At 52.1% G+C, this 551,428-nt stretch overlaps 28 protein-coding genes and 1 long non-coding RNA gene across 54 annotated transcripts; 15 read left to right on the top strand and 14 right to left on the bottom strand.

Moving 5' to 3' along the window:
* The first annotated feature begins 15,422 nt into the window (after positions 1 to 15,422).
* GOT1 (glutamic-oxaloacetic transaminase 1) lies at positions 15,423 to 19,588 on the top strand. The gene is made up of 9 exons (XM_066323768.1): positions 15,423 to 15,619; positions 15,876 to 16,057; positions 16,610 to 16,733; positions 16,918 to 17,030; positions 17,236 to 17,340; positions 17,899 to 18,049; positions 18,185 to 18,350; positions 18,464 to 18,606; positions 18,888 to 19,588. The coding sequence occupies exons 1-9, from the start codon at positions 15,505 to 15,507 to the stop codon at positions 19,025 to 19,027; spliced, it is 1,239 nt and encodes a 412-aa protein (XP_066179865.1). The 5' UTR covers positions 15,423 to 15,504; the 3' UTR covers positions 19,028 to 19,588.
* A 1,165-nt stretch (positions 19,589 to 20,753) lies between these two features.
* CNNM1 (cyclin and CBS domain divalent metal cation transport mediator 1) lies at positions 20,754 to 40,784 on the bottom strand. The gene is made up of 13 exons (XM_066323767.1): positions 39,278 to 40,784; positions 29,512 to 29,655; positions 28,826 to 28,966; positions 28,388 to 28,557; positions 28,100 to 28,199; positions 27,875 to 27,922; positions 24,895 to 24,957; positions 23,755 to 23,912; positions 23,362 to 23,539; positions 22,941 to 23,054; positions 22,733 to 22,849; positions 22,329 to 22,456; positions 20,754 to 21,978 (listed from the first exon to the last, which is right to left on the bottom strand). Exons 1-12 carry the CDS (start codon positions 40,782 to 40,784, stop codon positions 22,377 to 22,379), a joined length of 2,820 nt encoding a protein of 939 aa, XP_066179864.1. The 3' UTR covers positions 20,754 to 21,978; positions 22,329 to 22,376.
* A 6,273-nt stretch (positions 40,785 to 47,057) lies between these two features.
* LOC136364125 (uncharacterized) lies at positions 47,058 to 51,821 on the bottom strand. The gene is made up of 2 exons (XR_010744103.1): positions 51,415 to 51,821; positions 47,058 to 48,218 (listed from the first exon to the last, which is right to left on the bottom strand). It is a non-coding gene; the product is annotated as an uncharacterized lncRNA (long non-coding RNA).
* On the top strand, positions 51,682 to 158,686 carry HPSE2 (heparanase 2 (inactive)). The gene is made up of 12 exons (XM_066323766.1): positions 51,682 to 52,144; positions 53,149 to 53,306; positions 64,487 to 64,648; positions 122,846 to 123,019; positions 123,576 to 123,747; positions 134,164 to 134,211; positions 142,124 to 142,217; positions 144,750 to 144,856; positions 145,631 to 145,745; positions 156,434 to 156,579; positions 157,549 to 157,695; positions 157,778 to 158,686. The coding sequence occupies exons 1-12, from the start codon at positions 51,885 to 51,887 to the stop codon at positions 157,941 to 157,943; spliced, it is 1,749 nt and encodes a 582-aa protein (XP_066179863.1). The 5' UTR covers positions 51,682 to 51,884; the 3' UTR covers positions 157,944 to 158,686.
* Positions 158,687 to 158,881: 195 nt separating this feature from the next.
* On the top strand, positions 158,882 to 163,662 carry HPS1 (HPS1 biogenesis of lysosomal organelles complex 3 subunit 1). 3 transcript variants are annotated; one of them, XM_066323765.1, is made up of 18 exons: positions 158,885 to 159,054; positions 159,144 to 159,281; positions 159,348 to 159,490; positions 159,747 to 159,855; positions 160,055 to 160,215; positions 160,292 to 160,394; positions 160,520 to 160,597; positions 160,689 to 160,758; positions 160,863 to 160,930; positions 161,467 to 161,634; positions 161,712 to 161,888; positions 161,958 to 162,025; positions 162,160 to 162,282; positions 162,383 to 162,448; positions 162,644 to 162,788; positions 162,884 to 162,997; positions 163,127 to 163,209; positions 163,452 to 163,662. In XM_066323765.1, the coding sequence occupies exons 1-18, from the start codon at positions 158,956 to 158,958 to the stop codon at positions 163,612 to 163,614; spliced, it is 2,076 nt and encodes a 691-aa protein (XP_066179862.1). In that variant the 5' UTR covers positions 158,885 to 158,955; the 3' UTR covers positions 163,615 to 163,662. The 3 variants fall into 3 exon arrangements, with proteins under 3 accessions (XP_066179860.1, XP_066179862.1, XP_066179861.1); XM_066323764.1 differs by having other exon boundaries at positions 160,493 to 160,597; XM_066323763.1 differs by having other exon boundaries at positions 158,882 to 159,054; positions 160,493 to 160,597; positions 162,884 to 163,209.
* A 1,207-nt stretch (positions 163,663 to 164,869) lies between these two features.
* PYROXD2 (pyridine nucleotide-disulphide oxidoreductase domain 2) lies at positions 164,870 to 169,470 on the top strand. Of its 2 annotated transcripts, XM_066323762.1 has the most exons (16): positions 164,870 to 165,038; positions 165,463 to 165,482; positions 165,709 to 165,802; positions 165,882 to 165,955; positions 166,075 to 166,221; positions 166,364 to 166,517; positions 166,733 to 166,794; positions 166,905 to 167,002; positions 167,426 to 167,567; positions 167,665 to 167,799; positions 167,899 to 167,971; positions 168,082 to 168,238; positions 168,372 to 168,526; positions 168,648 to 168,754; positions 168,860 to 168,980; positions 169,084 to 169,470. In XM_066323762.1, exons 1-16 carry the CDS (start codon positions 164,870 to 164,872, stop codon positions 169,152 to 169,154), a joined length of 1,779 nt encoding a protein of 592 aa, XP_066179859.1. In that variant the 3' UTR covers positions 169,155 to 169,470. The 2 variants fall into 2 exon arrangements, with proteins under 2 accessions (XP_066179859.1, XP_066179857.1); XM_066323760.1 differs by lacking the exons at positions 164,870 to 165,038; positions 165,463 to 165,482; positions 165,709 to 165,802; positions 165,882 to 165,955 and having other exon boundaries at positions 166,135 to 166,517; positions 168,857 to 168,980.
* A 2,510-nt stretch (positions 169,471 to 171,980) lies between these two features.
* LOXL4 (lysyl oxidase like 4) lies at positions 171,981 to 178,160 on the top strand. The gene is given in 17 exon segments (XM_066323759.1): positions 171,981 to 172,218; positions 172,221 to 172,264; positions 172,267 to 172,324; positions 172,327 to 172,629; positions 172,757 to 172,935; positions 173,085 to 173,296; positions 173,825 to 173,863; positions 173,986 to 174,202; positions 174,339 to 174,522; positions 174,783 to 174,937; positions 175,238 to 175,405; positions 175,615 to 175,777; positions 175,900 to 176,143; positions 176,413 to 176,528; positions 176,636 to 176,772; positions 176,952 to 177,063; positions 177,188 to 178,160. Coding segments are annotated over 17 exon segments (2,436 nt in total). The 5' UTR covers positions 171,981 to 172,184; the 3' UTR covers positions 177,259 to 178,160.
* A 1,052-nt stretch (positions 178,161 to 179,212) lies between these two features.
* R3HCC1L (R3H domain and coiled-coil containing 1 like) lies at positions 179,213 to 190,858 on the bottom strand. The gene is made up of 7 exons (XM_066323758.1): positions 190,781 to 190,858; positions 184,209 to 185,656; positions 180,482 to 180,657; positions 180,300 to 180,370; positions 180,091 to 180,186; positions 179,792 to 179,932; positions 179,213 to 179,624 (listed from the first exon to the last, which is right to left on the bottom strand). The coding sequence occupies exons 2-7, from the start codon at positions 185,640 to 185,642 to the stop codon at positions 179,569 to 179,571; spliced, it is 1,974 nt and encodes a 657-aa protein (XP_066179855.1). The 5' UTR covers positions 185,643 to 185,656; positions 190,781 to 190,858; the 3' UTR covers positions 179,213 to 179,568.
* Positions 190,859 to 199,830: 8,972 nt separating this feature from the next.
* CRTAC1 (cartilage acidic protein 1) lies at positions 199,831 to 213,274 on the top strand. Of its 4 annotated transcripts, XM_066323753.1 has the most exons (16): positions 199,831 to 199,931; positions 203,640 to 203,836; positions 205,016 to 205,212; positions 206,139 to 206,269; positions 206,866 to 207,022; positions 207,594 to 207,728; positions 208,023 to 208,168; positions 208,349 to 208,485; positions 209,134 to 209,216; positions 209,701 to 209,801; positions 209,887 to 210,055; positions 210,544 to 210,689; positions 210,821 to 210,863; positions 211,305 to 211,448; positions 212,621 to 212,746; positions 213,060 to 213,274. In XM_066323753.1, the coding sequence occupies exons 1-16, from the start codon at positions 199,887 to 199,889 to the stop codon at positions 213,185 to 213,187; spliced, it is 2,085 nt and encodes a 694-aa protein (XP_066179850.1). In that variant the 5' UTR covers positions 199,831 to 199,886; the 3' UTR covers positions 213,188 to 213,274. The 4 variants fall into 4 exon arrangements, with proteins under 4 accessions (XP_066179850.1, XP_066179852.1, XP_066179851.1 ...); XM_066323755.1 differs by lacking the exon at positions 210,821 to 210,863 and having other exon boundaries at positions 213,060 to 213,148; XM_066323754.1 differs by lacking the exons at positions 212,621 to 212,746; positions 213,060 to 213,274 and adding an exon at positions 211,689 to 211,974.
* Positions 213,275 to 213,502: 228 nt separating this feature from the next.
* GOLGA7B (golgin A7 family member B) lies at positions 213,503 to 222,120 on the bottom strand. Its single transcript, XM_066323757.1, has 5 exons — positions 221,967 to 222,120; positions 215,875 to 216,000; positions 215,329 to 215,481; positions 215,079 to 215,180; positions 213,503 to 214,965 (listed from the first exon to the last, which is right to left on the bottom strand). The coding sequence occupies exons 1-5, from the start codon at positions 222,021 to 222,023 to the stop codon at positions 214,861 to 214,863; spliced, it is 543 nt and encodes a 180-aa protein (XP_066179854.1). The 5' UTR covers positions 222,024 to 222,120; the 3' UTR covers positions 213,503 to 214,860.
* A 2,068-nt stretch (positions 222,121 to 224,188) lies between these two features.
* On the top strand, positions 224,189 to 226,713 carry SFRP5 (secreted frizzled related protein 5). The gene is made up of 3 exons (XM_066323751.1): positions 224,189 to 224,783; positions 225,457 to 225,534; positions 225,939 to 226,713. The coding sequence occupies exons 1-3, from the start codon at positions 224,252 to 224,254 to the stop codon at positions 226,277 to 226,279; spliced, it is 951 nt and encodes a 316-aa protein (XP_066179848.1). The 5' UTR covers positions 224,189 to 224,251; the 3' UTR covers positions 226,280 to 226,713.
* Positions 226,714 to 229,784: 3,071 nt separating this feature from the next.
* Positions 229,785 to 234,725, bottom strand: ZFYVE27 (zinc finger FYVE-type containing 27). Of its 2 annotated transcripts, XM_066323749.1 has the most exons (12): positions 234,423 to 234,725; positions 234,273 to 234,343; positions 234,016 to 234,202; positions 233,750 to 233,845; positions 233,467 to 233,579; positions 232,635 to 232,765; positions 232,249 to 232,320; positions 232,063 to 232,083; positions 231,729 to 231,873; positions 231,381 to 231,427; positions 230,822 to 230,903; positions 229,785 to 230,599 (listed from the first exon to the last, which is right to left on the bottom strand). In XM_066323749.1, exons 1-12 carry the CDS (start codon positions 234,617 to 234,619, stop codon positions 230,535 to 230,537), a joined length of 1,227 nt encoding a protein of 408 aa, XP_066179846.1. In that variant the 5' UTR covers positions 234,620 to 234,725; the 3' UTR covers positions 229,785 to 230,534. The 2 variants fall into 2 exon arrangements, with proteins under 2 accessions (XP_066179846.1, XP_066179847.1); XM_066323750.1 differs by lacking the exon at positions 232,063 to 232,083.
* A 1,331-nt stretch (positions 234,726 to 236,056) lies between these two features.
* On the bottom strand, positions 236,057 to 238,898 carry MARVELD1 (MARVEL domain containing 1). Its single transcript, XM_066323748.1, has one exon. It carries the CDS (start codon positions 238,513 to 238,515, stop codon positions 237,988 to 237,990), a length of 528 nt encoding a protein of 175 aa, XP_066179845.1. The 5' UTR covers positions 238,516 to 238,898; the 3' UTR covers positions 236,057 to 237,987.
* A 74-nt stretch (positions 238,899 to 238,972) lies between these two features.
* Positions 238,973 to 240,010, top strand: AVPI1 (arginine vasopressin induced 1). Its single transcript, XM_066323747.1, has 2 exons — positions 238,973 to 239,777; positions 239,858 to 240,010. Exons 1-2 carry the CDS (start codon positions 239,098 to 239,100, stop codon positions 239,922 to 239,924), a joined length of 747 nt encoding a protein of 248 aa, XP_066179844.1. The 5' UTR covers positions 238,973 to 239,097; the 3' UTR covers positions 239,925 to 240,010.
* An 883-nt stretch (positions 240,011 to 240,893) lies between these two features.
* On the bottom strand, positions 240,894 to 248,333 carry PI4K2A (phosphatidylinositol 4-kinase type 2 alpha). The gene is made up of 9 exons (XM_066323746.1): positions 247,800 to 248,333; positions 245,103 to 245,303; positions 244,729 to 244,860; positions 244,491 to 244,644; positions 243,842 to 243,903; positions 243,287 to 243,386; positions 242,896 to 243,029; positions 242,558 to 242,617; positions 240,894 to 242,423 (listed from the first exon to the last, which is right to left on the bottom strand). The coding sequence occupies exons 1-9, from the start codon at positions 248,193 to 248,195 to the stop codon at positions 242,262 to 242,264; spliced, it is 1,401 nt and encodes a 466-aa protein (XP_066179843.1). The 5' UTR covers positions 248,196 to 248,333; the 3' UTR covers positions 240,894 to 242,261.
* A 419-nt stretch (positions 248,334 to 248,752) lies between these two features.
* MORN4 (MORN repeat containing 4) lies at positions 248,753 to 252,345 on the top strand. 2 transcript variants are annotated; one of them, XM_066323745.1, is made up of 5 exons: positions 248,753 to 248,814; positions 250,419 to 250,516; positions 250,645 to 250,759; positions 250,845 to 250,954; positions 251,534 to 252,345. In XM_066323745.1, the coding sequence occupies exons 2-5, from the start codon at positions 250,450 to 250,452 to the stop codon at positions 251,752 to 251,754; spliced, it is 513 nt and encodes a 170-aa protein (XP_066179842.1). In that variant the 5' UTR covers positions 248,753 to 248,814; positions 250,419 to 250,449; the 3' UTR covers positions 251,755 to 252,345. The 2 variants fall into 2 exon arrangements, with proteins under 2 accessions (XP_066179842.1, XP_066179840.1); XM_066323743.1 differs by lacking the exon at positions 248,753 to 248,814 and having other exon boundaries at positions 250,401 to 250,516; positions 251,098 to 251,636.
* A 75-nt stretch (positions 252,346 to 252,420) lies between these two features.
* Positions 252,421 to 256,158, bottom strand: HOGA1 (4-hydroxy-2-oxoglutarate aldolase 1). Its single transcript, XM_066323737.1, has 7 exons — positions 255,126 to 256,158; positions 254,390 to 254,518; positions 254,174 to 254,301; positions 253,929 to 254,063; positions 253,661 to 253,757; positions 253,394 to 253,527; positions 252,421 to 252,839 (listed from the first exon to the last, which is right to left on the bottom strand). The coding sequence occupies exons 1-7, from the start codon at positions 255,352 to 255,354 to the stop codon at positions 252,690 to 252,692; spliced, it is 1,002 nt and encodes a 333-aa protein (XP_066179834.1). The 5' UTR covers positions 255,355 to 256,158; the 3' UTR covers positions 252,421 to 252,689.
* Positions 256,159 to 256,178: 20 nt separating this feature from the next.
* Positions 256,179 to 259,974, bottom strand: ANKRD2 (ankyrin repeat domain 2). 2 transcript variants are annotated; one of them, XM_066323739.1, is made up of 9 exons: positions 258,668 to 259,187; positions 258,215 to 258,328; positions 257,977 to 258,138; positions 257,682 to 257,789; positions 257,405 to 257,503; positions 257,077 to 257,175; positions 256,844 to 256,942; positions 256,468 to 256,566; positions 256,179 to 256,378 (listed from the first exon to the last, which is right to left on the bottom strand). In XM_066323739.1, exons 1-9 carry the CDS (start codon positions 258,734 to 258,736, stop codon positions 256,274 to 256,276), a joined length of 954 nt encoding a protein of 317 aa, XP_066179836.1. In that variant the 5' UTR covers positions 258,737 to 259,187; the 3' UTR covers positions 256,179 to 256,273. The 2 variants fall into 2 exon arrangements, with proteins under 2 accessions (XP_066179836.1, XP_066179835.1); XM_066323738.1 differs by lacking the exon at positions 256,179 to 256,378 and having other exon boundaries at positions 256,497 to 256,942; positions 258,668 to 259,974.
* Positions 259,975 to 260,117: 143 nt separating this feature from the next.
* Positions 260,118 to 265,284, bottom strand: UBTD1 (ubiquitin domain containing 1). Its single transcript, XM_066323740.1, has 3 exons — positions 265,150 to 265,284; positions 261,125 to 261,352; positions 260,118 to 260,907 (listed from the first exon to the last, which is right to left on the bottom strand). The coding sequence occupies exons 1-3, from the start codon at positions 265,217 to 265,219 to the stop codon at positions 260,522 to 260,524; spliced, it is 684 nt and encodes a 227-aa protein (XP_066179837.1). The 5' UTR covers positions 265,220 to 265,284; the 3' UTR covers positions 260,118 to 260,521.
* Positions 265,285 to 265,373: 89 nt separating this feature from the next.
* MMS19 (MMS19 homolog, cytosolic iron-sulfur assembly component) lies at positions 265,374 to 280,359 on the top strand. 6 transcript variants are annotated; one of them, XM_066323722.1, is made up of 31 exons: positions 265,380 to 265,503; positions 269,074 to 269,122; positions 269,856 to 269,956; positions 271,437 to 271,522; positions 271,939 to 272,013; positions 272,565 to 272,634; positions 272,824 to 272,952; positions 273,165 to 273,226; positions 273,497 to 273,583; positions 273,894 to 273,968; positions 274,243 to 274,320; positions 274,623 to 274,761; positions 275,114 to 275,268; positions 275,452 to 275,530; positions 275,786 to 275,911; positions 276,213 to 276,294; positions 276,626 to 276,723; positions 277,094 to 277,231; positions 277,464 to 277,619; positions 277,866 to 277,965; positions 278,128 to 278,230; positions 278,340 to 278,414; positions 278,545 to 278,671; positions 278,754 to 278,854; positions 278,931 to 278,987; positions 279,100 to 279,286; positions 279,399 to 279,481; positions 279,579 to 279,743; positions 279,823 to 279,882; positions 280,003 to 280,103; positions 280,185 to 280,359. In XM_066323722.1, exons 1-31 carry the CDS (start codon positions 265,407 to 265,409, stop codon positions 280,210 to 280,212), a joined length of 3,069 nt encoding a protein of 1,022 aa, XP_066179819.1. In that variant the 5' UTR covers positions 265,380 to 265,406; the 3' UTR covers positions 280,213 to 280,359. The 6 variants fall into 6 exon arrangements, with proteins under 6 accessions (XP_066179821.1, XP_066179819.1, XP_066179820.1 ...); XM_066323724.1 differs by lacking the exon at positions 271,437 to 271,522 and having other exon boundaries at positions 265,374 to 265,503; XM_066323723.1 differs by lacking the exon at positions 279,823 to 279,882.
* A 368-nt stretch (positions 280,360 to 280,727) lies between these two features.
* ZDHHC16 (zinc finger DHHC-type palmitoyltransferase 16) lies at positions 280,728 to 286,539 on the bottom strand. Of its 8 annotated transcripts, XM_066323730.1 has the most exons (10): positions 284,319 to 286,539; positions 283,927 to 284,121; positions 283,643 to 283,731; positions 283,409 to 283,437; positions 283,070 to 283,203; positions 282,801 to 282,848; positions 282,130 to 282,215; positions 281,714 to 281,837; positions 281,571 to 281,641; positions 280,728 to 281,226 (listed from the first exon to the last, which is right to left on the bottom strand). In XM_066323730.1, exons 1-10 carry the CDS (start codon positions 284,553 to 284,555, stop codon positions 281,112 to 281,114), a joined length of 1,128 nt encoding a protein of 375 aa, XP_066179827.1. In that variant the 5' UTR covers positions 284,556 to 286,539; the 3' UTR covers positions 280,728 to 281,111. The 8 variants fall into 8 exon arrangements, with proteins under 8 accessions (XP_066179827.1, XP_066179825.1, XP_066179829.1 ...); XM_066323728.1 differs by having other exon boundaries at positions 281,571 to 281,837; XM_066323732.1 differs by lacking the exon at positions 282,801 to 282,848.
* Positions 286,540 to 286,788: 249 nt separating this feature from the next.
* EXOSC1 (exosome component 1) lies at positions 286,789 to 289,199 on the top strand. Its single transcript, XM_066323742.1, has 8 exons — positions 286,789 to 286,987; positions 287,215 to 287,330; positions 287,505 to 287,579; positions 288,155 to 288,243; positions 288,458 to 288,491; positions 288,616 to 288,666; positions 288,743 to 288,827; positions 288,964 to 289,199. Exons 1-8 carry the CDS (start codon positions 286,957 to 286,959, stop codon positions 289,068 to 289,070), a joined length of 588 nt encoding a protein of 195 aa, XP_066179839.1. The 5' UTR covers positions 286,789 to 286,956; the 3' UTR covers positions 289,071 to 289,199.
* Positions 289,200 to 289,746: 547 nt separating this feature from the next.
* Positions 289,747 to 292,366, bottom strand: PGAM1 (phosphoglycerate mutase 1). The gene is made up of 4 exons (XM_066323741.1): positions 292,160 to 292,366; positions 291,517 to 291,791; positions 290,834 to 291,014; positions 289,747 to 290,739 (listed from the first exon to the last, which is right to left on the bottom strand). The coding sequence occupies exons 1-4, from the start codon at positions 292,299 to 292,301 to the stop codon at positions 290,570 to 290,572; spliced, it is 768 nt and encodes a 255-aa protein (XP_066179838.1). The 5' UTR covers positions 292,302 to 292,366; the 3' UTR covers positions 289,747 to 290,569.
* Positions 292,367 to 292,493: 127 nt separating this feature from the next.
* On the top strand, positions 292,494 to 304,457 carry RRP12 (ribosomal RNA processing 12 homolog). Its single transcript, XM_066323721.1, has 34 exons — positions 292,494 to 292,937; positions 293,815 to 294,050; positions 294,152 to 294,235; positions 294,414 to 294,490; positions 294,675 to 294,780; positions 294,953 to 295,069; positions 295,184 to 295,322; positions 295,632 to 295,759; positions 296,047 to 296,145; positions 296,231 to 296,322; positions 296,400 to 296,511; positions 296,674 to 296,771; positions 296,916 to 297,030; positions 297,304 to 297,446; positions 297,632 to 297,753; positions 297,891 to 297,955; positions 298,046 to 298,208; positions 298,298 to 298,452; positions 298,832 to 298,899; positions 299,086 to 299,179; positions 299,372 to 299,530; positions 299,660 to 299,740; positions 299,820 to 299,925; positions 300,069 to 300,176; positions 300,272 to 300,429; positions 300,779 to 300,870; positions 300,963 to 301,121; positions 301,291 to 301,463; positions 301,590 to 301,700; positions 302,007 to 302,056; positions 302,337 to 302,415; positions 303,394 to 303,461; positions 303,858 to 303,940; positions 304,120 to 304,457. The coding sequence occupies exons 1-34, from the start codon at positions 292,733 to 292,735 to the stop codon at positions 304,220 to 304,222; spliced, it is 3,948 nt and encodes a 1,315-aa protein (XP_066179818.1). The 5' UTR covers positions 292,494 to 292,732; the 3' UTR covers positions 304,223 to 304,457.
* Positions 304,458 to 307,531: 3,074 nt separating this feature from the next.
* On the top strand, positions 307,532 to 333,059 carry ARHGAP19 (Rho GTPase activating protein 19). 2 transcript variants are annotated; one of them, XM_066323719.1, is made up of 12 exons: positions 307,532 to 307,593; positions 319,745 to 320,010; positions 323,958 to 324,038; positions 324,380 to 324,589; positions 325,123 to 325,349; positions 325,867 to 325,953; positions 326,900 to 326,965; positions 327,698 to 327,886; positions 328,557 to 328,655; positions 329,240 to 329,332; positions 329,797 to 329,865; positions 330,342 to 333,059. In XM_066323719.1, exons 1-12 carry the CDS (start codon positions 307,532 to 307,534, stop codon positions 330,396 to 330,398), a joined length of 1,506 nt encoding a protein of 501 aa, XP_066179816.1. In that variant the 3' UTR covers positions 330,399 to 333,059. The 2 variants fall into 2 exon arrangements, with proteins under 2 accessions (XP_066179816.1, XP_066179817.1); XM_066323720.1 differs by lacking the exon at positions 307,532 to 307,593 and adding an exon at positions 316,847 to 316,926.
* Positions 333,060 to 341,655: 8,596 nt separating this feature from the next.
* Positions 341,656 to 399,655, top strand: SLIT1 (slit guidance ligand 1). Its single transcript, XM_066324446.1, has 37 exons — positions 341,656 to 341,858; positions 354,023 to 354,094; positions 354,381 to 354,452; positions 355,103 to 355,174; positions 384,311 to 384,382; positions 384,517 to 384,588; positions 384,993 to 385,064; positions 385,384 to 385,547; positions 385,921 to 386,068; positions 386,567 to 386,638; positions 386,891 to 386,962; positions 387,068 to 387,139; positions 387,262 to 387,405; positions 387,554 to 387,717; positions 387,819 to 387,842; positions 388,263 to 388,407; positions 388,541 to 388,615; positions 388,843 to 388,986; positions 389,245 to 389,388; positions 389,505 to 389,671; positions 390,715 to 390,847; positions 391,935 to 392,003; positions 392,395 to 392,466; positions 392,684 to 392,755; positions 393,052 to 393,123; positions 394,630 to 394,793; positions 395,115 to 395,239; positions 395,451 to 395,548; positions 396,213 to 396,352; positions 396,686 to 396,779; positions 396,951 to 397,088; positions 397,478 to 397,715; positions 397,803 to 397,933; positions 398,025 to 398,179; positions 398,250 to 398,538; positions 398,885 to 399,096; positions 399,181 to 399,655. Exons 1-37 carry the CDS (start codon positions 341,656 to 341,658, stop codon positions 399,423 to 399,425), a joined length of 4,617 nt encoding a protein of 1,538 aa, XP_066180543.1. The 3' UTR covers positions 399,426 to 399,655.
* A 3,972-nt stretch (positions 399,656 to 403,627) lies between these two features.
* LCOR (ligand dependent nuclear receptor corepressor) lies at positions 403,628 to 463,365 on the bottom strand. Of its 3 annotated transcripts, none has more exons than XM_066323706.1 (7): positions 463,289 to 463,365; positions 461,697 to 461,762; positions 461,202 to 461,281; positions 447,603 to 447,735; positions 442,540 to 442,827; positions 439,598 to 439,691; positions 403,628 to 412,959 (listed from the first exon to the last, which is right to left on the bottom strand). In XM_066323706.1, exons 5-7 carry the CDS (start codon positions 442,775 to 442,777, stop codon positions 408,480 to 408,482), a joined length of 4,812 nt encoding a protein of 1,603 aa, XP_066179803.1. In that variant the 5' UTR covers positions 442,778 to 442,827; positions 447,603 to 447,735; positions 461,202 to 461,281; positions 461,697 to 461,762; positions 463,289 to 463,365; the 3' UTR covers positions 403,628 to 408,479. The 3 variants fall into 3 exon arrangements, with proteins under 3 accessions (XP_066179803.1, XP_066179804.1, XP_066179806.1); XM_066323709.1 differs by lacking the exon at positions 403,628 to 412,959 and adding an exon at positions 434,787 to 436,797; XM_066323707.1 differs by lacking the exons at positions 447,603 to 447,735; positions 461,202 to 461,281; positions 461,697 to 461,762; positions 463,289 to 463,365 and having other exon boundaries at positions 442,540 to 442,922.
* Positions 463,366 to 507,357: 43,992 nt separating this feature from the next.
* Positions 507,358 to 520,819, bottom strand: PPRC1 (PPARG related coactivator 1). The gene is made up of 14 exons (XM_066323705.1): positions 520,645 to 520,819; positions 516,669 to 516,812; positions 516,371 to 516,526; positions 515,859 to 515,975; positions 512,749 to 515,485; positions 512,279 to 512,332; positions 511,836 to 511,896; positions 511,401 to 511,486; positions 510,451 to 511,246; positions 508,833 to 509,006; positions 508,601 to 508,664; positions 508,276 to 508,397; positions 507,989 to 508,140; positions 507,358 to 507,687 (listed from the first exon to the last, which is right to left on the bottom strand). Exons 1-14 carry the CDS (start codon positions 520,783 to 520,785, stop codon positions 507,584 to 507,586), a joined length of 4,908 nt encoding a protein of 1,635 aa, XP_066179802.1. The 5' UTR covers positions 520,786 to 520,819; the 3' UTR covers positions 507,358 to 507,583.
* A 3,564-nt stretch (positions 520,820 to 524,383) lies between these two features.
* LDB1 (LIM domain binding 1) lies at positions 524,384 to 549,419 on the top strand. Of its 2 annotated transcripts, none has more exons than XM_066323712.1 (11): positions 524,384 to 524,539; positions 544,168 to 544,270; positions 544,856 to 544,900; positions 545,121 to 545,196; positions 545,435 to 545,537; positions 545,740 to 545,912; positions 546,150 to 546,272; positions 546,445 to 546,528; positions 546,826 to 546,949; positions 547,376 to 547,518; positions 547,888 to 549,419. In XM_066323712.1, the coding sequence occupies exons 1-11, from the start codon at positions 524,515 to 524,517 to the stop codon at positions 548,116 to 548,118; spliced, it is 1,230 nt and encodes a 409-aa protein (XP_066179809.1). In that variant the 5' UTR covers positions 524,384 to 524,514; the 3' UTR covers positions 548,119 to 549,419. The 2 variants fall into 2 exon arrangements, with proteins under 2 accessions (XP_066179809.1, XP_066179808.1); XM_066323711.1 differs by having other exon boundaries at positions 547,376 to 547,524.
* The last annotated feature ends 2,009 nt before the right edge of the window (positions 549,420 to 551,428 follow it).

Genomic DNA, 551,428 nt, shown 5'->3' with positions numbered 1-551,428 from the left:
CTGGAGCCGGACCGGTCCAAGAGATATGTTGCCAGGGTGACAGCGAGGTGTGATGGATGGACAGAGAGTGGCTGTGGAGTGGCAGGGCCGCTGGTCAGTAACCCAGGGCTGTGTTTATAAGAAGGAAGAGGCTGTTTCCTGGAGCTAACATAATGCAGCTCTAAAAAAGGCAGGGGAAATACATCATGCGAGGGGAGCGCGGCCCGGGGAGGGGAGGGCCACGGGGAGCTCAGCACCACAGCGAGCCTCCAGGTCAAGGTGCCTTTGACAGGGGCCTTTTTTATAGGCCATTTGCGTGAGAGTTCGCTGCTGTTTCTCTGCAGCCCTGACAGCGGCTCAAGGCCCAGCCGGGGTTTGGGGAGGGTCTAATCTAAACTCGCCGATTTCCAGCCCTTCTCCTGCAGGACCCGCTGATTTATTTGGAAAGTAAATAATCGACACTGACTATTGTTTCGTTGCTGTGGAGTGACAGTCCCCCGCCCTCGGCACGGGGCTGTGCCCTGTCCCACAGCACACACTCGAGGTGCAGGGAGCAGTGGAAGGACCCTGACGCTCAGAGAGAGAGGGGCTTAGTTCACTGCTGTCACCATGCCCTGGGAGGGGCGATTGCTGTGGCCATGGTCCCTGCATGGCGTGGGCACCTGGGGCATCACTCCCTGTGGTCATTGTGCTGGACTCAGAGCTGGGGCAGTGGTGACCAGCTGGAAAGGCAAGGGAACATCTCACTCTCCTTCCCAAGTGCCAGCTGTGGCAGTTTTGCTCCCTTTGGCCACGCTGCAGGTGTGTGAGGCTCTTGTGTCCAGCACTGGCATCTCCCCCAGTGTGGAGCCACAGTGTCTGCAGTCCCACACACCTGCTGCTGCCACATGCCATGCCATCCCCGTGGCTCGTGTCACCTCTGAGCCCTGAAACCACGTTCCCTCTAATGTCACCCCTTCTGCTGGGGGGTCTGGTTGCAGGAGAAGCTGCCGCTGCTGGTGCAGCAGACAAAGAGTTTTCACTCCCCAGCCGGCAGTGTGGGAGCTGAATCCCCCAGGTGGGCTGGGACTCCAGTCTCTTAATCATCATGACTAATCAGAGAGCAGCACCTCAGGAAACAGACCCTGATTTTTCCCTACCACCACCAAAAATAAAAATAATAAAAAACCCAAAACCAAAACAAACAAAAAATTTTAAAAATTACAACTAAAGTATTTCAGAAAAAAATCACACAGGAAAAAAAATCAAGGATCATTTTGCTGTAGGTCCCACCATTTTTTGAGTAGGCATAATTTTTTCTACTACAGCTGAAAAATTATTTAAATGTTTACGATTTTTTTCTCCTTTCTTCTATTACTTTTATTCTTACAGCTCTTCAGTGGCTGAGGAAGCGATACTACATTGAGGGTTTTTCTTTTTTTTCTTTTACAACAATGCTAAAATTTTGTAAAGCTTACAGTAGGGAATAAAGGATCAGAAAAGAGGAGGAAATCCAGCATGAATGTCAGCCATCATCAGGCAGCTTCAGGGCAGCGGAGAAAAAGAGGACAAGGAAAACCTGTAAACACAATGCTTTCAAATTTCAAACAGCTTTCTGCTTTAGAAAACTGAAAGGAAAAAATTGTTTCAAAATATCCCATTGAAAAGTTAAGTGAAATTGGTTTCCATAGAATAGTTCTCAATCTAATTCATTTTAGGCTTTTTTTTTTCTTTTACAGAATAAGTGTTTTATAATTTATTTTCTGTATCACTAATAATAGTTCTACCTCGATATAATAAAAAAAACCATCAATTTACATTTTTCCAGTGAATACATGGCTTTGATGTCTTCACTAGTGTGGGAGTAATTTTTTTGAGTCTTATTTTTGGCTGAGGTTTTTGCTTGTCACTTTTTTCCCTGGAGGAGTGTTCTGTCTTCGATGCTTTCATACTTCCCCTGCTTTAATTCATGCAAATACTGCCACATGCCCAAATTCCTCAACGAGTTCAATATTTATCAGCAAATAATTTTTTTCCCAACGCAGCCTGTTCACTGTCTGAAGCCACTTTCTAAATAAGTATTTGATGAGTATTTGTATATTTAATGTTTGCATTGTTCTAAGTGACTTTCAACATCAGATTCTTTCACCCACTTTCCCTTCAAATTAGCACATTCACAGGCACTTGTATATGGATCTGCATTCGCCTCAGATTTTATAAGGCTGTATTTGGACGACTTGCAAAAAACTACCCAATCCATATTTTGGAGTTATTTGGTTTTGTCCGACGTATCCGTCACAGCTGCCAGTGCAGGGAAAGGCAGTCCATAGTTCTGGAATTCCTTGTGCTGACAGTCTGTCCAGGGGCAGCTGGATCACACTGGTCCCCGAGCAGCCCCATCCCCACTGCACGGATGTCTGAGAAAAGCCGTGACCACGGGCTGGCTTTTTTTTTTTTTTTTTTTTTTTTAAACCCCACTCTTTTCTATCCTTTTCATGCCCAGTTGTTGTTGGATTGTGTCGGCCCTCTGTGGCACCCGGGACACACGCTGTCCGGGTTGGAAGCAGGGCCGGGGGGAGCAGAGGGAGCTCGTCCTCCCAGCACTGCAGATTAAGGCTGCCCAGCTCGTCTGCAAGCCTCCCCAGGCGGCCGCGATGTTTCTAAAGGACTTGTCCCTGTGCCGCAGTAAGCTCATTAGCTAATTCCCTTATTACGCAGCATCAACTGAAGCATGTGTGTTCAGGCTGCCGGGGAGCCCCTCTCACCTTTCCCCGGCTCCTCTCCCCGGCTGGTGGCAGTCTGGGGACACCCGCGGGCTCGGGGTGGCCGCGGGCAGGACCGCACTCGCCCAGCGTTAAAGCGGAGCGCTCCCGCCTCTGCCAAGCGGCTTTTTGGGCCCGTTCACATTCCCGTGTCAACCCCAGGCAAAGGCGCTGAAGGTTGATTCGGGCAAAGTGAGGCATGGGGAGGCTCCTAGGAAGAAGGTCGTGGCATGAAACAGCCGTGGTGCCATGCTGCTCTTTGCACAGTCACCCTGGGATTTGAGAGGGTCCGGGGGCTCTTGCCCGTTGTCACCTGACCCCAAACCTGTCGAATTCTCACCTGGAGGTGGGGAGCCAGAGCTTGTGGGCCCAAGCCTTTTGGCCTCAAGCATGGAGAGCCTGGGGACCCTCTTCCCTGACCGCCTGCTCCGGGAGAAGCCCGGTCACAACCCCTGCCTGGGGAAGAGGGATGGAGTGGCAGCCCACCCTCTTCCTTCTGGGGGGCCACGCACCAAAAATCCACCTCGCGCCGGCGCTTTCCGGCCCTCTGTGAGAATGTACAGTTTGTGGCTCCTTCATTGACTTTGAAGAATGTCCCTTTATTCACAATGTTATTTCCTTTAATCACTGTGAGGTTGCAGGAAATCTTCTTGGAAAATTGTCTCAGATTGGCTGGAAATACCGTACTGTTTCAGGGATGGAAAACTCACTTGAACTTGTTTTCATTTTACCCTAAAAAGTCACTGTCCCCAGAAGGTTCAGATGAATTTGGATAAACATGTGAGTTCTGAGGATGTAGTTGTTATTGAGCATTTCTTTTCCCTCCCTTTTTTTTTTTTTTTTTTTTCCAAATGCATCTTTGTGGCTTTTCGAGTTCCTGAGCTTTACTCAAGACCAGGGGTGCAAACTAAAGGAAAAAGGGACCTTTGAGATAAACAGATCATAAACAGACTGAAGACAGGCAAATACATCATTGAGTGACACAACACGAGAGCAGAGACAACAAACCAGTAAGTGACAGCTTTGGCCATCAGCTAAGAACTGAACCAACCAATTCTTTACCTGAGAATTTCTGTGCTGGCTGACATAGGAAAGGCAAGATGTGCTAAATCTTGACTTTCATGGGAGTTTAGTCCTATTTCCACATAAAATTCTTGAATTCTTGTGAGTAATGGAGAAATGTGGTCTAGGTGAGTGTGTAGCTGTGTGAGAGCACAGATGGCTGGGAAAAGGTACTGAAAGGGCAATTTCCCATGCTCAGTCCTCAGACAGGACCTGGTCTTGGTCTAGGGGTGGTCAGTGTTTTCATCAGTGATCTTCACCTGCAGCACAAGTCTCTCATTTTCTTGAGAAAGTGAAGAAACCTGAAATAAACCCGTTGATAAGAACAAATATGAGGCTCTTCTGTGAGTTGGGAAAAAAATCAACATTGCAGGCATTGGCTGGGGAATGAGTAAGGTTGCTGTGTGGGAAAGTAGCTGGAGGTGACAGTGGGTCCTGCAGGGAGCGTGAGACAGCAGCAGCCCAAGTAAGAAGAGCAAAATCAGACCAGGATATATGAACAAGGTGTTTGTAAGACACCTGATGTGATCCTGCTGTATTTAAACAGTGTCAGACAGCACTGAACCCCACTTAGGGTTCAGCATTTCAAGTTGCTATTCTTGGAGAAAGCCCAGGGAAGAACAAGATCAGAAATTTAGAAAACATGACATACTGGAGAAGGCTGAAGGGTAGCTTAGTATCACAACACAAAGACTACAGGGAAATAAGATAAAAGTCTTTAAATGCATAAAGCCCTGCTACAAAGTATGAGATAATGGGCTATTCCTTGTTTTCAGGTGGGTAGAAGAAGCCGTAGACTCACCCTGCAATGATTGCGGTAAAAGGGATTAAAACTTGTTTTTCCTGGGAGCCGTCGTCACCACTAGAGGCTTCTTTTAGGAAGAGTTTAGACAAAAGCTCCACCAGGAAGGGTTTGATTTGTTTGGGGGCAGGCAGACAGGCTAGGTGACCTTTCAAGAGCCTTCCAGGCTTATTTTTTATAATTCTGTGAATACAGATACTAAAAAGAGGGAAGATCATTTTGCCTGTGGCCAGTCTATTCAGGACTGGTCCTTGCCAGGTGTGTTTCGCTTCAGCGGTGAATGTTTCCATTAGCTGCTTTTTTTTTTTTTCCCCCTTTTTTTTCTCATAACCTTTTTTTTCTCACTATCCAACCAAATTTCCCCCGGTTTCTGTACAGCACTCTAATCCTACTTTTCCTGGAATGGTCATATGCCTTGTGTGGTCCCCCAAAGCCCTGTGCAGAGAGACCATTTCTTCCCCATCTAGTGTGTCTCATACACAGTATCCAGGAGCATCCTGGGGCAGACCCCGTGTCTCTCATGAATTTGCCTGCTGACAGACTCCTGGTGTTCCAAGCTCGTGCCTCACTCCTGGTTTCAGTCCAGTTGCAAGGTCCCTGTGGGTTGTCTGTGGGCTGGGTGTTTTTCTGTTTCTAAAACAGGAGTAGCAACTGTGGTCCCCCTCCATCTGTGGGTTTGCAGATGTCAACTGTCCACTGTTTACACTGGGTTTGTGCAATGGGAATTTTTCTATGTGTATTAGTAACACCATGTATTTTTACTCGCCGTGTTTAAGATCAGAGTTAGTCATTAGATCACCTATGCTGATCTCCCCAAGTGCCTTGTCTTGTTACTCTTTCTGGATCTGAATAACCTGGGGTTTCACTAATGCACAAAAGCATTTGGTCTGGAGGCGCAAGGGAGTTCATGGTTTGGTCTTATTTAATCACTGATGGTTAATCCACCAGCTAATCAGCATTGCTCAGTAAATGTATGTCGTATTTCTTATGCAGGGTTGTCTGGCTTTTAATTTCCAACTGTTGACTCTTGTTCTGCCTTTTTTGGCTGGAATAAAAAGATGTTAGTACATGGTATTTTCTTACTATGAGAGTACTTGTGCAGAGCAGTCAAATTTCTTGAGCTTTTTTAAGAAGAAAACAGGTTGAGCTTGATTCTGTCACTGTGGGGTGCATTCTCCTGCAATTGTGTCTTTTCTGTGCCTGTTTTCTGCACTCTTTCTCATTTCACAGAATAAATTTGGCCTCAGGAACTCTGGCAGTACAGCCCACTGGTTAGGCCTTGATCCATGGAATTTTGGAAATGTCTGAAGATGCAGATTCCATCACTTCACTCAGTTTTCAAGCCACCTTGTGCCTTCCCCCTTCCAGCCCGTACCTCCCCGCTCTGTCTGCAAGGATGCTGTGGGAAATAAAGGGGGGTGGGAATCACATTTACATCTTTCACTTTATCTGGATATTTTTAAAGTGAGGCACCAGGCTAGTCACAGTATCTCAGGGCTAGCATCCAATCCTCTGCTGCACGGAGTACTGCCTCACAGCTCCCATTTGCTGCACTCTGGTGCCAGGACTGCATTTACCATGTGGTCCCAGCATTGAGCTCACATCCAGCTGCTCATCCTCAGGACCCCAAACCAGCCCATGTCAGAGCCAGAGTCTTCTGTTAGCCCCTGCCACCCAGAGGGATAGCCCACTTTCTTTGCCAACACATGCAGCTTGGCATTTGGCTCAGGCAAAACCCACAGCCTGGTACTCCATCTCTTCCAGGATTTGTAGGGCTGCAGCCAAGGTTGGCAGCAGTAAACTGGTGCCAACTCTGAGCTGGACTGTGCCTGCACTGGGTACCTGGGGACCAGTGCTGACACCATTGCAGCAATGTCTCCCTGTTGAGAACAACTTCTGGAGACCAGTCAAGGGGTAGGTAATGGGTGGGCAATCAGTATTAATTAAGACAAATACTTAACCAGAATATCATTAAGCACCTCACAGATACCCAAGGGTCTGACACCTTACTGCTCCCTGTTTTCTTAAAGCCATTGCTTTTGGTCCTGTGGGCAGTCGAAGGCCTTGCTTGAGACACAATCAAACCTTTTTGTTCCCTGTTTTGAATCAGGATTTCCTCAGAAGATCCTAGGAAGGAGCTACGGGCTGATAATACCTTCACCATATATGGTGCATTTCATCTTGCCTTTGCCGCATGCAGCCGGCGAGCGCATTATCCACCGGCACCGCTGGTGCTGCAGAGACCCAGGGCCCGACTACAGAGTCAGGTACATTTTGGCCAGGCTTCTGCTTTTCCTTCCGTGCATGTCTACACTGGACGAGTTTGGCCTGTGCAGTGCAGATGACTGGTAGTGCTTACGTGTGCTTTTACAGTAGCATTTCAAAGGGCTGGTTGCAAGGAGGTGCATGCACATTTCCTGTATGTCTGGCCAAAAAGCTGATACTTGAGAGCACCGGGGAACCTTACAGTCCTGCAGAACATGACATTTTGATGTTCACAAAAGACAGATTTTTGTCTAAACCTGGGGAACATCATGGAAGGTGCCAGCATTATTTTCCTGCTCCTGGATTTGCTTGGTTTTATTTCTCATTCTGCCACTCCATGACTGTCCAGCTGACTTGTTCCTGCACTGCACGGGTCCCAGCCCTATCAGATGTGGTGGCAAGATGTGCCTCATTTGAGATGGGGACTCAGGTTTAGCCTTGCTCTCTCCTGGCAGCTCAGAGGTGGCCAAAGTGTGAGTAATTGCTGCAGTGCTAATGTGACAAGTGACAGGCTGGGGGAGTGCAGGTGTCCAGCTGCAGAGGTCAGGTATGTTCCCAGGTGCCAGCCAAGCCATCAGGGGCACCTTTTGTACAGATCAGCCTCCTTAAACCTGCCCAAACATGCAAGAGACTCTAATGGCCAGGCAGGAGGACAGACCTGGTGCTTCCAGGTCTCCTCTCATGACATCCGCCGAGTCCCCTTCCTGCACTAATCTTGTCCTTCTATCCAAAACAATTATGGAGGGGTTGTTGTTTTTGGCACAGCCCTTTATTTACAAATCCCATCCTGCTTATAGCTCATGGTTTCATTATCCTCTAGATGTTTACAGAGCTCCTTTTCTTAATATTTGTGGCATTATTTTACTAGGGATCCGGATAAGACTTCCCAGACAGTAATTGTCTGGCTCATCCTCTCCCCCACCAGCTCTTTCTGCAGAAGTGCACATCTCCCCACTGTCTCTGCCAGCTCAGGGCACCCAGAGGGACAGGAATGGGCAGGACTGTGGGCAGTAGAAGGGAGTTGCCCTGTTCTGAGATGGTGGGGAAGGATGTGCAGAGGGAACAGCTGCCCTGCTGCACGCCTCTGCCCACAGGCCCTTCCGTGTTCCTTCACCTGATGTCCTCTTGAAACTTTGTGCTATTAATGAGCACCTCCCAGCCCCTGCTCCCCCTGCACCCTTGCACTCCTCTTCCTCAGGCTCAGGGCACAGGTGCACTATCCCCTCTTCAGGCTTTCAGCTGGCTGGGGACTGCATCCTGGGAAGGCAGACAGTGGCAAACCTGTCGCTGGGATTCTGAGGTTATTAGCATGGTGCAGACGTGGGTCGGCTGCTAACGCTGTGCATGGCTCTGATGCTGGTCCCTGCCCCTGGGCTGTCTGTCACAGGGGCTTGTTTAACCTTCTTTGCAACAATATCACAGTCTTTAATCTGTTTATCCTCATAACCCTGCTCTGAGGTGAAGGATAGTTATCCTCGTTTCAGAGGTAGGGAACTGAAGGGATTCTTTTCAAATGTAGATCAGTGTGTAATGATGCAGAGATAAAGATTTTAAAAACATGCCTGAGACAACAGGCATATGGTGTGTAACTGAGCCGTGTTTCTGCAAATCCCATTAAGTGCCTCTGCCTTTTTCAGCTGATGCTTTCTTGGGGCAGACCTGGCAGGGGGAAATGCCACACAGGCTCCAGACTCCTGGTCCATGGGTGGGACCCAGGCAGGGCACGGGGAGACAGAGCTGATCTCGTGCCTGGGTGTGCTCTGGGTGTGTGGGGCTCCAGGCACTCACACCTGAATTGCACCAGTGAGTGTGTAAGACCCTCGGCTGTGTTTAGGAATGAAACTTAAGGCCTATTTGTACTGCATATGTGCAGATAAAAGTGTGAGGTAAGACATACAAAGGGGTGCTTGTACAGCATCCTTCTGGCTGTGCAACACAGCAGGGCCCAAGGTGCTGAATGAGGAGCAAGCAATGACAGCAAGCTCTTTGCTCTCACTGCTCAGACAAATGTATGGACAGTAGATTTGGTTAAAACCCCCAAGCTGTGGTTTCTGTGCCGTGATCCTGGCAAGAGGCATTCCTGGCTGGCCTTTCCCCGTGGCTGGCCAGTGGGGTTGGGTGCAGGTCTCAGGGCTGCTCCTGGGAAATTGTTGCTGTGCTTGTGGGAATGCAGCAGCTCATGCAGTGAGGAGGTCAGTGCCTTTGTCTTGCTTCGGGGAGTTTATCTCTGCGGATCTTGCCTGCTTTCCTGGGTCAGGCTTTACCTCCGCTGTTATCAGCAAATGCAGGAACAGCCCGCTCCAGAGCCGGGCTGCATAGGAACCTCTCGACCCCCTGGCAGGGGGAGGCAGCACTTTCACATCTCTCCCACGCTAATGGACACCCAGCAGCCCGGCGGTGGGATGAGATGTGCCATCCCGTGGTTGCTGTTCCTCCTTCACCGCTTTGCCAGCCCCATTTGCCAGCACCCTGGCGGTGTGGGGTGCAGGCAGCAGTGATGGAAGAGGCAGCAGCGCTGGCAGGGCCCTCTCTAGGCTTACCTCCCGCTGGGCTCTTCACCACAAACACAGCGGACAAATCCCCAGTGGCAGCACTGATTCCCCCTTGTCTGCTGGCCTGCCCTGTCCCAGTGCACCCTCCCCTTCTCAGCAGCTCCAGCTGTCTCCACAAACCCAAACCATTAGCATTTCCTGTTCAAACATTTCCAATAAATAAATGGAGACATCATGCCACAAGCCCGCAAGTGACCCAGAGGCGGGTCCAAGGCCGGGATGGACACGACCACCCAGCACCCGACCCCCTGGCTGGGCGCCAGCCCTGCCTTTGTTTGAATTCCCGGGTGAGTAAGCGCTTGGCTGACGCCAGCTGAAACACTGTAAGAAATTATTTTTGATATTAAATAAATTGTTTTCAGTAGATCTGCTCCTACACCAAGGTCCAGAAGCTACCCACAGCGCTGGGCTCCCTGCAAGAGAGCTGGACTCCCTTTTCCTGGCCGTGTCCTGGCTGTACTGCAGGACACACCCTGTCCAGAGGGGTCCAGCTGGGACCAGCTGTGCTGCAGTTGCCTCAGTCCCATGGGCACAGCTCCCACAGCTGCCTGGCAGCCTGGGTACACCATGGCAGAGCAACTCCCTGCAACACATCCAGTGTCTCTGTCCCAGCACTTGAATCAGGATCACTGGTGAGAGGGCAGAGGTTTGGCCAGGTTTGCTGCCTTTCAGAATGGCACCTATCTCCCTGTGTCAGATGTCCCAAAACGCATTTCCTTGGCTGTGCAGAAGTCCATGCCTTGACACAGAAGTGCCTGTCCTTTCCCTCACTGGTCTCTCACACCCTTAGGAAACCACCTTCTATGTAGCAGGGTGTCAGTGCCTGAGCAGGTCACAGTCCATGGGTCAGTCCCCTGACATCTGCCAGCAGGTGCTGATGCAAAAGGAAAAATTAGGGGGGGCCCCTGAGTGCCTGTGGGAACATGTAGGCATAGAATTAGGCAAGCGTGGCCATAAGTGATCCATAAGCCAAGCTAGGATTCCTGGGACCCCAGAACTAATGTACAGAATGGTTTTAGAGAAATAGCAAACCTCTGGCTATGCCCAAGAAGCTGCAATGGCAGGAGATTAGGTAGGTGGATATGCTCCATTTTGGGGTGCACAGACTTTGTCCTTGCTGCCCTGGGTTGTTTTCTGGCTTTGAGCAGGGAGGAAAGATGGACTTGGAGCTAACCAAGTTTTGTCATGGTTGCAATTAGGAAAAATACCAAAATACAAGGAACATAGCTTTCACTACTTTTTTTTATGTATGTTTTGCTGAAGCCAAAACTTCCTGTAGGAACATGATGTTTAAAGGACAAATTTTGCTGTTGAAATTTTCTGAAGCAGTTGAAGGGATTGAAATATTCTTTGAAAGAGAAGATGTAGATATTCTGCTCCAGAAGCATTCATTCAGTGGGGTATTATGCTCTGGTGTTATAAAACTTCAGAAACTGGTATGCAGTGAAGCCACATTTTAAATAGGTTGTTTTACAGAAAAACAATAAAATATTTTCTGATTTGATTTATTTCATTATAGAGCTTCTGCTTTGCTCAAGGGAATCTCCTGTCTCTCCCACCCACAGCAGGTGAGAGAGGAGGTGGGATGACGTGTCAGGGGGCTGGGGGCTGCCACAGGCACGGTGCCCGAGCAAACAGCCTCTGAGCACCCAGGTGTTGATCTGCAGCTCAGCAGAGTGGGAACCGATTCTTTTTTTTTTTTCAGCAGTGAGAGAGAGCCCTGGCACTCGCTCTCTGTGTGTGCAGTGGGGCTGGCGGGGCAGGAGGACAGGAGGTGGATGCCGCAGGGCAGCATGGACTTCTGCAGGGCTGTGCGTGGGCTCGTCCCGGGCCACGCCGGGGGCCGGGCTGCTGTCAGCGCCCGCTGCCGTGGGCAGGCGGTGGCAGGGCCCCTGACGGTGCCCCTCGGCAGGACCTGCAGCCCCGGCTGCCGCCAGGGCCCGATGCCATCAGCACTCGCAGGCGCTGACAGATGGACCCATGGACCCGGCGAGGGGCTGGCGGGGGCCGGAAACTCCTGATCCCTCTTTATCTGTGCCTCAGCCTGCTCTCTCATCTCCCTGTCATGCTCTGTGTCTCGCCTGGTATCTCACGCTCCTATTCCTGTGCCTTGCCGGCTGCTGGGGGCTGCCCAGCTTCACAGCACCCTGCGGCCAGGCACAGACCTGAGGCTCCCGTGTGCCGGGCACAGCGTGAGGTTCTGGACCACCCTCCCCTAGGACCTGCTGGGCTTGGTGCCTGCAAGCACCACCAGCTCTGAGCGAGGGGAGGCGCTGCAGATGGCACTGCCATCTCGTGTCTGCATGCTGAGCATCAGTCACAGCAGCAGGCAGGGCTCCATGGCTGCTGTGCATTGCAGGTTGGGAGGGAAGGATCAGGCCCAGCTCAGCATCACTGTATGCTCTGAAGTCCAGGAGCCTTACCGCTGTCTTCCTCAAGTGTACTGCCTGCTCCTGGGCCAGGGTATAGTTGGGTACCAGCTCGAAACTAATCACAAGCGTTTCACTTGGCTCACATGACCACATCCCCAATACCCACTGCTCCATTGCAAGCCCACTGTCCCAGCTGGGCAGGGTGGCAGTGGAGGGGTCAAGATCCACAGTTAATGTAGCTGCCCCTAAATGCACCGCCAGAGATCAGCTAATCTGATAATTACAGCAACAAAAGCCATTTAGACAAACCATGACCTGACCTCTGGAGCTTGGAATGAAAACATTTTACCCTCCTCTGTCTGGATCCTGCACTGAGAAAACATCTGTATTTGGAGGATGCTGGGAAAACAGCCCCCGCACAGCACCCGCTGTGACAGCCTCAGCTCTCCTCCGTGCCACAACTGCTTGCACCCAGCCTCAGACTGGGATGGGCAGCCTGCTAAACCCCTGCTGTGATGCCAAGATCGACAGTGTCCCAGTACTGGGCAGGGCACTCTGGAGAGGATGAGGCAGAGGTCAGAGGGGTGTGAGGGTGAATCTTGCGAGAGGAAGTGAATGGGATGGGGTCAGTGGAGCTCACCCTCATAAAAAAGGCTTTTTTTCCAAGACCATGGGAGGCTTGATGGTGTGGAGGGCCATCACTTGGTCCCCAGCAGTCCCTATATCCCTGCAGCAGGCTGAGCTCTGCAGGAGCCAGGCTGGCTGCTGAGCCCCCCTGCCCCTGGCTCCCAGGAGGAGCTGAGTGCGGGGGGGCCCTGTCTGCATGCAGCATGGCCATGCGTGCCCGGGGGCTTCTTCGCTCTGTGTAAGGTGTGCAAGCTTTCCCACTGAGTGGCAGGTCATTGCTGGCTGTCAGTCCAAGGCAGGAGATGAAGGGAAGGATGCCTCAGGGCTGGCTCCCATGTTCCTCCTGCTTTTACATACGTGTTGGTGGCACCCTTTGTGTAGGCTGAGGAGATGAAAGCTCAGGGCCAGAGGGATCTTGCTAACGCAAAGCCACCCAGCTCGGGGGCCCGACAGCCTGCTGCTTTGTCTCTTATTGTCTCATTCTTGCATCTCTTCCCAGCGGAGTGCCACTCCATGCTGTCAAGGGCATGGGACACCGGCTGAGCCAGAGGCACCAAGCGCACTGGCAGGTAACTCCTGCTGGGTCAGCGACCCCGGCCTCGCAGGCACTGGCAGCAGCGCAGACTAGCAGCACTGAGCTCACACTGCCCAGGAGCTCCTGAGGAAGGGCATCAGTACAGTGCTGATTTGGGGAAACTGCATTTTTTCCTGCAACGAGTACTGCTCAGCCTGCTCTGGCAGTCCCAGGCAGCAGCTTGGTGCAGACAGCTTGGCAGGCAGCACCCCTGTGCCTTTGTGACTTCCCTGTTCTGCATTGGGAAAGCACTTGGCCATGTCCCCAAGTATCCCAGTGCTCTTTGGAAAGTGGTAGGATTAGAAACCAGTAAGTGCAGTGAGAGCCTGATAGTCTGGGGACTCCCTAGCACTTCTGTCTGCTCCAGAAATAGGATGCTCTAAGCAGCCTCTGTCTGTTTTTTCCCACTGCAGCATTCCACTTGTGCAGTGCTTTACTCTTTGTGACTCACCCTGCAGTGGGCTACCCCCAGATCCCTCTGATACCCTTGTTTTCATCAGCTGCTTCCTTGCCCAGTACCTCTCATTTAGCAGAATCCACTGACTTCTTCATTTAGCAGAATCCTTGAGAAACCCAAGAGGACTTCATCCATTTGGGATTAGGGTTAAAATTAGGGCCATAGTTAAGGGTAGGGTTAGGGCTAAGGCTTGGATGCCCTGAGACCAGCTTGGCCAGGTCAGGTGTTTACAGAGATTCACAGCTATTGCAGAGCAGACCCCAACCTTTTTTTGGGTTTCCATGCAGCTTTTTCTCAAGGCCTGAATGAAATTTTGTCCAAGTTGGACTAAAAACGCCACCAGGGCCAAAGCTTTGGTCTAGCACTGCTGTCTTGCTCTTCTGCCTTTCCCATTATTCTGTTTTCTCTGAAGGCAGAAGTGCTGGCATGCTACTGTGCCGACAGACAGCTCTGCCGCTTCCCCACTCTCATGCTAAGCAGAAAGTGCACTGGGCAGTTCTTCCAGGTGCTGCCCGGAGCCAGGGGAGGCGAGGGCTGTGCCCCTGGGCTCCCTCCAGGCAGCCAGGCTGTGGAGCCACCTGGGCATGGGAGGAAGGCAAGGACCCAAACTGGTTTTCAGAGGGATCTTGGCTGTGTTTAAAAAGGTATGACACCTTGGTTGCCTGCAAAAGCATTCGGGGACAGCATGGCCTTTCCCGTCCTGTACCCCCGTGTTTCACGTCACGAAGTGATGTGTGTGTGGTGTGTGTCACGCTGTCGGGGCTGCTTTTCGCGACATCCTTCCCGCTTCCCTCAAAGCCTTTCCCAGATGTAGCAGGGCTGCGGATGGATTCTCACAAACTTCAAAAGCCGCCGGAGACAGGTGGCAGGTTCCTAACGGAGCCGGCCACGCACCGGGAGGCAGCGATCCCTCTCCCCGGGAAGGCGTGGGGCCAGCCACGGCTGGGATGGTGTCGCAGCCGCAGGCGCGGCCGGAGCCGTGGGCGCCCGCCCCGCGGGGGCTGCGGGATGCGCGGGCCAGCTCTGCCCCCTGCCGGCACCGCCCGGCACCGCCGCGGCCCGACGGCGGCCGCGCCCGGGAGCCCCGGCGGTCCCCGCAAGGGCCACGGAGGGCATCGCGGGGAGCGCTGTGCCCGCGCGAAGAGCGTGGACTTTGGCGCTGCGAGGAAGACCCCGTGGATCAGTGCCATGTGCCCAGTTAACCAGTGGTAGCGGAGACCCTCACAGGTCCCCGGGGCTGGGAGGTTCTTGGGGGTCAGTCCACAGCGTCTGCCCTGCAGGTGGCTGTGAATGAGGGAAGTGCCTTAAGAAACACCCACCATCCTCACGGCGGTCCCCGTCCCGCACCCGTGTCACTGCATCCCTGGGATCCCCCCCGCCCCTCGGGCGCTGCGCCCGGACCCGTCACACGTGGGCACTGCCCCCCGACACCTGCCCGCATCCCCCGAGCCTTGAAGCTCGGCACCATCCTGCACCCCGGGCACAGCACCCCGGGGCTGCGTTCACACCGGCTTTGCGCTCCAGGGCTGATATGCAGCCCCGGGTGCTCTGTGGGGACTGTGCCTTGACCTCGAGCCCTGCACCCCCGAGCACCGCACCCCCGAGCACTGCCGCAGGGCAGCTCTGCCTTGGGCACGGCATCCCCCGCAGCACCCCGTACTGCACGGGGCATTGCACCCCGGGAGCGTCCCCCCAGCCTCCGCAGCTGTGGGAGTCCCTCGGCACCGGGCGCCGTCCGCCCGGCGGCGGCTCCGCGCTCCCGCCCGCGGCCGCGGGCCTGGCCCCACGCAGGGCGGAGCGGCGGCCGGGGGCACGGCCGGCCATGGGCGGTGCCTGCGTCCCCGCGTCCCCGCGTCACCGGGCGCGCTCCTCGCCGCCATCGGCCCCGCGCGCGGCGGCCGTGGCAGGGCGGGGCGCCCGTTGGCCGGCGGCGGGGGCGGGGCCGAGCGCGGCGCGGTGATTGGTCACGGCCGGCGGCGGCCCCGCCCCGCCGGTGAAGGTGAGCGTCTCCTCCAGCGCCGCGCGCCCCCCGTAGCGAACCGGAGCGGCGCGGACCGCAGTGGCTGCGCCGCCATGGCCGCCTCCATCTTCGCCGCCGTCCCCAGCGCCCCGCCCGTCGCCGTCTTCAAGCTCACGGCGGATTTCCGGGAGGACAGCGACTCGCGGAAAGTTAACCTCGGCGTGGGCGGTGAGTCCGGGGCTTCGTTCTCCTCGGCGGGGCCATTCTCGGCGGGGTGGGCCGGACGGTGCCCTTGCGGCCGGCCCCGAGCCCCAAAGGTCACCGGGCCTCGACAAGCGCCCGGCCGGGCGCGGGGGGGTGTGCGGGCAGCGACGTCCAGCGGCGTCAAGGTCGTGGGGCAGCGCGGCGCCGGTCAGATCTCTTGGGCAGCCGGGCGGCGCAGCGTGCCCCCGGTGCAGTAAGGACGGCTCTCCCTTTCCCGCAGCCTACCGCACGGACGAGGGGCAGCCATGGGTCCTGCCGGTGGTGAAGAAGGTGGAGCAGATGATCGCCAACGACAACAGCCTGAACCACGAGTATCTGCCCATCCTGGGCCTGCCCGAGTTCCGAGCCAACGCCTCCCGTATTGCCCTGGGCGATGACAGCCCTGCCATCAAGGACAAACGGGTATGTGGTGGATGGAGAACACTGGGGTCCCTGGGGTGTGCCTGCAGCACGCTAAGTAGAAGAGCACAGATGTGTAGAGATCTTGCATTTTGATAGGATTTGGGGGTTTCTCAGAGACGGTCTTTCTTGATTGTAGCTTACTTGATGAATCCATGCACTTGAAGCTGTTTGTACAAGTAGTTGTGGTTTGGGGAAAAACCAAGCGTGGCCTATGACTGGAATCTGTGTTTTCCTTCGTCTTTTAATAGCTTCCCCACAGGAAACCCAAGTCAGATAATATACCACCTTTCCTGAAATAAACTACTACCTGAGAATCTGTTCTGTGCCAGAATGTAACAGGAATGGTTGGAGTCTGTTTATAATGGTAGGAATTGTCAGGATGGGCCTGAGCAAGGAGGTTGAAGACCACTGGCAGTGGATGGCATTCTGACTGGGCTGACCCCAGGGGACACGTTTGGGATCCTGTGTCACTCTTGCAGGCACCTCTGCTTTCTGTGCACTGATCGCGGTGCTGACCTGTGTGGGCAGTGCTGGCAAGGGTCTCTGTTGCAGGTTGGAAGCGTTCAGTCCCTGGGCGGGACAGGCGCTCTGCGGATCGGCGCCGAGTTCCTGAGGCGCTGGTACAATGGCAACAACAACACGGCCACCCCGGTCTACGTCTCCGCTCCATCCTGGGGTGAGTGCTGCTCTCAGGGAGCCCTGGGGGTCAGTGAGGGAGGGAGGCACAGCCCTGCTCCTTGCAGGAGCCTGGGCGCTGAGGTAGGGGCCTTCTCGTGTGTGTAATGGGAGATGCTGTGGCTGGAGAAGGCAGCTTGCTGGAGATAGAGCGTGCTTTTCTGAGAAGTTACTTCTTTCCTCAGAGAACCACAATTCTGTGTTTATGGATGCTGGCTTCAAAGATATTAGAACCTATCACTACTGGGATGCTGCCAAGAGGGGTCTGGATCTCCAGGGGCTGCTGAATGACATGGAGGTGAGTTAAACAGGCATAGGATGGGCTGAGCTTGGTGCTGTACTGTCAGTATTTGTAGCTGGCTAGGCTCTGGTGTGCTATGCTGGGAAGTGGATCACTGCAAAAGAGGCTGTTGTTGCCCAGAGCAGCTCCAAGTCTCTTCCTGTGCTGCGGGTGCCTGGTCTTGTCAATGTGTGAATGTCACCAAGCCATGTTCTCTCCCCAGAAAGCCCCGGAGTTCTCCATTTTCATCCTCCATGCCTGTGCACACAACCCAACAGGCACAGACCCTACTCCCGATCAGTGGAAGCAGATTGCTGCTGTCATGAAGGTATGGGCTGCTCCTGAGGCTAAAGCAATACTGAGGGGGCAAACAGCTCTTGAGCCAGCCAGAGCCTGTGTATCCAAAACGGGCTTTGGGGGAACGGCATGAGATGTGGGAAAAGCTGAAAGAGTCCCACAAGGCAGGTGTTGAAGGGAAAGGTGGACAACAGAATGCTGGTTGTCTGTGCTCAGAGGAGACATGCATTGCAGTTCTTGCTGTGCTTCCAAGTTCTAGTTTTTACACTGTATGAATGTGCTGTAGTGAGGTTTTACCTTGCTGGAAAGATGATCCGTAGGCAGGTGCTTGATAGTAGCATATGAAGTGGTGTACTTCTTTTGTGCTCAAATGCAGTTTCCTCCTGCATTGACTTTTATTGACCACTTTAGTGTTTCTATTGTTTTACCCCAGTAGAAACAAAGTGTTTCAGTCTGGTGTTGCTGGGCCATGTTTTCTTTGAATTCACACAGAAACTCAATCGTCGTCTTTCCCTCCTACGGGTACTGTGGGGGGTAAAAGAAAGGTTGTGGGGAAGGGATTTCCCTCTAACACTGTTCCTCCTTGCAGCGCCGGAGCCTGTTTCCATTCTTCGACTCAGCGTACCAAGGGTTTGCCTCTGGCAGCCTGGAAAAGGATGCCTGGGCTGTGCGATACTTTGTCTCCGAGGGCTTTGAGCTCTTCTGTGCACAGTCGTTTTCCAAGAACTTTGGGCTCTACAGTGAGTGTCTGGCAGTAAGCTGGCCCAATAGCATCATACCCAGGCAGATGGGGCTGGCATGCTGAGGGGTGGGGAATTCTCTGCTTTGCCACGACGTGTGGAACCAATGGCTCACGTATCTTGGCTTGTCCACAGATGAACGGGTGGGGAACCTGACGGTGGTGGGGAAGGATGCAGACAATGTGCAGCGTGTGCTGTCCCAGATGGAGAAGATCGTGCGCACCACTTGGTCCAACCCTCCCTCCCAGGGAGCGCGCATTGTGGCAACTACACTTGCTTCCCCACAGCTCTTTGACGAGTGGTATGTGTTGCCAGGGCCTGTGGGAGAGAGCAAGGGAGGGAAGCTCTCTCCCTGAGTGTCAGATGGCTTCAAGTGGGTGCCCATGCTCATGCTCTGCTTCCCGCCTGCTGCAGGAAGGGCAATGTGAAGACAATGGCAGATCGGGTCTTGCTGATGCGGTCAGAGCTCCGGTCTCGACTGGAGGCCCTTGGCACCCCAGGCACCTGGAACCACATCACAGAGCAGATTGGCATGTTCAGCTTCACAGGGTTGAACCGTAAGTATCAAGTGGCCTGTAGAAGGGAGGATGGGGTGGGGACAGTTTAGCTGTGGGTGAACTGGGCTGAAGCAGTCCGAGCAGGAATCTCTCAGGCTCACCGGAGTTTTGGCATCACTGCATCTGTGGCTGGGGAGCGATGAAGCATCACACAGTATTTTAGTGGCCAGTGCTCGAACTTTTCTGCTTATTGTGAAAGATTCAGGTGTCTCTGACTAGTTCTTTGGGCTTTTCTTAGCTGTAGGTCACTGCTCTGACCTGATGTCCAATTGTTTCCCCAGCTAAGCAGGTGGAGTACATGGTCAAGGAAAAACACATCTACCTGATGGCTAGTGGGCGCATCAACATGTGTGGTCTAACTACCAAGAACCTGGACTATGTGGCCAAGTCCATCCATGAAGCTGTCACAAAAATCCAATGAAGCACATGAACAACCAAACTTACATAAAGTCACCAAAGCTGTAGTCTGTAGTCTATGTCTTTTTCTGCTCATGGCTTGCCTTTTCCCACACCTCTTGGGGTTTAATAAATATGGGAGCAGTAGCTCAATCAGGGATAATCATCTTCTGACATATTTTAAGTGGTCCTTGCAATATGGTAAGCCAGTGCCCCCAGGAGGTGGGGGCAGCATGAGCCACCTTGGTTCTTGTTTCACAACAGCAGCCTGGTCTCCAGCCTTTAGAGCTGCATCTTTAGCACATCCAAATCAACTCCATGTAACTGATCATTTTGATCATGGCAAAGTCTGGTGCCAGTGCAATGCACTGTGGGATAATAGCACAGTGGTTGGGATATCACGTGGCTTGTGAACTAATGTCACTTAGTAGTATTTTGGGGAGGGATAAAGCTGTTGCTAGCTTCCTCTCTCCACACATACCATCCGTTCCCAATTTCTGAGCCTTATACGAGCAAATACTTGTAATTGTGATAATTGCTTCTTTGTGTTGCTGACATGAAATTAAACCTTCGTCTCTGAATGCTACCCCTGCCTTGTGTGATGTCGAGTCTTCAGACCGTATGAACCTCTCCCCAGTTGAGGTTAAAGCCTCAACATCCTGGTTTGTCGACTTAGCTTGTTCCAAGGCTGTCCCTTTCTCTCTCAGGGGGTGTTGCATCTCTGATGATAACAGCCACTACCAAAGGGGGACTCTTACTGGGAGAGTGTTGAGAGCTCCCTGTGACGACATGAAGCCAACCAGTTACTGGTTGTATTCATCCTGTGCTCTTTCTGCCCTGTGCTGCGCAGCTCATCCTGCCTGTCTGTCTGTGGTTGCTTTCTGGATGGTCAAGTGTTCCCAGCTATTTGGCCATCTCTCCCTGGCCCAGGGCTCCTGCACTGTCCCTCAGGTGTCAAAAAGCAGATCTCTTCATCCTTTTCAGCAGGCGCCTGGTGAGCCACCATCTACTCCCACTAGCTTCAGCGGGGCCTGCCAGCAACAGCCTGTGTTTCTGGCACTGAAAAAGAGCTGGGACCATCTGTTTCTGCTCTCTGCAGATCTATTTCTGAGCTGACAGAGCAGCATCCTGGCAGAATCTTGTGAAGAAAGGGGACAGCTCCTTTCCTTGTGTCAGCAGTAGTCACTGCTACCCTGATGGATTTCCTTGTGCTGCAGCTTAGAAGAGGCAAAAATGGTGCCTTATTGCCTTGTTGTGTTTGCACAGAGTGCATGGGGTCTCCCTGTTCTTTTTGGGTTAGTATTCATGTTGTATAAGGGAGTGAGCTAGAGGCAGCCTTTCCTTCTCTCTGCAGATGGGGACCTTTTTCTCCTCTTGGTGTCCATTCACAACAGGGATGGTGAGGAAGTGGTTAAAAGGTGACTTCTAGGGGTGATTCAGGAGGATAAGGAACCAATTCTACTTTTGTTATTTATGATATTTGCTTACACTTCTGCCCTTACAGACCTCCTGGTGTGAAGGCTGGCCCACCCCATGTGATTGATACCGGCGTTTTGCTAGTCTTACCAGCCTTGTTTTTCCTAGCAAGTGACCTAAATTTCTCCTTTTCTGTGGTGTAAGCTCATTACCAATTATCCCATTTACCATGGCAACAAAGAACTGATTATTCCTTTCCTCTGTACAACAGCTTCTTATGTATTTGAAAACTTCCTCTCTCCCCTTCACATCCTTCACCAGTTAAGTGATTCTGCCTTTGGAGTAGGTTGTTTTCCAGCCCTTGCTTTCCTCTGTCCACTTTTCAATTGCTGTGTGTTTCCATAGAAGGGCAGTGCCCAGACAGGGCTGCAGTTATTTCAGCTGAAGTTTTATCAGCGTGGGTGGACTATGAGATTTCTGTCGTTATCTGTCAGACTGTACTCCAGCACGCGTATCCCGCTATTGTGTTTGCAATGGCCTGATATTAACTCCTGTTTTTCCCCAGTCCTTGTCTGCACTGCTGGGTCTTATCTCTCTGCTTGCCAAGTGCTCCCCTGGCAGCAGGAGTGGCGGAGAGCCCATCTTCACAGGCAGCACTTGCTGACCCGTTCTCTTGCTCCCTTCAGTGAGGCTGAGTCCTGTTACTCCAGCCACCTCTGGCCCTGGGTTTGAGGGCAGCCTGGCCTGGTGAGACAGGTTAGCATCTTTCCCTACACCTATGGACACAGAGAGGGCATCGCTCAGGGAAAAATCACTTTTAATGTTGATATCCCTGTTGCGTTGAGCCTCTACAAAAACTACTGACTGGTCTGTCCCACCCTGAAGTCTTGGTGCGAGCCTCCCTCACACGGGCAGGCGTGTGTGGAAGGGAGGATGGTCCAATGCAGCATGGAGATGCCCCTCCCCAGGGAGGGGGCTGCACTCGGGGGTGAGCAGGGCTCCTTGCCCTGTGCCTAGCAGGGCTTTGGGAGTGCTGGGCTGTGTCCATGGTCAGCGTGAGCGAGGCACTGCAAGCGGGCGTGTCACCAGGCACGGCACAAACGTGTGCTGGGGCCCTGAGCTGCGTGTGGCACCCCCAAATAGCACATTCTTCTCATGGTGGAGACCACATCTTGCAGCACCAGCACTGCGGGGCTCTGGGCCTCGCTGGGTTGGGGATGGTAAATGATGTTAAAGGGCAGTTCTGGGTTGGGCTGCCCCTCCCTGCACTGCTTGCAGGGATGCCGTGACACTTTTTGACCTTTCCTTTTTTCCACCTCTTCCTTGAGACCAGATGCTACCAGGGAGCAGCTGGGCAAGGGCCCTCAGACTCCAGCTGGCTGGTCAGGCTGCCTGAGTGGTTCAGCTCTGCCAGGGGTGTATCCTTTCTTGCCTGGGGACGAGGCTCTGCACAAGTCCTGCAGGGAGGGGCGGCACGAGCGGGCGGACAGGCAGCGAGCGAGTGCAGACCTCCTGCTGTTGGACATGAGCCTCATGGCAGGAGACCCCCATGCTGCAGACCTGCAAGACACAGGAACAGCTTGGTGCAGGTGGCCAAAGCTTGCCCTCCCTGACCTGCTGCTGCTCAAGCCTGCAGCACCTTTCCTAGCCATGCTCAGGGGTATACTGGTGAAGACACAGGTTTCTAGTGAAAACATGAGCCAAGGTCTCACTCCAGTCTCTGACATCCAGTCTGCTGCTGAGAGCAGATCCTGCTCTATATCCCTGCTCCAGCCCCCAGCAACACTCACCTCCATGGGCTCCAAACCACCCCATTTGGCTTTGCTGCCTGAAACTTGATTTAACGCTATTTAAATTAGTGACCTCCTATTGCTGGGGAAGGAATGTTGCACCAAGAGGCAGGTTCCTACCTCCAGTCTGCATGGGCCTCCAGCACCGTGCTCTGGCCACACTGCTGCTCAGGTGATTAATGGGGCGAGATTGGAGCTTTCCTCTGGCGATTTCTCACCTTCCGATGATGTGCGATGCTTGCGCCCACCTGCAGCAGCAAGGGTGCTTAGGGCTGGGGTGTTGGGAGCCAAGGGTGATCAGGGCAGGGGTGCATAGGGTTGGGCCAGGACCTAGTGGCTGGCTCTGCCTGAGCTAGCCCTAGGTGCAGTTTTGCCTGCTGCTGAGGTCCTGACAGGGAACTAGGTTGTCCCCTGTTCCACGCCAGCCCCATGCAGAGTGTCCCCATGACAGGGCTGGGGAACAGGTGACACAGGCAGTGGGGTGCCGAGGCAGAGCTCTCCCCTGGGTGTGCCCAGTCACTCACTGAGGGATCTCAGCAGTCTCTTGCCCAGCGCCTCCTCAGAGCTGCTCGGTGATGAGCTGGTCCCGGCCTCTCTGCCTGGGGACTCCGCTTCCAGGACGGTCCCGCAGCACTCACTGTCTGCAAAAGCCCAGCACGGCTGCAGCGCCTCAGGGCACCGTGGCCTCGCCACCCCCGGGGTCAGAGGTGTGTGTCCCCCAGCCAGACTCACTCTGCCGCTTGCTGTTCTCCTCGTTGTCAGCCAGCTCCTCCTGGATGAAGGGGATGCCCTCCATGCGCAGGAACACTGACTCGCTGGGGCTGCGCAGCCCCTCAGAGCGGCTGCCTGCAGGGACACAGGGCAGGGAGGTGCTGTGCCCTGGGGCAGGACGTGGCAGGATGCCAGCCATGGCAGCAGGTCCGACTGCCAGGGGCCCCGGGGGCAGGAGCACGAGGCAATGAGGAATTACATGCCTGCACACTGCAGGCATCCACAGGTGTGTGTATGCAAATGCCCACAGTGTATATGAGCCCCACTTCATGTGCAACTGCATCCCAGAGGTGCCTCATGCCAGAGGGTCCCAGCACAGACTCCCCTAGGGGACTTGCAACGTTGGCCTGAGGCAGGGAAGGAATGCTGTTGAGTGACTCACACATGATGCTGTTCCTCTCATTCAGGAGGGTGGCAGGGTCCTCCTTGGGTGTCTGTGGGGTTCCCCGCGCAGTTGAGGCCTTGGTTGAATCCCTGTCGAAGGCCTCCATGTCGGGGGACTGGGGTGAGCTGTCCATCCGGCTGGCCACCAGCGCGTTGTGGTACTGCTGCCGGGTCACCTGGGCACACAGACGTGCACCCAGCTCAGTGGGCACCGAGCCCCACCAGGACCTCTCGGAGACTTGGTGGCTCCAAACCTCCAAACAGCAGGAGTAAGTGCAGGACTCCTCAGCACCCACCGGGCACCCACCAGGCTCCTGGGGCACAGTGGGGCAAGAGGGCACCTGGACAGGGGTGGCCAGGGTGGGACAGTCCCTGCCAGCCCTGTCCATACCTTGACGAACTGCACGTCGCAGAGGATGTGCACGGAGTAGTCGGGTGTGTAGATGTTGTTGCTGCTGCTGTGGAGCTGCGTGCTGCTGCCTCCATAGTCCTCCCGGTTGGGGGACTCGGAGCGGTTGAGGCCACTGCAGCGCGACGGGGACCTGTTCACTGCAGGAGGGGACAGCAGAGAGGCAAACACTCACTCTGGCTCGTGGTGTTGCTTGGGTTCCCAGGGCCGGAGTAGGGCCAAGGTGGACCAGTCACCTCCAGTGGCTATTCCCCAGGATACGGGGCTGGCAGGGGCCCTCAGGGGGACCTGCAGCCTGTCCTCAGTGGCCACTGGTGTAGAGACTGTGCCATGTCAGCCCCACACAAACCGAAGGGACTGGGCAGGACTCTGACCCGGTGCCAGCAGCAAAGGTTAGGGCAGCTGCCGCCTGTCACTGACAGCTCTCCTGTTAATGTTGGCCTTCTGCACCGCATTTGGAACAACTTCTCCTGGTTGCAGCATGCAGCCTGTGAGTATTTGCTTAACCTGCCTCAAGGGCATGCTCCTGTTCACCCCGACTCTGACAGATCAGGACGAGAGGCTGCCATGGCAAGCTGGCCTGTCACTCACATTGACTGATGGCCTCTGACACAGCGTGGCCTCTGACACAGCATGATGGATTTTGTCTAGTCAGTGATTTATTAAGGAACAAAGGCAGCTTGTTCCTGGCATAGGTGACATCGTGCTGACTCTGCTCTGCTGCTAAAATGCCTTTTTATTACCCGGATCACCAGAAAGCAAGGGGGGCAGGGCAGCAGGCATGCAGGGCTGCAGGTCACTGTCATCAAAAGCAGCAAGCCAAAGCCCCAAGTGCTAAGTGCAGGAATTTACAGAAAGTGCGAACTAAAGAAAGCCCAAGCTGTCCGTGGCTTCCCCTTGTCCCCATCCCATTCTTCCAGGGATTTGCGTCATACTGGGGAGGCTGTGGCAGGACTGCTGTCCCCAGTCTGTCACCAATGCTCTAAGCAGTGAGGGGCTGCCCAGGGGTGCCATGGGTATTGCCCAGCATGCAGGGTGGCGGGGGCTTGGGGCACTGTGGACAGGATGCTGGAAAGAGCCTGTCACATGCAGAGGTCCCTGGCCAAAGCCATGCCCTGTTACCTGGAGAGCCAGCCAGGGAGTCCCCTCTGCTGAAGGCGAAAGTACGGGACACTGAGACAGGCACTGCAGAGAGAGGGAGGGAGAAGGAAGGAGGGGACCCAGGGGAAAGGTGAGGGATGGAGGTGAAAGTGAATACAGACCAAGAGGAAGAATAAGAAAAATAATCATCTGTGAGCAGTCCTGGACTGATCTCCCATTGCTATCTCCAGCACCCCTACCCACCACTTTTAGACCCTCCTGCTTCTGCTCTGGAGAGGTGCTCATCAGTCCTAGGGACAGGGCCGCCTGCAGGAACACAGACTTGAAAGCTGTAAATCAGCAGGCTGCTCTGTGATGAGGTAAGGGAGGTGAGGCTGGTAGGGGGGATCTGCTCCTGCCAGGCCTGTCTGCAGAGCCACACAACTTCCTAGAGCCCTGGCATGGGTAGAAACCATCCTTCCCCTATGGGTTAAGTGCTGGCTTGGCTCTAGCCATTTACCCCAGGATAGGGGACTTTTTGGTCAGCTTATGTCACCTGGGAAGTGGGTGGAAGCTAAATCACTACACTGGGCACCTAGGATGCTTCTGTGTGCGCAGGCACATGGCTGAGAAGGAATATGCTCTGCAAAAGTTGCTGCTCCAGCCCCACAGCTGCAGGCAGGGGCCGACAGAAGCTCTTCAGGGTGATGCAAAAAAACAGATTCATATCAGGCTGCCTGCAGTTCCTTGCAAGGTCCTGGATCTCAACAGCCTTCGAGTGATGCTGAGAAGAGCTACCCACTGAGGGCTGAGCCTTGCAGGAACTGCAAGAAGCCAGGACTCTGCATCTGGGGCAGCCTGACCCATTGCCACAGAGAAGGTAAATCATAGACACTCACTTTCCATGTTTTATTGCCATGGGTTACAGCAGCAGTGACAATTTCTGGGGCAGGCCATTCCCCCTCCAGTGATTGCTGCCCTCCACAGAGTTCCTGGGCCATGCCACAGGGGATGTGGGAGCGTGGAGAGACCAACACACAGGGTGAGTGATGCCCTCCTTAACACTTGCCAGTCTGCTTTCACCACTGCCATTTCTCACCTTGGAAGTAGTGGGAGATGTGAGCCTGCTAGCTGCCAGCCCCTTCCTCCAGCCAATGCCATGATTCCCCCAGCTGCCAGCTCTCCTGCCCAAGGTGTCCTGCCCCACCTCCAGCCACTGTGCCCGGAGCACAACTGCAACACTCTAGGAACTATCTGCTGCCTATGTGATTAATGTTTTAGAATTGCTTCAGATGTAAAATCCCCAGGAAATTTGCCCTGCAGTCACCTTTTCTAATCTCCCTGCTGCTCCCCCAGGAATTCCTGTTCCGTGTCCTCCCCTGAATCACAACCTTCTGCAAATAAAAAAAGGACAGCAGCATGAAGCACTTCCCGGAATGACCTTGTCCTGATGGGAGCAAAGGATGAGTTGATAACCGCTAGCATCGACTCTGCTCCCACTGCCTGACCCTCCCACAGCGTTTGTCACCACTCAGCACCAATGCCAAAGATCAGCTGGAGAAAAAACAGTTGCATAACAACAGTTAATTAATAACAAACTGTTAAATGCTCTAGGATGATGTCTGAATTCTCAGCTGTGATACTTCACTCACACTCTTTTCTTCTGGGCTTTCCTTCAAGATGGAAAGAGGATGCCAGCCTCCACCACAAGGGAGATGCCCTGTCACCTCTGTCTGCCAGCCTGCTTCCTTGCTGGCCAGGGGTGTAACAAACACAGGTCTGCCCCACAGCAGGCAGGAATGGCTGCATGGCCAAAAATACCTCCTGACAGTGTCATGTGTGAGCACTGGGAGCAAAGGAGCTCTGAGCAGCAGTGTCCCGGCAGGCGGCACTGCAGACATGCAGGCTGTTCTGACACAGCTCCCACTGCACCTTCTGCCCTGCCTGGCCCAAGGCCCATGGGCAGCACTCACTGCCTGACCCCCAGAGGGCTGCCACTTAGGATACAGGACATTGGGCCATCCAGCAACACTCTGGCCACATCGTTGATTTCCTCTGTCCAAACCAAGTGCACTGTGGGCGAAGAAGGAATGTGCACTGAGGGGTTAATCCATCAGTCCACAAGCCAGCCTTTGCACAGAGGCAGAGCAAGCAGCAGGAAATTGGGTGAGCCCTAGAGCTGCAGAAAGACCAGGACCCACCAGAGTGAGCCACCTGCCCCAAGAGACTCCCCCTGTTCTCTTGATGACATTCCTCTTTACATCCCCCTAAAGACTGAATTTAGTAGGTCCCTGTTTTGATTAGGCAGGTAGAGCATCTTGGCTTACCATCAGCACTGCAGATCTGACTGCAATATCTGGGGTTTGGATGGGAGATGTGACAGATTGGGATTGGGCAGCACCTTGACCTGCTCCTGAGCCACGTGGGACTAAATGTTTGGAGGGGTTATAGCAAAGAAGAGGGTACCTCTCAGTCTCCCCTGATCAGAGCTCCCTGTTAACCTCTGCAAGCAGGGGATCTGCTTCCTAACCCACCAGCTCTGCAGGCAGGGAATTTATTGGCACTGGGGTATCTACTCAGCTGATTTCCCACCATCACGGGCAAATAGCTCACAGGTAAATCAACCCATCTTTGCAATTCCCAAGCAGCCCAATGTAGGGCCTGTGTTCAGGTTGTGCCCTGAGCCTCAGGAAGGCAAATGGGTCTAGAGGTGTTATGCTGACCTAGAATGAGCATAACACCCACCTGTGGGCACTGCCCCTTGCAGTACCAGCTGTGCTGGGACCCACCAGCAGAGACCCAGCACATGGCAGAAACTTCAAAAGCACATCAATGGGACCTAAAAGGGACCTCTGAGTTACACTCTGGAGACTTTGCTGCATCAGCCCCTCAGCGTGTTGTTTCTCTGTCTACCTCAGCACAGAGTCTGAGCTGTTTGGCATGGGGAGAAAAGCCATCACTCCTCCAGCCAGCCAGTGCTGAAGAGAGGTTTTAGGGCCTCACCCTGTCCCAAAATACTTACATAGGAAGGAGGATCCTGCCAGGCTTCCCATTTTTCGCACATCGTTTTCTGAAACAACAGTTGGAGGTGTGGGAATAGCAGAGGAAGGGCTCCTGCTTGCCCCATGCCCCAAATCAGGACCACCCCATCCCATGGCCAGCCCCTTCTCCTGGCACCAGCTGGTTTAGCCTCCATGGATGCTGCTGAAGCAAAGGCAGGGCCAGAGGGAGCCCACAAAGGCCTCACCTGAGGAGACAACAGCCATGATGGCAGGGACACCATAGTAGGTGAACGCCCCATTCTCAAACCGCAGTCCTTCCTTGCCGACCTCCACCTGCACTTTTCCCTGAAAGGAGGAGGAAAACCCTCTCACACAAGGACCCCATGCTCCAGACCCACCCAGGGCTGCAGGGACCCCTGCCATCCCATACAAGAGGACCGGCATCTTTGCTGACAGAAGCAGCCTAGAACAAGGTGGCAAGGAGAAAACAGGGCCAAGCCCTGCCGCTCTCTGCTTGCTGCTGCCCCAGGCACCTGCAGGATGAGGACAAAGTAGTCGACAGGGCGGTTGCGCTGGTAGAGGTAGTGTTCCGCCGCCTTCTTGTTCTTCCGGTCATACTTGAGCTCCTGGATGACATTGGGGTGTTTCAAGAGCCGTAGCAGGATCTTCTCAGAGAGGTAGGGGGACTTGAAAGGCTCCACTTCTAGAGGGGAGGCAACACACATGTGCTATAGGTCTGGGACTGCTGGGAACCCCTCATCCTCTGAGCTGCATAGCCCTGCTCCTGCAGCCTAAGCACACACTGCCAAGAGGGGAGCCAAATGCAGACCCACACTGGTAGGGCAGTGGAATGTCCAAGTTGTAGGTCCAGGCAGGTGGAAATTGCTCAGCTGGGGGGAGCCCAACCCAGGAATGGCTTAGGGATGCCCTGTGGGGCTGGTGCTGCAGGGCTTGCACAAGGGCAAGTGTACCTGTTGCCATGAACCGATGGGTAGCCAGGAGGAGCTGCGGGGAGATCTTCACCTTCATCTCACTCTCTGAGAGCCTGAAGATGGAGAAATCCTGGGGCTTGCGTCCCCGGTGGGGAACCCGCTCCTTCTTCCGATTGTCAGCTGCAGGCAAAGCAGAGTGGTCACTCACCTGCAGCAGCCAAAAAGCTGCTGCAGCTGCACGGCCCCATGTCACATGCACACATACGGACAGACACATCTTGCTGCACCCTGTGGAGCAGCAGATGGAGCAGTGGAGCGCATAAAACTGCTGTACATCCAGCCTTGGGAGCAGCTCCTGGGACAGGAAGTGGGATCATGAAACACACTTATTCCTCAGGAACAAGCCCTGGGTTGTCCTGGCTGGATGCATCAGCCAGAGTGGCAAATGAGCTTGGGAACCACCCATTTCATGCCCATAGATGAAATGTCAGGCCCTGCCCAGCTACCCACTGCTGATGCTGGTACTTCTCTATCTTGAGCATTCAAGACTTCCTGCCACCTGACCAACACTTCTCCATCATTCTTGTCTTTCCCACCATGACAGCAAATTACTCTGGGGAAGGACCACAATTTGCTCTGGCCTGTTTCCTACCCACATGTCTGTTTGTCTGTGCAGACTCCCACCCTGGCTCCTGCAACCGCAGTAGCTGCTCTGGGACACTAACTGTACAGATCCGTCTCATCCAGGATCTCGGACTTGATGATCTCCTCAATGACATCTTCCAGGGTGACAATGCCCATCACCTCGTAGAATGGGTCTCCTTCCCCTTCATTGTTCACCCGCTGCACGATGGCCAGGTGGGACTTTCCTGCAGGGGAAAAGCAGAGTGGCAGTGAGACACCTGGCCCTGTGATCCTGAGAGGGATCTCTGGCGTGGTGGGCAGGGTTTGGTGGGAGGGTTTGTGGGGAGGCACAGATCACAGCAGACACTGTGACCAAAACGCACCCCACATGTCCTAGCCTAAGAAGAAGGGCTGGACACGCAGCCCAGCCTAACAGAGCAGCTGCTGTCCAGAGTGATTTGTAGATGTAGGCTCTTGTTTGGGGCCACCTTCTCTTTTTACCCAGGCTATGAGTCACTCTGTTCAGCTCTTTGAAGCCTTCTGTGCAGGAATGAACTGTATATTATACCAGCTCTTTCTTACCCTCAGCTTCATTGGCATGAAACAACTCTTAACAGAGCAATGAGACAGCACAGAAATGTGAACGTGTCCTTGGCTCTACTGATTTCCCATATCCTCCTGCTGCTTTCTTATTCTGTTGCTAATTATCTTTCCTATTAAATTTCCAGCTCCCCCTCATCTTTCTATTCATCACTGTCTAGACCAATCCTAAGGCTTTTCTTAAATACGGGCCAAGCATCTATCTCCTTGAAACAGCAGTTGGTTTTTATGCAGAAACACGTATGTTTGTTTGCAGCTTTCAGCCCAGCTTCTGCAGAACTCATGGGTGAACCATCTGGATGCAGACACTGAACACGTTTCAACCCATCAGCTTGCACCTGAAATTCTTCTCCAAGCCCTGCCCTTGACAGCATCTTCTCTATGTTACCTTAAACAAGCAGAGTGAGACCAGGACCTTCAGCTGCAATGATGCTGGCTCCTGTATGGAAGTTCCAGTGTTCCTGGATCACAGTTTCAGCTTCCTCACTTGTCCCTTGTAAGCTGGCAGCTCTGCTGACACATTCTCAAGTTTCTTGGTTTTGGCATACTTGAAACATTTCTATTTGTTTTTGTATGTCCCGCTCTCTGTAAGCTGTTTTGACTTTTTCAATGTCTCCCTTACTTTACTGGCTGCTCAGATTTATGGTCCTGCTCAGCATCTTGACCAGAACCCAAATTCCAAGCCACTAACAACTTCTGGGCTTCTAGTGTATTCTTGGAACTGCCAATGAACAGCACTGGGTTTCTTACTGCCCATGTGGCTCCCACACTGCTCAGCAGTGCACACAGATCCTGAACCTCCAGAATTATTTAAAAGCACCCTCACTGGCACCACTGCCAAAAACTTCTGCTCCCTCTGTTTGCTCTGCATCTCTGGGGTCTCCTGTTGCAATGCCTGCACAACCCCAAAAGCACTACAGTGACCTCTGGGAAGCTGCTAACACCTTATTTTCCCCATGGGCTGAGAGCTGAGCTCCTTAAGCAGCAATGGTCACCCAAAATAGAGGCATGTCCTCTCTGCTATGCAGCTGCCTTTGCATCCACTTCTCCCGTAAACCCGTCCCCACAAGCTCTCCTGCTGCTCCCGACAAGGGATGTGAACAGTATTCATGCATAAGGATGTCGTAGGGTGGGCTCTGCCTGGTGCCTTCCCTGGTGCCAGCTCCTTCCCTACCCGCAGTGCCTCCTGGCTTGCCCCTGCAGAGGTGCAGGGACAAGCACACCCCGAGCAGCCTGGCAGTCCCACAAACACATCTTGCTGGGGATCATGTGGCCTTCAAATAACCCTGCCCTGGATCTGAGACGAGCAGATGACATTTCTCAGCTGAAGATCAGCACTATACATTTCTCACAGCAAATCTTGGGCATTTTCCACAGAATAAATTCCCTCCTCCTCATACCAAGCTTTTATTGCAAGATTTCAGAGAGCAGTTCACTGCCTCCCACGCCTACAGATTTAGAAATGAGAACAGAACATTGCAGCAAGTAGCACTGAGATGCACTTTAAAAAACCAAATCAATAGCCCTGGGGCACGGAAAATTCAGCAAGTTCTTTGGACTGGGCTATTTCATTCCTTTCATACATAGGTTTGTGCATCTTTTCTGTTCAGAGGGTAATAAAGAAACACAGAACTTAAAAAGAAAAAAGCAGAGGAGTTGGCTGCAAGATAGCAGTAATAGTTACGTTTCATCTTAGCAAAGTCCAGCTTTTGAAAATGTCTCCTTTGCCAAACTCTGCTCCCAAACACTGGGGCCATCTGGTCTCCTACAAGTCCTCGTGTGAGTGAGGAGAGGGAAAAAAGTTATTTCTTTTGGCTGAGAGCTTGTTGTTAATGACATTTACATGCAACCCAAAACCACCAAGCCCTTACAAAAAGCTTAGGTGCTACTTAAAGGCAGTCAGAGAGTGATGGAGGCAATTCTTTTTTTGGCCAAACACCTACATCGACACCGAAATTTACCCTAGAAATGTGATTCAAGCTCCATGTTCATGTAGCTGCAAATGAGATTATTTAGAAATATCCCAGCATCATTAGCCTGGAAGGAAACCCATGGTTTCACTGCGCTGGGGCAGAGCCAGTAGGGCTGCTAGAGCACTCCAGAGTTCTTTATTTTCACAGAAAATAAACACTTTATTCACACTCCAAACCCACAGGTTCATGTTTCCACGTTAAAAATGGAGCAGGTACCCAACAATGGAAACTTGTTGCTGTTCAGTGTGGTTGCTGCTGCCCACACCAAGAGAGCTGATCCCAGCCCGTGCCTGGCCAGCTGTATCCATGTTACAAAAAGCCCTGAATACCAGCCAGTCCCGGCCCTTTAAAGTGAGTGCTGCTCGCAGCTGCTCCCCTCTGGGAAAGGGCTGACATGCTCCGATTTCCCACCTGAGAGACATGAAATCATTTGCAAAGCTGTGCCCCATCCCCCTGACCTGACTAGGGCCTGTATCTCCTCCCATCAGCTTTTTAACAGACCACATAAATTTTGGTGGGGGGTTTGCAGGTATTGGCTGCATGGTCATGGCTTGTTCCCTCCTGGGCAATGCTGCCAAGCTCGGCTATATCCCTCTGCCCAGCCCTGGGAGCTGCTACACTTGCACTGGAGGAAAAGCAGTGGCCTCTAGAGCGTGTACAAGGGCAGAATCTGTGCAATGAGATGGAAGCAATGTCTAAGGAGGGGGTGGCATAGGGGCAGATCTGGGATGCCACAGGGGTCACATTTGCCTCTGCAGCCATTATCCAGCTCGTCTCAGTGGGAGCACAACAGAGGGAGGTAAATCTTTTAATCAAAGCCCCCAAACTTGACCTAAAACAGCTTTAAGATCTGTAAAGCCGATTCCAAAACCCATGCTATTGTAACCAGTGCTTGATAGCTCAAATGAGATGAATTACAAGGGTGAGCTGCTTCCCCACTAGCAAGCTGTCACATGTGAACTTTACAGGGCTATCACTGATGCAGGAAAGCACAGTGAAACACTTAAGAATCAAAGCCTTGGTTTGGCAAATGCTAGAACAAATGGGCAATTAACCTTCCTTGTGTGAGCAGCTCCGCCGGACTGCTCTGGCACAGGAAGTCTATAGGTGATTAAGTGTCTGCTCAGCATGGGATACAACTGCACTAAATTCTTTATGAGCTACATGAAATCTGCTCTTTTCAAACAACAGCTTCAGTGGAAAGTTAATGCCTCAAAATGCTAAATTACAGAGCTAATATAAACAGCTGAGAGCTTCCAGATGGAGCAAGCATCTGAACAGATATCCAAAGCTTTTATGCCCATTTTTAGGAGCCTTGCTTTCCATAGGCACCTAAATGACCTTGGGCTCATAGATCAACCTCAACGCATCTTCCCCAATGAGGGAATGGGATCTGAACACATGGAAATGCCTTGACTTCTGGGAAGGAAAGTGCTGTTGGGTTCAAATATAGTCTAGACTACTTATCATTTTTTTGTATAGGTACCCTGCCAGAGAAATGTTAAAGATGCTTTAGCCTTATCTCTTGTTCCACAGAATGAACGTCCTGAGCATGAAATTAATTTTCATAAATTTTATGGTAAGATCTGAAGCTGTTATTAGGAAATCAAATGTTCAGGCAGAAACCTGTGCTTGAACCATTTACAGCTACAAAATGGACCAAAAAAAATATTCTTAAATAGGGTTGATTTGTGAAACAACCATGATGTAACTGCAATCTATCTTCTGTGTCCTTTTCTTCAGAGCTCTTCACAGGGGCTGCAAGCATCTCCGTGCCCTCTTGCCGACCTGCATCTAAAGAAAGTGGGGAACCTCATTTAAACACCTTGAACTGGAAACGTGTGTGAGTGTGATCCTGTGTTACCACGGCTCTGCACCATGGGTAAAAGCACACCTTGTGTTTAGAGGAAAAGCACATCTAAGAGGGGGGAAACAATCAAGAGGGCTGCAGGGTCACCCAGCTCTGCAGGAATAACAGCTATATAAATGAAAAACTGTAAATCCTTACCTAACCCAGACCTTTCTTGAAGACCAAACCTTCACCTGCTTACATCTGTCTGTAGCCTTTCTCATATTCTCTTTTTGTGCTTTTCCTAATCCTAAGGAAAACTGTAAAAAAGATGGAATATTTGGAATAGCTGATCTATTACCATTGCAGATCAGGAAGGTAAGGAGAAGATTAGGAACCTCATCTTCATTTGTCGGGCAACAGGATCTTGACCTCCTGGGTACCCAACAGCTCAGTATGAAGGTGCCTTTGACAGCTTTGAAGAGGGAAGTGGGTGGCAGGGTGCTCTTTTCCCCAAGGACTTGGCTCTCTTCTTGCTTTGCTGAATGTCTGCCCAGAGCAGGCCTGATCCTGGGATTATTGGGGTGGGATAGAGCAGTCCAGGGTTTACATAGTAAGATTTAACACTGTTTAGAAGGAAAAGCACAGAAATGTTTCAGGCAGAATTGCAGCACAAGGCACTGAGACCATTTTTTGTCTTTCAGCAATTCACTTGCTCTCAGCCTGGCAGTCACATTCCAGGGGACATGTAGATGATAGTTCCTGGGTAAAACTGGCTCCTTAACCCATACAACTTCCTTGGGAGGCCATTGCTTCAGCTCATCAAGATGCCTAGCAGAGTGACTATAACCCTTGCAGAAATCTCTTGAAGACTGAATTAAATTTGAAGCAATACTGTGTGCTTACAATGCCTGTGGGATCAGAAAGATGGTACAAAAAGCATCTGAAATGGTATTGACCCCAATTCCTGGCAAATGTAAGCACCTTCTCCAGCTACATTCAATTTGCAGAAGTCTAATAGAGGCCATGGAGCATTTTGAAAGGTAAAGACAGACCCTAGGGCAGAGCTGTCCTCCACAGGACAGGCTGTTTTCCCTGCTAAGCCTGAAAGTTTGGGGTTTGGAGAATTTATTTTTAGTAACTCTTAAAAGATGCCAAGCCACAAAAGGCTAATTTGAGTTCCAGCTCAGCCTCTACCCTGCTGCAGGAAAATGAACATTAAGAGCAAATTTCCACTGTTCCTCTGACAGAAGAAAGTTACTTGCTGAAAGGTGTGGTGCTGGATATGGACTCCTCCAGGAAATCTGTCAACAAAACCCATAAACAACTTAAGGAAGGGACAAGACTATGACTTCCTAGAGGCACTACAAAACAAGGAGGTGGACCTCACAGAAGAGGCTCCCATGAGGAGTTATATCACTGGACTGGAGCTGCAACATGCATCGCTTATCTTCAAGAAAGGAGGAGAAACAGATTGTATCACCCACAACATTTCACACTGAATTGCTGCATAAACCCTGCCTCATAGCTCCACATTCCCTAGGTAAAGTTTATCCTACAGAAAGCTCATCTGCCTCCTGACATAGCTTTAGCTTGCTAAATATGGTGCAATTATTTTTGTGTGTGTATTAGGTATTTTCTCCTGAGGGCCCAGAATAAAACCAGGTCCTCCAAGGTGTACCAATACAAATTGTCAAGAGATTGTCTCCCAATTTTTTCACTCCTTTAGTATTTTCATCTTCTTTCTCCAGGCTGCAGGTGGTAAAATTACTGTACTGCTATGTATTTTCTTATTTCTACTGAAGAGGGGACACATTATATGTAGGGTCCTTCCCTTAGCACTTCTCAGTTAATGCTGCACAACAATGTATGCCTTCTATAAAAAACCGTATCTAGTTTCCCTGAAAAGATGGCAAATTGGGTGTCCAGCCCTCATTATTTCTGAGAAGATGAAGTCAAAGCCATATTGCAGCACAAGTATTTCCTTGCTGAACCTGTCTCATGCTGCTGTAATGTTGTTTTTCTATATGGTTCTTGCAGCTGCCCTCCTCATTTGGGCTGTGGGTTGAAGTCTACACTATTCTCTGGCAGCCAAGACCTCCCCTCTGGGGCTGTTCAGAGCCTTCTCTGGGGTCTTCCAGTTCCCATCGGGACTCCCAATTTAACCACCTCTCTGCAGGAATCAGTACTGAAAGAGAAATCTAACAATGGCTGCAGCAGCAGGGCAGTGAAAAGGCAGAGCAGAAGAGTTTGACCAGCTCTGCTGTGACAGAGCAGGGGCCAGGTCTTGTTAACCAGGAGCTCACAGCTGCTCCTGGGCGCCGTAACCACACTGAGCCAAAGGCTCCCTTGGTGCTACTGAGTGTAGGCTACTATTTCATACAGTTCAAATGTTAAATTAAATGGAAAGCTAATGCTACAGGTCTGTGGAAGGTAATCTCTTCCACACAAGGTCCTGCTGGGGGCGAGACAGTTTGTGACACATCTGTGGATTAAAATCAAGGTAAACACCAGTGCATCTTAATGGAACTGCCCTCAAATGAGGTTAGTGTGAGCATGCCTAGAAACAAATGAAGGAAAGCTTCCTCTCAAACCCTGCTATAGAAGACCAAAGAGGAAAAAAGGCTGATTATCTTCATAGCTGGGACAGAACAACAAGAGAAAAGAAATGCCTCAGGTAAACAAGGATAATAGTGAGGTATCGTGAGTAGGAGACAGAAAATGAAAGTGCTGTTGGAGGTGTCGGAGGAACAAGAGTCCCAAAGTGCTGAATTTAATAATCCCTTGACATTTTCAGTAAGAAAGAACAAATGTTTGTGTACTGTGGCAAGGAGCTCTGACAGTGAAATTGTGATACTTATACATTATGCAAAAAAATGACATTATGGGTATAGTGTATGTGGCAGAACATTATTCATTAGTGAAACAGACCAAAAGTACACAGGAAAGAAGGATATAAACTGTATAGGTATTTTGTATAAACACTATAATAACAAGAAGAAATAAAAGACACAAAAACTGTTTGAGTTAATCATGAGAAAGAAAAGCCGATTTTTCTAAAGGCGTGTGAGGGACATAAGGACCTGGAGGTGGTTATTAATGCCCATCCTTACCAGAGACTTTAATTTCCTAGAAAGAGGCTGGGCTTTATCAGTGGGAGCATTTGCTGTCCTGCAGGCACCTTGGATGTGTGAAGTGATGAATGCCTTCATTAAACACTCACTGAGCCAACAAGCAATCAGCCTACTTTCTAATTAGTGAAGGTGTCTCAGAAGACCTGGCCATGGAAAGCAACCTTGATTGGATCAAACAAGATACCTCACCATAATTCAAATGGACACAGAAAAGGAGACAGTGATAAAGATTCTTAATTACAATTGGGAAATCTTTATTTTAGAAATTAAATAGTCAAGTGAACAGGGCTGATGCAGCAGTGGATAGGGCTGAAGGCAGCTGGGAGCTAACATCTGTCACAGTGTGGGAGCCAGCATGAGAACCTGTATTTGGGACTGGAAAAATAGAGTTTAGGAGGGTTCAGGGCTGGGCTAGGGGGTAACTATTTGTGAGTTCAGGGTGATGGGGGTGACCAAATGCCTACAAATGGAAGAAAGATTAATCAGAAGAAAACATCAATTTTTGGGAAGAAGAACATTTAGGGGAAGAGCTGGAATTGCTAAACACTGTACAGAGTTAGATACAAAGACCAAAAGCATGGCTTTTCAGCCATGTAGTTTAGAAATGACAAGAAGTGAGATAGGAACAGAAAAAGGGTTTAGGGAGAGCTCTAAATAGGGGCTGTAGCAAAACACCCCAGAAGGGCACACAGACAAATATAAAGGAGGAAGAACCTCAAGTGATATGCCAAGAGTTTAATGGAGCAAAGTTAAAGAAGGATGGATCATCTTCATCTGAGATGAAGACCAGCATATGAAAGTATAGGGCAGGTAGCAAGGTTTGTTACCATACCCATGAGCTCAGGCAGCAGCACACACCAAACAGCTCTGTTTAACGAGGGCGGAGAGCAGGGCAAGCAAAGGGCAGGGAACTAAGCAACCACAAGTCCATCTTTATGGGTCTTTTCATTCATAGGGTACCAGGCTGTAGAATAAATTTGGAAGGGGAAGTGTATCAAAATAAATCAGATAAATTGCAGGGGAGTCTGACCAAGGGAGAGGGTAGGATGTCAAAATTATCTGGCATCTCTAGACAAGAGAAAAGTAGAAGAGACCTCAGGTGAACTTCAGGGCTATTGCAGGAAAACACAGTTAGGAAGGAACTGCAAAGCGCATAAGGAATTAGGAAGACAAGAGACAACTGGCATGGGGGGAAGGGGGTGGGCATGGACTACTGCAGCTCACCAAGGCTGAACCCAGAGAACAATCTCAATGCTTTTGCTAACAGTCTTGTATAAAAACCAGGAATTGTTTTACTTTCTCCGTTGGGAGTCTCCAGTCCTGCTGAGGGGCAGAGAGGGCCGGTGGTGGCACAGAGAACTCCTCTGCCTGTGATCCTGAGTGGTAGCGGGAACACAGCCAAACATCTCTGGAGAAGATGCTGACCTGCATGTATCTGACGAGCATATTCCTGGCACACTGAGCAATGTCCTATCCTCTCCTCCTCCTACCTCTAAAAAGGAGCAGGAGATGACTCAGAGAGAGGCTTTCTCTGTATCTGGAGTGGACCAGGTTGGCCTTTCTCACATGATCAGCTGTGCCTGCGGCAGAGGCAGTGCCAGGCAGCCCAGGAGCCAAGCGCTGCCCTCACACATTACATAATGCAGCATGTCACTGCTGCAGCCATTTCTGAGACTCACTCGCCACAGGATGACGTAGTGAGGAACACGAGGCAAAACACAATTCCCAGAGGGAGGGAAAAACACATGCTGTGAGTATTCTCAAGGTATGGTTAATGAAATACAGCTCTCAGCATCTCTCGGGCTGCTGGCAGCTGCTGCATTATGAATGCTGTCACAGCTGCAAAAAAAAGTACAGCTCTTTCTATAAAGATTTCTTAATTGTTTCTTCTTCCTTTAAACCACTTGCATAGGAACACTTCACAGACCTCCTTCTCACTGCTAAGCTGAAAATGTGAAAGCTAAGTAATGATTTCCTGCTATAAAGTCCTTCACACAGAACAGAGCAGAGAATAGTGTCTGGGCAATGGTGGAAGGCAGGTACGTGCCCATGCTGCCAGGCCACTGCAGACACATCAGCCCCTGGACGACAGGCTTGTCTGCTGAGCCAGCAACCTGTGAGGCCAAAGGCTCTTAAAGTCTTCATAACATCACAGGTACATCAAATACTGATGGCCCTCAATCCACCCGGGGATGTTCCACCGGGTGACACCAGGGTCATCGACACACCAGCACATGCAGGGACCAATTCCCCCCAGCATCCCTGGTACCTGCCACATCCTGCCAGGAGGCTGCTGACCTGGAAATCATTGGGGGTGCAGAGGGGTGCAAGGGAAGCCTGGGGGGTGGGGAGGGTGGCCCGGCGACCTCACCCTTCTTGAACTCCTCAAGCAGCGTGTCGAGGCGCGTGTCATTGAAGACGCAGTGGAGCGGGCGGCGGTAGAAGCGGGTGACAGTCTGCAGGGGAGTGCAGTCATCGGGGTCGACAAAGGCCAGGTCTTTGACAAAGAGCAGGTCGACAATGTTGTCGCGCCGGTCACCCTCATAGACCGGGATGCGGGTGTAGCCGGATCGGAGGATCTCAGAGACGGTGGCGAAGTCCAGCACGGCATCGGCCCGGAGCATGAAGCAGTCGGCCAGCGGTGTCAGCACATCCTCCACCACCTTGGTGCGAAGCTCCAGCGCGCCCTGCACCATGGCCAGCTCCTCCCGCACCAGGTCGCCGTGGGGGCCAGCGGCGCGCAGCGTCTCCAGCAGCCGCTCCCGCGTAGAGAAGACGCTGAGCTCCTGCCGCAGCGCCCAGTCCAGCAACCGGCTGAGCGGGTAGCAGAGGGGGAAGGCGGCCAGCATCAGCAGCCGGGTGAGGCAGAGCGTGCGGGAGGCGATGGCCAGCCCGTGCCTCGAGCACACCGAGTAGGGCAGCACCTCGCCGCCCAGGAACACGGCGGCGGTGCACAGCAGCACCGGCAGCCAGGGCGCTCCCCGCGGCCCGCCGGCCGCCGCCGCCGGCCCTCCGCCGGGCAGCGAGGCGCAGAGCCAGCCGGCCAGGGCCGCGTTGGCCCCCGCCTGCCCCAGCAGAAGCGTGCACAGCAGGTAGGTGCCGCCGCCGCCGCGCACCGCCTGCACCCGCCGCGCCTGCTCCCGCTCGGCGGCCGAGCCGCTGTTGCGCAGGACGCGGAGCTCCAGCGGGTCCAGCGAGAGCAGCGAGAGACGCAGCCCGCTGAACAGCGCCGACAGCCCCAGCAGCAGCAGGGCGCCCAGCGCCCGCAGCCAGCCCGCCTCGGGCAGCGGCAGCAGCCAAGCGCCCAGCGGCGGGGCGGCCGGCCGCACCCGCAGCAAGAAGCCGCCCGCCGCACCGTGGTGCGCCCAGGCCCGCCCGTCCCAGGCGCACAGCGAGAAGAGCCGCCCGCCCGGCGCCGCCGCCGCCTCGCCCTTGCGCGGCTCCCGCACCCGCACCTCGGCCAGCGCCGAGCCCGCCGCGCCGCCCGAGCGCAGCGGCCCCACCACCTCCACGTCCGAGGCCCAGGCGCTGCGCTCCCGGCACCGCTCCGCCGGGCCCCGCGTCGCCGTGCTCCCCGCCGCCGCCTCTTCGATGAAGACCAGCCGCGGCTCCCGCTCCCCCGCCGGCCCGCGGCTGCCGTTGCCCTCGGGCGGCGGCTGGAAGTAGAGGCGCAGGAGGAAGCGGCTGCCCTCCGCCGCCTGCACCGCGCCGCCCTCCAGAGACACCCGGCCCGGCGTCGTGTCCTCGGGCCGCAGCCCCAGCAGCCAGGCGGCCCCGGCCGGCGGCCGCGGCGACAGCGAGAAGAAGAGCAGCAGCACGGCGCCCCGGCTCCGGCCCCAGCCGCCGCCGCCGCCGCCGCGCCCCGGGCCCGCCGCCATGCCGCTGTGCCGGCACCGCAGCGCCCGCCCGCCGCCCCGGGACTGCAGCGGGGAGCCGGCACGGCACGGCACGGCACGGCACCGCGCGGCGCGGCGGCACACGTGGGCCGGGGGGCGGGCGGTCGCCGCGCCACGTGCGACCGGGAGCCGGCCCGCGGCGCCCCGGCGGGAGGGGCCGGCGGAGCGGGGCCGCCAACCGGGACGCCGGGCAGGAGACCGGGGAGTTCGCCCAGCCGCCCCGCGCGGCCCGTGCAGGAGCATCCCCGCGGCGGGCGGCACGGCGCGCTCTCTCCGCGCCTGGTGCGATGCTGGCGGATCTACGCCGGAGCGCATCGGCGGTGAGCCGGGGCAGCCCCCACTCCTCTGGCGGCCGGAGTGAGCTGCGGCCCGACCAGAGCTCTGCCCCAGCCACCCGCGGCCGCGCTGCCTCCCGCTGCCATCCCAGCTGCGCTGCTGTGGGTGCAGCTGGGCCTGCGCCTCCGCTGCCCTGTGCGCCCGAGGTTCGCTGAGGGACTCCTGCCAGCAGTCTCTGGAGCTGGAATTTGCATTCAGCCCTTCTCTGTCATCTGTCGAGGCCCTACTCTTCAGCTTTTCAGTTCAAATTAATTTCCCTTCTTCCAGTGGGAGTGGTTTGATATTTTTTGTTTGTCTGTTTGGGCTTTTTTTTAGTGTGTGGGGGGGAGGGTGGGTAATCGTTCGATTTGCAGTCTTTCTTGGAAACAAATGTACCACACTGTAACTACATTTAGTCTCATGTCTAGACCTGATGGGGAATGTTGCTAGGGTTTATCAGCTTCAGAAGTATGTGCTCAAGAATGCACTTAGGGACTCTTTAAACTTTTGTGTCTTCCCTGGACCAGCATTCATGACAAACTTGAAACCAGGCTGGGGAACTGGAAAGCAGTCGCTTACAACTGCAACAGGCTCAGTAGTGGCAAAGCAGGAAGCTAGAAAATGTCATGAAGGCAAAGGACGTGCCCGAAAAATTCTGATTATTCACTCATTATTGCTCCCATGAAAATAGGTCACTTTCTGTGTCAGTATGTCAGCAGGCAGACAGGCATGAAAAGCTACCAAGTGGATCTGTGCTCCTTTCTGTGTTAACAGACTCTTCTCTTTCTCTCTCTCTCTGGGAGAGGCAGCTATATTTTTTTTTTCCCAAACGTGTTAAATTCACTGGGTGTACACAATGTATGTTGTGTGCTGCTTCACAACCTCTTGCTGATCTTCCACTTTCTAAGTCCCCTTTAGTACCACAGGGAAAATGCTGCCTGGTGCTCTACCTGGGCATGATTGATGAGGGAGCCAACCGATAACCTACCTGTGTGAACCTTGCCCCAGGTTATGCTGCCTTAGGGACAGATGTCACCAGCTGCCTTAAGCAGTACCCGAGTGACTCGGGACCAGCACAGCCTGCTTCTGCCTTCCTATCTGCAAGGTGGGGGGGATGAGCACATGGCTGCTCCTTCCTTACTAGGGCCTTGTGGGAACTACTGTCTGACATCATCCCATATTTTAGCAACGGCAGGCTGTCATTAGCCCTGAATTTCACTTCTTGGTGCTGAGAATATTGTAAAGACGGTCTGGTTTTGTGCATCACTGCCATAGCATTTTGTATTGCTGTTTGGCAGCTGTGTACCCATACCAGTTACTCCAATTACTTGTATTTATTAACTGGCAAGTTAGATTCCTGAAAGATTTTCTAGTAATACGTTTCTCAGTATAGGAACTGAAGGCTGCATTACAGATGTGGTGGTTTTTTGGGTGGTTTTTTGGTTTTTGTTTTGTTTTGGTTTTTTGGGGGGGGGGTTGGGTTTTTCTTGGGTTTTGTTTGTTTGTTTGTTTTAGGGTGTTGTTTGTTTGTCTTAGTTAATTATTTGGAAAGTATTCTTGTCCATAGTACCCTTGTCAATAGAAATCCCGGGACAGTGGTTTGGAAACCACTGGCCTAGCCTGGAACACGTGGGAATAAAACATGGCACTGCATGAGAAGGAACCACAAGGTGGCAATCTCTCGCCGCACTTTTACTGGCAAAATAAAGCTCTAGAAAAAAAAAATTAAAAAAACCACCAAAAACAAAACCTGCGGACAGTAACTGTGTAAAGCTGCAGAGGCATTTGTCACATCTTGTATCTTCCAGAGTCACAGCAATGTTCCTTTTGATGCTGGATTCTCTCTTCTGAACACTTTTCCCTTCAATATGAAAATCTCAGTCTTGAGGAGCTGGTACTGTAGGCTACTCTTTGCTGGCTTTTCCATCTTTTGCCCCCAAATATGCAGCAGATGTTGCTTGTTAGATTGCTAACTACTGGTGCTGCTTGTGTGCCTGCAGGCAGAGCTACTGTGTGCTTGGAGAGAAAGTTTCCTCCTGCACTGGAGGCACTGTCTGGTTCAGGGCATTGCTAACCTCATGTTAAACTGATGTACAATATAAAGGTTGCATCAGCACTTTGCTTCATGCACTGACATGCCTCAATGGGAGCAAAATCACCTGGGTGTTAGGACTAGGCAGTGACGTGCAGGTTGGGAGTGTATTTGTTCTTGAGGGGACTGCAAAGCCATAGTGACAGTGGCTCCACTCAGAAAAAGATGTGGCCAGAGGGTGTAAATACTCAGAAGAGAAATAATGCTCATTTAGGGTAGAGCCTCTCTGGTCCTGCAGTATCAAACACCATCTGTTGCTATGAGCTCCATCTCGATCAGGACATAGTTGTGTTCTTGCCAGATGTTAGCTTACATGTGCTACATGTACAAGTAAACTGGTGTGAAAGCTGTGGTCAGATGTGCTTTCAGTAGGATTTGCCCTGCATAAGTGATGACGTGCTAGCCAGCCTCTTGCTGAGAGGATGCACTCCAGAAGTTGCAGGTGTGTGGTTGGAGTGTGTTCAATGAGTCAAGATAGGAAATATCTTCCAAAGCTCCAAATAAGACAAAACAAACTCAGCTTTAGCACATGCTCAATTGATCGAGTCTTTGGCAAAGTATGACATGAATTTGCAATGTTCTCTCTGAGGCCTGTCCTGGCTGTATCCTGCCTGGTTAGTCCTTCAGAAAGCACAGCATAGCTGTTCTCTTTCTCTAATGCTGAACCCTACTTACTTTACCTGTTTTTCCTTAACTCTTCAGTTAGGAGTGACAACCTGATTCTCACTCACCAGCACTGCTCAGGTTCTGCTTTACACCATGTCTGCCTCCACTGAGGTCCCTCTGCAGCCCGTGTCACAGCCCACAATATCCACAAACCTGCCAGTGGTGACCTCTGTAGTCACTGCTGTCCTCTTCCAGCTCTGGCTGTTCAGTCCAGACAGGACCTGGAGGAAGTGGGGAGCAAGGACATGGGGAGTTTCCTAAACATGACCTTGGCTTTAAGGTCTGAAATCGGAGTCCGGGAGGCTGTGGGTTGCAATTCACTTCCTTCCTGGTGGATGGGAGCCCAGGGGCTCTGCTGTCCGCTGGTCCTCTAGAAAAGGGCCAGGAGCCACCAGGGACTCCTAGTGGGGATAGAAATGTTAGCAATCCAAATCATGATGGGAAACAGAAGGAGTAAAAAAAAAACCAAAAAACTGATTTTTTTTTTTCTCCCAGAAAGCAGGAGGAAATTTAGCAAGGACAAGGCTGGCTTCTCCTGGAACATATGTGCAATCTGATTGTCACTAATGCTCTGTAGCCAGCTTAGAGAAGATACTTTCCCTAAGTAGGTGAAATAAGCACTGTGATGTGGGATATATGATAACTTCAGAAGCAGAGGGAACAAGACCCCAGGCAAGAGAGCTACAAACTGTCTTTTTGTTTCTTCTTTTTTCCATCTCTCAGTCTGTGATGTTCAATTAACCCTCTTTCTCTATCCTGACCATGGTGGCTGCAGCTTTGCAAGGCTTTACCCAACCTTCTGGATGATAATGTGTTAAGCACTTGGTTTGTGATAACCAGTTTTCTCCTGAAATGATACCAAAAGTCTGCTGTTTTGATTTAAACAGTTTTCCAAGCATTTAGGTTAATAACAAAAGACAGTCCATTCCAAGAGAATCTAGCTTGAAGAAGCCATGAAATTTAATTCATTTTTGCAACTTAAATATATAATCAGTGACATATGGTAATAGTAAATACAGGGGGAAATGTCATTGTTTCAGTCAAATTTCTGCATTCAGTCAAAACCTAATAGTTGTAACATCAAACTGTATTTTCCACTGAACAGGAAATAAAGCATCATTTTTTCAAAGAAAATAGACATGCAATTGCATGCCTATTACATTGCTTATACAGCTTTTTTTTTTTTCTTTTTTTTTAGCTTTCCCCATTCTGCTGTTCTAAAGGAGTAACAGAAGGGAAACTGTGGAGGGAGAAGATACAAAGCAACACCCAGTTGCCCATGGTAGAAAGGACAAAGATGTCTGTGCTATGAATAAATGCATTTTCCCTACAGGTTTTTTTCCAGGCAATAAGCTTCTGTGCCTGGGTTAGGGACTCTGCACCTCACCCTTCACTTCTGCTGACATGCCAGCCCTTAAGCAATGAAGTGAGAATGAGTTCCTGTAAGGGCTCTGGAATTTATGCAGGAAGAACATTGCTTTTTCTGGATTTCTTTGAGAGCTTTTTCTGGGCAATGGAAGCAGAGTGTTTGGTGTAAAGTCTATCTGGCATCAGCTGGTCTCCTCCTCCCTCCATGAGAGTACAGGCCACTGATGTACTGCTGGCCTTTCCCCCTCATTCAGTGGTGCTCTTTTGAGCCTCCAAATTTCATGGTTCCTTATGGGCATTTAACTTTATTTCTACTTCATCTATTTGTCTGGTTTTTAGGCATGACTCGCAGTTTTCTCCTCTTGCTCTCTAGCTGTGAGTTTCATGTGTTGTTTCTGATTTCTCTAATGCACACCAACAGTTTGCAGCTTTGACACAGCTGATGTGTCCTGTCTTGGTCTGTAGCAGGGCCATGCTCAGATGTCTGGACAGAGCTGGTGACAGACAGCTGATTTGCCCAATGCAAATAAATACAGAGGACAGATACCATTTTATCATTACCTGAAATATTCCAATTCTTTTCTGTCTCTCTCACCCCAGCAGCACCTCTGATTTGAGAGCATTTTGGCTGCTGTTTCTTCCCCTGAGCTCCATCTCCTCGTTGATTTCTGCACACAGTTCCTTCCTCTTTTTCATAATTGACTCGTTTGCTTCTCCAGTCTTGCACTTCATCCATCTTCTTACTTCCCCTCTGTGATGTAATTCTCATGTCCACTTCCTCCATTTTTGCTGCTGGAATGTAAAGCATCCCTCCAGAAAAATGGAAGGTCTCTGTCAACTTATACCATCCCCCTCATATTCCCTCTTCCTTCACCTCTATCATCTCCCCCAGATGGTGGGACAAATACTCACTAGCATTCATTCTCTGGCTTGTAAAATTGGCATATTCACTTCTCTTTCTTTTTCATGTGATGATGTGAAACAGGCATAATTCTACACATTTCTCTGCTGCTCAGGGCTGGGCTCAATTTGAGGAAAAAGGTTTCCAAGACTATTGTGGCCTTCAGGGCACTGCAGAGCTCCAGTCTCACTGCTGTGTTCTCACTGTGTATCTCTTTGACTGTGACAAATTGCTGCTGTATTTGCTGCTTCTCAAGATATGAAAGACAAAAGTGAAATCAGACCTGGCCATTGATGAGTACAGAGAAGTTAATGGAGCCAAAGAGCATTCTCTGTCCAAGGGCATTGTTGTACACTGAAATGTTCTCAGTCATTATGTAGGTTTTTTTCTGCTTGCTGAAGAGGCACTGGGCAAAGAGGATTTCTGTGTGCTGGGATGGCAGCTGGTTTGAACTCCCAATGCAATTCCTACAGCTTTATGGAAATTGTGCATTTCAGTCTTTCAAGGACCTCAGAAGTCCTGTTGGGAGTTGAATACTTTGGGATTTCACAAGTTCTCTCCATGGACAAATCAGCAGGCTCAGGGTTACCCTGGGCTTATAAGAGTATTTTTGAGACCATGCGTCAGGTAACATAAAACTATAAAGCAGATTAAGGAAAACAATAAACGCTGTTTATTCCAACAGAGTACATGGTATCTAACTTCTCACAGAACTGGAAAGTAAGTTACAAAAACTGAAAAAAACCCACCAAAACCTCCTAAAAAATAATTAATTGGTACCTGCCTAAAACTCCATTTCATCCTCCCAGTTTCATTCTGTGGTGTGCCACCCAGGGAGAGCCCACACTCACAACCTTTACGGCACCAGTGCTTTTTTTTTGTGCCTGTCCCCTCCCCCCCCCCCCCCCCCCCCCCCCCCGGTTTCTTCATTATGCAGCTAGTGATACAGCTTGACTCTCAAAGAAACGTGCTCTGCTTTCCTGTGGCTGGAGTTGGAAATACCAGTTTGTGTTCCTTTCACACTGGCAAAAAATGCGAAGACAACATTTCCAACTGGTGCTTTTCCTGACCAGCCTGTTGGTTTTGATCGATGCCTTGCCCTTCGCATGTATGGAGAGAGGAAGCTCTCTCAGTAGGTTTGCTTTCCTCCTGCTGTGGCTGAGCTCCCCAGCCAGCCCGTCCTTCTAGCTCAGACAGAGGTATTTGCTTTTTACAAAACTTCCCAGGTCACCTACATTAATGAGCAATATGTGGATAGTGTATTAAATCAAGCAACTGTCCTGTGTCTGTTTGATCAGGTTAGACATGATATATAAACATGTTAGAAAATGGTTTCAGCAGTGGAGTTCAGGCTGTGTGACACCCACCTTGAGGCACTGGCAGTTTTAGGAGGTTGCATTCCAGACGTTAACGCTCTTGTGGTGAAAATGATGGACACTGCATTGCAGGAAGAGCAAAAAGCTCAGGAAAAAGAATCTGTCACGCAACTGCATGCTCTGATGATCACAGTTTTACCACATTCACTGATCTTGCTCTTCTAAGAAATTGTCATACCATGCTACAGGGCAGAAGCTTAAGAGCCTGAAAAGAAAATGTGTTTTTGTGAAGTATGGATAACACTCTTAATTTTCACTTGCTGAATTTTCTCTTTGCTGGCTTCTTTTAGAGTATCCATAACTCAGATTTACTTGACAGCACTACAGAAACAGACATGGTTGATATCTTGGGAATCAAAGACATGATTATATTTTTTTTTAAGGGCTGTCTAGCCTGTTTTATCCTTCCCAGCCTAATGGAGGTTTGTTTGGTACAGGACATCCTCTGATGATAATAACTTTCATCATTTATGAGCAAAGTTTATTTTTTAGTGAACTAAAAATGTTCTTCCTAAGGAGATTTCCCCCATTTTCTTTTGGGCCAATTTGTATAGCCTGAGATCTGAGTTTAGATTTCCGTTGTGCTTTTTCTTCTCTCTCTCTCTTTTTTAAATTTTTTTAATCTGAAGAGGTTTCTGCTGAAAACCTTCAACAACTGCTCAGACCATTTACAAGAAGCACTTTCACAGGCAGTAGCTCTACACAAGAGAGGAAAAGTCGAAGTGACTACCTATAATAATGAAGTTAAATGCAGTTTTAAGTGTTTGTGAACTGCAACTGACTGAAAGAGTGCCAAATATTTTGCAAATATATACAAAAAGACAGGCCCCTGCTCTAATCAGCTTGTAAATTAAAAGGAAAGTACATTGGCAAGAGCAGAAGAGATGATATGACATGCTTTAAATAGTTTATAGGGAGCTGGAGGATTGTTGTTTATTTGGTGATGTTGGGAAAATATTTAATGTGCTTTGGTTAAGCTCTTTATAGAAATGCTTCTCCTCCCCCAGTTTTCTTTTCCAATGACTGTTTTGAAGATTAAAAACAGCAAGTTTAGAGTAGATGGAAAACGGAGAAGCCTATTTCGAAATTGACAAAACCGCGAGTAAATCTTTATAGATACTTTTTATGTGAGTCAGGCTTTCTAAAGTAATTATCGTAATATAAGAAAGGATCATCGCTTCGCCGCCCCAGCGGACGGCGAGCCAGGCTCGCAGCTGGTGTAAATCGAGCTACCTCCTATCTGGTGTGCGTGGCTGCGGAGGAGGTGACCGCGGCCCCCGGTGCGGGATCCCGGGCCATCCCCGGGCTGCGCCGGGCGGCAGCGGCGGCTCCCGGGACTCGCCGCGCCCCCGCTGCTGCCCCAGCGCTCGCAGAGAACCGAGTCACCTTCAGCGTTCAGAGGTTTTCTATAGCAAGCCTATAATTTATTGAAAAACAGACCAACCAACAAACAAACAAGAAAAGCCCGAACCGCTTTATTTTTAGATTGAACTTGCCGCTGCTGGAGTTAGACGCGAAGTGGGGTGCAATTGGTTTTCCGAGGGCACAGGACTGGGACAAGCTCCCGGTGCTGGTTTGGAAAGCTCAGATAGGTAAATTAATATTTCCTTTAACGTCGTCTTCCCAGAATCTGGAAGGTGACTCCGGCATCTGGGAGGTTTTTTGCCTCTTTCCCTGCTGTTTAATGTTGTTGGTGAAATCTCCGCAGATAAGTGACTTCAGTGCATCCGGAGTTTGCGTTCAAAGCAGAGACTGATTGTGGGGAACTTTTCAGAATAAACACATTTCTCTTCCGAAGTAATGTGTTTGTAAGGGGAAAATATGTAAAAAGGAGGTTAAAGTGGATAATTTGTTTAGGTTCTGTTTGTGGGTTTTTCCCTATTTTACTGCAGAACACACTGGAATTTCGTTTGAAAATAGAACCATCCTTGGAGGGAGGCACGACACAAAATTTCGGCCTGCAATGACAAAAAATATCTCCCAAGCTTTTTTCACATCTTCTGAAAGCATAGAAAAAATATTTAAAAATAACGAGACAATTTTAAAACTCCTGTTCCTCCTTTGGAGATGACCCCAAAAATTGCACAGCTTCTGAAGCAGAGGCTTTAGGTCCTGGGTCAGCTTTAAGTGCTATTGCAAACCTCGGCAGAAGTGTTTGCAGCGGAACACAAATTTCCAGGCTTAAATTGCCTTCTTCCTGTCCCGGGATGCCAGGGCTTTGCACAGCTGAAATTGCACAGCTTTTTCCCGGATCCTCTTACTTGTTCAGCGCTCAGAGTCCGCTGCCCCGGGCACCCTTTTGCTGCTCTGACTCAAGCCTGCGCTGCCCGGCGCTTTCCAGCCTTTTCCCAGGCGCAGCTTGAGCTCTGCTCCCGTCTCCCCTTTGGCGGGATGGTTTCACCACAAATCCTAGTTAGTATGTTCCCTGCTCACCCCTAGCAGAGCCAGAGGTGTGTTTCATCCTTCCCCACGCGTTACCACAGCGGCTGAGTGATCCGGGACTGGCGGGGGTGGCTGCCCCTCTGGAAGCATTTCAAGGCAGAGAGAACCAGGGGGTGGGGATTTCCACCGGAGCTGTCCGCGGGCTTCACCGGGGCCCGGGTCCGGGTGTTTCCCGTCTGCGCGGGGCTCCGCCGAGCGCGCCGAGCTCCGGGAACTGCCGCCAGGTCACCGGGGCCGCTCCCGCCGCCCCTCGGGCCCAGGGCGCCCAAGTGGCTCCGCACGGGAGAAGCTGGAAGGGGTTCCCAAGGGCGGGGAGCCGTGCCGGGACAGCGGGCTGCCCGTGCGCTCGGGGGGGCCGCGAATCCGGCTGCTCGGGCCTCTCGTACTCCACCCGCCGGGCTCCCCGAGGGCGGCTGCCGGGTTCCCCGGCGCTCGGCCCGCTCTTGCGGCGAGATTTGCGCCTCGATCTGGAAGAAGCCGCGCTGCTGCCCGCGGCCCCGGCACCTCCCGACCGCGGCGCGGGGGGTGTCCGCAGGTGGGTGCCGGCTCCCCGCCGCGCCGGGCCCCTCACCAGCAGATGGTGCTGCGGCCGCCCCATCCCCGGGGCTGCGGGGCCCCGACGGACCGCACCTGGCCCGGCTCAGCCCTCCCGCCGCCAGCCCGCCGTCACCGGGCCGGCAGCGGCACCGGCCGGGGCGGGCCACGGCGGCCGAGGGCCCGGGAACGGGCGCGTTACGTGCCCCGGAGTAACTCAGACTGCCTGTGGGAGTTCGGGGCTTGGCCGGGAAGCGGCTGCTGACGGAGAGAACGTCCGACTCGGATGGACATTCCTTAAGGTTCCCGGGATCGTCGGCAGCCGCCACCGATCCCCGCCCGGCCCGACCTTGCGCTCAGAGCTTACAACCGCAACCCTGTGCACTTCTGCAGTGCGCCGAGCCCGCTTCGTCCTTCCCGGTCCCTCTGGGAGGCAGCGACGGAGCGCTGGCCCCGGCGCGGGGGTCGCCGTCGGTGCCATCAAATTGTGCTGTCCGTTCCATCTCCGATCCGGATGTTTCCACGCCAGGCGCTGCTGCTGCCGCTCCTCTTCTTTCCCTGGCGCTGGTCGGACACCGATGGGCCCGAAGGCAGGTGAGAAAGGGCGACCGGCGGCTCGACTCTGCGTGCCCCGGCTCCCCGCAGTGCCCGACCGCCTTCCTGCGAGGACCTGCCGAGCCCCATCTTCGGGCAGGGCGCAGCGACCGTGCCGCGCCGGGGCTCCGGGGGCTGGCGTGCCCCAGCCCCGCTGCGCCCGTCGGGTCCCGCGGAGCCTCCAGCGCTCAGTTCCGAGGGGCTCGCCCAGCACCGCGGGGCCCGGTATGGTTTGGAGCTAACTTTTCCTTCAGGTAGTGTTTGGGGCTTTTCCTTGGTGATTACCCCCCCTTGCCCCAACCAGAGCCGTCCGCGCTGCCTTACCTTCTCTGTCGTTCCTGCAGCCGGCGACCATCTCGGGTCGTGCTTGCCGGCCCCCGCGCTCCGGTCCCTGTCCCGAGCTCCCCGGTGTCCCGGTGTCCCGACTCCGTCCCGGGTTCGCGTGGCGCAGGAGCCGAAAACGTCCGCCGGAGCCGGCGCAAAGCGAAAGCTCGGCGCTGGCGGGGCTGCGGCAGGGCGGCGGGCCCCGAGCCGAGGGGGTTAAACCAGGAGCCTCCCCTTACCTTCAAAAAGTTAAAAATGTCTGGAGCCTGCATCTCTTAAAGGGGCGGTGCTGGCTGCAAGAAGTCTTGGCACCGGCTGCGAGAAAGGCTGGTCAGGGGCGTGAGTTCCCCTCCACCAACACCAAAACATTGCAAAAAAAGGCAGAGCTCCCCACACTTTAGATAAGGACAATTAGCCACCAGCGAGCCCCTGCAGACAGCGAGTTAATTAGGGGTTTCCTGCTCTCCGGCATGCCCTGTCCCAGCTCCTGCCCCCCAGGGCTCTTAGCCCTGATGGCACCTGGGCTGGCCCTCATGGCCACCTTCTCGCTGCCCTCCCAGGCTGGGGACAGGAGAGCACTGCCGGTGGAGAAACCTCCAGGTGTGAAGGGAAGAACTCTCATTCTCCTTGATGTCAACACCAAGAGCCCTGTCAGGATAATCAGTGAGAATTTCCTCTCCCTGCAGCTGGACCCCTCCATCATTCATGATGGCTGGCTCGATTTCTTAAGGTAAGGCAGGAGCCCCCCGGCGCCCTCCCCACGCCGCCCGCGGGGCGCCCCGGCGGCCCCGCCGCCCAGCCCTGCCGGGCTCCGCGCTGCTGGCGGCGCTTGTTGTGACGGAGGGAGCGAGGCCATGGTTTCTATTAAGATGCACATGTTTGCAATGGAGAAAGCATTTCGGAGACTTATCAGTTATGACTGAAAAAATGTCGTGCTCCCCTCGCTCCAGCAACCGCTCCTCTGCAAAAAAACACAACACGGGGCCGAGGCAGCACAGGGGGGGAAAAAAAATCAAAATCAAACAAAAAACAGCAGCAGGAACGGGGCCGCCTGCCGAGCCGAGCCTTTCCCGGGTCCCGACGGGCAGAGAGCGGGTGTCGGCCAGGTCTTCTGAGCCCTCCGCTCCCCGGACCTCCAGCCCTGCGCGGGGGGCTCAGCCGGGCCGCAGCTGCGCTGGGCTCCACCGGCGGTGCGGAGCGGCCGCGGCCTGGAGGCGCTGGGACGGCCAGAAAGCCTTCTCCCTGCTGGGTAAGTCGGGCGGGGAGAGCGGGTCTCCTCCGCACGCCCGCTCCGAGGGTCCTCTCGGCAGCCGGGGAAGGAGCAGGGCGAGGATGCGGGAAGGCGTGAGGGAAGCAGAGCTGGGACGGCTCCCGCTTTTCTCCCCTCCCCGGCCGCTCGGCTCGCGGCACGGTCCCGCGTGGCGCTGAGCGCCGCTGCCTCCTGGACGCCGCTGCACTTGTCCGGAGGGCGCCGGCAGGACGGGGGGAGCCGGGCCCGCCGGCCTCCGGGCCAGCACCGGCGGGCGGGGCGGCTCCCCGCTGCAGGGCCGCGCCGCTCGGCCCGCGCACAGCCCCGCGGCCGGTGGTACCGCGTCGCACCGCCCCGGGCGGGGCAACGGGGCCCGCCAGGGCAACGGCGGGTCCTCGAGCCCCGTGGACCCCGGTGGCTGGCGGTACCGGGGAAGCGAGGGCACGGCCCGCCGCGTCCTCAGCCCCTCTCTGTCCTCTCCTCAGCTCCCGGCGGCTGGTGACCCTGGCGCGGGGCCTGGCCCCCGCCTTCCTGCGCTTCGCGGGCAAGAGGACGGACTTTCTGCAGTTCCACAACGTGAAGAACCCGGCCAAGAGCCGCGGCGGGCCCGGCCCCGACTACTACCTCAAGAACTACGAGGACGGTGAGCCCCGGGGCCGGCGCGGGGGGCGGGCGCTGCAGCGGGGGCTGCGGGAACCGGGCGGTCCCGCTCCGCCTGCCCCGCTCTCCCCGCGCCCGGCGGGGCCGTGTCGCGCCCGGGCACGCTGCCGCCGGGCACCGGGCAGGGGAGAATTGCCGTACCCTTTCTTTCCCGGGAGAGGGGAGCCGAGGAGCTCGGCGGAGCTCGCTCCCCCCATTGCCGGTGGATTCGGCGGGTGTCGGCCCCCGGGAACAAAAGACCGGCGATGGGGAGCGGAACTTTTCATATTCCCCCGCCCCGCTGCGTTCTCCGTCTCCCTTTGCCCCCGAGCCCCGGGCGGGCAGCGCCGGCCGCAGCGGAGCCTTTGCCGGGGCTCCAGGCGGGGCCGGGCATGGGAGCCCCGGGATGCCCCGTCCCGCGCTGCTCCCGCGGCTCTCGGGAGCCCTGCCTCTCCCCACGGGCCTCGCCGTCGTGCGCGTTTCTGTGCCCGCCGCAGCCCCCTGGGCTCCCCGCTGTCCCTCCGGGCTTGGGGACAGTCGGTCCCCCCGTGCTGGTGCCCGGTCGGGGCTGCTCCTCCTCCGGACCGCTCGGCCATCCGAGCTCTTTCCAAAGTCACCGCCTGGCCCCTGCCTTTCCGCTGCTCCCCTCTTCGCCGTCTGCCCTTCTCCCCATCGGAGCTCAGTACACAAAAGGCTTTCACCTTCCGCGGCCCGTAATTCACACAAAGAAACTGTGTAGAAAAGTTAGGGCCATATCTCCGTCCTAAGGCATTTCTTTTGGGAAGCAGAATACCATGTTCACATGCAAGAATTTATTGATTTTTCTCTCTTGCTTAGTTTGTTTCTTTTTTTTAAAGAAACAAGTTGGGTTTTTTCCCTTACTTAATGTCTTACAAAAATTTGTGTAAGATTTTTCCATAAGTAATTTTGAAGGCCAATTAATGCCAGACAGATCCCACTGGGCAGGTCTGTGGAACAGAGGAAATTTTGCACAGATCTAGTCAGCAGCAGCAGTCCTGAATGGAAAAAGCAGCTGCATTTGCCAGTTTTCTGATGGCTCTCACTCCTGCTGTTTCCCTACATAACATCTGAGCTCTCTGAGATGAATGTCCTTCTATTCCCACACGCAGGCAGGTGGGTAAGTTTTTGTGCTCCATCTTTCACTTGGTCTCCTAGCTGGGGCAATCCTGATGTTGTTCCTTGTTTTTCTTGTTACAAATCTCAGTCAAAGGGTTTGCTGTAAACTTTGCCTGCTGAGATGCACTTCAGGGAAAAATGCTGACCAAACTTGCCACAGACACCTTGTACAGTAGAAATTAAGTGTCGTGCATAAAATTGTGGATGGGACTCATACAAAACATTTGTAAGAATAAATTTTCCCACCTTCCATATTTCAACAACTTGCAGGAGAGAACTTACACTTACTTATTAAATGTCTTCACAACAGCTTTCATGTTAAGGAAGGACTGAAATATTTTGGCTTTTTTTTTTTTTTCTTTAGTTTTCCTCATGGCAATAAAATTGAAATGTAGCAGCCTTCAAAATGAAGCTTTTCATAGAAGTTGTAACCACAGGTCTTAACTTTTCATCACTTCAATATGGAACAGGACCATTGTGAATGTGGGTGAAGGAAAGGGAAGACACATGTGGTGTGTATCAAGCATTGGTGTAAATCAGAAAGGTGTGGTAAAAGGGATTTCCTGCCTGGAAGCAAAGCTCTTGTATTTGTTCGTAAGATCTGTCTGCAAACTCCAGGGTCAGGGAGTTTCACCCTATTTGGATAAGGGCTAGAGTTGCTAGTAGCTCACATCTTTTTGTGCTGAGGCTGCACTAAGAGCTTCACTAGAGGGATCCAGTTCTTCAAATAAAAATACTGATGGCACCACAATTTTTGGTCCTGCTGTACTGAGTATGAGAGCTGACTTCTCAATTTGGAGCACTGGTCCCACTTTTGTTGCCTCATCTGTGGCTCACCCAGGACCTGCTTGGGATCAGGACATGAGGTGTGCTCTTACAGCCTCAACAGACACCACAGAAAACCAATGGCAATCAGCAGCTGAGCATGGGGGAAGCCAAGAAGCATCCTGCTAGGTACCCTTCCTTCTCCCCAGGCTGTCTGGGGTGGTTGGGGTTGTTTTCCATGTCCATGGGCTTTTGTATGTCCAGTACCTATTTTCTGAATTTTTTTATAATGACATGGGAGTGGGGAAGGTGCTGGGGGGCTTGATTCATTTAAAAAGTCAGAAAACATTTAAGAGAGGAATCAGTAAATTTCAAAGTCTTATGCAGCACCCTACTGATTTTTAGTGACTTGACAAGTGATTGTTTAGTTGTTTTCTGCTTTGAGTGTTTGTCTTTTTGCTTCTTCTCCGTGTGGGTGCACACAGACTCCAGGCCTGTCCCCACGGAGCCTGGGCTCTCTTTGCAGCCCCCACGGCTGTTCCCATGCCTTGTGTTCCCTGTGGCCTGTGCACAGAGGGGGAGAGAGGGGCACTGCTTATCTTCCTCTGAGCTGCAGCAGCTCACAGAGTGCAGGACTGAGAGGTGAAGGGCACGTGTGCAAGATTGCTCAGAGAGCTGCAGTTACAAGTGAGTGACTGTGAGTGGTGTTCATATCACAGCAGCTGCGCCCCACTCCGTGCTCACAGCCCACGCTGCTGTGGCCCTCTCAGGCATTCAGATGGGAGGCAGCAACAGGACTGCTTTGCATCATCCTTCATGGATCCTGTGACCATGCTTGCTAGAGTTGGAATGATTCTCCATACAGGGATCTTCATCCTGTAAATCCCCCTCTGCTACCCTGGTGCTCTTCAGGTATTCCTCACTGTTCCCTTTGATTTTTTTTTTTCTATCTCTGTGGTGCTCTCTCTTCCTGACTATCAGACCTCCTCAGGAATTCACCGTACTCATCCCCTCCACTTAAAATTGTATTTGATTCCCTTTCTAATGGTCCCAGCTATGCGCACTTCCACCTTCTGAAAATTGCTTTTACCTAGGTCTGCCTTTGGGTTTACTAACCTCTTTTTTCCCACTTGTTTCTTTCACAGAGAGTGTGGGTACTCTCCTGAGAGTAGCAGTAGTTGCTTTTGACTTGTATCTAAAATGTACTTAGTTTTCCTGAAATAAGATGTCTCCTTTGGGTTTTTAGGTAACTCATTTCTTGTTCAAAATTTTCCTGAAAACACAGACCTGGAAGTATTGTGTGTTACCAGGGGTGTATGATATCTTTCATTTGTATGTGTGAACACTCTCATCCCAGTCTAAACTAGTCAGGTTTGGGCAGCAAAGGTGACAAAGTGGTGCATGGTCTATGATTACTGCCTGTGATGCCCATGAAGAGGATGCATGTGGCAATTTGTCTCAACACTGCATATAAAACTGGCACAGCAATTTCATCACTTGCTGGCAGATTTGTCAGTACCTGACAGGGTAGTTGGTAAAGTGGATGCCTATGATAGATGGTCTTGGAGAGCCATAGGGCGTGCAGTCTGTGTTGATGGTAGCGTGGCTGTAGGTACCTCCTGGACTTTGCTAAATATTAGGTCATCTAACATGTTATATTAACACCCCACCTATGTCTCACACCAGCTGGCTTCCATCCCATGCAGCCCCTGCTTTGAATGGTCAGTCCTGGAGTCCACCCTGTTTGCATAAGGCATTGGTCAGCCTGAAGTTTGTTAGAAACAGAAACTCAGTTTAATGTGTGCCAGGCTCTGTGGTACCAGGAGGTGGGGCTGTGCCAGAGACTTTTTGACATTTTATGATCAAGAGGTGTAACATTTTTAGCCTGAGAGACTTTTCCCTCCCTTAAATGGTGTTTCTCTGTATGTGCCCTACTGAGTTCATTTTTTTTATTCCCAGCTGTGCTCAGCTTTGTGTTTTGCTATCTGGAGATGTGTTTCTCTGCTGCCACAGGCACACGTCTGATTCCCGGGCAGGTACCAAGATGTAAGGGTTCATGCTCAGTCTATGTAGTAGGCCTGCTTCTCCTTCTGCTTTTGTTTCCTAACAAGCAATCTATACTGCCTGGCATGTGCCAAGGACCAGTTGGGTCTAAGGAGTGGGACAACAAGAAACACTGGTGTCCAGGAAAACAGACTTGAGCAGCTCCTCTTTGGAGCAAAGGCATGGGTTGTTGCTGGTACAAAACCTCTTCTGAAGCTGAGTTTGCTAAAACCTGACTTGCATGCTGCCCTGGAGCTTGGTGGTGGAGTGTCATGTGTGTTTGGAGTCCTGGTCTTGTTTCTGCGAGAGATGCTGCAGGTGCTGTCTCAGTGCCTGAGCCCAGATCCCATTTTGGAAGCTCCTTGCTGGTGCTCCAGTATGAGTTTGGTGGGCAAATGTGGAGCCTTCTTAATCTGCAGGGTGATCCTCAACTGCCTCTCACCTCAAAGCCACTGAGCCAGCTTTGGATAACTGTGGTGGCATAGGCGCTGCTATAGCTTCCCCCTGTGCAAATGTGCCATGAAGAAAGATTCCAGCAGAAAAAGAGGAGCTACCAATAGCTGGAGTTCTCAAAGATGTGTTGGCCCATGTGCACAACTTCTCACTCCTCTACCCCAGCCTTCTGTAGACTTTTGTAGCCTTTTTATGGCTGAGAAGAGACCAAAGGACACTTTGTATGGCCCTGTGTGGGCCATGGGAGGGAGAGGGGAAGAGGACTACAATTGCATGCTGTAGGTAGTGCATCAAAGAAGTTTCTGAGCTGAAGTGTGTATGGACAACACATTTTAAAAATACTCTTTTAATTGCTGATAAGTTGCTTAGTTCTGTTTTATCACCTTTTTTTTTTTTTTTTTTTTTTTTTTTAAGGGGATACCAGGCACCTGGAAAAATGGCCAGTTACAACAAAAAGATTAAAAAGACATGTTTCTTAGGCCTTCCATACTAGTCAGGGGATTTTGCAGTATAGTGTAGGAAACTTCACATCATGCTGTGTAATACTGGCATAGGTTTTCTGTGTGTTCTTTCGGCATTGGATCCATTCCTTCAGGCCTCCTCAGGTACCTAACACTGCATCTTAAGCCTCAAAATTTGTCTGGCAGTGGGAACATATTTTCACCCTTGCTCAGTCCATACTGCACAAGTGTCTCCTAGGATGCCATGCTGTTAGAACATGTGCCAGGGTATTGAGTGGAAAGGAAGATAGTAAACTGTTAAATGTCCTGAGGATTCATTTATGTGGTATCACAGGGGCTGCAGCTGACCCCAGCTAGGGCTGCTGTTCCCACTCTTCTGCCCCTTCTGGCATATTCCTGCCCTCTTCCATGCCTGGAGCCCGAGTTTGCATGGTGGGTCAGTTCAGGGATCTCAGCTGAGCAAAACTTGCTGGTGGAGGTGTGATTGCACTTCAGCTTTTTCAGCTGCCAAGTTGATTAATGCCGTGTGACCAGGCAGAGGTATAGAGGACAGTGCTGGCAAAGGAAAGCCTGCATTGAAGGCAGATGGGACTGCAGCAGTCTCAGTCTTGGACAGATTAAACCCTTCAAATCTATGTCCTGAAGGCAGGAAATCTCACCTCGTGTTTCTCTGCCATCAAAAGGGCTGGTCCCCGTGCTTTCTTTATGGTCTGTGCACTGTTCCACCACTTCCCTTGTGCAGGCTCTGGCACATTTCTAATTCTCTGAAGCAGAAAATTATTTCAAGTAGAAAAAGAAAGCAACAGTTTTACTGTGGATTTAACAAGCAGGATTGTGAGGATGGTCATGGGGTATGAGGGTACCTGAGCCAGAGAAAGGGAATGTTGTTGCCGTGTGACTGGGAGTGTCCCTTTGGCTCTGCCAGCTCATAAAACTGCAGTAGATGTTTCTGAATGGAGAACCATCCTGTTGTCTTGGTAAAAACAAACAAACGAATTTTCCTTTATTCAAGGAATCATCTTCTGTTTCTGGTCACCCAGGGCCCCTTTTCTGTCTGCTTTGTGTCCTTTGACAGTTCAGACATCTGTCCTTTCAGAGCTTGAAGAGGAAATAGTTGTTTTTTTCACCCTCCAAGTGTTTCAAACACAGCCCCTTAGAGAGGGCTGTAGCATTTCAGGCACAGCAAGAACCCAGTCCCCAAGATGGGAAGATCCTCTGACGTCCTTTGGACTTCTGGGATTTGCCAGACCTGGGGCTGCTCTGTGCCTCAGCATGAGCTCTGAGGCAGCCTCCTGCTCCCTAATTCCCAGGCACCACGACTGCAGGAAAAGATCTCCAACCTGCCTCTATAAGGAGTTCCAAGGCTTAGTTGTTTCCTTAGAAATTAAAAATACTTCAAAAAATAGATTGTAGAAATCATGTTACACAAGGTAAGCGAGATACAGCCTGAGCAAGAGCTAATTCCAAAGATTGCCCGTTTATCTCTACTTTTTCTTTTTAAATTAAAAACTGTTCTGCTATAATCATGCATGAAAAGTGCTTTAATAACTTCAGGAAATGGTGTGATCAAGCAATTAACTTCTGATTTGTTAGCTATTTGCTTGTGTATTGGTGAGACACAAAGATTTCTATGGTTATATATTTAATTGTTAATAATAAGCATCCTAAATTCTATTTTAAAATTACATATTTTTATTAGTTTCACACTTCTTTACATGCTACAATTACTCTGTATGAATGAAAAGTGATTCATGAAAAATTATATGCACGGGGAGAGACATGACTTTCTGTACAGAACTATCCATTCTAAATTAGCAGTTGGCATTCAGGGAAAATGTTCTGAATTTATTATGGACTGCTGTCTGAGTACATTTAGGTAAGTAGAAAGTGAATCTATTATTAAGGATATTAGAAAATAATTGGAAACACTCACTGAGAACACTCTCATGCTATAAGTAAACTAGGTGCTGACATACTAATCAGTGTAAAGAATATATATGTGAGGAGTAGGATGATGGAAGTGATCAAAGTCGTATCTTTCAGTCATAGAAATTTTTCATCTTGGAAAGAATGACAGAGATTATGACAAATGCTATGAGCTCAGTGTCACACAGAGAAGACAATTTGGGAATGATTATTTCCTTGTTTTCATGAAACAAGAAATAGGGAGCATCCAGTGGAATTATTACATATAAAACGAACAAATATGACCTTTTTTTTAATATGGTGGGAAATGACTTGTGGAACTCATTGTCAGGGATTTTTTTCCCAGTTAAAAATAAAGGAATGATACTTATGTGTCAAAAATTTGCCCATTAAAGACAGACACGATGAGGATCCAGCTTGTGTCATGAGAAATCTTCCATCTTTCTAGATAAAAGTTATGTTCCCAAATTCACAATCACTAGGCATTTTATAACTCCAGCAGACAAACATGTTTTTTAAAGAATTTTAAATTTGTTGATTTAAAAAGTAGGTATTTTACAAGTTTAGCAATCTGAAAATTGTCAAGACTTTTGCCTGGTCACTCATTAAACATCTATTTAATTTTGGTACTAACATAATTTCCTAATATTCAATTTTTTAGAGAAAGTGTTCAGGTTATATAAAATAAAATTGAGGGTTTTTTTTCCCCCTTTTGAATTCACTTTTGAAGACTGGAAATCTGAAGTAAACAGTCCCCTGAGGAGGATGGCCAAACTCAGCTTGTTCTGGTGCCATGGTAGTGTGACTCTTGCTTTTGCTGGAGCAGTGATGGCTGTGGGTAGTGCTCACTTTCACACACACAGACAGAAAGATGAGTTACTTCTCTTTATCCTTCTGTCACACATCCCTCTGACGATAACCACATCCCTCTGCCCTGCCCACAGAAACCTGGGACTGTGCCTTCCTTCTCTCATCTTCCAGGTGATCAGCTGCAGTAGTCTGTGTCTGTTCCATGACTCCAGGAACTCCTGGAATGGAATTACCTACGGGCAGATGGTGGCATGAGCCATGAGATGGTCACCTGCACACAGGCCACACTGACACTGTGTAAATTCTCTGCTAGAGAAGCTCAATCTGTGCAAGGGAAGCCGTCTCTGCGTGCTGTGTGCCGTCCTCGAGGTCTCACAGCTTGGAACTTCTCTGCCCTGGGGGAAATGGTCACTGAAACCCCTTGGTGCAGGTGACTCACAGAAAGAGACTGGTGGAGCTCAACTAGCCTTAGGATCCCCTGGAAAGAGCATCGCTGCGGTTGTGCCACTCCTGAAGGGTGTTTTTCACTTGTTCTTCAACATTTCTTAGGTAGTTTCGGTGACCTCCGTGCTCAGAATCACGAGATCGATCCCGAGGAGGGACAGGGATGTGCGCGGGCACTCGGAGACAACCAGCCTGGGCAAAGCAGCGTCCTCCTCCCGGGCCCCGCAGCCTGGCGGGGGGAAAGCTCCTGCGGGATGTGCCCGGCTCGGGGCCCGAGGCCGTCCCGGGGCGGGCGGTGCCGGTGTGCGCCTGCCGGCAGCCGCAGCTCACCTGGCCGCCACACGGGTGTGCTCCCGCCATTCCGCTGGGCGCCGCGGTTCCGGCCCCGCCGCGGGCCCCGCGCCCGCCGCCCCGGAGCGCCGCGCCCGCCGGGGTCCGGCCGCGGGGCAGCCTGAGCTGGCCAGGGTACTGACCCGGGGGCACGGCTGCCGGCCGGCCGGCTCGCGGAAACATTTGGCATCCTCTGGGGCTCTCACATCTGGAGTTCTTCTTTCGCACTCCTGGCAGGAGCTGCTCGGGCTCGTGTTCTGCTGCGCAGTTTATCGCCTTTTTTTTTTTTTTTTTTTTTTTTTTTTTTTTTTTTTTTTTTTTAATCGAGGCTTAGGGAGGCAGTGAGTGCCCTTCTCCTGCCCACTCGGAGCTGCCCAGCCCAGAGCTTCCAGGGTACCGTCCTCCTTCTCGGCTTCCTTGCATCTGTCTTTTTTTCTGTCTCCTCCTTTTAAGATTTGAAAGCTGTGAACTCCTTGCTGTCTGTGTCCCCCGGGTTGCTTATGCTGAGAATTCCCCTAGGCCTTCAGAAGCTATGGTCTGCCACCCCTCTTCCCTCAGTGCTGTTGGTTCAGCAGAGTGGTGCAGAGGTGCCTTTTCCTCCTTCCCTGAGCACAGCCTGGTGGAGTATGAAGGAGCAGGCACTGAGTTCCTTGGTGAGCCCGTATCCCAGACATCTGCTCACAGTTTAAGCTGGAGTTATAACGACTGTGGGGTCCACCTCCATCTTTAGGTCTTGGGCAAGTTTCTCGGGTCCATCACCAATTTGAGAAGAGAGGACCTTGCATGTCTTGCCTCTACTTCTTGAGTGTCTGTAGTGGCAGCTCTCAGAGAACGCCGTGAGTATAACTATCAGAGAGTGCTCTGACTTCTGTGCCCTGCACGTCTTCCCCACAATCTTCCAGAGATTTGTCTGCATGTGGCTTGACATCCTTGTGGTAATCCCTGTCACAGCAGCTTTATCAAAACACTGCTCCTACAAATCATTCCTGGGCCTGCCCTCTGCCCCTAGGCCCTGCTGACAGTGCATGCAGAGCCATCCCTGTGGTCCCCAAAGATGGATGTCACATAGGACCCACTGCCATGGCCCCCTGCACCCTCCAAGGTGCTGGCCCCTGACCCTGGTCCTGAGCCAGTGGTTCCTCCACATGGGTCCACATTTGCCGTGGTTTGGGTTTTAGAAGTCATCCATTCCTTTTAGGAAACCAACTTGTTTTGACCCAGCCTGGATACCCTTAGAGCAGTTTGAAGAGAATTGCAGACAGCATATTGACCATCTAGTTTCAAACCTCTCTGCCTCTCAGTCTTCTCCTTCAGGGCCTAGTTGATGTGTTTGGCTGCATTTTGCCTTGGGGGTGAGGGGTGTACAACTCTTGCCTTCACTTGTGTAGGCAGGGAAATCCATCACCCAGGTAGTTCATGGGCTCTAGGTAACTCCAGCAGCCCATGGTAGCAATAGTCTTTCTTGTGGGGGACAGATGTTAAGGTTGTGCTTCTCAATTTTCAGTTCTTTAATTATTTCACACAGAAATAGACAGGCCGTAGAGAAGCTGTACTAATTCCAAACTACACAGAAAAGAGGTAGAACATAGCCTGGGCAAGAAAGTGTAGTGACTCTAGGATAAGGCTTGGGGACAGAAAGCTCATGTGGCTTCTGGTCCTCCACCACATGTTTAGAGGCAGTTCCCTGCCGGCCCAAGATATAGCAGAGCTTTGAACTAAAGTTTGCTGAACCTGAGACTGGACACCTTGAGAGACAGGAGTATGACTTTTGGAAGCAATTTTGGTGTTTCTTGATGTGCGTAACAAGAAAGGAGCTGGAGAGTGTGAGTGGAGCAAGGTGTGACTCTCTCCGACAGCAAGTTTCTTCCAGCTTCTAGCTAGATGAGAATTGAACCAAGCAAAGATCAACCTTGTTAGGCAAAGTGACCTTATGCAATGTGGTGGAAGAATTCCAGCTTCTATCCTTGATTATCAGAGTTGGCCACCTGAGGTTCTGTAAGAATTAGACACAGCATCTGGTGCCTATAGATCTGAACACGTTACAGAGTTTATTAAACTCATAAGTGACCTAGCAAGGGCTAGTTTGCACCACTCCTCTCCTGCTTAGACTGACAGATTTTACTTGATTCTTGTTCTGCCTTGCTACTCCATCATTCCCTTTCCTCAGCAGGTGAGTAGTTCTAGGGTAGGGAATGTCATATTTTTGTCTCACAATGTGTCTTAGAGAATGCTCATATGAAGGGAAAAGAATTGTTCAATGATCCTTCTGCCTCCTGAATGTCAGGCATTAGAAGGATACAGGCACTTGTTCAAAGAGTCATAAGCCATGCTGACCTGTGCTAGGTGAAGTGAGGATAAGCAAGGTGAGAACAAGCCTTCTTCATCACCTCTTTGGCAGGCAAGGTTAAGTGGAAGCCAGGGGTTACTGGAATGGGATTTTGTCTTTTTTCATTATTTAGTGTCAAACACACATGTAACAAGGTTGTAATATAATGTTGGGAGAATTTTGCACTCCCCTGCAAGGGTGGGGTTAGCATTGTAAGAGACCACCAGTGAGGCAGGTAAAGGATGGAAGGGTCAGTAGGTTCTGTGAGCATACAACTTGAGCTTTGTGTGGGAGAAAAGGAGACTTGGTCTGGGGAGGGTCATTTGATAGGTGGATCCAAGGGGTTTGAATCCTTTTGTTGGGTTGCGTTTGCTGAGTGACGATTGTGTGACTGTCATGTTGGCTGGAGCTGATCCAAGCATATGGCAAAAAATGAAAATGAAAGCTGAGGTTTGGCCATCTCCCTCTTTTCTTTCCCTTTTGCTGTAGACATTGTTCGCAGCGACATTGCCCTGGATAAGCAGAAAGGCTGTAAGATCGCCCAGCATCCTGACATAATGTTGGAGCTACAGAGGGAAAAGGCAGCTCAGATGCACTTGGTTTTGTTAAAGGAGCAGTTTTCAAACACATACAGCAACCTCACACTAACAGGTAAGGCTATAAGACCAGCTCTGGAGCCAGGAGCTGGGTCTAGTTCTGGCTAACTCACAGGTGTGTTAAAACCCTCAGGTTCTTTGCCTCTGTATGCATCAACATCTCTCTGGCTGCCTCTGTTTCCTACCAAGGTTACTGGGTATTGGGAGGGAAACGACCAGTAGGAACTGGAGGTGGACTCATTAGGCCTCTGCAGCTGGCACCTATGCAAACACTCCAGATTTGGTGCCCCTGAACAGAACATTTTCTACAGTCTGACCTAAGCCGAATACCACGGCATGTGAAGTGCTGGAGAAATCTCCCTGCTAGCTGTTCACGTCGATGGGGCTGCAGCAATTACTAAATTTGGAGTCCTTTAAGCTGCAGCTGATTTTTTTCTTTCCAGAGCATGCACTTTGTGTGAACCCAGTAAATATTAAAGAGCAAATATAAAGGGATAATGGCCTAGACAGAGATGAGAGGATACTCTTTTTCTGGCAACTGTTTGTATTATCCAGGGAACAGAATCTCGATGGAGGAGACTGCCACATTTTGGATACACATTTAATGGTGCTTGTAAAGGACTGATGTCTTCAGGCAGTGAGTGGGCAGAAGGATGGTATCCCAGCAGCCAACAGGGTCCTCTCATATCTCTTCTCCTTATCACTACAGCTGGATGAGGCACAGAAGATGGGAAGGAGGAAGAGACTAATAAATCAAATGAGAGCCCCTTCTCCTCTTGACAGGTCCCTTTCCTGTGAAAGGCAGGCAGGCATCTTATTTTTATAGGAAGGAGGGCCCTGTACTCTGTCTGGGGAGGAGATGGCAAGCCCCATGGTGGCCCTCCCCTGCTGCTGGGCTAGGAGAGGCAAACCAGTCCTGCACAACCTCCCCCACTCTGCCATCCCTATTTCAGTGCCCAGCCCCTGCCTTGAAGCCAGCATGGGTCTGCATCCTCACCAGTGCGCTCTGGCTCTCCTGGGGACATCAGCTGTGTTGGAGCTCTCAGGGACCCCACAGAGGTGAGATGGTGACACCAGCATTGTCAAAAGGCTCAGCCCAGGGGTCACTGGATATTGGGGCCATGAGTGTAGTTGAATCACATCATTCCTGAAGGCCCAGCATTTAAATGGGATCCTCAGAGCCGTTTCTCATTCTCTGTAACGTAATCCACTTGGCTGTTTATTCCCAGTACAACTGCTGGAATCAACATTGTCAGCCTTTCCCCTGACAACTTGCTTACTTTCCACTAAACAAACTTCCCTCGAGAAGTGAAGCTGCTCTCCCCTATCCTCCTTCCCTTGCTCCTTCAAAAGCTCTCTGGCATTGCTCACATTTTTTACAGAACCTTCAGAGCAGAGGTGCTACCTGGTTATCAGCTTAGCTCTTAGCCTTTCCAAGTGTGTTTATGGGATAGTTCAGAAGGTTTTAGTTCTAACTCTCCGGGATGGAGAGAGCAATTTCACCAGAATATTACCCAAAGAACTATTTTAATGTTCTTTAACTCCCTTTGAATGTGAGCAGAGCAACTTCATAATTGTTATGAAGTTTAATCTTTTATTTCATAGACATAGTCTGAGAACATGGTCTCTAGACAGCTAAGCATAATATTTAACTGGAACTCTACTAACTTGTGTAAATATTTCCCTTCTCTGTGATGGATCTGGTGTTTGGGGTGGGTAGAGGGGGTTGTACATCTGTTGCAGAAGGACATTTCTTACCTTCAGAATTCAATCAGACAGAGTTTGCTTGAGGACTTCTTTTTGTTCTGCACAGTGGGTTTGTACACTGCTGTAGGGAGTCCCCAGGTCACGAGGCAAGGTGCAGGAGCAAGAATGCAGATGTGGTTTAGGGAGTCCTTAGTGAAGGACTGGGTTTGCAGGGATGGAGTATCCATGAGATCCTTCAGAACAGGGTTTCCTCCTGTATTGAGGAGTCGCTAGGCCTCATGCAGTGCACACACTGTGGGTGACCCCCGGTGTCCAGCCCTGACTGGAGCAATATTGAACCCCATACCTCTGGGTGAGAGGGCTCCTACTACTGCTAGTTCTTCAGTTGTACCCAAAAAATGTAAATGGCCTATCTTGCCCAAAATTATATGAGAGTAAAGGTGCTTTATGATGGTATAGCTCCTCTAGGAGAGCTTGAGAGTAGAAACACTATTGTGTGGCATTTTTATTTCTGTATCACTACCACTACCGCTGTAGTGATCTGGATAAAAAGTCCCATTCCTTTCCTTCTCTTCCTCCTCACAGGTACCACAGTTACATGAGCAATTTGAAAGACTTTCAGACCTCCCACTCTGCCTGCCCGTGTGAGCAATGGATTCTGCCCACAAACTTTCAAGCAGTACCCTCATGGGTTTAGGAATGAAAGCTTTTAGAGTAGAGGGCGTGATTCTGCATCTCTGTGGCATCCATGTGAGCTGAGGGCTTTTTCAAATCTATTCACCAGTTGCACATTATTCCCAGTGTGATCCTTGTTTCAGGCATCAGGCAGGGCTGTGTTATACTGGGATTTCAGCTGCTCACAGCAGCAGGTACTTCGAAGGTAAGAGGGTGTCTTAAAATGAAATGTGTGTTTTTGTGCTAAGACCCAACTGAGACTGAGTGAAACCAGACAGTCTTTCTGGCACTCATTCCTCCAGGAACACATGTGAGACTCTGGCTTAGACCACTTTGGTTTCTCATCGAGTCTTCCTCGGCTCCTGTCTGCAGGCTTTCTCTTGCATCTTGCCTCTGCTTTCTGTATGTGATCTTTCCAGGCTTACTGAGCCTGCCTCCCTGACATGAGCAATTGCCTTTGATCTGTGACCGTGCTATTTAAATGCTGTAAAATATTTTGAGGTTTATTAATCTTTGCTGCTTCCTCCGTGGTGCTCAGAGACGGGTATCTCGTTTCACAGATCAGCATCTCGTGCTCCCGGGTCAGTCGGTGGTAGAGGAGAGGGAGAGTGCACAGAACTGCCTGCTCTCCTCTGGGAACCAGCTCCCTGAGCTCAGCCCGCCCTGGGACAGGGAGGAGAAGCAGTCTTTCTTTGCTCCTTCACGGTTCTCAGAGCAAGCAGCGATTGTTGTTATGTTTTGTACCAGCTGGGCTAGAAGTTGCAATCGTCACAGCAGGCTCCCGTCCCTTGCAGTCCTCAGAAGGTCATTTTGGAGTCCTGGAACTGGGTGGAGATGGGAGGGACTGGGATGCACAACATCAGCTGGCAGCAGGTGAGGGGTGAGGATCTGCCGTGGGCAGTGGAGACACAGTGTGCACGCAGATTTCAGAGTGAGCTTGTGGGGAGTGGGGCAGCATCAGGCTTCAATAGACAACCCCAAATTCCTCCCCCTGTGGTGCTGGGTCAGTGTACTGCATTTGCAGTTTCAGAGACTGCACGTCCATAGGTTTCTGCACTGTTCTCAAATAAAGCCTGATAAGCCTGTGGAAGAGGGAACTGTTCAGGTCAGTAGACACACGTGAAAAACTGGCCCCTCCTGTATTCACATGAAGTGTTAAGTGTAACTGAGGCTTCCCAAGAAATATCTGGACTATAAATCTCCCTTGAGGATTCACCATCCAGAGGAAACAAACTCACCCACTGCTCATTCTGAAACATGGAGAAACACCTTTCTGCTGTACCTTCTGCCTGAAACTGTGACACAGATTACTTCACTGCATCAAGAAACTAATGATGAGAACTCTGGCCTGTCTGCCACACCACATCTGCACTGAAAAGCCAATGAGGAGAATGGAAGGTGTGTGGTGGGAGCTCTCCATCCTGTAATATCATACAGCACAGCATCTAAAAGCAGTGATTAAGGGGGCAGATCCTCCTCACATGGCTTGTAATGCTCCCAGGTGGCCCTCTGTGGTCCCACCCTGCTGAGGGGGTTATCAGTGTAACTCCCCACTGCACTGAGAGAGACTTGAAGGGACTAAACTCAGATGGAACTGATAGGAACAGAGCTGAGACCTGCTGAAGAGTGCATTTGTGCACTCACTATGTAGTTTGTGTCCAACACTGAAATCAGGTGTTTTACACTGACATCCCACTACCCCACCAAGGTAATTAGATAAACTCTGCCATAACAGCAGTTGTGATGTCTCTGTGAAGTTTTTCCTTGAAAAAGTCTGCTTTTGGAGATGTTAGCAGCCATGCAGAGACCCTCTTTGTCCAAGATAATTGTTTTGGGGGTATGAGGTGGTGATGACAGAGTGTACACCCACTTTTCACGAGTGGGATGTGTAACGTGGGATGACTGGAACAAAGCAGGGTAGGGGAGCAGAAGGTATGTGTGGCTACTGCAGAACACTTATGTGTGGGAGGCACAGAGCAGAGATGAGGGCAGTGTGTCTGCATGAAGGGCTTGCTAGTGAGATATTGTCCCACAGAAATATGTTTTTTGCTTCTCCCCGAAGAGAGCAAGAGCCCCAGTTGTACTTGTCCTTCAGCAGGGGATCACACAGCTCAGGTGGAGCACCTGTGTTGTGGGTTTCCTGCACTTGTGAACCTCCCCTAGTGGTTTTGTGATTCCTGTTGAATGCTTTGGCTCTGGGAGACAGTGGTCCTTGAGCAGGACATGTTTATAGGGCCTGAGCTCATCCCATGGAGTGCTGGGTCTGAGAGAACCGTGGCTCAGAGGCTGCCCTTGCAAGAGGGTGTGTGTAGGAAGCAGGGCATGGGGTTGGGTGTGCTTTAGGTGCCTGTGCTGCCAGGCAGTAAGGCCACTCTGGTCATTTTTCCTGGAATTTGCCTCAGATGTGTTTTATCCCCAGCTACACCTGGGACAACTGCCTGGGATGGGAGGGTGAGCCACCTTGTGAGATTGTACCTGACAGGGTTGTTGCAGAGGTAAGGACAGCTTCCTTGCCTGTTTGGCGTCTTGTTTGGGATCAGCAACCTACATGTCCTGTGGTCTGCACAGGAGTGATATGTATCATAGCTGCTTTACTGAGTGCTGCACAGGGGTTGTCTGCACTGGCTCTCCAGCTTTCCTTCAAGGAGAGTGCATCCTGGAGCTGTGTAACAGCCTGGGAGTATCTTTTGGATCAAGCTCTCTGCCCTGCTGTTCATCATAGACCCTTCTGTTACATAGATTATCCACAGCATTGTACAAAATAGATCTGAAAAGTTCCTCAAGAGGGCATCTTCTAGCCTTTTCCATGGCAAATCTGTACCTGATCTCTGCTTGGGGAAAGGTGTCTGGTCTGGCAAGAGGCAATATCTTTTGTGGGATCAGCTGCTACTCTTGGAAAGTCAGCCAAACTCTGAAGGACTTGAACCCTTTGAAGGAAAAAAAAAAAAAAAAAAAAAAAAAAAAAGTAGCATTCAAAGCTGAAACCAAAGTGAAAATGGTTATCCAGAACTTGTCACTTTGATTAGCACAAGTGGGGTACTGGTGGAGAAGTCCTGTCAGCAAAGGGAACACAATAATCTCATCAACTCCTGTGGGAAAGAGGGGGAGAGAGTTGCTGTGAAACACTGGAGGCTTTCCTGGGAGGAAGGGCCCAGGGAAACTGTAATGTCATTAAAACACTGTCTGTACTGAGCCCACAGTTAATGACCAGCAGAGATGCCAACCTTCTGAGGATAGTTTGCAGGTGTCTTCTGAGATCTTAGGGTCAGATCCAATGGAATAATGCTGAGAAAAATAAATCTTGGAAAACAATCTCGGGTAACTGAGTGTTTTTGTGCCATTATCAGTTGTTTATATGAGCTCATTCTGAAACAAAGTGGCTGTTTGTTTTTACTCCACAGCCTTCTGAGGGTGTTTGCTGTAGCTGAAATATTTTGTGTTCCTGGTTATGTTGGTGTAAAGCCTGCAGGCTGTTGGGGCTCAGCTGCCAGGCACCAGCATCGCCCAGGTTGTGGGGACATCACTGCTGACTGATTCAAATTATGTGGCTTTATCCTTGTTTTAAAACCTTCTGTGATGGCAGGGATGTACTCTCCCCTAGCAGTCTGCTCTAGGGTGTAATTAGCTGTATCATTATGGAGTTGGTATTTTTAAAATCTCTTGCTTCAGTTTAAGCCCATGATGGCATCTCCTCTCCCCACGGACATGGAGAACAGCTTACAGCACTCCTTTTCTCTTTGCAGAAGTCTTTTACATATTTGAGGCTTGTTATCATGTTTCCCTGAAGACTTTTGTTCTCTGCATGGAACAACTGCCTTTCAGTTGCTCTTTTCTCATGTCCATTTTATTTTCAAGTTGAATGACACATGTGTAGCTGATTCTGCATCTTGAGATCCCTTTCAACCCTCTACAATTTTTTTGTGGCTCTGTGTTTCATTGGGGTCCCTTGGGCTCTCTCTGCTGAGTCTGGGATGTTTTTTAAGTGCATTGCCTTGAAATGAGACCAGTATTGTAGCTGAGCCCTTTCTTGACTGAGAAAAGCAGCAGGGTTATTTCATGTACCTGGTGCGTGACACTTCTGTCTGTATAATCAAGGATTTTTTTGCTACAATACCGCTTGTCCATGCGTGCAATTTTGTATACCATTTCCCAAGCAGCTGCGCATTTCCCACATGGAATTTCATCTAGACTCTATTTTCCTAATTTTCTAATTAAAATGTTACACAAAACTGGAGGTAAAGCCTTGAGAAAGTAAAGGTACAGAACATCTGTTGCCTCTATCTCACACATGAGACCTTGTTGCTGTATCAAAGAGAAGTCAGGTTGCCTTCATGTGGCAGGGCTATTACTTCCAGCCCTTCCTTGGAGATGGATTGTTTGATGATTTCTTTCCAAATTTTTCCAGGAATTGAAGTTATGTTGGCTGGCCTGCAATTTCCTTGGTTTTTCAACCTGTTGAACATAGCCACTATATTTGCCCTTTTCTTGTCTTTTAGAACCTCATTCATCTTCCAGATATTCCTACGGATAGTTGCTGACGGACCTCCACCTCTTTTAAAACATCAAACTTCTGTAGTTTTCATTCTGCTAAGGTGCTACTATACATTATCCTTCTACTCTGCTTCTTTTAATTGCATTAACTTTGTGATCCTAATGTTATCCTTCTTTTCATGAAGTCTGAACCAACAAAAGCATTAAGCATTCCTGCTTTAAGTCTATGAGTTCTTGACTATTGTGCAATTCTGTCCCAATTTATACCTCTTTGCTTCCTGAGACAGCTGTGAGCCAAACCCCTGGGATCCCCTGCCTTCTCTTACCCTAATTAGTAGTTTTACAACTCATTTTGTGCTGACAGCATGTGTGTGTGTGAGAGAGGTCATGAAGGTGAATCTCTTTTTCAGGTGACACCCTCTAGTCTGTTAAGCCACATTTTGGCTTTCTCATTATCTGATTTGGTTATTGTTTTTGTAACTGTGGGAAATGTGGCTTCTTGTGACATGTTCAGGATTTATTAAATTCAATTTACTGTCCAATTTAACTAGCCTCACAAGAGAAGATATTTTATAAATTGTGAATCTTAAAATTAGCAGTTATACATACATTATAATATGTAATGTCATTACCAGAACCAGCCAGTTCTGGGTGCTGTGTAGAGAATAAAAAAACACATAAACCTAACAGAAAACAGATTTTGGTGGAAGAGGGGGAGGGCTGACACGCACTAACAGCTTTGGAAGGACTTGTGCCGTGTTCAGTGTCATAAAGCAATCTATTAACCTTTTCTCCCTCCTCAGGAGGTGCTGAACTCTTTGGTCTGTCTCTTCCCACTGATGTAGTTATCAAATGTCTCCAGGTTACCACTGGCGATCACTGCTGCGAGCGGTTTCTGTGGAGCATTCGGCTCTTTCACTCTGTTCCTCTCTCTTGGTGCTGTTCCTTTGTGCTCATCAGCCTGATGGAGTTGCCATTTCTCCTTTGCATGCTTCGAGCCACGGAGGAGTCTGTGAATTACCCTAATCGTACCCCTGTGTTAAGATAATTTACATCTGTTCCCTTATCTTGCTGTGTGTTTACAAAACATTGTCTTTCCCTAACTCCCTTTTCATTTGGAGCAAAATCTCTCTTGCCAACCCTCTCAGATTACTGAAGCCTCTGTCCTTACAAAGCACTAGTTTTATTCTGCCACTATTTCCCGTTCTTTTTCAAACAAGTACAAACCCTCATTTCAGGCTTTCCTGACTTCGGCGTTTTCCACCTCCATGGCTTTCCCCAGTTTTTCTCTGTTGATGAGAATCAAACCTCAGGGAGACTCCTTCCTAATTTTGTTCCTGTCGCTTCTTTGTCAATTTTTTTCCCCTCTGTGCATTCCAGGAACTTGATGCAAGGCGGTGTCTGATGTCTTCCTTTCCCAGCAAATGTGTGGGCAGTTAAAGGTCCCTAATTACCAGCAGGTTCTGTGTTTCAGATGCTCCCAATAAGCCTATGCTTCCGATCTCCCTGATTTTGTAGCCTAAAGCAGACCCCCAGTGTGCCAGTGTCTGGGCTCCTTCCAGTCTTACTTTACACAGTGGTCTTTATACCTGCCTTTTGTACTACTGAGTTTCACCCCCTGCTTTTATGCTGGGCCCCAGGATCAATCCAGAGCTTCTTGTGCGATGTTTCTGATCTTCAGCTGTGCTGATGTTACTTTTCTTCTTTGTCAGCACTGTGCTTAACTCAGAGTTTCAACCCCTGGAGCTTCCTTTGCCTCTCACCACCAGGTTAGAAACCCCCTCTCCTCCCACACTAGTGTAATGCCTACATGCAGCAGTCAAACCTTGTGGATTTTTCTTTCAAAAGCTGAATAGATTTGGCTCCTCAAGCTTCACTTTGCCAAAGCCCTGTCATTCCTCCTCCTTGGTCCTGTGGCCATGCAGGACAGACTTCTCCATCCCGGAGATACAAGCCCTATATTGTTTTCCCATTCATGTATTATCTTGTGCTTGGCTGAGTTAAAGCACACTTGGTTGGATGGTGGCCATTTAGCCATACTAATTGAATCACAGGATAAATGAAGGCTGTTTTGTTCATTGTTTACCAACCTTTGTTTGTGCTATCTGCAAGCTGCCCCTAAGGATCTCGTATTTATCTGAGTGATTAGTAAAAACACTGCATCCTGTGGGATGGGAAACAAGCAATGAAGAGGGTTTTGTCTCATTAGCCACTTCTGTCCATCTACTTATGCAAAATTACTTCTAGTAATGAAAGTTCTTAAATCAAACTGTAACACCAGTTAGATAGGACTAGATTCTGTACAACATATGCTGGCTGGTAATTAGCTGAGACATGAATATAATGAATTATTGGTAGATTCTCATATTGTCTTTGAATTACTCTGTCACATTCTTCTGTCAGTCTGACTGGCTGCTGGTCCCTAGGTCAGCAAGTCCTGCCGAAGCACCAGCATGGGGTTAGGGCTCACCTACCCTTCTAGAGTTACTTGGCATTCCAAGATTTATTAAAAATTAGCATCAACAGGTCAGAGATCTCCTAAGTGCACTTGGAGGTGCAAATTATTCAGGGTGGGTGATGTAATAGTGCTTATCTAAAGCAGATGTTATCTAATTCATGTCTTGGTCATTAGTAAATGGTGATGTATATAAGAATTTATGATGAATTCATAATTTTTTAAAAATAAATACAGAGTGCCTATATTTGTATTTTTGTAGTTTCACTGATAATTTTTCCATGTGCACAAAATTACACAGCTATGTCTCTTCATTTCCCCTCTTTCTTCTATATTTAAATTCCCACATATAACTCAGCAAGGCATGAATTATTCCGTCATGCTTTTTAAATACTGTATTAATTTTCTATACTTTGTGATTTGCAGTTGGTTGCTATTTCTTTAGCATTACAATAATGGGTTATATTATCTTCTGTTATTGCTATCTATACCACTGCATAAGGATGTGTTTCCTGCCAAAATCTTCCAGCATCGTGGTAGAATATGCTGATTTTAGCCATCAGCTAAAAGCAAAACAAACAAACAAAAAAACCCCAGCCAAAATCCCCTTTAAATATTCCTTTGGTTTCTTTTGTCCAGTATTTCCTTCCCAGTAACTTAATTAGACTATTTTTCAGCCTGGAGATGTTGAAGCATCCTGTGTATGAATTTTTGACAGGAATTACGATCCCACTAGCTTTGCTCACATACAGACTCAGAGGAGGTAGATGCCCATGTGGACAGAGCAGGAAACTCTGTGTCTGGTGAGTTCTCAGCAGTTTTTAAAAACTTCTCTGACAAACTGTGACACAGCAACTAATTTTGTTACAGCTGTAGGAGTACTGCTAGTTTCAGCCCTCCAGCCACCATTCCTGTGTGTTTGCTCCCTGGGAAAAACACCAGCAGTGGTACTGGCTGAGGAGCTTGCAGCCGGGGATGCGCGATGTGTGCAGGATACAGCTCCAACAGACCAAAGCTCTGTGGCTGGGCTAACTCCCGGAGAAAACGAGGAGAGGGGAAGGGCGTGGATGGCGAGCCTGGCTTGGCGGGGAGCAGCGGGGATAATCTCTGTGGCTGGACCCTGGATAATCTCCTGCCCCACACTGCTCGGAGGGGGCACTGCCTGCTGGTGGGAACGAGGTTTGCTTCCCAAGGCCTCTTCTCCGGTTGCTCGCTCTAACCCTTTTTCCATCTGTCCGTTCATTTATTATTTACCGCTTTCTCTCGCTCTTTTCTTCATTAGCTGGTTCCCAGTGCTCCTGGCTGTCTTATGGAGAACACAAGGACAGCAGCAAATATTGTTTGCACTGCTCCTCTGCCAGCCCTCCTTGCACGGATGGGACTGTGTGGCACACACAGTTAATTAAACTCTTTAACACTTTTCCAAGCTAAGAAAAGGGTCAGAATCCTGTAAGGGCCCCTTGAGTCCTGGAGTCCCCCATGCAGTCCACGCTCTGCTTTTTTAGAGGCTCATGCTGGGGATGGATACACGGGGGTGGGAGAGTAACGTGAGAAGTTCTGGATATGCATGCTTCGTACAGCTAAAAGTGGTGGGGGAAAAGTGAAGTTACAAGGTGTTCAAAAGAAATTTTGGATCTCTCTTTACTTCATTAAGTTTTATATTGGATTGCTGTGCCAAGAGACACAATAATTGACTTTCTTAAAGAAATTAAAACCTTCATGAGTTTAAATTTTCTTTTTTTCCTCCGACGAAAAGGTGGCAAAATCAAAGGTTTTGTAGGAGAAACTGAAACCAGTTCAAATATAATTCTATTAACTAATTAGGAGAACTCTGGAAATGAGACTGAGACTCGCAGGCCTTTTTTTCTTCTCTTCGCTGGGGCACTCCAAGAATTGGATCACCTGGGGAAAGCATGTTTAAGAAATACCAGATGGTCTCTGCGATGCTCCAGCTGTGGACAATCACTCCCAGCCAGGCAATCTGCCTTGCTGTCGAAGCCCTCTAAAACTGTGCTGCCCATTTGTCATGCTTCTCCAATTGCAGCGCTCTGGATAGCTTCTTTTTTCCTTGTCTGGCTCTTCCTTTCCAGTTTTTATCACCCACCCCCTCCATGAGCTAATGTAGTAACATCCCTTCATTGGCTATAAATCCATTGAAGAGCCATATATAAAATATTACTTTGTTAGGGAAGATTGGGAAACATCTGTTTTTTACCCATAAGAGTCAGTCTCTACTTGTCTCATATGACGATGTGACTATTTATATATTTTTAAAGAAAAAGAAGTAAAGAATATGGGAATCCTAGGAAAAAACTTAGTGGAGCCTCTAAATAGAGGAAACTGATTCAGCTCTGGGATTTGTTTGGAGGCTTTTTGGGGAGGTGTGAGGGCACAGGCCAAACAAATGCTTAGATGTCTGATAAAGTAGTAGTCATACCAACTGCAGAGGGTTCTTCTGGAAATATTTCAATGTTGTATAACAGTTTCTAAGTGCTTCCCAACACATATTTGCACAGGAAAACTGTGGGTCTAAACCATTATGTATTATCTACCACACAGAGCAGACACCTAGGAACAGTGATGGTCTGTGGATTAGTAGCAAACTGTAACCATAGAAGTGTACACACAGAGCGGAAAAGGGGTGTAGCTCTGGAGGCCTTGCATTTAGGTGGCTATGCAAGGTTTAGGTGGTTACACCACCAGAGCTTGCTGTCTGAGCCCACTGGCATGAGCAGTGTCTCTGCCAACCCACTCAGTGCTAGAGCCTTGCTGAGCTGTCTGCTTTTCCTCACACATACAGCACTTAATTTATGTCTCTGTTTCCATGCTGGACGAGGGCGTTGCTATCTGTAAGTGCATGTGTGGGGAGAACTGGATCTGTCACCTCAAGGTGACAGGAGTGCAAGAGAAGGATGCTGGGGGTCTGTTGTGCCTGCCATAGGGTGTGACAGGAGAGTTTGGGTGGCTTTAGGGCCTCAGACTGGTGTGGAAAGGCTGTACAAACAGCCAGGCAGGCTTGGGACACTTAGTTCATGGTGCTGGGGTGAGCTGTGGAGTAAGATGCTCTGCCGCCAGCTGTGCTGAGGTGACAGGAACAAGGAGCAATTCTGTAAGGACGGCGATTGGGAGCACACAGGGGAGGATGCTGCTTTGGGTGAGCTGGGTGGGAGGGAGGTTGCACCTCCAGAAGGCTGCCGGTGGTGCTGTGCACCTCGTCTGCCAGGCAGGCACACTGCCAGTCTCTGAGCCCCTCAGCACGTGAGTGTGGAAGAAGGAAGAGGAGACTGTTTGCAGGTGGTGTCAGGATTTGCCACAGGTGCTTTCTGTGCCTTGCCAGGCTGGCATATAGGAATGAAGTTCTAGAGCTGCTATGACTGATGGTGTTCCACATACAATCATAGGATGGTTTGGGTTGGAAGGGGCCTTAAAGATGGCCTAGTTCCGACCCTCTTGCCGTGGACAGGGACATCTGCCACAAGACCAAGTTACTCAAAGCCCTGTCACACAGGTCTCCTTCTTTCCTGGCTGGATTAGGTGCCTTCCCCTGCCCCTTTGCTGCCCAAACGTGAGACTCTCCTTTCCTCAGGGTTATGGATTGCTGTGTTGGCCTGGACCCATGTGAGGTGAGGAATGCCCCAGAAGGGACCTCTTTCCTCCCTCTGTCCGCCAGCCTTGTACATCCCACATAAGCTCCATGGTGGATGGAGCCTGCTTTTCTCAGGCTGGCCAAAACCAAACTCCATGTGTGTCTCCCCTGCTGATCCCTCTCATGCCTTTCTGCAGGGCTGTGGTTGACAGCTGTGTCTTCCCTGTGGCCTCATAGCAGGCTGATGCTGCTCCTTCTCTCCCTCTCCCACACACTGGCTGCTGTGCTGCTGTCCCCTCCCACCACGCTGGAGCTCAGCTTGTTCTGATGGTTATCTGCCCTCATTGCAGCCTTGTGCCCTTCTGCTTGGCTCTTGCAGCTTTTCTTCTTCCAAAATCCTTCTCATTCTCCCTCCCATAGTGCTAATTGGATCTTGATCCCCCTTTTCTTTCCATTGCTCAGTTCACTGACCAGTTGTTATTGACCTGTGCTCCAGCCACCACAGGCACTGGTAAAAGCTCCCCAAACCCTACACAACACCCACTTCCACCTGGTGCAGCTCCCTTGTAACACTAGTGACAAGTAAAAGGTCATTTTTCAATGGTAAGATATTAAACAGACAAAGCTGCTCTCTCTGGCAGCTGCTGTATTTTTGTCCTCTCTGTGCCAAAGCCTTTGGTTATCTCACATGGTGTGTCAGGGCACTGATCTGAAATCTGCTGCTTGGCTTTGGCCAGCTCCTGTGACAGCGAGCTCTGTGCAGCTCCAAGCTTGGGACTGGCATCTGATAGTTTTACAGGTGAACTAAAGCTCATGTGTTTTGATACTCAGTATAGATTTTGACTTCACAGGACTGCAGAGAAAAGGTTAAATTTGAGGTGGAAACAAATAAAAAGGAATTAGGGATTCTGCAAATAGCTTGGTGGGCATGAGGCAGAGTAGTCGGTGGGAGGACATGTGCACCCAGAGCCCTCTAAGGGTCACTGGGATGCTCTGACATTGGAAATGGTATTGGGAAGTAGTGTTGGGCACCATGTCCAATTCCCATGCCCATTCTAGCCAAAATGCTGTATGGTTGGGAAAGATTCATAAAAGAGCAGTAAATGTGACCAAATCCTGGAAATAGGATGCTATAGATAATATTAATCTAATTAAGAAAAAATTAAAACGAAACTTAATCATAATGTGCAAGTACCAACAAGAGGAAGAAAAACTTCAAGGGAAATATCTTGAAATATTAGAGAAGAAAGGCAAAAAAGAAAGCTATGATTTAAAACCTAGTGCAGGACAACCTTGGAGAAATAATGTTCAGATTTATAATGCTGAGAATGGTCTTTTCTATCCTTATAACCTGTATAAATGTGGAACTTGAGTGTTGTGCCTCCTAGAGAATAGGCGATGGAAGGAATTAAATAGTCCTGAAGCCAAACTGAATGTTAGCCTTTGCTGATAACTTGGCCAGTGGGACTTTTCACTCAGCTGGAAGCAAACCTGAGCTTGGACTATGGGCTGTGGTTCTCTTCCCATTAAAATAGGAGGTGAATTTAGCCCCTGCCTATGCCAGAACCTGCCTGGCCTTGATGTGATGTGCTTTGGTATGAGAAGAAAGACCAAGCTTAGGTCAGGGTGTTTTGGACAGAAGTGACTGAATTTAGGAAACCTCAGCTACATCTCCTTGCTACAATCACCCCCAGGGAGGAGATGATGTGCTGACCAGGACAGCAGGGAGTCTTTGCTCCTTGCCACCAAATCCTTCCCTGAAATAAGATCCAGAGACCAACTATCTGAAATATGAGTGCTTCCCCAGGAGGTACCTGTGTTTGATACAGTAGTCTTTATTTTCCTGCTTTATTTTAAACCTTGTTCATTCCACCTCCCAAAAAAGATTTAGCTGATATTTCATTGAATAATTTGACCTTGGGCATCCAAAAGTTCATTTATGATCTTGCTGTATATAAATTTCCTGATATAGGGTTTTGACACAGAAATAGTCTTCCTTTGATAGAATGTAACAAATTCAAGTTTCAGAAATTATCCTCTTGAGCCATCTCTGTGGTGTTTGGCATCATGACAAGTAATTAGTCAATCCTGAAATAGTCATCAAGCAGAGAAACAGCTTATTTTATATACTGTTTCTTAGAGAGTTAAATATTTCCACATATTCAGGCTCTGATTGGAGTCTTGGATCCTTTCCAAATGTTCAACCTGTAAAGATATTTGAGAACACCAGGACTCAGGCTCTTTCCAAAAAATGATAGATTTCACTTGAATTTTCACAAATGGAAAACCACAACTCCCCATAGCTGCAAAGAAGCAGCTGTCATACCAGGTATGGAGTATGAGAAAACACTTTCTAAAAGCTTCAGGGACTTCCCATTATCTGGAAGTTTTTAGTGCTCTTAAAATTCGGGAAGAAAATAGCGTTTCTTTTCCTGCACAGCGTTGCCTGAGATAATCGGCTGCACCTGTTTGGAAGCAGCACTTCACGTTGTTCCCTTACACACACCCTTGCACGTGTTCCTGCTAATTTTTCCTAGAAACCCAAGTGTCAACAAATTGGAGCCCAGCATCGCAGCTCTGTTCAAAATCCCAAAGTGGTGTTTCTGAGCATTTTGCCGAGCAAAGTCTGTGATCTAAGTGATTGAACCGACTTTGAAAGTTTTGAAGTTGAAATTCTGGGGTGTTGAGGTACAGGCAAAAAAATCTACTGAAGGAATCAAAAGCACCAAATCTACAGCTCCAAACCTAAAGTTCTGCTTTTTTTCGTTGTTGTTTCTGCTCTATTCTTAAAAAAAAAAAAAAAAAAGGCATTTTTCCAAATTGGCAATGAACTAATTTTGGGAAGGGTTAATTTTTTGTGTGATTCAGCACAGACATGCATGATGAGAATCTGGGAAATAAGGAGTTAACTTGTGATGATGTAAACCATTGTTTCACATTTAAAATAATAGCACTTGGATAATTCTGAAGTTGTGGCTTCTGCTTTTATTGGCTGAGAGGTTGCCAAAACATGTGTGTGTTGCTCTGAATTGGTAAATGATTCCTATTTATAGGACAGGTGTCTTCTGATGTCCCGAGTCCAGTGTGTTCTGTAATCCTAGATCCTGTTTTTGATCTATGTTTAATAATGTGTGACAGAAGGAGATAGGAACCTCGCAGACCAAATCAGGCTCGGAATGTTTTGAGTTTAGCTCTGCCCAGTTCTGTCCACTTGTAATGCAGGGTATCTTTCCATCAGGATCTCACCCTCCTAAAATTAATTTTTGGACTTCTCTTTCTGAAACACATAGCCTTTGGACTCATTTACATGCAGCCTCCTGAGTGTGCCAGTCTCCTTCTTTTGTGTTGACTCAAGAAATAAAACAATGCTTTCTCATATATTTTTAACAGCTTTTCTAATGCAGAAACCACAGTGAGGCAGTGCTACAGGAGGGATGTGGTGGCAGGAACAGAGTCAAGGTGTATGTGATGGCAGTCATGAAAATAAACCCTTATGTTTCCACCAGCATCTAATTTAAACTGTGTTTCACAGCTGTTGTTTTGGGCTATGCAGTGTCACTGAAAAAGGATTGGATTAGTCGCAATTAATTAGGTGACTGTCAAAATCACTCTTTTTCATTATCTTGCAAGCTCCTGATTGAAATGAATCAAGAATCATGGAATCATGGAATGTTTTAGGTTGGAAGGGACCTTTTAAAGGTCATCTTGTCCAATCCACTTGTCATGGGCAGGGACACTTTCCACTAAACCCGGTTTAGAGCCCCATCCAACCTGGCCATGAAGATTTTTAGGAATGGGGCATCCATAATTTCTCTGGGCAAACTGTGTCAGTGTCTCAGCACCCTCGTTGTAAATGCAGACAGATCTAGTTATTATGTTGCTGATGCATCTGCTCTGGTCATTATATGGCATTTTAAAAAGAAATTGTTTTAAAAACATTAAATATATCACCAAGCTCCTCTTCTACAGAGGAGTGCAGCCCTTGGAGCTGGAGGTTCCAAAGAGACACAGATTGTTGATAGAAGGGAGAGAAATGCGGGTTCATGTGCAGGGAACCTCTTGCGATGCCTAATTCAAGGGAAGAGGAGCAGCAGCAATGACAGGAACCAGGATGGAGGGACAGATGAGGTTTCCTGCTTGCCCACTACCCCACCGCCCTCTGGTCTGGCCACCACGGAGCCGGGGCCTGTTGTTCTGTGTCCAGGATGGAAAAATCGTGGAGGAGCCGCACCAAGGGATATGCGGCAGGGTGGGTCAGCAGAGCGGTTAGCGAGGAGCAGCTTGCTGTCAGCTGAGCTCTGAGGATACCATCATGCCAGAAAAGGAACTGGGTCTGGAGGGAGGTGGAGGGGGCCATGAGAACTGGATGGGAGGTTTGGCTCTCTTTCAAGCAGTTCCTGAAGCCAGATTAGTCCTCTTCGCCAGCTGGTGTGAGACGTTAGGTTTGTGTTATTTCTGGCAGCCCCACGGGGACTGGGAGTAGCTCCATGCCTTGTGTTTCTCTTTCTGAGGGCAGGACAGTCCACAAGCAGCACAAGTTTTGCATTCCTCTCCCCAAGAGATGGAAGTGCCACCTTGCCCTCAGGTAGAAGGCATGAGGAAAAGAACCCAAGCTGCCGTGACTGTCTTTCACCTCTGATGCCACCAGCTTTCTCTGCTGGCTGCTCTGGGCTAGTCTGCTCTTCACATGACCAACTGTCCAGGTTTCCCCAGATGTGTTCTCTTGTCTGTCACTGTCTAGGCAGACTTGGGGGAATTCATGTGTCTCCTGGCCTTGCATGCTGCTGTGCGTGCACAGAAACTCTCCACTGCCCCATGTCTGGGAAGCCCAGATGTGTCCACAGATGCAGGAATCCTGAGGGGCTGCCAAATGTCTGGAAATGTAGGAATTGCCCTCATGCATAGGAGCCTAGAGTTGTTCCTTGCCTGGAAGTCACTGATACTTGTATGTGCAAGGGATTGGACACTCAGGGAGTTTTGGATGGGCAACTATACATGAGTGATGCACTTGCTTTTAGTGCACTTGAAGGAAATACAGGATCTCAAGGAGGAGCCTGTGCACATGCACAGGCTGCTCTGTACAAGCATGCATACTTTGGAAATCTCTGTCAGACTGTCCTAGTCCTTTACATTCCCTTCCTACACTGGACTATTTTCCATCAGGATCAGTAGGAAGGCCTTTGTGTTGTCTTGCTTTGAGGCAATTCCTTTTTTTGCTTGATCTTTGTGCTTCCTTCCTGGGCTCCTCAGTCCCATTTCAGCACAGGTCTCCATAGGGATCTGTATCTTCCCATTCCTCTTTGCAGCAGAGAAGAGCAGAGGGTGGGACAGGGTTGCTCTAACCTCTGTCTGATGTGCTCCTCACTTGCACTTGGGATGTGGAAGGACTGTGACTGGTGTGGAAGCTGCTGTGGTTACACTGTGGCTTTTCTGGATCAGGATCCTAGATTTTTGTGGCAAGCTGGAGAAGGAAAGGTTTAATAGTTTTCCCCAAGAAAAACACAAGCAAATTCACCAGATTTTACTCTGAGGCAATTTTTTTTTTTTTTTTTTTTTTTTTTTTTGCTTCTCACTTGTAGGGCCATGGTTTTTGGTCCTGACTCTGGAAGTAAGTGAACCTGCTCCCTCAGAGCCGCTGCTGGGTGAGATGAGGGGTGGATGCCTTCCACTTTTCCTTCCCAGCTGTTGGGTGACATGTCCTGGGTGTGGCTGGTGCAGAAGCTGCCTCATTCCCTGAGCCCCTGTTCTGGGGTGACTGAACTCCCAATACATTCTCTTTTTCTTCTGGAAAACAGATTTATTCTGGCATTCACCCTTGACCACACACTCCCCCTAGTGAATTCCAGGGTTAAAGAATCATGTAGGCTTTTCGTAAGAGCTGCCTCACTTGTCGTTTAATGATTCCATCTCTGAACTGGGACCCTGCTGCTTCCCTGGCTGCCTTGACAATATCTCATTTGTCTTTTCCTCTTTTATTTAGTTTTTCCTACATTTTTCGCACATTCTGTAGATTCTCCTGCATTCCAACTGTCTTATATTTTCATGCCTCCTTTTATCTCTCTATTCATCTATCCCACTATAGACAACAGAAATGCTAAATCCACATAATCTGTAGAAAGCATGAACTGGGTTGTTAGACATTTTCCAAACATTACACTTCATGGAAATATTTTCCTGTAAGAAGTAGAAATGAAACAGCTGTCTCCTGCTCTCTCCTGGGCTGTTCCTGTGCAGGCTCTCCTGCCCTCTGAATTTACAGCAGCATTGCTTGGATGAGTGTCCAACAGCCAGCTTCAAGCAGTTGTATTTATGATGTGCCAAGCAGTGGTGGAGATGATGGTGTTTATATGCTACTCAGATCTATGTGGTGGGATTAACGTGCCATGAGACCTGTGCTAAGGCTTCCAGAGTCAGGAGCATTTCACCAGCAGAATTGTCACTAGGAAATCTGGTACAAGTCATGACTGATGACTCACTGCAGACTGTGGGACAAGCAGGGATGTTCCTCCTGCTTGCCCCTGTCCTTCTGACTTTGTGCTCGGCCAAATCAAGCTCCTGTCAAGAGCTGAGTACTGGCATCATGAAAGAAAGATATAGGTGCCTCATGTAACCCTGCTTGCTGGAAGACAGTTGGCACCTGGCTTCTTTTCTTCACTCCCTTGCTTGGTGGGGGGCATCACCTCCCAGCTGACCTTCCATGGCTCGCTCAAGCATAGAATGGAAGCCCAAAACCCATCCCAAAACTCTGCTAGGGTACCCTCTGGAAGTGAGCATGGTTCTTCTCCCTCTCCCTAATGTGTTTATTCTGCTGGCCTGGTGCCTGACCTCAGCACATGGTTGAAGATGTTCTGGTTGCTAGGGTAGCTGTTTCCTGAATCCTATGGAAATTGATGGGAAGCTTAATGCATTAGTGGAGTTGCCTGAACTGGAAAGGTAAATCAGGAAAGCCAGAAAGTCACAGCAAAAAGTTTTGGGCAGAAACAAGCAATCTTTCCTCTTCCATATGGAGAGGTGAACACCAGGCCTTCTGGACAGAAGTGTGAACATCAGTGTTACTGTGAGCAAGCAGAGAGAAGGCTCCTGAGCAGATGACAGAAGAGGAGAGAAATAGTGGGATTTGTATGTTACCGTCTCCAAACTGAGCAACTGGAAAAAGAGTAGGAGAGACCAGAAATTATTTGAAGATTCACTTCCCTTCAGTGTTTTGCTGGAACTGAGTGAGCAGATATTCACAGGCGGTACTCCAAACTGAGGTTATTTCTTCAGAGCATGTTCTGGCAAAGGATTTTTGGCCACAACCCATTCTCAGCCTGAATGACTGGGTGATACCACGGGGAAGAAATCAGCTAACAGCAAATCATGGATCTCAGTTTCAGGCAGTTGTTAACTGTGCATCTGTTATGGTACTTCTATAGAACTCTCCATGTTGCAATACACTGCTTTTAGCTTTGACCTTGATAGGATAAAGCAGAACTATTCTTGCCCTTAAATGCTGCCTCGTGAGAAATGTGGTGCCTTTGTGCATCAGCAGGAAGGGTGCTCTGTTCCCTGGGAGGATAGAATCACTCCATAGGTGCCTAAGAAATCCCTCAGCATGTGTCACCCAAGTGTGCCATGGGGATCTCATGGCTTGGGAGCTACTCTGGTATGTGAGCTGATGAGTCAAGTGCAGCTGGGGAATACTAGAGACTTCAAACAGAAGCACATCTGGATATGCACAGAGCACATCTGGTGCCTCAGAGTTGCTGTATGTTTGCAGCATCACTGTATTGTGTGTGCAATGAGCCACTTTCTACCCCTCCTGTACTCTCTGGGGAAACTTTAATCATCTTTACATAAAATAACATTTGGGAAACACCTTCCTTTCTTTGCCTCTGTGGCAAGGCTTCCCAGGTCCCTCAATGTGAGCAGCAGGGATGCTGCATAGAAGGATGAGCTGTGTCAGGTCTCATTGTGAGTACTCCAAGGCTGAATAACTGATTGCTTTTCCGTGTCATGTCCAGTGCTCAGGTATCCAGCGATGTCTCTAAGGAACATTTGTCAGTGTGTTTTGCTTGGTAGCCTAGAGGGCCTTTCATGTCTTTGCCAAGAGCTGGTCTGTTGTATCATTTTTCCAGGCATGATAGAGCAGTTGGCACAGCAGCCGGCACAGCAGCCCTCCAGACTGTGCCCTTGTGAAGTCTCCAGAGTTATTCTCTGTGATGTGACTGTCCCTGGAAGGGGGATTTGAAAGTTGACTACTCCATCAATGTGTATCTACATAAAGCAAGGGCAAAGTCAGGTTATGTACCAGCACCAAATTCTCAAAAATGTGCTATCCATATGCACTTTGAGCATCCTCTATCCTTGTCCTCTAATTCGGAGTCTCTTGACCTCTCGGGAAGAAATGAAGGATGTGGGATACTGCCTTTTCAGCTATTTCTGGCTATATAGGATGACAACTATGATTTCTTGTACACCTGGTCACCTGTCTGGAGCAGTCTGGGGGATTTATGCCATCCTGTGTGTACAGGCAGACAGTACTTCTCAAAGTGCACTGAGTACATCAGCATTCCCAGTCTTGGTGGGAGGGTGACTCTTGCTCTTCCAACACTTGTCACTGCAGCTGTGTTGTTGCCCAGCCTGTGTTGCCCTGCTGCAGTCTGAGGAGGCTGCAGTGGGAAGAAGTAGGGGGAGGCTGGGCTGGGAGCCCCGTGTCTGTCATCAGGCATCTGGATAACCCCATCCTTACGCACAAAGTGCCTGAAACAAGATGGGTGGCACTTCCACTTGCACATTGTATAAGCAAAGTGATCATGGATGTAAATATGCACAGTTTGGTTTCAAATGAACAGAGGAGGAAATAATTTCCAAGCTTACAGGTAAGATAAGAAAACCCAGAAGTGTCAGGAGAGCTCTGAAAAGTCTCTGGAAGCAAATGTCCTATACCTTCAGCACAGCTCAGATACATGAATACAGGTCTGGTTTGACTGGTGATCCAACAAGTCCTTGGAGGGAGGTAACACAGATTTTTATATTGGGATTCAAATACATTACTGGATTTAAACAAACTCACTCTCAACTGCTATTTAGGAAGATTTTCAAAGCATCCTGTACTAACTTCTTGTACTAACAATCTAAATGAAGAAATAAAAAAGTAAGTGCAAGTATACTGCTAATTTAAAATAAATATTTCACCTTTACTGTTTCAGAGTGTTTAGGAACACTACTTTCAGTTGTTTGCTTCCTACATAAAACAAAACAAAACAAAAAAGCCTTTCTTTCTATATATGTTTCATGATGGGAAAGTTTGTAAGTCACCTTATCTCTGTAGTATCAGAAACATCACACATGGCACTGCCTTAATATCTTTTTTTCTTGCAATTTCCTGGATTTTCTGCTATGTCTTTGTTGAAGCAAAGCATATTCAACCACTTGAGAGACTTGTAAGAAAGCCAAATTAATCTTTTGTCCTGAGCTTTGCAAAATAGGTTAAACTAACACACAGTACTCATGGATGTTAACTTCAGATAGGCACATAAAATGTAAGGCTACTGAATTAAGAAATAACTGCTGTTCACTGTTTCAGCATCTTGCTACAATTATATTTTTATTTTGTCTGGTATTTTTTGCCAGGCAGAGATTATCAGAAAATTGAAAGTGAGTTTAATACTGAAATATCTGTGTTACTGTTTGTGCAAAGCTCAAAGTTCTTTCAACACCCTAATAATGCAAAATTCTCAAGCTGAACTTGAGAATACATAATGCAAAGCACATTAACTTACTGGAAACTCGGGCATGGGAGTTGTTCTTTGATATGCCCAGCCAACCCCAGTTTCCACTGCTCTCAGTGAACATTTCACAGAATATTCTGAGTTGGATGCTTCATCTGATATGACTAATGAAATTAGTTTTCTGAAAGTGCTGGCTTCACTTCAATATATGAATATGCTTGTGCTTTTAAAATTTGATACTAATACTTTACCCCAAGTTTTTATATCCTTGCCATGCTCATGTGGGACTCCCACAAGTTGCCCCTGTGTCACTGTCACAACTGCACTGATCTACTACCCTGTGTTTAGCTCCTGTTTCCCTGTCCTTCAATTTATGACAAGAGCTGCTACCATATAAGTTATTTTATATGTTGGAGTATTTAGCCCATGTATCATAGAATCATAGAATGGTTTGGGTGGAAAAGGACCTTAAAGATCATCTAGCTCCAACTGCCCTGCCATGTCCTGTGAAGAGTCAACCAGCCCTCTTCAGGTCAATTCCTCATCTCTCCTAAATCTCAGCACTGTGGTCTGTAGCTGCAGATCTGCCCTGAGAAGTGGCTTGTGATGTACAGGCTGAACAAGAAGCAAAAGCCACCTCCTGTAAGAGGTGGATCAAACAGAGGGGCTTTGCATTTTGGCTTCAGCTCTCCCACTGCAGAAGGGTAGTATTAACTGGTTGTGAGGATGAAAACTGGGGGGGAGGAGCTCAGGAGCAGATATCTGCACAAATGTGCCTCAGTTGTCTTCCCAACCAGCTCCTTGCCCTTGGTCAAACCAGGCAGTGCCTCACCAGTGCCTCTGGAGGAGTTGCTCTGATCTCAGGAAGGGGCCTCCAGAACTGGTACAAGGAAAATTAGTCCTTCCTTTTCCTCCTCTCCCCTCAGAACTGCGTGTATCCACGTGATTTATGTGACTCTGGATTTTAGCTCATGTTTACCCTGCAGAGAGCCTTACGGCTTCTCTGTTTGCCTTGGTGCTTGCCTTAGCACATTGTTCTTGCTGCTGACAGTTGTGCTGGTGCAGGTTTTATCTGGGAAGAAGGGGGGATGGCAGGTGAGGAAGACAGCTCTGAGGAAGAGGCGTCGTGCTGTGTGGAGCCAGTGCTGCCAGCCAGGCTTCCTAAGCCTGGGCAGGCAATTCCCCCCGGCGCTGTGCTCCTCGATGGAAAATGCAGAGACAGAGAAGTGTGTTCATAGGTCAGGAACCAAACAGGTTGGAAATGTTTGAGGCATTTCTGCAGGGGCTTAGAGAGAGGTAAAAATCTGCCTCTCCCATCCCTGCCTGCTACCACTGGTGAAAGGAAACTGATAACTCAAGTTGAAGAAAATGAAAGCTGAGGGAGGTGAAAGCAGCTCCTTGGATCATGTGGGATACAACCAGTGCTCTGCAAAAGCTTAGTTGCTGTAGATAACATGTAGGGTTCTGCAAATGGGAAAGAAATAAGCACAGGGGTTTCCCAGAGGCTCGTTCCCATCAGTTTGGTTGCATTTTGTGGCACTTTAGGGAAAAATGGAGCAGGAAAAATAAGGATCTTCTGCAAGCCTGTGGACATCAGCAACTTCCACCCAAGCTGGGAGGAATTCTCCAACTCCCAGTGGGCAGAAAAGATTTCTGTGTGAGAGGGGCTCGTGCAGGCTCTGCTGCTGAAAACACATCTTGAAGTAATATGTGACTCTTGATGACACCTCCTCAACACTTAGTAAATTTGACCTTTTCTTTCATGTGCCATTATACTGCCTCACATGGCTGCACAGGCAGCTAGCACATTAAATCCAAATTTTACATCTCCAGGCAAGGAAAATGTGCTCTTTCAAATTGAACAGTGATGCTACCAATGGCTGGCTCGACTTCCTTTCACCTGGGAGGTGGGAGGTCAGTTGACAGGAAATCTCGTTCTCTGTCATCCAGAATTGCCATCCTTCACACGAAGGCAGATTTGGTTTGTTTTAAAGCCCTTGTGTGTGCTGAGCAGTGCAGGTGTTCAGCCCTTCCCAGAAGCATTTTAGCTGTAAGTGCAGTGTACTCATCCTTGGTGTTGTTAAATACCATTTATAAACACTGTCTGCAACTGCTCTGATTATAGATGACCTTCCCCCTCTGCTTAGTGTCATCTCATTAATCTATCCATTAGGTGAATAATTCTGGTTTGTGGAACAGAGCAAATATAGAAATTGCGCAATGAAACACATTTAATATATTCAAACAACTTTTTCTTAAAATAAAGCCAATCATCCGCTATTCATTTTTCATGTTTTGTTGAGTATTTGCAGGCCAGCACTGGAAACAGGCTGGTAATTTGGTTCTCCTTAATTTTGGCACCTGTAGTTATTTTAGAACTAGAGGCTGTTTTCTGTGGCTTTACTGCTCTGTAATTCAATACCCTTTTAGGACCTTAATGCTGCCATTACTAGTAAATTGGCCTCTATTCTGGATAAAACTCTTTATTACATTTGTTTGTTTAATTTTTATTAGAAAAGAGTTACCCAACAACCACAGGGAAGGAATTTCCTAGAAGGTACAGGGGCAGTGCCTGGAATCCCTTTCCCATTATTTCTGGTGTGAGCAGGAAAGCCTGAGTGGCTGTAGGGATCTGCAGGGTGCAGAAGGTTCACTCTGGGTGTTGTGTAGCCAGGCTGAGGGTGGTGGTAGCCTCTCTTTCCATGAGTCCCCCCTCTGAGTAATGAGCTTGGTTGACTATTCTGTGCATAACAGAGGGCTCAAAGCCCTGGATATACTTCTCTACTGACATGGTTTCCATTTTTCCTTTGAATTTTTTTTTTTTCTTGAAAAGATAATTATTGACACTTTAATTCCTTCATCCATTTTTTTGACCCTTTTCTTTGCTTGTGTATCTTCTCTGGTTTTTCTTTGTGTTCACCTTAGCAGGAGGAGGATGAAGGCTGGAACTGGGGTTCCAAAGGAAGAAGGGGATAATGTCTGTGCCCCTTCCTTTGTCTTGGCAACTCGGGAAGATGGAATGAGATGGGAGCAAGTACATCCAGAAAACAGTTTCCCTCTCTCTGTGTGCAACATTTGCTCATGCTTTTGCTGGTCTCTAGCACACAAAAAGTTAGTTCTTGTTCAAGCAGTGTGTGAAAATGAGCATGTAGTGCCTCTCAGTGCCAAAGCGCTACCAAATACTTCTAGCACAACAAAGAGCTCAGACTCGCTAATTTCCAGCATCCCTGGCTACTGGAAGGGGAAAATCCACCTAAAGCCCAATATGTAGTGAAGTGCCTGTTATGTAATTAATGCTCCAGCCGTCTGCTGCCAGAGGCTGCTCTGTTTGCTAAAGAGATGGAGGCCAATGTTGCTCCTTTAGGATTTTGGGTTACAGTTCTGCTGCAGACTTTTGCAAGTAGTTCTGTATGTTTGCATAATTTCATTTCTTTCTCTTGTTACTGTAATGAAAGGTAATCAGATACAACATATCCAAAACCTTCCCTGTAAAGCTGCAGAAATCAGTCATACAAAAGTTAGAAAATACCCAGGCCCGTGCACCCTTAATTCAGTTCCCTTGCATATATGCATTACAAGAGTATGTGATCATGTAATTAAAAACTATTGGCTTGGCAGGACCTTGGCTTACTCCTTGCACAGAATAAGATAGAGGACTGCAAAAGAGGGGGAATGTTTACTTGTAGTTAAGGCACTGGTGAGGGATGTGGGAGAACTGGATCCTAACCCTGGCGCTGTCACAGGATTCCTGTGTGATGCTGGGCAGAGCCAATCCCCCCGCAGCCACAGAGGGTGTTGAACTCCAGTATCAGCAGCTCGTCTACCCTAGATTTCTGAATGTTCAACTTTCCAGCCTAAAAAAAAAATCTGTTACCACTGGTTATTTGTATAAGATACGAATCTGAATAAACATACGTGCAGACAATTGTAGGGAAAAGATGAAAACCTCTTATCAGAGGTTTTATCCCAGATTATTTCCTTCTGTAGCCACTCCAGAGCCCGTGACTGAGGCTGACTGTTTTCATGTTAGAGCTCTCAAGCTTTAAGGGCTCTCTGTGTCCAATTAAACAGTAGCATATCTCTTGAATATTAACACATTAAAAGCAATATACTTCCAGCAAAGAAATCTGATCTTAATTGGCCCTGGAATATTTTATTTTCCAAACTGAGCTGTGAGTCGTTAAGCTTCCTTTTTTAAGGCTAAGCAAACATTACATTCTTAGGGCAAAGTCAGCCCAAAGAATGGGGAAAAGTAGACTTTGGACCGTACCTGTCAATCTTCCATTTTCCAGTGTTTTGCCCAGAAACAGGCACAGGAACTAATTGACTTCTACCCCTTCTGTCTTTTTTTCCCCCTTAACATAGTGACTCAAATTAAAACAAAGATAAAATTCCAGGGGAAGCTGGCATTAATCAGGATTTGGATTAAATTAAATTAAGCGCTTTTTATTGAACTCAGCAGTATTAGTTATTAAAACCAGAAGGACTTTCCCAACTAGTATAAAAAAGCAAACAATGACTCATACTGTGGCATAGATTTTATTGGGAAATTAAAATGCTCATTTTCTCTTGTTCTTTCCTTTTTCTTTCTTTTTTTCTTTTTTTTTCCTAACTTCAGACAAACACATGTAAACAACTGCTGGTGAGCCCACACTGGCAGACCCTTAGCCTGAAGCCATGCTGTCATTGCTGGCACTGATCTGGCTCTGCTCATGGTGGCACCCGATGGTGACACTGAACTTGCTTATCCAGAAACTGCTTCCACAGGTCTCCTGTGCCCTTGATATCAAAGGGTCAGTTTTGAAGTGTGTAGATAATTAAGCCACCTTTAGCAGTCCATAGAGGCCCTGGCAAAAAGAGCACGACAAGCATAATCCTTCTTCTCTAAGATGGGAGACATGGGTAACTATAAACCAGTCATTTTCACTTTGATAATGAGGAAGAGACTAGAACGAGTTATGAACCAATTTAAAAACACTTCCAGGATGATAAGATGACAAGAAGCATTGGTTTAACCTACTCCAGTCAAGAACAAATTTGTTTTCCTTTTTGACAGCCATTGATTTGGGAAGGTAATAGTAGCTCTGATATATTTTGACTGTGACGTAGTACTTGTCTCTAAAGCAATCCAAGGACACTTGGTGTGGATAAAATAATTACAAAATAGGTGAAAAAATTATATTCAAAGAAATAAATATAACTAGTTCTCTGTCAAACTGGGAAGAAAAATCATACAGAAAGCCTTAAGGGCCAAGTCCAGTGTTGTTCAATAGTTTCATTAACTTATTTCATTCCTTCCATTCCAATTTAATTTAGAGGGGTTGCAAACAAACATATATCCGTTGTTGATTCCCTGTGTCATGTAAGTGTTTGTTAATGAAGACAGCTGAGAGGAAGGGAGATCAGTGGGTGAGGATATGCAGCACTCCCCACAATTAGGGCGAGGATAATGTGAAAAGCTGAAGTTACTGATCTGGACTAGTCCAGGTTTAACTCCTCCTTCCTTGCCCAACACAGAAATAAACTACTGAAAAGGCTTGGAAATTAAGAAAACGGCATAAATTGATAGCTCTTCACCAGCCGGCTCCATTGCTTTACAGATTCAAAGATAGAAAGCTTTAACTATAACACAGCTGGATGGAAGAACTGGAAAATTTAGCTGCAAATTGATTGGTTGAAAAAATATGTGTTTCCCTTGTATGCTGGGCAGTTTTACATTACCAAAGCAGTGGCTTTGCATAGATGAAAGGTGTTACAACATGGCTGGGGTAGAAGCAAACCTGGGAGCACAAGAGTCCACTAGGAGTTTGGCTTCTGTGGGCAGTGCCTGATTTTTCATTGTCCTTTTGCTCATGGCCAGTTCAAATAGCAGTACCTTTAGCTGGGCAAGAACTCAGCAGAGTCTGTCAGTGTCTCACTGCAGAGGAGCATGCCTGGCCAAAAGCCACCTTTGTGTATCTGGCGGCTCCGGGGTGGTGCAGACTCAGGTGTCCCAAGCGTGTACATGAAGAAGGAAAATATTTAAGAATCCACAAAGCCTAGGAACATGTGGCACCTTGCGTCTGGATTTCGTTTAAGGGAATTAAGAGCTGATCCTTAGCTGGAATATGAATCAGATCTGATTGTGTCTGTGTTGTCTAAAAGAGGTTGAGTGGTGTGCACGGGCTGGGGCTCAATCTAATGTGGAAAAGTTTGATCTGGAGCTCTGTTTAATTTAATATTTGACTATTCTACCTATTTTAGTTCTGACTCAAAGTTCAGTGTTCCCTCTCATCAGCGGTTGTTTGAATTAGTGGAGGACATGTGTGAAGCAGAGGAGAAGGACCTTCATGCATCCAGACCTCAGCAAGTCCAGCAGAAATTCATTATTATGCTCTGTCTCTGTTGCTAGATGGACTGAAGGAGGTTTCCCTTCACCCTGCTGCTGTGATGGAGAGGGGGTGGAAATTAATATCCTGCAACGTCCCATCAAATCCCCAAATGCATTCATAACACTGGGTTAGTAATCCATAGTTTTACAAGGTTTTAAACTTCTAATATATTTCAGATATTTTACGTGCTTCAGTAAGTCTATTGTGCTATATTAAATACATGTTAAAGAAAAGTTCCATGATTAGTTTTAGTACCTTTTGATATCTAAATAAACACTGACTGAATAAGAATATCTATATCAAAGCAAAATTTTTCATAATGGTTCAAAGAAATACAATTTAATGCCCTTAATATAATTTCTTTTAATGGGAAACCTCTCTCATCACAATCAATCTTGACTGTTGAGGTCAGCAGGCACTAATACAATAATCTTGTCTGTTTTGCATGATAACATTGAACAAAAAAATCTTATTTAGAAATTTCTGCTTTAAACTCTCAGCTTCTGGTTAAACCAGAACAGATTTTAATAAAATTTTCTATTCTTGCCTTAAAAAGATAACATGTGATGGAGAATCATCCACAATGCAGATAAATTGTTCCAATGATTAACTGCCTTCACTGTATGTATGTATAAAAAGGAGGCTTATTTCTAGTGCATACATTTGTCTTGCTTCATTCTGTCTCTAAAAACTGCCCTGGCTTTGATAAATTAAAATGCAACTTATAATTAAAAAAAAAATCTTTTAACATATTCTGGTGCCTTAGAGTTGATTGGCATGTTATCTGTCACTAGAATAATTTGAATAGCTTGAAGTTCTTTGGTATCTCGCTGCACAGTCATTATGCCAGCATTTCTAGGAGCAAAGCCATCTTCCATTCATCTGCAAATTTCCACTTGCTATAGCCAGATTGAAAGCCTGCATTTCCTGTCCGAAGGAAATCAAAGTGAATAAGAAAGTGAGACTTCATTATTTTTTTCAAACCAAATCCATGAACATACAATCTGTGAGCTCCTTATTTTGGTGAAATTTTGAAATTTTCCAGTGCACTGTGTGTGGCAATTAGGCTCAAATATAGATGATATCAACCTCCAGGTGTTTGGCTTCCTGTGTTTTTGCCTACAGAGCTCCCTTAGGTGCCAGGTGTCTTGGAGGTGTCAGGGGACCATGGTGGCTGTGCAGAACCCTCTCATCCAGGAGGCTCCACGTGCCCTGATAGGATAAATCCATTTTTGTGACTTTGAGAAATGGATCAAGACTTGCTTCTGACCCATTGGGAAGGTTCAGTGGTGAAAAAACTGAGGCTGGACAATGCAGCAGGGCAAGCAGCTGTTGAGAGGAAGGGCCTCATGCAGTGCTCAGAGCAGTCTAGATAGAAAAAGAAAAGTCCAGTTATAAAATTACACCTGTTTTAGCCTATACATTTCCACCTCCAACCCCCGTTTTCCCACCACCCCTGTATTTGTGTTCTTTTTCTCTCCCTGAAAACAGCATTAGCCTCGATAACACAGCCCTGTCACACAGCATTGCAGCAGGCTCTCCTGGGAAGCACCCAGTGAAGCCAAGAAAGTGTTGCTCAGGATAAGCACCCTGGTCCTAATTTCATCATCTGGGGTACTGTGATTTGTCTTCACAGCCATGTGAGTGATGGTGACAGAGTACGCTTGGTACCAAATCACATGAAATTCGTGCTGGAAGCAGTCAGGGACTCGAACTGATGCATTGCCCAGCTGTTGGTGGTTCAGGTTTGATTATGACCAAGCATTTCCAGTGTGGTTGTAAGCCCAGACCCTGATCACTCTTGCACAAGCAAAATTTTTATGAACCCCCCAAAGACTGGCCTATTTTGCAGCACCACTCTCTCTCTCTCTCCACTATTATCCTTCAGTTATAAGTTGCAGTATAAATCCTGTTGCATTGTCCCAAACAACAGGCTTAAAGCAATAATGAGGGTGATGGTGAATATCACTTGGGTGTTCACCTTTGCCTTCCCTCCTTCTAGGGACTGCTTCTCTGTCCCTCAGAGGGATGTCCTGCATCTGTTCCCTTTAACAGAGAGCCTGGGCAGGAGAGTTGCCTGGAATTGCCAGTGCATTACCTAAAGCCGATGCTGCATTTCTTCCTACTCATTCATCTCAGAGTCCAGGGAATCCATCCTGCCGTGTAGCACCCTCAGAGCCCTTCTGGTAATGAGCTCCTCTGCCTGGTAATGAGTGGTGGGAGGGAAGCTGCACTGCCTGCATGAGTTGGGATTTCCACCATGTGATTTCCTGGCAGTGGTGTTCCCTTTGCCACAAGGAGGAGTCACCAAAGCTCCCCTGTCCTGCTCAGCTCCACGAGCCCCTGTCTCTGCACGTCTGTGGCTGGTGCTGTGGCTGGAGACATTCCTCTGGCTCATCCCACATAAAGCAAGGCTCTGCTGTGGGAACCTACTCAAGCTGTTTCATACACATGCCAAGAATTAATTTAACTTTTCTGCTGTAGTCTTATCTTTTTGCCTCAGCCATCTTCTGGCTCTACATACTCTCTGGCAGCCTTCATCCTTTTGATGTGTTTGAAAAAAGCTTTTATTAGTTTTAAAGGCTTTAGTAAGTTGTTTCTTAAAATCTTTTTTATTTGCTTTATTATGCTCTTACATTTAATTTGCCAGAGTTTATGCTTTTTCTGGGGGTTACTTTTTGGGTCTTTTTCTCCAGTAATCTGTGTGGAGCTCAGAAGGAAAAAAGACTGTTCCTTACACTGCAGTGAGGTGGTTCTTGAGGATTTGTTTCCTGCATAAATGTCCCAACCTGCCCTTTCTTCTCTGTGATCAAAGTCTGTATCCGGAAATCTTTTCTGACAAGTGCTGTAGCATCTCTTCCCTTTCCACTCCCAGCCCAGGATTCCAAGGGGCCAGTGCAGTGCAGAAAAACATGTGATTACAAGAGGACCCCAGTGTCACCACATGGGGTGAAGAAATGCATCCTGACTGCAGTAACAGACCCTGCCACAGCCACATCCTTAACCTGCTTTCTCCACACTGAGAACTGACCAGGAGGGTGATTTAGTGCAGCACCAGGATGTGGAGATTACTCCACAAACAAACCCTCAGCCATTGTTTTTCTTGGGCTGGGCAGATCAGTGGTGTGTTGTTCTGATGATGCTGGAGGTTCACTAACCTTTCAGGAAATCTCTTCAGTAAAAGCCACATGATGGGCATTGTGCACACCAAACCCATGCAACCAGAGGTGTTTGGTGGCAGTGTCTACAGATGCCTTGTCCCACAGCATCCTGCTGACCCCACAGTGGGGCAGGGACAGGCAGGCTCCTGGCTGAGACCAAGCAGTGCTGCTGTCACCACCCACACCCACCACAGTCACAGGGTGGCTGTGGCAAAAGATCAGCAGGAACTTCTTGTGAGCACAGCAGAGCTTCAGCAGTATCAGCTGTGTCTCCTCCCCAGTCCTGGCCTCCAGTCCGCTCTTTAATGGGATTTTGTCTCCTCAGCCCAGGACTGTGTAGCTGCAGAATTTAATCCTCTGCTGTATCAGTTCAGGAATGCCTCCATCACCAAGGTGGCATCACCTAATTTAGGTCATATCCATTCCCTCTTGCATTTCTAGCCTGTAGTCTGGACACAGGTTATCTTAGCCCCAGCAGAAGCCCATCTCTGAGCTAGCTGTGCCCATCTCTCCAAGCACCAGCCCTTGTTTAGTTTACTGGTGTAAGGTTTCTTGATGTGTAAGTACATATTGCTAATTGCTAATATTTAAGTGCGTCTCCTCTTTCCTTCCAAGGATAATTATTTTTCCATTTCTTCAGCCTTCTTTGAATGAAGCACTAGTGGTTTCTTGATTCATGCATGACATTTGATTACCTTTCCATAGGCGTATCGTACTTAATTCTAAGTGTTAATAATGTCCATAAAATTACCCAGCCCCGAAACATAGTGAAAATACAATGAAAGCTTTAGCTTCAGTGGAATCTAGAGAGTGTGAATCCCAAAGAAGGGCTGTGTGTCACGCAGCCATGTGTTCCCTTGGGGCAATCACATCCCAAACCCCAGAAATGGTCACAGCCACTGCTTTAAAAAGCTCATGTGTGAGTTACCTCATGCACTTGGGCTGCTCACGTTGCCTTTGTAGCAGAGAAGTACATGTGCCTTTCTCCTTGTTGAACTTATTAGTGCCCTGAGCAGTTTATAGAAACAACCTAGGCAGGTTTTGCTGTTGGTGGTGCTCCTGCAGTCCCTCTGTCCTTGTTGGAGACCAGGCAAGGCTGAGCTCCTGCTAAGTGAATTAGCCAGCTTCAAAGCCAGCTGTTTTGCAGCAGCAGAGCTGGTGGATGGTCTTTTTATTAGTGTTCACATCACATTTAAGCTGCTTTAAAAATGGCAGATTTAAGTTCCAGAAACATGAGGTTTAAGGAGTTTATGCTTCGCAGAAATGCTTACTGAGACCTTGGAGGGCAGATCCATGCTGGTGGCTTTTGTAGGCTTGGAGCAGCGCCACGGGCTTTGGCACACGGGGGCATTAGTGCTGCCTCCTGCCTGTCTGCATGGCTGTGGAGCTTGGAGGTGCCTGGGGATGGGGACTCCTGTGGGAAATGAATTTGCAGAGAATTCTCAAAATCTGACAGAAGGCTCACATAGTATGCCTCTGTGTGCAAACTTTGAGATAAAAAATGCTGACTTAAAAATGCCATAGAATAGAACAGACATTGTTGTTGAGAGAGAAATAGAACTAGAAACAAGCTTCAAATGATGGTCTTGCAAATAAAGACACTTTGGAGAAGTAGAATTATGAAAGATGCATTGTAGTAGGACCCATGAAGGGTAATTTTAGATGATTGGCTTGAAGTCATTAGCAGCATTGTGTGGCAAAAACTGATAGGCCAAAAACCACTTATAATGTATTGTAATTAGGAAATAGTTTGGCTTCTGATTGTGATGGCGTGAATTGTAACATCTGTACTGTCTCACTCTTCACATGAGACTGAAAATGGAATAAAAGTTTTTAAAATGCCACTCAGTTGCCCCATCTCTGGGTCAGAAAAAGGTATAATCCAACAGATCCCTCCATAGCACATGTTCCCTGAAGTGACTTCTGAAAGAAGAGAGCCTCCAACACCATAATTCAGTGCCAGCCACTTCAGTACCATTTGGTTTCATGCTGTTTGGATTGTCGACTCCTGATGTGGGAGCAGAGTTCTCTGGTAGCCCCCTCCCCGGGCACTGAGGGAGTCCTACTCCCACTGACAGAATCTAGGAACAGAAAGTTAAACACAGCCTGTGTTGGGCTTGAGCTGGGACTTGATCTCCTAAGGGTTTCTGTCCTTGGGAGAGGTTTCTCTCATTGGATGAGCAGAGTGGTGGAAGAGATGAGGAGCAGAATAGCACTCGGTGTTATGGCACGTCCTCACTTCAGCCTGCTGCAAGAAAAGACAAATGGACTGTGTGTGCCCCGGGGATTTAGCTGCCACAGTGCATCTCTCATCCCAGCAGATGTGCAGGCTTCAGCATCCAAGTGTCTCAGAGTGAAGCTAACTAGAGACAGACATGAATCTTTATTTGCTCAGAAATAATCTGGGCATCATATGCAAAAGAGTGTTCCTCCCAAGACAGTTCAGGTGTGATGGTATTTGGGATAATAACAATAGGATGAGGAGTGGTTGTAGTGATGGCTAGGGGCTGCTTGGGCACATGGGAGCTGCTCCAGTTCTCCAGGATTATGATACCCCATGGTGGGGGGAGGCATCATATTCTGAGGAGAAAAACCAAGGTTTTACTTCAAGTAACTTAATGAGTGACAGACAGGTACAAGCTTTTGGCAGCATTATAGAGGGCAAAAAGATGACGGCTAGTGGAGGTATTCATACACCAGAAAGCCTGGGAGAAAATGAAGGGGTATGGGAGGCTAGATGCAAATAGAAACCTCATGGTTAGGAAAAAGGAGTGCTTGCTCAGCTGGAGAAAGCGAATTCCTAGGTATCCGTTTGTGCACTGCGAGCATCACCCACAGAAGTTCATCCTTGTCAGGATGCTGGTGCCTCCTGGTGTCTGAAGGAAGTTTCTGTTCAAGCAATGTGGAGACAGATACCTTCTGTGCTTTGTCTGTATGAGGTTCTCATTGTAACATTAGTGCTTCTTTTAATTAAAAGTCATGATTGAAATTAAATTTGTTGTTTTGTCCCTGTTGACACTGATGATTTTGAAATAACTTCTTTGTGTCCCAGGTGCCTCCCTGTGCTGCCCCTATGCTGCTGAGGAAGAACTGTGCCAGGGACCCCAGGGTCTGCTCCATGCATGGCCCTCACACCCACTCTGCATAAGAAATGCACATTAAACCAGCCCTGAATCTCTTTTTATTTCGTAGTGCTTGCCCTCTGCTTTAAAATGAGGAAGGCACACATCTCTGCTGTTTTATGACATATGATTTCATACCTATTTCTTAAGTGGCTTCTTTAGGAGGTCAAAGAGAACCTGTAAAAGCTTTTGTGATGGTAATGAGTGCCTGTGACCCCTGAATCTTAAACACCCTCTCTATCTATGCTGTGTTATTTACTAAGCAACTCAGGCTAACCTTTTCCAAGAAAGATGTTTCTCATAATCTGCCAATTCATGTTACTTTCTTAATGACTAAGTCCTTCCAATTAAGTGGGGGGCAGGGAGTTGGCCAGAGTTAAATTGGAAAGTGCTGTCAAATAAAAGATGCACAGAAATGATGATGACACAGTTATCACTGGGGTGTGGCCTTGGCAGGGACAGGCCCCTCCAGTTTCTGTGCAGGATGGGCAGAGTAGTGTGCTTGCAGCTCATCTGATATGACTTCTCTGGGATGTAGACTTGAAGAGCCTTGAGCTCAGGTTTAGCACTAAGCAGGCTTAAGTGACAATTTATTTCATTAATATGCCTAACCCTATGTGTTTACAATGGTAGGGTGACAGTATGAAATAACAAAATGCATCATCATTTAAAAAGCAGGTTTGCCCTGAAGTTTGCAGTATCTTGGAGATCTGAGCTTGATTTGTCAGTCACTGACACTCCCAGGACTGAAGTGCAGCATCTTGGCTTCTCCTGTTCTCCAAACTGCTACTCACAGCAGAAATATGTGACCTGTGTCTCTTCTAACTTCTTTCCCCCATTTACCCAGCCCAGGTTCCCCTGGGTGGGCCCTGGAATATCATGAGGGCCATATCATATTGTGCCTGTCCATGTGGAGATCTGTCCATTTTTGTCGCCCCTTGGCTCTGGCTCCCTCAGTAATGTTTCTGCTGTACACCATCATGAGACAGGGATAATTGGGTGAGTCATAAATCACTGTCTGCTCTGGGAATTGTGAAGTGTGTACTTAAATGCCCAAGAATCTCATCTCATAGTTGATATCTTTGTTCACATGTTGACAGCTCATGATAGTCCAGTTATTCCAGCTGCCCCATGTCTGAAGCTCCCAAGGCCTTACATCATTGCTTTCACCCTATCCCAGGAAACATTTAATGCTTCACTGAGTGGGCAGCAGTATAAAAGTGGATCATTTGTTTTCCATTTAAGAAAAAAAACCTGATGCTTTTTGCTATTGAGTAAAATTCAAATAACTGAGTTCAGTGAAGGTGGCTCTAGGTTGCGTGGGACAACAGCCCCGATGACACGAGGACCTTTTCTGAGCTTTGTATGGATTGAGGGTTTTTTTAAGGACCAGTTTCTCTGCACTGATGTGTGACTCTGGTGTGAACAGGAATGGCTCTTTGGGTGTTGCTGTAACTGGAAGTTTAGGCCCTTTACAGCACAGAGTTGGGTGCAATCTCCAAGCTCCCCTGCTTTTCCCTAGTCACTGAGAGTTGTCTTTACTCTTTACTTCCTCTTCCCTGGGCTCTCCATGCACCATTTGAGACTGATTTTGAACTCACTCAATTTGCTGTTTCACCTGGATGAGTGAAGGTGGTGGAGTGGAGGGAATTCCACTGGGTACCAAGAGGTATTGGGTCCTTTTTGTGAAGGAGCCTTCACAAACTTAGGCAGGCCAATATATCAAAAAACAACTAAAATATGACTTGATTTGTGTGGTCTCTCAAAAAAACCACATAATCTACTGCAAGGTCTCTTGATCTAATGACTAGAGGCAGAACAAGGGTCAGGGTCTGGAAGCCAAACCCAAAGAATTCCAATTAGAACTGGGACACAAATATTTAGCCAACTACATAAACTACCTAAGGAAAAAAAAAGTGGTTTTTCTTCATCTTGTAATTCTTTATATTCTGTCTGGCTGCCTTTATAGAAGCTGTGGTTGAGCCAAATTTGAGTTATTTGGCTCAGCACATGTATAAGTTGGTGAAATACTATAGTGTGTGATGCACAGGAGGTCAGACAAGGTGATCTGATGGTTCCTCCTCCTTCAGAGCCTCTACAAAGTTTTAGTGTGGGCAGAAGGATGGGACCTGTTAAGGTGTGAGGCTCTGACTCCATCTATATTCTCCTGGGATTAGAAGAGGGTCTGTGTAAGACCCTGCCTCCTGTTCCTCTGATCTCAGGGAGGAAGTTCTGAAGAGAAGCTGAAGGCTTGCAAGCAATCTATAAAACTGAATTCCCATGGTTTGGGTTTTTTTTCAGCCAGCACTTAAGCCATGCGTGTTCCAGCCCACATATGAGTTTGAAATGTTCCATCATGTTTTCATTATTTGTTTAAAAATGGCAATTGTCAAGATCTCTTTTGCTCTAATTACCTGATATTATAGGGCTTCAGAGCACCTCCAGAATGTGCCCCTGGGATGTGACAAGTCTGAGTTGTGCAGCAGATGCTTTCAGAAGAAAGTTGTTGGCATGAGTGGCTGAAAATAAAGCTTGTTTACAAGGCTGGTTTTGCATTATCAGCTGTAGTGCTCCAATAATTAAGGCTGTGAACCTAATTAGCTCAACACTTCATAATTCTCTTCTGTCTCTCCAGGGGCTTGTCTGTCTACAGCTCTGAACTGCTTCAGCTTATGCCGGGAACATCTTTATCCCAGGGCAGCTGCATTCACACAAGTACCACCTCAACTGCCATGAATCCCACACTCCTTTTTCAAGTGCACAAACCCTCCACAGGGCTTTCTAGAGAGCCCATACTGGGATTGTTTGGCTGCTTTTATTAAAACCATACAGGAAGAAATACTGATCTCTCCTGAAGCATCAGCAGAACTGAATGATGCCATTGTAACTACTGATTGAGAGGGTGCTTTTGCACTGGCTTCAAACTTGTGTCTGTTCTTAAGTGGAAAATGTTTTTTAATGCTGAATAATGTAGTAACATTTCTGGCCAGCACAACCTTTTTGACAATGAAACATTGCCATGCACTTGAGAACAGCTCATGGCTGCTGCTTTCACCTCTCCCATCTGGGTTAAGTGTCTTCTGGGTAGGTTTGAGCCTGTGCACGAGATGGTGTTCTCTCCATCCCTGACCCAAAGTGGCCTGTTCCTCAATGACACCCCTGCAGCGTGCCCAAGCACGTCCCATGGCTGAGCTCGCCCTGTCCCTGGGCATTGTCTTCTGTGTATTTCCTGACCCTCAGAGCCAACCCACGCACAACTGGGAGATGTTTTCCTCCTTAAGTGCGTGAGTTTCAGCTGTTCTGACCGTCCCGAGTGTGCCTCCTTCCTGTTTGGACAGATACTTGATACATACACCTCAAATGGAAAGGGCTGGACGTGATTAAAGTACACCGTCTAGTCACAGGCATCTTTTTTTCACTCTATCTTCCCCACAAAGCAAACTTGAGGGGCTGTAATGATATTTAGAGTTTGTTGTGCAAAGTGTGGGTTAATTCTTTAACTCTTTTAGAGTCAGAGAGACAGATGTAAGATGTTCCATGCTGACATGCTGTGTCTGCATTGCTTGTGCCTGAGACTTTCTGTGCTTTCTGACACTGAGGTACTTTCTGTTTCTGCAGAAATACCTTGGCATAAAAACATCAAACCTTCTTGATTTATTTGGAGTTAAAGTTGGTATGCTAACTGATGAGCTCTATCAAAATACTTACATTTTTAAATTTGCTGAACTCCCAGGATAACTGATTTTCCAAGGATAACCGATGTTCCAAGTTATTAACACGCAACGCTGACATCTCCCTTTAATTACAGGTCTGTGATGAAAGCCTGTCTCCCAGCGGGTGTGCAACTCAGGAACCTGCAATGGTTCCTGGAATGTGATTAACTGCTCTGAATTAAGGCAGGGTTGTTCCCATGGACATACTGGCTCTGCCCAGGGCAATGCCATTCCTGCAGTGTATCCCAGGTCACTGTTGCTCAAATGCAAGAGCAAATCCATATTTGCTTCAGTCTTTTAAAATCAGTGCCTACATGGCACAGATGCCTTGAAAGTCAAGGTAAAAGCAAATGCTGATGTGCTGGGTTTCATGAGCCCTCTGGTTAAATGGTTACTTGTAATGTGATTGGCAGAACATCAGCGGCTAAAGCAATTGCACTCACACTCCTTTCTTCCCTAGCCTTGTCTATTCTCTGTGGGCTTCCTGCTGCATGCTGCCAGCCAGCACAAGGCTGGGCAGAATGGCACTGTCCCTATCAGGACAGTGGGGAATGGGACTAACCTTTTATCTTCCACATTGTCGTTCATTCTGGTTCACAAATGCTCCAGTGAGTTAATTGCTAGCAGAGGGAGAGGGTAGAGAAGAGCCATATGCAAAAGAGGAGAGGGATATTTTCATCTGGGACTGAGACAAGGACAGGAGCTGTGAAGGGTGGTAATACAGAGACTGTCTGGCCCTGCAGAGAAGAAGGTTTGTGATGGATCTGTGGACCTGCGGAGCTGGCTCGCCATGCAGAGCCACAAGGGCAGGTCCAGAGCTGTCATGCAGAGAGCATAAAGGCAAAATCTGCCACACTTATAATTGATAATTTATGATGTAACTCGCACAGAAACAGAGCCCCTCCATTTTGTGAAACAGAATGTCCTCTAGAAAATATTTGCACTTAACTATTACACGCAGATACAAGGAAATTCTTTCAGGAGGGTTTGAGTCTAATAAAATGGGAATGTGTGACCTGGCCTGCATCATTATTTGCCCAGTTTTATCCTTTTGTTATTATTTCCAAATGTGGAATTCTCATTCCTGACAATTCTGCAGGTGAAGCTAGGCCAACAAAAAACAACAGTCTCCCACAATTACAGGGAACACCTATTAGGGCTGTAAGGAGTCTGGCAGCACAGGCCAGCACCCAGAATGGCACATGTTCCCAGGAACTGTGCAAATGTCCCTGTCAGCACACAGGAGCCCTGTGCCCATATGGGTGCAGAGGTGCTGACTGGCATGGTCAGACCCCTACAGGGCTGGGCAGTGTTTGCTCTCAGCTCTCCTCTGTGAGCAGATGGGGTGGCTTGGCCAAAAGAGCAGTGTTTGGCTCTGATGTTCTGGGATGCAACAGCTTACAGATTGGCACCGTCCCCTCCTCTTCCAGGACATAAATCCTCTGGGATGGAGGCCGGGCTATCTCTACGTGCTTGTGTTGGAGTGTTGGTCCTTGCATGACGCAGAAGACAGAGCTATTGTAAGCACACCACTGGCAAGCTCCAGGGGTTTTTTTTCTGCTCTAATGTTTATGATTTTACCTACCAAAAGATCTCCTTTTATAAAATGTGAATGTTCCCACTTCTACAGCTGCCAGATATTACAACTGGGAGAGCTGGATCCTTCAAGTGTGTCCTTGTTTCTAGTTATAAAATCAAATTTGGACAACAGCATACAATATTTGCAAAGGGGTTTCCGTTGGTTTTGTGGCTCAGACGTGGCGGGTCCCCATGCCTGGTGTTAGCTGGTGGTCAGTGGGGTTGTGGGCTGCAGCAGAGCCAGGGCTAGCGCAGTGTGGGGATGCTGGGGCTGCAGGATGAAGAGCAATCAGGATGAATGCAATGACTATTTCCCAGAATGTAAACAGCCTTGCAGTTTAATGGCTCTATTTATGTTGATGGAGATCAGGAAACACACTTTGTTATTTTAGTCTGAATAAGCTCATGCAGATGGTAAGCAGAAGCAACGTGTTTGGAGTTTCTGGTGTTCTCTGACAAGCCAGGTCGCACATGAGTGTGTTAACCTTGCCTTTGAAAAGCTCTTGATTTTTATCAGCTTGTTTACCAAGCTGTCACAACAAGGCATAAAACCACAGAAGACTCACATGCTGATATGAGAAATGTGCAAGTTCTTGGTAGTGGACGAGGAATAGGAGCTTTCTGCTCTTTGTTAAACGCAGCAACAAGCCATTTTTTCTACAAACCGTGGAACGAGCTGTCGAGTGGAGAGACAGGACTACAGGAAGATGTTCCATGCGACAAATTGCTCCCTGCTCCCACCACTTCCAACCCCCACAGATGTGCAGAGTGGGATCTGTCAAGTGTCTCAAAAAAACCCATTTGTATTCTATCATTACGAGCACCAGTGAGTTCCCTCTTCCTCCTGGGCTGAGGCTTCTTGGGTCAGCTCCCCACGAGCTGGTGCTGCAACTGCGAGAGCCGAACGAGTTAAGCTGTGCTCGCCGTTCCAAGTGGGAGCGAAGAGCCATTGCAAAATGTTTTTTCCCCTGTTGGCTCTGCGTGTTGTTTTAAAATTAAATTGGTTCTGGTTAGCAAACAAGAACAGGACAGCAAAATTAAATTTTCTGAGGAATGTTGTGAATCCTGTGTGAAAAATAAACCCCAAAATATTTTTTCCCTCCTGCACTCTTTGGCTTGCCTTTGTCCCCTCTTTGCTTGCCATGCCTCCCTCTCTGCTCCCTCCATGGATGTGTTGGTGGGTGGCAAGGCTGGTGTCCTTATGCCGAGGTGCTGTGGAGAGCAGGAGTGGGAGTTAATGGGAGCTGGGATGTCATGGCTTGGCCATGGAAAATTATTTCTTTTCCCCTTCTGCATATTGTCTCACATCTTCCTTCCTTGCTCCTTTGTTCTCGCTGGGCTCCCAAACCACGCTCTGCCTGAGGGACGTTGTTGCTCTGTCTCTGGCAGATCAATGCTGTGCAGGTCTGGAGAGTACTTTGGATGTGTAGAGGACACAGTATTCATTTCAGAGGCAGAATTGGACCTATGAAGTGTAACTCAGCCCCACGCAGATGACTACTGCTGGCCATCTGCAACACTTCAGTCTCACTGGAGTTCAGCACAGGCTGCATTGGAGGAGCTACACCCACATAGGTCTCTGTGATGGACAACACAGATTTCTCCCTGTCTGCTCCCATCTTTCTTATTTATTTATTTCTGTGCAGATGGAAAATCTTTGACACAAATTGGCACTCCTCATATTCTGTTCCTTTGGAAAGCTTCTGCAGCTCTTAAAAGCTTCTCCTCCATTTGGTCAGTCCTGCAGGCATTCACTGTGCACTACATAAGTCATTTCTCTAGTCATTGCCTCAATATTGTGTCAAGTCTTTTTGGATCTTTATTTATAATTTGGCATGAGTCTGTTCTGAGGGTTCAGCAGACTCTCACTGTTCTATGCGAGCTAGGACATCTTGCTTTCAGACCTTTGGGTGGCACAGCAGGTTATTAGGTTATTCTGAGTTGAGTTTCATCATATCTGTGTTGCGTCTAATGTCCCAGGCTGTCATTATATCCTGGCTCTTACTACTGATTTTATTTGAGAAGTAAGGCTCCTGATGCATTATATCATTGCTGCCTGGTGCCACTATTTCCTGGAGGCCAACTATGGTGTGCTTGTCCTTCCTGTGTTCTTCTCCAGGTATCTCCTCTTGGCCACTGCTGGAGAATGAAGGCTCAGAGTCCTCTAGCATGATGTGGAGCAGTCACCTGGGCTCATCTGGCTGACAAAGACACAGAGTGTCAGACAACAGGTCTAAGAGAAGATTAAATGTCTTTTATGAGGCAGCATGAGTCTGAAACTTTGCTTCCAGGTGGCACATGAGGATAGGTATAGGTGCCTTGTCCCTGTGAGCAGTGTTTTCTGGAGAAGGGCTGTGTGTTGGACCTCTTGCCTGGAACAGGGCTGGCGTGGGCAGCCAGGGAGCACTCCTCCCTCACCATCAGACCATTAGAATAAATAAAACAGCTCCACTTGTGCTGGATGAAATCAAGTCTTCTGGATCGCGGCCTAAACACGGTCAACAGCTCCTCTGGGCCCTTGAGCTGCCAACAGCTTGCACCTCCTAGTGAGTCTGTCCTTGGGAAGGAGCCATTAGAGGCTAAGGAAACTTCACAGATCTCCATCCTTTGAGAAGTGGGAAATCATCAGTGATAGGACATGCAGCACCTCTTGTGTCAGGAAATGGAATACACAGGAAACACAGTGGTTAAAACCCAGCACTCATGCAATGTCCCAGGCAATGCCTTCCTGGAGCATGGTTATCAACAGCATTTCCAAAACTACTCCAGGGCACTGTGGAGGCTGGGTTGCCCTTCTGCTCCGTCTTTGTGGTGCTTAGATTGTATTTGAGGGAAGAGCCATCAGAGAGCTAATTAGGTTTTCCAGATCCTCAGATAATTGTGGGCTTATGTTGTTTTTGCCATACCAGGACTTGTCAGAACTGGAGTACCAGTAAAATTCACCTGAAAGAAATCATGTTCAACTAGGGCCTGACAGACCAGCTCAATAAATTTCTCTCTTCTGCTGCCACCTCTTCTAACAAAAGTGCTGCTTTTGTGCCTTTATTGACTGGATGGCCAAAAGTACTCTAGAAAGACAGAGCCTGTTTCTACACACATGTGCATATAAAATATTTCACATTCCTCCCTTAATCACTAGAGATATCTGCTTCTTCATTGCCATCAGTCTTTGTGATCAAAGCTGTTGTATTGCACAGCAGCACATCACCACCAGATTTGGTCAGTGCTGCTGGGAAGAGACTGAGGCTGCCCGAGTTTGCTGCTTTCATCCTGGGCAACCTCTGTGTCTCTGTTTTCTCTCCAGGAGGTGATCCTAGTGGCTGACTTGTCTTCCTGGTGTCCAGATGCTTGCCCTGTTTGACCCCTGGTGCTGACATAGCACAAGATGTGGAACCCTTGGTCTGTGGTTTGAGTTTTTATAATATTATCCTATTACCTCTCTTTAAATAGGAATTCCTTGTGCTAAAGTTTCCGACTGAGGGTTTGAAGAGATGACCTGAAATCTGAGTGAGAATTTGTTGAGTCATTTCTGAGTGCTGTGAGCATATTTCTCAGTTCAGAACGTGGAGAATCTGTCAGCTGTACAATAATGCACAACAAGCCACATTTTGCAGGATGAGGCTTCCAGCATCCACAGCCTCAGCAGTAAATGAAGCAAGGTCATTGCTAATCTGGAAAGTAAATGCTTTTGAAGCATTTCCTCTCAGCACAAGACTTAGTCTTTTCTTCCAGCTGCTAACACCTTCCTTCCTGCTCAGAGCAAACCCATAACCTTCCTCAGACACAGAAAATTTCCTGTTCTCCACTGTTAGAAGCTTTCATCCCTCCTTTGGTGTCTCCCTGTAATCTTCCCCAGCATGCCATGGTGTGTCCATCTGCTTTTCACTGGGCTCACCTTTTCTTGCACTTCCCTCTTCTAATGCTGCCCACATGGCTCCCATTTACCAAAGGTGGGAGCCAGTGGGTATATCCCATAAGGAATCTGAGTCGATGGGATTTTCAGGTAGAATTATCTAATTAGAGACTGCCAAGCAGTATGGGGGGGAATTTATTTTAGTAAGTTTATTTTTAATATTTTCCATGAATTTATTTTTCAGCAGAGATTATGCCATATCCAGAAATAAAACCATTTATTAACCAGTGAAATAGTCAGTTAAACCCTGAGAAATTATACTTTTTTAGATTAACCTTTATCCTCAAGAATTATCTCAGAAGGCTGTCTCCTCTGGCTGGGGGTAAAATCCCTTTCAGAGGTTTAATGGTGGTTATTTGTTTAGCTGAGCAAGTTGGAAAGTCTGACAAGTATATTGTAAAAACCTCAGATCCCTCTCCCAGAAGGCAAGCCAGTGACACCATCAGCTTAAACCAGCACCTCATATACTCGATTTTAATATGACTCTTCAGCTCCAGAGTTTGATGTATTTTCAGTTGAAGGATTTGTGTTTCAGTAGTAAGAGGGGAGCAGGAGGGAGAGCTGTGCTGTAGGTCACTCAGCAGTTGGGTACACATATGTATTAAAAGCCATGCAGAGGATCTGCTCACGAAAAGAGCTGACGTCTGACATCTAAATCCATTCTGTGAGTGGAGTAACTCACAGCACAGCCTTTTGCTGTGTGTTTAGCTGAGTCCCACATACCATGAGTGAGTCGTGCTCTCCTCTGCCTCTTCTGCCTATGTGGCTCCCTCTGGTTTTGACAGCTCTAGGTGTGATATCATTAATGAGTGATACTTTGGAGCTGCTGTCCTGGCAGGCTGTGTAAGCACCCTCCCCATCACTACAGCCACCAAGGATGTGCCAAACAGTGCAGAGGAGTTGTGTGGCAGCAGTGCCTGCAGGGTGATTGCTGTGAAATTTAACATCCATCCCATCCAAGTCCATATACCTGCAGTGTTGATCCACAGGACTGAGCTGGCTGTGGGCCATTGTCCAGGAATATAAAGAGATATGAAACTCCAAGGGACCTCACCCGAGGCTCTTTGGATGCTTACATCACTATGGGTCATGCTTGTTCCTCTCTGCTCACCTTGAAAGAATGAACCTGCTCAGGTGATACCTCCATTGCACTCTATTGCACAAGCTGAGAGTATTTGGGATGCATCTGTGCCCAGGGGGGTAAAGCAATAGATATAATTCCAGTGTACCAGGAGTAAAACCACTTCAGCAAAATACAGGATTATTGTAAGAAGGCATGCTGATAGTGGCAAAATTCTGGGTGAAAAATGCAGAAAAGGTATTTATTGAATACATATGAATCTTCTGTATTTGGCAAAACAATTTGACACAGACTTCATAGTGATTATTAAGCACTTCTGTGGTTTAGGTTCCTAAGTGGTCTTTCACTTGTTCTGTCCTTCTTCAGGTCTGCTGCTCTTCCACACTTCAAGCTAATGTAACTTACAGTCATGACACAGTTAATTGTCTTGATGAAAACTAAAGAAAAGAGCTGTTTCTATGTCAATATGTTGCTTACTCCTTTGCACTGAGTTACAAATTGGTATTTTCCTCTTTATTCCTCTTATTTGTATGTATTTGCAGGGTATTTTCCTGCTGTTCTTTCTGCTGCTCTCTCCCCTGACCCACAGCACAGCTGTTGCCTCTCCATGTCTCGCTGGTTGGGAAATGCTGTCTTAAACTCCCTTCCCCAGAGATCCTCTTGACCTGTGCCCTGAATTTGTTCAAATTTGCTTTTTTTGAAATACATTATCTTTAATCCATTTTTCTTATTCCTTCACTGCCTTAAATCGCTGGGCTTTTTGGTTTTGTAACCACTTGCACTCGAATTTACTTCCATTTTTGGACTATTAATCAACTTTCTGTATCAATAATATTCAAGTAATAAACATCCCCTCCCCTGTTATTTTCCCTTCTCCAGAGCAACTTTTCCTCACGCATTCCAACAGCTTGGAGTGTCTGGGATCTGCCCTGCTCTGTCTTTAGCAGATAACATGGTAATTAAAATTACCAGTTCCTAACAACACCAGTTATTTTAGTTGCTTTAGTCAGACTCTCAAAAATATGTCCTCTGTGTTCTGTTTGTTATTAATGAAGTTCTGTGGGACATCTTCTGTGCTCCTTTTATATTTTTGGTCCCTGGAAAGATGCACAGGGTCTGTTTCTCACCTCTCTTTGAGCCCCAAAATATTCTTCATACAAAAAACTCCAATCAACCCTCCTATGTCCTTCTGTTTTCTAAGCAGGTGACATCATTTCACATCAGCATCCTCCTCCAACAATCTTCCCATGAAGCATGTGTAAGGCTAATTGATGTAGTTGTTTAAATGTGTCCTGTTTGCTCTTATGAGCAGACAAGGCTGCTTTGGCTCTGCAGCTGGTGAAGAGAAGGAGGCTGAGCAGACCTGTCCTCTCACAGTAAATCAGTTGGTTCATGAGATCCTAAATGCCCCACATAGCAGTGGTTTGCTGACAGAGCTTGGTAAGTCTTGTAGGACAGCAAAGAGCTGAAGTATGTGTTGGAAGCTCAGAACATCTTGCATTACTGTGAAGATGCTGAAGACCTGCAGCAAATACAACTTAATGAAAGTGTGTTTAGAGGAGGCTTGACCTTAATCTTGAGCTATCCACAAGAAACAAAAACCTATCAGGGCAGGAGTATAGCATGATCCAGTCACTAGAAAGCCAAAACAGGTAAGTTTGGACTCAAAGTAGGGTGCCTATTTTGACCATGGATGCTAAATAACTGCAAAATTTCACACAGGGGTAAGCTGATTTCTCTAACTGCAGCAGATTTTAAGCTGGCAATGGATACCTCTATAAAATATCTGATCTGTCCTGCTGAGGGACTGGGTTTAACTTGTGCACTCCACATGTGTGTCCCAGGCTGCCTGGTGCAGGACATCACGCTAACGATGCCGGCCTTTTCCAGCCATTCATCTGTGCCTCCAAAATCAGGTTCAGACTCCACCCTGTGTGCTTTGGTACAAGATTCCCCCAAAGATTAGCCGGGGAGAGCTCCTGCCAAACCGGGTCCCTCCAGCTGAGCCATATCTGTGAGCCCAGAGGAGCAGAGAGAGCCAGGGCCAGTTCCTTCAAATATTTCACAGATTAGGGCCCGGTCTGGTATCTGTGGGAATCAGCGGAGCTCTGACCCCAGCGGTGGCGGTCCTTGCCGCAGCGCCCGCAGTCCGCGCCGGTAATTGCCGCGCCCCTCGCCCGCCGAGCCTGCTCGGTCTCTCTCCAGTTCAAACGCAGCCACACTCGGCACTGCAGACGAGCCCTCTGACATTATCCGAGTGCAGCTGGAGGCATCTATTTTGGCCTTGAAAATGCCTCTTTCTTGGCAGAGCTCTCTGTTTATTATAATGCTGTCTGTAATGTGCAAAAGTACATTTCTGTTTTAACTTCCTTCTTTATGTACTAAAGAGTGTGGTTTTAATTAAGGATTTCAGATTGAAACATTTCCGGTTTTATGTGTTGTTTTTTTGGTTGGGGTTTTGGGTGTTTGATTTTTTTTTTTTTTTTAAGACAGTTTTCAGTTAAAATGTTTCAGAGTTTTGAAAAATACCAGATGCCCAACTCACAAAGTGTGCGAAGAGCCGGAGTCACTCCCTCTTCCTCCCCGGGAAGTCAGCTGCTGCTGCGCTGAGCGGGAGCGGGCGGGGATGGCGAGCTCGGGGTCAGCCGGCACAGAGGATGTGCCGGAGCACCCGAGGAAACATTGACTCGGACCCACGAAATACAGCACCTGATTCCTGTGCGTTCTGGGTTTGCTTCCCAATAGCTGGGGATTGTAGGAGATGGCCCGATCCCTGTTTAGCAGCAGAGCGTTTGTGCGGTGGGCACTGAGGGACCTCAGGCGTGTCCCTGCCCATCCCTGGCCGCCGGCTGCAGTCCTCGCCCATGGGGAAGGCAGTCAAACAACTTGTAAAGTAAACTGGTTGTTCTGCTACGCATCAACTGCCTAAAAGGAATAATAAAAACAAGACAGATTTTAACTCTCCTGGTAGTAGAAGAGCTCAAAAACATCTTAAAAAGGCACCCCACATTTTTGAAAACAGCAGGCAACGAAAATTATGTTAAAAGCAGGTTTCTTGAGCCAGTCCCATGATTTTTGTGAGTTTGACTCATGATTTTTGAATGTTGGGGTTTGGCAACACTAAAGTCCTCAGTTTGAATTTGTTCCCGATGTGGTAGTTCAGGCTCCTCGCATGACTGATCAATGTCACTGTGTTCTGGAGCAGCCAGAGATCTGGGGGGTGGGAGGCAAAGGGCCTGGTACAAGGCTCTGCTCCTTCTGGGGCTCCAGGGATGCTGTGGGGTGCATCTGGCTTGCATCCCTGCATGAGGGTCTTCTGAATCAAGCCGTGTGTCTGCCATGTGACAGCAGTCTAGGCAGCAAAAAATGGAGTGTGGGAGCTGCTGGCTGGGCTGAAGGGGATTGGTGAGCTAGATGCACAGCCGACCTGGGCTAAGCATTTTACTGAGATTAAATGAACATGTTAAAAGCATGCCTTGTACCTGTGCATCTTTCATTCCTGTTTAGCCATGCAGCATCTGAACAGGATGTTGCTCAGCCTGTACCACCCAGCTCGCTTTTTGCGGGGAAGTGCTGAAAATGTCTACCCTCTTGCTGCAGTGTTAGTGCTTCAGGTGCTTCTAGAAAAGGTATTTCTCAAGAAAACCTCTGCCTTGCAACTGTGGCAGCTTGAAAGAACAACGTGGATGCATTTTGCCTGAGCAGCAAGTGGTGCACAGGGTTATGTGGGTTCCTGTTATGGCTGTTGTCATTTGCCCTACAGCTGACAGGAGGAGGTAGGTGTGGGGACTGGCACACTACAGTACTTGCCTTGTGTTACAGCATCCAGCTGAACAGCGAGCTGTGGCATTATCTTGTATGTACCTCTGTGTGTCTGGGCTGCACAGGGTTTTCCATGCCTGAGAGGTCAGAGTCAGTCACAGGAGGTTCCCCTCCGTGTGGCTAGGGAGCTGCCCTATGCAAGGACCAAGTCACCTCTCCTGGCAGCACAGAAATGGCTCATGTTTGCACCTGAAGCCAGCTTTAAACTCTATAAATCACCATTTCCCCATCCATGGGTAATGCTCTGCACCTGCCCAGGTACCCCAAATTCAACACTCCCCATCCCAGTGGGATTCACAGCCCTGTCCTCCCTGTGAGGTGGCCTGGGAGGGCATTTAGTCCTCCCATCAGCTGTCCCTGTCCATCTCTAGCTGCCTGCCATTTGGGAGCTTGTTGAATGCCTGAGAAGCTGACCACTTCTTACCTATTTGGGAATGCTTTTAAATTGTTCCAGAAACTGCTGTTTGTTGATAAATCATAGTGATTGCAGAGAAGTGTTTTAACTAAACCATGTAAAAGAAAGAATGAGCTGCAGTGCAGCACTGCCAGCTGTCATTTGGTTTAGAAACACACATCATAGATTTTGTTGCTTTTCAGACAGCTGCGCTTATAGCTGTTCTTATAGCCATATAAAACTGTCATTCTGTCAGCAAAGTTCTGGCAGTGGAGCTGGGTCATGTCTGCAGCCGTGTGTCCCAAGCCTGGCAGGTTTGCTCCCTCCACGTGCACAGGTAAAACCCGGAGGAAGGCAGCTCTGTGGCAGTGGGGTAACCTGTCCCCAGAGTCACAGCTTTGCACAGGGTAAAGAGCAAAACACTCCTTGGTGTGGCTGTGCCCACCGCCTGCAGGGGGGTGGTGCTTGTCTCCAGCTGCCCTGGTCATTAAGAATGGGTAGTTACCACACTGAGAAGGGGTTTTGGAGGGTTTTACCGCAAGTGTGCTGTCGCTGTTCAGGAGTCTGGCTAATTGCAGGTCAGGTTCACAATCCACAGCCTATTCTAGCAGCATTTGCTGATCAGACTCTGTCTGCTGTGGTCCATCCTATTTGGACGTTAGATCTAAAATTGAGAGTCACAGAGACTGGAATTAGATTTTTAAAATTTCCTCAAGACAGGAAGACAGTGCTATTAAATTTGAAGCTTTTCACAGGATCAATGTATAGCTTTCAATAAAACCTCATCCTCTACTCCTTTTCCTATGTAAAAGAGCAGCTTTAAATGCCTGGACAAAATAATATTTGGATACTTTCTTCTCATTTTATTTGCATTCCTTTATCCAAAATGGAATGACTCAAGCAAGCTGCTGACTTGACTCACTGCTGCAAACACCGTTTCCCACCAATTCGTTGTGCAAGCCATGTCAGTGAGATGGAATTGCCACGCAGGCTGTCACCATCTCTTGATAGGACAAGCTGCCTCCCCCGGAGGCCCAAGGACACCCAGAAGTGCAGGCACTCCTGAGCACTGAGGATGCTGAGGAGCCATACCCAGATTTTCCCTGGAGCAATTCCCATGGCTCAAATCCAGGGATCTGGGGTGGCCAAGAAGATGTGGAAGAGCAGGTGATGCTCACAGTCTTATTTTCCCTTGCTCTGTTCTTCTGCTCCACTCAGACATGTAGCACTCTCCCTGTTCACCTCCATTTCCCTCTGAAACTTTAGAAGATGCTGGATTCATCCTGATCCAAAAGGAAAAATACCTTAAGTTATGCAGCAGGAGAAAACAGTTTTCTTAGCTGCAATATGATCCTGGTTTCTTCCCAGACACCAGACTGAACAGAGGGTTTGGAAATTGCCCCTCTGGCCATTATCTGAGCTTTACAGCACTTGGAGATTGAACCCAGATCCCACATCTTTTCTGAAGCTCCATGTCAATTTACACTTGTTCCTAGAAACCATTACTGTCCTGTGAGCTCTTTACCACGCGAGGATTGAAAACAGAGCTATTCTGCTCATTTGAGCTCTCTTTTATTTTTTTGCATGAAGGCAGAGCTCAGGGCTCATTCCTTTTTCTCACCATCTGACGATTAAGCCCAATCCTGACTGTTATCCAACCTCGATACCATTTACACACTGAACCCAATGCCTATGGCTTTTATCTGAGCCCTTAGAGCATTTGGAAACAGGCCATGCCCCTTGTCTGGTATCAAAAGAATTATATTAATTTGGGATTCATTCCACAAAATGAGGCTGTCAGCCAGACTCCTTAGCAATTGGATATTGAACCCAGACCTCGTGGTTGTCTTCCAAGTTATATGCCAGCTGGGAACTCAGCCCACAATCCATGGCTGCCAGCCAAGCTCCTTATTGGCGAGAGATTGACACCAAGCCCCCAGACTGCTATTTCTGTGCGGCAGTGTTAAGGACTAAACCTTGCTCACGTGGTCAGTATAATCACCTCTGCACTGGCAGTGAAATGAAAAATCTAGTTAAAGACTTGAATGAATATTGAGGGTCGATGTTCAGCTGCTTAAAGACCAGGGATGATGACAATTCCCTTGGAAAAAGGCCCCCTTGATAGTCCAAAGGGAATAGCCCCAGATCCCCCATCTGTCCTGCAGCTGGATATAAAATCCAGGTTCTCATTAACACACAGTGTGCAGCATTTCTTTGCTGGCTGGCAGTATTAAAGCCAGTTCCTCCAGCTTTCAGGTATTCTTCAGATGGGATAAAACCAGACCCCTTTTCTACAGCACCTTTAGGCTTTGCCAAAGTACTTCTTGTCACTCTGAACAGACCTCCAACGTTGCACCTTGCCTTGGTGCAGGTAGAGGAGAGCAAGGGACAGTTCCAAAAACGTCAGTCCTCTTCAGAGGACATTAGGACCCTGACCAGGTAGAGAGATCATTTCAGGTGAAATGTGTATCTGAAGCAAGCAAATTTTTCCCTCCAGCCAGAAATTTTGCCCAAGAATTCTTCATCATCTTTATACAGTGTGGTTTCACTGCATGGCAAAATGCTTCAGAAAACCAAATTAAAACCAAACAGCTTCCCAGCTGGGATGGTCGTCATTAGAATACAGTTTCCAGCAACTGTGTGGGTTTCTTGGTAGCCTTGAAATCTCTAAAATTCTCATTAAGCAACAACTTTGAAGGAATGGCTTAGCATGCAGCTACAATAGGAAAATTTTCCCATGATCCGGTGGGTCAAGCTGGATGTTATAGTGCATACAGATAGTGTGGGATGTTCCTTTGCCTCTGAACTTGCAGCGATGGTGAAGGCTGCTCTTTGGTGCTCTAACTGTGCAGATTGTGGATGAGGGGTTTCTGGTTGCCTTGTCTGACACCCTGTTGTGACTGGGGATACAATCCATTGGAAGATTTCAAGCCAGTGTTGCAGACCTCTCCCATGGGTCTGGAGTTACTCTAATTGCTTGTTGCATATCTTCTATTTATTTGCTAAGAAACATCAAGTCCTTGCCACACACAAGTGGTTTTATGAGGATTTTCAATGCAAGAGAGACAGAGCAAATGGGATTCAGCTGACCATGGTGCCAATTTGTTTGTAAATAATTTTTCCATGTACCCACTTTTTGTTGTGTAAGTGGGAGTATCTTTCTTTTTCCATTCATTGCTCTAACCACCCATCTTACTCATCTCTAGTCTGAACAGCCTGTACTGCCCTTTCTGCCCCCTCTCTGTAAAGTTCTCTTTGGGCTTCTCTTTGCCAGTTCTTTTCCAATCCCATCGTTCTGCTATCTCCTCTGGGGTGCTCGAGGGGCAGGGGATGCTGCTGGCTTCAGTGCTGGCACCAGGGGCTGTGTGCAGGGATGCCCCAGGCTTGCTCAGAATTTATGGAGAACGCAGAGTTGAGCAATATCCATGATCAGTTGAAACTGTTATTTCTAGAGCTGCATTTCTTTGCTTTATCCACAGAAGGGTTCATTTGTTGTCCATTGGATTGGTCTCTCAGCTAACCCGTGGATTTAGGAGTTGTGCTGTGTGCTGCCCAACCTGTGCTCAGCCCTCATCTCACCCTCCTTGGTGCTTGCATACGTACTCTGTACGTGCAAGAGATGGATGTGGTGAATGGTGGGGATAGAGGAGGAACAGGCTCTTCTTTCTCATCCTTCTGGTTGCCTTCCCAGAGTTACAAAATCCCCTGGCACACCATGCCATGTCCTGCCACCCCTCAGCCCACTGACTGATCCCAGCTTCCATCTCAGCCTGCACATGAATTTCCACTCTTCACGCTAGACTCTGCCAAAGCAAAATTCCTGAAGCAGAATAAAAAATGTGGAAGACTTTCAAGCCCAGAGATTCCTGAACTGTCCCCCTTACCAAATAGCGGTCAATACTGTGCTCTTTATAAAGCCTCTAGTATAATGTTTAATTCAGTAACTACGGCTAGAAAGTCTTTCCAATTATTTTAAACTGCCAGAGATATTTTAATGTACCTCAGATTTTGTGTTGGCATGCTACAGAGTTAAGTACCATCCATCTTTCAGAGAACATTAAAATTTAGCCTTGTATAAAGAGAAGAATAATGGGAAAGAATCCCAAAGGATGTACTTGTCCCTTGAACGCCACCATCATTTGTGGTTTTACAGACACCTTCTGCATTTTGAAACTGTTTGTCTCTCTCTATGCAGGGTATGAGATCAATACAAGCAGCTAAAAGCTTTAATTTCTGTGCAGAGCTTCATCTGAGGGCAGGACTGGGAGCAGATCTTCACTGGTAGCCACCCAGCCATGCATTGTCGGGCTGTATTCGCTCCCTAGATGAGTTCAAGCCTCTGCAACCAATGATGTAAAAGTTTGAGGAATCAAAAATATCTTCTGATTTAATTTTTTGTGAGGGCTAAGTATCATCTGTCTCTGACTACTAGCTGCTGTTTGTCCCAAGCTCACGAAGGCACCCACCCCAGAGAGAACCCCCATCAACACTGCTGCTGGGTGTGAGGAGATAGAGCAAGGGGCTTTCCTGTCTCGTGCAGCCTCACTCCAACTACATGAGCATTATAAATGGAAGAAGCTGACTATCAGCATCCTTGCACTTATTTTTTTCTTTATTTTCCCTTATGCCTTCTTGCTGAGCTCAAGTGGCACATGAGTGCTGAGCATGTGCATCTCTGCACTGGGCAGAGGGGGAGAAGGAGCAGGGAGAACATCTTATAAATCTACTTCTGCTCTATTAAGATTCATTCTGGTACGACAATGGCTTTTTCTATTGAAGTGCTTTGTGAAAGCCTTGCCTAATGATCTGTTAGCTGGGGAAAGGTTAAATTCCTGTATGATTTTCTTTGTTTGATGAAGAAAAAACAGTGCAATTATCCAGAATTCAAAGTGAGTTTTAGCCAGCTGTTAATAATACTGAGATTCTTCATGTTCTCATTACTCAAAAGTAATGTTGCCATCCCTAGTCATGGCAGTAAAATATTTATAGCATTTTCTTATGGCCTTATTTGTACATATGGAGGACTGGACATCGCTCAAAGTCTTCTAAATAGGCTTCTTTTTGTGCTTTAGCCATCCGTAGAATCATTTGGTTTGAAAAAGACGTCTAAGATCATTCAGTCCAACCATTATCCTAATACTGCCAGCTCCATCACTAAACTATGTCCCTAGGTGCCGTACCTACACATCCTTTAAACTCCAGAGGTTTGACCACTTTCCTGGACAGGCTGTTCCAATGCTTCATAATGCTTTCAGTGAAGAAATTTTTTCTTGTATGCAATCTAAATGTCCCCTGGCACAACTTAAGGCTCTTTCCTCTTGTCCTGTCCTTTGTTGCTTGGGAGAAGAAGCCAACCCCCACCCCGCTAACACCTCCTCTGAGGTAGTTGGTAGAGAGTGGTAAGGTCTCCCCTGAGCCTCCTTTTCTCCAGGTTGGATACCCCTCACTCCTTTATCTGCTCCTCACAAGACCTGTGCTCCAGACCCTTCACCAGCTTTTTTGTCCCTCTCTGGACATACTCCAGTACCTCAACATCTTTCTTATAGTGAGGGGCCCAAAACTGAGCACAGTACTCAAGGTGCAACATGACCAGTGCTGAGTACAGGGGGCAATCACCGCCCTGGTCCTGCTGGACACACTGTTGCTGATACAAGCCAGGATGCCATTGGCCACCTTGGCCACTTAAGCACACTGCTGTCATACACTGCATGACAGTATTCTTGTCATCTAACTGCAGCTGTCTGCAGTGAAGATGTACAGTTTTTAAGGCGGTCATCTCAGAGGTGAGAGACATGCCCTTTAACCACTAATGTTTAGGTAGTTTGTGCAAACTGATCATCAAGACTCTGCCAGGGTCACTGGGCTGGTGCTTCCAAGTTTGCACTATTCCAAGACAGTTGCCAGGAATGAAGGCAGAAAGTGGATTTGGTAGCTGCTGGTCTTGATATCAAGAGTGCCCCTTTTGACAATCTGGTGCGATGCAGAGATAGGTTTATTAGTACTTTCCTGGTCTTTGTAGCTTCAGTACAGGCTATAGGTGCATCTGTCCTGGGAGACCACTGGAAACGTGCAGGACCGAACCCCAGACATCTGCGTGTTTCTCCTTGCTCACTCACTCCCCTGATTGCTGAGGTTTCCAGCTTGGAAAGTCGTGGCAGAACACGAAATACACGTGGCATCTCTGCGTCCGGGCGCACGGAAACAAAATAAGTGTCATGGGGAAAATATAATTTCACAGTGGCAGGCCCTGTGTTGGGATAAACAGACGTCTTGTTTCCTCTCGTGGATGCATGGAAAATCAATTCCCAGTCTTCTGCAGTGGCTCCTAAACATCACCCAAATCCCGTTTTATAGTACAGTTGGTTTATGCCAGTGAAAAGCTCTCATTTCTAGCAGGGGAACTGCAGGTAACACCTTTTTTGCTATCCTGATTTGTCATTAGGGTGTGTATCTTCTTTATAAGAGTCTAGTTTCAAGTGCAGCTTTTTGCCTGGGGATCTGAAGTAAATAAGAAATAAGTAATAAGTAACTGTATCTGTCTCTAATTCACTAAACATCCAGAAAAACAGCTAATGTGCTTGAACCACTGGGATGAATACATTAGATTAATCTAATTCAGCTACTTTTCACTCAACCAACCAGTAGCGTTTTGAAAAAGGTTGGGAAAGGGATTTAGAATTTCTCTACCACATTTTTGCATTATTCTTCTTTCCATAACTTTGCTGTGTTGCATTAAATGTTAGTTATTCAGTTAACTTATTTCCTGGACCCTCCTTAAAACTTTGCTTTTAAAATAGATTTATTCTTCTCAGACCTCAGAGCTGGCTCTGTATTCACTGAGACTTTCAGTGACCAGGAAAGGCAACAGAATAAACACAGACATCCAGTGAACAGCTTATCCCGCCTGGATCGAGCAGCTCCCTCTTGTCACTGTTTCACTTGCACCTCAGGTGGACAGCATGGCTACAGGAAACCTTGGAGCATCATTTCTGGGCTTAGAGCAATTCCCTGAGTGTGTGATGGCCTTCCCTACATCTCCTTCATCTCTCTTGGCAAAAGGAGTGTGTGTCTTTCTCGCTGCAGTTCAGTCTAGATAAGGGTTACCTCTGTTTCTGGAGAGAATACCGTGTGCAATCCTTTGTGAACAAAGCCCCAGACCCCAACAAGGTGTAAGACCCAAATGGCTGCTTTGCTGCCCGCAACCCCTGCTCTCCTGTCAGTATATTGCTTCAGTGTGACTTGTTCTTGGCACTTTCATGTGGCTGTTGATCATCTCCTTATATTTTGTAAGTGCTGACAAGCAACTTGGTTATTTGTCCAAGTATTTTTCTGGGACCTGAAGCCAGTCTGCCTACTCTGTAATTCCCAAGCGCCTCTTTCCCCTCTTCTGAAAGTGGAGTCTATGGTCTGCCCTCCCTGGCCCCCTGGAACCTCCCTATCCCTGGTGGCTCTTCACAGTTAAGTGGTTGCATCTCCAAGGCTGCTTCAGGAAGCTTGCTGAGTGTCCTGGGATGCAGTTCAACAGGCATGGATGATTGAAAACACCACAGTTATCTAATTGCTCTTTAACCGAATCTCCCCTTGCTGTCACGTGAGTTTGTATCCTGCTAACATTGGCATTAGCTTCATCAGCAATTTGATTGCTGTTGGGATTTTAGGGAAGTTTTCAGAAAAAAAAAGGGCATTAAGTGTTTTGTCTCTCTGCCCCATGCTAATGTTGCACCTCCCTAAGTAATGGGTCAGCTCTTTCTTTGGTCCCTCCTGTCGCTGCTGGCTGGTGCCCCCACTGCTCATTGAGGCCACAGCACAGGGAGATGCCATCCAGGCAGTTTTGGGGCCAGCAGATAGCACACAGATCCCACAAAGCCCCCAGCACCCTGGGAGGGCCTGCTGGCAGCAGGGTTTGTCCAGGCTGTCACTGGGCAGGGAGCCCCTCTCTCCCCAGGCTCAGGGGTGACACGAAGCTCCACTCTGTGTGCAGGACAGATGTCAGCCAGGTGCACAATGCTTGTAGCCTGTATGTGACAATTGAGTGGGTTACTGCACTGGGGTGCAGGAGAGGTGGCAGCTCCAGGGTGGTGACTTCCTCATCAGCTCCCCAGACACTGCACGGATCTGCTCTGAAAGTGGTGCAAGGCAGAATAAGCAGAGCAAAGGACAAACTTTCCTTGCCAAGAGCAGATGAAAAGAGATGTTATAAAGTCACTTGTCTCTGGTAACATGGCCCCAGCTCTGACACAGAGGTGGAGGGCATCCAAGTTTCATGCTGGAAGGAGATGAACCCACACCTGGAATCCTATCTGGGTTTCAAAGGTCAGGTGCCTTTCTGCGGTTACAGATGTCGTGGGGATGGCATTTGACCCTGGCTCATCCTACACAGAAGGCAAGGTATGATGGACAGCAGGATCATTTGAACCCCCCTGGAACTAGCTTTCTTTTGAATTACAAACTGTTTTTTGTTTCTTCCCAGCCAGGTCTCTAGACAAACTCTATAACTTTGCTGACTGCTCTGGCCTTCACCTGATCTTTGCACTGAATGCTTTGCGGCGAAATCCCAACAACTCCTGGAACAGCTCCAATGCCCTGAGCCTGCTGAAGTACAGTGCCAGCAAGAAGTACAACATCTCCTGGGAGCTGGGCAATGGTGAGTGTGGGAACAGGAGAGTCACTGGAAAGGAGCTTGCTGTAGCAGAAAGATACTCACTTTTGGAAGAGGTTACTTGTAGCTCCCAGGCTGCTTTGCCAGTGTATTTTCAGAGAGATTTAAAGGCTCCTGCTGTAAGGCAGCACCACCTCTAAGACTTGGTGTGAGTGAGTCCCTTAGCTGGACATTTCTCTGTTGGTATTAATCACATGAAATGTTTCTGCCCTGGCTCCTGGGCCCAGCTGGTCCTGGGGGGGCCAGGCCAGCTACTGTAGAGACTTGTATGGTGGCTACAGTGCCAGGGGAAGTGGGCAACCCTATGGGGACAGCAGCATGACACCAAGGTACAGGTCCTTCGCCCAGCACACAGCAAAAGGGGCACAGGAGAGCAGGCAGTGGCTGGCATCCACTCCTCAAAGGCTCCTTCTGTTGCTTTGCAAAGCTGCCGGTGTCCTCTGAGGAGGTGAAGCAGTGTGACGGAGTGTGCTGTGTGTGTCTCTGGAAGCACAGAGGAGGAAGCAGAGCTGACAAGTTTTGTCTATTTCTGTTTTCCCAGAGCCCAATAACTATCGGACACTGATGGGCCGCTCAGTGAATGGCAGCCAGCTGGGAAAGGACTACACTCAGCTGAGAAGTCTTCTGCAGCTTATCCGCACTTATTCCAGGGCACACCTCTATGGGCCAAACATTGGAAGGCCCAGAAAGAATGTCATTGCTTTCCTGGAAGGGTAAGTGGTAGTGCATTGCCTAAAAAGAGCTCAGAAACCCTTCTTGAGACCAATGTGCTTTGCAGCAGGAAGTCTTGGCTCCCAGTGTCCAACAGCCTCCAGGATAGTGAGGCTCTGTGTGGCTGAGCCACCACAGTACCAGAGGCTTTGGGACATGGTCATCTGTAGTGCTAAAGTTCTGCAGAGGCCCTGGTGGGATTTTGGGCTGGACTGATTAACACTCTCCCAAGCATTTCCAGCATTTCCCAATTATAGGCAGACTGAGGTGTCCAGCTTGTTGGGATGATAAGACAATGCAGTTGTGTGGATGCAGGCTGCTGCAAGCCTAAGGGCTGCAGGGTCAGGGTATGGATCCTGGCACCACTTACCAATGTGCACGTTATTATCTCTGAGTCCTCCTGGACAAATTGCTTTTCTCTTCCCGTCTGGTGATTTCTTCTCCCTGTGCTTTCTCCATCTGTGCAGAGGAAGAACCTGTAGCAACTTTTTTCACTGGCCAAGCTCTCTTCTCCCTCCTAGGGGGATTGCCATGTCTGTAGTTTGGGAAGGCCAGAGGTGGAGAAGGAATGGTGACAGAGAGGGACGCAGACACCTGGAGGTGACGTTGGACAGCTACAGGAATCAGGGAGGTGTGGGAGCCTGCTGGCAGCAGGAGTTGGGTCTGTGTGGCTCGAAGACCATGCAGCAGAAGGGAAATTCCCTGCAGGACTGTAAACAGAAACTCCAGTGCAGAAGGCTGGGCAGGGGGAGGTGTGGAAGGGACTCTGCTGGGAGCAAAGCTGGGTCTAGCATTCATTAACATCTGCAGGAATGATCTGGCAGAAACAATAAACAGCACACTGATGCAGTCCCCAGCGAGGCGGGGAGGGAGCCAGGGCCAGATTCTCAGCCCTGCTGCAGCAGCACAAAGAGACCATAAAGCTGGTTGAACCAGCTGTGACGCCAGCATCCCTCCCACTGACGAGAGTGGGAACCCAAAGCGGGGCAGCCGCCGATGGCACGCGAGAACGTCGCCTGACGGAGCCCCGCGTTCGGTGCCGCGCGCGGGAGCAGCGCAGGGGGAGTTACAAAATGTTGTAGTAGCCTTGATCAGCAGGAAATCTATTAGCGCCGGGAGGAGCAGGCTGAATAAGGAAAACAATGGGGATGAGAGCCAAGAAGCTATTAGAGAAAGGGAAGTCCTACTGCTGCGTTTGCCCTTCGTGCGCCGCAGCTGGGTCCCAGGGAAGAGGGGTCGGAAGAGCCAAGTCGTACGGCCAGGGTGGTCCAGCAACTAAATGTTGCTGGGCTGTGTTTTGACTGACAGCAACCCTGGGAGCAAGGCTGTAGTGTGCAGTCTGGTGGAGATAATGGCAGACACCCCATCTCAAATGAAAGGGAAGGTATGTAAGAGCTGCAGACCTGCTGACGGGATAGTGGGGGCTCTTCATAAACGTCCCAACTGGTGTGGAAAAGCTCTGATGAGCACACACCTTCTCTCCAAGCTATCTGTTCTTTTTTCTGCTGCCATCCCTGCCCTCCAGGATGACTCTGTTCTGTGGGTGCTGAAAGAGTTTCATCTCTCCGATGGAGAAACCTTGTGTCCTGCACTCTAAATCCTGGTGTCTGCAGCTCACAGCAAGTGGCACGTGCCTGCATGGCCTTACAGCCTGCAGGGTCCTGTGGGAAAAGAGCTGCTGGTCTTTCAACATAAAGACCCCGTTATTACCAGGCAAGGCATAAACAGGAGAGACAAGCCTGATTACACAAAGACAAAGGGCTAAATGCTCATTTGCAGTATTTGGACATGGAGTTGCAAAAGGATCAACAAATAAGCCCCAGTGCCTAAGCTCTTTGACAGAGTGAGCTTTATTCCCAGTACCTCCCCAAGGTGTCTTCAATATATGGGTTAGTGCTACCAAGTGCTCTATCTTCTGCAGCAGCATCCAGAACTGGTCCACAAGATGTGGCTCAGCATGTGCCTGGTGCTGTCACAGCCAGGAGATACCTCTCAGGGTCTTGAGTGAGCCACACACAGTCAGCAAGCAGGAGAGAGGAGAGGGAATTTAGGAAGGTTCTCTCAAAGGCAAATCTGCCATCTGCCTTGCTAGACCACCATGAGTGGTCTACATAATGTTCACGGTCAGTTGAAGGCTTCCTAGTGAAGTGTGTGCAGCTTATAGTCCTGATGATGTGAAATTTGCAGTTTTTCTCTTCTTTTAAAAGAATATGCGATGAACAGCAGAAGTCAACCATGTAGGAGGAGATATGTCAAGTGGAAGATTATGCATCAAGAGTTAACTAAGGCTGAAGGGGTGAGATGACACTCCCAATGCAATGATGGGATGGGTGGATTAGTCTGCCAGCAAGCATTGCTGTGTTACACACAGTGAGGAAGTGAGTTTTGGTAGCTCATTTGGAAATGAGCTGAAATGGGACAGGAGACCTCAGAGACGCCCAGGGAGTAGAAGCTGACATCAGATGTTCTCCAGGGAAAGCCTCTGGAGATACCTAAGATCCCAAAACACTCAGAGTAAAGCATCACTTCCAAGTATTAGCTAGAATAACATTTTCCTGTTCCATGTTCTATGTTCCAAACATTTTCGTCAATTTTTAGCTATTATCTCAAACAACCAAATTAAACTTATTCTTTTGCTTAAATTTTGTCCTGAAATCATGGCAGTGTCAACATGAGTTGGGCATTTGCTTCTGTTCAACACCTCCACAGCTCTTCTGACTAAATCTTTATGCCTGTCCTCCAGGACAGGGTGGGATTGAACCCCTTCTGAGGTGCCACCTTTCTCTGGGGTCTGCTACAATAATGAGCAGTTTGGGGACCCGAAAGTTTGCAGCATATAGGAGGGTGTGCATGCTGTCCTCTGCAGAGACTGTCCTTAGGCAGGTGACACAGAGCTGTGCTGGGTGACAGCTATGCACTTCCCAAAGGTGGAGGTGGGCTATAGTGAGGGGAGGAGAGCCTGAAGCACAGAAGCTTGGGCTTTGCACACCCTTCAGTGCTGACTTATTGCCCCTGAGCTCCTCCACCACCCTGCATGGAGCAATGGCTCAGAGCAGCCACAGCCATCGCTGTCACCCTGGGCTGGCAGGTCCTGGAGCCTGGGGCTGGGCTGGTGCTGTTGGTGTGAGGACAGGCTCTGCAGTGGAGAGCTGCTGCAGTGGCTAGGCCTGCTATGCAGGAGGCTAGAACTGATGTCTTGTGGATGCACAGGTGCAACAGGGAATTTCTCCAGACACAACCAACAGTTGAGTTTGATGAGGTGTTAATTAGACCATTCATGCAGCCTGAGCTGTTGCAGAGCAGACCATGTTAGCTACCTGCTGTGTCTGCCGGTACAGGCATCCCAGAACTGCTCAGAATTTGCTTGGGGAAAAAATTATGGGATTGTAAGGAATTAACATAGATTTTAACAGCAGATCAGGAATCAAACACAAAGGTTAATGCATGGCTGGATAGCCCATTTGGTGCTGCATGAGAAGAAACACAAGGAAAAGCCATCAGGAAGGAGAGATGCTAAAACATCTTAAAGCTCAGAATGTGTGGTACAAAACTTAGGCTGGTATGTCTGGGTGGGTTTGTCTCTGGATTTTCATGACCCACTGTTCCTCAGCTGGTGTAGCCCAGTTTTTGCCACTGGTAACTCACAAGTTTTGGTGTGTTACCTCACCATGGCAGGAGCTTCAGCAATGCTGGCAGGGTGAGGGCTGGCAGGCACATTTGCCCATGTTAGACTGGCTGTTGATGCTCTGTCACCAGAAAAATTAAAATATTTTTTGTCTGGAGCTACACTTTTCCCCTATTCCTCATCCCAGAGATCTCAGATCTTGTGTCTTTTTGGCTTTTTCTCTGCCCTCTTTCCAGCCTCCTTGGCCCCTCTTTGCTACTGCAGTCACCATTGTTCATCTACCCTCTGGTCACAGAGCCACAGCGCCTCCAGCCAGGTGGCAGAAGTAGGTGACGAGGCTCCCAATAGTCTGTCTTCCCCTTGCAAGGTGCAAAAATTTCTCATCCTACATGATTTTACTGTCTCCTGCTCCTGGTTTTTAATGCCTGTAGAGACTTAACCACCCACCCAGTTCTCTGTGTCTCCTTTTAGCGATGTCATTCCACAGTGGTCCTAAAGGAGCCCATGAAGCTGAAGGTGCACTTTTGTCAGTGGTGGTTAAGCCCTTTCTCCCTGCCAGCTGTGAATATGCCAAGATTGGGAGGGGGCATGTCTTAGTTATTTGTGGGCAGCCAAGTAGGGGTCAGGTTAATACCTGACTCAGTCCTCAGCCCTGCTCCTTTCACCCACATATCAACCCCAAGCCAAGGTTTCTAACACTTATCTGGTAGTGAGAATTGTTAGCTTACAGTTCCTGAAATGGCACAAGTTGAACACTGGGTTTCCCACCAAGGCAAAAGCAAAGAGCTAAAAAAGGGAGAGAGTTTGGTAGTAGTTTGATGATAACTGCCTTTGCCTTATGTCTCTCCCATCAAGAGGATAAAGAGGGCTGTGCCTGTCTGTGCAGGTCAGCACACCTCAGTCAGTTCAGGCATTCGTTTTTATCCAAATAGCAGCGAAAGACAGTGTACGGACAGAGCTTATTGGTTTAAATTAAAGTAAGAAGGAGAAATAAGTATCTGGAGTAGGTGGTATCTGGCAAAGAGAAGGACTCTGGATGAATTTTAGGAATGAATGTGGGCATTTTTCCTGTCCTCTTGCTGAGAAGGACTTCTGCCATATTCGACACAAGGGACTTGTAAACACTGCATTTTTAGAAGCTCTTTCGGCTGTTTGACTTTCTTTAAAAAAAAGTAAATCCTTGCTGTATTTTATTATACAAGCTACCACAAGACTTGTGGTACAGACTGTACCAGAACACCCAACAGATCCAGAGCAAGAATTTTGCGCAATAATTTAAGCCACAAGACAAGGAACTTTAATGATACAAAAGGAGGAGGAGGAGGTCGCTGCAGCATGAACTCAAGCTCTGGTAGCATTGAACTTATGAGTGGCTCAGTTCACAGATATGTTGAAATGAGGTGTGAAGGATGTGATGGCTCATTTTGCAGTGGGTTATATAGCAGGGTCAAGGAGCTGAGATATAAGCAAAATATTTAGCTACTGCGCTTGTAAGAGGAAAGAGGTAATATAGTTGTTGCTTCTGAAACTTAATTTGATTTCTGGAATGCCAGAATCACAGTCACCTATATAGGAAGAACAAAATGGATAAGAAAAGACATAGATGAGATTATGACACTGTGTAAGTACACACTGTACCTTCATTCTGATTACTACCTACAATCTTAGTCATTTCATCTCAGAAAAGATGTAATAGAACCAGGAGGTTACAGAGGGGAGATGAGGATGTGCATAGTGTGTGATTTCTTCATATGAGAAGAGATTAAACAGGCCATGCCTCTTCAGCTCAGAAGAGAGACAGCTCAGAGGGAATGTTACCAAAGCCCAAGAGCCTGTGAATGAGGTGGCCTGTTCACAGTGCAGAATGTAGCTTGGAAGGAAGCTTTGTAAAGAAGGAGGAAGGTTATTCACATGGTATGCAATGGCATTGTGTAATTGTCAGAATGTTGTGGAGGCTAGAGGTAGGTGAGTCCCTATCTCCTGACTCCTTGAGCTCCCCCCAAGGAAATAAAGCCCTCTTTGCTGAAGGCTTGTCCAGCCCTATCACAGATCAGGTTGGTTGAAGAAAGGTGATGCTGAGCAGCTGGAGAATACAATATATCAGCAGATTTATACCTAGTTCATACCAGACTCTGCTCCCCAGAATGAAATTCATTAATACCCTCTGCGGGATAAAGGCTTTGCAGCTTGTGGCATCAGTGAGGTCTAGTACCTCTTTCTGCTGCTGCAGGTATTCAGTTGTGCTGCTGGAACCTGAAGAAGTCAATAAGTGAAGCCTGGGCCTTAAGGACCCTCACCAGCCAACTGAGACACAAGATGAAGTTTTTTCTACCCATCACTGTTGGCTGAGAGGGCAGAGATCTGCCACCCTGCTCTAGGGATCCCCTGGGGCACCACCACAACCACAGGAAGGCCAGTATTGTTCCTGCACTTGGGGCTTGTGCAGGGTAGGGACTCTGTTTTGTAATTCTTCAGGGAGTAGCAGATGAAACAACCTGTGTTTGTAAAGTCCAGCACTCAGGAGTCATTAAGATGCTAAACCACTTGTGTGTCTCTGAAATAAGAACTTATCTCCTTGTGCAGCTGAATTCTTTGTTACAGCATTGCACTTTTTTTTCTTTTTTTCTTTTTTAAAATCATTTAAAGAATGAAAATCTGTAATTATCTGCATGAGAAAGAGATTTCCAATTGTGGATGTCTCTTTAATGTATCAAGAAGAAGCCTAGGAAGTTCCAGAGGCTGGCAGCTGAATCCAGACACACTCAAATGAGAAATAATGTACTTGGAGGCTAATTAACCATGGGAGCAATTTACTTAAGGTTGCAGTAGGTGCTCCATGACTGGCAAGTATTGAATCAGGACAGGAGACATGTTTCAGATTATCTGCCAACACTAAAGGGAAAGTTGTGGTCCTGGGAGATGTGGTTATGGGAGGTGCTCTGGAAGAGGTCGGACTTGACCCATGGTGTCACAATACAGAGTTTGGGTATCAGTACCATCTTGAGGTGTTGCAACCCTCCTGCTCCTTGCCCCCACAGCTCATTCATGGCCTGTGAGGTGAACCCCACCTTGTGCTAGTACTACCATTTCTAGGACAGAGCTGTGAACTCTTTGAGCCACTGAACAATTGAATTACATTTTTCAGTTCTAGCTCAACACAGGGACCCATTCAACCTGGCCTTGAACACTTCCAGGGATGAGGCAACCACAGTGTCTTTGGTAAACCTGCTCCTGTGCCTTATCACCCTCACAGTGAAGAATTTCTTGCTAATACCTAATCTAAACCTACCCTCTGTCACTTAGATGTCCTTATCAAGCTCAGTGATGTCATATCATTCTCAGAATCAAAATCTCCTTACCCAAGATTCCTATTCCTCTACATGTCTCTGATGTGTTCTGCTTTCCCACCTAGAAATGCTGTCTCAGAAGATTTTAAAGACTTTTCTTGAGGATTTTAACATGTGCCCAGGTTTCTGATATGTGGGAATTCAGCCAGGGATATTACATGGGCAGACATTGGGGCTGCCACCCTTCTGAATTCCGGGGCAATGCTGCAGCATTTGCCCCTACAGCCTGTACAGCATGGGCTGAGCTTGTCCCACTGCTCCTGGGAGGGATTTAGTGCACATGTGCTGCAGGGTCAGTTGGTGCTCCCAGAGAGAGCCCGGTGTGTAGGAAAATGGCAGATTTACTGTGCCAGCCCAGCCCATCTGTGCAGCACATGTGCAGGGATCTGAGCTCTCCCGGAAGCGTCTGGTTCACTGTGCCTGCGCCACGCTCATGGAAATTGCACAGTACAGGAGATCCCAAATGGAAATGTGTCACCATTGGTCATTTTGACCTTGTGGATCTTCACTGCCCCCAAAATCTGTGAATGGAGCAGCACAGGTACTATAGGAATAAAGGGATTGGTTAAATCCCTATTCCTAAAACAAGGATATTTGGATACCTGCGCATTACTGCATCTCCACCTCCCCTAGGCTTTCATTTCTTGTTCCTGCAGTACCACTTGCTGGGCTGTTCTAGGTTCCCTCTGGAGAGTAGAGACCATTTCCCAAAACATCTGGGGTGCTCCAGGAACAACTCCACCTCTAAAGGCAGGACTTGAAGAATTACCAGGAACGTCATCTTGCAAAAATCTCAACAAAAGGAAAAAGGAATAAAACAGAAAGAAAGAAAAACAGACATGGAAAAGAAAAATTGAGCTAGATATGTATATTTTGTCATAAGATATTAATATTACCAGAACTAATTGATTTATCTTGCTATTATAGAGGCAGAAGAGGAACACTAAGCAAGCCAGGGCTTTTCTTTCCTGTTTTTGGTCTGCACTGTGCTGCCTGAGTGATGCCTGTGCCCTAGAACAGTTTCTCAGGAGCTTTTTATCAAGAGGCCAGGTAGCTTCCTAGAGATGTGGGAGATGGGGCATATGCATGTCCTGCTTCTGCTGCTCCAGGAGGTTATAATGAGGGTTTGTTTTGCTTTTCAGTTCCTGCTCAAAACCGCTGTAGAAAGTGTGTCTTCAACGGGGCTGTAGTCCCTGTGGAAATGGCAAGGAAAACCAGAGAGCTTGGTCCTTTAAGCTTGGTCTGCTCATGGTTTTGGTCTCTGAGGAGAGAGTGCCAAGCTGAGCCTCAAGAGGTGATCCAATAAAGTCCAGGATGGTTTATTTTCAGCCAGAATGTAAAGCACCTGAGGTTAGAAAACAAGTTGGGCTAATCTTCAAATCCAATTGCAACATATTGATCTTCAAATCCAATACAGATTGTATTCATAATTTCAGTTTAGCGTTCATTAGTCCACTCTTATAGACTTTGTGCATTACATTTTATGCGGCAACCCCTGTACAGAGAATTTAAAACCTGGGGGCTGGGTTTTTTCACTCTTTTGGCATATTTTTGCACACTTAGTTTTATACAACAGCAATGCTTCCTGAGCAATATTTGCAAAATTTTCTTCTTCCCAGGTGACCAGTGTGAGTTGTGGGGAGCTCACACCTCTCCCTATGGCTGCACTGGGGCTGGCCCAGCTGATATTCTCCCTCTGCTCAGCTGGGGAGAAACTGTCCCCAGCCATCATATTGCCACAGGTCTTCCAGGCATGACCCTCAAGAGAGATGTAAAAGCATTTCAGAAAGGCTTTTGCATTTTTTTACAGAGCCTGGGAGCTGAGCTCACAGCACTGCTGGGCAGCAGAATTGAGGATGCATCAGTGCTACAGGAGTTTACAGCATGTTATTGTTTTTCCATTTCTAATTGTATCTCTTGCCTGTCTGCAGGGATTTATTATTGCTGCCTTTGCCAGCATCCTCTTATGCTCCACAGGGTCCAGCTGCCCTTTTGTCCCAGTCTATAATTGACCATGGTCATTAATTTAAAGTCAGTATGATCATTTCCAAGCTATATTTAGCCTGAAGCTTGCTGCTCTTGTTTCAGACCTGATTAGAGGCTCATGTGCCGGAAAGCTGCTGCTTGTCCCTGCCATGACAAATAGTCAGATGGTCTCTCCTCACAAACCTTCCTCCTCCCTACCCTCGCTCATGGGGATCTCCCTGGGGTCGCTGGACCCAGCAGCACTCACCCCTGTGTGGAGTGGGACAGCTGTGACATTGCTGCTGTGTTCCTGGAATCCTTGTGCATCAAACGCTGCCCAACAAAATACAGCATCATTTCCTTTCTCAGCACATTCATGAGCTCAAGCAAATGTCTCCTGTCATGTGTGTGCATTATCATTTCCAAAATGCATCAGCCACGCAGTGCACGTTGCACTCCTGCTCAGACAACGTGTCTGTCCTGTTGGAGTGTGCCTTTGCATGTTTCCATATCCGTGCCCCTAAACATAAGAATATCAGAACTGCTTGGGCTTCCTCATGGGAGCTGCAGTTTTCTGAGGTGCTGTTTGGATTGCTGGGCTGGGAAACCACGTAGAGACTCCTGCATCTACCAGCTCCTCTTGTGGGGGTTCCATATGGTGCCCAAGATCAGGAATTGCTTTGGGTTTGGGACTAGAAGTGTGAGCAGGTGGATCTGTGTAGCCTCAAGTCTGACTCAAACAGGAGATGTCTGGAAGAAATATTTTCTTATTCAGGTCAGAAGTCATCAGGACAATAATACCCATATATGACTTTTACCTTGTCCATGGAAGTGCTGTGGTTAGGCATAGAAATGGAACAAACCAAAAGTGCACCCAGGTCAGAATCCCATCAGTTTGCTAATAGCCAATGCCAAAGAAAGAGTCAAAAAAAGGAAAGCACTTAGCAGTGTTCGTCCAGCTTTTCCTCTCTTCCTCAGGAGCTTCCTGAGCCGGAGGTGGCATTTTTGCACCTAATAGCTTGCTGGGGTTTATTTCCATTATCTTCCGTTTTCCAGTCCTTGCTTGAATCCAGGCAGATTAAACACATATTGGGGGCTAAGAAGTATCTCCTTTTTAGAGGAACTTTTAAAAAATGTTATTGAGAGTTGTTCAAGTCACAGAACTTAATACATACCTCAAGATCCTGTTCCTGAAATGCTGTTGTGTTCTGAAAGCTCTCCCCACCTGCTCTAAAATTATGCCCAGAGCTCTGATGCCTGTTGGGTTTCACTTCGTTGTTCTCAGCTGTGCTTGCTTACAAGCATTTGGATTAAGTAGAATTTATTACTTCTATTTAAGGACACAAAGGCTTCATTAGAAGATATTTGTGGGTACAGTGGCCACCTTTGGTATCTCGGGATGTAGGATGAGTATTGGTTGTTTTAGGATTTCCCCTGTGGCAATACTGGGCTTATCTGGTTTCTTCCTCTGTTTCCCATAGGTTCATGAAGGTGGCCGGTGGCACGGTGGATGCTGTTACCTGGCAACAGTAGGTATTCACCATTCCTTCTATTTTCCAACACTCAGAGCAGTGATCACAGAGGCCGGGAACAGAGCTGATGTGCTCTCTGGGTGTCAAAGGGGCAGGTGTGCTACAGCCACCTCCTGTCCTGCTGAATTTAAACAGGTGAAGGAGGCTCTGCCCTTCTTTCTTGAGCCTCTCAAACAATTACAGGAGTGGATGTAATAACCTTTACAGCTACAGAGTGTAGCTGAGACACAGGATAAAAATACCACTGCCTGCATGCCTGGCCTGCCACACTGCTGGAAACAGAGCCCTAAACTGGACTGCTGAGTCTCCAGAGGCAGCTGGGAGGACAGTCAACTCTGGCTGTGGCCTGGGTAGGGACAACAAGGAGGCAAAAGCCACGTGTGACGGATGTATGGGACTATCTGAAAGCCCTTTTCCTTTCACCCCAGTCACTGTCTCCTCATGCCCACTGGCCCAAATCTGGCTCATCCAGACAAGAGAGAGGCATCTTAGTCCAAGGGTAAACACATAATGGCCCAGCCCCCACTGTGCTTTGTAAGGGTGTCCACAGACACACCGCTGTGTCCTACATGCAGATGGAGCCCCAGGAGCAGATATCAGTTAAAAAGGGATGAACATCCAAGATCCTGGCCCAGCTGAGGCTGAAAGAGATGATGTTACCTGTTTTTCCTCCTGGACCTACAAATGCCACATTTCAGAAGAGCAAAGGAAGCTCTGAGCTGTAGCACTGAGTGTAACAAGCACCATGTGCAGGGAGAGGTTTTCTTATTTGAGGGAAAATCCAAAAATATCCTTTTCTTCCTCTTTTTTCCACCTGTCCTAGTTTTCATGTTGTGGCTAGAGGTAGGCTCCCCAGCAGGCTGAGGCTCTCTGCACTGGGAGTGCAAATGCCAGTGCAAAGGTGAGGCACTGCACAAGCACAGCAGTGACCACCAAAACTGATAGCAAGAGGGTTTGTGGGGCAGGCAAGACTCTCTCCTACCACAGAAAGGACACATTTCAGACACAAGTAGTATTCACTGGAGGGAAAAAAACTATTATGAGACCATTCTGTTCTCAGAAAAAGTGGATTTGCTGTCATGCTGGGTTATAGTTTCCATGCAGGACACTGGCCTGAGCAAGGGAGCCAGGGTCTCAGGTGCAGGGTGTGCTTGACTGTGCTGACACAGGTTGTGTTCCCCAGCTGATCCTTCACAATGAGGTGCTCGGGGGGCTTGGCTGAGGAGCAGTAGTGGGATTTGTAAATCTATCACTTGTAAAAGCCCTTTGGAGACCTGCTCTCAAGTAGAGCTCAGTGGGGTTTAACATACGAGGTTTTCTTGCAAGTGCACCCGTGGTCTCTGTGTCTGTGTGTTAACCTTGGAGGCTTCTGCAGAAGCAACTGTTGGCATCGTAGAGGGGTTTATAGCACCAGACATGACCAGCAACCTGTAGGTCCTATTCCCTGCCAGGCAGCAGCAGCTTGCTGCAAGGGGGACAGTGGGGTAGCAGAGCAGTTGGAGCAGGATTTGTGTTACTTACAGGCTCATGCTGTGCAATGATGATCTATGTCTCCTCTGGGAATTTGCTTTTCATGATTACACGATGTGCTGATCGCATTTACTTAGTCCAGGAATTTGCTTTCTGCAACAGAGCTTGATGGCTGGGCCAAGCCCTTGGATGAGTTGAAGGAACAATCTTCCAGGCTTCAGATGTGGAGTTTCATCTGGTGTGCAGGGAATCTGCCTGCATGGCTGCTTTGAAACCTTTTCTTACAGGATCAGTCTGAAGTGCTTGTCAGCTCTGGTGCTGAAGCAGCAGCTTATGGTTGGGAGGGCTGGTGCAGCTCCCCACAAGGGTCAGCAGGGCTGAGCTGCTGCCTGCTGACCCATTTCCAGTGCACTGTTCCTGCTTCTCCCCCAGGCAGTGTTTGCAGCTCTGGAGATAGCACTCATATGTGATTGTGAGGACTGGCAATGGCCACAGCTCTGAGCTGGGCTTCTGTACTGTTTATGAATAAATGTCAAAACAGTGTCTCATCCCTCTGCTCCAAACAGCAAAACAAAACAAAACAAGTTCCTTTGTATCCAAGAAGAAAATTATTAGCAGGAAACTAAACTGCTGTCTAATTTCAAGTATGAGTATTTCAGTTCCAAACCCTAACATTCTCCTGGGATATTGGTTATAAATTTGTCAAATCTCTTATTCCTTTGAAAATTCTGTGCTCAATCCAGAAAGGGAATTGAGAAGAGAATATATTGCAAGGAGCCCTATTCTCTGTGTGAAAACAGAACATATCTGAAATTTAACTGATAGAAAAGTGACACGAAGTAGAAATAAGCAGCTCACCAGTGAGCCTCACTCACTCAGCTGAGTATGGTTTCACTTACATACATAACTCAGCATGTGTGCCTCCTTCTTCAGAAGTAAAGTGTTGCTGGAGAGGGATGTATGAATGGCTTCAAATGCTCAGGGAATTTCCTCTAAAGGAGGGTGTGACAGTGGCTCCAAGAGCTTTCGCCTTTCCCTGGTGATTTAGATTGTTGTGTTTGCTTATGAGTAAACGCAGACCCTGTCAGCCTTTGGATGTGGGTTTCCACTGCTCAGAATCCTCCCCACAGCCATCTCTTTGCTCTGCACTGGTGTCCTCACACATGGTGAAGATTCCTTGTCTGCTTAAACCTGCAGCTATGCCCAGTTCCATCCCCAGGCACACTCTCTCAGTCTGCATAACTGGTTTTCCATTCAAAGTCTTGCACACAGCTCCAAGTTTGTTATCTTTAATGGGCAAATCCTCATGCAATGCTGCCTCTGAAACACGAAACACTATTACTTATAGGGAAAGTAAATGTTTACATCTTCAAAACCAGTGGACATCTGTCCCTGTGGCTTCTTGGAGAATGCCACCTTCTCTTCCAAGATACAAAGTCACTTGTCCAATGTGGCAAACCAGAGGTGCCTGACACACAGGCATGCGTGAGATATTTCTTAAAATGCTTTTTCCTGACTTGGTTTGGGTGACATCTCTTCTGGCCTAATCATGTTGAGTGTGCAGGGGGAGATGCCCATGGGCAATAGCACAGGGCAGATTTCCCAAAGGTGCCAGAAGAGAGTTGCCCAGCATGGGCACACCCAGCAGTGTATATTTGAGCTCACATCAGCCCACTGCGAGTGCTCAGAGTGCAGTGTCTTCACAGGCTGTGCCTGAAGGAAGAGGCTGCAGAAAGGAGTCTCTGACCCATTTGTACCCATGTGGTGGTTTTAAAGTCAAACCCACTACAACCTGTAAATAAACCTGATCAGAGCACTGCTTTGCCCACTGGCTTGCAATCCTCTTCATTGTCTGATGGAAGGAACAGTTCCTGGCAGCACCATGGCCCTGGCCACCAGCACATTTCCAGGCAATGCCAGGGCAAGGCTGGGGAGATGGCACAGGCCAGGGATGGCTCTTGGTGGTGGACAGGCAAATGCATTTTGTCTGGTGGTAGAGAAAGGCGTGGATGTGAGTTGTGCCTTTGGGGTCAGGGAACAGCCCCCAGTCACTCTTCATCAATGCATTTATTAGCTGACTGGAGGTGGGCAGCACCTCTCCTCTGTGCCTGCAGGTCTTTGGAAGGAGCAGGTCGCATCCTGCCTCTCTTCTCCATGAGAAGCAGTGTGGTTCCCCCATGTCCTGCACTGCAGACACCCTCTCCTCAGGAAGATGCTCGTGGCTCAGGGCCACCTGCCAACAGAGGTGTCTCAGTTTCACAGCTGCAGTGGCAGCAGGGTGTCATGCTGGCCGTGAGGGTCTGCCCTGCCTGGCGTCCCTGGCAGGCGGGTGCCCTAATTCCAAGCAGACTCTCCCTGTGGCAGCAGGCAACAAAGTAGATCCGGAAATTCCTGAGCTTTGGGAAGTGGGCTTTAATGTAATTAACTGCAACAGAAGAAGAGGTCAGATAATAGGGGCAAAGGTTTCTCTTTAAAATGAAGAAGGATGTAAATGAAACCAGCTGCCCAGGAATCAGTGCACGGCCTTCATTAAACAGGGTATGATGCTTTTGGTTCCATACAGCAAATCATGGACCTTGCCAGAAAACCATTTCAAAAGCAACACAAGACCTGGAGGTGAGAGGACAGAGACATGTAGGCAGCCCCCAGATCACCCAAGTGCTCTGGTGCCTGGCACTGTCCCTCTCTGGGAGGCAGTGGGGAGCTGTGTGCAGCCTGGCCGTGCAGCCTGCTCAAGAACAAGGGCGTTTCTGACTGGCAGCTGTGTTCAGCTCTGCCTCACTACTGTTCTCAGCTCATCTTTGTCCCATGCTACAGTTCCATCCAAGGGTGGAGGGCAGGAATTGGGGTGGTTCATTTCATAGCACTGGCATAAATTCTTGCCCAGCCCTTGGCTGAGTCCTTCCCCTGCACCACGCTCTGGTTTGGCCACCTCTGGAGAGACCCAGTCAAACCTCCCTTTGCAAAGTGGGCTGATCTCATCCTGGGTTTCTATGGCATAGTCAAATGATGTTTTTAGAAATGGGGTCATTTAAGTGGAGCAGGGAGAATTTGTCTCTGCTTTGTGATAATAGGCTTCCAAAGTATAATAGGGCACCCAAAAGTAGATGTACATGGCTCTTCCTTCAAGATGTATGTCTCATCTGGGATTTAGTTGCTAGATCCCTCTTTTTCTTGGCCGGCTCTTCTCATGTTCTTGCAGACTGTCTGTTCACAGAGATAGTGGCATCAAACTGGGCGACACAATGGCTCAGCTCTGTATATAATTGGCCATATCCTCTCCTGAATTGTGAGAAACAGCATGGTCAGTCCTCACAGTATGCATGCTGATGTCTCCTAGGCTTCAGGGCCAATTCTGTTACTAAGCCATACCCAGAGCCCACTGAAAGAACTGTCAGCCTGCATTGGAGACAAACAGCTTGCCCAAGAGCTACATGTGCTCTGCCTCTGCAGAGTCATGGCTGACAGAGACCCCTGCTCATGCTGGGGAGGGTCTGTCCATTCATCCCCTTGCCCAGCTTAGGAGAGGAGGATGTCACCCCGGGGCTGGCTCAGGTCAGCTGCCTGGCAGATATTTGTCAGTGCTGGATATCTCTGCAGCTGCTGCTGGCTTTTTTGGAAGTTGAAGAATTGTAACTGTTTTAGGTTGTTGGATTGTTGCTTTTTTTTAAAGTCAAGTGCACTGAGTCACTGTAAATATCAGCAAAGCTGCAGCCTTTACTCCAAGGAATAATCCATGCCTAATGAACTCTTCTCCAGCTTTAAAGGCCTGACAATTGTTTGCATTTTGTGGATTTCTATAGTGCCTATACTGATGGTTAAAGTTGCCAAAAGGAAGTGCCCTTAATTCAGTGAGATGAAGCCTACAGCATTCCTAAGATATCAGCACAGACCTCAGTTCCTCTCCCTTCCTCACAGGCCTTGTGCAACCATTTTCCCTTTTTCCTCGTCTGAGGAGGATGAAACTACCTGTTGGCAGCTGAGGACTTCTCAGGCAGATTTGCAGGAGATCCTTGCCCATTTTAATAAAGCTTGTAATTGTCTTCATGCTCTGTTTACCCACCCAAAACTGAGGTGTTCCAGTCTTCATGCTGCCAGGAAATATGCTACCAAGAATTCTTGATACTGAAGAAGGAATACTGATACTTTATTTCTGCACTTCATGCCTCTACCAGTCTCCATTTCTTTGGGTTCTTAATGAAGGTGTAAAAAAAAAAAAAAAAAAAAAAAAAAAGTGACCATGGCATATATTCCAGGGTATTTCTCTTTCCTGTAGGGTCTGGGCTATGCATCTTCCCAGGCTGCCTCCACATGATTTCTGGGAGGACAGAGCCTCCTCTGGGTCTGCTGCTGGTCCTCTCCCCTTGGCAGTGAAGCTGCATGTCAGAGCACACCTTGTGCTTGAATGAGGTGATGAGGAGATGCAAGCTTGTCTTTGCTCTCCGAGAGGTTTATCCTGAGTTCTGGGACCATATTGGCCAAAGAGCTAAACCCTGCAGAAAACCAGATGCATTGGAGGGGTCTTATACAGACTGAGGTCTACCTAACTCCACCTTTTCCCTGTGAATGCAACCTTTTTTTATGTCTTTCATCCAGTTTTCGGCCCAGGTGACGGGGTTTTCAGTCCACAGCAGTCTGAAAAAGTAATTTCTGTTCAGTTTTTAAGTGCGGTGCTAAAATCCAAACATCTGCCATCCCCAGAGAACACTGCTTTGTAATTTTGTCTTAAAAAGTAATCTGTGTAAACCCCAGCACTGCCTGCTGCTCACAGGTCTGCTCTCCTCCCAGCAGCCAGTGGTTCGATGGTGTGTAAGTGATCGCAATGATTTTGAACACTTCCTAAATTCTCTCTGGAGATTATCTCTGCCCTTAGCACCTTCCAGTCACTGTGGATGCACAGAAATGCCTCTTGCCTCCTTACCCAGGTCACACAATGTTGGGGTGTGCCTGGCATGTTCCCCTGCTTCGCTGGGGACACAGCTGAGACTCCCCTATGCCTAGGGGAGGGTTGACAGAGGAGGTTCTTCTCATTGAATGCATTTGCAAGCTGAGCCTGTAATAGAATTCTGCTTTGGGACAGTTAGGGACTTGGAGTGCGGAGATACAAAAATCCTCTCCAAGCACTCGTGCATGTTTCACATGTGCCAGGTGCTCTGTCTGAGGCTGAGTAAGCCCACAGCATCCTTTGGGGGTGCTCCTGCATTCCAGCACCCAACTGAAAGCCACTACAACTGCTATAGCTGCTCACTGGTGCAGATGAGATGCATGTCATGGAGAAAGCAGCCCTGAAAAGGTGAATCCACCTCTCTTCAGAGCCCAGGTCTTTAGCCCATTATGCATCCCAGCACCCACAGCTGCACTGGGATCAGCAGGGAGGGAGAAGTGTCTGTGTAACTCTGGTGAAATCCCAGTGGATGTAGATCTAGTGAGTGATGGGAGACAATGACTAAGCCCCACCAACCTCATCCAGAGCTGCTGCTGTTCCTGGGAACCTCCGTCCCCCCAGCATGGCTCTGACATACTCTGGGGCTTGCTGTGGTGAGTGGCTGATGCACAATGCAGATTTTGGAGGAGAAAGTTCATAAAGTTTCTCTTGCAAACCTATTTATCAGAAAAAGGGCTGGCCCAGGGGTATGCCAGTGCATGCGTGCTGCAGCAGGCATCCTGTTCCCTGCAAAACTGGCAGGAGTCTCTGGGAAATGTAAATGGCAATTTATCTTTGCATGGAAGAGAGGTGACAGCCCAAAACTCTTCCTCAGGAGGAGCAGATTGGGATTACCTCTAAACACAGGGTATGTGCAGTCAGGACAGAATGCTTTACCTTATGTCCTGGAGCCAGGAGACAGCAGTGAGACATTTCAGAGCCTTCCTCTCACACTTAGAGACAGATGATTCACATTGTTATGGGCAGCACTGTAGCTGTACTTCATAAAATCAAGCACATGGAGAGCAGGAATCAGCCCCCTGTATGGGAAACACTCCCTGGCATTCACAGGCCAGAAGATATTTCTGTGAGAGAAGGAATTCCTCTGCTGGTAACAGCCTCAACATTTCTTGACAGGGGAATTTAGCTGTGGAATTTTCTGGAAGAGTGTAGGTTGTGCAAGAGTGTTGCAAAGCCTTTGCAGGTGCCATTTTGCTCCCAGCCTTTAGAATACTGCCCCTAGAGTTCCACCAGCAAAAGTTAAGAAATTTCAAAACTTCCCATGGTTCCTGAAGTGCAGGATGCTCAGTGTTCAGGGTGTCCACCTTACATCCTGTTTTGAAGACTGAAGCATCTGCCAGACAGACATGGCCAGAGGGCCAGGATAGGACAGGGTGCAAGCAGGGACCCCCCAGAGCAAAGGGAGCTTCTTGGTATGGAATAGAACAGGAGGACGTTGTCTGGGGCCAGAGATACTTCCAGCTGTCTGACCTTGTCTTCTTATTTTCCTTCCAGTTACTACATTGATGGTCGAGTGGCCAAAGTGACAGATTTCCTGAAAACACGCCTGTTAGACACACTCTCAGACCAGATCAGGAAAATCCAGAAGGTGAGTGAGTGCGAAGGGTCTGCAGGGACAAGGGGACACCTTGCCAGCAGTGCCTGGCTGTGGCACAGCTCATGGCCAGAGCTCAGCATCAACACACTGCCAGGGGAGCTGGTGAGGGGAAGGGAGGGAGACTGGCTGCTGGGCCCCGTGCTCCCAGCAAAAAGGCACCCCAGGGTGAAACACCAGGCAGCACAAAGCCTGGCCCCAGGGCAGGATGTGCAGTGGGTTTTGAGGGAAGTGGCCACAGGCTGCAGCACAGCATGGGCTGTGCAGGTGTGCTGGGACACAGGCTGGATGCACAGGGCAGGAACAAACACCACACAAAGCCCTGCTAAGGCAGCTGACTGGCTTGAGTCTCTTATCTGTCTGTTCTTGAAGGGAGCAGCATGTAATGATGGTGAAACTGAACTTGTTCCCCAGAACAAGGAGAGGAATGAGCAGCCAGGTGGTGCCAAACCTTCCTGAGCACAGCTGGTGCCATGTCTGCTCAGGAGGGGCCTCCTACCACCACATCTTGCCCCAGTTGCTCACAGTGCCTGGAAATGCTGCTTGCAAAGTAGTGACAGCTGCATTCCCAGAGTGATTCTCACTGATGGAGAATTGTGACCATTATGAATTAGTGTCCTTTCTCCCTGATGATCATGTTTTGACTGTGTCAAAAAACCCAGTTGTTGCTGGCCTGTGGTGTCAGTGTATGGCTCTGCCTGGCTCCTGAGTGCTCCTTTCCTCACTGGTTTGGGGGACCCAGCTCGCACCTCTAACAACAGGATACATGATAGGGGCTTTGCAGGGTCCCCATGCTTCGGCTGATAGAGGGGCCAGGGCTGAGACTGACACACTCAGCTGTCAGTCCTGAAAGAAATAAGGAACACCTAGAGAGCAAAAAGGCCTTAGGGACTAGAAGAGATGTCCATCCGTCTGTCTTGTCTCAGTTTTCAAATCTTACCCCTCACCACAATGTCTCACTTGTAATTCCTGCAGGGAGAAACCATAGAATGAGTAAACAACTCTGAGGCCCTGGGAAAGGGGATGAGAGGGTCAGTGCAGCAAAGCTGGAGGAGAGAAGCTGCTTGTGAGCCCTCTGGCACAATCTGGGAGTTATCCATGTATGTGGATGATACTCCTGCTGTGGGGGAGGCATGGCACAGTGGCCAGTGGAATCACTGTGGGGCAAGCAAGAGACACCAGCTGACCCAGCCCCCATGGGTATAATGCCCTGCCATATGTGGTGACATGTGTCCCACCTCTGCTGCAGGTTGGAACCTGCTGGAAATAGAGTGGGACTCCATCCATCCCCTGACCAGAAGCAGCAAAGAACTGCCCTTGGTGCAGTTTAAGGGAACCTTCACACCTATGGGCCAGAATTTGGTCTGCACAGGGCAGGGCTGGGGAAGGGTCTCCTGGGAATGCCAGTGTGGCTGAGCAAAAGCACAGCACTGGGTGCTAATAGCCTCCAGCTTGGCTCTGAGTCCGTGCATCCTGCCGGGGCTGATTAGAGCAGCTGGACTTGTCCACTTCCCTGTTTTATTGCTTCCTCTCCGACCGGGGAAGGTGGCGGGCTTAGATAATTACAGGCAGGATGCCAACACCTCTGGGGCTTCAGTCAGGGTTGTCGACTCTCACAGGCTGTGAGTGGGAGGCAGCCCAGAGCTGGCGTATTTAACATCTTTGAGGGATCCCAGTCCATCCAGCACATTCCAGCACTCCTCACTAATGGGGCAGGATCCATCAGGCTGTGCACAGCGCTCCTGGGGCCGCTGGGTTTGCAGACATCTGGTCTTGGGAGCTTGTCACCCAGCCTGGAGAAGTGGGATTGCAGGAGAGGGGACAGGGTGTGGTGCCGAAGGTTGCTCAGGCTGGGAGAGGGCAGCTCTGGCCATCTGAGCCCTCCTGTCCCATCTGGAATCTCACAGGTGTCTGCACTACCAGCTGAAGCCCTGTAAGGGGTGGGCCAGCATGGTCAGACCTGCATGTCCCACCTGTGCCACGGATCCCTCAGGTGGCAAAGCAGCCCCTGCCAGGCTGTGGGACTGACTATTTGTGACTGGAGGAATGCCACTGCTTTCTCCTTGAGTGCCCACCCAGATTTAATCCACGTGGCTCCAGTATGTGGCCCAGTGCTCCCACACTGCAGAGCCATTGGGGCTCGGGGGCTACGCATGGCTGGCAGCCACCTTGAAAGGGGCTATGGAGAGCTAAGGTGACATGAGAGGGCAATCTGTAGGACAGAGTGCAGGGGGAGATCACAGGGGAAGAGCAGGATCTGGGACTGGGAACATGAGAGTACATTTGGGAGCAGCTCCAGAAGATGTGAGAGGACGTGTGGCAGTGGCAGGAAAGAGTGAGGAATAGTCTCCCACCACTCAAGATAAAGACACAGAGTGACATGCCATGGCCAAGCAGGCACTGACTGTCCAGCAGCACCATCACTGAAGGTCTCCACAAGTCTTCCCATGAGACAGGAGATGTATGGCTTGGCTTTAAGTCCCAGGTTCACCAGAGTAATTTTGGTTGCTTTTGTCTCTCACACAGGTAGTGAACACGTACACACCAGGGAAGAAGATCTGGCTGGAAGGTGTTGGCATGACCTCAGCTGGAGGCATGAACAACCTCTCCGATTCATATGCAGCCGGGTTCCTGTGAGTGACACTGGCTTGCCAGCACCAGGGCACTGCCACCCCCATGGCTCTGCAGGCTGAGCTGCTGCAAAGGCACTGCAGCTGGAAGAGGGCACGCTCCAGGCCCCTCGCAGCCTGAGTATTGTTAATTTCTCCATTTCATACCTATTACTCCTCCTCAGCTCTGCTTTCAATTTTCTCTCCTTTGAAGCTACAACCATTCCTGGCTCCTGGGGCTTTTCCAGTGGCACAGCCCCATGGCCTGGACAACCTGCTGCATAGCCCAGTTCATATCTTCAGAGCTGGCTGTGATCACGAAAGATGGAGGAAGATTATCTAAGCTTTGCAGGGAAGCACAGGGACATGCCTGAGCTATTTGGGCTGTGGCAGGCTGTGAGAGTTGAAGATCTTTCCCAGGGAATGTGAGAAGACAGGCCAGTGCAAAGGTCTGGTCCACCCTGCTCAGACAGAGGGTGCAGAGTGCTGGCAGGCTGGGGAAGCACCCCAGGCTCTGGGCAGAGGGCTGAGATATTGGGGTGCACACGGGGGCTCAGGCATGGGTTTGAGATGTGCAAGTTTGGCACAGCTGGGGCAGGGGAAGAGACATGCAGACTTGCTGGGGCAGGGATAGGGGGAACCAGTTACCACCCAGCTAAAAACCATCCAGAGGCTTCAGCTCAGGAGCTGGAGCAGGGATCAGGCTGGATGCATGAGAGCAGCTGTGCCACTGGGACCAGGCAGTTCCCCCACAGTGCTCCCCCCATGGTGCCCTGGCTCTGTTCCCTCTGTCCCCAGGTGGCTGAACACGCTGGGCTTGCTGGCCAGCCAGGGCATCGACGTGGTGGTGCGGCATTCCTTCCTCGACCACGGCCACAACCACTTGGTGGACCAGAACTTCAACCCCTTGCCGGTAGGTCTGCCCAGGGCTGTCATGCTGGTGCTGGCTTCTCCTTGCACATTTGGGGGGATTCTCTCCTTGTGGCCTCTCTGAACCCTGCTGGAAAATGACTTTTCCAGATCTGTTCCTTACGGTGTAAATAGGAGACGTTAGTTCTGTCAAGTGCTCCATGTTGGAGGCAATTGGGAAAGCAATACCTCTGTAGCTGAAATTTCATCTAATGCCCCAGGGCTGGTAGCACAGGGGGGAGGCTGGTACCATTGAGGGGTACCAGGGCAGGCTGGCGAGTTGGAGGGATGGCTGGGGCAAGCAGCTGGATCGTTCATGTTGGGCTGGCCCAAGGGAAGCCAGGCTGGAGCTTCAGCACCTGATTTCATATTTCTAGAAGCCAAAATGAAAGCTTCACAGCAAGCAGTGGTCCTCATCAGTGCCCCAAAACATCCCTCACTCTTAAGAAACACCTGGGCAGGGGGGAACTCCCAGAGCACATGATGCTGATAAGGAAACCATATGAAAAATCCTGTTAAAAGTAGCATGTTTTCTTTTCCTCTGGTGTTAGTAAATATACTGCCTTGTAAGCAGAGAGCCTGGCCGAGCGGCTGGGTGCTCTGCATCTCTCCTAGAAGGGATTTACTGGTCCATGACCCAGCAAGACACTGCCAGTAGGCTGGGGGTCCCTGCTGGAGATGTGCACAACCCTGACACTGTGAGCCTGCTCTTGATGCTGTGCTGGGATCTCAGGGGCGGCTGAAGAGGAGCAAAGTCTGAGGGAGCTGCATCTCAGTCAGCTCTGCCTACTCAGACAATGAAAACAGCATCCCTGCAAAAGCATCCCTGAGCATCAGGCTGGCTCCAGAGAGCAAACCAGTGAGCAGGAGAGCATGGTCCACTGCCTGTGCTGCTCTGAGTGTCTCCTGGGGCACCTTGGTCTGCTCCCACATGCAGACTTCCAGCAAGCATACCTGCCAGCTCTGGGGGGAGCCTGGGGGGCTTTGAGCTTTTTTTGAGATGAACCTGAGCTAGCAGCTAGCACTTGATGGATTTTTTCTAAAGAGCCAATTTCTCTGACTAAGCCAAACGACTCCCTTTCCCAGGGCTTCAGAGCCCCCTGGTTTGCTCCTGGCTGGATGGGTGCAGGCCAGCTCCTGCCTGCTGGTTGCACGAGGGTTGCAGATGGCTGTGGCCAGCCCTCCTGGCACAGCAGGGCAGAGGGTGGCCCATGGCCAGCTCTCTCGGCACAGTGGGGCAGCAGCTCCAGAGCGGCTGGAGAAGGAGTGCAGTTCAGAACGGGATTAAAGCCAGGGAAGGAGTTAGAGAAATAAACTCCAGGCCGTTAAACACAATGGAAGTCTTTAACTTGGATTTTGCTGTTGTTTTAAAGATAAATCTCCCAATAGGTTAGGTGCCAATTGCTGTCATGGTTGTTTCCTCACTCTCCCATGTGCTCCAGCACTCATCTCACATCCCACCACTGTGCTCCTGCACAAACTCTGGCAGGTGCTTCCACAACCCCTTCCCCTCCACTCCTGTGCCATAAAAGAGCCACAGGCAGGTGAAAAGAGACAAAGAGTTTAGAAGCTGCAAACACCGTAAAGCCCAGCAAGACCGGCCCATGACCTGCTCCGCGGGATAGCGGCTGCTCTTTTCCCGTGGGAGCTATCAGGAAGATAAAAGGCGCTGGCTGTACCTGTGCGGGGCGGCGGCGCTGTGAAATACAATCTGCTCATTAGCTGCCATGATAAAGAAGTTTCTGCACGCCGGCTGGGCGTGAGGCAGCTCTCAGCTGCCTGCTGAGAGAAGGGCTGCGCCGCCACAGCATCAATCGCAGCTCCAGCTGGCAGCTCCTCAGGGAGCTGGGAGCCAGGTCTGGGCTCCCCATAGCACTCTTTGCACCTCCTTCTCCTCCCCTGCCACTGCTGATGCCTGCTTGTCCAATAAGAGGATGGTCTCAGCTGGCAGCAGTGTGGCCAACGGGCACTGAAGCTTCACACTGAAATTAGGAAGATGCTTACATCTCTGCTGGGCTTCCCACACACAGCTGACTGATGACTTAACCAGCATCTTGTGGCTTTGGGGACATCTTGCAAGAGACATGGTCGTTGTGTGCCCCTCCAGGTCCTTCACCCATGGAAGGGCAGCTTGAGTGCCTGTCCTTGCTGCCAGAATTACCTGTCCACTTTCCCTCTGAGCTCAAGCGTTTTACTGCCTTGTTATTTTTGAGATAACGTTTTCATGTATGGTTGGAGTGCTTTTTCTTCCTGAGTGATTGGGGCAGTCAGCTGTATTGTGGCAGTCAGCTGTCAGAGAAGCCCTTCAAATAAAGCCTTTTGCAGGTACAATAGTCTGCCTGCCCGCACTTAAACCTGTACATGTGTGGGAGTAAGGAGTGGAGGGACGGCGAGCAGAAGCAGCACCAATATTCGCTCTTCACAGGGCAGTGCCTTGGAAATGCTGATCCAGCATTTAGTATCTCTAGGATCATTCAGGCATGCAATGTACATACTCTATCTCTCTTTCCTTAATATCTCTCTGAAACAGTCCAGAGGGAAGTAATACATTTATTTCACCCCAGGCAGGCATGAGATTTCTCTTCAGATTCTTACAGAATGTTAAAGGCGTTTTTCAGTGTTTTTCCACGTGGTACTCGCCTCTTTTTTTATTCATCCTTGGTATTGATTTCTGCTCCCTTAATGTGCAGTGCTGTAAGGTTATATCTATGCAGAGAAAAAACTTGGGCATATTTCTAGGCAGGGCTTGAGGAACACAAACCCCATGGAAAAGCCAAAGCTGAAAACCAGACTTCCATTTCCTGCGGCTCCTCATGGACCTTCCTCTATCGAGTATGAGTGGTGAGAAACTGAGTTTGGTAGACACTTCAAAGTTTTTTTCTGCATATAAGATTCATATGCAGGACGAGAAAGTCCTGGAGGGATCAAGGGTGAATCGACAGCAGGGGCTGCCTGCTCAGCTGTGGTGGTAGAAGACAATATGATGTCGCCTGTGAATTGATGGCGTCCTTGAGAAAGCATCACAGCAGTGCGAAGGTCTGTGCCCAGTGGTGCTGTGATCAGATGCTTGGATGCTGCGGGTGATTTTTCACCTCCTTGGCTTTGCCCAAAGGCACTGAGGAGAGCTCAATGGGAAAGAACATTACTGTGTGTCCTGGAGGAGGGAGGGCCCTGGGCTCATACTAGGTCTGTCTGACCTGTCCCCAACACCTCTGCATTAGGGAATGGGTTGGGTTGGGCCCCCCCAGTTTCCGTGTCCAAGGAGGAAGGGGCCCTGCGGTGAGGTGCCAGGAACGGGAGCGGGTCCCGCGGCCACGCTCCCGCCCGCGGCACGTACGCGCTCCCCGGTGCGCTCATTAGCGGAGCCGCCTTGGCCGGAGGCGCTGCTAATGGCAGCTCAAGGTCCCAGCCGTCTCCCCATCGCTCCCTCTCCCGCCCCTGCGCTGCACCCGAGGGGCTCCGCCCCGGGCCGCGGCTGCGGGGGCTGGTCCTCGCCCACCTGTAGCCGTGCCCGTCCTGGGGGACCAGGGGAATCCAGCGCTGCTGCTGCACCCGCCCGTCTGCACATCCACCGGAGTCACCGCGCTGCGCACACGCGGCCGGCCGAGCTGCCGGAGCAGGACTGTGGCTGCTGTGCCCCCGCGGGGACCCTCGGCTCCAGGTCACTGTCTACGAGAGGGTGGCCGGGTCGGACTGCAGCGTGCCGGGCGCCAAGTCTGGGAGTGACAAAGGGTGGGGAGAGGGAGCAGGTTCAATGCAGCTTGCACGGACACACACACACACACACACACACACACACACACACACACACACACACGCACGCACGGAAGCTGTTCCTGATGACTATAAATCTGCTGCGCGGGTGTCTGGCACCCCCATCTGCCCTGCACGCTAGAGCACTGACTCTGGTGGGAGTGATGCCTGCAGACAGGGAAGGGGTGGGAGAGACAAGGATTGGCAGGGACTGGACTGTTATGAGAGGACGTTTGCTCTGGCCACGGATGGGAGGAATGAAATCCCGGGCAGTTCAGGTGTGCACGGGGGAGAAGCTCTCCCATGAGATGTCAAGTTAAATCATGGTCCGCTGAAGGGCAGAGTGGAAATGGTGCCCTGTGGAAGTCTCCCAGCGAGCCTAGGCACAACTGCCTGGAGCAGGTTTGAGCAGGGCATCCACTCCACTGCCTTGTCCTTTCTATCGTGGCTCAAGGACTGAGGCATTGTCTGCTTTCTGCACCCTCTTTCCTCCAGGAGTTCCAGGTTAGCTCTGAGGATCATTGTATCTGTGAACAAGAAGACAGATATAAAGCAGCTAAACTCTGCTTGCTGTCACAGTGTGTTAAGGGGCCTTTCCCTCTTGGTGCACCAGAAAAAAAGGTCTCTGAAGTGCATATGCATGGACTCTCAATGGATCAAAGCCATGCTGTGGCTAGCAGCTCTGGCACCCACCCACTGGAGCTGCAAGACATGTGCAGAGCTGGAGCCGGACTCTTCCTCCTGCACTTGAGTCTGGGGCAGAGACAAATTCCATCTGGGACCAGCAGCAGCAGTTTGGTCTTGGAAGGATGGACACAGCCAGAGTTTACATCTTCCAGAGGCACCATGCTAGTGCTAAATCTGCCCAGTTGGTCACTGAGCCAACGCAGGGCTGTGGATGAGGTGGGACAGAAAGACCATTCCCAGAGTGGATTGATGTTCTGTAAGAACAGGAAACAGAAAAATTGCATTTGGTTTCCAAGCCCTCTGATCTGGCAATTCTGCTCCCTTCCTGTAGCCTGCATCGCCTGGACCCTGTTAGGGAGAGGTGATGACAAAAGAGAGATTTGGCTGTTCCTCCATCTGCTCAGATCCCAAGAAGGTGGGGAGGCCACTGGCTGGAGCCAGGCTGTGATGGACAGTAGGCAGGGGTGACATCCTACTCACTACTTTCCTGTTTCCTGGGCAGGCTGTCCCCTCAGTGCCACTGATGCCTGGCAGCAGTTCCTGTGGCTGCTGCTCCCACAGTAGGAATTTTGCTGTAGACCACTTGCTTGAGGAGAAAGCTGCAGGAAGATGTAAAGGCATAAGGCAACGCAGGAAGGAGTGGTGTGAGATGAAGTGTTCGCAGCCGTTAGAGCAGGAAGGAAGAGGATCAGCACAGTGAAAGCAACAGATGCCCAGGCAGAGATATCAGCAGCTTCAGAGGACTGGCGGTGGGGCACTTGCTGGGATGTGGCCTCAGCAAAAAAGGGATTAGTCAGGGTTGGCTATTCTTTCCATAGGTGGAGGTGGCTGGATCAAAGCAAAGGTCTGTCCTGCCCAGGAGGGGCAGAGCAGAGGGAAGAGGCAAGGGGCCACTTCACTGCAGCATCTCTGTGCTACCTACTCTGGGGGTACCCCTGCTGGTACCCCCAACCTCTGTCAGGTCAATCCACTTGAAGCCCCCTAGTTTGGAGCTAGAAGGAGCCTTGTTCCCCATCCATAGACAGTGTCTGGAGTGTCCTCTGTGGTGCTCGCTCACAGACTCCCCAATACAGCAGAAAATATTGTAGGAGACTGCTCAGCTCTCCAGAACCTCCACACAAGGAGGGGGCACACACGAAACAGCAAACAGATCATATCCCTGAGGGTGGGGGCATGAGAGCTCATGAGGGCAGCATTAGTGTCTGAAGCTGATGATTTTGACTTCAGATGATGTTGTTCCCTTTCGGAGAAGGCTCTGCCCCACTCTGCTTGTCACAGAACCTTGCAAAGGGTTTGGCTGAGAAAACCTTTAACTCCCACTTAAGAAGCACATAAAACTCAGGGATAATGTTAAAAGCAGCATTATCCAGCCTTGCTGGACAAACAAGCAGCTATGGCTTGAACAGGATGTAAGGACCTCCGCAGGGAGAAAACTTTGGATGCTGAGAATCTCTTTAATCTAGTGGAAAAAGAAAGAACAAGAACCACTGGTTGGAAGCTAAAACCAGACAAATTCAAGACAAAGATAGGGAGTGGGATTGTTAACAGCATGGATATGTAACTGCTGGAACAGACTCCCTGGGAAGTGGCAGCTTCTCCATCCTTCCAAGTCTTCACAACCACAGTCACTACTTTTCTGTAAGATGCTTTTGCCAAAAACAAGCTATCAGGCTCAACAAAAGGATAAAAGAGCAAACCCCTCTGTCCTGTCATGCTCCGACCAGCCAGCCCTTATCTCCACACAGGTTGCTTGGACTGTGGAAAATGCAGGTGAAGGTGCAGGAATGGAGCTCTCTGTAACAGGCTGTAGAAACTCGACTGTGTGTAAGACACATGGGAAGAACTTGGGCAGCTTCAGGAGTGGGAAGAAGCAATAAGAAGCGGAATAGGTGAGCAGCAGCCAGCTGATGCTGCCGGTGACTTGGGAACACAAAGCCATGCCCTGGCAGCCCCACCCAGAGGAGGTTCTGTACCACGGACTCACAGCCTACTAGTTTGAAATTCAGCTGCCTTTGCTGGTTACAGTCCCCAGGAGACTGAAGAACTATGACTCTTTTACTCTGATTTTATGGTTATGGAAATGTCTTCTCACATGTGGAGAGCACAGAGCTGAACAAATTCAGGTGGGCAGCAGAGCTGCTTTGCTGCCTCTAGGAGAGAGTGGGGGGAATAACTCCTGCATTTTTCCTGATGGCTCTGTAGACAGGAGGGTCTGGCTAATAGTTCTGCCTCAGGATCTGCCTAATCAACCTTGTTTCCAAAAGCTGAAGTCTCTAAAACTTCTACTCTAAAAGTAAAATGTGCAAAGAGATCAAGTAGGGCTCTCTGGGCTTTCCCTCTCTAGTGGAAAGCTCTTATGTCTTCACTGACCCCATGGGGCTCAAAAGGTGAGGCTCCCTGAGCTCTGCACATCAGCTCACTCAACACAAGCACCCCTCCTGCCCACAAATCAGGGGTCCCAGAGACCTCCTGAGGCACAGGAAGGCTCTGCCTTCAGGTGCTCCTCTCCTGCAGTACTGCATGATGGGTCTGCAAAGTAATTAAACCAAGAAAGATCCCTAGATTCTCGTGGGACTAATAACAAACCAGATTTCTCTCTGCTATCCCTACTCTACTGCTACAGCTGTATTGCTGGCTCAGCCCTCACAACAAGAGTCTTCTGTGACTCCAAAAGACAAATCCTTTCTGCATTTGCACTGGTTGGAGCAACCTGTCTCCCAGGACATTGCTGAGACTGCCCCTGACAGGATGTCCAGCACCACACTGCACGTCTTTGCAAGGGGTATGTGGGCACTGCCAGCCTGGAGAACCTGCTTGCACAGGGTGTGCCACATGGGAGTGGGTGCCAGCTGCCGTCAGGGGCTGAGGAAGAGATCAATGATCTGTGGAAAAGCCACCCTGGTTGCAGCCAAGCTGGGTTTCAGGAGCAACTATTTCCCAAGCTGGTCCCATTTGAACAGGAGCTGGCAGCTGCAGGAGCCCAGCAGCCCTGGTGTGATTTTGGCTGGGGTTCACTCCTGCCAATGGAAGGAGCTGCCCTGGAGCACCAGTCCAGCGAGGGAACGTGTCTGCCCTCAGCAGGTTTGTTTCAGTCATGCTAGGTGTGTGTGTGTAATTCATCATCCAAGTGCTTGGTGTCACCAGGCCCTGGTAATTTATTGTGAATCACATGATTTCGGCCCCTCACACAAGTGGATTCGCAATGATGTGAAAAGCTGCAGCTGTCTTCAGCGCTTCCCTGCAGTGAGCTGAAGAGCTCAAGTGCCTTGAGGCCAGTGCTGACGACTTTTTCCAGCCCCGGGTCATTTTTCTGGCCCTCCTTTGAACTCTTTTTGATTTTTTCACATCCTTCTTGAAACTGAGACTTTGGAGCTAGCTTTGCCAGGAAGACAAGGTAAAAGCACTGCTATCCCCTCAGCTCCTGCAGATTTTGGAGGGACACGGGGGTCCCCACACTGACCTGGAGGCATTGACTGCTGAAATACTGCACACTCAGCTGTGATCACCTCATACTTTGCAGAACAGCTCAGCCTAAATCACTGCTGACTGTCTTGCCCATCCCATGGCACCTGCATGGTTTTTCTCAGAAAAGCTGTATACCCTTAGCTGGGCCAGAAGCTCAAAAAACATAGCCAACACTTTTCAGAGAGAATTTATCTGTCCTTGGGCCCAGCTTGGGAGATGCTGAATGGCACAGCTCTGCCCACGAGCCATCATGGCAGGAGCCTGGGGCTCAGTGCTTCCAGCTCTGCGGGGTTGTTTAGAGCATCCTTGGGAAGAGCATGTGCTGAGATGTGAAATTTGGCAGCAGCTGGGGCAGGTCATGGGGCTGGGCAGGTTCCCAGGACTCCCACATTACAAACCCTGCTGCTTCTGAGCCTTTAGGGTGGAGGGACACTGATGTCAAAGCAGCAAATTCCCGGAGACCACCCAGCCCAAGAAGGGTGGATGCTCAGCTGGAGGCTGGAGTTGCTGGTGCCAGCTCGCCATGGAGGCAAGACCACTGAGAGTCCCCTGCAGAACAGCTCTTGAGATCCATATGGAAATTCTGAGGGCAGACATTGAGAGTCTGGCCTCCATCACTCCCGTAATTTGTGGGTGAAAGCAGCATCTCATCAGTGGAAATATGGAGAGGAGCCTGAACTGACAGGTAGCTCAGGACACCAAACTTAGTTTTAACCCATGACCATGGGGCTAAACACTAAAGTCTGTGCTTTTTTTTTTGGCGTCACTGCAAACTCAAGTAGTTACTCATCTAATGACTCTGCTAATCAGAGTGGCTTGCTGGAGAGACAGTTCTGTTTCTCCCGCCTGCTGCGACTGAGCAGCACAGGCTGGCTTCTCACAGAAGCTTGGTGAGGGCAGGGACATCCTCAGGCTGTAGAGCAGTCCAACCAGCCAGCAGGGTCAGGGCCAGAGGCATGGCCTCACTGACAGCACACATAAGCAGCATTGAGCAATTGCATCTCATTCTCCCTGGGAGCTTTGGCCTTGTGGCTGAGCCATCTCAGGCTACACTCAGGAAGCCTCTTCCTTCAGATTCACATCTCCTTTGGGGCCCAGAGTTTGCAGAGGAAGCAGTTACCAGCCTGGTGTGACACAAAGCCCCGTGGTTTTGGCTGGGACTAGCAAGAGGAGAAGGTGGCTTTTCCTCCAGCATTATGCCAAAATCTTGCCCAGAAAGTGAGAAGTGTGTCTGGATCTGTCTTTGGCAGACCAGCTAAATGCTGATGGAACAGATCAGCTTCTGCTGAACTGGAAAGAGCATGGGGCTGGCAGTCCAGTCTGGCTGGTAGATTTTCACCTGGTGCTGGTCACTTGTGCCCTACTGCTCAGTTTTATATGCCAGCCTCTTTACCCAAAATGCATATTAATCAGGGGCTGTGTGAGGGCTCCCCATGCACAGGATGGATAACTGAGTCTATATGAGATATCTGCAGTTCCACCTGCCCATTCTGCCCTGCATCCTGAGGGCCTGGAGACCCCATTCCCAACCACATGCACTTCTGGGATGCAAGACCCCTACATCACACTATCCTGACCATGCAGGGCTTTCCCTGCCCTTCCTAGGCACTGTGCAGAGCCACAGGATGTTTGTTCAATACTCGTTTTCTCCTCACTATGCAGGGCAGACCTGACAGGCAGAGCAGCCCCTGGTGCTAGTGTGACCATCACTGCTGGACGTTTGACATTGTCAGCAGGGAGGGGGGATTATCCCAATTGCCTTGGGGCACATGGCTCCTCTAGGACATCCAGTCCGGGCTGTTCAGAGGGTGCTATTCCAGAGTGCTCATGTGTATGAAGATGCCTCAGCACCCACAGGTAGCACTCAGAGAAGCAGGGCGAGAGGATTCATCTCCCCACAATCACATGGTGTGCCTGGAGCAGCAGTGACACTAGAACCCCATCCTGCAAAACAGCAGCTGAGGGCCTGAGCCTGCCCTTTCCCTTCCTATAACCCTGCTTCATTTACCACACACCTCCCAGCTTCTGCAGCGGATGAGTGGGGGGCCCTGTCGGCAGCAGCCTCCGTCACCACACAGCCTCACCTCCCTCCCCAGGGCTTGGGGCCCATCCTGTGTGCTGTGCAAGGCCATGCCCTGCAGGAAAAAGTAGTGTGTGGTGACGTAATTAAGGCTGCATCATTTATGCATGTGTGTAGAGTCTAACCATTTCCTCTTTCTTGAGTGCTTGGCGTCCCCATGCTCCACAGAAGGCTTTAAAATGGGACAAATACCTCTGGGAAGCTGTGCACCCTCAGCAGTCCCAAAAGCCAGTGGGCCATGAACAAAGAGCAGGGGAGAGTTCTGAGAGTTCACAGTGCTTCAGCTCTGTGTTGAGAATGGAGAACAGCTTGCTCCAGAGACATCACCACCCCGTGTGCATCAGCGGGAGCTGGTGTGCAGGTCCACAGCATGGCTATGTGTTGGTCCATGGGTATATGCAAGGGTGCTCATGCTGCTCCTCACACTCTGCAACCCAGCCAAGCTCAGAGCTCCTCTAGAGGGTACCCGTGTCTCTCAGCATGGGAAATGTATTCCTCCCTGAATCTCTTTCCTGGAAATGTCCATGCCACTATGGCTTGGACTGCACAAAAAAGCTCATCCCAAGGCAGACATCTGGCACACAACATTTTCACCCCAACAGCCAAACTTTTGCCAGGCTGCAAGCAGGGAAGCCAGCCTTTCCTGTCCACGCCCTCTGTGAGTAGCAGGGGCTGTTGTGCTGCTGACTGTCCCCTCTGCCCCCCAGGACTACTGGCTGTCCCTGCTTTACAAGCGCCTCATTGGTCCCAAGGTGCTGGCGATCCACGTGGCCGGTCTCCAGAGGAAGCCCCGGCCCGGCAGAGTCATCCGCGACAAGCTCCGGATTTATGCCCACTGCACCAGCTACCACAAGTAAGTGGAGCAAGGAAGGCTGAGGGTTACAGGGTGGGATAAGGGGTATCCCCAGGAGAGGAGACCGACAAGGACACGCTGGGGCAGGTTGGCTTCCCAGGGTACTCACTCGGGTGCTGCTCTGGCCGCTGTCACAGTGAAGGGAGAGCAGGAATGGCGATGCCTTCGATGAAAGTGGCGGCAAGCCCGCGCCTGGGAACGGGGCCGGCTGGGAGCGGTGCAGTGGCCGCCGGGCAGCCTGGGCAGCAGAGATCAAGGGAGTGGATTTCACACGAGGGGCCCCGCTCGGTCGGGTTACCCGCCAGGCCCGCGCTGCCGGGGAGCCTGGCCTGGTTATTGTTTCGCTGATAAGGTCTTTGAAAGCACCTCAGCGAGCCGGGGGGGCGGCCACCTCCTCCGCGGACACAAGTTGCTATTGTGGAGGAGGAGAGACTGTTTCTTTACACAGTCCAGATGCTTTCAACATGCCTCCAGCTCGGTAGGAAACCTTGTCCAGGAACTGACAGGTGCAAAGTGCTCTGTAGCTTTTGTTTGGGGCTGCCTGATCGGGCAAGGACAGAGGATCAGTGTCTGGACCTGTCTGTCAGGTGTCTGGGGTGGCGGGGGCAAACGCCACTCACGCACAGAGCTCTCCTCCGTTCTCAGCCTCCTCCTTGCAAGGCTGGGGATGGGGGAGGGAGGGTTGTCTTGGAACTGACACTGTCCTGGGCCGTTCCCGCTCTGGACAATGTTGCAGCATCCTCTTGTGCCATGTCACTGCTGGCTGAAGAGAGGGGGTTGAAAGGTGTCACCACAGAACCAGGTTTTGTGATGGGAAGGTGGCATCTCCCTGTGAATGGGCAGCAGCATAGTGAATCTGGATGTCTGCACGAGGCCAGTTGTTGCAGAGACCCCCAAGCCCCTTCTTGGAGGTGATGCTCCCTGGGGACATGGCAGTGCAGCCCTCATCTCCCACTCTCCTTTTTGCAGTCACAACTATGTCCGAGGATCCATCACCCTTTATATCATCAACCTGCATCGTTCCCGGAAGAAAATCAAGCTGGCAGGGACGCTGCGGGATAAGATTGTCCACCAGTACCTGCTGCAGCCCTATGGCAAGGACGGGCTCCACTCCAAGTAAGTTTGACGCTGGTGGCTGGGACTGTCACCACTGTCCCATCCTCAGTGCCACTGCCGTGACCCTCTCCTGGCCCCACAGGTCGGTGCAGCTCAACGGGCAGCCGCTGGCCATGGTGGATGACGGGACTCTCCCCGAGCTGAAGCCTCGCCCGCTGCGGGCCGGCCGCACCCTGGTCATCCCCCCGCTGACTATGAGCTTCTACGTGGTGAAGAATGTGAACGCGCTGGCCTGTCGGTACCGATAGCCTGCGGCCCACGACGGACTCGCCAGCCCCGCTCCTGCCCCTGAGCACTGCCCAGGTCATGCTGCCTCCTTGGCAGCCCACGCAGCCTCGCTGTTGAGGGCCGTGTTGGGCAGCTCCACGCCACGCCCTCATCCTCACCCCCAGGATGTCCTCCACCTTGGCACCACTCCTGCCCTGTGACCGCAGAGCTCCACATGCCCTGGCCACCATCCTACCAGAGCAGTGCGACAGCCAATTTGCAGGGCCTGCCACCCTCCGTCCTGTGAGCTGCGAGAAGCACCTGGGCCCTGGTGCCTACTGGCTGCAGGGAGGGTTGGGGTGCTGAGCTCCACTAAATCCCGGGACGAACACCCTCCCCGACCCCCTGGTCCCGCTGCCCCCCGGGATGATCCGTCCAGCAGCCGGACCCCTCTCCAGAGGCGAACAGTGCTCCGGTGCAGCAAGAGCATGGAAGCAGCTCCCTCTACTGCCGCCGGGACGCCGCCAGCCGGCCTGGCCCGCCGCGGGATGCACCGGGCGGGGCGGGGCGGGGCGGGGGGCGCCGGGGGCCGCCCCGGGCGGGCGGGCTCCGGCTCCGCGGCGGGAAATGTTGATAGTTAAATTATACATCCCGGAGCGGAGAGGGGCGGAGCGGCCGGCCGGGAGCGTGTCCTGCCCGGGAAATTGAAGGTGTCGCGGGCAGGAGCAGCTGCGACGCGCCCAGGCGCTAACGGAGATGTAATAAAGTTGGGCTCTCAACCGCGCCGGCGTCTTCTGTCCACCGAGGGCCGGCGGGCGGGAGCGATGCGCCGGTCACACGGAGCGGTGCCGGTGTCACACGGTGCGGTGCCGGTGTCACACGGTGCGGTGCCGCGCCGGGCCGCCGGGGGCGCTGCGCGCGTGGGCGCGGCGGTCACGCGCGGCGGAGCAGGAAGCGGCGCGGGGCGGGTGGAGCCGCCCGGTCCCGGTGTTCCCGGTCCCGGTGTTCCCGGTCCCGGTGTTCCCGGTCCCGGTGTCCCGCCCGCCGCGGGCCATGCGCTGCGTCCTGATCGCCAGCACCGCGGCCGAACTGCTCTTCTACTGGGCCGATGCCGCCTTCCTCCGCCGGCTGCGGTCGTCCCACGGCGGGCAGGTGGGGCGGGACGGGGCGGCGCGGGTGCGGGGAAGGGAACGTGGGGTGCGTGGTCGCGCGTGGGCGCTGACCGGGAGAGTGTGGAGCAGGGCGCGGCGCTGGAGGACTGCCTGAACACCCTCTTCGCCCCCCTCATCATTTCCTGCGCCGCGCTGCTGGAGAAGCTCTCCGACACCTACACCTGCTTCGCCACCGAGGGCGGGCGGCACCTCCACGTCCTGCACACGGTAGGACCGGGACCGGGGACCAGGGACCCCTGGCCGGCCCCTGCCTCACCCCGCTGCCGGTTGCAGTTCGGGGACTGCCTGTACATCGCAGTGAACGGCGACGGGACGCAGAGCGAGGACGACCTGCGCCGGACGCTCTTCGTGCTGCGACGCTTGGTAGAGGTTCACTGTGGCCTCGTCACGCTTGACTCGCACCTCATCCGCAAGGAGTGAGCGGGCACAGCCACCGGCACAGGCTGGCGTGTCGGGTTGCTGGGGTGGCTGCCCTGAGATGCCTTCATGCGGCACGGGGGGTGGGAGTGGGTGTCTCCAGCTGGGACCCCCCCTTTGCAGCGGGACCCCCTGCCTGCTGGGCTGCAGCTGGGTTTTGGGGTGTCAGTCGCGCACGGGGAGCTGGGTTTTGGTGTGTCCATCTCACACAGGGAGGTGACAACCACCTGTGAGTTTACACTGTGACTGCCGCAGGTTGCGGCCGGCTGATTCGGAGCAGCGGGAGCGTGTGTGGAGCCTGCTGCGGGGCCTGCTGGAGACCTACAGCCACCTGAAGGAGGAGGACCAGAGCTTTGCAGTGGAGGTACCAATGCTCTGGGCTGTCCCTTACTTTTGGCGTGTTTCAGGGGTGAGAGGCTGTGTGGAGTCTCAGGATGTGGGAAAAGGCTGTGGACTGGGACTTTAGGGCAGCTCCCTGGAGCAGTGGAAGCCCAGACCTGACTCCAGAACAGCAGTGCTGGGTCTAAGAGAGCTCAGCAGCCTTCCCTCCTCCTGCACCCCAGGCTGTGGAGCGGCTGATCCATCCTCAGCTGTGTGAGCAGTGCATCGAGTTCCTGGAGCGACAAGTGGTACAGTACATCAATGCCAGCCCTGAGCGTGGTGGAGATGAAGTGGGCCATGCCTTCCTCCTGGTACACACCAAGCTGCTGGCCTTCTACTCCAGGTGCGCCCAGCCCCACCACCCTCCCCAGAGTAGCCATTTGTCCTCCCAGCTGACCCTTTCCTGCTCTGGCCTGCAGCCGCAATGCCAGCCCCATCCGCCCGGCCGACCTGCTTGTCCTCATCCTCCTGGTTCAGGACCTGTACCCCAGTCAGAGTGCTGAGGAGGAGCTTGGCCCACAGGTGCTTCAAAGCAGGATTGGGGGTGCAGCAAGTCAGATGCTCCCATGGGGTGATGCCTGGACAGCTGGGACTTAGGGGGTTTTCCCTCTTTTTGAAAGCCCACAGCAGGGGATGTTCTCCCTCAGGGACCCAAGAGAAGTGAGAGTATCCCTGTGAGTGGCCCTAGCTCCCATGGAGCTGCAGAAAAGGACTCAGATGACCAAGTGAGTCCTTGAGATCAAGAGCTGCATGGTGAGATTCTGGAAGGGCTGCCTGTATCGCTGCTATCACTGACCCATTTGTTTTTGCTGGCAGGACACAGATGATCTCTCTGTGCCTGAGGTCTACTACACACCTGAGCCCTCGCCAGGCCGGCACAGTACAGGTGAGTGCCCAGCTGGGCAGCAGCCGTGCCCCACACTCCCAGCCCTGCAGAGGCTCCAGGGCTCTGAGGGGGGCTGGAAGACTGCCCTGCTGTGTTCTCTGCAGGCAGTGAGAGCTCGTCAGAGGGTGCTGAGATGCTGAGCATTGGTGAGGTGGATGCTGCAGACGTCCAGGTGAGCACAGAGTCCTGCAACACCTCCCAGCTCTACACTTCATCAGCCTGTCCCGGGGCCCTTTGCAGTTTCTTGTCCCCATCACTTTTCTCTTGCTGTGCTGCAGCTGTGGGTGCCCTACGTCCCGCATGTTATGCATAATTGTGACAGCTCTGATCTCCTTCTCTGAGGCATTGCTTACAATGAGCTGTCAGCAGAGAGGGAGCAGGGCTGTCTCAGTGCAGTCCAGTGTCTCCCTCTGCTGCCATTGGGCTTTCTGGGCCGCTTCCCTGATGGATGTTGCAACACCTCACACACTGCAAGCAAATACTGGCCTCGGTTTAAAGTCTTTGCAACAGCCTTCTTCTCTGCTGCTCCTTTGGGGTAGCTGGGCACTTTCCTCACTGCTGATCCTTTGCTACATGGCCCCTCCAGCTCCTTTGGTTCATTGGTCATGTCCATGCAGCTTTCAAGGCAATGCTGCATCCCTACAGAGCATCCTTGGTGTGAGCTGTCTCATCCCCACAGGGGACTGAGTATGTCCCCTGCCTTCCCAGATGGCAGAGGACTTGCTCCAGACCTTGGGGCCTCTGGTGCCTGAAGCTTCAAACCCCAGAAGGATCTTTCTGGATGCCAGCCTGCGGGAAGGTTACTGCCCCTTGCTGCCGCACACCATGCACTGCCTCCCACTCTGGCCAGGCATCTCCCTTGTGCTACTGACCAAGGTGAGCTGCCTCTGAGGTGAGGGAAGAAGCTGTGTTGGACTGAGTCCTGCCTGACCCACCTCTCCCTTCCCTGGCAGGGCCCCATGACTCAGGTGGCCATCACTTTGTACCAGCTGCTGGATGGTTTTTTGGTGCTAGAGAAGAAGCTGGAAGAGGGACCAGAGGTGGGAGTTGCACGCTCCTACCCATTCCTTGCTGAGCTGCGGCAGCGCATGGACAAATTTGTGAAGAAGCTGAGTGGACAGGACATCCAGGTGGGAGTGGGGACATGTGGACCCTGTTTTGTTTTCTCCGGAGCCTGACACAGTCCTGTCTCTTTCTAGTTGCAGAACACCTGGTTGGACTTTAAGAACAAGATATTTTCACGGAGCGAGCCTGGGAGCTCCCTAGAGTGAGTTGGGGGCAGCCAGGGAAGGTCTCCTGGACAGGCAGGGACCTTTCCCAGCCTGGGGACAAGCACAGCTGTCCTTGCAGTGCTGGGGACCCAGTGTCCAAACTTGGCACTGTCTGTGTCCCCTGGGTCAGGCTGCTGCAGTCAGTGGCCAACGTGAAGCGGCAGCTCTGCTCTGTGTACCGCCAGCTTTTCCTGACCTCTGCTGGCCACAGCTTGTCCCAAGGGCTGCGGGACCGTGCTCAGAAGCTGATGAGGTGAGTGATGGGGGTGGTCAGCATCGATAGGGGGCTGCCCCACACGCAGCTGTGCTGGGGCTTGTGGGTCCTGGCCTCTCACTGTGCCTCATCTTGGCAGGGAGAAGCTGCTGGACTGGCGGGACTTCCTGCTGGTGAAAAGCAGGCGCAATATCACCATGGTGTCATACCCATCTCTGCAGCTGGGAACCCAGCCTGGCAAGGCAGTGTTCCTAAGGGGGTAGCAGATGGGGGAGTGGGACCCTGTCCCCCAGCATCAGGATCAAGGGGAGGAATGTAGTGGGCAAAGGTGGTTTCCCCAAGGTTCAGGGGCTATCCTGGAGGGGCACCAAAGTTGTTGGACACCCTTAACCCATGCCACGTACCTGGAGGACTTTCCTGGACTGGTGCACTTCATCTATGTGGACCGCACAGCTGGACAAATGATGGCACCATCACTCAGTGTGACAGAGAAGTCCAGCTCAGAGCTGGGCAAGGGTCCCCTGGCCACCTTCATCAAGAAAAAGGTACTACTCATGGGGTAGGTATGGGATGGGAACCACAGAACAGGGTGGAAGTTGGAGGGGTTTCTGCTCAGGCTTCAGGTGCCCCTTGTCCCCAGGTCTGGTCCCTGATCACACTGGCCAGGCGATACCTACAGAAGGGCTATACAACGCTGATGCTGCAGGATGGTGACTACTGCTGCTCCTACTTCCTCTGGTTTGAGAATGAGATGGTATGTGGGGCCAGGAAGGGGCTGAGCCCCTCTTTCCCTGGGGCAGGGAGCAGGACTCTAGGTGTAGCCAGCTCTGACTCCTCAGTGGTCCCATCCAAGCTCCTCCCCTCTGCTATCATTTCTCCCCAGGGCTACAAGCTGGAGGTAATGGAGGTACCAGTCCTGGCTGATGATTCTGCTCCCATTGGGATGCTTGCAGGAGACTACTACAGGTGAGCAGTTGCCAGCCCTGTGGTTTGGCACCAGGGCTCGAAGCTGTGATGGCACACAGCTCAGTGTGAGTGATGCCAGGATGCCAGTGTTGTGGTGTCACTGGAGCTGCACCAGCCCATCTCCCCAGCCTGGTGCCATGGTTTTGCTGTGTCCTTGCAAAGTACTTTATAGAGGGAAGGTCATTAGAAAGGGGTTGCCTGTGTGCACAGTACCTGCCAAGCCCCTGTCTTCTCCTCACCAGGAAGTTGCTGCGTTATTACAGCAAGAACAACCAGGCAGAGGTAGTGAAGTGCTACGAACTGCTGACGGTGCACCTGGGCATCATCCCCTCCGAGCTGGTGGTCCAGCAGGCCTACGACTTGGCCCGGCGCCTCTGGGAACCATCCCGCATCCCTCTGCTCTGAGCTGCCTCCAGCCCCCTTGGGGCCAGGATTAAAGTGGGTGTTCCCAGAGCCTGGGTTGCTTTCTCAGTGTCTGTGTGCCATGCCATGGATTGTGCATGTAGGCAGCGACAAGCAACTTTCCAATCTTCTGGCCTGGCCAGGGCTGGCACTGTCCCTTTTCCTGCTCCCCATGGTTCTCACTGCCACCCAGCAGCCTCTGTAGACAAGCAGAGAATGGGGCTGAGAGATTGTTGGCAAATCACTGTCTTGCTGAAAAGTGCATTTCCAGAGCAGGATTTATAATGTTAGCTTGGCATTGCTGCCAGGCTTTGGCCAGAGATCAACATAGTGTTGCCAAACCTGAGTGGTTCAATGGTCTAGCGTGCATCCCACTTCCCCCTCACCCCCAAATGTGGGGTGTGGGGCCCTCAGAGGTTTGGCAGGCTCTGGGGAGGTGCAGCCCATCATGCATCCCCTTCCCCGCACCCCACATTTGGCTTCCAGGCACCAGTCAGCCACAGGTCTGAGCTTAGCTGGGAACAACGAGTAAATCCTGAGGCAGCTTATGTATTTCCCAGGCACGTCTGGGCTCAGTGCACGTCCAAACCTCAAGTACAGCTGGGAATGGGGCCAGACCCAAGGGACTCAGGCAGCCACTGCCCCTTGTTGCTCCCATGCCACTCGCTGGAGCTGGGGATGGCAGTTCAGGGAGCAGTGGACCATGACAGGGCCTTTGCCCCATCCACTGAGCCGGAATTTGCCCTGCTGAGCCATAGTTCTGGATTCAGATCCAAGCTGCCCCTTTTCCTGCCGCTTTCAGGGCTGTGCTCTGGGCTTGCCTGCTCAAGGGGGGGCCAAACTCCCTCTGCCCTGCCATGTTTGGCCCATCACCCCACCACGTGCCTCTGGATCATCCCTGGAGCAGAACAAGAGCTGGGGGATGGGGACTGTCAGGCTCCCGCCTGTCTGCTCAGCACCTTCCTGGAGTACAGACTGGGGAGCTTCTGGCACCCTGCTGACCCCCAGGCAGGATCTGTCCCCTCCTCAGCCCTGGGGCTCATCTCCGGCCCCGCTACAAGCCCCCAGCAAGACTGTGCCAGGGTCAGCGCCTCGCCGGGACGGCACCAGAGGAGCAGCGCTCGGCTGGACCCCTGTCCTGAGCAGCCTCCCCGCCTCTCCAAGGCGTTCCCGGCCCCGGTCCCCGGCCCCTCCCTGTGCCCGGAAGCCCTGGGAAAAGATCCGCCGTGAAAGCAAAGTCCAGCTGCCGGACGGGGCCATGGTCAGGCGCTGCGGGGCGATGGCAGCCGGGCTCCGGGGAAGACTCAGTCTGGTCTGCTCTTCCCGCTGCTTGCATCTGTCCCTGGGGCCGTCGGGAGCGCGTTTGGCCCATGGCGGGGCTGCAGCCCAGCTGCAGCGGGAATACGACGCGGTGGTGATCGGGGCAGGTAAACAGAGCAAGGGAGCAAGAGCCGAGCTGCGGGGAGCAGGCGGGGATCCGCATCTGCCCTCCCCTCAGGGCGGGTAGCAGAGGAGCAGCTAGGTGGGGACCACAGTAGTGCTGGACACACTGCAAAGCCCCAGGCTGCTCCTCATGCCTGGGACGACACAGGGGTCTGGCACAAACTGCAGCCCCCCAGCTTACAGAGCACTGTTGGGACATCTGCCTTGAGCACTTCTGTCCCCCTCTGCTGCACCATTAGGGCCAGGGCTGTAGGGCCAGAGGAGGATGCTCCTTGTCACCTGTATCTCTGTCTAGAGCCTGTTATTGGGGTGGCTGTGACAGCCCCATGCCCCAGGCATGACAGGGTGCCTTGTGCTGTGGGCCCATCACCAACACTGAGCTCTGCTCATCTCCCTCTCTTCTTGCAGGGCACAACGGGCTGGTGGCAGTGAGTACCTAGAGTGGCGTGCTGCCTCTCCTCCATCCACAGGGGACAGCAAGGGTCTGGAAGGGTCTGCAGTCTGGGCAAGGGAGGGCTTTGGTGGCAGTGTCCATGGGGCTGGGGCTCCCACAGGCCCTCTCTAGGGAGGGGGGCACCACGTGCAAGAGTGTGCCCACGCTGATGATGACATCCTGGCTGGAGGGATGGGCAGTGTGTGCTGTGGTCCCCACAGGCTGCCTACCTGCAGCAGGCGGGGTTGAGCACTGCTGTGCTGGAGAAGCGTCACGTGCTGGGCGGCGCGGCTGTCACAGAGGAGATTGTGCCAGGTACCCCTGCATGCCCCTTGTCCCCCTGGCCCTGGCCAGCCTTAGTGGCGGACATCCTCCACCACCCCACATGTTCCAGGGTTCAAGTTCTCCCGGGCATCATATCTGCTCAGCCTGCTGCGACCACAGATCTATGCTGATCTGGAACTGCAGGTACTGGCACCCAGCTTTTGCTGGGCTGCTGGCAACTCGCAGCATGCAAGCAGGGGGACCCTGCTGCCACGCTGTCCCTGCAGGGTAGGTCCTGCAGTGGGGACATCCCTGTCTTGCAGCGTCATGGTCTGAGGGTGCTCCCACGGGACCCATACTCCTTCACCCCACTGCTGGAGGACAGGAGCCCTCCTCGCTCCCTTCTGCTGGGACATGACATGGCCCAGACACAGCAGCAGATTGCTCAGTTCTCTCAGAAGGATGCCCAGGTACCACCAGGGATGTGCACCTGGCACAGGAAAACCCATGAGGGGCTGCCCTGCCCCTGGAGTGGCAGGGATGCTCCTGGGTGGGGTATCCATTGCACCCACCATGGTGCAGTCCTTGCTGTCCACCCTCTGTCCCTTCCAGGCCTATCCTGAGTATGAGGCATTCATGGGGCGCATGGTGTTGGCCCTTGACCCACTGCTGGATGCCCCTCCAGTGGATACAGCTGCCCTGGGAAAGGGTTCCCTGCTCCAGCAGCTCAAGAGCCTGCGAACCCTGAAGCCCTTGCTGCAGGCAGGTATATCTGGGGTGCCAGGGAACCCTGATAGCAAGGGGCGTTTGCCAGCACTTGGGATGGGTGATGCAGAGGCTCCTCAGGAGCCAAAACTGGGCTCACAGGTTCTGCTAGGCTTACTCACCTTGGTCCTGCTGGCTGACCTCCAGACCCAGTTGGGCACCATTAGCCAGCCCTGGCAGAGCCACGCAGGTCTCACACTACCTCTCCACCCCCAGGGCTGGCACTGGGGCGGCAGCTGCCCCGCTATTACGAGGTGCTCACAGCTCCCATCTCCAAGGTGCGTGCTGGCAGTGATGGTGTAGAAACACCCCCTGGCTCTCCTGCCTGCCAGGGTGCTGCGGCAGCTGCCCACCCCAAGCCTTGCATCCTCTCTTTCTCCTGGGCCAGATCCTGGATCTCTGGTTTGAGTCAGAGCCCCTGAAGGCAACTCTGGCTACTGATGCAGTGATTGGAGCCATGGCCAGCCCACACACCCCCGGCAGTGGGTGAGGATCCCTTGACCTTGGGGCTCATCCTGCACTGTTCCCCCTTGCCATGCCTTATGCTTGGCTGTGCTGCACACCAGTACCCCACGCTCTGCCCCCCCTGCCTCTCCCTCCCGCTGCCTGCTCAAATTGGCCAGGGTGCGTCAGGAGTTGGTGCTGGGCAAGGGGCTGCCCCCAGCCCTGTCATATGGCTCTCCTGAGCAGCCCCCACCTATCCCTTTGCGGTTTGGACACCTCTGTCCCCAGGCTGGGCTGAGTTTTGGCTGGTGTATGCTCCCTGTAACTGAGTTGACATCCCATGAGGTGGCATGGTCCTGCTGGGGGGGGGAGGACTGTGGGGGCTGTGGCACCATCGTCACTACCATTGCAGGGAACAGATCCATCCCCACAGCCAGCAGCTAATCCAAGGTCTTGCTACCACAGGTATGTGCTGTTGCACCATGTGATGGGTGAGCTGGAGGGACGGCGGGGCGCCTGGGGATACGTGGCAGGTGGGATGGGAGCCCTGTCCCAAGCCATCGCCCTGGCAGCAACTGCCCGGGGAGCCCACATCTTTGCTGAGAAGGTACAGGGTGTCTGGGAGAGGGGAGCTGTTTGGCATCCCTGCCCTTGCAGCCAGCAGGGATGCTCTTGGTAAAGTCTTGTCCCGTACACATGCCCAGGCAGTGTGCCATGTGCTGCTGGGCAGGGACGGGGAGGCGCAGGGTGTCGCTCTGCAGGATGGGACAGAGGTGAGGAGCAAACTGGTGCTGTCCAATGCCTCCCCCCAAATCACCTTTCTGGAACTCATTCCTCAGGTATGGAGTGCATGGGGCTGGTAGGGCTTGGCATGTTAGAACGGCCCCATTCACACTGCCTTTCATAGCCAGCCTCTGCACCGGTATATCCCATTCCAGGAGCAGCTGCCAAAGGATTTTGTCCAGCGGATCAAGCAGGTTGACACACGCTCCCCTGTCACCAAGATCAATGGTAGGTACCAGCAAGGACACTTGTACTACCATCCCTGCTGGAGGAACACTGGTGCCAGGCTCAGCAAGAGGCGGCACCCTGCTTCCTCCATCTCCCCATCCCATGGCCAGTGGCGGTGGATCGGCTGCCCAGCTTCCTGGCTGCCCCCAATGCCCGCGACGGCCAGCCTCTGCCCCACCACCATTGCTCCATACATCTCAACTGCGAGAACACCCAGCTCCTGCATCAAGCATTCACTGAGGCTGCCCACGGGCACCCCTCCAGCAGGTAGGAGCCTGTACTGGCACACCTCGGTGTGCTGGGGAAGGGACAGGACAGTCATTGCAGTGGATGCTGGGGAAAGAGTTGTGGAGTGGCTGGGTCCCCCTCTGCCTGCCCATTTGGTGTACTGCTTCCCCAGGCCCATGATCGAGCTCTGCATTCCCTCAACGCTGGACCCAGGGCTGGCCCCACCAGGCTGCCATGTCGTGTCCCTCTTCACTCAGTACACCCCGTCCATGCTGGCCGGCGGTCGGTCTTGGGATGAGCAGGCCAGAAATGCATATGCAGACACAGGTAGGTAAAGCACACACAGATCCCAGTTACAGCCATGGGCAGAGCTGCCCTGGAGCTGCACAGGAGTTTGCTACCATGTCCCCCCAGACTGCCCACCAGTAGTCCTTTCATCTTTCTCTAGTGTTTGACTGCATCGAAGACTATGCCCCAGGGTTCAAGGCATCTGTCATTGGCAGGGACATCCTGACACCACCGGACCTGGAGAGGATCTTCAGGCTGCCTGGTGGAGTGAGTACCATTCATGTGAACTCTGAGCATTGCTCTGGTGCCAGTGCTAATGGGCACACAGGCCCAGACGAGGCGCAGCTGGCTCACACAGAGCTCTGTTAGCAGAACATCTTCCATGGAGGGATGTCTCTGGACCAGCTGTACTTCGCCCGGCCAGCACCATCCTACTCTGGCTACCGATCCCCAATTCCTGGCCTATACCTGTGTGGAAGTGGAGCCCACCCTGGTAAGCAGAGCTGGGAGCCAGGACCCTCCTGGAGACCTGCAGAAGGAAGAAGGAGGCATGTGGAAGAGGTGCACCACCATTCCCCATTTCTCCTTTCTTGCAGGAGGAGGAGTGATGGGAGCAGCCGGACGCAATGCCGCCCAGGTGGCTATCAAGGATTTCAGGCACCTCTGATGAGATTAGTGAAACTGACTTTACCAACACAGGGTTGCAACAGCAGCATGCCCTACTGATGCCATGCAGAGCCCTGCCCATCCCCAACTTGCTTCCCCAGCACCTCAGGGCAGCAGCATCTCCCAAGAGCTGGGTGCAGGCTGGCAGGATCCCTTGTCTTCTCAGCCACTACCATCACTTGAATAGATGGCTGGTCCCAGCCTGCCACAAATCAGCCTTGCCCCAGTGGCTCCTGGACCCTGCATGACCATGGCAAGCCTCACTCAGCCCCTGCCTGTGCCCATGGAAATAAACCCTGGCATGCGCTCTGTCATGAGCACTCTCACTGTGGTTCTTTGAGCAATTGATGCAGCTCCTTTTATGCAATCCACACTTGCTGGTGATGCAGCCTTGGAGGAGCTGCCAGAGAGGACAGACACATTTCAGAGTAGTGAACAGGGACAGTCATCCCCTCACCCTCTCCTCTGCCCATTGATGCGGGCTCAGGTACATGCAGAGCTGTTCGTATGGAGTTCCCTAGCTCCAAGCAGGTCCAGACCATCCTAAGTACTTAGAACAAGCAGGGAGCTGCCTGGAAAGTGCTTTGTTACCTGAAGTCCCCAGCTGTCCTCAGTCCCCCGGCTCTTGGTGGCTGTGTGTACAGCAGACACGTGCCCAGCAGCTCAGAAACCACAGGAGCCAGGACTAGCAGCTGCCTCCTCGTGCCTCACACATGCTCCTATTCCCGACCGAAGCTGCCTGCACGTGTTCTGGCCCCGTCCCTTCGTCCCCAGGGCAGATGTTCCCTGCTGGCCACTGCTCAGCCACAGCAGGCCCGGGGTGTGCCCCTCACCCGCGCTACTGCCGGGAGCCGCTGGCTGCAGATTACAGAGCTCACATCCTCTCCCTGCCCTCTTCCTCCGCCGGACAATGCTCCCGATTCAGCCGCCCGCCTCGCCTCCTGCCGGGCCCTAAATACGGTGCTGACAGGGTGAGCTGCTGCACCTGAGCTGGCTGAATCAATATTGACCGGCCAGGAATAGTCCCGCAGCCCTCTGAGAATAGCCCCGCACGCCCGCCCGCCGCCCACAGCTTCCCGCGCACGGGGCTGCCCTGCTGCCGGCCGCGTATTTTTAGCCGCTGCCATTGCTGGCCGCCCGGGGCTGCAGGTGCTGGCACGCAGCGAGCCCCGGGCAGATGAGCGGCACACTGGCTGCCACCTCAGGGCAAAGAGGGACACCTCCAGTCCGCCACTATCACATGAGCGGCAGGACAGAGTGCCCGTACTGCTGCGAGAAGAGGCTGGCAGGTCCCAGATGTGGGAGAGCCCACCAGCCCCCTCACTTCTCTCTTCTTGCTGTCCCCAGGAGCAGAGGCAGAGCTGGGAGCGGGACTCAGCACTCGCCTGCCCTGCACCCCTGCCAGCATCTGCCGGGGGAGGAGGTCGGGGGAAGGTCCTGGCTTCACACTTGAGCAATTGATCTCCAAAACGTCGAGACGAATGAGTCACGGACTCCACTGCTGGCCCCAACCCTGCCCTTCCCCAGGGCTTTCCGTGGCCTTCATTCTGGGGCTGGCCAGGGACTCATATCGCAGCAGAGGCTTCAGGACATGCCCTGATCCCGGCCAAGGCAGACGGCTGGAATGACGGTCCCCTTCGAGGGGGACCCAGAGTTGTACATCGCTGCACACCCAGAGGTGCTGGAAGTCCTTGAGAGACGTGGCGATGAGCTCACGGGCTATTCCCGGCCGTGTTGATCCTGGCTCCTCCCGGCAGGATCCGGCTGCTTTGACTCCAAACAAACAGTCCGGTGGCCACCAGCACATTCCTGGCCGGTCCCTGGGCACGGCCGGGGTACTGGGCTTCCTGTTTATCCTCATCCCACGGCGGGGCACGTCGGGCGTGTGGGCAGCAGGGTGCCCCGGGGACTGGCGGCACCCCAAGCCAGAGGTTGCTCCCGGGGCAAGTCGGGGCGGGGGTGGGGCATCACCAGTCTCCACGTTCCAAGGAGCAGGGCTAAACCTGAGGACCCTCACAGACAGCCTGGTTTATGGATGGCACAAGGGATGCCCCAAGCCCTGGGAGAACTGTGCTCCGGGGTCACGGTACCATCCTGCTTTGGTCCCTGTGCCCCCCGAGTCCTGGTCCCACTGCAGCGCCTCCAGGCATCCTCTGCCTGTGTACCCGCTTGAACCGCTGCGTGAGTGGGAAGGTACAAGGCGTGTCCCTAGCATAACAGTTCGTAATCTCCAGAAAATCCATGCTGTGCCTGGCTGGGGGCAGCCCAGTGAGGGGAGCATCCCTGACCAAGGGAATTTGAACTCGGGGGAGGTCCAGTCTCACGGCAGGTAGGGATTATCCGGGATAGCTCAGATCGCCCCGGCTGGGAGAAGGACAGGGTTTGGGACAGGAACAGGTTTGCCCCAGCGTGCAGCGAGTCAGTGTAGGGCCGGGGGTGGGCAGGGCGCAGGGCTGGGCTCCAGACCAGAGGCGGGGAGGCGGGGGGCCCCCTCGGGTCGGCCCACCCCTCTGCACCATAAAAGCCGCTGCAGGCGGTTCCCGGCGGGAGGTAGGAGCAGCGGGATCCACTGCCGTGGGCGCTACCGCTGCGTACCCTCGCCACCACCGTGTCCCTCGCTACCGCCTGCCCCGCACCGCTGCCGGTCCGGCACCGACATCCCTTGCCAGGGTGAGTGCCCGGGATGGCCCCGGGAGGGGAAGTCTGGGCACCTGGAGGGGGTCATCCATCCCACCAATGCTCTGAATGAAGATGCAGGGGAAGAGGTGAGGGGACGGGGACGGGGCTGTGTGCAAGATGGGGAGGTACCCTGGCGTTCACTAGAGAATCCAGGTGAAGGATAAAGGGGGCTCTATGTGGTCCCCTCACCTATCTCCCAAATCATGGGTCAGACAGGAAGCAATAAGAGCACAGGGCAATGTTCATGGGGCTGCCCATGGCTGCCGGTGCCCGGGAGGGCTGTGTCAGGGCTGGGTGACCTGGTGAAGAGTGTAGGGCTGGGGTGTGCTGTGAGCATGGCAGCAACCAACCCATGTATCCACCACAGCACAGGGATGTCACCACCCTGCAAGAGGGCATGGTATCCCTCCACCATTGCCCAGCTCCTGAGGCACAGGGGGGCTGCAGCTGCACCCCCACTCTGCCATGGTCCCCAAAGACTCATTATTGGGCTGTCCCCAGATATCCCAGCCACAGAACCATGACGGTGATGCCAACTGGTGCAAGTCAAGTCCTGCTGGTGCTGCTGCTGTGCTGGGTGACCCCCAGCAGGCAGGAGCCGACCCCGGTGCAGCTGCGGCTGGGGGGACCACGGGGGCCAGCTGGAGAGGGCCGGCTGGAGGTGCTGTACCAGGGGCGCTGGGGCACCGTGTGCGATGACGGCTTCGACTTCCACGCGGCCACCGTCGCCTGCCGACAGCTGGGTTACACTGCAGCCATCACCTGGACTCATAGTGCCACCTACGGCCAAGGGGAAGGTAGGGGGCAGGGGGTCCTGACATGGGCAGTGTTCTTCCCACTGGCTGTGGGAGCCTTCCCACAGGGCCGTGGGTGCAGAGAGCTTGCAAGACACACTGCATGGGGCCTATGATGCTGTGTCCCCAGGCCCCATCTGGCTGGACAATGTGCGGTGTGGGGGCAGTGAAGGCTCCCTGGCAGAGTGCGTCCACAATGGCTGGGGCATCAGTGACTGCCACCATGGCGAGGATGCTGGTGTGGTGTGCTCAGGACAGCGCCTGCCTGGCAACTCCCCCCAGGCTACCACCTCTGGTCATCTGGGAGAGGTGAGTGGGGGCCCATGACATTCGCCTGTGCCCAGCAGGGTACACCAGGGTGACGGGACCAGGTCCAACTAACCCATCCCCTGGCCCCCTTTCTAAATCCCCTGCCCTTGATGCTGGAGCCCCACCCGACCCCATGCCCACTGTGGCAGGTGTCAGGACTAACCCTGGAGGAGGTGCGGCTCAAGCCCATCCTGGCACGGGCCAAGCTGAGCATGCCAGTGATGGAGGGTGCCGTGGAGGTAAAGCACAATGGGCACTGGAGGCAAGTGTGTGATGCCAGCTGGACCAGGAACAACAGCCGTGTGGTCTGCGGGATGCTGGGCTTCCCCCGGGAGAAGCACATCAATACCAGCTTCTACCGGTAAGGATGTGGGAGACATGCTGCACCTGGGCATGTGGGGCAGGGGCCTGGCTGGACACACTGTGGGGACAAGAGGCTGGAGGAGTGGTCAGAGAAGGGCTTCACATATGGGTGTGTGTGTGAGGTGCTGGTATGGCCTGGCCATGCCCAGATCCCCTTCCTGGGCCTTTGACAAGGGTCAGAGTTGGGCTCAGCAGCATCCAGAGGTCTTTGGGGATGGTCACCATCATGGCTGGCAAAGTGTGGGAGAAAGGAGAGGAAAGACAAGTGTCCCTTGGTCCCTCCCACCCCGTCTCAGCCTGGGACTATAAATACAGCCCATAATGAGCCCCTAGCAGTGCCAGGAGTCACACAGTCCCACTGGGACGTATGTTACAGACGGGCTTGGCACAGTAATTGCCAGTGGCGAGAGAACATGACGTACCATGGGGTCCCCATCTCTAGGGAGGGCAGAAATTATGGGACAGGGGGTTCAGAGTTGGGTAGTGTCAGCATGCTCTCTCACCTCCTGGCTCTGTACACCCACAGGAAGCTCTGGAACAGGAAGCTGAAGGACCCCAACTCCAGGTAGGACTCAGCACTGAGCATGGTGGGCAGGTTGCCTTGGATGGGCACCTAGCTCGAGCATTGGGTGGGGAAGAGTCTCTGGCACTCAAACTGACCCTGGCCCTGGTCCTCTCCCTCGGCAGCCTGAAGACCCTCAGCCAGAAGAACAGCTTCTGGGTGCACAAGGTGCGGTGTCAGGGCTCAGAGCCCCACCTGGGCCGCTGCCCTATGCAGGTGGCCCCACCAGCCCCCCACCAGCACGCCTGCCCCCACGGCATGCACGCCATTGTCAGCTGTCTCCCTGGCCCTGCCTTCCAGAAGGGCACAGGCAAGGGCAAGAACAAGACCACCCCAGGAAAGGTAAGCTCTTGCAGAGTGCCATGCTCTCTCCCACAGATAGTGTCCCAGAGCTGAGCAGCACACAGCCACCCCATTGCACTTGAGGAGGGGGCTGGCTCTGTACTGGGGTTGCTCACTGGCTGCTCCCCATACCCAGGTGCTCCCAGTGCGGCTGCGAGCGGGCACCCACCCTGGTGAGGGCCGGGTGGAAGTGCTACGCCACGGGGAGTGGGGCACCGTGTGTGACAAGCAGTGGGACCTGGCTGCAGCCAGTGTGGTGTGCCGGCAGCTGGGCTACGGGACAGCAAAGCAGGCCCTGGTGGGAGCCCGGATGGGACAAGGTGAGGCAGGTGTTATAGCATGGACTTGGAAAACCTCTGGGCTTGGAGGGGTATGATGGGGAAATCAACTGGTTTAATGTGTCCTGCTGGAGAATCCTGGGATGCTCACACAGCTCCAGCCTGCCCTGGAATGAGGCTGCCTGGTCTGCTCCTGCCATGGGCCCCATTCCCACAGATTGCCCAGACCAAAGGAAGGAGGATGAGGGTCCTGCTCCAGGATGCTCATGGAGCAGGCCGCACTGACCCCTTCTGTGCTTTAGGTCTGGGGCCGATCCATATGAGCAATGTACGGTGCAGTGGCCATGAGCGCTCCCTGGGCGAGTGTCGCTTCCAGGATGCTGAGCAGAATGGATGTCGGCACGAGGCTGACGCTGCCGTCCGCTGCCACATGCCCTACATGGACTTCAAGAGCCAGGTGTGTCCCTGCCTCCTTCCCAGGGTCTGTTGAAGCCCAGCCCCATTGCACAGTCCTTGCTCCCCAAACACTATGCCCAGTGTGGATGCTCAGAGCAGCCCTGGGGGGACACAGAGCAGCATCCTGATGGGGTTCTGCAGGATGATCTGGTGGCAAAATTGGTCTTATAGAGGGGAAAGGAGGAAGAGGAAGATGAGGGGAATGTTCAGCTGGATGTGTGGACTGGTGTTCCATTGCAGTGGGGGGTGGGAGAGCTGGGGGTCTGCACCACATTCCAGCTCAGCCCCTCTCTGCCAACAGGTGCGGCTGGCCGGGGGCCGCAACCCCGAGGAAGGCGTGGTGGAGGTGCTGGTGCCAGTGCAGGGGCGGCTGCAGTGGGGTGCAGTGTGCGGTGCACAGTGGGGCCTGAATGAGGCCATGGTGGTCTGCAGGCAGCTGGGGCTGGGCTTTGCCAGCCATGCCCTCCAGGTGAGTGGGGTACAAGCCTGGGGCCAGAACTGCAGGGGTCTCGCAGGACGGATAGCATGGGCATGGGGTGACCAGGGGCTCTGGGATGGGATGGTGGAGGAACAAACCCTGGTGGCAGTGTTAGAGCAGGAGAGGAGGCAGGGGAGCCTGGTGGGTGCTGGCAAGGGCTGCAAGGACTGGTCCAATCACTGTGCTCCTCCTCTGTTCAGGAGACGTGGTACTGGGCGGGCAGCCCCGATGCCACCCGGGTTGTGATGAGCGGGGTGCGCTGTGCCGGCACAGAGCTGGCCCTCCAGCAGTGCCAGCGCCATGGACCTGTCCACTGCCCCAGCGGCGGGGGACGCTTCTCAGCGGGGGTCACCTGCACTGCCCGTGAGTAGCAGGAGCCCATGGGGTACTGCTGGGAGGAGGGACCCCCCTTCTCCTGTAGGAGAATAGGGGGTGCTGTGCAAGGTGGGCATCAACTTAATCCCCACTGATCCCCTCCATGCCAGATGCACCAGACCTGGTGATGAACGCCCAGCTGGTGCAGGAGACAGCCTACCTGGAGGACCGGCCCCTGGGGCTGCTGTACTGTGCCCATGAGGAGCGCTGCCTCTCCCGCTCTGCTGACAACATGCAATGGCCCTATGGCCACCGCCGCCTCCTTCGCTTCTCCTCCCAGATCCACAACCTGGGAAGAGCCGATTTCCGCCCGAGGATGGGGCGTCATGCCTGGACTTGGCACCAGTGCCACCGGTGAGTGGCCCATAGGCAGGGGCTGGCAGGGAGCTGCCCCCTCCTTGGGCCAGGCAGGGCATGGTGGCACCCGTCCCCAAGAGGCTGTCCCTCCCGGGGTAATTAACAGCGTCTGAGCCAGCACTGTCATTACGACTTTATTTGGCTTCAGGGTTGTAATTTGCTGAGTCCCTGGGTGCTGCCCTGCTGGAAGTTCTGCAGGGGTTGCCTGGGCCAGCCACATGCTCCCTGCCAGGCACTGGTCCTGTGCTCAGTCCCTGTCCCCACAGACACTTCCACAGCATCGAGGTCTTTACGCACTATGATCTGCTGACGCTCAATGGCTCCAAGGTGGCTGAGGGGCACAAGGCCAGCTTTTGCCTGGAAGACACCAACTGCCCCGATGGTAGGTGCTAGATGCAGAGCTGATAGTGGCCCCCCATTCTGGTCTCCCAGTTCTGCTCCCCAAAGGGGCTCTGCCTGTGCCTCCCTCTCCTGCCCTCCTTGCTGCAGGTCTTCAGCGACGCTTTGCCTGTGCCAACTTTGGTGAGCAGGGGGTGAGTGTGGGGTGCTGGGACACCTACCACCATGACATCGACTGCCAGTGGATTGACATCACCGACGTGCCACCAGGCAGCTACACCTTCCAGGTATGGGGATGGAGGGGTGGGGGACACCAAGCTACCAGACCTCAGGGCTCAGGTGTCCCTTCCATGAGCACCACAGCATCCCTCACCCTGCACATCAGGGTGCTGCTTTATACCCTGCTGTGCATGCCCAGCCAGGGCATAGTAGAGGTGCTGCCAGCCCTGCCCCTTGCCCTCTCCAGGTGGTTGTGAACCCCAAGCATGAGGTGGCTGAGTCCGACTTCTCCAACAACGTGATGAGGTGCCAGTGCAAGTATGATGGGCAGCGTGTCTGGATGCACGGCTGCCACACAAGTAAGGAGGGATGGGAGCATAGGGGCTATGGCAGGCAGTGTGAGAGCAGCAATGAGGCTGGAGGTGCCACAGGTTTCTTCTGTCCCCACACTCCCACTCACCCCCACAACATCACTCTCCCCAGGTGATGCCTACGGTGCTGACGTGGTGAGTGATCTGGAGAGACGGGAGCGCCTGGCCAACAACCTTGTGTGAACCCTTGGCATTGACATGGTCCCAGCAGCGCCACGGGAGTCCGACTCCCACGCCCCAGCCCCTGTGCCCTGGCAGCACTGGACTGAGCTCAGGGACTTGCAGACTTTTGTCTTTATTGATGCTGCTGCAGAGGATGGAGATGAGCACCAGGGCTGGTGGGGGTGCCCAGTCCCGTGCTTCCAGCAGGACTTCAAAGAGCAGCCCAAATACAGCAGCAGCCGTCACCTCCACAGCCCCAGGGGCCCCCAGGACAACTACCTCAGCCTGCCCAGCCCCCCCTGCTCCAGCAGACTCAGGACAATTCCCAGCCACCCATGCACTATTGAAGTCCTGTCTTCAATAAAGGTTCTGGGAGCTGGGAGCAGAGAGCTATGCTGTGGAAGAGGGGGTACACTCTTATCAATCCCACCATCACCTCCTCTTTTCCCTGCACTCTTTCCCATTAGGATCATGAAGCTAGTCCCCAGCTGAGAACAACTTGGTGTAGGCAATGTGTCCCTAGCCAGGCAGTGTTTCCCCTGTGCCACCCAGGGCCACCAACTCCCTGGCTGTCTGCATGTGGCTGGCTTGCCATCAGTGGTTCCCATGGGCCAGGGCACCCTGGCCCTGAACTGGCTAACCCTGTGCATGCACAAAGACCCAGCCAGCCCTGTAGCAGCATGGGCTGGCATCCAGCCCAGCAGCCACTGTGTCTGCAGCTGACATGTTGGGCTTTCCCAGGCTGCCCTGGCAGCTTCCCAGACATGGGAGCTGTGGTAGGGGCCACTCTGTCCCTCAAAGCCCTTTCTCCTGGGCACAGTGTGGGGACACAGGGTACACTGTGCCCCTGCTCTCTGTTTCTTACCTCCCGTGGTTTCTATATTTTTTCTTACAACAGGAAATAAAAGGGAATGTCACCAACACACTCTGTTACTGTCTGTTTCTCAAATCGCCAGCCACGGGGCAGTGCCAGCCCTCTCCTTGCACACCTCTGTGGATTCCTGCCTCGCTGGCAGGCACCAGCCCAGGGTGGGGGGGTGTCAGCACCCACCCTGGCCCAGGACAAGTCAGGCTGCACCCACACGTGATGGTCCCTGCACGTGGAGTTGCTGCTGAGAATGGTGGTGATGCACTGAAGGGGCCCAAGGCCAGGGACCGTGGCAAGGCACGTGCTGGTGGAGGCTCACTCGGCCAGGGTCGGGCTTTGAGGGATGCCGGATGGTGGGGAAGATGTTTTCCACATGAGAGCAGCTTTGCGCCCTGAAATTTCCACTGGCCAAGCCACGAGCATCCGGGAGCAGCAGCCGAGATGGCTCCCAGCTGGCAGCGCTGCTGGCCGGCGCAGGGGCAGGCAGCCACCACCACCAGGTCATGACCAGCTCCACTGCTGCCAAGCTGGGGGACAGCCAGGGGACACAGGGCAGGCACATGAGCTCCTCAGCGGTCAAAAGCATGCAAAATGCTGGCAGAAAAGCATCATCTCCATCCTCAGCTCCTGTGAAAGGCCCCAAAACCACAGAGTCTGCATAGCTAGAGGGTGGGAGTGCTGGGGAACATAGGGTTGTTTTTCAGGTGCTAAGAGATGATGCAAAGCAGAGCCAAAGGCAGGTCCCAGGTGCCAGCCTCCGCCCGGGGGCAGGGCAGGAAGCCCCCAGCCTGCCACGGCCGGCAGCGTGGCCACATCACAGCCCCGTGTGGGGCCAGGAACACGGCCCTGCCCATGCTCTGACAAGGGCCCTGCTGTTCAGGGCTGCAGCTGCTCCGCGGAAGTAAACAGGGTCCCTTGCCAGCACATTCCTGCCTGCCGTCCTGCCCGATCCCTCCTGCCTGCACATCCCCCACAGCGGCTGGGGACACCCAGCACCTGGGAGGGGTGGACATCCCCACAGTGGTGTGGACCATGTGCAGCCGCCCCCAGCACGCACACCCTCCCCCGGTATGAAGGGAACGGGGAGCCACCACCCAGGCAACCAAATAAAATAAATGGCATTTATTAGCAAAATAAAGGACAGAAACTCTCACTCACAAGGCCCTGCAAGGTGGCCAGGGCCACCCCACACAGCCCGCCACGCTCTCTGCTGAACTTCCTGCATCCTGCTGTTGCTCCTGCTGTGGCTGGCAGCCTTGGGGGTTCTGCCCTGGGCAGGGTGGGCAGTGCTCCTGACAGCAACAGCATCCCCACGGCACCAACCAGCCCGCGTGCTGCTCAGCCCTTTCGGTGAAGCAGCGCAGTGCTTTTGGACACAGTGCAGAATCTGTCCCAGCTCTGAGACACAGAGTGCTCTGCCTGCCTGCAGAGAGGGACATGGGCTCAAAGTGCAGCCTCCTGGCTCAGTCCCGGCCCTCCCAGGCATCCTCCCGCTGCTTGTTCTCCAGGCGCTTCCTCTCTGCAGAGACAAGAGGGTCAATTCCACATCCCTATAATCTCATCTCCCTGTGGAGGTGGCTGGAATCCACCCTGGCACAGCCCCCTCTCACCCAGCACCCTGTGAGAAGGAGCATGCATGAGGAAGGGCCCCCTACACTGCAGCCCCTCCAGGCATCCAAAACTCACCTTGAGCTTCCTGCAGCTTCCTCCGCTCGGCATCTCGCTGGGCTGGTGTCTGGTTGCTCCGTACCCCCAGGGCACCAATCACCAGCCGCCTGGCCAGGACAGCTGATGTTTCAGGGCGCTCCTTGGCTGGCTGCAGGTACTCTGTGAAGATGGGGTACATTAGTGTGGCATTCTGGGAGAGACAGGGCAGTCAGCATAGCTGTGGAGGCGTGCTGGCTGCCCCATCCATCCCCAGTTATCAGGATGATGTTGCAGCACAAGCACGATGGCACAAGCTGGGACAGGGCAGCACCACTCACCAGCATATGCCCTGGCTTTGGCTTTAGAGGCGCGGGTGCCCTGGGACAGTGGGCGTGTCTTCACCATCAGGTGCTTGGTGCTGAGGGCATCGCGTGCTGCAGGAAGAGAGCAGCATGTCCACGTGCAAAGTCAGCCCCATGCCCAGGATCTGGCTGCGGGAGACAGATGCCTCCTCTCTGCCCATCCCCAGCTGAACCAGGAGCAGTACCTGTTATGGGGCTGGAGAAGATGCCCAGGGCATGCGTATCATCCACCCACTTAATATCAAAGCCTTTTTTCCTGCCAAAGAGTGGGAAGGTCAGCGAGGCATCAGCACCTGATGGGCAGCCATCTGGAGCACAGCCCAGGCAGGGAACCCCAGCAGCAGGGACAGAGCGCTGGCAGACTCACTGATAGCTGCAGAAGACACGCATCAGATCCTCGGTGCGGAAATCCGAGGGGAAATCGTAGATCTCGATGACGTGGGGCAGCTCATCATCACTGATGTCTGGAGCAGCAGGTTCAGCCCCATAGTAGTTGAAGCGGGGTGACTGCTGGCTCTCCTGGTGCTTCTCACCCCCTGAGAGCTGCAGCAGTAGGAGAGGCACAGCACTGAGCAACCCATGCCCACCTCACAGCAGTTCCCAACCCATGGCAAGTGCTCCCCAGAAAGTTGTCTAGGCCCCTGCAGCTCACCCCAGCACTGCAAATGGATTCAGGGCATTGAGAATTATGATTTATCAACCAGGGTTCTCACACCATGCACTTGCTTTTTCTATTACAAGCATCCCTTCACTTGCCATGCTCTGTGGCCAGGACAGGGACACGGTAGGAATGACAAGGTTGAAACAGCACATGGATCTCCAAGCACACCCTCCCTTCACAGTCATGTGATGACCTGAAATACCTTTGGGGAAGAACGAGCAGGACAGTAACGCCAGGAGGAAAGATTGATGTCTCTCTGCCACATGGAAGTACCAGGCTCAGCACACCCTGGCTGCAGCACATGCACCACAACAGCCTATCAGCACCCCAGATGCCAAGATGAAAAAGACAGTGCTCCACTGAGGAGCAAGTTCTGCTGGTTAATCACCTGTACACCTAAAAATTTACGTTTTATTTCTCATTTGAATTTGTCTGACTTCATCTTCCAGCCGGCAGTTCTTGTTCTGCCTCTCTGCTGGATTAAAGAACCCTTAGTCCCTGGTCTCCTCCCCATCACAGCACTTACTAATGTTAATCAAGTCCCTTCTCAATCTTCTCGATAAAATGCGTTGTGCACCTTTAATACCTCACAGTGGGGCACTTTCCCCAGCCCTAAAAGATAATGGCTGTAGAGCTTTTCTACCTTGCACATTTTTCAATCTTTATTTTAAAACACAGGCAGCAGCCTCACGCTGTCACAACACAGGGGTTGTATGAAAAGTCAGCCCCTTTTTCCCTCTGTCCCACAGCACACTCAGTGCCAGCTGGTCACCGTGCACCATGTTCTGCCCAGTGGGCCACCCTGCACCACTTGCTGAATCCTTGCTTTCCAAACTACACCGTGCCAGTGGCCAAGGGGATTCACTGCCCTGCTTCAGATGAGACATCAGGCCAGGTGCAGTCAAAAACCACTGACAGCTCCCCTGTTCCCCTTGGGGCGTGGGGCTGGTATGATGCCAAGAAATGGGTACATAACTCAGACAGGTTCCCACCCAGATCCCCTAAGCGATCATAGCGGAGCACATCACGACTGCAAGCTTAGAGTCCATAAATCCCAGCCAGCTCAGTCGATAAAAAGTGCTCATTCTGACAATTTTATGGGGAAGATGGATTCATGGCAGGTAAGGGGGTGCTGCCATAGAGGCTGGATGCCAGCGGAGGGTAGAGCTGAGTTATGGAGCTCACGGGACAAGCCAGCACTGCCAGCAGAGCCTCCTGCCCTGTGCAGGGCAGCACACTCATCAGGCACCCTGCACCTGCTTGGGGGAAGCAAGGGAGCCTTTCCCAGGCAGGATAAAGCCCTGCAGTGCTGCTTGAGGGAGCAGAGCACTCAGGTAGTGCCAGGCACTGGGAAGATGATTAGAGAGCAGGAGCACAGAGTGCCGGAGCAGTCCTTGACCTTCACAAATCACCAAGTATGGCAGGGCAGGAAGGACAGGAGCCGTCTGGCAGCAGGGCTCAGCCATGCAGCAAGCACAGCTCAACAGGTCCCCCTGCACTGCCAGCCCAGCACACAGAGTGCCAGCAGCTCCCCAGCCACGGGGCAGGGACTGGGAGCCACGGTGCAGTCCCCAGCCCCAGCAGGGTTCTGAGGGGAGGGTTTGCTGACAGATGGACAGACAGATGACAGGGAAAATGAAGCCTGTCCATCACATCTCACTGCTCTCTAAAGACACACTCCTGCCAGAGCAGGTCAGAGGGGTCAGTGGCTGCTCGCTTACACGACAGCTGTGGGCACACACACACCACAGCCCTGCCACAGCACACCGCCTGCAAGAGTCCACAGAGCCTGCAAGGAAACAGTCGCAGTACTTAATTACTCTGTGTTCAAACTGACTTCTACTCTGAATTTGTCTGGTTTCAGCTTCCAGCCAATGGTTCTCGCTATGGTGTTTTTTTCCTGCTAGATTAAAGAGCCATCCACTATCAGAAATCTCTCCTCCACACAGAACATCATAAATCTTGCTCTCTGCCAGCTATCTGCATTGCATAAGGATTCGCTTACAAGGAAGATGTTACTAATTTTCTTATTCTTTTTGTTAATTAACAACAGCTCCATCTCCCCAAGAGCCTGCCCCTTCCCAAGCAGCTACATCCACCTGCTGGGAGCTCAGAGGGCTCAGGAAGCATGAGGCGCCATGTGGGAATCTACAAGGGATAAAGATGGCAATTTTTGATAAATCTCTGTTTCAGTTCTTTTTCACCCATTTTGGGAAGCTCCCTAGAAAGCTCAAACTTGTCGCAGAGCTTGTGCATGGGGGAGCCAGTACAAATACTCCTTGGAGAACCTGTACAGCACAGCACAACCTTGCCCACAGCATCCTATGGCTGCACCATAACAGAGATCCTCCCTGACCTTCCTCCTCTGAGGATGAAGCCATGCCCACAGCATCAGCCGACAGAAAGCCAATGCCACCTGTACCAGCTTCCTCAGAGCAGCAGTGCTGTTCTCCTCACACCAGCACTCACCACAGCCTCAGGTCTGAAGGTTGGGAGACGGTGGCTCAGGGGAACAGAGCCAGGCAAGGATGGGAATACCCAATGCCCTTCCACATCCCCCCAAATGCGAGCCCTCTGTGTCCCACCATCTCAGCACCATGCCAGGCTCCAAGATGACACATCAGTTCAAGCAAGGCCTTGTGGACATGGTGGGATCTGTGCCCCTCAGTAAGAGTACTCTCGAGTTAATATGATCCCTTCACAGATGCTGTTATCAAGGCACCATTCGCCACTTCACACCCTGCTTCCAGCCAGGGGTAGGCAGACGCTGGATCTAACAAAATTAACGTTGGTTGTTTCCTCATGTACATTATTGTCATTTGGAAAATTACCAGTTTGACGCTACCGATTTAAAATACAATAAGAAATATCCAGACTTGCTGCAGGAGCTAAGTTTTCCTTGTGAATGGCAGCAAAACGGTGTGGGGCCTGGCACTAAACAGCCAACTGCTTAGTAAAGTCAGCAGCATGTGTGCAGGAGGGAATGGCAATGAGCCACAGCTGATTAAGAAGTCATAGTTTCAAGGAAACATCCCATTGGCTGTTTCAATGAGATCCCACACATCTCAGCCCATTTCTTTATCAGCAGCCCTGGTTTCATGAGGGTGCAGTCGCAGTTTACAACACTTCAGCAGGTGTTACTGGGCACACTTTATGCACCACAGAGGGACAATCACCCCAGCCTCTACCAGCAACATGGGATGGCATGGGACAGATGGGAAAAAATGGAGATCCCAGGTGTTTTGGCACCACAGGGGAAGGATGGCTCTAAGAGAAGGCAAGCACAGCCAGCCAGGCTGACTACGCCCTTGTTGCAGCCCACCCATCCCATACACTCACCCCAGAGAACACAGGAACAGTCATCCCCCACATCCCAATGGGCACCAGTCACTGTCCCTGCAAATCCCCACAAACATTGGCTTGCAGGAAGTACCTCCTCCAGCAGGCGTGGGTCCAGGCAGTCCCCATCATCGTTGAACAGCACATCCCAGCTCTCCTCAGCACCCGGGCTGGTCTGGCTCAGGGTTTCAGCACTGGCACTGGTCTGTCCTTCCTTTGGGGAGCTGCTGTGGAGACCTCTCTCTTCTTTCTCAGCCTCCTGGTGCTTCTGCAGTGAGCCCACATCCTTATCTGGCCTTGCCAGCTCCTTGACCCAGGACGCAGGAGAGATCTCCTGCATGCCATGGCACAGCAGCTCTAGGGGCACTGGGGACTCACAGCTTTCCAGAGGTGCTCCCTCCCATGGACTGCTCTCAGCCTCAGCACTGCTATCTGTGCAGGCAGAAGTGCTGCCTGCTTCCTCCACAGCAGGCACCAGGTCACCCTCTCCACTGGGATCCCCAGCACCAGCAGTGCTCTCCTCCATGACAGGCGGGAGCTGGGATGGGCTGCCCATGCCTTGCTGTGGAGTGCTCTCCCCTGGAAGTACTGGAAGGTCACCCATGCTACCCCTCAAGGACACAGGTTCACAGCTGGCTCCTGGTGCAGACAAGGTGCTCTCCCCAGGAAGCACAGCCCTGCCTCCCCATGTCTCCTCTTCCTCCTGTACCCCAGTGGCACAACCCTTGCTCTGCTCAGCCAGGAGAGACCTCTCCTCCTTCCTCTCCTCCTCCCAGGCTTTTGGACCCACCATCTCCTCCACCAACTGGGGCACCCTGCTATGTCTGTCCATCCCTGCTGACTGCAGGACAGCCTCTCCCAGGCTTTGGGAGAGGTCCCCAGCTGGATCTAGGGTGCTGTCCCCCAAGTGCTCCAACACGCCACTCAGGCCTGTCTGACAAACCAGTGCTGGGCTAGCAGCAGGTGTTGGGCTAATGGGCTCAGCCCCAGGCTCAGGGGTAGCCTTCACAGCCCCAGCCTGGGCACTCAGTGGGGATGGAGAGTCAGGCTCACTCCTTATCATCCCATGGCTGTGGCTGAGCTCTCCAGGCTCTTCATGAGATGCTTTGTCCTGCCTGTCCCAGGGCTGAGCAACAGCTGGATCTGGGCACGGCTCACACAAGCTGGGTGATGCCTCCAGGCTTTCCAGTGCAATAAGGCAGCTGCCTCTCGTCCTATGGCTGTGCCTGGCAGAGGTCATCTGCAGCTCCTTTGGGCCAGCATCCACCTTGTTCTCCCTCCTTGCTGCTCTGCTTGCCTGTGTTCTGGCACGGGGGCTTCGCCTCTGCCCCTCACCACTGGCCCAACCAGAGTCCTGCAGCAGGCGGTGGTTCTCAGGCTCCCGGCGGTGGTTCTCAGGCTCCCGGCGGTGCCCCCCCCGTGTGTCACCAGCTGCTTGTGCCTCTCTCTCCCGCCGTGCTTTGGGCACGTAGAGGGCCATGTCGGGCTTCCTGCGGCGCACCCGGCTGCCCGCTGCCTCCTGCTGCATGGTGCCACCACTGCCTGCCAGGGAGAGAACAGCATCACTGCCCCGCCTGCGGCCCTGCAGCCCCACAGCTGAGCGCACAGGGGGCAGCCCCTGCCCAGGTCACTGAGTCAGGGTCCCAGCACCCACCCTTGCTCCCTCAGCAGCTGGCACACAGTGATGGATTGTGGAGCCTCAACACTGCCCCACAATAACATATCTGCACACACGGTTAGGGGCCTGGAGCACCCCACAGCCCCACAGCCTTTGGTGGGGTGCATCCGACTTGGGGGAAGCAGGGAAATCCTGACAGAAGCACTGAGGCACCTCCCCACTCTGGCAGCTGCTACCTGGGACCCTCAAGCCCAAGAGACCAGTATCTGCAGCTGAAGAAGAACACTTGGACCATGCACTACTCAGGCATCCAAAACCACAGAGAAGCCTGAGGCAGCCACAGAACAACAGAAAGCAAACCCCAGTGCAGGGATACCCTGGCGCAGGACCATGGCATGCTGCAGCCCTGCTCACCTGCTACCCCGTCCCGACAGAGATTTATTTTTCATCATCTTTGGCAGAAGCAGGCATGCCGCAAGCGGCCAGGCCCCCCTGCCCCTATAAATATGCATCAGACAGGGTTTATGGAGACGGATGGTGTGGGGGGCTGCACTGTGGTTGAGGGGAAGGGAGAGTGGGGCTGGGCTGGGGCCCCATGATTAATCACTGCCCACTCTGTTTAGGGGGATTCATCACAGGCTGCTGTCAGGTAAATCACTGGAAAAACACCTCTTCAGTAATTAATGTGAAGTGACGGATGGACAGCCCCTGGGCCCATTAATCTGGACCATCAGTGCCGACCGAGATTATGAATGTCAGGATGCATAAACTGCCGGCAGATCAATAGGGCCAGGAACCCATCCAAGGCTCTCATTTCCGAGGCACCTCCGGTACATTAGCCTCCCCTCCACGCAGCCCCTGACCGAGGCGCGAACGCTCTCTGTGGCCCCTCACCAACAGCCTACAGTGGTGCCAGGAAGGCGAGAGGAGGCCAGCCACTGGCTGGAAAGTGGCTGGGGCTGCCCATGCCACATGGCATCATCCCCTCTTCCTGATGGATAGACAGCCTTGGCACGATGGACGAGTCTCTCGTGGCTCTCTAGAAACCACTGGAAAAGCCCAGTAGGGAAGTACCCCTAGCATGACCGTAGTGCCTGTGCCTGCACTTCATGCTGTGAAGATGGGCAGGAACATGCGGTGCAGGCACAGGCGCCGTGGTGATGCTGAGCACTATCCCAGGGCTACCCCAATCATTTTTCTGTCTCCGTAGCTCTTGTCATTTTTTTCCCCCTTCTTTGATACACTAATTTTGCTGGCAGAACGATCTCCTTTATCTTTATCGACCGCAAGAAAGGAATGTATCCTACAAACCTTCCAAGGACTGGATTAGTCATTTTTCAACACTGAGGCATTATACATTTTCTCACCGAGTGGCAGCCCAAGTACCAGAGGGGCAGGGACACTGGAAGCCCCCCCGGCACCACCATTTCCAACCACAGATAGCTTCCAACTGCACTGAAACATGTTCAACTAAAGGACTTTTCCCAGCCAAGCCCGGAGTCCCAGGCTATGGCTCATCACTGAATGTCTTCTGGGGGCCAGCGATCTCCCCAGACTCTCCTTCCTGACAATTTCCAGCACAGGGAGCAACCAGAACCTGCACTGCTCCATGCACATCCCATGTCACCTCCAAGAGCCTTTGCACATAGGATTTATGGGCTCCTCGAAAGCTTGCCATTCACCTTGCCTCACCCTCCAAAGCAGATGGTGCAGCATTAGCCAGACGGCTGGTGCTGGGAGCATCTTCTCCCTGCACAGCTTTGCCTCTGCCTGCCACACACTGCTGGGGAAGAGCTGCTTCCTGCAGCCTGCTAAGAAGCACAGCAAGGTGGTAGATGACCCACACTGGCAGGGATGCTGCAGTGCTTTGTTTTCTCCCCACAGGGCAGCACAGCTCCTGCCCTCAGCCTATTACACACTTCATTGATGCCACAGCCACGGGTCGGCACCAACTGATTTCATGCTCCAGGAGGCAGAGCAATGGCCCTGGCTTTGGATCTCATTCACACTACACTAGGCAGGGCAACCCCACCACTCCCAGAGTCTGGGACCAAGCTTGCCCCACAGAGACAGGCAACAATGGGCAGTGCACCTCCAAAAAGATCTATGCTGCCCTAGATGTTGTTCTGTTTTATGGGCCTGCCTAGCAAAACAACTCAGCACTCTGGCACCAAGCAGGGAAAGGCCATGGTGCCATGGTAAAAGTGGTGATGGGAGTGCTGCCAGCTGTATGGCATGTAAAGTCCACCAGCCCAGCATAACACAGCCTGGCATGGCCAGGAGGATGCTGGATCATCAGCCAGGAGGCAGCCAGAGCTCCCTGAAGGCACAGACTCCTCTCACACTGTTCCCAGGAACACCCTGCTCATGGGCAGCTTGTGCCCATGGTATGTGTTTGTGAGGTCTCAGCAAGCTGCCCACTCATGTGCCAGCATGTGTTTCTCCTCAAGTGAACATCTGCAGCACACATGGGCAGCATTTTCTCCCTGATTTCTTTCCCTGTCCCGTCCAGGGAAGGACCCCACAAACAAGAGCAGGCCAGCCACTTGGAACTTGTGGGACGTGGGACTTCCCATAGTCCTGCTCAGGGAACCTGGGAACAGGCACGGATGCTGGGCTGTGGTGCTCATGTGGAACATGCCAGTACCTGGAGAAGTCTCAGTGCCACACAGCACCCTCTCAGCAGGCTGCCGCATTTCCTGGCAGGGAGCTGTATTTTTAGCCTTCGAGGTTTCTAATTCCACTCAATCCATATTCCCATCAATAGAGTAGATAACCTTAAAGCCTTGACAGTGAACAGGGATGGCAATACTGGGGGACCAGGAGCCTTGGGGGACCTCATGCAGCCTTGGCATGCAGCTCGCACACCACAATGTCACTCTTTACAGCCTGCAGCAGATTGGGCTCTTTGAAGGGGAAAAAAATAACTACAATAACAAGATTAATAAAAAGGCAGGTACAAAGAGATTCTAAACAGCTCCACTGGGGATTCTGCCACTTGCAGGACTCATCCCATGCCAGGCACGTGCCATGGCACACTTACCAACTGCACAACACCAGCCCCTGGCAGCCCAGACAAGGACTGTCAGAGGTTTTGGTTACCCTGCCCCTCTCCTGCTCTCAGCAGAGCTCCAGCCCAGGCCACCTGGCTCAATGGTGGGAAATGGGGCCAAGAAAGGACCTGAATACCTGGTGGAGACAGAGCAGAGGCATGTACACAGCCACTGGTACAAAGTGAAGCATTCAAGGAGAAAAGAGCTGCATTCCATCTAACTCTTGCCGGCAGCCCCATGAGCTTCAAGATGCCCTGACCCCATCCTGTCCCTGGCTGCCAGGAGAAAGAGCTCTCCAGCAGCCACAGCAAACACTAGCTATGTGAGGAGGTGGCAAAAGCATCAAAGGCACACAGAGATTTCAATCGTGCCTTTCACTTGCAATACTCTTAGGAGACACCTGGAATAGATGGTCTTGGAAGATACCTGGAAAAAGAGAAGGGGAACATTCCAGACAGGAAGATGATCTGTAAGTCAATAGTGTCCCCTCACAGTTGTAGGGGGGCAGGGGAGAGGGAAGGGACAACAAGCCAGCAGAAGGAGTTAACAGCCAAAATACTAAGGCGAATACAAAGGACTTTACAAATATGCCCAGGCAGAATCAGCACAAAAGTGAAAAGGTCTATTAATAAACAAGGAGGGAGAGAAAATTAATGATGGCTCAAAAATAAAGATGACTCAAAAGGGAAAAAATCACTGTTTTTAAACAGAAAAATGCAAATGTGGCAGAGGCCTTGCAAAAACAGCTGCAGGAAAAGCAAAAACAGCACGTCCACACAGAGACAGTCACCTGGCAAGCCTGGCCAGTGCGGAGATGAACTTATTAACCTGCTGACACACAGTGCTGAGAAGAAACCAGGGCCCTAGCAATGGGTACAGCAAACAAGGCACTGATTTTCTCTGCAAAAAAGGACAACAAAACCAGAGCTGAGAACAGGATAAACCCTGTTCCTATCCCTAGTGCAGAACAAAACTGGCAGTTAAAGGAGCCTGCATACCAACACAATGAATGATGGACACTGGCTTGCCCAGAGGAGTTATTTCAGAAGAATCACTGGGCAAAGGTTTTTGATGAGGTAAGCAAGAGCCAACTTAGCTGAACTTCAGGGTCTCATTTTAGACCATCTCTCAAACTTTTACTTGTATAATGAATTGTCATTAAATCGGCAGATGATACTGAGCAGTGAGCTGTTGTAAACACTATTCAAAACACTGCTTAAAGGACCCATGAAATGTAAACAGGAAACAAAGCAAGACCTAGCCTGGGAAAATGAAGGTTAAATAACCCAAAGTAGCTACTCAAGGAGCAAGAGCAGCTGAAAAGCAAAGAGCTCTACAGTGCACTTACACCAGAAAGCAAGTGACTGGGGTGACCACCCCAAAATGTGCAAGAGGCATATCTGGTCATCGTGCCATGGGCCACTCTAGGGCTACGAAAGCCACTCAGCAGGCAGCACACAGAACCTCGCAGGTGGTGTGATGGATAGACGAGGATGCCAGGGGCCTGCAAGCCCCCATGAAAAAGTGTCCAGCACCTGTGAGCACCAGACACTTGTTTTACAAGGCATGGCAGACTGGAGCACCGAGCACCCAGGAATCGGTGTAACTCCCCTGCACTCAAGGGCTGACACATGGCCCTGTGACTCCGTGCAGGGGGGAGATTATGGGGTCTGCAATGTGGCAGCCTACCCGGGGGTTGCCTGCCGGCAGACTGGGGACGTGGGACTTCAGGCGGGGATCAGGGCTGCGGCGGGGCGTGGGAGGCAGGACTGGGAAAAGGGATGGGAGACAGGGATGGGACAGAGGACAAGGATCAGGACCGGGACAGGGAGTAAGGATCAGGGCTGGAACACCAGGGTGAGGGAGAGCGGGGCAGCGCGGGCACCGGGCAGGGTGCGCACCCCGGGCCGCTGTGCCCCGGTACCGAGCGCCGTGCCGTGCCGGGCCGTGCCGTGCCGTGCCGGGCCGTGCCGCCCGCCAGGCCGCCGCCGTTACCAGTGGCCGCGCCGGGTCCCCCGTCGCTCCGCGCCGCGCCGCCGCTTCCGCCGCGCCGAGCCCGCCCCGCCGCGGGGAGCGCCGGGACCTGTAGTGCGGGACGTGCAGTGTGGGGCCTGTAGTGCGGCCCGGCGTCCGCCCCGCCCCGCGGCCCGGCCCTGCCGCCGCTCCTCCCCCGCGGCCGGGGCACTCGGGCCGTCCTTCCCGGCGCCGCCGGCCGCTCTGTGGTGGGATGGTGGTGGACGGAGGGAGAGCGAGCCCCGCTCCCGCCCACGGGTGGCCCCCTGAGGCTGCCGTGGGGCTCCCGTTACCGCTCGGTGTCACACACCCGGCGGGAGCCGTGGTGCTCGCTGTGACGGGGCGGGCAGACATGGGGACGCCGCGCTACCAAGGCTTTGGGCAAACTGGTGCGGCCGCCCTGGTTAGTTTGGCTGATGGGCAGCAGGTCTCTGCCCGCTCCCTCTCCAGGATCTCCTTCCTACTGAGCCGAAGCTCTCTGATGCGATTCCCAACCAGGTGATTCCCAGCCGGTTTCATGGTGTGGGTGCCGGAGAAGAGGTGACCCGGGAAGGGGAATGTCCCATGGCGTGCACACTGCCTGCCCGTGCCGGGACCAGCCAGGAGCCAGAGCGGCTTCTGCAGCCCCCCCCGGACCGTGAAACTGCCGAGGGAGCAGGGGACCGCTCACGGGCCACCCCAGCGCGGTGCCACTGGGGCATCGCACCCCGCGTCCCTGAATGGGGCTGTGCCAAGCATCTTATCCCTCTTTAGGTGCAGTTACAAGGTTGAGAGCGCTCATGCCTGAGGTCTGGGATACCCCGAAGCACTCAAGCCTTCCTGACAGCCCAATGTGGGTGCCAGTACAGCCCCAGGGGCTCAGACTAGGATAGGTCCAGTCACGCCACCTCAGTCAGGTGCCCCTGTGCAGGACAAGGAAAGCTCACATCGGACAGGACCATGCAGCATCCCCTAGGGAACAGCCCCTACCCCAGCCTCATGGGGCAGACTAGGGACCATGTTCCCTCTCACAGGTAATCGATGGCAGCAGATCCTGATCGCTTTCATTATTATTATTTTCTTATGCATGTGCGCCCAGGAGATTTATCGCCAGCTATGGAGGCAAAATCAATTATTCATGTTATAAATTTGAAAATGATTTATGTTTGTGGGAGGCCAAGCAGCGTGGAGCCCCTGGCCGCATGGGAGCTGGGTTTGTCTGGGAATGGCACCAGACAGCCCCTGCCAGCACTTACCTGGTTTCTCCATCCCTTCTGTTCTGTGGGTGCCCTACCCAGGGATGCCCCCATCCTATCACAGCCCCAGGGTGACCCAAGGATGGTGACTGGCAGGCAGCATCCAGTATCTCCCACTCTGTAAATCCAGGTGTGAGAACACAAGGAAGGCTGGGAACTGCCATGGCCTGGTCACCCTGGCCAGTGCAACAGAATGATGCTCCACAGCAGTTTCCATGGCAGCAGTAAAACAGTCCAAATGCTGCAAGGTATGAGCTGCAGAAGGACCTCCTTCTTTTAGTCCACTAGAAGCATAATCTTGTGCCCTCTCCAGCCCTGGCCACTGTTCCTGCTTCCCTCAAATGACACAGTGGTATACTCCAGACTGCCACCCATGGGGACAGAGACCCATTGTACCGCTAACACCCCTGTGCTCCCAAAGAAAGGGCAGATGGGACAGGACATCCCACCTGAACTGGTCCGTGAGCTACCCCAGAATAGTACTGTAGGGTATGGCTTGACCATGGCTCAGCTCTTTCTGGGCTGAGTGGTCTGAGATGACCTGGGAGTCTCGCCAGGCATAGAGATCTCATATCCTAAAGGCTGACTCTAGTAGAGCAGGGTGGCACTGGGTTCCCACTGCTCCCAGTTTTAGGATAGGGGATCAGATGTTGCTGCCTGGTCTGCCCCCAGCCTGGCCATGCCCCAGGAACTCAGCCAAGTGCTGGTGGGAGCTGAGTGTCCCATGGCTCTGCATCAGCGGTCCCAGTACCTCAGTCCAAAAACCCACTGCCCTTGTCGTGTATCCAGCGGGAGTGAATGCCAGAAACCAGCCAGCCGCTCTCTGCTGATAGCTGGGATTGTTCTTACTTCTGAACAGTCTTGATCTAAAGCTGCCATGTCTGCCTCCCAGGGGACAGCAGAGCAAGCCGGGAGTTGCTGCCTGGCTTTCCTTGTCTTTTTATCTGCAGCTGCATCAGCTGAGGCCATGGGGAGGCACAGGCTGAAAGGAGAAGTGTGGGAGAGAAAGGAGCTGTCAGCAGCCCCAGATCTGAGACTGATCTCAAATGAGCTGTGCATCCCGCTCCTGCTTGCAGAGCATCAACTGGCTTGAGCCCTGGCCCTTAGGATGGGAAGGACAGCACGAGGCAGTCTCAGCTCTCCCCGACCAGCCTTTACTGTGTGAGACCTGAAGCCTCTTCCCAGCCACCAGAGAGCCTGTCGACTCCTGTGACTGCCGGGACTCTCAGGGAGCTGAGAACTTGCTCGCTCAGTGTACTCATGGGAGTGTCAGAGGGGGCAGGGATTTGGGCTGCTCCTCTCTGGCTCCTTGCCAGGTTTTGAGCAGGGGGAACGTGGACAACCAGGCATGGGACAGGGACAAGGAACCCCCTTGTCCACAACCAAGGCTCTTGCATCCATGTTGTACCCCAGGCAGTCCCAGGGACCCTCTGGGACCACACATGAGTGCAGAGGGGTCCCTGGTTGGTCTGCTCTAGTCCTAAAGAAACCAGACAACCCAAGGAGTCCAGAGAACTGCCACCTGGAACCCCACCAAGCTGTGGGCAGACAGGAAATGAATTAACCGCATTCTGGGGCTGAGCATTGCCTCAAGCACCTTGCTGCACCCTGGTCCCAGGGAGCACAGGGCTCGCCCGTGCTCGTGTGATCATCCCTCTGATTTATTGTTGCAGAGCAAATGCTTACAGAGTGCTTTTGGCAGAGAAAAGCTCTGGGGAACAGCAAGGGATGTGCGGGAATAACAGGGGAATCGCCTGTCAGCTCCATTGTGCCCGGGGCATGCAGAGCACCCACAGTCCTGGGTCTCTCTCCCATGCCTGGCCAGGGAACACGCTCAGCCTGTGGGGAGGGGACTGCAGAGAGCTTGGAGCTGGGGTGGATTAGATCTGCTTTGCATTATTGCACAAAACACCTGGGGACTGAGCAGCTCGTGACAGCGCTGTGTAATGCAGGGAAGCAGTGCGGGCAGACGCTGGTGCTGCCGGCGGCTGGCGGACAAGGAAGTGGTCCGGCCCCTAGGAGTGTGGGCTGGCTGTGGAGCGGGGAGCCAGGTTCTCCTGCTCCTTGTCCTCCTGCACATCGACAATGAACAGGCACAGAAGGCAGTGCTTGTGCTGCAGGAATCAATACCGCTCCGGGAGCGGCCTGGGTGCTCCTCCCTGCGCTCCCGTGGGAGCCATCCCCCAGCGTCTCTCCCACAGCCATCACTGTCATCTTTCCGCTTCTGCCTTGCTTTCCAGCACTCTGAGCAGGACGGCGCAGCAGCACGGGGTGACAGCACCAGGGCTGAGGAGTTTGCTAACCTGGATAGCCTGGCTCCTTCTGGAGGTGGGGGAATACAAAGGACAGGCCTCTTGTGAGAGATCCAGGTTTTATGTTAACTCGAGTTGGCTCCGATCAGCGCTGTCACAGCCCGCTCTGTCATGGCCCATTCTGCCACAGTCCCTAGAAGGTATCAGGGCGCCGTGGCTGGCTCTAGTAGGCACAGATGCTGCCAGGAGGTGATTTCTGCCCAGCAGTGTTCAGGGATGTTACAACCTGAAGCAGCTCCAAATCTCATCCAGTGCTGGCTGTGGCAGAGCTGCTGCTTCCAGTGCCAGCCCTGCCCCACGGGAAGGAACTCCACTGCTTTTGATAAGCTTTAAAATTGATTCATCAATGGGATCCATTTGGAGCTGATAAATCTTTCAGGAGCCCTGGCAGAGGAGACTGAGCTGTGCAGGCTGCACATTCCCCTGCCTCCTTGCAGCTGCATGGCTTCTCTAGTTGGGCACTGCTCCTGGTGCATCTCCATACCAGACATGGCTCTGGGATTCCAGGGGGACAAGTCCAGCTCATCCCATAGGGCCACGTCCTGCAGGGGAGTGGTGGAAGGCTCTCACTCCCCCACCCTGTGTCCCAGCAGGTAGGAGGGAAGGCAGGGACAGGGACAGAGAGGCAGGAGGCAAGAACAGGCGGATCCGGTTACAGGCAGCACGGGGCAGAGAGGTAGGCAGAGAACAGCAATGCAGCAAAAAGGGCTTTTAGTGATAATAAATAATTAACATTTCTAATGATGTCCCGGCGACAGGAAGAGTCCAAGCAGGGACCCGGGGGCACTGTGCACGGTGACAGGAGAGGCTGGGGACGGTGCGAGGTCCAGGGAGGCTGTGCAAAGACAGGGGCCAGGTTTGCAGGGCTGGGGGTCCCAGGGGAGGGGCTGGGCACCCCTGCAGACCCCCCTGGGTGAGCAGTGTCTGGGGTCCAGCATTCACACCCTGCTGCTGCCAAGGATACAGGAAACATGTGAGGAAGAGGACTGGAAGACTCTTAAGCACAAATTTGGTGCTTAACCTGACTTCTGCGATGGTAATGCCTTCCCAGGGTTTGCCGTGCCCAGCGAGCCCCTGAGAGGGACTCCTGCTGGCAGAGGGGAAGGATGGGGAAGGATGCTGGGAGGCAAAAGCTCACAAGGAGCCGCTGGGATGAGTGACAGTTGCCAGGTCACTGCCAGCCGCGGCACAAAGAGACCCCCACGCTGAGAGGTGTCCAGGGGACACGGGAGCAGTGTGATGGTCTGGGGTGCAGGAGCAGAGAGAGGGGAGGCCTGTGGGCAAGGCAGGAGATCAGACACTGTGGCACAATGACAGGGAGGGGACAGCAGGGAGAACAGGGATCAAGCAAGCAGCCATCTGAGCATGGGAGTCCATCACTGTGATCCACCACACAATGGGCATGCAGACATGGGAGAGGCAAAAGCTACCCTAGGAGGAACCAGGAAGGCATTTCTGGCAGGACTGGGCGCTTGCTTTCATGCCGGTATGGGCCCCAAGGGGCTGGCCTGTGCTAGAATCAGCCTGGAAGAGAATCAGAGGCATCATGGGGCTGCCAAAGAGGCAAAGCCCGGGAGACCCGTGAAGGGAGGACAGCGATTCATGCCCAGCACAGCACAGGCTGTAAGGAAACGGAGTGCTCACTATAAATACATCAGCAGGGTAAACGCCAGGGAGGAGGAGAGCTATTTCAGCTAAAAGACAACATTAGCACAGGAACAACTGGGGATAAATTATCCATGAATACATTTATAGTGAAATTAGACCCTCGGAGCAGGGATGTCCCAGCACAGTCCCTCCAGAGGAAAAGGCAGTGCCAGGCAAGAGCCAGGATTGGCTTGGCAGCTGAGGGATCCTGCAGCGTGTTGTGGTGGCAGCATGTGCCCTCTCCTTGTGTCAGAAAGCAGCAGGGGTATATGATGGGATGTATGCACATCGCTGCATGCACATGTGAGTGCAGATGTGTGTGTGTGCATGGTCTGTATGCATGTTTGGGTGGCACACTGTGTGCTTACAGAAGTAGATGAGGTGGCTGCACACAGACTGTTGTGTGTGTGCACATAGGTGCTCGAGAGTGTGCTGGCAGTGTGTGTGTATGTGCTGTACACCCACCAGGCTGTGTGCAGGTGTCTGGCCCTCATAATGCTCTAGAAAGGAATGATGGCTCCAGTGAAGTATTCTGGAGGTTAGTGCCTTCAGTCAGCATTCCTGTGCTCACCTGCACCCTGTTTGTTTTGCACCATCTGGAATTTGCTGGAGAGGACATTTGCTGGATGAGTGCTCCATGAATCCAGCTGATCCTGGGTAGACTCCTGTCCCTGATCCTGAGTGGATTCCCATCCTGCTCCCAGAGCAATACTGTCTCTGCAAGAGTAATGAGGGTCATCTGGCACTGCCACCACACAGGCTAACTCTGCTTGGCAGTACCAGTTAACAGCCCTGTGCCACCCCTCTGTCCATTGCAATGCAAGCAAGGGGCAGACTGCTCCCCACCTTCCTGCTGCCTTCTCCCCAGGGAGAGCCTGGGGTGGCAGATGAGCCACCCAGCAGAGGGTCACCAAGCATCAGGGCTGCTAGCTTTAAGAGGGTCCCCATTCCCTGGGAGCCGGGTCAGCATGGATGGGGCCCCAGGAGCAAGGGCCAGGGGAAACTGGGACATATTAGTCCTGGGGATGGAAAAGGGAGGTCCCAGATGTGCAAAGAGGTGATTGGTACTCATGCTGGCCCCAGCTCATCGGAAGAGTCTCCCCCCGCCTTTGTGCAGCCCTCAGTGGAGCGCAGCATCTCCCTTCCCCCGCAGCGTGTCTGGCTGCTGCTCGCTCTAATTTCCTGTGCATTGTCCCCATCACCGTGCCACCATTCCCTGCACATCCCACCCCCCTCTGTGCACCACACTGCCAGGCTCCCTATGCCCCAACGCCTGCGCTGTACCTCACTGCTCAGCAAATGTCTCTGCCAATGTTCTCATGCATCCCAGCTCATTTCACTGATGCTCTGTTTCCCTCTGCAGCCCCTTGCAGAGAGCACTGTCCCACCTCAAGGTGTTTGCCCTGTTATGTCCCCAATGTGGATGCAACCAGAGGGGTCGGATGGAGACATCTAGGCCAGCACAGGGCCCTGGTGAAAGGCTGTTTCTTATGGCCATGGCTGTTGTTGTGCCAAGGTGCCTGCTGACTGCTCTTCTCCCCCAAAGAAATATCCTAGCCTGGCAATGTGGCAGCATCCGTGGGAAGGGCACTGGGGAGCTCTAAAAGCCGGGATTGGGGAACACCTTGCAGTCCTATGAGTGAAAAACCACCCCGCTGGGTGCCAATGGCAGTGGCTGGGGGCTGCAGCGCGCAGGGCCCTCTCAGCACGTGTGTCCTGCTGGCACACAGCACACATGTGCTCACGGGGTGCCACAGGCTCAGCACATCTCTGCAGACACGGCGCGTGCCCCTGCAGAGCCGTGCGTGTGCTCAGGGCACCGTGTGCCCAGCTGTGCCCATCTGCAAACACCGATGCACACGCACGGCTGTGCAGCTGCACGTGCACGCTGTGCTGGCACACCGGCAGCCCTGCCTGCATGTACATGTGGTCATGGCCAGCCAGAGCCAAGCCCCACTGTGCTGGCATGCTGGGTTTAGAGCCCCAGGGAGCCAGTGTGCCCAGTGCCATTCACAGTCTTGGCATGCTTGAGCTGGCTTCCTGATGGCATGTGTGTTTTCTGTACCTGCCAGTCACGGGGAGGGCATTGGGAACCAGCTTGCAGTTTGTACAAATAATTATCCGGGTGGTTACCAAACCTGGGATGAGCAAGCAGCTCGGCAGCAGGGTTGCTCACCCTGAGCACACAAGCACCCATGCAAGGCTGCAGCCAGGCACTGGGGCTGTGGACACTGGCAGGCAGAGCCCATCCGCAGCGCTGGGGTGCAGGGGAGCACACGAGCACAGCACTGCACATGTGTGGTGGTCACACTGACATCCCAGTGTGATGAGTTTGCTTGGCATCATGGCTCACCATGGCAAATGCAGAGAGCAGGTGTGGTTCCTGCCCCATGGCAGTGCCCTATAGCAGGTTCCCTGTGCCTGGGCACCAACATTTTGGCTGTGAGGATCCTGCAGCAGGCAGCCGCACAGCAAGTCTGGTGCTCAGCCAGGCACCCTGCAAGAGGGAGTTATCAGAAATGAAATAAAGGGGTATTTGATGTTTGTAAGGAAGCACCTTTGTGAGAAAAAATCACTGTGACTAGAGAGCTCTCGAATCTAGCAGTGAGAGGAGAACCAGAGGCTACAGGCAGAGGCTGTAGCCAGACATGTTCAGTGAGAAATAAGGGCCTTAACAGAAGAGGTGATTAGCCACTTGAAGCAGCCTCAGTGGCGTGAGTTTCTGTAGTTCCTGCTGTCTTCCAGCATGTCTCTCCTGCTGTCTCTCACAGTGGCCACAGCTCCAGACCGTGTTGGGGCACCTGTGAACGTGCTACACTGGGGTGACCTGATAACCTTGTGCCCTGTCAGTGCTGTCCCAGTCCATGCCACAGCCACTTTGTGCTTCCAGGGACACACAGAGAACTCTGTGCCCAGTCCCTCAGGAAAACATTGTTGGGAAAGGCAGGCTTGCATAAATGCGATCCTGCCTCAGGCATCCACTGGCTACAAGATTTTGGGCAAGTCAGTGTCTTGCATGACCTAAGGTGGGGCCTTTCTTGGAGTTCAGACTGGCAGCCAGGGCACAGCCACTCCTGGGGTCCCTGCAGAGAGAGGTGATGATGTGCAGGGTGATGACACAGGCAGGTGCTGATCCCTCGGGGTGTTGCTGAGTGTTAGATTCATAGGGCAATGGAATGGTTTGGGATGAAAAGGACTCTAAAGATCATCTAGTTCCAATCCCACTGCCATGGGTAGGGATGCTGCCAGCTAGATCAGGTCGCCCAGGGCTCCATCCAGCCTGGTCTTGAACGCTTCAAGGGATGGGGCACCCAAAACTTCTCTAAGCAACCTGTTCCTGTGTCTCACTGTTGTCACTGTGAATAATTTCCTTTTAACATCTTATCTAGATCTCCCCTCTTAGTTTAAAACTGTTCTCCCTTGCCCTTCCAAGAAAATAGTGTTGCACTACTACTGGGGGTGCCCAGCTCCGTTCTCTTTCCTCCTCCTGTGCCCGACCGTCGCCGCCCCCAGGCCGTGTCAGGCCCCTGGCTCTGGTCAGTTCATCACGCCAGCTGCCCTTGCAGGAGTTGAGGAGTCGGGACACACCGCCCGCCGTGGCCACGCAGCTCTCTCGGCCGTGGCTCCGGCATCCCGGACTCGGGACGCCCTCCTCCTCCCGGTGCCCGGGGCGATGCTCCCCGGTACCCCCCGCCCCGCAGCACCGCGGGGCCGGACCTGGCGGCGGCCGGCCCCACCCCGCGCTCCCCATTGGCAGCGGCGCCCCCGCCCCGCTCGCCGCCGCCGCCGCCGCCCGTTCTTAAGGCGCCGCGCGGCCGGAGCGGCCCCGTCGGGAGCCGGGAGCGGAGCCGGCGGAGGCGGGAGGCGCGGCGGGCGGCGAGGCGGCGGTGTGGGATGCGCTCCCGCCGCCGTGGGGTCGCCGGGCGGCCCCCCTGGCCCGTGAGTAGCGGTGTGGTTTTGCCGCTCCGCGAAGTTTCCCGGGGCGGGGAGGGGCGGCTCTCAACTCCGGTACGGTCACCGGCCCGGGGAGAAGTTGGTGGAGGGCGGAGCGGGACCGCGGGCATGTAGCCTGTCCCCGTGGCGTGGAGGGGATGCGGGGTAGTGAGCCGGGAGGGAGCGGGAAGAAGGATGGGATGGGGACGGAAGGATGCTGGGCTGGGGAGGATCGTGCTGAAGAGGCTGCACAGTGATGGAGGGGGTGTGTGTGCTGGGACTGGGGCGCGCTGACAGGGGCAGCAGAACTGTGAGCAGCAAGAGACAGCCCCTCTTTGCAGTGGCACTTGTGCTTGGTGGTGTCTGAGCCCGTGGAGGAGCGGGGGGCAGTCAGCAGAGGGGTCCAGCCATGTACCTGCCTGCGTGGGAAGGGGCTGGATGTGTGCTGCTGGGCCTGAGCCCCCCAAGGAGCTGAAGTCCCTTTGGGGTGAGCTCAAAGGCTAAGCTGACTGCTCATCTCCACACTGCATTAGCTGCTGCTGGCTGAGCCCCAGCCTGCCAGGTCCAGCACTGAGGAGTCCTGCATGGGAGGGCCAGGCTCACAGCAGCAAGCAGACGTCGCAGCAGGACCCAGGCTCATGGGCTTTGGCTGGAGCAGAGGCACTGCAGGTTCTGGGCTGCTTGGGATTGAGGAGCTGTGCAGGGGCACTGCTAGTACTCTGAGCAGCCCAGCCGCGGTGGAAGAGGGATCTGCTGGGTCTGTGGGACATCTCCTGCCTGTCCTCTGCCCAGGCAGGTACAGCTTTGGCAGCCTGTGAATGCAAGGAATGAGAATATGATGTTACTGGGGCATATGCAGCATGGTGGCATGAGGTGCTTTGAGGTCACCATGTTGTCACTGCTTCGGAGTGCTTTTGGGGTGCAGTGAGGCCCTTGCTGCATGATGTCAGGAAATGTCGTAGAGGTGCTGAAGGTGACTGCGGCCCAAAACGGGATGTTGCTGCAGTGGTGGAGCATGACATCACTGGGGTGCGTGGTGTGGAGGGCAGCAATGTCACAGTGACATGCAGGATGGGGTGGCCACACAGGGACCTGACATTCACCTTCCCCATGATGTAGACTGGGAGCTGAGGATGTTCATGTGCGTACAATGAGGAGATCTGGAAACAGCATCTCCCCGCTTGTAGTGAGAGGTCTGGGGTACAGCTGCCTGCCTGTCCCATGGTCCCTTTCCAGTCCCATCCCACGCTCCCCACTGGACACTGTCAATCACAGCACTGCATGCGCTCAGATGAATCCCACATGCTGCATCTCTGCCATGGGGCCAGCACCTCCCCCTGGGCTGCCTGGCTGCACTCTGCTTGGGTGCTTGTGGCATCCTCAGCCCCTGCTTGGCACCTTGGCTTTGTGTCACTAACCATACTGAGGAAGCACCCTGGGGTGACCTTGCCACCAGATGCCACAACACAAGCCAGGATGTGACTCTGCTGGAACAAGATAGATTGAGGTCTGCCCCTGTAGGCAGAACCCATAGCCTCAAACCTCAGGTAAAGCTTCATGCTGGGACTGTGGTTCTATCAAAAGCATGCTGGGAATGATGAGGCCCTTCTGCATCTGACATGCAGAGTCTCAGTCTCCTTCCCTTCCCCTTCCCAAAATGGCCTGGCTCCGGGCTGGACATCTCTTCCCCATGGCACCAAGCACTGGATCCACTGGGAAAAGCCTTTTGTCTCCAATCAGGAACATTGTTTCCTACTGGAAAAGTTCCATCCAGCTTGGAGGGTTTTCAGCTGCAGCTGTATGAGGCGGGTGGGGCACCTGGGTAATAGTCCAAACTCTGGGGAGTGGGAGCTGAAGTGGGGAAAGATAGGGAGCCCTGCCAATGGCCTGGGGACAGCCACCCATCATCTGGCTGTGGCTGGGAATGAGGCAGCACTGCTCTGAAGGGCCAGGGGCTTATGTGGCAGCCTTGCACCCATATGTCCACAATGTCAGTGGCTCTCCCCCATGCTCATTTTGGTAACCACGGGGCTGTGGCAAAGGCTCCCCCTCCTTCACTGTCTGGCACTGCAGAGTGACACCCAGGGACTTTTCCATCCCTGAACAACCCAATGAACCCTGTCCCCATCACATGTGTCTTGAATAGGACCCCTACACCAGGGAAAGGCTCCTACCCCTCAAGAGCTGCTCCAGACAGTACGGCGGGGTAATAGGCACAGGAAGAGAATAGAAGCAGCCCAGGGTAGAGCTCGAGACACACCCACATCTACCCTTGAAGCTGTACCCAGGGTGCAGATGGCGTTAGAGAGGAAAGGGGAGCAGACTGGTGCAATGGAATACAGGGCTCTGGGTGTTGTGGGCAATAGGGTTAAGGTTTCCTCTGCAGCTGGAGAACAGCCCCTTCCTGCCCAGCCATGTGGGCCTGGAAGCTATTTAGTTATGGCAGGGGAATCCTGGCCCCCAAAGAGCCTTGAGACCATTCCCATCCTCAGGGGAGGCAGCAGCAGGCTGTTCTCCACAACCCAGTGGGTCTGCTGGGGTCTAAATCTTGGGCACCCTCCCCTCTCCATGCTGGGCATATGTGGTACCACATGGCTGCCACAGCTTCCTTGGCTTGCTGTTGGAATCCAACAGCATGGGGATCAGCTGGCAGTGGGGTCATTCTCCTGTACAGGGGGACTGTTCTGGTTGGGGAGGGCAGTCCTGCCCAGGGAGATGGCACAGCCACATGAAGCATTGTCCCCTTGCAGGCCAGGTGCCCCAACCACCCCTCCAGTTTGCAAGAACAGGACCAGGCTGCTTTTTGTCCCAGCTGGAACACGGGCATGTAGGATCATGACCGTAGCCTGGAGGGGACACAGCTCATTTCTGGGCTCTTCCCCTCTGTAGGTAACTGCCTGGCCTGGGGTGAGGGGTTGCTCTCCTGAGTGCCATCTTACTCATCACCTGTGTTACAGCCAGGTCAGAGCCAGCTCCAAAATCCCTGCAGCCTTGCCAGCAGTGCTGGCAGACGCTGTCCTCTGCAGTCCAGGTTAAATGAGCCTCTCCTCCCAGTCTCCTGTTCCTCCCAGCATCTTTTCATGGCTGCATCCCTGTGCAGAAGCCTTCCCTGGCCAGCCTGGAAGGAGCTCTCCCTGCAGAAGCCCTGGGAGGAACAGTTCCAGCAGGATGGGGAAACTGAGGCATGTGGGAGTAACCTGATAAAGCATCCCTATGTTCTCCCTGTGAACTTCCCCAGCTCTGGAAGGCCAATGGGACAGAAGACAGACTCTGCTGGCCAGTGAATGTCTTCTTCCTCTGACCCTGCCAAAGGGAGCAGTGATTGACATTTTGACTTACCGGGATCTTGGATGCCAGTGGTGCCTTAGGGCAGAATGAGCTGGGCCTGAGCCTAGCTTTGTCAGCACCCCACAGCCCTCCTGCTGCCTCTTCAGTCCCTCTAATAGGATGAGCTCCCAAGGCTGGGCTGCTGCTCAGTCCCAGCTCAGTGGGGTATGATCTTGTCTCAAGGGTGAACAGCTCCCAGGATAGTCCATGCACAGGGATGCCAGAGTGACAATGCCCAGGGGTCAAGGGACAGGTGGTGTGGTGCAGGCTGGGGTGCTGTGGCAAGGGGTGAAAAGAGAGCATCTCCCATGCAAGGACAGTGGGGCTCCTTGGGCATTGTGGAGCAGAGTCTCCTCCTGGAGCTGATGGACTGTAGGTCTCTCCCAGGTGTCCAGGATGCTGGCGCTGTGCCTGCTGTCCCTGGCCTGGCTCAGCGAGGGCTCCCAGCGCAGTGAGCCCATGTTTGCAGCAGTCACCCACCGCCTTCTCCCGCCTGACTACGACAGCAACCCCACACAGCTCAACTATGGCGTGGCTGTCACTGACCTGGATGCTGATGGCGACTTCGAGATTGTGGTGGCAGGGTGAGTGGTGCACCTAATTGCTTCAGTGACGGCAGGACTTGTGGCCCTGCAGGGGCAGGAATTCCTTCCTCCTCTGTGGTCTTGTGGCCACCTGGAGGAGGTTGTGCACAAAGGTGGGTGAGTTAGGGTCTGCGTGCACCCACCAGTGAATCTGTGTGTATGTGTTGATAGAGCTGAGTGCCTGTATAGGACCATGTGAGTGCCCCCATCAGTCCCTCCTCTGTGAGGTGGCAGCTGCCAGCAGCCAGGGTCCACCCTGCAGTGCACAGCCAGTGTGTCCCCAAGCCGTCTCAGCTCTGCTGACAGGACTCAGCTCTCTCCGGAGATTCAGTTAGTTCGCTGGAGGTTTTTTACAGTCCTTTTTCGGAGTGACAGCTGGGAAGGGCTGGCAGGAGCCAGGGAAGCAGGGAGCCATGTGCTGTGCTGCCAGTGCCCAAGTGGGGCTGGACACAGAGCAGCTGCTGCCAGCAGGTCCAACCCTGGTCAGGAAGAGTCAGGACCTGTAGGTTCTGTGTGTGTACTGGCACTGCTGTGAGCTGCTACTGCAGGGTACCTCTGTACACACAACCAACCTCATTCCCCAAAGACACTTGCACACACAGGTGCGCCCACCTAGAGAGTGTTCTTTACCCTCACAGACCCCATTCAGCTGGATGGAGGCACTACAGTGGTAGGCACTCAGAGTCTGGCTCTGCTGCTGCTCTGAACCTCACCAAGGCAGGAAAACATGGGCCGCACTGGGAGACCTGGAGGGGTCTGGGCCACCACTCCCAGCTGTGCTGAGTCAAGAAGGCAGCTGGGGTTTTGTAAGCAGTCGTGATTCCCGTTGTATAACTTGTTTACTGGTGCGTTGGGCAGGAGCGGGCAAGGAGCCAGTGGGACGCACCATGCCGAGAGGATTTGCTCTGTGTGCCGGTTTCCTTGCCCTGGGAAAGCTCTGCAAGCAGGGAGCTGCACCCCTTCCTGTACTGCTACCTGCCTGGCCCCCACTGCTTTCCTGGTGTTTCCAGATATGGGATGCCTGACAGGGTCCTTGTCCTACATGGACCATGCAGGTCTCTGTAGTGCCTGTCATTAGGAAAATCCAGCATTGCACCCAGTGGCCCCCCAGGGATGAGACAGGGGCTTTCATCCCATCCCCAAGCCTTGGGAAGCCAACAACCCTGCTTGCACTCCCAGGTACAATGGCCCCAACCTGGTGCTCAAGTACGACAAGGCACAGGGGCGGCTGGTGAACGTGGCAGAGGATGTGCGGGGCTCCCCGTACTATGCGCTGCGGGACCGGCAGGGCAACGCCATCGGTGTGACAGCCTGTGACATCGACGGCGATGGCCGCGAGGAGATCTACTTCCTCAACACCAACAACGCCTTCTCTGGTGAGCCCTGCCAGCAGCCCAGCCCCAGGCACGGGGGGAGCCCCCGGCACGGCTGCCCGCGACCTTCGGCGTGTGAGGGATGTGTGCGGGCTGGAGTTAATTTCTCAGTTGAGTGGCTGCATTGATTGATGGCAGCACGGGTGGGACACTGAGCCCAGCCAGCCACCGAGTCAGCACTTCCAGCTGCCCATCGTACTTTTTGTGGCACCCCAAGTGAGACAGAAGATTCCCTTCCGCCCCCTCACCTGTCCTGCTACAGGGACCCTGCACTGTGAATCCCAGCTGTGCCCTGCAGCAGTTGTGCCCTTTGGTCTCACGGCTCTCCTGTGCCTGCTGCAGCAAGTCAAGCCTAATCCTGCCTTTCTTGTGCTGCCCCTGCTCCTGGCATGCCTGTCATGGGAACAAGACTTAAGTGCTCCAAGCTGGCACTGGGAATCCCCAGAGCTCCCTGGCTTGTTGCTCCAGCCCAGCTCTGCCCTGTGTCCCTGACCTCCAGGCAGCAGATCTATCTTCCCAGTGCTCCTAATTACCCAGGCTGGCAGTGGCTGCTGGCACACCTGTCCCTAAATCAGGCTCTGCCATTGGTGCTGTCACAAGCAGTGCAGCTCGCTGACTGCCTGCCACTGAATCGATTTCTTTTTAATTTTTTTTTTAACCTTCCTGGGGATGATCTACAGGGCTGTGCCCCACTGGGACATATTTTAGCTTAATGAGTTGATTCTTCTGTGTGTCTCCCAGTGGCTTTTAAGGGTCATGGGGCTCTTGTAGCAGCAGTAGCCCAGCTCTATGGCACTGTAGGGGGCTGCAGGGACAGCAGATATTTGGGATGCTCTGGAAAAAGGGTACCTTTTCCACCTTGCTGCAAAGCACCCTCCTCAGGAGGAGGCAGGGTGCTGGAGCCCACTGACCTGTGCCCCCTTCCCCAGGCATGGCCACCTACACAGACAAGCTTTTCAAGCTCCGCAATGGGCGCTGGGAGGACATCCTGAGTGACGAGGTGAACCGGGACGTGGCCAGCCGCTTTGCTGGGCGTTCTGTTGCCTGCGTGGACCGGACGGTGAGCAGGCAGGGTTCTGCAGACACGGGCATCTCTGCCCCCTTCCCACTCTCAGTGGCCCTCCAGTGGAGTCCTGGGGCCCCTCTCCCCTTGTCCATCCCATACCCTGCTTGGGCCAAGGGTTCCCCCAGCCGCCCGTTGACTGTCAGGGCTAGCAGCGCCTCCAGCTGTAGAGACTGTGCATGCCTGTCCACACGGTCACCACCAGCTGATAATCGTGCATGTCGAGGTGATTTATGTTCCTGTCACCTGCTCTTTCTTCGTCCTCCTCCTCCAGCGGTTTGTTTCCAAATTATTATCGCTAAATCAGGGTGCAGCTACTGCACGGGACAAAAGAGGCGGTGGAAATTGGGAGGACCTGGCACACGGGGGATGCTGGGAGGGGGAATGACATGCCCCGTGCCACCCCTGACCAGAGAGCTCCTGGGGGTAATGGAGCACATCCCTACTTCTGGGACACTTTTTGCTGTGGGCTCGGCACATGGTAGCAGTCCCTGCTCCTGGGGAGTAATAAGAGCATTCACAGCAGGCATCCTGCGGTCCCGTGGAGAGGAGTTGTGGGTGGGTGGGTGCTGAGGCGGTGCTGCCGGCTGCAGGGCTCCGGCAGGTACTCCATCTACATCGCCAACTATGCCAGCGGCAACGTGGGCCCTCATGCCCTGATTGAGATGGATGTGGCTGCCAGTGACCCTGCCCGTGGTGTCGTGGTGCTGGTGGATGTGGCCCCCCAGGCTGGCGTCAGCAAGTACACAGGTACAGCCGGCTGCTGTGGCCCTGCGGAGGGGCCGGGGCGCTGACGGGCGTGGCGAATCGCGCTGTGACGGGGCAGTGCAGCCGGAGGTCCGTGCCACGCGTTGGGCTGCCTGACTGCCCCATCTAGTGGCAGCCCCACGGCCCTTGGAAGGGACCAGGACCATGGGATGCACGCCCGGCAGGACCCCTGCGCCCACCATCACCGGGGCCGATCCCTCCAGAGCTCACAGCATCCCTAGGGCAGGCAGCGGGGTTAGGCATCGGGGGGAACAAGCCCGCCTGCGCTCCGTGCTGGCACACCACCGTGGGGACTGCTGCGTACCCCAGCGGTAAATTGGCACTAATTAGCAGTGTTGTCACCATGGTGATGGCAGTGATTAGGGTTGGGAGTGACACAAACGGCTGCCAGGCCCAATTAGCTCGTGATGAGAGGGGCTGGAGGTGGGCAAGAATGGGACACTGCGGGTGTGGGGGTTTGCTTGGGAGCACTGTGTGGGCAACACTGAGGGAGCACGGAGAGCACAAACTCCCGTGGGGCAGCTGTCCCCTCACCCCGGGCTACTGTCCCCAGGGGGCCGTGGGGTGGCCGTGGGCCCCATCCTGAGTGACAGTGCCTCTGACATATTCTGCGGTAATGAGAACAGCCCAAATTTCCTCTTTCACAACCGGGGAGACGGGACGTACAAGGACGTGGCAGCTGCTGTGGGTGAGTAGGAAAGATGGGGGCGAACACACGGGCGCTGGGGATATCAGGGTTCCTCTGCCTGTCCCTGCCTGCCCTGGATGAATGCGGGGGAGGAGGGGACAGCCCTAAGGACCCAGAGCCCCACTGACCACTGCGCAGTGGCTGAGATGCATCGGGGCATCCATGAGGGCGGGGATGTAACCCCGCGCGTGGAGGGCCTGTCTGGGGACGATGGAGCACATCCTAGGAGGTGTGCTGGGATCGAGGAGGCAGGGAGGGGTTCCCGTCTCCCCCTGTCCCCTTGCGGTTCCGCAGGGCTGGATGACCCCTACCAGCACGGACGCGGTGTGGCGCTGGCTGACTTCAACCGCGACGGCCGGGTGGACATCGTCTATGGCAACTGGAACGGGCCGCACCGCCTCTACCTGCAGAGTGGAGCTCCCGGGCGAGTCCGATTCCGGGTGAGGGCTGGGAGCCCCCCACACTGATGGCTCTGCCACTGAGCCACCTCGGCCAGGGGGGCTGGCTTCACTCTGAATTGTCCTTGAGCCCCACTTGCCAGCGAGGAGGAGACCCGAGGCATCAAAGCAGGACCCAGGTGTCCTGCTTCCTGTGCCTATTGTCAGGCTGTGCCCGTACAGGACATCGCCACCCCCAAGTTCTCCATGCCTTCCCCTGTCCGCACCGTCATCGCGGCCGACTTTGACAATGACCAGGAGCTGGAGGTTTTCTTCAACAACATCGCTTACCGCGGCTCCTCCGCCAACCGCCTGTTCCGGTAGGAGCCGGCTGGGGCCGGGGAGCCTGCACACTGCTCGGGGAGTCGAGCAGCCCTCACAGCACAGCCAGGCTCACAGGGCTCCTCTCCAGCAGTGCCACGGCTCGGGCTCAGCTCATAAAAGGCGTCGTGACTGAGCCCTTCCTGGCATCATTACCAGCCACTGTGATCGTGCCTGCAGCAGCCCCTGGGGTCCCCAGCACCGCTGATTAGCAGCCGTGTGGAAGCTTGTTCATGGCTCCTGTTAATTGTGGGGGTCAATTCTTCATTACTTCCGTGTAATTACCTCCTTGCCTGGTGTGTAGAGTGGTGGGAACTGGTTTTCTACCCAATGCTTGCACTTGTGGGTGGATAGAGGGCAAAGGTTTTGCAAGGAGGCCTTTGGAGACATGTCCAGGTTCCAGAGGGATGCTACAGATAGTGTTGCTACTCTGCAGTTCAGATGTAAAAACTCTCATGAAACTCCTGTTGTCCCTGCATAGAGTGGGGATGTGGCAACAGGCAGGGGACAGTCACATCCCCCATCCACAGGCTGTAGCCACCAGGGCTGTCACCCCTAGCATGATTCTGCAGGAGGGGACTCACATGCCCAGGAAGGTTCTGAGGGCTGCAGGGCTGGTATTAATACCCTGTGTGTGTCCTTGGCAGGCTCATCCGCAGAGAACACTCAGATCCCATCGTGGAAGAGCTGAATCCAGGGGACGCACTGGAGCCCGAGGGACGGGGCACGGGTGGGTCCACCCCGCTTTGGCACAGCACTGCTTGGCACCTTCCATGCCTGAGGAGCCACACACCTGGTTATCTGCCTGCTCCCCACCAGCAGACTGGAGCTTCCATCACCCAGGAATGGCTCCATGCTTTCTCCCCACACCCAGCCAACAGTGCCATCTCCAGTACCCCAGAGGCACTGTGGAAGAGCCTCTTCCGGGGTGTCCACTGCTCAAAGCCAGCCTCTGCATTCGGGAGGAGGTCAGGCACCTCCCTGTGGCCCACAGCCCTCCAGGCACTGCCTGTCCCCTCCACTGCCCAGGGTGCCAATGCACCTGATTACAGGATGCCAACCACACTCCTGCGCTGGTATCACCCCATATTCCCTTTTGTCCCTGTGTGGCTGGAAGTCCTGCCATTGCCAGTGGAAGGTCACAGAAGCAGCAAGGTCTAATGTTGGGAGACATGGGGCCAGGCCTCAGGCAGAACATGATTCTGTCCTTGCAGGAGGTGCAGTGACAGATTTTGATGGCGATGGGATGCTGGACCTCATCCTATCCCATGGCGAGTCCATGGCACAGCCAATCTCCATCTTCAAGGGCACCCAGGTGAGTCAAGCAGGGATTCCTCATGTTGTACGCCTCTCTTCTATCACTCCCAGCTCAGTGTCTCTGCTCCCTCCTCCCCTTGCAGGGCACCAGCAACAACTGGCTGCGTGTCATCCCCCGTACCCGCTTTGGGGCCTTTGCCCGGGGGGCCAAAGTCGTGCTGTTCACTCGGCGCAGCGGGGCCCACCTGCGCATCATTGACGGTGGCTCCGGCTATCTCTGCGAGATGGAGCCTGTGGCACACTTTGGACTGGGTGAGCTAGAGGGTCAAGGGGCTGCCTCCACCCCCAGCCTTCCCTGGCACTCCACAGGGCAGGGGCCATGTTTGCTGCCCCGGTGTCCTGCAGCACAGTAACCATCTATGCCTGTCACCCTAGGTATGGTGGGCTCTGTGCAAGGCTGTGGGCAGGGTGTCCAGCCACTGCAGCTGTGCTGCAAGGGGCAGCTGCCCTCTTCCCCATCCCCTGAGCTGCTTTGCCCAGGCAGTAGGGCTTTCTCTTCCCTTTAACTCTCCTCTGGTGCAGCATGTCCAGCAGCCACGCCTGCAGGGGTGTCATCCCATTGTCCCCATGTGTGCCCCTCAGAATACATCCATGTGTGTGGGCTGTCAGCATGAGCACCTGGAGCTAGGCTCAGGGAGCAAGGGGAGACTTTGCCCCTCCCATCCCTACCACCCCACTGGCCTCCTTTCAGCCCCAGCCCACCCTGGAGACCCTCCCTTTGATGGGCTGCCCGCCTGCAGGACGTGACGAAGCCAGCAGCCTGGAGGTGACTTGGCCAGATGGCCGCGTGGTGTCACGAGCTGTGGCGAGCAGTGAGACCAACTCTGTCCTGGAGATTCCCTACCCTCTGGATGTGGAGGAGCCACTCATGCCTGCCCCGCTGGAGGTGAGACCAGGTGTGGGTGTAGGGTGTGAGACTTTGGGGACAGAGACAAGGGGCTGGGCTCTGCTGGCTCAGTGGCTGCCCAGGGCTGATTCCTCCCCATCCCAGTGGTCTCTGCTTCTTTCCAAATGCAGTGCGGGCAGGGATTCTCCCAGCACGAGAATGGACGCTGTGTAGGTGAGTGGCTGCTGGAAGCACAGGTGTGCCTGTACCCAGGATGCTGTAGCATAGCCCCATGGGGGACACTCTGAGACTGGGAGGTGGCTGCCTGCCACAGGGCTCAGTGCCAGATACAGCTGCCTGCCTGGCACATGGCCTGGGAATGGGACAGCAGTACAGCTCCAGGGGGGCACCATGGCATCACAGGGAGCAGCGGGAGCATTGTGCTGGGGCAGGAGGCATGGCTGGCATGTGGCAGGCTTTGTGCTGCAGCCATGAGCAATGGAGGGTAGCAGAGATGCAGCAAGGCAGCTGTGGCCATGCTGTGAGCCTCCTGGGTGGAGGTATGGCTTTAGCATGGCTACCACTGGGGTGACCATCCAATGTTCCAAGGGAACTGGAGGGGCTGGCAGCCCAAGCTCTCTGCCCAGATGTCTCACACTGAGGACCCTCTTGCAGACACAAATGAGTGCATTGAGTTCCCCTTCATCTGTCCCCGGGAAAAGCCCATCTGCATCAACACCTATGGAGGGTATCGCTGTCGCAGCAACAAGCGCTGCAGCCGGGGCTTTGAGCCGAATGAGGATGGCACAGCTTGTGTGGGTGAGTGACAGCTGGAACACCCTGACCCCATGCCAGCTGGCATCAGCCCCAAAGCACCACCTTGGGATGCTACTGCACCCCTGACAAAGGCCAGGCCACAGCCTGCAACCTGTCAGATGGCAGCCCAGCCATCTCCACCCTGGTTCTGTGTCTGTTTGTCTGTGCGTCCTGCTGAGCTGCCACTGACTCCCCTTCTCTTTCTCTTTTTCTCTCTTATTCCTTCTCTCTTTCTCTGTGCAGCTCAAGTGGCCTTTTTTGGGGGATACCCCTCTGCTGGGAGCTGGCCTGGGCTCCCCCACAGTGCCCTCCTCCCTCTAGTCCTCGGACTCTGCCTTTGTCTCTATGCACTTTAACCCCTGCCCGTAACATGCCAGAGCAGCCTTGGTGGAAGGATGGGCTGGCCTCTGCCTGTCTCTCTTTTTCTGTCCACGTCGAACCACCCGGGAAATGCCAGCTGGGACAGACTGGGTTGATCTTCAGTGGGACAGTCCCAGACCTGGCTGTCCTGTGCACCATCTCTGGTGGGGCAGCCTGGAAGTGCCCCTTCCCCTGCACATCCCACTGCCCCAGTGCTATTCCTGCCACGCTGGCACCTCCCCGGTGGTCGCTTGCTCCGTCGCCTCGATACTGTACCATGTGCCTGCTGGTTTGGCCTGCGACGTGTGTGCTTTGCCTGCCCCCTCCTCGGTGACAGGAACCACCTCCCCAGCCCCGGCAGAGGAGGGTCTTCCCGGCCCTGCAGGGGCAGAATCCTCCTGGTCTGTTTTTTAACATATTGACCCTACTGTTTGGAGTCGGACCCTGCTTAGTCCCACCAGTCTTCCAGCCACTCTCCCAGAGAACCCCCAATAAACTGTATCCCATCTATTAACCTGGTCTGATGAGCTCTGCGAGCCAGGGCTGTGCTTGTGCTTCTGCTCACCCTGCCCTGGGGCAGCACGGGGAGGGAACCCAGGAGGGGGAGCTGCCCCAGCTCTTCCCACCCAGGGCTGGAAGCTGGCTGGAGGGTGATAGTGCCCCTGGCCCAGCTCTGCACTGGGACTACAGCAAAATGCGCAGCTCTGAAGGGGCTGGGGTGCAGCAAGCAGCCCTGCCTGCACTCCAGTAACAAGGCTGTGCTGGTTTTCCCCCCTGCATGCTGTAACCCTACACTGCTTTCTTTACCCCACCAGACATCGACGAGTGTGCTCAGGGCTTGCACAACTGCAGCCAGCTCTGCATCAACACCCCTGGGGCACACACCTGCCTCTGCCACCCAGGCTTCCGACCCCTTGATCCGGCTGCCAGCCGGTGCCTGGGTGAGTATCTGCAGTGCCCAGCCACCTGCTGCTGCCTGGTGCTCCCAGGCTGCCTGGCAGCAGAGATGATCAGGGGTGCCCAGTTGTGCTCACAGCCCTAGTGCTGGGGGGCAGAATGCACAGACTGTGGCTGTGCAGGAGTTGGTGGAGTAAGGACATCTGCCACGCAGCAGGCTTGGCACCAAGCAATGGCCTTGGTGTTCCAGGTTCACCTAGCCCTGGAGCTGCCCCCCTCATGCCCTCTCCATCCCTTGCCCCACCCATGCCAGACACTCCCTTGGCACAGCTCTGACCTTTTCCCCTTCTTTCCCAGACATAGATGAGTGCCAAGCACAGCCTGGCCCTTGCGACCATATCTGCCACAACAGCCATGGCTCCTTCCACTGCCACTGTCACCACGGCTTCTCCCTGGGTGCTGGTGGACGCTGTCAGCACAATTAGCCTGCTCTGGCACAGCCAGGTGTTCTTCCCTGTTACCCCCCAGCACTGTGCCGATTGCACCAGTACCAATTGAATAAACCCTTTCCTGCACTGTATTCCTTGTGTGTCCCTGTCCCAGGGCCACATGACTGCCACATAAGTCTGTCCCTACTCCCCTAGACTGCCCCCTCCTCCCCATCCCCTCCCTTGCCTATGCTCACCTTCATGGGCCTCTGTGCAACCTATTGTGAAAAGAGATACCCAGCCTGATTCTGTGTCCCCACAGTGTTGTCCTGCTCACCTCTCCAACACAAGAAGATGCAGGGTAGGCAGTGAGGGAAGAAGTGTGGGGTTTATTGAGGAAGGTCTTCATGCAGGGGTGGGGGGCTCCAGCAGGAATGTTGAGGCCAGGGCCACCCCACACACACATCGTGACCGAGCCAAAAGGAGTCCCACAGGGCAGAGTCCTCCCTCCAGGTCCCCAGGAGAGAAATTCCAGCTCAGTTCAGCCCTGCACCCAGATAGGAATTCTTCTCCTCGGGGTGCTGGATATCACAGGGACCCTCCTATTTCCCCCATCTGACCCTGGACCATGAACCTCCACACCTTGCCGCCAGGCCCAGGTGCCCCTCGAGGTCCCCTCTTAGAGGCCAGGCTGAGAATTGGGGCGCTGGTGACAGATGCATGCAGGACATGGGGGCAGGGGAGGACTCAGCAGTGTGAGAGGAAGGGTCCTTATGAAGCTGCTCCACTGGGCACCCTCCCTGCATTAGGGCAGGTCATGGGGCAGAGAAGCAGGGGCCTGCAGGCAAACTCGGCCAGGACTGGGCAGGGAGCCTGCTTCACCTATGGCACAGCTCAGCCTCAACTGTGCCAGGCCATGAATGAGCCCAGGGCACGTGGCACAGAGGCAGCATCGAGCCTAGCACTGCACCTCCCTGCCCTGCACACTGGGCTGGAGGAATACCTGGGTCCAGCTGGGGGTGGCAGCAGGTCATGCAGGGAGCAGAAGCAAGTGCCCAGTGTCATGGCAGTGAGGGATGCAGCTGGAGAGGGTATACTGCCAGATCAGAGAGGGGACCAGGGAAGCAGCACTGGGGCAGTGGGTGGGGCAGAGCTGGGGTGAATGCATGGCCCATCATGCAGGAAGAACCGGCACCAGTGCTCTGCCAGCCCCCTTGAATGGTGGACAAGCAGCAGCTGAGCCCACACCACAGCACCAAGAGCAGGGTGCCCCAGGGAGGAGGGCAGCAAGAGCTGTCGGTGTCTGTGGGCGTGGGGTTAAGTGTGCGTGCCCTGCTTAGCGCTGCCTGAGGCTTTGCCAGTCCCAGTGCTCCCCAGTGCTTGGCAACAGGGACACTCCCAGCTGGGACTGCCGGAGCTGGGCGAGCTCCTTTCGCTTGTGGCAGGGGTGGCTGCACCAAGCACATGGAGGGCTGTAGCAGCCCCTTGGCAACAGTTTGGCTCAGTGGGAAGCACCTGGGATGCCCCAGCACCAGTCCCTGCCCACAGTGGGTCCGAGCAGGGGCAGACCCACTGCGGGGGACAAAGAGCAGATGGGGGTGGGCAGGCCCACTGGGTCTCCCCTCCTGCTCTCCCTGGGCTCAGAAACGGGTGCTCTGGTAGTGCAGCCTGCGGAGGTCGGAGAGGCCACTGTCCCGGCAGTACGAGTCCCTGCAGGGACTCCCTGCCAGTCACCGGCCCCCCGCCCCGCCCCCGCCACCACCGCTGCTGCTGCTGGAGCTGCCGCTGCTGGAGCTGCCGCTGCTGCACCGGTCCTCGTAAATGGAGATCTCGATCTGGGCCCTGCTAAGGAGCGTCGGTGAGATGTGCCAGCCTGAATTCCCAGCACCCACGGCCAGCCCCCCTTCACCCTTGCCATCCCCCAAACACCCCGCTGCCCAAAGGATACGACCCTCATACCGCGCTCCAGGGGGTCAGTGAGCAGCAGCCCCCGTGGTGCGTAGATCTTCTCATTCTGGTCCTGGATGTACTTGGAGATCTTCTTCAGGACCTGTCAGCACAGGGAGGGACACTCAGAGCCTGCCAACATTGCTGCCTGCTCTGGCCTCCTGGCCCATGTTGTCTGTGACATCCCTGAGCCATCCCTGTGCCCACTGCCAGCTGTGCCCATCCCTGAGCCCTCCCCTGCACCTCAGCACCTTCTCATAATGTGTCTCCATGCAGAGAAAGATGAAATAGGCAGTGGCACAGGCCAGGCACCCCTCGAGGTATGAGCTGCCCCCAATCTTCTCCGCCTCGGCGTAGAAGCCATTTAGGGTTTTCACGGTTTCCTCAAAAAGTTGCCGCTCAATCTAGGACAGAAGCCAGGGTGAAGAGGAGTCTGGCCAGGGACTGACTCCCTGCACCACCTTGTCCCCATTCCTGGGGGGAATTGGAGGGCACTTAACCCTCTCCTGTCTGCCCAGCTGATGCCCCAGCTTGCAGGCCCCTGCCCACCTCTGACCCATACCAAGACCTGCTGAGCCTACAGCCTTCACCAGAGCCTTCCAGTCCCCAGGAAGGCACCAAAGCCTTGCACACCAACCAAGGCAGCTGTGATTTCATGCACCCAGCAGCACTGGCTGACCCATGGCCATATAACACCCTATAAGTCCTCACACCTTTAGACCCTTCTTCCCTCTGAGCCCCCATTGGGCTCTGCCATTGGGCATCCTCCCATCCTGACAATCTCTCAGACTTCCTACCCGGCTCTCCAGCTCAGGGGGAAACTTTGTCTGGAACTGGCATGTGGTCCCGTCACTGTAATCCCGCTGCACAAAGACCTTGGTGGCCAGGGATGCGCTGCGCCGCAGCTCCTGCAGGCTGTGTACCTGGGGGCAGAGGGTGAGACATGGGGGCTGCAGCTGGGGTGCTGGGCATCCCTACTGGAGGGCTGGAGGCCTGGGGAGCAGTGCCATTCCCCCAGTATCAGGGGCTGCAGGCTCACACTCCCCAGGGCAGGGAGCCCTTAACACAGGCTGTGAGCACAGTTTGGCACTGAAGGTGTGAGGCAAGGGGCAAGAGGAGGATCCTGTGGGAGCTCCATGCTCAGAATGGGCGTGAGTGCATGTGCTTTTGTCCCGGGCTGGTGTCTGGTCTCACCCTCAGTGGTTTCTGCATGCACAAGCCAGTGGGCCACGGGCCAGGGAGGGGACAGCCCCCTGTCCCCAGCAGTGCCACAGAACACAGCCAACCCAGCAGCTCCTAGGCAGGAGGATGGGAGTGAGCCGAGCAGGAGCAGGGACTGGGCAGCAGGGCTGCGACAGTGCACAGTGGGTGGGCAGGCTGCAGTGGGGTGTCTTTATGAAAAGGACCGGCAGTCTCGGCAGCAGGTGCTAAGCCCTGACTCCCCACAGGGTGTAAGAGCCCGTGCCAGCCCCTGAGCTCCATGTTGCGGGACAGCTTTGGTGGCTGAAGAAGGGGATGTAGCCACCAGGTTGTGCCAAGGGCAGGCAGCAGGCCCTCCCTGCGCTTCCCGTGGGTGACATGGGGCTACTGCCTCCTCTGTGCCCCACAGATCATCTGACGCTGTCCTGCGTCTGACCCTCGGCATCTGGGAGAAGAACCCCCAGTCCCGCAGCCCAACCCAGGCACGCTGCAGCTTTCACCAGAGGCACCCCGCAGCTTCCCTGCATCCCCACACCCCTTCAGGCACCTCGCCGGCCTTTCTGTGCCCATGGAGCCCTCACAGCCCCCAGCCCCACGCTCCTCTCCGCACGGAGCCCAGCCCCACGCTGCGCTCCCGCTCCAGCGCACCCCATGCGGACGGAGCCCCGTGGCTGCCGCGCCCAGGCAGCGGGCGGCGCAGGGCGGGGGAGCTCCGCCGCAGCCCTGCCCGGGGGTGCCGCCGCCGGGGCGTCCCCGCCGTGCCGCCGCTCACCCACCTCCGTGGCCATGGCGCGGCGGGCGCCGGGCCGGGCTGTGCCGTGCCAGGGGGACCGGACCGGACCGCACCGGCGCCGTCTCCGGGGCCGTGCGGAACCGCGCGGGGCCGGGCGCTGTCCGCGGTGCTGCCGAGCCGAGAGGCGGAGGCGGGCCCGGCCGCCCCGTGTGCGCAGCCGCCCGGTCCGCCTCGGCCCGCCCCGAGGCACCGCGGATGGGCGCCTGCCGGCGCCGAGCCCCTGCGGGACGCGGCCCCGGTGTTGCGGACGGCGGTACCGGCTGTCCCGGGGCTGGCCCCGGAGAGCGGCTGCGAGGGCGGGCTGCTGCTGTGCGTCCCGGGGTCTGGCACGGATATCTTTGGAATGCGGCTGTAGGTCCCTGAGGGGAAACCTGGCTGCCGAGAGCGTGCTGCCGGACGGAACGGAGGGAGTGAGCGGCCGTGAGGCTGACCCGGCAGGGATTTGGGGAGTCGACCGTGGGACTGGCACACCAGGGGGCCTCATCTGAAGCTGTTTGTGTGCGAAGGAGTTGCAGCTGGTGCCGCGATCAGAGCGCGGGCAGACATCAAAGAGCCGAGCTAACGAATTCCCTGTTATCTCTGCCCATTGACAGCTCAATTAGAGCCGGAGAAATGCCAAACGGGGGGAGCAGAGGCTCTCCCGAAAGGCGAAGCAGGGGGGCTCCCAGCTGGGGCTGCAGTGGGGCGAGGGATACGGTAGCTGGGCACAGGGCCCTCAGCAGGCAGGAGGGCAGCCAGCCCTTCCCTCAGCACCTGGGCCGTGCTGGAGGCAACGCGGGGCCCTGCCCGAACGTCTGCTCTGGCGGCGAACATGGCTAACACAGCTAACACACAACTAACACACAGCTAACACAGAAACAACACAGCTAACACAGCTAACACAGAGATAACACAGAGCTAACACACAACTAACACAGCTAACACACAACTAACACAGCTAACACAACTAACACAGCTAACACAGAGATAACACAGAGCTAACACACAACTAACACAGCTAACACAACTAACACACAGCTAACACAACTAACACACAGCTAACACAGAGATAACACAGCTAACACACAACTAACACAGCTAACACAGAGATAACACAGCTAACACAACTAACACACAGCTAACACAGCTAACACAGAGATAACACAGCTAACACACAACTAACACAGCTAACACACAACTAACACACAGTTAACACACAGCTAACACAGCTAACACTGAGATAACACAGAGCTAACACACAACTAACACAGCTAACACTGAGATAACACAGCTAACACACAGAGCTAACACACAGTTAACACACATCTAACACACAGTTAACACACCTAACACAGAGAACACAGCTGACACACAGAGATAACAGAGGTAACACAGCTAACACACAGCTAACACACAACTAACACAGCTGACACATACAGCTAACACACATAGCTGGCACAACTAACACAGCAAACAGGGCATAGCCAGCTGCCTGCAGCATGTGGGTAGCTCTGTCTGACTCCTGCTCCCTGCTCTGAGCACCAGCCCAGGCTTTGGGCAGAGCAAATAGAGGCAGGGCGTGGGTTGATAGGCAGCCCCCTTTCTCCGGAGCATGGCAGGGTTTGTGGCCAAGAGACCAAAGGATACATGCAGCTAGGGACCCCTAACTGGAGGGCTCATCTTCCCCACAGACACAAAGCTATGGATCCCAGCAGCTTTTGGGGAAACCTGCTGCTCCCATGGTTCAGAGCAACCCTGCCAGCCCGCACTCCAGAGCGGTGAGATACACCCTGCCTTGACAGTGCCACAAAACCAAAGGACAACCCTCGAGAGGGTGATGTGTGAAGTCTCCCATGCACCCAAACACACTCATGCACATTGGCACAGGCACCGTGCATGCTCTCAGATGCCCACACCTTCCATGCACCCCAGGCACACACCCAGGTGCACATGCAATGTGCTCACACACCTAAGCCTGTCCCCAGATGTCCCCACACCTAGAGCCTGCATCCCACCTCCTTCCCATGCTGCATGCCACTGCCACGTCAATGCTCGCCTGCCCGCCTGGCAGGTCCTGCCGGTTGCCATGGCAATACTGTGCCTGCCAGGAGATGAAGTTTGCTCTCCTATGCTGCAGTGAGGGGCCGAGAGCAGCCGGGGGGATCAGCTCTCCCTGCCACCCCAGGCTCTGCCCATCATCCCACGTCCTGTAGTGTTGCCCCAGGGTTGTCTCCTCTAGCTACACCAACAGAGCCCGAGCAAAGGACTTTCAGTTCAGGGGTCCATGTGCCTCACAGGCTCTGGACCTGCTGTCTGCATGTGTCAAGGAGCATCCTTGGGTGGGACATTACCCCACCATAGGGAGCTGCCTTCTGCAAACCATACTGCCCAGGACCAAGACTTGTCCAGTGGCAGGCAGAACACAGACCTGTCCCAAAGTGCACCTCATCACCACACAGACCCCAGCCCTGCCTGTAGTGCCTGCAGACCCTGGCATCCGCAGAGCCCACTGGGATCTGCCAGCTCCCCCATGTAAAGTGTGGCTTCATGGGCTTTCCAGTTTTAGCCAGAGCAGGGACAGATCCAGCTGGTTTCCATGCAGAAGGAGCAGGCCAGTACTATCTCATGCCAAGCCATGCTGTGGCTTCCAGCAGGGCAGGACAGAGCTGGAGGGGGGCTGGCATAGCCAATGAAATCCCAGGCAGTAGGAGCAAAGACAGCAGGGGCTCGGGGCAGCCTCAACATGCTGCATGGCCCTGCTGCCCTCCCCAGACCACTGCACTGTGAGGGTTCTGACCCTTCTGCTCCATCTGCTCGGCACAAAGGGGCAATTTTTCAGGCTGCCCTGCAGCAGGGATAGGCATGGCTGGTGCCAGAACTGCCCTTTACTCCCCTGTCTGGCTCTTCCCTTGCACCTGAAATGGGCCAGCTCTTACTTGTCTTGCAGACAGACCCCACAGATCCCTCCCTGTCCCCTGCCCCATAGCACAGACATGGGGCACACTTGGTACCCCTACGGCCAGCCCTCAACAGACAATGTGCCTGTACCCATCACAGCACAGCAGGCATGGCCCAGCAGTGCACCTGCTCCAACCCCTGCACTTCACTCCCAGACCAGGACCAGGGGCTGCATCTAGTGTGTCTCTGGGTGCATGGTGCTGCACCTCATCCCAGCATCTCTACCCTCCCTGCAGTACAAGGATGGCCAGGGGGCATGGAGGACAGCTGGAGCCCTGCAACCAGCCTGGCATCAACATCAACCCCATGGGCTCCATCCTGCACCCCGTGCCTGCTGAACCCCTCTCCAACCTGTCAGAGCTGTCAGCAGCTCCAGCTCTGCTTCAAAGGGGCCACAGAAGGGCATGGCAGCTGTTTTTCCTAGCACTGGATGTGCTTTCAGTAATGGTGGGGAGCATGAGCTCACTGTCCTAGTGAGGACAGCAGTGACATTTGGGAGGCACAAACACAGCGTGATTAGCTGATAACCTTTCCTGAGAGATCCCAGGTGTGTGCACCTGGAAGGGAAAAGGGAGGGGAATGAGGCCCCACACTGTGAGCCAAATGTCCCAGCCTCCCCCTTCATACAGGACATGGAGAGTGCCCCAAACTGGAGCCAACTGACCCTACAGACTGGGCACCCTGAGTGTGGCCACCCCTCTGTGGCACCTGTGGTCCAGCTGTGCCCATCTGAAGGGGTGATTTTAGGACGCCCATTGCATTGGGAACCCCCGCAGAGGGTGGGGGCAGCCCCCCAGCACATCCCACAGGAGCCCACAGCATCGTCCTGCACACAGGCAAGCAGAGGATGTGGTTTCAGAGCAAGGTGCCACGGTCTGCCATTAGCAAAGGTGCCAGCAGGGAGCAGGGACTGTGCGAGGGTTGCTCCCACGCCGCGGATGGGGCTGCGGTCGGAATAGACGTGGTGGGGCAGGGAAGGACAAACAGCACTGCAGAGAAGGTCCTCAGGCACGGTGCCACGCTGTGAGGGAAAGGGACTCGTCCTCAGAGGGTCAGTACTTGCGACATGCCCCCTCCCTGCCCTGCTGAGTAGGACCAAATGGCGGGGGCCAGGATCGGGGGGTCCGGCAGCGAACAGGGAGGGTCTGTGTGCAAGCTGGCAGGAACTGGGCAGGGCCAGGAGGTGCTGGGTGGGGGCTGGGAGGGCGCTAGGGCAGTCTCGGCTCCGCAGCTGGGCCGGGAGCGCTGCCAGCACATTCCTGGAGCTGCCGGGCAGCGGGTGTGTGTGTGGGCGCAGGGCAAGTGCATGGCAATTGCTGACCCTCCCCACTGCCCACCCCGATGGTCCCACATTACCCCCGGGCAACCTCGACCCCACGGTGTCCCCAGTCACGGCCCAGCCTCCCGCGGCCAGTCCCAGGCAGGAGCCCCACGGGGCCGTGCTGCAGGCCCAGCATCGCCCCCAGCCAGGGTGCTCTCTCCTGGGAGCTGCTGGACGCCATGGGACCGTCCGCCCGCACGGACAGGCCCAGCGTGCTGTCCCCTCCTGGGACCCTGCATGGCCAGCCCCGGTGCGCTGTCCTTTCCCAAAGGCCCCACACTGGAGGCAGCCCACGCTCAGCACGGTTGCAGCCTCGGAAGCAGTACGGGACTGGGACAGGAAAGATGAGAGGATGGGGAAAGAGGAGGATGGGAGGAAGCCCACTCAGCCCACCCACCGAGGCCCAGGGGACGCATCTCTGCTGGCAGAAACAAGGCCGGCAGGACCCAAAGCTGCAGCAGGAGGGTGGGTGGGGAGACAAGGATAGAAGAAGGCGGCCGGGACCCTGCTCATCTTCTCATTTCCTGGGAGCCTCCTGCTTCCCTGGCTCGGGTCTGCTCTGTGCTACAACTAGGCACGGGTCCTCCACAGGGAGGGTCCGGGGTGTCGAAGGAGCACCCCAGGGGATGTGCTCTTACCCTGCCACCCTGGCTGGCAGTCTCCGAGGTCCCCACCGCAGAGGGGGCAGCCCCCATGGCCCCGCTTCCGCTTTTGCTGCTGTGACAAGTGGCACAGGCAGTGACACAAGAGGTGGCACAGCCAGCTTTCTGGAGTGACAGAAGCAAGTGTCAGTCTCACAGACAGCTGCATGTGCAGAACGGGGAGGTAGGCACTGGAGCAGCCTGCGCAGACAGGACACAGGGAAGGTTGCCAGCTACAGCTGTCTTGGGTCCATCCTCTTCTCCGGAGTATGGCCAGATCAGCCTGGAACATGCTGGGTGGGAAAGGGTTAAGGAAGCAACGCGAGTGCGGCAGAGACTCCCCAGAGCAGAGGCACAGTCTCAGCTCGGGGTTAAGGCTGCCAGGACCCCACCGGGGGGGCAGGGGGCAGACACCGCTCTCGTGGGGCCAGCCTGCTCCCCTCAGCATGGCCAGGAGGCGACTCAGGGCTCTAATGAAGGCGTCATGACAGATGAAGGGAGTGGGACAGCTGGCAGGGAGACCCTTGCTCAGCCCCAGCGTCGCCTCACCTTCATCTGGTGCCGTGCCAGCTGGCACAGAGTGCTCAGCACCCCCAACACCTGCCTGGGAGGAACTGGGGATGTAGACGCCAGACTGCGCTGTGGAATGGGGCAGGCTGAGAGCCAGGAGCTGGTCCATGGTTAAGAGCAGGACAGTGCTGGTTATGCCACGGGAACAGCCCGAGGACATGGCACACCCGCCACTTTGCTCAGCATCTGCACGCTGGCAGCTCCACCCTTGCACCCCCAGCCTCCCTCTGCCTCTGCTCCCAGGCCTCACCAGCCCCTTCCCAGCCCAGCTCCCATGGCAATTACACCCTGCCCAAGCCCATCCATCACGGATTAGCTATTTCCTATCAGCATTTATCTCCAGACAATCTTTCTCCTGCCGTGACAGCCTGATGCCTCAATCACCCTCCCTCCTGCTACCAGGCAGCCCTGATAACAGGCCTGTATCTTATCGGGCTCCCCGGCAGTTACACATTAATGGTGCCATCTCCGGGGCTTGGCTGGGGTGTGATGAACCCAGCCCACCCTCGGGCTGGAAGCAAGCATCACTGGGTGATGCAGTGATGGGTGCTGGACACAGAGGGCATGGGCAGGGCAGGCAGGCTACAGGGAAGGGCAGGTTGTGCAGCTGAGGTTCCCAGCATTGTCCCAAAGCTGGTGAGGGTTGGGGGGACAGTCCCTGCCTCCAGCCCAGGGCAAAGAGCAGCTGCTATCACTGCCTGCACTGGACTGTTTGCTCTATTGCCCATTAACAGAGCTGCCTTATCCAGTGGGCAGGGGCCAGCGGCAACCCAAAGCCCGTTGGCCAGGCAGGGGCATCGATCATGGGAAAGGGAGGGGTGCCCCAGATAACCCCTGCAGACAAATGGGTTTCTAATGGGGTCTTAAGCTTTGCACCCCCCATCTCCAGGGGAATGGGAGAATGTAATCTGGGCAGGACCCTCACATCACTTGTGCTCTAGCTTTGCCCACAACCTGAGTGCTGGCAGAGCCTGGGTGCAAGCCCTTTGCTGGAAGGTGTAATCCCAGCTATGCCTGTGCCAGCAGACCATGGACTGCCCAAGGTGCATGCTGGAAACTATCCATGAGGAGTAAGGACCTCATGCCCATAGCATCTCCTCATTGATGGCACACCTGGGTACAGCAGTCCTCCCAAGGCTGCAGCATAAAGCATCCGAGGTATCCTCCTCCTTAAACCCCAGCACCCCAAGCATATTGTCTTGGGAGAAAAAAGCGGGGAGTGGAGTGGCACAGGGTAGGAACCAGGGTCCCCTGCCCCATGACACAGCATGCCTCTGGGGTGTCAGGTGGGATGGGGGCAGCGTGACTGGTGAATAACAGGGGCAACTTGTGGCCACAACGCATCGTCATGAGACAGGCGAGCCAGTCCTTCTGGAAAGCATCACCCTAGGGGCACACAGAGCCAGGGTGGGCTGGGGGGATGCACGCAGGGCGGCTCCCCGAGAGGGCGAGGGGCATGGAGCACCACGGGCCGGGGAAGGGAGGGAGGGAGGTGGCAGCGATGTGGGCAGACTAGGGGGAGCCGGGGGCCAGCCCCGGGGGGCCAGCCCCGGGGGGCCCGGCAGGCAGAGCAGATTGGCTGCCGGCGAGGTCTCCAGCCTCCTTAGAAAGGGCAGCGAGCGTGGGAGGCGCTAAGGGAGCAGGCAGGGTGCCGAGCCGCGCTCCCGTCCCGCTCGGCAGCCGCGGCCGGCAGCGGCAGGCGGACAGCGGCGATGCCGCAGGCGGGCAGCCACCCGTGGTCCCGGGGCACGGCGCTGCTGGCCCTGGCGCTGGCGCTGGCAGGGTCCCTGGGCGGCGGGCAGCACTACGATTACTACGGGTGGCAGCCCGATAGCCTGCCCCACGGGCGCTTCTACGGGCGGGAGCCGCAGTGCCTCGACATCCCGCCCGACATGCAGCTCTGCCGCGACGTGGGCTACAAGCGCATGCGGCTGCCCAACCTGCTGGAGCACGACACCATGGCCGAAGCCAAGCAGCAGGCTGGCAGCTGGGTGCCTCTGCTCGCCAAGCAGTGCCACACTGACACCCAGCTCTTCCTCTGCTCCCTCTTCGCCCCGGTGTGCCTTGACCGGCCCGTCTACCCATGCCGCTCCCTCTGTGAGGTGGTACGTGACTCCTGTGCCCCTGTCATGGAGTCCTACGGCTTCCCCTGGCCTGAGATGCTGCACTGTGGCAAGTTCCCCTCTGACCACGAGCTCTGCATTGCCGTCCAGTTCGGGAACAGCAAAGCCACACCGCCACCAGGTAAGTGGGAAGGGTACTGTAATGGGAATGTACGTGGGGCCCCTGCACAGCCATCCCTTCACCCCTCAAAGCACAGCCCAGGACACTGGTGTTGGCCAAGGACTTTCTGTCTGCAAAAGGGCAGGAGTGGGCACAGTATCAGCTGTGTCTGGGCAGCACTCATTGCCCAGGGGCACTGGACTCCCAGCTGCCTGCACAGAACTGTCACGGAATAAGGAAGAACATGGGATGAGGTGGGAGCCACTGGCAGATCCACCGCAGTGCTATGTCCCTCTCCTCCCACTGCACCCCATGTCAGCAGCACGAGAGCATGCTGCACCTTCGGGTGTCACACTGCTGCTGCAGGGTGCTCCCGCAGGCAGGAGAGAGGACATCGCCTAAAGGCAGCCTAGGGTAAGAATGAGGGCTGGAACAGCCTTTAGGCTGAGGCCAGCCTTACTGTTGCTGTGCTTCAAAGTGCCACCATCTGATGGGAAGTGTCCCCATATCTCTTCCCCTCCTGGGGATGACCCTGGCCAGCAAGGTGCTCTGTGCCTCCCCACAGTAACCCAGCACAACTCCTTAAGGAGCAGAGGAGCTGCTGGGGTTCTCCCAAGCATGTCCCCGAGGAGCTGGCCCAGGGAACAAGTACCAGCAGCAGGAAGCTGACACAGTAACTGGTCTCTCACTGCAGTGTCCAAGATCTGCACCCAGTGTGAAATGGAGCACAAGGCAGACGGCATGATGGAGCAGATGTGCTCCAGTGACTTTGGTGAGTACTGGGGTCTTCTTCCCAGCCCTCTCTGGACAAGGGTCTGTCTCCCCTAGGTCTGAGAGCTAGGGTGGGAGTTGGCCAGAGGGTGGGGTTGTATGGGAACAGCCTCACGTGGACCCCTGAGCCATTCCCTTGGACCCTTCATGCATGGCATGGGTGCACCACAGAAGACATTGGTGGGGGTTAGGCAGAATGGGACATTTGGGAGGGTGGTTGGAGGCCTCTGCTGGACCCCTCCCCAACAACCCCTTTCCCCTCCCCACACAGTAACCTCCCCAAAGACCCAACCAAGGGATGGGCTGCACCCTGTCCTGCACAGGTGCCTGGCCTAGACCCTCCCCTTGCCAGCCCCCCAGCAGTGCTCCCTTCCCCTGACCGTGCCCCACGGCCACCCCACACAGTGGTGAAAATGCGCATCAAGGAGATGACAGAGGAGAACGGGGAGCGGCGGCTGGTGGCTGCCCAGAAGAAGAAGGTGCTGAAACTGGGCCCACTGAAGCGCAAGGACACCAAGAAGATGGTGCTACACATGAGGAATGTGGGTGCCTGCCCCTGCCCTCAGCTTGATAGCCTCAGTGGCAGCTTCCTGGTCATGGGCCGCAAGGTGGGTGGCCGCCTGCTCCTCCTGGCTATCTACCCCTGGCAGAAGCACAACAAAGAGATGAAGTTTGCAGTCAAGTTCATGTTCTCCTACCCTTGCCCGCTCTACCACCCCCTGCTCTATGGGGCTGGGCAGCACTAGGGCTTTGCCCACCCTGCCATTTCCCAGAACTCCTGCACTAGCCCATCATCCCATCCCCGGCCTCCCTGGCTGCACCCCAGGACCTCAGCTCTACTCACCTCAACTCCTCAGTTGTGCCTCAGAACCCAGCTCTACACCTGCAGGATTCCCTGCTGTTTTCTGGGAGCCCTGACCCACAGCCAGGACCTTTGCCTCTTCCTGACAACCCTGTTCTGCTCCAAGGACGCCCACCCCTGCCCAGGAGCTTAGTATGGACTCAGGACCCTTGTTCTGCATGCTTGTGGGCCCTGGTCTGCACTGGAGACCCTTGTGTACTCCCAGGTTCCCCACCCATAAGCCCAGAGACCCTTGCTTTCATTTAGGATCCATGCTTGGCCCTTTTGGCTGCCGGGGACCCCTACCCTGCACCCATGTCCTTTGCCCAGCTCCCTGGCTATCCAGAAAAAAAAAAAAGGGGAAAAAATATCAAATATTATTAGAAGGAATGTTCAGAGCTTGACTCCTGAGCACACTTCCATAGGAATAAACACTGTCAATTACATTTTATTGCAAAACTTAAAAAGCATAAATAAAACCCCATCTCCCACAGCCTAAGTTTATCTGTAGCCCTTTGTATTCTGTGTCATTAGCATCTTCCCAGAGTGTTCAGACATACATAGTCATAGTGCTCATTGCTCCAAGTGCTTTCTCTAGAAAAAAAAAAAAGTAGCTCCTCTGCCTCCCACCATCAGCTGCGTGAGCAAGCTGACCCCTCCCAGCCTCTCACAGTAAAAATCTCATTGCAGACACCCTCACAAACACACCCACAGCTCTTGGGGTACTACATAGCCCCCTCCCCAATGTTACAGCTGCTCCACCGCCCCCACTAACTCCTGAGCCCTCTGCACACCAGTCCCCTGCACAGCCAGCACAAGCCAGACACCCCCATCATCAAATGCCAAGTCCAGTTCTTCTCCAAATTTCCATGTGAAGGAGTTTATGGGCCCACAGCCAAGAGGAGCGTTTAGGCTGCCTGCCCCATAGGAGGTCCCACAGTGGTGGGATGTAGAGCCTGCAGCAAGGGAGGCCCAAGCTGAACCTCCTCTCCACGGTCGTGTTGCCAGCCACCGAATGCTGGCGCCCGCTCTGCACAGAAAAGGAGCCGGCACCAAACGTCACACAAACTGTCAGCCTTTAGGTGGCCTCTAGGGACAAGCAGCACAAGGAACCCGGTGTCTGTGCCAATAGGCAGATGAAAAAGGTCCGTTTTAGTACATATGCAATACTACTGCTCATCTGCCCCGCATTTACAATTCAAAACAACCACAGTGGAACCCGAGGCGATGGCGGGAGGCGGCGGCCGAGGCTGCCCAGAAAAACGGGGAGGCCTCAGCCGAGCCTGGAGCCGAGAGACGGAATCCACACAGCCGCGAACGAGCGACCAGCCCCTCAGCGCACGGCAATTCATGCAGCGAATGCACAAAGTAGCGAAAGGCTGCGCCTGCAGGCGGCCGCGGGACGGCCCCAAATGCACGAAGACAAGAAGCGGAGGCGGAGCAGGACGTGAGCGGCGAGCGCCCGGGGTCGCAGAGGACACGGAAAGAACAGAAACAAACAGAGAATCAAAGCACAGAAACAAAAAAAGGAAACCACCAGAGAAACAAACAAAAACAACCAGAGAAACAAACAGAAACAGAGCAACAACCAGAGCTGCCGGGAAGGGGCAGCAGCGAGCACGGATCGAAAAATGCACCGCGGCCACGGAGACGGGGGCGGGGAGACAGCGGAGAGGCGCGCCGCGGAGGATACGCGCCACGCCGCCAAGCATGAAAGTGCGCGCTACGCCGCGTGGGATGGAAATACGCCGCGCGTGGTAGGCTCGTAGTATGAGAATACGCGCCGCGCCGCGGAAGACACGCGCCAAAGTGCGCACGCGGGAGGAGGCGCGGCCGCGGGGGAGCGCCCAGACTGGGAGTTTCAAAAAGGGCTCAAGGACGAGACAACCCTGAGCCACCAATTTCAGCTGACCGAAAAGCGGTCAGACGGCTGTGGGCGCTGCTATTGCGCAGACGGGGGATCCATCGGACGGGACAAAAGGAAATTGCCAACTTTTATTACTACGGCGTACGAAACAACACAAGAGTACACGTACAAAATGCCTTTTCCATCGAAAGGCGGGACGACTTGGGGCAGTTTTTGTGAGCAGCGGACACAAAATCGCTACCGACACGGTCTTTTATTAGAACTTCCTTACAAAAATTACAATCTGCTTAAGGCACCGCGGCGCCTGCGGCAACTGGCCCGCCACCCGCTCCCCGCGGGCTCCAGAGACCTCTGGGTCAGTACCTCCTGTGCCTGCAGGTCCGTTCCTATGCCCTCTACCCACGAACGATGGGAAAGCTTCCTTTGAATCCCGTTTCAGGTCTTGAAAAGACTATTAAAAAACGTTAGATCCACTTGGAAACTGCTTTCAAACAATCCAAGCCATGTGAAGACGCGGCCGCACCGGGAATCGGGAAGAAGAAAAAAAAAAAAAAAGCCAGGAGCCGGGGTCTGTGTGCTGCGCCTGTGTGCAGTGGTTCCGGCGGGACACGGTGTCCCCGGGCGCCGATGAGTTTGATCCCGCAGAAAGCTCCGGGCACCGCTCGGTTCGCAGCCCCGTGCGGAACGCACCAGCTCTGCAGGCGGCAGCAAGCGCAGCACGTTTCCTGCTCCCAGCTCCTCCCCGCAGCTGACGCTTCCAATCCGCTCCCTCCCGGGCTCCGCGGCCTTTCCAACAGCCTCCCCGGCTCTGCCGGGCCCGGCCCTGCATCGGTCCCCCGCTCCGCGGAGCTCCGTCCGCTCCGGGGCCACTGAGGGCGGGCGGGGAGACAGCGGAAGAGCCGCACCGCGAAATATGAAACTACGCGGAAGCTTTTCTGTCGTTCGTGGGTCGAGGGAACAGAAACGGACCTGCAGACACAGGAAATACTGACCCAGAGGTCTCTGGAGCTGTCTGGGGTCTGGCAACTTCTCAGCCTGGTGGGTGTCACAGCCTGGTAGGAACTGGCCCCCCAGATTCCCTGGCTTGGGGGAAGCTGCAGCTGGCTGGCAGGGACCCAGGCTTCGGCCGTTCCCAGCTGCACAGCAACCAGGGTCACATTCCTGGGATAGCTGGGCGCTTTGCTTTTCACACAAGGAAAGGTCATCCTTGTGCACACAGGCAGCTGGAGGGACCACAGCCCGGGGAGGGCAGAGGAAGGGGCAGCTGCGGGAGGCAGAGGAAGCTCAGTTGCTCCTGTCAGAGCTGAGGTGCTCCCTGGCTCCAGCCCAGCAGGATACAGCCCTGGCACAGCTGACAGGCAGCTGCACACAGTTCTGAGCAGTGGGCAAACAGGACTAACAGCAGGACAGAAGATGGGAATTCCAGTAAAGCATGGAGAGCTGCTGGCACAGGAGCACCTGCAGGACAGCAGGGCCAAGGCCACAGAGGTGTTAGAGTGACCTAGACTGAGACAGCTTTCACTGGGATGACACGAGAGCCAGCTGAGGACAAAAGATTTATTGATCATTCTTTATATGCAATTATATATTAATCTGTAGTAGAAAGCAGCAGTCACTAAGTGCACAGAGCAGCACCAACTCCTGCCTTTTCTCACACTGAAGATCCAGCCACACAGCCCAAACCAAACTCATTCTCTTTCCTCCTCCAGGCTACAGCCAAATTCGGCGGCAAAAGACTAAACCTGCACACAGTCAGGCTGAGGAGCACAGGAGTGACTAGCAAAGTCTCAGCTGAGCCAGGATGAAGAACCTAGTCTAGACCCCAAGGGATGCAGGAGGAGCTTTGACTTGATCCCAAAAATACAGTCACTTACAGCACAGTGCTGGGAAAGGTAGGGACAGAGCTCTGAGATTGTTCTGCCCCACCCAGGAGGTGAAGGCAGGACCAAGAATAGAACAGATGGCTCTTCCATCACTGAGCCAGACCAAAGGGCCTGGGCAAGCACGTGGCAGGGCACAGCAAGTGCCAGAGAGCACCCAGGGCTTGGAGCAGCTGCAAGGATGTGGCACAGCCATGGGCAGTGCTTCACCACAGGGACCCAGCTGGTGCATGGCAAGGAGAGCTGGTCCATCCAGCCTGGCAGCAGCAGGAGGAGCACAAGTGCGAGCATCCTCTGGCAGGGGAATGCCACACTGGGATCCAAACAGTTCAGGCTCCCAGTGGCAAGGGTGCCTGCCCACTATCCCCAGTCTCAGGCAGTGCAGGACACAGGAGCTGGCTGGGCCTGTTTTATCACTTGATGAGCACCTGGTTGCAGAGAGCGCACACGAACACTGTCTCCTTCTGAGCCTCTGGGGCTGGAAAAGAAAGCAAATATCAGAGATGATCCGCCTTTCCCAGCATGGGCTAGGGACCCTAGCCACAAAGCTGCTTTGAGAGCTGCAAATTCACCACTGCTCTGTCCCGAGCTAGGCTGTGCTGGGCATGTCCTGTCTACCCTCCCCCCCAGGGCTGGGGCAAATGCCTGGGCAGGCATAACGGATGGAAGCAGGAGCTCTCCCCTCCACCCTTCAACTCACCCGTGGCTCCCATCACGGCCTTGGGGACTTTGAAGGAACAACACCTGGAGCAGAAGCTGTTCCCACAGTTACTGCAGCTCCGCTGTGGAGAAAGATGGAGGTGAACCCCAGATGTAGATCAGACTAACCCAGGAGCAAGCGAAGGGGGCCAAAAGTCTATACCACCTCCTGAGAGCTGCCCACAGTCTGTGTGCCAAGCATCACATATAGGGCTCAGATAAGGCAACAGGTCATTCCCACTAGCATTCCCATACTCTCCTTCACTAGAAAGGCCACAGCAAATGGACTAAACCAGGGCAAAGAGCATGTACCTTCTACAGCAACACGTGGGTTTGGCATGAGGCAGCTTCCAAAGGAGTAAATGGACAAATGCTCCACAACACAAGGGATCCCTGGTGCCATTAGGCATGTGACAACACCCAGCATTTAGCTGAGGTCATTTGGGCTATGACCGAGACCAGACACCTGAGTTGCTGGAGAAAGCTGGGGCAAGCCAGACATGAGCAACACCTCTGCCCCAGGTACAAACAGCAAGCTGAGGCAGAAGGCAAAGACTCACCCTCTTCTTGAGCACAGAGAAGGTGGCTGCACAGCCTGTGCAGTTCCCTGGAAGAAAGAGAGCAGAGGTCAGGCACAGCTCTGCTGCCTGGGGCTGCAAGTGGCACAAGAACATTCATAGCTGTTGTAAAGGCTCAGCTCAGAGATGACATTGCTGCACCTTTCCATCCTTGCCCTTCCTAGGAGTGCTGGGAGCATTCTCTCCATGGAGCAGAAAAGGTCACTGGAGGTGTCACCACAGCCTAGCAGGTAGCACACCACTCTCTCCACTCCAGACCCATGGTCACTGGAAGCAGCACACACCCCACACTGCTGAGCTCCCCCAAGAAGCACCTGCTCCCAAACTCACCAAAGTTGTTGCTGGGGTAGCGCTTGCGCAGGCGCTCAGTCAGCCGTGACACCTTGCTGCGGATCACCTCATTTTTGCTCATAAAACCATTGTCTGGGAGGCTGAGGTCAAAATCTGCTGAGCACTGAGAGCTCTCATCGTCCTCCTGCAGAGAGCAGAGCCAGCTGAGCACAGAGGAGTGGCTGGGGGCACACTGAGAGCTGCAGGGCAGCGCACACCAGAGGGGGGCACTCAACAAGCCAGGTGCTCCACCTGGCATTTCGACAGGCCACTGGCACACCAGGCAAAGCTCCAGCTAGGAGGAGATCCCACACCCTGGCGTGGCAGTACTCACCATGACCAGCAGCTGGTTCTCCTTCTCCCGCAGCATGGGACAGAGAGGAGAGTGAGTACACACGGAGTCAAAGGCACCCAGCCCCAAAGTCACTCTCCCTGAGCACCCAGTTCACCCAACAAGGTCCTTGTCCCTTTCCCACCTCAGCTGCCCTGCAGGCACAGCCCACCCCAACCAGCCTCAAACCTCAATAGCATCTTTGAACTCTTCATCAGGTTCTGCCTCCTCTGCTTCCTCCACACTGCCAGGGGTAAGGTCCTACAAGAGATTAACAAAGCTAGTCCTGCTGTTCCCCTGCCTCAGTTCAAAGGTTTCTGAGCAGGTTCCAGGACAGTGCCCCAGGCAGCCACACAGATGGCACAAGTGTCAGAACAGAAGGTGAGGTAAGCACCTGCGTCCTCAGACTACATCCTTACATGTGGCAAAAGGACTGAGCCAAGTGCCCAGGGCAGAGAGCAGCATCCCAGTAACTCAGGAGTGGCTCACATGCTTCCAGCAAAGATAGCAGCTGGAAAAAGTTTGTGTGTAGAGGGACACAGGTACGGTCAGACCCAACTCTGCCCCTGTCTCACCTCTGCACTGGTGGGGGTGGGGGTCCGATCTGGGGCAGCAGCTGGTGGCAGGGGTTCAGCAGGTTCTGGAGTGTTCTCGAGGGGTTTGGAGCCCACACTCTGTTCGATGGAGGCCTTGAGCTCCCTTATCACTGGTTAAGAGGGGAATACAGCTGAAGTAGAGTGGCATTTCCCTACTCCCAGCCACATCACACAAAAGCCAGCTGCAACACCTGACCTCCAGGGCTCAAAATGGGGCATTGACACATCCTTCACTCATCAGATGTCCTGAGCACTCTTCTGCTCACATATCAAAGTTAAGACAGAAAACAACCCCCCACCACTTGCCCCAGCACAAGACAGGGAATGGCAGCAGACATCATCACAGCTCAGATATATCCAACACTCCTCCAGCACAAGCAACAGAAGAGGGCTCCTCTCCCTTCCAATAGCACGTTTTCAAGCCTGTGTCATATACTGCCACAGGCACTGAATGTGTTTGAAATCCTGAAGAGCAGGGTCAGGGATCAAGAGGGGTGGAGAGGCTCACACATAGCCTGCACTGACAGACCCTGGTTTGTCACACCACAGAGAAGAGAAGGAAACAGCACCTGGATTAGGACACGCATCAGGAGAGACTCTCACCTCCAACAGCTGAGGCCTGGGACCACACCACCCACCCTGGGCTGCTGAGCGCCACCCCTAGGACACCATTGGCTTCAGGGGGGTTCAGGGTCTATGGCAGAGCCTGACATGGAACATGTGAAGGAGAGGTACAGGGCAGAATCCCTGGCTTCAGAGAGTTTTTTCCCCAACCCATCCCACGCAGGGGACTTCCAGCCAGGTCTCATACCTTGGTAGAACTGAGTGTTGCCCAGAAAGAGGGTGCTGTTGAGGATGGCCAGGACCCAGCAGAGGGGCAGCAAGTAGAGGACACAGACAGTGCCCAGTAGCACCCCATAAAACCTGTGGAAAGCAGGAAGATACAGTGGTCAAGTCAAAGCAACTCACTCAACAGCATGAAATTCCTTCCTTCGCCTGGTGTTCCAACTGTTCTCTCCAAGTACCAAAAAAGTACCGCAAGCCTGGCTGAACCCCCCTCCCCACCACAGTGTGCCTGACCCAGTACTACTCACTGGGAAGAGACAGTGGGGTTCTCCCAGTAGAGCACACGGTACACTGCCTCACAGCTGCAGCACATCCCGCTCAGAAACCCTTCCAGCTGGATCAGGCTGCAAATGAGACAGTCACAAAAAAAACCCCAAAAACACAGCCCCTCATTCCCCACGTTCACACGGATTACAGTAGCCAAACTTGGCATGAGCCCCCCACAGCCTCCAAGAAGGCTTTCCGGCTGCAGAGGCGCCCACAGTCCCACCGCTGGGAGGCCGCAGGGACTCACAAGCTCTTGACCTGGGCGATGGCCTCCTGCCGCGAGAGCTGCACCTTGCGCAGGTCCTCCCTGCGGATGCTGTGGTACCTCCTGCGCACCAGCTCCGGCTCCGAGGGCCGGGCCCGGCACGTCTCTTGCAGGTAACCCAGCAGGGCCGGCACCGCGACCAGCAGGGCGAGCACCGAGTACCAGGCAGCTGGAAGAGGGGGGACAGCGTCAGCCCGGAGGGTCCGGGAAGGGGCCCAGCCCTGACCCCCGACACGCACCTTGCCCGAGGGTGAGCAGGAGGAAGTTGAGGCCGAGGCAGACCAGGAGAGAGCACACAGGCCGCTGCCACCTACCGAGAGAAGGGAAGGCAAGGGACATGAGACCCCAGGGACGGTCTCGGTCTCGATCTCGGCCCAGCCCGCACCTACCGGAGGAGGGAGCGGACACCCTCGGCAGCGTCCCGCAGCGGCTCCAGGTACAGCTCCAGCCGCCGGTAGCTCCGCACCAGCTCCAGGAGGTCGAAAGCAGCGGCGGCCTTGGGCGGCGACGGCTCCGGCGGGGCCTCACCAGCTCCCGTCGCCCCTTCGGGGCCGCCTGCCGCCCCGTCCCGCTCCGCCGCCTGCATGCCGGGCCCGGGAGCGGAAGCGGAGCGGCGCCGCGGCTCTCGGCTCGACACCGCCGCGCGCTGCCGTGACGCGGCCGGGCGCGCCGTGAGCTCCGCGCGCGGCCAATGGCAGCGTCCCGCGGGGAACGGGCCGCTCCCGGCGCCGCCTCCGCGCTCCGGGGCCCGCCCCGCTGTGCCCGCGCTGGGTGCCGGCCGCCTGCGGGCCGCTCTGGGAGTGAGGCTGCAGGCGGGGGCTCGGTGGGCCCGGTCTAGACAGGGGGATCGGCCCCGGCCCGCGGCTGCTCAGCGTCCGATCCCCATTCGGGTGTGCTCTGGTGTAGGGCTCAGTCACAGCCTGGATCCGGCCCCAGTCCAGGGCTGGGCAGCGATCCGGTCTAATCCTGCTTCAGGGCTCAGTCCCAGTCTGCGTCTTGGCATGACCTGCATTCAGCTGTGTCGGGCATGGTGGGTTTGTCCTCGTGAAGTTGCTGGGCCACCTCTCCCCGAGGAGAGACCGGAGAGCAGCCTCACACCCGGAGTCCGTGGAAGGTAGCAGCAGGTTCCCCACAGGTCCGTGAGTGTGGCTGGCAGCTCATTCCCTGCCCCTCCATGGCCCCAAGGCAGCCCAGCCCTGGGTGCCCTGGCACTGTCCTGCCCAGCAGCCTGCAGCTCTGCTCACACTGCTCCAGCCACCGTGGGCTGTCCTAAAAGGTGCTTGCAGTAGAGCAGGGATGCTGGCTTCCAAGGATGCTCTAGGGATCCTGGGCTTTGTCTGATGCCAAAAGCTGTAACCTTGTTGTAATCCTATGCTGGCTCTTGGACAATGAAGGCACAATACTGCTGCCAGCTGCCTGCAGCCTCTGATGAACAGGGCATGTGTCCCATGGGGAGAAGGCTGGGGACCCAGTGACACCCCAGCTGCAGGTCCAGGTCCAAGACTCAACTCTGTCCCAAGAGTATGTCCCAGAGCTGCAGCCAGTCCTGCTGCATCCAGAGATGCTGGCAGGCTTCCATTGGCCCCTGACCCACCAAGGGCCAGTACATGTCTGCCTGGTGGTGCCCTGGCCCTGGGACAGAGGGCCCTTTCAGCATGGAGTGATGAGGCCCTTAGGAATGCAACTACATCCTGTCCTCAGCACATCCCATAGCCACAGAGCCCTGGGGACTTGGCCGCCCTCTGCTCTGTCTGGAGCCCCACGTGAGCATCAGGCTCCGTGGCAGCAGGGCCAGGGATTAGCTCCTGTCCCCAAGGGCAGAGGCTTAAGCCTCTCCAGTGGAGCAGTGGCTCAGCATCAGGGAGCCTGCCTGTGACCCCAGAGCACTCCAGGACTTTGTGACCATGGCCAGAGGCTCCAAGCAGAGAGGCCCCAGGGTGCAGGGCTACAGAGCCGGGTGTGATCTCAGCTCAGACCTCATACCCAGCAGGTCCCAGCCCCACCACAAAGGCCCAGAGACCCATTAAGCGCCAACATTGCTTTATTTGGAAGGTAAATCCATTGGCACCTGAAAGGAGGGTGTAGGAGTATAGAGCTGGTGTGACAGACAGGGCTGCAGAAAGCCAAGGGAAGGCACTTGTGGTGGCAGAAGCACCGAGGGCATTTTGGACAGCCTGGGCCACGGGCTGCACCAGAGTAAGGCAGAGGCAGGTGGTGTCAAGGACCAGCCTTGACACAGGGCACAGACAGCATGTACATTCCTACCCAGGGAAGGGGTACATGGCCTGGGGCTTGGCAGGGCCCCTGAGCATGATGGGGTATCCACTAGGACAGCATATCATGATGGAAGTGGTGACCCAGTACCAATCCCAGACCCCTTCAAGTCCTCAGGGGAATCACGGCTGTTGCTCTCCACCACAAAAAAGGCTCCAGGAACCCCAGGCAACAGGCAGTTATGGCCAGCTGCTGGGGACACACAATCTGAGTCTACACAGAGACTGGAGCAGACCCTTCCTTGCACTGACAGCAGTAGAGAGGACCTGCCTCCAGGCAGGGTGAGGAGGGCTTGTGGCAAGGCAGCACTAGTATGGTGCTGCTACAAAAATTTGGTCTCTGGCTGCCCATTTCTCTAGTCAGCCCTACATGGCCTCGTCAGGGCTTGGCACTTGGTGGGTTGTGGAGGCTGATCCAGGGCTGGGCTGGCTCCAGTGCCAGTGTCCTCTTCTGTTCTCCAAGATAGGTTGTGCTCCCACAATGCCTGGCCCCAGCTCCCCCATGGCCAGAGTGCTAGCACAGCCTAGCACTGCCATGCTGCAATGCTCACTCTTCCCTTCCACCTCACCACAGTCTCCCGGCACTGCCCAGTCCCAGAGAGTCCAGAGATGAAAATTTTCCAGGATGGTAAACCAAGTGCAGCAGAGACAGGCAGGGCGGCAGCCTGGTCTCCAGAACCATTAGTGAGGCTGTTTCTGTCCCTTTTGGAGTAGCCTGGCCCCAGGGCTGGTTCAGTGGCTCTGGATGGCTTGGAGCCACAAACCTCTCTGCAGGGACAGCAGGAGGAGAGAACAACCCCATGACTGGCTCCTCTTAACCCCTGGGGGACCTGGCCGCATCCCAGGACTGTACAAACTCCAGGGCTGGTGGATTTTACCCCCTGCCCAGGGTCACAGAACAGGTTATGGCTCCACTTGTCCTTCCCCTCCCTCCACAGCAATGGAGGCCTTGCTGCCCTGCTCAATCTCCAGACTGGACTGGGGTGATCCTGGATCTGGCTGTGCAGTATCTGGGTGTCTCCACACCCCCCAAGTGCAGGGCAGGGAGGAACTGAGCCCTTTGGTGCTCCAATAAGATGAAGGATGTTTTCAGGCCAGACAGAAGAAGGGGGCCAGGCTGGGGAAGCCAAGTTCAGAGCCTCCCTTACGGAATTGTGGAGGTGCCATGCAGCTGGAATGGCAAGATGGGACTGCCAGCAGGTCACGGATTATACCCAGCAGGTTTTATGCCCATCCAACTCCACTAGGCACTGCTGCCCCCAGCTCAGCTCCCCCAGGCCAGTCCCCCTCCACCCCAGGGAAAAGTCAGCACCCACCTGAGCATGCAGCATTTGCAAGACCAGGGGCAGGGGATTTTGGCTTGAGTCCTACGGGGGGCTCCCAAAGATTGATATCCCTCTTAGGGGCTCTCCATTTGAGTCCTTCCACTTGCAGTAGCCTACGTCTGTCCAGGGGTGGGAGAAGGGCCTGTGCAGTGGCTGGGTGTCCACGCTGTCTCGGTGTGCTGCAGGGGAAGCCGTGCTCGGCAAAGGCCTCTGTCTGTCCATCCATCTGTGCAGGAGTCTCTGGAAGAATTGCAGTGCAGTGAGCCAGGAGGGGATGGGGTGGCAGGGTCATTTCATCCCAAAGACAGGCTGTGTTCTGTCTGCGGCTGAGAAGGGGAGCCAAGTGGCACAGGATCTTAGATGATGTCTCGCTGGTCCTGGCAACGCCGTGACAAGCAATAGAGCCCGGAGAAGAGGTACAGGCAGGCGGTGATGCCCCCGCAGATGGAGGCGCTCAGGTAGGCACTGTACAGGCAGTGCTGGCTATAGCCCGGCAGGTTGCAAAAGCTTCTCTGTTTGGCCTTGTGACCCATGATGCCAGTGGCAGCTGCGTAGAGCCCCACACCCAGGGCCAGGTCGTGCACCAAGTTGGTGAGGAGCCAGCGGGAGCCCAGCCAGGGCACCAGCTCCCAGCGCCCCAGCAGGCTCAGCCCGAAGAGGGCCAAGGTGAGGAGCCAGACCAGGACGGCGGCAAACAGAGCGAAGTGGGCCGCCCCTTCGTACTTATGAGCTGCTACCGTCACCCAGAAGGCAGCGCCCAGAGCCAGCTGCCCCAGGCGTAGCAGGCCCAGCGGGCTCCGCAGGTAGGCGCGATGGAGGCTGAGCGAGCCGCGGGCCGACGGCCCCGGGGGTGGCGGCACTGTCGGGGGAGCCGTGCGGGCCATGGTGCGGCCCTGCCTGCTCCGGCGCGTCTCGGGCGGGACTCAGGGCAGCGACTTCCTCCCCGACCGTTGCCAAACATCTGGCACTTAGCGGTCCTCCCCGCTCGGGGCCTCTCTCCTCTCCTCCCCGCCCCGCCTCCGCGCTCCGCCGCCCCTCCCGCCAGCCCATCGGACACCCGAAAGCCGCCGCGGATGCGCCGAAGGGGAAGGAATCGCCGCGCCCCTCCCGTCCCGCTGCCGCCGAGGGTGTCCACAACGCAGGGACAAAGGGCGGCGGGAGGACGTGGGAGACGGCGACCGATGAGGGGGTCGGGGCCCAGGGACTGCGCTCCGGGATCCCGTGCGGCGGCCGGCGGGGGGCGCGCTCTGGGGTTCCCCTTACGTCACCCGGGATTCCCCTCGGAGTGATGCGCGTCCCGGCCCCGCCCGGGGGCGAGGCCCCGCACCCCGCCCATGACGTCATCTGCGCCACGTGGCCTCCTCAGCGCAGCGGGGCTGTCGCGCCCCTCGGCGCCGATTGGTCGTGGCAGTGGGAGGCGGGCGGGGATTGGCGAGGGGGCGGAGCGGCACCCAGCAGGTGAATGAATGGGGCGCGCGCCTGTTGCGCGACCCCTGCGCAGTGGCGCGAAGCGGGTTCGGGAACGCAGCGGGCACCAGGCGGAGCCGCCACCGCCAGATCTGTGCGAGGGGCCGGTGGGCGCGGGGCGGTGTCGGAGCGAAAGTGGGTCACGGCAGGGCCCAGCGCCCTGGGCAAGGCGGGACCGGACTTGCGTGCCCCGGCCCGAGCCGGGGCGGCGCCTGCATTCCCGGGCGGCCCCGCCTGCGCGGCTGGCCCCCTGCCCGGCGTCCCAGACCGCCCTTCCCCCGATGCCCTCCCTTCCTCACTGGGCATCCGCGCCGGATTCCGAGGAAGGCGGACCGGACCGGGCGGCGAGACCGGAGCCTGAAGCCAGCTGTTCGGTGTCCGCAGCGGCCAGAGCCATGGGCACTCCGGCCTCGGTGGTGAGCGACTCTCCGGGACGGGCGGCGCCCGCAGCCCGCGCCCGTAAGTGGGCCTCGGCCAACATCTTCCAGGGCGTGGGGCTGCGAGAGCTGCGGAGCCTGTTCCGGAGCGGCGGGGCCGAGCGGCCCGAGGAGCGAGCCTGCCTCGTCTGGCGGTACGCGGGCCAGCGGCGCATGGCGCGGGCCCTGCGGCGGCTTCGGCGGCGGCGGACAGCCCAGCCCGGCGGTGGGATGGCAGCGCTACGGCGCTTCGAACACCTTCGGTAGGTGCGGCCCGCGGCGGCGGGGCAACCGGGGGAAGCGCGGTCGGGTCACGCCGCTAACTCATACGTCTTGCTTGCAGAATCGCGGAGAAGAAGCTGGAGGGTGACTGCGGGGCCAAGACAGGCTCGGGGTCCATGTATCACTGAGTGGCTGAGCCGTGGAGAGCAGCTCTCCAAGGACCCTAAGTGTACTGGGCAGGGTGCAATGAATGGTTAATAAAGGGTGGACAGTGGTGGCTGGGTGAGGCTCTGGTTATGTCCTGCCCATCTGAGTGGCAGAACCACGGTCTAGGCTGTTGGATGGCACCTAGTGCAAGAGGAACAGCCCCACACCACAGGTCAGGTTGGAAAAGACCTGTGGGTCATCTGTTCCAACCTCCCTGCTCTAGGGTCATCCTAGAGCAGATGTCACAGGATTGCATCCAGATGCTTCTTGAGTATCTCTTGTGAGGGAGACTCCACAGCCTCTCTGGGCAATCTGTTCCAGTGCACAGCCACACAGTAACTGCCCTGGCCCAGTCACAGGGACAACTGAAGACCAAGCTACATGCTGCCCTTCACAAGAAGAAATGCTTGGAAGAGATTAATAGAGATTCTCCAGGGAAGGATTTCTCTACTGAAAGACCAGCTGGCCAAGCTGGTAGAGTGCAGTGCACAGGAGAACAGAGAAGTCATTGGGGACATTCTGAAGCTGAAGGAGCTGAAGCAGGAGGTATCCAGCCTCACTGCCAAAAGAGCAAAGCTCCAGGCCATAGTTCTGTGGCTGAAGGAGGAGAAGCAGCTGCAGGAAGCAGCCCTGCAGTCTGAATGTGGCCACTTGGAGAAGTGGCAGATGGGCAGCCTCATCTCCAGCCTCCAGAGCTCCCTCTCCAAGAGTCACTGGGCCAGGAAAGACTAGAGCAGGACCTGCAGCCACAGGATGCCAAGGGACAGCCTGGGCAGCTGGTTGCCCTCAATGCCCAGCATGAGCAGACAGGAGAAAGGGACTCTGTCCTGCCGCAGCTCCAGAAGCTGCAGGAGGCAGTGCATTCCTGTGCAGGTACATATGGATAGCAACCATGGGCTGAGGAGCCCCCACCGGCTCTAGGGTGCTGCAGAGGCACAGATGTAGCCAGCTGAATGGCAGCTCTGTTATTCAGACAGTTGCATGGTTTAAATACATTACATACATTTCTACAGTGCATTAGAACAATACATTTTGGGTCAGTCAAATGCAGCTGGGCCTGGCTGGGGAGTTGGGATTTCTACTGCTGCCCCCTCTGTGCTTACACAGCCAGTGCTGAGCCCCCTCCCCATTGCAGGAGACAAAGCAGCTGCTCTGCCTTCCCAAGTTCACCTGCTTTCATCCCTCTCACTCCCCAAAGATGGGTTAACAGGACAGCAAGACCCAACACTGACTTTCCCCAGCAGCCTGAGAAGTCACAGCTCAAGGCAAGCAGGTACAAGCAGCAGCCCTGGTGTGCTGTTTTAGACAATACAAGCTCAGCAGCTGCTGCTGAGAGAGAGACTCCCTGCCTCCCCCACCCACAGCAGGCCTGCGAGATTGTCAGCTCCAGGGCAGCCAGGAGTCCATGCTGGTCCCCCAGTGCTCCCACCCATGTGGCAGAAGAGCCCCTCTGGCCCTTCCCTGGCAGCCCCTGCCCCTCAGAGGATCCCTAGGCACAGACAAAGCTGGCACCATGCTGGCTGCACAGCAGCCAGGAAGCTTGCTGGGACAGGGGAAAAAGTCAAGCGAGAGCAGCCATGGTGACCAGGCAGGAGAAATGGACTGGGGCAGAAGGGGAGAGCTCCCATGGGAGAGCTCTGCAAAGCTGCCTGCTTTTCACAGGGACAAGCCAGCACCTTTATCCCCTTAGTGTCTAACTGCATCCAAACCAGTCCCATGTGTTGTCCCTCTTATGTCCCCTCCTCGAGCCTCTAGCCAGAGAACAGCTGTTCATTGTGGTCCCCGCTACACCAGTGGGCAGCAGGAACTCCCCCTGAGGAAAGCAGCATGCACAGGGTTGGGGCACCAGAGGGACAGTGGAGGAGTACAGCACATCCTCAGGGAAAGGGAGGGGGTATCACCTGCTAAAGGCCTTCCCAGCCAAGCAGCTGGCATGGTGGGGGAAAAAAGGGCCAGTGGCTGATGTGAAGGGCTGGACGGATCCTGGCTCTGTTCATCCCAGCCCCAAGCAGGGGTGCTCAGAACCGCATGTGGGCCAAGGAACGGAGGCAGGGGCGGGGTCCCAGCCATGCCACAGTTCCTGGCAGATTCCCACACCTCCCCCTGGCCCGTGCCCCAGGCAGGGCACCAAGCTCCAACGGAGCTGGGGAGGGACCATGCCCAATCTGCCTGGCTCCTCCAGTTCAGCTGCAGGTTCCTCCAGCCGCATCTGCTCACTCTACCCCGAAGGTCGAGTCCCAGCCGCAGGAGCCAGCAGTGGCCCAGCTCCTCTCGCAGTGCTAGTCCAAGGTGGCCAAGCCCTGCCCGTGCTCCCACAGCTACCACCATGAGAAGAAAGGCTTCCGGCTCTGGAAGCTCTGTGTGTAGGACTCACTAGCGGAGCGTTGGTGGGAACGTGCCGTTTCCACAATCACAGGTGGCATCTGAACCAGGTGCAGTGGACTCTTCCCATCTTTTAACGCCTGAGTCAGGTTCAGGATCTGTATGGCACAACAGAGTAATGCCTGAGCTGCCCTGCCAGAGCAACAGAGCATCCACTCCAGCACCCTTCCTGCCACAAAGGCAGGACAAGGCTTCCTACCTCAACCACCTGTCTTCCCTACGTACTGCTTACCTGGCCTCTCATGACAGCAATCTGCTTGTGAAACTGTCCCCTGTCAAAGCCAGGGTCTTTCTGCAAGAGAGAGAGCAAAGAACACAATGAGATTCATCCGCTGCTTCATGCCTTGAACAAGATGCCCATTCCCCAAGTAAGCCCCTCCCCCTGCCCTATCCCATGGGTTTCCTGCCTCTCCTGCATTGAATCTTCAGCTCCTGGCAGAAGGATAACTGCTGTGCCTCTGCCCATAAACACTGCCACCTTTCTCTTCCTGCAACCTTGACAGCGAACTCCCCAACACCACTCCCACTTTTCTTCCACCCACATCATCTTCACCCACTCCTCAGGCTCACCTTGAAGAGCTCATACAGATCTTCCTCCAGGTCCTTCACAAAGTTGGGGTCTGAGATCTTGGGAAGAATCAGGTCCTTGATCTCCTGTGAAAAGGGGATTTTGGCCTGGGGCAGCCACGCCCAGTAGAACGGATCTGTGGAAGGGAGCCGGAGACATTAGAATTGGAGAAAGCAACACATGGTGCCATATACCCCTGGGCATTAGAGTCTCTGCATCTGCAACACAGGGTCCAGCATCTGCCTTCTACAGTCTCTGCTGAGGAGCTGCCCATGGACCCAGAAGTTGCAGAGGTACAGCCCTAGCCCTCTCCTCTACAGTCCTTGAGGAGGATGCCTAAGCAAGGAGTTGTATGGCTTGTCATGTTGCCTTGGCATAGCCTGAGGGACTCACATGCTCTCCAGGAGTCCGGGTGTTTCAAGGGAAAGGCCAAACCATTGTCTATAGCAGCCAGCTTGATGATGGGCTCCTTCACCACCACCCAGTCGCTGTCCTGGAAGGAAGTGAAGTATGTCACAAAGAGGTCCTCCCAGCAGGAACAGACCTACTCCCTGCAGCCCCGCTGTCAGGATCTCTGCCCTGGCTACCACAGAGGCACAGCAGACTCTTGCCTGTAGCACAGCCCTTAACCATAAGGAGGCATAGGCTGCTTTGAGTGGGAAGGAGGACAAAGCTGTTTCCCCCGAGGCCTCACTCCAAGGTCCTACAACATCAGTTTTCCCCAGCAACACCAGTTTCCCCACAAAGTTCAGCTGCATCCTCATGAAGTCCCACTAGGCCACAAACCACCAATGCAAATAAATGGTAACAAAAGGCCCAGGAGACAAGATCAGGCCTCAACACACTTGGAAACCCAAACCAGATGGGAAATTCTTGTCCTGCCTGTCAAGCGAGCAGCTTCCACGAGCAGAGTCCCTGTGTTGCCCCTGCCCAGGAACAGCCACTCACCCGCACGCCCGCACTGTCCAGGGGACAGTCATACTTGATGAGCCAGTTGTCATTGCCCCGATCTGCAAGGAGATAAAACCAGCTGTGTCAGCACCAGGGCCTGCCTGCACCATGCTGGGCAGAAGACAATTCTTTCTCTAACCAAGAAGTGAGACACATTTTAGGCACAAACTCCCAGAGCCCTTAAACTTGCTGCAGGTATGGAAATTATCAAGCTGCTTGCAGACAGTCCTAGAGATCCAGATATTATCAGCTCCCAAGAGAAAGGTCAGCCTGCAAGCCCCAGAGTGAAACCTCAATTCCTTCCAGCCTGGGAGAAACTCAGGAACACAGTGTGAAATGGGATATAGAGGCACAGTTAGGTGCTGGATTTCTGGATGTCCCTGGTTCCTCACAGCTGGGAAACTTTCCCCTGAGCACCTTGGTAGATCCAGATCTGCCAGTAAACTGGCCAGCAGCCAGAGCCTCAGGTGGTGAGCAGCCCAGCAGCTGCACTCTGACTAGAGGCAGATGTCACCTGGCAGCAACCGAGGGGAGAGGAGTTTCAGGTGCAGAGAAAAGCCACCCAGACCCTATCTCCCTCCCATTTCTCCAGCATGGTAGGACATGAAGGAGCAGGCAGCATCCTATGCCCAGCAGCTGGCCCTACCTGTGTTCCTGATGATGTAATCCAGCACCACCAGCCGCTCAAACTGCAGCAGCAGCTGCCTATTAGTGTTCTCTGGGAGTGGCTCGGCTTCAAACCGCCGCAGCCAGTAGTCTGCATCCTTGTAGCCTTCCACAAAGAGCTGGAAGGAGCCCACCTGAAGCAAGGACAGGCTGCATTACAGAAGGTCACAGTGGCCAGGGAGGTGCTAACAGGCAGGCATGGAGGCTTGCATCCCTACCTTGGGTGGCAGACCAATGCGGTTGAAGCGCTGACCAACTTTCGGCACCTTCTCCAGGGCCAGCCTCTTCCCTCGGGACTTCACCCTGTCAATGGCACTGTAGTTAAAGGTCTCACTGGCCAGATACACCACCTGGAGGGACATAAGCACAGTTAGCAGGGGCCTCTGGCAAGTCACAAGACTGCCTGATAAAACCAAGACGCAGCATTTCCCACAGCTCCACCCAGCAAAAGGATCCCCAAAGTTTGAGCAGGAACAGTCCTAGTCTAGAGCACTCAATCTCCTAGGTCAGCAGTGCCACAAGGTGCAAGTAGAGCTGTGTGGAAGCACACAAAAGCCTCCTCAGAACAGGACCCCAGCAGCTGTCCCCTCACCTTTGTGCGAGGAACAATGTTGAGTTCCAGTTTCTGGTCTACCAGGCTGGCACCTGCCTCCGACAGGTAGCCCTGGTTCAGGACAAGGCAGTCTCTCCCAAAGCAGCACGGGCAGCACAACTTCTGTAGCCACTTGGTCCACTTAGGGTTCAGCTGCCCGTATGGCTCCTCATTCTTGGGCTTGAAGACACCAATAATTTTCTGTGCATAGGAGAGAAGAGGGCTGAGTCCAGGAAGTTGACAGAGCTGGGACATCTTCTCCAGCCTACAGCAGGAACACTAAAGAACAGGTCCAGAACTGCCCCTCATTATGATAATAACCAGTCTCCTGGGACCAGGTAAAACTCTACAGCTCCTGGGAGGGAGGTGGGCAGAGCTAGGAAGAATCCCTCTCCCGCCAGTACAAGAACAGGGTGCTACCCAGAGACCTTTATACCCAACACGTGGCCCAAAAAACACTAGTGATAATGCAGGCTCCTGGTAAACACATCAGTCTCATTCCAGCGACCTTTGGATGGCTGGGGAGAGCTACTGCTCATCGTTGGTCATTATGTCCATACAGGAAAGTGACAGCTATAGCAATCTCTGCCCTGGCTCAAAAATCCATTGAACAGATCCGATCCCAAACTGACCAGAGGAAAAGGACTGTAACAGCCGAGCACCTGCAGGACACCTGAGGAGCCAGGGCTCTGTGGTGGGGGGTCCAGCAGAAGGGTTGACTCTCTAGATACACTGTGTGGATGGGAGGGCACAGGCAGCTCCAAACTGGCGACCAGCTGGTACCAGCAGCAGTCCCAGCCCCTCAATCCAGCTTCAAATACACCAACCCAACAGTGAGTTCAGCAGAGGGCACAGAAGCCTTGTGCGGGGCACTGCACCACCACTGGGCCAGTACTGCCACAGCACAGACAGATGAGAGAAGGGCTGGAACAGGAGCAAGGCTACCTGTCCCCACAAGTCAGACATCCCTGGGGGGGCTGGAAGTCCCTGCTCTGGGGTTACTCAGCAGCACATGCAACCAGGCCTTCTCCCCATGGCTACTCTTAGCCCTGGCCTGAGTGGGCATCACTTCCCTAAGCTGAGCTCCTGCCAGAATGTGGAAATAGAACATGAGTCCCAGTGCTTCAGCAGGGAACTTCAATGCAATCTCAGTCTGTCAGGGGCCAAAAACCAGGCCAGAGCAAGCAGAACCAAAGTTTTGTCCACCAGGAAGACAGGAAAGGAAGGGTTTGAGGGAACAGGATCACTTGAGCCACATCCTGATCACATGGAGGAGCCACTTTCCCTAGGCAGGCAGGAAGGCCACAGCCCCACATGGCTGTCACATGGCTGTCAACCCATCCTTGGATATAAGCCCACAAAGAGGCCTATCAGGAGCTCTGGCAGCATGAAGCCCTGTGCTCCATGGAACCAATCCAGCAGAGCAAGGCCCAGCCAGGCAGGCACAGCACGGAAAGCAGAAACCAGAAGCTTGCAGCACAGCATCCCCTTCCAAACGAACCCATGCCGAGAGCAGCACTGACAGGGAAAACAGGTCTGTCTGGTGCCAGCAGCAAAGCAGAGGGAGCCTGGGCAGCACAGAGGAGAACCTGGCAGTGGGGTGATCATAACCACCGGGGCTGGGCAGCTCAGGCCCCAGCAGCCTCAAGGGAAATAATCAAAGAGGAAAGTTTTTTTCCCCCCCAATATCTTCCCCCTGCTGCCCACAATTTCTACATGCCACACTCTCTCCCATGCCAACAGCAGAATGTTTTTGATAACCCTGAGCAGCAATCACAGCAACCAGTCACGCACCACATTTGCCAATAGCAGGATAATCTGGGGGACCTGCCAGCTGACAATGCCAGCAGCACACAAACTTTGGCTCCTCACACTCATGCTCCAGCAGCCGTCCTTGAGCTTGGGTCTCCTATAGCCAGGCAGCCTCCAACCTGCAATCCCTAGGCAGCTCATCTGGCTTCAGGTCTCATATTAGGCAATAGGAGGGAGCCGGGCAGTGGCACAAGTGTGTATTTCCCCACATGCCATCAGCTGAGCTGGGAACTGCCTGCTACAGCTTCCAGGAGCCAGCTTTCACCCAGAGAGGGAAAAGTAGGACACACCAGAGACCACAGAGCTCCTGCATCTCTGGAAGCATCCCAGCATACATGTGGCAAGGGAGTCACAGGAAACAGCAACAACTCAAGTAATTGGGCAGGGAGCAGCAGGTCACAAGACAAGCCAGCCTGTGCTGCACACTCATCCAGTCAGTGGCACAAAGACGGCTGCCACACAGCTGACCATGTCTACAGGAGAGTGGCTGCATGCCAAGGACTTTGTCTCCACTAAACCAACCATACAGCCACAGAGAAGACACTCAGTTCAAACAAACAGGCCAAAACCAGCCCAGCCGACAAAGCCACAGCCCTGTGTCCAGATGCTGATGCACGGGCCTGCAGGAGGGGGTGACCCTTTCTCTATGGGCACAACGCCGCAGAAGAAGTTGAATCAGCACTTGGACACTGCTGCCCCGCATTCCCGCAGCTGGTCCCACTGTACTTCTCCCCGGGGAGGCTCAGAGCCTCTCCGGCCGCTCCTACCCTCCGCGGCCGGTCACTCCCGCCAGCTCCCGGCCGGCGCCGCTCAGCCCACGGGCCTTCGGAGCTACGGAGGCAGCACCACCCCTGGGTCGGCCACGCGGGGCTAGGCCCAGCTCACCCCCTGCGGGTCCTTCACGAAGTAGCTGCCGCTTGAGCCCTGCGAGATGCGCTCGGGGTAGATGCCGCGCTCGCTGGCCAGCTCAGCCCGCCGGACCACGTCGGCAAACTCGGGATCCTCGGGGAAGTCGTTGCGCTCCCGCTGCGCCGCCGCCGCCGCCGCAGCTGCCGCCGCCGCCGCCGCCGCCTGGGCCTGCGCCTGGGCCTGCGCCGCCGCCGGGCCCCGCGCCCCGCGCTCCAGCAGCGGCTGCCGCTCGCGGTCGCGGCCGCCAGGGGAGCCGGGAGGGGAGGGCGGCGGGGGCGCGGCGGGCGGGAGGGCGCGCACGGCACCCCCCGGCAGCCCGTAGTCAGGGCCCTGCGCCCTCTCCGGCGACACCAGCGGGCTCGTCTCGTCCATCGCGCCACCCGCCCGGCCCCGCCGTGCCGCTGCTGCCGCTTCCGCTTCCGACCGCGTCACGGTGCCCCAGGGACTGCTCCGCCCTCCGCCACACCCCAGGGGCTGCTCCGCCCCCCGTTGCGCCACGCCCAGCCCGGCCGCTGCGGCCGGGACCGCGGGGGCGCTTGTGGCCATGATACCGCCGGGGCTAGTTCCGAGGCTCTCGGGCCTCGCGCCGTTCGTTCGGGGAGGCCAGGGTGTATTCGTCTCCCGTTACCCCCGGCGTGGCGGCTGGCGCCAGTGCCCTACACAAAGATGGACGCTCTTGAGTGGCCGTGCCCCTTGCTGCCCTTCACAAGGATGGCGGCGAGGCGAGGGCGCTGCCCCTCTGCAACCACGCCCGCAGTGGGGTGCTCCTTGCCCCACACAAAGATGGCGGTCGGCGAGGGCGTGCCGCGCAGCTGGCCAATGATCAGTCGCGTTGCTAGCGGTTGCCGTGGAAACAGCCAACGGCGAGCGGGGATGGACGCTGGCGGCGTGGCACCGCCCGGCGGGGCGGGGTCCTGGCAGGGGCGGTGGCGGCCACCGCCCCTCAGCGGGACGTGGTGGGGAGCGGTGTAGGCGGACAGCGCGGAGCCAGGTGAGCGCGGGCCGCGGGTCCCTGCGCCGCCAGTCCCGCCCGCCTCGCTCCTGGGCACGCACCGGGCCCGTGAGCATCGCCACGCGTGTCCCGGTGGTGGGGCGCGCGTGTGTCAGCCGTGGGTGCATGAACACACTGGGGTGTGGGTGCATCAGCCGTGGGTGCACGGACACGGCGGGGACTGGGCACATCACCCGCGGGGACAGAGACACGACGGGATCTTCGTAGCTCGGCGTGTGGGTGCACCACCCGTGGGCGCGGTCACGCCCCCGGACACACACTCCAGGTGGGGTATGCGCGCATCCCCCGTGGGTGCGTGTCACGGGCAGGATGTCCGTGCCTTTGCCCTGGGATGTGTGATTCCACAGGGTCGTGCACCCCTCGGCCGCTGTGCGATTCGGGCTGTGCTGGGCGCGTTGTCCCTGCTTGCGGCGGGCGCGGTACGTGCAGGCTCTGGGCGGTGGGATCCCAGCGCGGGCGCGTCCGGCTGCTGGGCAGGCTGGAGTGTTCGTGGGGTGCTCTCCTCCGGCTGAAGTGTCACAGCCCGCGGTAGGACCCTCTCCCCCGCCTGGCATGGCTGGGCCGGCTGCAAGGTGGGAGCCGGCGATGCGCTCCCAGTCCCTCCCATCAGCAGAGAGCACTGTTCAGTCGCTGTTCGCCTTGGCTGGGGCCATTTCTCTGGACACAAAGCCCTGGCAAGTTCCTGTTGTGCTCCTGAGTGCCGCGTCCTGCTGGTTCATGTGGTTTAGTGCCCACATCTTGGGTGATACGCAGCCGGCTGTAAGCAGATAGACCCCTCAGGTGCTGAGAGCCCCTTCTCACTGCCTGAGCTGCACCGGCAGCTGCTGGAGAGGCAGCGCCCAGCCCACCTGCGGGGCTGTCTCTATTCTGGTCCCTTCCCTGTGTGCTGGGAAGAGCTGTGCTGCGTGACAGGGCTCTGTGAAGTGTGCAGGGCTTCAGGGACTGCTTGCTGTTGGCAAGCAGGTTTGCAAACCCTCGGTAGCGGAACAAAGCCCTGAAGGCCCAGGATCCTGTCTCTGCTGTCCCTCTTAGGAGGAGTGTCTTCTCATCCCTGGGTGTGAGCTGGGTCTGCCCATCCTTGATGCTGAATCTGGAAACGCCACAAGCTGTCTGTTCCCTCTTCTGAAGAACTGCCGCTGAACGCAATCCAGCAAGCATCTCTTCTCCAAAATGCTTGTTTCCGCCTGGGACTGCCCCAGCAAAACTGAGAGTGGCCCCTGGCCTGAGCCTCCGTAGTGGAGGACCTCTGGGGTTCTGCTGGAGTGCCATGATGGAGGCAGCCACTTGCTGCCACACTCCTCTTCCTGCCACTCACTCACATTTCACAGGGCTGTGACCCCCGTGGGCTCACATCTCCCTGAGCCCTGCAGTGGGGCGGGCAGCAACCCGAACCTGGCGGCTGGGGTTTCAGAGCTTAGGCAGGGCAGCTGTGCTCCTGGGGTCACCTCCTCATCTATGCTGTGCCCTAGCAGAGCTGTCCTCAGGGCAGACAGGTGCCTCTGTGCAAGCTGAGAGGATGCAAGGGCTCTGGCAAGCCAAGCTGCTCTCCCTGCCCAACATCTCTTTGTGCTTCTCCCTGCTAGCTTTTGTCCTGCTGTGCTGGAGGCTGTTGCCATGACCCTCACCAAAGGCTCCTTCACCTACTCCAACGGGGAGGAGTACCGCGGCGAGTGGAAAGAAGGTGAGATGTGGCCGGAGAGAAAGGTGCCACCTGTACTGGGGGACAAGCAAACCCCACATCTCTGCCCAGCTCCACGCTGGGGCAGGTCCCGCCTCTGTGCACTGCTGCCCATTTCTGCTCTCAATTAGGTCGCAGGCACGGCATCGGACAGCTGACATTTGCTGATGGCACTGCTTACGTGGGACACTTTGAGAACGGGCTCTTCCATGGCTGTGGTGTGCTCACCTTCTCCGATGGCTCCAGGTGGGCACGGCACTCCTGCGTACGCCTCTCTGGGCATTCCCACTTGCCGTGGGGAGCTGCCTCCTTAGGAGATCCTCCCATACAGGTACGAGGGGGAGTTTGTGCAGGGCAAGTTCAATGGCGTTGGAGTCTTCACCCGCTGTGACAACATGACTTTTGAGGGCGAGTTCAAAGGCGGGCGCGTGTATGGCTTCGGTGAGTGCTGGTGGCATGGTGCAGGCCCCTGCTCAGCACAGCCCCTTGCAGCATCTCCTGCTTCGTCCGTCCTTCCCTGGCCCCATCCCCGGTGGGTGCAGCTCCCTGCCTCTTCACTCCCAGCCCTTCCCTCCCCTGCCCAGGTCTCCTGACTTTCCCTGATGGCTCCCACGGCGTGCCCCGCAATGAGGGCTTCTTTGAGAACAACAAGCTGCTGCGGCGGGAGAAGTGCACAGCCATCATCCAGAGGGCCCAGGGCGCCTCCAAGTCTGCCCACAGCCTGACAGTGTGATGGTTCCCCACATCCCCTCCCACCAGAGCAGGGGCCCCCCTACTTGGGCAGTGACTGGCCCTGCCGGCCCTGGAGAAGGGATGTGCACTGCTGGGTGCCTCCCTGTACTTCGTCCCCTCCAAGCATCCTCCTGCCGAACCCCTGCCACCGGAGGGGATGGGATCCTCCGCTCTCCACCCAAGTGCCCTGGGGCAGCCGTGGTGCCTTCTCTTTCTGGCTGTAGCCCTGGCACCTGCTGGAGCAGCAGAAGGGCAGGGTGACAGGGGCTTGGCCCCTCTTCCCCCCAGGAAGACTGTGGACCACTATGGCTGCTAGCCAGCTGCAGAGGATGGAGCAGGGGGGTAGAGGCTGGTCCCTGACCCCACTGCCAGGGTGCCTTGGCTGGAAGCTGCTGACTGCACCATGTGCCCCCAGAGGGGCAGCTCCTGGCTCATTTTGCTGCCCTGGTCCTGGAGGCAAGGGTGGGCACCCTGGGCATACCGTGGCCTGCACCCTCAGCTCTGGGTGACTGGCCATTCCCCTGCATGCCCAGGGTACGGTGACATTGTGTCCCCAAAGAACCCAGCCTGCTCTCAGGGCCAGCCAATGGGCTGTGTTCCCCTCATCCCTGTGCCAATCCACCCATCCACCCACTGCCTTGGGAACATCAGCAGCAACATCCCCAAGAGAGACTGGGGAATGCCCAGCCTGGTGCATGCTGGTGGAGGATGGTAGCAATGGTGAGCAAGGAGAAGGGTCAGCTGGAACCGGGAATGAGGAACATGAGCAGGGCTGCATGGGGTGCCACAGTTGGAGCAGGAGGCATGGGCAGGGTGGGAAGGGATAGAGGTATGGCAAAGGGGCAGGCAGGGGGCACACAGTTCCCCATTTTGCCCCCACATGCATCCTTCATCTCCCCACTGCATGCTCACCTTCACCCCCGGTGCGGTCTGACTGGTTGTGACACAGGGGTCCTGGCAGCCCTCACTGCCCAGTGCAGGGCTCCAGGGGCTGTGCCCTCCCTGCCAGTCTCTGCCTGCACCGGGTCCCGTGCCTTGCTGTGATCCTGCCTTGTGCTGCTGCCTGCACGGGCCTCAGCTGAGTAAACCATGTTGCCAAACACCCGTGCCATGTCTTTTTTGCTGGGAGCAGGGATGGTGTGGAGGCCTTGCACAGACAGGACTGCAGACACACAGAGGAGATGGCAGGTTTATTCATAGCACAAGGATCCCCCCCCTCCCAGGTGAAAACAACAGGACCCTGGGGGCTGGCAGAGATGCAGGCTGGCCTGCAGTTGCCGTCCTCTACCCATTCTGCCCAGTGCAACTCAGTCCAACAGGAAAGAGTAACATGGGCAGCCCTCTCCTGGCTACCTCCCAGTGTGTGTCCCCAGAATGTCCCCAGTTCCCAGGGTCCCTGACTCCTGTACCTTCCTGGTGTAGGAAGGAGCAGATGGAGAACACCTCACAACCACCCGTTGGCACTGAAGGTGCTCCTCAGCTCTTCAACCTGGGCAGGGCTCAGAGGGGCCAGGGGTGCACGGCAGGGACCTCCGTAGTAGCCAAACCACTCCATGGCCTTCTTCAGCCCCGGGATCCCAAACCGGCGGGTGACCTGTGGAAGGAAAGGCTTTCTAGCCAGCATGCTCTCTGGGCTCTGCTGTGCAGCCCCTGCTCCTTTGCTCGCCGTCACTCCTGTCCTCTCCATGTGGGGCTGCAAGGCTGGCAGGGTGTGAGGTGACTGCAGCACCCCATGAAGTACCCACTGTGGGGTGGGGGTGCAGGGCACACCCTTACAGGACTCCACTGGAGCTCTGGCATGTTGGGCTCTGCAGCAGGGACAGGCCACTCCACAGTGGGATGAGGGGGCCAGGAAGGAGCAGCTCTTCCCCCACACACACTGCTGCCTATAAATAGCCATCAAGGCACTCACAGAGGGTCAGGCAGTGCCCGGTGCCATTGGACAGGCTGTTCCTTAACACAGCAGGGCTGGCACTTTCCTCACTTTTTCACCTCCAACCCATCTCGGCTTGCTGGCCAAGGTGCTGTGCTGTCCTGTCCCCCTGAAACACCCCTCCACCTGCTGCAGCCCTAGGGACTTCCATTTCTTGCTTCTGTCATGGCCTGGCACCCCCTCCCCTCAGCATCCCAGGCGTTCTGCCTGCTCACCGCCATGTTGGGCTCAATGAGGCGATGCTGCAGGTCACGGGCCTCCTGCCACTGGCCCTTGCGGCACAGGTGGTCCAGCTGACATAATGGGTCACCCAGAACATTGGCGAGGGCACACACACCCCCAGAAGCACCTAGAGACACCAGGACACATTGGCAGGCAGCTCAGCATGCTGTTGCTAGCCAACACCTCCCAGTCTCTCGCCTGCCTCCCTCTGCCAGTGTCCTCAGACAGTGTCCCAGCCAAGGATGGGCAGCTGCACTTACCCACAGCATAGCTCGCCAGCAGGAAGCTGGCTGATCCTGCCAGCACCTGGAAATCCTCCTGCCTCGTCTTGTGGACCATCAGCCCCATGCGAGTGATCTGGGGAGAGACATGCTATGCCCTAGGGCAGGCATCACCCCGTCCCCCTTGCTGCAGGGTGGCTGCTGGCAGCCCTGGGGTCCAGCAAAGGGCTGCAAGTCCCAGTTCCCCATTCCCAGCTTAGATCCAGGTTTGGTGGTAAGCAGCCTGGGAAAGTCCTGCCCCACTCACATCCCCACCGCTGTCCTTGATTCCAATGATATTCGGATGCTGAGCCAAGGTGACAACAGCCTCCATGGGCAGGTCCAGGCCGGTGTTGGCGGGGACACTGTACAGCACCACAGGGATGGGGGATGCATCACCAACCTGCGGGCAGACAGGCAGATTTCAGTAGCTGAGGTGCACTGGGGACACATTGGGCACCTGTATCCTGCTGCCCCAGCTGGGGTTGCTGGTGGGCACTGGACGTCGCTCACCTCTGTGTAGTGATGGATCAGGGCAGCAGTGGTCATGGCCCCCCGATAATAGCAGGGTGTCACAACCAGTGCCACATCAGCCCCTGCCTCTGCCATGCTGACTGTCAGCTCAATGGTGGCCTGGGTGGCTGCGGAGGAGGCAAAGGGGTGAGGGGTGCTCCGGGGGGGAACACGCGGCCCCTGCACTGCCCCCAAGCTGCCCACAGAGGCACTCACATTCGCAGCCCGAGCCAGCCAGCAGCAAGCGGTCCCTGGGCAGAGCCCGGCGCACGCAGCTCACCATCTCCACTCTCTCACGGGATGCTAGGTATGGATACTCCCCGTTGGAACCCAGTGCCACCAGCCCTGGAACACAAATGTGAGGAGGGCAGAGTTCAGGCACAGGAGAAGAGTGCCAGGACTGTCAGGTACCCCTGTTTCTCTCACTCCCTTCTTTGCTGCTAGCAGCCAGGCAGAGCTCCACAGCCCATAGTGTGCCCTCTCCTGCCTATGTCCTTGCAGTCCCAGCCTCCTGGTCAGAAGAGACTCTGGGGAACATCCTTGTGAGTCTGCAGCCTCTGCTACAGCTCCTCTCCTATCATCTATGCATCCAATCAACAGATACATATCCCCTGAATTATTGAGAGTGTGCATGGGACTGCAGCGCATAGGTTAAAGCCTGCAGCTATGTATGGAGCATGTGTGCAAGCCTGCACATGTGTGGAGTGTGTGTGCAAGCACGTGCTGGCATGTGGTGGGGTTGTGCAAGGACACATTAGTGTGCCTGAGCACATGCCACGCAAAGGGCCCCAGGTGGGTGACCCAAGGGATTGCCAGTCCCAAAGCAAAGTCCAGCTGGAGGCTGAGCACCCTTGGGAAGCTGGCAGGCTGCCTGCATGCTGCCGCACAGCCTCTGTGGCTGGCAGGGATCTGACGGGAGCCTGCATGGGGAAGGACAGTGGGCAGTGCTTACCTCGGAAAGGGATGCTGGCATAGCGGCGCAGGTTCCCCTCCAGCTGGGCATAGTCCACCTCCTGTGTGGGTGAGAAAGGGGTGGTGAGGGGTGGGAAGATGCCCCCAAGATTGAATGAGGGCTCTGATCCCTGAGGGGTGCTGAGCCCTCGGCACTGCCTGGGGGCTGCCCAGCGCAGAGCTGCCAGGGCAGGCCAGAGGGAAGAGGTGAGGCGGGTGCTGAATGCCATGGTGGCTGGGTGCTGCCGCTGGCTGTGCTGCTCGCCTCACCAAGGGGCTGTTAATGTTTGACATTAACACGTGAGGGACCCACAACCCTGCTGGGCAGATGACATGGGGGTGGTACCAGATGAGCTCAGGATGTTCTTCCCCCTTCAGGAGCGGGCTGCAAGGAGTTCAGCGCCCCTCCAGGTGAACTTTGGCCACCGCGGCCGTGCTTTTCCTTCTGCTCGCCAACCCTGGCGGCCATCCCTCTGCCTCGTACAGGGCTAGGCTGCAAGGTAAGTGAGGGACCAGGCATTGCAAGCAGTCCCAGGGCTTTGGTCAAGGGATCACCTGATCCAGCTCTCAGTGTAGGGTCTCCTGTAAACGGGTGTGTGTGAACACTTCCATATAGGGAGCAGTGAGCACTGCATTCAGCATGTGTGCAAAGGGGCCACGTGTCCCCCAGGGATGGCTGCAGCAGGAAAGGCAGAAGGACAAGAAACCATCCAACCTCACAAAGTGGTCGTCCAGTATGGGTACAGCTTCTGCTCTCTAGCACAGCCCCAGTGTCCAGCACAATGTGGACTCAGGTTGAGCTGTCATCTATGCATTTTCCTCCCTGAGCTTGCTCACATGCGACTTTGAAGGACTGTGAGCAATCAGTGCCCTGCAGCGAGGAGTCCTGTCCTTGAACCACTTGATGTCACCAATACTTGAGTCCTAGTGATGGGGGGCAGGGCTCATCATGCTGCCAGATAACCCTGCTCCCAGGATAACCCAGCCTCCCCAGGCCCATCAACCCTGGTGCAGGCTGCCCAACCTCAAATCCACCTGGAGCCAAACGCTGCTCTTTTGCTCTTTGCTGACTTTTATTGACACAGACAAGCCTTGTCTGGATCCTGCTCCTTGGAGCTGAGCCCAGCCCCTGGTCCCTGCCTGGTGCCATCATGCAGGGACCTCCATCTCCCCCTGTGGCTGCTCCTTGGTCTCCAGCGCCTGGCGTGTGTCCACCTGCCACTGCTGCACCAGGTCTGTCGGGGTCTTGCCAGCCTGTAAGAGTGGGCAGAGAGAGGCTGGGCACCGGGTGGTGCAACATGGTGGGGCAGCAAATGGCCTTGGTGCTGATCTCACACACTCACTTCATTCTTGGCCATCATGTCAGCCCCATGCAGGATCAGAGTTTTGATGATCTTGTAGCGACTGAGCCGTGTGGCATCATGCAGTGCTGTGTCACCTTCCTGTGAGAGACACACCTTCACTGGAGATTGTGGTCCAGGGACGAGGACCCTATTCCTGTCCCCACCACTGCTTCCCAGCCCCCAGCACACCAATGTCCACATGGACAAGGAGGACTGTTCCTGTCTCAGACCTGGCTGTGGCTGCAACCACTCTGGGGCAGGGATGTGTGTGTCCAGATGTGCCCCACTGTGGGTTCTGGAAGCCCATGGAGGGGTCAACAAAGGGAGAGAGATCAGTGTTGCCTCCCAGTGATGCCTGCATGGCTGCAGCACTCACCCTGTCTGGGGCATTGATATCCACCCCGCAGTGGATGAGATGCTCCACAATGTCAAGGTGTCCGGTTCGGGTGGCCACGTGCAGGGGTGTGCTGAGCAGCTTGGGGAGGGATGAGATGGACATCAGAGGGAATCAGCACCCACACCTGCTAGCCCAGCAGAGGGTCAGCTCTGGTACTCTAGGGTATGCCTCTGCCCCTGGCACAACCCTGTGACCTGCTCTGCCCTGCTCACCTTGTCCTTCACATTGAGGTCAGCCCCACGGTCCTGCAGCAGTTTGACAGCATCCAGGTGCCCACCCCGGCAGGCCCAGTGCACGGCAGTGCAGTCCAGCTGGTCATACAGTGCTGTGTCATGGTGGGGGACACCCCTACCCTGTGTCTGTCCCCTGCCCCATCAGGTCCCCCTGCTTGACCTGAACTGGCAGAGCCCTGTCTGCAGCCACCTCCATGATGAGGACAGCACAGCCCCACTGCAGGGTCCCCCGTCTTGCTGTAGTTCTGGCTGCAACACACCCAGATGCTCAGACCAGCATGCATCTGGAAGCAGGATTCAGCCTCACCCGGTCCCTGAAGTCAACAGTGGCCCCACTGTCCAGCAGCTTCTGCAGGATTTCCATGTGTCCCTCCAGCGAGGAGCGGTGCAGGGCTGTGCGGTGGAACTGGGGGACAGGGTAGCACATTGGCAGATGGATGCATCCTCCCCTGCCCAGTCTGGTTGTACCCCCCAGCCCTGTCCCAAGGGTCCCAGCTCTCACCCACAGGCACGGTGGGGCATGGATGCAGGACTTGGTGACATGGCACAGCTAGGGGGCAACCAGTAGCTGCCAGGGTAGCTACCTCATCACATGTGTCAGGGGAGCCACCGTCGGCCAGAAACTTCTCAATGACGTGCATCTTGCCCTGTACAGCAGCTCGCAAGAAGGTCTCTGGCTCCACAGGACCCTCCTGGCAATGGGACAGGCTCAGAGCTGGGGCAGCACAGGGGTGCAGGAAAGGGAATAACATGGGGGCCCCCTGCCCTGCTTCCCCACGGAGGTCTCTGAGTGGCAGGGTGACCCAGAGGCTGGCCTGTGGGTGGTCCAGCCCCTATCCTAGCAAACCTCCTCCCACATCTTGGGACCTCCTGACGTACAATCTCCAGGGGTTCAGGTGGTGGCGTGGGCTCGGGGGTGGCTGCCCGCTCTGCCCGGCGCTGCCGGCGCTGCTTGCGGAGCTCGATGAGTCGTTGAATGCTGCCCACATCGATGATCTCCCGCCTCAGATCCACTGAACTCCTCCGGACTTTCTCCTGGCCCTAGTGAGCACACAGTGCCCTTTTGACTTGTCTGTCACCAGCCACCCCTGGCCACCCTGCACCCCAACTCACTCACCTTGATGGCCTCAAGGCCCCAGTTCCTGGGGCCACGGCGCTTCTCCTCCTCCAGCTCAGGTGTGTTCATCCGCTCCACAGCCGGTGGCTCCCGCGCACCATCTCCTTTGAGTTTCTGCACAGGCACAGTGGGTGCTGCATGGTCTTGTCTGGGCACAGAGCAGCCCCACTGCCTCCATCCTCAGCCTACCGGGGAAGGTGGCTCTGGGCATGGCACCACTCGCTGCTCAGGTCTGTGGGTTGCTCAGCCGCCCTAGGGCTTGTGCTTGCCTGCCCACCCCACGGGCTAGAGCTGCCAGGTTGGGAACTTGATCCCCCTGAGAGCCCTTGGACAGCTTCGTATATCCCCCAGGATGGCAAGGTCAGTGCTAGCCTTCTTATGTCGCCAAGGATGGACAGAGTACAACGGGGTACTACTACAGCCCAGGAAGGTTTCCCTGCCCTATGGACCCACCTCCTCCTTCTCCTCCTCTGCCAGCTTCTGCTCAATGAGCTCCTTGGCCCGTTCCACATCCAGCTCCATGTCTGCCTGCAGTGCACAGTCCTGTGCAGGATGTGTCCTCTTCTTGCTGCCACAGGCAGAGAGTTCCCAGTCCTGGCTCCTGGTGCTGCCGGCAGCTTCGCTGGCCGTGGGGCTTTATGCTGATGGCCCCTCTGTCCTACAGCCCAAGGGCACCAACAGCTGTGGCTGCTCCACATGACTGGGGCAGCTTTGCCATGAGCTCACCCTCCTGCTTTCTGGTGGCCGTGACTCACCTCTCGAGCCCCACATCCTCTTAAAGAGACCCCTCCCACACCCTGGGTTGACCAGGACACCTGTGCTTGTTATGGGAAGCTGCGGTGTGCAGAACCTGTGACAGCCAGTCAAAAGAGGGTCAGCAGAGCAGGAACATGACCCAGGGTCAATCCCATAGGCATGGCACCTATGCCTGTGCCACCCACCCCGGGCAAGCAAGATGCTCCCATGGCTCCCATCACCCTGTCTCTATGCAATCAGATCCTGCAGCAGCCACCAACAGTACCTGAGGCTCCCTGGCACCTTCACCAATGGGGGCCTGGGGGGGGGCGCTGCCCACCCCAGAGGGAGGCAATGGGTCCTCTCAAGCCTCTCAGACAGCAGCAGGCAGCATGGGATGCCAGGAGTCTTGGCCCCTCTGTGCTGCTTTAGAGGATGACCTCAGGTGTGGAACATTCCGAGGAGCCCTGCCAGGGTCCCCGAGGCTGCCTAGCCTGCCCCATAGCACATGGCAGCCTGGCAGCAGGAGACTGGCCTCATGTGGGGCCAACAGGCAGAGTCGGCAGCTATTCCTGGCAGCAGGAACATTGTTCAACCCTCCTGAGCACTCTCCCCTTGTAAGATGAGGCCAACACTGCCTTGTGCTGGGACAGTTAATGCGCTGGGCACCGTCCACCAGCACAGGACCTGTGGGAGGGACAGACAGCTACACGTCACTGTTACCCTCCTGGGAAATTCCCAGGGCCATACATGGGTGCCGTGTCCCATGAGTGTGACAGCCTCCCACAGCAGAAAGACACTACTTTCACCAGGCAGGCCATGGAGACCATGGAGGTAGTCTTGGGACTGCTCCCCTCCACGGACTGTCCCGTCCAGCTCAAGGGCAGACACAAGCTTAAACCTTCAGAGGGGAAGCACCAGGAATGGGAGGTAGTGACCCCACAATGAGAAGCAGCTGCAATGACAATGCTGAGGAAGGGTCCCAGCAGGCAAACCATCAGGGCTAGCAGGACAGGGTCAGGGTGGCACTAAGGAGCAGAGCTGAGGCGTCCAGGCTACCCTTGACCATCCTGTGCTCATTCTGACATGGGAGCGGATACAGGACAGCTACAGGGACCTCCCACGGCTACGGGTTACAGCCCCCTCCAGACTGTCCTCAAGGCCAGAGGAAGGATGAAAAGGCTTTATTGATAAATACAGACTATGTACAGAGGGGAGACATCTCCACCCAGCCCAGCATCCCACGGGTCTCCTGGTCAGGGGGAAGCCAGAGCCCAGTGGGTCACAGCCTCTCCCTGCCGGCACTGCCTGGCAGAGGAGCCCCAGCCCCAGAGACATTTGGTCTCGAACCTCCTTCAGCAAACACGGCGCCTGCCCGTGTCCCCAGGCAAGGGGAGCCACCATGGTGGCACAGCCCCATGCAGACCTTCCTGGAGGGTCACCTGTGTGGAGGGCAGCCTCAGGGGGGAGCAGGAGCAGCTCCGGATGGGCCGATACACAGCACAGGGAATCCCCAGAGGTGCCACTGTCCCCCAGCCCCTTGCCATCTCCCCTCAACAAGTAGGGGGTGGCTCAGTTCCTGGGTGGAAGGGGCTGGTTGACAATCACTTGCACAACAAAATCCTTCTGGATCTTGGTCTCCTGCAGTCGTGTGCGGTCAGTGAGCAGCTTGCCTGAGAAGAACCACCGCTGCCAGGCCAGGTCAATGCCCTCCTGTGCCTGCAGCTGCTTCTTCAGCTGCCCAATGGTGTCGCTCATACTGGCGCTGAGCCGCAGGTCCTTGCCGGTGGAGAGGCGCACCTTGAGGGTGAACTCCCGCCGGGTGTTGGGCAGAGGTTCAGCCGGTTCCACTGCCTCCTCCTCGCTCCGCTCCAGGATCAGGTTGACGGGGGGTGCAAGGCAGTACACGGGCAGCTGGTACCGGTTGCCCAGCTCATCATAGCATTCCGTCAAGGACCCTGGAGACAGCAGGATAAGATGCTAAAGTGTGGGCATGCCTGTGGACCACCCAAATGGGAACAGGGCCACCCCAAGCGGTGTGGCACAGCGCGCCTCACTCCCCTTGGCTGGGCTGAGCTCTGCATGGCAGCTAGGACACCAGCCTGGGACCCTCATGTGCCCAGATATGGGGCACTCGGCACATACCCCACCCAAACCCCCAGTGCTGACCCTCACCATGGGGCAGGGTGATGCTGGCTCCGTCGAGGATGGCCTGGGCCAGGCTGTGGTCATTGGCTTCTACAGCATAGGCAGCTGCCTTCAGGGCATCCCAGATCTCCTTGCGGCCTTCAAAGGCAGGCGCCGTGTCCCAAAACTCGTCCCGCTTGCTGCGCAGCTGTCCGTCTGTCATGGGGTAGTCACTCTTCCACTTGGGACACTCCTTCTTCAGGGGCTCATTGCGGCCTGCAGGGGTGGGGATATTCAGCCAAAGGACAGGGTTTCCCCTCGGGTCCTGAGGCCCCCACCTCCCCATACCCACGGGTCTTCCTGAGGACCTCCTGCACCCCAGCAAGGGTCTGAGGGATCACCCTATCCAGTGAAGATCAGCCCCCAATGTTGCCAGGGGTAATTGGGCTAAAGCTAGCCTGGCCCAAGATCCCAATGGCCCCACAGCTGTTGCTGCCCCAAGTGACACCCTTTGCCCTCAGTGGGGACAAGGACTCTTGCTTCTTTTGTTTGGAGGACTAGTCGCTGCCCTGTAGGGTGGCCACAGGGCCTCAGGGCCCTTTGATGCAGAGCAGTATTTATAGCTTGGGGAATTAGCCAGGAAATAAGCTGGTGAGTCGGAACGAGAAGGAGATTACAAAGGCTGAGCTGCAGCAAAGGGGGGTCAGGACTTCACCATCCTCTCTGCCCACCCCAGGATGACAGGACCAGCTGCAGGCAAGACAGCAGGCATACAGCATCCCAGGCATCAGAGGGATAGAGGGCATCACTGCTAGACTGCAGCTGCCCCAGCAACGGGCTGAACTGAGCTGGCTCTCCACAAAACAGCCCCTAGCCACATCCCCATAGACCTTCAGCAGCCAGCATTGCCCAGGGATCTGAGCCACCCTAATGCCAGTCCCAGATCACCATGTCCTCACTACACTGGGCTGTGGCCCTGTGGGAACAGCCCTGTCCCATCGGCCCCACAGCCAGGCTGGACACATGGGGCAGGAAGGAGTTGCTGTCACTCCCAGCTGAGCTGGGGACAATGAATAATAACAGCTCCTTCCTGTCACCCCTCTCCCTGAGCTGGTCAGGCAGCCCCCCTCCTGCGGGGACAGGATAAGGGAAAAGTGAGGCTCCAGCTGGGCAGGAAGATGCCTGTGCTCACACAGTGACCTGCCAGGCAAGGTTATGCCACACACCCCAGCCACTGGAGACAGCCACCACTGCCAGCTGTGGGCTGAGCCAAGTTCCCCAGGTAGCTGCTCCTGAGCAAATATGTGGTGGTGACACAAGGCACTACGTGACCTTCTCAATTGTACCAGCCTTGCCTCACCCTACCCAAGACCATTGTAGCCAGCATGGCAAGCATCTGCTTTCCAGCAAGCACCCACCTCAGGGGCCCCAAAGGGGCACAGGTGCTCAGCTACCCCAGGGCTGGGCACCAAGCATCCCTGGCAGGCAGCATCCTGCCCACATCCCTGGAGGAGCAAGGGCAGCCGGCTGCAGCCAGTGCTGCCGATTCAGCAGTCACGGTGCTGGGCCAGAGGGATTTGCAGCACCATAGGACACAGCAAGGTCAGAGGCAACACCTGCCCCAGGAGGGCAGTGGAGACGTGTCCACAGCCAGCCTAAAGGACATGTCTGGGATCATGTCCCTACACTGCTATGGCCACCAGGCTGGGGCACATGTCCTCAGAGCCAGGACTCCCAGCCAGCACCATTCCTACAACTCTGCTTGCAACAAAGGGAAGAGGCTGGCCCAGGAGAGGGAGCAGGACTGGAGCTGTGGGGGTCGGCTGTGGCAATGAGCAGGAACAGGCTGCGGCTGCCTCGTGTGTACAGGCATGCCCAGCAGCCTTGCCCAGGTAGGCAGGGGCTTAAGCTTCGTCTATTTATTGCTACCGCCCAGCCGGGCCTGCACCTCCTAATCACCTCCTGCTGCTCTATTCCTGGCCCCTTGTGCAACTCTCCACGGCAGCACCACCAGACAGGTCCATCCGCTCGCTGTGCCCGGACCTGAGCCAACAGGATCTGGCTGGCAGCCTGCTGCCTCCTGCCCTGTGCCTGCAGCACCCTGCCGGTGCCCTGGTGAGGGACCCCCAGGCAGGAGGATGTGACCTGAAGCCTTCCCTGCCCTGGGCTTGCTCCCTGCCTGCAGGAGCCTCAGGCAGCCCCAACTGACAGGCCCTGGAGGCCCTGGAGAAGATGTCAGCCAGATGGCACACACCACTGCTTCCAACAGCGCTGCCTGGTCCACTCCTGAGCCAGGCAGGGTTGTGATGCTGCATGCCATGGGCACTCCCAGCTCCTGCTGTGGTAAGCTGGCCACACCAGGGACAATGCTGTCACCTGCTGCTGGGAACCCTTGCAGGATCCCTTCACAGGGGGTCACAACAAGCCCCAGCCAGGGCAGGAGCTGGCCAGGCAGGTGGGCTGCTTAGCAGGGCCCCTGTGGCAGCAGAGGTGAGCAGGCAGAGTCCCGCTCCCTGCTGACCGTAGGTCCTCGTGTACTGGGACCTGCTGGCCTGGTGAGGGCAGCTGTAGCCTTGCTTCATCCTCCACCACCTGCTGAGCAGCTCCCACGGGCTCCCACGGGCTAGTGGCACCATGCAAGCAAAGGCAGGAACCAGCCAGGGCACCTGGCACAAGGGACAGCCCTGCTCTCCCAGGAAGGAACATACTGCAAGAAAGCAGCAGCAACTGCCAGCAGCATACCAGGAAGGGACCATGACCCATCCCAGGAGAGCAAGTGGGGATGGAGACACAGGCTCTGCAGCCAGATGTTGCCTGGCACGAGAGGGGATCACACAGATCCAGATATTGGGATCTGACCCCACCCCCATCGCAGCAGCCTGAGCTACAAGGTAACAGCCGCACATCTCACCAAGCTGAGGGAACAGGCAGCCAGGGACCCCAGGCCTCACTGATACCCGCAAGAAGGCACTCCTGGGGTCAGAGTGTGTCGGGGTGGGGAGGACTGTCACCCCAGTCCATACCAGCAGGGCATCCCCGGGGCACGCTGGCACACCAGGAGCCCCGCGCGGTGGGGGCGGCTGCCCACGGCACAGGCACGGGCACAGCCTGGCCCGGTAGCCGCGGCACCCTGCACGTGCTGCCGGAGTGGCGGGCACCGTCCCATGGAAAACGCCCTTCCCTCCCTCATCCCAGCTGCAGGCGAGGGCCGGGGCGTCCCGTCCCGGGCACACGCTTCCTGCCCCTCCTCTCCTACCGCCCACTACCGCTCTGCCATAAACACGGTAATTACCGGCTGCGACGGCACCGACCGGGGAGGCGGCAAAGGAAAGGCGTGATTCATCCTACCAGCCCACGGCTTCTCTGCCGAAAGTCCACCGTACCGATCCCCGCGGTTTCCGGGACCCTCCGGCATGGCATCACGGGGAAGCGCCTCACGGCACCCGGGTGTTCGGCCACCGGTAACTCCGGGGGGCCACGGGGCCGCACCGGTCCCGCTGCACCGCCGCTGCTCTCCGGACCGGCGCAGCCGCTCCCTGCCCTAGCCGCACCTCCCGAAGCCCCGGGGCAGCGGGGACGGGGTCGCAGCTGCCGGCAGCAGCCAGGTGTACGGGACAGCACCGACCCCGAGCAGGCGGGACCCTGCCGTTCGCAGGACACGCCGTGCCCGGGGACGCTGCCGAGCCCAGACCGGGGGCATCCGGCATCCTGCAGTCCTCCCCGGACAGCACTTCCCGGGAGGAGCCGGGAACTGGCAGGGCTCGGCTGGACGCGTTGCGCACCCCAGCCCTGACCCCACAAAGCCTCCGGGACGCCGGGACGGGATCCCCGGTTCCTGTCCGCCCCCGAGGCCGCGTACCGAACCGAGATCTCCGAGGTCCGGGAACCCCGAGGGCAGAGAGCGGCTCCCGGGGTTGTGAGAGGGGGGAGTTGTCCCGTGGCGGACTGCGCCCCTCCTGTGCCCACGTTCTTCCCGCAACCCTCCCGCGCCACCCCCAGGGAGATGAGGGACCCCCCCCCGCCCCAGTGCCCGCGATCGCGGGGGTACCCAGCCGGGACGACCCCCCGCTCACCTGCTCGCTTGCGGGTGTTGCCGCCGGCGGCGGGCCGCTCCCGGCGCTGCCGCCCCACGCAGCCGCCCATGGCGGGGCCGACCGGCGGCGCTCGGCATCGGGGCCGCGCCGGCTCCGCGCTGCGCCCGCCCGTGCGCGCGGGGCCCGGTGTGCGCGCGGGGCCGCCCCGCCCCCGGGCGCACGTGACCGCCGGTACCGCCCCCGCGCACGCGCAGGCGGGGTGGGGGGGCAGGGCCGTGGCCCTGCGCGCGGGTGTCATGGCGGCGGCCGGGGCCGGCGCGGAGGCTCTCGCCGCCTCCGTCCGGGACTTCGTGTCCGGGCAGCAGGAAGGCCGCGCCGCGGAGGTGGCGGCAGGTACCGCGCGGGGGTGGGGCGGAGCGGCACTGGGCGTGGGCACGGCGGCGGGGCCGGGCTGGGCCTGAGGCGGGCGTGGGCACGGGCGGGTCGTGGCGGCGTGGGGAGGGGTTTGGGAGGAAGCGTGGGGCTGCGGGGCAGGGCAGGGTGTGGAGGCGCGGGATGGAGAGTGTCTGTGGGTTGTGAGGCTGCCGTGCAGGGCAGGGCACGGCACGTGGGAATGGATAGGGCAGGGCCTGCAGCTCGGAGCTGCCGGGATGTGCGGTACGAGCGGAACAGCCGCGAGGGTGAGGGGCTCCAGGAGCGAGGCAGATGTGGGTGGCACAGAAATCGGCAGTGGGAAGAGAGCTCATGGCCTTGCTGAGGGACCGTGGGAAGTGCCAGTCGCAGACTGCCCTCACTGTGGTTTCTCCTCGTTTCCCAGCAGAGCTTTAGGCATTTGCTTTCGTCGGATAATTTATCCTTCTGCTTGGAACGTCAGTTGGGTGACTTTGTTGCATTAGGGAAGTTACAGCTTCAGGAATGTGGCTTTCTAAGGATAAGGCGATACTTCTGTGTTTGTAGGCAGGGGCTTCAGCATGTTTAGGGAAGGAGCACGGAGAGCCGAGAAGGGCTCTCTGTATATATTACATTACACTGACGAGTAGCTTGTAGACCTTTCCCGAGGCCTGATGGCTTGTGAACTGCTCTGTTGTGTCTTGGTGATAAGATGTGCAGGCAAAATAGGAAGGTAACCCAGTGGCCCGTATAACACAGAGTGAAGGAAATGCTAAGGAAATTTGGAGGAATTCACTAAACTGTGTAATATTCAAGATGTTGCAGAAGGGTTGCACGGTCTCTGACATATTTGAGATAGATGTGGGGAAGGATAACCTTAGAACTGCTGTTGTCACCTGATGTCATGTTACAGAAGTGCCCAGAGAAAGTTTTGTCTCTTGGAAGATATACAAAGAGAATTGCTCCCTGCTTGCTCCCCTAGCTCTTTTCATCCGTGTGGCTCTTGTGACAAACCCGCCTTCACAACCAGTAGGGCTGGCAAGTGTCCTTGAGCCCCTCTGACCTCGTACAGAGCCAACAGAACCATCAGAAAGGATTAAATTGCATTGTGTATCCTTGAGCAAAAGGAGAGGTCTTTTCTAAGCTCATGGCCGTTGTGCAATTGCTGTAACAAGCACATTGAGCTTCCCCAGTTTGTTGCTGAGGACTAAAATGAGCATAACTTGGCAGGTGGCAGAAAGGTCTTGGTGCTGCCACAGGCAGGTTGGGCTGCATGGGTCAGTGGGTGGCAGAAGGAGGCTGAATTCATCTTTCTTGAAAAATGGGGAGAGAAGGATACTGCTGTTACAGAATCCATTACACATTCCCTGTGAATGTTGTGCTTACATTTTGAGGGTCTGGAGAAAGCAAGAATGGAAGGCCTGCAGAAGGGACTAACACCTAGAAGGACACTGAAAGGGGGACAGACTTGTCAGGAAAGAGAGCAGGTTGGTTCCGAGTAGCAATCCAGCACACGGCTTGCTTCTGTTAAGTCTCTGGGAACTACAGGAATCTCAGAATAGCAAGGCAGCCCCTCCTGGTAAAGGGATTCAAGGTGCCTCATTAACCTTGGGGCATGTGTGCTGCTGCCAGATGTGGAGGCAGCAGTTTCAGGGGCTCACCACTGTGCCTGCTGTGCTGATGAGGCAGGTCCAATTAGCTGTGCTGGCACTCACGCCGTGGCCTGTGTGGTGCTGGCCACGAGCACACCACGCTCACAGGCTGTACCTGGGAGGGGTGGCCACACCGTGTGAGGCGAAGCTGGTCACACCTGGATCCCTGAGAACAGAGGGAGCTGCTGACCTTGCTGCTGCTGACCACAGGGAGTGTCAGTACCGTGGCTGTGGTTTGGCCATCACACTGCAGTTCTTTCCTGTTGAGTAGGGAAACAGAAGGTTTGTGTAGAACTGCTTTTGGTCTCTGCAAACACAGAGAGGCAGAGCATCTGGCCACAGAGATGGTATTTGTCTCAGACTTTTTCTGTGATGGTGCAGAGGCACAAGGGCTCTTCATGAGCTCGCGCAGTGAGATATTGGGATGCGGGATGTGGAGGGACCATCCAGGCTCTCTCTGCATCTCACTCTGCTTTGGCTGGTGCACAGCATCTGCTTGCTGTTTCGTTGTTGTTTTTCTGCAATAAATTTTGCCAGCACATTATGGCTGTCTCTGAGGGCACCCCCAGCTCTGTCTGTGCCTGTCAATTCTGAGACCTGCTGGGTTCTTTTTCCACATAGCTCCCCTTATCTGTTCTGTTCCTCAGTTCAGGCTCCCTCTCCCTGCTGTGCCAGGCAGGATTGAAAGCTCTGTCTCTGGAGTCAGGCCTGTCTGCTATCAGAACACACTGTCAGAAAACACTGTCATCCCATCCCTAGAGACAGCTCTATGATGAACAGCATGTCTTAATACTGGAATTAACTGCTTAGGAAGAGGCAGTAAATGCTTGCAGCAGGAGGGGGCACTAGCTGGAACAAGGCCTGGGAAAGCGTGTAATGAAACCTTTGGGCTTCTGAGAGGGTGAGTGCCCTGTAAGTTGTGTAGGTTCAGCAGCGCAGAGAGGTGAGCAGGTCCCTCCAGAGTGCCTTAGAAGTGTCCCAGACAAAGACAGTGAGTCTCAGTGACTGCCAGGTGATTTGGATGTTTTGTTGGAGGAGTGCTGTTTTGTACTGGCAGAGAGTGAGGAGTGTTTTCCAGCAATGTCACCTGACACCTGAGCTGCAGGTTAGGGGTTTGAAGGTGAGGCAGTCCCTTGCCTGCCACCCCTGTCTAAGCAGAGGGTGTACACACACTTTCCTTCTCAGAAAGTGCCACATGGGCAATGGGTGGCAGGAATGGAGAACCTGCCCTTCTGCCTACGTTCTTGTAAGGTGCAGCAAGCAGTCCTTACCAAAGTCTCCTGAGGAGCGACTCTTTCCCTAGTAGAGTTGCAAGAATATGGAGGCAGGAGGTGAATGAGGCAACCTGGTAAGGAATCTGAGTCAGCGTTGGAAATAGACTCCAGAAATCCCAGCATTTTATCTTCCTCTGACCACAAAACTGCCTTTCTCCCTGCCCTCCATCTTGGAAGAAGTTTGTGCAGTTCTTGCTCAGCAGAGTGTGGAGATGATAGAGTCAGAGTGGGAAACTGAGTGTCTGGGCTGTTTGTTCAGCCAGTCCTCCCTCAGGAAGCACCTGGAGAGCTGCCCTCTGTCTCCTCACAGCATCCTCATGTTAGAGAAGGAGGTTTTAGTATCAGAGTGGAGTGAAGCACAGCAAAACTTCTCTTAGGAGCCTCACATACAGCCATGCTGCAGGGAGAGAGTGAGACAAAGTGCAGGCAAGTTCTCCCCTGTGTCCTCTCAGTCTCAGAGGTGTTTGGAGGCAGGGCTGGAAGCAGCTCCACCAGTTAAGTGCACATGGCTCCTCTGGTGCTTTGGGAGGAGTCAGCACCAACCAGCCTTCCCCACTATGGTGCTGGGATGCTTCCCAGCATCCATCTCCAGTAACATGCCTGCATAATCTCTCTGGTTCACTCTCTTTACTTCTTTCTTTCTCCAGGGGTGAAAGATGGAACATGGACAGTGCTGCAGCTTGTGGAAGCCCTGGGGTAAGAAAAGCCTTATGCAAGTTATACATCGGGTAAGGGCCTTGCAGGGGACGTTCCCACAAGGAGGCATGGTTAGAAGGACAAGTGTGCTCATCCAGGTTGAGCTTCAGCACTGGATGACACATTGCAGCAGGCAGGATGTTGCCTGCTCACAGGATGGGGCTTGAGCAGTGCTTTGCCCTCCCTGGACATGGGAGCTCTTTGGGAAAGAGCAAGGCCAGAGCAGCTCTTGATGCTCTCCCAGGACAGAGGAGAGATGTGGCAGGCAGCAGACTGCAGGGCACTTTTCAGTTAGGGCTGTCTGCAGCAGGAGCTGCCTGAGCACACAGCTGCACAGCACCATGTCACAGGTTAGCTGGCACTCAGCTTCTGCTTTTGTCTCCAAACTGTCATGGCCTAGGCTTGTTTCTCCCAAGCTGGGGGCTGGGTTTGCCTCACTGTAAGAGGCTTTACCCTTTTTGACCCTTGTGATCTTGGGAGCATGGTGCAAGATCAATTTCTTTGGTCTGACTTGAGAATTGGATTTCTTTTGCATGGTTCTGGGGCTGAATGCACACATGCAGCACAGACAGGGGAAGAGGAATCTGTTTCCACTCTGCCAGCAAGTCAGGCGTGATTTGGCCCACAGAGCAGCACCTCTTTGTTTTTGTAATGTGCCTGCTCAGGATGTGCTTCCTGCTCGGATGTACCTGCTCACAACAGGCTTCTTGGGCTTTCTCCCCTCTTGGCATAGGTTTTGCCTGGAGAACACAGATCCCCGGACACGAGGGCGAGGCATCCAGCTATTGTCACAAGTCCTGCTCCAGTGTTACTCCCTGCTCCAGGAGAAGGAAGGTAAGGGCTTTTCTGGCCCTTGAGTGTCTGACTAGGGACAAAGCCGTGACATTAAAGTGTCCATCCTGCAATTGGCAAAGGGATTGATTTAACACTGTGACAACTTTGTGCATGTCTGTAAGAGTCAAAGTCCAAGGAGGGCATGAGGCTTTGCACTGCAGCCTTTTTGCCAACCTCACCACACAATTCAGGTCACTGTCTGAACACACCAAGTCCCTGGACAGCTGGGGCCCCTGACAGTGTGTGGGTGTTGTACACCCGGGTGTGCTCAGCACCAAGTGGGACATGTTGAGGATGCGTCTGTATGTCAGAATCCTTGGGTGATGATTCAGAGCAGGAATACTGTCCTTCACACACCAAGTCACACAGCCCTGCAGCCTGACCGGGTTAATGCAGGAGGAACCCTGGGGCCTGGAGAGGAGGGGAGATAAGGGTGAGAGTCAAGTGGGAGACTGGAGTGGAGAGGGGAAGATGCCCTGTTCATGGAGGCAAGGAGAAGGTCTGCCTCTGTTAAATGCCCCTTAGCAGCTGGCTGGCAGCAGGGAGAGCCAGTAAGTGCTAACAAGCTTTGGCTTGGGGGCTTGCAGATGGGAAGCTGAACTTATGCCAGCAGGCTGGCTAGACAGAGGGCCTACTAGTAAGTAAGGTGGAGGAAGGGGAGGATTGAAGTAAAAGATGCTTAGTCCTTGGAATTTGGCTCTCTTTGGCTGGAGCCAGGCAGGGCTGAGAGCAGCTGTGCATAGAACCTTATCTACTGCAGTAGATGCAGTCAGATGTGATGAATGATGGGAACTGGGATGCTCTGGAGGGGCAGCCAGAAGTGGGGAGGTACAGTGTGGATCCTCGAGAATAAAAGAGGCTCAGGGCAGCTGAGCAAGGGGAGCGAGCTGAGTTAGAGCCTCGTGTCCCTGCTCACGCAGGTAATTTCTCAAGCGCTGCGTCAGGCTGCCTCCTGGGGGGCTGAGTTTCTGCAGCAGCTGTGGGCACAGGATGCTGCTAGCCGGCTCTTCCAGTCTGCTTCCTGCTACCACTCCCCAGGGCTGGGGTGTGCAGGCGCCCGTGGCCATGACTCAGGGGCCAGGAACGTGTTGTGGAGCCAAGTGCGAGGAAGCCAGAACTGCCCCAGCCCTGTGCCCCACCCCGTGACATCCTCTAGTCTCCGCTGGGCAGACTGCCGCTCTGCTGCTGGTGTCTGCATCCACATGTCTGGACAGGCCAGGGCAAATGCCTCTTGGGTAGATCCAGCACTTCTGCAGCATGCAGAAGTGGCTGCTGCCCTGCTGCAGTTAGGCGTGGGCTGCTTACAAGGAGAGGACAAAGGTGTTGGAGCCAGGTGGGTGCACCCAACAGCAGCAGTTTGTCTCATTCACCAGTGCAAGATATGCTCACTCTTAATCCATCACCTTGTGGTTGAGCTGGGGCCAGCACCCAGCAGCTGTGTTTCCTAGGGCTAACACACATTGGTGTCTGTCTCTCATAGTGCTACATTTGGTCCTGTTCTATGAGAGCCGGCTGCAGGATCATCACCTGGTGATTCCCTCAGTACTCCAGGGACTCCGAGCACTGGTGAGCTCACACTCCCAGCCCGCAGTGCTGGGAAACATTCCAGAGTGGTGTCAGGGAGGTGCAACACCTGGGTATGGGTTGGAGCAGCATGTCAAGCAGGGCCTGGCTCGGCTGTCTGCCCATCTGGCAACGTTGTCCTGTCTCCTCTCTTCTGCTGTGCCTCTTGTGGAGGAGCCAGGGACAGGAGACTACCTTGATTTCCTGCCCCGTCTTGGTACTGGGGCAAGGATTCCCTGGCCACTCTGGGGAGCAGCATAGATGATGGGCATCTTGTCCTGTTCTGTCTGGGGAGGGGATGGCAAGTTCTCCCTGTTGTGGAAGAGGATCCTTCAGGCAGGTGCTGCACAGAGACAGGAGCTCTGTTATGTGGCTGCCATCATGGTATTCTATTCTTGCTTTTCTCCTCCTGTTCCCAGAGCATGTGTGATGTGCTGTCCCCAGGGCTAGCAGTGTCTGTGCTCAAAGCTATCTTCCAGGAGGTACATGTGCAGGTGAGCAATGTGATTTCCTATCCTCCTGTTCTTGATCTCTGCTCCATGTGTGTCTGGGGATGGCCTGCCCGCCCTGAGGACTGGCCACATTCAGCTCAGTGCAGTGCTTCTGCAAAGCTTAGAGACAGCTTGGCTCACTGCAAGAGAGAGAGTAGGTGAGAATCCTGTTTGGCCCCTGTCCTCTATTTTCTCAGCCCAAAGGGAATTATTTCCTTTTGCTCCATTCTCCAGGCTGTGTTTAAGTGCCCCCAGTCCAATTCTCCTCACATTTAAGATTGTTTTTGCTGGCAGTGCCTTAGGGCAGCATGTGTGACCCTGGTGTGACTGATAGTGCATTTATGCAGCGATGGGACACAGTCATGTTTATGTGCCATTGCATAGGCATGTGCACACTTTACATGTGATAAATGGGATCTCTGTGCCAGGAAGCAGCAGCTGAGCTGCTGGGGGTCCTGTTCTCTCTCTGGAGGGCATGTGCTGCCCATGGGGTAGTGGGTAGCTGTGCTGCCATGTGTAGAGAATGGTTTTGATTGATCTGCTCCTCCCTTCAGTCCTTGATGCAGCTAGACCGCCACACAGTCTACAGCATCATCACCAACTTCATGAGCACCAGGGAGGAAGGTGAGGGGGCAGAGCCACTCTGGGATTGTTGAGGGTGGGTAGATGAGTCACTTTCACCTTCTCCAAGGGCTCTGTGGCTCTGCCTGGGAGACCTGGAAAAGGACTTTGAGGCTGGGGCAGCTGGGCTGATTTAAGGCCGTGGTGTGAGGTCTGATGTCCTGCACCTGCTCAAGCTCATTCTTTCTGCAGAGCTGAAAGGCCTGGGTGCCAACTTCACCTTCGGCTTCATCCAGGTCATGGATGGGGAGAAGGATCCCCGCAATCTGCTGGTGGCCTTCCAGATTGTGCGTGATCTCATTGCCAAGGACTATGCCCTGGGTGAGCCTAAACCTGCTGTGCAGAGCTGACTGGGAGACATGTCCCTTTTCTTTGAGCTGCTGGAGAGATGGCTCTTGGGTCTGATCAGGCCTGGGGTGGTCCCTAACATGCTTTAAAAGCTGCAGAGCTGGCCTGTCATGGGTGCTAAACATAGCTGCTCTGCCTTTTTTTGCTCGGCATCTTTGCTCATCCCCTCTCTCCTCTGTCTGCAGGTCCCTTTGTGGAGGAGCTGTTTGAAGTTACATCTTGCTATTTCCCTGTTGATTTTACTCCAGTGAGTGAGTCTGCCATATGCTACAGCCTATTCTTTATTTCTTTCTGGTGTTTTCTTAGGGAGTTGTGTGACTTCCAGCGAATGGGATGAGAGGGTGGCCAAGGATCTTGACTGGGCAATACTCAGCCATGAGCTGTGGTACTCAGGCTGACAGGCTGGTGCCAAGCTAGCTGTAGTGACTAGCACTGCTGCTGCATGCAGGAGATGAAGGGATGCAGCCTTTGCTAATGGCTAGGTTGGAATGTGACCTGCTCTCTGCATCCTTTCCAGCCCCCCAATGATCCTCATGGCATCCAGAGGGAAGACCTGATTCTGAGCCTCCGGGCTGTACTGACTTCTACACCCCAGTTTGCTGAGGTACAAAGCTCCTTGGGGATTCTTGAGCACTTCACTGTTCCTTGAGCACAGGCTGCCTTTCATAGAGCTGCAGCTCCTGCTGTGACTTAGGGACAGGAACAACTGGGACCAGGAGCTTGCATTTGGGCAGCCCTGTCTCCTGCTGGGGCTGGTCATGAGGAGGGTGCTGAGTGACACCCTGGGAAGGGGCTGCCTGTTGCAGGTACCCCTCCACTTCTGCTCTCCTGGCAGAGGCTGAATTTGCAGCCTTGCAGGGCCATGGACAAGGTGGTGCAAGGGATGGGCTGAATTAAAGTGCTTCTGTCTGCAGTTCCTTCTCCCTCTGCTTATTGAGAAGTTGGACTCGGAACTGCAAAGTGCCAAGCTTGACTCGCTGCAGACTCTGGTAAGGAGACATCCCATACTCCCTTCAGCCTACAGCTGATCTGTGGCAGTAGCAGCTGCCAGCCACTTCTGAGCCCTTCTCCCTGCCAGCCAGAGACTGTCCCTTGCAGAGCCACAATTTCCAGAGTCCTGGTTTGGCCTGCATCACTCTCCTGGGTTTTTTTGAGTGATTTGTGTAGCTCAGCATGAACCTGCCAGGATGGGCAGTTGTCCTGGCACTGTGTCCTCCTGGTTCTGGCTTTTCTGTGATACTTTATCCTGGCTACCCCTTGCAGACTGCCTGCTGTGCCATCTACGGGCAGAAGGAGCTGCAGGAATTCCTTCCCAGCCTCTGGTCGTCCCTGCGCAGAGAGGTGAGTACTGCAGGGCTCCACCATGGCTGGGCTTCTGCTGAGCAGGAGTTCTCAACCAGACTGGGTGAGCCCCATATCTCCCAGCAGCCCACACCTGTGACCTTGGACTGCCCCAGCTGAAAAGTGGAGGGGACAGGCCAGCCCTATCAGCATGTCTGTGTGGCTTGAATGTGCCATGCTGCATGTTCAAATCATGTGGGGAAATGAGGCAGGAGCCTGAGCCCTGCAGCCTGCGCTGGGAGGCTGAGCCCTGTGGTTTTTGTCGGCATGGTGTTCAGCTCATCCTGTGGCCTTTCCTCCAGGTGTTCCAGACAGCGAGTGAGAAGATCGAGACGGAATGCCTGGCTGCACTGCATGCTCTCTCTGCCTGCCTCTCCCGCTCCGTGCTCAGCTCTGATTCTGAGGATCTGCTGGATTCCTTCCTCAGCAGCATCCTGCAAGGTAGCTAACAGACTTGCCCCATGCAGCCAGGCCTGAAAGCTTCCTCCTAGGTAGAGATCTGCCTTCCTCTTCTCTTTAAAGCCTCTTCTCTTTCTAGTCCTCACAGCAACTTTTGCCTTCTCCAAGGTAATTTGCTGCAGGAAGGGAGGACAAGGGGATTGAGCTGCATCCATCTCTGCTGGAACTGCACTCTCTGTGCGCTTGGAGCTGTGGGAAGCTGCTCGGTTGGGGAGGCTGTGCCGCAGCTCAGAGCTGCGCCCCGGCAGCACGTCGCAGCCCGCTATCGGCTGTGTCCCCGCACGCGACGCAGAGGAGCTCTGTGCCGGTGCAGCTGACGCCCAGCCTATCTCAGATTGCAGGCACCATCTGTGCGAGCCCGACATGAAGCTGGTGTGGCCCAGTGCCAAACTCTTGCAGGCAGCAGCGGGTGCCTCCCTCCGCACCTACCACTGCATCACCCATAGCGTCCTGCCCCTGCTGCTGGAGCAGTACACCAAGCACACGCAGGTGAGGGGCACCCACTGGCTCCACAGGGCCTGGGGGCAGCAGGGTGTCTTAAGAGGATTCTTCCTTGGCTGTGGCTGTGGGTAGAGACCCCATAGGCACCCTGTGGCCTCACAGTGCTGGGCTGAGGTGCAGCTCTGTCCCAGCAGTGACAGTGATCTGGGTTACACCTTTGTGTCCCTGCAGAGCAGCCAGAGGAGGACAATCCTGGAAATGCTGCTAGGCTTCCTGGACTTACAGCAGAAGTGGGGACATGTGGAAGAAGGTGAGGGTGGATAGTTGTTCTGGAGGCACCTGTGTCCCAAGGGCTTTGCTGGCTCTGACCTCACTTTCCTGAATGCTGACAGACAAGGAAAACTCAGTGGCCAGTGTGGCTGTATGTGATCCCCTGCCATTTCCCAGGGCCCCTGCATAATTTAGTATCAAATGCAGCATCTCAGAAAGGGTCTGTCAAGTGCCATGGTGGTGTCTGTGTGGTCACAGCTAGACACAGGCAGTGATTCCATGCCACTCTCTTCAGATGAAAGTGTTCTGCTGTCGCTCCAAGCTGCAGTTTGCTCTGTGGTGTTCTCGGCGCTGACAGATCCCAGTGTGCAGCTGCAGCTGGTTGGGATCAAGACACTGACTGTCCTGGGCTCCCTGCAAGGTTGGTGCCTTTTTTCGCTTGATACAGAGGGAGACATCAGTCTCTTTTGAGAGACACGGTGGCTGTGGGACATCATTGTCTGCTGCCTGTAAGTGCACAGAAGTAGCAGCAGCATGTCCTACCCAAGCCATGAGCTCCAGGGACATTTGGTCTCTCTTGCCTGTTTGGATATCTTGTATCTCTGACATTTGGTGTGCTGCTGCATTGCTGCTGTCCTGAATGAGGGGAAAGGATCCTGTCCAACACACCAGCATCTTTGCCTTTGGCCAAGGGTAGGATTCCTCTATGTCTCTTGTTGCAGGCTTCCTGTCTTCCTCTGATCTGGAGCTGGTTGTGGATCATCTCATTCGTCTTGCTTTGCATGAGGAGGATTCCCAGAGCAGGTGAGGAGTGGGCTGGCATCACAGCAGTCACCCACATACTGGCAGGAGGAACAAAGCCTGGCTTTGCTGTAGAGAGAGGCTGTAGTCTTAGGGAAGGCACAGGAACTCTCTGTACAAGATTACTGTGTGGGATAAACTAGACAATTCATGGGCTAGAAATAAGAAAGTCTGAGCCTGTCAAAGCAGGGGGCTTTGCTGTGCCTATCAGAAGGGTGAAAAAGGCAAGTTGCTGAGAAGTGGGATTCTGGAGACACCTTCTGGCCAAATCTGGTGTACAACAGCCCTGAATTTGCAGTCCTTGCATCACGTTTTCTACTCTTCCCCCTGGCAGTGAAGCAGCAATGGAGGCAGCTGGGTCCCTGGCCCCCACCTACCCAAAAGTTTTCTCTGGACGCATGGTACCCAGGCTTGAGGAGGAGCTGCAATCAGGTAGGGCTGGGAAAGGAGTTGTGACTGGTTTTGGGGTAAAGCCTTTTCCATCTCCATTGGGCTTCTGCCAAGCAGTGGGGCTGTGTTATGTGGTGTAGGTCGGTGGCTGTCTTTGGGGGATTCCCAGCACAGGGCACTGTGTGCTGGCACAGGGAAGGCTGTGGTTGGTCTGGTAGCCAGCCTGTGTGTGGCCAGGATCACCCTTGTGGGAAGGAGCTGCCCAGCTACAGAGCAGGCAGAGTGCCTTGAGCCTGGCATGGGCTGGATCTGCTGTGCTGCTTCACCCCATCCACCCTGGCATGGTCTGGGCTCTGACTGCCCTTGGGTGGGGTGTCCCCCGGTCCCCCTCTGAGCTGTGTTTCCTCTTCAGAGCGGGAGGAGAGCTACCACAACCACCACTCCTTGCAGCAGCGCTGCCTGCAGGCCCTGGCAGCTGTATCCACCCACACCAGCATTGTGAGGGAGACTGTCCCTGTCCTGCTACAGCATCTCCAGAAGGTGCAGAAAGGTAATGGAGGTGATGCAGGCAGCTCCACAGAGCATGCTGGCAGGAGCTGCCTCTGTTACTGGTGATGGCTGGGAGAAAGCTGGAAAGCAGTGGTACAAGGAACCCACACCTGGGCTGTGACTCCCACTTGGTGGAGTGGGAGTCAGAAGAGCTGCACTGTCCCAGGATCCTGGTGCAGATCAGGGGGCTGGGTGTTGAGGCTGTTTGACTTGGTGGTGACTCTGCCTTGCAGGGACTGAGGCCAGCAACACCCAAGACGTGGTCTCTGTGTGCCAGAGCCTGCACCGCGTGGCTCTGCAGTGCCAGCAGGATGCCGAGAGCTGCTGGTACTTCCACCAGACGGTTGTGCCGTGCCTGCTGGCCATGGCTGTGCAGGCAGCCATGCAAGGTAAATGCAGGGCTGGAGTGGGAGATGGGAGAGCAGGCAACTCCCAGGCTCTAAGGGTCCCTGATCCTGCAGTCAGTTCTACTGCTGATGCCTTTTGGCACCCATGGCCATCAAGAGTGGGCTTCACTGCTCCCTGCCTCTGTCCCAGAGCCTTGCCCCACTCTGGTGTGGGTTCAGGGGGCTGTGCCTGCCTCCTCGCTCTGAACAGCAGGCTCCAGCAAGTTCTATTCCTCCCACTGCCTGCAGAGAGCACGCATAGACTGCCAGGCAAGGCACTGCTGGAGGAAGAGGTGCTGGCTGCCATGATCCCAGTCATCAGTGCTGCCACCACTCACCTGAGCCCTGAGTAAGTGAAGCTGGGGCAGGAAACTGCGTGTTTCCTTTGTAGGGAGGAAGCAGGGTCCCTGCATGCCCACTGCTGCTATCTGTACACAGTGACCCTGTGCCTCCTGGGAGGTCTCCAGTGACCCTTTCAGAGCAGCACATTACAGTGTCTTTTTTCTCCTAGGCTGGCTGCCCAGAGTGTGTCTCATGTGGTGCCCCTTTTTCTGGATGGCGATGTCTCCTTCCTACCCCAAAACAGTTTTCCCTGCTCCTTCCAGCCTTTTGGGGTATGTTTGGTGATTTGGGCTAGGGCACCAGAATGGGCCGGGAAGGAGGATGTTGGCACAGGCTGGCAGAAAGGACTGTGATGACAGGGATGCTGTTCTTCCCTTGCAGGATGGAGAGTGCTTGGAAGCACAGAGACGCCTGATCGCCCTCCTCATGGCCTTCGTCTGCTCCTTGCCCCGCAATGTACGTTGATGGGGAGCAGGGTGGAGAGCAGCCCTGCCCAAGCACCCTCCAGCCTCTGTCCACACCAAGCTCCAGGGACAGAGGGAGCAGCTGCAGTCCTTGACCATAACACTTTCTGTGTCTCTTCCAGGTGGCAATCCCTCAGCAGGAATGGCTGCTCCGGGAGCTGCTGGCATTGAGCTGTTCCTGCAACTGTCCCTTCACAGCCACCACAGCTGCCAAGTGCTTTGCAGGCCTGGTGAACAAGCACCCAGCAGGTAAGGGGGCTGCGGCAGATGACAGGTGTCCCTGCCCACTGCTGCCAGGGGCAATGGCTCAGCTTGTCCCTTCCATCCCCAGGGCAGCAGCTGGATGAAATTTTGCAGCTTGCAATGAACAGGATGGAGCCCACCCTTGCAGAGGGGCCCCGCCGAACACAGGCACTCACCTTGCTGCTCTGGGTAAGGCCTGCCCTGGATGAGTGGGGCAGGGGGGGCCAAGGGACTCAGCCTGGCACTGACTGCTTTGCCTGCACAGGTGACCAAAGCCTTGGTGCTGCGCTACCACCCCCTGAGCTCCTGCCTGACAGACAAGGTAGGTGGTGGTGGGGGCTGGGTGATGTCTAACAAACCTGCCTTCCTTCCCTATGGCTGGCTGGGGACCCCCAGCAGCAGGGCTCTCTGTCTCAGGGCTCTCTCCCTTGCAGCTGCTGGGCCTGCTGGGTGACATGGAGCTGGGCCCTGCCGCAGCCGATGGCTTCTTGCTGCTCATGGCTGAGTCCCCAGACGTGCTGCACAAGGGCTGCCATGCCGACGTGCGCATCATGTTCCGCCAGCGCTTCTTCACTGACAACGTCCCTAAGCTGGTGCAAGGCTTCCATGGGGCTGGCCCTGGTGAGTGCCCAGCCCCAGCCCAGCCTCACCACTCCTGAGCCGTGAACCAGGGGACCTGAGCCAGCATCCCCTCCTTCTGCAGGCTGCTTGTAACCGTCTCTGCTCTCCACAGACGTGAAGGCCAATTACCTGAAGGGCCTGTCCCATGTGCTGAACCACCTCCCCAAACCTGTGCTGGTGACAGAACTGCCCACGGTAAGAGCCAGCCTGAGTGGCAGGGTGAGCTGTGACAACATGGAGTGCATGGTTTGGGGTTACTCATGACTCTTGTATTTTCCCTCTCTCTCTGCAGCTGCTGTCCCTCCTGCTTGAGGCCTTGTCCTGCTCAGATCGTGTAGTACAGCTCTCCACACTGAGCTGTCTCCACCCACTGCTGCTCGAAGCTCCCCAGGTCATGAGCCTGCATGTCGACACACTGGTCACCAAGTTCCTCAACCTCACCTCCAGCCCCACCATGGTGCGTGTATCCCCTCCTTCCTCCCTGCTCTGCCCCTCTCTCCGGCCCTATGTGCTGCCCTCACCCCTGTGTGTTCCAGGCTGTCCGCATCGCCGCCCTGCGCTGTGCCCATGCCCTCACCAGTCTGCCCACAACAGTGGTAAGTGCTGCTGCAGCTTCCTGCTGCCTGCTCCTGCATGTAGAGAGGCAAGGGGGTCCCAACCTCTTGGGAGGCAGCCAGCATCCATTTCTCTCACAAAGAGCACCTTCTGTCCTACAGCTGCTCCCATACAAGGGCCGAGTTATCCGGGCACTGGCCAAGCCTTTGGATGACAAAAAGAGGCTGGTGCGGAAGGAAGCAGTGGCAGCACGTGGGGAATGGTGAGTGCATGGAAGTAGCTGCTGAGGGGGTGTGCCAGCATGTAGGGGACATGGCTGATGGCACTATCTCTGTTCCTGCAGGTTCCTGCTCGGGAGCCCAGGCAGGTGAACACCCTGTGTCCCCTCGCTGTGCTGACCAACAGTCTGACCAGCACCTCGCTAAGCCACCAAGTCATCCGACCGATGCCATGGACCCTCTGGATCCTCAGAGCCCAGGACTGCCCCGAAGTGCTATGGCTGGAGCGTGCAGGCCAACAGACAGAACCCCTAACTGCAGTCCCTTCCCAGCACCTGCAGCAGGGAAGGAGCTGTGCTGTTGGTGGCTTGCCCACCCTCTGCTGCAGCCAGGGACAGTGATGGACAGCCCCCACCACATTTGAGTGGAGAGGACAGGTCTGTGCACATGTGTGGTGTGTGACACCCCCTGTGCCAGAAGAATAAATATCTGTTTTGATAATGCTCTGAGGATCTCCATGCAGCTCAGGCTGGGTCCTCAGTGCTCTTCTGTATGTTGAGAAGCTTAAGATGCTGCTGGAGGCCCTTCCTCCTCTTTTAACATTGCAGTCCCTCTTCTCCCATCCCCAGAGGTCCATGTCCCCCACAAGATAACAAAAACAGACTCCCTTAAAAAAAACAGTATTTAGTAGATGGTCTTAAAAAGACTCCCCAGGAGCACCTGGGGAATGGGGGTGCCATCCTCTATGCCCAGCCCTTCAGAGAGCTGAGCTGAGCCAGTGCTGGCTTGTACCTGTGCTGAGGGCAGCACTGCCAGCTGGAGCAGGGAGCAGCAGCTCTACCACCTTGCCCCTGGGCTGCCTGCAGCCACCAAGAGCCAAGAGGGCAGATGTCCAGGCACCAACACTGTCCAAAGAGCTTCCCATGGCTCTGGCTCTGGTCAGCGGTACATGCCAGCCTCCTGCCTGCACATTGGCCACAGGAAGCTGCAGCAGTGGAGCAGGTCCCCCATGCACTCCCTGCCCGTGGGAAGGATGTCCAGAGCACAGGGCCTCAGATTGCCAGGAGTGGTGCGCGTTGCTCCGTCACACAGGGAGGCAGGTCCCAGCTCAGGCCTGTCCCGTGGGGCAGGTGAGGAGAGGGTAGCAGGACACGAGTGAGCCAGTGCCTGTGGGGAAAGTGAGGCCACAGCCAAAGTGAAGTCTTGGTGCTTCTCAGCTCTGAGGAACCATATCCTGAATTGCCATAATGGCTGAGGTTCTCAGCTGAGATTCTCCTGGCAAAGGTGTGCTGGGCAGGCCACCTTGTCACCAGACAAGGCTCCTGAAGCACAAGGCAAATGATTTTCAGGTTTTCCATGCCTTACACAGCCCAGTGCAGTGCCGAGTGTAGGATCAATGTTCACTGTCGTCCTCTTCCCCCAACAGCCCAAGGATAGCTGCTGTTGTCCCTACAACCCCAAGAGCTGCTGAACCACCACCTTCTCAGGCAGGGGCTTCCCCAGAATTTTACCTTGGCACATCCACACCCAGGAACACCTTCCAGTTATCCCAGCTGCCATAACTGTAGGGGTTCCTGAAGACCTGCAGGACAAAGAGGGGCACATCACATCTGGCTCTGCCCCAGCCAGCCCCCATGCTGTGGGCTATGCTCACCTTGCCCTTCTTCTGCAGTCTCTGCCTCTCCTTTCTGTTGATGTGCCGTTCGATGCTCGTTTCCCCACGGGTAATGAGGGCAGCATGCCACAGCGTGAGGGCACCCAGGGCCAGTGCAACTGAGCTAGGTATGACAAGGGACAGCAGCTGCAACATAGGCCTTCCTTCCCTGGTGCTGCAGCTGGCAGGGGCTGAGACTGCCTCCCCACACCCACAACCGCCTGAGTGGGTCGGGCTGTCTAATCTCTTGTGAGAGAGACAAAATCTCTCCTCTGTGGCCCAAGGGCTGGCAGGGCAGCGACATCCAAGCTAGAGTGAGCAGGCCCAGCTACAGGCAGGTAGATGGTGAGCAATGTCACAGGCTTCACTGTTTTCCCCAGCCCCTGGGACCTTCCCCAGCCCCTGGGACCCCTCACCTGCACAGGACCCAGAGGTAGACCACGCTCTTGTGGAAAGCTCGCTGGCGGAAGGAGAAGGTGGGTGGTGGGGTCTGGTAGTATGTCTGAAAAAGGAGACCAGATGGGGAGGATTACCCAAACTGCTTTTTAGCTTGAAGCCAGACAGGGATTGCTGCACTCCTCCCTGCTGCAGAGCTTGGATACCAAGAAAGGATTGCAGCTGGAACTAATGCAACAGCCAGGATGAAGGGGAGGCAGCCTGGGACAGCCACGAGACAGGCAGACAGACACTCAGAGCTGGCACAGGTGTGAGGAACAATGGGCTGGAGGTAAGGGGCCAGGAAGCAGCCATGGGACTGGTTGGGACGCTGCAGCTGGTGGTCAGGGAGAGATGTGTATGTAGTGCTGCAGCTTCACCAGGAGACCGTGGCCTGAGCAGCACATGCCAAGAAGCTGTCACCAGCCCAAGCCCCTGGAAGCTGGGTGCAAGAGGCACAGCCCAAGCTGCTGGAGGCACTGTCCATAGCAGAGCTGACTGACCAGCCCCAGCTCTCTGACGCATCAGATGAACATGGGGCTTGGTTCTGATGTGGGGTGGTCCTGAGAGCAGAGCCCCAAACAGGACCCAGCCTGCAGGGCAGCTCTGCTCCACACTGCCTGGAGCAGCTGTGGGGGCAGGGATGTCCCACCTGGTTGGCAGCCACCTGCAGTCTCTCCTTCTCAAGCAGTTTCATTCTCTAGGGGGACGGAAAACAGGGCACCAGTTATGTGTCTCAGAGGAGTGGGGCAGGGACCCTTCCCCTCACACCCACACAGGGCCAGAGCAGCTGGGGGCCTCGCAGGAGAAGGAAGAGGGGAAGCAAAGTCACTGTATGGCCAGGCCTGGCCCAGCCTCGCTCTGCAAGCTCAGCCTGGGGAAGCCAGGCAGCCTTGGCACATGGCAAGAGAGGCCGCTCACCTCAATGGCTGCGTAGGCATCTCGGAACATCTCCCAGCCACTGATGCTGCAGTAAATACAGCCCATGGTCATGAACAAGCAGAAGGAGAAGAAGTAGCGGTGGTTGTAATGTCCCACACAGTTGTTTAGCCAGGCTGCCTCTGGGGTTAAGGGTACATAACTGTGACAGACCATGGGTCCAAACCCAACCCAGGGACCAGGATAGCTCTTCTGGGCCCCATTCCCATTACCCATTCCTATGTTGGCTGTCTCCTCGAGAGAAAGGACTGGGAGAGATGGGGGAAGCAGGGCTGGTTCACCCCCAGGAGTGTGCCACCAGTTAGTACGGCAGAAGGATACGGCAGTGGTGGTCCATCTTCAGCACACACCTGGGAGAGAGGAGACCAGTGCCAGTGTCAGAGCCAGTGCAAGTGCTGTGTTTGGGAGGGGACAAGCACCCCCCGGCCCTTCAGGCTACGAGCAACAGGACAAGGAGGTGGCAGAGCAGAGGAGAAGGGCCCCTGTCTTACACTGGGGCAGGGGATGAGGAGCAGAGTCCCAAAAGTTGCTGCTGGCAGAGGGAGGGTGCCTTACCTGTTACAGATGCTGCAGTGGTGGGTGCGAGCTGGCTTAGGAGCAATGCATTTCCTGCAGATGGACACACCAGTGAGGTCGTTCTTGGCCTGTGCACATGTCAGAAGAGATTTGTGCACCTTAAACTTGCATCTCACATTCCTGCTCTCCCCTGTGCCTACCCACTGCCTCTCCACTCTGCACTGCCCCATTTCAGAGGCATCCTGCAAAATCACCAGGCTGTTCCCAGTGACCATCTGTAGTTGGTGTCCAGCTGGGAGTTGTGCTGCCACTTGGCACCTCACCTGTGGTGGGTGCCCAGGTGAAGTGGTGATCGCCATGTAGTAGTGGAAGACAATCATGATGAGGTTCCAGTGTCCATAGGCAAGATGCCAGCATATCCAGCCAGGTGTGTAGGTCTGCAGGATGAGGGGCAGCAGGCAGATGTACACAATGGCCACAATAGAGCTCGTCAGCCCAATCACCAGTGCCACAAACACCTACAGGAAAGGAGCCTGGGTCACTGGAGTGGGCAGTGCCAGCCCCTTGCTGCCTCGGGAGAGGCACGGGCAGCACAGAGCCACAGGAAAGCAATCTAAACCACACACTGAGGTCCCAGCTTCCTGCCCAAAGCACGGGCAGCCCTGAGCCCAGCGTCCCAGCACCATGCGTACCCTGCCCAGTGAGGCAGACTCACCACACCAAACCACCGGGTGACATGGTCCACCAGCCAGTAGATGGGCTCAAAGAGAGAGTCAAGCACCACATCGCCGTTGGTAAAGGAGTTGTAGAGCAGGGAGCGGAGGCAGAGGTGTCCGTAGTGCCACAGCTGCTCCACCTGCCGCACCAGCCTGAACCGCCGCCGCCGGCCCAGCCGCAGGCACTTGAGGAGCAGACGCATCACCGCGGCAAACATCCGCTGCCGGCTCCTCATCCCTGCCACACCACGCCTGGGGGGACAGGAGCTCGGCGTGGGCAGGCCACTCTGCTGCCTGGATGTCCCTCAGGAAGGGTTTCCCCTCCCTGATGTGCTGATGCTGCAGTTCCCTGAACTGACAAGGATGCTGAGCTGGAGAAGCTGAGCCCGGGCTCCTGGAGGCTGCGGGACCGTTGTCGCTGGGATGTCTCTTTGCATGAAGCAGGGGGCACAGGCCCCTCAGCATCTGGGCTCAGGTGCTCTCTGGTCCCATCTCGTCTTTCCCAGCAGGGAGGGGGTCGGGGGAGTGACACGGTGAGTCTGACTCAGAGGAAACCAGAGAAGGCATGAGCATCCAGGATGCTGGGCCACTTCCAGGGATGATTTCAGCCCTTCCCAACATGTTCAGGAACAGGGGAATCCACACAAGGAACAGGTGGAGAAGCCAGTACAGGATTATCCCCCCTCCCCTAGGCCCTCCTTAACTCCAAAAAGTAAGATGCTACTTCCTTCACCTCAACTTCTAGACCAAGTTGCAGAGGCCACCCTCCCAACCTCACAGCCTCACTCCAAGAGTCCAAACACTTCCTCCTTCTCCTTGCTTGGATCCTTGAACAGTGCCACACACCAGCAAATGAAAGGCCCAGGGACAACCCTGGGCCAGTGCTCCCCTGCCTGCTGAGCCCCTTGTCCTGCCCACGAGCTTTGCTGGGAGTGACAAGGAACCCGATCTGGCCCAGCACATGGGAAAATGATCTGCAGGGCTGGGGCCCCCAGGCATCCGTGCAGGCAATACCCATCAATATTAAGCAGCGAGGCTGCCCCAGGGTCCTGCCAAGGCACGTTCTGAGCCTGGGCCAAGCACTTGCTTTGATCTGGTGCCAGAGCTCAGAGTCCCTCCAGCAGGGATCGTCCCTGCACTGCTGTGCCCACCAACACAGCCCCTGGAGAGCAGCAGGGAGGGTGAAGGCAGAAGCTGCAGCATCCAGATGGGCTGCCCAAAGGAGCCAGGGCTCTCCTCCACTCTGAGGAGGGTGGAGTGGATCCCAAAGTTGGGATCTGCTGGATATGAGGACCCAGACCCAGGAGCCCATTCCAGGTCACAGGCATGGCTCCTGCCCAGACTTTCTGTACCCTGGTATGGGACAGGTGGGATATGGAAACGCCTGCATCACCCTCTTCTCCACATTTCCCTCTTCTCCACACTTTGGCTTGCCAAGAGCTTTTCCTTGAAACTCAGCAGGTGCAAAGCAGAGCAATAACTTCCTGCCGTGCAGCCTCTGTGTGGCACACATCCCTATGCTGTCAAATGTGGTAAAAGACAAAACACTGCAGCCAGAAGCAGGTGTTTTGAGGTCACCCCTTTCCTCCAAAGACACAGCACCTTCCTGCCCCCCCGGAGAAGTTTCCTCACCTACAACAGCAGCAGCTGTCGGGCAGGGAACCCACAGGGGAGGCAGCCAGCTTCCAGAACAAGACCCACTGTCCCCAGGCACCTGCCTCTAGACAGCAGCACAGAGATTAGGCTCCAGCAGAGCCACACAACTTTCCCTTGCACAGCTGGGGCACTGGGATCCAGCCCTCACCCTACCCACGGCCGTCCCCACGTGCCAGCGGGGCACGGAGCCCCTGGGAATGGGACAGCAACCACCAGCACAGACAAGAGCACTGGCAACATCACAGCCGAGGGGTGGGGAACCTTGGATTTGGCCCCACCCCAGCAAAGACGAGGCCTTGCCCTGCCAGGTCCAGGCACCCAGGCGCAGTCCTGTGGCACCCTCCGGTGGCTCCACAGCGCCCGGCTCCTCCGGTTCAGTAGCACCCAGCCCCACCGCGCCAAGACACTTCCCGGAATTTAGCCCCATCTTCAAAGGCTGCCCACGCCAACAGCCCCACCGCGTCCAGCCCCGTAACAGCCGGGTCTCCCTGCCCCGCAGCATCCCGGCCCCTCCAGACCAGCAGCATTTCCCTCCCCTGCCTCCCATCCCAACTGCATCCCCAGGGCGACAGACCCCACTGCCTGCCGGGTGCGCACCAGCATCTCCTACTCAACAGCACATGAAGCATCCCCCATCGCCTGCCAGCCCCCGCGCTCCCCGCCCCAGAGCAGCTCTGTACCGCCACCCAGCCTCACGGCAGCCACAGCCCCTACAAGCCCACCGCCTCTCGCAAGGCCCTGACACCCCCGCCCGGCGCCGCCGACCTGGGCCCGCCGCCTCCATGCCCGGGCCCCGCCGGCCCACGGGCAGTGCCCGCGCACGGCATGCCGGGAGCACCGTCTGCCGTCACTGCACTACAGCTCCCAGCAGGCCTCACAAAAGCTAGGGGAGAACCAATAGCCGCGGCGCTTACAGCGCAGCATAGACCTCTGGAACCAATAGGATGAGGGGTTTCTGGTAATGCCTTGTCGGTAGCGAGCATGGCGCCTCCCGCACGCTACTGTGTCCCTGGTGAGTGCGGCCCGGGGCGGTCCGGGGCTCCTGGGACTGGGGCTGCGGCTGCTACTGCCCGCAAAGGGGATGCGGTGGCCTAGGAGAGGAGTACGGGACGAGGCAGTGCGGAAGGGATTGCCCCGGGGATGTCTCGCACTGGGCCGGCTGGGAGCGAGCGTTGTGCCCGGAGCGTTTCGGTGCCCGGGGCGGGATGCTCCGGCAGCCCCTGAGCCCCTGTGTCGCAGGTGAGCGGCTGTGCAGCACGGAGGAGGCCACGGCTGGTAGCGGGACCTACACTCGTCACGGCTTCATCTTCTCCTCGCTGGCTGGCTGCCTGGAGAAGAAGAGTGAGGACAACGAGGTGAGCGCGGCCGCGGCACGGCTGCTTCTCTTCAGGGCTGAGAACCGTGCGCCCAGGCTGCATGGCCTCCCTGGAGACTGTGCTGCGACGGGGAATTGGACTCTGACGGGTTTCGGCTGGTGATCCTGTGCACGAATTTGTGCCCTGTGCTGACCCTCGTGTCTTGTCCTGCAGCTGCCCGTGGTGTCGGTGGTGAGAGACAGCGAGTCCCAGCTCCTGCCCAACGTGGGGGCTGTGGTGACATGCAAGGTGGGCCGCTGGAGCGCTGCGTTGACAAACTGCACGACCTCGACTCTGTCTCGTAGTGAGCTTTGTTCCTGCACACGGATAGGGTGGGGTGAGGAGTCCCTGGGCTTCTTAGTCCCCTCTGTACAACTCCCACAAAGGCAGGGGCAGCTCAGGGGCTCCCTCGAGTCCCTCACTCACAAAGAAAGTGGATATTGGCATGAGGGACACTTGCCCTGAGACTCAGGTGGGCTTTAGGAGAGGATTTTCTTTGCTCTCCTTCCATAAATCTTTCTGGGCTAGGGAGCGTGCAGGTCAGTGCTTCAAGCAGCTTGGAGAAAGGATGGCACAGACTAGGGATTAGTTTCCTACATTCCTGGTGGAGGGAGAGGGACTGGGATCACGCAGGTTTCAGCCTTATTCTGGTGCCTCGAATTGCACAAGTATAATTTTCCTCACCTGGCCTGCTGCCAGGTGTCCCACCGTTGCTTGGTCACAGGGTGCAGGAGGTCAAGTGAGACCTGAGCTCCCCATGCAGTCTTGCCTGCTCCCTGCCCTTTCCCTGCCTAGAGCACTGATTCTCCTTTTCCTACATGCAGGTCTGCAGTATTAACTCTCGCTTTGCCAAGGTGCACATCTTGTATGTTGGCTCTACACCACTGAAATCCACCTTCCGAGGCACCATACGGTAGGGAAAAGGTTAGGATCCCCCACGCTTCAGGGGGAGGAAGGTTGCTGTGGGCAGTGCAGCTGGCTGCCCTGAGCTAGATCTCTGCCCTGAGCACTGGGCTTGTGTCCAGCAGGTCCTGGCAAACACCCAGGGAGGCTGGGGCAGCTTCTGCCACAGGCTGTTGAGTCGTCTTTGCTCATTGGCACTAAGATCCTTCCATCTCCTTTTTCAGGAGAGAAGATATCCGAGCCACAGAGAAGGATAAGGTCAGTGAGCCCCTGCCAGTAACTGTTCTACACCCGTCGTCCTTGGTTTCTGCTTGTGGGGGCCCTGTCCCCCCGCTGACAGCACCCTGGCACTGTGTGGCATTGCCTGCTCTCTCCTGTGCAGGTAGAAGTGTACAAGAGCTTCCGCCCCAGTGACATCGTCCTGGCCAAAGTTGTATCCTTCCCCCTCAGGGACAGTGGGTTGGCTCAAGCTCCCTTGTGGAAATCTCCCTTAACTTCTGTCCATCCAGATCTCCCTGGGAGATGCACAGTCCAACTACCTGCTGAGCACAGCAGAGAATGAGCTGGGCGTGGTGGTGGCACGGAGTGAGGCAGGTAGGGCCAGAACAGGGACAGGGTCTGGACTGAAACAGTTCTGCCTCATCCCTGGCTTAGGGATGCAGCTGCTTCCCTCTCCACATGGGGGAATGCAAGCTTGGGAAGGAGCAACCCTGACATACTGTGTCCCCAGGGGTGCAGATGGTGCCCATCAGCTGGTGCGAGATGCAGTGCCCACGGACACACACCAAGGAGTTCCGTAAGGTGGCCCGGGTGCAGCCCCAGTTCCTGCAGACCTAACACCTGAGGCGGCAGCGGGCTGCAGGACTGGGCCTGTGGAGCCAGAGCAGCCCCTGGCCTCCCACCTCCTTCACAGTTACTGGCAGGACAGGTTTGCTATTTGTGGATAATAAATATTTTTCAAGAGCTCCACGCTTTATTCTTTACAGTCAGTGTGGGAGCCAGGGCTGCCGGTGGCACTCTGGTCCGGCTCCTGCAGCACAGCAGGTGAGGAAACAGCTTCCACAGCACCAGGGGCACAAGAAAGCGTGTTTTCCTTGCTGGTGAAGAGGAGTGATGGAGTGACTTTGCTGTAGTGGGGCCAGCAGCGCAGAGCCCTGGGCTGTGCTGGGCATTCATGTCACCAGGTAGACTCATTGGAGCACAGCCTGTCTCAGCACACCACTAATCAGTACAGGCAGGCTGTGGCTGAGAACAGCCTGGGGCCATATCTCCTCTCCTTGGGCCACACATGCATGCCCTGCCCTTTGCGGTGAGGGTGTGGTGCACGCAGAGCCAAAAAACCTCAGCATGGCAGGGTATCACCCTCTCTGGCAGGGATTGCAGAGCTGAGCTTTGCTCCTTGAGCCTGTCAGCTTTTGCACCCTCACGTCTGTGCTCAGCAGTGGGTGAGCATGCCTCACACACATGCACGCAGCAGGGAGCCCCACGTGGCCCAGAGACACATGGACACCTCTTTATTGCGCATTACTCCTTTATTGAACTGGAACAAGACAGCTGCTATGGTTGGACAGTTACTGACCCTGTGCAAGCCCAGGCTCACGACATCGCCGGGAGGAGGCCACAGTGACAGGCCACATACACACATGTGAGAAATGGGACACAACTGCACCTGCTTCACCAGCAGGACGAGGATGGGCATCAGCTGGGGGAAGCATGTGGCAGACACAGACCTCCAGACAAGGCTCCCTCCCTCGCCCTTGTCTGAAGGTAGTTAAAGCAGGGGCTGGCAGAGCTGGGCCCAGAATCGTGAGTACCAGCCTGGGGTGCTGTACCACATGCACCAAAACACAACCCTTCCAGTGGCAAGCCAGTCACTGTGCCACGCACCCATGAGGGGATCGGGTATCCACCTTGGTTGCTACCTGCACTGCACTTGCCTCACTGCTCCCAGGAGGACTAAACCAAGTGACAAAACTACAGTAAACAGGTGACAAGAGCTGCCAGGGACACAAAGCAAAGGAGGAGCCTGGCATGGCAAGGGATTGCTTGGCCTGTCCCTCTGCAGACAGGGTCTAAGGGTTGGGATCACAGCATGGACACGTGTGTGGTCGCCACCTGGCAGAACCAGGGCTCCCTTTCACACCTGACCTCCGTGTCCAGCCCTCGCCCTGGGGCCCCCAGGCTATCTGCAGAGGGGAGCCTAGTCTGAGGGAATGGGCCTAACCATGAGGAGCGGCTCCAACTCCACAGCTCCAAGTTCCTACGACTGTGGGGGTGTGAACAGGGGGGTGGGGGGTGGCAGGGGGCTCTACTATGTGCTGGTCTGCTGCCTGCCCTCACTTCTTGGCCTTGCCCTGAGCAGCAACAGCCTCCATGGCCTTGCGCACCGTCTCCTCATCCCCCAGGAACTGCATGGGCTTGACAGGTTTCAGGTTCTTGTCCAGCTCATAGACAATGGGGATGCCAGTGGGCAGGTTCAGCTCCATGATGGCCTCTTCTGACATGCCTGCAAACACAGCAGTGCCGTCACTCTTGGACCTTCCCACAGTGCCAGCGGGGAAGGAGGGGGTCCCTGGGATGCCCCTGCAGGGGTGACCTACCTTCCAGGTGTTTCACAATCCCACGCAGGCTATTGCCGTGAGCAGCAATAAGGACTCGTTTCCCCTCTTTGATCTGTGGGACGATTTCCTCATTCCAGAAAGGCAGAGCCCGGGCAATGGTGTCCTTCAAGCTCTCACATGTCGGCAGCTGGTCCTCTGTCAGGTCGGCATAGCGACGATCCTGGGAGAACAACCATGCTCACACAGCAGCCCAGTGTCCCCCATCCAGTGTGGGAAGATGGTGGCAAGATTTTGTCTCTGCCTCAAATTCTCTATCTGAGGACCCATTATGTGTAAGCAAAGCCAGGCTTGGAAGCAAGGAAGTGCCTTTGAGGTTTGGGGCTGCAATAAGCCACAGTCAGGGCCGTGAAACCTCCTGGGAAAAGTCATACATTGCCTATCCAGGCAAAAAAACCCAGATCAAACATCCATGAATGGGTCATGGCACTAATGATTAACAGAGATATTATGCCCTCTTCTTTGGATCTGTCTGTGCAATGCCCAGGGGTTCAACTCCACAGGGAGGAAGCAGAATAAACTCAGCATAAAGTCTATCGGCACCATGCACAACAGCCCACATAACGCAACAGAGACACAGGAGACCGTATAGAGAAACCCAGGCCATACTGCAGATGACTTTTAAGAGACTCCTGGCAAGGCAGTCAAAAAGCAGTGAGTCTTACCTTTGCAATAGTGCTGTAGAAGGGGTGGTCGGACTGCATGGGAGGTGGAGGGATGTCATAGGAGCGCCTCCAGATCTTGACCTGCGCCTCACCGTGCTTCGCTGCTGTCTCAGCCTTGTTCAAACCCGTGAGAGCCCCATAGTGCCTCTCATTTAGGCGCCAGGTCCGGATAACGGGTAACCACATCTGATCAATGGCATCCAGTACGGTCCAGAGAGTACGGATCGCCCGTTTTTGTACCGAGGTGAAGCAGATGTCGAACTCATAGCCGGCATCTAGAAAATACGGGCAAAGGGGGTGGCGGGGGAAGCACAGAAAGGTGAGCACCGGGCCTTATGCAACCGGTGAAAGGGCAAGGGCGGCGGCCTCACCGCACCGGTACTAGTCGCGTCCTCATTCTCACAGAAAGCGGCGACGGCCAAGACACGACCGGTACCGGAGAACCAACATACTGCGCTACCTACGACTCTCCCAGCAAGCATTAAACCCCCCCCGACCTGGCACTAGAGGCCCTCGCCTGGTATCAGAGAGCCCCAAACCAGCACCCATTAGGCTCGACGTGGCCGCACTAGGCCGCATCCATTCCCCCTCGTCCCCCGCGACCCGCCTCTTGGCCGACACCCCATCCCTCGTCCACCGGTACCTCGGAGGGCCTCGCCACCGCGCCGTGCCTCCTGCTGCCCGGCGGGGCTGAGGTCGGCGTCGTACCATCCGCTGAAGCGGTTCTCGAGGTTCCAGGCGCTCTCGCCGTGGCGGACGAGGACGAGCCGGTACGCGGCGGCCATAGCGGGCTGAGGGACCGGCGTGCGCTGCTCCTCACGCCGCTGCCGCGCGCAACTAACGCCCCCACTCGGCCCCGCCCCGCCCCGCGCGCCGCCGGTGGGGGGACGCGCATGCGCTGAGCGCGCGCCAGGCGGAGGCGCACGTACCACATGGCGCGGCCGCGAAGGGCGGTGCGACCTTCACCGTGACGTCACGATACGCAGCAATACGTAACGCGTGGCTCCTTGCCCGTGGCTACGGGCACGGTCTGAACGGTTTCACAGGCCCGCGGTTTAGGCACGGGGATGTCTGCACTCTTGCTGGTGGCTGTCCCTGAGCGTTTCGTGTCTCCCATCTCACCCCGGTTGGGCATGACCCTACTGAACTTCCCCAACACCGCTTCTCGCCCGCTCGGCCGGGATACGGCCTTCCCTGACGGCTGCCCTCACTCAAGATGGCGGCTGGCGCCGGAAGCGGAAAGGGGGCGCTGGGCGCGGCCGCACGTGGAGCTGGGTCCAGCATGGCGCGGAGCGGGAGGCTCCGGTCGGGAGCCGCGGCCAAGCTGAAGCGCTGGCGGAAGGGCCACAGCAGCGACTCCAACCCCGAGACTCGCCAGCATCGTCTGGCTGCCCGTAGCCGCTTCTGCAGCCGGCCGGCAGGTAAGGGCAGGGGCGGGCGGGGCGGTAGCGTGCCAGGGCGGCCAGTTCCTGACCTGTGCCCAGCGCTTCCCGGAGGGGTTCAGGGGCGCGGAGGGCTGCGGGGTGAACCTTGGGGTCCTCCAATAACTGAGGCTGGGGCAGAAGGGAGACTGGAGCTGCTGACAATTCCAGAGTAGGCCAAGGCAGCAAACCGGGGAGGACTGCTGAGGCCACGGAGTAACGAGTTAACTTAACTTCATCGTGACACCGGGCCTCAGAAGAGCAGTGGGGCACAGCATGCTGCAGTGCTAGTCGCTCTGCGAGGCTCCCTAAAGCCCATTGCTCATACGTCTAAGCGTTGTTGTGGTGTCTGGTGTGGTGAGGAACGTGACAAACTAACATTCAACCGGCTACATGATGGGGAAGGTAAACGAAAATGTGCCAGGCACTGCCAGAGCACTGGTACACTTGCTCCTGGTCAAGGAGATCTTTCTCCTGCAGATGCTGGCTGCAGGCTGATGTCTGGGACTCAGAGGGGCATACAGCATCTGTCCTGACTGCCTGGTTGCTAGGGATTCAGGTGGAATAAGATAAATAGGGCAGAGTACAGGAAGCACCTCAGTGTTAAAGCCTTGGCACACTGGCACACGTGTGTATGGACATGATGTTTTCCATCAGAAATGACTGGACTGTGCTCTGGTTTCTTGGCACAGGGTGAGGAACTCTTTACAGTTGTTCATGTGCTTTTGCTGATTGGGGCGACACCTGTATTCCACATGTTGGAAATGAACTTCAGCCAAGCCAGTCTGGCTGGGAGGGGAGGGGAGCTTGGGGGATTTCAGGGTGAATGGTGGAGCAATATGACTTGTCAATTCTGACACATCTCTGATCCCCGCAGAGAAAAGTAACTTGACGGTGGATGCAGTGAAGCTGCACAATGAGCTGCAGTCGGGGTCCCTGCGTCTGGAGCGGGCGAGTGACAATGCTCGGTCCCATATGGAGGAGGACAATGCTGAGGAAGCGGCCACAGAGAAGTCCTCTGGCACCTTCCTGAGTGGGCTGAGCGACTGCACTAATGTCACCTTCAGCAAGGTGCAGCGCTTCTGGGAATCCAACTCTGCTGCTCACAAAGAGGTACGGACAGGAGCTGATCTGGGGAAGGGAGGTGTCTGGTGGGGATGGCCCACTGGCTATGAGGCTTAGAGAGACTGACCTGCTTTGCTGGCTGCTCACAGATCTGTGCAGTGCTGGCGGCTGTGACAGAGGTGATCCGCTCCCAGGGAGGCAAGGAGAGCGAGACAGAATACTTTGCTGCACTGGTGAGTGCTGGTTGTGTGGAAGAGGCTCTAAGGAGGAATAGAGAAATGCTTGTAATTTGAGTGTCTTTGTTCAGCAAAGATGCCGTTGGTCCGCTCTTTTCCCCCTCCCAAGGGTTGGGGAAGGGCTGGTCTGGTGTGAATTCCTGTGTCCCATAGCTTACCCACCTTCTGTTCCCAGATGACCACACTAGAGGCAGTGGAATCCCCTGAGTCACTGTCTGCTGTCGCCTACCTACTTAACCTCGTCCTAAAGCGGTGAGTGGTTGGCAGAGAAGCAGAGAGAGCTACCAGACCCCATCATGGAAAATAGATTGGTGCTGTCCTGCCTCCCCAGGCTGGGGAAGAGACCCAGCTGGGGTGAGCTGGGACCACAGTCCCTTTGTGTCTGCTACCAGCTCTCTGCTCCTCACCCCACTGATATGTCCCCTTCTCTTGGCAGGGTCCCAAGCCCTGTTCTTATTAAAAAGTTCTCAGATGCCTCAAAAGCCTTCGTGAATATTGTGTCCTCACAGGCCTGCAGCAGCTCCACCTCTGCCCTGCGATGGGTGAGTAGCCAAGAGGCAGCCAGCCGTTTCAGCTCTGCCCAGGCTCTGCTGAGTGCTGGGGTCAAGGCTGCTACTGTAGAGTGGTGCTGGTTGCTTGACCTGAGGCCCTTATAGTGAAAGGGAGATATCTCTGTGGGGTAATGCTAATGCCCCTGCTGCTCCCTTGTCATAGGTCCTCTCTTGCCTGGCCACACTGCTACGGAAGCAAGACTTGGCAGCCTGGAGCTACCCCGTCACTCTGCAGGTCTATCATGGCTTGCTGAGCTTTTGTGTTCATACCAAGCCCAAGGTGAGAGCCCAGTGCTTCTGGCAAGAGATGATGCTGCTTTTGGGGTTTGTTTCTGGGAATGGCTGTACCCCCTGTGTCTGTAGTTTCTATTCACCTGGGTTCTTCTTCCCGCAGGTGCGGAAAGCAGCGCAGTACGGCGTGTGCTCTGTCCTGAGGGGCAGCGAGTTCATGTTTGGCGATGCAGCGCCTGAGCATCACCCTGCAGCACCCTCCACTGCCAAGTTCTGTGTGCAGGAGATTGAAAAAGCTGGAGGTGTGGGACACTGGAGCATGGGGTCTGTAGCTGAGTGTGGGGGGCCCTGTCACTGTGGGACAATAAGGACTGGTAGGGAAGAGGGGAGGTTGCAGCACACTGGATTGCTGGGGTGGTTATGAGATGTCTTTGGGGCACTTACGGTGTTTTGAAGCCTCCTCAGCCATTTCGTTGCTTTCCTGTTCCCAGAAATCAGGGGAGTATTTGCCCTGGTTCTGTGGTCAGCCCCACTGCTGTCATGGGGGCTTTGCCTTGGGCAGAGATTTGCTGTGGTGTGCCACAGGCTCAGAGGTTGCTCTGCTCTTATAGGTGCCAAGGAGGCCACCACCACCCTGCATGTCCTTGCCTTGCTGCGGGATGTGCTGCCCTGCTTCCCTGCAGCTGTGGTGAAGACCTGCTGTGAGACCTTGCTCCGAGTCATGACCCTCAGCCACGTGGTGAGTGTTCCCACTCCAGAGATGACAAGGGCAGACCCTTTCCCCATGGGCTACACTCGGAAAGGGATCAAATTCTCTCAGCTGTCAACTGGGAGCCTGGAAATGCAGGATGAAAATGGAGAAGAGCCCAGGACAGCTGGCTGGCCTGAGTGCTGTGGAAGAGGGAGGCAATGCAGATGGGGCATATTTGCAGCAGTGCAGGGCTTTCCAGGGCAGAACCCTCTTTGGGGTAAGGGGCTAGTAGGTTCAAAGCAGAGCACCTTCTCCTGACACCGTGTCTTTTGCAGCTGGTGACAGCATGTGCCATGCAAGCTTTCCACAGCCTCTTCAGCGCCCAGGCCAGCGTGGCCTGCCTGCCAGCTGAGCTCAATGCCCAGATCATCACTGTGAGTGTGGGGTACCAGCGTTGGGAGGGACAGAGCTGGCCATTGCACAGCACCCACCCACCTACCCAACCTTCTGCTTTTGCAGGCCCTCTATGACTATGTGCCCAGCACGAACGACTTGCAGCCATTGCTGACCTGGCTGTCCACCATGGAGAGGGCACACGTCAACCTGGGCAGGTGCAGATGGGGGCCATGGCTGGGCAAGGGGAGAGGTGGCTGCTTGGTCTCTAATCTGGCCTTTCTTTCCTCTCCAGGCTGCAGAAGGACCTGTGCTGGGCTCACCTGCCCCGGCTCTTCTCTGCTGCCATGAACTGCTTCCTCTCCCCACACTCCCAGGTGGTATCAGGAGCAGCACAGACCCTGGAGGTACTGCACCTGGACACCTCCCCACTTGGATGCCCTGGACCTTGTGGGGGGCACTGCCGTGGAACTTGGGTCTTGACAGGGAGTGGTATGGCCCTCTGTGCCTGTGAAGCTGGGGCTTCTGTGGTCCAACAGCTGTCTCATTTTTCTTGTTTTCCCTTGCAGACCCTCCTGAGTGAGTGCATTGCTCCCCACATGGAGGATGTGGGCACTGTGTCAGCATCTGCCCCAGCCCCGGCTGCCTACCTGTGCAAGATGTTCAGGTGAGGAGCAGTGATGTGGGAGGGGCTGGCCCCATGGGTCTGGCTGAGCTCTGATCAGCCTCTGCCCAGTCCTCAGTGGGGTCTGGCAGGCTTGGTGGGCACTCTGAATACTGCCAGTGTGACCATCTTCTTTCTCCTCCCCAGATCAGTGGAGGAAGGGCTGACATACCGTTTCCATGCAGCGTGGGGTGAAGTTCTGCGAGTGTTGGAGATGTTTTTTGAGACATGTGGGAAGCAGTGCCATCCCATCATGAGGAAGGTGAGCCAGGCTGGGAGGGCACAGATTAATCTATGGAGGCTGGTGAGGTGGCTGCACTGCTGTCCAGGCTGTGTTGCCCCCTCCAGCTGTGGAGCAAGGCCATGCTATTTGTTTTGCTGTGCTCTGTTGTCCATGTGTGGCCAGACAGTGCACAGCTTTAGGAAGCTCGGCACAGGGATGTGCAGAGCAGCTGGCATCCCTGGGCAGACTGAGTGATATGTGCCAGATGTATGCACATGGCTCTTCTGCGACTGTCCTGCTCTGTCCCCACAGTGTCTCCAGTCCTTGTGTGACCTGCGTCTCTCCCCACACTTTCCCTACACTGCTGAAGTGGACCAGGCAGTGGGGGCTGCTGTGAGCACCATGGGTCCCGAGGTGCTACTGGAAGCTGTGCCCCTGGAGATCAATGGCAAGGAGTGAGTGCAGTCATGGGGTAGCAGCTTTGCAGCTGTTGTGTTCCTATTCAATCCCCATGCAGTGCTGCAGGTGTGGCTGCTAAGCCTGCCTGTGGTCTGCTTCAGGGCTGGGTGAAAGTGCTCTGTGCCCAGAGGCTGATGTTTGCAGTGCCCCACACTCTCCTGACCCAAGCCTTTCCTCCCAGGGAGACGCTGGATTTCCCCCGCAGCTGGCTTCTGCCGGTGCTGCGGGACAACGTGCAGGGTGCGCGGCTTGGCTTCTTCACCAGCTACTTTTTGCCTTTGGCCGCCACCCTGAAAAGCAGAGGTGAGGAGAGCAGCATGTTGGGGGTCTCAGCAGTCCAGGATGTTCTCCCAGAGAATGCACCTCCCTTCCCTGCCCTGAGATGGAGCAAGGCTTTGCAATGTCTTCAGTTCCGCTCACCTTCTCTTTCTCTTCTGCAGCCGTGGAGTTTACACAGGCTGGGAAGAGTGTGGAGGCCAAGATCTATGACACACTGCAGTGGCAGGTAACAGGCAGTGCCTGGAAGCCCTAACATAGGGTACCCCTGGTACCTGGGCAAAGGCTATGGCCTCCCACCTTTTCCTTTGCCTTCTAGGTCTGGACTCTGCTGCCTGGCTTCTGCACCCGTCCCACAGATGTGGTGGGGGCCTTCAAGGGGCTGGCCCGCACGCTGGGCATGGCCATCAGCGAGCGCCCAGATCTCCGCCCCACTGTGTGCCAGGCCTTGCGCACCCTCATCCACAAAGGCTGCGAGACAGGTTGGGGGGAAACAGATCCTTGTGGTGGGTTCTTGTCACCTGTGGGAGGGGGAATGCTGATCTGTAGCCCCCTGTCATCCTTTCCCTAGATGCAGAGCAGGCAGAAGTGGGTCGCTTTGCCAAAAATTTCCTGCCCATCCTGTTCAACGTGTACAGCCAACCAGAGGAGGATGGGGGCACAAGTGCTCAGCGCCGCTCTGTGCTGGACACTGTCCGTGCTTACCTCACCATCACAGATCCTCAGGTGAGGGGCTTGTGAGGTACTGGGGGAAGCTGTCCTGGCTTTGGCCAGCATCTCCCAGCCAGACCTAGTCTGATGGGGCATTGGTGCAGGCCTGATTGAAGAGGACAGGAAGATAGGCTCTGACCAGACAGCAGCCCTTCCTGCCCTCATGGGCAGGGAGACCTTTCTGGCCCACAGTCTGGGATTTCCTAGCCTTGCAGTCACAGCAGGCCTGTCGTGCACAAGCTCTTCGTGAATTTGTCCAGGTCTTTTTGGACTCAGTGGTGCTTCTGGTCTCCACAAAGTCCTGTGGCAAGTTGTTTGCCAGATGGATTGCGAATTCTTGTAAAAGCGCTCAGTTCCATCAGTTCTGATCCTGCTCTCTGTGCCTGCCTTGCAGATGGTGTGTGGATTCCTAGAGAAAGCCAGTGCAAAGCTGACCAGTCCTGAGAGTTCTGAGTTCACCAGGTAATACCTGAGATCTGGTGCTAATGGGTAAAACTCCTGGCATGCTCCTGGTGAGCAGTACTAGGGCATTGTCCTGTGTGGGCTTTGCCACCATTGTGGACTTGATGTGACTCATAGCTGGTGTCCTGGCTCGGTTGCGATGTAATGCCACAGTTAACTGCAGCTGTGTGTCCTTCTCTGCTGCAGACTCTCCATCCTGGACCTGATAGTGGCGATGGCACCCTATGCTGATGAGCAGTCCCTGGACTCCCTGTACCGTACCATTCAGCCTTCCCTCCAGGTGAGTTGACCCCCAGCCCTGAGGGGTGCAGGGGCTGCAGTGAGGCACCTTCTGCTTGCTGCCAGCTTGGACGCTCACTCTAGGGACTGAACAGCTGCTGTAGGGGATAGATCTCTGCTGGGTAGTGCAGGGCCTTCTGACACCATAGGGAGAGGCTGCCTTGACAGTGGGAGATGTTGGCTGTCCCTGCAGAGCAAAGAGCGCAGCATGCAGAAGAAGGCATATCGTGTGCTGGAGGAGGTGTGTGCTGCTCCCCATGCTCCCTGCCAGGCCTTTGTCCGCTCCCATCTCCAGGACCTGCAGACAGCACTGCTGGACTCACTCAAGAGCGCAGCATCCCCGGCCAAGAGGGTGAGAACAAGGGCTGTGGTGGTGGTGATCAGCCATTGCTTGAAGGGAATGGATGGGGTGGGGATGGCAGGGATGACGAAGTATGTGTCCTTCCTGGGTGTACCAGTGTTGATCTGTTTCTTTTCCCAGCCTCGGCTGAAATGCCTGTTCCACATTGTAAAGCAGCTATCTGCAGAGCACGAGCCTTTTGTCACTGCCCTGGTCCCAGAGGTGAGCACACCCCTGGGAGGAACTGGCTGTTTCAGGCTGTGGTAGTGGCAGCAGTGGTGACATGCCTCTGTTCCTCCAGGTCATCCTATGCACCAAGGAGGTGTCAGTGGGGGCCCGCAAGAACGCCTTCATGCTGCTTGTGGAAATGGGGCATGCTTTCATCCGTTTTGGACCCACTCCTGAAGGTGAGCTTCTATTCTACTTGCTCAGCTCCACGGCTACTCCGGCCCCACGGGGGTCAGACCCATGCTGAGCATTCTGCTAACATGGTCCAGGGATGCAGCTGGACACAGAGCGAGTCAGGGCCTGAGTCATCCCCCTCTTGCAGAGGCTATGCAGCGGTTCCTGCTCCTGATCTACGTGGGGCTCACGGGCTCAGTCACCATGATCAGCTGCACTGTGCTGGCACTGACCCGCCTGTTCTTCGAGTTCAAAGGTGAGCAGGAGGGCTGGGGGGATGAGGCAGAGCCCTTCAGTGAAGGGGGGTGCTAGGAGGAAGCCATCTGTGGCTGAGTCTCACCATGGTTGCAGATCACCTGGAATTCAGTGTGGTGGAGCAGCTCCTGCAGAACATCTGCCTGTTGCTGGCCTCCCGCACGCGGGATGTCGTCAAGGCAGCCCTGGGATTCCTGAAGGTCACACTGCTGCTGGTGGACACCAAGCTCCTGGCCAAGCATGTCCAGACAATGGTGAGATCATGCACGGGGTGCCTCAAGGAGGGTGGTGGGGCAGAGCTGTGTCTGAATTGGATAGCCAGGAGCATCTCCAGCTGCACTCTGCCTGAGAGCAAAGGAAACAACCTTGATCTCAACAGCTGAGATGGCAGTGAGGAGGCCCTTCTCCTGAATCCTGGCATAGATGTGCCAGAAATGCCCCATGAACCAGCACTGCCAAGCATGGAGACTTCCCCATGGCCTTACCTGGGGCAGGCATGGAGAGATGGCAGTGGGGTGAACAAGCTGGCCATGCAGATAAAGGTTGGGAGGCTGGATCCCCAAGGCAGGAGTGCTTTGGTCTTGAGGATCTCTGTCCTGACAGCTGGAGGCTGTGGGGAACCTTTCAGATGACATGAGACGCCACTTCCGTATGAATCTGCGAAACCTCTTCATCAAGTTCATCCGCAAGTTCGGGTAGGCCAGGGTCTCCGAGGGTGGTGAGGGAGCTCTCTGGGAAGCCGTACAGGAGAAGGTGGGTACTGACTGCTCTCTGTGTGTTTCCTCAGCTTTGAGCTGGTGAAGGGGCTGCTGCCAGTCGAGTACCATAAGGTGCTGGTGAACATCCGCAAGGCGGAATCCCGGAGCCGCAAGCAGCGTGCCCTGAAGAAGGCAGCTGCAGATATGGAGGAGGAGGAGGCACCACCACCACAGCCCAGAGGAGACAGGTGAAGATGGGCTTGGGGTGAAGAAGGAGCAGCCCCCACAAGGGGCTTGGCACTGGATCTGCTCAGCTGGTGCTTCTAGAGTGATGCTGGAAACATCTCTGGGGCTGTGAAGCAGGCTCCACCCCTGGGCTTACTCCATTTTTCATCATCCTTTCCATCTTTTCACCAGTATGGAGGAGATCCTGGCTGACTCAGAGGATGAGGAGGAGGAAGAGGAGGGGCGGCATGGGAGCAAGGAGTGGAGGAAGCAAGCAAAGCAGAAAGGCCAGGCATGGCTCAAGGAAGGGGAAGATGATGAGCCCCTCAACTTCCTGGACCCCAATGTGTCCCAGAGGGTGCTGGGTAAGGAGTGGAGCTTCAGATGGGACTAGGGTGGGATGGCTGCAATGCACAGGGACTCTGGGGGTACAGCTGCCCCCAGAATTGGATCCTTCTCCAGGCCCTGAGCCATTTCTTCTCTGTGAGCAGCTACCAAGCCAGGCCCCAAGCGGTCCAGAGGAGTGAGCCACGATTTCCAGATGTCTGAGGACGGGCGCCTGATCATCCATGAAGAGGAGCTGGATGATGATGAAGCCAAAGGTACTACCTGGGCTGACAGGGGCCACTCTAGACTTTCTCTGGGTCTCTGAATGTTTTTCATCCTGCCACCTCTATGTGGCATCTTGGGGGGATGTGGGTGGAAGTGGCAGGAGTTGCTATGGCCTTGTGTCACACCCAGTGGTTCTCTTCTGGGCAGCTGCCCAGGGGAAGTAATTACCTACATCATCAGGAGGCTGCTGATTCAGCAGAGACACTCTGCTACTGCAACCCCCTCCAGGGGCTAGCACAGTACCAGGGCTCTCCTGTGCCCTCATCACACACTGACCTTCTTATCCTGTGCTATAGGAGCAGATGAAGAGATGGCAGATGTGCTGCAAGATGTGGGACTCCGCAGTGTGAGTATGGGGCTTGTGGTCCTGAGGAGATGCTGGGGGAACTTGGCCTTGCCAAACCACTGCCTGTGCCATGGCAGCTGCAGCTCTGCCCAAGAGGCCAGTGGGGACACCAGACAATTGCCAGCTGCTTGGAGGGGTGCAGGAAGTTGTCTGGGATAGGGATGTGCTGTCTGAAAAGTCTCTGGGTGCTAGAGGGAGGAAGCAGGAGGTTGGGGCCCGATGGGAGGGCAGAACTGTAAGTTCAAGCTAGCTGCAAGGTTCCTGCTGCCTTTTTCTGCAGAAGAAAAGCCAGAAACGTCGATTCAGAGAGGAGCCAGACGATGAGGAAGCTGAGGCTGGAACCTCTTCTCAGTATAGAGGTAAGTCCTGTGCCCAGTCTGGGGCTCCCCAGAACCGTGTACCCATCTTGCTGTGCTGCTGCAGTGCAGCTGAAGCAAAGATCACAGGATCACACACACTGGGTAAGATTGGAAGGGATCAGTGTGTCATCTGGTCCAACCTGCTTGCTCAAACAGTGTCATCCCAGAGCACATGTCCCATGATTGCATGCAGATGGTTCCTGAATATCTCCACTGTGGGAGGCTCTAGAATGCGTCTCTAGGCAGTCTGTTCCAGTGCACAGTCACACATAGCAAAGAAGTTCTTCTCATGTTCCTGTGCATCAGTTTCTGCCATTGCCTCTTGTCCTGTTGCCCAGCAACACCGAGCAGAGCCTGGTGCCATCCTCTTGACACCCTCCCAGCAGATACTTACAGACATTGATGAGTTCCCCTTTTAGATACCTCTTTTCAGGGCTGAACAGGCTTAGCTCTCTCAGCCTTTCCTCATAAGAGAAATGCTCCAGTTCCTTCATCATTTGCTGGACCAGCTCCATGAGCTCCATTGGTCTCTTGTGCTGAGGAGCCCAGAACTGGACACAACATTCTAGGTGCATCCTCACTAGGGGTGAGTTAGAGGGGCAGGATCCCTTTCCTTGACCTGCTGGCAATGTTCCTCCTAATGCAGGCTCTTAAACCACCTTGGCCACGAGGGCACTGCTGGCTCATGAACAACTTGTTTTCCACCAGGATCTTCAGGTCCTTCTCTGCAGAGCTGATTTCCAACAGGTTGGCCCCCTGGGGTCAGCTGGTGCCTGGGGTTATTCCTCCCCAGGTGCACTTGCCTTCATTAATTTCAGGCAGTTCTCTACACATCTCTCCAGAGGTTTTGCTTGTGGGAAGTGGCCACCCCTTCTGCTGTGCTGACACCAAGAGCTGAAGACAGAAACAGCTTCCACAGCCTAGAACTGAGCAAGGGGAGGCCTAAGACCCCTCTCCAACATACATTCTCTTTTCCAGCTGGAGGCTCTGGGATCCATCGGCCACTGAGCAAGGAGCCAGCCTTTGGTGCAGAGTATAGATCCAAGGTGAGGGTCCCATGGGGTTGCAGGATTTGTGTGCCGGGATGCTTGGACTTTGCTAGGGCAGGAAACGCCATTTGTTTTGGGAGTCTGGTCCAGTAACACCAAGGTTGGAAAGGATCTCTGCTCCAAGAGAAGCTGCAAACACTCAGTATCTCTGAACACTGCCAGCCTATTTCAAAGTTCCTATCCTATCCTTGCCATGGACAGTCCCTGCTCACTGCTTAAAGCAGGTGTCTGTAGCATCATGTTGATGGGAAATCAGCTCCCAGGGCAGTGCACTCACCTGGCACCCCACTGCAGCACAGTCTTTGGGATATCTGGGTGGCAGGGTTGCACTGGAATGGGATGTATGTGTCTTCCCTGGTGCTGCATTTTCTCCCATGTTGCTGTCTCCCACAGAAAGGTAAAGGTGATGTGAAGAAGAAGGGCCAACTTGACCCCTATGCCTACATCCCCCTGAACAGAGCTAAACTCAACAGAAGGTGAGGCTAACCAGAAAGGGCACAAGGGTGGGAACGGGTTTGATCCTGCTTTTTGTTAGGGTTTGGGAGCTCCCTGTCATCTGCTGTGCCACTCCTTGTGGTGTCTGGAGCAGCATCCCCATGCATTAGGTGTGCCCAGTGCCTGCACCAAACCTCTTCCTGCTCCTTGCTCCCTCCAGGAAGCGGGCGAAAATGCAGGGCCAGTTCAAAGGCTTGATGAAGGGAGCCCAGCGCGGGGCCAAGGCCGGCCGCCGGAACCGTCTCAAGTCCCAACGCTCCTGAGGACACTCAGTGCTTGACCTGCCCTTACCTGAGGACACAGCATCGTGTTAGTGAACAGCTGGGGGTCCTCTTGAAGGTGACCTCCATGTGTTTGAGACTCCCCAGGAAGACGCTTTGCTGTATTATGGACTGGTGGCTCTTCTGTGCCTGGAGAAAGATGCTGGGTTGCCTGGAGAGGCATGGGTGTAAGTGTGTGAGAGCAAGTAATATGTAAAGAATTATATATATTGATAAATACCCTCTGTTCTTACCCAGCCCAGATTCCTCCTCCCCTTCAGATCTTGCATAACTCTGCTGTGCCTCCTGTCCATGTGCAGTGGGTCCTTCTGCTGCAGCAGGGCTGCATCGTGCAGGGCTCACACCAGCATCAGCCTGGACCTGGAGCCAGAGCTCTCTTTCCCACACTGGGCTTGCTTGGAGGCTGCCAGAAGCAGCACTGTGGCCCAGAGCAGTGGGGCACATGTGCAGTAGGGCTGAGGCGTGGAGCTGGCCATAAAACAGAGCCAGAGAGGATGAAGTCCTTAGAACCAGCTTTCTTTAACAAACTCCTTGGCAGGCTCTTCTGCCCAAAACCATGGCCAGGGAATCTGTGCCATGTGGAAAGTATCTGCTATTTGGCCACTGGACACTTTTCCCATATCAGCCATGCCTGATGGCAGGCAGGAACAGTTTGCTGCAAATTTCTTCAGACTGGCTGGAAAACTGCTACAGCAAACCTCTGTGCCTTGCCATTTCTCTTATCTTTAAGAGCGGAGAGAAGCCGTTTGCTCTGGCCACTTCCTGCCAGCCAGACCTGAGCAGCACGAGTAATCCTGAACCTTTTTAGCTGCTCACCCCTGTCACACTGGCCTGAGCATCAAGGTTTTGCCCAGTTACTTCCACGCTGAGCACAAAAGATGATGTTTGGCCAAAGCCTGCTGACAAGAGTGAGGCTGAGGATAGTGGATACAGGTCCCATTGCTCACACTGCAAAGAACATGTGTTGGTGAATGTAGCTGGCTTTCCCTTCCTCTTCCATATTAAAAAGCCTTCAGTCCTTTGTAATTTCCTATTGTGGCAGCTTACATGCTGGAATTGCAACGCTTCTCAGTTCTCTAATAAGCTAAAGGGATTGTGCTTGTTCAGCCTCTTACTGCAGGCTTCTTTCTGGAGGCTGCAAATCCAGTTTTGTGGCTTTCTTATGCTTGCCTTTTTTTTTTGGTTGTTGTTGTTTTGTTTGGATTGTTTTTGTTTGTTTGGTTTTTTGTTTGGGTTTTTTTGTTTGTTTTGTTTTGGTTTTGTTTTTTGGGGTTTTTTTTTGGTTTTGTTTTTGTTTTTTTCCCCCAAGATCTTTTTAAAAGCCTGGGATGGAGGAGGAGCTCTTGTACTGATACTGGTCCTGCCTTGTCAGGAATGCTGTTCCTTTTGTTCTTTCCCACCCAGGGTGCTCAGTGGGACCCCTGAGCCCCAGGACCATGTTGAGGTGCTGCTGCTTGTGCTGCCAGAAGGGAGCTCACAGCCTGGCCTACAGGACAGGCTTCTCCAGCAGCACCTCATGACCAGGAGATACAGCCATCCTCCTCTGCTGCCTGCAGCCTGGGCCTGATGCCCTGCCTCCCCTGGGAGCAGGACAGGGGTAGACAGGCAGCAGTCACCTTCCCAGACACCAACACCTGTAACCTGTGGCTCAAGGCTCATCAGACTTGTCTTCTTGATTTCCCTTCTCTCCTTGGAGACAGGGCCTGGAGAAGGCTCCCAATTTATTTGGGAGCTCCAGCTTAATCTGTTCTTCATTTGCATGTTGTTGCTTAAATTAGTGCATGCCTGCATGGAACGGAAGAGGTTTATTAGAACAGAGGATGGTGTTCGCCTGAGCTGGAGTCCAGAGAACAGATTCTACTGCAACAACATCTTGTTAATCAGCTAATTAATCATGTAATGCAATGGAAACCCTCACCGAGGAGATGTCATCCTGCCTGAGAAGGCTGGCTGCAAGTCAAGCCTGTTCCCGACCAGCAGCTGCCCCTGGCAGGGAGCACAGCTACGTTTTGAGGGTCCTCAGGAGCCTGAGCACATCTCTGACATGGGGCAGGATGAGGGGTGGTGGGGGTTGTGCTTCCTACAGCTATCTGCTACAACAATTTTGCAGTTGCCCATGGAGAGGCACAAGCTGAGGACCAGGAGACATGCTTGGCTTTTGCTCCTCAAGCTGGGAGGTGGCTTGAAGGCTATTTCTTCACCCAGCAGACTCTTCAACCATGCAACTTCCACCCACAGTACCAGTATTGAGCTACACTTGAGCATGACATTGTCACAAAGGGTTCTTAACTCTTGCAGATACCAGCTTGAGGAGAGGCTGGCAGGACTAACAGGTTGCCCCCAGTGCTGTCTGGGACAGTTGCAAATGCCCACCCTGATTTTTAAAGCTTTAAATCAGGTACAAATGTGCGCCATGGGACTGTGCCCACCCAACATCCAGATGCACCACCCCATCCTCCAAGCACACTGCCGCATCTTTCAGGGTTCCCCCCGTTCAGAGTTGGGATTCCTTACACAGGTGCTGCAGGGAAGGGAAAACCCTCCTGGGGACAGCAGTGTAAGAGAAGCATTGGTGTTTAAGATGAAATGATTGGCAGCACGATAATTGTGTGGAGTTTAAAAATGCCAAGGGACCACTCCAGCTGAAATCTAGTCAATTAAAAAAAATATTACATTAATTCCTAGTCCCCTCAACACTCCAATCTAGAGCTTCAATTGTTTCTAAGTTGTCTTGCTGTAATTGCTACCTGAGCACTGTGGGTGCAGCAAGTGTGCAGTGCCACAGCAACCCTGGCTGTGAGCACGGCAGCTGCTTTCACCCACAAAGGGAAAAAAAGGGAATAAAACTGCTCGTCCAGTGTCTGTGTTCTCTATTTGTCCTTGATGAAGAACACTGATAAAAACCATTGAAGCCAAGATGGGAATTGCAGTTTATGGTGTAACTCGTGTTTGGAGCACTTGGTGCGGCCCCTGCAGGCTCGGGGTCCATCGGGCACAAGTGTGAGTTTCCTTGCAATGAAGTGGGTGCGGCACCCGCTCTGCTGCCGCGGTTCGGGTGTCGGGGTGCCCAGCACGGCGGGAGGCAGGGGCCAAGGCCCGCGCCGCCGGCCTACAACTCCCAGCAGGCCGCGCGCCGCACGGCTGGCCGTTCCCCCGCACCCGCCCCCTCGTGCGCGCGGATCGGCCGTTGCCCGTTCGAACCGGCCAATAGCGGTGGGGCGGTGCCGGCCGCAGCCAATGGCGTTGCGTAGCGCGAGCGGGGCGGGGCCGAGGGGGAGGTGCGGCGGGCCAATGGGCAGGCGGAGCGGCAGGTATGAGATGGCGGCGGGAGCACCGGCGTCTGCCCGCGGCAGGTAGGAGCGGGATCCCGGGCACCCCCTCGCCCCGTCCCGGCGGCTCGCTGTCCTTTGCCCCTCGCCGCCGTTTTACGGGTCGGGCACCCCGCACCAGCCGGCGGGCAGACGCCGGTCTGTGCGCGTCGGCCCGCCCACTGCGGCGCTGCCCGTGCGAGCCGCGCCGTCCCCGCTGCCGCGCCGCCCGCCGGTGCCCCGGCACCCTAACGGAGCTGTCGGCCTCAGTGTTCCGGCGGCTCCGGGGCTCGGTCGAGCCGCCGCGCAATCCCGCGGGGGTCACGGCGGTACCCCGTGTCCCCGCGATGCTCGTGTCCCGGGGCTGCGCAGCGGGGGAGCGCTCCCCGCAGCATCCCGGTGCTGCATTGCGGGAAAGCGCCGCCCGCTCCTGTGCAAGGGGAGCGATCCCGCCCCGGGAGCTGACAGGGCGCCGTGCCCGCCGTGCAGCTCTGCCCGGCCGCCTCGCTCCTGCCGCCGCAGAGCCGGCGCCGAGCGCTTGGCAGTTGCGGGCTTTGGAAGGGTGATGGCACTATATAGATTTGCTTCGCATCCGGCCCTCTTTCTCCTTTGCTTTGTCCGCACTACACGCGTTATTTCCAAACACACGAGCAATGTCAGCTTCACGTAATTCACCTTCAGCTCATACTTTTGTATGCATCACCATTCTGTTACTGCTGCAATAAAATACCAAGGACTGCACGAGCACCTTGCAGGAACACTGTTGGATGTCTGTTAAAAGGCTGCAGTACCTTTTTTTTTTTTTTTTCCCTCTCGTTTTTTTCTCCTCCTGTACATGTGGTGTGTAGCTGCAAACTGAGCATCCTCTGAGTGGTAATTCTTGCGGATAAATAAATACTGTTGAGTGCTGATGTCTCATACTCAGCCTGATTCACAGTGGTGCCATCCTGTTCACTGCTGAGTGGGACCCTTTCCCGATGGCACTTGCTCTGCTTATCTGGGCCACTGCTGTGGTGCCTGCGTTGGGGCAGAGCATTGCCCTGGAAGGAGGGATGAAGAGATGGTGCTCATTGCAGTGTATTTGGGCAGGGAATGCCTAAAATGCTAGACCTGGTAGAGCGATCTGTATGCTCTGTACAGCTGATACTTAAAATGCCCTTTTGGATAAAGCATTTTTAACATGGCCGGCATCAGCCTAAATGACTAGATTTGATTTTTTTCTAGGTTGGCAGTTGTCCTTAGGATGTATTCCCCCGCTCTTTGTCCCCCACCCTCCGCAAACGATTATGTTAACGCAGAGCCTGAAGTACAAGTCTTCCTCCAGCACTGCCTGTCACCCACAGGTAGCGCTAGAAAATCGATCTCTTGCTTTGCTGGTCTATCCCTACACAGGCTACAAAGCTTGCCTTTTTTAATGCTTCTACCTCTGTTTCTTCTCATCTGGAGACAAGTGCAAGTTAGCTAGTAAAGCTTGCATGCTGTCCGTATAATATTATAGCATGCTGACTTTCAGGACTGGAATTAAAAGCTGGTTGTCCTAAACTCCTTATCAAATGTTACTGAACACGACAAAAATTATTTGTGTGGGTCTTTCTCTTCTTCTGTTTGTGGTCTCTCTAACCTCTTCCTGGTTCTTCATAACAGAAAAATTGCAGTGTGCCAGAGTGCTCAATTTCAAAAGAGAAACATCTGTCTGTTTAATTAATGCATTTAATGTCCTACTCAAGCAGTGCCTAAACGCTTTGCCAGGCACTCATGTCGGCCATTTGATATGGCAGGGATGGGATGAGCAGAAGGGAAAAAGCAATGGGTCTGGAAAAAGCCGTGAAGCATCTTTCTAAAATGGCTTGATAGAGTGGCACTGCACAACCGGACATCAAGAGCTCGCATCATAAATGGGTTGTGAAACGCCTTTCACAGTTGCTATCTGTGTTTTACTGATAATAGGAAAATGTTCACTGCAAACATGACTTGATGGCAAAAAAATCAAAGTGACTTGCTGAGGGTCAGGCAGAAAAAATGGTTGATTTCAGAGTTAAAGCCAAGTCTGAACACATGGCCACTTTTCTCTGAAGACAGCCTGGGAGCTGGGGACAATCTTACTCACACATTCCCTTTTCCACAGCCCTCATGAGAATCTTTGAGACCTAGATTTGTGTTTGACACCATACTCAGTCCAAGTCTTGTGAGGTATGCATCTGAACCGAACTCAAGGCCATGTTGTATTTCCAGTATTTTTATATGTTTGCATGTAACACCCTGTCCTGTTCCCATCCAGGGTAGGATGGGCTTTGACAACAGGATCCTTGTTCTGCTACACTTCAGTTTATTGTCTGTTTGTGTGAAGGGGGAACATTGCTTCCCACATAGCCCAAAGCAGCGTCTGGGTCTCCTTGCCAGCCTGGTTGTTCCCTTGTTGCTGTGTGCACATTTACATGCCTATGAAAATGTCACAGAGCTTCGTTATCACTCCTTTAAAGGTGCTGGGCATTTAGTTCAGTCTGAAATTGAAGCACTGAGTGCTAGACACTGCTGGGAAATCAAATGCCTTGTCCTAAAGGTCAGAAGTCCTCAGTGTGTGTTGATTTAGTAAGTGACATGAACAGATGGGAAGGAGATAGGCAGCATGGAAATGCTGGCTAATGTCAAATGGTTGCACTGAAGTCAAGTCCATCTTGGAAATACTGTCCCTCTGTGTGTTGGGTTGGGCTCCTGGTCACAGCTGAGGCCTGATATTTTCCAGTTGTTTTGGACCTGGCTCGTTCTATAGGATCTCATTTTCAGTTGCCCTTCAGCTGGAGGCAGGAGCGGAGAGCCAAGGCTCTTTCCTTGCCCTGCACTTTGCTGGGTTCAGGCACAGCCCTGCTGTGCTGCTGCTGTGCAGGCTGTTAGCAAACCTGCACGGTGATCCTAGGGACTGACACCACGGGGTCCTGTGTTCCCAACTCACAGGGAGTCTTGGAATCAGCATGGGCAGAGAAATGGGAGGAAATGTGGCCGCTTGGTGGGATAAATAGGCTGAAGCTTTTCAAAGCTTCACAGGTCTGGTGTGTCCCTGGCCTCTCATCCTGGTAATGCATTACACTTACCGTGGGGTCTGACAAGAGCATTGGGCCCTTTGCTCCGAAGTGCAGAACCCTCATTCCTTGACTCCTGGCCTTTCTCACCTCTGCAGTAGGTAATTGCAATTAAGCCATCTAGAGTTTCCTCATAAATTTTATTTTCAGAAACTATAGATAGCAGGGAATGTGATAAGCTGCTTAATTATTGCCTGCCAGCTGGCTTACAGGAACTTTTAATGTGTTTGCTTTTGGCCTATAAAGCTCTAATAATTTGGACTCCAGCCAAAACATCCTTTCTTCTTGAACGGTAATGTGGCAGCTTGGATTTTCAGAGGCAGAAATTTCTCAGGGGAAATGGCATTAGTTTTCCTTTTTGTTTTTCTGGAGCTCATACTCAAGGTTGAAACATAGCTTTATGGTTTGGGACTTCCATATGGGCATTCCTACAGCGCTGCTTGCAGGCCATCTTACAGCAGGAGTCATGCATGCTGTGGCTCTCTGTGCCTTGGAGAGCAGGAGAGGCTTTTACAGAACATTCTCACAAGCTCTTGGGGGTTTCTGGAGCTCTCCTCACGCACATGCCACTCTTCATTCTCTTGAGTGGCCCCTGGAGCATGTATAAATATATCACAGTTCCCTGGGCTCTGCAGTGAAACAGAGCTGATCCAGACAGAGATGAACTGTCAGGTGGGATGGGAAGAGAAGCTGCACCTCACCAGAGTTGCATAAAGTGACACTATGGGTTATTGTCATATGAATTCTGGTATCTGTGTACACTATTCCAGTTTTTGACATCCTAGCCTGCCCAGATCCCCTTCAAAAGCCCTAGGCCCCCATACTGCTCAGTTTGGTGAGTTAATTGGGCTGCTTTGTGTATCTCTGTCTCTCTGGTGCCACATGCTGTGCTGCTCTGTGGCAGGCCCAGCCTGTTTATCTGTGTGCCTCGGCAGCCCTGACCAGATGTCACCAGCTTATTTAAATGCTGGCATGCATCCAGGTGTTCCTCATCACAATTCCAGCTTGTAAGAGTTTACACATCTGGAGCAAGGGATATGGCCTCTGACATACTCAGTGGTGTCTGCAGAGGATTGCTGATGAGGAGGGATTTGAAGTGCTATCATCCTTTGCAAACACCACTGTGATACAAAACACAGATGCAAGGATGCAGCTTGCTCACTGCATCTCTGGATCGTTGTGGAATTACAGAAGTGTAGTGAACAAAAACCAAGAGCTGCAACTCCTGGATGCCTTTGTCCTCCGTATTTGCCAGGCTGTGACTACAAAATGTCACTAACACTACTGTGAGGTCCTGACCCAGGTCTCAGTATCCTCTCAGTCCAGAAAAAGCAACTACAGTCAAGCAAACCTGTGAGTGCTGCAGCACACTGTACTCTAATTGTGGTGCTTTGCTCAAGCATTAGTCTACCAGCTGATGGTGGGATGGGATTCCCAAATGTGTTCTGAGCACCAGCTGGTGCTACCAATTTTGGGTATCATCCTGTGGGAGGGCTGGAGGAAAACATCCGTCCTGCCTTGCTGGGTTGCTCTGAGTTCCCAGACTGGTTGCTACAATAGCTTGTTAACTTTGCTGTGTTGTTTTTGTGTAATTGCTTGATTTTTTCATGTCAGAAGTAAACCTGATTGTTATGGGTTGCTGTTTATATATGGTAGTTCTGCTCTGACCTGGACACTAGCTTGGAGCTACTGGACTGAGAAACATCTAGATGGTATGTCTTTGCTGGCCTCTGAACTCTATTTCATCCTGCCTCTGAAGGAAACCCTTGGATTCTTACCTTCAAGAGTAAGGGTGATAATCAGAGGTGCATGCAGCAATTTTGGACTGCTAGAGGCCAAGGAGGTATAAGTAGGACTGGGCCGTGCCTGTTACTGACTTCCACCCAGTACATTCAACATGGGGAAATAAAGAGGATAAAGACATTTTGAAATGAGAAAAGCAAGGGAATGCTATTCTTGGCAACTGGAAAGTACCCACCAGCACACTGGGGATACAGCACACAGATGTTTGGCGGGAAATGGCTGTGGACATTCCTCTTGATGTGCCACACAGTGCCCTGTGGCACTGCCAAGCTTCTCCAGCTCCCAGACACTGCTGGCTTGTCTCTGCCTTACCAGCAGCTCCCAGCCAGTGCGTGGAGCTCAGCTCTTGCCTCCTCAGCCCCATGTCCCAGCTGTCTCTGCCTGATAGCTTTCAAACCAGCTCCTTTATGCTCAGTCCCATGTCCCCCCTTGTGCAAAAGCTGGATTTTTTCTAAACATCTGCACTGTGACCTGATTTTTTTTCCTGTCCTTCCTTGCCCTCCTTTTTAATAGTGTCTACAGAAAAGCTGGCAGAGTTCAGTTATATCAGTCATGCTGACTGATAGTGCTGCCTCTTCTCTTGGGATTCCTTCTCTTTTCTGTCCCTCCAGCATTCATTTCAGATTTAGCTATCAGCCCTCTAAAGACAGGGTATTGCCTTTGTTCTGTTTGTACAGCACGGAGCACAGCGGAGTCCCCAGCTGTGACCGAGGTTCCCAGTGCCACTGTGATAAAAGTGAGCAGATCAGTAACGAGGAGAGGCAGCTGCTGCCATCTAAAAAGATTCAGTTTTGGTGCTGGTTTCAGTGAAATCAGGATTGGATCTAAGGCTGTTCTTCCATAGCTTCTCCCAGTAGGAGTTTATATTAAAATAGAGACACAAATGAATTGAAAGTCATGAGAATCAGAGCAGCATTCCTATTTAACACTGTTCGACTGTGTTAATCTGATCTTAAGGCAGACCTATGAGCTTGCTGATCTTTAATGTAAAATTACTGGATTTCTGATGGTAGCTGCCTTTCTGCATTTTTTACAGGCTCTTGGGTAGTCAGCTGAGCCATCACAGAGTGTGGGAGCCCCTGGACCTGGGGAGGTGGCGCTGGGAAGGAGACTTGATGAGGAGCAATGCAGTGAACGTGCAGTTCCTCTCTAAGGCATCCCTTGGTTCTTTCCCCCCAGCACTAGAAGGCATCTGGATGCTCTGATGTTGTGATGGCTGATTGAAGTACTGCTTGATTGACTTTAAAATATTCCAGTGGCTATTATTAAAAATATCACAAAGAATTCACTCAGGTCAAACTTGAGAAATTTCATGCTGAAATGCAAATTTCTTGATGTTTCACATATATCAAGCTGTCTTGCTGCTGCTGTTTTCTTTGACGCTGGTAATATATTGCATTTTCATTTTCTTCCAAGGCACAGACCCCCACCCCTCCCAACCCTTTTATCTTTTCAGATAGGTCCATCTCCGCCAGGTTCACATCACAGATGTGTAGCCAATGTTGCCAAGATCTACTCTGAGTCCTTTGCTGACACAGAATTTGAATTCATAGATGATAGCAGTGACATGGATAACCAATATATCTGGTTTCCAAAAGGTGGCCAGGAGTTGCATTAGTTCCAGGTTGTTGAGCACAGGCCACATAACAGCAGCTTTCTTAGCCAGCCCCTTGCTGTTTAAATTGTGTATTATTATCTGGTTCTCATAACCAAAAGGCTGAATCACTCTGTGTAAGGTATTTAAATGTGAAGAAAGCAAAGCAAAAATTAAAAAGGCAGTGTTATCTCATAAGGCTTACTTTTGTCAAGGCTTAAGGGAGTAGGCAAGGATTGACACCCACTGTGCCACTGTGCTGTGCACTGTGTACTCTTCACAAAAGGGCTCTGCCCCTGAAGACCTTATGAGTATAACCCCGGGCAAAAATTACTGCATGTTTTTCTTGACATTTTCAGAGGCTTATCAGTCATCCTGTGAAAAGTTAGGGTGCCAAGTCTGAGGCCTGAATGTGATCTTTGTTACACCATCTTACAAGAATGTCAGTCTGAAGTACAGGCCTCAAAGCAACTTTAACTGTGGAGTCACTTCTAATGTCTCTGCAGTCCATTCCCATTAGACTAATTTATTTTTTTATTCTTTTTTAATCTAGGAAATAATTTGTCTTCTAGTCCTTTTGTACTTAAAATGGTTCCATATAATTCCACTATGGTTCTTTCATCTCTTTGCAAAATCTGGGATGACTCCTATCTGGCTCTGGAAATACTGTCTTCAGACATCCGCATTAATTGATTCCTTACTCTGGCACAACATAGGGAACAATGCTACTTCTCCCTCCCTGGGGAAATCCGAGCCCATGTGCATCTGTCCCATGTCCCTTTGTGCTTAGCCAGGCAGAGAATTGTTCGTGTTTTGTGTTCTTCAGCACTGCCTGCTTATCCCCCTGCTCTTAGTATTTGGTAGCAGCCTGGCTGTTTCTTATAATATAAAGATTTTGTTATTATAGAGAGATTTTCTTCTATTATCTGCCTTATTTTCAGAAGCTCTTTAATCCTTTTACTCCTGTACGGTAAAACTTGTCTACTCTGGTGTGTCTGAAGCGTAGCGCTTCAGTGATGACATGCAGTGTGAAAAATGGCACTGGAGATGGATTTTGCCCACTGAATTAGACACATCAGGCTCCTCTGAAATCTTTATCTTTCAGTATATCCGTTTTCCCAGCTAGACAAACACAGCTGATTCCTTGCCCCAAAGGTACCTCTTCCTTTTCTTTCCTGCCTTCTGTTCTCCTTATGCTCTATTTCATGTTTCTTGAACCTTTCTTCTGTCACATATGTGGACTTAGAACAATGTCAAATCTGTGAAAGCCACTAAACCAGCTCCATCTCACCTATCCAGACACAAGCTTGCTGCCACATGAAGTAATCTGCCTGCTTGCAGAGCTCTTGCACCACAGGTTTGATCACCAGGTTTTGGCAGTTAAAGTCTCATTTTTGTCCTAGTTTCCAAGGCATTTCCCTGGCCTGGATCTAGTTACCTTAGGGATTAATTGATCCATCATGATTTTGACCTCCTGCACCATCCACTCCCCATGAAATGATGGGGCTGTCATGCCTGAAGCAAAAACGCTGTGTGTGACAGACAGCTTTCTTTGTGACTTGGCTGGGATCACAGGCTTTGCCTCTGAAGGATACTAGAATGGCAAGAATCTCAGCACAATATAGGACCCTTTTTTTTTAATCTGCTGTCTTAATCACAACCCTATTAGAACAAGGTTTTATTATTCATTGGGATTTGATTATATTCATGAGACTGAAGAGGAAGCTATTTATTCCTTTATTTTATTGTCTTTTGACGTGTCGTAAAGCAATCTGAGATCACAGCATATAGAAAATATAACTCTGTAATTGCAAGCAAGGCAAAAAAAAGGCAATAAACTCCATGAATACATGTTTGTCTCCCCTTTGCTGCTGTTATATAAACTGTGAGTGTAGGTAGAGTACATCCATCTCTCTTTTTTAACAGGAAAACAGCAGATGGGGCACATGGCTCTTTCTGAAGGTTATGGTGTGTGCAGCAGTGAGGATTGGCAGGGTTATTGTGTGTAAAGCCAGTGGGGGCTTTATCTTCGCTCAGAAATAGGGGTTTGCTTCACATTTCCATTTTGATTAGCAATAATGATACAAAAGCAAATTTTCTGCGCAAGGAAGAGCTGCTAATAAAGTGACCTTTCAAAATTAAGTAGCTCATTGAAGTGCCATATCACAATAAGCGTATACAAGGCTGGTCCCAGCTGCAGCAGGCAGGGAAACTGGACGGGAATCCAGAGAAACGTGGAACAGGAATCCTGAAGTGGATGAATGGCACATGGTTGCACAGTAATGGTAGCAGGGAGCAATGGCCAGGTGCTGTTTCCTGCTCCGAGGGGCTGATCTACCGTGCTTTGTCTTTGAAAGGATCTGAAAGTGTGAAAGGCAGGCGCAGAGAGTTTCCAGCAAGGTTTCTGGGCATGGGGTTGTGCAGTTAAGGGACTTGGCTATTATCCTGCCAGTACTGTAACATCGGTTGTGCTTGGATGCTGTTGGGAATGTGTTTGCATGGCTTTACTCATGGTAAACACAGGGTAGACTTGGATCTATTTTGTGGATTCCTCTTGGATACAGGTGGAAAGCACTTAATACCACGCTGGTCCTAATTCAAAACCCTGGTTTCTATGTAGGAATTATTTGCAGTTAAACTCCAGCTACGCAGCCTTTGGCAAGAGACATGAATCAATTTGTCCAGCTTTTCTTTTCTGTTTTGTCCCTGTGTGAAGGCTGATGCCCAGTGTGTGCCAAGGGGGCCTTTCAGACCCAATAATGCGCCCTTGTGTCTCGTAGCATGCGTGGAATTTGCATAGGCTGTGCTGGGACAGGCAGGTTTCTTTTGTTGCTGGAAACAAGGAGCAAGTTCTTTTCCCTGTCTCTGCTTCCTAATGCCTCTTCAAAAGCTCTCAGCACTCATGTAAGAAATTTACTTTTTTCTATTTATTTTTACATTAAATGTTGTTGGACTTTGTGCGACTTGTAACACAGGCTGCGCAGAGAAGTCATATCAGTCAGTGCTAGTTGACAAAATGGTTTAATTTTCTTTCTGTGAATCTAGATATCTAATTGTCAGAGGGAAGAGATAATCTGTGATGCTTGATGTAGCTGCTGCAAAGTATTTGCATATCTTCTCTGTGGGGAAACAAAACTGCTAGTGAGTGAATAACAGTGCACGGATCATTGCAGGCAGGGTCACTGGGCCTATACACTTGCTATTAACCCTTCTCAGGATCTGTATTGCCACAGAATGAGTTGTCATGGGTTTCAGGCAAAGGGCTTGCTCCCCATTGTGGGCAGAGCTGGCACTTGTTTGTGCATGGTAGCCCTATGCGATGAAATGCGAATATGATCAGATCAATTGGCAGTTGCTTTTTGGCAGCTGATAGAAAATTGTTGCATTTTGGTCTTGATTTATTGCAGATAACAAACTGCTGAAAAACAGGCTGGGAGGTGCTCAGCAAAATATGGCCCCAATTTGGAGTCAGCAGTGTGTTTGCTAGGCCACTGAGCCAGGCAGCTGGGAGCCTTTAAGAGCTTTCTAAAATTTTAGATGACCTGGCAGATTGCCTTGCAGTCTGCCTTGCAGACCTTCTTCCTCTCCATCCTCTTGAAGGCATCTTTGGCATCCACGGAGAGCAGTGTAAAGGGGAAGGGGTTTGGTATGGATTCTCACGATTCGAGACTTGCTGAGAGCCTCATTTCCTCTTGTTTCAGCAAGTATCTTTCTTCTTGTGGAGCCTGAGTCCCAGCTTCTGTTCTGTTATTCTGATCACACATCCTGGAAATCCTGGGGGTAGACTTTCAGGTCAAAAACGTAGAGCAGTAGCTCAGAAAACTGTTGGGTTCACAGATAATTGCAGGGTGGGCTGGAGTTCATATGACTTGCCAGTATGTGCTTTGATGTTCTCCTGTCGTGAGCTGCTGTCAGTTTACATCAGGACAGGAAGTTGCTGATGTCTCTGAAGTAGCAGTGAAATGTTCTGTTTGTTGAGCCAATGGACGTGAGGTTCAGTGGGCTGCAGACACTTTTGGTGGCAGCTGTGTTGGGCAGTGAGCAGCGATGCCCAGCATGGTCTGAACACAATGGCATTGCCTCCACCCTTCAGCAGGGAGGAGAGAATGAACAAGGTGCTCCAGTCTTCTGTAGAAAAGCCTGTTTTGAAGGGAAAGCCTTTATGGGCTTGGGGGTGTTCAGCAGAGCACTTGCTGCCCCACATCTGTATCTAAGGGACTGAGGTGATCCCTGGTGCATAAACACAGCATCCCTATTAACTGTGCACTTGGCAACTGCTCTTGGAAAATGGTGTCCAGTGAGAGCTCACAGCTGAGGATGGAGGTAGAAAGAGTGGAAAGTATTATACAAGAACTAAGAATGATTATAGGATCGGGGAATGGGCAAACACACGCAGTACATGCAAGCTGAGTGGGTGGGCATCCTCTTTCCAGAGCCCTGGAAGAACTGGCACATCCATTCCCAGAGCCAGGCAGTCACAGCTGAGTATGAAATCAAGACAGTAGCTCATGACTGGAGAATAAGGACACTAATCTTCACCTTTGAGTAAAAGAGTGGTGAGAGAAGCAAGCTGGGCAACTCTGGCCTGTGAGCTCGACTTAAGAAACATGAAAATGTTTGAAACAGTGGTGGGAAGATGGTAATGGAAGACCTAGAGGGAGATGGAAATTGAGATAAAAGTTAAGTATGAGCATTAAGAGTGCTGATTAACATTAGATACCTCTTTGATAGCTCTTTGATTTGACTTTCAATGTGGTAAATGTACCTATCCTCTGATAGGGTTATGTACCTGTTCGAAATAACTCTTAGCAGAGCAGTGTCTTGGATGCATTCCTTTTCCCATGCCACTTGAAAAGCTATGAAATGAAGAAAGTAGGTGTCAGTAGAGAATAGGGAGGTCAGATAAAGGGCATGAAGGGATGGCAAAGAGGTAAGGGAGGGATGAGCTGAAAAGGGATGATCTAGGTGAAAAGTTAGTAGGGGTTCCTCAAGGACTGATCTTGCATGGCTCATGACAATGGGTTCTCACTTGCTCCAGGCTCAGAGTGTGGAGCTGGCAGAGAGCAGTAACCAAAGTGTTGGCAGCATGTCACCTGAGAGCATTTCACCACACCCACAGCAAAACTGAGGGTTCAGTGTTACACACATTTATGACCTTAAAAACAAAGTCCCAGGACATGAGAACTATCTATTTGTTGATAGAAAAGTAGGTATGACAGAATGACAATGGGAACTGATGAGCATAAGCTGGCCATGAATAAATTTAGATTGCTTTTCAGACTTTCAGGCCACTGGGAGTGAACTTCTGGGGAGGAAGAGAGATTAGACCAAACTTATTTATGACCTAGAGCAATAAGTTAATGTAAAATATTTGGTGTCATCTCTGCCAGAGCTACTACGGTGTAGATACAGTGAAACAAGTAGTAGAGATGTAGATGTAGTGGAAGTTTTCATTGGGTATTGCCATGTGTTGTCTGTGTCATCAACACGCTGTGGAGTGCTAGTCTTAGGTTGTGTTGTACAAACAGTCCAGAAATTATTTTGCTCCGTAGGGAAATGTAACTGTGCTGTGCTGAACACTCACCAAAGTCAGACAGTGCTGTTGGTGTAGACTGGTAGGTCCTGTGTCAGCAGATGTCTCCTTCAGGGCAGACCAGCTGGCTGTAAAAACCAAAGTGATGAGGAGTTACTGTATTTTTTTTTCCTCTTTCCTTTTTTTCAGTGATGCCATCTGCAATTTTGTGATCTGCAATGACTCCTCCCTCCGCAGCCAGCCCATCATCTTCAATCCTGACTTCTTTGTGGAAAAGCTGCGCCATGAAAAACCAGAGGTGTTCACAGAGCTGGTTGTCAGCAACATCACCAGGCTCATTGATTTGCCTGGGGCAGAGCTGGCCCAGTTAATGGGAGAGGAGGACCCAAAGCTGCCTGGGGCAAACACCACAGCCTCTGGATTTTTTCGTTCTCTGATATCTCTGAAGCGCAAGGGTGAGTATGGATGCCATGAAGCCTGGTGCCCACCTTTAGGCTGATGCTGTCATCATTTGTTACACTTAGTTTACAAAACTTTCAGCCTGTAGTTATGAGCTCATTGGAATGCTTAATACTACAGTTTCATAATCTCTGGGGCTGCTACCTCTAGAAAGGAGCAAAGCAGGCCAGGAAACTGATCCTGGAAATGCCCTGCACTTTGAAAATACCCTTCTTCTGGGATTATTGCTGTGGGGTATGTCAGGCTGGCTTCAGTGGGTCAGCTGCCCACTGTGCAGCTCAGAAATCTGTAAGCATCTTCCATCCAAATGCTAGTGCTGCTCTGATCCATGTCCCAGTCCAGTGAATCAGTGACAAAGCTCTGCAAACTGACTGATGAAGCCCAGTTTCAATTCTGGGGGGTGACATATCTCTCTTTCTTTCTTACACAAGCATTCTACTGGAGTTTTCTTCTGCTAAACTGACTATTCTTACGTCTCTCAAGTTCAGCTGTCTTGGTTGTGAAACATTAGCCCCGGGCCTTTCACAGAAGTCTTCTTTTCAGTGTGGTTTTGTTCAGATCCTTTCCTCTTCAATGGCTGGCATTTACCACTCTGTTTTGTTGAAACTGAAAGCATGTTCTAGGTGTGTGTGTGTGTCTTCTCCCACCTTTGCCCACACTCAAGGGGTGCCTGGTTCTCCTGGTAAGTTCAGTTAAACCTTCTCATTCATCTAGACAGAAGCAGCCTCCATCTGGGCCTCTCACATTCCTCCTCAGCTCTGGTTTCCCAGCTTAGACTGGCTGGCTGCTGGCAGAGAAGCTGTGAGCTGCCTTCAGATGTTGGCAGCCTGAGGTTGAACACTTCTGATTAGTCTTCCCCTTCCTTTGAGCAGTTCTGCTGTTGTATCTCAGAGAAGGGAGCTATTGCTATGGAGTAGTTTGACTACAGCTTTTTTCTGTCTTCAACCATTATATAATTTCTCTATGTGTTTCTGATTCTACCAAGCCTATTCCTCCATTGTGTTTCATAAGGACAAGCTTTGCGGCCCCATGGATCAGGCAGAATTTTCTGGTGGCAATTTCAGCCCTCCACTTCTGACTTCTTCCATCTGACCCAGCAAGAATCCTGGTACATAGACTCACCCTAGGAAAATAAAAGACTTCAAATCATGTCTTTTAGCATCCTCAGATGGGAATTACTTAATATTGCCATTACTTATTTTGCTGCTCCATTATAACAGGTCTTTGTGCTGCCCCTAAACCGCAGTTAGACTGTGCCCATACCTATTATTGCTTCTGCCTCTTCCCAGGAGTAGCAGGACACCTTAAATTCAAGCACTTGCCCCTTGACAAACAGAAGTGAGTAACCAAACTGAAAATGTTTTCTTATTGTGTATGGAAATGTTCTTGTCAAAACCTTCCAGCAGGGGCTGGTGAGCCTTCTCCAGCTCAATTTTTTTATTAAAGTATCTGTACTCTGTGGGAACGCTGCTCTTATCAGACCTGACGTCTCCTGCTAGCTCTCTCCCCCAAGAGCTCTGCCTTCCCCCATTCAGATGTCTCCATGGCCGTGTGTCACTACAGCTAGCAGATGTTTCCAAGTCTGCTGGCTGCACTCCCAGGCTGCAACGGCAGTGTCTCCCAGCATTGACAGGCACTGTCTGTGAACTCCTTGGCCAAACTCTGAGAAAAAGAACTTTGTGCCTACAGAGAAAATCAGTTTCATGTACTGTGTGTTTCATCTTGGAGCTATCATTTGTTTTTCTTCATGTTATAGACCAGCTAGAACAAACAAGTTTTATTTCTTCAAAGCCAGAGGCCAAGGACCATGAAGCTCAGACCTGATCAAACTGCAAATACTTAAAACTTCTTTGAGCATCAGGAAACTCAGTCTCATGCTGCTGCTTAGTTTCAGAAACAGTAATACAATAACATCTAAGCCTCTGTAATGCAGCATCCATTCTACAGACACGTCTTTCAAGTTTCTTTGAGAATCAAATTCACATTCAGATACCAGCTTCTGACTTCAAAACTAAATCGAATTTGTCAGGCCCTGCATGTCTCAAGAAGATGTATTTTCCTCTTCTATTCCTGGCCACTGTTGATTCTATCTGTTGAATGTCTAATGAGTTTTGTTTTCTTCAAGGACATGAATCTTTTGCCGATCATTCTCTCCCTTTGCACTCAAACCTTTCAGATCTTTCGTGTGGATCAAGAGCTGGCATTGCTCTCCTTTCTCTTGCAAGACTGAAGCAAGCACTTTATCAGAGTGAGGTCAGAAAGTTCTTGATTTAACAGGAGGCTGGAGTTCCTGGTGGCTTCCCATGTATTTCAGAAGTCCTGGAAGAAAGCAGAACATTCTTCAGGCAGAATAAATTTAGTTACACAGGATAGCTGCTAGAGAAGTGCATAGGGTTAACCAGGTCTGTCCCACTTGCTGTGAGCATCAACACCACAGAGCAGTAAGATCTGTAGTACAAGAGACCAAAAGCAAGCAAAATCAAAATGACATAGGGGTGGGGGAGAGAAAGCAAGAGAAAGCTTGTGGGGGAGATAACTTTTATCAGACCAGTGCATCGCTTGGATTGCTGGGCTATCAGCTGTAGCAGTAAGGAGAGAAACCTTCAGTGGAAATGGTGCAAACGTCCGGCCTGCCCTCAGAAGTGACCCATGTTCCTGGCAGTCTGGTCATGGAGAAGGGAGGGATATTCTTTTCTTACATCTGTTGTCTCTTTGAAGCCTAAGTAAGTACAAGGGCAGGACAAACCAGCTCTATACCTGGTTCCAGTTCTCAGTCCCAGTCAGCAGGCTGTGGTACATCTATCCAGTATCTTGTCTCCAGTCCAAACCTATATGCATCTGAGGGAAGAAGTGTGGTGCTGAGTTCTGGTTGCAGCCAGTAAAGTCTCTGGGAGTTGTCTCCTCTTTCTGAGGGACAGATCATACTGGCTGTGTGTGTTTGACAGAAAAATCCATTCACTAGTAATGTTGCATTTATTAGAAAACACTGGCCTTCTGGATAATCATTGTGTCACCTGGGATGTTCCTCTGTGGACAAGAAGAGTATTTTACATTGGTTCAACAAATGCCCTTCAGTTAAATGGACTTCTCATCTAATATTTCCTTCCCTGCAGGGATCCCATTCCTTTCAGCTCAGTTACTTCCATCTTTTGGGACTACAGCCTGTGTTTTTTACTGAAGTTCTGGAGCTGGCAGCTCATGCCCAATCTCAATCCCATGAGATGGGAACAGACTCCAGGAGTGATAGGAGCCCAGCTTATTGCTTTGCTACTCTCCTTCTGCCTTGTTCAGCTTTCATACTTTACTCAGACCAGGGCAGCTGACATGGAAGAGAGATTCACTGGGATGAGGAAATTCCATGTTTTACTAATGCCTGAAAAGGAAGCTAGTGTGAGCCAGTCAGATTATGTCTACTCTCCCCAGTAGTGCTTATTTGCCTCTCCCATAAACTCATAGTTGCAACTCTTCTTTCTGCTCCACTTCATGTCAAGCCACAGTGAGGATTAATCTGGACATTTCTTTCTCAGTGTGGAGTGTGTCAATGTGGCAGGCATCAGGGCTGTCCAGGCTTACATCTTTTCCTGGCCTTTCCCACTTTGCTTTTTTCATAAGGTCTAGGCTTGCAAATTCTATACCGTTTTAAACTGAAACATCTGTTCTGGTGTTGTTTTTTCTTCAAAGGATATAGAATATTTGCTTTAGCTGATAAAAACTGTAATTAAAGGGAGGTAAGAAGCAGGATGATGAAGCCCATGTGAGTACAGTATGGTGAAATGAAGTGACTTATTTTGGAGTGTTTGTGGTATTTCACATTTGTGAGGGTCCTTGTGACCTTCATTGGGGCACTGGTCTTTGCATGTTGAAATCCTGTTCTTTGGGTAGCATTAATTTCCGTGGCTGTTGGGTTCTGAGCTGCCTGAACACCTTGTCTTCTGTTCTGCAGAGAAAGGGGTAGTGTTTGGCTCACCACTGACAGAAGAAGGCATTGCACAGGTTTCCCAGCTAATCGAGTATCTGCACAAAAGTAAGTGGCTCTGTTTGCTGTATTCCTATCCCAATGGGTATCTGTCTGGCCCACCTCAGGTCTCTGGTGCAGACAGTGACAAGCTCAGCTCTCCAGCAATAGTTTTGGGACTGCACTGGGCAAAACTGCTCCTCAGAATTGCCTGGCAGATATGTTGGGCTATTTCCCTCTGTACAAGGACTTTCTCAGCTGATGGGAGATAGCTCGAGGTCATGTCTCTGAATCCAGTTCACTGAGGTTTGCTGTCAAGCTCTGGAAAGAGGAGGGAACTGCTTTAGTATGAAGGTGGGAAACCAGCTTCTGATTATTCAGTGCTCTTTTTTCTCCCCTCTGCTGAGCAGATCTAAGAGCAGAAGGCTTGTTTCGAGTGCCAGGGAACAGCATCAGGCAACAGATCCTGAAGGATGCTCTGAACAGTGGTACAGATATTGACCTGGACTCTGGGGAGTTTCATTCCAATGATGTGGCCACCCTACTTAAGATGTTCCTGGGTGAATTACCAGAGCCGCTGCTGACACACAAGCACTTCCATGCCCACCTCAAAATTGCAGGTGAGTGGGCAGCAAGGGGCAGTGATGGGCAGAAGGATTGGAATTGGCCTCCTAGAAAGCACACTAGGCGTGAAGTGTATTCCTTAAAGGCAGCATAAGAAGGAATCTTCCTGCCACCTCAGCCTGGTGATGGAAAGACTAGAGCTGATTAGTGAATCAGACCAAATCTGTCTAGATCATTCTTCTCTCAGATACCACAGTCATAACCATCTGTCTTATGTCCAGGGTTCTGAGCAAGTTGTGGTTTCTGTGTATTTAATAACTGTTATTGAACTACCTTATGTGAACTTCCTCCATCTTGCCTTCGAGCCATCACAGCTCTTAGCAGCTCTGTTGTTCTGTGGGAGGAGTAGCATAGATTAACACATCAAGTGGGGAGCTCAGGAGCTGGGGGAAAGAGAGATGGAGGGCCAAGAACTGTGCAGGGGTTTGTAGGAGATCTGCATATGAAGAGGAAAGGATAAGCAGTTGCAACAGACTGCTCTGAGGGAAAGTAATGCACACCCTTCATGTTCTCCCCTGTGATTCGGCAGATTTGACGCTGTTTGATGAGAAGGGGAATAAGACCAGCACTCCAGACAAAGAGCGCCAAATTGAAGCCCTCCAGCTGCTGTTTTTGATCCTTCCCGCTCCCAACCGCAGCCTGCTCAAGCTGCTGCTGGATTTGCTCTACCAGACCGCCAAGAAGCAGGACAAGAACAAGATGTCTGCCCACAACCTTGCCCTCATGTTTGCACCCCACATCCTATGGCCCAGAAATGTGAGCAATGCCTCAGTGTCTGTAGGTGGGATATTGCAGGGTAAAAAGCAAAGGCTTGGCAGTGGAAAAGCCAAGACGAGAAGGTTAAGTACTGACACAATGATGTGAGGGTAGGAGGCTGTGATGGAGAGGTGGGAGCCTCCTGGCAGGACTCAGTTCCGGTGTTCAGCCTAGACCTGTCATGGGTCTCATTTGCAATTTATGTATCTTCTTTTTCAGTAAGATGGAAAGCACAGCAGAGTCATGCTTCTTCTTAGAATGTCAGCTCCAGAAAAACCTTGCAGATCTCTCTTCAAGGTTTCTTATGCTGCTGGTGAACTGTTTGGCCACAGAGTTATCTGATTCTCCTCTAAGAGCAACTTTGGCTCTATGAGCTCTGCTGTTGGCATGCTATAAGCCCTGGCTGCCTGTCCCCTCAGACTAGATCTCCTGCTGTGGCGCTCTGTGTGTCTGTGTCCAAGAGACTCCTCCTCCTTCCCTTCTAATGGATGCACCTTTGGCTGTGTCTCCTTGCCAGGTGACAGCAAATGACCTTCAGGAAAATATCACAAAGCTAAACAACGGAGTGACCTTCATGATCAAACATTCTCAGAAACTCTTCAAGGTAAGTGTGCTTTGGCATCTTGCTCTCCTGCCTCCATCACCAGGAGACTGAATGCCCCTTGTCCAGACAGATTCCACATGTTGAGTGTATATTCTGTGGGCTCTCTTCTGCAGTAGGAGAAGGAGACTTTCTACAAGAAACTGTTCATACAGTGACAAGGGAGGAGGTCTTTGCTGGGCAGGGAGCCCTGGAGGTGGCTTTGCCAGGGCAGGTTAGCAGCACGGTGCAGTGTAACACTCCCCTCTGCTGGACACCAGCACCTGCTGCCCGGCTGGAAACCTGGCTCCCGAGGGCAGGTACACACCAGGCTGCACTCAGGTTCTGGCAGGATCAGGAAATGGGGTTTGTCCTGCCTGAGTACTGCCAAGTGCAGAATACCTGCTGCAGTGGGTTGTTTTGTTGTGAATTTCTCTGCAAATGGTCATCAGCCCACTGTTGTTACAGGCACTGTCCGGCTCTGAGCAAGGTGCTGTGGTAGGACAGTCAGAAGTGTGGGGCTTTCAACTGTTTCTCCAGGGAAATGTTTCTACAACAGACAGTCTCTTGTTCAGGGCCTGTTCCCAGTCTCAGTTCTCAGGGCCTTCCTGGTCACTGGAGGCATCTGCTCGCTGCAGAGTCCTCCCATGGGCAATTCCCCTTCTACCTTCTTTGTCAGGCCCCAGTTTGGCCAGCTCAGAGCTGGGGCAATTACTTAGAGCAGAATTCCACAGGAACTTTCCCTGCTCTGAGTTCCACTTGTGCTGAATGTCTGCATGTAAATGATACTGTGAACAGGGAGTGCATTGGGGACATGAAATTCCACAGCTTTGTTTGCCCAGAATGGCTGAGTCTTGATACAAGTGGCTTGTGTTGTATGGTTGAAAAGCAGCTGTTGCTGGAGCCACTGTTGCCCCAAGGCCAAAGATGTTAAACATACATTTGGCCTGTTCTCTGCTCACTGTCACAGGCTCCGGTGTACATCCGGGAGTGTGCCAGGCTACACTATCTGGGATCCAGAGCCCACACATCAAAGGTAAGGCCAGCAAATGCAGCGCCTGCCCCCCATGAAAGGGCAGAGGCTGTGATGCTATGAAGGGATCTTTGTGAGTGATAGAAGCTGAAAACAAACCAAGTCATGAAAGAGGATCTGTCAGAGGGCAGGAGCAAGAGAAGCATATGGTGTGGTAGTGCAGGCGGCTGCATTAGGGAAATTGGACAGAGTTGAAGCATCTGTTAATCAAAAGCACAGGGAAGGAAAGCTATGAGCCCCTGTTTAGCAGCAAACCTGCTCCCTGTGCCCAGTACATGCAGCACTTGCTCTTTCACAGGGCTCTGCCTTTCAAACAGACAGACATGCCTGCTGCCATGGCCAGGATGCTTGGCAGAAGTGCTGAGATAAAGGCTACTTGCTGCTGCTGGGACAACATTTGTGTCTTGCCAGCAAATGCTTCCCTGCCTCATATAGCTGCAGAAGAGGGAAGATGCATGGCAAGGAGCTGCACTGACCCTTCTCAAGCCTGGAAGGGCTTCTGCAGCTCGCATCTGGGAGGGGAGGGAAGAAGCAATGGGGTCACCTTTGTATTGCTGTCACCTCTTCCTGGCACGGGGCCTGCTGATGCAGCGCTGCTGCAGAGGGGTAGGGAAAACACAGCCCTGTGCATTCACTGGGGTTGAGGCAGCTCATGAGACTCTTCCCAGACCGGCTCAGATGGGTGGCTCTTTGGGATTAAAGCATGGCAAACGACTTCTGTCTCCGCTTTCCCAGGACGACCTGGATTTGCTGCCGTCTTCTGGCTCCAAGGAGCTGCAGCCCCTCAAGTCTCAGAAGCGAAGCCGCCTGGACTCTTGCCATCAGGAGGAGACCCAGCAGCGCACAGAGGAGGCACTGAAGGAGCTCTTCCACCACGTCCACAATATGCCTGACTCTGCAAAGAAGAAGAAGCTTATCCGGCAGGTAGTGTGGGGAGGAAAGATACCTTGGGGTGTGCTTGTCAGCAAAATCCTGGGCACAAGGCTAAAGACAGGGCCTTCTTGAGAGCTACTCCTAATCCTGGGCAGGCTGGGGAAAGTGGGCTCTGGGCTGTGTAAGGGGCAGAGCTGTAAGAAGACAGGAGGAGGAGGTGTCCTGGATGTTCCTGTACTAAGCAGCGCTTTTAAGCTCTGTTTTTCAAACTAAGGACTTGCTAGCCAGCAGTTTCCCAGTCCTGATCATGGCCTTGTTGAGCTTCATCCCTCAGAAAGGGAAAAGTTTCTTACCCTGTTGCCTGCAGAGTGGACAAACTGGTCTCCTCTTGGTCTCAGACAACTTGCTGCACCAGACAGACTGGTCAATATGGTCAGCACCAGTCATGACTGCCAGCCTCCAGCTGCTGCCCAGTCTTCTTTCTGCTCCCAACATCTGCTTTTGGTAGCCAGCACAGGGAACATTTGCATCCAAACCCCCTGTAATCCTGGGTAGAAGGTGTGGCCTTCCTCTGCTTTCTTCCTCCTGCAGTTCTGAGCTGCTCCTCCATTTTAGGGGGTGAAGGAGAGAAACTGAGTTCTGGGACAGCAGGTAGAGCAGCACACAGCAGTGAGGGACAGATATAACTGTGCTAACAAACTGCCCTCACGTTTCCTCCTAGTTTAATAAGCATCCAACAGCTCTGACTCCTGGCTCTGATGTGCCCACATCCCCAGCACCACGACGCACCCGCTCGCGCTCCTTCAGCGGCCTCATTAAGGTAAAAGCAGCCTCTGACCCTTGCTCTCTGCTCTGAATTTCTGATGTTGCTTTTTGCTTCTGACTTGCCCTGCCTTGAATGAGACCCTCAAAGGGTAGGGAATCCTCAAAGTATTGCCTGTCAAACAACACAGATCCGCTGGGACAGAAAAGGCAGTACAGAGACAATAAGCTTTGTGTAAAGTGTAATTATCTTGAAACACTTGGCTGTAGGATCTGTGCATCTTTCTGGAGAATTGATTGCTTCCTGAGATGAGGATTGACAGAGAGCTGGTCATGTAGTCTAGTATGTTAGCACGGGTTTTAGCACATTATGGGCTGCCCTACAGCAGCATGTACCTGCTTCTGACAGGCTGGGCTCCTGGCCAGGCCTCAGGTCAGCTCCCAAACCCTCTACAATCAGGCAGGTTCAGCCTAGAATTGTGGTATTTCAGGTGGTTCTGCTCTGCAATCTTTGTCCCAGCTTGGCTTCCTTTTTTTCTTTCCCAGCATTCAACTGCTTGCCAGCAATGCATCCTGCTCCTTCACTTTCTTTTTTACTTTGCACTCTAAGCACTAGCCAACAGCCCTCTCTTCTTACAACAGCGGAAGGTTTTGGGAACTCCAGTTATCCTGGAGAGGAAGAGCAGAGACACCACACCAGAGCCTGTGCGGGTCAGCAAAGAGAATGTCCAGCTGGTAAGAGCTGCTCCCAGCACCACTGAAGCTGCTGGTGGGGAAGTGTGTGAGGGGAGTTTGAGTGCAACTTTAGCAATCTCTGGGGAGCTGTTCTCTGCCCAAGAGAAGGTTCAAAGTTTCTTCTATATGATAAAATAAGGTCCAGAGAAGCTGCTCTGAGGAGAGCAGAGCAGATGGCAAGGGCAGCATCAGAGCAGGGATGACAGCATGGGGCCTCTACTCCAATCTTGTTTCTCTGGCTGTGTCCTGCCCTGGGGCATTGTCTTGTGCCCCCTTCCCTCTCTCTCATCCTCCTCCACACAAAGCCTGCTGCCTCCGTGCAGTAGAGTTGTCCCTTGGCCCAAACAAACCAAGAGTAGATTTGGGTGATAGATACTCTTTGGTGGTACAGGCTGCTCCCAGGGAGGGCTGTGGATGCCAGTTCATTCACCAGCTCTCTACTCCTATTGCTCTCTCTTGTCCAGTTACAGAAATGTGGCTCTCCAGCTCATATGTCCCAGGCGAAGCTGAAGTCTCTGGAAAGCCAGAAAGAGGTGAGACGCTTCCCCTTACCCTCCATTCCTCTTCCTGAGGGGAACCTGGTGTGCTGAAACTTGCTGAGGTGACAGCACACACTCAAGGCTCTGTGACAGCTGTGGTGCCCCAGCTCGTAGCAGTCTGCCCCGTGCCAAGCTGCAGGCAGGTGACATGCTGGAAGCCAGACCCTGAAGGGTCTTACAGCCCTTCTGCCTGTGAGTTGGCAGGCTGGCTGTTGCAGGAAGCAGAGGGAAGCTGGCAGCACAGGGCAGTGCTAACAACCTGTCAAGGGTGGCAGTGGGACAAGAGGTTGGTGCAGCCCAAGACCTACTGCTGAGTTTGTTCCTGTCTGCTCACTGCCTCATCTAGAGCTTTATCAAAAGGTGTGGGAGGCTGACACCAGGGAAGGGTCCTTGCAGGAGGAGAATATCAGCCTTTCTTTGCATGTTATTCTGTGTCTCAAGCACTCAACTGCTCTCATTCTCTGCTGCAGGGATCCTGTAGACGCATGCGAGCCCGCCTGCTTTCCAAGGATTCATCATCCCTCTGAATCGCCTCGCACCAGTGCATGGGTGGGGATTGCCCAGCCTCACAAGCTGTGAATAGAAAATGTGCTGCACTGAGAGGGGAGTGCTGCAGGCTCACAGCAACCCTCACCAACACAGCAGCACTCTTGAAAATGGACCTTTGCAAGGAATGCAGGGATTTGTTTCTTTCTGTATATAAATTATATTTCATTCCACTGTGGGGCAAACCACTATATAACCAAAACTTGTGCAGCTGCAGCATGTCTGACCTGCTGGCTCTGGGAAGAGCTGGAGTGCTTGCTTACAAAGAGAGCCCTGTTTCTTGCAGGGTCCTGTGTGCACTCCCAGCTTTCTCTCTAATGTTGCTAGGCTGTTATGTTTTTGCTTTTCTGTTCTGAGTTTTTAACATGTTGCCTTGTTTTTGCTTCCTCCTCCCTGTTAGCAGTGAGAATGATGGGCTGTAGCCTTTACCCACATCCTGACACCTTAGCTTGACTCCAGTCTTTCCCTGGAGGCATGCCCTTCTCTGCTTCTTCTTGGCTCCATTTTGCTCTGCTGTTTCCCAAGGGCTGAAGAGCACAAACGGTACAGAGCACATGGGATGGGCCTGGAAAGAGAGGCTCTGGATGCCATCTTTTCAAGTAAGGCCAGTGGAAAGCAGCTTCCCCAATAAACTCATCCCTCTATTTTAGCATGAGCTGGAGGCAGGCCTTGCTCACTGACTTCATGTTTCAGGGCCACAGTTCTGTACAAGGAGTGTCTTGGCTTTGTGTTCACCCAGGGAGGCTTAAGCTGAGGAGAGCAGGAGGCTGGCAAAGGCCATCTGGGGCAGAACAGCCTAGTCTTTGGCAGTTAGGGTACCTGGGGCAGACAGAGTCTTGTGGCTGTGTGTGAAAGAGAAAAACAGGGTGAGAGGTGAGAAAGGGCTCCATCCATTTGTGATCTGCTGCAAATGGTCCCAAAGGCTTTGGCTTAAGATATCTGGATAGCTGATAAGGTAAGTGGCTGATTAGTCATTAAACTAGGGGAAAGGGCTGAAGCTGGGTTCAGGTCCTTGGTCTGAGCTGCAGAAATGAGATGAAACCTTCTAGATACAGGATAAACCCCAGTCACAGCTGGCCAATGTCAGCAGCCTCGTTAAACCAAAATGCTCCAGTAAGCCAGTCTTGCCAAGAACCTGTCTGCAAGCACCCTGAGGTAGGATACACAGAGGGTCACTACTGTGAAATAAAGATTTAATCAGCTGGGGAACCATCTAAACACTTTTCAGCAAAGCAAGTAATCTCTGGAATCCAATTATATTTGTCTTCTAATCTTTAAGAACCAGCAGCCAGCAGGAGTTACAGCTCTGCTCTTGACAGCTTTCTGAAACAACTGGTGGCAGGAGGTGTGAATACTGGGATATGAACAGGGAGTTCAGTCTGATTGGCTGGAGCTGTCAGAACAGGGCATTGGAGCCCTGTGCAGCTTAGCTGGAATTTGTCACTTTTTTTAATTGTGAGATTTTTTTTAAGATACAAATTTTTGTGCTGCTCTGTACACAGGGGATTTTTGGTACTTTGTCAGGGATGCTTGTCCCCACCCTGACCCCAAGTTGGAGCATTGAAAATACAGGGGGTAGGGGGACTGTAAATGTGTGAGTTGGGAGTTGCTGGTGTTAGGAGCCTCTGTCACAGCAAAGAAAGAGCTGTGGTTCTTCAGGGACCAGACTGATGACGATGCTGTGAGGAAGGGCAGAGGCTGTTTGCTATGGCAGTAGTATGTGCTTTTTGGATGTGTCTGTAATCATTCCCTCCAGAGGCTGAAACTGTCTATGTGTTTTCTCCAAAGGGCGATGTGTTTTCCTGACTGCACTTCTGCCCTGTCCCTGCAGCCCGCTCTTAGCAGAGACATGGGAATCTGGGTTTTGCCTCTGAGCAGAGATGAGGCACAAACAAAGGTCAAGTGGCAGCACAGGGAGAGCTGGGTCTGCTCCTGCTATCTCTGCTCTTATTTGCATTGGGGCAGTTGCTGGGTGAAGCATTTGTTCACTCCTCCTTTCCCCATTGTCCCTACTTGGTGTATCTCATCTCTGTATGGGTGACTACTTGGCAAGGCAGTCTTATACCTAAAACTAAATGCACTGCTCCCAAATAGATGAGACAAATGTAACTCTCCACTGTGCCCCCTTACTGATGGCTCTAGCTCAGGGGCTCTGTCTGGCTTCTGGCTGAGATTTGTTCAGCTCTGAGAAAAGTTATCTATGGGGCATTGGCCAAGCCTGCATGTTTCAGATGCCTTACCTGCCAAGGGGGTGGGTGGTGTCTCCAGCCAGGGCAGTCCCTGGAGGGGTTCAGTGCCCTGGGCTTTAGGCTGTGGTGCTGGGCTCTCCATGCTGTGGATGGTGGTGGCTGACAGATTCCACCCCTAGGACCTTGGCTGTTGCAGTCCCAATGCATTCACACTGTCTCCCAGGCACGGGAGAGTTTTAGTCATGCTTGGATGTGTCTCGTTTGTCTGCCCTGTGCAGTGACTCATAAGGATGCTTCTTCCCAGAGCAGCCGCTAACTGTTCCCAGAGTCTATCATTTCCAAAGTATTTTTAATCTTTGTCCTTATTTATATACGCTGTGTCAGTACTGAAAGGCAGACTGTTGCCTTTCTGTGTGTTCATGTGAAAACACCACATTAAATGCTTTTATTTTTGGTTTTGCTTCATGGCTTAAGCAATTTCATAGGGACAACAAGGACTTCAATCCACCTTCATAAAGAAAGAAATGTCTGCTTAAAAGCTCAGAGCTGCTCTCAGGTGTGGGGGTGCTTGGTGATGTGCTGCCCACCTGCAGGAATGGCACTGGCCTCCCATGGCACTAGGGCTTGAAAGGCTCTGGGATACTTGCATGATACAGGGTGCCCAGACAGGCTGTCTTTCCCTTGGAAGTATGAAGTTGGACCTCTTCTTTTCCTGTCTTCCCCCTGCTGTCATCCAGGGTGATGGGAAATCAGGTTTACAAAGAACACTTTATATAAATAATGGATCAAATGAATAAATTTTTCTCTGTAGGGCCATTCTTCTCTTGCCGCTCTTGGCTGCCGAGAGAGGATGCTTTCTGCTTGCATTTTCTTTTCCTCCTTCTTAATAATGGCGTCTCAGATTTTATGCAGATTATTTCTCTGTGAAGTTCTTCCACGTTTGAAATGCCCTGGGCTTGCCTGCCATAGCTCAGACACTCATTAACATCCTCGCCATGCAATTGAAAAACAAGCAGGAGAAGGAGCAGCGCGGCGTGTTTGAAAGCGGCGCTGCCTTCCTGCGGGCTGAGCCCCAAGCCAGCCCCCTTCTCCCCCGTGGCTGCAGTTGGGTGTCATGGGAATGGTGAGCCCCATCTCCCTGGAGCTCAGGGAGCAGGAGGAGATGGGCCTCTCTGCACTTCAAAGTAGGCATGAGAGTCTAGAGAGACATTTCTCTTCTTGAACGTGTTGAACAAAGGAATGCAAAAACTCACAACAGCTATCTTCAATACTGAAAATCCAAATATCGCCCCCCTGATAAGCTGTGATTCAAAGTGACAGCTTTATCTGGCTTACATAGTTTAAAAAATGAATAGGTTTTGCCTTCTGAAGCCACAATCCAAGCACTTATGCTTGACTGCAAGTGAAAGGGCAGCAGCCACTGGGACCCAACACTGGGTGAAGGTATATGTTTAAAGGGGGATCACTTGTCTCTCAGTGTGTTTGTTTTGGCCTGTTGGGTATGCACAGCAGTGGCATTAAAAAGCAAACAAGCAGTGCTCACCTTCATTAAACAGTTTTTATCTCAAATTGCACAGCACAGACTTGCAAATAAGTTCTTCAGAGTGTCACTGCTATCTAAATCAATTTTTGCAAGTTGTCTTGATTTTTTTTTAACTGCTCTGCCCTGGTTTGGAGTTGAAATAAGATATTTTTTCTCTCTCAAATTATCATGTGTGGCTGGGAGCTGTCATGTTGCTGCTGCATCTCACTGCCTAGGGCAACAGTGTAGACAAAAAACATGACTACTGCTAGAGATAGATATTGGCATCAGGCAGACCAGTTATCAGGCTTTACAATCTCATTGGCTTGGAATAACTAATATTTTTTCATGGAGTGAATAAATTACCATGCTTAGTTCTGTTTGCTCATCTCCCCAGTGAGGGTTTTGTGTTGAAGCTCATAAACTGTTCAGGCATGTAGATGCCAAGATCTCCGTGCTGGGTCCCACACTGACCTTACACTTGTGCTGTGGCCCGGAGTGGGATCTCAACTGGCACCACCTCTCTGGCCCCATCCTGCTGCAGCCCAGCTTTGTTCCTGGGGAGTGCCCATACATGAAGAATGTGATGGGGTTGCTTCGGGGCTACTGTGCAAGGAGCTGCTCTTCCCACCTGTGCATCACAAGGTGAGATTCAGATACTTCCCAGCACCAGCCTTCAATTTTAGCCTGGGCCAGAATGAGACAAGTTTTCCTTTCTCTGCTGAGTCACAGCTGGAGTGGCCATTTCTGTAGCCCCCTCGGCAGTTCCTCCTCTCCCAAGCTAAACCAGCCTCCCTTGCTTTGCTGTTGGGGAAGATTTACAAATCCACCACTCAGCTCTCCCATGCAGTACCTTATGTGACATTAAGATGGTCTCCTTTTCCACTGGAGAGAATTGTGTCCCACTTCATCCTCTGCTTTTGGCTGAATCTTCTGTGCCACTGGGAATTGTGATGAATAGAGATGCCAACCTGTCTTGGCCATCATGGCTGCATGTAACTTGATGTGTGCACAGGTCTATGATATGGGGGTGTCTGTGCTGACCTGTGGTTGTTTTGGAGTTTGTTTCTTCCAACCTTTTTGCTTACAAAGCTTGAGCCTTGCTGCCCTGTGGAGCAGGATCTCGGCAACCTCTTGCACAAAAGCCTCTGGCTCCATTGTGCCTCTCCCAGGCCGTTCTGCAGCGGCAGCACAAGAGGGGGCTGGCAGCTCATGCTGCGGGACAGGACCCCTGCCCGCCCCGCAGCCCTGGGGCCCCGCGCCAGATGTGCTGGGGCAGGCTTGGAGACGCCTGGTTCTTCCTCCCCGGCTACATCTGGCAGATGGAGGAGGCGGGAAGTTGGGACTATAAATAAGGTGAACAAAAACATAAAGAGCATTGAGAAGGCTGGGGAAGGATGTCCTCCAAATCAAAAATCAGCTCTGCAGCTAGCCCCTGGCATGGTCCTTCAGCTCTGAGAGTCCCTGCCTGCATCCAGGGCCAAGCAGAGCTGTCACAAGGCAAGCTGAACTCTTTCCCTCTCTTTTTCAAGTTATTTTTGGCCACTGGCGTCCTCTTGCCATTCTTCAGAGGCAGACCCTGGTAGCCAGTCCTTCAGGCTCATGCCTCTGGGGCTGGTGCTCCATCCTACAGAACCTGCAGCCTGCAAGTTTGTCTTTTTACAGTGTGGAAATTTGGGTGATGGAGACAAAGTGGAGATGGAAGGAGTTCCCTTGTGCCACGTTGAGCAGAATCTGACTTTTTTTCATTCTCCAGTAGCTTGTGACTCTGTAAGGGCTGGGGAAGGAAGAGCAAGGATGCAGAGACACATGCTCACAACTTTGGGACTGACGAGGCACAGAAAAGCCATCTGCAACTGTGGAAGCACAATGAGCCCAAGCAGGCATGCATCTTACTGATCACACCCCAGCATGGGACTGGCTGCCAGCTAGCCATAAATATGGTGCATGCCTGTCTGCACCCAGGGCATCTTCATCAACAAAACCAGGACAGAGCCTCTGCCTCCCTCATCCATCAGGCTGAGGTACTCCTTATTTCTCAGGTTAGATGTTTTCCCAGTCCAGGGATGTCAGTGCAGTGGGGGTCAAAGGGCTTGGTGGAAACAAGCCCTGTTCTCTAACAACAGAACACTGTCTCTTCTTACCCCGTGGCCAAGGTCATCATCTGAATCCTGAAAACCCACCTGCTCTTTCTGGGAGGCAGGGTTTTATGGCGGAGGAGCTGCAGTTTATGGCACCGTGGAGAAATATGTTGGATGCGCTTGGCAACAGCAAATGGAAAGTTAGTCTATTAAACAGTAAATTATCCCTCCAATGCATCTTCATTGAGGAGGGTTAATGAGTGGCTGCAGGCAGAGTGAGTGGGAAAGAGTGTGTGTGTATGCACAGTGCGGATGTGGAACAATTGCTACATCTGGGGACCCTGGAGCCCCCGATCCAACAATAGCATTTCCATGTGCAAGGCGCTTCACAGACACCTCCTCGCGTGTGGTTTATTCAAACCAGCTTGCACTGCTCCGTGGAGCTCCCAGGCGGTTGGTGCGTCCAGCCGTGCTGGGAACAGCATCTCTTCATCTGCATCTGGGCTGCTCGGTGCAAATGTTTTCCTTGTGGGCTAGAGCTGGTTTTGGGAACCCAGGCTCAGCCCCTCTGCTCAGCCATGCCACAAAGCAGGGATGCCGTGCCTTGCAGACTGTCCCCCTCCTGCTGTTCCACAGTTGTTCAAGGCAGTGAGACAGACCGGGTTCCCCCTACCTGGATGGTCTCTGTTGTGTTAGGCTGGGGCCAAATTCACCTGCTCGGGAGTCTTGGCATCTCCTCCATCATCTCAGAGCAATGAATGGATGCTGTTCCTTTCACTTGGTCCCAGACACTAGAGCTGCCCGGCTCCTGCAGTCAGGCAGCAGCTTTGCAGACCAATGCTGCCCATGTTTGGAGGGTGATGGTGGTGTTCACAGGGCAACACTGGCAGTGTCTAGCAGGTGATACTCACAGGGCAGTGCTGGCAGTTCACAAGGCAATGCTGGCCACATTCACAGGGTCATGTTCTTGCTGTTTTTGAGGGAGGGCTTGTCCCTGGAAAGACATAGGAAAGAGCACATCCCAGCCCTGCCTGCTGCTGCTGCTGCTAACCAGGCAAAATTTACTGTGATCCCAGTGCCCCCAGCTGCCCATACCACTCTATAATAGACCCATCAAGGGCGTTGTGTGCTACAGGAGCCCAACAGGTACCCTAATGGGGTGACACGCCAGCCCGAACCCACACGATGCCTCACTCTCCCAAGCTCAGTGTGTCTGGCAGGACAAAGGCAGCCTGGCCTCCCAGCATGAGCCAAGCTGGCCAGGCATGACAGATGTGGCCTGGGACAGCCTGACAGCACACCCTGCACAAAATCTCTGGGGGACTCGCAGATGCTGAAGGTTACGGCCACTCTGCTCCCAACACATCTCCAGCTGGGTCTTATGGCCACTGCTCCCCAAACAGGAGCTGCTGATGGAAGGAAGGGTTCAAAGCATAGCCCCAGTGCAAGGGTTGACACATCCTGTTGTTGGCAATGCTCCTCAGCAGGGAGGTTGGAGCAGGCACCATGAACATGTGCTTGTGTTGTGTCTGCATGGCAAGGCTTTGATAGTAGGGGGACTTCTGTGAGAAGCTGCTAGAAGCTTCCTCCATGTCCAGTGGAGCCAGTGCCAGTCAGCTTCAAGATGGATCGACCACTGGCCAAGGCTGAGCCCATCAGCGATGGTGGTAGCAGTTCTGGGATAATGTATATAAGAAAGGGAAAAGTTTCTGCACAACACCAGCAGCAGCTGTAGAGAAGAAAGAATATGCGAGAGGAACCACTCTGCAGACACAAAGGTCAGTGAAAGAAAAGGGGGGGGGGGGTGTTTCAGGCACCAGAGCAGAGATTCCCCTGCAACCTGTGAAGGACCCCACACCAGAGCTGCTGGATGCCCAAGGGAGGAATGTGAGAAGTTGCTGTCTTAAGAAGGAAAAATACAGCAGAGACCAAGTGTGATGAACTGACCACAGCTCTTATTCCCCATCCTCTTTTGTCACTGGTAGGGAGGAGGTAGAGAAAACTGGGAGTGAAACTGAGCCCAGGAAGATGAGAGGGATGGGGAAAGGTGTTTTTAAGATTAGGTTTTATTTCTTATTATCCTACTCAGATCGGATGAGTAATAAATTTAACCAATTTCCCCAAGTCAAGTCTGTTTTGCCTGTGTTGGTAACCAGTTATCTCTTCCTGGCCTTACCTTGGCCTATGAGCTTTTCCTAATATTTTCTCTCCCCTGGCCAGCTGAGAAGGGGAGGGACACAGTGGCTTTGGGGGGGCACCTGGTGTCCAGCCAACCTACAGAACCCTCCTGCCTATTTTTAAACACTTCTGCTCTGCAGCAGTGCCTGATCCCACCCTGAGAAAGGCTAAGCACTGCTGTGGACAGGTGATAGCCACAGCACTGCTTCGAAGTGTGATACAAATGTGCCAGGGTGTGCTGCCTCCCCTTTGCATGCCCAAATCCAGGGTACAGCACCGTGCCTTGAAGCCCAGGCATGCTGGAAGGTGCTATCATGGGACCCAGTGCCAGCCCAGCCCACGGGAGAGCTAACAGGGGCGAGCTATGACCTGTCCTGGGTGGGAGGAAATGCTAGGATGCTGCCCTGGGGGGCTTGGCTTAAAATTGGCAGCAATTTTTTGTTTGAAGCTTTGTAGCTGCTTCACATCTCTTTGCACGACAGGTCTGGCGCGTACCCTGGAACCCTTCCCCGGATCTTCCCATGAAAACTCCTACAAAAAAAAAAAAAAAGCTTCTGCTTCATTTTAACCAAACCCAGAGCCCATCAGACAATCCAGATGGTCTCTCTCTCTATCAAGCAGTTTGGCCCAAATCCCAGTGGCAGACGGCAGGACCAGGCCTCCCCTGATAAAGAAGTTTGGGGGTTATTTTTCTCCCTGCTCCTCATCCATATTCAGAGGAACCCTGGGATTTTCCCAGGCAGCTGTTGCTCTCTGAGGCCCACCCCATCAGGGTGCCTGGGTGACTTGGGATCAGCCAAATGCACCAGGGGCTGAGGTGTGGGAGGAGGATCCTAATACACAGCCTGTCCCCTCACACTGCTGTCCTGGCTCACCCAGCCCTTGTCGTGTTGGCAGCCCTGGAAGGGTGTTGCTCTTGCAGCTGGAGGGGATGCTGAGGGTTTGGCCACGGCTGGCAGCCCAGCTCAGTGGGATGCACTGTGGTGCTGGGGCATGGGGCACTGGCTGTGTGGCAGGCGGAGGCAGAAAGCTCACAGACAACAGCAGCAGCTGAGGTACCTACAAGAGAAAATGTGGATGTCGGCCTGAAATGGAGTTTTCAGCTTCCCAGTCCTGTACTCCCACTGGAAGTAGGACAGGTGATGCTGGGCTCCAAGCAAGCCCTGCTGGCTACTCCCTTTGCCAAGAGCACAGCCCGGTGCAAGTGACTGGGTGTTGCTGCAGCTGGATGGAGAGATGGAGGGAGCCTGCTTTTTCTGCAGATCACAAGGATTTGCCTGAGGCAAGTGCTGAAAAAAAAAATAGAGGAAACAAGATCCCTCCCTGCCGCCCTCCTGCCAGCACCAGAGGTAAAGGGCAGGTTAGGAAGACCCGGTTCTGCTCTGCCAGCCAAGGGGTGAAGGGGAGTTTGTGAGGGTGAGCATGATCACACTGGTAGCAGTCTTTGGGGGACACCAAGCCATTCTGAAACAACCTTCATTCCCCCAAAATTCAGCCGAGGTCTACAGTTCAGACTCCTTCAGCTGCCATTGCCACCAGTGTCTCCCTGGGAGCCCCAGGACAGGCTGCAGGGCCACCTCTGCAGAAGCTATGCCAGTAAGGGGTCATCTCCCAGAGTCCTGGGAAGCAGCTCATCTTCCTTGCTGTCAGGGCTGCTGGGTAGCAACGAGGAACAAATCCCTTTCATCGATCTCAGGCACAGCTTCCTCCTGGGACTGGGGCCAGAGGAAGGAGATGTCACGAAAATGCAGACAGATGATGGGAGCCAGCATTCGGGATGGAAAAGAGCTGCTGATCTGGGCCAAGCTGGTGCAACCCTGTGTGTGTGTGAGGTAGCCCTCGCTGGAGCAGGACCGCAGGCAGACACCTCCCTCTTGCCCTGATTAAGTAACTTGTGGAGCTTTATGTGCTCCACATAGAGGGCATTGATTTAAGAGGCACTCTGGTCCCTGGGACCTGCCACCATCCCTGCAAATATCCACCATGCCCTGTTGTACTGGGGTGTCCATGCTCACACACCACCCTCCCACTGTGGTACAGTGCAACAGGCTCCCATCTCCCCTCCTTCTGTGGATTTCCTCTCTGAGGAGGACATTTGTAGCAGTTGCTGCCAGAAGCCGGGGCTGTGTTGGGCACATGAAAACACCTGGGTTTTTTTTAAGGACTCAGCACTTGGAGACATGGGGTTACAAGTGTTTGAGGTGTCATTAATAAAACAGGTGGCCAGCACTCCTTGTTACACCCTCCTGCCTTGCTTTTGCAGATCTCGGGGGGGGGGGGGGGGGGGGGATGGAAAGCAATAAAATGAATGCAGTGTTTGTGTTTCTGAGATGTCAACTGTTTAGGGACAAACTTGTAAGATTTCTTGGCTTCAATGCCTTTTGCATTGAAATAGGTGCATTTTGCCTTGTTCTTCCTTTTAAGTTAGCCAAAAAGACATTTTGGTTACTTGACTTTTAAAGATGTTCTTCTGGAATGGAAAAGAACATAGCTAATTCCACAGCCAGGATTGAAGATTTGCTGTTTGTGTGTGGGGCAAAGCGCAGAGCAGAGCTGCCACCCAAGTCCCCTCTGCACGCTGGGGTGCTGAGCCGCGGGACCCGCACTCACGGCCAGGCACCATCCCGGCTGACAACCGCCAGCCTGTCCTGTGGTCCCCGCGGGCTGCCAGGTCCCCGCGCCTCACCTGGACTCTGTGGATGATGGGGATGGGGTTTCAAGATGCCGGGTGGGAGAGAGGCCAAGGCTCCCTTAAGTACATCAGGGGATAAGAAAGCTTTTGGCACCCCCGAGGAGAGGTGGGAATGCTCTGCCTGCAGCCGCCTGGCTGTTTCTCCCCGGGGTGCCGCTGCCGCAGCCTCTCCCGGAGAAGTCGGGTGCTCCGCGAACCCAGCCCGCCGTCCCGATCCGTAGCCCACCCTCCTGCACGGTCGGGGCGGTGCGGAGCCCCGACGGCTCCGGCGACCGGGGCGCCCGTGCCCTGCCCGGCCAGGACCGCCGCCACCTCCGCCGCCGCGGGTACCGGGGCCGCGGGGAGGGGCGCGGGTGGCGGCGGGGGGGCCCGTCGGGGCGGGCAGGGCGGGAGGGAGGAGCCAGCGCGGGGGCCGAGCCTGGGCTGCGGGATGGGGCGGCAGTGAGGGTGGGCGGGTGTGCGCCGACGGGGCTTTCGCCCCGCAGCCGAGCCGCGCCGCGTCGAGCCCGGCTCCGCTCCGCTCCGCTCCCCGGTGATGCGCAGCGGCCGCAGCCCCTGACCCTACTGCCCGCTGCCATGGCGGCCCCGACCCCCGGGGGTCCGGCGGGGGTCCCGGCGGGGCTGCGGGCCGCCGCCTGGCTGCTGGCGTGCGCCGCGCTGTGCCGGGGCCGCGCCGCCGCCTGCCCGCCGCTGTGCGCCTGCAGCGGCACCACGGTGGACTGCCACGGCTCGGCCCTGCGCGCCGTGCCCCGGAGCATCCCCCGCGGCACCGAGCGCCTGTGAGTACCGCCGGGCTTTGTCCGCCGCCGGTGGGCGTGCGGCGACCAGGGTGCGGGAGCCCGGCGGGGCGCCGGGGCCGGGGGCTTGTCCCAGGGTGTGTGTCCAAAAGGGCTTGGGGAGAGAGTGGGGAGCCACGGGGCCGCGTGGGCAGGATACCCGCGGGGCTGCGGAACGGGCTCAGGAGTGTGTGCGGGAGCCCGTCAGGGGATGCGTGTGGAAGAGGCTGTCCGTGGCGGGGGTGCGCAGCAGCCTGTCTGGGGTGGGTGTAAGTGCCCACCGTGTCTGTTAAGGGCGATACGTGTGCAAATGCCCGTGGGGCCACGGTCGGCCGCCCAAAAGGTGCGTATGCGAGAACCTCGAGGAGTGGGTGATGTGCGGTGTCCCGCTACGCCCGGGGGTTGTGTGTCTGTAAATTCCCGTCCAGGGAATACGTGTGCCAGGGCCTGTTAGGTGAGTTTACATGTATCATCCCCTTCCTGAGGGAGGTGCAGTAGCCTGTCGAGGTGGAGAGCAGGGTGTGTGAGAGAGCCTGCTGGGGCAGGGTGTGTATGTAACCCTTTCTCTGTGTGAGGGTCGTGCAAGGGGTCCGGCATGTGCAAGATCCCGCGGGTGCCAGTCTTTGTGCAAGTATGCGGAGCGGGGTTGGGATTAGAGCAGTTCCCGAGGGAGTGGGTTGCTCCGGGGCAGCATCTGCGCTGCACGGTGGGTCCGCCAGCCCCATGGCACCCGCCGGCAGGTGTGTGGCCACTCTCCAGTGACTTGTCAAAGGGTAGCTACACAGCCACAGGGGTTCTCTGACGGCTCCTGTCTCCCCAAGCCCCTACCTGTGCTGGGCACCCCTTCATCCCCAAGAACCTCTCCTGGGAGTCCTGCACATCGTGTTAGGATCAGGGCCCACTGGCCCAGCTCCTCTTGAGACTCTTCCATGGTGTGACCAGCCTTCAGCCGTGCAGATCACCCATCGTGAGCCAGACAGCTCACCCATCCTCTCCAGTCCCCTGTGCCTGCACCTCACTGCTCATCAAATGCCTTGCCACGTCCTCAGGGGTGCTGGCTCTCTTAGCTGGGAAGAGAAGGTTTTTCTCTCAGAGACGTGGTCCAGCCGTCTGTGGGAGTCCCGTGTTATCGGCTGAGGTCCCCCGAGCAGGAGGGGGCCTCTGCTGCTGTGCCTGGCCGGGCAGGTCTGCCTGCCTGGGGTTCTGTGGCTGCAGGGGGCCCCCCACCCAGGGAGAGCAGCATGAGCTGAACGTGTCCAACCTGCTGCTGGCAGCAGGTTCCTGGCACACAGGAAGCCAGTCTAGGCAGGAGAGCAGTGCTGTCCCCAGCCTGTTCCCTCTACTCAGTAGCAGCAGGTGCCCCATCCCAGTAGCTGCAATAGAGCATAGTGGCTGTACCACAGTAGCTGTCTGACCCTGGGGCCAGGCTGCTTCCACATTCCCCTTGCAGTGCAGGGAAGTGTTGAGCTGCCATCTCCTTGGGCAGCAGAGCTGCTGGATATGTTCTAGGACAGGCACACACAGTACTCCTGTCCCTGTGCTGTGCTGTTTGCAGCTCCTGGAGTGTGACTGTGCCCTTTGCAGATGGGCAGAGACTCCGCAGGCAAGGACTGTTTGCATGGACTGCAGACAGCCTGGCAGCTGCCAGGGCTGCACCCAGCATGCAGCATCAAGAGCTCTGCAGGATACCACTTTAGAGGAGTTTTCTTTTCTCCCACTATAATTATCCTCATACAAATGATTATTACCCAGCGCAGCAACCAGGCTGCTTTGAGTTGCCATTCCACAGACCAAGTTTATGAGGTCTGAGACAGGATCCCCCTTTCCGCTGTGCCCAGGGCAGGGGAAGGTTTATGCATAGCCTGCACTTTGCAGAGTGGGGGGTACCCGCCTTAGGGGGGTCCTTTCTGCCTCTTGGAGAGCTTAGGGGGGTCTTTGGCATCAGCTGCCCGTGCACCTGGGTGCAGGGTCCTTGGGGGAGTGTTGGCATCGAGTCCCCACCTCTGCCTGCTGGGCAGGTGCTCAGCACTGCTCAGATGAAGCAATGCTGGAGTGAGCTAATGGAGGATGCCCTTGTTGGGTTTGTTACTCCTGTTCTGGCAGGGCATCTCTCCCATCCTGGTGGTGGGTCCTTCTTGCTATCTCCCGTTCTGCCTGCACTGACCTGGTCCTCCATGTCTGTTGCCATTCAGCAGCATTGGGTTTTCTGGATTTTAATGCAGCTGGCGATGCCGGATCTTCTGTCTGGATTGAGCTAGACATGCTTGCTCTCTCGTGGGTGTTGTCTGCTGGATAACTACTTCCTGCTGTTTTGCACACCCGTGCAGGTGCTTGAGGGTGTCTGTGCAGAGCAGGTCTATCTCTAGCAGTGAAATCCTGCTGTAACAGCTCCTGAGCGAGTTTCAATTCCCTGTAAGCAGGCTGCAACCTTGCAGTCTCCAACTTCTCAGTGTTTGATGGAGCAAGGTCAGCAGGCAGCCACAAGGGAGTCTGCAGCAGGGTCTGTGCTCAGGACTTGCTATCTCCAGGAGTCAGCTCTCTGTGGGAAGTCATCAACCTCTTACCATGCCCTCCACTGTGTGCCTTTTTTCCCAAGCCCTGAGATGCACAGCATGAGCAATGCCAACATCACCGTTCATCCCACAGTGCCGGTGAGCAGTGGTGTCCCTGCTGCTTAATTTTTTGCCTGTTGCATTTCTCACCAGTGCAGTATTTGGAGCCTCCAGCCTCCCACCTGGTATGGGTCAAGCCCCTGGACAGGGCAGCACTGCTGCTGCGGCTGTGTCTTCTTGGCATTGCCATTGTGGGGACTCAGTCAGCAGCATCCTGTGATGAGGTTTGCGCCCTGTCGCTTTTGATATACACCCGTTTCCTTTGAAGAACAGGGAATTACTTGTCTTGCAGAGTCACTGCACCTTTGGAGAATCACGGGCTGGGGGAAAATTGTCTTGTAGTCTGCCTCAGTTTGCCCTGTGATCTCTTCCTGGTGGGTGCTGTTGATAGGGAATAAGGGCTGCAGATGTGTCTAGGATGGACTGTGAGTGACGGCTGCATGGAGGGACACAGGACCCCTCTTCCCTTGTGCCAGGACACAACACATTGCTCCCTAAGTGCCTTTCAGTCTGCAGCCCAACGTAAAGGGGGGTTATGCACCTGCCCTCTCACTGGATCAGGGCTGAGCAAGGTGGGAAGCAGCAAAGTCTTTGGGCACTTTGCACAGATGCCTGTGCTCCTGCCTACACCTCTGGCAAGCACAACAGAGGCCTGAAGGCTTTGTAGGCAGGATGGGGTGATAATCCTCCAGCACTGCAGTGTTATCTGCTTCCAGGAGTCCCTCAGGCCTCAGCCACCAGGGAAGAGTTGTTGGGAGAAGGTCACTGTTCCATTCCCCATTTGTTTGCTTTTCTTTCTTCCTCTGAAAATGTCTCTGAAGAGCAGACTGCCCTGTTGAGGAGGTGGATAGCTCTCCCCAGCCAGCAGGATCAGTGCAAATTTGCCACTGTTAAATGGCAGCTTCCAGCCCAGCTCTTTGCTTGTAGGAGATGAATTGACTGTGATGGTGTTGCACTCTCTCCTGCTGCTGAATTTTTTGGCTGACAGCTGAGAATTGCCCCACTTGCCCCTTTTGCCTCCTCTCCAATGATCCCCCATCTCACTGTGGGCTGTGCTGTGTCCCTCTCTCATTTGGAAGGCAGCAGAGCTGGGTTTGGGGGTCCCTATCACTGCACCCCTCCTGGCTCTGGCTTTTCCTTTCCAGGGTCCCTGGCCTCAGCACTTAATGGAGCTTCTGTTTGCCCTATTCCCAAACTTTAGGGTTTACCTGTGCTGAAATGGGCCCCATGCAGTCTCTACCATTCCTCTGTCTGCACTGGTGGAGGGAAGGGGTGCTGAGCTACGGCCTTTGGGTGTGGGAGCACCATGCAAGGCCAGCTGCATCTGAAGCACTCTTGCACACTGCCCAACCATCCCCTGCTAAAATTCCAGCAGCAAGCGCTTTTTCAGAGCATGTTTAGTCCATTCACCTGCATCTACCTCTCACCAGGTAATCAAAATGTCTTGCAGCTGCCAGGCTGGTGTATCTCAGCAGCACTCCTGCATTCCACACCAGTTGCTGGGCTGCTGCTCCTTTCAGGGGCTTTGGGCAATGCTTGTTCTTCAGAAGCACCTTGAGGAAGTCAACCTCTCCCTTCCCTGAAGTGCCCAGGCAAGTTCTCAGTGAGCAGTCTGGTTGCAGAGGGTCTTCACAGGCTCTGCAGAGCTCTGGAGCAGGATGCAGGACCTTTGTCCAGCCAGGGCAGTGCTTGGCTGCCCCTGCAGCCCTCCGCTCTCAGGACAGCCAGTGCTGGGCAGTGGGAGGATGCAGGCTGGCTTGGGAAGGTAACCTGCCCAGCCCACTGCAGTGGCTTCCTTGGGAGCCTTCCTGGACAGAGGAAATTTGCAATTCTATTCCAATTTCTCCCTTCAGCTACGTCCAAGGCAGATGCTGTCTATATATTGCCATGGTAACGCTGCGTTCTCACTCTCTATGGAATTGCATGCTGGAAAAATATTAGTTTAAAAAACTATGGTGTTTGTATTGACTGAAGTGGAGGCTGATAGTGGAGGATCTATTGTCCCCTGGTTGGGAAAAGTCACCAGTAACAGGCAATAAAGCCAGGCAGATTGGCCTCTAGTGACCACTTCTCACCCCACACAGCAATTGCTTCCCTATAAACCCTCCCTGGCTCTGTTTTATTGCATCCTTTAAAACAGATATTTTTGCCTTAAATGTGCTGCCACTTTGGTCCTCCAGAGTGATGCATTGTGCTAACAGCAATTCCTTGCTGCTGAGGTGGGAGCAAGGAAAAGGAATTGCTTCCAGCTTTAATTGTGGGTCTCTCATATGCACCTTCAAATGCTGTTGCTGCTGTGCCCAGAGCCTGCAGCCCCAGGATGGGCTGGGCATGGTGGCCACGGTGCCAGTGCAGGGCAGCACACACAGAAACAAACAGTCCAGTTACAGAAACAGACTCCTAACAGGACGTGCATTTGCCTTGAGTTTCATTCTCCCCCACTTCATTGTTTCCTATCAAAACTCTGGCAGAAGAGTGAGGCAGTTATAAAAGGCAAAGGCAGATGCATAAGGGACCCCCACAGAGCAGCAGAACCTGCAGCCTGGCAGAACAGAAGGGATTTGGGATACCACCAGGGTGGTGTGGGCAGGGAAAATGTGTCCTGTCCAGGAAAAGGTGTACAAGCCCATGGCCTCTCACGGAAGAAGGGTTTTTCCTGTATCCTTGCTCTGATTTGCTCTCTGGCAGACTGATGGAGGAGAATACTGGAGCAGAACCTGGGCAACCAGGGGAGCCTGTCTTTGTCTTGCTTGAGTCCTTCATGGTTCTCTGCCCACTCCAGAGGTGCTCAGTGCTGCAGACACATCCTCTTGATCTTTATTGCTACTGAAATAACCTTTCACGTAACCTGAGAGGAAAGGAGATGTTTCTGTGCGTGTTTTGGTGAAAAGCAGTAAAAAAAACACAGTTGTGCTTTAGCAAATGGCCTCATCCCAGGGGATGTCAGACCCAGATCACTGCTCCCTGGCAGGCTTCCAGTGCAAGTAACTCCAAGGCCAGCTCCAGCAGCTGGCTCCCTGTCCCCACTCAGGGGACAGCCAGGGACAGCAGGGGTTGGAGTGGTGAGGGGAGCAGAGGTTTTCCTGCTCTACAGCACCAGGCTGCCAATAAGCAATGTGAGCAGTAGAATAGCTGGGTCTTTGGGGTTGTGGCACTGCTGGAAGTGAGATGGGATGGGGGGACCTCTCCATGGTGTTGGCCCTAGGCTGTCCCCTCAGGAATCATCTCAGGTTGATTCATTCAGGCTGCATTCAGGCTCTGAGGCTGTGCTGACTATCTGCTTCCCCAGCATGCATTTTGGATGCACTTGCTGCTCAAAATAGCAGAGGCAAGTGTCCTATGGGGGAGAGAGGCTGCTAGAGGAGGAAGATCAGAAAAAGGGAAGATTAATTTTTAAAGCAATGCAGCCAAGGAGCAGCCCTGGGCACCAAGAGTGAGAGACATGCAAGCTCCTGGCCCTGGATATTTCTGGGTTGGAGGAAGTCCTACATCCCAAATGGGATGCTCCCAGAGACCCATCTGATCTGGGATTGAGTAGGCACCTATAACTGAGCAGTTCAGGTGCACTTGTCCTCTCTTCCCTGGTGTGAGCAGCTCCAGGAGGTATAAGCCAAAGAGGTTTTGCTGGGGGAGATGCAAAGCGGAGCTCAATATGATGAACGGTAGGATGAAGCCTGAGGGCTGGGCAGCCTCTCCTGCCCTGGGAAGCAGAGGAGCTACAGAGCAAGTCCTCACCAGGCTACTCAGCACACCATAAAAAGCCAAATTTTGTGGGTATCTGGGAAAATCTGTTTTCTTGGTTGATTCTCAGTTTCCACATTTGTGAAATAGAAATGCCCTGCTGCCTTTTCTCTCTCCCCTTGAAGTTAAGGGAGGTTTTTTATTTATTTTTAACCTGAAGATGGTACACCACAATGCTGTGTGAGTGTAAAGCATTCCCTGACTTCGAGCAGTTAATGGCTGTGGCATGAAAACCCCAGAGAGAAGTTAGGAGAACAGAAAGCCTTCCGCATCCTCGCTGTTACTTGCATGATCCATGCTGTTTGTAATGCCTAAAGATGTGTTGTGATGCTAACCTGCTGTAGTACCTCGTAAAAGCCTGCAGAGCCTCCTGTGCTCTGGGGGCCATTGCTGTGCTTGGGGCTGGGTTCTCCTTTGGCTCAGGGCAGTGGTTCTGAGATGAGCCCAAACAGCTGCTCTTGGCTCTGCTTGTTGGGCACCTGCAGGCAGCTGGTAGGGTTGGTGCTGGCAAGGCGTTCACCCATTTTGTGACATCCCTAAAGGAACTTCCATGTATTCCTTGGGCACCTTTGCTCTTCTTCAGGGGTCTGGTTAGCACAGGGATGGGATGGAAAAGGAGAAGAAGGTGCTGAACCCCTTGTGCAGCTGTGTCAGCCCAGGACATGTGTGACCAGTGTCCCCTCCCTGAGCAGTGGACAGCAGCACCCTGTAATTCCCTGGTACCTGGGAGAGGATGGAGTTAGCACCCAGCTATGGCCATATGGGCTCCAAAGAGCTGGTGAATGTGGTGCTGGTGCTAGAGGGGATCAGCTCTCCCAGGACTGGGAAGGAAGGGCCTCTGCCCCACATTTCCTTGTTTGAGCATCTCAGTGAGCCTGTGTTGGGGCTAAGTTACATTCAAGCAGCTGGGTGAAATCTTGAGAAGACTTGAAAAATGCGATAAAAGTGTAGGATGAAAGGTTGCAGCTGCTCTGTCCCCCAGTGCTGAGCACAGGGGTCAGACTGGAGTCTAAGCCTCATCCGTGTTTCCATTAGCAGTCCATGTGATGGGACATGAGCTGTTTATGATAGTTGAAGATGCCACCAGGCTGGAAGAGATGCAAGAGGGCTGGAGAACGAGCTGAGATTTCAGAGTGGGCTTGGTGAATGGGAGGAATGAGCTGACAGAAAGGAAGTTGTTGCCTGGGGACTCGAGGAAAATGTTTGGTGGGAGGGAATCACCAACAGCACAGATGTGGAATGGGAGCACAAACAGAGCAGGTCCTGCCCCTGCAAGTCAGAGAGGCCCTGGGGGAGAGCTGTGCCCTTGGGGCTGGGGGATTGCTGCAGGAAAGTGGGCTGGGAAAGAGACCTGCACGGGCAAGGGAGCAGCCAGATCTCTGCACCGTGGTCTGGGCAGGCAGAGATGGGGTTCATCTGCTGTGGGAGGGGTTCAGGTCAGAGTTTTGTTAATGGTCCTGGAGGCAGAGGAGTAGTGACATGCTGAACTAAAGCAGTGTCAGTCCCTGTCCTTGAAGGAGCAGCGTGTGCATCTGCCTGGATTGATGGAGGGTGGCAGAGGTACTGCTGTGGGGTGTGTGACCTTCCAGCCTTCATTTCTCCGCTTCCCTGATTATTATCTGGCACTGCCGGCTCCAGCTGGAGTCAGGGCTCTGGGAGCTGTGGAGCTGCTGGGAGGGGAGCCATGCCCTGGGGGCCAGCACTCTGAGGCAAGGGCAGGAACAGCAGAGCAGTGAAGACTGTCACACAGAGGGACACGTCTCATGGGCAATGCTCCAGTCCCACTGGGCACCAAGGCAGGGACAGCCCTTGCAGCAGGCACCACAGGAGCACAGATCCTTTTCCACCAGCCCCTGCAGTCGCTTCCCAGAGCTGTGGGCACCTGCTCTATGCTGGCCCTGATGGGCCAGGGCACATTTTGCTGCTGGTGGATGTAAATGCAGGAATTCATCTCATAGACTTCCCCTCTACATTCTTAAAAGCGGGATTCTGGGGAGCAGAGCGGTTAGGAATTCTGCCTCAGCGGGAGAGCAGAGCTGAGCTGAGCCGCAAGGACAGGAGTCACATGTGTGTGAATAGCTGATGCTTTGCAACAGTGTAGGGATAGTGGGATTGTGCTGTCTGCTCGTTCCCGCTCCTGATAAATCAGTGCCCAGGGAAATATCATTCATGTTGGCTGTATTTAATAAATTAACTCTCAGCACTTGTGCTCTCTGAGGTTGTTACTGAGTTAGTGTAGCTCCAAACCCTGCAAAGGGAAAAGACACATCGGATCCCTTGGGAATGGATAAGCCATCCAAAGCTAGAAACCAAATATAAACCCAGACTATGCAAATCCAGTCTAACGAACCCTGCTGCAGCACAGACATCCCATCTGGGAGTGGGATGATCCACAAGCAATGTAGCAAAGGGACTGATTGTTTTAATGACTTTCCTCTTCCCAGGGAAAAATGCGAGGGGGGGGTTCTGAAACTTGAGGGTTGCAAATGAAAATTTGCTGCCTCTTCATCAGCAGTGTGAGATTTGAGGTGCTGGGGGGGAGAGGAAGGCAGCCTGAATGAACCTGAGGATGCTTCCTGGTGTTAAATTCTCTGAATTAGTGAGGCAAGAGCACGCCCTGTGTTTCTGCTTTCAAGTCACAGTCCAGAAATACAACCAATCTGCTGGGCAGTTCCCCAGACACATCAGTCCCTATTGAAGCTCTGCTGGGTGGAACAGGGCAGTGTTTTGCTTCACTAGGAAAGGGCATGGAGGCAGTGGGTGAGCAGCTGAGCAGCAGGGATCTGGCTTTCTGGGCACTGCAGACTGTAATTTATCTCCGTGAGGAACTGAAAGGGGGTTCAGAGGGGAAAAAGTGTCATGAAGTTAAATGGCAGTGTTGCCTCGGCATCCTTACAAATAAGCTTTACCTGCTGTTCGTTCCCGTCTTGGTTGCAAAGGCCATCATTTACCTGAACAAAGGCATGGAAGGATGCTGGGAGCAGTTGTCAGGGAGCACACAGAGCCAGTCCCTGAGGGAGGAGGACTGTGGAGGGGCCCTGAGACACAGCCCCACTTGGGGATTGCCACCAGCCCCACTGCTGAAGTTCCTCGAGGATGCTCAGCAAGCATGCAGGGAACAGAGGCTGGGGTGGGCTGCGTGGGCAGCAGACCCCAGGGTAGCTGGTCCTGCCAGTGCCTTGTGGTGCTACAGTCTTTGGGCTGCACTGTCCCAGCAGATGCCTTGGAGAGAGGACAGAGCCGGGTTTTGGCGTGTGCAGGGACTGGCCATGGCTAGTCTGTGGTTTCCGTGGCTCTTAGGTGTTTCTTCATGTTTCCACGCTGCTTTGCCTACGCCCTGCCTCTGGCTAAGGCTCCGGGGTGCTGGTGCTCTGAGGATAGCACCACCTTGGGCTTTGCAGGCTGAGGTGTAAGTCCTGGCTTCCAGGTTGGGCAGTTCTAAATCATGTCTCTCTGCTCATCCCTCTGCAGTACTGGAGATGTCTCAACGTCCAGTTACGCATTGTACTGGAATTGTACTCCAGCTACACAGCCACAGTGATGTTAGGTATGTTTAAAGGAAGGAGTCCTGCTGGGAACCCTCCCTCACCAGCAGCTCGAATGGGTTACCTCCAGCTTGGTCTCCAGCGTGGCCCTGGGGATTTTCCAGGCAATCTTCTTTGCCAAGGAACCTTTAGGACATTTGGAGAAAAGCACTCCGAAAACTCTGATTTCTCCCTGCCCTCAGCTGACTTCAGGGCTTGTGGTCCATCAAGAGGTGGGCACACAACTGCACATACCAAACGACCCCCTTTGTGGCGAACAAACATCCCTAAAACGTGTGACACACCCCAGAGCTTCGTGCCTGGGATTTACAGCCTGACTGCCCATGGCTTTTGCTCCCACGGAGAGGGCCAGGTCCCTCTGATTTGGAGGCTCATCCCGGCAGCCTGCTGTGCTCTCCGCGCTGATCGGACTGGAAGCCGCGGGAGTCGTGGGGCGGCAGAGCCCAAGTGTGGGTTTCAGTTTAATCACTGGGGCTGAGGAACCTCTATTCATTCCAGCTCGCATTCATCTGTGTCCTAGTAACGGTGCTCTCCCAACCTCCTTCCCAACACAGGCACACACGGCGGGATAATGGCAGGAGCCCGGCAATCGCGGAGCTGAATAGCGCTGTAATTACGAGGCTATAATGGCGAGCTGGAACTCATTAGCCATTATCAGCCGTTTCAGCAGGACAATGACAGCACCCCGGGGTGCGCGGCTGCGCTGCCTGCACCCGGTGGCCCTACACGCTGCTCGGCGGCCCCGAGGCCAGCCCGCCGCTGACCTTGGCCCCTCGCACGGCTGCAGAACCCGGCGGAGGGAAGCTTTGGCTCTGGATGGCAACGATGGGTTGTGTATTCAGCCAGTCATGTGACATTAGGCATTCCTGCTCCCTGGTCCCGCGGTCAGGGCTCAGGAGGTTACAGCCCCCCCGTGGGTGCCCCAGCACCCCAGCCTGCTCCATGGTGGCACTCTCCCGTCTCGCTCCTTCTCTGACTCCAGCAACTCATCCTTCCCTTGACCGACTTCTCCTCCTGTAGTTTATCTGTTTTCCTCTTGATTTCTGTGTTTGTGTTCAGTGCAGGCAGTGGGTCTCCAGCATGGGAGCCCTCCCTGGGCCCTGCCTTCACCTAGGCATCCTCCATCCCCAGCACACGCCTTGGGCAGGGTGGCCTTATGGCCAGAAGCAAACGCTGCCGTGCTTTGTGATGCCAAGCAGGGAGACTGTCTCCTGCAATAGGAGGCTGCACAGAGATCCCCAGCTCTGCAGACTGTGGGTCCCAGGGCTGATGGTCCTGCTTTTCCTACAGTAATCACATGCTGTAATGCAGAAAGCCATTGCAAAGCTGACTGCGAGGTGCAAATCTCTGCAGCTCCTGGCCTGATGTATTTTAAAGCAAGATAATCCTAGCAGGAGCTTGCTGGAGAGCATGGCTGAGGAGAGCTGGGGAAGGTGTAACCAGCAGGCTGGGAGCAGAGGCCCTGCCATATGTGTGTCCGGGAGTGGGATACATGTTGTCCTGGTGCTTAGCAGAGCCTGGGCAGGACCAAGGCCCTGGGGTGAGTGTAGGTACCTCTTATTTCCACCAGCAGAATGAGCAAGAAGAGGCAGCATCTCCCTTCTGGCTGCATTGCTTTTCCCTCTGTTCACCCAGGGGTTTTGAATGAGAGAGTGATGCCACAAAGCAGCTTGTCCTGTGCAAGCTTCTCTTGGCAGGTGAAGCCTGAGTGTGGCTTATTCTCCAGGTAGAAGGTGTGAAATGGCTGTGCACTGAACCGGTTGTGATGCAATGATAGTGGCAGGAGCCATTATCATCTAAGTGTCACTTACACATATAAGTGTCTTGCAGCTGAGTATTTGGAGGGCTCCTGTTGTTCTGAGGACTTTTGTTTGTTTCTTGTTAGCCTTGCCTTCCCGAAACAACTCTGTGTGTTTGGGATGACCCAACCAGGTGTTAGCTGCATTTGCAGAACAGGGTGACATGCATTCCGGGGGCGCATCTGAATGGGAACAGGGAGGAGCCGGACACCCCTTGCCTCTTGTTGCCTTACGGTCCCTGGAAGATGCCAGCTCACACAGCCACAGCCAGATTTCTGTGTGTCAGCGCTGCTTGAGGATGACGGTCCTCTCTGGAGCCAGGGGCCATTCCTGGTGAGGGTCCACAGAATTGCACCAGCTCCTACTGTCCTTTGGGCCCTGCCTGACGTTTTTCTGGAGGTACTGGAGAGGCCAATGCCGGGCTACCTCCTGAGTGCATCCCTGCTGATTTCTTCCTCTTCTCTCTGCAGGGAGCTCAATGGCAACAACATAACACGAATCAACAAGAATGACTTTGCTGGGCTGAAGCAGCTCCGTGTCCTGTGAGTTCCTGATGAGGGGTCAGCTGCCCCACCTTGGTGGATATTATGCTTGGTTTGTGGCCCCTCCTAGGGCTGCTGGAGTCACTCAGCCTCCTTCTGTGGGCTTCAGCAAGCAGGGCTGGAGGGAATTGTGTTGGGCTGAGCATGGTGGATTTCCAGCTGGGAGAGAGTGGGAAGAGTCCGGGTCGTGTTGAGGGGATAATGGGAGTGAGGTGCCCTAGGTCAAAAGAAGTAATGGGGGCACTGGGGACCACTTTTGCAGAAAGCTGACCCCTTCTCTCTGCAGGCAGCTGATGGAAAACCAGATCAGCATGGTGGAGCGTGGGGCATTCGATGACATGAAGGAGCTTGAGCGGCTGTGAGTGTCTGGTCATGGAGGGAGGTTGGTGAGGGGCTGCTGGATTTAGTTACAGAGAGCATCCTTTCCTTTTTTCCTTAAACCTTAATGTATCTGTGCTGCCTGACTTCAAACAGTTTCTCTTCTGCATGGCAGTGGTATTTTACAGTTTGGGGAGCACACCTATTTTTATTTCTATAGATCTTAGAGTCCTTTCTGATGCTTTTGAAGTGAGGAGCAAGTCAAACACAAATGACTTTTGCTGTATCAGCTGTGTCCTGTGTGTTAGCAAGGGAGCTGTAAGTTCTGGTCCAGTACTCAGTAAAATAGCTCAGCAGTTTAAAAATCCCAAGCTGCTCGAGCAAATAAGAGGAGCTGATCGAGCAGCAGGTTAAGAGTGCAGTTAAGCAGCAGTCAGCAGTTAACAGCTTGGAGTCCTCTCTGCATGTAATTACAACATTGTGAGTAGGTCTATTAGTGCCCCGTTGGTTGTCCCTGCCCGGGACTGTGGTGAGCAGGATGGGGATGTCCTTGCCAGGTGGGATGCTCTGCTCTATTGGCCTCTCTGAGTGAGCCAAAGTACCCAACTCTGCCTGATGCATCCAGCTGGGCTGCAGATGGGGTCATTGCTTTGTACCCCAAACCCTGACCCTTTTCTCCTTTCCCTGCAGACGGCTGAACCGCAACCAGCTGCACACCCTGCCCGAACTTCTCTTCCAGAACAACCAGGCGCTGTCGCGGCTGTAAGTACCTTCTGTGCCCACAGGGCCTCCCTGCCCAGCAGTGGTGTGAGCTCACCTGGGGGACTGCCGTGGGGTTTGGAGGGGCACTGATGTCTCAGGAGGGTTCTGCTCCTGGGGGAATTGTGCTGGTGGTTACTGGTATGTTGTCCCAATGGAGGCTTGGCATGTGGCAGGGGGCTGCCCCCTGTTTCTGTGTGACCTGAGCACCCAGCAAGGTGGGAGATGGGCTGTGACTTGCAGAAGACCTGAGACTGGCAGTGTTAAGGATGTCCTTGTAACACACGGGAATACGGGATGAGGTGCTGGCAGGCTGGGCTGGGTCTGGCATCGCAGAGTTGAGCTGTGCCTGTGCAGTGTCAGGTGGAGAGGTGCTGTGAGCTCCTCAGCCTCCTCCCTGGGTGTGGATCAGGGGCTTTGGAGCAGAGTTCCCTTACACACTTGCCCAGGTTCTCATGAAAGGAGGGTGAAAGAGGGTGTCTCTAAGGGGGTCACATTCTGCCCAGGGGAGCCCCACAGCCCTGCTCAAAAGCTGCCTTTCTGTAGATGTCAGGAGAAGGAGGAGGAAGCTGTGCCTGGGGCAGATCCAGCCCTTCATGCCTGCTGCCATTCATGCCTTCTGCCGTTCATGCCTTCTCACATTGCTCTACCTGTCCCCATCCCTGCCTGTCCCTCTGCACCCGCAGAAACAACTCCAGGGACTGTCTCTTGCTGTGCAAGCCCCAGCTCCACAGATCTCTCTTTTCTCCTCCCTCTGTGCAGCAGCAGGCTGCTTGGGGAGAGCTTCTGGGGTTTTGATAAATATTCTCTGTTCCATATTGGGTTTCCCTTGCCTGGGGCTGTTTTGCTCAGGCAATGGTGCTTTCAGCAGTGCCAGCATTGTTCAAACAAAGTGTTTACAGGCTCTCAGCTATGTCAGGCACCACATACATTGGGAAGGGTGCTGTGAGGAGGAGAGGGTGCGTGCCAGACTGGGGCTGGGTGCTCTCCATCACTCAGAGAAGCAGCTTATACCCTGTGGATTGGGGTGGTAGTTGCCAGGACACAAGCTTTTTTGCTTGCTGCATCTTGTATCTCCATTGATCAGCTGTGACATGAGGATGCCAGGTCCCTGCTGAGGCAATGCAGGAATGGATGAAATAACTAAATGTGCTGAGACATTCCCAGGACAGGCCTGGCTGTGCTGGGGCCAGGCAGCCCTGCCTGTGCAGTCAGGCTGTGACTGTGCCATTTTCTTCCAACAGTACCAGGGAATCAGTCCCAGAGTCCAGCCTAAGGCGTGTAATGAAGGGTTAAAACGCTGTGTGGGTTGCCAGCATGGGATGTGTGAAGTGGTGGACAGGTGCCAAAGATGGGCCTAGGTAATGGCAGCTGATAGCACAGGCGTTCAATTAATTATCAAATGGCATTCGTTGAGCTCAGCTGTGCCATATCCTGGCACCAGCAAGGGCCCATCCTCCAGCCATCCATTGCATAACAGAAACATGGGCAAGAAAATAAATTTACGAATATTAATGTTTCCTTTTGAATCTTCTCTAGATTTTAATACCAGGCTCTTTCAACAAGCAGACCCTCACAATTCATTATGGAGATGCAGAAGAGCAGCATGTGTGTCTCCTACACAGACAGTGTGGCCCTACACAGCCACCAGGCTCCTGTGGAGCCAGGACTATGCCACGGTGTGCATGGGGCTGTACATGCCACCAAGGGTTTAAGAGGGCTATGCAGGATGCTCCTTGTAGCCACCTCGTGTTCAGCTGCATTTCAGCCTCTTCCTGTTGTTTTACTGCTTACTGCAATGTGTTATTTCAAACCTTTTCCCTCCCACTCTGTCCTAAAGTGGTTTTCTGGCCATTTCTGCCATGGCAAACTGCCTGGATACCAGCACCTGGAGCTGTTCTTATTCAATCTGGGGCTGTGTGCATGGGCTCAGATTTTGCAGCTCCTTGACTATAGCCGGTGCCATGTCTTGAGGAGCTTTTGATGCGTGCTTGGAGCAGAGGGTCCCTGTGATGAGCAGTGGGACTGGGGATAGGGGACACACTGAGCCACCCTCCAGCCTCCTCTGCAGCATGTTCCCCTACACATGTTAATGAGGGTAGGGATGCAGCACTGGGGGCTGCCCAGAGAGCATATCAGGAGCCAGTGTCCTGGCAGATCCTCGAGTTCTGCATTTGTGCAACAGAGCCCTATGTGCCAGAGGACCTGCTGCTCCCTCTCCTTGAAGCTGCCAGTTGCTGAGGGGCTCAGGGATGTTTCAGAGGGGTGGCAGGGCAGGCGTTGCCCTGTGTGGCTTGTCTAGACACACATGCTGGCTTAGCAGGAGGTGAGATCTGGACCAGTGCTACTCCAGCCAGTGTGAGAGGTCATAAGGACACTCTTAAATTGCTGCAAACCTGGGTCAGGCTACAGGGGTATGAGTCAGTGGGGAACAGGTTTAAGCTAAATTGAAATCAGCTCTCCTTGAAGGAAATCGGAGCCTCCCCACAGGGGTTTGCACTTGTTTAACTGCTGAAATGTATCTGGAGTGGCCCCACTGCTCAGGACGCCCTCCCTGCCCAGAAACAGGCTGGGTCCTGTGGTGGTCTAGGAAAAGAAGGCTCTTACCAGCGCCATTTCCTTGCAAATCCTGGTCTCCAGATCACTTCCAGCAAACAGACTTCCCCTTGACTTGCCAACCATGACACTTCTCGAGTTCTAGAGTCCTTGCTGGGTCCTCATGTCCTCACATCATTTTACTGGGAGGTCTTGAAATAGCAAAAACTGACTGAATAAGTTAGGCTGAGATGTGTTTAGTTGGGAAATGAGGCTGTCTGGCAGGTGAAGCAGAAAGCCAGGGGTGGATTGCAGGAGCTGCTGGGGTTGCTTAGATGGGCCCTTGGGTGCTGGCCTAGGTGCTCCAGCCTTTTCTAGACATAGTCTTGATGGATCTTTTTTCAGCATATCAGTTACACAGAAGATGAAGGCAAGTCTGTTGAATTAGGGGTATGTGATAGCCATAGAGCAGTTTCCCACTGTACCTTTCCCACTGAACCTGATGAAAATTTTTCAGGAGCACAGGAGGAGTCCTTCAGGTTCAGGTTGGGATGGTGAGCTCTTTTTCCACCTCCTGAAGTGTCAGAGCCTGATCCACATTGGTGGTACTTTGTGGTCTCCCAGCCTTGCTGGAGCAACAATTACGTACATGGAACTTGGCTGTAAAGAGCATCTGTGCATCAGGATAATGGAAAGGGCTGGAGTTAAACCTGATCCGTCGGGGCTTAAATAAACTGGGGAATGGCAGGAAAGGGCCAACGGAAAGCAAACCTCAAATGAGGGCATGGGGGAGGTGAGATGCCTGGAGAGGAATGTTTTCCCCTTGGAATTTGGGAATATTGAGCTGACGCCTGCCCAGAGCCCATTTCAGTCTGAGGTAGTGAGGAGGGGGGGTCCTTGGCAGTGGGGCCAGGAGGCAGAGGGGACTCTCTGCATGGCCTCCTTTATTTATGTCCCCCACAATGAGAGGATAACTCATTAAGCAATCCTGGTGGCTGGAACTGGTGCTGATCTGAGGTTTCGCTGGAGAGCGCCTGACCTCAGTGACCCATTCTCAAACTGGGTTTAATTAAACTGTCAGCACTGGACGAAAGAACAAAGCTTTGTGGGCTCAGGGGGGAAAGACAGGGTCCCCCAGCAGTCACTAGGGAAGAGCACATCTCCTGTGAAGTGGAGGGCTGATAAAAAGATGGATCTTTCCTTCCAGTGAGGATTACCCAGGCAAGAAGGTGACCTCTTCTACTGCCGTGGCCAGGGTTGGTCCCCAGTGTGCCACAGTTGTCCACATCTTGGCTCAGCAATGGTGCTCCCCTACTGTCTTGATGCACACCAGGAGCCAAGGGGATGCTGGTAGACCTTCCTTCACCATCTCTCCCAAGCTGGGAGAAGCTGGGGTTTTTTTGGGTTTCCCAACAGCCCCCAACAGAAAAAGCAAGCAGTGTTTCTCTCTGCTTCCTTGAGAAGAGTGGGGCAGAAGGACGAGAAATGAGTTTTGTAGCACTCTCTCCCTTCTCTGCTCACCTCCCCTTAAAACCTCCTCCTGAAGCTGTTTCTAAGTCCCACTGGGGGGCTCTGGATGGAGGATAGGAGGAGGAGAGAGGAGTCTGGAATGGCTGTAGCAGCAGGGTGAGGACAGAAATGCTGCGGGCGCATCATCAGGGAGGCAAAGACGTGGGCTGTTGAAATGTGCTAAAGGCAGCCAGGATGGCTATAAATAAATAGTTTTCTCCAAGGGAAGCCGAGCTGATGCGAGGGAGGAGAGGAGCAGTGGGTGCGTGGCTGTGAGGAGCTCTGGGGAGTTGCTCCTGCAGGGGAGTCACAATCCCAGATGGATGCATCCCCATGGGAGTGGCTGCCCAGTGGTTTCCCTCAACAAAAGCTGCAGTGGCTGCTCCTTGCTCAGGCAGAGTGGGAGCTGAGAGAGAGTGAGCAGAGGGTAGGGGGAAAAAGTCTTGTCTCCAGAAGGAGGGAGATTTAGGACATGGGCCACAGACTGTCAGTTTCTGTCGGACCCATGCCAGCAAAAATGGTGAAGGAGATGGTGCCACATCTTAGCTGGCAGCCAAGCCCAGGGGGAAGGGCTGCCGTGCTGCTCTCAGTCTGCAAGGGCAGGGGCTCCCTGGAAACAGCATTAACATCTCAATCAGGGCTGGTGACTTTTTGAGCCGGGGACATGTGAAATGTTGTAGGAGCTGGGGAGATTGTCACGCTCCCACTCCCGTGAGACTCTTCTCCTGCAGCCAGAGCCTGCAGAGGAATAGTGATGCTCTATGACTGCCTCTGTCTGGGAGCTGGCAGAGGGACCAGGGGCTGGTCCAGACCCACCACGGACCCAGAGGTATTGAAAGATCTGGGAGTTTTGAGCTGAGTGGCAAAGAGCACCACAGCTGAGTGTGCTGCCTGGTTAGGAGAGATGATATTATAGTGAACCATGGGGCAGGTTCCTTGCCCTACTCCTGCATTTGGCTAAACCCAGCCCTAACTGCCTTTAGAAAAGCAGGCAGAGAAAAATGGAGGGCTGCTAAATAACTTGAGAAAATGCAAATGACATCCTTCAAGAAGGAGAGGATCACAACCATGCCAGAGGAAGCTGTGAGCTGAGTAGTAGCAAAACAGGGTGACAAGTGAAAAAGGAGCTGTCAGAGAAAGGAATAACAAAACAGGCCCCGCTCGGATGGGGCTGGCTGCGCGTGGGAGGTGTTGCTTGCGAGACTGTACTAGTGACCGTTCCTCTTTGGGCTGCACCAGGAAAACCCCCAGAGAGGGAAGGCAGAGATGGAGAAAAAAATGTGTGCTTGGTGACGGCTGGATCTGTGTTCCCACAGTGGGTAGTCATGCTGGTGCCAGGTGGGAGGTGTGGGTGCCAGGTGGGGACGCTCTCTGGGGAATGAATGTGCCGCAGCTTTGCTCCCTCCCAGTGGGGGAGACTTGCCTGAGCCCCATTTTCAATTTAGTGGGGGTTATTTGGTGCCTGCCTGCTGGTTGGCTCCCTGGAAATGCTGTCACTGTGGTAGGCTGGCTCTGGCTATGCCCTGGCTCTCCTGTGCCAGACACCCACTCCCACCTCCCACAGTCACTCCTGTTGGGGCTTTGGTTGAGGTTCACTCCCTCCAGCAAGGTTTTGTGCTGCTTCTGGAGCTCAGCAAGTGCCCAGGAGCCTGCAGCCGCTGCGTGGGAGGAGGCCTGTGGGCACAGCATTGTGTTTTCATCTTCCCATGCAGGAGCAGGGTTGCTTTGGCTCCCTGGGCACGTGTGCCTTTGCTCTTTGCACAGATGCATATGTGCTGATGTTCTGTGCAGAGGTCTGCAGTCCAAGAGCAAAGTGCCAAGGTCAGAGCAGAGAGCAGCTTTCCTGGAGCAAGCCTCCCTGCTTCCCTTCCCCAGCATCCCTCATTTTGTCCCAGCTCCTCCTCTAGCAGCATCCCCCTCCCCTTACCGGGTGAGGGCCAAGTGTCCCCGCTGTCACCATGCCCACGTTTTGGACTCCGGGTGCCGTACCCCATCGCGCTCCCCGACAAAGCTCTTTCTGTTGGGGACAGAGCAGGGCTGGGGGGGCCAGGCTGGGATGTGTCCCCCCGAATACCAATGAGGAGGGGCAGCGTGTTTACCCCTGTGGCTGGGGGGAGGGGGAAGCCGCGGGGTCTGTATGCTGCAAGACACCCCCCCACACCAGCTGGGGGGAAGGGGAAGGGAGGCCTCTCTGCAGCCCCCGGGAACAAAGAGTCAGTGTGGCTCGTGACAGCTCTAAGGAAACGCAGGGAAACAAATGTGCCACTAATAGGTGGGGAGGTTACCTAGGGAAGGATGCTGCCAGGCGGGCGGGCGGCCAGCCCCCTCCCCGGCGGGCTGCCAGGCACTGAGGGACTGCTCCTGGCACCCCCCAGCCTTGGCGGGGCTCAGGGGGCTACAGAAGGGCCAAGCTGAGGCGGGCTGATACGTCCTTGTGCTTCTGGCCAGTGGGGACAGCATCCTTACAGGTACCTCTGGGGTTTTGTGCTGGGTAGCCCTGCTGGGAAGGAGCACCCTTGTGCAGGGGCAGTGCTCACTGCCTGCTGCTCTTTCCTTTCTTTCTTCATCATTAATGTGCCACGGATCTCAGCTTTTTTTGGGTGGGGGGAGGGTAGAAGACTCCCTGGGGAATCCTAAGTGGAGAGAACCTCAAAGTCTCACAAATTAAACACATTCTTAAGATCTCTTTATACTTAAGCACTTCCATAAGCTTTTTGGGACTTGACCTGCAGTATCCAGAGGCACAGGAGTGCTGGGGTGAGGGTAGCAACCATGCCCCAACCTACAGATGAGCAGCTTCCCGCTTTGCTTCCCACCAATCTGGGCCCTGTCCTGCCGGGTGGTGGTGCAACCCCTGCACAGGGATGCCCCAGCTCTGGTCTGTGCCATTATCCTGCCAGGAGTGGGCATTGCCAGACGGCTGCCTGGAGATAATCTGCCCCATTCCCTCCATGCACCCCGTTGTGCTCCTGACTCACGGCTGGCTCCAGTTTTCTGGCTGTTGAGAGGCTTCCAAGGTTTCCCTGGCAATGCACAGGGTCAAGTCCCACTCCTGGGGCTCTCTCCTTGAACCACTGATTCTGCTGGGCTCACCCTCTATCTTGCTTTGGGTGCAAGCTTGGATTTGTGTTTTGTAATGTTATTAAAGCAAAAGGGGCTGAGTTTGTGGTGAGGTGCTGCTTTCAGCCCCCTACCTCTTTCAGCAAACAGCAAAGTCCTCCCATCCACATGGCATCATGCAGAGCATCCCAGTCCAGCATCCCAGTGGTGCACTGACAAGTGGGAATTTGCAACCCATGGGAAAAAGCAATGAAAAATCGAATCTTCCTAAATCTGAGCAGCAGTGCTAATTACACAGCTATTAAAACACAGGAATTATTTATTCTCTGCCTGCCTTACAGCTGATTGCCTGCATTGTCCCACAGTCAGCCTTTGGCCACCTTTGGTCCCCTGAAAGAGTTAAAAGAGCACTTGGAGGAGCTGATCCCTTTGTCCATCCATTTTGAGCACAGAATAAAGGCATTTCCTTCCTCCTGTTTTCACAGCTCAAATAGCAGAAGGGTTCAAAGTGATATTAAAGAATCGTGAGCAGAATTAGCCTCTGGTAATTTGAGTTCCAGAATGTAAAAGAAAAAAGTCTCATGCAGCGATTTGAGGCTAAGTTGTAACTTGGTACTTGCACGTGTATCCCACAGACGTGTGAATGTGCAGAGCCAGGTAATTAGCCTGTGTTTGCTGGTTGATCTTCCTGTGGGTGTGTGCTGGAGCCCCTCATCTCTCATGCTGGGACTGCCATGAAGACAAGCTGTCAGCAGTTTCCAGCACTGCTTCCAACAGGGTGCCTGTGCCGTGTTCTTTCTCTCCTGCTCCCAAGGGATCTGTGGTGCTTTTGGCGTTGGTGCTGCACCACAGCCTGCAACGCCGACACCAGCAGTTGGGTTTGGTGGGCTCCAGCTTCTTGCCCAAGCGGGCTGCCTGGAGGACTAGGATGCTTTAGCCAGTGCTGTACATGGGTAAAGTTCCCCATGCTGAAGTGCTGTAAGGGCCAAACAGATGAGTGTAAGTGGGAAAGATGCCTCTGTCTGGTGAGTCTCCTTCCCATGGATCAGCACTTACCTAGCAAAACATGTGGCAGTGTGTTTTGTTGGGTGTGTGCCGGTCCGAGGCATGAATGGTGGAAATGCAAAATGGGTGTGGGTTGGGGGATAGGTATTGAACCCCAGGGATATTCCTTGGCAACTCCTCTCTATTGCATAGCCTGGCTATTACTGCCCGGCAATTAATGCTGGTGCTATTAATTACCAATCATAGGGATAAAATCGGGGCCATGCAGCAGGAGAGGGGATCTGTGCTTGTGGGGTAAACAAGAGCAAGGAAGTGAGGAGCAAGCAAGGGGGGCTGGCTGCATTCCCAGGACTCGGCAGTGTTTCCAGCTCTTGCTGTCTGACCGGAGGCATTTCCACCTCCCGGTGTTGTCGTCCCGCTCCAGCTCGCTTGTTCTCCTCCCCACGGGCTCAGCATGTTGCTCATTCCTGCATCCTACGATTTCACAGCATCCCCGCAGCCGGGTGCTAATGAGATTAGACCCAAGCTTTAAGATGTCTCTCTCTATCCTTTGCCATCCAATTACACAGCCCGCATGGTATCTGATTGCCTGTGAGAGGGGAGGACTGGGGCTGGCTGGGATGGGAGGATGCAGCTGGTCTTTCTGGGTATCAGCCCCGCCGTGCCGAGTGGTTTTCTTTCTTTTCTTTTATTTCTTTTTTTTTTTTTTTTTCTTTTTTCTTTTTTTTTTTTCAGTCTCCCCTTGGCTTTGAGCTGCTTCATTTGGCTTTTTCATCGCTTCTCGATGTGGCGGCTGGGCAGAATTTGTTTAAATTAACTGCTTGAATGGCAGCGTTTGTGTGCGTTGGTGGGGGGGAGCTCAGACAGCACCAGAATGGATGAGGGGGATTAAAGGTGCCTAATGGGTTCCAGATGGGCATCTTGGACTGGGAAACACCCCCACAACCCCAACCCCAGCCAGGGGCCGCTGGTAAGGAGCTTGGGGCTGAGAGCTGGGATGCTACAGTAGGTGGCTGGTCTGAGCATTTGCCAATAGTCCTGGGGTGCCCTGAGGCTTCCCAGGTGCTGTGACTGCCCAGCCGTGCTGGGGCTGAGCAGGCAGATGCACCAGAGGAAGTACCTTCCCTGGCTGGCCCAGAGCATGGGGTGCAGCAGTCTCCACTCTCCCTGCTGCAAAGCTCTGGGGATGTGGGGCTGGGGACAACCACTCTGTGTGTGATTCCAGCTTTCAGAGGTGCCTTAGCTCCATCATTAGCTGACATTGCAAATACAGCTCACTGGGACAGCACCACTGGTGCATCATTTTCTGCTCTGCAGTCTTGGTTGCAGTGAGGAATGATAATATTTAGTCTTTGTTGCCCTCCCCCTGAGCTCTAGAGTAGCTTGGGGTGGGCACTTGCTCATTTCAACATTCCGACCAACTGCAAAAGTCAGCGTATTTTTTCGTATTTACAGCTGGAAAACTGAGTCACAGAGACAGGAACTAAATTGCTTGCGTGGCCCTTCCAGTTGCATTTCTCAGATCTGTAGGGGTTAGAGATGTGCTGACAGCCCTGCCCGTCTTTCCAAGGGCTGTGCCTCCCACCAATGTCCATATTTCTGCTCCAGACCTGCTACATGGTGCCAGGGCTATGTGTTTGCAGCTTGTCTGGTGGCAGAGCCTTGATTGGAAGCATGTCAGTCCCAAATGAGATGAAGAGTGTGGAAGTGAAGGATTGCTGGGGTTTGATGTCACTGGCAGGGACTTCAAGGTCACTGCATTTGAGTTTTATTAATGGCTGAGAGCGGGAGGAGGATATAAGCTGTGAGGCAGTCATCTGCTGGGAATATCACCTGTGCTGTAGGTCAGCACATCATTTTGTGGGAGAATTTTTAGGGGGAGCAGGGCTACAGAAGCAAGCAGGTTTAATGAAAGTGAGCATCACATGGAACCTTTTGCTACTGAAAGCTGGCAAAGCCCTGGTCCTGGTGGGAGCGAGCCCAGTCACCCTGAATTAGCTTTTTTGTGAACGCAGTGGTTTGTTCTAATGTGTCCAGCTGCATCCAAGCAGATGCCAGAGCCAGGGAATGAGGCAAGGCTCAGGAGGGAGACCCACAGCCACACTCCCTATCCATGAAGGAGGTGACAGGAGGGCCCTGGCTGGCTGTCAAAGGGACACAGAGGGTGTTTGGGAAGTGCTGGCTGACCTCCATCACCTGCTGACCCTTGACCAACGCTCTGTTGGCCAGCCCTCCCAGCCCATCCTTGGCCCCACATTCCCCCACACAGCTCTTGTTTCCTTCCACAAACATTGAGAAAATAAACAGCTTAGCCAAAAGGGGACATCCCTGCATCCCTCCACACACAGCTGCCTCCCCAGGGAGCCACACAGGTGGTGACCCTGCATTCCTCAGTCTGAGGGTTAACTGAGAGAAAGCAAATATTGGCTTCTCCAGGGGCTGCTCCAGCCTGTGCCTGTGCCTAGGGCTGCCTCTTGCCTAAGGAAGGGGACTCGTGGTGCAGGCAGGTCCCCATCTCTGGCAGGGGTGGTTCCACAAACATGGCTCTTCACACTGGTAGTTCGAATTCCCCATTGTGGATTTGAGCCTGCTCCTTAGGACAGGATCTTCCAATCCCCTCCCTGACTCTTTTCATCCTGGTCTTGTCTCTTAGCAACTACCCCTGCCCAGGACCTGGGCTGTGTAGGGAGGGGTGTGACACTTTCTATGCATCGGTCACTTTGTCACCTCCAGAGTGAGGTCGTTAACCCCCGAAGCAGAGTGAGCGATGACAGAGCCTCCCCTGCCAAACCTCCCCACGGTGGCAGCCGCTGCTCTGCCTCCAGCTTGACACCGATCCCCGCTACAGTAACGATACGGGTGGCAATCAGGGAGGAATTAAAGGATAATTAATGCCAATCCACATGGAAAATTGCTCTCGTCAAACAAACCTGATATCATTTTTTTGATGAGCTGACAAATTGGGTTGATAAGTAGCGACTGTGCTGACATGATACACCGAGACTTCTGCAAGTCATTTTGCTCTTGCCTGGAAGATATTGCAATGAAAACATTAATATTCTGCAAAAATCTGTGCAGCATTTCTGACAGCATTCTTCAATGGTAGAAATCCCTAGGGGAATTGCAGTGGTCACCTCTCTGGCAGGGTGCACTGGGGGTCTGATGGTGGTGAACTAATGTTCACCATCTCTGCAAAGCTGCGGTGATCTTGGAACATTTGGTGGCAATACTGACTTTTGCCAATCACACCCACAATATCCTGGTCTCTTGTTGCCTCCTCTTTCTGCCTTGCACCAGCTGAGGGTGAGCTGAGCGTGTGATGTAGCTTGGGAAGAAACCACCTGCACGGTGACAGAGCTCAGTCTGGGAGGAAACGCGAGCCAGCAGGTGAAAGGAGCGGGGCTGGTGCTGCTGGCGGGAGGCCGGTCTAGTGGGGATGCTCCGCCTGAAACACTTGCACTGGAAAACATCCTCATGCAAGGTCACGCAGCTGGGGAAAAAAAAATGTAGGTCACAGCTACAAGACGGGGAGCAGTGTCTGGGGATGTGGTTACACTGAAAAGGACTTAGCAGCCGTCGTGTAAGCCTGCTCTGGGATGTGGGCTTCCAGCTTGGGCAGTGATGGATGCGCGGAGTAGCTCTGGGTACTGGGGAGTTGCCAGTTTGGGGGGCAGGAGGGAGGCCTCTGCTGAGCATAGTTTCTGCTTCAGGGCTCACAGTTCAGAGAGATGTTGGGAAATTAGAAAGTGCTCAGAGAGGAAGTGCAGGATAATTGGAGGCCTGGAAAATCTGCCTTCCAGTGAAAAGAATTAAAAAGCTCAGGTATTTAGTGTATGCAAGAGGAGGCTAGGAGAGAAATTTATCTCCATCTCTGCATACCTGCATGGGGAAAATCCTGATTATAGGGATGCCATTAATTAAAAAAAAAGAAAAAGAAAAGAGAAAAAGCATAAAATCATTCAATAGCTGGGGGCTGAAACTAGATAAATTCAGACTAGAATTAAATTTGTCTTTTTCATGACAGAGAGCAATTAACCATTGAACACTTGAATGTCCTTTGAAGCTGCGAAGGAGACTCTACTTCTTTTCCCAGTGGTGAAAACTGGAAGTGTCATTTGGAGCAGAAGTCCCAGGGAGGGCTCTGGGTCTGTGCTGAGTGCACAGAGGTGTCCCAGTGATAAAGTGTCCCCTTCTAGGTGATGGATGATACCCCATCCACTCTCCATCTCCATCTGGGTATTGGGGACATAAGCCCAGTGCCTCCAACACAGGCCAGATCCTCAATTGCTCTCAAAGCCCCCAAGCATCCCTGCTTTGCGAGGCTGGCAGAGCAAAGCCAGCTGCAGAGGCTCTTCTCTATCTGAGATGATGTGAACTGATGTCTGAACAGGCATGTCTGCGGGTAGGGATGGGGCTGCCACAGCTGGGGGGCTGCTGGAGGAGGTTCCAGGCTGCCCCTGCTGCTCTCAGCCAGGCTGGGGGAGATCCACTGGCGCCGGTCTTCCCACGCTCTCCCCAGGGGATGCTCAGCCGTGGCCTTCCCGACCTCTGCACTGCAGTCCTGTCTGAGGATCTTAGGTAGAGATATATTCTACTGGCACTGTAAAAGGGAAAGACAGCTTTGCTTTAATTTATGAGCTTTAGAGTATACCTTGCCCTGGTTAGGTGCTGGCTGAACTTCGCGGAGGCTCTGGCTTGGAGTCCACAGGGCAAATAGTGGTGGTGGCTGAAGATGTTCTCTCTTCCCTCTAAGCTCCTCCCTTGCCCACCACAACTGCTCCTCCTGTGCCCCCAACTCCACAGAGCCAGACAGGACCTATTCCTCTCCCATTCCCATCCGTTTGCAGAGAGATGCCAGCAGTGACTGTGACAGTGAGGCTAAAACAGAGTGCTCCTGGATTTTCCTAGCATAAGGCTTTCCTGTCCGTCAGTGCCCAAAATTGTGCCTGGAACGAAGAGAATGTGAAACTGGGCTGTAGATGAGAACATGGCTCTGAGGAAGTTACACTGTGGCTGCATATTTGGGGACACTTTATAAAGTAGGGGGATGCTGTGGGGAGCTGTTGGTGCCCCCATGAGCAGGGCACTTGCAGCCTGGCAACCTCTGATTCCCTGGTTGTAGGACTGTCTTTACATCCTCTGGGAATCTTTGTGCTCCTGTCCTTGCAGCCTGCCACTGCAGGGCCTGGGTTTTGTGCTTTTGCTTCTTTTTCTTCCCTTTATTTTCCAGCCTCTTTCACAAAGACACCTATTCTCCCCTCACCGTGCCCTAGGGATTTACACAGAAAGCTCACCCTCAACATGGCAAAAGAAAGGCCCGGGCGGCCCGGGAGAGGAAGCTCACACAAAATGTGGTGTGTGGCTCTTTGTGTCCCCTTTGTAATTCCTCTGCACAATGAACTGCCCCGGCCACCCACCAGCCTCGGGCTACCCCAGGTGCCTCATCCCTCCTGCCTCTCGATGTGGCAGCGGGCAGAGATGGGCACGCTCCTCGACAGGCAGCCGAGAGCACAGCCTTTGTGCGCAGAATAGGGGAAATTTGGGCAGGACGGAGATCGCCATGTTCCTGCAGCAGCAAAAAAGCACCTTGCATCCCCGCTAGCCCCCAGGCAGAGCGCTGGGGGTCCCTCCGGCAGAGCCCTTCCATCAACCCCGCTCTGACGGCTTTTAACATGCTAATGACCCTCTCAAGGGCAGGAGCAGCTCTGTGTAAAACCCATGTTCAGCCCTCGGTCATGGACATTTGCTCGGAGACACAGTGTTAAATATTTATCCTCCCCGCCTCCCCCCCCAGCTCCGCAGGCATTAACAATAGCGATTGCAAGCGGCCCCTTCCCCCTCGCCGGGAACATGTGGCTCCCGGACCATGACAGCGAACGTTATCGTTTGTACCTGTGAATTATTGATAAGGTATAAGATAGTTCTTGCGGTGAAAAAATAATGAGAGGGAGAGGCTGCAGCCTGGCGGGGCAGGCGCTGCTTCAAACCCTCTTCTCCAGGAGCGAAACGGGAGGTGGGACCCTGTTCCTGCTGGGCCCGTCCACCAGCTGACCGTGCCGGCCCTCAGCAGCGTGTGGCTCGCACCCGGCTGCCGCTGCGCCTGGTGACTCCTGCCGGCGTGGGTCTGGCTGGCGCCTGTCCCCTCCCGGCCGCCCGCCGCCTTCCCCGGGGGAGGTGGGCAGCTGCCCTCCCTCCCCGGCCCCACGCTGCCCGAGAGCCGGGGACGGTCGCTCAGGCAGCTGCCTGCGGGTCGTGGGGGTGAGTGGGGATGTCCCAGCTCGGCGGGGCGGCTGCTCGCCCCGGCGGGGAAGGGGCAGGTATTGCCCGGCCCTGCAGACGCCGTGGCTCCAAGGAGCAGATGGGAGAGCCTTTCAACTGGCCGGGCTGAGGGGCTCGGGAGGTCTCCGGAGGCTGAAGGAGAGAGAGTGGTCCTTGGCCTGTGGCTTTGTGGCCATCGATATGCTGTCCCTGTCTAATCTGTCCCTGGAAAATCAGGGATGATGCTGCTGAGTCCCTGGAAAGCAGGTGGCAGTCCTGAAAAGGGGTCAGGTCCCTGGTTTAGGGCTGTCGTTTGGCTGGAAGCTGAATGCAGAGTGTCCATCCCCTTAGCCGTGTCCCAGAGAGTCCCTCTGTCTGCCAGCTGGGGCAACTCTGTGCTCCAGCTCTGCTTTGCAAGCCTCTGGGACGCTATGTGGGAAGGTGCAGATGGCTCAGGGGGATCTTGTCATGGTGGCGTGGGCAGTCTGATTAAAATGGTTCAAAGCCCAGCCTTGATATACTTAGTCCGTCAACGCTGCTGCTGTGTTTTGCAGGGAGAGCATGAGCTGGAGAATCTAGGCATTAGCGTGCAGGTCTGGGCCAATCTGGGGCTGCACATCTGTGTCCTTGGGCCTGGTGGTGGAGAACGAGGGTCTTCTCCCTGCTGAAGCTCCCCAGAGTGTTCTTTAGGTTGTGTGCATAAAGAAGCATTGCTAGGAGGGGAGCATTGAATGGTCTTTCCAACCAGCCTCAGAAGATGGGCTGGACTCCTGGAGGCACCATGTCCTCCCCTCTGCTGCTCCCCACAGTGCTGCTTTTCCAGGTGTGCTGACACAGGAGTGGGCAGAAAATAGCAAAGGCTTGAAAATGAGAATTAAGGAGTGATTAATAGAGCATGTATGTGTGCAGTGTGCCTGCATGCTGGAGGGAGTGTGGATGTGGTGCAGCAGGTGATGGATTGCAGTGTGTGCCGTGGTGTATGGACACAGCGGGAGAAATTCCCAGGCAGTGCAGCAATGTGTGTGCAGAGCCCCCAGCCCGAGGGTGCTCCAGCATCAGGCAGTGTTACCCTGGGTACAAGCTGCAGCATGGGAGCTGTAGCAAGAAAGGGGTTGAGTATCTCATCTTCATCTCACTGCAGCAGAGCATCCCTGAGCAGGTGATTGATCCCAGCATTAAAGGGTCTGGGGATGTGAGCCCTTGTCTCCTTGCTCACCCTTCCGCTCCCTGACTTGTCTCCAGCTGTGCAGCAAATACAAGCCAGTCCACTTGGATGGCAACTTTGAAGTGTGAATTTCAAATATACTCTTCTGTCCTCATCTCCTCTCCCATGTCAGATGGGATGCACAGGGAGCAGCAGGAGCACCAGGCACATGAAACAGCCTTGTTCAAAGCCTGGCACTGCAGCTTCCACTTGCAAGTTAAGTTTGCAGGCAATTACCTGGTGGTGTTCCCTGCCTTTGCTCCCAGCCTTTTCCCTTGCAAACCGTCTGCTCTCTGCTCTGCTTTTAGGGGAAGAGCCTGGCACCAGAGCAGACACAAACACTGTGTTGGGCTGGGCTCCTGCCTGCAGGTTAAGGTGGGGGACGCTACAGCCCTCCTGTGCCCCCTCCTGTGGTCCCCATGGCTCCAACTCAGCACTGAATTGGGCTGACACCAAGCCAGAGTTGAAGACTGAGGAACAGAAATTTTCTATGCAGGGGGCAAAGCAAGACAGCAGCACTTTGGCCCCTTACTCATGTGGAGGAGATCAAACCCAAGCCCTTTTTTTCTCCAGCTGTATTTTGGCTAGAAGGGTGCAGTGGGGATGGCTCATCCCGTGCTGGATCCCCGGGTGCTGTGGGATGCTCGTGTGCTCAGCCAGAGCTGTGGCTGTGTGTGTGCAGGGGGAGGATTCTTCCTGGTGCAAGGCAGAGGCAAGACAGCGCATGCAAACTCGACTTCACAAGACATCAAGTGTACTGTGGTCGGATGGAAATTGGCTCTTGGAGCTCCTTTCTTACAGCACAGAGCAGCTCCTGCTCTCCCGTCAGTGAGTAGATGGGCTGATAATACGAGGAAGTGCCTGCTCCCCTTCAAGCCACTGTGCCTGGGATCTCATCTGCAGGCTCACTGACAATTTGCATTAATGTTTGCCTAACTAACCAGGAGCCCTCTTACATCCTAATCACCTTTGCTGGAGGGCTCACATGGCTCATGGGGCAGCAGGACTGGCAGAGGCATTTCTGGGCTGTCTCCTTTGTACTTCAGCAATCTACAACCCCCAGGAAAAAAAAAAAAAAAAAAAAAAAAAAAAAAAAAAAAAAAAAAAAAAAAAAAAAAAAAAAATTGCAGAAGAGTGGGCCCTTTTCCCAAATTACCTGAAATTATGTCCTGGTAGTCCCAGGGCTGAAATTTCTGTTCAGCCAAGTCCCTGCATTGTTCCTGAGCAGGATTTCAGTGTGGGAGCTGGCTAATTTGCAGTATTTTACATATGTAATATGTTGTCAGAAATGCTTTTAAATGTCTATAATATTTAATTAGGAGGCAGATTTCAGTATATTAGGCAGGAATTGAGGCTGTCTAATTAGTTATTGATGATTACATATCCATGAAGGTAATTAAGTAAAAGCTGGAGGCAAGCTCCCATGTATGAAGCCACCCCATTTTGGGGCTGTTCTGGGATGCAGCAGGGTTGTACTGGTTGTCTGGCATTGGAGCAGCTTGTACCTATCCAGGGCTGCTGCAGGGCTTTCCCCCTCCATGAGAGCCATTCTGCATGTCAGGAATGCCCAGCACACAATCCCAGCTGCGGAAGGACATCTCCCACCTCGGTCACATCTCCAGTCTCCTCTGGCAGGGCTCTGACATCTTCTGGGACCTGTGACATGCTTGTCTCTCAAACCTGGTATTTTTGGTCTCAAAACTGATCTGGAATCTGACAAAATATGAATCATCCAAGAGATGTAAGAGCGGGCAGAGTCCTGGGCAGACTAGAGTGTATTTTTAGACAGCACGTGTTGGAATTTGACTGTTTCATAGGGAGAAAAGGAGGTTTTCAGATCTGAGTGCTCTGGCCATGCTGGGAGCCCCACTACTGGCTCTGCATTGCATTGCTGGCCTTCCTACAGCAGCACAGGAAGGAGGATAAGGTCAGGCTGTGCTGCACAGCCCCTGCTTGACTCTCCCATCACAGTGGACCACACTGGGGGTCCAAGCCCTGTGTGACTTCGTGAGTCCCTTTATCCACTGCTGGGAGCTCGTGGCATGGGCATGCACATGCAAACAGGATTGGCACTTCACCCTTCTGCTGGCCCCAGGCAGCAGCCATGGCTCCTCCTGCGCCTGGAGCCAGTCCTTGGCGCCCTTCCAGGGAGCATGGGTGTCTCTGGGGACACCGGCACCCAAAGTTGCATCTGTAGCCCAGCCATGCTGCCATGTCCTTACGCTCATGCCGGCGACGGTGACCCGTATTCCTTCCCAGGCTGCCCTGAGATTATTCGTGCTGCATCTGGTGGCAGGATCCCAGTCTGTAGTGCCCCCACTGTGAGACAGGCACCCGCTTCCTTCCAAGGGGGCTGATAACTGCCCAGCTGCACTGGCGTGGATTTTTCCCCCTCTGTGGGGTTTGCAGCCAGGACCCCACTCTTCGGGAGATTTCATTCTCCTTTTTATCTTGGCGGTTGGAAGCCAGGGAGCCGATAATGATGAAGGAGTGTAAATGTCAGCAGGAAACCAGCTTCAATCAGAACTGTTAAAAATAAACCTGCCAGGCCTGCTCTGGCAGGGGTAATCAGCCTCAGCAGCTCCTCTCCCCAGGTCTTAGAGCACGAGCCACTGCCATGGCAGCAGTGCCAGGCCACCCGAGCAACCGTGCTGGAGGCTGGCTACAACCTTGGCAGCTCCAGCCCTGGCTAGCACCTCCCCTGGAGCTATGAGGAGCAACCCCCCAAGCTGAGCAGGGTGAAGGATCCCATCCCCTCTTCCCACTCAACACCCTGACTCTCCCCTTTGTAGAGTTCCCCTCTGCCGTCCTGGCTGCTCTTGAGCTCAGTCAGGCTGTGGCAGGAGATGTGGACACGCAGGTAACACAGCCCCCAGCTATTAAGGCACATCCACAGGGCAGAGTCAGCCACGGGCTCTTGGGGTCACAGAGCTGCTGTCCTCACTGGAAGTCAAATTCACTTGGATCAAAAACAGGAGGTGCATTGTTAACCCCAAAGATAATTAACCTCAGGGCAGTTTTGAAAAGGGGTGTGGTGCTGCTCCATCACTTGAACTTTAATACGGAGATTGAAGATCTGTGTGAGACTCCTAGGTGCCCGCAGACCCAGGGCCAGGACTTTCCAGTCTGCGCCTTGTGTTTGGATGCTGCTCTTGGGCTTGATACTCTTCCAAGGCTCCATGCATGTGTGGATCAGGGAAAGGGAGGAGCACCCAGATGTGCCTCCAGCAACTCATTTCTGCCTTCCCAAAACAAGGAGAGGCTGTTGATCCACAGCACAGGCAGGTCTGTGGGGTGGGAGCTGCAGCTGTACTAACTAGCTGCAGGCAGAGGCTTCCGCAGACCTGTGGTGTGGTTTTGTCCCAGGGACTCTTCAAAGAGCAGCTCTGTGGAGAGAAGCCTTGTGGGCTGGGATGCAGCTCCCAGTCCCCTGTGGCATGGCCATGATTGGATGCTGCTCTCCCAAACCCCCTCTCGAGAGCAAATGTTACGGGGGAAAGGGCACCCTCAGCTTGGGCCAGCCTTGTGGCAGGGCTTTGCTGCCTGCCTTCTAGCAGCTCTTATCTTGGCTTTGATGTATGTCACAGAGATGGAGTCTCTTTATCTGCCTGTTGGGTTTTCCCTGTGTGTCTCTGTGTTTGATTCCCATGCTCGGGTGCTCTTGCAGCCCTGCACTCGCTCTGCTGTTTCCCATCTGCCTTTCCTTCTCCTATCCTGGCTGTTTCCTCCTAGCCCTGTGCAAAATCACATCTCTTTTACCAGCTGTTGGGCACGATTTGAAATGTCCCACTGGCTCCACCCTGGCTGCCTTTCACCCTGCAATGCATCTCCCACTTCTCATCCCACTGCCAGCCTCTCCCAAGTGCTTTCAGGAAGCCCCAAGCTATGAGACATAAGAGTTGTACCTGTCTGAGTGCTGGGACCAAACATGAGGAGTGTGAAGAACGCTTAGTCATGTCGGGGCATCCCGCCAAGTTCTCCAGCTGTCTTGCAAAGTTCAGCCTCGGTTTCAGAACATCCTCCAGCCCACAGGGAGTTTGATTTAGCTCTTCTTAAAGCTGGGGCCAGTTGCTGTCCCAGGACGAGTAAAGTGCGGAGCAGCATCACAGATCCACAGCATCGCTTCTTGGCTCACCAGGATCTGGGACAGATCTGGGACAGCCGGGATGCAATTCTCAGCTTGGCTCAGCCTCATTCACACCTCGGAGGAATCCAGGAGGGCTGGCAGGGCTGGCTTCACACTTATTAGCAATTAAAAGCCTCAGAGCCTGGGAGTCAATTAGCTCTGGGCTCTGCAGTGCTGCAAACCCAGGGGATGAGCCTACTAACGAGAGCTGCAGCCAACTCCCCACAGGGCTCAGGGCTGGCTCACCAGAAGAGCTATTTGCTTTTTCATTTACACCTTGGATGAGTGTTGCAGCATGGAGTTTGGGGTATCTTGTCGGGTGTGAGCTGCCAGGCAGGGAGCACACTGCTTGCTGGAGGATGTAAGGCTTCTTGGCAAGCAGAGCCTGGCACTTCTCAGGGTATGGCACAGGCATGCATGGAGTCGTGATGGGGTGAGGGGGATTGACCTTGTCCTAACTGTTACAGAGCTATATGGGAAAGTCTTGCTGTGGCACGCTGCTGTCTGCTGGAGGTAGAACCACACATGGTCTAGGCAAATCCCTGCCACCACCTGCAGCTCACTGTCTCACGCTCTGGAGCTGCTGGGCTACTCTGCTGGACATCCTGGAACATGTGGGTCTGTGAGTGCTGTGGTACTACACGCTGGGCAGGAGTTTCCCTCTGCAGGGTTGGGAGGCCTGGTGTGCAGCCATGGAGAAAGGGACATCTCTGTGCCTTTTATTTGCAGCATGCAGGGAACATGGTTGAAATGAGCTGGGGTATGCAGATGTGAAGCAGGTAGGTGCACAGGCCGGAGGGTAGTGTCGGAGCTCAAAAAACATGCTTTAGTGGAGGGTTCACGCAGTGATTTCCCACTACTAGAGAGTAAGACAGAAGCAAAAGCATGAAAAGAGGGAGGAGAAAAAATAAGCCGAACATCAGGGCTAAGAGGACCTGGAGGTGGTGAGAAGCAGGGATGCAGAAAAGCAGGAGGCTGTGCAGCAGTGGGACCAATGGCTGGGTGTCCTGGCTCCCAGTGGTAGCGGCACACAGAGGCTGTGAGCCAGGCAGGTGCAGTTTTAACACTCAGTGTCCAGCCAGACACTTGATGGAGGGAACAAATCCTCACCCAGCAGACAGTGGGAACCGGGCTAGATGGGTCAGCCGCAGAGCAGGACCTTTTGCAGAAAGTGACAGGCTGGCTGCTCCCACAGGTGGGCTGCAGGACACTTCCCTGCTCACCCCGGGCTCTGCCAGACCACAGAGCACTGGACACAAGGTGCTGTGGTTCTCTCAAGGCACTTTGGGATGCGGGGGAGCTGATGGCGATGCCTTAGCCTCGTGTTGGCTCCCCTTCCCGCCGATAACGAGGTTGCAGGAACAAAGGGACACTGTGGGGAGGGGGCGGTGACAGGCACGCAGGGTTTGCAGCTTGTTATTTCACTTGTGTTTCCATTAAAGCTGCTGCTTTTAACTTGTTTCAATCTCTGAAGAGGCTCCAGGGTGTGTAGCAGATGCTTTATTCCTCCTCCCTCCCACCCTCCCTTTTTTCCTTGGCCAGCTCTGCTTGTTCCCATAGCATCCCCCTTCCCACGGAGGCCGAGTCCCACAGCTCTGGCATTGCAGCACAGCCCACGCAGGAGCCGATCCTGGCTGGAGCTGGACCGGAGCCACTGCACAGGCCCTGCCCTGGCAGAGAGCTGCTCAGCAAAGTCCAGCTCATGCCAGTGCCCTCCCGGCACAGATCACCCCACTTCCGCAATGTGCACACGTGGGGCTGCTGGTGTTACCCGTGGTGCATGGACCCCCCATGCCTCAGGATCCCCGGGGCGTCCCCTCAGCCCACACTGACTGACACCGTGGTGGCACCCTTGGGTGACACCAGCAAGAGTCAATGCTGGTGCTCTGGTAAAGACAGTGGGTCATGGCATGGGTCAGCAGTGTCCTTTGAAGCCGCTGAGATTTATGCATGCTCTGAAATGTTTTGCTAAATCAACACCACCCCACTGGGGCTGGGACTCCTCTCAGTAACTGCTGCCATGAGCATATGTTGCCTTTTACACATGCTCTGCTCGCCTGTCCAAGCAACAAACCTCTCCAGCTTTAATGTTTTTGGAAGCATCTGCATCTCCTGGGAGAGAAAGAACCAGGGCCAGAGCCTGGGGTCAGCATGGCACTTTGGGAAGCCGGGGGGGAAGACAGGGCAGTGTGCATGAAGCATTGCTCCCTGCTCAGTTCACTTCTACACTTTACGCTGAGGACACAGTAGACAGGCAGAATTTCTTAAAGGGGCTTGTGTCACTGAGATCTGTGGTCTGAGACACTCATCACATTGTGGTGTCAAGCTGTGTTTTGCCTTGCTGCAGCAAAGGATTGTTTTGTCCTTACATATAAGGCTTGGCAAGGAGGAGCTCTGATTCATTGCTTTCACTGGTGCTGAGAAAATAAGAATAAAAGAAATATTACAAGAAACTTCAGGTGGGATTGGAGTCAGCTCTCCTAAGAGAAGTGATTATTTATTTTCACTTGAACCACAGTGGATATGACCTAGTGCCAAGAGATGCTGAGGATACTGGTCCCTTCCAGAGGACTGTCCCATGGCCTGGAATCGTATCAGCCACCATGGAGAGTGTGTGAGCAGGTGATGATGTCAATACACAGCCCTTGCACAGGGAAAGGACACTCAGGGCCAGGCAGCCTGTGTGATTCAGAGCATGGAGACCCTTTATCTTGCAGGTGGGGACACAAGCCCTGCTTTCCAGCAGGGATGGGGTAGAGATATGCATGTAAGGACATACAGAGGCCAAACTCCCCATCTCACTGAGGAGCAACGAGCTCTGCACAGGGCAGGAGAGGTCAGTGGTGACTTTCAGGCTGGTATGGTGACTAGGATGCCTGGATATCTTAAGGACTCCTGTAGGGACATCACTCTGTCTTTGAACAGTTCTTTGCTGTGCCACAGTCTCTTGTGCTGAATTTGGTTGCTGCCAGCATCCTTGTCCACTCTGTGCTGTCTCTGCTCCGTGCACCCTTTCCCAGTACCCATCAAGGCTGTGTGGGTCGGGAGGCAGTTTCTGTGGCTGCGGGTTGCAGTTTCCCCCAGCTCACTGCGGGCTGTGGCAACCAGAGCTAGGAGGATAATGAGATCTTAATAGTCCAATTATATCCCATCGATTTACTCAGCACGTAATTGTTGGCGGCTGGGGCTGCCTGAGGAGCCGCTCCACTCCGGCTGCCAGCGGGGAGAGCTGTGCCACCCCGCCCAGCCTGGGATGCTCTTCACAGCAACCAGCTGTTCCCCCTTGAACCCCTATAGGAGCAGTGCCTCCCTCCCCCACTTCCAGCTCACTGTCGTCCCGTCCCCCCCCCCCCCCCCCCCTTCCAGGAGGGGCAGTGACAAGAGTGACAGGCAGATATCATCAGAGCAGAGACCCTGGTACCCTGCCCTGGCTGGACATTCCAGCATCAGGCTGGCCCCAGGCTGATGTCCCTCATACTGCCCTGGGGAGCAGAGAAGTTGTGCGTCTCTGCCTGCCACTACAACAGGCTGACAGAAGTGACTCCTGGTGGGTGGCAGTCCCTGCCACCAGAGGGGTGGTGGAGCCATTGTCCATGCAGCCGGCACTGGACAATGTGTGCTACCAGAGGTGTGCCCAGCTGGTCTCCCAGCAGCAGGAATCAGCTCCCAAGTATCCACCTGCAGGTGTTCTTGCCACGACAAGGCTTGGCAGGTGCATCTCTGCACTTTGCTTCTGTTAATTTTCCTTTTGAGCTGGCTGTGGCTGAGAAGACCCATGGATTTCTAATCTGGAGCATTCACTCTTAGCTGTGATTTTAAGCTTGCCTTCGTGATTGTGTAGGTCATCCCTTGTTCTAGTATTGTGAAAAGCAGTAAATAATGTTCCTTCCCCCCCCCCCCCCATGCTGCTTTGGGACCCTGTCCCATTACCTCCCATTTCCCCTTCTGGCCCCTGCCAAAGCACCTCTTCCAGAAGCCCCACCACGTGTTTTTTTCCTGAGTGGCAGGGGCTCACAATGGCTCACCATGCTACTCTTTGGCTTGTTTGTAACCATGCATCATGGAAAACCTGTGCCATCCTACCTTGTCCTGTGCAAACGCCATCACGGAGGGGGCAGTGTGTGGCAGGCAGCAACAGGCAGTAGCAGGCAGCACAGAGACTGTGACCTTGTGGACAGTGGAGTGAGATGAGCTGGGGGCCATGGGAGGTCTGTCTCATCTCCCTTGGCCAGGATCGAGTGGTGCCAGCAGCTGGGCCAGTGGAGGCCATTAAAAATCAAAACAGTGTGACATAATGCTAGGGGCATGCCATAGGAGCCTGAACCTGAGACAGGGCTTCTCACACTGGCACTGGGGACTGGGGCAGGTCACACAGTGGACAGAATTCTGCCTTGTTGCCCTGGCATCCTGCTAATGCAGCAACGAGGTGGCTGCTCCCCATCTCCAGCTTGCAGTTTCCTTAGGGACACTCCTCCTCGTGCACTGGGTGTTTGCAGCACTGGGGACTTGTGTGCATCACCTCGAGTGGATTGTGAAGCCACATGTGGGATTGCAGACATGTGGGTGACACTTCCCCCAGCACAGGGCTGCAGGTGCTGATGCTGGCACAAGCAGGGGATGCAGCAGCTCCTGCCCTGAAGTGGCAACAAGAAGTGCAGAACCCCTGGGGGACTCTGGGCTGTTGCTACTAATCCAACTGCTGATTAGTCTATTGATTTTTTTGTAATGCAGGAGTCTTACCGTCCCTTTAGCTCACCCGTCACCTGTCAGGCAGTGAAGGTGGTGGTGTGAACAGCTGTCAGTCCTGTCTCTGCTCATCCCTCTGCCTTGGACAGGCTGTGTTGGAACAGACAGCATGTGTGGGGTGATCTGAGAAAAACTGGGTTGCTTAATAGCTGCTGGTGCCACAGTCCTTGCTGGGGAAATGTCATTTGTGCTCTGGCACAGCTGCCTTTGGCACAGCACCACTGAGGTGAGGCTGGGATCCAGGAAGCACTTGTCCCAGCATGAAAAACACTGATGCTCCACAGGGCTGGTGGCTGTGGTTGCCTTATCTGCTCGAGGCTGGTGTATGGTTGCTGTGGCTGAGCTGGTGGAGTGGAGCTGCTGCAGCAGTGCCTGGTCTGTGAGCCGGGAGCATGCAATGTCACGCATCTTCACCGTGGGAGCTGTGGGCTGGCGGAGGCTGAAGCTGAGTTTCTAGTGTGAATGCTGGAGAGGAAACAAGGTGAAAAGAGGAGCAGTCCCCCGCACTTCACCTGCCTGGAGTCAGCACTGGTCCCGAGCACGGGGGCACTGCCAGGGTGGAAAGTCACCCACCCGCCACAGTGCGTGCCTGGGACATGACACGGGCTGCGGCTTTGGCCTGGACGAGGCGGCTGCTGACGCCGGGCAGGACGGACCTGTGCAGCGCGGCCGGAGACAGCCCGGCGGCCGCTGCCAAGCCGAGCTGCCTGGCGAGGGCAGCGCCTTGCCGGAGCGCTGCCAGGCCGTCCCAGCGCTCTTGGCAGCGGGGGGCTCGGAGGACGCGGGGCCAGCCCCGCTGGGAAGCAATTACCTCCCCGCTGCGTCCAGCCCTAATCCCCTCACACGGCGCGCAAGGAGCCGGCTCGCCAAACAAGGCTCAATCAGGTTAAAGTGTGAAGTCAGGATTAGCCAGAAGAATGAGAGCGTGGTAATAGTCCCGGCCTCCTTGCCCGGCCGCCGCAGCCCCGCTGCGGCCCCCTCCCTCTCGCTCGCCCTCCGGCCCAGCGGGCTCTTGCCGCGGAGATTAAGGCTGCCGGGTTTGTTCGCCTGAGTGGGCTCCCCACTGGGAAGCCATGTCGAACAGTTTTGCTCGGGCGCCCCGCTAAGCGCCGGGCAGGGCGGCGCGCTGGGGGGTTGGCTCCCGCCGCCGAGCCCCTGCCAGCCCCGAGGAGCCGCGCCTGGCTCCTGGCTCCCGGCCGAGGCTCCCCGGGAACCGGCGGCCCTGGGATGGGGCTGTGGCTGCCAGGAGGGGCAGAGCGGGGCGCCTCCTGACGCGCTACAGATGCCGCACTCTCAGTCACACACGGTGGGGCAGAGCAGCCGGGTGTAGGACCTGAGCGGGGAAGCTCCTCTCGCCATCACACAGCTGTGGGTCGGAGCTGACTGCTGCTGTTGTACAGGCATCTGCTGGGTCAGTAATCCCATGTGAGAGGTGAGCCTGATAATAGAGGTGTCCTCCATCACCTCCTCACCCCTTATTATACTTCCTCCTTTGCAGCCCTGGGACTACCAGAGCCCTCTGTACCTTGCGCTGTGCAAGGACAAACTGCAGCTGCATGGTCCTCTGGGACCATGGCACAGGAATGGGAGGACAGTGGCGCTGTGAATGGGTTGGCTGTTTGGTAAACACCTGGATCCAGTAGCCAGGAACTCTTAAACATGGAACTTTAGGACAATACCTGGAAGTGAAACCAGACAAGGCAGTGAGGGTGACTGTGACAACTCCCCCTCCTCTGTCTGTGCCCATCAGCTGGTCCCCAGCGGGACTGTCAGGCCTGCCAGTGCTCGTGGTCACCGCTGCTAGCTGGCACTCCACATGCCATGGCAGTGACACTCCTGTATTTGGCGGGGTGTGAGGCGGCAGCGATGCAGCCACTGCGGGTGCTGTGAGTGGCACGGCGGAGCGAGGAGAAGCCGTGCCATCTGCTGTTTCTTCTGCGCCAAAGTGTAAAGCAAACATAGCTGGGAGCTATGAAACACCAGGAGGGAAGGGGCCATGCCTTGTTCCAACGCCAGGGCCCAAGGATTCCACAGGCAAAGCATGTGTTTGTCCTGGTGTCGTCAGCTGTGTAAGCGTGCGATGTAATCTAAGCCCGGTGCCGGAGCCTTGCTGAAACCCTCGCATCCAGCGTCTGTCCCTCTTGGCTTCGGTACCCCCAACGGCAGCACTTCACGGGTGACTGTCACAAAAAGCTGTGAAGGGGAGAAGCCTCGCAAAGTCAGTTGCAACCTTCTAGCAGCATTTCCCTCGCGAGCTGTAAATGAGCAGCTTGGAGACAGACGCTTGGGTTTACTCCCTGGGCGCACTGGGACTCCCATGTGCTCCAAGCAGAGAACTGGGAGCAAGCTTTTCATGGGGGAACCGAGCAAACCGCAGACAGCACCTGCCTGGGGGCAGGCAGTGCCAGAGATGGGAGAGAGGTGCACAGCACTGAAGTGTGGTGCTCACCTCTGTGATGGGTTTAATGTTAGAGGACAGGCAGCTGCCAAAAAGGAATGTGGTGCATTGAATGCTTTGCTAGGAGGAGTGGTGAACTGCACCTGGAGGGTTCATAGAATCATAGTATGGTTTGGAAGAGACTTTGAAGATCATATAGTTCAAACCCCTGGCCATGGGCAGGGATGGCACCCACTAGATAAGGTTGCTTGGTGCTCCATCCAACCTAGCCTTGAACATTTCCAGGGATGGGGTATCTGCAAGTTCTTTGGATACCCTGCTCCAGTGCTTTGCTATCCTCACAGTAAAGAATTTCTTCCTAACATCTAATTTAAACTCTGCTGTTTTCATTTAAAACTGTTCCCCCTATCACTGTCTGCCCATGTAAAAAAGTTGCTATCTTTTCCAAAGAGTTTTCTAAGGGATTCCTTCTGGAAGCTAAAAGAGAAAAGAGGAACTGGTGCAATGCTATCTTTTTCTGAAAGGTCAGTGCAATTCCTGGGGGTCCCCAGGCATCCCCAACACAGTATGAGAAGATATTTGTACTTGAAGGAGTGCTGGGGAGTTGGAGACTGCTGCAGGTGTCTGGTCGTTTCCCTTTGGGGAGAGGGTGCGGGGACCCTGATGGCTCGTGGGTGGGTCGGGCCAGAGTTCTGGGAATAGCTGGCAGCATCAGGGCAGGCAGAGCAAACAGGGCAGGCAGCACCGGCAGCACAAACAGGCAGGGCAGCCTGGCAGTGCCGCCACGTGGGTTGCTGCGAAACTGCGCCTGCTGCTCGCAGAGGAGCTGGGCTTGTCCTGCTCCAGAGGCCTGGGCACTTCTTCGACTGGCCTCTCCCTTCCACTGCCCCAGCAGTGCTGCTTTGCCAGCAGGGTTTGGTTTCCCAGGAACGACCCAGAGTGATGCACAAACTGTGCAGGGGGCAGGAGCTGGTGCATCACACTGGGACTGTACAGCATCTCCTTGGTGGCCAGGCATCCCACTGGAGGGCTAGGCAAGCCCACCGTCCTTTTGTTTTCCTAATGCATCTGTGCAAGTAATGCTGGTGCTTCCCTCTGGGAACATTTCCTCATTGTGACAATGAAGCTTTCAGCTGGGGTGAAGTCCCAGTTTGGAGACCTCCAGGTGGTTTGCAAGCAGCTTTTGTGCCCATTTATTGAGCCCACTTTTTGGAGGAAATGAGTACATGGGGAGGAACGTGGATGCTCTGCTTCCATCTTGACCCAGTCCAGTTGTAAGGTATCAATAGCAAACAGGCTTTGTTATGTTGAAGCAGAGCTGGTGAGCACTCTGTGAAATGCTGACATCCATGGACACCCTAAACCACCTATTGAGGCTGGGATGGGGGTGTCTCTGTGGCCTGTGTAATTTTGGGGACATTTAATCTGTACGGGATACCCTGGTCCTCCTCCTCACTCACCCATGGACTTGCATAGGGAAAATGCTATGTGGTGCCTCAGTGTGCCTCAGTTTCCCTTTGCCAGGAGGAAGATGGGAACTTCACCTCCTCCCCCAGGGGTGGCTGGAGCAGGACTGTGCTGGCGCCCTGGGATGGGAACAGGCAATGCAGTTGCCAGCCAATTTTGGAGGAGCTGCTGCCTCCAGGTGGGGGAGGGAATGGCTGTTTGGGAGCCATGGAGAATAAATAAAAAACCCCAGGTCTTCCCACAGCTGAACTAGCCCATCCAGACCCTATTTGTGGTGTTCATGGTCTTTAAAAGCCAGCCCAGGCATGGTGGGAGATCTGACCTGCTACCAGCCCTGCAACACAGAGCCCTTGCTGTCGTGGCATGCCCTGGCATTGCAGAGCAGGTGATTGCACAGACAGTACCCTGCAGTGATGAAGTAAATAATGACCTGATTATTTGTGCCCTCTGAAGTGCAGGTCAGGCTCCATGGGAATGCCTCCTGGAGCCACTAAGAGTAATTACCAGTTAATCAGCAGGGACCTGTAATTATAGCAGTCAGAGAGTATTTAAGTGTGAAGGGTTTTCCCAGAGCTGTGCCAGTCAGCTCTCTGCTTGTCAGAGCCAGGGACTGCAGTGTCCAGGGAGCCCTAATCACTTTGAACCACCATAGATGGAGCCACATTTGCCTCAGGACAGCAGAACAATGGTCAGCAAGGACCTGAAGCTAAATTACAGTTTGCCCAAGTCCCTGAGTTATCACTGAGTGCCCCTGCCTGTGGATGCCCTGCTCCCATGGGACATCATGCTTTGCAGGCACTGCCCATTTATCTTCTTGCCTCTTTTCTGCAGGGATCTGAGTGAGAACTTCATCCAGGCCATCCCCAGGAAAGCATTCCGTGGGGCCACCGACCTTAAGAACCTGTGAGTCCTGGAAGTGTTGGGTGTGAGGGAGTTTGGGGTCAGGTCCAGTGGCAGCAGGCAGCAGAAGTGATCATGAGCACTGTTTGCTCTCTGGCTGGGCAACAGTTCTCCCCTTTTTTCCCTTTCTCCTGCAGGCAACTGGACAAGAATCAGATCAGCTGCATTGAGGATGGGGCTTTCCGTGCCTTGCGGGGGCTGGAGGTCCTGTAAGTGACTGGGGACAGGCTGGAGCCTCCAGTCTGCAGCCCCATGCAGGATGAGGGTGTCCTTGGGTGTCTCCACTAACTGGGCTGCTGCAGGGACGTCCCCAGCATGCCATTTCTCCCTTGGCTTGAGCAGGGGCTGACCAGGTTCTGGTAGGGCTGCTGCAGAGCTGTGCTCCAGTGCTTGATCGTGCCCCAGGGGGCCACCTGGGTGCCACTGGCTGTGGAGAGGAGAAGCCTGGAAAGGACAGCAAGTCCTGCTGGGCGTTTGGGCTGTTCCCAGCCTGTAGATCTCCATCCATTCACTCTGTGCTAGGTTGCTCCCAGGGGTTAGTGCCACCTCGACCATCTCATGTTCCTATTTACAGCCTGTCTGCCCTGACCTGCCCTTCTTTGTCTTCCTGCAGGACCCTGAATAACAACAATATCACTTCAATTCCTGTGTCCAGCTTCAACCACATGCCCAAGTTGCGGACATTGTGAGTGCCAGGGCCATGGTGGTGGTGGGAATGACCTCCTAGGCTAGAGTGAGATGTCCCCAGCTCTGCTGCTGGTGCTGGTAGCTCAATAGTGCTGGGACAGCACCATGGCGAGGGAATGGAGAGGACACCTCTGCAGAGCATCCCCAAGTACTGCCAAGCAAAGTGGCCTTGGCAACTGTCACAGATGCTCTTATCCTCTGTATCTCCCTCTGAATCCCCCAGCCTTTGGGATGAGGCAGGCTGGGGCATTCAGAGGGCAGTGGGGCGGGCAGGAGCTGTCCCGTGGCTGCTGACTGCTCCATCCATCCACCTGCAGCCGCCTGCATTCCAACCATCTCTTCTGCGACTGCCACCTGGCCTGGCTCTCACAGTGGCTGCGCCAGCGCCCCACCATCGGGCTCTTCACCCAGTGCGCCGCTCCTGCCCAGCTTCGTGGCCTCAACGTGGCTGAGATCCAAAAGAATGAGTTCAGCTGCTCTGGTGAGGGGGCAGGGACATGGGCCAGGGGAACAAGGCTTGTACCGCCAATGCAGCCCGTCTCCGCTCTCGGTTGTGTGCCCCAGCTCAGGGCCTCAGAACCCATGCTCTAAGTTCATCTCAGGTCAGCACAGTCCTTGGTGTGGGGACAATATGGAGACAATGCCACCCTATCAGTGTGACAGTACATCAGTCTGTGCCTTTAGAGATTTTGCGGGGGGTTAAGGTGCATTATAAGAGCTTATGCACCTGCTCAAGGGTGCCATGAACTGTCCCTGGATGCTGAGCTGTCACCAGGGTCCCTTCTTCAGGGTGCTGCCACACACTGGCCTGACACAGCTCTTTGCAATTCCAATGCTGACTGCTTCCCTGGCAGGACAAACGGACTCAGCCCATGCCCAGCTCTGCAGCTTGTCCTCTGGCTCCTGCCCAGCCATGTGCACCTGCAGCAATGGCATTGTGGACTGTCGGGGCAAGGGGCTGACGGCCATCCCCGCCAACCTGCCTGAGACCATGACAGAGATGTGAGTATGGCCCCATACCATCACCAGCAGGCTCTGGGTGGCTCAAGATACTGGGAACACAAGGGCAAGCCCTGCAGCTCAGCCACTCCGCAGGGCAGCAGGCCTTCCTTGCCCCTCTTGCACACTGCCCAGATTTAGCTGCATTAAAAATGTAAATAATAGAGAAATAATCTCCTTAGATGAATCCAATTATGGTGCAAAGCCCCTGCTGGGATGGTGCACAAACTATGTGGGAGGCAGCAAGCACCCCCAAACCCGAGGTGCTGGGGAGGAGAGGTGCTTCCTCCACCCCAGCCACCATGGTTCCCCCACTCATGGCACCTCCCTCTGGTGGAGAAAGCCCCAAACATAGGATGAAAGTTGTCTCTGGGCAGAGTATTTCCAGTCCTATGGGGTAACCTACTGCAACCTTAGGGGTCCTGCAGGCCCAATTCTGTCAGTGGGGTTCTGGGATTTGGCCAGCCCTGGAGCCCTCATCTCTCCCTATTCCCTTTGCAGACGTCTTGAACTCAACGGCATCAAGTCCATCCCTCCAGGAGCCTTCTCACCCTACAAGAAGCTGCGGAGGATGTAAGTGTGTAGCATCTACCAGCTCACCCTGAACCCAAACACCCTCCACCCTGCTGGCCACTGCTGAGAGCTGACAGACATGGGGCACCTGCTGTGACACGGGTGCCCCATATGACAGCACTGGGAGGGGGTCTTGGATAACCCCAGCTCTGTATATTGGCCATTGGGGGTGGTCCCCTGGAACTAGCAGAAGAATGAGGACATGGGACAAGAGAAGAGGGGACCAGGCCACCTTCTCCCTTTGGGTTTCAGAGACTTGAGCAACAACCAGATCTCGGAGATCGCCCCTGACGCCTTCCAGGGGCTGCGCTCGCTGAACTCCCTGTAAGTGTCTACACTGGTGTGGGTGGGTGGGGTGGATGCTGTACCCCTTAACCATGGCCCACATCACTCCCCACCAGCTCTCTCACACCAGCCTTTTTTTCCCAGGGTGTTGTATGGCAACAAGATCACGGACCTCCCTAAGGGTGTCTTTGGAGGACTTTTTGCACTGCAGCTGCTGTAAGGCACCAGTGACTGTATGGGATGCTTTTCAGGGACATAGGGAAGCAGGACTGAGGTCCCTAGCACCCATGGTGCAGTGAAGGGGTGTTCCCAGACTCAAATCCTTCCCTCCCTGCCAGGCTTCTGAATGCCAACAAGATCAACTGTGTACGGGCAGATGCCTTCCAGGACCTGCAGAACCTCTCACTGCTCTCACTCTACGACAACAAGATCCAGAGCCTGGCCAAAGGCACCTTCACCTCCCTGCGGGCCATCCAGACTCTGTGAGTGTCCGCACCAGCTCCCATGCCTGGGCAGGCGAGCTTCTGGGGGAAAAGCATCTCCAGGAATGGAGCTGGTGATCACCCACTGCTCCTGGTGGTGTGTCACCCACTGTCCCTGGCAGTGTATCACCTGCTGTCCCTGGCACAGGCACCTGGCCCAGAACCCTTTCATCTGTGACTGTAACCTGAAGTGGCTGGCGGATTTCCTCCGTGCCAACCCCGTGGAGACCAGCGGAGCCCGCTGTGCCAGCCCCCGGCGCTTGGCCAACAAGCGCATCGGCCAGATCAAGAGCAAGAAGTTCCGCTGCTCGGGTGAGAGCTGTCCCCAGCCCTGCCACAGGCTGTCCTCGGCCCTGTCACTGCCTGGCCTCTGTGTGCTCAGAGGGCTGATGTGCTGTTTTTTTTTTTTGCAGCCAAAGAGCAGTATTTCATCCCAGGTGAGCAGAGGAGCCACACACGCGTGCATGGGGATGTGCATGGTGCCCTTTTGGCCAGGCTGCCTGCAGGGATGTTGTGCCAGAGCCCCGTGGTCTGGCCCAGCAGAACCACGCTTCCATTTCCCACCGTGCTGGGTACCAGGAAATGCTGTGGCATCTCCCATCCTGCTGTTACCTGGATGGCACAGAGCTGTCCCCAGGGTCCAGCTCTGTTTGCTGGAGGGTGGTTGGCAGTGCAGTGACCCCTGTACCCAGGACATATATCTCTGTAGATAAGCTGCTTTGGGCATGAAGAAGAGTGATATATGCACAGGGGCTGGAATGAGAGGAGCTGGGGAAGAAAATGAGATCAGGTGGGGGGAGGAGCAGCCCCCTGTGCCTCTGCCTATGGGAGCCCACGTTGCCTTAACCATCACACAGGGACAGAGGATTACCATCTGAACAGTGAATGCAACAGTGACGTGGTCTGCCCCCCAAAATGCCGCTGTGAATCTGGTGTGGTCGAGTGCTCCAACCTGAAACTCACCAAGATCCCAGATCGCATCCCGCAGTCCACAGCTGAGCTGTAAGAGTCTCCTCTCTCACTCTGCCTTCCCTCCTGCAGCAGGCACCTTGCTGGCACTGGGGTTTGGCTTGGGGTTTGGGCTGTACCAGGCACTTTGCAGCCATCTCCTGAGCTCCCCTGCTGCCCACTCCAGGCGCCTGAACAACAATGAAATCTCCATCCTGGAGGCCACTGGCATTTTCAAGAAACTCCCACATCTGAAGAAAATGTGAGTATTGGGCAGGCACAGCCATGTCAGGAGTGCCCAAGGGCTGGGAAAGCACGTGGGGGTCGTGATGCCAGGGCAGACTGGGCATGAAATGGAGAGCGTGTCCCAACCTGAGGGTCCTCTGAGGGGCTGGCATCATGGGGTGCTTAGTGGGATCTGGGGAAGGCAGAGTTCAGGATGTGATCAAGGAAGAACCCTCATCCCAGCCTGCTTTTCCCTCTTCACAGCAACCTCAGCAACAACAAGGTGTCAGAGATCGAGGATGGGGCATTTGAAGGGGCATCCTCTGTCAACGAGCTGCACCTCACTGTCAACCAGCTGGAGTCTGTGCGGAGTGGCATGTTCAGGGGCCTGGATGGGCTGAGGACACTGTGAGTCCCTTCTCCTCCATGAACACCGAGATGGGGACGTCCTTACCGCTTGCCTCCCTGCAGGGCCAGCTCAGGATGCCTTGCTCGCCAGCTGGCTGTATCCAGTGCTGGGGGGGCAGGTTTTGGCTGCTCAGGGACTTGCTCAGGCTCATTCTGCTGCCCAGCACTGAGGTGGGCACAGCCTGAGCACTGCTAAGGTGGGTTTCTCCCGTGGCGCCTGCCTGTGTTGTAGGTGCCCTTGTTCTCTTCCTTCTGCAGGATGCTGAGGAACAACCGCATCAGCTGCATCCACAACGACAGCTTCACAGGGCTGCGCAACGTCCGCCTGCTCTCCCTGTACGACAACCAGATCAGCACAATTGCACCGGGTGCCTTTGACACACTGCAGTCCCTCTCCACGCTGTATGTCCTGGGCCCCAGGGGATGTCCCAAGCCTGTCTGCCTTGCATCAGAGGGCTGCAGATCCCTTTGCCTGGTGGTTGTTCAGGTGCTGCCCTTGTGCTCTTTCCCATGTGCAGGAACCTGCTCGCCAACCCCTTCAACTGCAACTGCCAGCTGGCCTGGCTGGGGGACTGGCTGCGAAAGAGGAAGATCGTGACAGGGAACCCTCGGTGCCAAAACCCTGACTTCCTCCGGCAGATCCCGCTCCAGGATGTGGCTTTCCCTGACTTCAGGTGTGAGGAAGGTAACTCACGGGCCCTGCAGCGCCAAGGGTGAGGGGAGACTAGGCTGCCCCTCCCAGGATGACACCGTGCTCCTTGTCCCAGCACCATCCTTGCTGCCAGGATGTGCCTGTGGCAAGGCAGTAGCTCAGGGCGTCCCATGAATGCCCTCCCCTAAGGATATGAAAGTTTCGCTTCCTGGTACCCAGCCCTTGAGCGCTCACATATCCACTCTGAAGCCAGAAGAGGAGTTTGCACCCACTGTACCTTGGGGCTCTTGTATGTAGGTGGGTCCATACTGGCAAACGCTGTGCCCTGGGTGCTGATAGGAGCAGATGTGTAGGCAAAGCCCACTGGGATTCATCCTGCTCCCTCCTGCCTTCCCTTCTCAGCCTTGCACATGCACCGGAGCTGGCAGTGGGCAGATGGAGCAGATGGGGAGTGTGCGTGGGGAGAAAAACCTCTTTTTATATATATTTTTTTTAAATTTAGAGCAGCTTTTGAGCCCTCTGGAAAATATTTACAAACAAATCATCCTTTCTTCTGCTTTTCCTCCTCCACCACATCAAAGTCTGAAGGGTTGCATCCTGTGCCTTTCCTAACAGTGCGAGATAGCGTACGGTTGTCCCGCGGATGCCTTTCCCACAGGATTCCAGCATCACGGCAGGGAGGGGGAGCAATGCCAGCTCCTCTGGCTGCTCAGCATAGGCTCCACTTCATGTAACCTGTCTCTGGGAGATGGAGGTTGTTTCAGAAGGATTTGCAGGGCTGAGCCCCTTCTTCTGCGCCCTTACTTACGTTTTCCCTATGACTGCATTTTTGCATGAAAATGGTGGAAATCAGCTGCCCTGAGCTGGCTGGTTATATCCACACTAGTGGGGTATATATCGATTTCTGGGTGCAGGAGCAATTCCTGCACTGCTAACTCCTGACTGCTATTGCCTGCAGCACCCTGCTTTGGGGGCAGGGGAGCCATCCTAGGCAGGCACGAGGCATTGAATCTGGCCTTACACAATGCTCAAGGGCTGGACCCTGGTGACCTGGTGGCTTTCCATGCCTGGTGCAGGTAAGGAGGAGACCAGCTGCATCCCCCGGCCCCAGTGCCCGCAGGAATGCACCTGCCTCGACACTGTTGTCCGCTGCAGCAACAAGCACCTCAAGGCCCTGCCCAAGGGGATCCCCAAGAATGTCACAGAGCTGTGAGTAGTGGGCAAGTACCCAAGCTCCCCTTCTAACCCTTCATCACCTTTACTCTGGGTGAGGGGCCTCTGTTGTGGGGTTGCAGGTGTCAGGGCAGAGAGTCCTGGGCTCTTCCCCACAACCCCATCCTAGCCTGGTGGTGGGAGTAGGACCCCACCCATCCAAGGTATCATGTCCAGCCCCAACAGCAGGAAGTGTCTCAGCAAAACTCTCTCTGACGATTCAGGGCTATCAAGGGTATTGTGCAAGAGGTGGTGTCACCCAGCAGCTGAGACGCTTGTCTTTGGCCCTTGGGAGGGGTCAGTGATGGACAACCACCCCCTGCAGCTGTGGTCCCCATGCAGCCATACAGCTCAGGGCTCTGTGGTTCCCCAGGAGCCTGCCATCAGCAGTAGGGACGGGGGCACCCTGTCTTTGCCATTTCCTCTCACCACAGCTGCAGGGATGCCTTGGCAGCATCAGCCTCAAGCACATGGGCAATGGGATGTGGTTTGCTTGGGGTCAGGCACCCATCAGCACGGGTGTCAGGGAGATATCCATGCAGCCATGCCAGAGCTGGATGTGCAGGCTCTGTGATGCTCATCACTGTGAAAGGGGCTCTGTATACATCTGGGATGAGAGATGACAGCAAGTCCTGTGTGCAGGGGGTGCAGGCACTGGTTGGGCACATATATATGCATACCACCCCTGCAGCCCCCTCCACTGTCTTGCACACTCCTCTTTCTGCATCCTGTGCCATCTCTCACATTCTCACACATGCCTTGGGAATGGTTACAGCCTCCCACGCTCCCATTGGATGTGTAAACGTGGCACATTGCTGGCTGTGCCTGCACACGCAGGCTGCGGGGAAAGTGTCGCCAGGGATGTGCCTGCAAACCCAGGTGTGCTCATGCATTCACACACTAGCTCCCCTGCCAGCGCAGGAGTCCCCTGAAAGCCCCTTGGGCCCTGCGTGCAGGAAGGAGGTGATGCTGGAGATGCTCCTTAAAGCCTGTAGTCCACTGTGGTGCACAGGAGAAAGAGGGAGAAGAGGGAGGGATCTCCTGCTTCTCAGTCACTCCGAGGTGCTTTTGGTCTCCCTTGCAGCTACCTGGATGGAAACCAGTTCACTCAGGTCCCGGGGCAGCTCTCTACCTTCAAGTATCTGCAGCTTGTGTAAGTAGCCATGAGTGGGAGCCCAGGCAGATGGAGGCATTGCTGGAACTTCTGGGTGAGGGCAGGGGCTTGTCTCCCATGGTGTGTGATCCTGAGGAGGGGTCTGGCAGTGTGCAGGGACCCCTGACATCCCTCTTTGTCCCCTCCCTGCTCTGGAACACAACTGACTGTCAGTGATGCTCAGCCTCTGGCTGCTGACCACCTGGTGCTGGGCATGGAACAGAGAGGGGACAAGTGGCATTGCTGCCGTCACCCTGTGTGACAGCCCTGCTGCTCCCTTGGAGGCTGTGCTGTGCTGCTGTTTCCACCCCATTGCAGCTGAGCAGGCTGGGGAGCAGTGAGAGGGGACAGGGCCCAGATGGCTCCAAGCCCTGGGATTTCTGTTTTCCAGAGATCTGAGCAACAACAAGATCAGCTCCCTGAGCAACTCCTCCTTCACCAACATGAGCCAGCTCACCACCCTGTAAGTGAGGTCCCTGCGGTGCCCCACTGGGCTGCAGCCCAGCTGAGCTGTGCGGGCTGTTCTGGGGGACCCTGAAGACTGGGGGGTGCTGGGGATACCAGGGTCTCCACCCTCTGCCTGGCTGAAGCTGTGGTTTGAGATGCAGCTGGGGCAGTGTGTAGCCCAGGGTGGGTTTCTTGCAACACACACAGCTGTGTTGCCTGCTTCCCTTCCGCAGGATCCTCAGCTACAACTCCCTGCAGTGCATCCCTCCGCTGGCCTTCGAGGGCCTCCGCTCCCTGCGGCTGCTGTAAGTACCTGCCCAAAGCCCTGCCCACAGCCCTGCTTGGCCCCTTTGCTGCTGCTGTCCATGGCCCTGCGTCCCCTGTGCCCACTTGGAGCTGGGTGCATGCAGGGGGTCAGGTAGAGGCTGCAGGAGGCGCACAGGAAGGTTCATCTGCTCTCACAGCAGATGGTGCATTTGCAACAGTGACAATGTGGTGGCGTCTAGCTCTGCCACCCACACCTGGACGTGTGGGATGGGGCCACAGTCCTTGCTCCCTACCTTGGAGCCCTGGGCATTGCAGGACCTTCTGTTCTCTGCAGGTCTCTCCATGGCAATGACATTTCCAGCCTCCCTGAGGGTATCTTTGCAGATGTCACCTCCCTGTCCCACTTGTGAGTATCTTCTCCCACACCTCAGGGCTCAGGGCTGGATGCAGGCTCCACAGACCTTAAAAACTACTGGGCTGAGCTTGGCTTCTCTGAAGGGTGACCTGCCTTCTCCTCTCTTCTCTGGGCTGGTACCTGTGATATCATTTGTTGGACAGTGCTGAGACCTGCTGCCCATGCTCAGGCTCAGATCCAGGTGTGCAGCTGTGTCTGCTAGTGCTGCTGGGATGTCCCTATGGTCTTAGGTGGATGTGGTGTGGGGTTCTTCCCCAACCCATCAAATCTCTGGGGTCCCCCAAGATGTAGGCCAAGCCATGCAAAGTAGTGTCACAGCTGTGCATTGCAGGGGCTGCTCTGATCCACACCAGGGTGTTGTCAGCCTTTTGCCAGTGCACTTATCCACAACAGCCTCCCAGTCTGTCATCAGGTATCCTCCTGCCAGTGGTGGTGTTTCAGCCACTCTTTGAGTGAGCCTGCAGGCCAGGAACATTGCCCTATACCCACCACCTGGGGCCAGGGTATAACTTTGCTCACAGTGTCTTTTTGGTCTCCTCCCTGTCTCCTAACTAAGCTGTTCCCAGCTGCCTGCTTCTGGCATCTTGCGTGTCTCACGCTGTTCCTTCAGTCAGCAAAGAGCAGCTTGATACCCAATTGTGGCCTCCTTTTTTTGGGGGGAGAAACATTGCTTTCTGTGCTCCAATTTCCCTTGGCTGTGCTGCCTTCACTGCAGACAACTGGCACTGCCAATTCCCACAGGCTGAGCTGTGTCCCAGCTGGTGCTGCAGGTGCTGTAGGACCAGGTTAGTCAGCCCCAGCAGATCTGCTGTCCCTACTGCCTGCTGTCTGGGCTGCCATCTCCTTTTATCACGTGTTGGTCACACCGGCCCTCTATCACTGCTGACCTTTGCAGTCAGGGGAGATTCAGAGACATCCAGGCCCTCCACCTCCCACATTATCCTCTGCTTCCGTACCCTTCTCTGCTGTGGAGCAGAGCAACCCTCCATGCTCCTTTCCCAGAGCAATTCCTTGCTTTCCCCCAATGCTATCTGCACAAGCCCTGGCTGTGACCCACTGCTCATTCCCACCAGCCCACTCCTGTGTCTCTGTCCTCCAGGCTTGTGCAGCAGAGCTGGGGCTGGCCCTGCAGCTCCCATGCAGGTCTTGTTGTTTTTGCATGGCCTCAAGGTGCTTTGTGCAGTTTGCTGACCCCAGGAAGCTTTGCCTGTGTTCTGAGAGGGACTGCCAAGAATTTCTGTGTGGGCAATGGAGGAGAGCCCCAGGGCAGAGCACGGAGCACTGGATGGGCTGTGGGTCTGGCAGCAGGGCGGTCTAACTGGACAGCATTGTGGGGCTGTGTGTCCCAGTCGTCCCATTGTGGGCAGCACCTCTGGCAGGTCCAGAAATGGAGGAGCGCTGGTTTGCCCATCATGTAGCATCCTGGTCAAGTGACAGAGTTGTGCCCAGTTCCCTCTGTGTGGCAGCAGGTGCAATTTTGCCCCTCTCCTTGTGCAGAGCCATCGGGGCCAACCCCCTGTACTGCAGTTGCAACCTGCGCTGGCTCTCCAGCTGGGTCAAGACGGGGTACAAGGAGCCAGGCATTGCCCGCTGCGCTGGGCCCCCCGACATGGAAGGAAAGCTGCTGCTCACCACCCCTGCCAAGAAATTTGAGTGCCAAGGTGAGAGGTGCCCATGCTGTCTACCTGTACCCTCCTCTGGGCACCAAGCAGAGCCATGCTTTGGCTCCAGGATTTTGTCTGTTGAGCTGCCTTGTGGAGGAAGGGGGACGAGGTTGCTTCCATCCTCTTAGCTGGCTGGTGGCAGTTCCCCAGTGACTGAGCAAACCTGTGGGTGTCCCACTGCCTGGTGCAAAGTCCCTTGGACAGGCTCTGCTCCCAGCAACCCCAGAGGCTCTGGGGAGCATCCCCAGGTGACCACAAAAGGACATGTCCCCATCACTCCTCGCACTGATGGTCAACTCTGTGCCTCCCCTCCCACAGGTCCACCTGCCCTGAGCGTCCAGGCCAAGTGCAACCCCTGCCTCTCCAGCCCCTGTCAGAACCAGGGCACCTGCCACAATGACCCCCTTGGCTCCTACCGCTGTGCCTGTCCTAGTGGCTACAAGGTACCCTGGTCCCAGGGGTCCCCAGTGCGTGGGGACATGTCTCTGCAGAGGGTAGGGGAGCAGAGCAGAGTCTCTGCCATGCCCCTGGGGCTTGCTGCCTGTGGGACCACCTACCCTCCCTGTGTGCCACAGCATCCTGCTGAGTGGGATGGGGAGAGCTGGGCGGGTGCTGTGGCACCCTCCTCCCTCCCACCTTTCCATCCTTCCCCAGGGCAAGGACTGCGAGGTGGCACTCAGTGGCTGCTCCTCCAACCCCTGTGCCAATGGGGGGACCTGCCAGCCTCAGGAGGAGGAAGGAGCTGGGTTCAGGTGAGTGCTGGACAAGAACCCATGAAAAGTGGGTGTTTGGGCAGTAGCATGGGACCCTGACATCCCATGGAGAGAAGTTCTGATACTGCTTTGCCTCTTGCATGCTCCCTTGGCCATATAGCTGGGATATTTTATTTGAATGGGAGCTCCAGCTCATTGTCTGACTCCACTTGCCCATGCCCCTCAGCCCAAAAGGCTCCTGTGCTGAGGTCAGTGGGGGAGAAGGTACCATCACCACAGGAAACAAGGGGAGGTAGAGGGGTTTGGGACTGGGACTGGCTGCTGTGGTTCTGGAGTCACTGCTGCTCCCTGTGGGGCTGCCTTACCCTCACACACCCCTCACTGCCCTGAATGCTTTAGGCCATTCTGGGGATTAGGCTGCAATCAGGAGCTGAAAATAGTTGGCAGGCTGGGGGTGAGGAGGTAGGCTGTGCAGCCCCTCCCTGTGCAGCCCCTCCCTGTGCAGCCCCTCCCTCTCAGCCTGTTGTCGTGGCAACACAGCATCCTCGGGCAGGCTGTGCTGCCACCCACCCCTGTGCCAGTGTTTGACAGGAGGACACCAAACCCAGCTCTTCGCCAAGGTCCTGTGCTGGTCATTTTGGGGAGTCACTCCAAAATGTTTGGTTTTATTTTCCTCCTTGACACTGCCCCGACCCTGTGGCAGGTGCCTGTGCCCAGTGGGCTTCGAGGGCCCGAGCTGCCACACCACCAGTGACCCCTGCAAGGAGCACAGCTGCGAGAATGGGGGCTCCTGTGTGCCCAGTGCCACCAACTACACCTGCCTTTGTCCTGCCCACTACACAGGTACCTGGAGTGGTGGCTAGCCATCACTAAATGGCACTGACCTGGAAAGGGAATGTGCCCAGTGCTTCTACCCACCCATGAGCGCTAAACAGCTCCTCTGCCTGCTGTCTCAGTGCCCATAACCATGGCCCCTGGGCTCAGCTGTCTTGAGTCTGGGTACACCTAGCTGAGCCCCCACACCCTGGGATGCCCTCAGTGCCTGGCTCAGGCAGGGGCTGCCTCCAGGGGAGGAGAACCCTGTGCTCGTGGGATGAAAGCTGTGGGATTGGCATGGGGACTGGGGCTGCTCCTCTGGTCCTGGAGCTGCTGGGCACCCCCTCTTCTGCCTTGCAGGGGAATTCTGTGAGCAGCCACCCAATTTCTGCTCAGATGAGCTCAACCCCTGCCAGCATGACTCCACCTGCATCTCCACCAGCCAGGGGCCCAGGTGAGCCCTCTCCTCTGCAAACCACTTTTTCTGGCTGTCAGGGGGTGGGTAGATTTGCTCTTTGGAACTGCCGTGAGGGGGCATGGAGAGGGGGGTTACAAGGGGAGGAGCAGGCACCCACCGGTGCAAGGGGGAAGGAAGGGGCAGCCTCGAGCCTCCCACCTGTCCCAGGTGTGAGTGTGCACCCGGCTATGTGGGGAGCAACTGCAGCGAGGACTTCGACGACTGCCAGGACCACCGGTGCCAGAACAATGCCCGCTGCCTGGATGAGGTGAATGGCTACTCCTGCCTCTGCACCGAGGGTTACAGGTACCACCAGACTTGGGACACCTGGGGTAGTGGGGATGGTTATGTGTCACTGTGCAGAAGGGACAAGTCCTGGCTACCATGTCTGTCCATCCATCCATCCATCCATCCATCCATCCATCCATCCATCCATCCATCCATCCTCAGTGTGAGAGGAAGGAGTGAGGCTGGGAGTGTGTGTCTCTGGGGGTGGAGGCCGGGAGGAGCCAGCATCACTGGAGAGAGACCCCAGGGCACAGCTCAGCACCCACGCATCCCTCTGATGCCAGTGTCTGGGAGAGCCTCCCCAGGGACCCCAAATCAGGAGTGTGCTGTCAGAGCCCTATGGGGCATTGGGCAGGGTGTAGGGCTCTTTCCCAGCCCTCAGCCCAGCAGCACCCTTGGCCCCACAGTGGCCAGCTCTGCGAGATGCCGCCCCACACCGCTGGCCAGCCTGGCCTCTGTGAGCGAGCTGAATGCCAGAACGGGGCCCCATGTGTGGAGCGGGGCGCCCGCGCCCTGTGCCAGTGCCTGCCTGGCTTCGGTGGCCCCAAATGTGAGAAGCTGCTGAGCGTCAACTTTGTGGACCGTGACACGTACCTGCAATTCACTGACCTGCAAGACTGGCCCCGGGCCAATATCACCCTTCAGGTGAGGGCTGGGGGGGCATGAGGGCATTGAGGGATGGTATTGGGGGTCTGCCCCAGGGATGTGGGCTCCCACATCTCTCTCTGGCAGGTCTCCACTGCTGAAGGCAATGGCATCTTGCTGTACAATGGTGACAGTGACCACATGGCCGTGGAGCTGTACCAAGGCCATGTGAGGGTCAGCTATGACCCTGGCACCCACCCCAGCTCAGCCATATACAGGTACCTGGCACCCCTTCTCCACTCACCGGGGACCTCCGCCCCTGTTGCTTTGGCCTGGGGGCATCCCCAGTGACCCAGCCATCCCTGCCAGTGCTGAGACCATCAACGACGGGCAGTTCCACACCGTGGAGCTGGTGACCTTCGACCAGATGGTGAACCTGTCCATCGATGGTGGCAGCCCCATGACCATGGACAACTCGGGCAAGCACTACACGCTGAATAGTGAGGCTCCCCTCTATGTGGGAGGTAAGACAGAGACTGGTTGATGGAGGGCATGGGGGGCATCTGGGTGTGCTGATGGTCCTGCTCTCCCCAGGAATGCCTGTGGATGTCAACTCAGCTGCCTTCCGCCTCTGGCAGCTTCTCAATGGCACCAGCTTCCACGGGTGCATCCGCAACCTCTACATCAACAATGAGCTGCAGGACTTCACCAAGACACGGATGACGCCAGGGGTGGTGCCGGGGTGTGAGCCCTGCCGCAAGCTCTACTGCCTGCACGGCATCTGCCAGCCCTCAGGCGCCCAGGGCCCTGTCTGCCACTGTGAGCCTGGCTGGGACGGGCCCCACTGTGACCAGCCCCGCGGTGGTCCCTGCCAGGGGCACAAGTGAGTGCCCTTACCCCATTGCCTACCCTACCTGCCCTTCCCACTGGCTGCCCACCCTTCCTCATGGCTGGTTCCTGCTGCTGTTGTGTCCGTCCCGTGCCATCACAGTGGTGCCGTGTCACGACACCGCCCTGCCATGCTACTAGCACTGACTTGTGCCAGGCTGTCCTGTGCTGGTGCCATGCAAGAGCCACACCTATGCTGTGCCATGATGGCTGTATTGTACCAGTTGCAGTGCAATAAAAGCAGTCGCTGTGCTGGTGCTTAGCCACACCATGCTCAGTCCAGGTGGGCTGTGCATGCTGGTGCCACGCCACCAGGTCCTGACAGCACCGTGTGCCCACAGGTGTGTGCACGGGCTTTGCCTGCCCCTTGATGCCCTCTCCTACAGTTGCCAGTGCCATGAGGGCTACCAGGGCGCACTCTGCAACCAGCCTGCCGAGCCACCCGACCCCTGCCGCCACCAGCCCTGTGTCCATGGCCACTGCCACCTCACCCCAGGTGGCCAGCCCACCTGTGAGTGCCATGATGGCTACACCGGGGCTCTCTGTGACCAAGGTAGGCAATGAGGAGATGGGTGTCCAGGGAAGGCAGCCCCATGCCATGACAGCAGGCTGACCATTGCTGTTCACCATCCCACAGAGCCGGAGTGCCGCGGGGAGCCGGTGCGGGACTACCACCAGGTGCAGCGGGGCTATGCCATCTGCCAGACGACGCGGCCGGTGGCCTGGGTGGAGTGCCGAGGGACCTGCGGTGGCCCTGACGCCAGCTGCTGCACTGGGCTGCGGCTCCGGCGCAGGAAATACGCCTTCGAGTGCAGCAACGGTTCCACCTTTGTGGAGGAGGTGGAGAAGCCCAGCAAGTGTGGCTGCAGCCAGTGCCTGTGAGCAGCCACCAGCCCTGCAGAGCCGGGGGGCTGGCGGGGAGACCCCCCGAGCCAAGGACCTCACCTTACACTACAGCCATGGTGCTGCTCTCTGGGTGTTCTGAACTGCAGCTGCGTCTGAGGAGCCCAGCAGAGGGTAGAGCTGGTGCATCTAGAAGGTTGGGAAGGAAACAAGGAAAAAAAAAAAAACAAAAAAAAGAAAAAAAGAAAAAACCCCACAAACAAAGCAAATGTGTAGATAGTGAGTTTTTTTAAGAACTGCAGCTACACAGATGTGTGGATATGGAGTGGGCACCCTGCCCAGCTGCCCCATCCTCTCCCTGTGGCACTCTGAGTGAAGCCCCACAGCCATGGAGGGCAGTGCCTGCATCCTGGGTGAGTCCCCTCCCTGGCAGCCCAGTCCCTTGCATCAGCCCAGTGATCTGAGGGCTTTTCCAATACCTGGGACAGGAGGAGGGAGGCCTGACCTGGCAGAACCGTGTGATCTATGGCAAGCCATGGCTTACAGTAGGCCTCGTGGTTTAGCCAGTGTCTTGCAGTCCTGGTGAGCCCAGACCTGGTTTCCTGTCCTCTCCTCCAGCAACCCTGGTCTCTCCCCCTGCAGGGTGCTGGAGCCCAAAGTACCCCAGATAACGTCCCCAGCTCTGTGGCCCCAGCCTGACCCTCTGGTGACACCCCCAGTCTGTGCATGCTGGCTGGGCTCTGCAGCCATGCAGAGCATGCATGGGTGCAGCCCACTGTGGTCACATCAGGGTCACACTGGTGGAGCAGGACCAGGGCAGTGCCAGGCACACTGAATGGGAGACAGGCACCAGTGCACAGATGTTCCTGAGGGTTCTAGTGCCGACCTGCCCTGTGCCATGGGTCAGCACTGTGCCATTCATGTGGAGAGGGCCTCAAACACCCCTGGCTCAGCCAGCTGGCTCTGCTCAGAGGTGAGAGCTGTGTGAGGGCAGCATAGAAATCCTTTTTCTGGGCTCTGTCCTAGGGGAGCAGGCCTGCAGCTGGGCAAAGGTTCCCTGTGTCCCACTGACCCACCAGCAGGAGCAAGACGCTGCTGGAACAGGTGGGATGCAGGTTTGCCATGCCCATCACCAGGGCCTTAGTCCTGTGCATGCCGAGTTGAAGAGGCTGAAGATGTGCAAACCTGCAAGCCTGGAGCCAACATCGCTGCCAGGGCAGGACCCACCAGCTCTTGGACTCACGTGCCCATACCCAGTATCTCTCCAAAGCTCCGAGTGCCAGGGCATGTGCTGGGCTGGTGTGGGAGCGGGGACACACAGGGAGCTCCTGCCGAGGTACTGCATGCACCCAACATCCACAGCAGCATCACCTCTACAACTGCGGGGGCCAAGGATAGTGAGGGCCCAACCTGGGACACTGCACATGGCTGGACAGTGAAACACACATCGCCCTGGTGGACAGACTCATCCCAGAGCTGCCATCCTGGGTCTCTCCATCACACCGCTCCAGCACTTTGGCTTCAGGTCTGCACTGCCAGCTGTGGCCAGGCTGCAGGACCCTCCACTGGATACACCCAGCTCTGCAGGTGCTATCACCATCCCTGCTCACCACTGGCATCCAGGGAATCTCCATCACCACAGGGATGTGTTTCTGCTACAAATGCCCTCTCCATGGGAGCTCCTCCGCACAGAGGAGATGGGATGCGTCTCATTTTGCCTGTGGCCCACCCAGGGCTTGGTTGTGTTGTGTTTCTGTTCTTGCTGTACGCTAACCGCTAAAGTATCTCTTTATACAGAATACTTACAGATTCTAATATATATTTGTATTTCATTTTGTTATAGTATTTTTATATGTTTGGGGTCAACAAATGATGTTTTCTTTTTGTTTACAGATGCTACTGGGCAGGAAAATGACGGTGGCTTTGTTTGGCCCGTGGGGTTTGTGTGTGTCACTATTGAAGACGCTGGTTTGTACTAGGCTGGCGAGGGAGGCACTGGGCATCCTTCCGCTGGCAGAGACTGTATTGTTTAGAGATGTTTGGTATTGTCTATGTTGTCTTCCATGTGAACATGACATTTATTCATTCAGAGGCTTGGCCTCTTCTTTCCTGGTGGGCAGAAGGGATAAGATGGTGTTTGGGAGCTGCTGAGTGTGTGAGGAGGTGGCACAAGATGGAAAGAGTTGGTTGTGCCTTAGGGGATGATTTCCAACTGCTGGAGCAGCCCTGGCCAGCACTTCTGGCCAGTGTGTTGCCCCCATGGTGCAGGAACAAGCAGCCAGGGTTATCCATACAATGCCTGGCAAAAGCTGCCATCACTGCCAGGGTCTTGCATGTGGGAAGCTGAAGGGCCAGTGCCTGCTGTGGGGATGGAATGGCTCCGGGGGAAACTGGGCACTTGTAGCTCTCTGGGGAAGGGTAGAGGAGGCCTGGGCAGCAGTTCCCAGGACCACCAAGAGATTGCACTGTTGGTGCCACAAACACAAGTCTGCCACAGCTCAGGCACTGGTGTGGGAGCACTGAAACCCCATTCATGCATTTATATCCCTCCTCCGTAGGGAGGGGGGTGACACTTGGAGGGTGCCAGCCTGCTGTGCCCTACCTCATGCACTCACTCACCTTCAGTCTTCCCCACTTATCACACCAAACAAACATTGATATCAAAGAAACGTTTAATAAGCTGCAATAAAATACGGACCTTTAGAAAGCTCATAGGGTGAATATTGACAGTGAGGAAGAAAAGAAAACAAGGTGGTGGGAATCCTTGAGGAGTTCAGATCTGAGTCAGGGACCTTTTACCTGGAACAAGAACACAACTTTTTCCATAGGCTAGGATGAAATAAAAGACAGGAGCACAGAGTTCACAAAATGTCAACATTTAGAGAATCGATACATATTCAAAGTTCAAATGACCCAGCTCTTATAGCTATACATATTGATTTAAAGCAACTTAATATAATTTTATTTTCTTTTTTTTTTTTTTTAATATATACACTTTCAAAGGTTTGTCAGGTGAGGTATGTAAACATTATCTAATGGAAACTCCTCTCCACATTTCCAACTGAGAATTCACAGCAGACAGTTCATTTTCCCAACTTGTGGCGCAGTACTTCCCACTCCCTACACCAACTAGGAATGCCGTCCCAAGCCACGACTCTCCCAGGTGCAGTCACCAGCTCCCACTTCCCACTGCTGGTCTGTACAGTTCACATTGCTTGGGCTCAAACATACAGTACCGGAAAGGAGAAATTTCAGCTCAGTGTCTAAAATTCATATAGAAACAAACAGAGAAACAAAACTCTCCCAGGGAAGCAGACACAGATGAAGGAAAAACATTTGCCATCAGGGAGGAGATAATATTTAAATGTTTTACATCTTAAGAAAAGAATTACTATATTGTTTCCTTTTTTCCTTTTTTTTGTTTTTCTTTTTTTACACACCTGTTCCAAGGGTGAAGGAAGCGTGGACTGGTGAAGGGTCCTGCAGGGCTGGGACCCAGCAGCACCCCTCACTCCATCCTCCAAAGTCAGAGACGCATCATCATAAAAGCAGATCCTGCTGACACTGCCCCACACAGACAGCTGGACTGGAAGGTCAGAGCCAGCCTTCCAGGCAAAAAGGGGTTAACAAAGAAAAAAAAATCTAAACCCACTTAAGCAAAAATTACCAAATGACCTCAGACCTCCTAGAAGGAGAATTAAAATTACAGAATAAAAAGCAAATGAGCAAATGACCTTCTGGAGCCGGCCCTAGGACTAGCAGCGACAGCGGTGTGCTCCCTTGGGTCACCTGTACCCACCCACAAAGGCAGTAATTAGTGGGAGTTTGCTACCAGCAACTACCTACCCTACCCTGGTGGTTTGGGGGGGGGGCGCTCCTTGGGGATGATAGCCTCCCCCACTTTCTGCATCCCTGGGGACACTTCCTTGAGTACCTCCAGGTCTAGAGGCCCCTCCACATGCCATGCTGCACTGAGCCCCTGCCGGAAGCAGGGTTATTCCCACCTGGCCCTGAGCCCCGAGAGCCCCTGCCATCAAAGCAGACATTATTACTACAAATCTTATTGCTTGCAGTGCCCCCTGTCCTGGGGAACAGCCATCCTGGCTGGCCATGGAAGCTCATGACCTCCCTGGGGACCGTGGCCATCGACCAGGTCTGACATCATCAAAATGAGATGAAGAGAGTTAATGCTTGAGCTTTGACGTGACATAAACCCAAACTGAACACCACCACCCACCCACCCCGCCCTGTCCCATCCCCCCACGCAATCACCAGCCCTTTGGTCGTGGCACGCTGGGCAATACAGCCCCACCAACCAACAAACCAGTCAGAACGAGAACCTGTGGAAAGCCCATGAAATAAATATTTTAAAAACCTATTTACAATATTAGATCTGTGAGCATGAAGTGAGAGAAAAATGCTTTTTCCTGCCCCCAAAAAGCTTAAAAAGTAGGTTAGCATCCTGCTGCCTAGCACAACACTATCTTACATGGCACCTACACATAATATATATTCACATTTCATTTTAAAATTAGGTACTCTTACAAACAGACTTAAAAAACATTGGCTAGCAATACAGCCCATGGGACCACCTGGCCTCCAGACCCATGTCACAAATGCTGGCCAGCTGCATCCCAGCTCCTTCGGCTGCCCCAAAGCTGCCAATGTGCCCTGAATCAAAACCACCAGCTGCCCTCTACTGCCCTTTGGGGAGAAGGTGGAAGTGCTCATAAGAGAGAGGGCTTGTCTGCGGGGAGGGGAGCAGGGAGGATGGGGACTGTGATTTCTGCTAAGCCTAGGGGTGAGCTTAATACAAACAAGAACTCCTGAGAACATCTTAGAACAGATGGATTCATTTCACAACCACCAAGCTAAAGGATGGGCCAAATGGATGCTACAACACACAGGGGGAACACACGCAACATGGGGACACCATAGCCTTGTGGTTTGCTCAAAAAACCTACTGCTACAAGAAAAGCTCCAGTGGCATTCCCTGCCAAGGAGGAGCCTATCCCCATCTTGCTCCTGGGCCATCCAGGCATACAGCCCAAGGATGCAGACCCAAGAACACCTTGGCTGGGGCTCAGCCCTCTTCCCCTGGCATGACTGCTGATGGTGGAAAGGTGAGAGCCCAACCTGGATGGCCACTCACACCTCCATGCTGCCTCAGGCACTACTTGTACCCATGGAAGTCTGGGAATGACAACTTTCTCAGTCACCTTCAACTGGGAATGCAGTTGAGGCTGAAAGTTTATGAGCTGGAGAGAAAAAGTGTCCATCAGCAAGTCTTAAAAACAGGGCACCAGTATACCTGACTGCATGTCTATTTCCTGGGAGGCTACTAGGAGCTGGCAGAGCTTTTGGAAACATCAGCACTTCCAGAGGTGCCACAGGAGCTGCTGGGACATGGGCTGGGCTGCAGCTTTGCTCATCTGCACATCACTAAAAAGTGGTGTGGGCAGCCAGCCAGCCTGCTCAGTCCAGCCCTGCATCCCCATCACTGAAGGGTGCAGAGAGCAGCAGAACAATTTCATCCAGCTCACGGACCTTGATCAGCAAAGCAGCAGAAAGAAGCATCAGCGCCGACTGGTCAGCTCTTCAGAGAAGGTTTGCTGCAAATCTGTTTCCCTGACATGCTGGCAGGTGACTACAGAAACCTCACTGCACAGAGCGAACACTGGCAAACAGGACCTTGCCAGGGATGAGCAAGTGATGAATATAAATACCTGCACACTTTGGGTACGTATCACACACCTTGTCAGCAGGGAACCCCATTCCAGGGCTGGCCCTGCTAAACAAGATCTTAACAGCTACAGGTAGGAGGAACCATCCCGGGCTCGAACTGCTCTTGCTACAGCACCAACATAAGTTTTGACTCTGAGCTTGACAAACAAAGCTCCTCCCAGTGGTTAATTAAGATGGACAGATCCTGAACATGTGAAGTGTGAAGACCCAGAGCTGCTGATGACAACAGGAAAGAAAAAGGTAACCATGCAAATGAGAGAGTGGTGCTGGCAGCAGAGGGATAGTGAGGATATCTGTGGAGGTGCAGAACTAAGAGGATGCTACTCCTAGTTCATGGATCAGGATGCATGATGGAGACTATTTTCAATAGGATGAGAAAGTAGCCAGCAAGAAAAGCCAGAGTAAAAGAAAGACATCTGCTTTGTGGGTTGAAACTTGAAATCCAGAGCTGAAGAAATGAAGCAGGGAGCTGTGGGGTAGCCCAGGGGAAGATGAGTGCAGTGAGGCTGTGGATCTGAGGATGGCACTGTGGTAGTGCCAGTGGGCAACTCCGCACCTGTAGCACATAGAAACACGCTCCATCTCCATGTGGAATAAGGTACTAAATCATGTTGCTTATTTTCTTCCATTCATTAAGCTCATCTGCAGCTCCCTGTGCATCCCTTGCATCATGTAAGAGCCACTTTTATTGGTAACAGACTGCTCTAAAGCAGGGGCTGTGCCTCAGCAGCACACATCACCACTGCCTGTCAGGGACACTGTCGGGAAGCTCAGTGTTCTGATCCCACCACTGTCAAAGCCAAGCAGTGCACACCAAACTGGCACAGATGCCCAGAAGCTGCTCCACTCCAGCACCAGTGACACCTGCTGTCCCCCAACCTTTCCATGCTCAAGCCAATTGGTGCTGGTGAAGCCCCAGGGTGCAGGAAGGCATCCAGGACTGGAGCAGCAGCATCCCATCTAGAAAGACTCTTTCCACTTGCTTTGTACAGAGTTTTATCCTAATGGGATTCCTGCTCCCAGAAGCACAGAAGACAGGGAGCAGGACAGCCTGCATTAACCGTTTGCCAGCAGCTAAAAGAATGAGAGAGGAAAGAGAGAGGGAAAGCCTCAACAAGCGACTGCTGCAGGCGCTTCAGGAGTGATGGTGAAGGACAGGGAGAGGGGTGTGTTGTGAGGAGCAAAGGTAAGAGGTGTGCTCATGTACACACTGGGCCCAGAGGAAGGAGAGGAAATCTGGGCCCATGTCGCTGGGCCCCAGCCAGAGGCCAGAGAAGGACCATAAGTGGGGATGGAGAAGCAAGAAGGAAAGACACCCTGCAAAAGATCAGTCAGCCTGTACAGATCAGTCACTTAACTGCCATCAGTGCCCTCCTGCCTTACACCTCTCTTGAAATGCTTTTAAATATTTCCTGATGGAATGTTTGACATATTTAATGCATGCAGTAAAAATTAAAGTAATAGATAACTTCATATTTATCTGTACAGGGACTGACAGGCTAGATTTAATCACTTACTAGCTGTTCAGAGAGTTAACTTATTCTAGCACAATTCAAAGGAAAGGCAAAGGATTTTTTTTTTTAAATCAGCCATTTCACTGTAAGAGAAAAATGTGCCGCAGCATTGTGTGTGTCAATGCTTGGGAAAGGGAGTACCTGCAAGAGAGCCAGAGGTGCTCTGTGAAGGGCGTGCACCTGGTGAACACCTGGTTTCATCCTCCGTACTAAAGGGGTCCAATGAAAGATTTTAGCACAATTATCTGCCTTTCACCTCCAGTGCCCAGGCTTTGAGATCTAGGGTTCAATGCCAGCCATGAAAAGCAATTACCTTTGCAGCCAATCCTTTTCCAGCCTCTGCTCCCAGGGCCAGTGTCTTTTGAATTCGTGGGCTGCACCAGAACCTTGCTCTCATCAGGGACAAGCAGCTGAGCAAGGACCAGCAAGGCAGCTGTTAAAGTTCTGGCAGCCTCAGGGCCCACACAGTGCCCTGACAGGCACTGCTGCTTTATGTGTGGAAAGAAGCTGGCATTGGGATTCCTGCAAATGGACTCTGCAGCAATGTGAAAGTGAAGCTGTGGGGATTCAGTGGCTGAGCAGGGGCCTTTCCCTAGCACAGACCATAGCCCTCCCTAGCTGCTGGTTGTATCTGCCCAGCAGAACCAACATACACACTCTATGCAATTCTAACTGGTTTTTCTAAGAGAAGACAGGCACTATGACCCTGTTCTGTGACACAAGCAAGGACAAACCTCCTACACCTCGCTAGTAAAAGGGTGAAATGCAAATTGTGGTAAAAAATTAACACAAGCCAGTCCCTTATCCCAACCTTATTTCAACTGCAAATCCTGGCTTAGGAGAGCACTAGGCAAGATGTGCACAAAAGCACAAGGTGAGGGCCAGAGTTCCCTTCCTGCAGAGCACCAACATTAGGAACTCAAACCCTTAAAAAGGGACAGATTCAACCTTCAGTGAAGTGCTGCAGAAAAGCTTTGCTATCAGAGACCACAGTAATCACCACAAGGACAGGGAGACAGGAGAAGGAAGTCTGTCCAAAAGCAGAGCATGGCAAGACTGGTTCATCCCTGAAGCCAGCAAGAAGAAAACAGATACAGCCCAGCACGCCCAGCTGGCAGCAGTGGATGTGGCAGCCTGGCGTGCCCACGGCATCTCCTCAGCCTGAGCGGGCTCTCCCCACCCACAGGCTGTGCAGTGAGGAGCAGGCAGCCATCAGCAGTACACACACCAGTAGCTACTTCACATTCTCATGCAGGTAACAGTCTGGGAAGCCAGCAACTGCTACCAGCAAACTGACAAAGGACAGACTCGCTTTTATCTCCCTTAGTGATGCGAAATGGTTTTGGTTTTGCTTTAAATGCCACTAAGAAGACAGACAGAAGGAGGACTCTGAAAGAAAGGGAAATGTTTGGGTGCACCCAAAGGCTGACAAAAGCTACTTCATGTGCACGAAGGTGGTTTTCTTTCTGCTACAGTACAAGTGCTTGTGCCTCAAGTATAAAACGCAAGCCTCCAAATCACACAGACGAGCTTCTTATTTTTATTTTTAAAGTGATAAATAAGGCACTGTACTTTTAACAAAAACTGCCTGGTTCCAAGTTTAAAAGAACCCAAGGAACGTTCAAACTGCAGAAACTTCCTTCTGAACAGCAGAGCCAGACAGATCAACCTCTTCTCTGTCCAAGACACATCTGCTGATGCCTAAAATCATGGGCGTTATCCTTTAACTGCGGATTTTTAAAGGCTTGCTACAGCTTATAAAAGCAGCTTTAGTTAATGCATGGTAAAGGGTTACTACTATACATCAGTTTTGTACATGGCTACCGGTTCTTTGCTATTTCGGGTCCAGTCGTGAGCGTTTGCCGTGCGAACAGTCCACTTTTGCCCTCAGCTTCCTCTTGCCCTGAGACACACTGTTCTCCTGCATCTTCTTCATCGACCTTGTCAGGGTCTTCCCACTGCTGTGCTTCTTGTTGGCCATCTTCTGTGACCGTGTGGAGGACTCCCCCAGGGGCTTCTGCTTTGGGGACTTGGATAGCTCCTCGTGGCTGGGAGGCAGCACGGCCCGTCTGCTCGTGTTCTCCTTGCCCTTCCGCATGGGGAGTCGCATCTTCTGCAGCTGCTTTTTTGGGACTCTCTTCTCTTTCAAAGATATTTTTTTGGCCAGTTTATTGCTCCTCTCCATGGCAGTCTGCTTTCGGGTGGCAGGAGATTTTGCACTGACCTCTGAATGCTTTATTTTACTAGCCTTCTTGGCAGGCAGCTTGTCCTTGGTGGAGGAGCTGGATCGCTCCTGGGTGCTCCCGCTCTCCTTCAGCATCTTCTTCTTCTTGCTAAGCTGGAGATCGACTTTGGGCAAGGGATCCTCTTGGGACCTGCTCTTCCCCTTCCGCCCCTTCCCCATTCCATCCACTGACGAAGATTTAGAAGGAAAGGCAGCTGCTTTGATCTGCAAGGCCAACTTTGGAGACATCAGGGGGTTGATGCACACACTCTTCTGGCTCTGCTTGCTCTCCAGGGACAGATGGTCCCCTGGACCATCACTGCGTTTCTCTGCCTTCAGTATGCGCTGCTGAGCTCGCAGCTTGCCCCGAAGATTGGAGTACTTGCGCAGGATCCTGGTGCTGGCCTGTGTGGGTAAGCTGAGGGCAGGCTGGATGGTTTTGTCTTCACTCAGCTCCTTGGTATCAGTGGGAGACGTCTGGCTGGGAGGGGTGGCTTCTTCAGCCTCTGCTTTATCAGCATTCTCACGAATTTTGGCCCAAAGCTTTTGGTTCTTCAGGTTATTCCGAGCCGGGGTAGTGGCAGCAAACTTCTTGAGATGTTTTTTCAAACGTTCAGCTTGTAGTGAGCTGGGGTAGAGACTAGAGGAAGAATATTTCTGCATGGGGACTTTCATGGGGGGAATCTCCCCTGGGAGACGGGTGTTGAGTTTCTTCACAATCACTAGAGACCTGGTTTCAGTTGTCTCCAGAAACCACTGGCATATGTCAGACAGCTTAAAGGCCTTCATAAACAGCATCTGCACAGGAGAAAGCTTCTGCACTTCCAGTGAGCCTCTGCTTTTCCTTGTTCTTTTCTTGCTTTTCCAAATCTCTTTCAGTTTGTCCGCTTTGTTCTTTACCTTGGGGGTTGGCTGGACCTCCTTCTCCAGCTGAATCCAGCCCTTCTGGATTTTCATGTACTGAGTGTTGAACTCAGCAATGAGCTCCTGGTTCTCCTCTTCAGCACACCACTCCATGAACTTTGGTTTGCTGTCAGCCATGTCTATATCCTCCAGTGCTGGGCAATCATGATTCCCTGAACTGTGTTCATCCCTCACTTTGGGGATTGCTTGCATAGACTCCTTCCCTGGTGTGTTCTTTTTTGCACTGTCTACAGGTGCAGCTGCATGTCGTAAATTATAAAACTGCAGAGCAACCTTTTTGTGCTTTGCAGTTTTTGCTGGAAGATGCTTGCTTCCACCTCTGCTGCTGGGACACAGAGGTAAATTGGTCACCAGCTCGTAGTTCACTGGCTTGCCCAGATCCCTGGCACTGTCAGAGCTCTCCTTGTCCTTTGCACTGGCATTGACTGGTTTCACATCCACTTGCTCAGCATCATTTGCAGGAACACTGTTTTCTGGAGGAAGGAGACTGGTTTTTTTCTCAGAATCAGCCTGGATGCTGATTTCCAGCATTTCATCTGTTTGACTTTGGCTGCTGTTAGCAGAGGAGTCATCTTTAGAGGCATTTTCTCCCTCTGCAGCAGTCTCTTTTGCTAAGATGCTTTTATATGTTTGTCTGGTAGTGACACCATTCTCCCTGCCTGGCTGCTGCTGAGTGACGCTCTCTGGAGCCTGGCCAATGCCTGGCCCTTCGCTGGCTTTCAGCAGCACATTGGGGAAGCAGTCATCATTTGGGAAGTGCATGGATGCTGCCTCATCCAGCTGCACTTCACTCTTGAACCGCTTAGCGCAAGGGCTTTTAGAGAGTTTGATCTGAAGGCAAGGAAGCTGCACAGAGCTGGAAGAACCAGAGTCCTCAGCACTGCTCTCGGCAGGTGACTGGGATTGTTGGCTTCGGAGACACCGGTCCGATGCCACTAGTGCTCTCCTGCCTTTCTTTCGCTTCTTGTCTAGACTGTCTTTGGAAGAGACAGAGTCTGAGCTGTTTGGGTCGGGTGGCATTTCCCCTTCAGTGGGCTCTTTTTCACCTGCTGTGCTGTTATTCTGCATTGTCTCCACTTCCAATGTTTCAGGGAGAGGTGTGCTGATGAGCACAGCATCCTCTTGCTCAAGAGGGCTGTCACCCACCATGACCAATGATTCAGTTTCTGGTTTAGCATCGATGCTTTTGTTCACATCCCCACACTGCAAAGTGGCAGGGGGCTCCAGGGGGCTCTCCCCATCCATGGCAGCAGGGGGCTCATCAGGAGCCTGTGAGCCTGGAGAGCATAGGGAGGGCTCTGCCAGACACTGCCCACAGAGCTCAGCATCCCCTGAGCCTGGAAGCTGAACAGGATCACTGGCACCATCACAGGGCAGAGGTGTTGTGTCTGTAGTGGCAGAGGGCTGTGAGGAGGACTTTGGCTCTGGGCTGGCAGGGCAGTCTGGAATAGTTTGTATATCAATGCCTGGACAACATTCCTCCTCACCGTGTGCTTTTGAGACTGAAAAGGCAGTAATATCAGCAGCCTGCCTGCTGCTGCTGCCGCCATCTCCAGAGGAGCTCAGGCTACTGCCAGCCTCCCAGGTGACATTGCCTCCTACTGTCATCCCCCCTCCTTCAGGAGGAGGGGAGTCAGGTGGCGGTGAGCTGGCCAAGCTGTCCTCTTTCTGGGGGCTGGGTGGAGCAGAGAGAGAGAAGAACGGCATGGCCACAGCAGCTTCCCTTGATCGCAATGATCGGGTATCCCGGAGCTGCATGGAGCCCAGCTCAGCTCTCTCTTTCGTTTCTTGGCTGGTTGGTGCCACTTTAGCCAGGAGCCTCAGGGAAACCCTCTTCTCACCCTCCCGTGCTGCCCCTACAGACCCCTCCACCGAGGGCACCAGAGGTGGCTTCGCACTGACGAGGGTCTCTGTTCGCAGGGCCGGGCTGCTGGCCCTCTCCTCTGCCCGGGAGCTCTTCACCAGCGTGCGGACAGTGGGGAGCTCGCAGCACTCCCCATTGAAGTAATACCCACGGGTGCTCTTCCTCGCCGTCCTGCGGGACGACACCAGCCGCTGGGTCTCGAAATGGCACTCGGTGATGGGCTGGCTGATGTACACCACATCGCACTGGTTGTCATAGTCATTGATCCTCAGCCCCGATGCCTTCTTGCTCTTCCGAGAGGACCTGAGGGAGGCTGCCTTGGTGCGGGGGTGCCCACCAGGGGTCCGGTGTGCGGCTGGCATGGTGCCAGTGGGCAGCCAGCCCTCTTTGGACTTGTCGAGTGTGCCCTTGTCGGCGGGGTGCAGCTGGCAGCCTGCCTTGCCCTTGGCCATGGCATGCAGGTGGTTTTCTTGCTTTGGTCTCACATCTTGTTCTTTTGTGTCTAAGTCCTGGTGCAAAGATGCTTTAGAGCTGCATTGCAAAGTGTTCTCTTTGTCGGCTCTGCGAGGTGCAAAGCCAGGATCCCAGGACTCCTCTGGGAGAGCCCTGAAAGAGCTCTTCTGGGACCCTAGACAGCTGTCTAAGCTGTCCTCGCTGCTATTCACATTTGCCACTTTGACTGAGATATAACCTTCCATGAGAGTCTTACCTGCTAACTGCTCTTTATTATCTTCACACTTCCTGATACCGGCTTCTTGTTCATGTCCAGCAGTTTGCTGCCCTTCCAGGGTCTTTGCGGTATGATGGAAATTCAAAGAGGAAGAGTTCAACGTGCTGAGGTATCCTTGCGTGGGGCTATCCTTTGGACTAGCAGAGCAAAGCCTGGTGATGGGAAGCTCGCAGAAGTCCCTTCTCAAAGCAGGACTGGAGTTCTCTGTTCTGTCCAGAGACTTCAATTCCACTGGCTGCTTCGGGGCTTGTCCCGTAACATGCAGGGAGCCATCGGCCCCTGACTGTCCTGGGTCCAATGTAGAAGGGAGCTTTGATTCAGTACAAGTAGCACCCTTATCCTGATTTTCAGTGCTTCGCTGGCTACAACCAGAGCCACAAGTAGAGGCCTCCATGCTCTCAGATTCGGATAACTGCTGGCCGTCAGAGTCTGGTTGTACTTCAGTGTATATGTCGTTTAGCACACGAATGAACTGCTTCTGGTGATGTGTACACAGTCTGACCATAAATTTTTCCAGTGGAGACTTCGGCTGATTGTTAGAGTCTATTGCTATTGTCTCTGCTGCATCCTCACTAGAGAGACAAAGAGAGAAGCAGTCAGTAACATGTCCTAGGGAACATTAGTTTATGCTGCAAAACCAGAATAACCCTTCTCCTCCCAGTCAGGCACATCACTTGCCTAATCACCAGGTGAGATCAAGCATCCTGTTTTCCTGGGGCTGGCAGGTGTCCCTTCAGTCCCAGCATGCACACTTACATGTGCACACTGCTGGCAGGACACAGACTGCACTTTTGTTTGTTTGCCACTGCCAGAGCACTCATAATTACACTTCTGCCTAGGACATCCCAGTGTGTAGGCACCATGTCACATGTTCAAAGCAAACCTAAAAAGAATCAAATTTAGCATCTGCACGGCACCTGGTATAGAAGGTCCGGCATTTCTAGGATGGCTGCACACCTCTGCTCCCTCACTCTGCACTGCTAGGCTGGGTGGGAGCAGAGCAGCATTCGAGCTGGGCATCCAGATGCCAGGAATCTTCAGCTACTTAAAGTCTTAAAATTCTGCTTACACCTCAGTGGCAGAAGATGAGTCTGGGGCTAAACTAAGCAGATCTGAGCCTCTTCTGTAGTCAGCACAGAAATTCTGGTGAGCTCCAAGCCTGCAGGATGCATAGGCAGCAAGACATCCTTGGTGTAGTGCCATTTGCACTGACCTTTGATTAGCTGCCATTTAATAAAGTGTTCCTGCAGCTGATGGGCTGCCAGCACACAGTGGTTGTGCAGAAAGTTGGGCTTCTACAGCACAGGGTCACTGCCACTAGCTAGCGCTCAAACCCAGGCCATTATCAGTTACCTGCTTGGCAGAGGAAATTAGTTAGGACTTACTGGTGGAGAGGTTAAGGGATAATTACCCACTGTTTGCATGAACGCATCATGAGTGCCACGCCAGGTGCTGTTATCGAGACCGTATCTGTTCCCAACGGCAGCACAGGCAATTCCCACCCAGTCCTGACCACACCAAGAGGGCCCCACACTGCCTGACACAGGATCTTTACCAGTAATGTAGTGTTGCTTTGCAGCAACACTTGCACTTTGCACCTCCTGGCCTTGTACTGGAGGAGTGAAAGTCCTTTCCCCCCCTACAGCCTTTCTCTGCCTGCCCCCCCACCAGCATCAGACACCAATCTTGCTCACTCAGCTGGGTCAAGGGGGGCAACGCTTATCAAAGGGTTCAGGGCCAGGGAGGAGAAAAGCAGCTTCATCTGGAGTGGGTTTTCCCACCCCATGCTGCCAGGCACAGGGCTCAACAGGTGGATGAGGAGGAAGAACTCCAGTTTGGAGGAGCCATCAGCAGAGAAATGGAAAAGGGAAGAACAGTGGCCAGAGCCAGCTGTTTTCAGTGGCATCAGGCACACCAGAGCCAGCCCTGGGCAGCCCTCACCTGCTCCTTACTTCCTGCTTGCTGGCTGCTTTCTTCGAACTGACATCCACCAGGGAGGCACCTCCAGTGCCCCGATTCCCTGAGCTGGTGGGGACACCTGGGGCCACTTCAGACTCAGGGCTGACCAGGTCTCCCCTTTGCCCAGCAATGCCAGGCTGTAGCCAAGCCTGCCCTGAGCAGCTGCTACCCAGCCCTCTGCTTTCCAGTTTGCCCAGGCATAACATGTTTTACATGTTTTCCTCTCAAGCCCAGCCTCTCAGTTTCCTTAAAAGCTTCTTAGGCAGGGTTTTCCTAAAACCACCTGGAAAGGCTGAGCAAGCTCAGCTTGCCGAATGTGTCCCGGCACCTCCAGAACATACTCCCGGGGTTAGCAATAAATAACGTACCTGGAGACTGCTTTACTACACCCAGGTGAGAAAAATGCCCTCCAGCAACCTTCTGAACTGGTCCTACCTGGCGCTGCGACGGCTTTCAATTTGGAAGTCTGGGATTAGTTTAAATAAAAATACTCAGGTAGACCCTGGCCCCTCTCCAAAGCTCTGCATGGGAAGGGTTATGTCAGCCAGGATCTCTTACACGGCCCAGCTCCTCCCCTCGCTCTGCTGAATAACAAAAGGGGATAAAAAAAACCTTTCAACCCCCTGGGCTTGGAGCTGGGGGCTTTTCGAAGAGGCAGAGCTCAGCGTAATCTTTTTTTCACCTTTGCAAAGAGGGCGGTAACTCCCCTTACCTACTCACAAGCCCAGCTCTGAAGAGAAGCAGCCATCTTCCCCCGGGAAGACTGAATTTGTAACGACAGCAGCTGAGGTGGGGCCCTGCCTGGCCCCCGCCACTGCCACGCTCCCTGGGCAGCTGTGCGAAGGGATAATGCTGGCAAAACAACCACCTCTCTCCTTGCTGAGGCACCTTCGGGTGCTACACTCCGTGGCTGTGAAGGAAGAACCCATAGCATAGGCAAAGTGATTGCCCAGGTGAGTGGCAAGAAAGGAAAGGCTGGGTGATGCCTGGTGAGGAGCAGGTTGCAAACCTGTTTACAGAGTTTGCTGTACATGGCTCCTTCTCTCCTGGTCTGGAAGAAGGGACCAAAGTGGCTGGGCACTGTCCTTTCCTGTCTTGCAGCCGTGATGCCGAGCACAGCCAGCTGCAGGTCACGCCTGCTTTGCACAGGCATGTGGGATGGAAAAGACTCATGTCCTGCTCGTATGCCAGAGGGGACCTTGGCTCCCTGATCCTGAAGGTTCCACTGGCATTTCTGTCTTGCCTTTCACCTAGTTTCTTCCTCTGAAGTATGACTGAGGCCTTCGTGCTCATTGTCACCTTATTTGCCCTACTGTACTCCACGGAGACAATCAGAGATACAGAGCTTGTCAAGCTATAAATTTAAAAAACAGAGATAAGTATTTTTCCTGCTTGATAAAGGAAATAAATCCATTCAGTTTTGATGTTCTTTCTACTTAGAAGACCCATCTCACGCTCAGTGACACAGTTCACCTGGCACATTGCATTCATGGTCCTCTGGTGTCACACCACTTCAGCTCAAAGACAGGCTGCAACTTCTCACCTTGAACTGATCTGCTCCTTCCCCAGTCCATCCCTGTTTGGGTACTGCAGGCAGCATTGCCTTTTTCTGGGTGTCTAAGGATAACCTTGGGGCAGAGCTTTCACTGCCACCTGCAGTCAGGCTCTGAGGGTGGCTAGGTCCCAACTCTGTCCTTCCTCTCCCTGTGCCCCCAAGGGTGCTGAGCTGCAGCCTCTCCATCCCCAGATCTTCCAGACTCACAGAGTTCTGTGCTCCCTGTGGCCTGCTAATCTGTGTGCCTTGGTACCTATCCAGCACTTCCCACTACTCCTGTTTGTTCTGGCTATCACTAATAAATAAAACGTGCCCATGGGCATTCTCTTGTGAGGCAGCCAATGGATGCAGGATTGACCACATGCTCCCTTACTTAAGGCAGTTTTGGAGAAGAGTTTGTTTCTGGCTCACATGTAAGAGCAGAGTTACATCCAGTGCCCCACATTTTCAATCAGAGTTGCTTAGGGACAGTACAAACTGTTGCAGAGAAACTATTTTTTATGTGGTTTATCAGAATAGAGAGAGGTGAGCTGACTGCAGAGCTGAAGTGTCTTTCTGGGGAAAGGTGCTGGATGCAAACAAGTTCCTCAGCCTGGCAAAAGCACAGCAGGAGCTAAAGACTGACTGGTAAACACAGAGGATGGGAATTGGTTTTAAACAGGAGGAAAACTTATTCTCAGGAGGCAGCCAGTCCTGCCTCTGAAGAGGCAGACAGGCAGAGTCCTGCCTTTTGGGAGACACAGGTCAGCCCCACAGAAGCTGCTGGGCTGTAAAGGCCAGCGAGGGAGCCCAGGACTACCCATGCCATCTACAGCCTTCTCCTTGGTGCCTGTACTCACCCCTTCCCACAGGGCTTGGCCTAGGGTTCTCCTAGGTTTGGGTGTGCATGAGGAATGAGCCATCTCTCTCAAGGGCTGGAAAAGCCACAAGCCAAAAGGAGATTCACAGCCAGTGAGAGACTATCTGAGGACCCTTTATGTTTCTAGCCAAGCTGTAAGTACAGTCACAAACCTGTATGGGGTCCCCAGCAGGATTCACTGCAATGGGAGAGACAGCCCACCTGTGACTAAGCTTTCCTGCAGAGCCTGGGACATGGCAGGTCTGCCCTTTCTGCCCGCCAGCCTCGAATTCTGCCTTCACAAGGCTGCGGCTGCTGCTTCTCCTCTGGTCCTGTGCTCCAACATCCTCCCTCCAGCCCCACTGCACACATTACCCTGGGCCAGCAGAAGACAACCCCAGCATCCCAAGTGAATTTTATCACTGGAGCCCCTCACTACCTCCCAGCCCTTCTCCATTTCCCAGGGCAGCCCTGTTCTCTTCCCCTTCCCTGCCTGCCACAGAAGGTGTCAGAGGCATCAAGGGGCAGGAGCTGTCAGAGGCACAAGCGGAGCTGTTGCTACGCAACCCCGGCGGTGCAGCAATTAATGCTGGGGAAAACGTGCTGCGCTCTGAAGCTATTTGCATAGCTGCGTGCTGCAATACATTTGTTTGCATTGTGCCTCCACTGTTTAGTGGAGTTTAAAGTCAACCCTCCCCCAGCTCTTGCTGGAGGGGACCTGGGGCTTCCAACAAAGGCCACGCGGTTGGGGATGAAGGGGCTGGGGGAAGGCAGAGGTTTGTCAGTCTGTAACACCTATAGACTGCACAGACAGAGGATTTACAGTATAGGGAGGAAAGGCCAAGTTATCTGTGTTTCTTCCAGCACAGCCTGAGGAGCTTTTCCCAGCTCCTGCAGTGCCCCCAGCCCACTGGTGGGGTTGTCCTTCCTGTTGTACCAGGATGACACTGTGCTTGCTCTGCTTGTGAATGCCATAAAAAAAGAGTTTTAGGAGCAGCCCAGCCTGCCTCTGGTTCTATAGTGTATTTGGGCAGGGAGCAAGAGGGGAAGGAATAAAGAAAGGGAGAAAGAAATCAGCTGGTTCATATCAACCTACCTGGGAAGCCGGTCTCCAAAAACCTGTCAATTGCCAACTGCAATCTTCTGGTTTGCCCACCCCAAGTTTCTCACTATTGAACATGAAGCCTGTACCCTTTTTGGGTTTCTTTTTTTAGCCCTTGAACATCAGTTTGATTAATTATAAGTTTACAGGTATGTTTTGTACCTCAGAGGCACAAGAAGCAGCAGCAGAACAAAAGTTCAAGGCTAAGTGTTTCTGTTCCTTTCAGACCACTCTAAGCACCACGATTATAGTTCTGTAAAAGAAACAAAACATAGCTATAAACTTATAAAATCCAATTCAGTATTTTTACAGGGATGACCTTTCCCCTCCCTCTCCTGCTGCCATGCAGCTGACTCTGCACCAGTTGGCAGAGAGGTGCCTTGCACCACCCAAAAACAGAAGTACCACTTGAGTACCCCATCAAGATGAAGAGTGTTTTGGAAACCTGACTAAAAGCAGAGATTTGAGAAACATGGATAACTAAGAAGAAAGACTAACTAGTGAGCAATGCCCTCCATCATCTGAACTCAAAGCACTGACCATGCCCACTGTGAGCCCGAGGTCTGAGGCAGCGCCTCACTGCCCTTGGGTGGCACCTCCAGCCCTGCTGGTTTCAACCACTTAATTTATTTCTCAGGGTGAGTGGAAATGCCTGTTTGAGGGGTTGCAAAGGAAGAACAGCCTCTTAAAGGGCACCTGCTCACTTCTGGCAGCCAGGTGAGCTGACCCCAGCCCCAGGGGCACAGTGCATGCTAAGCGTGCACTTGGAAGGGGCTGTGCTGTGGGTTCCCAAGGACAGGCTTGCTTTGCCTGTGCTGGAGGGCTGCATGCAGAGATCTTACCCAGCAGAGGGGGAAATGGGTTCTCTGCCAGTCCCAGTTCAGCTTGCTGGAATGGCCGTGCAAAAGCAAACACGCTGGGAAAGGCGTGGGACCATCTGACTGTGCTCAAACCCATCTCCACTCATAGCTGCAGCACAGACCTCGTGCCTTGAGAGGTGCAGGACGCACTTCCTTTGCTGCCAGAATGGATGTGGCGATCCTTTGAAGGGGATGGGCAAATCAGCCGTGGGCAAGAACAGTGTTAAGCCACTGAAGCAAGATTTTCTGGAGTTTCTCTTCCAAAGCTCCAATTAAAGGCTGACACTGGATGCACCAGTTTAAATGCCTGTATTTCAATCCTCAGAAATATGCCTGGCACCTCACACTCCCCACACAGATGAATGAGTCCCTTCACACCTCTGTGGGTGCTACAGTAATTCTCTCTCACTGCACTGAAAAAAAATAGAAAAGCAGCATGCAAAGAGCTGTGGCTCCGCATAACAGCTAGGAAGAATAAAAAGCACTCTCCTTCTCTAAATTAAAAGCTGAAGTTGTGCAAAGCACAGCCAAAATAACTGTGGAAATATTGCTGCCAGGCTCTCAAGGCCCCTGAATTTACTCTGTCCTTGGTGACGCACATGGGGATGGACTGAGCTTGTATTTCAACTGAAAAGCAGGAAGAAACAAGTTATAGATGGGTTTTGTTTGGCTGGGTTTTTTTGTCAGCTGCATGTATTCATCAACGTATCCAGGTTGTACAATCAGCCAACTGGCTGGACAAATAACAGACATCCATTATAGATTCAGACTTTTAACCCTTCAGAGTAGTGTCTTTTATTTTTTTATTTATTTTTTAAACTAGTTGAACATTAAAAATCCCTTCTCCCCATCTGTGACCAAATAGAAATCAAACAAACCAAAGTTGGTTTTAAGAAAAACCCAAGAGCAGCTTCAAATAAATTTTGCTTTTTTTTATATTCCTGTCATAACTTCCTCAACTCCCACCTTCCCCAAAACCCAACTGTATTTTATAGTAGTTTATCATCTCCATGATACTTCTAATACAATTAATGACTAATTAAAAATTTTACCACTGAGCTATTGCTTTAAAACCAAGGGAAATTTATCATGTTGGAAATACTATTCTACATAGTAACTTTCATACCCTTTCCAGAATTGTCCTTGCTAATTTTTCTAATTATCAAGATCATTTGGGATCTTCCCTTTAAGGAAAAAAAAAAATTACTATGACTGTTTCTTTCTGAGGCAGTACCCAGAATCTTTGCTGAGCTAGGTGCTCTAAAAGGATAGATAGCACCAGAAGACCAGAATAGATAGAAAAACAGACAGCACCAGAAGACAGATAACAAAAGCATGCAGGGCAAAAAAAAAAAGTTCTTACAATGATTTTCACGGCTTTGCACATTTTAAAAAAAGCAGCACCCAGTTAAGAGAAGGGAGAATAAACCTCAGGGACTGTGGAGTAGGGAGAGATGCCCTGAGTATCTTCTACAGTCCCAGGAAGACATACTGGCTTCTGAACCTGAGGTGACACAGGTGTATGGCCTCTCCCCTGCTCTGAGTCCATTGCTGTCAGTTCCTGTCTGTCCTGCAGCACACTGAGGACAAAGTTCTCCCTCCCCAGCCTTCAGACATGCACAAGATCAGCTGGAGTCACTGCAACTGCAGAGGTTCAACAACTAGCAAATTCCCACTGTAGGTGCATTCATCTGCAGTAAATGATGGCCTGTGAGAAGGATAGGCTGTGCTGTGAGAAATTCCACCTTCCTCTCCTAAGCTGAACGTACACTGAAAGGTGGAAGAAAACTCAAATGCACTGGACACTCTCCTCTAAGACTTTCCCAGTCCCAGCTCCAACTGACACGTTGCCATGCACAGTCACTGCCTACTTCTAGAAGTCTTCAAGGATTTCAAATTCTGCAATTATCCAGGTTGGGGTTTTTTCCCAATGTGGATATGAAAAACCAAACGCAGGAGCTAGGTAGAGTACTCACTAGAGTTAACCACATTCAGCACAGCCCGGCTGCCAAAGCTTGGGAGGGGCCAGTGGAGACATCTGGAGAGGAGAGGGTATCCTGGGTGTAATTAACAGATGTTGGGGGATATGACCCCATTTCAGATAACCTGGAGATTCAGATAATTGGGCCTCAGATAATCAAGGCCACGTTCTTCATAGAAACAGTATCACAACTCCTAACGGCTGCACTCCCCACGTGCCAATGCCATCCCTCCTTGCACGGGAATGCCTGGTGAAATATGAATTAGCAATTTTATACATGGCCATACTCTGTCAGCTGCTGGGCTGAGCAGCAAAGCCTGTTTCTGATGCACCACTTTGCCTTAACCTATTTCCCAAGAAGCCAGCCAGAGATGTGGATTGCAGCCCTGGATGCCTGGGGACAAGGCTGTCTCAGAGCTGACGGGCTAGGTAAGCTCTATTTTGAAAGTGGGTTAATTTAGCTGCCATTCAACTACCATTAAATGATGTAGGTTAATTTTATAGTCAGATAACTATTAAGAAACCAAAACATAAGGCAGGAAATGTCTCTATGCATACCACCGAGGAGAGATTTCCTCTGCGCTAATGCACACCCCTCCCCTTTAGCTCAAAGCTCTCATCCTTCCATTTCTGCACATCCCTCACATCATCTTTTTTTTTTTTTTTTTTTAACCCTTGTCATTACACACCCTTGTCCTTCCTCCCTCTCTTAAGAGAGTCTATTCTTCCTCTCAAAAATTCACCTTGATATCCTGGCCCACAATTATTTTTCTCCTTTGTTTATATTGTCACACATCTCAATGCTAGAGGAAGACTAACAAATCCAAACCATGTTTGACTCTGGCAAATGTCCACTAAGAAAGGTTCCATCTTCCCCCACACAGCCAATATTTGTGCAGCTACGTGGTAAATTGAGGCAGGTATCTACACTTTGCTTAGTATGTAACATTCCATCACTACTAATACACCCAGTTTACTTTAGGGGTATTTACCATATTTAAAGCCTCCAGAATTGGCATTTTACCTTTTATAAATGGATGCTGCAGTTGAAATGTACTTTATCTTTGTGCGACTTTCCTTTCCACAGCATAATGATAGGTATTGTTTGTTTCTTTATACTGGTGACAAAACCCATCAACTGCTGGTTTGTCATAAAAGGAAAAATAAAATGAAAAGAATTATCAACAACAGCTTATGCCTGCAAAGGAACAGATCCTTTGGAAAAAGCAGAGGTGACTCATCACTCCTCACGTGCAGCAAGGAAGAAGCAAACATCATAGCCCTGCATTTCCCCCAAGATGCCTTCAGAGACTGCCTTCGACTTCTGTGCTTTCCTGGTCCCTCCAGCAGGAAAATGAGTCCCTAACCTTCACAGAGAAAGCCAAAGCGATGATGACCCATTAGCACATGCTGCCCATCAAGCAATCACAGATCCCCTCTACCGCAGACGTTTTTTATCATATTAACAGTAAGTGCACTACGCAAACCCTGAGAGCTCACAGCAGTGAACTCACACTTAACCACGCAGTTGTAACGAGACGATGATGCTAATGGGATGTTGGCATTTGCACTGTGCTTTTTATGACCAGAGAAATACAGAACGGGACCATGCCCAGGAATCGCAGCTAAACCACCTCTGAAAAATCCTCCTCGCAGCAACTCAGATGTTCAGATGGTGACACCAGAGCCCAAACAATGCACGTCATGGGAATTCTGACCCACAGAAGGCTGAGTGTCAAATCCCCTGTTGTCCTGCTGAGGCCTCGCTACTCCTATAAATCTTGCAATGAAAGTCCTTTTTTCACTTATGAGCTATAAAAGAACAGATGAAAAAGCCAAAACCCAACCCCCATCAATCTGGTCTTTGCCAGCACTAAGCCACTACCTTTGTCACTTTGATTTTAAGTTTTATAATTATTATTCTATTACAATATTACATTATACAACTATTATTCCAAATTTAATAATGTAATTGAGTGCAGAGCATATTTCTTTTAAATCCTGAATTACATTATTTTTTCTTTTATCAATTAGCAATCCAATCTACTTCAAACAAAAGTAAAGGCACCAATGTAAGGACAGGTATGGGCAAGGTGGCTAGAATTAAAGAGCAGACAAGTGGTCACCCTTACCATACACACCTGTGTCTGTTAGAGAAAAGCCAATACAGGGCCTAAAACAGGAGCAAAAATCTACTTGCTTTTGTGCATGAGCACCAATGCTCCCTGCATTACAGCTAGATAGACCTCTAGTGAGCAGTAAGGTCAGGCAGCTGCTACCATGGTCGGACTAGAAGTTAAGTTATTAACAACCACACTTCAGGTATCCAGTAAGCTTGTTTAGCTTTCACACCTTGAGCTGATGTTTGACGGATAGAAACAAGAAAGAAACTTGTATTTCTGTACAAACAGAGAGTATTTGCTATGATAGCTTCTTATGCAAAACCAGAATCCTACTGGGTCTTTTTTACGTTTCCTTTCAAAATCAAATAGCTTGTTTTAAACTCATGATGACACCTCACAGGCAGCTAGTTGCTTTAAAGGCCTGAAAGGAATCTCAGGAAGATTTCATATGTGACCACAGTTCACCTGAAAGCATCAAAAAATTATGCTACCACCTTCACCTGAAAAGGAGAATGTGGTGGAAACTAGTGGATCCTCCAAGCAACCAGCTCAGATCATAGGAAGGAACCCAGCACAAATTACTGGCCGTGTATAAGAAAAACCTCTTCACACGTGCAGGGAAGTTGTTTGGCTTTTCGTGGTGTCAGGTTTTCCCTGCAGTCCCAGAGTAACTCAACAATTAGTGTCAGGGCCTTCCTCTAAAGCTCAGGGAGAAGAAAGGCTTGGATTTAAGAAAGGAAACAATAAATGCCCCTTTCAAAGTTAGGAATATCATTACAAATGAGTTAAGCAAGCCCTACACCTTAATAGCTGGGCAGGAGGGATCTGGGACATGTGACAATGGGATCTTGGTGTACATTAGCAAAAAAAAAAAAGAAAATTCCAAACCTTAGCAGGTGTAACCTATTTAGCCCTGTAATTTTTACAGGCAGTTTGCAGATAATCCTGTACAGAGAAACCACTCCTCCTGTCAGCACACGGCTGGCTGATCTGCACCTGGAGCAGGAGCTCAGAAAAGTTAGGTAAGCAAGCTGTGACCAAACCAGCCCTGGAAACCACAGCCGGGGGGGACAAGGCAGGAGCCACACATCAACAGATCCACTGCAGGCTCGGGTACAGGCTACAGCTGAAGCCTCTGCCCCAGCCCTCATGGTGTTAATGTGAGGCCTGTGTGGGTTATGGTTCAGGACTCCAGTCAGCTCCTTAGGGGGATGCAGCTGTATTTTCATACAGCTGACTTTTGTATGTTCAGGCAGCAGTGCTTATATTTTTAAGCTCTGAAGTATACCTTAAACACTTCTAAAGTCAGTTGAGTTTTTAAACAATTCCTGGAAATCTGAGCTGTAGCCATCTCATACAAAAATCTGCCTTTTAGTTAAGTGTGTTGGAAACAGACTCATGCAGAGCTGTGAGACACCTGCAGAGGAGGAGGCAGCAAGAGAAGTTTTTTAGAAGTTCTATTTCAAATGTGATCTGTAATTTTGATACATTCAAAGTGACCTGTAAAAACAAGATGCAGTTGTTCTGTGTTCCCTCTTCATGATACCAAAAGGGAGCTTTTAAAGATTGTGTTGTCTGTGGTTTTCAAGTAGGTGGGTAAGAAGGAACTTAATTAATTCATAATTCATAGGTGTGAAGTCATTCACATTTCTTTTGATTTTTCTACTAGACAGCTGAGAACACCTTGGATTTCAAGTTACAGAGTCTGCATCAAATGTGCCAGATCAGAGGAAACAGCACTCTCACAAACTGAGATCCTTCCAGCATTGTAACATCTATTAAAGTGTCTCAAGAATGATTACACTTTAAAAGATCAACTTTCTCTTTAATCTCTTTTCCATCTTCATTGTATCAAAGTCCATAATCCTAGATTTGCCCTAGCACTTCAAGCTCAGTTTTTTGAAATTGCTTTTCATCTGTAGCTCTGTTCCTCTGTACATGAATCACATTCCTAAGCAGGTCCAAGAACCTGCTACTCGCTTCCAGTTAAAACCTCCATTCAGCCAGTACCCTTGTTTGGGCATCTGGCAGAGCAGAGTTGGCAGATTAAGAAAATAGTGATTTGCTGAAGTATCTTCCTGAATCAGGATTTAAATCCTCCCCCGCCCTCAGACCCACTTTTGTCATGCCTCTAAGAAATTAGAGAGCTCAGCATGCTCAGGCAGGAAAGCCACTGGTGATCCGTCTTACTGCAGATGCCACAGCAAGCTCTGCACTGCTGCTCTTTGACTCTGAGGAGCCACAACACAAGGGCTCAGCTTTGGTTACGTGGGAAGGTGAAACTCTGATGATCAGGAATTCTCTTAAATAAACCAGCTTCACTCACACAACGTAAGTATATTTCCAACTTTCAGATCCTTCATGCTGACTTCAGGGAGTTGCCTCCTTACAGGTTCAGTTTAAATGCCAAAACTTGCAGGTGGACTTGAAGCTGAAGCTTCCTGCTCTCTTCCCCTCCCAGCAGCTCTCACTTCCACAGAGGAGCAACGAGCATAGCCCCTCATTTCACATCGGAGGGAGTATCTGCATTGTAGCAAGTGACCCAGGTGTATGTGGGGGTACAGTCCACTGCTACTCCACAAAGCATCTGTTACTTTAGAAGGTGACCGGATATGCTCCTGCAGGTACAAAAAAAGGCAGCTGCCTCATCCAACAACAGACTGAGCAGCTCAAAACCCGCCCTGAGTCCAAATATGCTGAAGGAAATTAGCAGGCGACTTTTAAAGCTGCCTAACAGGGCTAATTATGTTTCTTTTCTACTTCTATAAGAGACAACAGCATGGAAGCTTCTTTCTGTGTCTGGGTGCAACATCTCGTGCAATCTTGTCATGATACAGGAAATAGCTTCTAAAAGAAGAAATCAAGACTGTGCTCCTTTAAGTTTGAACAATTTCATCTTAGCAGAGCAGGAACCATCAGCAAGTCCTTCAGGAAAAGCAGAAAAACTTGGTATTTGTGATAATCACAGGACTAAAAGTGTCAATTAAAAATGTTCTGGGACAAGCCTGCACAGTGTAATGCATCCTAAAGAATGGCAGATGGGAATATGGTTCATCACTTTCAAAGGCTATTTTCATAGATTTGACAGATGTATTCAGACAAAGATAAAAAAAATATGATAAATGATAGTTTACTGCACAAGGCTTTCAAGCTATTTACACATAAAAACTCATTGAATTCCTGAATAAGTGTAAGATGTAGTCTTTAGTTAAACCAAGATTTTTATTCAAGAGAGATTTGTCTGGTAAAGCTAAACCAATGACAACACCCAATTACCATTTTGCTTTTTGTTTTTAATATTGGTATTAGTATACAAGGAATACAATAACTAGTTTGTAATGGAACAGCGATTTAAGGATCTTGAAAAAACCCAAAAGGCACTGAAAAATGCAAACCCTAAATTACCTACTTTTTTCAATAGCACATGCTAAGAAAGGCAATTTCTCAGGAGAAAAGAAACCTGGGCTAGATACTGTGCAGCATTATGAATTTTCCTAAAGCTAGGAAATCCCTATGCATCACTCTCAAAACCATTCTAGAACTGAACACAAAGGTTAGCAGAAATGCCTAAACTCACGTGGGTTCCATTATACACCACTTAGTGTAACCTACTTTTTAGTATTCAGCATTTCGGTATCAATAATGCATAACGTCAAAAGTAGTTCAACCCCAAGTACAGTCAAGAGAAAGTAAACATGGATCTTGGAGAAGGGCCGGCTGCAGTGTGGATTTGCCTTGTGCTCCCATGCGGAGGGACAGCAAGATAGAGTTGCTGGAGCTTTCCCTGTGCTAATGGGGAGCTGGGGACCTGCCCCCTCTGCAGAAGAAGAGCAGATAAAATAAAGCTGCAGAGAAAATAAAACCAACAGCAGTGCCTTGGTGAGCAGCTAAGCAACGAGTCTGTGCTTGGTGACGTGTGCTCCAGTACAAAGCTCGGCTGCCCACACCAGTGCTCTGCCCACTGCCACCCCACAGCCCAAAACCCACCCACACGGGGTGCGGGCCGTGCTTTCACTACGCCCGTGCCTACCTTGGCTCATTACTAAGTGCTCAGTGAACATCACTACACCACACTTTATTTTCCCTCCTGAGAGGTTGTTCTTCACCAGATAAATTATTTACCATTAAGAAAATGAAGGTGGTGAGTAGGGAAGCGCAAATTAGAGTACAGGAGTTCATGAGACTGGGCTGCTATGAGACAGCGTTTCAGCTTTCACATGTATTCCCTACCCAGCTGCTAAAGCAGCTTTATCGTCAATCCTATTTAGGACAAGAACCCAACGGAGTATGGAGATTCCAAAGCTCAGTCCTCCAGCCAGAAATTGCTTTACCTCCTATTTTCACTTCCTCCCCTGCTTCTCCCCCCTTGTGATAGTTTGCATCTCATATCCTTAGGCTACTAATACAGGCATTTAGAAAGCACATTAGAATCAACAGAATTGGAACCCTTTGAAGTTTTTCACAACAAAATTTATTAGAAGAATAGTGGTTTTGAAAAGTCTAGCATCCAGTGAAAACTACCATACACAACGTTACAGCTGGGAATGTGTTTCCAAAATGACATGGTCAAATAATACAATGGAGCCATTAAATCTTACACATGCACAACAAGAGAATTAGCGCTTTGACATACAATGCAAAAAATAAATGGACCACATGAAATAAAAATTTAAAAGTACTTATCACATACATTAAGACACAGCTTATTTAGTCCAGTCAAAAAATCAGAACTGCATTAAAAAAATTAATGTAGTGCAATCAAACCAAAAACCTTAATTTGTGATCATAAGTGCTCTACTACATAAAACATTGATCATAGCAAGGAACAAAAAATTCAAATCACACAGTACAAAAAAAATCTGTAAATAAATATAAACTACAGTACAAGAGAAATATTAAATTATACAATTCCGTCAAACTGTAAACAGTATATTGAAATGAGGTCCATAAGAGTAAAGGGGGGGTTCCTGTTTTTTTTCCCATGACACTTGAACTTCTAGAGGTCAGAAAGAAATGCCATTTTCCATACTCTTCAAAGACTATGGGTTACATAAATAGAAAGAGAAGACTTTTTTGATGTAAAGTGTCAAATAATAAAGCAGAGGTGTTGCTGACTTGCAACTGCCAACAGATCACCATGAAGGCAGAACAGCAGATCTTAGTTTCAGGCTTGGCCTCCAGGTGAGCACAGAACAGAGGCCTGGCACTGCAGGTGTTCAGTGGATAGTGCTCAGCCTTAGAACAGGAGGCACCTCATGAGCTCTGGTCCTACCCAGGAAGTGGAAGTAATTATGGACAACTTGGACCTCTGCTGATTATCTGACAGGTTTACATGCTTGTCATACAAACACCAACTTTGGCAGAACAATTACTAATAAACTCAAAGCACTCCCGGCCCATTGGTTTCCATCACAGTGGCCAGTGCACAGAATTCTCTAAGGACATTGCATAACTAGAGTGTAGAGGTCAGACAGCCAAGGACCCGTGCTTGAGGTTAGAAGTAGTTATGGTGAGAGAGAAGCAAGAGCCACGTTAAGAAGCTGCCTCTGCTGTTTACAGAAGCAGCTGGGAATGTATTTAATTTTTAGCTGCGCTGGCTAGTAGTGGCATTTTAAAATATATAAGTTTATGATAACATATATACTATATATGTATATAATATAATACATATTATATAATATACATAGGAATTTCTTACAATACATACCAGGAACCCCCACGCGATCTGCTCAGTAGTAATAACTGAATATACAGAATGCCACTATAAGTGTCTGAGGCACTGTGTGCTGGAGAGTAAATATGCAGCTTTAAAATCCGTTTGGCTGAGTTATACCTGGATACCTGAACTGAGTTTTAAGTTGACATTCATCAAGGATGTGCTATCAGCACGTCAAAAGAAAAGCAAAACAAAATACAAGTCACTGCTAGGTTTAAGAAGAGAGTACAAGTACCTGAATTGAGTGAGGATAGTGTGTAAACTGTCCCTGAGGGTTTTTAAACAGTGTGTGTACAAGTTGGATTCCTAAGAACATTAGTTTAAACTTACATTGCGGACTGATAAAATACCAATGTCTGACAATTTAACAAGTGGAGGTTAAAAAGAGTTATGAGCAAACACTCAAAACATTTTATACATTTTAAAGCAGCAGTAAGCTGCTGTAAGCATACATCCCATCAGTACAAGCAACACATGGGACTCAGATAAAGGTTTCTATTTGCAAAAAGCCCATCATATATCGATAAGTAAAGAATATTCACCTGCTAAATTAGAATGCACCTAGTTACAGACTAGCAATTCAAGATTAATTTTTTAATCAAATACTTTGCTATACTTTGCTATTACATACTAAAATTCCTTAAGCTCACTAATGCTGGTATTCTAATCTATTTTTTTAAATGTTCCCCCTTCATTTAAGAAATATACCATTCCACAACTTAAACATTAAGATCCATTTTCAGTCCTCAGATGTAAAAAGCATGTCAATGAGTTTATATTAAAAATTTACATGGTAAAAAGGCTTGAATTTCAGCCAGAGATTCTAAATACTACTCATTCCCTGAAGGCATAAGGGAGAAAGAATCCCTACCCATTTTTTTTGTGATATAGTTTTCAAAATGAACATTAAACAATGGTCCAAAATGTTTTTTTTTTCAGTTTGGGAAACTTCCTTTCCCTACCCATCATCCCAGATTCCCAATGTTAAGCCCTGAAATGGCCTACTGAAATGATCAGTTAAAAATACCAGGCATGTATATATACATCCCCTGCCTGAACTTTAGAATACTTTGTTAACTAGTCTTTAAAAGACAAATTAGTATCCCAAGAGACCTTGTGATCTGACCTGACAAGCTGTTAGTGATCCTAGTTTGTATATTTGAAGTATCTCATAACCTGAAGACCAGATTTAATTAAGACTCTGGCATTGTAACAGAAAAAGTGCTGCAGTTATTTATCCCTTTTCTGGTACTTTAGAATAGGTCAGACAAGTGCTTTTTGTAGTGACAGTAAAAGTTTACATGCTTTCACGCAGGCATAAAAAGTATTATCTGCAAAACTACTTGAGAAATGTAGCACCAAGTAATTGATAAACTGTTTAAGTAGCTCTAGTAGTATCCTCATTATTTCTATATAAGAAAATAATATTAAGATAAACTGTGATAAGTGATGATGAGAGAATTGTTTTTGATGTTAACTTTTCCTGCACCAGTCAGAATGAAGCCTTTGTCCTAATCCCTGCTCTGTAAGGTGGTTATAATCTTGAGTCCTCCTAAATTATACTTATCAATTCAGTAGAGACAAGCACAGGGGCACAGGTGGGGATGTTTATTTTTAAGAAGGTAAATTAAATGCCCTGGACAAGCTGAAAAAAAAAATCCTCCTTCCTAGTACATCACCCAGGAAAACTGATTTTGCAACTGGGCTAAGAGATTTTTGTGAGGATTAAATAAAGCCCTCTTAATATGAAGGTTTTTATGACAATACCTGAATATAGGCATAATTCAGTAGGACACGAGGTCCAAAACTGCTGCTGTAATACTGGTTTTTAGAGACTAGGCCCCAATCAAAGAAAGAACAGGAGAGAGAGAGATGGACACTAGAATGCTCTAAGTACTTAACAGCTTTTTCTGGTATACATGAAGTGGATCTACAGATCATTTTGAGTTTGTAATACCTCTCTGCCTAGTGGTCATCACAGTGCATTGTGTTTACACACTGGATAATCTGAAATGAGTTACTATAGTGGCTACTTTATCTGCTACATCCATCAGAACTGCATACAACTAGCAATGCAGATTTTCAGGTTTCTGAAGGTTCCAATTACTGAATTTTCAATATAATCAAGATCAAGTAGAAACCTTTATAGTACTAAACAAGTTTCAAAATTATTTTCTTACAGCTTTCTAAAACAATATTAGCCAACATTATGTACTGATGCCAAGAAAAAGCAACATTGACCTAGACTGAAATTACATTTAATTTCTGAAACATTTGCGGGGAATACCTAGAGGTTTCTGATCCTCATGAAAATGAGGGAAGCAACCCTTCCCATCCTACTTCTAACATTTGGCAGAGAATTTAAGCTATTTAAAATATTGTGACAAATCTTTCAGTAAGGTTAATAATTTTGCCTTCGTAAGATTTTGGACTGCATTAAGAGTATTCATTCTTATACTGAAGAGTTCAAATTTTGTCTTCACTGAAGAAAGAGGTCTTTATATTACAGATGCAGCCACACTGTTTTTGAGAAAAAAGGGAACAGCAGAGTGCTCCCTTCACTCCTTGGACACTGTGTTCTCCTAAGACTCAAGGATATCTTAAGAGCATTATGTGAAAGTAAACTGGAAAGAAACACATGGCAACTCCAGTTTTGCCGGTATAACAATCGTTGCAGATGATACAAAAAGCAATTCAATCAGAACTAAAAAGTTGTTTCACAAAGCTTACTCAACCCTAAAGCCCCTGAATCACTTTGCCAGCTCCCATGAATTTCCACGGAAAGGCAATGTACTCATTAATGAAATATTTAGATGCAAATGTTGGCCTGCCACAAGACAAAGCACAGGCTATTCCCAGTCTGCTCTTATCCACTCTAAACACAATTGCAGTTACCTCCCATGTTTAGGAATATCCTCCAGCTGTGGAAAGTTCTACAAAAAAGGTGTGCAGGAGTTTCCAGAGAACACAGAAACTGAATGTGTTCCCTTACTAGAGGCATTACCCTATCTGTACCCCTGCACTGCCAAAACTAATTTTTTCTCCAATTGCCAAAAAAGCTCAGAGTTTGAATTCAGGTCTAGCAGTAGGGTTGGTAATGCAAGCATCAAGCTATGAGTTCTGCAACCAAAAAAAAAAAAAAAAAAAAAAAGCAAAGGCATACCTGTATTGCTTATGCAGCAACTTCTCCTGTGCAACATAGGAAAAAAGAGAAATTCTAAAGGAAATTGTCTTAAACCTTTAGAAAACAAAATCAGGGAATGACTGGAAAATAAATTATCTTTAGACAGAAATAAAAACGAGTCCAGAAACGTGTCCCTACAATATCTAACTGGAAACGTTGAACTCTATAGCTGTACTCAAGCATTACAGCCACAATAATGCCTACAACACTGTGGAATGAGGATCCAGCTGGCTGAAAGTGAGGTAATAGTTTGTAATAGGTCAGAGTTCTAAAAAAGCACTTTTACATCTTACAAATCCAAAAGAAAAAAAAAAAAAAAAAGGACACATTTCATACATGTTGGGCTTTCTCACCAGAACTGTACGATAATTAACTCCACACCAGGACCCCTACCACACTAAGCCTTACTCATCTTCAATTATATGCTGCAGCAAAGATTTACCAAGCGACACCTAAACTTCAGTACAATATGAAACTTCGATTCTTAAAACTTTATACACACAAAATATAAAATTACTTTTCTAGGATGGGGTAGGGGAGGGGGATTCTCCTTCATGGTACTTGGACTGAAAAACTAGTTTTCAGAGACTGCCACAAATATAATTCACAGTTTCTTGCTGTCAGGCTTTTTCAGCTACATCAACAGTAGTACACAACAATACTGTTAAGTCCAATAACTACATCGGATGGACATTCTCGGGAATAAGAGAAAACTAGTGACGAAAAATACCTGAAAGGTCTCCTCCTACAACGTTTTGATTTTTACAGGGTTGCAGTTTGTCTATGTTACACATTAATGCGATCTCAGAAGAGCAGCAGGAGAAGACTTAAAAAAAAAAATATATCTTTCTCCTGTCCAAATGATCCAAGTAACATAAGCATCCACTTACCAGAAATAAGATGAGAAACAAGGCTTTTGTTACAAAGACCGCAGTGAACCACACCTTCCCACACCAAAATATGGTCAACCAGGGATTTTGGCCATGCAAACTGCTGGTCAGCAGAAAATTAAGCATGCTAATGGACAAACATTATTTCCAATCATATATTTAAAATGATCCCAAATACTACTAGTTAGCTACACTGAAAGCACCTGCAAAAAATATGTAGTGAAAAATGAAACAAAATCTTAGTGATCATTGCAGCACTTAGAGTGATACTAGTCTTAAGTGATGAATCACCTCAGAGAAAATACATTAGATGGGACTTTGAAACAAAAAAGTAACATTAAAAGGTGCACCTGAATATTACAGACTAAATTTACAAAACCTACAATAAGGTAAAATATATATCTTTTGAATATTCAGCAGCTTTTTTTTAAATTTGTTTTTATTTTTTGAGAGGCTCATGAAATTTTAAAAAGGGACCACTAACTAATCTCAACCATGCTTCACAAAACAATAATGGCTATTTCATATTGCAGTTACCAATGTAATGCAATTAGTGCTTAAAAAATAATCTACATTTTTTCTTTTTTTTCCTTTTTAAACAGAGACCTTTGGAGGAAATATGGTTGTTCAAAAGCTTCTCGAAAAAGAAAGATTACCTGAATATTAAGTTATCACAGATCAAGTGTTGTGTTTAAAAGCTTTGCAGTTATGAGTATTACAATCTTCAGGTCTCAGGACATTTAAACTGAGAAAGTTACGTGTTTGGTTTGTTGTTGTATTTTTTTTTAAAATCCACTTTCTAACCAAAGCAAATTAAGAGTACTCAACTTCTCACTATCTATTTACAATTCTTAGCCTACAGTCTGAAATGACAAGACAAATTCTCTTTTAAAACTGCAGCATTAAAGGGTAGGCACACCATTCTTCTGCTGCACGATTGTCACCCACTTAAACATACACATACAAAATATTTAGGTTAGTAAAATGAGCACTCCACTTACACTACAGTGACAAGTTTTAGAAAACTCAACTCATTTTTCTTAAATAAGGACAGCTGCAAAAGGTTAAACCTCTCTCAAGAGTAAAACCGTGTTACTTTTTTTTTAAACTTGCAACAAACTTTCTACCATAACCTCCAACAGCAGATGAAACCACACCTTAACCTGCACCTTTATTGCAATCACCAGCTAAACTGGAGCATATTGCAGAGTTTATATACTGCTACTGAGCTTGAACTGCTTTAAATGCCAAGATGACAACTAGAAAGCTACAAGGAACCAGAATTTTGAGGACTAAAATATATTAAGTAAACAAAAATAAAATATACTTGGGACCAAATGCCCAGTCCATTCCAAGAATGAGCAGTGCATATTTAAAACAACAGCAATGGTGTGCCTAACCTTTGAAAATATGAAGTTGCTGGGGAGGGGGAGAGGCTAATAGAATCACTTGTTCCAGAAGTCATTCAGCATCCCTAGGGCTACCTAGGCCACCCTCCCATGAACTTTGAGAAACAACTTTCACTGACATCACTTAATGCTCTCACACAAAAAATCCAATGTTTCTTTTGGTTGTGCAAATGGGGAAAAAAATGGTAATTCTATCTACCTTTTGCACAGATTAAGACCAAATTGCTTCTACCTGAAGAACCAGCAATTACGATTTGGTCATGTTGTGGTAAATCCAGTAAGCTCCACTTGGTTACTGACCACTCCCGCAGAAAAGTATCAAAGATAAAAGTTCAGTACAAAACTTATCCTGGATCTCCATATAATCATTAAGATATCACCATATTGAAAAAAAACCCCAGATTTGTGGTTTACGGAGTGCTTTTTTTATGGTGTTTAAATGCTTATTCTAGCATGTGCTAAACCACTATCAAAATAGATTAAATAAAAACAACAACAAAAAAGCAGGACTTAAATAAATTCCTGCTACTGGCAACTGTAATATTTAAAAAGGAAACACCCATTCATTGAGTGTTCGACCCTGACAGTATTACAGATAGATATGATGCAGAGCCTGAATTAGATCAGGCTACCAGTGTTTTACTTCTTCCCTGAACATTAACAAGCTCCTTCACTAATGTGGATATTTGGGCAGACTACTGAGGTTGTAACGTTCGAGATCACCATTTTGTGGGCTATTTTTTTTCCTTTTTTTTTTTTTCTTTTTTTTTTTTTTTTTTCCCCCAGTATCACAGTAGTTTGTTACACAAATCCCCCATCCCTGGATTGGAGTAATTTAAACTAACTGTTGGGACCACATAGTTTAGTAAACTCAGAATCAAGTCTGTAGAAAGTGAAAAGGTCACAAAGAACCATAGTTCTGGTATAATGAGGCATACCCTAATACATCATTTAGTGTACCCTGACTGCTCCTGACTGTGAGAAGCTTGTCTTCCATGAGATAAGGCTACATCCTTAAGCAGGTGAGTCTAAATATCACCCTTCAAAAACACCAAATAAAATTACAGCGAAGGTAGTGTTATAAATAATTAACTGACATTTTCTGAAGGTAGTGTATGTAAGTTTTCCCTCCCCTCCCCTCCGGGTGAGCACTAAGCAGACAGCAAATGGTAAGTACGGTTAATTTAGAAACAAAACAGTGGAGAGCCTAATTAGACCCAATTGATTATCTACCTAGTTGACAAATCTGAGTCCAAGAAAGGTACCATTCCTAAATAATTTGATTTAGCTCAAATCTTTCAATCAACTGGATCAACAAAAATAAGAGGGAGAAAAAAGATTTCTGAAACATTTTTGAAGAATGACAGTCTGATTTCCATTTGAAAACTGCCTGGTTTTAGGCGAGTGTCAGTTTAACAAAGTGGACTTATTTCTATAAAGGCAGATATGAAAAATCCAACATCAGAAGTTCAGGCAGGCTCTACAGGCAAGATGTCCACTTCTACAGATCTGCATTCTTTGTGAGGTAACTCAATTCTCTATTACAGAGAAACATGCAAAAGGCAAAAAAAAAAAAAAAAAAAAAAAAAAAAAGAAAGAGGGCAGTGGGCAGGTGAAGGAGGGAAACTGCACCATACCAGGCTAGAAAAATTTACAAATGTGACATTCAGAGCACATCTTTCACCTGTGTTCACATAAGTCTATGCTAAACTGCAAAGGAAAGAGCATTGCAGTAAACAGGAGACTCAGGTGCGCTCAGTGATGGTTGAACTATGCAGTAGTGCTCACCCAGTTTGCAAAGTAATTGGCACTCTACACCATCCCTATTCATCCTTCAATTCATTCGCACTTTGTGCTGCTTCTCCCTGGGGATCTAATTCAATCTTTACTGAAACATCCTGCCCCTCCGACCTCATTAATTTCATTTTTTTCTTTGGAGGGTTTTTCAAAGTGCCCAGCCTCTCTTTAACTTTGTACTCCAGTGTACTGTGGGGGATCCCATAAATACTCTGAGCTTTGGAAACACTCATTTTCCCGCTCATAACCACAGAGATTGCTTCCTCCAGTATCTCGCTGTTGTACTGTCTGTATCTCCCTCTTTTCTTCCTAGGTTGCTTGGAGCCAGGATCTCCCTCTTGATCTGAGGTGGGATATGGCTGTCCAGAGGTAGACTGCTCAGCATCTGAGCCCCAGGAATCTGGTCCAGCATCCAGCAAACTTCTCCTATTTTGTTTTGGAAGGATAGCCCTTAACTTTTTGCTAAGCGCGCTCTCCGTTTGTGAACCCATTACCAAAGAGCTATAGCTGTACTGGTCACCAGTGCGGGACTCCCATGAAAGGTCCATGCCTCGAACTTGTGGTATCTTTAAATCCACAGGAGATGAATGGCTCACGTCCTTTTTCCCATCCTGTTTAGTTTGAAGTGCCATTTTTTGAAAGGCAGAGTTTTCTGTAAGAAAAGGAAGGTCACTGATGTTGCTGAGTGCACCATTTCCCCTGAATTTCATGCGGCTGAAATTGAATTCGTAGTGTGGTTTTGCCCAAGAAGCCTCCCTGGATAATATTAAGTGCTGTCCATGATTCTGTAGTCCAGATGGCCCATGGCTGGCAGCTGTAGAAAACTGGTTTCTGCTCAGCAGTTCTTCACTAATCTGGAGTGATCGAGCCAGTGGTACTTTAAGAGATGTGGAGTGGCCATAACCTTCCCTGGTTCCATCCTGCAAGCTTCTTGGAGGTACCCCATCACCACTCTGTAGTCCCTCCGGATGGTGCTGGCTGGGTCTCCCAGGTCGCCTAATTGGATGGAAGGAAACTGATGTGAGCAGGACTTGCACAGGTAGGGAGGGATGGGTGAGGGGGCCACTCCTTTATTAGAAGGCCTTGCTTGGGTAACATCACTTTTTGTGTTATTTATTTTTCTCTAAATTTTTTTTTATTACTTTAATTTTTTTTTTTTTTTTAAGTCTCAGCATCAGTCAGTTTTAAAACTTGTTCGCAAAAAAAGAGAAGCTTTTTGGGCAAAGAAAAATGAAACCTGCTGGCTGGTCTCTGGTTGGGTTCACAAATTCTCGGAGTAGAAAAGACTTCGCGCAAGCGTCTGAAAATAGCACCTTAATTACAAAGTAGTAATCAATCGCCATAGATCTACACACAACTGTGTTACTGGTGTGACGTTACCACTAAACAAGCACAGTAATAAAAGAGTAAGCCAAAGTGCAACATATTCAACATGCAAATATGACTGCCACCTGCAGTATCTACACATAGGTGGAAACCCTGCATAGTGTTTGCTTACATCATATTGAAGAATTGCTGCTCAGGATAAAAGAAAAAGCTTAGCAGGCCTCAAAGGTATTTGCCTGACTTTCATTAAGCACCAAATATGAAAGCTGGGATACCGCAGATCACAAAGAAAAACGCTGCATTACACCAGACTTACCAAATGGCTCTCTTAACAACTAATTGCATATATACACAGCCCTGAATCTCATTTGATATAAAGCATGGCTAGGAAAAGGAAGATCTAAGCTCCAACTGTCATCCAGATCAAGGGTTACCCAAAAAAAAAAAAAAAAAAAAAAAGCAGTATGTATTTTTACCATTTCCCTTTCATCACAAGTGTTCTTTCTATGAAATTAAGTACTGCTGCTGCAGAGAATCACATCTATTTTAATGCTTTGATTGCTTAGCCCCCTGTAGTTATTAAGTCACATTGGTTTCAAAATCCACCTCCAAATTTCTCCATGTTCAGCATACAAATTAACAAAGAGAATCTATTTTAATACTCTGGGACACTAAACTGGTGTAAAGGCCTCTGGCTAAGTCAGCATTATTTAAGGATAGGATACATAGTACTGAAAAGCTATGTTATTATTTTTAACATCACACTGGGATTACAAAAAGTCTTTAGAGAAAAGACATCCACTGAAAGAACTTGGCATATAACACACGCAGTGCTTGATACACATGCTGTTCACTTCTCCCCAGGATGCAACAAGCCATAGGATGTCCACAACAAAAGTCAACAAGGATTCAGAAAAAAATCCAGAGAAATGGATCAAAGTTTGCAGTTCCAGAGAACCCTCTCAGACAATGTGCATTCTCCACCCCTTCTACAGCATGTATCAGCATCACAATGTGCACCAGTGATTCCAAACTTAAATAAAAGTCATACTGGCAGCTAATAGAGGATTACACCCAACTTAGTGATGCTAAACAAACTGCAGCCAGCCTCCTATACCACACACCTGTACAAGTAACCACAGGTGCCAGTATGCCACATCCCCTCCGGACCCACAGGACTGACCAGGACAGTGCCAGATGCTGGCCCTGCCATCCCTGTGTGTTGGACTTTGGCCCTCACTTGATTCACAAACAAGGGAACAAACAGTACAGAGCCTCAGTGGCTTCTGCTGCCTTCCTAGGAAAATAAAGATGGAAATAACCTTTCAGAATTAAAAGAGAAATGTTGCTGGGGAAGGTTTATGCTAAAGAATTGTAAAAAGTATTAAGACTATGTTTTAAAAAAGGATTGAAGTATTTTATTAAAAGAAATAATACACAGAAAAGTAATCTTGAAAGGAGAAATCTGAGATAGTAATACTTTTCCAAAGAGAAATGCAAAAATTCAGTCAGCTGTTACCGGTACATGGGACCGGTGGTGGAAGAGGGTTGCTAGTTGAGATTTTCAATTTTTTCAAAGGCTATAATAAAGCTAAATCCAGCAATTAAATAGCACTTTAAACCATATACTATTTCTGTACTTCAATAAAAAATTATTCGTTCACAGTAGCTTCAAGATAATCAACATCCAAACCCCCTCTTAGTCCCAGTCAGCCTCTCCACCAGAATCCTGACTGGGGAGTAAAGGGTTTCTAAATGTATGCAAATAGTAACCATTAGAAATATGAAACCTAAAGATTTTTTTTTTTATTTAACAGGATTTCACACCTTGAACTGATTAAGAGTAAGAGTAGGATACCACACACTTTGTGATTATTAAAACAAAACAAACAAACAAAAAAACTTGCTCAGTACTACAGAACAATTTCAAATCCAAAGTTACATTTAAAGTTTTCTAAACTACCAGACTCCCTGCCTCATGTCCTTTTCTAAGTTGTGGTTTATGCTAGGAAATATTCACGCAGTGATTTAAATCTAACTCAGCATGTTTTATCATCCAAATCATTGTTACCTCTAAAATAAACTTTCCTGTTAGCTAACTTTGTCCTAAGTAAAATGAAGTCTAAATATACTGCAAAGACTTGAAGACTCTTCATGCATTTAAATGAACTTGCATCTCCACAGAAATCACCTATCACTAAACCCAAGAAACAGGTAATGGAAAGATCTCTGGCTAAGTACCAAATTGGCCAAAATAACAGATATTAGAATCTTAACTGCATGTTAAACCTGTCTCAGTTGGCAACAACTCTTATTTGGCAGGTGGGGTGAAGGTATTTCCCAAAGGTGCAAGTTGAACACACATTACTCCAAAGGGTTAACACCAAAAGAAAGTTAAAATTAACAGGAGCTAAGCACATATTTTCAGTAAAAAACTTTTAAAAGGTCATAGTAAGTTGCTTTCTCTTACCCATTTCCTGAAGTACTGGAGCATCCTGGAGAGTGACTCAGAGAGGTGCTGCCAGCACAAGGACTCTTCTTCGTGGATAAATCAAGCACACCGTCTGTAGAGACAAAAGAATGACTTCAGTGTTTGAAGAAGCAAGATCAGTCATGCTGATCTTGTCTTCAGCTGAAAAGACAAAGTAGTAAGTCTTTTGAGTTGAAGTCATTTTTAGCAGACAACATTTTTTGCTTTATTGTATTTTTAAATAAAATAAGGCTTGGATTTTCTTTGCAATATGGTTTACATGTGACTTCAATACAGTCTTCAGAAATCACAATAAAACTTAACAAAATTAAAAGTGTATCTGTTACAAGAGATATAGCATAACAAATTACCTACAAGTGACAGTGCTGGATACAACAGAGCCTATCACATAACTACTTCTCAGTGGTCCAGAATTGAGACAATCTTCAAGATTTGTCAACCTGAGATATTCCCACCTTAAAGGGAGGCTGCAAGCCAGTATTCAGATTTATTTTTTTTTAATCCAAATCTCTTGTAGGAAAATTCACTGAGAATTTCATATTGGAAATTAAATGAACACACATACAGATGTGAGACTCCTTCTCACATAGCAGCCAGCTTCATCTTTTTTCATGTCTCCAATGGACCCCTACTGGAAAAGGTGCTGCTTTTCTCCTCTGTTGTGTCGTTTTATTCCCTCTCACCCATATGTCAGAATGGTTTTCCTGTTAGACTGCTTCTTCCACTTTCACTAATAGCACTTCCTCATGCTCCCCTGCAAACCCTTAGGTAAACTCTGCATTTATAGGCACCAGAAAAGGGAGCATGTTTCACCAGAAAAGCCTTGCTCCTGCTACACTGAAGCAGCTTGAAATCCTTGTTATTTTAGTAAGGGCAACATTGTCATTGAAGCAGCCCAGCCATCTGAAGTTCCTGGAAACTTTGAAAGGAGGAATTTATGAGGCAAAGATAAATGAAACCTGTTGGCAAAGTGAACTTAAGATACATCAGAGCTCCTCACTCATTCCATCTAATCAAGTGAACACCACCCAATACAAGAACAATGTAAGACGGCTTTCAGATTGCTTAAAGTTCTCATTTGACATATGGAGAAAAAACATGATAAACAGTGAACTAGAATTAACTTATGGAAAGCTGTTCCACCCACTGCATTTGGGAACACACCATAACCCAAACTTAAGCAAGCAGAAAATTAAATTTTCTTTTTGAATGACACTTATGCAGGCACAAGAGGCACAGACTGGATCAAGTCTTTCCTTCTTTTCAAGAGGCTGGACAGCACGGGCAGCTGCTGGAGGCACTTGCATCCACGTTTCTTCCCTCATAAGGGTCAGTATGACCCAGAAGCCCCCGAGGTGAAGCACTGCCAACCTCACACTCCAGGGAAAAGCTTACAGCTAAGCTGGGTTCCCCTCAACCCACTAGAACAAAATATAGCACAAAGCAGCACTAGCAATCTTTCATGACAGCCTCTGAAATCTCTCATTAACAAGTTTGGCAAAATCTCTTTCCAATTACATTAAATGTAAATTGGGAAAAAATTTACATCAGCAAACAGATTACTGTGTAAGTCAACATGCACATGTTCTACTTTCATAACAAGTGTTATGAACATTATACGTTATCTTACAGCTTTTTTCATCACATGGTAGCTAAAGAACAATTCGTGTACATGCTTTTTTCTTCACCATACCATCCTCTAATTAAAAACGAACCAAGCAAAACTGATTCTCTCCCTCTTTCTTTCAGCAAAAAGTTTAACAATGAGAACAGTTTAACATTTATAAACATACATGCAAAATACACTCAAAAAATCCATTTACAATAAAGATAGCTGGAAACAAATGCCTATCTGTTAACTGTACAGGTCCACATTTCAAGAAAGACACTATTCAACCTCTCACTGCAGTTTGTAACTGAAGTCCAATGACAGCTTTCAGTAAAGCTGTAAGTATAGTATGTGTCCAGATGTCCAAGCTGCATATTACCGGACACGAAAAATTAACCTGTACACAAAAAGCTTCATAAACCAAGTTTAAAAGAATAAAGGGATACCTATTCTTCTCTCCTAGCTAGAAAAAGCTTTTGACTTCTTTTTTTTTTTTTTCCCTATTTGCAGATGGACAGCCTACTGTGACTTCAAGCACTAACATTTTTTCTGAAGAAGGGTAAAGGGTCTAATTTTAATCAGTACAATACACTCAGGATTCAATAGTTTCAGAAAAGTTCATTTACCGTATCACTCATAGAATTTGCTTTTTTTAAAAAAAGGCATTTTTGATGGAAAGCAAGATTTTTGAATTAAAATAAGCTCTGAAACACTGTTACAAGTTATTCAATCTGTGCTCTGCAGAACAAGTCTATTTTTAAGGTAGAAAAGAGACATTTCTTCCAAATGCACAAACCTAGAAGTTTAGTGCAGTTCATGGGTTCATTTTTATAGCCTTCTTTATAGCCTTCACAAAGCAATTTCTCACAGACTTTTAACAGATACTCCTCTCGCACCATGACCAGAAAGAAAATAAATCAGCCTTTCAGTCAGACTGTGCACTAATCTTCAGAGAAGAGACAACATTATGATTTTCATGACCACATGAACTTCTCTTATCAGCAAGCACACAGTCTATTTTGGCAGACTGTTTCTTGCTGCTCCCAGTAGAAACAGCATATTCATCCTCGGAGTCTAGAGCATGTCCATCCCCTTTGCCCTTCTTCAGAAGAATCTCTCCTATCTACAGGTCTACATTCTTTCAAGAAGTCTTTTCTTTCCCTGCCACATTGAACTAGTCATTATTTTATTGTAAAAACATCTACTGCTTTTACATTTTATGTGAAAGTGCAGCCTTCTAATTGTCTGGTTCTGCAACAAGAATGCCATTAATAGATTGCCACAGGATGCAAGACACTGGTAAGAGTCCTACCTTGTTCACTAGGTTCTGACTGAGACTTTCTGACAGTAAGGTCCAGAGGTGAGTCTTGGTCAGCCATGAGCAGTTTGCTGAGCACAGGGTTCTGAGCAGTTGCAGCCGTGGGAGAGGAGGTGACCAGAGATGCTTTCAGCAGGCTTTGGTTCTTTGTGCTATTGGGCTGGCTGGAGTCCTGAGTAGAGCTATTTTTTGAGGTATATTCAGCAGCAAACTGTCGGATCATTCGCTGCATGATCTCACGGGCCACTAGGGGAATATTGGGGTCAGAGACCCTAGGACTGTCTGCAAATATTAGAGATTTCTTTTAAGGAAGCACTTTAAGTAAAACAGCTTTTATATTAAGTCATTGTTTATTTACAAAAAAGAAATCTAGGGGAAAAAAAGTCAAAGATAAAATAGTTTGTGCAGAAAATGTAGTCTTTAGTCTTAGAATACCTGAATAAGAACAATTGCTAATTGTGGTACAGCCTTCCCAAAATAACACTTTGCTAAAAGAAATACACAATCTCATATTTTGTTTTAAAATATAGATATATTCAACCATACCTTTAAGAGGTGTGGAAATGGACAGGAGAGCTAAAGTGCCAAGTAATGCAGCTCATCCAAAAATACTGAACAGGTTATACAGTAGAAGAATTGCTTAACTTACCTGCAGCTACAGAAGGGTAAAATGGTGCATAAAGTTGCAGCAGTCCCCTATAAGTTTACTGAGAAATAAAGCCCTATAATTCTGATAATTTAAAATTATTCACATGAAGATCAAATGTTCAAGTGTCTTCCATCTCATTCTATCTATTCGTTTTCATATTTCTACCATTGTAATCAACGCAGGATCGGGAATTACCCAAAGGCCTTGCATATACACAAAACCCCAAGATGTGTCACATGACAAGTGATTCTATTTCTAGAAGAGCTGCTAAATCTATTAGTAATGGATATGAAATAGAACAAGTAGGCATTCCAATTTATTTATACAAAATAGTATATAAATAGAAAGGTATCTGGGCATGTGGGCAGCCCAAAAATTTATTGACAAAAATCACTGGTTTAGACCAGTAGTAATTTGTGATGCAAAAGTAAATCTCTAACTCCTAAATCACAAAAGCCAAGCCCTGCCACTTCACTTGAAACACTGTGTTTTCTGGCCAAATCAGTTTTGGCTTTATTAAACAAACAAACCCTCACCCCAAAAACCAAAACAACGACAAACACCAACCACCCATAATACCCACAAAAAACCCCAAAATAAAGACAACCACACCATTATTCCAGAAACAGCTCAAAAGGTTTGATTTTCTATTACTGAAGAAACATTCAGGGAAAAAACTGTACAGCAGAAGACCAAATAAATCTTTAAAAGCAGCTCTCAAGAGAGAATAGGGAAGTGTTTACTACCTCTTTTAAAAAAATTGCCCAGGTTGAAAGGTAATCGATTGAAATTGAGCTATTAGAAGCATTATCAAAATCTTCCATAGGACCTTTCAGTGTTAGATTTGCCTTTTGCCACCATTTTTGTCAAAAGTACATCAATCCAACAAACCAGCTTTATTTTATGTGTAAAAATGACTGACATGAAGGTTTGAGCAGAGCTGCCCACAAATCAAAGAGCAGCAGTAGCAGCCTGTTTCTGGATGAAACACCATACTGAGCTTTAAATACTTATCAAGCCCAAATTCCTTTCTGTTAAGCACAGCTTTCTACACCTAAGATCTTATACAGTCACCACTACATTATTACAGTAAATTTCTGTAAATCCCATAAATTTACAGGATGTTTATGTAAACATGTAACCATTTTCTTTAAAACATCCTGTAGATTTTACTTGTTGTTAAGCATTAAATACTACAGTTTTAAGAAGTCACAAAAAAATGAGCCAAACTTGAATTTTGGTGTATTTATAATCTCACTTGCTTCCCAAATGGTCCACAAGGACACCAGCCTGGAAAAGTGGGGAGGCTTTCCTCTGCTGTGGTGGCATTTCTTCTAATTTTCTAATCTCTTCACTATAACCTCCTGAATGATATAGAAAGGCTCTAAGGATGTCCAGAGGGAGGCAATTTGATGGCACGATCACAGAGATCCCAACTGTTTGACATGTGCTTGCAGCATATACAAGTGGGGCTGGCAGGAATGCAGAGCTCTATGGCTCTTGTTTTTTCTGAAAGAAGATTCAGGGCTTTACTGTGCTCCATGTTCATATGTTCATTTCAAAAATGCTTACATCTGAACATATTTACACATTCAGAAATAAAATACTACATATGCCTACAGCCACGCATCCTTGTAATCTTCAACTTCAAAGAATCAGCCCAGAATGATACTTTCTAGCGTTGTTCAAGATAAATGCACTAATTCAGGTCATAAAACTCTATTTTCAAGCAGAAGGATAGGTACCTAGCATATTACAGGCTTCTTAATATAAAGCCTGAATGCCGAGGATTAAAGCTGTCCAAAAGCAAGTGGAAAATATGTGCTGGTGCCCGTCCAGCATCACTAGGATATCAACCAGATATTTATCTTGACTCCACCTGTCCAGGTTTTTTTAAGAAAATAAAACTAAAATTAACTAAAACACAGAAATTCTCAGAGAAGAAAAAATACAGCAAAAATTATGAGCTATAAATAGTCTAAAGCAGTACCTCTGAGCTTTAAAGCCTTAACAGCTTTTGTATATTTTTGTACTGAAATCTTAAAAGGGCAGTATCAAAAAAGTAAAGGTATGATTTCGTTAAACCAGAAGAAGATCCTGTCCTGTCACAAAATAAATGTAATAGACAACTAAGTACTACTACTCTGCTTTGGCTGGAAAAATATGAATATTTGAAGGAAGTATTACTGGGTCAGAGTGCCAGGGACACAAATTTCAGAGAAAGGACTAAGATTAATGGACAATAAACCTGTTCAAAAAGTTTGCTGATTTTCTTAATTCCCTATTTCACATTCAGTATATGAATGTGTGGCCAGTGTTTAGAGTGTCTGCATTTTCTCTGATCTACCTGGGCTACAAAATACCCATCTCAAATGTTACTTGTAGTGAGGATGGAAAGAAGAAAAAAAGTAATTGCTGGCATGAAGCCAGGAGAGCTCAGCATCTCTGAGTAATGTAGGGAATGTCAGAGTTCTGCTATTCTTTGTGTCCTCTTCGGTATGACAGTGCCTTGGGATTTTATGGCACTAGCCTGAGTTAGTTTTCAAGAAATCTAAATACAGGCAAACTTGAAAATCATGCATTAAGGATTCAGAACTGACTTCCTGCCAGGTTTCTAACTCTCTCCTATTACTCAAGCACAGCTTTGTCCAAGGAAGGAAAACAAAGGCATATCTAAAAAAATTCTCAAAGATTCTTGGACATCTGACATGTTTCATTATCTTTACTCTGGGTATCCAGCCATGGACAGACTATTACACTCTTCATTAGCACACTGCAATACCTGCCACTGGAGCCCAAATGATTTTTAAAAAGCATACTTTCCTAAAAGACACACACACATATGTCATACATAAAGGTTTAAGTTTAGTGGAAAAGGAATGAAGCCTTTAATAAACAATTTGGAAAAGATAGCAAGGCCTTTCTTTTCTCAAAAAAGCAATATGGAAAAAAACTGTATTTTCTCTAGACTTTCGTTTTCTTAAATTCCTTCTCGATTTGAAGATAAATGGGATAAACTCAAAAGCAAAAGGAAACATTAACCTCACAAGAAAAAAGAAAACTTGAAAAGGAAGCCTTGGAATAAAGGCATTATCTGAACTATCAGTAGTAATGCAGTAACTATCCTTCCTACCATCCTGCATGTATTACAAAACGTATAGAAGCATCATAATGTATAGCTTGTATTTATTCATTTGAGTCATAAAAGAAAGGCTAAGATACTGTTATCTACTTAAAACACCTTTAAATATTTTGGTCACTGGAAGGAAGGGCTCAGGACCGGCTACAGCAATTTCTAATTTGTTAAACTGAAGCCTTGCATTGTCCCCCAGCAGATAGGTTGGAATTACTGATTTGGCAGATTTTCTCACACGTGGGTTAGACTGATAAGTAAGACATACTTTCATTCAGGATGCATTTGGAAGCAACCTCTGGATTCATGTTTCTCAGCTTTGTAGAAAACAGTGAAATGAGCTCTGTGCCTTCCTTAAGAGCACCGTTTAAGCAACAACTCTCTAGAAGGTATTCAGGTGATTTTCTAGCATTGCATGTTCTCAACATATTCTACAGCAATTCTTTTGCTGATTACATTTTGAATTCTTCATATATCCCCCTCAGCACTATTTCAATACTATTTTATAATGCAGATTGTTGGAAATAGGGTGGGTAATTATTACCAATAGTGAAAAGACTGATGACCTTTAGGAAAAACTGCATTAGTACATATTCCATCAAAATAAAATAAATATATTTTTTAAAACACATTACCCACCTACTACCACCACTGCCACTTGACCTTTCTTCCAAACAGCCTTGCCTAAACACTGGTTATAGGGAACAGTTCTGCAGGGTAAGAACTGAGTCATCTCTCCAGAAGTGGAAACACTGATGTTTTGATAGAGAGATTTGGTTTAGGGTTAAACAGTTATACTCATGTTCTGGGTTGAGCTGCCTCCTATCCCATATATCCATCCCATATCTTGGATATGTTGTTATGTCTCGCAGCTGAACCCCGCCCTCTTGGGCGGGAGCCTGCAGTTCCTTCTCTCTTTTTTCTTGCTTGGCTGTTTCAGCTCTTGCTTCAGCTAGCTCAGCTGCTTTTGCCTTCTTCGCTTCGCTTTGCTTCGCTTTGCTCTCCGGCTGCCCTTGCCGCTGTTTTTCTTCCACCCCCCAAGATATGGGATGGATATATGGGATAGGAGGCAGCTCAACCCAGAACAACTCACTTCCCCTGCTGCTACATTACTTGAGAGTCAATTTTTATTCTTGATAAATATATATAAAAAAGATGACTGAAAAATACTGAACATAAAATTTGAACATCAGATCTTTGACACTTACATTGCATGCAGAAAGACCACAAGAGAGACTATATTTCCCACATCACCCTCCCCCCATTAAAACCAACCTTTTCTGTAAAAGACTGCATTGAGGAACTCTTCCGCTTGCCTTTCAAAACGAATGATTTTTGCTTGCTCTTGTCTAAGCAGAGCTTCTTGTCCAGCTTCTGAGGCTGGCTCATCCAGACTGACTAAGTGTTCCTGAAAAGACATTTAATATTTGTAAGATCTTCCAGGCTCCAAAATTAATGAAGTTCCTTAGGCACACAATATTTTACTAAATTCAAAACTTTCTAAGGCACTCAGCACAGAGTTGAATTTATTGAAATCAAAACTTGTTTTTTAGGCTGCATCAGAACATTGTTCTTTATCCTGTTTTTTTTTTTTTTTTTTTTCTTGTAAATTGGGCTGGTTTGAAGGTAAACCAGTGGGAGGAATTAACCCCAGAGAAATACCTTGCCAGTGATTTCCAGATGGAGCTACAATTTAATAGGAAAGTTACAATAAAGGCAACAGCACACAAACACGGGCTTAAACTGACAAAGACAGAGTACAACTGGGCACTCTGTTGGTCTGGGTGGTGGTGGCAGTCCGATTAAATGGTGGTTGCAGTCCCATTGAAACAATGGATGTGGACTTGTCAGAGCAGTGGTCCTGTAGAAACGTCTGGGGTCCTTATCTGGAGGTCCAGTAGTGGATCCCCCAAGTCCCCAAACCTCGAGATCATACACCCTCAAATCCAGGCAGGAATGTTCAGTACCTCCCTCAGGGCAGGAAATTTTACAATGGAATGATGTAACCCTATGAGACATAGGGTATTTTGGGGAGTCCTTGATGGCACATTAGCGGAGATGACGACCCTTAGGCTGGGTGTAACAAAGAGAACACTACACCCAACTCACAGCTGGGGAATGCAGATGTTACAAAGGACCCACCACTAACACTTCATGAGAAGATGATGTAGGTGGTGGTAGAATACATATTTTGGTGACACCTTATATTGTAACCCAAGACATTATCCACCCCTTATTTTACACCATCTACATCATTCCCAAATTAATACCCTTCTTTAACTCTCTCTCTACATATATACACATATACAGTGAAACATTACACACCATTCCCACTTAAAATTAGGTCCCATTGAGGTACACAATAGGTTTCCCAATCTTTCTGCATTATCCACCAAGTGTAACCCGGTCCTTGAGCAATAACAATCCCATGGACGGATTTGCCTTTGCCTGAGGTGGGATTAATCCAAACTATCTTTCCTAACATACCTTTCATGTGTACCACAAAAATTTTATTTCCATCAACAGTCTGCAAGGGTTCTGACTGGGCTGGACCAGCTCGATTGATGGAGCTTCGTGTGTTGACCAACCAGGTGGTCTTTGCTAAATGCAGCTCCCAGTTTTCAAAGGTTCCCTGCCCAATGCCTTCTGGGTGGTTTTTATCAGTCCATTGCACCATTCAACTTTCCCAGTAGGGGGTTCATGGTAAGGAATATGGTACACCCAGTCAATGCCATGTTCCCTAGCCCAGGGGTTTATAAGGTTGTTCTTGAAAGGAGCCTCATTGTCAGACTCAGCTCTTTCAGGGGTGCCATATCTCCACCAGACTTGCTTTTCCAGGCCCAAGATGGTTTGCCAGGCAGTGGCATGAGGCACAGGGTAAGTCTCCAGAAATCTAGTGGCTGCTCCTTCCATGGTCAGCACATAGCAATTGCCATGGCGGGTTTGGGGAAGGGTAATGTAGTCAATTTGCCATGCTTCCCCATACCCATACTTTGACCACTGTCCACCATACCATAGAGGCTTCATCCGCTTGGCCTGCTTGATTGCAGCACATGTCTCGCAGTCATGGATGACCAGTGAGATACTGTCCATGTTTAAGTCCACCCCACAGTCACAGGCCCGTCAATATGTCCCATCTCTTTCCTGATGACTGGAGGCATCGAGGGCTTAACAAGCTAGAAGTAATTCCTCTTTGTGCTACCAGTCGAGATACTAAAGTATCTCCACCTGAGATACTTAAATCTTGGCAGCTCAATCCATCAGCTTGTTTTTACTTCATTAGCCCGACTTTTGGGTACACATACAATGACATGATGAAGATTCACAGTCAGCTACGTCTTGCCAGATCTCAGCAGCCCAGACGGGTTTCCCTCTGTGCTGCCATTTGGCCTTTCTCCACTGATCCAGCCATCCTCACGGAGCATTAGCTACCATCCACAAGTCAGTATAGAGATAGAGTCTCGGCCACTTCTCCCATTCAGCAATATTCAAAGCCAGCTGGGTGGCTTTAACCTCTGCCATTTGACTTCATCTACCTTGTCCTGAAGTAGCTTCTGCAGCTTTCTGTGTGGGGGTCCTTAGAGCAGGTTTCCATTTCTGGTTTGTTCCTACAATTTGACAGGAACCATTGGTGAAGAGGGCGTTATTGCTTTTCTTTCTCTGGTAGTTGGTTATGTGGTGGGGCCTTCTCAGCATGTCACCTGCTCCTCTTCTTCTTCAGAAGGTAGTCCAAAACTCTCGCCTTCAGGCCAGTTTGTTGTAATTTCCAGAATCCCAGGGTGATGAGGATTTCCCATCTAGGCTTGCTGTGTGATCACTGCAATCCAATTGCTCCACATGGCATCAGTGAAATGATGTGTAGAAGGAAACTTCCCTTTGAACACCCAGCCCAGCACTGGTAGTCAGGGTAACAGAAGCAGCTGTGCTTCAATGCCAATCACTTCTGAGGTGGCTTGAACTCTTTTGTAGGCAGCAAGAATCTCTTTATCAGTTGGGATATAGCTGGCCTCAGATCCTTTGTATCCTGACTCCAGAACTCCAGCGGTCATCCTTGGGTCTCCTCAGGTCTCTGCCAGAGGCTCCAGGAAGGACCATTCTCTCCGGCCACAGTGCAGAGCACATTTCTTACATCCTGCACAGTTCTCACTGGCCAAAGGGCTACTGCATGGGCAAATCCTGTTTGATTTGTTCAAAAGCTTATTGCTCAGGGCCACACTGGCAATAATTTTTCTGTCATGAGATTGAGGGGGCTTACAATTGTACTGTACTCTGGGATATGCATCCTCCAAAAGCCCACAGCACCCAGGAAGGCCTGTGTTTATTTCTTGTTGGTTGGTGGAGACATAGCTGTTACTTTGCTAATCACTTCCATTGAAATCTGGCAATGTCACTTTACTCCTAAAAACTGAATTTCTTGACTAGGTCCCTTAACCTTACTTTGTTTAATGGCAAGCTTTCTGCAGAATCTGGATAATCTCTCCTTTCTCAGACTCCCCCAGCTGTGTTACCCCAAATGATGATGTCATCAATGTACTGCAGATGTTCTGGCGCCTTACCCTTTTCCAGTACAGTCTGGATCAGTCCATGGCAGATGGTGGAACTCTGCTTCCACCCCTAGGGCAGTTGATTCCAAGTATATTCCATGCCCCTCCATGTGAAGGCAAACTGGGGCTTGCACTTTGCTGCCAAAGGAAGAGAGAAAAATCACTGGCAATGTCAACGGTCACATGCCACTTTGCTGCCTTGGACTTTAGCTCATACTGAAAATCCAGCATGTCCAGTACAGAAGCACCCAGTGGTGGCATGATTTAGTTCAGGCCACGGTAATCCATCATCAGACTCCATTCTTCACTGGACTTACACACTTGCCCTATAGGGCGGCTAATGGGTGAATGAGTCTTGCTGACCACCCCTTGGAACTGCTGCGCTTTCCAGTCCATGAATCATCTTATGGATAGGAATCAGAGTCTTGGTTAGTGCGGTATTGCCGATAGTGCACTGTTGCTGTGGTGATTGGTATCTGTTGTTCTTCAACTCTTAGCAGTCCCACAACAGAGGGGCTGTCTGAGAGACCAGACGGGGTATTCAGTTATCTGATTTCCTCTGCCTCTAGAGCAGCTATTCTAAGTTTCTGCCACTCCTTCCCAGTCAAGCCCACTTCAGTGTCCAATACAGCCAGCTGCTGAGATCTCCCTGTCACCTCAGAAATGGAAATGGATTCTGCTCCCATATACCTTGATGACATCAGGGTACACTGTGCGCTGGTGCCAACCAAAGCCATAAACCTTTGTGGGTCAGACGTGCCAGGCCATCGGATCCACACAATCCAATAGATCCAATTGTCCCTTTCCTCTACCTGGCTAGAGCCAGGGCTCCTCTAATGCCGGTCATGGTACACATTGCTCTCCTCATCCTAAATATAACCTTGAGGTCTGTTCAAGAGGGTCGGTCATATAATTATTCCTTTACCACCTGGAGTCCTGTCTATGAGAGACCAGAGCAGCACTGACCCTAGATAAGCTTCTTGCAGTCGTCGTTCCTCCTTTTAGTTTACGTACCCGAGTGGCTAAGGAAGAGGTGGGTTTTCCATCCCACTTCATGTCTTCTCCATGCTCCTTGTCCTAGGGTGACTTTATGATGCTTGTATCCCCAATTGTCTGTTCTGTTTATGTTGAATATTGTGTTCTGTACCTTTCAGACTGGTTCTGAGTGAAGCAGGGAGAAGGAGAATTATGGAGTTTGTTTTGAGAAACCGCTCTCACTCCTATGCATTCTTCTCCTGGAGTGTGTTTGTCTGAAGCTCGGATAGACAGTGCAACAGAGATCTCCTGTGCTTTTAGGTAGTTTAGCTAGTTGAGGCAGAGAAACTTTCTGAACTGTTTGTTCCTTTTTCTTGGGACTCCTTAAACCTGCTCTGGACTGAAAAAAACAGAAGAGCACTGGGAGCTTGCACCTGCAGCCCACCAGGGCCCAGGATAGCATCTTCCAGCAGCACCGGAGGGACTGAGACTGATAAGAGATTGAGAGAGCTGAGCCACACCCACAGCAAAGACTTTCTCAATTTGCCATCTCACTTCAACACAACAAGAGGTTTTATTGTTTCATATTATTCACTTTTTGTGCTTGTGGGCACTTTTTTTGTTAAATAAATAGTTTTTAGAGTTAATAAAACTCTAAGGAGTTTTTTTTTTTCTGGACCAATTTGGGGAGGGGCCATTGGGTTTGCTTCTCCAGAGGAGCCCCATTTGGAGGTTTCTTCTCAAATTTGCCCTTAACTTCCTGAAGTAAAAACCAGAGTGTATTCACTCTCCTTGGCTGGGGGACACCTGGTCCTAATGGCAGAGAGTCTTCTTGATTCTGGCGAGATGTGGTAAATTCGTTAAGCTCCTTTCTCAGTTTCTGGTGGCTCTCTTCTATCTTTTCTTCCAAGCTCCAGACATGCTCAGCCAGCTTTGTTTCCAGAGATGAGACATGAGTGCATAACAGGGCAGTGACAGCATCCTTGTAAATTCTTAGTTTGTTGACCAATGCATCCACCTTGTGCTCTCCTTCCTTCCACTGTGGCATTGCTAAGTAGTGGGAGTATATTTCTGGCCCAAGCCATGCAAATTTCAACCACATCTGTGATGTGCACTGGAAACTGTCTGGAGTCTTAGGGAATCTCTCATCTTCCAAGAAACATGATCTCCAGCACAGCCAATTCCCTTAGGCATTGGATACTTTGTTCCATTGTGCTCCATATTCCTTGTTGCACATAGACATCCTCTTTACAAAGGTATCTATTCCTTAAACATGGCAGTAGCCACTGCCAGAGGATGAGTTTCCTGGGTTTCCCTGATCCCCCGGTCAATGACCACATCCTGGGACAGTGATCCCAGTTGCCCCAGCCGCACATCCTTTCAGAATGGTGTCATTAGCTGCAGCATCCCAGTGTGGAGCAGCCAGTTCAGAACGGACTCGTTTCCCTGGCAGGTGCACTCCCTCCACAGCTCATCCAGGGATAGACACCGAGTGATGATCTCTGGCCCTATCTCTTCTATGGGGCATGAAGGTCCTGCTGCCTCCTCATCAGTCACTATGCAGATTGATTTGCTTTTCAATTTCCTTTTATGAAGAGGGGTAACTGCTACTGACATAGGCTGTCATGGCTCAGTGACAGTTTGTGTGGACACGGTGCCTGCTGATTTGCTTCTTTTCTTCTCCTCCTCTTGAATATGCTGAACCGCACCAAGCTTGGTCCTGACTCCAAGCATGGTATACACAGTGTAGGCCGTACAGAGAAGACAAAGCAAAACTAACAAGATTGTGCTGTCCTTGACATCCAGACAGAACTCAATATTCTCAAAAACTGGTTTCTTCCAGCCTTTCAGGCCCAACACAGCATTCTCTACTATTCTTCCCATTTGTTGGGTGTAATTATTAACGAGGCCCCAGAGGCAGCAGACCAGATCAGGACAGATGAGCAAAAGAGTTTCATTGCCTCTGATGTTATCATGCAATAGAAATAAACTAACAAAGCAATTTTCATACCATTGCCTGGTCTCCCTCCAAAGGAGCATCACAACTGGCAAATAGTTCCCCATGTGCAGAAAAATATAGACAGCAAGGTACAACATCCATGTAAACATGTCAAGCATCATAGGCAGTTTCTGTAATACAATGCAAAACTGCAATTCTGACTTCTCTCAGGATGCCGCACATCCTGAGAGAATGCCGCACATTTAGGTGCCAAAATATGCACTGGTTTAAAGGTAAACCAGTGGGAGGAATTAACCCCAGAGAAATACCTTGCCAGTGATTTCCAGATGGAGCTACAATTTAATAGGAAAGTTACAATAAAGGCAACAGCACACAAACACGGGCTTAAACTGACAGAGTACAACTGGGCACTCTGTTGGTCTGGGTGGTGGTGGCAGTCTGATTAAATGGTGGTTGCAGTCCCATTGAAACAATAGATGTGGACTTGTCAGAGCAGTGGTCCTGTAGAAACGTCTGGGGTCCTTATCTGGAGGTCCAGTAGTGGATCCCCCAAGTCCCCAAACCTCGAGATCATACACCCTCAAATCCAGGCAGGAATGTTCAGTACCTCCCTCAGGGCAGGAAATTTTACAATGGAATGATGTAACCCTATGAGACATAGGGTATTTTGGGGAGTCCTTGATGGCACGTTAGCGGAGATGACGACCCTTAGGCTGGGTGTAACAAAGAGAACACTACACCCAACTCACAGCTGGGGAATGCAGATGTTACAAAGGACCCACCACTAACACTTCATGAGAAGATGATATAGGTGGTGGCAGAATACATATTTTAGTGACACCTTATACTGCAACCCAAGACATAAATGCAGCATAAGCCTGTAAGATCTGCCAACAACACAGGAAAATAAAAGTCCATGATAAGAAGAAAACTTAGATATTTTACAGCATTTGGCTGCAAATCTCATATCTAGCACTTGTTCTTTGGCTATTATTTTTAGATCCAAAAAATAATTGTTGAAGGCAAAATATACATGGTTCTCCACTCTACACATCCAACATGCAAACTAAGCAAAAAATGACCAAGCATTATCAACAACCGGGACTTTTTGTGAAGAGACTCAAAGTCTAGCAGCTACTTTTAAGTGAAATATATTTAAGTTAGCTGTTACAACACCTACAATGAAATAAAATACATTCTCACAATTTGAAGCAGCTGAGTAATCTCAGGAATATATTCAAACTAGGATAATTAAGCCTGTGAGATGCCAGGATACATCATTCATTCTAAATACATCCGAGAAACTAGAAGACAAGGTTACAAAAATACAGAATCTAAATGCTTAGGTTTCACCCCCAGATGCAGACACCTTTGCTCATTTCTTTCAGTTTAATGCCTTGCTCTTGCTCAGGAGAAAAATCTCTTTACTGGCCCTCTCCTCTCACTTTTATTTTAAACTATATCAAAGATATAACTCAGTGGAAACAGAGTCCAGTAGCACCCTGCCTCACCATAAAGGAATGGATTTTACATTATTCATATAAAGGCAATGTAAGAACAGTACAATTTAATCAACTGAAGCTAACTAAAGCTTTACACTTGCTACATAGAGAAGGAATGAAGAAAAATGGATCAGCCAGAAGAAAAAAATTCTAAGTGGCTAATGCTGGTGAGCAGCTCAGTAAAGGATCTCTTGATCTGCATTCAGGAGAGAAGTGGAATAGCGGCAAGAAAATGGCAATGCTTAGTTTATACCCCCTGAACTAAGGAGCATCTCCTTACATGTATGGTTCTTATCAGCGTCCATGCTAGGACATCAAAACATAAAGAAATATAGTTATGTAAAAGTCAAATTTAACCTTGCACTTAGGAAAAAAAAAGTCTTCAGGAATCTTCAGCACACCACTGATTGCACGAGACAAAATATAGTGGAAATAGTTCTCCATTGAACCATAATTTTTCCAGGGATCTGAAGTTTTTTTTCATCCTAGAAGGAAAATTCAAGCTTTCACACCAAGTATTTGATTGTGATTGCTATTCAACTTCCAAAAGTGAGATGTTTCTTTTTGATTTGGGAGTGTCCGGTTTGGTTGGCTTCTGTTGGTTTTTTTGTTTTTTGGTTTGGTTTGGTTTTGGGGTTTTATTGGCTAGGGTAGGGAGTTGCTGACTTTTTTGTGGGGGGTTGTTTGTTGTTGGTTTGTTTTGGTATTTTTTTTCACATTTGCCAGCATTTCTTCCCAAAACCATTATGTAGAACAACTAATTTCATGTTTACCCACTCATTCTACAGTCCTAAATCACATCAAAGTTTTCAGTAGCAACGTGCAGGTAGTAGGAAGAAGAAAAACCCAATAATATCTAGAGAGCATTTTCACTGGGCATTTTTTTCAGGGTATTTATATTCAGTTACTTTTATGTATTATTTATAACACAGGATTCTTTCTATTCTTTGTGCTTCTCTTCAGGTGGGAAGCACAACCCAGAGCATTCCTGGAATCCACCAGTGAACATGCAGTATCGCTATATTGAACAATACACCTTCAGAGAAAGATACCTGGAGTGGTTTGCACATGCTCCCTGAGGGCTAAGGCTCTTCTTGTATGTTAAGACAAACAGTATAATGATGTAATTAAGTCAAAGAGCCTTAGAAATACAGAGCTCAGTTTTAAAAATGCAAGGTCAATGTGTGACCTTGTGAGACCACCTAATCCTAAGCAGCCCAGCCTCGTCAGCACTAGGGATGGATGCTCACTGAGAGCCTCCTTGTAGGAAATGTTGATACAGCAATTGCAAATGCTAAACTGCTGACATGAAGAGAACTGTATGATGCAGGCTGTTGTTGCATAGATGTGCAGACAGCAGTTTCATGTTTAAGCCATAGCACACACACAGATGGAATGGGAAGAGCCCACAAGCTAGAACAGGATGAGGTAATTCCTATCCATCTTCAGGGAGAAAAAGGAGGGAGGCTGCCCACAGACCATCCATGGCTGACTGTCAACCCATGGACCCTAGGGATAAAATCCAGCCTCTCACCCTATCTCAAGAAAAAATCAGGAACACTGAGTAAGCAAGGAATGTTTCAACATCCCCAGGTTGTCTTCTCCAATACTTTTTTTTTTTCCTTAAGACTGTAGAGTCTTTTTAACTCATAGCCTTCACAAAGGAGAACAATTTTCTGTAGACAAGCTTTAAGGGCACCAGAGACTCCTTTCCTTCTACCTGCAAGAAAGTATCATTCTTGTTGCCTTCCTTTCAGTGCTATTCAGTTTGTTTACATGTCTCAAAATGCTACAGTCATTTGAGGCTACACCAGCATTTAGGTTTTCCTCTCCAGGTATTAAAACAAATTCTTCTCTTGAAACAGTCCCCTGTTGGAATCGTTTACTACTTTTACAATCCTATCACTTTTAAGACATCTGTAAACTGTCTTAAAACAAGTCTGTCTGTGCTGTTTTTCAAATATATCAAGATAATTTTCAATTCTCAGCATATCCTTTAAAGCATCTACAACTGTTCCCAGCTTAGTATTAACAAAAATTCAGATGGTTTAATCAGTTTTAACTGAACATACATATTTTTATAGTAAGATGACTGATGCCATATTTATCTAATTCAAAACAATTTGACTGATCCATAGCTATTGCCTACCATTTATTACCTATAGCAGGGGGAGAAGAAATATATCAGTGGAATATAAATGTAAGCATATTGTGGTGTGGAACCACAGTATGCTTACATTAACACTGATGCACAAGCAAAGCTCAACCCTGCATTACTACTAAACACATCTGGAGATTATCACAACCAACCTTTTCAAGTTTTAGCCTCCGTATCGAATTATTTTAAAATGACACAATACAATATTGACAGTCTAAACACTTGAGTTCTTTAAGTGATGAAATCCATTCAAAATGTTTTAGAGCATATTCCTGCATGCTTAAGGATCTCTGTACACACTTTAAACACATCCCAGAGCCATTAAAAATTATAAGAGTTCTGCAACTTCAACTCATTTTCAGATATTTCCTTTGCCATCTCCAATCATTCTACAAGTTAATGCTTTAGATGAGTGATAACTTTGCTTTAGAATTATTCAGACATTTATCACAGTTTATATCTTATTGCTTATGTTCCTCCATAGTCAAAGGCCACCAGATTTGTGTAAAATAATTATAAGCTTTTAAAAATACACAAATCCTATTATAGTAATTCTGAATTTTAAAATAATTTGTTCAAATGCTGTATCTCACCACACTTCTTCACAAATTAAAGAATTGTGAGAAGCCCTTTCACTGAAGCCCAGGTATTTTAGAGAACTTTCCAGACCAGGATTAATCTTCTGGCATCAACAGCCCATGAATCTACAAAAGGCTCCTAAAAGTCATTTTCTCTCTTGCTATTTTTGTAGCTTAAATATATCTATAAAATAGTTAATGTTCTTAGGAGTATTATCCTTCTTGTTCTGGTCTCACCAACTAATTGTGTATCCGTGTGTGTGTGTGTTCCTTTTTTCTCTTAATACACATGAATGCTTTATGTCACTATAGACAATAGTGTTTTCCACATAAATATACCCAACTGAATACTCTTCAAGGACTCATTTTCCAGTATCTCCTTTCTTCTGGCCATTCTTAAACTAGGCTTGAGCTCCAACTATGAGCAAATGACACTAGAGACTAACTACTTCGTTTGACACAAACATCCTATGTGGAGCCAAAGAGCTCTTCTGTAATGATGGCTCAGTCAGATTACTTAACAAACCACACAGAAAAATAAGGAATCATAATTAAAGAGAGATAAGGCTAGTACACCTCAAGTTCAATCCATCTAAACTGATGGGCCTGTGCTGTACCACAACTTTTTAGAAGGAAAAGTGATAAAAGACCACAAGCAATAGAGAATAACCACAATTGGAGATTATCCAAATGTGAATTTGTCAGATTGGTCCCATAGAACCCAATCTTTCACTCATCACATGTAGGTAGCCAAAGCTCCTAACTTTTTTTTTTTTTTTTTGTCTTTCAAAGTACCCTGTCCATTTCTGCACACAGGCACCAACGTTAATAACCTGGCAGCAGCACCTTAGGTAACCAGTTATTCTCTTATCACACCACACAGAAACAGCTGTGTATTCTGCATTCTGTGATGAAAAGTAAAAACCCAGTTTCCAAAAGTTCCACATTACTGCACATAACCCTTTGGATTTGGGAAAAAAGTATGTCTTGGAAGATGCTGGCTCTCTACTTTGTATTTTATTATCTCTTTCAAATGAAGACATTTAAGTCCATTTCTCTACCAAAACCTGTCTTGCCAAAAAATGCAGGTATTTGCTCAGTATCTGCAATTAGAACTACTGCTGCAAATAAATTTAGCAAATAAATTTATCTTTTTAGAATACTTCAGCAGATGGTTTTCCATCCTTTGAAGAAGTCATGTAATTGAACCTGACTGCCTGTGAAAGTAGTAACAACTATCACTGAAAGAGTGGGAGAGCTAATGTAGATTTTTACCCTTTAAGCAGCTCTGCCAATAAACTAATACTGGCCTTCAATTCTGATCCTACAGTCCAGAACTCATTTTTACTTATGCACAAATACTGGTCTCCTAAGTTACAGGCAAATGAAATCCAGAAAGAAACCCTGAAAATATTTTCAAGTTTTCAACTTGTTACACTAGGTGCCTACATATCACTTACAGGTAAAAATCAAGTGCATTGATTAATTATTCATCTAATCCAAAAGGAGGTACTGGTAATTATGTACTCAAAAAAAAAAAAAACCCACCAAAAAACAAGCCAGCCACACGCTATCATAATGCATGGCTTGTGGCTATCCTGCTCCCAGCTACAGCATCAATGACACACCTTTTCATTCTGTAACTCAGCACTATAGAAGCACCAACCCAAACCATCCCATCCTGCCCAGTTCCTTTCCAAATAAGCTGAGAGGATGCATATGAACAGCCTGTGACTCCACTCCCTAAAGAGTTATAGATCAGTCCAGATGTTCAATGGAAGAGATGTCAAATAAACTAGTACCATTCTTAATTTAGTTGAATAAATTAGCTAAAGACTGTCCATTATTTAGCTAAATACCAAATTAGGTCACAAACTTTTTTCTAACAATTTGGTCTCTGGTATTATGATCCCAGTTAAGATGTTGTCAAATTCACACTATTTGAAGGCTCTTATGAAAGAATCATATTCAACTGTGTACTGCAAGCTAATGACATCAGTGCCAGCAGGGCAGCAATCTGCTGCACCCACAGGGGAAAGGAAACACTCCCATCCTACCACTTCTCAGATGACATACAAAAAACCCAAGACCTGAAAGGAGACATATTATTCCCTCAAAATCAAAATGAACAAAAAAATACAAATCAAAAAGCCAAAATACCCAAACCCAACAGAACTGATAGAGGCTGTAATGCAGTCAGACTGCCTTTTTGAATACCTACCCATACACTGTCACATTGTCCCACATTACAACCAGTCTCTCACCCACCACAAAATGAATTTCTGAATCAAATTAATGGCGTAACTAGAGCTGTGCTTAACACTGGATTCTGTCTTTTTATGAGATGAGGTAAGAAAAAAGACACAACTCCTTACACAAGACGCATACACACGTTACCTGCTGTCAGTCTTAATGAAATAACTATGACTTACATCTGTTCTAAATGCAAGCATTCCTAAACCTCCTCCTATGCTTTAAAAAAAACTGTACTACAAAACCACACATGAACTGGCAGCATGGGAAGTATCAGTGTCAACAAGGTACTTCCTTTATGGACAAGCCATGCAGCTACATGTTAACCGCTGCAGAGGAAAGAGTGCTTTTGTTTCATCTCTAAGTTGATAGAGATCCATTCTGGTGTTGTCTTACATTGTGCAGAAGAAGCAGTAGTTACAAATTCCAGTAAATTAAGTTTTTTTTAAGGGAAGGAGATTCCAAGAGACTGAACGAGATTCTAGATTGTTAAAATGGACCACATTTCCATACTGAAGATAAACCCATCATCTGACTGTAGTAAACATGAACAAGCCACGGTCTGCTTCCCTTGGGGATGGTTTCATGATTCCCAATAAGATCTCTTACAAAGAACTCAAGAAAACCCAAAACAAATAAAGAACACCAAACAGAAAAAGCTAATGCACAGGGAGAAAAAAAAAAAAAAAGAAATCCACCACCTGCATACTACAAAGAAAAGATTGCAGAGAAAGAGGCAAGTCTGTTCACTAACTTGCATATTTTAATTCAGAAAACCTTTTTCCAAAGGAGAGAAAAGGGGTAGGAGGTTGCAGATTTTCCATATTCAGTTAACTAGGAGCAGCATACTCCCTCCTTTTGTCCCTCCCCTACAACTACTAGCTTCACACATCTGCATTGTTACCTTCACTTTTTCTCTTCTCAGGCAGCAGAAAAGACAATTTTCATCAAAAGACCAATCAGAAACACCTTCAGGCTCACAGTCTGTAAATCAGAAGAATAGCAAATTACTTCATATTCATAAACCATGACACAACTGGAGCCAAAAGAGAAATGCTGAATTAAATACCTGTTTCACAACATTCTTGCCTGCATTCTGAGGATTCAGGCTTCATTTCGGCCATTTTTCTAAATCCCCAGATTACCAAACTATATACATTTTATCTATGCACAGCAAATCTGTTTTTCTGAGCTCTGCAAAATACACTCCCAGCTACATAAAGATGAACGCACACTCATTAGTAATTTTAGCCAATATGAAACTAACTGTGAGCACTGCCTGGGGGAGGGGGGAAAAAAGCACAAATCACCACGGTAACACACATTTTCTAGAGGCAGTGCTGAGGCTGCTTCTGTCATTAGAAATGCAGAACAAGATACAAACATAGAGATTGAATACCTTTAAACAAACTGAGATCTTTTAATAATCCAGGTCCAAACAGGCCTTCTAGAATACTTTCAAACCCTAAAAGCAAATAAAAGAATTGTTAGCTTTCTAGATTAGTACGTCACTACAATATTCACAATAGCAGTTCTATATTTATCTGTTCCAAGAACAGAGCTCAACATGTTTTCTCCAAGTATTACAAGATACATGGGTCAATTGTGATGACTGAACTACTGATAAATCACAGCAGAATCTAGAGTCCACTGACTCCTGTACTTTTCTAAATAGCTCAGTTAAAAACAAAGAACATTACAACATTGAAATAAACCATTTTGAAAAGAGCATAGGAAGCTGCAGGTTCTACAACATGACCGAGTAATTTCTACACAAATAAAAATACTCTCATTTAAGATCCGAACTGAAAGAAGATACATTTTCCCAATTAAAAAAACACATTCTTCCATCTCAGTGGCATTCAGTTACTTTTCTGAATTTCAGTAAACATCAGAATCAGTATTTCCTGAACAGTTGCAGTTTTGAGGAGAGAAAATTAAAAGGAGAGGGATTCAGCATTGCCGTATCACTAGGGAATGAAATTTCAATCACAGATCTGCATCCAAGACACACACAGTCCAACTTACTTCAATGCCACAATTTATACCTCACTTAAAATAAATCTAATCAATTTGAGTTTATTTCAGAAGAGGGAAAACGTGCACCAAAATTACTGCCATTATTTGGAAAAGTTAAATCAATATTAAGCTAACCCCCTGCTGGCAGTAAAAAATCTACAGAGCTATTAACTACCCAGTACTGTGAGAAGATTAGCAGAGTGAGTATGAAAAATCCAAAGATTATTTTAAGTGTGACAGACAAATTCCACCTTATAAAAATGTATAAAAATGGAATGACCAGAAAAATTCAAGTCTATAGCTTACTATATTGCCTGCCCTTCCCTCCCGCATCCAATACTTTTGCTTTGTAGGTTTAAGAATGGTCTGCAAGTAGCTAGAGGCTTCTAGCTTCTCCTACTTGTTTGAGTCTTTGAGTGGCAGAAGAAAAAATAAAAAACAAATTAAGAAACAAAAATATGGTCTTAAATTTAGAGAAACTTGCATGGGTGAATCAGGGACAGATAAACTACCCAAAATAGCAATGTTTAAGATATCAGTCAAAATCTAAATTATCATGTACTACGAAGGAAACTGTTTGTTACACTTCAAAAGAGCAGTAATTCTAAAAACATTCTGACTTCATCCAGGTCTAATATCTAGGTTATGTTTTGGAGAGCAGTCTTCAAAAGTAAATGACAAACAGCCTTATACCCCTCTGGGTGTAAGCAAGAGTGTCAGTGCACCAACATCTTCAGCAATGAGATGCAGGATCCTACAGAATTTGCAGCCTGCAACATGACTTAGATGGCTAAAGCATTGCTGAGATACAACACTAAAAATCTAATCTCAGAAAGGACCAAAAAACCAGAAAAAAAAAAAAAAAAAAAAAAAAAAAGGGAAATAACAGTGTTAAGAGTGAAGAAAAATAGGGAGAAATCAGAACACAAGGTGGAAGAAGAGAAACTGGAAATGCATCCCATTGAACAGCACCTTGTCAGGCAGAGAAGTAGCACTGCCTCCAAAAAAAGCCAATTCAGGCTTCAGGAAGTGGCAGGAACAGTGGGAAAGGGCCGACCAACCTGACCTAGAAGAAAAATAGGAAAATCAGGGTATTGACCCATAGGTTTATAACGTTGAATAGTTTATAACGTTTTTAACATATGGGTAGTGACCCTCAGAATTTGACTCTGAAATGAAACGTCAAGGAAAATAACTAACCAACCTTGTTCTTTACCTTTTTGTTTAAAACTTATATTTTATATATATATGTATAAAAATCAAAAGACTTCAGAAATTTTACTCAAACTCATCAATCTTTTAATAGTAACTGCCAGTGACTCATGCCCCATAGTTTGCCATGCATGCAATTGCACACTCAAGTCCCTGCCAAGTTTTACAGCTTGGATATTGTACGATCATAGTTTGCTAGCCCACTGTTCTGAGTGATGCTAATGCCACTCGGGTTTTATTAATATTAAATATTGGATTTAGCAGTTGCATAGCAACAGCAGAACATCTTATGTGCAATGTTTGACATTAAAAAAGGCAAATAAGGGAAGTATGAATGTATTCAAAAATTATACTAGAGACTGGTAAAACTGCCATAAAGCTGAGCCCTTTTCCCCCCAAATGCAAAGTGCAATGCAGCAAAGGCAGTTTAAGCCCTGTGATGTCGTGTTCAGTCATTCAGGGCTCCAAAAGAGCAACTATGTACAGTTAATCATGCAGAATACATTGAAAACAAAATCTTGAAAAAGGAGCTGCCTACTTTTTATAGTATTTTTTCTCTCCATTGTCACTGCTCTTAGAAGCTTGAAAAGAACATTTCTTTTCCCACCGATTGTCCTTTTCCATTTGGCAGATGATATTTTCCTGCATTTCAAATGGAACAGAAATTAACATGGCTGCCTCTGCTAAATTCCAGTTTCTATATTTTCATCATCTGTATTTCAGAGTCTGACAGTTCACACCAGCTGAAGAGCAGAGCCAGTGGAAAAGTTGCAGGAATAACAGAATTAGAAGAAAGGAAAAGAAAGAAGATTCCAGTATTTTAGAAATCAGTATTATCTATGTATCAGATTAGATTTTCAATATCAGTTGTATTTAGATGTCTGATATACTCTTCACAAACAAAGTCGCCACATATTTAACTCTTATAAATGTTATTGGTGACCTTCAAAATGAAAAACATTTTTTGGATGTTAGTACAAGAATTAAGAAAAAAGATCTTATTTTTTAAAAAATCCACAAACTTATAATGTGTAAAACATCTCTCTTTTCCTAAAGGCTCTCTAGGAAGTGAAGAATTAGAAAAAAATAAATCCCAGAACAAAGAAAGAAAACCCTTAGTACTGAAGCAAGGGTGGAAAAACTTTCTTAATCCAGAGGTTGTTACACACTTGTTCTTATTTCACCAGCGTTAGCTCTACAAAGTAAATCATCCCGTAAAACATCCTGATAAAAACCAGAATATGTATGTACCATTTTCCTGCTAAGAGTAGCAAGGAAAGAAATTAAAACTAAAGAGAAGGGAGGGTGGAAAAAGATTGACTATGCAGTCTTCAGCATGATCAATTTTCACTAGTTTTGTCTCAGTACCCAAACAGTTTTATTTTCATCTTTTCTTGGCATTTTTACCCATCTGTAACCAAATATTTTGTCATAAATTTAAACTGTAATTGTAGTTTGATAAATTGTTGCCTTAAACCAGTAGTTAACACAACAGTTTAATTTAAGCTTTCAAAGAAAAAACAATCCCTTAAAACAGAGAGCCCCTGTGATCATTAAGTAGCTACCAGGCTCCTTGAGATAACAGTATTAGAGAAGTCCATAGTCAATGGCCGATCTCTAGTAATGCAGATTAGCCAGACACATTCTCTACTATCAAAAACAGGAATGCAAGATCTTTAGAAAAAGATAGGGATGCATTTCTGAAGTGCCACTGACACAGAGCCTAGCAGTCAAACAATGCTTTTTTTCCCCACTCAAAACAGCACAACTCAAATATACCTTTGAATAGTCCCTACATAATTCAGCCCTAGATATGTATCTAGTCGAAGTAGAAAAGCTTGACTTTAACTTACAGGTACAAATAATTTTGAGGGTACTAAAGAACCACAGACTACAACTACTGTGAATGTATTGCTACATAAATTGGTAATAATTCAAAAAAAAAATCAACATAGCAAGGGTAGAAAATAAAAATCAACATACATAGTTGTCAACTCCTCAGCCCTTATCTGTGCATATCAATTTAATTTGTGAATATCAATTTATAAACTAAACCTCAATAGACTAAATAAGCACTACTCAGGCCAGTCATTAAGTACAGTAGGTCATAAAACCAGAGAGCCAGAATATTCAGTTGGAAGTGATGCACAAGGATCAAATCCAACTGCAATGGACCAGTTGCAATAGAAATTAAGACAAGTGATTCATCAGCATTTATTTATAATAAATAGCCAAATATATAACAACTTGCACATTAAAGGGACAACTTAAAGAAGCTGGAAATTGAGTCAAGTCACTTAATACATTAGTTGACTATATATTTTGTTTAAATTTCTTAACTATCCAGAATATATTAGAAACCACCAAAACCATAGGGGAAAAAACTTGACCTGGTAAATGGAGAAAAATAAATTAAGAAACAACCAAAATCCAAGTGACTAAGAGTAAAAGCACAAAGAGGAGACAAACGGTTGAATGCTGGACAGGAAAATTCAGAGCAGAGAAGACAAATCAAAACTCAGAAATGTTGCAAAAGTTAAAGAGGAGATGCACACAGCTTTAAAGTAAGCAAAGATAAAATCAAAACCAAGGTACATACAGATTGGATTTTTTAGGTAATATATGTAAGAGTATGGTAGTATATTACAAAACATTCAGTAGAATGGCATATAATCATTCAACAAAATCTATCAAGGTGGTGTTACTAACATTAGTAAGTTAATTGTCTTAATATTCAATGGACATGTGTTGGTTTTCTTACTGTGAGTTAATCAAAGAGTATTTGCAGCAGTGTTTAATTCCAGAAAGTCTTGAAATATAATGAAAGTTACAATGGGATCAAAAAAAGGAAAAAAAAATTGCTTTGCAATGTCACAACATTAAACAAGTTACCATCAGGGTCTCAAACTGGTAAAGGTTTTCAAAACCAATGGACAGTTCTCAGGAATTGATAGTAAAAACGGTGTCAATCAATATTGGCTTACAGAAATTCGTATTAGAGCCTTACGAAACTAAAATTTTAATTGCCAACAGGTTTGATAAAATATTTCTGGACTTCTGGGCTGGCATGACACATCTTGACTAAAACCAGAAATAAAAAAGAAATTAAAAAAAAAGAAACCCTAAGCCAAACCAAACAAAAATCAGTAAAAAAAAATACAAAACATTAAAAATCAATCAAGACAGCTCTTGAAATATTGGTGGCAATGAGAAACTATTGGCAGTGAGGTGCATCAGGTACTGGTTCTTGGCCCTGTGCCATTTGCCATTTCAGTCCTAGTCAGTGATTTGGAAGAAAGCAGTCACTAAATTTGCTGGAGCTACAAAGACAGGAAAAGCAGCAATTAACAAAAGGCCCAGGTCACAGAGGCTGCTTACCAAAGCAAATGCAATTAAACACTACTTGGAAAGGGGGGTAGGGGGAATGGAGAAAGCCACAAATCACATGTAGGAACAGGAAAAACAGCTTCTCAAAGACATACCCAGATCCAGCAGCTGAAACTGGAGGCTGATCAAACTCAGCCAAACATAAGACAATCTCTCTTTAATTTTACAAGGGTCCAATTGAAGAGACAAGACATGCACTCTAGGACAGGATCATCATTTTCCCTAGTCTAGGGTTCTGAAGGTGTTATTTAGGAAAGCATGGGCTGGTTGCTGAGATCTATTTCCCTTTCCCTCTTTCCCAGCACTTGGATTTATCATGCTGGAGTCTCATTAACTAGTATGAAGCAAGAGCCACCACCATCACATCAGGTTTTTATTGGATTTCTCATGCTTAGATTCTCTGGTCAAGATTGGTTATATTTATCCACAGCTATGGGAATTGAAGGAGGAATTAATTCAGAAAAATCCAACAGTCTCTGTGTAACACGGGAATTCTGTCTCTTTCAGAACAAAAATCTATTAAACTTGAATGTTTCAGTCACAAGCATCTTAATAGAAAAGCAAGACCAAGCAACAAGGGAGGGGGGAAAAAAGTCACAGGACATTTATTAATATACACTAAGTCTCATGACATGCATATAATTATAAGTTGTGAATATTCTTTTATTCATGCAACAAAATAAAACTCCCATCCACCTATGATGAGAGATCTCATTATCTGGATGGAGACTAATTAAGGACTCCAAGTACAAGTTAAATCTACTTTGCTTTAGCTTCTTGGGGAACAAAGAAAAAGCTGTGCATCTCAACCAATTTTTCAAATTTCATGCTTCCCCATTCTTGTTAATGAAACTGCACTGTTCAGGGAGTTACTGCAGACATTCCTGCTCCAGAGGATTCTGGGGACCTTAAATATCAACCTGGTTCTATAAGAGCAATACAGACATGTGCATACAGAAGAAAAGAACTAAGGATGTTAGGACAGGTACTGTTAAAAAGAATATTAAAAGAATACTGTTAAAAAGTTCTGTATGGCAACACACAGTTCTTCTGTAGCTTTTTTGCACCAAAATAGCTTCTGTTCTCAAGACAGAATACAGATTATCATGTGCTGGGGTCCCTAAACAGGCCCTTGGAGCTCAAGATAAGAAGAATTCTTTGGCCTTAGAGTAATGTTTTACTCACTGTAGAACAGCATCTCCAGTAGAGAAGCTTCATTTGAAGCAATCAAGAAGCCAACACGCATGTTCTGCCAAACAGACACTACTTCACTGTTACAGTAACTTACCACTGCAGTAAGCAGAGAAATTAAAAAAGCAGCAAAAAACTACAAGAACTGTTAATAGAAGTGCTTCTGACTGACCATTCGTCCTGCAGGACTTAATTAAAATTCCACTACTAGCTTGTAATTTTAATAAAAAAAACTGCAGCAGATCATCCTCACTCTTCTCTCCAAGCATCCTTCTCAACCAAGCTATTCCTTTTCCTCTGAGAACCAAGTCTAAGAACATTTTCTCTGATGCAATCCCAAACTCACAGCAAGGCATTTAAAATTTAATGAGCTAAATATGACAGCATAACAGCTACATCTCAGAACTACAGAGCTGCAATGCACTTGCCTTTACAGCAGAAAAATACCCTGCCAAACACCCTAGAAGAGGGGAGATCTCTCCACTCGACAAGGAAGAGCAGAGAAGCAAAGCAAGTTACCAGCTTGTGTTGCAGTGCAAGAAATGGAAACGGGAGACTCTCCATCCGATGTTAGCCCTCTAACTGGCAGGTTATCTCACTGATTACAAATGAAAATTCAACCCCCAAAAACCAGAAGTGACAAGTTATAAAGCTTGTTGCCAGAGTGCAGAGTATAGCAAAATATGGATCATCTCTTGCTTCCCTCCCACGAGGAGTATTTTTGTGTGTGTGATCTGGTATCAGGAAGAGAATTACACAAAGGCATGCAAACTCCTTATCTCCAATCAAAAGTTTCACAAGCAGAATTCAAGAAAAGCTAAGGACATTGCAACGGGTTGTCTCAAGATCCCCTCAAGATACAGCAATTTTTCTGGCAGGCTGAGTTTCAATCTTCATATGGATTTGCAGGGGTGAAAGGATCCTCCAATTTGTAGATACTGCATCACTAACCTGGCTAGTTGCTCAAGCCAGGGGTTGTGGGTTTCTGTTTTACATTTTAACTCAAGACCAGGAGGTTTACTGTACAACTGTCTGCTTTCCATCACAACCAGTCACCACTAATTGCAGGACCTAACTGGAATCTTCTCATGTAAATGCTTCCATTTTATTACTTTAGAAAATAAACCAAAAAATACAGACAGCACAAAATGGCAAAGAATTACAACAGCAGAGTTTCAGTAACTACCAACTTTCTACGCATCCTTTAAAAATACAGGTTTTACTTAATGGTAGTATAGGATCTAAATCTTCCAAAAAAGAATTTAATTTAACTAAAATCCAAGCAAAAAAATTAACAGTAAAAACTGAAGTGGGATTTGCTTTTCAGTATCTCAGTTCAAAGACAGTGCTCTTATTTGTTCAACTTCAAGTTATGGAGTTCCAGTAGGCAACCAGGTACAACTTTCACTAATAATAAACTGTAAGAACTAGCTAGGAAGTTTACAAGCAGATTAGAAGAGTCAAATAGCTCAAGAATAAGAATGCACCCTAGCACAAATCAGCAGGGACCAAAATATAGAGGCCCAAATATTTCTCAAACTTGAGGCAATTTTTTTTTTTAATTTCTAACTGTGTTGCATTACTTATGGCAGCAAAATAAAAACCTTGAAACTTCTTTCACCATTGGAGACAATCTGTTAATGCTTCACTCCCAAGCAAAGTTAAGGTGGCATTCATTAACTACCATGGTTTAGCCCCATATGCCATGCTCCTAAGGCACAAACTTAAGAATAGCCTTACAAGTAGATGGAATTGATCTGCCTGGAAAATGCCTCCCACAGAAAAGACAGGATTTCCAGCAGCATCAATTCACTGCTCCACTTTATTTCATGGCCACAGTAACGCTTGTATCACAGATCAGCAAAGGTCAGGTGTGCTACCAGGAACAACTTGCAACAAGCAGGCACAGCAGAGGTCCAAGTCAGTCTAAACCACGGAAGAACCCTTCCTCTCCCACAGAAGCTGTCTATGTGGAAGCACAGGACACCAGTGGCTTTCACCCCAACCTCAAGTGATATTGGCACAGTGCAGAAGTATTAGAAGCATGAGTTGAACTGGCTGAGATATGAGCTATGTTTCATACTCCACAAGTGTCCTGTTTGAAGAGGGTTGTTTTCCCTCAGCAATTCAGTGTTGCCTGACATTGTTCCCTGTCTCCAACACAATCACCTAGTGAAACCACACTAACTGAAAAAACTCAAAGCTAAAAATCAGCCCAGAAAGGGTAGGTACAAGCTGCTGAAAACACCTAAACAAGGACTGCCAGCAGAAAAAGCATCTACCAAACCACAGCTGTGATCTAGAAAACTCCTGGAGTGTGACTCATTTTCAACTTCTTTACCACAGGAGGTCATTTATACCACAATTCATTATTCAGTTAATTCATTACATTATTCTTTTCTTTCAGCTCTCAAGTTATAGATATCCCTTTTACCATCTCTACAGAGATTTTTCAGATCTGTACAGTAATTGGCAAATGAGAATGAAAACATGATTCTGTTCAGGAAACTAAATCACCAGTCATTGAAAATCTGATGACCTTCAATGAATAGACACATGAAAACAATTGAACATTTCTGAGTTGAGAGGTGAATATACTGAGCTTACCTGCAAGGTAAAAATTGCCAAGAGCATTTGTACTCTGTTATTTGTGATTGAGAGTCTGTCCGGTGTAAGTCTGTCTGGTGTAAAATAAACCTCCACAATAAGCTATTACTTAATTGCCTCAATGAACAGCAGACCTTGACTCCAGCTAGCTCACAGCATCCTGAAAAATCTCACAGTATGCAAAGATACACCACTCTATTAAGTCAAGTAATATTTCAGGACACCAGTGAGTATATCTAAACTCTGATTAAGAAGCTAACAAAAGGAAAGAAAGCTCTAGATCATGGAAAGAAAGCTGAATCATGACAGTGAATATGAAGCACATCTGATATTTTGAGAAGGCTTTCCAGAAACTCTCGAAAAGTATCCTTAGCCTTTTCAGATGGACAGCTCACTTCTGTCTCAAAAGGAAGGATGATCTAGGTGAAATCAGAAGGTGATACAGGCAACTAAAAAAAATGAAAGGGTAAATGAAAGCAGGGCAGGGGGTCACAAGTTATATAACTTAAACAAAAACCCTGAAAACAAATCAACAAACACAGAGGAGTACCTTAACACTGAAAGACACAGAATTCATACCAGCTACAGGGCAGGTTATAGTGACTAATTGTCATCACTGAAGTCACACTTGCAAGTATACATCAAGCAAGGCATTATTCCATGAGTTTACAGAACAAGGTGAAAACCCAAAGGAAGCAAAACTAAGCCTAACAATGCTTCCCAGCTTTATGGTTGTTTGCACAGCAGTAGTATTAAGAATACAAAGGTACAAAGTAAGCACATGACGACTCTTGAATACAGCAAGGAAGATAGATCTGTATTACTGTTGTTATTCTTGTGCCAACAGAACCAAATATTAACAGAAATATTCTTAGTTATCCTTCAGTCACACCTTGGCTTATGCCTATAAGAAAGAAGCTGCACTAAAGAGTGTGCAAGCTCTGATACTCCTCTGGAAACAGAAAACCATAAGCGCAGCTGCTGACAACTTTGTAACAAAATATTACAGCAGAAAAACAATCTGGTGCTGAAACTAACTGCAGGAACTGAAATTGCCACATGTGATGGAACATTACTCAGTGTAGATGAGGAACAGTAAACCTTTTCTAAAAAAATAACTACACTCAGATGCAAGAAAGCCACAGTAAATAGCTGCAAAAATGCCTGACCTTTGGGGTTTAGTGAAATTTTCCCAAAGAGCAAGTGACTGATAAATCTCTATCTCACTTTTGATGTCACATAATGTCTACCATCATCTCATGTCACAACTCTTAAAGTCTTACTAACCTTTTAGCCTCAGACACACATCACCAATTCCATAAGCTGAGCTCAGACTGCTAAACCATCAACATTTCTAATCACACTTTTGACTGGCAATATAAATTACTATACAAGAACATAGAAAAGATTAAAAAAATAATTTTTGCTTGCGTGATTTCTAGATTGGAACAATTTCCTGGCCTAGTCCAGATACACTGGCCTAGTCCAGTTACATCAGCAGGAACAAGTGGCAGACCAGAGAGGGACATCTTAGAACTAACACTGCAGAACTCAAGATCTGTCCAACTCAGTTGTTCACTCTCTCTCAGACGACCATTCCCTTATTCAGATTAAAGACAGATACCTGGAGTAATTACTAGATCAGAACTGATGATCATAGCTAGAAAGGATCCCTTGGGATTTGGTTGATGCAAAAGTAACATGATAGAGAACACAAATTTCATGATGGCCATTCAGGATTTCAAAGCTATTCCCAAATATCTTTTCTGGATAGCTGCAGTGAATTTGGTATCTAATGGTATGTTTAACAGCTTATAGTGCAGTTAACTGAGTTATATACAGAGTAATTTCAGTTTCTATCCTCATCTTTAAGTCTTCCTCAAACCAAGCAGTTATGTGCAGCTTTTTGACGCTGCTGTCTTCTCCATCTCATTTATTCCAGATCTTCTGGAATTCTGGAAACATAGCATATATATTGACCTTTTTTAGTCAGGTGTTTAAGCAACTCTACTTTGGTGGAGGTCACCCTAGACCCTCACACATTTGTTTTCAATCTAGTTGAAGTTCTTTGCTTCAAAGCATCATTTGTGATCTGAACTTAAGAGAAGACATCAGTCTCATACTCTCTGCACTCCCAGTTTCTCAATGTCAGTGTTGCAGCAGAATCTCAGGATATACTAACAGTTAAACAAATTACAAGTTTCTAGTCAAGAACATCAAACTGTTACAAAGAAGAAACATCTGAAGAAAAGACTTCTGTAACGGCCAGTCTTGCTCTAATTCTACAGTTAGTATCTCAATAAAAAGGTCTTAGTAAACCTGCTAGACCTGCCTCAGACCTTTTCAAAGAATGAAGTCACTATCATCACTAGGATGATCAGAAGATCTGAGACCAATTCTTTGATGCTAAGTGAAGAAACATGAGTAGAGCACTTAGCCTTCCAAATCAGAAGTTGGTCTTTTGTTCCAAATCCAAATTAAATTTTCCAGGTAAACTGGAAATACACTAATCTTCTCAAGCTTGCCCACTCTGTTGTATTGCTAAATTCATCAGAGACTGACATATCTGGTACAATCATTATATGAAGAAATACCAGAAACTCTTCACAATTTTGAGTGCTGCTTTGCTAGAAGCTTCAGCTTGTAAGAGCAGTATCACTGTCCACTTACATTTAAAGTAGCCCTTTTTCTAACTTCTTAATTGTTCTTTCAGAGCAAAATCTCAGAAATGAATTTCCTAATCCACAACTAGGAACTGCCAGCAGTACAGCAAATGACTTTGATGCAAACTGAGCTTCTGCAGGCTACACCCTAATCATCTGATCCTGAGGGATTAAAAGACTACAGTAGCACTAACAACTATTCAAAGTTTGTTGATGTCTATGACACTTTGTAAATGTCTTCCTTAAGATCATTTTTCCCCCTACAGAACTCTTCATACATAAGTTTCTCTAAAAGAAAAAGATTCACGCACAAGTAATGAACAAAGCATGGCACAAAGAGGGAACAGTAAATTATTGATGACTGTGTGTGCAAGAAGCATTAATAACTACTTCATGTGAGTGCCCTGCTCTCCACTACTGTCAATTTTATATCTTAAGTACTCTGAAAATTATTTCAAATATAGCTAACTTTTCAAAAAGTTATCTTTGACACCAGAAATATTTCCAAGTTCAAGGAATATTAAACTTCTAGAACACATTGTAGCAACCATAACACACTTTCTATAAAACCACAGCAATAATACCAGAGGTATGAGTGAAGGAAATCAGACACTAAACAAAATGCACTGGGATACTAGAAGAAATGTTGCAGAACAACTTGCACTAGTTCTTCTTCTGCAAAAAAAGCCAAGGTAAAAAATTGCAATTTTACCTGGATTTTATGTATGTACAGAGCTGAACAGTACCAATTAAAATCCAAGCAGAAAAACTATACCTAATCACTTTAAAATCATAGCCAAGAAGGTCAGCAGCAGTTTTAACAAAAGAAATTCAAACCACATGAAGAGAAGGTTCCTTTCATTTACACGGGAAGAAGAACAGAAGCAGACTGGAAAACTAAGGCTGGGGAGGAACCTGCAAAATCCACAGATCCACAAAGAACACTGCATGCAGTATTCCAGTGACTTCAGTTTTTTAAATACTTGCTTATATTAGTGTTCAATAAGTAATTCAGTTAAATACAGTAGTAGTTGAATACATGGAACGCTCCAAGAGTAGCCAAGTAAAAACCCCACATTTTTCAAAATAGCATACAGTTAAATGCTGACTTCATCTTTGAACTGCTAATTACTTCCATACAATAACTTATGTAACAGAAAGCATGCAATACCTCATTTTGCAACAGTGATACAATTACAAAACACATTTTTAAGGAAGCTGCATTATCAAATCTGCAAAAATAGTTTAGCACAGGGTTTACTCTTCCAGACAAATGGCTCCTGACTAGTTCCAGAATAATAATATGACCTGCAATGCAGGGAATCAAAGAAGACTTCAGTATGCAAATTTGGGTTTTGTTAACACTTATTAGATGCAAGTATTTCTATAGATATTTGACTATTTCAAGTATTTAAAAATCTCTCTTCATGCATTCAGAAGTCTGAAATGGTCTTTCATAACTATCTTGAACATAGTCTAAAGATTTTATATGTTCATGGATTAACCTACAGTTAATCTTATTACACAAAGAGCCAACATTTTCAAGAATGAATGCTAAAGCTGTAACACTAAATAAGCTCACTTAAAAAGCAACCCTGAAATTCTTTTTACTCCTGCACCCATTTTAAAGTCACCAATAAGCACTAGTCAGATTGCAAAATGTTTCTACCAGCAGGCTTCTGAATATGCATAATGCCAATAAAGTTAATTACATTTAAGAAATAATAGTCTATGTGCAATTAAGATACTGGCAACATTTTAATGCAAAAAAAATGTTTAAATATACTAACATCCTAGTCTTGGGATATCCAGTCAAGCTACGCAAAGAGATGTGTTTGTCCCTTGCATACTCCCAAATGTGGAAGTAGGATCAGAAACTGGATCTGGAAGAAAGGGTAAACAGCACGTTAGTTAAATTCACAGAGGATACTATGTTCGGAGATGTTGCAAATATTAGTGAAGACACATACATAAATGACCCAGAGAAAAAATAAAATAACTTTGGAAACAGAAACATTTCATGAAAAATAACTCCAAACACCCAATGTAGAAGAACCACAAGGATAGCAGAAGAAAATATAAAATGAAAGGAACCTAGAAGCAGCAACAGTGGACAGTCAGCTAAATATCTGTATTGAAAGACAGTCTGGAGTTGCAGAGGCACCAAACAGAGCAGGGAAATTAAAGTTCTTTCTACAGTCTTTGAGCCAATAACAATAGCCATCTCTCTGCACAATTGCCAGGGACTGAAAAATTCCCCTTCACACTCAGCAAGTGGAAAGCTCTTCTCAATGGCAAATCAAGTTCTGCAGGAGGTAGGGTTTAATTTTTTTTAAGCAAAGTTAACATACGGTTAGCATAAGCCTACGCAGCAGGCTCTTCCAGTACTTCTGCTGCGTGTGGCTTTGTGCAGAACAGGAGGAAGCTAAGAAAACGAATCCATTTTTACAGGTGCAACTCAACCTTGCATTGTTCAGATTTATTCCTGTGGTCCTTGAGAAAAGAAACCAAAACACCTAATTCAACTACTAAAACGAGTGAAGAATTTAAAAAAAAAATCCTTCACCATTTACTTATTGCCTTAAATTTACTTTTCCCAGGAATGACATCCACTCATCCATCAAGGCAGATGTCAGCATTATTCAGCTTTAATGGCAAAGATAACAGGAGGAAAGCATGGACTCTGCCTTTAGAAAGGATACAAGAGGATCCCCTCCCACAGCAGACAAATGTAAATGTAAAAGTTAAAGTAACCAGCATACATCTTCAAGGATTGTCAAGCCTTTGTTTCCAATAAATCTTTCTAGGCACAAACTAAGAACCACTTATTCTGATTCATTCCCAAATTAACAGAATAGGCTAATTTTACAGAATTTGTTTCTCTCAGTAACAAGGGTTCCATGAGACAACTGTGTAGACGCCTCATATTCATGACAGTCCAGAGGAAAAAAAAAATAAATTAAAAAACACCAAACCAAAAGGCAAAATGTCCAACACTGTACCAGATGCCATCTTCCTGTCTATCATGTTGCTGAATATTAGGACACACTCCAGCATAGAGACTCATGCTCCCATTTATGCATCCCATCATTGCAAGCAAACAAGAGACTGAAGGTTTTCCCTCCTCTTGACAACTACTAAACTATGTGATTTCTGAAAAGTCATCCTATGCACATCTTCAGCTGCTGCTTGTGATGTGATGGCAAGAACAAAGCAGCTCCTACCAGTTTGCCTAATCTTTGACAGAAACTGGTTAGCCCTGCATATTTCAATGAAGATTTGCTTTATCCTTCAGGCCAAATTACATGAAATGCACCCTGGGTTTTAAACAAGTTCAAACTATAAAGACAGTACAGAACCAAGAATCACATCATTTCATTGAAGAACTTAGTGCATACCAGGAAGATGAAAGGTTTCAGATGTAACAAAATTTAATCTCTGCTTTTTGCACTGGAAGACACTGGTAAAGTATTTCTGTAATCTTTTGCCCCTTTTAAAAGATCAGTGCTAGTATGAGGCAAGATTCATAGAGGCAAACTCCAACGAAGCCTACAGATTCAAAGCACAGTCTCCTGAGAAGTAGCAACAGCAGGTTTTGCAGCTCTCTCCTTCTCTACTCCATCACTCATTCCTACTCCTACACTGCATCAGTTACACTGGTAGAAGTTCATGAGACTGCAGAAAAGAGAAGTGGTTTTGCACACACCCCTCGCTTCTCTCTTTTTTTAAGCAGTAGCTTCTACAAGTTCACCTTGCCTGAGAATGGTTGTTCAGGGTTAAGACAAAGGTTTAACCAGCCCAGAATCCCAATTCCAATACGGGCAAAAAAGTGCAAGTGGAACACAAGGAGTTGCCTTAAACAATGCCATCATGAAAAGCATGGCCAGCAAATCACAGAAAACCTCTCTTCAGAAGTCGATGTGTAGCTGCTGCTTAAAACTCTGTTAAACAACAGCATGTAATTACTCCAGTTTGTCAGATGTGTAACTGCACTGGACTCCTTGCAAGTGAAAACCATGAGAGATGCATGTTACAGTGAAGATGCTGGAAAATCAAGGCCTTTTAGAACAGAAAGGAGATAGAGTCAACAATAGTCCATGGTCCATAGGTTTTGGCAGTGTGCTGCAGAGAACAGGTGAGGAGGAACAGGACAGACTCGAACTCCTGCAGGAGAGGCCACCACACAGATCACACAGCTCATGTGGAAGGCAATGGGACCTTTGCTGAATAAGCAGCCATGTGTTACCTGGGAGTGATTCTTACTCCAGTTCTCTCTCATGAACACAGAGCTGGTCTGACACAGCCCTGCCATACTTCTCAGTCAGCTATCAGGACTTGCTGGCTGATGAGCAACTGCTACCTGCCCTTAGCTCTACCTGCTTTTTCTCCCTAATGACTCCTGTTTGGAAGCAAGCCTTATGACAACTTTAAACCTTGTCTTAACACAAAATCCACAAACCAGTAGTCGCGATGAATATGCATCCTGACTGCCTGACCACTTAAAAAGCCCAGTCCAAACCTATGCATCCCTCTGCAGTCGGGACTGTTTTCAATGGAAATGGAAGACACTGCACTAGACCAAGAATGCTTTGAAGTCTGGTGTAATGAGCAGATGAGGTTCAGGAGGTTCCCATGGCTAGAAATCCACTGCCTCTGCTCTTTGGGAGCAGTGAAATCCACTGCCTCTGCTCTTTGAGAGAACACTGACCCCAAACAGCTGTTTCAGCACTGGCCCATCTCCCCAGCTGGTATCATAAACCTAAGCTGTAAGATACCCTAGCAGAGATTGTTGTCATTTTGTTAAAGCATGAATATGCAGATTACCCAAAGAGGTTAAGAGAATCTCTTCCTTTAGGCCAACATTCTTTTGAATGAGTCTGTTGACTATAGTCTAAAAGGAGAATTTAGATGACCATTATGCCACAGGAACCAGAGCAAAGAAATACCTATGAGAACAACCACTAGGGGATATAAAGATAGATTCAGCTGGTTTAATCCCCGAAAAACACTTCTTGCTAACTAGCGAGGACCCTAATGTCCCCATTACAGCATCAATTTCTCTGTAACTCCTTGTTAATTTTATGAAAAACATATTGGATAAAGATCTTTATCTACTCAAGACTTACTACAGCTTGAGGCACATTGACTCGCAAGGCAGCATCAGGAGTAGAATGAGGTTTGCCTGACTTGACCGCACTAAAGGAAGGTGATAAAAATTAACCAGCAGTAAAATGCATGTGCATGCCAAATGTATGATTGCAAAATATATTGCACAAAAATTGTTAACTATGAGAAGCAGAGTAAGAAAACACAAATTTCCACAATTCAGTTATACCAAGTCACTAGAAGACATTACTGCAAGCTGAAGGTTACTGTAACAGCGAAGTTCATTCTGCAGCATGTCTTCAATGTTTTGAAGCTCTGATTACTGATCACCTGGCACTTTAATCCATGATAAATCCACCTCTCCACTGAGAGAGCTGATCCCACTCATCCTCCCCACCCCCCCCACCCCCCAGACGCTCACTCATCTCGCATTTGCACAGTAACACGACAAGATGGTTCAGGGATCAGTTTCCTGATCCAGCCCAGCACACATTTACACAAAGTGAGGGCAGTGGCACAAAGGGGGTGGTATGATTACCCTTCTCCTGCAGCATTTTAAATCTGAATAAGAGTAAAAACTGCTGCGCAACCATGAACTGTGCTTTTATAGGAAAATTCACTTTTACTGCTACGCATCCCTTGGACATGGTATTTTATTCGCCTGTGGTGGAACCAAAATCTTTCCTGAATAATGTTATATCTTGGTCAGCATTAAAAAACTATACTCTCTCATATTGCTCATTTAGGTGAAAAGACACACAATTGTGATTTCTAGAAATTATGATAAGAGTTACTGCCCAAACCAGTACCTAGTCTAAATATAGCACAAAGTTGCAGTTTAGCAAGGTCCGTAATGTGGACGTGCAGTTTCTTCAAAATAAGGGTGAAATGCTTTGTTACAGTTGCTCGAGCATAACCTCTCCTTTATTTTAAAAAGGAAAGAAGTCTACTTAATATTTTCTATAGCATCTTCTACAAACACTTAACATCACTTTTAGGGTATATAAACTCTATTCAATACATTTCAAAACAGTGATACTGCAAAGAGAGTAATTTCATGCTTTTTCAGAAATCTGACCCTCTAGAAACTTGCTTAATGTCATGCAATACAGTCTAAAAAGTAGCATAATGTTTAACTTAATTCTGGACAAAGAATAACTCATGGCTCAAAAGCCCACAGTAATTTTATTAGATATTCTTGAGGACCATTTTTGGTTAATTTCATTTAAAAAAAAGATTCAGAGAACGTATCTAGGCATATCCCTATGCTGTCCTAACCTTTAACTCTTTAACTGAAAACAGTATGTTTTTAGATTAGCTTTTTCATGGTGACTTCCATTTTATTTTTAAGCTTAAAACAACAAATACAAAACCAAACAAAATTTTTAAAAAACTCAAACAAACAAACAAACAAAAAACCCAAACCCACTAGAACCTGGCTGCCTTTTCCCACCAGTGCATACCCAAACACCGCCCCCTCAAGTTTCACATTCAAACTTTAATAAGCAAAGACTTCAAAAAAATATTCTTTTCTTTTTGATGGGAAGATCAGGTAGTTAGTACCTGAAACTGTTTATTCTCTGAAGTGGGAAATATTTTGCCCATTCTCCAAAAATGCTTCAAGATGTATCTGGAAGAGTTTAGTCTTCATACAGCTATTAAAGCTCATTATCTCCTTTTCTAAAAGCATTCTTTGTGAAGTTTGACCCTCATTTATGCTAAATCGGAGACACCTAGTTTTAAAGATATATTCAGTTTCCTTCACTCGTTCCCAGAAGAAAACATCTTGGGGTATTTCAAGGCTATGATGTCTCCTGTTAGCTCATTTTCATAAAACAACTATCAGGGAGGAGCCACCTGAGTTAAAGAATGTCTTATCAAGGAGTCTGAAGGCCCACCGACAAGCGTTTTACTACGTGTCATTTTGAAAACAAGAGTAAGCTGATGACATTCTGTGAGGTCATCTGAAGCAAGAGATCAATTTCTTAAGACCACCTGACTCAAGCTGCTTTAGACCCCAGCCCTACACGAGCGTGGACTGACAGCAGAGGGTGAGGCAGTTACTGCACTCCAGCCAAAGCACATTTGCAGGCTGGCTGCCACGCTGACAGAAAGCAGGAATTAGTCCTCAGGAGAGCCTCACTTGTCACATATAACCACGAAGTGCTCCAGCAGGCACTGGTGTCCTTTCACTGCCACTGAGAACAGACGGTTCCCAGCTCAGAGGCAAGGACACCCCTCCCAGGGATTCCTCCACACACCCACATCCACAGCTCTCCTGGCCCACTCACAGCTAAAGTCCCACAGCCTCTGTTCACACTAACCTGCAACTTCTCATTACAGTCAAGGCTTATTAAACCCTGCCTTCACAACCCACCTTAAAAACAGACCAAATAGAGCTACACCAGCAAAACTGTGGGGCAGCAAACCAGTGTTCAGAGCATGATTTATTTATTTATTAAAGAAATTTTTGACACCACCAACAATCTCAAAACTACACAATAAATTCAGCACTCTTAACCCTTCAAGTCTGCTAGCACAAACCAACTCAGAAACTAGCTCTGTTTGCTGCTTACCAGCAAAATCATGAAGAGCCCCCCTAGGCAGCACCATGGCATGCTGAGAGTAAAGATACATCTGCCTTAAGGATGAGATCAGAGGATTGCTTATCTTTCCCCTAACTGAACAGGAAATTCTCCTTCCCTTACAGCAATGGAAAGCTCTCCAACTTTCAGACAATAGAAAGACAGACAAGAAGGAACGTCAAGAGGGATATTGGGTTGGGATGCTGAAATGCCCACAAACACGATAAGCAGAAGGTGCCGATTTCTTGGGAAAAAGTGTTTTTGCATAGACTTTTTTTTTAAGTAGGTTTAAGTAGTTTTAGTCCTAAGGGGAAAAAAGTTTCCAAAAATAACTGCTTACTTTCTGAAGTTTGTGAGGTGTCATCACAAGCGCATTTAACTGCTAAAGTTCATCATCATGCCAGTAAGTATAGACCAAAGCAGCTGTGATCGACTTCTTGATACATGCCTTCCTCTCAGGCACCTCCCATTATACACCAAGCTGCGTAAGGCATTTCCTATCCCAGGGCCAGGAGCAATCCTTGGGCTACAAGGAGTGGAGAAAATGTAAAGCCCTGTCTGCTGTTCTTATTTGGAGCACAGAATTCACTTCAAAGTACAAGCAAGAGAAAGATACAAATTCAAGATTAGTCACAGGCAAACAGATGATTTAGGAACAAGAACCAATCTGTCATAGGAAACAAGCGCAGCCTCCATGGCAAAGTCGACTACAGTTCTGCAACATCTTTAATTTATGAAGTCAAATTTTAATCTATTTTAAAACTGAGTAACTTGTTGAGCAGAGTAATCTCTGAACTCTATTCCATTTTGTTCTGTTTGCATGCTCAAACTGTGACCTCAGCTATGGTTCTAGCAAAAAGAGTCAGGTGGACAGTGGCCAGGATGGAGACTATTTGGGTTTTGATACCCAGAACAGCAGTGCACCAAGGGATTACCAAACAGCTTAGCGTCCATCCCATACTTCAAATGCCTTAGAGTCATTAAAATAAATAAATCCATGTCCTCTTGAGACCCCAAAGGTGGTTTACCTCTTGTTGCAGGGTATCTGCCAACACACTGCATGGAGACAACATCAGTTTATGCTCAAGCCTGCATATTTAAAGTTCCTTTTACAACCATGTAAGGGAAGAATGCAATGAAATCTTTAGATCTAACACAAACTAGCAGGAGTTTGGCCTTCATAGCAAGATTCCTGGAAGGGAAAATACAGAAGCTCTACATTCACGGAGAGCAGTTCTGTAAACAGACCTACTTAACGCCACTTTAACCTTTTTTCAGAAGTCAGCTTTCAAATTGAAGTTTTCCAGACTTAATATTCTCCATGATAACCATTTTTGGATAAAATATACTTTGAAATAGCAAAGTGTGAGAAGAGGAAGCAAAGACAAAAATCAATCCTAATCTAATGGATCACTAAGCATCACCTCATACTCCTTAACACCTACAGCCGCTTTGGAAAGGAAAAATAGCCCTCATTTACAAATCATTTAGAGCAGTAATTTTCAAATTGTGAAATCCTGAAAAGCATAAAAACCCCACACAATTTAAACTATTGGCAATAGCCATGTTTTTCCACAGTTGCTTCTTGCCAACTTCAGATTGAAAAACACTGATTTGAGAGAGCTCTGGCAAAACACAGTTCTTCTCTCAATGGTTTAGGCTTTTTCAAGATATAAATGAAGCACCCCTGCTGAATTCAAAAGATCACATGCAAAACGGACCTCTGCATGGCTATGTCGACTGAGCACTAAAGCCATTCATTCCCAAATGACTGCACATCACTCAGGGCAAACTGCAGAGGCAAGACCAAGGCATTAGATTTCATGAGGAATTTACAAAAATACTCCTGTAAGATCCAAGAACGAGGTTCTCATAGCATCTTACCATACAGTTCCAGATGATTAAATTTTTATTATTTTGTATGAATGCACAGGATTGACAAGGATGACAAGAAAAGTATAAAAAAAAAAAAAAAAAAAAAAAAAAAAAAAAAAAGAGAGAAATGTGTGGGCAGTAGTTAGGCATTTATCCAGAAATACCAAATTTAGTGTTATACTTGATACAATTTTGCCCATCAAGTATAAGTTAGAATAAACTAAACATTCATGGGAAATATTTCGGAGAAAAAACTACATTTTCCCCCTCCAAGAGACTTTGACACCTCAATTTGACGAAAACTCAGTGCACTTGTCTTATAAAACACATTCTGTAACATGGATAGTCATCTAAACCTACAAATAACTAATACTTCACACTTAGTTTCTCCCTCACATGTCTTTATCCTTTTCTCAATCTTGTAATATTTTGAAAGATAGTAAGGTACAGCATGCAGATAAAGAATAAGCACTAAGGTCACTGAAGCTTTCCATTTCCAGTTGAATAAGAGCACAACTTTTCCAAAGGACATTTAAAACCAGCAAGGAACCCTCCTCTTACTTAGCAAAGAGGACAGTTAGATCAAGAAATGATCACTGACACAAAAGTGCAGTAGGGTTTTTTTTAAGATAAGTTTTTTCACTGCTCATTTGGAAGTCAACACTGTCAGGATGGTTTTTTCTTCATAAGGTGAAAGTGAGAGACCCTTGAGAGAAACCCCAGAAGAGAGATTCTGGTATCATATAAATTTAAATTTCACTAATGACTTGAAAATAGGAGAGAAAGCTAGGGATAAGGTAGCAATGCTCCTCCTGTTCTGAAGGATGTAAATGGAATCACTGCTTTAATAAGATTGCTTTAAGTTTATTTAGATCAGAAAAGGACCTCCATGCTTTCCAATTCTCTTGCTTTTGCAGAGTGAAATTGAAGTCAGGCATCTAATTCTGCAAAAATTTTCTTAATGCAAAGGATAAATGGCATGTTTTCAGAAACACATCTAAAGATGTGATCTAAAGACCATGATAAAGCACCACCTAGACAGCAGCTCTCATAGTTTTTGCCACAATGACAAATCTTAACCCAGCAGATGACCAAACTTGAGACAAGTTTGTAACACTAGCTTTACTGCTGTAACACTAGCTTATCTTCAACTTGTTCATGGGGTTCAATGAGGACCAAATTACTCCCAAAGAAGGCAAGAAGTAAGCCAGGTTGCTGTTTAAACCAAAGCAAATCCATTTTCTGCATACAAATATACAAAAACACTTCTCTAGAAGCCCATGACTACAGGACACAATGCTGAGAGGACTCTTCTGTTCACAAGACTCCCCATCTGAAGTGCACAAGCACATTACTCCATTACTCTGACTAATCTGTGACAAAATTTCAAAACTGACCTGCAGGTTCGTCTGCACATTATGCACAAGCAGACCACCAAAGAGCTTTGTGTTTGTGAATGGCTGTGCAGAGTTTAAAAGCTGCAAGATTAGCCTGCCCTTGCAAGACTGCAGGCTCAACTCAAAAGTTCATCACACAGGTAACACAGCAAGCTGCCTCCTGTCACACAAACACAGCAGCAAAGGGAACCAAACAGGCTCATTACAGACACTCCAACAAGCACAGGGCAAGGAGACTCAGCACTAAGAACTGGCCATGAAGTATTAGAGTGGGGAATTACAAGCTGTGGGCTGAAGCTTTCACATCCTTTTGCTAGGGCAAGCAACAAAAAATATATATAAAGAAATTAAGAACTCTGACTTGACTACCTGTTCCTCTTCCTCTTCAGGCAGTTACTCCATTTTCAAAACAACCACTACCCCTGCAGCAGCAGAAGGCAAAGGACATTGGATGGACTCACCTCTCCAGTTACACACTGAAACACTTCTAGTACAGGTGCATACAAAAAGCAATCAAAGACAACTAGGAAAGTTTTCATTAGGAAACTCAGTTCAAGAGTTAAGATTGTCTGGTGGCCTCTGATGCTTTTCCACACTGCTAGATTCAGCTTCTGAAAGCTTCCTTTGTTAATGAATACTAGGCTCTTGTCCAGTCCTCTTTTCTCCCCCTCTACTCCCTCCCATAAAATATCATGGTCCTCAGGGCATAAGGAACATCCTTTGTCTTCCTGCAAGTCCTCCCTGTGCAGCCACTTTGCCACCCCTCCTAGAAAACGAAAGAGGAGTACCATCCTTTCCTTTCTCTGTAAGAAGAGTGGAAAAACAGATGGAGACATCATCTAATAGCAACTTTACCAGAGAGGAACTGGTGTCCTGCAGAAACCAACTGCTTGCAAACCCATAACCTCTACTTCATCTTTCATGTGTCAGCAGCATTGAAGTGTAACTCAAGTCTCCTACTTAGAGAGTTCAATTTTTTTGTCAACTCACCACAAAGAGCACATGATACTACACACAACATAAAAGGTGAACTAAATCTGACGAAAAAGGTAAATTACTTAAAGATATCCAGAGAAATAAAAGTAAGGCATTCTTCAAGAGAAAAAGAAAGAAGCTGAAGCTCTCATTTCCCAAAATGGCCACATAGATTTATCAGAGAGAAATGAGAAACCCCAGAGGCCTGAGGAGATATGGGGAGAGGAGGTATAAAGCTGCAACTTTTTAAAGAGGAACTGGTTAGGAAAGCAAAGCCCACAGTTCATATCAGGGAGGGAGCATGAAGAGGGAGATTGCTTTAATCTTCCTGCTTCTGCAGTGAACATGAAGCACAAAAAAATTAACACCTACTCAGTGAAAGATGTATTTTTGCATGTGTGACAATACAAGTTGAATAGTCTCAACTTCTCATTCTCTGCCTCTTCTTCCTCTGCAGATGTTGTAGCAAAAAAAAAAAAAAAAAAAAAAAAAAAAAAAAAAAAAAAAAGATTGTTTTCCAGTCAGGTCTACTAAGGGAACTGATTCACCAAGCTGCCACACATAGTTGTGCTTGAACAGAGGGGACTATTTAAGCCAGTTTAGACAGCACTACTGTCAAACATAACCACAGTCTGTAGCATGGTTACAAGAAACATGATACAAACTAGAAGACTCTGTGCCTTTGGAATAGACTATTCTACCCACTTCCCTTCCCCCCACAGAAGTGATCCCATCGAGTGTTTCAGACGAGCTCTCCTGATCATCTCATTCCCAGCTAAGATGACTCAGGTTACTGCACATCACCAGAAGATTAGCTGGTTTTGCAGACTTCTGACAGTTAAGTAAAAATAAGCACTAATGCCCCTCCTAGCCAGAGGCAGACCCATCCCATCTAACCCGGCCCTCAGAAAATCCCAAAAGCTTTGTATTTCTCAGAGAGTTATAACTCAGAGAGTTATAAATACCCACCCTGGCAACCTTTGAGAACCAAAGCCTCATCCTCTTAAGAGTGAAAAACATGTATACGGAGAAGGGTGAGGAAGAGGTTTGGAAAGTCTCCTGTAAAATACTGCAGTAGTGTTTGCTCTGCCCCAACCCGTAAGACAGGGCTAATTTTCTTTAACCTATTAAATGCCTGGTTTTCCTCAAACCTTGCCTAAACTGACTTCAGGAATTATTCTCGTTGTGATTTTACACAATAGCAATGAAAGAACACAAATTCTCAGATGTAAACAAACAAGGAACCAAAAACCAAAGCCAAGCAAATCCCCCAAACCTCATAAAGACACATGACAGTACTTGCCTGGATGTACAGTAGCCTAAAATGGCAGAGTATGGAGTCACAAAAATACCATGCAATAAGGATCTAGACAAACGAGCATGGAAATTGGGATTTTTTATCACCCATTGTTAATTAAAGTGCAGTTACTGGACTTCTCTACATAACAGCATTGAGACTACTATCAACATATGGCACAAACTGTCGAGAAAAATTTTGGAACACTCCTTCAGATACTCTTTTAAAATGGTACTATACCACAAAGCTGTAATAGATGTAATATACACATCCCAATATAAATGCTAAAAAGGTGGACTTATCTAGATGGATTTTTACTATTTTCCACATGCACAGAATGCATGACTGTAAATAATTTTGGAAGTTCTACTAGAGCAGATAAATTCTGAATGTTATTATTTCTTAGTTTAAAAGTCCAAAATGCCTGTACTTCCTGCTGGACAAACATATCCCAAGAAAGAAACATCCCCCCTTGCAATGATTGTTCTTACCTCACAAAAATTAAAATATGCTTTTGCTGAAATGCCGAAAAAAATTATTAGGCCTAGTCTAAAATTTCATGTCACGGGCATCAGAAGATCTCAAGATGGTATAACTCAAAGTGATTATCTGTAATTGTTTTGAGTATGCTTTTGTTTGCTTGACATTGTCCCTGAAAGGATAAAAGTGATTCTTCAAGTGCAAGCAGAGAAACAAGGGCAAATCCAAAATGATTTGTAGTGAATTCAAAGAGGCATTTGGAATAGAGCTAGATTCATCCCCCACAGTTCAACTTCTACAGTTTTTCAGACACATACCATCCTTCCACGCACATTTAAAGTAAAGCTAAAAATCAAACTGTAAATTTTACTCCCTCGAATTAAGGATTTTTATTTTTAAATGATCAATCTTTTCAGGGCATAACTTTGTAATAAAAGGGTAATTCTTCTTCCCTCTATTCATACTGCCAATAAGCAGAAATGTTGGAGCACAGAACAGATCTTCTTGAATGAGCCTTCACCTGCTACACTGTAAAATTGCTGTACAATGGGTTTATATTAATACAAAGAAATGTTGGAGCACAGAACAGATCTTCTTGAATGAGCCTTCACCTGCTACACTGTAAAATTGCTGTACAATGGGTTTATATTAATACAAGAAGCCACAAGCTGCAGCTACATTGCAAGCAGGTTGAGATAAGGCAAACAGTACCACTCACACATTTGCTGGGGACAAGCCTGGGGGTGTATCTAAAACAAATACCATTATAGAGCAGTCATACATTTAAACTTTAACTTGCCTTTTATTATTATTTTTCATCAATATCACAGCTATAATAAGCTTTCTCACTTTGGAACAAAGAAATACAATCTGACCTTTGAACCAGAACTACGTTAAACACTTGAAGACTCGAGCCTACTTCCAAAACAAGATAACACAGCTAACTGTTTGGAAGCAGCAGCTACTTTGTATCACACACACAGGCTGGAGCTATACAGGAGCCATAATCAAGATAAGAAAAGTAATAAAGATTTCAGAATTATTCAACTGTTATACACCTTCTCTTGATTATTATTATATTCTAACACTTCCGGATGTATCGTATTTCCCCCTCAGAATCCACACTTTAATCCTTAGTATCCAAGGTCAAAGAAGACCACCACCATACAATGAACTAAGCAGAAAGACATCAGGTACTTAAGTTGCAGTATTTAATCAGCAAGAATAACTTTAAAAAAAGAAAGAAAAGGAAATTACTTCAGCTTATTTTGACAGCGTAACAGCTAAGCAGCATTTCAATGCTGGCAGAGTTCAAGATGATTCAAAATTTTATGAGAATGTTACAGGTTTTCCCTTGAAATCCTCATTTTGCTCCCAAAACTAGGACCACTGCTGAGGAGTAGTGAACCATTCCCTCCCTGCCCCCATGCCTCAACACAGACCATAATTCAGTCAGGGAGTCTCTAAGAGTACAGCTAATATTTAACAAAGGGCCAAGCATCACCAGCCAGAAGAAATGCATGCGATCACCTCACACTACGGCAGTGATCACGCAGCATTGCCATGCTATTAACTGCCTGTATAAAAGGTGTCAGGAGGGTTTCAGGGATCTGTGGGTTATTTCCTTCCTCAAACTCTCCATTCCTTAGCAGATCCAATCTTATCAACCATTTAAAATTCAGCAAGTGTCTGAACATAGGATGATTATAGGCTAGGAGAAGGGAAAAAAATTAAAATCACCACATGCCTTTGTGTCTAGGTATCTGCTTCTAACCATTGCAATATGATGTTAACACTCAAGAGTGGTACAGAGAACACATAGGTTAGCATCAAGTCATCATCATCTGGCACAGTGTATCTCTACAAAGTCCTACCAGGGCATCAAGATCTAGGTGCCAGTCCGAGCTACCCCTGCTCTGTGGTTCCACAGTCCCATTACAATTCCTGCCAAGGGAGCTCAGACATCCCTTCTCCACACTTCCTTCCACCTCCAAGCCATGGCATGCTGCTCCCTAAATTTCACCACTGACCAACAGAACTGCTCACAGACCTATGCTGCACCAGCCTCACCATCTCCCTCCTCAAAAAAAGAGGATGAAATGCATGACAACCAAGGAAGATTTCAGCCAGACCAGTTCCCTGAGCTATCTCCCACAGAAAGCCACACTGGGACAACCAAAGATGACACTCCTGACACTCGGTGACACTTCAAACTTATCTGTATCTCTGCTGCCTTTTTCCCTTCACCCTTTTCCACCAGCTTTGCATTCTCACACTCTTCCCTTGTCCTAGTGCTGGTATTTGCTTGACCTGCCAGCCAGTTCAGGGAGCTATACCAGCAGAAAATTATTCTATTCCCTCCAAAAGATGTTTTCTGCTAGGACTGCTCCCCTGAATTGGCTCCTTGTGGGCAGGTGGTCTTTCAGCCCCTCTGTGGTTTTGCTCCCTTATGAGCACAGGCTTAGTTTGACAAATTGCCATGTACCCACAGTCCAAAGGAGCAGCCAACTGCAGAAGCAAGAAACAAGAGGGGAAAGTGAATTACTTAAGCCATTTTCATTGCCAAATGCACTAGTTCAAACCACAGGTACATTTTTTCTGAATGCCACATGGTGTGGTATTAGAATGACTTTTCAGGGAATTATGTTAACACAGAAAATCCCACACACCTCATTTATTTTCAGAACTAAATATGAATGAGTATTTCTGATTACTACAAGAAAGATTTTCCAATACTGATACATAAATACTGGAAAGCAGAGTGTTTATTACAGGAAAAAAATCTCAAAGACTTCAACAAACAGCCAAGGTGAAACAGAACATTACATAATTTAGTAGTCTACTTCCAAATTGCACAGAGTATCATCATTACTTCAAAAGATGACAGAGATATATTTAGATCCAGGGGTTAAGATCACAAAATAATTCAGCTGGACATCCTGGGCAAGTGCAATAAACCTACCAAAATTGCATAAAAATATGAAAACAAAAAAGGTAACAATTAACACATTTACATGACCCAACAATTTATGCAAGATTCGTACTAGGAACAAGACAGGTCCTGAAACCTCATAAAGCTGATCATTTTGAAGCTGAAACTATTTATGACATAGTGCCATCAAGATAAAAGTCACAGAGCACTGTTACACTTTGGACTTTATTTTTTAAAATGGTTTTGTACTTTACCTCCAAAAAACTCCAATCAATTCTGTGCTTAAAAGCATTCTCAGTATCCTTTGTTAAGCACACACAGAGGGACTTCCAGAGAGGGAAATCTTTTGGAGGAAGAATAAGTATCAAATTTAGGTATGAGGAAGAGAGATGCAAGGGACAAGGGGAGGAAGCAACTTCACCAGAAGCTGGCAATTTAAATGGCTTTAGGGAAATGGAACAGGGTGTGTATTAATGGGGGTGGGGGTGGAGGCGGGGTGTTTGTTTTAAGTTTTAGCACTTAGGGTTGCTAAGAACTTCAATAACGTAGTCTTTTCCTTGAGTCTGTACATGAAAACTTCTCTATCTACCCAGGATTTCCCCCAAGAGCAGCACAATGAATAGATACAATTCTTGCATTTCACCCTAACACAGTATCTTCAACAGCAACTTTGAAACTGTCCTTTTGGGGATTTTTTTTTTCTTTCTTTTTTCTTACCTCCAAATTTACTCCTCACAGCTATCTAGTTAAACTCTGAGCAGTAGGACAGCTCCACTGGAGGATTCAAGGACCCAGTGCTAGAGCAACAGGGATTGAGAGGAAGACAAGATGACATGCTGCAAATAGGGAGTTTAGAAAGGACTAGAACAGCTGAACCCCAGCAGCTTGAGGTAAGAGGAATTGAGAAAAGGAGATACAAGTAAAATAAGTCTGGTTCACCTAAAGGTGGAATAAAATGTAGCAGAGATAGAATCAAAATAAAACCCCACAAACTGACTCTAGAAATATCAATTATTCGTTGGAAAGAAAACCCAGCACTTTCATGTAGTGTGAGTTTCTCAGTAACATATTGCCCTTCAGTTGCTTTATGCATAAATTAATTGCTTGAATTAATCTGAAGTTAACAAGCATCTAGAGCACACTTTTATATTAGAGAAATTTAAACATTCAGATGAAGCCAAAAATATACACAGCAGTTACACATCCTGGCGTAACCAAAAATGGTGCTTCAAATCCCTGATAATGAACTGGGATGCTGAGCTAACTGACAATAAGAGGTTTAACTCTGGACACAAGGAACTAAAGTGAATCTGTGACTGTTATTACAGATTACCTATGCTGAGCAGTCACTGACAGATTACGGCCATGTTTGCATATTTAAAAATAAAACGAGGATTTGCGCTCAATTAGAAACAGAAGGCCAAACAAGATAAAACATACCAATGTTCTGGACAGGGATTTTTAAGATTACTCTACAAGTTCACAGTCTACTATTCTCAAACCTTTTTTATTTGGAGACACACACACTGGCCTAGAGCTGACATCTACGTGAATGTTGGGACCCATAGAAAAGGTCTCAATTTCTTACTAGGGAAAGAGAAAAGGGCAAAATTTGTATTTTGAATGGAAAAAGTTACTCGAGATGAAAAGGATTGCTTTTTCAAAACCCCAAACATTCGATTGCAAGGAGCCTACCCAAAAAGAAACGCGCAAAGGAGAGGAGGAGAAAAAAAAAAAAAAAAAAAAAAAAAAAAAAAAAAAAAAAAAAAAGGGGAGGTGGGGGGAGAACAGAAAAGCAATCACACATCCTTTTAACCCCGCTCCGGATTCACGGCGTCAATCCGGCACCGCGATCCACAACTTTCCGCCTCCCCCGCCGCTCCTCCCGCCGGCTCCGCGACCTCGCTCCCTCCCGCCTCGCCGGGCCGGGGGCAGGCGGGCCGGCCCGGGCTCGCCCCCGGGCACTGACAGGTGGGCCGCTCCCCGCCGCCGGGCGCGGCCCCGCCGTAAACAAGTTTGAAGGGGCCGCGGCCGGGCCGGGCCGCGCCGAGCGGGGAGGAGCGGGCGCGGCGCTGACAGGGGCCGCACAAAAGGGCAGGGCAGGACCCCCCCTCCCGGCTCCCCCCCTTCGGCGCAGGGCGGGGCCCGCCCCGGCGCGGCGCCTCACGGCGGCCGGCGGGGAGGGGGAGCGGGGCGGGCCCGCAGGCCGCGGCGCCGCTCGCCTCACGGCCCCCGCTTCGGCGGAGCCTCCCGCCGCCGCGGGGCCCAGCCCGGCCTCCCCGCCGCGCCGCCGTCCCTCACCTACACAGTGAATGAGCTTGTGTCGCCACGAATCGAGCTGGTGGCGGACGCCGCGCCTCTGGATGGAGCACTGCTGCCGCCCGCACGGGCTCGCCATCTTCTGGGCGGGGGCGGGGCGGGGGCGGTGGCGGCCGGCGGGGCGGGGGGGAGGGAGGGAGGGCCGCGCGCGCCGCGCTCTGACACGCCCACTCGCGCTCGGCGCCCACCCCGCCCCGCGCATGCGCCGACCGGCCGCCTGCGGCTCGCACGTGCGGCGGCGGCGCACTCGTCCGCTAGGGGGCGCTGTGCAATCCCGGACCTTTCGTGAGGGAGCGGGAACGCCCTGCGGGGTCATCGTGCTCTGAGAGGTCATCGTGTCCTGAGGGGACATGCCACCCGTGAAGGGTCACCGTGTCCTGAGGGGACACTCTGTCCTGTGAGGACATCCCACTGCTGAGGGGTCACTATGTCCCGAGGGGACCTCACACTCCTGAGGGTACGCTTGTGTCCTAGGGGACAGCCCACTCCTGAGGGTTCACTGTGCCCAGAGCTGCAATTGAGGTAAAATTTCAGCCCTGACGGGGCCACATGATTTTCTATCAGGAAGAGATGAAATTTTCTCATCTGCTCCACCGCGTAGCTATAAAACCACCAGGTCTATTAGTGGCCGTGATGCAAAGAGAAGGCACATGTGCTTTCAGTGGCCAGGAGGTCCTGCAGTGACGGCTCCATGACTCCTGTGCTGTAGCCTTGCACCACAAGCACAAGGCCATCCCTCCAGGTGAGCTCAGATGTTTCAAGGGTGCTAGTGATGTACCACCAGTTATGACAGCAAGCAGGGAATACCCTGACAGTCTAGGGAAGGCATGGCACTGCCTTGTGCCAGTGCAGGAGGACAGGAACATCGGTACCAGCTTCTGTCAAGCTCAGGGGTTAGGATTGTAAAGTGAAATCTCCTAGTCCAAACCTTGCCATAAGGCCAGAGACGAAGGTCCGTGAGCCTTTATTTCCCCATCCTAACCACCAGAGTCATTACCCTCAGCTTGCCTAGCCACACATGATTAGGGAGTTAAAAAGGCATAGAGCTCAAAGTTGGTTGTGCAAAGCTGGCTGGTTCAAATGCAGCTGCAGTTTTAGGATGTCTCAAATAAAGTATTTCCTGGAGAGAAAGAATTGTTTTAGCTACCGTTCATGTGCTTTTGTCAGTGCAGTAAGCCACCTGTCCCTTTCAAAGGGAACTCCAAGAGGCACTTGGTGTGGGCAAGTAGGAGAGCAATGAACCTATCCTACAAAAGGAGATCAGGACAGCTCAGTTTGAGTAGTCCAGTGAAAGGAAAGCAAACCCAAGGCCAAGGTGTACTTGCTCTGCCAAACTGCCAGGGAAGCTGCAATGGGGAAAAGATGGACAGACCTATCTGAAGGCCAGATAGTATAAGGAAAGATTATTGATTGGCTCTTAATACTCTCCTGGAGGAAGTCAGAGGATGATTTCTCACTGTAAGAGGTGGAACTTTGCTGAGCAGGACAGCAACCAGAGTAGCTAGAGCCAAAAGCCCATTTCAAGATGCAGCTTCTGTGTGAGGAGGGCAAGGTGAAGCTTGTTTTCATGAGCAGAGCAGACAGGTTTAGGGAATCCTAGTCCTGGTTTGAAAGCCATTAACAGTGAAAAAAGGGAAACACGAGCTATGGAGAATTTCTATAACACAAAGGGTAAGAAACTTCTTTGGGGACCCCTGCTCAGGAATGATCCCCTTAGCTGCATCTCATTCCAATTATTTGCAATATCCTGGTTTTTATTCCACCCTTTTTTCAATGTGATGAGCCACTGGGGTCTACACGTCTTCATATCCAGAAGTGAGGACTCTCCATTCAACTCAGAGTCTAGGCATGTCTCTCACCAGAACCTGAGTTCATAAGTGTAATTCTGTAAGGTGCTGTAATAATCACAGAAGTATATATTTCCTGAGAGGTAGATAATCTAAACAAAGGGATTGCAACATGAATGGTCTAAACTCCAGCAGGTAACTTCTGTCTGCAGTCTGCATGGTAGCTAGAACAGTGGGTGGACTCCCAGCACCAATTATTAGAGAGCTCCAGTTTGGATTTTTTTTGCAATCATCTGTTTTTAGATTGATGTTTAGATAGCAAACTCTTTGAGACAGCCCCATGGTTCTACCCTGTGCTGGTGCTTAACCTACCATAAAGCTTCTAATTCCTGACTGGGACCCACACGGCTTTGGCCTCCCCCCATTTCCCATGAGGCGTGAGACTTGCTACATTTGGAACATTGTTTTCCCCCTGTTTCACAGTGGCTCCCCTTTGATGTTAATTGTTTGCAGGCAAAGCTTAGTAGAGAGCGTAGCTGTTCTCTAGTCCGTCTGCTGGTTACTACTGAGCTGCCCAGACCAGTGGAGAAAATGCTTTGATGTTAATGAGCTGCAGACAATTTCACTTAGCACCGAGCAGAGCCTGGCATCTCAGAGGTAAGACTTTCAAGGCAGATCCTACGTCAAGTCTCTCCAACATCCGTTTTGCCACAAGAACAGAAAATACTCAGAAAGCATTTGAGCAGAAACTTGTCTTCTCACACAGTCTTGCACCACACCCAGTATCATTACAGCCCCAGAGATGCCAGAGGCAGGGAAGTGGTGAGAGTTAAAAATGACCCTATAGAATCACATGACCTTTATGGGACTCAGTAGAAGCATGATTTACCCTCTTGCCCCATTAATTGCCTGCTTCTGTGGTCCTGCAGAAGGAATACACAGGAATGGGAGAAGGGCATAGAATAAAATGCTGATTTGCCTGGTTGCTGTGTGGCTGGTGTTCAAGGCAACGCCATTCTGAACATGGCACCTTCTCCATCAGCACAGCAGATGTCTGAATGAAAGGGGGCAGCTGCAGTAAAGTGGGACTTGCACAAGCAGCCTTGGACTATCCTCTTTCTTAAGTGGTTATTTCAGCAAAGCCTTTTCTGTCAATCTGCTCCAGGCAGCAGCACGTTGCCAAGTGCACACAAACCTACAGGTCAGTGGTCCACCCCTCAGAGACAGGGTACAAAAGAGTCTGTGGATGGGTTGTAGCTTCACTGGCTTCAGTCAGCCCTTGCTGTGGGCCCCAGACCAGGAGGTTGGGATTTCTTCCTAGGATAACACCTCATGTACTGGAGAGGGCCCAGATTAGGCAGGACTCACACTGTGGAGAGATAGTGTAGGAAGCATAGAACAGTGAGAAAGATACGCGTCCAGTGGAAATCTGAGGTACCACAGTCTCAGGAAGGAAGCACTGAACTACAAGTATGAACAAAGGCAGGTCAGAAAAAGGCACAAATTTTGTAACCTTCTGCCCATTATCAGCATATCAGCTTGTATTATTGTATCACACAGACTCTGCAAGCTTTTGAATGAAGTGACCCAGTCCTCTGAGAAGCTTCTGTAAAGCAGAAGCAAACACGGACTACATCCTGTCAAATAGAGCAACAAATAAGACTCGACTGAAAGGTAAGGAGAAACATGTCTTCTTCTGAGGAATGTGACATAATTCCAATATATCGCCTTTGTTAAATGATTTATAGCAATGAGAGAGATAGTAACTCTTCCATTTTCTTGCCAGAACAGGATTATTCCCTACAGCAAACTGCATTACACAGTTAAAATAATGCAAGCAAGTCCAAGTGCCTGTGCCATGCCCACTACAGGGAGGAACTCACACAAATGTGTGTGAGGCTGCACTGAAACAAAACCTAACAAGGTATAAAGTGACATCATGGAGGATGACAACATATTCAGCATTTGCTGAGCACCAAAAGTCACTCCATGCAGGCAAAGTTTGTGGGCCATGTTCCAACACAATGAGCACAACAGCACATCCTGCAAGAGATGAGACTGGCAGACAAGAGGCCATTGACAACAGCATGGAGCGACACATACAGTGATCCACAGACAGCAATAAGGGAAATGCTGTGACTTATAGTGCAGGGCAGGAGCCTGAGAAACACTTTGTAGTGTGTGTAGGATGGATGAAGAGGGAAGCAATTTGATCCCTTTTTCTAAGGGATTTATTGTCACATGCAATAGCAGCTTCTCTAGAGATAGGCAGACTATCAGCCTGAAAGCAGAGAGATATTCATTAAGTTTAGGATGGATTTCAGGGCACAAGACAATATGTTGTCAGAAATTATAATATTAATATAAATAGAAAGCAGTAGATTTGTAAGGTAGATGGAAATAATCTGGGGTTTACAGCAGGGAGTTTATCTCCATTAAAGGAAAGTAAAGCTGGACAGTTGAATAAGTGGACTGAAAAAGATCACCTTTTTAATAAAAAGAAGAGTGATGCAGCAAGGGGAACACTAGGTCAGCTTCTACCTCTTTCTAGGGGATGAGGAAACATTCACCTGAAACCAGGGCAGAGCTGGAACAGCCAAGTTGTCCACAACATGTTTGACTTGAGACTGCAGCATGACTTGAGACAGTTCTCATGCTCTGAATGCTTTGCTTCAGTGCCACTGTCCCTGGCACACACAAAGCACATCTTCTCTGTGTGACACATCCATATGAGACAGCACTTTTGGTCATATGTGTGCATGATGCTTGATGCCAAAGGAACAGATAACTGCTGGGTTCTGCTTTTCCTCCAAAAGGGAACAGGATCAGCTAGTTTTCATCTGTGCCACTGCTGACTGTCAGGAAATTCATAGGAACTTAATCAACTTTGGTCTGATTCTGTGAAATTCACAAAAATGGTAGCAAATCACAGTATAGTTCCAAAGCTCTTAGCAGAGTGATTAGCAGACAACAGCATCTTTCTTTGTGTGTGTCAGCTCATTAAGGAGCTTGGCCAAAACTATAAATGCTGTAGAAACAGGAAACAACAAAACACTAATTCAACCAAGCATGCATGTAACTCCTAGGAAGGTTTGGTGTATCCAAAGAGACAGGCAAGTGGAACAAGCATTTGCACCTTATGAGATTTCTACACCAGCAAATTGACAGGTGCAGTGTCCCCAAAATAAAGGGAGCAAAGAGTTTGTAAATTTAAAATTCTCATCATAAACCCTCTCTCTATATATATATATATACACACACTACAAGAATGAAGGCATTGCTCAAAGTAGCTTCAGATGCTCATATTCTGCACTCAACAGCCACTCTCAAATCTCTGCTCAATGTTCAACATGTTTCTGGTCACTGTGAAGGTATGAGGGAGCTGCTGGAAGCTCAGTGACAAGTGATTAATCAAGAACTTTAAAGCCTTTCAGATATAAAACCACTGACTTACTTGATGCAGTGTACTATGTTCTGCTTAAGCTGGCTCTCGATAATCAAGAAGTCAAAAGTGGCAAATGCTCTGCAGTTTCTGAATGAAGATTGAGGAAATCAGGGAATGGTCACCATACCCATCACCCTGGGAAGAACAGTATGAGTATAAAAAAGCTGAATATCTTCATACACGGTAAGCTGTTTTTTACAAGCAATGACCATAAAATGCTTCTTGCATTACAGAAGAGGTGGGGAACATACCGATAAAAATATTTCCACCCTTCTCCAAGGTGATAAAAGTTTTCTTTCAAGTTACTAATCTGCATTTAGCAAACTGAAAAAAAACCTGGTGAAAGAAGACATTTTCATGGAGCAAAGTCCAGAGCTAGAAATCAAATATGTGAAATTTATTTTAAAACAAAAGAAACAAAACAAAAAACCCACCCAAGCCGATTTAAGGTTTTGTCTCATTTCCATAGGAAAATGACTGCCAGGTTAGCAGCTCAAGATATGAAGCCACAGAAAATTAATCAGGTTAGTAGCAGACTATTTGTCCAGGCAAAAGAAAGGGAAAAGGGAAGGGAAGGGAGAAGGGAAGGAAAAGGAAGGGAGAAGGGAAGGGGGAAGGGAAGGGGGAAGGGAAGGGGGAAGGGAAGGGGGAAGGGAAGGGGGAAGGGAAGGGGGAAGGGAAGGGGGAAGGGAAGGGGGAAGGGAAGGGGGAAGGGAAGGGGGAAGGGAAGGGAAGGGAAGGGAAGGGAAGGGAAGGGAAGGGAAGGGAAGGGAAGGGAAGGGAAGGGAAGGGAAGGGAAGGGAAGGGAAGGGAAGGGAAGGGAAGGGAAGGGAAGGGAAGGGAAGGGAAGGGAAGGGAAGGGAAGGGAAGATGAGGTTAAAAAAAGCACACCAGGGATGTTGTTTAAACTACTAGAGAACAATTATGCATTGATGTGTGCCTAAGTGATACTGAGCATACACTATTGACCACCTGATTAAGATAGTGGAATGAAAATCATCTGGAGGACTTAAGAGGTTGTCAGGGGAGAAAACATGATGATAATGGGAGACATTAATTACCCCCATACAGACTGGGTAGACACCATGACTAAGAATGATGCAAAGACTGCATTTTTAGCCCTCATAAATGGATATTTCTTAGAATGACCACTCAGAGGAGCCAAGTAGAAGATGAACTCTTGATTTAATCATGAGTAGTACATAGGAGGGAGTTCGAAATGTAATAATGAAGAGTCACCTTGTCTTTACGAACACAATGTGCTCGAATCCAGTACCATGGCAGGAGAGGAAAAAGCAACAGAAAAGTAGACTGCAATGCAATATAATTTAAAAGGGAGATGAGCATATTCTCCTTCCAAGGGAATAAGTGTAGAAGTCAGCAGAGTAATTTGAAGAATTTTTAGGTAGCTGATGAAAAGACAAATGGTTACAATGATATTGAGACCTTTCATTTAAAGTTTTAAATATGACATCACTTGGAGTATCCTAACAACAAGCTAAAATAATAAATAACCCCAAGTCTGGCACAGTTAATCAGTAGAAAAAAATATGACATTTAGAAGAAAAAAAATCCTTCAAAAAGAATAAGCATAGCCAAAGAAGAAATACAGAAAATCCAAAATTCTGCCAAGTTAAATAAATAAATAAACAGTGAACTTCCACAACCCATTTAAGCCAGCCAAATTAATCTTCAAAGAGCAGCTTTCTAAAAACATAAAGATTACTAATAAAGACATGTTTTACACAATAGGGGGAAGTCTACAGGGACTCAGGGGCCCAACAGAGAGCTTTAAGGGAAGAACAGTGCAGAAAAATTACCTTGACTAGAGGTTATTATCACCAAGCACAGTTGTGGACATCCAAACACTTTTTAGCTGTGGTTTAAAAACAACAAGTATATATAAAATTTCTACTGAAGTTTGGGTCCAGCCTTGTAATTGCCTCAAACATGTGGCTTCTAGCATGCTGAGGGACATATTGCTGAAATAATAAGGTGGTGGCTAAGGGTCCCAGACCGTGTTTCGCTCCCTGTTAACTTACACTTCATTAATAGATAGCTCTGAAGTGAATAGTCAAATGGGAAGCACCGAGGCCTGAGGAATTAGCTACTAGTCAAAGCACCAAGAGAGAGAGAATACAAAGACAAAACTGAGCCCAGCTCGTGGATCTGGGAGGGGTTACTGATTCACCAACCATGTTATCACATGGAGATGTTTAGAGATGTTGATAGAGATGAGGATTAAGAGAACAGCTGTCCATAGCAGTAAATGGTGTTGGCTGCTGTCCCCTCTTTCCCTGGTTGCTATTGGCACTCCAGAGATCCTGTCCTGCTCTGACCTATTCCTTTTATCTGGGCCATTAATAGCATTGCCTTCTCTGAAGTCTGGCTCCACCAGCATCCGGAGGAGCCTGATTTATTAATTTTCCTCCAGCAGCAGCTACAATTCATGAGCAGATACATCCTGCAGGTCTCTTCCCTCACATGAGATTGTAAGTAGAACCCATTCTTGTCCACTGGTGAAAATGGACCATAGTGAGGTCTAATTGTCCCTTAGACAGGCTTCAAAGCCTATAAACCCCCAAATTTATTCTGAAGTAGTTCCTCATTCATTGCACCAGGTGTTTCCCCAAGCATTATGATCATCTCTTATTCACTTAATGTGCATTTTTGTAACAAATTAAGTGCTTTGCCTATAGGCTAAGTGCAATCCCAGGTCTTGGAAGTTCCAATACACAGACATTGCCCCGTTCCCACATCTTCATTGCACCACACCATCAATGTCCTTTGATGGGAGATAGACTTCATGATCCAGGCCATCTGAATGACACTATCAAGCATATCTGCTCTGGGTTGCATGGCTAGAGCTGGTAGAGTCCTGTTTCCTGAGCTTATGCAGCATTGCTCTAGTGAATGAATGGGATTCAGGAATCACTTTATCCCCAGGTACTTGAAGGAGAGCTGCTTTACTTAGGGACAAGCTCCAACTGTCTCTTGGTAACTGGAAAAGTGTATTTTCTGATACTTCTCTACATACTTCTTGCCTCTAAAAATATGCTATTGGGAGATGTGCTTTCTAATACTCACCAGTTCACCTGGGAACAGAGCTTGTATGTTATATTGATAGTGTACACAATTTCACAACCTTGTAGCTCACCCATTGACTAAGCCTTCCAGTCACACTCAATTTACCTTGTTTAGCATTTTCACATAGACTTGTGGGTGTCCTTTGGATTAAGCTGAGAGGTGTTAAATCCATTTGTTCTACCACCGTTATCTCCTAAGGCTCTGTCATCGCTAACCACAATCTTCTGAGGTTAAACTAGAAACACCATGTCCTTTATCTCCATCATCCATTCCTTGTACAAGTTTCTTCTCCTTCTCAGATTTTGTGACACCCTGTGCTACTGATTTTGTAGGCTTCTCCCTACGTTTTGCCATTTGCTGTGGCCACATCAGGCACGTCAGACTGTTGGCATACTGGAAAGGTGTTGAGCCGGAGGATAGTGCATCCCAGCATGCATTGGAACATTTGGCACAGGCAGAGTGTGCCACCAGGAACAAAGCTGCAGAGATAAGCAGGAGTGGAAGCTGGCTGGCAGCACCTGGTCAGTAGGAGGAGAGCAGGAAGTAGTGAAGCATTGCTAGTAAATCAGGTCATTGTAAGGACATAAAAGGGAATGACATGGATAAGATATGTCCTGAGGAGGTGTGTGAAAGGGTGATGGAAAGGACCCTGGACAGTTATTCTTAGGGGCTGGCTACACATACACCAGACATAGCATTCAGAATAAACTGTGCTGTCTTCAAGGCTATAAGATGAATAAAAACTAGGAACTGTGCAATTAGAGGAGTCTTTAATTTCACAGTGAATGCCAGGCAGTAAACCATGCCAGAATAGCAGTGCTCAGATATCCTCTGACAAGACAGAAAGCAAATTTCCATATCGATTCAGTGTAACGTAAAACACAACATCATTTCAGATACAGCTTCAGTGAATGGTAAGCCTGCTCCATCAGTCAGGGAACAGACTTGCAGGGAGGAGCAGACACCAAATGTATTGCTGCAAGGAGAGAGGTGAGGGGAGAGGAGGCATGAACCAGCTGCAATCAAACCCCAAAAGCAGGTTTAACTCTGTTTCAGTAGAGCTGATGAGGGGAACATTGGGAGCGAGGAGATATCTAGTGAAACAGCACAATAGAAATAATCCCTTAGATGAGGCTGCCAGTTTCTGAGGCATGCAGTTCAGAGTAAAGGATGGTGCACTACAAACCATACTCCTAAAGGTGAAGATCATTCCCAAGGTTGGAGAGGAGATACAGGAGAAACTGGCCAGGCTGCATCAGACACAAGCATGACCAGGCTGCAGGAGAGATATTAATCACAGATTCAGAGAATAAATTCAGTCTAGTAAATCCACTGGTAATTTCAGAAGAGCCAAGTGCAAGCTCCCAAAATGCAGAGGGAGCAGACGGTTGGGAGGTATTGCAAGTGCTGAGAGTAATAGTTCTTCACAGGAGAAGAAGAGGACCTTGACCTTGTCAAGGGATAAGGGAAGTAGGGTGAAATTTAATGGCAGAAAGGGCAGATTAAACCCTTGGGGACCAGCAGCAAGGACATTTGCTACAAACTGATGCAATGAAGGCTTGAAAGGAATAAAAATACCTTATTGCACTGAATGAAGAATATGAAGCAGCAGCGTGATGCTTCTGTGAAAAAGGAATGGCACTATGGCTAGGATGCATCAGACAAGTTATTTTTAGCAGAGACAGAAACATTATTGCCATTGCGCAAGTCATTGTGAGACTTCCTCCAGAATATCCTTGCAGCTCTACATCCAGGAAGGATAAATTTCCACTGCACAGAGAAAAACTATTTCGATGCTGAGACAAACAAACAAACACAAGCTGATTAAGGATCTACCTAAAGAGTTTGGTTTGTTCTGGCAAGACAGAGGCTGAGAGGGGACTGATATATTTCTGAAGAACTACTGAAAGAAAATTATAAATAAAATTGCTATGAAAATATGTAAAATGAACAATAATGACAAAAAGTATTTAATAAGTTTAGGTGGTGAATTAGAGAGCTTATGCCCCTGCCAGGATTGATGTTCTGGACCAGCCTTCCAAGAAGGGTAATGAGGCAGAAAAACCTGCATCAATTTAACACACAGTTTGATAGAATTCCCTCCATTAATTTGTAAGTGAAGGAGCCCTGGAAATGGGCGGCTCAGCCTGGGATACAGATTTAGGCTAGCCAAGGAGCTGTGCTAAGGCTGTTTGGATGAGGTGTTGCTTTACCCCAGGCATCTGGGTTTCTGCTCGTCATTGTGATGATAAAGAATACAATTTCCCTCTTAATTTGCTTCTTAAGGTACTGAGGTTTTCCTTCCTTAGGGAAACTAAAGGCAACCTCTAGGTCTCATGCATTGGTGCTCCTAGCATTACAGTCCCAGAGGTCTGCTCACACATTAGGCTTAATGCTATTGCCAGATTAGGGTCAGAAGGGAATTTTCCTAGATTGACAGAAAAATTGTGGTTGCATTTTTTGTGCGGTTTTGGTTGGGGCCTTTTTGTTTTGTTTTGCTTCAGATTCTTACTTCCTCAAGTTCACATCTATTTTCTAGATCCTATGTAATTTTTTTTCATTAATTCTCTGCCATTGCCTAGCTGCAGACCAATGGTCCCTTAATCTTGCTTCTTGCTTCCTGCAGCATGTTACAACTACAGCTTTGTTGTGTTTTTTTTTGTTTGTTTGTTTGTTGTTGTTTTTTTTTTTTTTCTGAGAGGAGTCAGAAAGCACTTGCAGCATTTGGTTTGCAAGGTGAATGGAGCAGGTGTCCAGACTAGAGGCACCAACAGGGTGTTCACTGCATGTTTATTCCCAGCTGCAGACACTGGACTGACCCTGGAGGACTTGTGTACAAGCACACACAGCAACTGCAGCAGCAGCAATAAGAGGGAACAGGGGCATTAACCCAGGTTCTCAGCTGTACAAGCACAGATTTAAAGGACACACAACCACTGGCTGGCCTCCAGGGCTTATTTGCAGGCAGGCAGGCAGGCAGGCAGAGATTTGGGATGAGGAGTGTGTAAGAGAGCAGAGAGAGTACGGTGAGAGTGAGGGAGCCCAAATCTGGAGGTGCTGCATGCCAAAGGGGGATGAACACCTCTCCCAGCTCTTTGAGGCCCCTCTGAGCCCCCTTGCATCAATCCCAGCACCAGACTGCCATGGCCACTGTCAGCAGGCACCCTGGAGCTGGATACCCCTGTGAGGCTCCCAGTGGAGGGAACCCAGGTTGGGGAGGCACAGATATGCCATAGCAGCAACCTCTGCTTTGGGTCAGGAGCTCTAAGCCCTTGAGTGTGTTGAGTAAGTCTGAATCTCGAGGACTGGTGGTCCCTGGAACTGGAATGGATGTCAACAGCAAGGACCATAGCCAGGTTCCTGCCTGGCACCTCTGCCAACAGGGGTCCCTGTCAGCTTTCAGGATGAGTACGCTGAACAATCTTAAGCGTGAATATCCTAAGTGTGGGAAAGCACAACCACCTCACAGAAATGTGGGTACTCCGCACCCAGCAGCACCCAGCTCCATGGCCCCAGAATGACCTTTCCTGAGGATAAGGGACTCTGCCGTTGGTGAGGAAATGTTGAGCTCTGCAAAGCAAAGTGGACAAGGGCTGTGCAACCTTTGGACCTGGACAGAGATGTGCAAGGAGTGCTGCTGTCAGACACTCCTGTTGCCCCACTGCGTTCTGCATATGGGCATCACACCAGCTTATGCACAGAGCACAAGCCCCTCATCTTGCAGGTTTTACCCACTATGAAAGACCAATCTGGATGCTCCTCTAGCTGCTTTCTAGCTTGGAGATCATGTTCAGAATATACTAATGCAAGAGAGAATGAAAAGGAAAGAGAGAAGGAAGATGTGAAATCAGCATCAATCCCTTAGAGATTTGTTACAGAAGACTGTAGATAACAGCCCTGGTGCAGGAAGGGACAACTGCTGGAGATTGGAGCCTGTAGCAGAAACAGAAGGGGAAAGGCTAAGAATGCTTTGAAGAGAAACAGAGTGAAAACCTCAGCTCTGGTTACTGACATCTTGGAAAACATCCTCTATGTGGTTCCCAGCCATGGGCTGCTGCACCTCGGGGCAGAGACACTTGCACAGTCAGCCCAGGATGCTCCTGCTTGTGGGAGGAAGGTTGGTTGTCCTATGGTGAACCTCAAGAGGACTGGGGTTCCTACAAAGCCTCAGCTTTGCTCCTCACCTCTGGCTTGCCTGCCAAGGAGAGGCATGTGCTCTAAGTGCTGCTCCTTGCCACTGTCCCCAGTTCTCTCCAGACAGCTCCACCCAGCACCCATGCTTCCAGAGAGCTGGCTGTGCATTGCTTTCCATACTCTCTGCAACAGTGCATTTGCCACTGACTGGACAGCAGGAAAACACCTTTCTGCAACTCTCACACCCTCCAGAACAAACCTTAAATCAATAACCAAGAACACAGGGATAGGTTATTGCTAACGGAAACCATTAAACTGTAACACAGGGGGATAAAGCCAACCTCTAACACTCAGAAGATTTATAGGGCACAACAGCAGGGTGTTAATTCTTTTGGCAGTACAAACACTTTCACACTCCCTGCCTTTCCTCACCCTCAGGAGCAGTGATGGGAGAGGGGACCATGTGCAGCCCAGCCGTAGCAACACAAGAACACAGCTTTGTTCATGCAACAGTCAGCAGCACACATATTTGGGGTGATGCTGTACTCACTGGGCTGCCCAAGTGCACACACTTAAGGTCCATGGAATAGCATATGCCCGGAGGTTCCTGGGGTTGCTGACAACAGACAGCCCCTGTGCCCAGCTCCACCTCGCCTATAACACTACCTGCTCCTGCCTGCCTCTTCAGCTGCCCACAGTTTCAAGAAAAGGCTGTAAAGAAACTTTCAGATCACTTAATGTATTTGCAGAACAAGCCCAACTCTAAGGCACACAAGGCCTTCTTCAGGCCTGAATCACCCAACAGCTAGAAGTGTTTTTGTAGCTGGCTTAACAGATGCTCTCCCTGTAATACTTGCTTGGATCCACATGCACTCACTACTGCTATGGCAGCTCTAAGACCAGAGAGATGCTGGTCAGTACCACCCTCAGCCCAGCAGCTCTGGGCAGGAGAGGGGCTGCAGGTCTGCTGCAGCCACAGCGCTTTGCATGAACTCACAGAAAGGGACACACATCCTCCCCACAAGACCCAACAGGGCCCTGGCTGTCACTCCCTCCTTTGATGTCCCTGGAAGAACTGCATTACTGATTAATGGCCCCTGCCTGCCTCCCCCATCCCACTCACACCCTTGCCTGCAGCTCCCTCCTTGGACCCTCCCTTGCGTAAAGTCCAGGGCCAGGCAGGAGAGGACAAGGGCGGCAGCTCACTCAGGGCCCGGCTGCAGGTAGCCTTACTGTATTCCACATCCCTGGGTACTGCAGAGGCCTCCCTGGGCTGAGCCGTGGGGCAGCACAAGTCACCTGGTGTGCAGGCAGAAGCAGGAGCACCTCACTCCATCTAGGGTAGCAGTGACAGAAGAGGTGGGTTCCAGCTACAGTGTCAGACCACAACAGTGCTGCAATACATCCAGACACAGCCACAAAGGGCTCAGAGCCTTGAACACGATCCAAGCGGCAACATCAGCATCAACTTGGCTGAATCTCCCCACACTGGGTTTATTGCCCCTATTCCCCTTCCTGCTCTCACACTATTAGAGTGGGTGCTGTCTCCACCAAGTAAGGGATCTGAAGGGACTTTGACCAGCTCTCTCCCGCCCCAAACACCATGAAAAATCCTGGAATTGGCATGGGGGGTCCATCTCCTGCTCATCACTTCCCTCCACACCCTCCCAGCTCTGCACTGCTCATTTGGGCAGCTGCAGGCTTCTCTAACCAGGGTACAGGTAACCAATGTCATCTTGGGGTTTCCAGTTAGCACCCCCAACTGCAAGGGACCCCCCCAAGCTTGTCCCAGCCCAGGAGCAGTCCAAGACTGGCTGTTCCTCTGACTGCAAGCACAAGAGCAAGAAAGATGCTTGGCAGCAGGCCCAAGTATGCACCCTTGCAGGCTGCCTGCAATCGCTCCCCTCCTCTGTGAGCTGCAATGCACTGAGAGGGCCTAGAGAGGCTCATCTATCCATCCCTCCCTGCCACTGGCCATCCTTTCCTGCCGCATCATCCCATTGCAGACAGCTGTAATCTTTCTGCAGTCACACGAACACCTCTCCTACGGGGGAAACCCAGAAATGAGATGTCACCCCTCTCCTTCCAGCGAGCCAGAGCAATACCAAGGAGCAGGCTCGAAAGGGACATGTACATGGGTTAGTGGGCTCGGAGAGAGCAGAGCCCTGCGCGAGGGCTACAGCCCGTTCCCAGCCCACTGCCCGGAGCGGCACTGGAGGATCTTGCACTGCCCCGCCGTGGCCAGCGCGGGAGGTGCAGGTGGCCCCAAAACGGCTGGGAGCCTCGGGGTTCTGCAGCCAGCAGAACCTGAGAGATTGTCACAGGAGTCCTCAGAGAGGCATTCACCCCGTGCCAGGCCACTGCAGACTGCGTGACAGTCATACACTCAGTGACCGCAGTCCTGCCCCATTCTCCCCAGACATCCCACTCCTGTGCCCAGTCCAGGACCTGTGCAACATTTCATGGGGCCATACCAGAGGCAGAGTCCCTGGCATCTTGAGGGAGGCACAGCCTGACGCCACACCTCGGAATAGCCCACACAAAGGAGGAAACAAGGCAGTGTTGCTGCTTGGGCATCCGCATTTATTATAAGTCTGAGGCAAGCCCAGGGTTGCCACTTGCCTGGACTGCTCTAGTTGAAGGCCAATGACCCATCCTCCTTAAATACTGGTTATAAAACAAATTTTTTTCCTTTTTCATTTTATTAAAAACCTCATCTCTCTCCATACTTTTTTGCCTTTTGTATTTGAGTATAAAAGTGGGGGCGGGTGCTCCGCCTTGCCTGCCGCTACCTCCGCAGGCTGCGCTGTGCCTGCTGCAGCAGAGTGTCGAAGTCCAGGGAGTCAAACTTGCTCTTGACAGGAGCTGGGTCAAAATCCTCCCGGTTTGAATCTGGAAGAGATGGGGAGAGGCTGTCTTGAGCCTATGGAAACACTGGCACCATTCTGGCGATTCCCGAAGCAAACTTATCTCGTTGCACCTGCCAGCCTCTAGACCAGAGCTGGGCTGGCCTCCAACACAGTACTGAAGAGACAGGGAGTCCCCGTTCAACCTCCCTTCAGGGCAGGACCATTCCTGGATGTGGCTCTGCTGCCAACCACAACTGACCCCAAGTATGGGGACTCCTAGACCTCTGGAAAGAAGAGAAGGACCCAGGGAGGCCAACCCCTAACTTGGAGGTTGCACAACTCACCCAAGTCAGCGTAGTTCCTCCTGCAGAACTGCCTGCGGCCACCAAAGCACAGATCGAAGGGCTGCTCGTCTGGGCGCCGCAGCTTGTGTCCACTCTCGATGGCAGCGAAGGCTTCTTCAGCATAGCGGTAGGTGACAAAGCCATAGTTATCCCTGACATTGGAGGAGATCAGCAGCAACAGTTATGTCTGTTCCCCCTTGGTCTGCAACATCCCCTTGAGAAATAGGAAAAGGGCCAAGAGAAGTCATCCTTGAGAAGGGACTGACCCATCTTCCCACAGCTCTTACCCTTCGGAGCGGAAATGCAGGGTACACTCCTCAATGTCCCCAAACACAGAGAAGCGGTGCCGCAGCTCTGACCGTGTCATCCTGCTGGGGATCTTGCCAATAAACACAACTCGCCGCTCCTCCTGCGGGTAGGGATGCCTCATCCATGAGCAGGACCTCTTGCACAGAGCACCCTCCCTGCATGGCCTCCCACCACACTGTGCCCTGGCCAGGGCCTCCCAGCAATGCTGCTGGCAAGGCTGCATCCCCGTGGCTTTCTGAAGCGACAGAAGGTCTGTGGACACCCAAATTTCCAGCCCCAGATTCCCAGCCCTCCATTACTCACTATTGCACGTTCCTTCTGGAGGATCCTCTGCCTTTGGTAGTGGTCCTGTGCATCATAACTGTATCTGTCAGGGCACAAACCAGACACATGAGCTACAGAATCATGGGGGGTGTCAGAAGACTGATTCCAAACATAAGGGAGACCTTGAAGGAGTGGGTCCACCCCTCCTCCACAAAGAGGCTGGGAGATGGGCTGGGGAGAGCTCACACCCCTGCAGGGTGGCCGCGCTCACCTTCTCCACCTGCTACTCCTCCTACGAGGCGAGGGAGAGCGGGACTGGCTGCGAGACGTGGACCTGGATGAGTAGGAGGATGCTGATGATGAGGAAGAGGACCTGTCCCGGAACCTGCCACATGACCCACAGCTGGAGCGAGAGGAGGAGCTGTGGGAACATCTTGAGCGGTACCTGGGGGAAGGAGAGATACAGCTGAGCCCTGCCTTTGTCCAGCATCATGAGGCTCCAAAGCAGAAAAAACCTCAATCATCTCCATGGTATCCAGCATCCCACTTGGACAGGACACATCCCCAGGATGGGGAAGCCTCTGATCAAGATTGCCAGGGCAGCAACAACACTACAGAAATGTTGCTTCATTTGGCTCCAAATGCCACAGAGAAAAGAGAGCAGGCTCACAGAAGGCACAGCTTCTCAAGAGCAATGAATAGTCATGAGGGAACTGAAGCACAGGGCTGTGCCTGGGAGGGCCCAGAAAGGGCTGGGAGTTCTGTGCTGAGGCCCACGCAATGCATAGGACAACACTATATCCACGTTGTGCTCATCTGCCATGTGAACAGAGACTGCAAGAGCTCCAGCAAGGCCAGAGAAAGCTTAAGGACAGCAAGACCAAAACACATCTGGGATTAAGCTGTGTTGCCTCCAGCCAGGAGCACAGTCCCTCTCCAGACATGCTGGCCATAGGTGGTCCCTGCCATAGGCAAACCCATGCCTGGCAGGATGTGCTGCCTGCCTCTGCCACATATCTGGAGGACAGCAAGTCAGGATGGCACAGTACATGGAGACATTTTCCAACACAAGGCCAGCTGATATGCTGGAAAGCCAAGCCAGACATGTTACTTGACAATCCCCAATCTGCACATCCATGGAACATGGCACTTTTATATCTGCCCTTTTCAGCTCCAGTCTCTGCATTTACTAGCCATGAATGGAAGTGGTCTTGGTTGGACAGACTTCTCATGCCCAGGGATGTCTCCAGAACTGGCTGACACCAAGAGAATGACAGAAAGAGAACCCCTTTACCAGTTCCAGTGACTCCCAGCCCAGCTGGGACAGGCTGCACATCACTCCAAAGGACTCCAAAAGAAATGCATCCCACAGAGACCTAGCTGTCCCACTTTCCTACACACACAGCCAACTGCATAAGGAGAACAGGGAGCCCCTGAGGCAGCCAAGCCAGACAGGTTTTATTCCTGAATGCCTCCAGCAGCTCCCTGGAGAGCTCCACTGCAGCTTCTCTCATTTCTACACCAAGGGCTGCAGCAGCCCTATAGAACAAATATGAACATCTGCAGTAATACTCCAGAAAAAGCATTCAAAACTAAAGATGCAGCCAAGGACTTGTAACATGGACTGGGTGTTCCAGAAGGAGTAAGGAAGTCTGGCTCAATGGTGGCTTTGCAGGCACATTGGCTCAGATGTGGGCTTCAGCCAGAAATGGATGGGCAGAATGTTGCTGCAGCTCCCCCACCCTCTGTGAGCCAAACATCTTTTCAGAAGGGCCACAAGGACAAAAAGATCAAATCCAGCCATCTAGTAGGACCATAAAGATGTGTCTAAGCACTGGCAAAAGACACCGGACAACTGCTCCAAGTGCAAGCAACAAGCCACTGCTTACCTTCGCCACCGCTTGGGGGGCGGGGAGAGTGACCGTGACCGTGACCGGGAGGACGAGGATGAAGACGAAGACGACTCGCTAGCTCCATCCGAACTGGAGCTGAAGGAACGGCTGGCACGACTCCGGCCAGCCCTCCAGCTGTCAGCAGAGGGGCTGGGTGAGTCCTGCGGTCTCCGGTAGCAGCGCAGGGACCGCTTGGCAGCAGCATGGCTGGGCTGGGCACTGGGAGTCCGCACCTCCTGGTCCCGGCAGGGGGATGCAGCTGGAGACAGGAGCACTGAGGTGGGGGGACTGCTGCACACAGTGGTGGCCTTGTTGGGGATGGTAGTCCGATAATCCAGGGGAGCTTGGCAGGCCATCCCCAAGGGCTCCTGGCTGTGCCCCATGGTGGTGTTAGGGGCTGGTGGGGTGGGCTCAGGTTGGTCCAGCGTCCGTTTGGTGAAGGAGGAGATGGGTTTGATAGTGATGTCCCGGTGGTGTTTGACATTCCAGCGGGAGCCACCTCTGGCAGCGGGCTGTGTGCCAGGGATATTGCTGTTCTCTGGCCGCGGTGTTCCTAGGATGCAGTAGTCATGGTCCCCCGAGCAGACGTGGCTGGGGGCTGTGCTGGTAGGGGATGGCACCATGCTCTTCATCTGGATCTTGTTTAGGGGCAGTGGCTTGGCTTTCATCAGCTTGGTCGTCTTCTGGGGCCCTTCCTGGGGCACAGACACAGGTGACTTGGTCTTGGCCAGCAGTGAGACAGCAGGCAAAGGCTTCCAGAGCTGGTGAGGAGGTGTCGCTGGGGGCGTGAGGCCTGGGAGAGCAACAGAATGCTTACAAGAGCAGCCCTTTGCTTCAATTCACCCAGCTGGGGCTCCCTCGCATCCCAGCTCCCCTCACTCCCCAAGGTGTCCCCTCAAATACACAACATGGTAGACTACTCTACCTCGCCCTAATTTATTTATTACCTGCCACATTAGCCAGCTCAGATGCCTGCAGACCATCTGGGGCCTTCTTGTCCTGCTGGGTTGGTGCATCCCGCTGAGTCTCAGGCCTGAGAATGGGAAAGCAGCTTTGTCAAACACAGCAGGCAAAGCCCACCCCCACTCCCCACACCTGGGGCACCCACTCAATCTGCCCCACTGGTCAGTTCACGAGGACAGAGGGTCCAACAGAGCTGCAAGGAAAAAGCTTGCACAGCCTGGTCATGCCCACTACTGCTTCTCCCAATTTTTCCCCCTCAGTGCCAGCTCTGTCCCAGTCCAGTGACAAGCTCAGCCTCTCCCGGGCCAATGGACACAGCCCGAGCACATTTCAATCCCTGCCAGGACTGAAAGCTGCCCTGTGCCCTTGCTCTGCTGGGAGCCACGCTGGGCTCCAGCTGCCAAGGTCTTGATACCTACCCAGAGCTCCCTATTAGCTGCCTTTCCTCAAGGGGCTGTACAGGAGTTTCCTCCTTCTTGGCTGAAAAGAGAATAGATAGGTGAGAGTGGCAACAAGTGGGGTTGAAGGACAGAGTCCACAAAGCACCCAAAACAAGCTTGGAGGACGTTTCACAGCACTTGAAACTCAACTCCCTGAAGATAGGAGCTGCACATCCTTTTTCCCTCCCAGACTCTTCACCACCCCTTTGGTTGCCATAGGGACTCCCAGGTGTTTCCACAGGCCAAGGAGATGGAGACAGAGACAGCCCCAGAATAAAACACCTGGGCAGAGTAACATGAACCCACAGGCACCAGATTCAGAGCCCTCCCACTACCACCCTGACACAGGGAACATGGACAGCCCAGGGAGGCCAGCAAGGCATGGAGGGAGCCCTGTGGGGGATGGAATGCCAGATCCGCACCTTCAGACTTCTCAAACTGCTCCAGCAGGCTGGACAGGTCGGTGGCTTCGATCCCTGGGCCAGGGAGAAAGTGCAGCAAGTCAGATCAGCTAGAATTCTCTCAGCACCGCAGTGATGCATCCCAACCCCATTCCCCCCTGCATCACCCTCCCTGGATGGTGGAGTAAGCACTGGGGAGGAAAAGCAGTAACAGAGCCTGCAACACTTCTGTTACTGTCCACAGCAAGGACAGGAGCACCCAGCTCTGCAGTCTCAGAACGGAAGGGTTTCGGGACAGTCAGCCCAGACCATCCATTGTAGACAACATCCTAGCAGAGTACTGGGAAGAGACTGCAAGCCTGTGGGTATAGCTTTGCCACCCTCGCCTCCAGAAGTGCCAGGAACCGGTCCTGCTACCCAGGTTGCTGGCAGCACTGCAGCCGTGCTGGCTGCTGACACTCAACCCAGCATCCTGCAGCCCTGCCACTCACCGATCTCGCTGATGAAGGCCTGCACAATGTCCTTGCTGCTGTCACTGGGCTGGGCTTGGCTGAGGAGTGGCTGATGCCTCCATGGCCGCGCAGTGGGTGTCTTAGTGGGAAGGCTGCTCTCTCGACCTGCCTTTGTTGGCGGTGCCACAACCTGGGAGGTGGATTTTTGGCCAGGCAACTCCTGTCCAGCAGCTGCCTTGGGCTCCAACAGGACTTTCTCCACTGCCTCCTTGCCTGACTCTACAGCCTTTTCCATGGCAGGGGTGCCAGGGGACTCCCCAACAGGGGCAAGAGACACCTCTGCTGGGCAGATGGCAGCTGGGGGGTCCTTCGAGAGCTGATTGGGAGTTGCAGCTTGGGGCTCCTCCAGAGACTGGGTGGGGACAGCCTGGGGGACTGGCACTGCAGGAGAGACCCTGCTGGGCTGGGCAGTGGCAGCTGAGGGGGCTGGCAGGGGCTGGGCTGGGGCTGGAGACAGTGGGGCCTTGGAGAGAGAGCTCTCTCCTGCCAGCCGTGCCCGCCTCCTGGGGCCTGACACCATGCCAGTCGCTGGCCTGGCTAAGCCACCTGCAGCCCCCATCTCACTGGTCAGGGCAGCAGGCGACTGGGCAGGGAAAGCTGGTGGCTCTGGGCAGCTGAGTACAGGGGTGGCAGGAGGCTGCCCGTGCAGAAGGGCTGTGCCAGAGTGGCTGCCAGCTGGGAAGGTGGTGGTGGCCTGCACTGCTGCTCCGGGGTCCCTATAGGCAAGGGAAGGCACCGGAGGTGGCATTGGGATTCCTGGCCAGTAGGATGGTGGTGCCCACCCAACTGGGGCATAGGGGCCACCAGGGCCAAATGGAGGCAGGGGTGGCACAGGTGGAGGGGGCCAGGCCATGGCTGGAGGTGGGACGGCGGGCACCATGTGATAAGTACTGCAGGAGCTGGCACTGGGTGGTGGAGGCAAGCCATGGCAGGCCATGGGCTGCGGGCTGAAGCAAGGCCAGGAAGGCACTGGTGGGTAAAGGGCATAAGCACCGGCAGAGGCTGGTGGCATCCCAGTGGGGGCCACCCCAGCAGCTGGGGGCACGTTTGGTGCGACAAAAGGCATTGGTGTTGATGGGGGTGGTGGAGCTGTGGCAGGTGTTGGGGCTGAAGTCAGAGCAGTGGGAGCTTTGCTAGCAGGAGGAGGGACAGCAGCAGGGCTGGTGGGTTTGTCTGCTCCCTTCTGAGCACCATCTGCCTCAGTGGTGGAGTGCATGGGTGACACCAGGCAGGGGATCTCCGCCAGCTCTGTTGGAGGCTCAGGGACACTGGGCCACTTGCTGGCCACTTGCTTCTTGCCTTCCTGGCTGCCACCTGTGCTGGGTTGACGGTGCAACATGCGGATGCGGTACTCATGCAGGCTCAGGGCCTTGGGTTTGGCTTCCTTAGGCAGGCCCTCACTCGGCTCTGCCACCGGCAGGCTCTGGGCAGGCTCTGGCCCAACACCTTGCTCCGGGAGCTGAGAGGCAGCCTCCAAGACCCCACTGCTCTGTTCGGCAGATGGCTGTGCATCCCCCTGGCCCTCAGCCTGGTCTGTCAGGCTGGAACAGGCAGCTGCTGACTGCCCCTCCACACTTGGTGCGGTCTTCTCCAGAAGCATCGGAGTCTTGTTCTTGTCCACGGCCACATTCACAGTTTCTGGTGCTGGTGCCTTCTGCAGCTCCTGCTTCACTTTCTTGGGCAGGAAGGACCCTGCTGTGCTCCGAGGCCTGCCCCGGGGCCGTGGTGCCCGATCAGCATGCAGTTCCATCTGCCCCTCTTTCCGGGCTCGTTCCAGCTGCTGTGCCAGGAAGTCTGAGACCTGAACAGAGGGACACTCTGCCCGCTGCCGGCTGATGGCTGGCTGCACATGGGGCTGTCCAGAGCCAATGGAACGGAGGTGGTGGTGTACACAGTCCCTGCCAGACCTGGCCTGCTTGCTTTGGTCCTCCCCTGCTTTCTTTTTCCTACTCTTCCTTGCTCTCTCACGGCCCCGTCCCTTCTCAGAGCATTCACGTTTTCCACCTGCTGGGGCCTCTGTGCTGTGTGAGGAGCTGCTGTTGGGACCTAAGGCTCCAGGTGCCGCTGTCTCCAGTGGGGAGGTGGCCTCTGGGGTAGTGCATGAAGGCTCCTTCTCAGGCAGTTTTTCCTCCTCCCCTTCCACACTATTTTCCTGGGTTGCAGCTCCTGGTAGCTCCCCTTGATCTTCTGGTATTGACTCCCTGGTACTCTCCTCCACTCCCAGAAGCTGGGGCTTCAGGTCAGGGGAGCTGGGAGTCAAGGGCTGCAGGACAACAGGAATCTCCACACTCTCTCCTTCTCCAGGCACAATTTCCAGCAAGACAGGACTGCTCAGAAGTTCCCTGGCCACAGGCTCAGCGTCAGGATCCAGGCACACAGTGAAGGTGGGCAGGCAGTAGGGGTGCATAGACTTCACCAGCTCACTCAGGGATACGTCACTTGTGTTGATGATGCAGGGGTCTTCATGCTCCTCCAGCACCGCCCCAGCCTCACTCACACAGAAATCCACAGCCCCCATGCTGCTGTCCAGCTCCAGGCTCAAGGCAGCCTCCTCCTCTTCTTCCTCCCCATCACTGCGCTGCGGCAGGGGCTGCTCTCGGGCTCGGTGCCAGCCCACCTTCCGCTCCACCCTCGGGGTGCTGCAGACTTGCTTCTTTGGCAGCATCGGGTCCTCGAGGCCATGAGCAGCACGGTCCCAGGCCACATCCGTGTCAGTCTGGGAAGGGGGACCACAGCAAACATCAGTTCCTGGGCTTCTAGCAGCATTCCCCTAGGACAGCCAACTGGGTCTGCTGCAACTCCACAGCCAAGCCCCACGACAGACAAAAAGCTGGGACACATTTGACCCACCCAGTAAAACACAACAGAGCTGGAAATCCAACGCTCCTATGGGAGCATCTCCAGTCCCTGGTGCTCACCACCTGAGGCAGACCCTGCTCCCACTGCCACTGGTGCCTTGCAAAAGCATCACTTCTGGAAAAGGATGCCTGTGCCAGGAAGGAAGGCTGGGACTGGGGGCTGCAGCAGGGACAGGTATCCCAGCACCACCCCAACACTGCTGCTTTAGCTTCCTGTGCTCAGCTGCTCACCTTCCCAATCACAGAGACACTGCTGCTGCTGCTGAGAGGCCTGAGAGCCTTAGGCTGTTCCATGGTAGGGCTCTCGCACTCCAGCAATGGGCGGGATAAGGCAAGAAACTTCTGAAACTGGAAAGATGGACAGAAGATGAGACAGCGGCAGGTCTGTGCTGCTGGAGAGGACAGGCCACCCCCAGCCCCACAGTGCCCACGCACTTCACCCCATAAAGTCTAAGAGCAAACAGCCCTGTTTCACTCACACTGCACACAGGCAGCTCCCATTGGGGATGTGCTGCTCCTCAAAGCCTCTAGTACATCTCTGGCTCTATATAAAGACCCAAGGCGAAGGCATGGCCCTCCAGAGCGCTTCTCTCATGTTGGAACCGTCATGAGAGTATATCTCAGGGTACAGGGGACCAGGGTCCTACTATTTCAGGGCACCCTCACACTAGGACCTGGCAAAGCCCTGCCCGAGCATCTTACCACAGGCTCTGGGGTCAGGCTGCATCTGTCCCCCAACTTACCGAAGGATTCTCCCGCTCACGAGGTGAGGTCAGCAGCTCTGCATCCATGATGGTGTCAAAGGGGGACAGGGTCTCATCATCTGTGCTGTCCAGGATCTCTGTGATGGCAGTCAGCAGGGACAGCTCGTTCTGTGCATCCAAACAGGCCTTGCTCTGCTGCAAGGGTAGGGACAGTCTCAGAGGGCAATGGGATACAGCCATAAGACCTGGATATGGAGGACACTGCCACCACCCCCACCCATGCCGCAGTCAAGGCCAGCCTGGCTGCCACATCCCACATCTGTGTGTGAGCTCCCACCTCACTCAGAGAAAGATCCTCAATGATGGAGATCACAGAGGAGTCGATATAGTTCTGCATTGTCCCCAGGATCTCTTCAGCTTCTAAGATGGTTTCTGCATCCAATGATGTTAAGTTCAGGTCATCCTCCTCGAGGGAAAAGCACTGTTGAGGAGCATGGGGAGCCAGGTAAACACTTTGCACAGCCCTGCTGCCAGCACTGATTTCCCTCAGCACACATGGGCTCCTGACAGCTTGGGCTGCAAACAGTGGGTGGGCACCCTCAGCACCCCGAACATGCAGGGGAAGCAGGTGGGACACAGCTACAGGTCAGAAGGTGGCACAGGGCACCTTCCTCCTTGCTTTCAGGAAACTCCACTGCACAAAACCCTGTGCTGCTTTCAGCCCCAAGACCCTTCCAATTACCCAGGATGCTTCCACAACAAAAATTTCTGCCTGATTCACTCTGCAGCTGCATGACTGGGACAGATGAATGGATAAAACACCAGGCTCTACCCAACATCACACACAGGTTGTGCAGGACAGGGAGGGAACAGGCTAGCTCCCGCCACCTCATGGACTGTCACGTGCTCCTCGAATTCCGCCTGTTGGCGCTTCAGATAAGCCCAAAACCATTATGAAATTCATAACAAAAGTGCAGGAGTCAGCAAGAGGGGTGCAGCCAGCTGCAACTGCCAGAGCCCTACCCCAATACCTCTGCTGCGGGCTACAAGAGGACATAGTCTGTGCTTGTCATCCAGAACCAAACCAGTTTGTTACTCTTCCTCCTTCAAATTCCCAACCCCACATCCTTTCCAGTCCCCCAGCCACCTCTAGGGATGCTTGGGTAATTCTGAGAAACTTCAAAAAGTGATTTGCACTGCACCCCAGGGCCATCCTGCAGGATGGCCAGGAAAAGCCAGATGCTGGGCAAGGGCAGGGGCTGCAGCCCCAGTTGAGTAGAACCATAAGACATACAGAGCAGAGCAGCAGCAGCAGGCTTGTCACCGGCAGGAGACAGGATACAAATTCCTATTTGTAGATGGGCTTAGGCAGAAAGATAATGGAGGCTGGAAAGATAAGGGCACCAAGGACAGAGCCCTGGGAGAGTACACCTCCCACCCAAAGACAGCTGGGAGCAGGCTTCAGCCCATCTTCCTGCCCTTGGAGCAGCACCAGTAGGGTAAGAACACAGCTGAACCTTGCAGGATGCACATCTGATGCAGTTCACCTGTTTTTCATGTAGGTACCACAGCTTGCGTGAGGCTGTGCCCATGCAGAACAAAATGTACCTTGTCCCTAGAGAGAACCTGCTAATACTTAGAAAATCCTCTTCTAGCAAGCAGTAAACTGCACCAGAGACAGCAGGCATTTCATGAAATAGGTGTTTCTAAAATACAACAGCACCAAAGCCACACACCCAAATCCCTGGTCTCTGGGATTCTTCAGAGACTTGCTCCAATAAGACAAAGCAGGCACCGCTGCCCACAGCACATCCAGGAGCCCTGTACCACCCCAGAACACAGGCACCCCAAGACCAGGCTGGGAATCAAAGCCAGGACAGCCACAGCAATGCCCTGAAGCTACCCATCTCAAATTCCCCCAGTCTGTGACATGACAGCCCTAAAGACCAGGAGTCTGCAGTGGTTTGGGGCTCAGCAGGCAGCCCAGCAGTGCCAGCCCAGATCAGCCTCTCCCAGGGCCCTCTGCCTGGAAGTGGAGCCCACCAGTGACACCAGGACACCACTCCACCGCACCATGCAGATCAGGCTATGGAGCTGTTTTACAGCAGTTTTCCTGCTCAGCATCCCAGTCCCTTCCCTTGCCAGTGCTGGCTGCTGGTCAGAGAGCAGTGCAGAACTGCTGGCAGCCCTCTAGGCGCAGCCTGGCTGCCATTCCCGGCCAATCCTCACGCAGATACTGGGAGGATATCCAGGCTCACACGCCCAGCCCCGGCGTGCAACCCTGAGTCAGCGGTGACGGCAGGCAGAGGCACCCGGGCCACCGAAGGAACCAGCAGGATGGAGCATCAGCAGCCCAGGGACCCGGGGACGTTCTGACCCATCTGTCTGTAGATGGCAAAGGGATACGGAGGACACTCCAGGGCTGCACAGCCCTGCCGATCTGACCACAGGGCTGGGTCTCCCCAAAGAAAGCATGTACTAAGAGGTTTCCAGCTGTGACCAGCGCTGGACATTAGGAGGGCGGGAAGTAAAACCCTCCCACTCAAATGGCTTCTTCCTGTGGCTCCTGGCCGCAGCCCGGGCAGGAGGGAGGCAGGGAGGGCAGGCAATCTCCCATGCGTTCCTCGACTCCCTTGACTCAGCGCCTTGCAACAAGGAGTCCCACAGCCGTGAGTCACCGGCCTGGGCTGTGTTCCCCCAGGACTCCCTTTGATCCACCTGGGGACGGGCACCTCCTGCAGCCCTCATCACTTGAGCATCGCTTGTGCGTCGGGGCGGGGATATGAACCAGCCCAGCCTGCTCCAGCGTCCCTGCCCGCTCTCCTCTCTACCAGAGACCCCTGTCACTCCTAGCCCGGAGGGCAGGGGGGAACCCCCCCATGCCTCCTTCACACCTCCCTGTGTTTGCTTTACAGCAGCGCTGCAGGGAAGAGGGTCACGGGAATGTTCAAGGACAGGCTTCGGCTCTGGCCACGCTGTGCCCAAGCAACCAGCACTGCCGGGGAGAAGGGAGGATGCCCACAGCCGCAGAGTGGGCTTTGGGCACGCGGGGTACTGGGACTGGAGCTCACTGCTTGCAATGGACACAGTCTAAGCGTGGCCACCAGCTCTTCCAGCACCCACCCAGGGCAGGGTACACTGCGCTCGCTGCTCTGGTTCCCGGAAGGGACAACGGAGGCCCCCGCAGGCTGCTGGTGACACGTGTGCCCGGCGTGCTGCGGCTACGCCCCGAGCACAGGGCGGCCATGGTCCCCGCCTGGCTGCCAAGACTGCTCTTACAGCGACGGAGCTACCGGCAAGGGCGCGGGGTGACTCCGGGAAGGCGGGGGGCTCCGCCCGGCCAGTACGGCACAACCAGAGGAATCCGTGGATTCCTCTGCTGCTTTCGGAGGACATCAAGCGGGAACACATCTCTCTTTCTCCATATGCAGCCCACTTCTGCTCGCGTCGGGGAGGGGCGACATGGGGCTGGCGTCCCCCAGCCAGGGGTCGGGATGGGGTTCGGTCTCCCCCGCAGCTCCTCGGCCACGCAGGAGGACCCTGGCGGAGGCAGAAGCCTAGGGCTTCCCCCCAAAAATCCCGACAAACGCACAAGGCAGATGCCCCCACGTCCCCTCCTGGCGTGCTGCATCCCCGCGCTCCCAGTCCAGACAGCAGCATCCGCACCCAGCCCAGGCCCGGCAAGGGCCCAAGCGGGGCCGGTGACAACGGCAGCGCCGCATCCCACACCTGCCCTGGCGCGGGAGCCTCTTGCTACGACGTAAGGCTCCGCTTCCCGTGCATAAGTTCCTGGTACGGCTCGTGGAACCTTCCTCCCGGCCTAGACTATGTTCTGCACGCGGAGTTCCTGCCACCAAAACTGGTGGGGCACGGTGTCCCAAACCACGCCAGCCCCAGCTCCCCGCGGCCGCAGGTGGCAAGAGAGCGGCGCCGGGATGGAAGGACCGCGGGGGAATGGAGCGAGAGGCAACCCCCTGTCCCCACTACCCAAGGCCGTGGTGTCACCTCCCGCAGGGGACACCAAGCCACCCGTCCCGCCGGCTCCCGTGGCCGTGGTGCGCCCCTCCCTAGCCCCATAATCTCTCCGCGCGGACATTCCGCACCAGCAGGAGAGCTCCGGGCACCCCATTCCCGCATCCATAGAAAGGGCGTCCCACGCAGGGACCAGTGCAGGCGCCGCCAACCCGCGCTGCGCCCCCCGCCCGCCGCCAGTGCGGCGGGCCCGCTCCCGGCACACGTGGTGCTGCCGCCGCGGGAGCCGCCCCGGCCTCCACGTGTCACGGCGCGGCCCGCCGCGCCCCGCCGCCCCTTACCTGCAGGGGGCTGCCGGCGCGGAGAGGCGGCTCGTGCAGGGCTCCGCCGCTCGCCAGGCCCCGTGGAACGGCCGCGGCGGCAGCGGCACCGGCCCCGGCCCGGCTGGCGGCGGGCACCGCTCCGCCCCGCCGCGCAGCCATCTTGGCGCCTCTGCTCCCAGCGCGGCCACTGCCGAATGCTCCACGTGACCACTACCAGCCCCGCACTACAGCTCCCGGCGACCCCCGCGCGGCCCCGCCCGCGCGCGGCACGCCGGGAATGCACCCTTTAGCCGCTGGCCGAGCGCTGAGAGACGGGCACCGGCCTGAGGGGGCGCCCGGTCTCGGGTGCGCGGGCGGCCATCTTGAGGGCGGGCAGACCCCCGGGCTTCGCCGCCATGGTTGCGGCGGGCGGGGATGAGGAGAGTCGGCCCAGCCCCGCGGCGGGCGGTGGAAGGGGCGGCGCGGGCGGGACTAGCGGGAGGCGCCCCCTGGGGGCGGGGCAGGCGCGCATTTTCCCGCGGTTCCACGGGCCCGCCCCGCCGGCTCCGGTATGCACGTGTGCGCGGCCGACCCGCGTGTCCCCGCACTTCCCGGAAAGCAGGGGCAGAGCTGTTGTGGGCGCAGCGGCTCGCCCGTCCCCTGGCTCTGAGCCTTCCCTTTGCCTGAGGTGCCTGTGTAACACTACAATGTTGTTCCTTTGAGCCCAACCTCGTGTGGGACTGGTGGCAGTGGCACGCACACGTGGTGGGCACAGGGAGGACGAAAAAAATAACTTATCGGGTGTGAAAGGAGGGATGGGCACCATGAGCTGTCCTGCAGCTTCCTGGCATGGCAACAGGGCATGGTATCTGAGTCAGTGCTTGTGCCTAGGCTCGTGCTACTCTCCAAAGCTGGCACATAGAAAATCACCCAGAAAATGTGAGGGAGCCAAACTTGGCTCACGGGCTCCAGCCTGGCTCTCCAGAAAGGCAAGGGATGCCAGTGTGTGCAGGGCTTGGCCTCGCCCTGTTTGGTACCCTCTGTTCAGGAACCCCAGAGTCACTTCGGGTGCTGCCACTTACTGTGCCTCTTCTTCTGGCTTCCAGACGGACTGTAGAATCATCTCGGGGAGTTCAGGGATGTGCTTAGAGCACCACAGGTGCAGTGTGGACATGTCACTGGAGCTCTGCAGTGCATGATTTGCCTTGTGAGGGGTAACTGTCCCAGCCTCTATGTCAGTCTCTGGAGCACAGACCTGCCCAGGCCACATTCCCTTGGGGATCCACGGGATAGAACTGCTCTTCTCAGCCTTGTGTGCCTGGTCATTGGGCTGAGCTATGTCTGACACATGGGGCCTCATCCTGCTCTCCTTCCTTCCACCCCTGCCACAAAAGACTTTCAAATGTTATCACTCGTCCCATGTCACCTCCTGCCTCACAGGGGCTGCTCCTCCCTAGCCACAAACAGGCTCTCTTTCCAGGGGCGCTGCTCCCCCCCACCTCTTCATCCAAGGATCCCATAGCACCTCTCATCAGCACTTGTATCTGGCCAAAACACTGAGCAGCAGGCAGGTGGCTGTGTCCTTCTCCAGGGCCATAGGTCCATATCTGAATGCTGCAGAGCATTCACGTGTTGCAGTGGGTGAATTTGAACGTGCCACTGGGGTGTGGGGGATTTTGTTGGATGTAACAGGCTCCTGAGGCCAGCACCTGCCTCTGGTACTGCAGAGGAAGCTGGGGAGGCTGGGCGAGTACTCCAGGCTCTCTGCAGCCCAGGTGTGGTTGCCACTCTGAAGGGCACTTTGTTTCCCCTGAGCTCAACACATCTAAAGCAAGGAACAAGTCACTTTTGAAATGTCCATGTCTCTCTCTACTGGTTTAGGAGAAGCTGCCCATAATCTGCTGACAGGGATGTGGAGTAATGTTCCCCTTGGAACCCCGCAGCTTTCCTTCTCCTGCTCCCCACCCTCCTTTCCTGTCATGTCCTCCCCCTGGGGCATGTCCAGGGCATGCAGTGACCTGCCTAATCCTTCTGTGCCTGTGTGTGGCAGGACCCTGCAGCATAACAAGGCTGATCTCTGACAGAGCAAGCCTAGTCTGGTGTGCAGAGTGGCACCTGTAAAGTGGGACCATATTCCTTGCACATAGGGTCCCTCGAGTGTGACCACAGGGAATCCCACCTGCAGGTACTTCCCTCTCCCAGTACAATCCTCAGCAGGGATGCACTCCTGGCACAGGGCAACACCAGGCATTCCTGCTGATTTACAAGAAAAACAAACAACAGCTAGAAAGGAAAATGCACTTTCTACATCCATGGCTCCCCTCCCTCACTGTGTTTTGACCACTCCCTGGCCAGGCACAGCCAGATGCTGCTCAGAGTCGTCCAATTTCAGCCTGTGCAGCACCCAGGGTGGGCAGCTTGCTCAGGGCTAACAGGCACAGCCTGCAAAGGAGAGTTCAAAAACCCGTGTTTAAAGGACAGATGCTTAAAGGACACTTCACTCAGTAAAGAGGAATGTGAGTCCCACCCAGGCAGGAGCAGATGGGGCGGAGGAGGCCCTTCAGAGAGGAGAGAGGGCTTTGGCTCCCCGGAGCAGCTTGCTCAGCCCAGGACGTTGCTCCCATCGTGAGGCTAGGGCTGCATCTTGTCAAGGCAGTAGAGGGACAGTGCTTCCCTTTGCAGACCAGGTTCTAGCCCCACAGCCGATGTGCAGAAGCAGAGCTGCGTGGGGCTGGGGCAGGATCCGTGGTGAGATCCTCTTGGGTGGGTGTCCCCTAGCGAGACCCTGTCCGTATGGCACTCTGCTCCTTCTGTCCTGGCCCCCGGCCTCACCCCGGATGCCGTCACATCCCTCCGGCACAGGGTGCAGCACAGACCAGAGCAGCTCCCAGCCTCCTGTCTAGCAGCCTCTGCCATCTCCGCACAAGTCACAGCAAACGGCGGTCACGATGTCCCTGATTGTGCAAAGAGCTTCTACAAACCCCCTTCCTTCCTGCCCCCCGGCCCCTTCCCTCCCACCTACAACCTCCACAGTGCCTGTCCTCCCCGTGCCCTGGGGCTGGGAGACTGGCAAGGTCCCAAAAAGCACAAGCCTTAAGTAGGCTCCTCCATGCGGAACAGCCGTGGCGTCCTCTGCTCGTCCCCACAGCCTCCCAGGTGGAAACCCCAACAAGCCGCCCTGAGACACCCGGGGCACTCATCGGCCGCCCCGGGCGCGGGTCCCTGAACACTCCGGTCGGGTATTTCTCAGGGCCTGGGAAGAGCAGCCCCGGCCGGGGAGGGCGGGATGGAAGCATCAGCCCTTCGCCGCCCCCGGGAGCCCCCGCAGCCCTGGGAACCCTCACCAACCCACGGGGGTCTGGGGAGAGTGCTGCCCCTGCTCCCACGGCTGCAAACCCCAGGGCGCAGCGCCGAGAGCCTCCTCGGAGCGGAGGGGGCACCCTTCGTCCTTCGCTTCATGTCCTCCCTCGCGGTCCCCCCCCGCACACCGGAATCCCCCCGCCCCTCACGGCGACTGGAGAGGGGGTCGGGCGGGGGCGCGTGCGTGCGCGGCAGCGGCGAGTCGGGGGGGCGCGCACGCACGCAACACGCACGCGCTCGCGGCGGGGGGGGAAACGGGACGCCTCGCGCACGCGCAGAGGTGCCCCCACCCGCCCGCCGCCGGCGCAGCCGCCCCCGCCCCCGCTCCCGCTCCACCGCCGCGGCCCCCGCCCCGACCGCCCCCGCCGCCGCTGCTCCTGCTGCCGCTGCCGCCGCTGCTCCGCCGGTTCGCGGCGCGCCCGCCCGCCCGCCTCTGGCCGCGGCGCTACCCGCCGCCCCCCGCGCCGGAGCCCGCGGCGCGCCGCCCATGCGAGACCCCCGCGGCCCGGGCAGCGCGCAGCGACCCCCGGCCGGGCCAGGCATGTGAAGATGTCAGTGGGCTGTGCATGCCCTGGTGAGTGGCGCGGCGGCGGGGCGCGGGGCGGGGGCGGCCCCTGGGGCTGGGGTCCCCGCGGTATCGGGGCTGGGTGGGGAGCTGGGGGCCACTTACGGGGTTGGGGCCCCAGTGTTGTCGGGGTCTGGCTGTGGGGCTGGATCTCTTAAGAATGGGCTCTGGGGTCCGGCTGTGGGCTGGGGTCCCATGGTGTTGGGGTCCGGCTGTGGGGCTCGGTCCCCTAAGAATGGGTGTTGGGGTCTGGCTGGTTTGGGGTCCCCACTGCACTGATGTTGCTATTCTGCTTTGGGGCTGGCATCTCCAGCTACAGGACTGTTGCATTGTTGCTTGGGGTCTCTATGGCATTGAGGTTTGGTGTCTCTATGGCATTGGTGTTGGGGTCTCCATGGCATTGGTGCTTGGTGTCTCCGTGGCATTAATGCTGGGGTCTTTAAGGGAGTGGTACCGGAGTCCAGCTGTAGCGATGGGTTCTCCATGGTATTGGTCACTGGGACTACATGGCAGTGGTGCTGGGACCTGGATATGGGGCTGAGGTCTTCATGATGTTGGTGAAGATGGCTGGGGTCTCCAGGACATTAGTGGTGGCATCTGGCATTGGTGCTGGGGTCTCCGTGGTATTTGTGCTGGGGTTTGGTTATGGGGCTGGGTTCCTGGGGCATGGCTGCTGGGAGCTGACTACAACACAGGGGTCTTTTCAGTGTAGTTGCTGAGGTTTGGCCATAGTGCTGGTGCTGGGGATAAGCTATGGGTGTCAGCAAGGTGTGGGGACTGGAGTCCTAGTCACTATGGTGTGGCTATCAAGTCCAGCCATGGGGATGAGGTCCCCATGTTATGGGTTGCTGGAATCCATCTGATTCCAGCTAGGAGTCCCTAGAGCATGGACACTCAGGTCTGACTGTGGGATTGGAACCCCATGGCATGGGTCCTGGGGTCTGGCTGTGAGGCTGGAACCCTGTGGCATGGGTGGTGGGATGTTGTTGCCAGGCTAGACTCCGTGGCATGGATGCTAAGATCTGTCAGACTAAGAGATGTGAGACCCAAGAGCACATGGATGCTGGTACCAGCCTGGAACTGGGACCCCACAGGCAGAGTGCTGCAGGGGCATTGGGCAGGCATTCAGGTGGCACTGTGAAGAGTGACCCCAAAGTGCCTCTGTGGCCAGGGCAGTAGGTCTGTGGGGTGCCACAGCTCTCTGTGTGGGTGTGAAGAAGTGTCCCTGCAGAGGTATGCTGTATGGCCCCCCCACCGTGGCCATTGTGGGGTGTCTTGCTGGAGAGCTTCTTCCCAGTTCTGGAGCCTGCAGGCTAGCAAGGCTGCAGGACGGTATAGGTGTGATGAGATCTCAGCACCTGGGAGGGTGCTGCCGCAGGGATTCTGCACACCTGGGCTTGGGGGCAGCTTTGGGGCAGCTGGCCTGGCCGCATCGCTTGCTGCTGTATGCAGAACGTTGCTGTGCCAGGAACAAGGCAGGGCAGGGGTCTCAAGAGGACTGCTGGAATCTTGTCCAGCACCAGGTCCCCGTGGCGCTAGCCAGCAGATGGGGAGCCAAGTTTGAGGGCCCCTGGGGAGGGGGTTCTGCCATTTCCCTGGGCAGCTGGCACAAGGGGTCCCTGTGGGGGCACAGCAAGGACGCTCTTCGGCTCAGCTCCCGTGGCAGCATCCCTGTGGTCCCGAGAGAACCTCCTGCCAGGCCAGAACCCCGTGCTGGGGCACTGCTGGAGGCAGTGAGGCGCTGTGACAGCACACGGTCCCCGTGCCTCCCCCGGAGCCGCCTCTGCCGAGGGGTTTGCAGCTGAATAATCGGGGTGGGGAAGGGGTGGCCCTGCGCGGCGGCCCCCCGCCCCTGCGCCTCGCCACCGTGTTTCTATGAAGGCAGGCGGCCCCTTCCCCCATCCTCCTCCTCCTCCTCCATCTCCCACTGGAAGCTGCCAGAGCGCTGCTTCCTCAAGCAGAAAGTCACGTGAACCTCCCTGCGAGCCAGGCCGAGCAACCACAGCACCCGCCCCGCAGGCACCCCGCACCGGGGGCACGACTCCGCTCCCGACACCCCCAGCCTTGCCGGGGTCCCGCCGCGGCCGGGAGAAGGCCTTGTGACGGCCAGCGGTGGGGCCCCGTCCTGTTCCCCAGGAGCTGGCCCCACGCCACTGGGAATGTCATCGGCATGTTGGTGGGCGCAAAGAGGGGGGTCCTCCCTCGGTGCCGTGGAGCCGTGGGGTCACCCCTCACCTAGGACTATCCCTGTGGATAGATTCGTGTGTTGTGTCCCCTCCACGCCGCCCCTCCCGGTGCCCCAGGGCAGGGAGGACACGAGGCTGCCGTGCAATGTTCGTGTGCCCCCCGCCTCTTCCCCCGCTCCCCCGCCGGGGCTGGGTGGCACATCCAGAGCCTGCGCCCCCCTCCCCCTTCCCCTCCCCGGACTGTTTATCGGAATATAGAAAAAACAAGCTCTGCCGCTGGCCTCCCGCCAGCCAGAAACATTTAATGAGCCGCTCTGCCCAGGCTGCTCTTCAGGGCTGCATTAACTTGGAGGAGTTTCCTGCTTGGGAGCTGCTGCCGGGGGGGATTTTGGCTGCCCCCCTTCCAAGTTGTGCCCTCCCAGAGGGATGATGTACTCCTTGCCATCCCTGGGGGTGCATCCTGCCCCACTGCAGCTCCTCTCGCACCCCTCCAGAAATGTTTTCCTGATCCTTTCTTCCCCACTGCAAGAGCTTTGGAGCAGGGAGGTTGCTCAGCTGGGAACCTGATGCACTCTTGTGCCCGAAGATGGTGGGGAGCTGCTGGGGCCAGTGGAGGGCTGAGGGCGGGCTTTGCCCCCCGCCTCAGATGTGGAAAGGTGAGCAGCAAAAGCCTAATGGGCTCAAGAGTGGAGGTGGCAGAGGCTGCTGGGGCAGCAGCTGTCTGGTGCTGGTGCCCGTGGTGCTGTGCCCAGGGCTGCTTGGAGCAGGGACGGCAGACAGGTTTTGGCATCCAGACCCCAGCGGGACCCTGACCCCTGGGGGCACCTCTCACTCTCCCAGCATGCTCTGCACTTTCTTTCTTAATTGTTTTTATTATTATCATTATTTTTTCCCCTGTAGTGATGGTGTCAGTGCAGAGGGGGAGGAGGGGAGCAAACTGGAGTGGAACTGTTCTCCCTCCCTGCAGGGCTGGCTCCAGCTTCATGGCAGGGAAGCAACTTTCCCAAGGTCAGCACCTTCCCTGGGACACCTTGCAGACAACCAGCCTGTGCCTCCCTCTGACAAGAGCTAGACCTTCCCAAGCCACATGCTTCGGGTCCTGGGATGGACATGTCCAGCCAGGGCACGGCCCATTGCCGTATCCCTCCCTTCTGCCGAGCTGGCGCCGTGCATCCCCCACCGTCACGAGGCCGAGCTGTGCCACATGCCTTCTGCGACAGATGCGCTGGGAAAGGGATGGCGGCGAGCGGGCTGAGTGCCGCGGCGGGGGGGCCAGGCAGCCCTGACCTGTGTGGGCTCTGGCTCCCAAATACCCCCACGGGTGCCTGGCACCTTGGGGTGCCCCTGGGCCTGTTGGGGAGGAGAGGAGCAGTAGGGGTCCCGAGGCCTCATGGTGCGTATCAGTGTGTTCTGGTCCAGGCTTTCTTCATGTTACCAGTGATGTTTCCGTGAAACGTGTTGTTTGTCCTGTCCCCCTCCGCAGCTAAGAGCTGACAGTAGATAGATACTATGTGTGCTGCGTTGCCTGCCCACTTCTGGCACTCTGTGGCAGAGTCAGGATGGGTTTGTGGCTGTCTGGTGCTCAGCGAGGGGATTCCTCAGGGGTCCTGTTGCTGGTGTGAGGTACCATCACAGCGCTTTTAGGGGCCAGTGTGAACTCACCCAGGATTTGCCTCGAGAATCCCGGATGGATTAGTGCCACACCAGTGCCATGGGTTGAGTACTGTGTATTTGCACTGAGCCCCAAGTTTATTCCCGGAATATTGTTACCTGCTCAACACAAATTGCTGTGAAAACTGCTCCATGGGGAGTGAGGCGATGTCCCTGGGGGATGGGACCTTCAGGGCAGGGAGGTACCCTTGTGACCCTGGAGGGCGTGTGGCCAGGAATGCACTGGCCAGGTGGCTGTGTGCCCCCAGGCAGGGCAGGAACTGAAGCAGCTCAAGTGTCTCCTGCCCATCCCTTTCGTGTCAGATCACTCGATTTCATGCCACCCTCTCCTCCCCCACTCTGCTCTGGGATTCTCCTGCCATATCCATGTTGCTAGAACACTCGAGGCATGGGTCTGCATGTTGTGCCAGGAGCATGCTGGGACACTTGGGAACATGGTGCCCATACACAACAGCTGTCAGTGTCCTGGTGCACCAGCTGCACTGTCGGTGGGAGCCCCCAGCTCTGTGCAGGGTGACACTGGACCCTGGGGCTGCCGTTGTGCACGGTGTGGGTGCCTCCCTGGGCCTGGGGAGCCGTGGGTGTGGGGACAGCTCCCGGGTGGTGGGGTGCAGGCAGGATGGGGCTGGGTGACCGTTATCAGCTGCCCGCAGGCTGCAGCTGTGGTTTCCTGCCGGTGCCGGGGGGAGGGTGCTGGGGAGCAGGCAGAGCTGCTGGGGGGCTGCTGGGCCCCACCTGGAGCAAGGATAGAGGCAGCGGTCTGCCCCTCTGCCAGGGTCTCTGGTGGGCAGGGTTGGGGTGGCTGCAGTAGGGATGATGCTGGCAGGGTTTTGGGAGGTTCACTGCTGCATCCTCATGGGGTTGTGGGAGAGTGGGCTGTGCACCAGTGTTGGATGTCCCTTTTGAGCAGGGGTGCTGGTGGGGCTCTAGAGTCTCCAAAGCTGTCAGACCGGCCTCCCAGTGCAGCTCAGCCCCTTCTCTCCTGGGCAGGTCATGGATTGGGATGAACGTTAAACCCGAGGCGTAATCTCCGCTGTGGCAGGCGCTGGCCCCTGTCCAGCCCTGACCCGCCCTACCCACAGGGCGACTGATAACACCTGCCAGCACCCCTCTGCTGCTGCTTCCTTTGGGGGGCCCTGTGGGATGTAGCTCTTGCCCCCCTTTTACAGGGTCTCTCTGCCTCGGCTTTGTAGAACCCACAGGTTAGCAGAGGTTACTCTGCACCAAAGTGACAGTGCCTGTGCCCCAGGAAAGCTTCATGGTGAGAGGGTGGCAAGCAGGGGGTGGGAGGGCCCCTGCTTTCTGCAAGAGCAACAGCCTCAGGTCCTCTACTACAAACCAAGGGACAAGTGTTGTGTATGCAGCCAGATTTCTGCAGTTCAGCCCAGGTGGCTGGACACAGTGCTTCAGCCAAAGCCAGGCTGGGACATAGGTGGTGTTGGGATGCTGGACTATTCTGCAGCAGCCAGTTTACCAACCTCTGCTCTGCTACATGCATTCTCCTCCAGCTAGGGTCTTGTGCAGCCTGCGGGTCTCCCTTCCACGACAGGGGTTGCCTCTGCCTGCTGTGAGTAGCTGCAGGGTGGTGGGTGCCAGCTTTTGCCCACACCAGCTCCTGCCTCTTCACTGGCAGCCCATGGCAGCTCGTGGCATTGCGGGCATGCAACTCTGCTGGGCATGGGGCAGGTCCAGGCACCCCGACCTGCCTGCTCCAACTGGCCCGGGGTGAGCCCAGGGCAGCTGCGGGCAGGGGCAGGCAGGAGCACGGCAGCAGGAGCTCTCTCCCTGCAAGGGATGGCAACGCAGAGCTGCTGAAGGAGCCTGATGTGGTGTGGTGTTGCATGGAGTTGGGAATGGGGGTGCTGCCTGGGTTTGGGGAGTGCCAGGCTGCCAAAAGTCCTTGTGGAGGGGCATTTCCCTGCTGAGGCTGGGGAGATGTTAATATGCTCCTCCCAGCTTGGTGCCCCTGCCAAATCCTTTGGGCAGCCACGGCATGCCGAGTCGCTGTGCCTGCTGCCAGCGCGTGCGCAGCAGGAGGCTTGAACGCTGGCAGGGTTCCCCCCCAGAACCCCAGGCTGCCCCTGAGTGGAGTAGATGGGGCTCTGTGTCAGTCCCTCCAGGAACTGGACCTGGAGCTGTGGGAGCTGCCGTCACCATCCCACCGTGGCTGTGTCCTGGCTTGGCCTAGCTGGTGGGGAGGAGGCAGCTGCTAACAGGAAGGACACGCATGTTAGCAACGAAAACACGACAGTGAGAGGAAGCAGAAGCAATGCATTATTGATGGAGCTATTTGATGCTGCTATATTCGGAGAGCTGCTCCGGAGTGTTCGGCAGCACCATGGGGGGGTGGCAGAGGGTGGGCTCAGCTGGTGGAGGGTTACCTGCTTCAAGTCAACCATGTATAGCCATGGCCCCCCCCCGTAAGATGTCCCTTACCTTCTCCCAGGGGAGCTTCCAGCGTGGGAGGGCACAGTCACATGTGGGTACCAGGAGGTATGGCAGCCTTAGTGGGTGGGGGTTTGGTGCGTGGCAGCTCCTAGCTATGTAAATCTCTTGTGGATGCTAAGGGTCTTCTGTGACTTGGGAGGTGAGTGGAGGGAATGGAGGGGGACCAGGGTGCTCTCCCACCAGGGCTGAGTTCCTGGAGTTGTAGGGCTGAATGTTGAGGATTCTGCTCTGGCTTCTCTTTGAAGCAGAAGTGCCTGTCCCTTGGAGGGTAGGTGGTGGTCTTGGGGGACAGGGGCAGGCACAGGATGCTGGGGCTGTGCAGCCATGCTGCATGTTGCCCCCTCCCTGCTGTGGGTTCCCAGGCCAGGAAAGGGGCTGTAAAAGGAACCATTTTTGTAACATGAGAGAATCCACCTGGAGGCTCTTGAGGAGCCTTAAAACCCTGCAGCTCTGGCAGGCTGGCCCTGGGCTTCTGCAGAGGAACTGGGGCTCACTGCTCTGGGCGGCCATGCTGGGGCTGAGCTCTTGCAGGACGTGCATTGCAATGTCTCAGGGACAGCACAGGAACACTGTGGGGCATTTCTCTGATGCTGGTGCCACGGGGAAACCCCCTTCTAGCAGGACATGCCAAAGCTTGCTTGTGGACTGCACCTTCCCCTTGGAGCCTGCAGGCAGCCCAGTGGTGATGAGGCCAACCCACCACAGCAGAACAAGGTGTGATGTTAGGGTGGATGCCCCATATAAACCTCATGCACTCTGGGGTTCTGCACCCTTTCTCCACGTCCTCTTGTTCTGGAGGGGATGGGCACCAGTGCATGTGCTTGATTGCTGCTTGTCCAGTGCTTGCATACTCAGGTTAATTTCTCTATCTCGTGCAGGATGCTCAAGATGTGACCCTATAACTTCCCATCCTGCTCTGGCAGCATTTCCCCAGTGCCTTGGCTTTATAGCTGCCTCTGGGTGTCTGGAAGTGGTTCTGGTTTTGAAGGGTTAATCCCAGGAGCCCCCAGGATCTGCTGCCTGCCTGGCATGACTCACCATGTAGTTTCCAGCCTCCCCCAAACCTCCTCTGGAGAGATGAAGCTGTGGCTTCTCCAGCCAAAAATGGGGGCCCTGCTGCCCCAGAACTCCTTTTTATCTGGTCATGCATAGCTTTAGGGGGGAGAGAAACCCCTCATTGAGAAGCAGGGAAACAAAGCATATTTCTGTTTGAAGGATGGTAGGATTTGAGGGGTTGGCTCTTGTGCTCTGGAAAGGAGGGTGCTCCAGGATGCATGCTGTGCTGCACTGCTGCAGGCTGCATCTGCATACAGTGCAGTGATGCCCAGCTCTGGCTGCTATTTGGACAAGTCCATGAAGTTTGGAAGTGCCAGGCCAGTCCGTGTCCTGATGCAGGCTGTACTGTTTGCAGAGCTAGCTGATTTTTTTTATTATTTTTTATGTAAGTGCATGTCTGCATCCCTGCTCTACGCCTGCACTTGCCAGGGCCCCGGCTGAGTGTCAGTGTGAGCATGCCCTGCCTCCTGCTCTGCTCACCTGAGCTCCCTCACACACACACTGCAGGCACACCAAGGCATGGCCACAGGGATCAGAGAGACTTGGGCATCCCCTGGCTACCGTGATCCCCAGCGGGCTGTTCCCATCCGTTTGCCTGGGATGTATTCCTGTGCTCACTCCTGCTCCCAAGCTGCTGCCAGCTCCCTGGGCTGAGACCTGTCCTGGCAGTTGAATCATGGTTTTCCCCAAAGTAGTTTGGGGAAACCAGGCAAGCATGGGGCCCTTGCTAGGGGGCGAATGGAGGCTGCGATCTGGGGGATGCAGTGCCCTACCACAAAAACTGGGTAGCCCTCTGCTCCCCTCACAGTGTGGGCATGAGCACATCGTGAGGAAGGGGCTCCCCCCACACTGTTCCTGCCACACACGCTTCCCAGCTGCATCCCAGCCCTTCTGCTCTCCATCCAGCATCTATTTAATTATTAACTCGGCTATAACCATAAACAGCTGGGGCTGCTGCAGCCACGTGGACCAGTCCAGCACTGTCGTCAGAGCTGAGCAGGGACACGTGAGCAGTCCCGGAGGGCTGCTGAACCCCGGGATAAATTGCTCCAGGCATGTTTGCTGTGGATGTACTGGGCCAGGCCATGGGACCTGGGGATGAATGGGGGCTGTTCTCTGATCCCCTGGCCATGGCACTGGTGCTAGGAGTCTCTGATACAGGAATAAAATGCCCCTGTTTCACTGTTCTGAGGTATTTTACAGTAGTAGTGTGGTGTTGAGTGCTTATGGGTGGTTGTACCTCATGTGTCTTTGTGCCTTGGAGTGGGAATGGGGTGCAGGTGGACTCTGTTAAATGGCCTGTCTTGGCCAGGAGGGTTGTGCCATACTGTAGCTGCTGCCAGCATTATAGGCAGCACTTTTTTTGGCCTAATGACAATGGGGGTCAGCATGCTGCAGCCCCATCTCACCCTGTGCCTCAAGATTTGGGCTGGCAGGAGGACAGGCAGTGAAGGGGCAGCATGGTGGAGCACTCACAGCATCCCTGTGCCCTGTTATCAAGGCACTGACAATGTGGGTACCTCCAGCTGCATGTGCCTTTCACAGAGCAAGATGTCACAGAGGTTTTTAGATTTACAGTGAGTTTTTCTCTTTACAAAGAGTTTTGGTCTGTTTAGCCATATGGCTATGGAAAATGATACTGCAGGGTAAGCCTGCAAGAGGAAGGGGAAATCATGATGGTGTGATGTGGAGCAGGACAGGGTTGGAGTCTCATTCAGCCGATGAGTATGGGGGGACAGGGGTGAGGGGATGCTTCTTGTCCCTCTTCAGTGCTGGTCCCAGACAGTAAGATGGTTGGGGAGCAGGGCCCTGCCCCTACTCTTCAGGTGCAGGGGTTTGGGGGTGCACAAGCACAGAGGGGAGGACACCTCCAAAACCTCATGGATGAGGCTTTGCACCCACCATGTCTGCTCTGTTGGGCGGGGGCTGGGGGAAGCAAGTGTGCTTGGCAGGACCCAACTGGCTGTACCTGCATTACCCCAGGGCTTGGGGAGGGGATGAGGTGCGGGCCTGGCCCTGCAAGTAGGGGGATGTGGGAGGGTGTGCATGCCCCAGGCAAGGGTGTTACACCCAGCCGGAGCTGTGCCGGGAGGCGTTTGGGAAGGCGTGCAAGCGCATGCCAGCCCATCGGCGTGAACACCAGCCCATGTGTGTGGGGTGAGCTGTACCAGCACACGTGTGTGCTTGCGTGTGTGTGTGTGTGCGCGCGTGTACGCTGAGCCCATGGGCTTGCCGGCTGGGCTGGCAGCAGAGGTCTGTGCCAGTCTGACTTGCCAGGGCAGGAACAGAAGCTGCAAGGTGCAGATGTGGGGCAGAAGGGGAATGGGGAGAATGGGATATTTTTTTATAACGGAAATTTTCATAATGAATTTTTTTTATAAAATCTCTGAACTGGAAGAGGTTGCAGTTTTATCAAGGAAAGGAGACCCTGGGGGTATGATGGCTATTGCAAACTGGAACATTTCATTTTTCATTCCCTCTCCCAAACAAACCGGTTGTGTATTTATTTTCTCATCCGAAACTGGGGGAAAGGGAAACAAGTTTTAAAAAGAAAAAAAAAAAAAATCCTGAAAAAACTTCAGACACCCCGAAACCAAGCTAGGGAAAAGGTCTATTTTTATTCAAACTTTCGCAGTGGGGAAAGAATCCTTGCCCCGGCTGGTGCCGAGCTCCTCAGCGGGACGCGGCTCCCGTATCCCCATCCCGGGGAGTGCCTGTACCCGCGCCGGGCGGGAACGGGGGAGAAGTCTCCGGGGACCCCCTTTCGGGCGTCACCCTTGGCCCGTGGGCCCCCGGGCGGCGCGGGGCGGGAGAGCCGGTGCGGGGGGAGCGGGCCCCGCCGCCGCCGCCGCCGCAGCCATTGTGGTCCCGGCCGCGGCGCAGACAAAGGAAGCGCCCCCGCCCCGCCCCGCGCCCCGCCCGCCCCGCCCCGCGGCGGCCCCGCGCCGCCCGCCCGCCGCCGCCGCGCCGCCGCCGGACCCCCGCCCGCCGCCGCGCCGTGAGTCACCCCGCCCCCCCGCGCCCCTCTTCCCCCCCGCGGAAGTTTCCCGGTTCCCCCCACCCCGGTGGCGGCCCCGCTCGGGCGGCCGAGGTGAGGGCCGGGGTCCCGCCTGCGCCGCCCCCGCGTCTGCGAAGTTGTGCGCGGCCGCACCGCGCCGCCGCTCCCCACCGGGCCCCCGTACGGCCCGGGGTCCCCGCGGCAGCCCCCTGCCCGCCCTCTGCGCCCCCGGCCAGGCTCTCCCTGTCCCTAGCTCCCCTCTCCCTCCTCGGCTCTCCTCTCCATCCTTACCCAGTTCTCCTGTCCCTCATCCCTCCCTAGCTGCTCAGTGCATCCTTGGCCCCTCAGCTCGTTCCCTCCTCTCCAGCTCCCATATCTGTCCTCCCCCTCCCTGCCTGTGGTGTTCCTCCCCTCCCCTGGCTCCCCTTTTCTTCCACCACATATTGGTTTTTGGAGCAGCACTCCCAGCCTCGTGGGGTGCTGCCAGCAGCCCCCATGCCCTGCTGTGCCCTGGTCCATCCCAGCCCGCAGCTCCCTTTGTTCTTCTCCGGGTTCCTTCCCCTGCCGAAGCCCCTTGACAGCTGCCCCACGCCCTCCTGGTCCCCCTGCATGCACTGTCACGGGGTTTATGGGGCCAGTGCCTGGCTCTGGGGGCTGCTCACCCATCGCACCTCACTGCTTGTTGCAACTTCATCCTTGCTCGCAGCTCAAAGGGTCCTGCCAGCCTCCCATGGGTGCCTCAAAGGGAATAAAAGGCCCAAGGGGTGCAAACACATGAGGGCCACACATCTCTCAGAAGTTGCCCTGCTGGGTGTCCAGGCCCACGGGGCCAAGGGCACAGGGGGCTCATCTTCCCTGGCAGACAAAGCACTGGCTTGACCTGGGCCAGCCAGAAGTGGGGAAGTGAAGAGTGAGTGCAGCATCCTCAGGAGTGGGGAAGACTCAGCAGCTCCAGTTTAGGAGTCAGCATGCATGCCAGAGCTGCGGAGGGGTGTTTTAGCTGAGCGGGTGTTTTCCGGGAGCCCCTTTGGCAGAGCCTGCTGTGGTAAGCTGCCCTGATATTGGGTGGCTGGCCTAGTAGTTCCTGCCAGCCTGCCGCTCAGGATGGGTGATAAGCACTACTGGGGCTCCCTTGGCTTGGGCAGCCCCCAATCCCATCACTGCAGCCTTAGCTGGCAGAAGCCAGGCACCATGTCAGGAACCTGCTGAGCAGCTGCCATCCCTAGCCAAAGCCGGTGCCGCAGCAGGAGCCAAAACCAGAGGTGTCAGCCACTCCCAGGGTGAGATGTGAGCAGAGGGTTCCAAGGCTGTGGGGTCTAACAGAGAGTCACCTTCTGGGGGCACACGGTGTGCACTTACCCCATGCTGCAAACGGTCACCTGCTTTCTTCTCACCAGGAGGGTCTGAGCCTGCTTGAGGCTGGGCCAGGCAGGTGTGAGAGCAAGCACCCTGTCCCAGGCTCTTCCCAGTTGTTCTCCACATGCTTTCAGTAGCACCTTGTCTGAGCAGTTTTGTAGCAACTCCAGTGATGGTCACCTCTTACTGCTTCTGTTACAAGTGGGGGTAAATATCAGTGTCCTTGTTCCTTTAAAGCCTTAAGTTTTGGAGTGTTCTCATTGTGGGGGAGTTGTGGTTTCCACTGAAGTAGAACTGAATGTGGTCTTTCCACTCCTGATGCTATAGAAATCCCAAGTTTGTGATCTAAGCACTCCTTAAAGACTGAGTAGTGCTGAGCAGAATGACGCGTAAGTTGTGTTGCTTCAAAGAGGAAAACTTGTGTCCAAGGGGGACAGGCTGGTGCTGGAAGGTTTGGTGACACAAAGGTTTTGCTGTTGTTTGGTGACTTTTCCCCTCACCAGGAGCAGGTCACAATCCATGTAAAATAGGAATAGGGCAGTGAAAAGCCACAGAAGTTCAGCTGAAGCAAAGGTACCCCAGGCTGGGGACTTGGAGTCTCTTTCAGCTTCTTTTCAGAGAGCCGTAATAGCTGGTGACCCTGAGCTTGCCCAGCCACTCAGGATGTGGGAGCAGAGGATGATATGGACCAGTCCAGCCCCAGGACTCCTTCCCTGTTCCATGGCTGGCAGGATGGCACCAGTGCTTGGCCCAGTGGTCTCTCTCAGTGTGCCCTCTTTCGTGTGCTTGCAGCTCTGCACTGGCATGAACTTGACATCTGCATTAACAATATGAACCTGAAGTCCTGTGTGGTGGCAGAGCAGGATAGCATTTCTCCTGGCTCTCCCCCTGCAGACCTCCTGTCCTCTGAGTGATCTGGGGACAGAGCGCTCCTGCTGTTGTTTGCTCCGTGTGTGTCTGTGGGTTGTGATGCTTGCCACAATGAGGTCTGCTGCCCCGTGGGTTGCTGTTGTTTCCGGTGGAGCTGTAACCAGGGATGCTGGGGTAAGAGGGTTTCCCTGGGGTTCCTCATGCCTTCAGGAGCACCAGGCAGGTGTGCTTGACCATACATACCCTGTCCTTTTGCTTCCTGGGGTTTTGGCCTCATCCTGCACTGGTTGTCCAAAGGGCTGACACCAGTGGCAGCACGTGCTGCCAGTGCAGTAGTGGTAGAGTCTAGCAACCACTGCATTAGCTCTGTCCCCAGTGCTGCCGGCAGCCTGCCTGTCCCTCCTTCAGCTGCTCCCATATTGCCTCTTAACCAAGTACTGAGAAGAGAAAAGTTCTTCCTGAGCAGGAGGGCAGAGGCTTGCCCTGGCGGCTCGAAGAAGCAATGGAGGTGCTTTGTAAGCTGCACTGAGTAGGTTCCCGCCATGCTCGCACTGTCCCTCCTCTCCATGGGCATCTGTGAGTGGTCCAGACCTTGTGGCAGGCGCTGCACGGCAGCATCATGGTTTGCCCTCAGGCTCATGCTGCCCCCAGCGAGGCCAGCTGGATCCTCGCGGCGGGAGTTACCCAGCTTTTTTCCCCCCTCCGGAGCGGGCTTCTGGACGGCTGCCAGGGCTGCGGGGCTCCTCCTAGGAGGCAACATGGAGCAAGCAAGGCGGCCGGCGGCGGCGGGGCCGCCGTCTCCGGAGACTACGCGTCCCAGCGTGCAGCTCTCGGCGCCGTTGTTGGCGGCGGGGAGCGAGGGGGAGCGGAGCGTTGCATCCCGGGATCGCAAATCTCCATGCGCCACGTGGGGGCTGACAGCCTCCTGCGCTCCGAGGCAGCGGCGCTGGGGGTCCTGCCGGCCTGCGGGATCGCTGTGGGTGCCCCTCTCTCGGTGTAAGCACAGGCTTCGGCCTCTTGCTGACACTTCCTTGCGCTGTGGCTCTCAGCTCCAGCTGTCCCGGGCACATCTTGTCCCTGTGGAGGGCTGCTCTGAGCAACAACCCCACAATATCATGCGGAGCTATGTGTAGTTTTGCTGCACCATATGCGTGGCAGGCAAGCAGCCGTGGGCAGGGATGTTGGCTTCGTTTTCTGCAGGGCCATCGGAATGGTTAGCTATAAGTGAATTTTTCCGTGTGGCCACAGAGCCTAGAAGACCTTTGGTTATGAAAATCCTAGTTTGTCAGGAGGCTTTTATTCTAGGTATGCTGACAGAGGTTTTTTTTTCCAGCCCCATGGTTCCCACACGACGTTTTTGGTTTGTTTGCCAGTGCTGCACCAATGCATGCTGCAGGAGGGATGTGAGCCTGGTTGCTGCAGGGTGGCAGGGCCCCCTGGCAGCAGCCAGAGGGATCTGGGAGAGAGGGAAAATGTCTGAAAACGTGAAAGGTGCATTCCTGAGGCTGAAACTGACAGCGTTTGATTATGGATCATCTTTGAGACAGTGAACTGGAAGGAGTAATTAGGGACAGTGGGATATTTCCCTGAGAATTGCAGGAAATGACTGCCTCGTGGTAAGTTGATAGTAGTGGAGCTGAAACTGGGTTATCTGTGGGATTGCATCTGGGGCTTGCAGCCTTGGACGTGATTCAATTTTCTGGCTGTTTTGCAATTGGCAGGGTGTGCTTTTCTCCCTTTTTCCCTCCTGGAGAATTCCCTGTCTACGTGTCTGAATCATCTGAGGAATAAAATGGGAAAGAGGAGACTCCTGCCGTCCCTAGGTACTGCAGGGCAGTGCAGTTCCCTGGGGCCCCAGCTGAATGTCCAGCTGCAGAGTATGCCTTGTGGGAGACCCTGGACCCTGGCAGAGCTGGGACTGTGGGACTGTGCTGAGCCCTGACCCTGACCTGAGGCCATGACCACATTCCGGCCAGGTTCTCCTCACCTAGTGGTTTCAGATAGCACTGCTTTGCAGCCTACATCAAAATTGTCACTATGTAATAATTAGCTCAGGTAATTTTCCTTTCTCTGGCTGTCCCCCTGAGTTTGTGACCTGATATGCAGAGAAGAGCACCCTTGGGTTCAGATGCTTTGTGTGCTGCTGCGGGGGACTTTTTTGCTAATATTGCAGGATGTGACCTAGGGCTGGGACACCATGCACAGGCACGTGGTGTGGTGTGGGCAGGGAGGCAGCTTGTGGTCCAGATAAGCTCTGTGAACGGCTTGGATGTGCAGCTTGGTGAGAGAGTAAAAGTGAGAGAGTAATCCCTGCATTCAGCCAGGCAGGCAGCAATGCGGGGTTTGCCTTTGGACAGGTCAGGACCAGGCAGTGTCCTGGCTGGGGTCAGCCTCTGGATGCTGCTGAGTCTGTGGCACATGGTCTCCTCCAAAAGTGGTATCTCCTCTTCCCTGGAGAGCCCAGCCCCTCCTGGAAGCTTCAGATTCATTAGTTCTGCATTTTTGAAGCAAACGGGTTTTCTGCAAGTTGATACTGTCACTGATAATGTCTCAGACCGTATCTTGGTGGGTTCCACCTGAGTTTCTGTGGGCTTAACAACAGCTTTGGAGTTTGCAGCTGGCCTCTCTCAATCCCCTCTATTCCAAAGAGGAGAAGGAAGAGGTGAAGGCAGGCTTGTGGGGGCAGACCACGGACTGCTCCATGTGCCTCTGCCTGTCCCAGTCACTCTGAATACTTCGTGTTTGCCTCCCAGCCCTGCCAACTTTCCGGACACCAGGCACTATCACTGGGCAAAACCACGTGAATTATTTGAGACGCTGCCCTGCACCTAGTCCCAGATAGTACCCTCATGCCAATGGGACTGGCCTGGGAAGATGTATTTCTTCCTACTATCAGGGCTCCCACACCCCATCGAGGCAGCCCTGCGAAACAATGCCGCTATTTACACTTTAAAGCCTCGTTAGGCAGCCAGGAAGCAGGCATGGAGCATGCCGGGAAGCACCGGCTGCCTTTAGCAAGGCTGGCCTCTCTTCTCCCCGGGCTGCTGGGAGGAGCAGGACGCTCCCCGGCTGAGCTGTAACCCTGCGGCCCCTTTCAAGCCTCACTTCTTCATTTTTTTCCATCATTTATATTTTTCGCCTCTGCTTTGCTGGTGAGATTTGCTGCTTGCACAGAGAGTGCACTGGCTGCCCAGGCAGGGATGGCTCCTGTCTGGTTGGGGGGCACTGATTCCTGTCAGCAGCCACAGGTATGGGAGGAACAAGATGCTGATGCTGCTTTGCCTTTGTCCTCAGCAGTTCTTTGCTCTTTGATGGGGAACTGAAGTTATGGGAGTTCAGCCAGAGGCATTTCTCCCGGCTTTCCACATCCCTTGCCCAGGCAAGCAGCTCCACAGTGCTGGTCTCAGCTCACAGTACCCTGCTATCTCCAGGCTGTGATGGCTCTGTGAGGTGTCCGCTGTGCTTTTGGTGCCTTGGCAAATCTGATGTTCCACAGCTCTGTGAGCTTGTCTAGGATGTGAATCATTCCTGCTCCAGCAAACCCATTGGACAGTGCACTGTGCGAGCTTTCCCCATAGGGCTCATAGTTCAGAAGCAGGGACAGCAGAGGAGAAGGCATGGTGAGGGTTGGGCAGTGCTAGGCTCTACATGAGTCATGGGCAGAGCACCTGCCTTCTGTTCTCTGGGCAGCCGCCCACCTGGAATTTTCTTGCCCATGCTTTCACGGCAGGTCTGTGGACCTGGCCTTGGCCGAGGATGCTGAGCTGTGAGATCCCTTCACGGGGTTCCCTTCTCCTGCACACCTCCACGCTGAAGAGGAGCCGTGGAGCCGCCTACCTGGCCATGAGCACTGCGCTGTTTGCCCAGGCCTGCCTGGGCCAGTCGCTCACCAGCTGCAGTGTCAGCCTGGTTTTTCCCTTGCTGAATGTTTTGTGTTGCTGGGCCAGCACCTGTGAGCAACCACAGGAAGCATCTCCTGTTGCCGTATGTTCCACAGGGGCATTGCATGCTCAGCCACCAAGAAGCATCCCTGTTTGCACCAAGCCTGCCTGGATCACCAAGCCAGCCCAGATCCTGTGCTCAAAACAGGAGGCAGAGCAGGGGCATGCAGAAACACCAGCTAGGGCCAGGCTCTGGGCGTGACTTGGGAAGGGACACATCCTGCAGGTCTGTGCCACTGCACCTGGCTGGACAGGGCTTGCAGGCAGCTGGGCAGTGTGAAGGAAAGAGGTGGTGATGAAGGGATGTCCTAGACTAGGCAGCATGACCTGTGTGTGAGTAAAAGTTGGTGTTTCTGCTGCTGTAAAGTAACTGTGTTAATTCATGTAATGTGTGTAGTGTCTACAGTGATTGTAGAATTTGGACAGCTTGTATCAAATCCTAAGGCTGTTAGTGTTATTTCAAGCCACTGAATCCAGTGACATATATTACGCTGCCTTAAAAATAATAGTTGGTCAGGATGCCGGTCTTGCTGAGGTCACAACAGGCTCCTCTCCCCTCCTCTGGATTCTGACATAGGTCACTCAGTAGAGCTCTGAAAGCAGGGTGTGTCCATATTAACCTGCTGGGAAAGGCTCAGGATGGAAATGGAGGCTTGGGTAGAAGTCATGAACTGGCTCATCTGCTGTCCCACCTTCAGCAGCAGCAGTGAGCTAGGGAAGAGCATGAGAAGCACAATGGATGGAAAGTGATGTGTCTCCCTGGTCACCCCTGACCCTCCTGCACCCTGAGAAACAAGATGGTGACTGAGGACAGGAAGAGGCCATGGGAACTTAGTATTCCTATGTCTCATCAGTGAATAAAAACAAAGAATTGAAGGATGAGACCTGCTGGGTCTGATTTTTTTCTGCCCCTCAGGACATGATGACCAGAAACAAGCAGTGCTCCAGCCACTGCTGTCTCTGCCTAATGAATCGGTTTGTTTTTAACAATAGTTTGGGAGTTTGGGGAAGTTTCCTATTCATTGAACATGCTTCAGTGTCATGTTGTAGAACAACAGAATAGAGAAATAGAAATGCTATGTTTCTAGTACAATTTGGGGTGAATTATTATGTCTGTTAGGCACAAGTTGATGTGGATAAAGCAGAAAGCAAAAACTCCTCTGCAGCAGCAACTGACCATCACCAACCTCCCCATTAATTGTTTTATCTATGAAAACATTCAGTAAGAGCAAGGGGTTGACATTGTTAGCAGCCATATGAGAAACTGTGCCATGTCCCACTTATCCTCAATGCAGGCAGGCAGGAGTGGGAACAGTGAGCCACGGCTGAGTGGCTGGGCTGGCTCCAGCCCCACAGGACTGGTAGATCCTGGTGGGTGCTGGAGAGAGGCTGGGTTCAGCTGCTGTGGGGAAATGTGGTGAAAAAAATCCTAGAAAATCAAGAAGTAAAACACATATTTCCCCTGTTGCAAGTGGGATTTAATGCTCGGGATGTGACCCCCTCTATTTTTGACCAGCCCTTGCTCAGCAGTGTGTGCAGTCCCTGTGACTGCTGACTTGGGGTCCCAGATGGCTCAGCAGGGGTGAAGGTGATGCCTTGGTTATTCACCCCTATTGGCTAATGAGCTCTTTGTTGCAACAAGCTGGAAATCTTGAGTCCCTGTGCTAGTGGCACTGCTTTCCTTGACTCTGGTGCTTTTTGCTGCCCTGCTGTATCCATGAGGGTCGAGCTGCTGCTCGGATCGTGTCCCTGAACCCTTCTGCACAGCCTGGCCGTGGAGTGGAGCCAGAGGGGCAGTGGTGTGTCCGGCGCCTCTGGGACGCTTCCCTCTGCTGCTGGCTTTGCTTTCTGCAGTACCGGGTGGCAATCCTGGCAGTTCGTGGGCGTTGGGAAGTGCCCGTCCCAGGGCTGTGTGCAGGCGGGAGGCCGATGGGGATCCCGCCTTGGCCCCGGCTGCAGCAGTGGCCCGGCATGTTCGGCTCCGGGGCCCCCGCCTGCGGCGGGACATGGGAGACATGTCAGTGCGCGGCTGGGCCGGCTGAGCCGGTGGAGCCGGAGCTGCCTGGCAGCTCGCCCGCTGCTGCGCCCCATCCAGGTCAGCCCGTCTGCCCGCCTGCCTGCCGGCAGGGAGAGAGCCGCGTGCCTCAGCAGCATCCTGGCGCAGCGTGCCGGGTCCTGCCAGCCGCGGGGTGTGCCGGGGCTGCCGCGGGGCTCGGGAGCGGTGCTGGCAGCCACTGCTCCCAGGAACCTGCCCTTGTGGTGGGAGTGGGCTGGTGAGTGTGGGAGCCCCTGGCTGCCCCTAAGGAGCTTGGATGGGGCTGGCTCTGCCCGGCATACCTAATGTCTTTCATTGGCAGGTCTGGGGGCCCCCAGGTTGCTTTTGGGATGTGTTCTGGTTTCACATGTTGTGTGCTCTGTTGCAGACCCCATCACACCCCATGCCCCTCTGGGCTCCTTGTCCTTTGCCCCGGTGTTGTGGTGGGCAGTGAGGCTTTGGGGTGGTTTGATCACAGCTGGGGGCTGTTGTGTCAGATCTCTCTGTCTGCCTGGGTCCGGGTGGCCACTGGCCTGCCCTAGCAGCAGATGGTGGCTGCCTGGGGACCCGCCATCCACCCCTCCGGGCGATTATTCACCCGTCACCATGACGATAGAAAGGTCAGCGAAAAGATCCTGTGTGATTCCTGGGTCAGTCAGTGGGATTAGAAGCAGTGCGGGAGGGAGGGCTATGGCCCAACCAGCCCCTCTCCAGGCTCACCAGCTGGACTGTCCCCCTCGGGCACATCCCCAGAGCCCAGCCAGCTGAGAACTGACAAACTCTGGGTACCAGTGAGAAACCTTTGGGATGGAGTTGGGCCCCTCTGGCTGCTGATCCTGAGAGCTCAGCCTTGACCCTGTGAGTTCTGTCCTGCACAGGGGAGGCCTGGAGCTGTGTGTGGGATGAAGGGAGTAGGCTGACATCAGGGGTGAAGCAGAGGAGGGATGAGGCTGTGCTGATGGGGGCGTGGCTGGTCCTGCATCCTTCTTCCTTCTCCTCCTCGCAGCAGCAGGGTGTCTCTCCTCGCAGAGTGCCCCCGACTGACCCGTGTCCCCCCTCTCTCTGTCTCTCTCCAGGCTGTTCCTCTAAGTCGTTCAAGCTGTACTCGCCAAAGGAGCCCCCGAACGGCAACGCCTTCCCCCCCTTCCACCCAGGCACCATGCTGGATCGAGATGTGGGGTGAGCTGGGGCCCAGGGAGGGATCTGCCATGTCGAGGACACTCTGCAGCTTGCACCCCAGGGTCTCTGTGTTACACTTCCCAGCAGCAAACAGAGACTGCAGTAAATGGAGTTTAGTTAGCACAAGAGCAAAGGGAATTTGAGCAGGCACAGGTGATAGTGGGTTGAGAATGAGTGGTATTTGGAATGAAGCCTCCAGGTCCTGAGCTCTGTCGGGCCAAGCCCTTTGCTTGGCCAAGTCCTCGGATGACAGGGAGCCCTCCCAGCTGCTGCCAAAACAGCCCCTTCTTCAACATCTGTCCTGCCTGGCACCAGTCACTGCTGCAGAGGAGCTGAGTATGTCCCCAAGGAGCAGTTGGCTAGGTCCCAGGGGTGGAGCAGCCAATTATGTGAGATCAGAGCCCAGTTTTGGGCTACAGGTTGCCCCATGGGGCTGTCAGATATTGGCAGAGTACAGTCTGCACTGTGGGGAGGGTCTCACCTCTAGTGAGCCTGACTGCCTGCTGTAGCCAGGGAAGGAGGAGCTGTGGTGAGCAGGGAGATCCCTGATAGCACTGACTTGCCTGCATCTCTTTCCACTGCTAGACCTACTCCTATGTACCCACCGACGTACCTGGAGCCTGGAATTGGGTAAGCATGGGGGGCTGATGTGGACTTTGCTGTGGGGGGAGCTCGTGCCTGTGGTGGGGGTGCCTCAGCAGGGCCAGCATGCTGGCTGGCTGGGGCTTGTGGGGGGATTGCTCAGACTCTGCCAGCTCTGGAGGGGATGTGTGTTCCCCCTGTGGGCTCAGGAGCCCTCCACACCCTGTGGCTGCCTTCCCCTCTGATGGCTTGCTGTGCTCTCTGGCAGGAGGCACACGCCGTACGGGAACCAGACTGACTACAGGATATTTGAGCTCAACAAACGGCTGCAGAACTGGACAGAGGTAGGTAGCTGGGAGAGTGAGGGTTGGCCAGGGCAGTATTTTGGCAGTGGGGGGGCCCCTACTGCCTTCTCCCACATGTAGCCATGGGGCAGGGCTTATCACCCCCATCTCTGAGCACTCAGCTCAGAGCACAGTCCTCTGTGGGTTGAGCACGTGGCTGCTGTGCCTGGCAGCCATTGTCTGTCTGTCTGTCTCTGTCTCTCCTTCCCTTAACGCAGCATCTCTCTGCCATCCCCAGGAATGTGATAATCTGTGGTGGGATGCCTTCACCACAGAGTTCTTTGAGGATGACGCCATGTTAACAATCACTTTCTGCTTGGAGGATGGACCAAAGAGATACAGTGAGTACCAGCTTGAGCTCTCCTTCCTAAGGGCATTGCCCTTCAGCAGGAGACAGTTGTGTGCTCAGGGGGATGTGGGTAGGATGTCAGGGCTCAGCTGTTTCTAGCTAGAAGGTATGGGGGACTCTCTTCATGTACATTCCAAGGAACACCTCGATGAGCCGGGTTTACTGACCTTATTTTCCTCCTTCTCCTGCTGCAGCGATTGGCCGGACTCTGATTCCCCGTTACTTCCGCAGCATCTTTGAAGGGGGAGCCACAGAGCTCTACTATGTCCTCAAGCACCCCAAGGAGTCCTTCCACAACAACTTCGTCTCGCTGGACTGTGACCAGTGCACCATGGTCACCCAGCACGGCAAGCCCATGTTCACCCAGGTACTGCCTGCGCCCACAGCTTCTGCTGCCCCTCCTGCCTTGGCTTTTGGTGCCCTCTTGGTGGCTGCAGTCCCACAAGGCTGTGCGTTTTGGGCTTGTGGGTACAGCTTTTGCTGAGACTCTCCCGAGAGGCAGAGGCAGGCCACGATGAGAATGTTCCAGCAGTGGCTTCCCAGGGGATCTGGGCTGGGGGAGGCTGGGGCAGCCTGTGCCTGACCCTGTGCCCTGCCTACCTAGGTGTGTGTGGAGGGGCGGCTCTACCTGGAGTTCATGTTTGATGACATGATGAGGATAAAGACGTGGCATTTCAGCATCCGCCAGCATCGAGAACTTATTCCTCGTAGCATCCTTGCCATGCATGTGAGTACAGCTCCAGGAGTTCCCCTGGGCATGAATGACACAGGGCTGCTGAGCTCTTCAGGCTGCTGTGCAGGTTGGGGGCTGTCAACCCAGTCCCACATCGCAGGCTGAGGGATGGGAGGGCTGTTCCCAGCCTGGATGCATCTGAGCCTTCTGTCCCTTTCACTCCTAGGCACAGGATCCCCAGATGCTGGACCAGTTATCCAAGAACATCACACGCTGTGGGCTCTCAAACTCCACGCTCAACTACCTCCGAGTAAGTGTGTGAGAAGAGGGGTTTTCAGCTCTGACATGTCTTGTGCTCTCAGCTGCCTGATGCCTGGCTGCCCTGGGGTGTGGGTAGGCTGCAAGGCCGGCTTTGCAAAAGGGATCTTGCAGAGGGGCTGTAGAGAGCTGTGGGGCAGTGGGTCTGCCGAGTCCTGCGAGCTCACGGCGTGGCTTGGGTCGTTGCAGCACAGACATCTGCCTGTAGAGGTGTTAGGGTTATGGGGTCTCCATTTTGCTTGGGCTCAGAGCATTGGAGTCTAACCCAGAGTCTGTCTGCTCTCTGCAGCTCTGTGTAATCCTAGAACCAATGCAGGAGCTCATGTCACGGCATAAGACCTACAGCCTCAGTCCCCGGGACTGCCTCAAGACTTGCCTCTTCCAGAAGTGGCAGCGGATGGTTGCTCCTCCCGGTGAGTCTCATGCTGCCTGCTGTGCTGCCTGGGAGTCTGGGACTGCCTGCTCAGGCCCTGCCCTTGGTGCAGGCTTCTCCCAGCCCCAGAGCTGTTCTTGGCCTTGTTTCATGAGGTTGAGGGTGATGAACGAGGCATTTGGCTTCTTTCTATGCTGGTCTGCCTTCCCAGTGGGGTAGAGTAGGGCCTTCCCTGCCTGAGGGGTGCCAGCTGCTTGTGGAAACCAAAGCAGGGATGGAAATGTTCCTGCCCTCTCACTTGTCTTCTGGTCTGGGAGGACAGCAGAGCTGTGGAGGTGAGGAGGGTGGTGATACAGCCTGGAGGGGGAATATGGTCCTTGAAGAAGTAGGGTTTGCATAAAAGGGCCTGGGGGGCACCAGCTTCCTCTTGTTGGGATTGACCTCATATGTCTCCATCCTCCATCAGCCGAGCCAGCACGGCAGCAGCCCAGCAAGCGCCGGAAAAGGAAGATGTCGGGGGGCAGCACCATGAGCTCCGGTGGGGGAAACACCAACAACAGCAACAGCAAGAAGAAGAGCCCAGCCAGCACCTTTGCCCTGTCCAGTCAGGTACCTGTAAGCATCCCGTTTCCATTCTCTCTTCCTCCTCTGGGGTGGAGGGGAGGGTTCTCTGCCCTTGCCCTTGGGAGCTGCTAGGGAGCGACCCCCAGGGACTGCCTATCTGAGCCACCCCAGTTCTTCCCAGGTGATAGGGAAAAGAAGGAGGGTGTGTCCCAGCTGCCTTCCCTGAGTGCCTTTGCTGTCCTGCAAGAGAGTGAGGATGTGTTTCCCCTACTCGGTACCCAAGCTTGGGTTCTGCAGTGGAGATGAGGAAGTGGCCCTACAGCTGGGGAAAGGGGCTGTGCTGATGAGAGGGGGGGTCTAGTGGCCCAGGCTCCCCCCACCTCGATTATGTTTCGGGACCGTCTCCCCTTTCAGGATGTGATGGTGGTAGGCGAGCCCACGCTGATGGGGGGGGAGTTTGGGGACGAGGACGAGCGGCTCATCACCCGGCTGGAGAACACGCAGTTTGACGCCGCCAACGGCATCGACGATGAGGACAGCTTCAACAACTCGCCGGCGCTGGGGGCCAACAGCCCCTGGAATAGCAAACCGCCCTCCAGCCAGGAGAGCAAGTCAGAGAACCCCACGTCGCAGGCGTCGCAGTAACGGCCCCCCCGCCGCCCCGTGGACTCAGTCCCAACCAATCTACCTGTACATTTGCAACGGAGAGTGACTGGGAAGCGGCGAGGTACCGGAGGCGGACCAGCGCCACATGGATGACGGGGTGCACGGCCCGGGGCACACGCCAGGCAGGCAGCCCCCAGCCGTCACCCCCGCCGCCTCCCCGTGCCCCCACACCTGCCTCCCTGACGGACGCTAGGGCAGGGGTGGGTTTCCGGGGCCGTAGCTTCATTTTTTTTCCCCTTCGCTCCTCTTTTCTGCTTCTTGCCCAGAGAGCTTCTCATCCCTGTCCCAACATGTCCACCCCCTCCCTGCCGACTGAGGGGGAATTAGTGGGGAGGTGTTGGCAGCGGTTGACGTTACCAGATGCCATGTGTTGGGGTCTGGCACAGCACAGAGACCCTCCTCTTCCCTGGGCCCTGCGGCTGGTGTTTGCTGAACTTGCAGTGGGATTGCACATCCATAGTCCAGCATGGGGCTGGTTGGGAGGGGCAGTGATGGAAAGCCTTCCCTGTGCCTCGGGCTCTGCCATGGAGCTTCCTCTGGCCAGGGTCAGATCCTGTAGTGCTGGGACGGTGTTGAGGACAGGGCCCCGTCGCATTTTCCCACTCTCCCGCACCTTCCCCTTCCCCTCGCTCCCCAGAGCGAGAGCGCAGCACAGCCATGGGGGGACTCTTGTATATAGGAAGTGCGTGGTGGGGGGCTGGGGGGCACGGAGGACCTGTGGCTCTGCTGGATCAGCCAGTGCCCTTGTTCCCTGCCTGCAGCCTCTGTGTTTCCCTCCACCCTGCGTGAATCTGCCTGGGGCCCCTTTGCAACCCCTGGCTCCTGGTACCTCCTACTTTGGTCTTTTTTTAAGAAAAAAAAAATAATATTATTAAACTGTAAGTTTAAAAAAAAGAAAAAAAAATGGGAAAATACCCCCTCAGCCCTTTTGCCCATTCCCTCCTTCTGCCCTGAGCCCTTTCACCCTGTCCTGACTTTTGTACAGGCTTCTTCTCTTGGAAGTCTCATTTTATATCCAGTTCGGAGAGCTTCAAACCAAGGAGAGACTTTGCAGACTTCCTTTCTAATCCCTCCAGAGGCTGGGGGGGGCCAGTCCCCCGCCTCCCTTCTCAATGTAAATCTTGTGTGCTGTTGTCCCCGCTCCCCTCCTCGGGTTCGTGTACCTCGTGCTTGTACATTTCCGCGCTGTAGACAGTGTGTACGATACTGTTCTTTCAATGTGTTATCACTAGAGCAGGTGCCTCCATTGATGTTAGGGGAAACGATGAGAAAAATAATAATTTTGGTTTTTTTTTTTTTTTTTTGGTTTTAAAAAAAAAAAAGAAAAAGAGAAAAAAAATAATCCCTTCCAAGGCTTTTTCCAATGAGAAGATGGGAGGTGCCGGGGGAGGGTGTTTGTGCTAACTAACCAATTCACCCCAGCAGCCTTGGAGTGGGGTTTTGAGGGAAAATGGGAGTCCAGGCTGCCCTCGGGAACCCTCTGGCATGCCCCGTGGTGGGGTTGCAGCAAGTGCTGCTGTGGGGGGGGACTGCCCTAGTGGGGGTATAAATGTGTGTAAGAGTGTGTGCGAGAGGTTTGTGTGTCTGTCTGCGTGCGTAAGGGAGCCTGGGGCAGGTGGAGCAGCCCTGAATTTTGGGGGAGTGAGGGGGCACTCCATTCTCTCTGTCAGACACCCCCCCAGTTCCCTGCCAGGGATCCCACACTCTGTGTCTCACTGCCCCACGGAGCTTGGGGCTGGCAGGTGTCGCTGAGGGCCTGCCTGTGCCCAGGGGCTCTGGCTGCCGCAGGGGTGCTACTAGCACCCCGTGCCTCTCCCACTCATGGGTGAGACTGCAGGAGGGTGCCGAGATAGGGTGAGGACCACCCTATGTATCCTCTCCTGCTGTCCCTGTGGTTAGGCAGGGACACAGAGCCTTGAGTCAGCCCTGCTCTGATCTCAAGCTGAAGATCCCTGCAGAGATGTCTGCGTTGGCCCCTGGGCCCCTCCATGGGCAGGCCAGAGGTGGAGGGCTCGGCCCCTCTGACCCTCAGGCACAGAGGTCCCCACAGCCCCTTTGCAAGTGGAGGTGGGATCCCAGTATGGCAGGGAGGGGGGCTCTGCATCGCAATTAAGGTACGATTTTCCACGTCATGCCACACGGCTGCTGTGGAGGGTGCAGAGCCCTCACTGCCATGGGCACACTGTAATGCCTTTTTGTTTCTTCTTTTTTTTTTTTTTTTTTTTTTTTTTTTTTTTTTTTTTTTTTTTTTTTTTTTTTTTTCCCTTGCTCCCCTCCATAGTTTGTGCCATTTATGAGTCATGTATGGTACCAATAAAATGACTTTTCGGTTTGAAGCTGTCCTGATCACTTACATCTGAGCAGGGGACCAGGCTGATGCGGGCAAGGGAGAGGGGGGTCCCCTCATGTCCCTGGTGCCCTGGCAGGGGGTGCAGGCACAGGGCTCACTGTGCTCCCGGATGATGCTGGCCTGCCTCTGCCTGCTGGTTCCCAGGCAGGCCACAGCTGGCTCCCTGCCATGCCATGGAAAGCAGAAATCCCAGCAAGGGTAAGTACAGGGTTGCTGGGAAATGGCCCAGTCCCCAAGCCAGAGCAAACAAGCAGCTCGGGGCCTTCCCGGACACCAAGGTGATGGGCACGTCCCCTGGGGAGCCTGCCTGGGAACAGGGAAGGAGCAGCTGAGCAGCATGGAGGTTTCCTGGGGGGAGCAAAGGAAAGAGGGGGCCAATAGGAGGCCAGCCTCCAGGGAGACTATACCAGTATCCTTCCAGAAGCTGGAGTGCCCTGTGCCGGCATTATTAGGGATAAGAGGGAAAACCATGCTCGTAAAACAGGGCTGATGCAGCAGGGGGTGAGAGCAGGATGGGCCAGTATTTTCAGTATAGGGGGAAGGGGTTGGGTTGACATCTGTAGTGAGGGATGTCACCAGGCTATCCTTTCTCCTGACAGGGCTGAGTTCGGGGGGGCTGCAGGATACAGGTGCTGTGGTAGGAGCTCATGGCTGGGCAGGTGAGGGCAGGGTGGCCCTGGTGAGCCCATGGTGTGGCACCAGAGCTGAGGCATCAGTACTCTTGTTTCTGACATGCCCCAAGTTCTGATAGGCTCAGTGGGATGCCCTGGGTGGGAAGGGAGCAATGCCCTGCAGGAGCAGATCCTGCCATCTGTGACAGATCCTGCATACGCACCCAAGAGCTGCTGGAGGGCCCCAAGGCAACACTTTGGGCTTGAGGTTTGACCAGTAAAGCTTCCAAACCTTCTTTGTCACATCAGCTCCAGTTCTCTGAGAAAC

Source organism: Sylvia atricapilla, chromosome 8, assembly GCF_009819655.1.
Source record: "Sylvia atricapilla isolate bSylAtr1 chromosome 8, bSylAtr1.pri, whole genome shotgun sequence".
NCBI classification, from domain to species: Eukaryota; Metazoa; Chordata; class Aves; order Passeriformes; family Sylviidae; genus Sylvia; species Sylvia atricapilla.
The sequence above is the reverse complement of the archived record's forward strand: the minus strand, read 5'-3'. Positions and strand labels throughout refer to the sequence as shown.

Bases quoted from the DNA above. Each gene is read 5' to 3' on its own strand.
- GOT1 (XM_066323768.1), top strand. From the start codon at position 15,505: ATGGCCGCCTCCATCTTCGCCGCCGTCCCCAGCGCCCCGCCCGTCGCC. The intron at 16,058-16,609 runs GTATGTGGTGGA...TCTCTGTTGCAG, and splicing joins CTGCCATCAAGGACAAACGG to GTTGGAAGCGTTCAGTCCCT. The intron at 17,031-17,235 runs GTGAGTTAAACA...TTCTCTCCCCAG, and splicing joins GGCTGCTGAATGACATGGAG to AAAGCCCCGGAGTTCTCCAT.
- CNNM1 (XM_066323767.1), bottom strand. From the start codon at position 40,784: ATGGCGGCGGGCCCGGGGCGCGGCGGCGGCGGCGGCGGCTGGGGCCGG. The intron at 24,958-27,874 runs GTAAGTATTTTG...CTCTCTCTGCAG, and splicing joins GGCAGGATCCTCCTTCCTAT to TGCCTGTCTCAGTGTCCCGT. The intron at 23,055-23,361 runs GTGAGTCACTCA...GTGTCCCTGCAG, and splicing joins TGAGAGGAACAGCATCATGT to GCAGCCGCTCTGAGGGGCTG.
- HPSE2 (XM_066323766.1), top strand. From the start codon at position 51,885: ATGCCCTGTCCCAGCTCCTGCCCCCCAGGGCTCTTAGCCCTGATGGCA. The intron at 123,020-123,575 runs GTGAGTGTGGGA...CTGTTTTCCCAG, and splicing joins CTCCTGGGAGCTGGGCAATG to AGCCCAATAACTATCGGACA. The intron at 157,696-157,777 runs GTAAGTTTGACG...CTGGCCCCACAG, and splicing joins AAGGACGGGCTCCACTCCAA to GTCGGTGCAGCTCAACGGGC.
- HPS1 (XM_066323763.1), top strand. From the start codon at position 158,956: ATGCGCTGCGTCCTGATCGCCAGCACCGCGGCCGAACTGCTCTTCTAC. The intron at 159,856-160,054 runs GTACCAATGCTC...CCTGCACCCCAG, and splicing joins ACCAGAGCTTTGCAGTGGAG to GCTGTGGAGCGGCTGATCCA. The intron at 161,889-161,957 runs GTGGGAGTGGGG...GTCTCTTTCTAG, and splicing joins TGAGTGGACAGGACATCCAG to TTGCAGAACACCTGGTTGGA.
- PYROXD2 (XM_066323762.1), top strand. From the start codon at position 164,870: ATGGTCAGGCGCTGCGGGGCGATGGCAGCCGGGCTCCGGGGAAGACTC. The intron at 166,518-166,732 runs GTATATCTGGGG...CTCCACCCCCAG, and splicing joins GAAGCCCTTGCTGCAGGCAG to GGCTGGCACTGGGGCGGCAG. The intron at 167,800-167,898 runs GTATGGAGTGCA...ATCCCATTCCAG, and splicing joins TTCTGGAACTCATTCCTCAG to GAGCAGCTGCCAAAGGATTT.
- R3HCC1L (XM_066323758.1), bottom strand. From the start codon at position 185,642: ATGCAGCAGGAGGCAGCGGGCAGCCGGGTGCGCCGCAGGAAGCCCGAC. The intron at 180,371-180,481 runs GTGAGTCTGCCA...ACTCTTTGGCAG, and splicing joins CGTGTCTTCTGCAGCTATCA to GAAAAAAGGCTTTGATATTA. The intron at 179,625-179,791 runs GTGAGTTTTGGA...TTGTCTCTGCAG, and splicing joins GAAGCTGCAGGAAGCTCAAG to AGAGGAAGCGCCTGGAGAAC.
- CRTAC1 (XM_066323753.1), top strand. From the start codon at position 199,887: ATGCGCTCCCGCCGCCGTGGGGTCGCCGGGCGGCCCCCCTGGCCC. The intron at 207,023-207,593 runs GTACAGCCGGCT...TACTGTCCCCAG, and splicing joins TGGCGTCAGCAAGTACACAG to GGGGCCGTGGGGTGGCCGTG. The intron at 210,690-210,820 runs GTGAGACCAGGT...TTCCAAATGCAG, and splicing joins TCATGCCTGCCCCGCTGGAG to TGCGGGCAGGGATTCTCCCA.
- GOLGA7B (XM_066323757.1), bottom strand. From the start codon at position 222,023: ATGGGGGCTGCCCCCTCTGCGGTGGGGACCTCGGAGACTGCCAGCCAG. The intron at 215,181-215,328 runs GTGCTGAGGTGC...CTGTGCTGACAG, and splicing joins TGGAGACACATTATGAGAAG to GTCCTGAAGAAGATCTCCAA. The intron at 214,966-215,078 runs GTATCCTTTGGG...AGCAGGGCCCAG, and splicing joins TGGAGCGCGGTATGAGGGTC to ATCGAGATCTCCATTTACGA.
- SFRP5 (XM_066323751.1), top strand. From the start codon at position 224,252: ATGCCGCAGGCGGGCAGCCACCCGTGGTCCCGGGGCACGGCGCTGCTG. The intron at 224,784-225,456 runs GTAAGTGGGAAG...CTCTCACTGCAG, and splicing joins CAAAGCCACACCGCCACCAG to TGTCCAAGATCTGCACCCAG. The intron at 225,535-225,938 runs GTGAGTACTGGG...CACCCCACACAG, and splicing joins GATGTGCTCCAGTGACTTTG to TGGTGAAAATGCGCATCAAG.
- ZFYVE27 (XM_066323749.1), bottom strand. From the start codon at position 234,619: ATGCAGGCGGCGGAGCGGGACGGGGCGGCAGGCGGCCCCGAAGGGGCG. The intron at 232,766-233,466 runs GTATGAGACCTG...CCTCTTAACCAG, and splicing joins CAACACTCAGTTCTACCAAG to TGATAAGGGAGCTCAAGGCC. The intron at 230,600-230,821 runs GTGAGTTGAAGG...TTTCTTTTCCAG, and splicing joins GGCCGTGATGGGAGCCACGG to CCCCAGAGGCTCAGAAGGAG.
- MARVELD1 (XM_066323748.1), bottom strand. From the start codon at position 238,515: ATGGCCCGCACGGCTCCCCCGACAGTGCCGCCACCCCCGGGGCCGTCG.
- AVPI1 (XM_066323747.1), top strand. From the start codon at position 239,098: ATGGGGCGCGCGCCTGTTGCGCGACCCCTGCGCAGTGGCGCGAAGCGG. The intron at 239,778-239,857 runs GTAGGTGCGGCC...TCTTGCTTGCAG, and splicing joins CGGCGCTTCGAACACCTTCG to AATCGCGGAGAAGAAGCTGG.
- PI4K2A (XM_066323746.1), bottom strand. From the start codon at position 248,195: ATGGACGAGACGAGCCCGCTGGTGTCGCCGGAGAGGGCGCAGGGCCCT. The intron at 244,861-245,102 runs GTGAGGGGACAG...ATGTCCCTCCAG, and splicing joins ACATTGTTCCTCGCACAAAG to GTGGTGTATCTGGCCAGTGA. The intron at 242,618-242,895 runs GTGAGCCTGAGG...TCTCTCTTGCAG, and splicing joins ATCTGTATGAGCTCTTCAAG to AAAGACCCTGGCTTTGACAG.
- MORN4 (XM_066323745.1), top strand. From the start codon at position 250,450: ATGACCCTCACCAAAGGCTCCTTCACCTACTCCAACGGGGAGGAGTAC. The intron at 250,760-250,844 runs GTGGGCACGGCA...CCTCCCATACAG, and splicing joins ACCTTCTCCGATGGCTCCAG to GTACGAGGGGGAGTTTGTGC. The intron at 250,955-251,533 runs GTGAGTGCTGGT...TCTTCCCCCCAG, and splicing joins CGGGCGCGTGTATGGCTTCG to GAAGACTGTGGACCACTATG.
- HOGA1 (XM_066323737.1), bottom strand. From the start codon at position 255,354: ATGGCATTCAGCACCCGCCTCACCTCTTCCCTCTGGCCTGCCCTGGCA. The intron at 253,528-253,660 runs GTAAGTGCAGCT...TGGTGTCTCTAG, and splicing joins GCTGGCGAGCTATGCTGTGG to GTGCTTCTGGGGGTGTGTGT. The intron at 252,840-253,393 runs GTGAGCAGGCAG...TTCCTTCCACAG, and splicing joins TCATTGAGCCCAACATGGCG to GTCACCCGCCGGTTTGGGAT.
- ANKRD2 (XM_066323738.1), bottom strand. From the start codon at position 258,736: ATGGAGCTGGATGTGGAACGGGCCAAGGAGCTCATTGAGCAGAAGCTG. The intron at 258,329-258,667 runs GTGGGTCCATAG...GTGCCTGTGCAG, and splicing joins CAGAGGAGGAGAAGGAGGAG to AAACTCAAAGGAGATGGTGC. The intron at 257,504-257,681 runs GTAGCTACCCTG...CCTGTCCCCCAG, and splicing joins CCCCTGACACATGTGATGAG to TTCCACCGCACAGCCCTGCA.
- UBTD1 (XM_066323740.1), bottom strand. From the start codon at position 265,219: ATGGGCGGCTGCGTGGGGCGGCAGCGCCGGGAGCGGCCCGCCGCCGGC. The intron at 261,353-265,149 runs GTGAGCGGGGGG...CCACCCCTGCAG, and splicing joins CAACACCCGCAAGCGAGCAG to GCCGCAATGAGCCCCTGAAG. The intron at 260,908-261,124 runs GTGAGGGTCAGC...TGCTGTCTCCAG, and splicing joins CAGCATCACCCTGCCCCATG to GGTCCTTGACGGAATGCTAT.
- MMS19 (XM_066323722.1), top strand. From the start codon at position 265,407: ATGGCGGCGGCCGGGGCCGGCGCGGAGGCTCTCGCCGCCTCCGTCCGG. The intron at 269,957-271,436 runs GTAAGGGCTTTT...TGTCTCTCATAG, and splicing joins CCTGCTCCAGGAGAAGGAAG to TGCTACATTTGGTCCTGTTC. The intron at 273,227-273,496 runs GTGAGTGAGTCT...CATCCTTTCCAG, and splicing joins TCCCTGTTGATTTTACTCCA to CCCCCCAATGATCCTCATGG.
- ZDHHC16 (XM_066323728.1), bottom strand. From the start codon at position 284,555: ATGAGGAGCCGGCAGCGGATGTTTGCCGCGGTGATGCGTCTGCTCCTC. The intron at 283,732-283,926 runs GTGAGGTGCCAA...ACATGTGCACAG, and splicing joins CACCTGGGCACCCACCACAG to GCCAAGAACGACCTCACTGG. The intron at 282,849-283,069 runs GTGAGCGGCCTC...CCGTCCCCCTAG, and splicing joins ATGCCTACGCAGCCATTGAG to AGAATGAAACTGCTTGAGAA.
- EXOSC1 (XM_066323742.1), top strand. From the start codon at position 286,957: ATGGCGCCTCCCGCACGCTACTGTGTCCCTG. The intron at 287,331-287,504 runs GTGAGCGCGGCC...CTTGTCCTGCAG, and splicing joins AGAAGAGTGAGGACAACGAG to CTGCCCGTGGTGTCGGTGGT. The intron at 288,828-288,963 runs GTAGGGCCAGAA...CTGTGTCCCCAG, and splicing joins GGTGGCACGGAGTGAGGCAG to GGGTGCAGATGGTGCCCATC.
- PGAM1 (XM_066323741.1), bottom strand. From the start codon at position 292,301: ATGGCCGCCGCGTACCGGCTCGTCCTCGTCCGCCACGGCGAGAGCGCC. The intron at 291,792-292,159 runs GTACCGGTGGAC...CGTATTTTCTAG, and splicing joins CGGTGGCGAGGCCCTCCGAG to ATGCCGGCTATGAGTTCGAC. The intron at 290,740-290,833 runs GTAGGTCACCCC...CTGTGTTTGCAG, and splicing joins GATTGTGAAACACCTGGAAG to GCATGTCAGAAGAGGCCATC.
- RRP12 (XM_066323721.1), top strand. From the start codon at position 292,733: ATGGCGGCTGGCGCCGGAAGCGGAAAGGGGGCGCTGGGCGCGGCCGCA. The intron at 297,447-297,631 runs GTGAGTGCAGTC...CTTTCCTCCCAG, and splicing joins CTGGAGATCAATGGCAAGGA to GGAGACGCTGGATTTCCCCC. The intron at 299,531-299,659 runs GTGAGAACAAGG...TTCTTTTCCCAG, and splicing joins CAGCATCCCCGGCCAAGAGG to CCTCGGCTGAAATGCCTGTT.
- ARHGAP19 (XM_066323719.1), top strand. From the start codon at position 307,532: ATGGGCAGGCGGAGCGGCAGGTATGAGATGGCGGCGGGAGCACCGGCG. The intron at 307,594-319,744 runs GTAGGAGCGGGA...CCTTTTTTTCAG, and splicing joins CCGGCGTCTGCCCGCGGCAG to TGATGCCATCTGCAATTTTG. The intron at 329,333-329,796 runs GTAAGAGCTGCT...TCTCTTGTCCAG, and splicing joins GCAAAGAGAATGTCCAGCTG to TTACAGAAATGTGGCTCTCC.
- SLIT1 (XM_066324446.1), top strand. From the start codon at position 341,656: ATGGCGGCCCCGACCCCCGGGGGTCCGGCGGGGGTCCCGGCGGGGCTG. The intron at 354,095-354,380 runs GTGAGTTCCTGA...TTCTCTCTGCAG, and splicing joins CTGAAGCAGCTCCGTGTCCT to GCAGCTGATGGAAAACCAGA. The intron at 389,672-390,714 runs GTAACTCACGGG...TGCCTGGTGCAG, and splicing joins TGACTTCAGGTGTGAGGAAG to GTAAGGAGGAGACCAGCTGC.
- LCOR (XM_066323706.1), bottom strand. From the start codon at position 442,777: ATGCAGCGAATGATCCGACAGTTTGCTGCTGAATATACCTCAAAAAAT. The intron at 439,692-442,539 runs GTAGGACTCTTA...TTGTCTCTACAG, and splicing joins GTCAGAACCTAGTGAACAAG to ACGGTGTGCTTGATTTATCC. The intron at 412,960-439,597 runs GTAAGAGAAAGC...TTGTCTCTCTAG, and splicing joins TCCAGTACTTCAGGAAATGG to TGAGGATGCAGCAGAGACAA.
- PPRC1 (XM_066323705.1), bottom strand. From the start codon at position 520,785: ATGGCTGCGCGGCGGGGCGGAGCGGTGCCCGCCGCCAGCCGGGCCGGG. The intron at 508,665-508,832 runs GTGAGCGCGGCC...GTGCCCTGACAG, and splicing joins AGGAGTAGCAGGTGGAGAAG to ATACAGTTATGATGCACAGG. The intron at 507,688-507,988 runs GTGAGTTGTGCA...CATCTCTTCCAG, and splicing joins GAGGAACTACGCTGACTTGG to ATTCAAACCGGGAGGATTTT.
- LDB1 (XM_066323711.1), top strand. From the start codon at position 524,515: ATGTCAGTGGGCTGTGCATGCCCTG. The intron at 545,538-545,739 runs GTGAGTACCAGC...CTCCTGCTGCAG, and splicing joins GGATGGACCAAAGAGATACA to CGATTGGCCGGACTCTGATT. The intron at 547,525-547,887 runs GTAAGCATCCCG...CTCCCCTTTCAG, and splicing joins CCCTGTCCAGTCAGGTACCT to GATGTGATGGTGGTAGGCGA.